Source organism: Panthera onca, chromosome B1 (genome assembly GCF_046562875.1).
Source record: "Panthera onca isolate mPanOnc1 chromosome B1, mPanOnc1 haplotype 2, whole genome shotgun sequence".
NCBI classification, from domain to species: Eukaryota; Metazoa; Chordata; class Mammalia; order Carnivora; family Felidae; genus Panthera; species Panthera onca.
Window position 1 is genome coordinate 36,912,982 of NC_138342.1, and position 576,716 is coordinate 37,489,697.

The window sequence follows — 576,716 nt, forward strand, 5'->3', positions numbered from 1 at the left end:
GTTTGCAAATAGGTAATGAAAAGATATAGTGTTGGGTATGGTGAAAAGGCATACTTATATCAGTCTAGGAAACTCTGATTATCTGAAATCTAAATTTCAACTATATCCTTAACTGTGTTATACATGCGTCTGTTTCAGTACAGATACTGACAACAGCACATGTGAAATGGAAATTTCATCTTAAGTGGAACACAGATCCTGGCTGTTCTGTATCTATAGGTGATTTCCACTATCAAATGGAGAAATTAGGAAGTTCTGCTTTAAAAATAAGTTAGCAAAACCATTTGAGTTTTTTCAGTGAAACACTTAGAGCATTAAATGACTTAATGATGCTTTATTCATTTTGTGTTTTTTTTTCAACTCTAGGAATAGTGACCTACTCCTTTCTTTGAGATAATAAATATTCTTAAAAAAATTTGTTTAATGTTTACTTTTGAGAGAGAGAGAGACAGAGTACAAGCAGGGGAGGGCAGAGAGAGGGAGACAGAATCTGGAGCAGGCTCTAGGCTATAAGCTGTCAGTACAGAGCCCTACGTGGGCCTTGAACCCATGAACTATGAGATCATGACCTGAGCCAAAGGTGGAAGCTTAACCGACTGAGCCACCCAGGTGCCCCTGAGATAATAAATATTCTTTATATAAGACTTCAAGGATGATTATTAAAAGCAAAATTGCTGAATATAAAGTAATGTATTTATGTCACACTTCATTTTTTTCATGTCCCCAGTGGCAAGAAGTAGCATTTTCAGTGACAATTTATTTACTATTGGAAAGATTCTAGTTTGATATTCAATTAATTTAATTAAGTATGTTTTGTGTATAGGTATATTCAGAATTTTACCCTGAAATATTGCTGACACCGACTATGAACGGTTCTATGTGATTATGAAATGGCTGCTGTGTCCCTGCTTGTGCACCATCCTGGTTCAAACAGAAAAAAGTCTGGGGGTGTTGAAGTAATGAGGGAGAAGTGAGAAGGCAGTCTATAAAATATGCTAATTCTTTAATTCATTTGAGACTTTATTACTGTCATATCAAAAGCATTTTGTTCTGACTTCAAATTGGAGAGGACTATTTTTTTTTAATCTTTATTTTTGAGAGAGAGTGAGAGACAGAGTGCGGGCAGGGGAGGAACAGGGAGAGAGGGAGACACAGAATCCGAAGCAGACTCCAGGCTCTGAACTGTCAGCACAGAGCCAGGCACGGGGCTCCAACCCATGAACCGAGAGATCATGACCTGTGCCGAAGTCAGATGCCCAACCGACTGAACCACCCAGGCACCCTGGAGAGGACTATTTAGCAATAAGTTTCTAAAAGGATATCCTGCTGTCTTGTTACAAGCCAGTCCATGCATAACCATACACATCCTGTTCCACGTGAGACAGGTGCTCACCAGCGCTTTGAACCTGCACCGCCATTGGCGAGGGGCTATCTTGTTCTCTTAGCAGAACTTTCCAACTTAAATAATAATACCTCCACTGACACGTGCTGTGAGCAAGGTAACTATTTTAAACAGCAAACTTTTTACTGTGGTCTTATCCGATCATGACTAAGATATGAACTCTTCTGAAGTGATTGACTTGATTACTTAGTGTGGCAGCGTCCAGCTTGGTCTTTATCACAGGGGCATATGATTTCTAGGTACTGAGGGAAGTGATTCTTATGCCATTTAGAATGCAGGAAACTCTAGAACAATGAAGGTAGTTATGAAAAATGGATTTTCTACTGATCACTATCAATCTTTGTCCAGGAAAAGAAACCTAGATATAACAGTCAGTGTTTTTATTATCATTAGATCAGAACTGCCAGTATTTTCAGTGATGAGAAATAGAACTTTCAACGCATCACATATTCTTTGATTTATGTTATTCCACTGTAGTCTTACTTTGCATGGTGCATAATTCATCATAGGATTATAATACAATCTCAGAGTGATAAAATCAAGAAGCAAAAACATGACTAAAGAGGAAAATGATTGTTCCTGTGGTTTCTGTTCTGTAAGCGTCAAATTATGTTGTATTTGAATTAGGACCTCTGAGAAGACAGTGGAGGGAATGGATTGACCCTGTAAGAGTCTATATGATACCACTGGATAAGCACAGATTTTCTGTGCATAGAAAATATGCAATTTCCTATTTGTGAAAAATTTCCTCAGAAAAGACAAACATTAAGAAATTTCAAAACACTGATACAGGGGCACCTGGGTGGCTCAGTCAGTTAAGCGTCTGACTCTTGATTTCAAGCTCAAGTCATGATCTCACTGCTTGTGAGTTCGAGCCACGTGTCAGACTCCACACTGAGCGTGGAGCCTGGTTGAGATTCTCTCTCTTTCGCTCTCTGTCTCTGTCTCTGTCTCTGTCTCTGTCTCTCTCTGCCCATCTACCCCTTCAGATGCTCTCTCTCTCTCTCAAAAATAAATAAATAAATATTTAAAAAACCTACTGATAGAGCAGGAATGGATAAGAACTTTTAAAATGCCTTCTCTCCAAAAAGGCAATGAAAAAATTGGCAAAAGGGGTGAAAATAAACTTTGCAACAACTTAAGGAGTCTTTATTCAAGATGTTACTGAATCTCGGCAATCAAAGTGAGTTTTATGGCATTTCAACATGGCCTAGTCCCAGAACCCTCTCTCCTAGGTCTGTGCTGACCTTGAAAACCAACAACTCACAATCAAAATGAAAACCAGAAGCCTAACATCTTCCAGAGGGAAATGGGATGGGGCTGGGATTCTTCCAAAACACAATCCCCTCGGTTTCCTGGATAATCCCACTGGCAAGACTTGTTTTTATTTGACCTGACTCAGACTTCGTCTAGTGTAAACAGTCTTTTCTTGAAAGTGTTGTTGAAAATAATGAGTGGCAATAGTGTATCATCATAGCTACCTAAGGCAATAATAGTTGGGGCAAACAACCAACTGACCAAACCAATTATAAAGAAAAGTTAGGGAATGATATACCCATAGGGAACTTTGAAAAGTTACAAAATAAAAACAAATTTAAAAAAAAGAAAGAAAATAAAAAGCTGCAATGTATTTCTGGGAACCTACAAGATCTCAAGAATTTATAGGGCTGTGTGCAGTCCTGGGGTTGTTTAGATGCCTAGGACAGACCTGAAAATGTCCTAAACTCTCACCATTGGCTGACTTTCAGGCTCTGTGCAATCTGTAAGTGAAAACCAAAATGGAGTAATAATCTGTTTGAATGTTCAAGGCATGCTCTAGCATGCACAGAAAGCTTCTTGGCAATGACTAGCAGACTTAGGGTGTAAACATTTAAACAAAAGCTTGCAAACCCTTTATTTGATAAGGATCGAGTATCCAGAATATATTAAGCACTTTTACAACTTAACAACAAAAAGACAAATGATACAATTCAAAAGTGAACAAAGAACTTGACAAAGCATTTTCCAAAAAAGACACACAAATGGCAGATGAGCTCATAAAACGGTGCGCAGCATCATTAGTCATTAGGCAAATCAAAACCACAACAAAATACCACTTCACACCGACTAGGGTGGCTATCATCAGGAAAACTGACAGCAATGAATGTCATGATTCCCATCCCATGACATTAGTTGATGATGTCATGATTGGAGCCTTCATAGACTGCTTGCAGGGATGTAAAATGTTGCAGCCACTGTGAAAAAGAGTTGGGTCATTTCTCAGAAAGTTAAATATAAAGTTACCACGTGATCCTGTAATTCCACTCCTACGTGTATCCCCTCAAGAATGGAATATAATTATTTTCTTTAAAAAGTGTATACAAATGTTCATAGCAGCATCGTTTATAATAGCCAAAGAGTGGAAAAAACCCAAATGTCCATCAGCTGATAAATGGATAAACAAAATGTCCCATATCCATACAACAAAATATTATTCAGCCTTGAAAATAAATGAGGTATTGATTCATGATATAATATCCATAAACCTTGAAAACATATGCTAAATGAAAGCAGTTCCATACAAAAGGTCACATATTGTATGATTCCATATATATGAAATGTCCAGAATAGGCAAATCTGGAAAGACTAAAAGTAGATCAGTGATTGCCAAGGGGCTGGTGGGGGGGGGAAGGGCATTGGGAAATGACGCTGATGGGTATGGACTTTATGGAATTATAAAAACGCTCTTGAGTTAGCTACTCGTGATGCTATTGCAACGTTTTGAATATACTAATGACCACTGAATTGAATACTTTAAAAGTGTGAATTTTATGGTATGTGAATTGTATCTTAACAAAAACATTGAACACATTTGTTCACTTAAGAAGAGAGAGAAGAAATTCATTTTGATATCAATTTTTATGTACATCAAAGATAATCAGATAATAAGATATCTTAATATTAAGCAAAATTTAGAATAAATGTTATTTTTGGATTAAGAACACCCCCAAAAAACTTTTTAGCAGATTCTCAAAGTATATTTGCATTCAGATAATTCAGTTTTACTACACTGATAAAGATAGATTTGAATCTTAGATACAGCAAACACTTACATGGATAAGCATCTAAAATGTCAACATTGATTTGCTTCAGAGTTTATTTTTAATTTTTTTTAACATTTTTATTTATTTTTGAGAGATAGAGACAGAAGGTGAGCAGGGGAGGGGAAGAGAGAGAGGGAGACGCAGAATCCAAAGCAGGCTCCAGGCTCTAAGCTGTCAGTACAGAGCCCGACATGGGTCTCGAACCCACAAACTGGGAGATCATGACCTGAGCCCAAGGTGGACACTTAACTGACTGAGCCACCCCGGCATTTATTTTTTAAAATTACCTCAGCACACAGAAGTCCTCTATGAAGTTTAGCTATGTTTTTGAAACTTCTGTAAAATAGCATTTTCTCAAAAGTTTGTACAGCAATTTAAATTTACTAACAAACAAGGAGCAGCTATAATGATAAAAAATAGATACATTTTGGTTTTCTGAATCAGAAAGTTGATTAATAGTTAATGGGAGGCCATAACCTGGGAATCTCACAGTTACAGCCTAAGAATTATCATCCTATGGTAGAATAAGCTGGGAAATGGAGATCATTCGTTTGTTCTGAAGTTTCACCTTACAAATTCATGCTACTTTGTTTAATCCTCTCATTCATTCATTCATTTACTGATTCATTAATATATTCATTTGTACATTTACTTGATTTAATTTGTATATTTGATATTTAATTACTTATAAGCATTTATTAAATAGCTAATTGTGAGAAATACCACTTAAACATAATAAATACAAGAATAGCAGAGATTATAACTCTTCTTTTGTGTAATTATAGAATTGATCTAAGGAAACATGTGAAAATATTTGGAGGTATAGCAATTATATATATCTCTACTAAAGACATTCAAATAAGGAAATATCTTCATGGCCAGAAGATCCTTTTGTAGGTACTTGAAAATGTTTTTGGCCAATGCCAAACATTGTTTAAAGTGCCTTACATAGATTAAATCCTCACAACTCTTAGGAAAGGCTCTATTATTATCACCATATTACATACACCTACTATGTGGTAGAGGTAGGATTCAAACCCAGACAATCTTTGCTGTGTTTCCCTGGACTTTGATGGGATTATTGACTTGTTATGAAAAACCTTATAGGGAAGAGGGAATTCCAAATTTGGAGAATAGAAAGAGCAGAAACAAATAGGAAGAGGATATGTTTGATCGGAACAGAGACTGATAGGAATTAATGACAGGAAAGTAAAATGAACAAAAATGTGGCCAGTGGAGAGAGGACTGGTGATAACAGATTGGGAATGTTGGATATAATCTGGAGGCAGACAGGAGCCACTGAGAGCTTTGAGTAGGGAGTAGAATTATGGGTTATTTGCTTGAAAGGATATAGGGATAGCCCTCAGGTATTGATTAATCAATCATGCAATAATGTTAGAATTATGAAAGTCAATCCCTTAGCAAATAAAGTTGGAATAAGTAGATTCAAATGATTTTGGCACTTCTGGATTCTTTTTAAACCTAAACTATTAAAATCACCAATTAAAATAATCCTTTTCTATGACCACCCTCTCCATTCCTTCCAGTTTGCATATACAACTACTCTTTCTGAGATAATGTTTTGATTTCATGAGATTTCCAGCCTAGTTTTCACTCCATTATCCACCCCCATCCCCAATATATTGCTTTCTCTTTTATTCACTTATTTATTTATTTTTTAAAATCCCGTTGAGTTTTTAAGGTCCATCTTTTCACTAGCATAGATCTAGAGAACTATCAGATTCGGCTCTAATGTTTTTGGTAAAGTACATTATAGCTGATGCTATAAGCTTCCTATTGGTTCTCATCAAGAGGCACACTAATGCCTCGGGTCTCTCTATACGTGAGGTTAAGATTAGGCAGTGGGATCAGATACCAACAGCCTGATCCACCCATTGTAAAGTTTCCCTTTATCTTTTCATGTATCATTTTGGCAGCCATGGATAACTACTGCTTAGGTCCATTTTTTTTTATCAGGGTTTGCAAAATGGTGATATTTTCTTTTTATTACTCTGCTATGAAAACAAAACCTAAAAGAAAGAAGAAAAATATGGTAGGAAAGGGCTGTGTACTATGTTTCTTTCATTCTCAACCTCTTTTTACTTTATATCACCAGAGGACTGAACTGGAAGACTATCTTTAGTTTGGGAGAGGCAGAGGGAACATTTATGCCAGTTAGTGAATTTTGTCCCTGTCATAATAAATATTACAATGGTGGACACACAAAAGAAGGATACGTGTTTGTGTGTGTGTGTGTGTGTGTGTGTGTGTACAGGTGTACACATGGATACATGGTGACAAAACTGGATCAAGTGAGCAGGCAGAAAATGGAGGCTTCATTAATTTACAAAGTGGTGTGTAAACTTTTTCCTCAGAGGCAGTGAGATGAAGGGTTTTAAGTAGAGAAAATGAAAAATTTGTGTTGCAGGAAGATCACTTTTCTAGCGGCGTGAAGAATGGACTAGAAGGAAAATGATTGAAGGCAGACTAGTGTAGTCCTTATGACTGAAGCCAAAGTGGAAAATGATGACGGAGTGAACTTGTAGCTGCAGTAGAGAGGGTCCTTTTATATGCCTCTAGTTTGGTGCTTGTTAAACTATGCCATAATTTCTAGTTTGTCTTCTGCATTGAACTGCAATGAATATTGAGCACCGGTGATGGGACCAATTTGCCCAGGTGCAGGCAATAAAAGTAGATAATTTTTAAATGCCAATATTTTTGATGATCTAAAATTAATCTACTATTTATTATCATCATGCAGCCACAACTCTAAACAATGTTAAATTAAATTACTCCTCCCCCCCAAAAAAGCATATTGTTGGTCTGAGTTCTAATTCCCTTGTTTCTTTTCATTAGTTTTAATTAACCAGTTTCCATTCAGTCTCTTTTTTTTTTTTTTTAACGTTTATTTATTTATTTATTTTTTTTTTTTGAGACAGAGAGAGACAGAGCATGAACGGGGGAGGGGCAGAGAGAGAGGGAGACACAGAATCGGAAGCAGGCTCCAGGCTCTGGGCCATCAGCCCAGAGCCTGACGCGGGGCTCGAACTCACGGACCGTGAGATCGTGACCTGAGCTGAAGTCGGACGCTTAACCAACTGAGCCACCCAGGCGCCCCTCCATTCAGTCTCTTAACAACGTTTCAAGGAAACTTAATTTGCCTCTACCTTTACTTCCTGCTGCTGCAGAGACTGAGGGCCGTGGAGAAAAACAGGGTGGATGTAAGAAGAATTAAGTTATGAGAACATAATCTTGAATATGAAAATTATTAAAATAGTCTTGATTGATATGTTCTTCAACATAAGAATGTTCACTGAAAAAAGCTGTATTCATAAATATATTCAATGGTATTTTTGTGTGAAAAATTTCCTATGATATTTTCACCTACTCCAGTCTTCTTAATTATTTAGGATTTGTTCCTTTCCTTGCAGAGCTTCCTTTGCAACTTCCATGTATGTACAAATCCAAATCCCCCTTCTTTAACATCCCAGCTCAAATTCTACTTCTACCTTAAAACTGTCTCTTTCCTCTAAATCTATATCGCAATGTTTGTACTTTTATTATAGACCACACTGCTTCCTACACTTTATCATAGTGATTGTGTATACATCGTCTTGTTGAAATTAAATCTATAAGCTCTTAGGCTTTTTTATTATTGCTTATTTACTGCTCTGTCTCCAATATATCTGGTAAAATGCCTTACCCATAGTAGGCACCCAGGAAGTAGGTACAGATTGCTTTGAGTTCATTTATATAGAAAACTGTACATGACTTTTAAGAGTCTTTTGATCCTGTGGTTATGGGATTCTTTTAACCTATGTTATGTTATGCTTCAGGTTTTTAGGACTACGTAATGGACAGGGAGAATACTTTAGAAAAAAATAGATTTAATGTTTCAGGGATTTCTAGGAAACTCTTTCAAATTGCATCCTTTTAAAACTATTAAAACATAACTATTCTTTCATAATATTTGCTTAACTAACCTAAACTAAAAAAACAAACAAACACCAATATACACAGTCACAGGTTATGTTTCTTATGTGCTAAACAAAAAGTAAACCCTGTGGAGGAGAAGTAATTTTAAGGCCTAGTTGCTGAATCTCTAGCAGGAGGTGCTAAAATCACATTCATCCAAATTGGAACAAACTGAGATATTTTTTAAATACTCATTTGAGTAATCTCTCTGTGAGGGATTAGCAGTGAGGACCAGTGAGTAGGATTTGGCCTGAAAACATTGCAAAATGGCTTTTAGGATATAGTGAGGCAGCAGTGGTGTCTATTGTGGATTGCTGAAGGGATTCTTACCTGGAAAAGTGTGTTTATTCACTTGCCAAAATTATTAATAACCACTGTGTGCTAGAAACTGTCTACTGATTGTTTCCCCTCATTCGAAGAAATGTAAGATCTTAACCTACATGAAAAATCTCTCAAACGAATGGGAAATACAAATGTATATTGTTACTCTTTTATATTATGAAACATAATACATACATCGAGTCAGGATGTTTTGTAAATGGTCTGAGATATCTGAAAATAGAATGATTAATAATTCTGTCCTGAGGGACTAAAGAAAGTTTTGGAGAGTAGGTGTCACTGGAACCAAAATATGTAATGTGGATAAGATTTCAAATGTGAATGAACTTTGTATGTGTGTATGAGTGTGTGTTTGGAGGGTGATAAGTTTTACTTTTAGCAAATCACTAGTAACTGGTGTTCAGAGTTTGTGAACCTGGAAAGGACAGACTGGATCCACAGTAGATTACAAATGGTCAGAAACTCCTTGTTCCTTTCATGAAGAGGTAGAGTATATTTCTAAATCCCTTGAATTTGAGAAGACTTGCTTTGACCAATAGAGTGCAGGGGAAGTGATATAGTATGAATTTGGAGCTTGGCTTCCAGAGGTCTTACAAGCTCTGGCCTCATGTGAATAAATGTGAGCTAGACTACCGGAGAGGATAGGTAGAGAACTGAGGCACCCTGACTGAAGCCTGTCAAAGGCCAAATATGGAGTGTGGTCATTATAGATTATCTAGCAACTGACAATTACCAGTAAATTGTCCAGGTGAATAAGCCATGTGATATAAGTGGGAGAACAGCTCAGCTGATTTCAGCCCAAACTGTCAATCCTCAGGATGGTGAGTTGATAAATGGTTATTGTTTTTAAGTTGCTAAGTTTTGGGAGTGCTTTGTTGCCCAAGAAAGTTAAGCTGATATGAAACTACTTTATTGAGGGTCTATAATGTGATACTAGAATGTTTGGATTTTATTATCCAAAAAGTGGGGGGCTCTGATATGCCAGCCATGAACAAATGGAATTTGAAATTAAAAACACACTGCAATTTACATTAGTACCCTTGAAATTAAATGCTTACATATAAAACCAACAAAATTGGTACAAATTCTATATAAGAAAAACTACAAAAAATCTGATGAATTAAATTAAATAAGAGCTAACTAAATAGAGAGATAATCCTGGGTGCCTGAGTGGTTCAGATGGTTGAGTGTCTAACTCTTGATTTCAGCTCATGATCCCAGGGTAATGGGATCAAGCTCCAAGTCAGCTCTGCGCTGACAGTGGAGCCTGCTTAAGATTCTCTCTCTTTCTGTCTCTCTCTCTCTTCCCCTCTCCCTCTGCCTCTCTCTCCTACTGATGTTCTCTCTCTCTCTGTCAAGTTAAAAAAATAGATATAGATACAGATCGTATAGATATAGATTAGATATAGATATAGATACAGATATAGATATAGATATAGATATAGATATAGATATAGATATACATATAGAAGGAGATATCCCATGTTCATGGATAGAAGATGCAATATTGCCAAGATGTCAGTTCTTCCCAACTTGATCTATAGATTCAATGTAATACAAGACAAAATACCAGAAAAGTTTTGTTTTGTTTTTGGTGGATATCAACAAACTGCTTCTAAAGTTTATATTGAGAGGCAAAAGACCCAGTAGCCAACACAATTTTATAGAAGAATGAAAAGGACTGACATTATCCAACTTTAAGACTTACTATAAAACTATAGTAATGAAGACAGTATGGTATTGGTTAAAAAAATAGATATATAAATCAATGGAATAAAATAGACTTATATAAACATAGTCAACTAATCTTTGATAAACAAAAAGAAATGCAATGGAGCAAATGGTCTTGAAACAACTGGGCATCCACATATAAAAAATGAATCTCATACCCTTAAATATTAACTCAAATGAGTCTCAGACAAAAAAAAAACAATGGATCACAGACCTAAATTTAGAACGAAAAATGACAAATCTCCTGGATAGGAGATAACACAGAAGAAAAACTGATGACCTTAGGTATGGTAATGACTTTTTAGATACAACACCAAATACACTATTCATAAAAGATAGTTGATAAGCTGGATTTCATCAAAATATTTAAAAAATTTAAAACTTCTACTCTGTTAAAGACAATGTCAAGAAAATGATAAAACCAGCCACAGACTAGAAGAAATATTCATAAAAGAAATATCTGATAAAGGACTGTTATCCAAAATAGACAAAGAACTCTTAAAATTTGGCAATAAAAAACAAACAAAAAGCCTGCTTAAAAACTGGGCCGATGTTCTTAACAGACATCTCACCATAGAAGTTATACAGGTGGCAAAAAACCATATGAAAAGATATTTTACATTACATGTCTTCAGTGAAATGGAAATTAAAACAACGAGATGTTACTACAAATCTATTAGAATGGCACAAATCTGGGACACTAACAATACCGAATGCTGGTGAGGATGTAAAGCAGTAGGAACTCTTATTCACTATGGATAGAAACGCAAAATGGTACAGCTACTTCAGAAGATGATCTGTTGGATCCTTTACAAAACCAAACATGCTCTTACCATATGATCCAGCAATCACATTCCTTTGTATTTACCCAAAGAAGCTGAAAACTTAGGTCCCACAAAACCTGTACATGGAAGTTTACAGCAGTTTTATTCATAGTTGCCATAACTTGGAAGCGACCATGTTGTCCTTCAGTAGGTGAATGGATAAACTGTAGGACATCCGGACAATGGAATATAATTAATTCAGCACTGAAAAGAAAAGAGCTATCAAGTCAAAAAGACATGGAGGAAACTTAACTGCATATTACTAACTTAAATAAGCTAATCTGAAAAGTCTATGTACTGTACGAGTCTGACTGTACAACATCTGGAAAGGGAAAAGCAATGTAGGAGAAAGATCAGATGTGTCCATGTAGGTTCATTCGTTGCAACAGGTGTACTAGTCTGATGGAGGATGTTGATAATGGAGGAGATTAGGAATGTATGAGAGTAGTGGTGTGGGGGAAATCTCTGTACCTTCTCAATTTTGCTGTGAACCTAAAACTACTCTAAACAAGTCTTTTAAAACATGGTGTGTAATGCAATTGTGTCAATTTATCTGCAACCTGAAAAGGCACAGTAGTTATTATCTAAAAGTTTTCTCTTTTGCTAAGTTGATAAACTGTACTTTTCCTAGCACTGTGGCTAGAGAGAGCAGGATTGTGTGTGTGTGTGTGTGTGTGTGTGTGTGTGTGTGTGTGTGTGTTTCTGCACCTGTTACTGTTTCTGGGGTACTAGGTGCTTTTTCAGCTCTAAGACTGGGATATATGATGCAAAAAGAAAACCCAGGAAACTCATTACCCTGTTGTTCTTTGGGTCACAATACCCTTACTTAGACTTCCTTCTTCTCTCAGCCTTTCAGAGCCTCTTAAGTGTGTTTGTATATAATGTCTAGGATTTTTAGTTGTACTTAGTGGGCAGAATAGGGAAAAGTGTGTCTAGTCCATTTTTCCAAAATTGAAAATCTCACAATTAATTTTCATTTCCTTTTCTCATCTTAGTATTCAATATATTTCTGTTTAAAATAACAACAATAAGATACCAGGTCACAAGTTGAGCGTCTATACCAAAGAAAAGTATACCATGTGAACTCCATAAATATTCAAAAAATATATATGTGAGCTCCAAAATACATTTATTCTCCATAAATACTCAACTTCAGTACCAGCTTCCAGCACTTTGGGCTTTTGGTGATTCTCCAGATTTTATCTCTTGATTCTTTGCTAAGGGAGATTTACCCGTCAATTTTAGCCCTACTCATCTTTAAATCTGGAGTCTCCTTTTCTTTAGGGAAGTGTCCCCATTCTAACCGCCTTCCTTGATACCCTTGTAACCCCAACTGGGGCTAGTCAGATTCTAGCCTCTGGAGAAAACACAATGGTTTGGGAGAATCAGACCATTAAGTTTCTTCCCAAAGGTAATAGCTGGCAATTCATATTTCTTGAATGTGTTGCTAACCTTTGAGCAACTTGGTGTATGGCAAGTGTTCAATACACTATTATTGAAATGGGTTCTGATTTACTAAGGACTAAAAGGATAGACATTCCTACTGTCATCACTTCTCTTGTGACATAGAGATAAGAAGATCTGAAATAGTCCACATTTACTAAGTTCTTGTCATTGCAATTCTATTTTAAGTTCTATGTTTGGAAAAAATAGAGCAGGGTGTAAGGTGTTTTTCAGCTCTATTCCCTGCTCTCCATTGCTGGGCTTTGTATAGCAAGATGATTACCTTTATAAATTACATTTCCTATGCTCCTTTGCCAACTGGCTTCCACTTATATTGGAACAATGGAGAACATTGATGGGATATTGGAATGTGGGAAGCCAGGATAATTCCCCCCCCCACCCTCTTTTTGTTTTGGGAGGCATTGAGAAGTGACTGTGATTCTTTAGTGGCTTACAGTTCTTACTGGACAACTTATTCCTCTCTATTCTACATTCCCCATCTGATAGCCTTGGTTCCTGGGTTCTAGAAAGACCACCACTTCTCCTTTTCCCTCGATCTCCAGGAGTGGTGGTGATGCTTTTCTTCAATTACCTCAGTTAAGTCTTCTCTATGATATCATCCCCGTTATCCCTGAGATCACACAGGTCATAAGAGGAGGGACTTTTAAACTGCGGCAGTGTAGGAGTGCCTGGGTGGCTCAGTCAGTTGAGCATCTGCTTTGGCTGAGGTCATGATCTCATGGGTTGTCGGTCTGAGCCTGGCATCAGGCTCTGTGCTGACAGCTTGGAGCTCAGAGCCTGGAACCTGCTTCAGATTCTGCGTCTCTCTCTCTCTGCCCTTCCCCTGCTTGTGCTCTGACTCTCTCGGTCTCTCAAAAATAAATAAACTTTAAACAATTTTAAACTGTGGCAACCTAACCACCAAGCCTTATTCATTTAACCAGCATGTTGCAGCTACATCAAGCCATGGCAGGACTCCCAACCTTCCCAAAATAAAATGCAGAATTGGTCAGTAACTCCCTAAAGTCTTATAGGTAATTCAAGGTCAATCATATATCTGGGTTTTCTTCAATAGTCCACTGTAGATGATATTTTATTTAATAGTAAGTGTGAAACCTAAGGCTATATTAAAAAATGTATGCAGATAAAAGAATTTGAAGTCAGTAATGCTTATCTCCCTATATTATACTAAAGAAATGATACCACGAGTGCTGCTCAGCTTGTATAAACTAACCACAGAGGAGATGAGCTCTATAATTCTTGAAGATATTTTTACCATCTCTCATCCTATTCTTTAGTAAAATTCCATGATATGTATTTCTTTCCGTAGAAATGGTGAGGCAAAAACCGTGAAAGCTTATTTCCACATATGCAATCAGAAAGAAATCACTTGTCATTCAGGCTGACCTTTCAGCTCGCTATTAACGTTTTTGTCTCTTAATTTGCAAGAGGTAACTTCCCAATTGTTTTGGGGGAAGCTTTCAATCTGGTTGTCAGCTAAAATAAAATTTTGGTGCATTCTTAGATGAAGTCTTTTTCTCTTGCAGGCTAAGGGTTTATTAATCAATCCCAGGGCTATCTGGATTGGACTCCCTTTTGATTTATGTTAAAACTCTCACCTGTCAACATCATGGTTGAACGAATCATTCTCCAGCTTGAGATTTTAAAGGAATATTGAAGACAATGTGACAATTGAGTGTTTTCAAAGAAGAGTCAATAGAAATCAAGGAATTCCAATATATTTCCTTTTTTTTAATAAATACATAAAGCTTTTTACCATTTCCCTCAGTTATTTTGATTAACATGATAATAGTATCTTTCAGAGCATTATTATACCAATTTTCACAGCCTGATGTAAGGACTCATTTCACAGAAATAATCATGACTAGCATTAATAGATGAATGTCAGTGCCATAACACAACAGCATAAGGCATATTTACACCATCTTAACATAGAGAACACCATACACATACACAAAAAGTCACAGATCCAGACAAATAAAATCGATCTCTTAGACAGTTTACATTTATAGGCTTTGCCTGAAACATTTTTTTTTACTTTATTTTTTTTGTAATTTTCTTTCCAAGCAACAAACAGATCTTCCCTATGTCATGTGATTTATTTGTAACATTGTGTTCATGCAAAAATAATACTTGTTTTATTGCATTAACATTTAAACAGTTTTGGATTTGGGTCCCAAAACCATCATCTAACATTTTACTTGATGTTGCTTCATCCATATTGTCATTTTAGTTGGAGTGATATGATGATTTGTTTTCGGTGAGTTACAAAATGACAAACATATCCAGTTGACCACAGTTCAAAAATCAAGATTCTAAGCTTCTGGATCATGCACATTTTACTTTCATTCTTGCAAATGGTTTGAGTCCGATATGCCATTTTGGTTAAACATTTATTTATTTATTTATTTATTTATTTTCTCTTTTCAAAATCATACTTCTAAAAACAACAACAACAACGAAAAAGAATGAAAGAAAATACTGTCCCACATCCACTGTTCACAAAAAGGAAGAGCAGCAAGAATCACACTGACCATTGTTAGGATATAGTCAGGTGGTGACACCGTAGTGAACATCGAATGTCATTGAAATACTGCAGGAATGTGACTCTTACTATAACCCGTACTTCTGCAACAGTTCAGATTGCCACTGGCGTTTGCGCTCTGGAAAATAATCTGGAATGTGGATTTTTTTAAAATCCTGAATACACTTTTTCATTTCTTCTTCCACACTTAGCTTCTCACAGACTTTCTTTTTGGACAGATTTGTTTCCCGGGACTTGCTGATGAGTGTCTGAAAGAGTTCACTGTTTCTGCGTTTGTCGGGTGGGGGCATCCATTGCACAGGTGCTTTTTTGGAAGGGCGATCCAATGTTAAGGTGTTGGGCTGGTGAGCTGTCGCCTGCTGGGCACTGGGTGGGTTGTCCTGGGGAGTGCTCGCCTCTGAGTGGCTGTCACAGCTGGAAGTGGAGAGCTCATTACAGGAAGTCCCACTTTCACTGCCTTTATCTGTGACTTTGTCATGTTTCCTATCTTCATGTTCTTGTTTAGGTGACACTATCTTCTGAGGTGGTCCTAAAATGAGAAAAAAGAAAAAGTAGAACAACTAAATAAGAAGCGGGAAGGTTAAATTAAATAACTTTATATTTTTAAAATTTTAAACCAAGAATATTTATCTTAAAAAAATGTTCTATGTTGTATCCGTTTATATTTGAGGGATTGAATACAACACCTAGGTCTAGTAATGCACCTTGAAACATGCAGCATCCTGGTTAATTATTTATACAATCAAGTGTGGGAGGTTTTCTTAAGTATTTCTGCCAGAATAGATCATCAATAACTTTATACTAAAATGATTTTTGTTATTGTAGTTACTAGATCCTGAAATCCAACCAGATATCATATGTAAATATTTTGTTAGTCCCATACCTGTTTCATTAGACACTTTGTTCATTTCGGTTCTAATTATTGGGCTAGGAGTCTTTTGTGTATATATTTTGCCACTATAAAAGCAGAAAGTACCATTGCTCTATTTTACAAAGTAGCCGTTTTCTTGAGGCCAGAGGTCCAACAGCATTGTTTATGTTTCCAAGTGGGAGACTGGTTTAAATCTTATCCTCAGTCTCTTAATCTCGTTTCCAGTATTTCCTTGAAGAGGGTTATGAAAGTGATGTAAGATATATAGGTGTCTATTATTACAGTGAAAAATCCAGCAGAAATATAGTATTTTCTTAAAATACAAGGCTTATCATTTGAGGTAAATTACCTAGGAGGACAATTTTCAGAAAGTGATAGTTTGCCAAGATAATTATTTCAAACACACAAACGGTTTATTTTCAAGTGGGAGCATATCTTATTCTTTTTGATTCTGCTGTGAGATTAGGACCTCCATTTAACATTTACTGAACACTATCAAATACCCAGAACTATAATAAAACCTTGATTAACTAAAGCCCAACCACTGAAAACTAGGTTATTCAAATCTTATTTTTCTCTTGTAGTCAACTTTTGTAAACACATTATATAAATCAGAATGGGGAGTGGGGAAAGGCATCAGTGTTTTTAAGCAAAACTGCCCAGACGATTCTACAGAATTGAGAACAATTGGTCTAATTCATAGGGTCTCAACCTGGGCCACATATGGAATTACCTGGAAAGCTTAGATTATTGATGCCTTGGTCTCAACACCAGACGTCCTAGTTTAATGAGATGGCACCCTAGTTTAATGGCCATCGGGCCATTTAATAGATCCAGGTGATTTCAACCTGTAGCCAAAATTATGAACCTTTCCACATTCTACTATAATTAAATGAGTTCATAAGCAGTATGAATACTTTATACTACTCTGAAAAGTGAGGAAACAAACCAACTTTAATGAAAAAAATACTCTTCATAAAAGCATGTACTATGGGCAACATGCTATTGGGTGTCATTGCCAATTTTCCCATTTAAAATCAGAAGAAACAAAAGGAGATACTGAGCATTTGAGTGGATGAAGTTTGAGTTGGGTAGGATTAAAGATTTAAAATACTTAAGAACTTTTTGGAATGATGGAAAAACTCTATACCTTGATTGTAGTGTTATAGGACTGTAGGCATTTATGAAAGCTGATAGAATTATATAACTAAAATGGGTGTCTTTTGGTAGGTAAACTATATCTCAATTGACATAACCAAAAGCAAACAAACAGAAACCCTTAAAGCATATGTACCTATTTGAGGGAATGTCTTAACTAATATTTCATACTTCGTTTGCAATACAGTAAAATTATAAGAAATGCTGATGCTCATGAAGGCTTACTAAGAAAGCATACTAATACATTTCAAGAACGTTGCAACCATGAATTAAAGAACACAAAAACAAGCAGTTGTTTTTTAAGCCTCTGTCGTTTTCTTTTATGCTAAGAGAGAATGGGAGTGGATCTGAGGGATGGGGACAGAGGAGATACACTTGTAGCATTCCTTGTTGCCTTATTCAGGTTCATTCTGAACACTCCTCTGTCCTTAGTGGCTGATGGGCACAAACTATGTCCTCAGACTCCCTTGCCTTCTGGCGTTCAGTCGAATTCAGCCAGTGACAAAGAGTGGCAAGACCATGCCCTCACCCCATCCCACCCCCAAGATTTCTCTGACCTGGCTGCCCCCCGGACTAAGAGGCATAGCCCTGTCTAGCAACTCTCTCCACGTTCCCCCTCTCTCCCTCCCTCTGCCACTCCTATTTCCATATTCTATTAAACAGAGGTTCACATCTTCAGGTCGACAAGCGTTAACCATGTCCACTGTAATCGACATGAGGGTATTGCCACTCTGTTGTAAACTGTCAGTAATTAACGTTCCTAAAATTACCCAATAGGATATCCCTTCTCTTTCTTCTGGGACCCTGACTATTAGACCCACACCAGAACTAACCATCTTTTCCAGCATTATTTATAGGATCAGTATTTTAGTGACATCAGATTTTAGTGGCAATAATACTGAAAAGGATATGGGTTTAAAGTCCTAGTGACCTGGAATCAAATTCTAGTTCTCTGGAAAATAGTCCTGTGGCCTTGAACAAGATACATAGCTCTGCTAAGCCTCAATTTTCTTATTTGTAAAATGGGGTAGTAGTATTTTCCTCATAGGGTTATTTTGAGATTAATTGAAATACCCTACAAAAGGGTGTAGTGCAATAAATCTCAACAACGAGAGTGTATCATTGATTTCCAGGCCATTGCAGGAGATTTTGAGTTTGCTGAAGGAGCTCTGGATGGTGGGGGAGGTGCAGAGTCTATTTATATAATTATCTTTATGGGTGAGTGTGACCTCAAACTAGCATGATGGCCACTAGGCCACTCCAAAATAGGATATAAATAAATGCTCTTTACCCTTTCTGTCAATCTCCTTCATTACTTCAACCTGAAATCCCTACAGAAGAATCTATGATTTCATTCCCAATAATGACTAAAGGATTAACTGCAAATGCCTGGGAAAACCAATTTATATCTAAGGACAACTGAATGATGAGAAATCATTTTCTGTTAAGAGGCAGGGGAATAGACCATTTGATAAAGATACCAAAGCAGAAAAGTAGTAACATCAGAGTGGAAAACAGGACAGAGAAAGGGTAGTAGGTACCACCAGAGCAAATGCTTCATTCCATTTTGATTCACTGGAAGGAAGATGCTGAAAGACATATGCTAGGGAGGGTACAGAGTTACATAAAGTCCAAGTGTTAGCTAAATAAATTACAAACAATTATTATGCCTAATGGCATTGCAATTTATTCATGGAAATAAGCTTCCTCCCTGTCTTTCCAATACACACACAGACACATATAGAAACCCCACAATACAGCAGATACAATATATGTATGTATGTTGCAAATGAATTGCTCTTGTAGTATAAGACAGAACATCCAGGAAGACTTCTTTAAAGAAGGCATTAATCAGTTTGGTCAATGGAGTTGTACTGAGTTACCACTATATTCCAGGCACTGTGTTTGGATCTAGAGGAAGTTCATAGTAGGTGCTCTGGTGAAGTTCGAAGTCTATTTTATGATATTTTATAACATTAAGTGTTTGAAATGCATGGACACTTTAGAGTATCTCCCACTATAGATTTTAAACTCTGAAAAGAAGGAAGTGGAAACCTGAATTTATCTTAGGAGCTTCTTTTTTTCTTTTTTTAAGAACTTAGAATAGGTACAGGTATTAACCAGAAACAAATATACACTTGTGTTTTTCATTCCTTCCGTTTCACAAGCTATCTTTAGGTAATGTGGGCTCACATCAGCAGACCAAAGTGGCTCAGATGTTTATATTATGACTTAAAGAAAAGGGCTTAACTTTATTTTGTCCACACTTTTGAATGTACAGAATACTATAACAGTTCTCTGTATAATCAATGCGAGTAACAAATAGACTCCTTTTAATTGATGTCAGAGTTTTTGATAATGCATAACATATTATGTATTATTATTGCTATTTGATTAAGCATACTTTAAGTAATTACTGATAACTTAGTGGATTCAAATTGGGGCTAAGATAAAATAACAATGATTTATGGGTTTTTTATGACATGACGTTTAAGAAAATTTAAATAAATTAAGAGGAAATAATGATTTACTTTAGTTGCTTAGTTTTCTTTTTTTTAATGTTTGCTTATTTTTGACAGAAAGAGCACACATAGGGGAGGGGCAGAGAGAGAGGGAGACACAGAATCTGAAGCAGGCTCCAGGCTCTGAGCTATCAGCACAGAGCCTGACACGGGGCTTGAACTCATGGACTGTGAGTTCATGACCTGAGCTGAAGTCGGACACTCAACCGACTGAGCCACCCAAATGCCCCAAGTTTCTTAGTTTTTCTTGGGAATGCCTGCTAATTGTAGACTTCCAGGAATAATTTAAAACTTTTATTTTATATCATTCCATTCAATGATCCAAAGCCACATGAAATACTTTAAGTACAAGATGAAAAATAATTTAAATAGCACTAAGTCCTGCATATATGGGAACAGCATATGTCTCAGAAACTTCTCTGTGTCTCTTCAACTAGTAATAAAATAAAACATATACCTAAATGACCTTCTTAAAAGCATTTTGGTCCTGACTTAAAGCACGCATTGGATTTAGTTTAAGAAAAGAAAATGAAACATGATTTGGTGGGCTTTCTCCCATCACATAAATAAGTTCACCAGTAATTATTAGAATAAGCAACAAATCAATGAATAAGCCAATCTTTTACTTATTGAGGATTTAATCTTTAAAAGGAGTTAATTATTTATAAGTATACATTACATATGTATACCTAGAAACTTTCCAAAAAGTATTTGGATAAATCTTTTCATTTGGCTATTTCACATTAAATAGACTAGGATTTTCATCTAGGAGTTGATCATCTTTCAGTGGTAATGACAGACTTACCTAGGAGACCTGCAAGTCAGCTAACTAGGTCATGCATGCCTCTCCACAATTATTATTTTTCAATTTTTCCTTATTTTTTAAGGAACAGTTAGTGTACAACATGCACACACATACACACATACACACACACACACACATTATCTTCATTTATTACACTCACATTTTTTTTCAATGTGGGAAAGGCCTGGAAGGTCTGTGTTTGAGCTTGGCTAAGCTACTCTAAGAAAGTATTTTGTGCCCATCATGTAACCTCTCCAAAATTTGATTTTTGTTGGTTAAAATGTCTAAGATCCTTTATGGTATAAATTTCAGTAATTCTAAATTATGTAATGAATAGGAAGGGATTTTCCAGGCAATAAAATTCTAATCAGATTTTAATATATAACAAACACTAAAGAGTTACCATTAATAAAAATTACCTCTTAAAATGTGGAAGCAAATTCAATTTCCCCTAAAGCACTTCACAGCAGTACAGGGTTCAAGGATAACTTTCTCTAAGTTTACTGATAGGAAGTATAGTTTAGAAGACATCATCAGTGTTTTGTTGTTGTTGCTGTTTGTTTGTTTCATTAACTCTGTTCCTGTCGTGGAAACACAGCAGTGAGAATAACATGTAAAGCAACACAGTGCAGACTGGCGGGGCTCACATCCTAGTTCAACAGCTTACCAGGTGTGACTTCCTTGGGTGAGTTTCTTTGGGCCTCTGCTTCCTTACGTTTAAACTTCTCGGAGATGTGGCAAGGATTAAATGAGCTAACACATGTAAAGCATTTAGGAGGGGCCTGGCATGTATAAATGCCCAAATGTTAATTACTACGACTAGCAAAAACAACCCATGCTATTTGGCCATAGCATGGTCTATTTGTTTATCTGAATATTGAGAGGGCTAAGAGAAGAACCCACATACTTCCACTCGAATTCTGGCTTTACACAGGCTACCTACGAACACATAAAGTGCAGGTGTCTTCCGGCTTCTTTAGGCCTCAGTTTTGTGTCTGATAAAAATGAAATAAGAATATAGTAATACCTAGTCACAGGGCTATAATCAGAAAGGAGATACTGCATGTTGAAGCAATCCGCTGTGATGTTCTCCACAATAGGTCTGAGAGGCTATGAAGTATTAAATTTTCATGTCCGAAAAGGATTTTATTTGAGAAAATAAAGCACAAAAGCTCTCTTTTATTAAGATGTGTGAATTAAAGGCAGTAGTAAAAACATCACATTAAACAAAATAAAATAAATTGAAAGTATCACAATGGGCCAAAATTGTAACATAGGGCGAAACAGGGCTTTCAATTAATTCCATTGAATTTTATTGCACTGATACGAAAGGGCAGAAATTACAGCTTGTCTAAGTCATTTGGGTGGCAAGTGTAGTACAGAAATTAAATGTTAATATTTTCATCTTCAAAAAAGACAAGTGATTTCTGGGTAGTTCTGGGCATGGGCATGTTCAGTAAGAGGGATTCCATATTTTTTCTTGGAATACACAGGCATTTCCAAAGGCAGTCTATGTGTACAACTGCACACTTGAAAAAACCTTTTATTTTAATCTCTTTACCTGCCTAGTGATGATAAAAAAGACAGAATATGTAAATTATATCTGCAACAGGCACAATTCCCAGAAGGGAAATTACCCTTTAGTAGTACTAAATCCAATGGTGTGCGGATGGTTATGTGGCACTTGAACAGAATGAAACAATCCATCTGAAATATTAGCACCACATGTCTCTAAGTATTAAGCGGTTGAATCAAAAGGGAAAAAACTCCATTTTGATTTGCTAAACATTTGTTGAACACCTACCGTGTACCAGGCATAGTGTTAGTTACAAGAGGAAGGACACACACACACACACACACACACACACACACACACAGGTCAGGCTTAGGGTGACAGTAATGCAGCTGTATCTGAAGTTTGACAAGGACAGGAGGAGGGAGTAGCATTAAATTGTGATTGGAGTGATCTAAGGAGTGGGCATTAGTTTTCATTCATCAGTTAAATTCTCACACTTCATTGAAATTTAGAGTTCACATAGGAGATGGGTTCATCTTAGAGTAAAGGGCTATTTGAAAAAATAAAAATTAGTTTCTACATGAGAAAAATTAAACTCTTCTTTATGTTTTCTATAGTCTCTACTGTCTATAGTCTCTACTATCTCTACTCTACTGTCCACTGTGTGTGAAAAGATAAACACACTGCATTATTCCTTTTTACATCTTGACGTGATTAGTCACTAGTCCATTCTTCTGATCCATCCTGCACCTGTTAACTTTGTACTGTACTTATTTATTTACAGTATGTCTCCCAGTCCTAAATTGTAAACGCCTTAAAGGTAGAAACTACCTCTCTAGCCTATTATGAAGCCTCAATCAGAGTAATTGCTTGAGCAAATTAATAAACTGATCTTCACCTCCCTGAATTTCTACAGTATCTACTCCTTACTATATCATTCATTACCAATTGAGCATTCAGTTTCTTTTAGGTTCCTAAATGTTCACCAAGATGACCATCAAGTGTTAAGAAAGCTCCCATCCACCCCATACAAATATCTATCCCAATGGTGTCCTCTCTTCCTCAAAATGGTTATAGTTTCCATGAGGGCAGGGACTGTATCTTCTGTTTCCTTATATCACTCAGTTCAGGAACTGATTTGTTTTGTCATGGCACCAAATGTGCTAATAAAGTAAGTAAATGTAATGTAGCATTAGGAAAAAAAAGTGGGAGAAAATATATGTTTAATTGAACATATACTTGAGGAGGTTTTCAAAAGTGGTTTTATTGCCTTCCATTTTACACATCTGCGTCCTCCTATTAGTTATTTATGTAGATGACACCCCAGGTCACCTTCGGCTACCCAATGGATTCATTTTTTATTTCCCATTACTTCCAGGTCCTGTTAATTCTACCCTTACAGTGGCTCCTGAATCAATTCCTTCCTTTCTGCTCCCATTTCCACAACTTATAACAAGTTTCTCATCACTTCTTACTGTGTCTCTTAACCAGTTCTTTGATGTCACTTTGGTCCCACTTCAAACCCTTTTTGCACCATTGCTGAATAAATATTCCTGAAGTCTAATTTCATCAAGTATCTCACTTGTACAAAACCTTCTAAATGGCTCATTCTGCAGACAGAACGAAACTTGAATACCACAGTTTGACATTGAGGATTGTCCTCAGTGTGACCCACATGATTATCCCCGCCCATCTTGTATTGCTCCCCATATAGTAGCCAAAATATACTTGTTGTTTCTGGTAAACGCCTTGCTCAATTCATGTCGGTTTTCCTCCTCCCCTCGACTAGACTGTATTCCTTCCTTGCTCCATACCTTTCAGAACCTGCTCCAAATGGTGTTTTCAGCATAAAACCTTCCATTCTCACATTTGGATATAATCTCTTGCTCTCTTAATGACCCTGAGCACTTTGTTTGAATCTATCTCAAAGTACTGAGCCTATTTTGTCTTAAATAATAATCCCTTCTATGCTAATTTTAACTTTCATCCCTGTGTTCTGCCCCACAACACATGCACACGCACACACACACACACACACACACACACAAATACACACATACAAACTACATTAGTCACTATAATGTACTGAATACACTATAGTGTATTTCTGTTACATTAGTAACAGAAATTCCTGAAGCACCACCCCATGACTGGGCTCATACCAATTCAGTAACTCTTTATAGAATTGAGTTAAATGAAATTAGAATTACCTACAAAAGAATGTCTAAACACACAGGGACTTATTTTATTCCCCAAGAGCTTCTTTTTTTTCTGTTTTCTTTTAACTAAAAAAGATAACTAAGCTTACCAAGTATAACTAAGCTTACCAGGTGTAACAAAAACGAGCAAAAAACAAAGGAGATGAGCCTTTGGCAGTGAGTTATAAGATGGACCTTATAGTCTCTCTAATTATTCAAAAATCTTCCTTTGGGAAGGTTCCTATATTATTCCTTTGAGATTATTAAAAAGAAATAATTTTGGAACCATAAATAATGAGGAAAATCTATCTCCTTTTCTCTGCAGAAGAATTCCACATCACTTATGTGATTGAACTGGATTCTTGCATCTAAATATTCACTTGCCCCTTTGGAAGCTCTATCACATGCGAAATGGTTACAGACACCTTGTAAGAGGTCTACGTTTAAAACATCCCTCCACATTTCACTCATGGGAGCTAGAATTCTATGGCACATTCATTGTTTTTGTGTTTAAATAAATAAATAAATAAATAAATTCCCCTTAAATTCCACCCCCACCCAAAAAACCCTCCATTAAGATGCTCACACTTATCTTGGACCCTGTCATTAAGAACCTGTCTATTTCCAGGTTCCCACTTCCAAATATGTCAATCCTTATTAATTGATATTATCGGAGTGTTTTTCCACCTGCCTAGGTGGTCACCTTCTAATGACCTCCCTTTGCACAGTCACATTCTGTATAAGGGGGATAATTTATCTGTTTTTCACATTTGTGAACACAAGCCTACTCTTGCTTATTCCACATCCATAAACTGTGGATCATAACACCTACACGGTGCTTGGCAAGGATTAATGAGAGGTTGTATCTACAACGCATCTGATGGCCCTGGGAGGGGAAAGAAAGGCGCTCTGTAAATATAGGCTGGGGGTACACTTAGGATGTGCTGTGTATAACACATTTATGTGAACATAAAACCATGCTGGCTGTAAATTATCATTGCCTATTATAAATACTAAACAGCTGCCTCAGGCTTGAGAAAAAACTCTTGACAACAACAGGGAAAGAAGAGGTTGTGATGGGGCAAAAAAAAAAGGGTAATACTCTTGGATTCTAGAAGCAGTAGCAATTGCAGACAGAAAGTCACAGTTGAGGGGATTTTTATTTGTCAGATCTCTTCAGATCTTGAGTGTCTGCCTGCCAGTAAGTACTTTCAAGTACTTCTAACAATGGTCAGTGAGATATAACATTTTGTAGCTGCCATACTATTTAATGTGAGTGCCACCTCTTTTCACTTTGAGATTCATAAAAGTGTGCCTATTATGGAGGCAGCTTCGTGCAAAAGCACTACAGTGAAAGGAAAATGGAAGCATATAAGCTCACAGCAGAGTTTAATGTGAAGTTGTGTGACATTAAAAGAAAAAAAAAAGAAAAAAAAAGCTCCACCTTTGGAAATAGCAAAACTGTGTTTCAAGTGAAGTTCTGACACCTACTAGCTATATGTAGCTATGGGCATCTCCAAGGTCATTTTTGTATCCTGCTTAAGAAGGATTAAAAATATGGTGCCTCAGGGTGCCTGGGTGGCTCAGTCGGTTCAGCTTCTGGCTCTTGGTTTCGGCTCAGGTCATGATCTCACAGTCGTGAGTTCGAGCCCTGCGTTGGGCTCTGTGCCGACAGTGCAGAACCTACTTGGAATTCTCTCTCTCTCCCTCTTTCTTTGCTTCTCCCTTATCTCTCTCTCAAAATAAATAAATACACTTAAAATATATATTTAAAAAATATGGTGCCTCCCTCCTAGAGTTGCTTTAAGTCAAGATGTATGTGAGGAACAGCCTTAGACTAGGCTAAAAAGCAGCCCCCCCCCAAATATATCAGTTCCAAATATCTGAAACCTGTAGATGTCACTTTGTATGACAAAGTCTTTGCAGATGTGATTAAGGATATTGAGATGGTGAAATTATTCTGTATTATCCAATTAGATCTTAAGTCACTTACAGGTATTCTTACAAGGGGGAGGTGGAAGGACATTTGGTACACATGGAGAAAGGGGCATCAGTGTGACCATCAAGTCAGAGATTGAAATGATGCGGTATTAAATCAAGGAGTGCCAGCAGCCACCAGAAAGATGCTGGAAGAGGCAAGCAACAGAGGTTCCCCTAGAACATCTGGAGGTAAGGTGTTCCTGCTGACACCTTGGTTTCAGCCCAGTCAGAGTGATTTTGGACTTCAGGCCTCTAGAACTGTGAGACGGTAAGTTTCTGTTGTTTTAAGCCACAAAGGATGTGGTAATTTGTTATAGCAGCCACTGGAAACTAATACAAGTCTATTTAGTCTCATGTCTGGCCCCCAGGGGATGTTAAGTTATGACATTTATTTAAGTGAAAATATTACCCTTAACAACTGGATGTTATTTGATTTGCATTACAGGATCTAAGTTTCTCTATTAAAAACCAATCTCTTGGGGCATCTGGGTGGCTTAGCTGGTTAACTGTCTGACTTTTGATTTCAGCTTAGGTCCTGATCTCACAGTTCATGGGTTCGAGCCCTACATTGGGCTCTTTGTTGACAGCATGGCACCTGCTTGGGATTCTCTCTCTCCCTCTCTCTCTACCCCTCCCCTGCTCATGCTCTCTTTCTCAAAAATAAATAAACATAAATAAAATAAAATAAATAAAATAAAACACAATCTCTTGCAGTCCTGCCAGATTGTCATCTTATTTCTCTTTCAACTAATAGCCCATAAGATTTCAGAAAACTGTTATCATCTCTAGTCTGTTTTCTCCAATTATATGAATTAACCATTATTTGCAATAATGAGGTTTATAGTCTCCTAATGTCACATCGCAATATACCCTACAAAGTAATGTTCCCACAAAATACCCTTTTTCTCTCTCTACACACACATATACTCACACTCACCTACCCTCATGCACATATTACACACACACACACACACACACACACACACACACACACACATATACACACACACACGGTATATATAAATACGTTATGTATTATATACACACATCATATTACACACATATATACACATGGTATATCTACATAACCAGAGAACTGTCTCTCCACATACATGTCTAGCACCTGATCATTCCGTGAAGTTCTAGCACCATGAGTTGACTGCCTTTGGGACATTTCCTAAGCTTCAAATACCACATGCAAAAAAATGAACTCAATATTCTTTTCCCTGTAAACGAGTTCCTCCTCTTATGCTTTCTATTTTTCCTTTTTATAAAAGCAGCACAATCTTTGTAATCAGTCAGCTTTTAGAGTCTTCTGCATTATTTCTATCCCTACCCCCCTATTGATTTCCTGCTCATGTAACAGCCACCTAATCCTGTCACGCATACTTTGATAATGTCACAGTCATTCCCTCATTTCAGTCTTCTCCCCACAGTTGTGATCCTCATTAACTCGTATTGAGTCTATTGTAATCACCTTCTAACCTCTTCCTGAATCTACTGAAATGACATTCTAGAGATCTTTTCATCTCTAATATCAACCTCCTACAATCCATATTAAAATCCCAGCTACATAAGCACTGAAACATAGCTTTTATTACAGTATTTGTTCTCAGAGAATATCAAAGGTTTTCCACAACAATCCAAATCTCTTAGCCCCAGGAATAAGACTCTCTATGGTGTGTTCTTAACTTAAACTCTCAAACTCATTCTTCTATTGCTTCCATTCTCTATTTAAGCCAAGTTGGAGATATTGATATCATCCTATTACATGTATTCTTGTCTTCAATTCTTCACATCTGTAAATTGTAGATTGATTTCTATTTTGTACCATACTTAAATAAATGGAGTATTTTTTTTTATTTTAGACAGAGAGAGAGAGAGAGAGAGAGAGAGAGAGAGAGAGAGAGAGAAAGTTTTAAGAAGGCTCCACACTCAGCTTGATTTGGGATTCGATTCCATGACCCTAGGATCATGACCTGAGCTGAAATCAAGAGTCTGATGCTCAACCCAAGTACCCTAAATTGAGTAAAGTCTTTATTGGCTGTGTGTGTATGTTTGTCTGAGAATATATTTGGTGATCCTATCTATCTTATATAATAGACCCCAAGCCCCAGGCTGTAGGCATGGGTTTATAAGGTAGACTCAGCCATTCATAATGCCTTACCAACAATGTCCATAATCTAAGTCAGGGATGAGGGCTGGGAGGCAAGTAATCTGGGTAGATTAATAACAGGAAATCCCTAGAACAATAAACCACTGATGAGGGGAGAGAAAGAGAAGGCTTTTACGTATCTGGCCAAAAAAGCTCTCAGATATGACTGCCAATGACTAAGTCTCCCAGCCCCAATTATACCAGATGAGAATAGGAGCAGAAAGCAAGTTTTAACAGAGTTTGGGTGTCTGACTCCATAATCCCTCTAACAGGTGGTCAGCTCCACCTGTTAGACAAGGATTTCAGACCAAATAAAATATTAATCTTATCAGAAAAATCATTTTAATATACCTGTTTAGATATTTGATTAGATGCACATAACTTTGAAGTGTAACTGAAGCCTCTTTGCTTAAGCAAGGTGAGTTATATGTTCTTTGTATTGTCATTGGAGAACTCTAAAACTTAATAGTAAATGCATAAAGTTAAAATTTTAATATACACTTTATGTTACTGATCAGAAAATCGGGAGAAATTTATAGACACTATAAAGTCAGTATGAATTTATGAGCATATCATTATAATAGGAATATACACTATTTAAGGAATCTCAGGGATATACTTTTATTTTACTTAACAGGGACATGGGCTCCCATCCCTGCCTTAGAACCTGCGACTAGTGTGGATAAAATACTACTATTGTCCTATACTAAGTTCCTCATCGATTCCTGTGTCCTGGGAGAAAAGATCTGTCTCAAGAAGTAAATAAGTGTGTAACACAAAGACACACAGACGCACAAGCCAATATATACTTCATCACGGAAGTATGGTCAAATGCAGAGAGCAAGATGTATTATAGTGAAATAAGTGTTTCACGCCATCACTGTATGTCATCTTTTTCTGTGTAGCCAGTAGTTAAAGGAGATAATGAGCTGAGGAAAACAAAGTAATGCAACCAGGACCGTTTCTCTTAGTTCATATTTTCCCAAGTGAGTACAACACTATAGTAATATCGAATTTTTATTGAACACTTACTATGGGCCAGGCACCATGCTAAATGTTTATACATAGCATCTCATTTACATCTCACAATAACTTTATAAAGTAAGGGCCTATCATGCCTTTTTTTACTCACGAGAAAACCAAGGCTTAGAGAGGTTATGTGACTTGATGGGTCACATTTAGGAGTGGCAGAGACAGGATTCAGAGGTTCACCTGCCAGACTTCAGAGCTTATGCTGAGTTAAGCTCTGAGATACACTGCTTCAAAAACCTGAAAATGCTGTTTAAATCAGCTTCTCTAAAACTGTAAACTAGAGCTACAATTACTCAGGAGCTTTAAGTAATCTGATAAGATTAAATTGTGATGCACAGCTATAAAAATCTGAGAATAAAAGTGCTTAACTTTACCTAAGTGTTAGAATTTCTTTAGATCATCTACAGTATACTATTTTTTTCTATCATACCTGGCTATTTTAATAAGAAATAAATTAAAAAGTCTAAACAGATGAAAATGAAGACCATGCCTTCTAACCCCTTTCTTTGTCACCATTACAAGGGCCAAAGCCCTTTAACCAGGCAATCGCTATTTATCAAATTTAAGATTTCCCCACATTTAAAACAAATGTTTATGCTGCAATATCCTCAGAAAAGCATAATTTTGCAAATTTAGGCCAATTTCAAAAAAAGGTTCTTTTACGTTAATTAAATAAACACAGGTCAAAAAGCAAATAGGGTTTAAGGAAAAAATATATAAGTAAGATATGAGGGGTGCCTGGGTGGCTCAGTTGTTTGAGTGTCTGACTCTTGATTTTAGCTCAGGTCATGATCTCACAGTTGTGAATTTGAGCCACGCTTGGGATTCTCTCTCTCTCTCTCTCTCTCTCTCAATCTGTTGCTCTCTCTCTGCCCCTCCCCCATTCACTCATGCATGTGCATACTCTTTCTCTCTCTCTCAAAAAGAAAGTTTTGAATCCCACTATAAAATTTACAGGGTGAAAATAATCAGGAAATTAGATAAGCAGATGTAGAATTATAGCAGAGAAAAACCAGAGAGGATGAGAGAATTATCTTAAGACTCATGACCTGTCAGATACTATAATTTCCAAAATATCAGAATTATATTTGTACTATTAGGCACTTTTAAAACTGAGCCTTTCAATGATAGGCACCTTTTGATCAGGAAACATTTTCACATAAGGCCAGAAATTTCTGCTCAGAGCTTTCAGAGCCTAATTAAATAATGAGTAGATTCTGTCAGGACTGAGACACCGTGAACTTCTCATATCACTTTATGGCGCACTTAGTCTAAACCTAATATTTCAATAGCAGCAGTAATATCAATCTCCCTCTCTGACATTAAAGCCTCACAGATTAAAAGTAAAAGATTGTGAAATGGTGTTAATGAAACCATTACCAGACAAAAAGATGTACTGGTAATACTTTCTATATGGATCAATCAAAATGGCTATGTAAAGGAAGAATTTGCGCTGGGAATACTTTTGGAAAACCATGTTTAATTACAAGATATACTAAGAGTCATTTATTAAAGCTCGAAGATAGAATCTTTTTTTTAATATACGAAGCATTAGTAATAGAGTCTGCTCCCAGTAGGATGCATTAAAGAACGCTCCATAAAGCTCGGAGAACACAGGATTCACAGAAATGAATATTCTGCTTTGACTTCATGTAGTTCAGGGAATATAATCTGGGGTAGTCACTATTTACTCACTTCACAAAACTTACTTAAACAACTTGTGTACAGTTTGAATGAAAATTCAAATATATATAGTCTTTTCAGGGCAAATTTTTCCATAACAAGGAACTAAACTAGGGCTACATTTTCTCAATTACAAGAAATGTACATGAAGATCACTAATTAATTGGAAATTAGGACTGACATTATGATTCATTTTAATACAACTGTGACTATATATCAATATTAGAGAAGGACAATATGTTTAATATGTTTAGCCAATGATTAAAGATTCACAACTCCTTTGCTTGAATGGCTGGCTATTCCATCTGTCTTTAATGTGCTGTGAACTATCTTACAAGTAGAGCTCCGAGGTCAAGGTCAAAGATCATATAGAAGACTGAGAAGATTCGGAGTGTGTAGATCAAAAAGCAAATGAGAATTATTAATGTTTGTTTTTATTGCATTTGTTCTATTAATTTATCCCTTTTGGTTATAATAGTAAAAATATACATATACATGGAATAAAACTTTATAATCAAAATCTTCAATATGATGGGTCCAATTTGTCTAAACTTAAGTATTTAATTAATACTATAAAGATTGTTTCATAATTCAGTTTTTGGTAATACATATTTGTTAAAAATATTCCCTTTTAGCACAGTGCATTCTATAAAACTCAAAGGAAAAATGAATTAAACCCATATCACTTTTATTAGTACTACGTATTTTTGAAAATCATCAGGGAATATGGCATCATGCTTGATGTCATAGAGACTACAGAATATATTCTACCCTAGGGTAATATAGCCTAGAAGGAAAAAGAAATGGAGGCGATTGAATCAAGATGGCAGACTTTTTTTTTTTTTTTTAATGTTTTTATTTATTTTTGAAGGAGAGAGAGAGAGACAGAGCATGAGCAGGGGAGGAGCAGAGAGAGAGGGAGACACAGAATCCGAAGCAGGCTCCAGGCTCCGAGCTGTCAGCACAGAGCCCGAAGCGGGGCTTGAACTCACAAACCTGAGATCATGACCTGAGTCGAAGTCGGACGCTTAACCGACTGAGCCACCCAGGTGCCCCATTTTTTTTTTAATTGCTCAATCTCTTATAAAACCTTTTAAAATGTTATGGCCAGGAAGTGAAGGAGAAAGAGAGAGAACAAATGAACTAAATCCCTGAAAGTGTTAGAAAACAAAACAACCATTATGAACAGAACAAATACTGGGAAAATACTGGGTTACAGAAAGCAGATGTGATCAGTCTAAAGAAGAGTAGAGAAAGCATTGGCTTGACGTGCTCACAGGAAAAAATAAAAAAATAAAGAATAATTTAGTAGAATTCAAAGCCCAGAGTAAATTAATTAAAAGAAATGGAAGGAATCTTGGGTCAGTTATCAGAAGACCTGGGCCTTGTTTATATGGCTGGGCTGATCCATTTCCCTAAACAGAAGGCAGAGGAAGCACTGATCCTACGACAAAAATCCAACTGTTCTCAATCAACTGTCTCTCTGGGGATAATTCCTTCAATGGATGAAGGTAATTTCAGATGTCTGCTATAAGCGAGGGGGTAGATGGATGAACTTGTAAAAGAAAGGCAATCCACCCAGTAAAAGACCAACAAACAAAACCTCTCCTTGATTTGACTGCAGGTAAGAAGTGGGTGCTGTGTACATGCAGTTGGGATGGCCTCAGTCTACATACTAGTTAAGTATCAACACATTCTAAAATAAGGTCATCCAGTCAACATATACTACCCCCTTTCCCCAGTAGGGCAGAGCCTAAGCACTACAGTGTCCTGCTGGAGAAATATACTTGAAAATCTTTTGGGCTAAGCATATGCCATCTACCTATACTGTATAACTTAGCCATTCATTCATTAATATATCAGAAAACAAAAAAAAATAATAGACATTTTACATAAACAAGAGCATTAGAGAGAGAGACTTGATAAACAACGAAAATATTTTTGTCTGGAACAAATATAGTTCAGAGAATAGAAGAAAATTAAAAAAAAATTCTATTTAGAATCCTCAGAGAGAAAGGAGAGGATATTAAGTCTTTAAAGAGCTGACAACTAAGAAAGTATATTTGGGGGGAACTAAATATTTTATTATAAAAGTAGGATGTGATAAAATGAGCACATAGACGAACATGACTAAAAATGAAATTAATAGTCTAGAATAAAATGTCACGATAGTTACTTAGAATTTGCAGCAAAATGATACATAGATGGCGTATAAAAGAATAATCAATCCAGCATGTCCATATCTAAACAATAGGGATTCCTTAAAAAAAAGAGCAGAATGAAATCAGCGGCAATAATAACAAAATAAATTATAGAAGAAAAATGGGAAAACAAAGTAAGATATCAAATATCTTAGGCATACTTTTAAGATTGAAAGTGTCACTGAGTTGGGGCATCTGGGTGGCTCAGGCGATTAAGTGTCTACCTCCTGGTTTCTGTCAGGTGGTGATCTCACGGGTTCATGAGATTGAGCCTTGCAGTGGGCTCTACGGGGACGGCATGAAGATTACTTGGGATTCTCTCTCTCCCACTCTTTCTGCCCCTCTGCCACTTTAATGTCATTTATTTTTATTTAATGTTATTTATCTATATTTATTTAATGTTATTTATTTTAAAAATAAATAAGCATTAAAAAAAAGAGTCACTGAGTTTTCAAGGAACGTAAAATGTACCTCCTAAATGTATCTCCATGAACTATCAGAATTTCAAGGTAAAGAGAGAATTTTAAACATTTCCAGAGGAAAAGAAAACATCCTGCAGACAAAATATTAGGGAAAAGTTTCAGTGACTACTCCTGATTTCTAGGAGACCATGAGTCAAAACCTTTGAAGGTTTTAGAAAAAAAAAAGTAGTTTGAACTTAGAGACTTGTCCCAGCTATCTTAGCATTCAAATGTAGGAATTATTTGTGGAGACACAAATACTTTACCATCCAAGGGTCCTCAATGAAATAGTTTGCCAAGGTTACACTCCAGGCAAAATGAATATCAAGTTTCATTTGTTGATTCACATATTTAATACTTATTGAGAGTCAACACATGGAAGACATCTTGCCAGGCAATGGGAGAAACATGTAAAATGCACAATTATGTTTAATTTATCTAACGATGATGATAAATATTTATTTCACAATCACACAAAGTAATGCTGAACTGTAACTGCATTAACAGTGGTGTTAACTGATATCATGATATTTTAGGAAGTTATGTTTCCCAAAATGTAAAGGAAGGGCTTCTCTAAGGGAGGAGTCACGAAGGTAAAGAAATCATAGAAGGTACTGGATGACTAGGAGAGAGAGAAGCAAGATACCTGAGCACGAGCAAGGTGCCATTTGCATGGAAGTATGAAAAGTCGTAAAACTCAATAAAGGCAGCACACTTATGCAACACGGCCTAAGTTAGACCACAGATGTTGTAGATCATTCAAGTTCTTATAAGGCACCAAAAAGAAATTTGGCATTTGTGCAATGAGTAAAGGGAGTACAGTGAAACAATTTAAGCCAGAGAGGAAGTTGGGAACAAGATCAAATATGTTTTGTAACCACCACCCTGAAATGGGAAAGAATGGCTTGGGAGGGGACTGTAGGCAGATAGGGCAATAGCAACTAGATGCCTCTCCCTATTTTCCAGATGAGGGATGAAGACACATTAGAGTAGAATCTTAGTGGTGGTGGTAATGATGATGGAGACACGTGAAAATAGCATAGAAATTTAGAACGGAAAAACCAATAGAATATAGTAATGAACTGGTGGTGAGTAAGGAGAGCGTCATGAGGAAGGTACATATATCATGATGACACTTATGTTACTGGCCTTCATAATAGATTGGATGGTTCTGCCATACTGAGGTGGTAGATACTGGTAGAGAACTAGGTGTATTAGAAAAAAATGAGTTCATTTGTGGTCAAAACTATTGAATATAGACAGTTTAACATACCCATGTAGAAATTCAGGTATGCTTTGGAACATATTCTCTTTGTATCTCAAAAAATAAGGCCCCTGAGTCCAAGAAAGAATGCAGAGAGCCTAAAAAAACTGTTGAAAAAAGAAATCACTAAGTCATAATATAAATATGATTATATATATTTTAAAATGCTTATTTATTTTGAGAGAGTGTGAGCAGGGGAGAGGCAGAGAGAGAGAGAGAGAGAGGGAGGGAGAGAAAGGATCACAAGCTGGCACCATGCTCAGTGCAGAGCCTGATGTGGAACTTAATCTCAGAACTGTCAGGTCATGACCTAAGCCAAAATCAAGAGGCACCCAGGCACCCCATACATATGGTTATATTACGCAATCTAGAACAAAGATCCAAATGATTACAACAGGGAATGTGAGGGGCCTGAAAGGAAGTAAGTGTATACTAAGGATATTGGGAAAGAGAATAGATGCTGATTAATTCTATATATTGTTGGAAAATATGTGAAGCATGTGTTAAAAATTTTAAAATACTAACAGAATAAAAATACAAAGCATGCATGGAAAAACTGAAGTAAAAAATAAAATGGAACACATAAGTGATCAATAAAACATAATATACTATAAATTATGAAGACAAAAATATCAAGCCAAAAAAGTAGTAAGCTGAAAATAAAAGGAGGATATTTATTAATAGATGAGTACTGTGATATAAAGTCTCTAAATAACAGAGTTAAAATAACTTAATCATTTTTCTTATTCAAATATTTTAACTATTCAACATGTGTGGATATTTTAAATATTCAAAATATATTTAATATTTGAATAGTTCCTAACTAGCTTTTAGGTTAAAAACAGGGCATATTTCAATATTGGCCATTTTGACTGGTGTGAGGTGATATCTCATTTGTGGTTTTGATTTGCATTTCCCTGAGTGATGCTGAGCATCTTTTCATGTGTCTGTTGGCCGTCTGCATGTGTTCTTTGGAAAAAATGTCTGTTCAGAACCTCTGCCCATTTTTAAATTGCATTATTTAATTTTTTTGGTCTTGAGTTATAGAAGTTCTTTATATACTTCGAATATTAACCCCCTATTAAAGATATTATTTGTAAACATCTTCTCCCATTCAGTAGATATGAGATATTACCTCACACCAGTCAGAATGGCTAGTATCAAAGCACAAGAAATTATGAATGTGGAGAGAAAGGAACCCTTGTGCACTGTTGGTGGGAATGTAAATTGGTACAGCCATTGTAGAAAAGAATACAGAGATTCCTTAAAAAATTAAAAATAGAAATACCATATGATTCAATAATTCCACTACTAGTTATTTACCCAAAGAAAATGAAAACACTAATTCAAAAAGATACACGCACCTCTAGGTTACTGCACCATTATTTACAATAGTCAAGGTATGGAAGCAATCAAAATGTTCACCAGTGGATGGATGGATAAAGAAGATGTGATATATTTATTTATATATTTATATATTTATTATATATATATAATGGAACACTATTCAGCCATAAAATGATATGCTGCCATGTGCAACATGTATGTACCTAGAAGGTATTATATAAGTGAAATAAATCAGAGAAAGACAAATATCATTTTATTTCATTTATATGTGGAGTTGAAAAAGCAAAATAAATCAACAAACAAACAAAAAACCCCGAAACTGGTAGTTTGCCAGAGTGATGGGAGGTGGGAGAAAGGTGAATGAAGGGGATTAAAAGGTACAAACTTCCAATTACAAAATAAATAAGTTGTGGAGATTAACAGTACTGTATCAGGAATATAGTCATTAATATTGTAATCATATTATATGGTGACAGATGGTGACTACATTTATTGTGGTGAGCACTGAGAACAGTATGGAATTGTCAAATCAATAAATTGTACACCTAAAACTAATAAAACATTATATGCAAGTATAATTTAATAATTAAACAAAAACAGGGCTGACTTCATGGGTTCACAACCTGTGTAGGGCTTCCCACTCAGAAAGGCTGCATGGTTCTTTTATTTGAACTTGTGTTTCAGAGATTCTCAAAGTAAGTATAAGCATCCTACTTTAACACTAGGTAAAGGGACAGGAAGAGGGGGGCACTACAGCCCTCGAGGCCACGCCTTCTGTTCCAACCAGAACTTGCTTGAATTCAGAAGGAAAGCAAATTACACTCTGAGTAGCAAGAATGACCAAGAATCCCATCATATCCTTTCTTACTCATCATTATACTAAATACAGTGGCATAGAAAGAAAGGGAAAGAGAGGGAAATCCATAGTTCTTTTTCCTTTGGTCCTTCAGGTCTCTGGGGAAATGATAAGATCTATGCTATAGAAACTGATTCAAAGAATAGAAAATGAGAGAAAGTTTCATAACTAATTCTTTAAACATCATAATCCTGATCTCAAATACAGAAAAAAATACACACCAAAAAGAATACTGTGGGTCTATGTACTTTCTGAACTTAGATGTAAACATCCTAAATAAAACATATACAAGTTTAGCCCAACAATATATCAAATGGATAATGTATCATGACCAAGTGATATTTATCTCAAAAATCAAAGAGACTTTATCACCATAAAACATATAATACATTACATTATCAGACAAAATGAGAAAAATTATGTAATCATCACAATAGATATGAAGAAACATTGACTAGAACCCAATACCCATACCTGGTTTAATTTTTAGTAGTAAATTAGAAATTGGAAGAAAAATAATTTCTTAACTTGATAGTGAGGTATCATTTCTATTAAAGTCAAAATTCAGCCCCAAATACCTGTAATTATTACTACTGTTCAATTTTTTTCCTGAAGAGTACAGTCAACAAAATAAGTAATAAAAAATAAGTAGTGATATTGGGAAGGGACAAAATAGGCATTGTTATTTCAGGTGATATGATCTAGAACAACTGAAAACTCTTTAAGAGAGTTTCATAAGAAAGCTAGGTAGAAGATCAACACAGAAAAACCAACTGCTTTCCTCTGTATCGGCAGTGCTAATCAAATATATACCAAATATCATATATTTGATTTATATATATCATATATAATTTGATTTCTTTCTTGTCTCACACTGTGTAAGAGATATATGAAGAAAAGCATGAAACTTTGGGACTACTGGACTTTATTGAGAGACTTGGAGACATGGCATACATGGAGGGAAAAAGTATGTTCCCTGTTAGAATAATATTGTAAAGGTCTAATTATCTCCAAATAAATGTATAAATGCAATGCAAGATTAACACAAATCTCAACAAGGTATTTATGTAAATTGTCAAACTGATGTTAAAATAATTTGGGAAAGGAAATATGCAAGAATAACCTACACTATTTTGAAACAGAAAAAAACGAGAGTCTGGCCTTCCTAGATATAAAATTATATTTTAAAACTTTATCATGATTGTAACAATGTGGAAAATTATGTCAATGAAATGGAATGGAAAGTGCAAAAATTAAACCATATATCTATAGAAATTTGGAATTTGAATTCAGTGGATAAAGAATGCACTATTCAATGAATTGTGTTAAAGTAACCGGCCATCCATTTGGAAAAACACATATATTTATACCTCGCATTATATATAAAAACAAATTCTAGATGAATTAAAAAAAACAAATGTAAGCAATAAAACTATTAATGTACTCAAAGAAAATATAGTTTTTTAAAAATAATTTTATGCTAGTTAATACAAGTCCAATAAAGGTAAAGCATGAAAGACTTGTTTCATAAAAATATAAAATCTCTATAGGATAAAAGTTACCAACGAAAAATTAAAGATTAGCGACAAAGTGGGGAAACAACTCAACAAATATAATGTATTCTGACTCCACTGAAAGATAAGCCAAGTAGTCAGGCTGATGGAGGACAAAATGACACATGTATCCATGATAAAGCCACTGGAAGACATGAGGTGAGGTGTGAGGGACAATCTTGTTATCACTGCATTGCAGAATTAAACTAACTTACCATGTCATAGGCAGAATTGGACAATTACAGGCCCCTCCACCACACCACACCACACCACACCACACCACACCACACCACACCACACCACACCACACCACACCACACACACACATCTCCTGGAGGCCTGGCCTCTCTAAAGTTCATGGCATAGAGCCGCAAAGCAAATGTACCTTTCCTGGAAGTGTTAAGGTCCCAAACAAAAGATGGTTAAAAAGTTGAAAGGAAGCACACCAATCTGATAAGAGTAGTTTCTCCAGGGAGAAGAGCCTGGGTGTGAGAGCAGTGAAGAGGGGCTTTCCTCCTACACCTTAATTTTTTATTTTTAATTGCAATGAGTATGTTCCCATTACTTGGTGAGTAAAAGAGCCTGAGGGACACATGACAGAAGATATGGCTTCAAGTCTCAGTTCTGCCAGAAACCAGCAGGGATTTTGAGAAGGAATTCCACCAATTTGGGCCCCAATTTTCAATTTGGAAAACAATTACAAGGGAACCACCAGGTGATCCCTCTCAGCTCTGAATTTTGCAAACATCCCAGCTGAAGGAGATGGTGATTTGGGACCCACTGATTCCCACTGGCAAGACCTAGTATCTATCCCCTTGACTGAAAACAGCCTCCAGCCACAAGCCCACAGCATGTGTACCCAATTTTCAGAGCTGCTGGCGACCAACATGAAACTGTTCTATATTAAATAACCAGGTCAGTGCTGCATCTGTCTAGGACCTCGTGTGGACTACTGAAAGGGAATGAGAGATATCTATCCAGTGACCTAAGCACTGCAACAAGGGTCCTTAGATAAACCTGCTGACTGTTCTTTTTGTTCTGGGTGCCAGAGCAAGGTCATCTCATCTAAATTCACATGAATCTTTGTTCATCTCCAGTTGGACTGAACGCTTCTAACTGAAAAGGAATTGTGTCTGGGGTAGTTGCCACAAACCCATGCTTTCAAGACAGGCCTGAGTTCAAGCACAGGCTTAATCACTTCTTGGCTGGAGGCCACCTTAGGGAAGGTGCATAAACATTTCTCTACAGAGACTTCCCATCTATGAAGGTTGTTGTAAGGTTACATAAGACATGTTATACAGATACTGCATTTTCATATAGTAGGCTTTCATGATTATTTTAAGAGTTAGAAGATACAAATACTAATAATCACTCAAGATGAACTTTTATTATTTGTCAGGTGCTTTTCTAACAGCTGTACTTACGACGACTTTGTGAGATAGTCTATTTTGTGCCCAAGTATCAGATGAGAAACCTGACACTGGAGATAGCAGAGGGCTTGATTCTAATACTTGTGTTGTCACTTCCCAGCTGTGTAACCTTGAACAAGCTACTGGAACTCACCATCCCTTGTAATCCTTATATGTAAAACAGAGATTAAAATGTCTTTCACAAAATGTTTGCCTTGTACTCAGTAAATACTCCAAAATATTTTTTAACGAAATAACAGATTAGATCTTCAAATGTAATGCAAATGGTAAAGTAGGGTATAAACGGTACGTCATGTTACACAATCTCTTCCGTGTGTTCAATCAGTGAGTTCAACTCTGACCGCCGTATTTTTAAGTCATAACTCACGTCCACTTCTGTCCTCCTGATTCCCATCCTGAATGGAAAGTCCTCACCCATCCTTCTCCTCTGTCCTATATTATCAGAATACAAAACTACTTTCTCAACAAATGTGTGTGTCAACTTGTAAAGTTGACGTTTTTAAAGAAACATGGATCTCCTTAGTTCTGTGGAGGGGGTGAAAACCTGCTGGCACATGTCACCCATTCAATTGCTACATAAGCACGGAACATGCTATATTAAAAACTCCTTTGCAGAGGGGGAAAAAACAACAAAAAACCAACAACACTGTTCTCCACAGGAAGCCTAGGATAATGCTGAAAGATGAAATTGCTTTGCCTGAGGAGGTTTATTAGGTGTTCCAAAGCATGGGGAATGGCTTGCTGCTGAGTTGCTAGCAGTAAAAACACTGGCGGAGTAAGCAGGGATGGGAATCAGAGGTACAAAGACCAGGCTGAGGATGATCACACTTGACCTATTTAGTGACATCAGGACTTCTTGTGGAGTTCAAGAGACAAGGATTAAAGAAGTCCCAGGAAACTGTGACAGGCTAAGAAAGCCTGTATCCATTGCAATGTTTTACTTTTGAGTACAAGCAGTGAACACAACCTTTATGAAGAGTTTCCATGCCCAGAAAAGAAAATTTCTTTCCTTAGAAAAGAAAATTTCTCAATTACCCCAGCAGTGATCTCTCTCCTATTCATTTCTTTTCTCTGTGGAAACAGAGTTTCTGATCACTACCTTAATAATTGTAATATAGTAATTGCATTCAGTCTTTAGCCAAAGGCGCTATTGGTAATTATTTTTACAACGGTTTTCCCCAGTCGATACTGATTGGTGTCATCTCTCCAATTTGCTCCTGTGTATCCTGGCGCCGTGAAGGGCCAGCTAGTAGGGAAGTAATTACCGGGGAGCATGGCCACATGCACCTTCAGAGAACTATAGCCCCTCCAGAATGCATTTTAATGAGTAGCCTTTGAATCTGCCCCTCCACCTCTTATCGCTACTTACGTACAATGAGTCATTCCCTAATGAGGGTCATCGTATGGGGCCACAAGAAGGCATTACGAAGTATGTTGAAAACTGCACAATAACCCAAAATGAGAAGTTTGGTATGCTCCAAAAGTACAACGTATGCAAATTTGTCATCCTAAGAGAAAGCTTTTGTCTAGGAGTAGAATAATTGAGCTACCGTTATGGAAGCCCTGTGCCTCTTAACTCTCCCTGATATATTGCCCTGCCCTGCCATTCATTTGTCCTCATAAAACTCAACTGGAAACTCCCCCACTTATAAATACTGCAACTACTGAATAAAGTGAAGGCTGCATCATCATACTGGAATTCGAAATAAGACCGGGAGGATTTGTTTATTTCTATGGCGCTTATCATCTCTGACTTGATAAGTGATGTCAAGACAGAAAAAATCACAAAACTGAAGATCCATCTTTAATCTACCATCTAAATCTCTAGCAATATAGGAAGGATTTTATGAGTTTGTTTATTAGGAGACATTTAGTTTCCTTGTATGTGGATTTTACTTGAGGATTTGTTACTTTAGAAATGGCATGTGCTTTCTGTTTAAGTATCCTAATAGAAAAATTGAAACAAAAGGAATAAAAATGTGTTTGTTCTGGAATCTTGGATTTTTACCCCATCACAAGCAATAAATTTAATGATCTGTTAAAATGGGGCTTGTTGTGGAGGGTTTTTATTATGCATCCATACAGGGCTTGCTTTAAAATGGCTTTTCTTGCAATGAGAAACAGAAAAGAGATGTGATAGAGCAGGGAACTTAATAGAAGAATATGAAATTCAGGATTCCTACTCAAAAGCAAGATACCCGCTAGGGAATGTCAGGTTCAAATATGACTTTCATCCTTTTGAGTTCACTCTTTAAGCCAATAAAATCAAAAGTAAACATTTTATTTGATAGACTTTAGAAAAAGGGGTCTCCTTTTCCTTCTTTCACTACATATACAATGAAAACTCAAGACTGTGAATGAAAATCACAGAACAAAAATGAATGTATGAGCAGAGGTACGTTAAAGAGGCTGGAAGGACTGAGCAGTGAAAATGTAAAGTGGAAGGGGTATATACCCTACAGACCAACATACACTGTGGAGTTCTAGCTAAGTAACTCCAAGAGGTGAAAGCTGCTTTGAGTTCTAGAACAGAGGAATGGTAAAATAAAAAGCAGAGTTAAAATAGAGAGACCACAAGGCAAATTAACCGCTCTGAACTCAGTCTGAGATTTCTCTATGTGAATGCCTATCATGTATTTTTTTTCTTGGCACTATGTAAATATTCCAACAGTGAACCAGATAGCACTTATCTCTGTCCTTTGCTTCACAATTCCTTCCCTGAAAGTGTTTACCCCCCCCACACCCCCCTTACCCCCCCCCCCCCCCCCCCCCGCCGCCTGTATAACATTAAAGTGTCCTCAGTGAATCTGAATCCTTTAAGAGTTATGGGGATGGGGCAGCGCCTGGGTGGCTCAGTGGGTTGAGCGACCAACTTAGGCTCAGGTCATGATCTCACGGTTGGTGAGTTCGAGCCCCGCGTCAGGCTCTGTGCTGACAGCTCAGAGCCTGGAGCCTGCTTCGGATTCTGTGTCTCCCTCTCTCTCTGCCCCTCCCCCACTCATGCTCTGTCTCTCTCTGTCTCAGAAATAAACATTAAAAAAATTAAAAAAAAAAAGAGTTATGGGGATGGGGAGTTATCATTGTTAAGAAAGTAAATCTCATGTCATCTGTTCTTACCACAATTAACATTAAAAAAAAAAAAGAGAGGGTTTTAGGAAGTCAGAGGATCACAGTGAGGAGGTTTCGTGATTCTCTAACTATCCGAGTATATCCGCAGCAACGGCAAAAGAAAAATGCTAAGCATTTATCTTGCATATTTACCTCCTCTCAGTCACAGTAATTTTGTTTTGAAATCAAGAAAAACATAATCTGGAAAATGTTTTTTTATAAAATAACCAAGAAAGAAGTCTCATCAAATGAGGATATATATCTACGTGATTAGGAAATTACAAAGCAGTTTGGTGTAAAAACGAGTAGTTCTCTCACTGCTATTTCACGGTTATTGTCTGCCTCAGAGAGCACCTCTCCATTACTTGTTTTGATAACCACACAGGAAAAAAGTCTTACTAAAAATCCCCCATGAGATTGCAGTTAAATCTGATCAACAAATGCTTGGAAGAAGGGGATAATAAAATTCTTGTAGGCATATAGAGATGGGGTACAATCCCATCTCTGATGGGAAGACGGGAATAGGGGGACCACTCGTTCTGGTTTTAACATGGGCTTGGAGGCTGGGGCTTGCAGCCAGATATTAAACAGTTTAGGTCCTAGGAGAGTTTTCACTTGAAATTAAAAGAGAGAAGTAGAAAAGCTTGTTCTCCGGAGGTGAGCAGAGACTCACTGTCACCATCAATGGGAGTAAGAGCAGAACTAGGGATGCGGGCAAGTTGGGACTGTAGCAGAGATGAAACTCACCAGTAATCTAGAAGCAGAACTGTATTCATTATGATTCTGTCTGATGTCTGTAAACAATTTTATATTTGGCAAAGCGGCTTCCTCTTACATTAGTTCCGTATATCCTTAAAATATCTTTAAAATACCATCATAATATGGGGGAATATTATTAGGCTCATTTTATTTACTTAAAATATTTATTACATACTCTGTCATATATACAAAAACACATACAATGTATGTGTTGTGTGATGAAACATAATACAGCAAATAACTGTGATCACACTACCAAACTCAAAAAGTAACACTTCACCAGTGTCCCTCATAAAACCTGTGGCTTTTCTCTGATGTCATTTCTCCGAGTTTCCCCTAAAGTTAGCTATTATCTTTCACTTTTTAAATTAATTTACGTTATTTTTAAAAACAGTTTTAGGGAGAGCCTGTGTGGCTCAGTCGGTTGAGCATCCGAGTTTGGCTCAAGTGGGTTCTAACCCTGCATTGGGTTCTGTGCTGACAGCTCAGAGCCTGAAGCCTGCTTTGGATTCTGTGTCTCCCTCTCTCTCTGCCACTTCTCCACTCATTCTCTGTCTCTCTCTGTCTCTCAAAAATAAATAAACATTGAAAAAAATGAAAAAATAGTTTTAGAACACATGAACACACACACATATATTTGCTTTGGGTTTTCTTATATTTGAGCTTTCTGAAAATGCTGTCCTACTTTATTAGTCTTTTTTCAATCTAATAGTATATTTCTAAGATTTAGCCATGTTGTGAGTTGCTGAAGTTAATTCTTTTTCACAGCTGAATACTATACCATTGTGTGTCTATCCTTCCATCAGTGTATGATGGAGTAGTTTCCAGGTTTTGCAAATATGAACATTGCTTTTGTAAGCATTCGGACTAATGTCTTCTAGTACACACATGTACAAAGTCTGTAGAATATATTACAAGAGGGAATAATTTAACTTTGTAAGATAATGTCATATTACTTTTTCCATCTTCCTAGCTTACTAATTATTTTTGTCCATTTGACTTTAATGTAATTAAAAGTGGAAAAATTTCCCGTAAGGTAATCTGTAAAATTCTGCATTTTATTTATATATTTTACATACTTATCAGTTATTTTATTATTTTATTTTTCTTGTATTTTATTATTATAGTTTTATAGTATTTATATATTCCTGATAAATTCAAATTTTTATAATTTTATAGGATTCCTGTTTTTACTTAATATATTTGTGGGCTTAAAAATTCATTTGTCGGGGTGCCTGGGTGGCTCAATTGGTTAAGCATCCGACTTCAGCTCAGGTCATGATCTCGCGGTCCACGAGTTCGAGCCCCGCGTAGGGCTCTGGGCTGATGGCCCAGAGCCTGGAGCCTGCTTCCGATTCTGTGTCTCCCTCTCTCTCTGCCCTTCCCCCGTTCATGCTCTGTCTCTCTGTCTCAAAAACAAATAAACGTTAAAAAAATTAAAAAAAAAAAGCAAAAAAAAATTCATTTGTCATTACATTTATATAAAATTCTTCTTTAAAATTTTTTTTAGTGTTTTTTTATTTATTTTTGAGACAGAGAGAGACAGAGCATGAGCAGGGGAGGGGCAGAGAGACAGGGAGACACAGAATCCAAAGCAGGCTCCAGGGTCCGAGCTGTCAGCACAGAGCCTGACGCAGGGCTCGAACTCACGGACTATGAGATCATGACCTGAGCTGAAGTCGGACTCTTAACTGACTGAGCCACCCAGGCGCCCCTATAACATTCTTAAAATAACAAAATTATAGAAATACAACATACTGATGGTTGGTAGGGGTTAGAGATGGGGGGTTAGGGTGTGGTTATCAAAAGACAGCAGGAGGGATAATTGTGGTGAAGGAATAGTTCTGTATTTTGACTCTGGTAGTGGTCACATAAACCTACACACATGGCAAAATTGCATAGAAATAAACACACATACGGAAATGAGTGCACATAAAACCAGTAAGATATAAGTTAGGTCAAATGGGTGCCTCAATGTTAATTTCCCAGTTGTGATCTTGAACTACAATCATAAAAAAACGTTTATCACTGGAAGAAACAAAATGAAGGGTACACAGGAGCTGTCTGCACCATTCTTGCAACTGCATATGATGTTACAATGATTTCAAAATAAAACATTTGAAGTTTGAAAAAAATACAAATTTTATTAGACTTAACCTAGTATTTGTTTTGTCCATTACATTACTTTCAAATTTTATATTTCCTTATGTTTTAAATGATTTTTGTAAATAGTGTTTAGTTGGATTTTTTTTTTAATCTTAACTGAAAATCGGTGAATTTTAGCTGGAAATTTTACTAACCTCTTACTTTTCAATTTTTTTTTCACTTTCATTTTCATCCGTTTCTTTCATTTTCTTTTTTTATTGATTGAAATTTTAAATTATATTTTCATTCTGATTTCATGTTTTTTTCTTCAACTAATTTGAGATCTATAAATTTGAGATCTCTGTTTTTATTCTTTTTAGTATGAAATTTTACCACAAATATGTAACATCTTTAGACTTCAGGCCTAAGCTTGATCAATATTTTGGCCACCCTCTTGAACAAAACAAGAAAGTAGAAATTTGAACTCTATCACCCTCTCTAAGTACGTGCTATTGTTAGCTGGTAGTGTCTATTTTTAACTTTTTGTAATTCTATAATTTAGATATTGTCATTTTTATATTTAACTATATATATATATATATATATATATACATATGAATGCAGAGGATAATTAATTTCTATGCTATTGAGCTTTTCTGCTAGAATGATTTTCTACTTGAAATATATATTTTTTATAAATTGCTTTCTTTTTTTTCAAACTTTTTTCTTACTTTTTATTCTTACTTTTAAAAATTTAAATCCCAGTTAGTTAACATATAGTGTAATAATGATTTCAGAAGTAGAATTTAATGATTCATCACTTAAATATTAAACCCAGTGCTCATCCCAACAAATGTCCTCCTGAATGTCCCTTGCCCATTTGGCCCATCCCCCCACCCAATATCCTTCTAGCAACCCTCAGTTTGTTCTCTGTACTTAAGAGTTTCTTGTGGTGTGTTTCCCTCTCTGTTTTTATATTATATTTGCTTCCCTTCCCTTATGTTAATATATTTTGTTTCTTAAATTCCACATCTGAGTGAAATCATGTGGTATTTGTCTTTCTCTGACTGACTTATTTCACTTAGCCTAATATATTCTAGTTACATCCACATTGTTGCAAATGGCAAGACTTCATTCTATTTGATTGCTGAGTAATATTCCATTATTACTGGAATATAATATATTCCATTATATATATATATAACAGTCGATGGACATTTGGGCTCTTTTCCATACTTTGGTTACTGCTGATAATGCTGCTATAAACATTGGGGTACATGTGCCCCCTTTGAAACAGCATTTCTGTATCCTTTGGATAAATACCTAGTAACCTAATTGCTGGGTCATAGGGTAGTTCTATTTTTAATTTTTTGAGGAACCTCCATACTGTTTTCTAGAGTGACTGCACCAGTTTGCATTCCCACCAGCAGTGCAAAAGGGTTCCTCTTTCTCTGAATCCTCACCAACATCTGTTGTTGCCAGAGTTGTTAATTTTAGCCATTCTGACAGTTCTGAGGTAGCATCTCATTGTGGTTTGATTTGCATTTTTCTGATGATAAGTGATGTTGAGCACCTTTTCAAGTGTCTGTCAGCCATCTGTGTGTCTTCTTTGGAAACGTTATCTATTCATGTCTCTTGCCCATTTCCTCACTGGATTATTTGTTTTTTGGGTGTTGAGTTTGATAAGTTCTTTATAGACTTTGGATACTAACCCTTATCTGATATGTCATTTGCAAATATCTTCTCCCATTCTGTTGGTTGCCTTTTAGTTTTGCGGATTATTTCCTTCACCCTGCAGAAGCTTTTTATCTTGATGAGGTCCCAATAGTTCATTTTTGCTTTTGTTTTCCTTGCCTCTGGAGACATGTCAAGTAAGAAGTTGCTGTGACTGAGGTCAAAAAGGTTGTTTCCTGTTTTTTTCTCTAGGATTTTGATGGATTCCTGTATTATGTTTAGGTCTTTGATCCATTTTGAGTTTATTTTTGTGTATGGTGTAAGAAAGGGGTCCAGGTTCATTTATTCTGCAAGTTGCCGTCCACTTTTCCCAATACCATTTGCTGAAGAGACTGCCTTTTTCCCATTGGATATTCTTTCCTGCTTTTTCAAAGATTAGGTGGCCATTCGTTTGTGGGTCCATTTCTGGGCTCTCTATTCTGTTCCACTGATCTATGTGTTTGTTCTTATGCCAGTACCATACTGTCTTGGGGATTATGGTTTTGTAATACAGCTTGAAGTCCGGAATTATGATGCCTCCAGGTTTGGTTTTCTTTCTCGGGATTGCTTTGGCTATTTGGGGTCTTTTCTGGTTCCACACACATTTTAGGATTGTTTGTTCTAGCTCTGTGTAGAATGCTGGTGTTATTTTGATAGGTATTGCATTGAATGTGAAGATTTCTTTGGGTAGTACCGACATTTTACCAACATTTGTTCTTCCAATCCATGAGCATGGAATGTTTTTCCATTTCTTTGTATCTATTTCAATTTCTTTCATAAGCTTTCTATAGTTTTCAGTGTATAGATTTTTCACCTCTTTGTTTAGGTTTATTTCTAGGTATTTTATGGTTTTTGGTGCAACTGTAAATGGGATTGATTCCTTTATTTCTCTTTCTGCTGCTTCATTTTTGGTGTATAGAAATGCAACAGATTTTGTGCATTGATTTTATATCCTGCGACTTTGCTGAATTCATGTTATCAGTTCTAGCAGTTTTTTGGTAGAGTCTTTCGGATTTTTGACATAAAGTATCATGTCATCTGCAAAGAGTGAAAGTTTGGCTTCCTCCTGGCTGATGTGAATATCTTTTATTGTTGTCTGACTGCTGAGGCTAGGACTTCCAATGGTATTTGAATAACAGTGATGAGTGGACATCCTTTTCATGTTCCTGACCTTAGGAGGAAAGCTCTCAGTTTTTCCTCGTTAAGGATGATATTAGCTGGGGGTCTTTCATATATGGCTTTTATGATCTTGAGGTATAATCTTTCTATCTCTATTTTCTTGAGGGCTTTTTTTTAAATCAAGAAATGATCCTGTATTTTGTCAAATGCTTTCTCTGCATCTATTGAGAGGATCACGTGGTTCTTATTCTTTTATTAATATGATATATCACATTGATTTGTGGGTATTGAACCGACCATGCATCCCAGGAATAAATACCACTTGATCATGGTAAATAATTATTTTAATGTATTGTTGGATTTGGTTTGCTAGTATCTTGTTGAGAATTTTTACATCCATGTTCATCAGGGAAATTGGTTTGTATTTTTAGTGGGGTCTTTGTCTGGTTTTAGAATCAAGGTAATGATAATGCTGGCCTTGTAGAATGAGTTTGGAAATTTTCCTTCCATTTCTGTTTTTTTGGAACAGCTTCAAAAGGTGTTAACTCTTCCTAAATATTTGGTAGAATTTCCTTGGAAAGCCATCTGGCTCTGGACTCTTGTTCGTTGGGATATTTTTGATTACTGATTCAGTTCCTTTACTGGTTATGGGTCTGTTCAAATGTTCTATTTCTTCCTGTTTAAGCTTTGATAGTTTTTATGTTTCCAGGAATTTTTTCATTTCTTCCAGATTTTTCAATTTGTTGGCATATAATTGCTCATCATATTCTCTTATTTTGTTTGTATTTCTGTGATGTTGGTTGTGATCTCTCTTCTTTAATTTGTGATTTTATTTATTTGGGTCCTTTACTTTTTCTTTTTGATCAATCTGGCTAGGGGTTTATCAATTTTGTTAACTGTATAAATTACTTTCTTGCAAAGAGAATTTGGGTCTCCTTTTACTTTGTTTCAGGTTTTCCCAAATTGACACTTTTTACCTTTATCAGCCCTAGACTAATGCAGAATATCAGCTTGGCTTCCCTGACTTGTGATAATACAGTCTATCTTTCTTTTCCGATTTAGCTATCTCAGTTCCCTTATTGATGTCTGCCCTCATACAGGGCTTGGCTATATTTGGCTTATAGAAACTATCCAAATTCTCTTCTCCCTCTTCTCCTCTTCCTTCCTTTTTTGACCCTTGGGGATTTCCCTGGAAGTCTAAAAGTCCTTAAATTATTATTTATGGTAGGTTATCAATGATCTTCTTGTAGAAAGATTATTATTTAGAATATTCTTTAGAATATATAGTAGGTTTTACTGCTGTAAAACAACAACAACAACAACAACAAACAACAACAACAACAAAACAATTCCTGGGGCGCCTGGGTGGCTCAGTGGGTTAAGTGTTCGACTTGACTTCAGCTAAGGTCATGATCCCAGAGGTGTAGGATAGAGCCCCATGTCCAGTTCTGTACTGAGCATGGAGGCTGCTTAAGGTTCTCTCTCTCTCTTTCTCTCTCTTTCCCTCCCTCCAACCCTCTCCCCCACTTGCTTTTTCTTTCTCTCTCAAAAAACAAAAAAACAAACAAAAACAACAACAACGAAAACACCAAGTCCTGTAACTAACCCATCTTAGAGATAAGAACTAAAAGAAAGGTCACGCAAATTTTCTAAAGTAATACAGGTAAAAAGTGGCAAAGGTGGCATTATAATATGATGTCCAGCTCTAATTCCAATATTTCTTCCATCTGTTATAAAAGTGTAATGGGCTCTCATTGATGAAGTCCGTTATTATCAGCTCCTTTGAACTCAAAGTGTAGCATAATATGAACTATCCAATTCATCATCATTTAGTTTATACTCATTTTTATGGTTTATTTATTTGTAATGAATATCAATTTTGTCTCCTTAGACTGGAAAATCCCTGCAGTTAGGCAATGATATTGCCCTTATCCCTTTATCCCTTTACCTTTTGAATATCAAGTGAATTCTAAAAATCAACACTTGTTCAGTGATTGTTTATGACTCAACATGATCCATGTGAACCCTTCAGTTCCTACTTTCTTTACCTGGTCTCTCTTCTTTTTCTGCCTGGGGTAGTGTCTGAAGTATACAAAAATGCAGTCTTCTCCTTATCAACAGGCTTCTCAGTTCTGCTTATAATGGAAATCATGCATTTTAATTACCCATACATAATAGTAATATGAGCGCTGCTGTACAAATTAATATTTACCAGTGTAATATTAAATCTAAGCTAAACTATTTATCAAATAAAGTAATAAATATCATAACCCAGATATAAACTTGTTTTATTTTTAGGATTTTTTCAATTAAAAATATTAATGAGTCATAATTCATTTTTAAGCAAAATTTACATAAATAATAGAATTATTTACTTAGTTAACTTTAGATAACATTTTAAAAATAGTTTATAATTTTTATATGGAAACACTTTTGTCAATTTTAGTTGAAAGCTAAAGACATTTAACAGGTTTTTTTTAAATTTTTTAAAATGTTTATTTATTTTTGAGAGTGACAGAGAGACAGAGCAAGAGCAGGGAAGGGGGAGGGGTAGACAGAGAGGGAGACACAGAATCCAAAGCAGGCTCCAAACTCTGAGCTGTCAGCATAGAGCCCTACTGGGGGATCGAACTCATGAACTATGAGATTACGATGTGAGCTGAAGTCCAACGCTAACAGACTGAGCCACCCACACGCCTGGAAAGCTAAACACATTTAAATTTCAGGGTTATATATTCTGATTATGATATTTAACTAGGAGGTCAATAGTTAAGTCCCTAGGGGCATCTGGGTGGCTCAGTTGGTTAAGCATCCAACTTTGGCTCAGGTCATGATCTCACAGTTTGTGAGTTCGAGCCCCGCGTCGGGCTCTGTGCGGACAGCTCGGAGCCTGGAGCCCGCTTCGGATTCTGTGTCTCTCTCTCTCTCTGCCCCTCTCCCACTCATGCTCTGTCTCTCTCTCTCAAAAACAAATGTTATTATTTTTTTTTTTTTAATAAGTGAAATCCTTAATTCAGAATCTTAGAGAAGTAACAGAAAATGCTACATAGAACTGGTCATGAATTTTAGCCCAGGACTGCTTTGAGGATCTGGTTATCTTCCCAATTTGTAATGCTTCATTGAACTTATACAGAGATTTAATGAATCCAGAATTATATAATACTAAGGGGCTTTTGGAAACTAGTAGGCCAGTATTAATCTTTCTAGTTCTCCTGAAAGGAAAGAACCCACAAATGTGAAAAGAGCAGGGTGCCTGCCTAAACTGATATGTCTTTCTTAGAATATAAAACTAGAAGCAGGTCGCCTGGGCAGTGTCATGTCTTATTCACAGCTTTAAAAAGTACTCAGGTTGATAAGACGGTGAAGTGCAGAAAGAGACAAATGCTAAAATTCACTTAGCCAAAAGGCATTTTCGATTTTTATACAGAGAGACGCTGAATGAAAGAAAATAGCACAGAGCAGAAAATTAGTATTGGCGAAAACTACCTCTGCCACTAAATTTTTCTGAGTGGCAATTCTGAACTAGAGCTGATGACACTAGAAAGAATTTGCCATTTTATAAAGATTAACAGTAGACACATCTTGGAATTTCACAATTCAGTTTTCTTATTCTTATTAGCAAAGCGACTTTTTAATCTGCAGATTCCTGGTGCAACCACCCACAGATCATTTCCCTAAGAATCTCTAAGACTCCCACAAAATAAATGAAGCAGTCTAATGAAATGACAGGACACAAAGATTATGATCTACTGCCCTCCAAATAAGGAGGGGATACAAGAAAAAAAGGGACTATTAAGTTCGTCTGTAGGCAATTATTATTGGCCAGAAGAGAAATATCCATGGAAAGCAACAACAAAACATTAGCACCAATGTGGAAGTGGGTAGGAGTCATTTGAACTAGTTTCAAAAGGCAAGAAACATGAAGTACCATCATGTCTGTATTTCTTTTTGTCTCTAAGTCAAAGACCTTCCCCAAATTCCTTCCTCGAGCCCCATCTTCCACTCTTTCTGGGTCAGGGTAGCCAAGTGAAACAAGCGTTAGAGATACAAGAAAACGTGAGATTCTGAGTTAAATAATGATGACACTTTGTCCGCTTCGCAAAACCACAGCCAAGGCTCAGTGGCCACTGGCTTTCATAACACAGGAACTGTGTTTTCCTAAACGTGCCTAGACGGGCAATTTCATTCTCCTCTGTTCACAGTGCCGTGGTCCACTGTTTCATCCTGTAGGGCACGACTCCATGCTGTCTTGGCTCATCCACCATCACCCAAACATGAGCCTAACACTGGTTCTTTTCAGCAACCTCAGGAAGTGTTACAGATCAACCAAATCACAAAACACTCTTGGTGAAGAAGGCTTTAATAGTATGAATCACAATTGATTTTTGAGTTTATGCCCACTCCATGATTTTATTAATTAGATTATTTGTACAAATTGTTTAAACATTGCAAGTCAAATTTCGATCATCTCAAGCAAATAGGAATGTCAACATGAGGCAAAAAAACGACAAATGTTTAGTTTATATTGTGGGTTGAGTTAGGTACCCCCCGAAAAGATATGTTTAAGTCCTTACCTCGGTACCTCGAATGCAATCTTATTTGTAAATAGGGTCTGTGCCAATCGAATCAACTTAAGATTGGTCATCTTAAGTTGTGGTCATATTATTAAGGTGATCCTTAATCTGATGATCAGTGTCCTTATATTACAGGGAGAATTTGGGCACAAAGACACAGAAAGAAGAATGTCGTATGGAGATGAAGGCAGTGACTGGAGTTACATAGCTGCAAGTCAAGGAATGCTGAGGACTGAAGGCCACCACCAGAAGCTAGGACGAAGCAAAGGAAGATTCTACCCAGAGTCTCAGAGGGAGCATGGCTGTTTGATTTCAGACATCTAGGCTTCAGAACAATGAAAGAATAAATTTCTGTTGTTTTAAGCTATCCAGTTGTGGTAATTTATCATGGTGGCCCTAGGAAATTCATCACTTTATAATTATTTGTCACGGTAGTGATGTTTACACACAATTTTTGGTCACCATATCTGTACAGAAATAAAGTTGATAGTCATGTTTTCAACAGTGACCTACATCCGTGAAAATAAAGTTAGGATGATTTAAACATTTGGTCAAAGGCCAATTATCTATAAGATTCAGACCAAAACAATGTGTAATTTATAAATATAAAAATGTTACTTTATTTCCTGCAAGTGAAAACTATTATTTGGGTGTTTATGTAGTCAAAATCGAAGTGTAAAAAAGATACGGAAGGTGTAAACAGTTGTAAGACTTGGTTTCTGCATTCGTGTTGAAGGAAAGCACAAAGGTTTTACATACATGAATTAAAGAAGCACATCTGGTACACAAAATGTTTTCATCAATGATTCCACTGGCTTTACTGCTTGTTTATTGATATTGCGCCTTGAACCTTGCCTTTAGATTCAAGATGAGTTCAGAATTTCGGAATTTTATCCCATATTTATCTAAGTTAAAAGATAAATTCTTAATAGCTTGCCATATAGCTTTAGTAGCAGTTTGAAAGAATACATAAAGCTAGAAATAAAATGCTACTTGTCTGTTGTACCTAAATCTCTAAGCTGTACTATAGATTTCCTTGTGGGACTGGGCATTCCCAGTGATGACTGATAACATAATAGTATCTGGTATGACACTATGTAGGGGAATGCCTGCATTTGATGCGCTGGTAGAGAATGAGGCCATGCCACCAATGTGATGGATCTAAATTATTTACTAACCTAGGGAAACCGGTATTGAAAGACTATGTACTCTCACAAATTCAATCAATAGTACCCATGACAAGTGTTATAAAACAGCATGCCCATTTCTTTTAAAAAGTAATAGTGGAATGGCAAGGCAGAGGAGGTTAAAAGAATTTTAATGGGGACCCAGGTCCCCCCTTTATATAGCTTAATCCCCAAATGGTGATGTTTTAAAGAGTGGTTACCATGTAGGGACCTATAGAAAAAAGGGATATTTGCATTTTTTTTTTTCTTTTGGAGATGGAACATAGGGGTATCCTCATAGGTTGCAAATAACCAGAGTGACATTGAAATATTCACTTGTTTTTTCTACAATAGGGAGTAGGTACAAGTAGGTCTGTGAAGGGTACACATAACATTATCTAACACCTAGGATGCAGTAGCAGTAAAACAGGCACTGATGAAAAGACGCATAAGAAATATCCTTGAAGAGTCAACTCAGGTCTGGCTAGTGACAAGGTGTGGTGGAAGACAAGACCGTACTCTACTCCCAATCGTACCCCAAACGCCACTACATGCCCCTGTTCCATTTCTTTTTTTTTTTTTTTAGACGTTTATTTATTTTTGAGACAGAGAGAGACAGCACGTGAACAGGGGAGGGGCAGAGAGAGAGGGAGACAGAGAATCCGAAACAGGCTCCAGGCTCTGAGCTGTCAGCACAGAGCCCGATGCGGGGCTTGAACTCACAGACCGCGAGATCATGACCTGAGCCGAAGTCAGACACTTAACTGACCGAGCCACCCAGGCGCCCCCGTTCCATTTCTTCAATAAAGATGTGATCATCAAAATGAAGTCGGTCATACTAGACATTCTGCTCGTGCTATCCACTTAGGAGCAGTTTGATTTTGACTCCACAAGGGGATGTGCCTTGTTATGCAAAGTTCTTTGAGGCATCTTAATTCTAAACAGAGACAAATGAAGTCAAAGGAGAAGAACAATAGTTATTTGGAGCTGGGATCAAAGTTGGAAAGTTTCAGAAGTATTTGGGGTGAAGGATTCACTCCTCTGGTAGGTGAGGAAAATAAACTGAAGATGAAAAATGAAAATTAAACATGGACTGTACGTCCATTCACAGTGTTTGGGAAACTACTTTTGGTTGAAGGCTTTTGACCATATTACCATTCTGATCCTAGACCACGAGCTCCTTGGCTTTCTGCCTGTTCTATTTTGGGAGACACGCAACAGATTTTGGACCTAAGGATCAAAAGCCAGCGCACACACACACACACACACACACACACACACACGCATAATGCTGGACTTAAAAGTGTACAAATGGGGGAAATGTCAGCAGGAGTTCCACGACTGTTCTTGAAATGCTACCAACATACCAAAAGGGCTCTGTAGCAGTTATCGGTTTATTGCCTCATAGTTCCAAATTCACCCTTAGTACCTTCTTTGTAAAAACAGACTGGACTATTTAAGCATTTTGAGTATTTCTCCTTCACAACGGATATAATGTTCAGAACTCTTAGCTCAGGGTGGTGGTAGGGGGGATTCCGCAGGAGGAATGGTGGAGCTCTAGTTTGTTCTGTTTTGCTTTCCTTGCTTCTACTCCATGGCCCATCAAGTGTATGTGTGTGCATGTGTGTGTGAAGGGACATCCAGGGGTGCTCTGTCTTAGCCATGTGGCCAGAGAGGCACTGCAGATGTCACTGCTATTGCCCTCTTAACATGAACAATGCCTGAGTCAGGACTCATGCCCAGACTGGTGCCCCTACGTCCTCTGCACACCTACCCACCAGCTTCTGCTCATCTATGCCACAGGGGACTGTTTTCTGAGCAACTTCTCCATCCTGCGGCTGCAATTTCACCTTATTCAAAGAAGTCTGATATCAGATTTGGGGAGTGTGTTAGTTTCCTAGGGCTATTATCGCAAAGTACCAAAATCTGGAAGGCTTACAAACACAGAAACTTATTATCTCACAATTCTGGAGGCTAAAAGTTTGAAATCAAGGTGTTGGGAAATCCATGTTCCCTCTGGAACCTGTAGGGGGATCCTTCCTGGCCTCTTCCTAACTCCTGGTACTTTGCCAGTAATCTTTGACCTGCTTTGGCTTACAGCAGCTTTGCTCGAATATATGCCTTCATTGTCACGTGGCATTCTTCTTGTGTGTCTCTGTCTTCACATGGTCATCTTCTTATAAGAACACCCACCATGTTGAATCAGGGGCCCATCCCATTCCAGTGTGACTTCATCTTAATGTAACTAATTACATCTGCAAAACTCTATTCCAAATGAGGTCACGCATTCTGAGATACTGGAGATCAGGACTTCAAGATGTAGGTGGACACAATTTGACCCATAACAAGGAGGAAGGGCCTTATTCCAACTGTGTCCTTCCTTAGACACCGTCTCTCAGCCTTAAGGAGTTACTTTTTAGAGTTCTTACTACATTTTTATACTTATTCTTCTATCATATTTAATACATCTTCATATTAAATCTGTTTAAAGTGATTTATGGTTTCTGATTCTTAACTGGACCCAGACTAAAAAAGACTGTGGAGAGCATGCTAAAATTGAAATAATTTTTGGAGACTTCAATTTTGAACTGGAGGTTCTTATTGGAGGATGAGATTTATGTCTCAAAAATAAAGAATTTTTCAAAAATCCCTCGTGAAATTGTTCAATTTTTTAAATTAAGACTCAATATAAGTCCATTTCTTAATAAGCTAGAATCTTTAATTAAGGGTCAGAGAGATAACATGCTAGAGACACTTAACTCTATGGGACTAGAAAATAAGCAGGGCTTTGAACACAAGATATATAAAGCATTTTCTATGAGGAATTGTTAAATCTATCTTGAGGTATTATTTCAGATTGGCCAAAAAGGGCCTGTGAGTTGGAACATAGGAAAATGAATAGACATAGAGTGGAGAGCTGCTGTTATCTGTGTATAAGTTAGAAAGGTTCATCCTGAAAGTTCTAAGTGAAATTTCTGTGCAGAACTGCTCTCCATCATGTGTCTGTTAGAGGAGATAGGGCCTGGATTTATATACCAGACCCCTAACCTTGGATCTATGAAATATACCCTAGGCTTTCCTTCATGACTTCCCGCCTTCATGATTCTATAGCAACTTAAAAGGGGGTTACCCCTTATGTGAGTGTGGGAGCTGATGGGACAGTACAGGCAGCCTATTGAACTCTGTTTGCAGGGTGGAACCTAACGTTGCCTTAAAATCCTGAAGATTGGAAGTCATGAGGGGAAGCTGAATGTAGATGAAAGCAACAACAAAATGGAACCTACAGGGACAAAAGGAAAACAAGGACTACTAAAACTGAGTCTGTCTTGAAAGAACTCCAACCCTGATCCTGTGGGTAACCTACAGGAATAGCAGCCCATGTTTCCACAGCTACACACATATGCCTGGGACCCAGAGAAGCTAAGGTTGGAGCTTTGGCCAAAGCTAGGAGAACTGTGGGTTGGGATGCTGCCACATACCTAAACAGCAGCCACCATATCAGTGAGATGCCAGAGGTCTTCATGTTCTGCATCATCATTCAGAGAGTTAAAAAAATATGGCTGCCGCTTCACTTTCCACTTTCTGAATCTCATACAAATTATATTTTGGGTCCAAGGCTAACTGGTATCTATGCAGAGGAGAAAATTCTGGGTATCCTAGTTTGGCAGACCAAGCACAAAGGCACTATACTTGCCTAACATGCAAACAGAGGAGGAAAGAACCAGAAAGAAAGGAGAGCAAAAATACCTGGAGGCAAAGAAGAGCTTGAGAGTTTTTAGGAAATGATAGCAACAATGACTGGTTGCTATTTGGTAAGGTAGAGAGTGGCCTTGATGCTCGGTTGGACATATAAACACGGGAGTAATTACGGATGTACTTGCGGGTCGTGATGTGGAGTATGGATTTATTACAAATTCAATAGAAAATTACAGATTTATGTAGATTGTAAGGAGGGTATCCATATTGGAATCAAGGATGTTCTGCAGTAATCCATATGAAGAATGATGGTGGAGAGGAATTGATGGACTTTTTATAAATTTAATTCAGGGGTAGGATCTACAGGACATTTTCTCCCAAGTTGCATTTCTCTAAAGAAGGAGACAAGGATGGCTCATAGGATTTCTGCTTCTACTGACTAGATAAATGGCAAAGACATTGATGAAAAGGGAGAACCCTAGGAGATTAGATTTGGGGCTGAAGGAGGAAGGGAAATAAAATGTGGTATCTGTACCTGCTAATTTTGAAATGCCTTTGGGACATTCAGGTATGGAAGGGCTAAATAACTTGTAAACGTCAAGAATATTTCCTATAATGACATTAGTATTGACATTAACTCAAGCTTAATAGACACTCTGAAACATTTGGGTCTCTGTGAATTTTTCCTCACTCTACATATTCAGTAAGTCAAAATTTATCCAATTAATTAAGTAAATATTTCATTGGCTACTTTGTATATTCTCAATATGAAGATGAATACAACTGAGCCTTTACTTCACAGAGATCCTAGTCTAGGAGTAGCAGAAATGAGGTATGGTACTTACAGAGTCAACATTGAAAGCGCTACATTAGCTCTGCAAGTTCTGTTTGATTGACTTCTCTTGTGTTACATGTCTTTACTCTTTTGTCCTTCCACTCCGTTCCCCCATATTTGAAGCCTTGTTACCCTTCCATCTAGACCAGAGGTGGACAAACTAAAGCCTCGTGGCTTTTCAACTGTTTTTGTAAATAAAGTTTTATTGGAACATGGCTATACCTATTCATTTCTGCATGGTTTATGACTGTTTTTATACTACAAATACAGAGTTGAGTAACTGCAATCCAGACCATGGCCTACATGCCTGAAATATTTATTATCTGGCTCTTAAGAGACATTTGCAGATCCCTGATTTAGACTAAAGTATCGCAATACCCTTTTATGTTTCCTTTCTTTCCTCAATCCAATCTTTCTTAAACATCACTGCTAAATTAATATTTCAAAGGTTGCTATAATCCTTTCTTTAATGAGACATGGTATACTTAAATAAATATGAAAAAGTGTTCTAAAAATGCCTTTGAATATATAACACCCACACTCAATTTCTCCACAGACCTCCACTACCTTATGAATTAAATATAAAAAACCCAATCTGGCATTTGAAAGCCTCCATTATATGATAAAGGCCTAATTAGTTAGGCTTATCTCCAATTACACCTCAGTAGAGGTGCTTCGGCCAAATTGGTCTCTTTCCTTTGTGATTTCTCCTCTCTGTGCCTTTACTCATATGCCATTCCCTGTACCAGAAAGCCTCTCTTTCTGCCACTCTTTGCCGTTTCAATGATATCCATCAGCATTTATTAAGATGTTAGCTCTTAAAACAAACTGTTCAACTCTAGTGACAACACAATTAAAATTAATTTCTTGTTCCCATAATAATTCAATACAGGTGTTTCTTCATCAGTGGCATGGGGTGAGGTATGGTGAAAGTGGTAGTTTACATCATAAAGTTACTCAAGACCACCCATCTTCAAGCCATCCAAGGTCAACCCAGGCATTAATGTCCAGCCAACAGAATGGGAAGAGATGGTCGAGAAGGGGTACCACTTCCTAATCCCAAAGGAGCCATATGCCTTGCTTCTGCCTGCAGTTCATTGGTGAGAGCTAGTTATATGGCCCCACATAATTTCAAGAGAAATTGAGAAATACAGTCCCTAGTTAAGCATCTACTCCTCAGCAAAAAGTCTACGTGAGCATTTCGGAGCACGAATATTTGATGGGCACTTAGCAGTCTCTGCTAAACATTTTTCATGGCACATCTCCATACTACCCTACTACTCAAATAAGCACTATTTCTCATCCAACCTTTGTAGCATTTAAAAAAGCTATTATTAGGTTCTGAACATGGTCTATCAGGTGTTTATTATGTGTCTTAGTATTTACTTTACTTCCCATTTTACTATTCTGATAATATCCTTGACATTGCTCCTAATACTCTTTGTATCCACTGTGGTGATGAGTGAAAAATCCTTGCATTGGATTTAATTTTGACTTTGTTATTCAGGAAATTATTTTTCTGAGTAAAGCACCCAGGATCTCCTTATCCCTGTAATACCAAGATTGATATTTGGATGACACAGGAGGAAATGGACTCAGTGAATCTTTCCAGAGAGACAATATCCTTGAGGTGATGGTAAGATTCATAGATGGTCTCTACTCCAAATACGTGATAGTCTTAGAAAGTATGTGGCTACACAATTCTAGAAACCGTCATGGGTTGAATTGTGCTCCTCCTCCCTCAGCCAAAATAGAGGGATAAGTTGTAGTCCTAACCACCAGTACTTCAGAATGTGACCTTATTTGGAAATAAGGTCTTTACAGAGAGAATCAAATTATAATGCGGTCAGTAGAGTAGATTCTATTCCAATATGACTGGTGTCATAAAAAGGAAAAAGTCAGACACGAAGATAAACTCGCACAGAAGAAAGATGATGGGAAGACACAGAAGGAGGATGTCATGTGAAGATAAAGCAGAGATTAAAGTAATGCTTCCAGAAGCCAAGAAATATCTGAGGTTAGCAGAAACTGCAAGAGGCAAGGAAGGGTCTTTCTCCTATAGGGTTCAGAGGGAGCATGGAGCCACTGACACCTTGGTTTTGGACTTCATGCCTCCAGAAATGTGACACAGTAAATTTTGTTTTTACTCTTTGCATATCTGGATTTTTCTTTCTTTTTTATTCTCATTGTCACTTCCTCAGAGAGGTCTTTCTTTGTCAACAAACCTAAAGCACCACTATTGCCCACTGTTACCCCCTCATAATGTATTTTGGCATATTCATTGTTTGTGTCTCTCCTTAAAATATAATCTACATCAGGGCAGGGTGTTAGGATCACTCATTTCTTGCCTTGGTCGCTCCATGCATGGCATAGTGACTCATATTTCACAGGGCCTCAAGAAGCAATTGGTGAATGAATGAATGATTGTTCCTTTTGCTTTATAGAAGGTAGGAAAGTTAGTCAGATAAGTCATCTAATAGTTCAAACTTCTTGCCATTGTCTGGATTTAAAATACATAGATTTTGAAGCCAAACTTATTGGGCTTCAAAACCAGCCTGGTCATTTCATAGCTCTGAATGAGGGCAACGTGAATAAATAGGCTCCTTGTTATTCAATTGCCATATCTGCAAAATGGAGGTAACATTAATACCTATGGCACTGGATCATTACTCTGATTGAATGAATTGTACATACAGTGTTTAGAGGTATGCCCAGCACAGGGTAAATGCCATATTAATACTTGCCATTTTTATTTTATTATTATTACTAAATATATACATGGTGTAGTATTATTTGCTATAGTTGATAAAGAAGAGATTAAGGCCATTGTCTCTGCCTACAAGGACTTTACTATATAGTTAGGGAGACTATAGAAGTCAAGTTATTCAAATAAAATTCAATTTACTAATTCAAAGCAGATGAGATAAGATAAACATAAAATGTAATATTGGGGTAATAATTATGATAAGCATGATTAGCAAGATTGTCCATCATATAGTTAATACAAAAGAAATCATACTATTTAGTACCGACTTCACCATTTCTTGTCACCTGATTACAAGGTTGTGTTCCAAGAAACATTATTTAAAAGGGACTTTATTAGATTTTATGAATTAACTCCTCCTAAAGTATTTCTAAAAAAAGATTCTGTAAGGATGGAGGGACCCAGTGACTAGCAGAAATCTATAGCAGAAAGCAGGATGCTTCAGGGCCTCTCAGCAGGCACCCAAAATTCAGTATAAAAATGCTCCTTTTACTCTTGAGTGTTCATTCTCTTGGGGGAATTCTTGAGCCAAACTTTCAGTTCAGCTTTGCCATTAAAATCTCTTAATATTCAAGGCTCATCTTCAGGATTTAGAGATCTTATTAGAACATACCATTTTCATCAGCTACCAATTGGGAATATCCAGACTCTCAAGCATAATGGATGGGAAAGAGAGTGGTTTCTGAACCCATCTGGCCATCTGTGCCAGGCAGTTCCAAGCAAACACGCTGAAAAAATTGATTTTGCTTGCAAATTTATAAATTTGGTTCTGAATTTTCTGTTTGTTTAGTGTTCCTCCACTGGGCAACAGAGATGCTAAGTGGTAATGACAAACTCAGATGTGCACATTTAGTTGATTACATTGGATTCCAAACACCTGAGCCAAGAGTTGGTCGCTATTCAATAATCCCAGTTATCCCCCAGCTGCCATGTGACTTGTCTCATACGTAGGATAGAAAAGGATCCTATATCTCACCCAGTTTGTCCCCACACAGGCCCTATCTCTGATTTTCACGTCTTTCTATAATTGTTTTAATCCAAGCTATAACGACATTAAATGGGTATTTAAGGAAAATCACTTCAGAACACTATAATTAGCAAACACTATAAGCCTGAGATATTGAGGCAGAACACTCAACTCCAGGAAGGGGGTTATTTGTAATAAAATGTGTATAAAATCATGTGTGACATTTACCAGTACTGACTTGGTCGATGCTTAGACCTTGGTTTTTAGTTCATTTATTTGAAATACTACATAGACTTTATCTTATTTTTTCAAACAATTATGATGAAGCTATATTTGACCAAAATGAAATGCTATCTTCGTATATGTAGTTTAAATATTTTCAGAATTATCTTAGAAGCATTAAAAAACCAATATTGCACCCCACTGATAATCATTTTAATGTTTCTCATGTATAAGAAAGGCATATTAAACAATTCACTATATATGTTTTTAATTTCAACTTCTTATACAAAATTTGTCTTGGAATGAATCAGTCTCTCACCTCGCCCCGCCCTGCCTCCCCTCCCTCTTCCCTTCTCTTTTCCCTTCTCTTTTCCTTTCTCTTCTCTCTCTTTCCTGGCTCTCTCTCTCTCTCTCTCTCTCTCTGTTTCTTTTCCTGTGTCTGTTTGATGGAATAACAAGTCGCTACCAGGTTAATTCTAGGTAGTGACTCCAGAAATGAAATGAGAGCGGTTGCTGTAAAAGTCAAGGGCCAAAAGAGAAACCTCTTCAGTATCTTCGGGTATGTACAAGATGAAGTGAGCAGTTTGAAATTGGATAATATTGTCACTATTACTAATTCCCAAACTTATGTATCTGTTAGAATCATCTGAGGAGAGGGTGTGCTGGTTACAATGAAAATTTCTAGGCCTCCACCGTAGAAACTCTGACTCAATACATCTAAAGTGAGACTTATTTTTTGAAAATATCCAGATGAGTGTTAGTGGTCACTTCACTGCTGAGGTATCCAGAAAAGGCAGTTTCAGGAACAACTATTTCTAGACTAAAAGGCTCTTTCATCTTGCCTAAACATTCCTTCACTATCTTTCTTACTGATTACTTTCTCAAGGTCTTGCTTTATTTTCCCCAGGGCCCAGATCTCACCTCTCCATTATTAACGATTGGAGTGGTTTGGGGAGCTGTCAAAAATTTCAGCAGCAGAGCAGACTCAAACCACTCTCCACTCCATTTGCTCCATCATGTCACCTGCCCTGTCATAGATCCAGTCCGCTTAGCACAGAGTCTGATTGACTGGAAGGACTGGGAGAGTCATTAGCATACCACAGTTGTCAAGGTAGCTGCATAGCCAGAGAATGAAGTGGCCATAACATTCCACTCAATTTACGGAAAAAAAAGTAATTCAGCAGTATTTGTCCTTCTATAATAGAAGAAGAAACTTTGTATTAGTTTAACCCTCGGGGAAGGGGCAGTCCAACTCCGGCTGATGCGTTTCATTTCTAAAGTTGGAATACAGGTTCATTCCATTATTGTTTGTGCCTGTTTGATTTAGTTAATTATTTAAATAAGATGGTGTCACACATTTATATTGAAACATGGAGGTAAATGATGTAATTAATAAGCGAGGAAATAAGTAGAATATGGTTGCCTCAGAGGAGCTAAACTGAGGAATAGGAAAGTGGGGGAAGGTACAGGGAACTCTCGTTACAAATCTTATAGCATGAGTTGACCTTTGCAACTGTGTTGGGTACTATTACATAAGTGCAAAACCTAAATAAAAAAATTAAAGGATACTAGTTTAGCTAATGTTTTTATTTGTTTGGTTTTGGCTTAAAATGTTTTGTTTCGTTGTTTTCTAGAAGCAAGCTGAATCATTTAGGTGCTTACCTTACAAAACTCTTTCTAGAGAGAAATTAAAAAAAAAAAAAAGAAAGAAAGAAATGTGTGTTTTCCTTCCTATTCATTTCAGTTGTTATCTTTACACAATTATGATTTGGGTTCTTTATTTTACGAGTTTTTTCATTCGCCTGAATATTTTCTGTCTTTTCAGTGTCTTAAAGCCTCAAGATCTTATTTTACTAAAGATCAATTCTTTTACCATTTTTATCGTTCATTTCAATTCAGAGTGTTTCTGTTTCTGGGAATCTAATAATCACAAATATAATCTGTTCTTTTTCAAGTAGCTTCCTAATTCATCTCAATGCTGCGTGGTGTTCCAGTTCCACTGGGTTGTTTACCACTCAGCAATCTGGACAGCATTTGAATCTGTCAATCCCCGATTTCATTAAGATTAAACTTGCTTTAATGTAGCAAATACCATTGCCCCCAGGTTTAGATACAATGAAATGAAGGATAGAAACCAGGTTACTGTCATATGGAAATGTCAGGTATACTATGTTGATTTGACCTTGTTTTATTTTTCATATAAATTCTGTATCTTGGGGTGGGATATCAAAGGTTCTCAACATTTAGATTAAGAACACAATTTACCGCAAGATTTCTAGTTTCTAAAAAGCAAAAAGCATATCTTATATGGTCTTTAAGAATTTTATGTATTTTTTTCCTAAGCATCGGGGTTTCTTTAATATTGTGTATTACTGACATAAACACACTGTAGAGCATTTCTATAAAAATTCTGTGTGTAAATACGATGATTTCAAATATTTTCCTATTGATTTATACATTATTTTCTACTGGCTTTATGACCTTGGGAAAATTGTTTAATTTCTCTGTGCCTCACATTTCTCTCCTATAAAATAAAGTTTAAACTATTATCAACACAATAAGGCTAACTGATTTAATAATAAAGCTAACACTTCTGCATAACACTCAACATGTGGCAGGAGCTATTTTAAAGCCCCTTGTGTATAAGCATCATTTAATCCTCAACACAACCCAGGAGAGAGTCACTCTTAACAACGTCTGAATTTTATAGATTAGGAAAGTGATGCTGTGGGGCTGAGATACAGTGGTATCTACGACTGATGACAGTCATGGTTTCTGATCTCGGGGAGCTTCTGTAGAATACAGAAAATAATTAAAATCAAGTGTGATTAGTGTCTGGGCATGGACAAGTGGGAGGTAGGATGGAGACAACAGGAGGCTCCCGTCTATTCTCGAAGGTGAAGAAAAACCCTCAGGGCAGAGCTGGCCCCATTTGATAAAGTAGTAGAAGCTACACTCCAGGAGAGTTCTGAAGATGACAAGGATAGCCTCAGCAGGTGTCCCTGGGTAAACGGGTATCAAAGAAGAGAGCTGAGAGAAGCTTTTCAGGATGAATGGAAGAAAGGTGAAGCTCTTTTTTCTCTAATATTATTTGTAAGTGTCAACTGGATGGGCAAAGTTAGCAGAGAGGAGTCCAGTCCTGGTCAAGGGCAGTCAGCAGGTTGTGATTCGTCTCTGCTCTGACTCTCAGAGAGAGAGCGCAGAACAGAAAGCCACTCCTTTTACCTATCCTCCCTACCTCCTTTCAGTCCATGAACATATAAAAGACCACATATGCCAGGCCCTGCTGGGAAATAGTAGGGAATATTACAGACACAGTCTGTGTCCACACGGCCTTTACATTTCTTTGTGAACCTAATAAGAATAAAGACTTCACTCTTGTTCAGGGAAAAATACGTTAAAAATTAATATTTAAAAAAATGAATATTCTAGAAAAGACAGACTCAGGTTCAGTTCTGATTGGCATTTCCTTTAATGACAGAGTTAGCAGATGAGTTTAGTCTGGAGCAATGGCCTAAAGAATGAATACAACCTATGAAAAATTGTGAAGCAGACAGTGACGTTGGCTTGCTGTCCAACTCTAATTATAACAAATCATGACCACAAAGTCATTGAATCAAAACATGAGTTGGTTGACCACTGTTGAGCAATAATAGTGATAATGCTATGCTAGTAATAATAATAGAAAAATGACGGAGCCCTTAAAACTTGTGAGGCAGTGTGCTAAGTTTTCTATACACAGTATTTCACTCAACCCTCAAAACCTTTTGTACATGAGAAAATTGAGACCTAGGAGAGCTAAATAGTCAGTCTGAGGTCACCTAGTTAAGTAAGAGGCAAAACTAAGGTTTAGATCCTTAGTTATCATTATATATAAGGGTAGATTGATAAATAGATAGATTGATGAAATGGACCAAATAGCTTTCAGTCTGTCGTCAAAATCGTCTTATTTTAGTATTTTGTGATTACATTATTTTAATTAGTATACCAAATGTAATAGAGAAACAATATCATACATATTTCAATTGTGTGGCATATGTCCGTATCTATCCAAAGAGTTTAATGAATCAATGCTCTCCAAAACATCCCCTAAGTATTCTAGGTTTTGATTTTATACACAGTTCCTCTTTATTACAATGGCTTCCTGTATGAATCAAGGTCATCGCAGGACACAGGGCACTCAAAGGTGTTGGTGGAGTAGAAGTTAATGAAGGGATTATGGACAAAGGTTGAGTGGGAAAAAAGGGAACCCCCCATGTAGATGCTGAAGCACTACATGGCTGGCAACGGAGGGTTATCTTTACTGTCTCCGGACTTGAAGGGCAAGAGGGGAGTGCAGCTACCTCAGCTTGGGAAGAGCCTGCAATGGAGAGGAGAGCTGCCCAGCAGGGGCTCTGGCCCCAGGTCCAAGAACACAGCCACCACCCACATGGGGCCCCTGAGAGAGGGAGCCAGCACAATCAATACCCAGACCTCATTATTCTCCAGTTCTCCCAACATCCTGCGGGGCACCCCACTGCCAGAGCCCTGTGGGAGGCTACAGTGTGAGTGGCCATAATGTAGGATGGAAAGGTCAGCCTCCTGGAGTTTGAAGGGTGAGGTATCAGTGGGGATCCAAGTTGGTTCCACGATTGCTGGCCACTCAGTGGGTAGTGGTTGTAGCCCCTACTCAGAAAGGAATCAAGAAGAAAAGGAGGAGGAGTTCATTTTGAAATCAAGTATATTACTTTAAAAAGAGTTTCAGGGCGCCTGGGTGGCTCAGTTGGTTAAGTGGCCGACTTCGGCTCAGGTCATGATCTCGCGGTCTGTGAGTTCGAGCCCCGCATCGGGCTCTGTGCTGACAGCTCAGAGCCTGGAGCCTGTTTCGGATTCTGTGTCTCCCTCTCTCTGCCCCTCCCCCGTACATGCTCTGTCTCTCTCTGTCTCAAAAATAAATAAACGTTAAAAAAAAATTTTTAGATAAAAAAAAATAAAAAGAGTTCCATTTTGGAAGCAGTGTTTATTTCTTCCCATCTCTTTTAGAGTTTTTAATAATTGTGAGTTGATAGTATTTCATTTGTGCATTTGTAAGCATGTAATTTTGAGGCTACATATACAAAAAGAACAACAACAAAAACAACCCACAATTACTCTCCTCCACCTGGGATATTGTGTTTAAATTTGTCTGAAAGGTACACATTGATATATATGTGTGTGTGCAGGGAGGACAAAAAGAAAGGGCCAGGTCATTTGGAAGATATTGAAGAAACAAAATAAAACAAACAAAAAGAAAGAGAATATAGCTAAATAGCGAGGGGGGAGGGTGAACATTTATTCACCTTGCCTTGTGCTTCAACAATCCAATACAGTGGAAGGAATCTCCACTGTATTCCTAAGAGGAACAATATGGGAGGGATCCTTTATGCCTCTCTCTTCCATACCTTCTTGCTCCTCCTCAAGGAAGAAAGAGTTACAGTTAACAGGTTAATGGTTTGAAAGAGTCTCCCTCCCTCTTCTCTTTCTTCCCATTTTTCTGTCGAGACACACAAGATTGCTTCTTTGGGCTAAGCATACAGAACAGACTCTGACCCTCCAGGTTGCTATTTGGGAGACAGAAATGAGTTTGACGTGGGTGGTGTGGCCTGGAGTTCTGGGTGAGTAAAATTAATTCCAGGAAGAGTGTCAGGAAGACTGGTTGTGACGTAGATGTAAACTGTATTATCCTACTCAGATTTACCAACAATAAAACGAACATTTTGACCGCCATTTGTCTAACTTACATTATCACTTCAACTGGTTTGCAACTTAGGAGAAGAAGAGAGGGACGATCTTTATTACCCCATCCTGAAAACAAGTCCAGCAACAACTAACCAGAAGAACAAAATAACATAAGAGATCTCTCTTATCTGATTGTCTGTTTAACCTTGAGCATATGCACCTTTTGTAGGACTTACTCTGCCAGCTTGGTTTGAGTAGAAACATCATTAAAATAGGATGACTCGTTAAATAAATCTCAGGTGTTAGAGGGGAGAAACACTGCTGAGAGATTATGCAGAAACCAATGAAACAGCTGAGGTCCAAATTTCACAGCTTTCAGTTGTGTGTACATAACACCCAGATCTGCTTCTGTCACCACTCCCTCTCCAAGCATCCAACTCAAAACAGCAATAAATAAGCAGAACCAAACAAAAACAGAAACCCTCCTATATCTTCCTTTGTTTAAAGAATGAAGTCTGAAATCTTTGACAAGATCAGAGCTGTGGACTTTTCTCCCACTAAGGATTCATCTTGTACACAATCTTCCTCACTTTCTATGTTTTTATTCCGCAAACCTAACATTCTCCCTCCTACCACAGGGCCTTTGTATATGCTGTTTCTGTTATTTGGAATGTTCTCCCCACCAGTTATCCTACTTAACTGCTACTCATGTTTCCTATTTCAGCTTGAGCTTCCCTTCCTCAAGGAAGCTTTCTTGACCCTCTAGCTTAGGTTATTCTTACTATTACATACTCTCACAGCTTCATCCTCTCTCTCTCTCTCTCCCTCTCTCTCTCTCTCTCTTTCTCTCCAACTCCACCACAACTTATTCCAGTTACAATGTTTCATTTACCAATGGGGATTATTTGACTAATGACAATTTTAATCTGGAATGCAGCTTCCTGAAGATATTTCTGATATAGTCTACACCTATTATTATTTTTTAAGTTTATTTATTTATTGAGAGAGAGAGAGAGAGAATATGAGTAGGGGAGGGGCAGAGAGAGAGGGAGAGAGAGAGAATCCCAAGCAGGCTTCACACTGTCAGTGCAAAGTCTGATGTGGGGCTCTAACACAAATCGAGAGAGCACGATCTGAGCCGAAATCAGAGTCAGAAGCCCAAATGACTGAGTCACCCAGGTGTTCCTATACCTATCATTTATGATAGAGTTTAGTAGAATTGAAATCATTAGTAAAAGAAGGATGCAAATTATGCAAATAAAAAATATATATGTAAATATGTAAACACGCCATGTGTATATATGCAGAAATGTGGATTAAATAGCTTTTATGGGTTATAGGATATATGATTTCAGTATATCTCAAGAACATACTCCATATAGAGAAGTCAATTGTTTTCTATATTAGATTTTCATAGTATATTTTCTGTTTCTCAAAAAAAAAGTTCATGTTATTTTAGTAGCTGTGAGTGGAAAAAGTCTTCTCTGCATAGTTACAGTGGTACAATGAAGTTATTCTTTTACTGTTCACATAATTACCCCATTAAAAAAAGTCTATATAATTCATGTATATGGTAGCACTATTACATATTATCTTAACTATCAAGACACTCCAGTGAATTTTCTAACATTATAAATTAGTTCTAAAATAAATGTTGCAAATTCAACAGTCTTATCTTAGCTTTGATTTATAAAAGAAAATCATAAGATGCTGTGAAGCAGAATAGGGGAAGCAGATTGCTTTGGGGGGAAAAAAATAGAGCACTTGGTTTCTAGTTAATTCCACAAATTGCTTGTCATGTGCAGGGGTAAATTTAAACAACCTGAACATCTGTGTGAATGAGGGGAAGGCTGTCTAGTCTGTCTTCTTTACGTAAAAGAACGCGGTCTCATCTCTTGGTAAAATGCAAAGCACAGTTCAAATCTCAATCACAGGCTATCCTTAAGCTACAGTACTTTAGAAAGGATTTTGATGTCGTGGAGGTCTCTGAAGCTCCATCATCGTCTTCCCAGACCAAGAAGCGTGGGAGTGAAGAACACAGTCTGGAAGCCAAATGGTTGGTCTCCAATTTCACCTTCCCCACTTGCTGGCTGTATGACCTCAGGGAAGTTCCTTAACCTCTCTGTGCTTCTGTTTCCTCAGCAGCAATGTGAAGGCGGTAATACCATATATCACATAGTGTTATCATGCAGGTGAAATGAAGTACCACATGGAAAGCCCGAAGAACAGTGGCCACTGCAGAGTAGGCATCGGTTAAGTATTAACGATGATTCACAGGACTGGTGCTTTTTAACAATCCACTGTCTAGCCTGTTAGTTCCTTATATTGCATGGTGTGGGTGGTGGCAGTTTATTAATCTGTTCACCACATGATTCTGCAGCCTTCTGGGTGTAAAATTTGAAAAAAGAATCCTCTGTCCATTTAACACTTTGGAGATATTTTTAAAAGGAGACTCTCACTTTAGTAGTTGGAAATTAACTGTCTTTCTGTTTCACTTTTACTCGGTCTTCTCCTTCCCCGGTGGGAGGAGTGCCTGGTTCTTCTGATGGCCTTGCACTTTAATCTCTCAGGCTAGGCCTCCACATTTTCCAAAGTAATTTGGCCTCTAACCTTGCTACCTAGTTTCTCTTGGTCTGGAGGGTACTTTACTTTGAGATTTGGTAAGCTCTCTTCCCCATTTCATGCCAATTGCCTCCCCGTATGGATTTAATCATAAGGAAGTTAGCAATGCCACTAAATACCAACTCCTTCGGAAACCACAAGAACTTTGCACAGTGCCATTTATCATGACCCCACTGCCAGTCACCATAGGTGAAGCAATTCACTTTGAATCCCCTTTAAACCAATTTGTAAAAATGCCTGAGACGCTAACAGATGATTCGCTGAAATTAAGATAGATCTAGTGCCTTCCTGGCAGCCACAAATAGTAACCCTACACCGAAACAGCAATCAAGTGAGTGTTGCATGATTTGCTCTTAGGAGCCCATGGTCTTCATTGCTCACATTTGTTTTACCCTCTAGATGCTGACAACTCCTTTCCTATTCCCTTACTTTGCAGAGATTAAAGAGAGATTTGAGAGTCGGGGATTGCCAGAGGCAGATTGTGAAGCCCCACACACGCTTTTCATCGCTGTCTTGTATTGCTCCCGGCATATTTTAATATATGTCTTCAACTCCACCCATGAAGCAGAATTATTATCAGCAGATTTTTATCCTTGTTTGTGTTCATGAAAGATTCCATCATCCTTCCCAGGGCTGTGACAGGAAATGGAGCCCAGAGAAAGACATCCCTACAGCAACTTGAAAAACCTTTAAGGCTGACATGATCACAGTTCTAAAGATCAACTGGCCACGGTCAAAATAATGTATTTAGAAATGTGCAGAAGGGCGCAAGTGTGGGTGGCTCAGTAGGTTAGGCATCTGACTTCGGCTCGGGTCATGATCTCATGGTTCATAAGTTTGAGCCTCACGTCAGGATCTGTGCTGACAGCTCAGAGCCTGGATCCTGTTTCGGATTCTGTGTCTCCCTCTCTCTCTGCCCCTCCCCTCCTTGCACTCTCTCTCTCTCTCAAAAATAAATGAACATTTAAAAAAATTTAAAAACATGTGCAGAGTCTACATAGCCTTTGAGGCTGTTCAAGTGCAGGGGAATAAACAGAAATTTCTGGTGTTTTCCATAATGAATGTGTCCGCAAGCATTCAGAGGGAGACCCGCAACAGGTCTCTACTCTTGATTCCCTTCTCTATGATCTTGGTCAGAACCACAGTCTCTCAGGTTCAAAACCCTTGCTTCATGTCCCTGTCGTTCCCACCTTACCAACTCTTTCCCTTCTACATTGCAAAGCTCAAGGTTGGCCTGTCCTCTTTTTGACAATTATGAAATCCCTAATCTGCATTTCCTTCACTTTCCGATAGGGTAGGTGTCAAGCACTGATTATGAATTTTACATACATTTTCTCTTTTTTATCCAGGAAAAAGAAAACCAGATCATGTTTGTAATATTGGTACACTTCATAAACGATGAAAAACACATAGGGCTATAAGTGACTGATAAAGAGATTTATCTCGGGAACGTTCTATCAGAGTTCTGAAAGAAAAGTTAGGAAGTTGTATTTAATACGACAGACTATATGTATGTATATACGAATATATATACATATATATATATATATGCTCATATATATTAATTAAATATATACTCACACACTCATTCAGTCCTTGCCAAAACCTTTATGATTATCTCCATTTCATAAAATGAAACTGTAGCGTAGAACAGTTAAGTAACTTCCAAAGGTCAAATAGCTAAAAAACATGATAGAGTCAGGTTTTGGACCCAGGCTGTCTGATTCCAGAATGAATTAAAGAAATATTTAAGGAGTACATACTATATGCACTGGGTGGGTACAAAATAAAAATTATTTATGTAATCTTTTCTGTTTCAAAAACTCCACCTATAGAAAGCAAATAAATAACTTCCATAGTATTGAATTCTCAGTTCAATGAAGTCAGAGGTCCCAGCCAGCAAATGACTTAGCCCTTGAATGGCAGGAGGCAGAGTTAATCAGATGTCTAGTAAACCACATCCAAACTTCTGAAAGCATACGCCCGGAGTCCAGCCCACATAAAACAACCTTGTTACGAACACGGTTTCTGAGTTATACAAAAGAGAGGGCGTAAAAACGCCTGCTGTTCTTTATGTCTACAGTGAAAGCGTAATGGTGGATTGTGCCCCTCGCTTCAACTGCTGTGATCATATAGGTAGGCTTCTACCCAAGGGGATATCACTGCCATTCTCTGGATTAGTCTGCGCCTTGTCAGTCCCCTGCTGCCTTTCACATTCACTTCAGCTGCCCACCTCCGTATCACTGACTACTCAGTGTGCAGAGCATGGAGAGTACGAGGCTTATCTCCTGTATTTATTACATTAATTTGGCTCTTTAGAAAACGAGAATTCGGGTCAGTGATTCAAGACTTTTGTACCTTGACGGTGGGGTCCTTTTTTACTCCATGGAGGTACAGAGGGAAAGTAGGGGCCTTGTCCGTTACTCACAACTCATTTTCCAAACCCAGATTCTGGTTGCCTTGCATTCTCACCCATCCTCTCTCTAAGCAGAGAGCAGCTGGTGCTGATGACATCAGTGTGTCTGCTAAGGAGAAATAGTACACAAGGCTTACTAGGAATTGAAAGACATCTAACCAGAAGTGACTGCAGCGAAAAGTCCAGCCTACATGAAGATTTTAGTCCCAGTAGAGACACGGGAACAAATAATTAGAAAGAAAAATGTTACCATTGTGTCAGCTTTGGGAAAAATTTTCTCTGTGTGTATTTCAATTAACTATTCAATTAAATATGCATGGCCTCATGACAGTGCTCTGGGGAAGTGTCCTAGCCTCTGGCTAGGCCCTTAGGCCTTGAGAGAATGTTTCAATTTTTAAATAAGACCTCAAAAAGACCTTGGTTAATGTTTCTTGATGGATTTATCTGAAGTGACTTTTGAATCATTTTAATTTAAAAAGTATTTTAAATTTTTCACACATTTTAATCTTCATTGTTGTCAATCAAAAGACAAATCTGGGACATATTTTACATTTATTTTCATTGAACTATCATAAACAGAAAAGTATACACAGGAAAGTGATGGACTTTCACAAACTGAACACCCTCTTATAACCATCACCTAGACTAACGAACAGACATTACCACCACCCAAACACAGCTTTTGTTCCCACATAGGCTCTATGCTGCCCCCAGGGATAGCCACTATTCAAATTTCGATAAGCACAGTATTTTTAATTTTTAGATTTTATGTAAATTAGATTATACAGCATTTACTTTTGTGTGTTGAACCTTTATCTGTCAACACTGTGACATTATCCACATTATTTCATATATGTATAGATGGTTCATTCTCACTGGTACATAGTATCCCATTATGTGAATATTCTACAATTTATTTGTCCATTCTACCATTGGTGGGCCACTGGTTCCTAGCTTTCAGTATTACAAATAGTGTTGGTATGAATATTCTAGCACTTCTTTTAATGAATGGATTCTCTGTTAAGCATATACTGAGGAAAGTAATAGTTGTTTCCTGAAGTGTATTTTGTATTGTTCCTGTAATAAATTACCACAAACTTAGTAGCTTAAAACAACGCAAATTGATTATCTACAGTTCTGGAGGCCGGATGCCCAAAATGGACATATTGCTGGTTCCTTGAGGAAAGAATGGGATGGTTGGGAACTAAAAGGGTTTTCTGCCTATGGAATTTCAGTAGATTTTAGCACCCACAGCAAAACAGAAGGGAAGGCACAGATTCTGCTTGTGTTGAGGTGCTCGGGCCACAGATTCTTCATTAGTCAAGAAAAGCTGCAAATAATGCCAGGATGATTTAGTAGAAAGATTGTTTGCCATCACAGGTAAGATGCTGTTATATTTTTGTGCATGGGCGCTGAGTTAAAAAAAAAAATCTCTGTGCATTCATTGGTTTTAAGTTTTGAATTTTACTCTTGAACATGGGAATTATTTCTGAGGTGGTAAAACCCTTAGCACACTGGCAGAAATTAAGTACAAAATTGATTAGAGGGGATTTTCCATCACCCAAATTATAAAATATTCTTGCATAAAGAAAGAACACATTGGGGCACCTGAGTGGCTCAGCTGGTTAGGTGTCTGACTTTGGCTCAGGTCATGATCTCGCAGTTTGTGAGTTCGAGCCCCACATTGGGCTCTATGCTGACAGCTCAGAGCCTAGAACCTGCTTCTGATCCTGATCCTGTGTATCCCTCTCTCTCTGCCCCTCCCCCACTCACACTCTGTCTGTCTCTCTTTCTCTCAAAAATAAATAAATATTAACAAAGATTTTAAAAAAAGAAGCACACATAAATATAGGCTGAAAACAGTTATACCTCTCACCATGACAACGTAAATGATACCAGACCTTTCCTCCCACCATAACAATTACAAAACTGAGCAAGATTTAACAAAACTGTCTTCAGTTATTGGATGACAGGCAGAGATGCTGAGATTCTGGAAATAAGGGAAATACATGAAATGAACTTCTTATTAACCCAGGTGCTCCAAATGGTCTTACCACAGTGAAGAGAAGTTGGCTGACCTGTGGAGCACAGAAGATGTAGATCAGAATTCAGGGCTGCTGAAGTGTCTGAAATTTGCAGAAAAGAACTGGAGAAGAGAAACTGCATTGGGAGAAATTAGAAGTCTAGGTTGGTGTTCACCACAGACAGTTGGCCAAGGGCAGGGCTATGCACCTGCAGGATAAGTCTCTGTAAACCCAACAATGACTCAATGTTGCAGGCTGAGAATTGGATGCAGGTATCAGAGATTGAGCAGCACAAGGGATCATCAGCATCCCGATCCTAAGACCCTGTTTTCCTACCAGGACCTGCATGTATTCATTCATTCATTCATTCATTCGTTCATTTATATTTTTAATTTTTATTTTAAAAAGAGGGAGAGATGGGGCGCCTGGGTGGCTCAGTCGGTTAAGCGGCCGACTTCGGCTCAGGTCATGATCTCACGGTCCGTGAGTTTGAGCCCCGCATCGGGCTCTGTGCTGACAGCTCAGAGCCTGGAGCCTGTTTCAGATTCTGTGTCTCCCTCTCTCTCTGACCCTCCCCTGTTCATGCTCTGTCTCTCTCTGTCTCAAAAATAAATAAGCGTTAAAAAAAATTAAAAAAAAAAAATAAAGAGAGGGAGAGAGAGAGAGCGAGTGGGGGAGGGGCAGAAGTTGAGAGAGAGAGGATCTTAAGCAGGCTCCATGCTCAGCATGTACCCCAAATGCAGAGCTCTATCCCATGACCTTGAGATCATGACCTGAGCATGAATCAAGAGCTAGATGCTCAACTGACTGAGTCACCCAAGGACCCCTAATTTTTTCCCCCCTTAGACCATTATTTATTTTGGAAATCTTTTTTTTTTTTCTGGCAGAGATTGGGAATTAGAAACAGTTTTATACTTGCAAGCCCTCAGTTGGAAATATTTTCTCTAAATTCTGCTTAACAAGTGAATAGTTTTCTATTTATTTCACCTGTCTCCACGGCTTAGCACATACAGCTAAAGGAAACCAGTCTTTTCAGTATTGTGCATGGAAATCTTTCAAGCCAAATCCACAAATTCATTAGGTATGTTTTCTATCCCTCATATTACTGTAGGTGACAGTGTTGCCACATTTTCTACCAATGCATAACACAGGTTGTCTTTTTTACTTCCTGCAATCAGATTTCCTCATTGTCCTTACGCTATGCACCAACAATTTCCTCAAAATTGTCCTAGCTTCTACCCACTACCAACAGCACATATTTTAGGGTTTGATCTAGTCAAACCCCTTTTCAGGACCAATTTCTATTCTGGTTACTTTTTGTTATGTAACAAGAATTCCAAAACCCAATGGCAAAAGACAAAAGTGATCATTTGCTATCTCATAAATTTCTGGTTTGACCAAGCAGTTTATTCCCCTAATCTCATACAGCTCACTTATATGGCTGCAAACAGAAGGCAGATAGGGCTAAAAAAGTCAAGATGGCTTCAATCATTTATATGCCAGGAGAATTAGAAAGAGCTAACAAACAGACAAAAAGGTTCATACTTCTCTCCCTATGCATTTAGATTCTCCATGAGGGTAGCTTCTTTATATGCACCTAGATTCCAAGAGTCAAACAATAAGGGAGAAAGTGGAAACTGTGAGCCCTTTGAAAAGCTAAGTCTAGAATTGGCATGACATCATTCCTGCCATGTTCTCTGGATTCTTTTTGGCCAAACCAATCCAGATCTAAACAGGAGGGCACAAATGCCATAAATGAGGTAGTGACAAAAATTTATAGCCATTTTTAATCCACCAGAGACAAACTCTCAAAAATCACAGTTTGTTAAAACTCAAGGAAGAAAAAATTTAAAATATGATTAGCCCATATCTCCCCCCAAAAAATTGAATTTGTAATATAAAACCTTCCCATGAAGAAAACTCCAGACCTAGATGAAGTCACTGGTAAATTTTGTTAAAAAAAAAAAAAAAAAAAAAAAGAAAGAAAGAAAGATCAAGAAAACCATAACTCATTCTTTGAAAATATTAATGAACTATAAAGCTGCTAGCAAGATTTAACAAGAACAAAGGAGAAAAGTCATTAATTTTGGAATATGAGAATATTAAAAATAACAAAAGCATTTAATCCTTTATTATGCATAATTTTATTCCAATGTTTGTGAAACTCTGACATGTGATTCAAGAAAAAAAAAAAAAGGAATATCTGAAAAATTTAGTCACTAAATGAGCAAAATCAATACATTAAAAGCTATTCTCAGGGTGCCTTGATGGCTCAGTCAGTTGAGTGACCAACTCTTGATTTCAACTCAGGTCATGATCCCAGGGTCGTGGGATCCAGTCCCATACTGGGCCCCACTGCTCCTCCCCTGCTCACACATGTTCTTCCTCTCTCTCCCTCTCCAAAATTAAAAAATAAAAGATATCCTCAAATACAAAACTACCACTAGGTTAAGGAGGTTTTGAAGGTTAGGTTACAGTCAATCATCAAATTGTCACTTCCAATAATATGCAAGCTCTTCCAGGAAACAGGGGAAACTAACTTTTTTTCATTTTGTGAGACTGATATAATTCAATGAATTTTTTAAGTATCTCTTATGGAAAGAAAACCATAAACCATGTCACATGGGGCTGTAAATATCAAAATATTAAATAAAACATTAGCAACACCAATCCAGGAGTATACTTTTAAAAATTCAATGAGACAAGTTAGAATGTATTTCAGTAAACCAAGAGTGGCTTAGCATGACAAAAATCTTACTGAAATTCTCAACAGTAAATAATAAAGGGGAAATAACTTCTTAGCACATGCAAAAAAGCATTTGGAAGAATAAATATTGGGTTTTTTTTTAATGGTTATTGTTGAGAGAGAGAGACAGACCTCAAGCTGGGTGGGGCAGATAGAGAGAGGGACAGAGAGAATCCCAAGCAGGCTTCACGCTTGTCAGCACAGAGCCTGATGTGGGGCTCAAACCCATGAACTGTGAGATCAGGACCTGAGCTGAAATCAAGAGCTGGACGCTTAACCAACTGAGCCACCCAGAAGCCCCAGAAGAATAAATATTATTAAATATCTATACTACCCAAAGCAATCTACACCTTTAATGCAATCCCTACCAAAATACTTTTCACAGAGTTAGAACAAGCAGTCCTAAAATTTGTATGGAACCACAAAAGATCCAGAATAGCCAAAGCACCCCTGGGGAAAAAAAAGGCAAAGCAAAGCTGGAGGCATCACAATTCCAGACTTCAGATTTTATTACAAACCTGTAGTGATGAAAACAGTACAGTACTGCCATAAAAGTAGACACATAGATCAACAGAACAGAATAAAAAATTCAGAAATGGGACCACAACTATATGGTCAATTAATAGTCAATAAAACAGGAAAGAATATTCAAGGTGTTGTGAAAATTGGACAGCAACATGTACGAGAACGAAACTGGACCACTTTCATATAGCATACACAAAAACAAAATTCAAAATGGATTAAAGACTTAAATATGAGTCATGAAACTATAAATATTCTACAAGAGAACATAGGCAATAACGTCTTTGATATCAGGTGCAGCAACTTTTTTCTAGATAGGTCTTCTGAAGCAAAGGAAACAAAAGCAAAAATCAACTATTGGAATTTCATCAAAAAAAGAAAAAAAGAAAAGGAAACAATCAACCACAGTAAAAGGCAACCTATGGAATGGGAGAAGATATTTGCAAATGTCATTTCTGATAAAGGGTTAATATTCAAAACATGTAAGGAATTTATAAAACTCAACACTCAAAGAACAAATAATCCGAAAAAAGGGCAGAAGATATGAATAGACATTTTTCCAAAGAAGACATACAGATGGCCAACAGATACACGAAAAGATGCTCAACATGACTCATCATCAGGGAAACATGAATCAAAACTACAATGAAAGATCACCTCAGAATGGCTAAAATGAACAACACAAGAAACAAAAGGGGTTGACGAGGATGTGGAGACTGCAAACTGGTGTAGGCACTCAGGAAAACAGTATGGAGGTTCTTCAAAAAGTTAAAAATAGAACTACCCTATGACCCAGCAGGAGCACTACTAGGACTTTTCCCAAAAAATACAAAAATTCTAATTCAATGGGATACCACAATGTTTATAGCAGCATTATCTACAATAGCCAAATTATGGAAACAGCCCAAGAGTCCACCAACTGATGAATGCATAAAGTGGCAGTGTGTGTGTGTGTGTGTGTGTGTGTGTGTGTGTGTGTGTGTATAATGGAATATTATTAAGTCATAAAGAAGAATGAAATCTTGCCTTTTGCAATGACATGAATGGAGCTACAGAGTATTAGGCTAAGAGAAACAAGTCAAAGATAAACACCATATGATGTAACTCATATGTGCAATTTATGAAACAAAACAAATGAACAAAGGAAAAAAAGAGATAGAGTCAAACCAAGAAACATACTCTTAACTGTAGAACAAACTGACAGTTACTAGAGGGGAGGTGGCTGGGGGGCTGGGTTAAACAGGTGATGGGGATTAAGGAGGGCACTTGTGATGAGTACTAAGTGATACATGGAAGTGTTGAATCACTACATTGTACGCCTGAAACTAATATAACACTGTGTGTTAACTTACTGGATATTAAATAAAAACTTTAAAAAAAAAGTCTTAGTAAGTTAGGAATAGAAAAGAATGTTCTTAACTCCACTGAAGATTGTCTTCCAAAATGTATAACATATATCATTCATAATGAAGAAATGTTTAAGACATTTTATTTTCTTTTATTTTTTCTTTAAAAATTTTTTTTTACATTTATTTATTTTTGAGAAACAGAGTGAGACAAAGCGTGAGTGGGGGAGGGGCAGAGAGAGAAGGAGACACAGAATCTGAAGCAGGCTCCAGGCTCTAAGCAAGCGGGGCTGTTGGCGGGGCTGGAACCCACGAACTGTGAGATCATGACATGAGCCAAAGTCGGACGCTCAACCGAGTGAGCCACCCAGGCACCCCAAAGACATTTTATTTTAAAGGAGCAACAAAATAAGGAAGCTTACTACTATAAGAATTTATAGCTGTCATAAATTCCAGCAATAAATAATTTAAAAATCTAAGTATAAAATGGAGTTATTTATAATAATAACAAAAAATAAGGTTATCTACCCCAAGTTATGTGGAACTTTTACCAAAAAATATATTAGATCTCAAAGAAAGACATAAGAAAGACACAAAAGATTGAGAGATTGGACATGTTTATGTTTGCAGAGATTCAATACAAAAAAATGTCAGTTCTCCCTAAAGTAATCCATGTATTGAAATTATCCCCCACCCAGCAGCTGGTTTTGTTTGATTTTTATGGTTGTTTTGTTTCTTTTTGCATTTGTCAAACAGACCCTAAAATTTACATGGGAAGCTGCAGAGATGAAAATACCCAAGTGTTAGTATTTTCATAATGTGGGAGAAAATTCACTCCACTAGATGATAAGACTTACTAAAAAGATACTGCAGTTAAAATATTTTGTTATCTGTGAAGAGATAAATATTTCAATGGAAAAAGCCTCTGAATAATTTTACATGTAGGAAAAACGGGAAATGTCGCAGGTGACATTACTATTCTGTGGAGCAAAGGATGGCTTTTTCCATAAATACTACCGGTAAAATCGACTATCCATATGGAAAAAAAAGAAAGACATATAAAAAAGAAATCATAAAGAAATATCTTTATGACCTTGAAATAGGAAATAATTTCTTAAATAAGAATTTAAAAGACAACCATGAAGGAAAAAAAATAAAGTGTGGTCCATTTTCATACGTGAAAAATTAAAAAAAAAAAACTCAAAATGACATAAAAAAAGAAAAGCCAAGATTTTGACTCAGAGAAAATATTTTTAACCTATATAAACTAAATGGTTCACTTTTTAGACTATATAAAGAAACCTCTTCAAAGCAATAAAAATGAGCACAATTAAGTAATAAGTAGCCAATGAGCCAACCATATATCCAGGCAGCTCTTAGGAAGAAATCTGAAGTTTAGTAAACATATAAAATGGTCATCAACCTCACTGTCAGAGAAAAGCAAACTGGAGAGAGAATTGTTAGTTTTGTGGGTAAAGAACATTGACTATGAAATCAAACCACCTAGGTTCAATTTCTGGTTTTATCGCTTACTAGCCGAGCGACCCTGGGAAATTTATTTTACATCTTTGAGCCTGTGATATCTCAGCTGTAAAATGGAAGTGAAAATAATACCTTCTTCATATGAGACGGTGTGTTAGGACATAGTAACCGTTTAGACCACGCTCAACCATACGCACTTGATAAGTCTAAGCAGTTATAATTCAAACAACAAGGGAAAATCATTTAACATCATCAAACAGGCAAAATTTTAAGTTAGATAACACTCTTGAGTAGCAAGGTATAAGGAAATGGTAACCAATATATTTCTAGTAACAACATAACTTCTAATTTAAAAAGTAATTTGGCAATAGCAAAATTGAAAATATGTGTAATGTTAGTACTCAGCATTTCCACTTGGAAAAGCCTAAGAGAAAATCTCACCCATGGACATGTATAACCTTACACATACCCTTTTTGTACAAATGTACACAGATACCTATAGCCACAATGTTGGTTAGAGTTAAAAAACAACAACAGTACAAACTGTCCAGTGCAGAGTGGTGAATGAACTGTAGACGCAACCCAAATATTAAAGAGCAGTGAAAATGCACTAACTAATCTATACCGTTAAATTTCAAAAGACACCATTTGGGGCACCTGGGTGACTCAGTCGGTTAAGCATCCGACTTTGGCTCAGGTCATGATCTAGCAGTTTGAGTTTGAGCCCCGCCCCCCTTCGGCTCTGTGCTGACAGCTCAGAGCCTGCAGTCTGCTTCAGATTCTGTGTCTCCCTCTCCCTCTGCCCCTCCCCTGCTCACGCTGACTCTCTCTGTCTTTCAATAATAAATAAATAAACGTTAATTTTTTTTAATTAAAAAAAAAGACATTTACTGGGGCAACTGGATGGCTCAGTCGGTTAAGCATCTGACTCCAGGTCATGATCATGCAGTCCACAAGTTCTAGCCCTGCGTGGGGTTCTTTGCTGACAGCTCAGAGCCTGGAGCCTGTTTCAGATTCTGTGTCTCCCTCTCTCTCTCTGCCCCTCCCCCACTCAGTCTCTCACTCTCTCAAAAATAAGCAAAACATTAAATAAATATATTAAAAACATGTAATAGAATGCAGTGACTTGTAAAGGGAATTGACTTTGGAGTGATTTTATTCAAAAGCCTCTTTAATGGTAAGCCTTGTGAAATTCTAATTGTTTTTTCAAAGGTGAAAGTCAGAAAAGCTCAGATTTAGCCATGAGAAAAAGATTCAGTAATCTATATTTCTTTGTTCATAATAATGAGGATCTAGGCCTCACACATTATAATCCATGCCCTAAATTAAATTTAATGAACATCTTACTTTTCTCACTACAGCTCTTACTCCTCAGAATTGCGAAACCTCCTTCATCTATCTACTCTACACCTTCTTCACCCAGTATTTTGGAGGCCAGAAAATCTTTCCATTTTAGAAAATAATTATTTAGCTGAGACTTGAATATAAGGGAAAATAGTGAATTAGTGAGATAGGCTAATTAGATCCGGAATGTAATGGCTCAATAGACTGTTTTGGTCACAAAACAGTCTGAGGCAGGTGCTCGAGCGGGATGGAGAAACTCTACTCCATGGAGTTTTTCAGGGATTCAAGCTGACGGTAGCTGGATCGAGATGGATCGAGATGGGTCCAGATATATGGATCCAGCATACATGGATTTAAGATCCTTCTCCATGTCATTCATAATCCCAAAGAACATTGAAGGGTACTCTTTGGAGGTTTTACGAAACAGGACTAGATTATGGCACATTATTACATTTGGTCCTATTTCATTGGAGATCATTTGATCATATGGCCACACCTAGACACAAGTCCATTTGAGAACTGGGATCTAGCTGGACAGACATAGGTACAGCTATTACAGAGAAGGGGAACACATGACAGATACAGAAGAGACATTTCTGGCAGGAAAGCAAAATGTTTTAAAGGACTAGAAGAAAGAGTGAAATAGGCCAGTAAATTTTTCCTTCCTTCCTTCCTTCCTTCCTTCCTTCCTTCCTTCCTTCCTTCCTTTCCTTTCTTTTTTCTTTCTTTCTTTCTTTCTTTTTTTCTTTCTTTCTTTCTTTCTGTTGGGAGGATGGATTATAATGTACAGAAGTGGCGATAGTGTTATGGGTGGAGCACAGGAGGAGATGACTTAGACAAGTAATCCAGTTCCCTATCACAAGGCTGCCAGTAAAATACAGGATGCCTGATCAAATTAGAATTTCAGATAAATAATGACTAATTTAAGTATGTTGTGTGCAATAATTGCATTCGTTAAATCTGGCAATGCTACATATCATGAAATTCTGTCATACCATGCGAGAAAGCTTATATTCATTCTGGTGGGTAATGATGGGCCCTTCATTTTTTATTTTTTAATTTTTTCTAACAATGGGTCATTTAACGGTTTTGAAGAGAGCATATGAAAGTCAGGGTCATATGACTGTTACAGAAAGTCATGCTGGCAGCAGAAAGGAATATAGATTTGAAAAGGATAACACCAGAACCAGGAAAAAAAAGGAAAAGGACTATTGTATCTTTTCAAAATTCTGATTTCGATTCACTTGGATATATACTTAAAAGTGGGATTGCTGCATATGATAGTTCCGTTTCTAATTTTTTGAGGAGCCTCCCTGTTCATTATAGTAACATAGGTTTCTTGTAGCACCCAAAAATAGAGCATTCCCATGAAACATTTCGTAAGCCAAAACGGCACAAAGTGAAGAAGCAATTACCATTTCATAAAAGCAAAAATCCTCTTTGGATTTCTTCCAGTTAGCAAAAACAGGTACCTAATATAGGTCATTTGTAAAAGCAAAGTAGCACAAAACCCTTCACAGAAGCAGGAGAAACCTGTATTCACAATAGCCAATTCTATACAGAAACTACCTAAACGTCCATTAACGACGACTGAATACAGAAATGTGGTTTATACATACAATAGAATATTATTCAGCCTTAAAACAAGAAGGGGATTGTGCCCATATGCAGCAATATAGATGAACCTGGAGGACAGCATTACTGTGTGAAATAAGCAAGAGACAGAAAGACCAACGCTATGTGATTCCACTTATATGAGGTATCTAAACTAGTCAAACTCATAGAAACAGAGAGTGGAATGATGTTTGTTGGGTTTGGGGTGTGAGGGAATGTGGAGCTGCTATTGAACGTGTATACAGTTTCAGTAATGCAAGATAAGTAAGTTCCAGAGATCTGCTGTAAAATATTGTGCTTACAATTACAATTGCTGTACTGTGCAATGAAAAATTTGTTAAGAAGATAGAGCTCATATTAAGTGTTTTTACCACGGTAAAATAAAATTTAAAGCAATTATTGAATAGTCCAATAAAGAAATTGTGTGTGAGGGTGGGGGGGGGGGAGAGACAGAGAGAATAGTGACCATCACAGTGTAGATAATAAAAGAGAAAAATAATCAGGAAATAATTAGAAATTGTAACTATTGACGTGAGTGATTACTTGGATGGTGGGAGCATAGATCACTAAAAATGGATCTAAAATTATTTTTGCCCCATTTGCAACCACTGACACCATAAAGAGATAAGGAATACAGAAAAACAAACAAAAAAGCAGTTTTGAGGAAGTGAAGGGCAGAGGCAGTAGGGGAGGTATAGGATGGTAAGTTTGGAACCAGTTGATTTCAGTGATTTGTAAGGCACTCAGATAATGATGACCAGGTGGCAGATATATGCTCGCTCTACTCTGGAATTCCTTCAAGATGTCTCGACTATGGACATCAATTGGAAATGACCACTCTACAAACAATACTACAAAAAATAATCGTCAAGTTAAAAAAAAAAAATCAAAGGGCGTGTACCACAATTTTGGGGAAAGCCATGAGGTGAGGACACAGAGAACAAGAAGATCCAGCTATGATCAAAAGGGAATAGCAGCAAGTAGGACAAACGGGGCGGAAGATGGCAGGGAGGCCAAATATGTACCCTCTCAAAGGCCACACGGAAATATAAGGACTGAGAAATAGTGGCTGGATTTGGCAACAGTCTTTCGGAGTTGCTTTTAGCAAGGGTATTTCTAAGGGAGGGTGTGGGGGTGAAGGTGGGGATGAAGTAGGACAGACCCCTGAGAGTGAATGTGAAGTGAGGAATTAAAAACATGAAGGAGGGGCGCCTGGGTGGCTCACTCGGTTGAGCGTCCGACTTTGGCTCAGGTCATGATCTCGCGGTCTGTGAGTACAAGGCCCGCGTGGGCTCTGTGCTGACTGCTCAGAGCCTGGGGCCTGTTTCAGATCCTGTGTCTCCCTCTCTCTCTGACCCTCCCCCGTTCATGCTCTGTCTCTCTCTGTCTCAAAAATAAATAAACGTTAAAAAAATTAAAAAATAAATAAACAAACAAACAAAAAAAAAAAAACCATGAAGGATGGATGGTGCTTTAAGGAAGATAAAATAGAAAAATTGAGAAAGAGAAAAAGGAATAGCTACACTTAACTAATGGATCCAAGCCGAAAGAGGGTTTTTTATTTTCCTAATAGGAGAAACTTAAACCTGCTTCCTCTCAAAGAAGAATGTTTTTAGATGAAAGATCTTGAAGAATTAGATATGATCAATGGAGAATGTTTCTGGAAAAAGTGGAAAACAATGGGTTAAAAACCATAAGTGGGGTGACTAACTTGAAACAAGAGGAGAGATACTTTACTGTGAAAGATGGAGAGAAAAACAGGAGAAAATGCAGATGAGTTTGATTGTTGGAAGAATTGTAGTTCATACCCAATGACTTAAAATTCCTTCTTAAGTAGGAGACAGAATCATTTGCCAGGAATGAAAGCATTTGAGGTTGGTTTACCTTGAGGATTGTTGCAAAGGTTCAGGTTGGATTTCGACTTAGTTTGAACCAATTGAATGTCAAAACAAATTAGAAGGATTTCCCATGTGACAGAAATAAGTATGTTGTACAGATGTCTTCATATATTGGAATCTATCATAGCTCTGAATCAGCCATTTTGGGGGATAATCATCATATGATTCTTTCTAATATGGCCACTAACTAATAAGAGATGGTGGAGTTGTTTTTGCTGTTGTTTGCTTGTTTGTTTGTTTTTGTTTTTGTTTGCTTGATCTAGGGCTTACTATCTTCTCACTATTTAAAAAAAATTATGAAAAGCTAAAGTATTGGAAGCATATGTAAAAAGCACTGTGAGGATTATACAGGTTATATATCATGTACTGAATCCTTAAATTATACAAATTGTTCCAAGCATTTTCTGACCTGGTCTGGAGGTATCTTGGTTTTGGAAAACAAATTACAGGGGGCCCCTAGGTGGCTCAGTCAGTTAAGTGTCTGACTCTTGATTTCAACTCTGGTCATGATCTCATGGTCCTGAGATTGAGCCCCACATTGGATTCCATGCTAATTCTCTCTCTCTCTCTCTCTCTCTCTCTCTCTCTCAAAATAAATAAATATTAAAAAAGGAAAACCAATTCTATAATGTTTCATAAGAGTCAGCTGATTCTTCTGTAATCAGTCTTCTACTTGATTTATTGCTTGATAAGAAAATATACTAATTAAGTTAACTGTAGTGCTGGCATATGGGTATTGGGATATTGACATTTGAACACCAATTAGACCACACTCTTAATCTCATTTTCTTGATAGTTTCCTTTATCACTGTATTGAATTATGAGAATAATCTTATCTTTCTTTTCTATTTATATCTTAACATATTTTTCCTAATGAAAATTAAAGAAAAATTTCACATTAATACCTGTTCTAATAGCCATAAAACATGCAAGAATATACATGTATGTTAACCCAGATTCCATGTACATTGTTAGCTAGGTGTTAAGAGTTTGTTGCTTTTCCGTCAGATAATTTTTTGAGGTTTCCAAACATGAATAGTTACATACATTTTGATAATTAGCTGCCAAACTCAGCCTCTTCTATTATTTTGAGCATGCTATATCCCACATTTTTCTGTCCCACCTTAGGGATACCTATGTCTTTTATATATTTTAAAACATCCTGAGGAGTATTAGATTAATTTACAGGCTCCCTTCTCTCTTCACTTCGGTAGAAAACCAGCTGGCTATACTATCCCCTATTCTCATTATCCTCACCCAAAACACTTCTTTGCAGACATGTTTTAAATTTAAAAAAATAATAATAATGTTTATTTTATTTTTGAGATAGAGAGAGACAGAGTGATTGGGGGAGGGGCAGACAGGGAGGAAGACACAGAATCTGAAGCAGGCTCCAGGCTCTGAGCTGTCAGCACAGAGCCCGACATGGGACTTGAAGTCATAAACCATGGGATCATGACCTGAGCCGAAGTTGGATGCTTAACGGACTGAGCCACCCAGGTGACCTGCGGACATGTCATACGGTTTTGAAAGTCACATATTCAAACAGTTTGTACTCATTTTTGGCCACTTTAAGGAACTGCTAGAGGAAAGAGGGAGATGTTGGGACGTATTTATTTCACTCTAAGAAAAAAACTGGAAAAAAATGCGCATGTTAAAAAAGTTTTCTGCTATCCAATTTCAGAATAATAAGAAAAGAAGATGAAAAATCAGCCTCTTATAAATATCTTTGTGTTTGAATATGGAGATGATGCCCAAGGAAAAGGAAGTTTGAACCAATTTATAGTTCTGAGAGCAAGATTACTGATAACAGAATTTGGATATTCTTCTTACATTAATGTCTCCTGATTATAGAGTTGTCAGATTTAACAAATAGAAATACAGGTTTCTCAGTCAAATTTGAATTCCAGGCCATCATGGTGAATGGGTTATCGTATAAGTATGTCCCCGGTATTGCATGGACATTTTACATTCTATCTACTAGCTCTACCTGGGAATAGTGAGGAAGTGGGTGATAACAGGGGAAGAGAGAAAAGCCACTGAAAGACAGGGGCACTGAGTACACTCCTTGGGAGCAAACCGTATAGTAGAATGGTGTCCTGTGGGAAGCTATTGTTTATAGGAAATGATCGTAACTTACGGGAAGGTACTCAGGAGGATGAAAGAAGATCATGGGTAGGAATGTTTCTGCCACCAGCCATTCCCATCTTCTTTCTATTCTTTTGCTGTCTAATGATGAGACAGCTGTGTGGCTCCGGAAATAGACAGATTTAGGTTTTAAGACTGGCAGCGCCACTTCTTATGAGTTGATGGTCCTTCGGTTCCTTGATATCTGAGTCACATTTGTCCCAGCTTGGAGAATGAAAAGTTATCGTGAAGACCAAATGATTTCTCAAAGCACCTGAATCAGAGTCTTGGCCACACCAGATATAGGGCCGCTTGTCTTGGCCTCACAGTTATTATGAAGGCTCTTTTCCTTAAAACCCAAACAGAATATTTAATACATTTTGCTGGATAATACCTCACCCTATTTTCATATTGGCCCAACTCCCTTTCATCTAAATTGATTGTGAAGATAGTCTTCAATACTTATATATTGACATATGAATCAAGTAGTTTATGTGGGTTCTCTAGCTACATTGCTTGGATTCCAATCTGGTTCCACCACTTAACTGTGTGATCCCAGGCAAGGTATTTAACCTCCCTGTGTCTCAGTTTCTTCATCTGTAAAACGGGAATAACAATGATACCTACATTGTAAAACTGGCGTGAAATACCTGACACATAGCACTCACAAATGTTAACTATTACTATATCATTCATTGGCAATAATTTATAAATACATGTTTTTCACAACTAATGAAGTGAGTCAGGAAACTCTGGAAGGGAAAGCAGCCTTTTCAAAATTCCCAATACCAATACCATTTAAACATCCAGCTAAGGACTCTCTTCTAGGTCTGAGATAGTGCCTCCAAAAGTTTTGTTTGCAAATTTTTGTTTACAGAGAAGATTCTTTAGTTTTGTCTGATTGATTTATTTACTTATTTTCTGAGTGATAATACATAATCTTATACATGTAGAGGTTAGGTAGAGAGAGGGTAATTACATGTATCTTTCCCGTGTCACAAGGAAATTCGGTATTCCTCAAATATCATGGCCAGGTTCCCACTATATATCAAGTATAAACATATCACACTAACACTCTGAATCTGGCAAATAAAGCTTCTACTTCTCTTTTCAAGCAGAAATGGACATAGGATTATAGAAACAGAGATTCAATAGAGCAGAAAGTAATTATAAGATTTAGTTAGTTTATCCTCCTACATCCAAACACCTAAGCCATCCCAAAAAGTAACAGTCTATTTTAGTTTCTCAAACCTCTTGAAATGGAAATGTATTTTCTTTGGCAATTTCTTCTAATTTCTTATAATTTGTATGGTCAAATAATTCTTTCTAAGGCCAGTTCAGGAGTGAAAAATTGACCACATTTCTATTTCCAGTCCTTTTCTATACCTGACTTTTTTCTTCCATAGAAGCTGCCTGAATTTTATCATGACTTTTGTGAAATGTTTGAAGCCATTAATGCTAGACAGTTTTGATAGAAGCAAAAAAGTCTAAAGGCAAATTGTTCTTTAGAGATATGTTCTTTGAGATATATTGAGTTTTTATAGTTTGTCTTACCCCAAAACATCCTTAAGTATTTATTCCAATTGCAAATTGACCATTTTGATCATATAATTACATGCTCAATTGCATATCTTAAGTACAAATTTGACAATAAGACTCAATTTCTATATATACTTACATTTTCCACAAGTTATTAGGTATTAGGAAGCCAGCCAGAAAAGGAATAGAATGAATTACTAGCATCTGAAACACTGAAAAGGCTAACCTGGTTGTAAGCACAAGGAGATAACATCAAATAGAAATAAATACTTTATGTTAAAATTTAAAAACAATTATTAAACTAATAAGAGGAGTGGCAAATAGAAAAGTAAGTAGGTTAACATTAGAAAATGTCTGGAATAAAATTAAAAAGTAGGGGGGAATGGAAGTTATAACCATAATTTATTTAACACATAAACTGAACACCTACTATGTTCTAGGCACTAGAAATTCTGCACTGAGCAAAGGAGGAAAAGTGTTCACCTTCATGGGACTCACCTGCCAGGCAGAAAGATCAGTAATAACAAAATAATAAATAAAATTATATAAAACATAAAGTACTGATAAATGCTTTGGAGAAAGAAAACGGAACAGGTTAAGGGGATAGAGTGAGGACAGGTGCTACTTAAGATAGGGTGCTCAAGGGATGCTCTTGGAGATGCTATCATTTTAGCAAGGGCTAGAATTGAGAGTTGACCCCTGCAAACATATGTAAGAAGAGTTTCCTAACTCAAGGGCAAAAATTCTTGTGGCTCCTGTCGTCATGTTTAGAATTTTCAAAGAACAACAGAAAGACCAGTGTGGCGGGAGCTAAGTGAGGAAGAAGAGTGATGGAGAATGCATGATGAGAGCCAACTGAGGTCGGGATCATTTAGGCCATGACAGATAAGCCAAGAATTTAGGAAGGTTAGCAGCAGATTAGTGACATGATACACATTTTGCTTTTTAAAAAAAATCACCCTGGTTGCTGTGTGATAAATAGACTTCTTCAATGAAATAAGACGGGAAGTGGCAAGGAGAGTTAGAGCCTATTGAGCTAAAGCATGGAGGAGATGAAAATGGTTTGGAGTAGGGTCTTGGTGGTAGGGATTAGAGGTGGTAAGATTTGGGATCCATTTTGAAAGTATAGCTAGTAGAGTTTCTAATGGTTTGCACAGGAGAAATAAAAAGAGAGCAGAGGACTCAGGGAAGGTGCCAAGATTTTTGAGCTGGGCAAGGTGTTCAGTGAGTTGGGGATTACTGTAGAAGGAAGAGGTTTGGGAGCAAAAATCAAATGTTAAGTTTGAAATGCCCATGTGACACCAGCATATCCAGAGAAAATTCTAGTAAGTAGTTGTGCATCCAAGACTAGATTTCAGTAGCAAGTTTTGTTTTGTAAACCAAAATTTAACCAACATCAGAGAATAGAGGTTATTTAAAAACAAGGAGAATGAACGAGGTCACCAAAGAAGCTAATATAAATAGAAAAAAGAGGTCTCAGAATTTAGCCCCGAGCCCTCAGGCACTCAACAATCTCTCCATTGGCAAAATAAGCTAGTAACAGAGACTGAGAAGGAGTCATATTGAGATTGAAAAACTAGAAGAGTACAGTGTCCTAGAAACCAAGGAAGGAAGGTACTTAAGAAGAAAATGAACAGTTCTGTCAAATGCTTCTAAAAAATAATCTGTGAACAAGTGTCCATTGAATTTGACAATGAGGAAGTCATTGGTGACTTTGACAAGATCTTGACTTGATTTTTAGTGGAGTGATAGGGAATAAAGCTTGGTTATAGTGGGTTCAAGAATGGGAGATGAGAAGTAGAGATTTCAAAGTATTTTTTTCCTAAGCAGAACAAATGGCAGCCATTACTGCCAAGGGGGCTATAAGATCAAGGTCAGTATCTCATCTATCTATCTATCTATCTATCTATCTATCTATCTACTATCCATCCATCAACAAAACAGAAAAGATAACTGATGACAAAGAAGAGAGGAGGAACAGCTGCATTAACAAAATCTCTGAAAAAGCAATAAAGGATGGAATTAATATTAATTATAGAAAGACATTGCTTACTTAAGAAAAAATAAACCTTCTTGACAGAAGTCACCTGTGCCTTAAGGTAAAAAAAATGCTTTATTCTTTAATATTAAGGAGATATTTTATTAGAGATATTTTAATGAGAAAGCCTCTAGAAAGTGTGCATTAAAGTTTATTAGAATCAATGTCTTTTTGTCAATGTCTTATGGTAGATAAAGATAACTGATATAGCCTTAAAAGAAAATAATTTATGTAATGGCTACATTCACCCTTTCGGTTTTTTACAAATATTAATTTAGTGGGATGAAGGTTGCAAACAAGTAGATTAATGAAACATGGACTAATACTTCATTCCCAAATGAAAGTGTAACAGCTTGTTCAAAAATTAATATTCAATATTCTCCGGGATGTCTTTCAAACTTCAAAGTGAGACTTACTGATGTTGTAGTTTGTATGAAAACTTGAGTAAAGTAGAATAGCTGATATTATGAAATTCAACATATGTTAAATTACCATAATAAGAGATCAGTTTAGGGCAAGGGGTTGTTTGCTATATGAGATTTTTGTGTAATTGTTTTGACTCTGCCCATGACAATTCTGAATTTCTCTCTGATGTGTTCTTTCTTCTGCCAGTGCAGCAATGGAAAGCATATGGTAGTTTTTCTTTTTAGGTCTATATTTTTATAATCTTTGTCACATTTTAGGCATAACAAGTAAGTTGAAAATCTGCTTCTTTCCCTCTATCAAACATGAACTTCTGGTTGGAAATCTAGGTAGATGAAGAAATGGAGTTGCTTTATTTTTCAAAGAATACAGGTTACATGAACCATGACTAAATCTCTGAATTCTTTCAAAGAGAATAAGTGGAACACCAATGATGTCATGACCTCAAATCAATATTAATGGTGTTGCCTTTGTGTGAATGCACTGATGTTTGGGGCCTAAAAACAATTACTTCTTAATTGTTTGCTGTTGCTTCAAGCCTTCTAAATCCAAATATAAATACTGTGCATTCTTATTGTCTACAGACGGATTACTATACAGTTTACCATTTTGTTTTACTTTGATATTAGGAAAAACTGAAAATTGTAAAAATAACAGAAGGAAAGAAAAAGGGAAGGGAAGAGAAACAAAGGCAAGGGAAGGGAATACTCAGGGAAATGGTTTTAAAATATTGAAAACTGCTATCAGGATTAGTGATGTCTTAAAATGCATCCCTAGTCAACAGCGTTCAAATGGCATGAGAAGTTGAATCCACCAGCAAGATAGAAAGTAGAATATTTATCTATCAGCACACTTGCTAGCAACATCATTTCCTTAGCAGAAACTGAAAGCATTCCAAAGAAGGCTCTTGTGTCCCTAACGCTATGACATCAGTTGGCATTTCTTTTCTTTGCAGGACCCTGTCTCCAATCTCTCCCACTGTTTCCAAGTGCCTGGAATATGCAGCCATCTTTAACTGTGCCACGAAGACTTAATAATTCAGAGAAAATGACTTATCTTCTTTTGCCTGAATTGTCTCGTCTGTAAAACTGGGATAATATCAGTTTCTACCTCAAAAAGTTATCATGGATATTAAATGAAGTAAAAAAGGGTAAGTTGCTTTAAATTGTATCTATCATATCTTAAACACTAAATAAACATTAATTATTGTTAATATTACGATTAGTCATACAATAACAAAGAAGAGACATTTCTTATCATTCTTTTTCAAAAAGTGAAACTTACTCAAAGTTTGCCCTCGTATTTGAGCCAGAAATCAATATTGTCCCCTTTAGCCAATATAAAATCAAAATTACTTCTTAGCACTTCTATAAGGCAGTGTTAAATTTTCTTATTATCTTTAGACAACGGCACTTGTCAAGCCTCAACAGAGTATCTGTATTAAATATAAAGTTCTAGAATCAGTATCAGACCTTTCTTTTTTGGAAACTTTTATATACTTCCGTCCTAGCACTTGGGTTTAACAAATGCTTTGGGAATATAAGTGGTGTATTACACATAAAAAGAAACTTTAAAATCACAAACAGTTTGTTGGCAACCATATTTTATCAATAATTTTGTTTTACAAAAAAATATATATGTATATGCATGTATGCAAACATATATGTATATATACAAATATATGTACACACACATACTTATTTTGTTCCATATGATTTCCATGTCAAGATGATTAGACTTTTCTCTGTAAATCTGTGATATCAGAGTTCTTCTTTTAAACCCACTTATTCCCAGAATATTATTCCTTTTTCCCAGTATGCCTCTGTCAACCTTTTTCGTCTTTCATTTCTCCTTTTATTCAGACTTTAAGAATATGAAAATAGCTAACTTACCTATTGACTATATCTGTTATGGAAGGAGCTAGGAAAAATGATGAAGGTTGTACACTATACTCCCTTCGCACATTATATAAAGGCATGAACTCAGGAGCTAAATTGAGGCTAAAATCCATAAAGATTAACAGCAAGTTATACAAGTGTCTTCATTTATATAATTAATTAAAATCTTAATTTAATATACCCATTATTGCCTGTCAGAAGAAATAATGTACTTCAAAGTCCTTTCATTTGGAGTTCATCTTCAATCAATATTTACATATAATTCCAGTCTTCCAGAAGGAATATTCAGCCTAATGAATAGTAATCAATCATGCTGGGATATACTGACTACACCAGATAACTAATTTGCAAATAATTATTTTATTGTGAGAGACAAAAGAGAATAATGATTAAGAGTCCACAGATTTGGATTCCAACTTCTATTTTCAATTCCAGTGCCATAGTTTACTGTGTGTATGACCCTATTAATACTTCTATCAAACGCAGATAATACAATTACCTATACCTCATGGGATATTGTCAGTATGAAATGAGAAGACATATATTAACTGCCTATACATAATAATGGGCCATCAATAAATGCCCATAATATTATCAACATGGATATATACTAGGCTAAGCCACAAGTAACTACTGTTTTTGTCCATGTCTGTCATTTATTGGAAGTTTTATATAGTTAAATCTAATAAATGCACACAGAGACTGAACTTCTAGAAACTTTGAAAGAAACCCCACAAAAGTTAGCAATAGGAACATGTTTCCCCATCGACCTTTTCAGAAGGACAAATGATGAGCAAATGAGCCAAACTAAAAAATAAACAAATAAATAACTAATCAGGCTACTTCAAGGATATATTAAACAGCATAAATTTTCCCTTTCGCTCATACTCATGTGTAAAGTAAGGAATAATGGCCATTCAAAATGAGACCCTTCATGAACTTAAACTTTATAAACTATAAATGATCAGATATTTAAAGTATGTGTAGAATGAAGTGTATTCCCATGCATTTATATTCTTTGAAAAATGATAATCTGTCTAGGATACTACTTTAGGTAATCAATACCTGAAATTAACATTTTAAGAGTTTGTTAAAATTGTGTGCTACCATAAGCTCACATATATATGTGTAATGTGTGCATATGAATTGTGTGAATGGTAGCACAAGTTAGAGCACTGTGCATTTTGATTCATGCGTTAATTCTACAGATCCATGTTCACGTCAGTTGCATCAGGTGGGGTTTCAGGCACCGGGGACACAGTGGTGAATGAGGCAGGCAGGGTCTCTGCCGTCAACTAGGCACAGACCACTGGAACTGCTGGATTCCAGTTATCATTGCAAAGTCATCAAAACAGAGAATCACAAATTCTTCAAATACCAAAATCCATATTCCTTTTCTCACTGTAAGCATTTAGGAGGGCCAGGGTTGATATTTCTGAAAACGAGAGACTAAATTGTTCTTATGTAGAAGATTATCCCTCTTCTTTTATGAGTCACATCACATATTAAGAACCACAAAACCTCTTATTTGACTTGAAGAGTTAGAAAGCTAACAACAAAATTGGAAAATGGAAGAATAATAGGTGAATCACAAACCTGCTTAAAGAATTCTGAATGTTATATGACAGTTCATTTCTTCAATGGCTTCTTCCCTAAAAAGAAATGTTTCCCAATTTTCAGAAAATCAAGTGTTCATAAATATTCAAAAGGTGACATTCTTTCCATGTGGCATATATAATTCATGATTTTCTCCATGCTTCCATTATACAGGTAAAAAATAAGTACATTGAAAGGATGCTAACTATCCATTTGAATTTAAAAGCTTACTCTCCCAGTAGCAAATGAGTAGTCAAAAAAAGCATGTGTGTACATTTGTCATATGTATATTAACAGACCTCTACATAAATATTTTCTACGAGAAAACAACTAAGACATTTTCAATGTTAGCATCATAAAATCTTAATGAATTTTTCATGACTGAAAGAGTGCAGAGGTTTGGAATATGAATTAGAAATCTTAGGAAGGGTAGAAAATGTCTCTCAATCCAATCGTTGAACCATGTGGGAAAAAGATGAAGATTTCAGGGAAAAGGAGTCGCCTTTCCTGAACTCAGAAAGCAACTTATAAACTATATTGCCAGGATACTGCACACATGGGCATTTCTTCATTTTTCCACTGATAATTTAAGAATTAGTTTTGGAAATATGCATTTTAAGAAATAACATTGTTAAAAGCCAAAGATATATGTAACAGAACAAATACAACACTATCAGGTAAACCAAATAATCTGGACACTTGCAGACTGATAAAAATGATCAATAACAATCCAAAAATGCTATCATTATAATATACTTTATAAACATCTTGTCAAGATGAGTGGATGTTAAATTGGATTCTCATAGCTATGTTTATTAAAAACACCAATCAATTCTCAGAAAAACTTAGATTATTGCTATCTAAAAACTTCTATATCTTTGTATAAGTCTTTCTGCTGTTTGAAATCATGGTAACAGGCAACAACAGGAAAAGAAAGACTAATTCAGCTTACTCTTCTAAATTGAAAAAGATTATATAGCCCTATTGGATCTATCTGCCAATGTCAAAACTCCCTGTACTCAAGTTTAACTCCAGAGATTATTTCAATACAACTGAATATGTGGCCAAATTTTAGAGATGGTAACAAAGATTTTATAATACTAGCTTTTGAAAGAGATATCTCATAGGCTTAATAATTTCAAATATGTGTGATGCTTCTTGGAGTAATATCAGAGACTCGCCTTGTAGCCTCAAGAAAGTCTAAGAATCATTCTTAGACTTAGACCTTAGACTAAGGTCATTCTTTTGAATGATGTTGGGTGTTTTTCATTGACATCTCATTTTTTTCTTTTTGTCCTCAATGGTATTCAAATTAATTTAGTATTTTCATTTTTTAATCTTCATTATCACTGTCTAAAGACTTCAGTTTTTCCTCTGCACTACTATATTGTGAGGCTCCATGTCAGACAAAATGCTAATTATAAGATTTTACTGAGGTTGCATATTAGCTGTTGTGAGCCTGTCTTCTGGTTCTCAAACACTATTCTTCTATGGTACATTATCAGATTGGATTGAATTTCATTATATCTGAATATCTGAACTTAATTATATTATGTTAATGTTTATGTAGTCATTCCTTGGTCCATGCCAGGAATTTAGTTGAAAATTACTTGTTCATTCGTGGTGAGAATTTAAGGTCTGAACTGGGAGGTACATCCCTAATAAATTTTATTCTGCTTTCTAAAATAGTCTCAAATTGAAATTACATTGGCCAGGCAGGTTGCTATAAAGCATAAATATCTATTCTTTTACCTTCAAAATGGAGTTTAATCAGTTTAGAGATTGGAATGTGATCCGCTATAGTCTATTAATGCTTCTTTATAATTTGCGCTGATTAAGGTGTTTTACATATATACAAAGTTGTAAAGCCATTATTATTACCTAGAATGGCTTTTAGGAGGTGAAGTGATTTACTGAGAAAATATGTCTTAATGAGAGCTTGGAATAAAAATTAATATTTGAAGCTCTTGTTAAAACAATAAATCTATTATGGGGCAGGATGAAGACTTTATGTTGCTTCTTGATTAAACTGTGTGCACATACAGGGAAAGTATTCTTACAAAAAGAACATGGGAATGAGACGGAGATCACTTGGAAAACATAAGAAGTCTAGGTAGCTTCTAACTCTAAATGTTGGAAAATAGGAATGTAAAAGATTAGTTCTTAATATTCTAAGTGGTGGGGTATGAACATAAGGTAAATTATCAGTCATATCTCTATGAGTAGATATTTTTCCTTTTTTCCATCTCTCTTACTTTTACCTTTTCTTTCCTTTCTTCTTCTTTTTTTTTAATATGACAACTAAATTAAAAAGATGGTGTAAAGTACCCATAGCAGGCATAAAGGCACGAAAGCAGAAGAGATCAAGAATCTTTGGGAATTTCTAGACATTTAGAGGAGGGAGTCTTTACTATTCATAACTATACAAATAAGGATACAAGCTTACGTCAGGCTTATGGATATAAACTAGAAGAAGTTGAAATGTGGTTGAACCAAAGTCAAGAATAGACTAAAATATACAGTATGTTTTTAAAATGTAAAAGCAACAAAGAAAGGAAAATAAAATAAAATGTAAAAGCAACACCCTCTTTATTGCATCCTTTACCAGCTTATTTCTTGTGCATGATAGTGGCACAATCTGGTTTTAAGTGGAAGCCACTGCTGCAGTAAGCATGCCCACATATCAACGTGAGACTAGGGGAAGGCTCTCCCAGCAAGTAGTGTGGTAGTGTGAAGAAAGAGAAGGGTTCAAGACAGGAAGAATTCTATCCCATAAAGCAAGCAACAGAAAAGCAAAGCAACTTTTCATTAGTCATCAATTAACCAACTGATATCAGCTACAAAAACATTTCTTAAGAGGTCTGAATCAAAATGCAATTGAACTTGCTTCAATTATGGTTTCTTATTCCATGAGAGTCATATAGGGGTGGTTGCTCTCATGGACCTCCAACAGTGGGATACCAACAGTGACACAGTGGAAAGCATCTACCCCTGTGTAGGAAATAAGGTGGATACATTGTGGACAATTTAAAAACAATAATAATACCAAACAAAAGACTGTCTTTTTATTACTACCTTGCTTGGGTAATTCTCAGCGATTTCCATGATGAAATATTCCTCCCTGAACACATCTTTTGGTTGACTAAGTTCCAAATAATTGCTACAGTTTCTACCAAGTTTTCATTATTTATATAAGCTCCAAATTAACACATTTGTGTTATAGATCTTTTAATGACATAGTATTCTATATAGAAATTAATTCTGAGAATTTCTGGTTATACAGTTGGCCTCTGACCCATGTGGACTCAGCTATATGCATTTCTTTTGAAATGAGTTCCCAAGGATGCAGAATTGTTCAAACTTTCTTAGGTCACATTTTGTGGCTTTATCCTAGTGGTAATACATATTCCTTAGTTTACACAGAAATTCGAATAAATAATAATGGCAAAGTAATTATAACAATAAAGAAAGCAAACTTGAGTTATTTGAATTGTCATTCTATGTGACCACCTGGCTTTAAAACTTTATAAACTATGAGACAGAGAAACACAAGGTGTCATATTTTTGTTTGGTAAGTGCACATTTTATCTTATATATTAACTACTGAATTTAAATAAAGTTCAAATTTACTGTTCTTTCCAAGAGTTCAATTATCTTCAAATTAAAGAGTGAATTGAGAAAAGGACTGTAATTGATTATTACATGAATCTTACTGAAAATAATTTTGACAGATAGAGAATGAGATGTTAAAAAACTGATCCACATCAAATGAAGTGGTGGCTTCCATTTAAAACCAGATTATGCTACCATGATGCACATATTTAAATACTGTAGGTATGCCATTGAGATGGAGTACTTGGGTCTAGATTCCAATCTAGCTACTTACTGTCTTTGTGATTTTGGACAAGAGATTAAGTTTCTTCATCTGTAATAAGGGAATAAAAAAACTTTGCCATAATTTGGCTATTGTAAATAAGGCTGCCATAGACATACAGGTTCAAAAATCTTTTCAAATTAGTGTTTCCCTCATTTTTGGGTAAATACCCAGTAGCAGAATTACTGGATCATATGGTAGCTCTATTTTTTTTTTTATTTTTTTTAAGTTCATTTTTATTTATTTTGAGGAAAGGGTGGGGGTGGGGGGTAGAATCTCAAGAAGCCTCAGTGCTGTCAGTGTGGATCCTGATACAGGGCTTAATCTCATGGACCATGAGATCATGACCTGAACTAAAGTCAAGAGCTGGGTGCTTAACTGACTGAGACACCCAGGAGCCCCTATTTTTAATTTTTTTTAGGAACCTCCATACTGTTTTGCACAATGACTGTATCAATTTAGATTCCCACCAACAATGTATAATGGTTCCTTTTTCTTCATATTCTCGCCAGCACTATTTCTTGTCTTTCTGATTCTATGCATTTTCCAGGTGTACAGTGATATCTCATTGTGGTTTTGATTTGCATTCCCAGATAATGAGTGATATTGAGCATCTTTTCATGTGTGTGTTGGCCATCTGTATGCCTTCTTTGGAAAATGTCTATCAGGTCCTCTGCCCACTTTTAATTGGATTATTTGGGGTTTTTTTTGGTGTTTGGTTTTGTAAGTTCTTTATATATTTTGGACCTTCGTCTCTTACTGGATATTTCATTTGTAAATATCTTCTATTCAGGAGGTTGCTTTTGTTTTATTGATGATTTCCTTAGCTGTGCAAAAGCTTTATTTGGTGTAGTCCCAATAGCTTCTTTTTGCTTTTGTTTCCCTTGCCTGAAGAGACTGGTTTAGGAAAATGCTGCCAAGGTCCATGTTAGAGGAATTACAGCCTGTTTTCTTCTAGGAATTTTATGGCTTCATATCTGGAATAGGACTTTGGAATAGGATATTCCTGACTCCAAAATATGCATTCTTACTATACCATTATATTCATACACAAATTTTATTCAGTTCCTCAAGGAGCTTACTGTCTGGTAAAACCATAGTTATTTAAATATTCTTCTATTGCCTCACCTTCTAGAAATTTCAAAGCTAAGGAATGTGCTCAGTTGTAATAGCTCATTTAAACCTTAATTTTTGGAGACTCATTACCCTCTCTATTTTTCATTAATTTGGGTTTCCTCTTCTGTCTTCAAATGTTTGACTTCTAGCAGTGTTTTTACACAGACATGTATATATATTAAGCCAAGTCCACGGGGGAAGTAATACATGGGAATATTAGAGAAAAATTCCAAATACATAATAATTCTTTGTATCAGTCAATATTGATCATTTACAAATATGCTGTATTCTGTAACTAATTTTTTTAAAAGTTTATTTATTTATTAATTTTTGAGAGAGAGAGAGAGAAAGAGAGATAGAGAGAGAGAATCCCAAGCAGGCTCTGCACTGCCAGCACGGACCCCAACCTGGGGCTCAAACCCACAAACTGTGAGATCATGACATGAGCCAAAATTGAGTCAGACACTTAACCGACTGAGCCACCCAGATGCCCCATTCTACACCTAATCTTATATTCTGTATTCCTCCCTCAATATGTCCACAGTCTCAGGGTTACTTCCTTTATCCCACATTTGTCCTTAACTAACCTCACTTTCTTTTCATTCCTATTGTGGAGAAAGAAAGATAGCTGTGAAGTGCTTTTTATAGTGGAAATGCTTATTAAAAAGTCGGAATATTGATAGGGTATAATAGTGATTACTTTCATATTGATTACAAGGGCAATGGTGAAAAGTGAAGGGGCAGCATATTTATAAAGGTGATGACGAAACAGTTTAGAAACTATAGAGGAAACAGTCAATAGTCATTGGCTCTCTGGGCTTATCCTGGGAAGTCATCCAAGCATACTTTAAAATTCTGTTGGAGTTGGAAAACCTATCACACCTGCAGTGATCAATAGCATTCAGGTTGAAAAAATGAAAAGGGTCTGGAAAGAGAAATGATGAGAGTAACAGTGACCTGTTTCAGAGCCAATCCAAGGCCTCAACTCTGTTCTCATCCTTTTTGAGCTCTCAGCCGTGACTCAAGAGTTGACAACTCTGTCTCCATTATCACTTTGCTGTGGAGACAAGCTGCACTCACTCCCAAAACCTTTTGCATGCTTTCCTCAGTGTTTTCTTTGTTGTTATGCTGTAGTTCACTGTCAGACTCTCTGCTCTTCTTCCTTCCTTCTTCCCTTTCCTTCCCTTCCTTTCTTTTCCCCTTCCTCTTTCTTCCCCCTTCCTTCCTTCTTCCCTTCCCTTCCATTCCCTTCCCTTCCCTTCCTCTATCTTCTCCCTCCTTCCCTCCCTTCCTTCCTTCCCTCCCTCCCTCCTTTTTCTTTTCTTTTCTTTTCTTTTCTTTCTTTTCTTTTCTCTTCTTTTCTTTTCTTTTCTTTTCTTTTTGTGTTCTTTTCAAGAGAGAGCACAGTGGGGGAGAGGGAGAGAGAGAGAGAAAGAGAGAAAATCTCAAACAGGCTCCACACACAGCAGGAAGCCTGACACAGAGCTCGATTCCAGGACCCTGGGATCATGACCTTAGCCAAAATCAAGAGTTGGATGTTCAACTGACTGAGTCACTCAGGTGCCCAGAAGTTTCTTTAAATAGGTGGGAGCCACTGGGCAATGGGCAACTTATACTGCTAACCTTGGGGTATCTTTTTGCTTAGCAGATTAATACAGGTTTTAAAGCAATTAAGGTTATATCTCCCCTTCTTCCCAAACACCCAACTCTTCTATCACTGTCAAAAGTAGCATCCTGTCTTCAGATATCAATGATGGCAATTACTAATCTTACTACCAAGAATTAGGATGGATTCACAACCTCCGTTGTATGCCTCCCTTCACAGCTACCCTTGGTGAAGGAGACTATCTCAAGGAATCAAACTGTAGAGGGAGACAGATACATTTCCTAACATGCAGCTGTCCTTCTAGCTGGCCAGAAAAATACTGATGGTTCTGTCTTTGTACTCTCAGAAAGTTTCTCTGTACTACATATACCTCTTCCATTATGATCCTGTAACTCATTTCACCTACCAAATCTAGATGAAATTCTTGCCCCCCATTACAGACATGGTGACTTTGGCTTTCTTCTTGGATTCCTTTGGCTTATAAACATCATATCAGTACTGTTAAGTTTAAATTGAGAGAACAAGGAAGTATGGTTGCAGTATTTCATTAAAAGTAGTGTGAAAAGTGAGATGGTATCTCTCCCCAAATAGGTAGCTTACAGTATAGATTATTTTTTCTCTTTTTCCAAGAAAACTGTCATTTTATAAGGATGACAGAGTTCAGAGCTATGAGGTTCAAGATTACCTAATCCAAATATGGTGTTTTCAAAATGAATATGGTGCCTGGGTGGCTCACGCTAAGTGTCTCACTCTGGATTTGGGCTCCAGATCTCATGGTTCTGAGATCAAGCCCCTCACTGATCTCCATGCTGAGTGTGGAGCCTGCTTGGGATTCTTTCTCTCCCTCTCTCTCTGCCCCTTCCTGTCTTGTGCATGCACTTTATTTCTCACAAAATAAACTTTAAAAATTAAAAAAAATAAAAGTGAGTACGTTGAGGCTAAGAGAAGTTAAGTAATTTGCCTAGAGGAGTACAGCTTAATTGAGACTATGGAGGATTTGCACAAGGAAGGGCCCACCAATGTTATTTCCACTATACCACACGACCAACCCTGTTCAAAATTTGGTAACCTCAGTCAATTTTCAAAACTATTTCCATATATCTACACCCAAATGAATCAATGTTGATCACAACACTATTACTGGTTGTTGAATATTTATTGATTGAAGCAGAGTGAAACTTATGGGTTGTTCTTTTCAAAAAGAATGCACATGATTGGTTTCCATTTTATAAAGAGTACATATTTTGCTACTTAGATTTAGAAGACATTGTATCCTGTTCTCTCTCTTCCACATATTAAACTACAAATGGCTCAAGCTGCAGAGATACCTGCTTCCAGCAACTTCTGGGCACTACTCCGAAAGAACTGATGTGTACAATCATTAAATTGCAGGGTTTGACTTATAAGAATTTTCTGTGTGCCTTCCTCTGTCTAATGATATTAAGACAGAGTTCCCAATTTGTACCTCTGGTGATTTACTGTTCCTATTCCAACGGTAATGATGGAAAATGCTTTTCCACTATCATTTAATTAGCCCAGAATCCTACTAGAAATTAGTCTTAAAAATGTACCAGCAGAGAAAAGATTGAGAGCAGCTATAAAGAACTTTGCACCAAGACTGGACAACTTTAATAGCACAGCACAGGTATTAAACACCATCAATAATGGGAGCAATCCTTTACCGTAAAAGAGTTAGAAGCAGACGTCCTTTGCTCTTTGAGGTTTGCACTCCCTATCTGTATAATGAAGATGCTGGACCAACACATTTGAAACATTCATCCCCAAAAGGATATCCTAAAAGAAAGTGGCCCCTGAGGATGAATAGCATGTGGACAAATTGTCTAAAAAGAATGAGAAGTAATTCCAAAACAAAGCAGTAAATCTGAACTTGCTTAACTACATATGGCTTGTCATACCACAGCTTAATTCTTGTAAGTCCTCATGCACTCAGTAAAGTATCTAATCTCTTAACAAATATCAAGCATATTTGGGATTATTCTCCTGAATTTCATATAGCAATCATTCACCTGGAATGATTGAGAAATTATGGTAACAATTAAGGACTGATGCACTATTACATTTAAACAAGAATTAGCAATATTTAAAGACTCATGGTACCATAAAATACTAAATATTGAAGCCGTAGTGAATATGAAACGGATACTATAACATGCTATAGAACTGCATAGTGATTTTGAGACATCGTATACAAAAACTTAGTAAATTATGGTTCTTTTGAACTTCCCACCTGACCATGTAAGTGAAGATACCTCTAAAAGGTGAATAATTGTAAGCAAATAAAACAAGATTTGTGTATTTTGCTTTTTTTGGGTTTTTTTTTTGTTTTTTTGTTTTTTTTTTGGTCTGGCAGTCAAAATGCATTGAGTCCTTTGTAAGAAACAAATATATGCTTCTGCATTTATGCTCTTTAGTTTTCTCTTTAGCACAGTGAAAAATTAGAGACAAGCACCGAATAGCACACAAATCAAAAAGGTATAGTCTATCAATTACATATCTGCTTCTCAGGCATGTAAATGGAAACATACAAACAAAATTGCAATACCAGATTCATCATAACGCCTTCAGTTTGGGTTTTTAACAAATCTGAAAGTCAGTCATGATTAATTCAAATGTAACAATGAACAAGCTATGTAGCTAAACTGAGGTGAAAATAGTTTTATCCCAGCACATTGAAATAGAGGGGTTTACTTTTTTTAGTTATATGAATATCTGATTCACAGAGAACCTGAGAAAACAAAATAATTAATGATTCTTTTTCTTTAAATAAACTGAATAAATTTGAAAAAAAATCTATGAAAACCAAAGAAAAAGTAAATACATTTCCTTTTTTTGTTTTTATTTATTTATTTTTTAATTTTAGCTTTTATTTTTTAAAATTTACATCCATGTTAGTTAGCATATAGAAAAAGTAAATATATTTCTGACTAAACTTCACATATATACCCAGAGAAAAATCAACTAAAAATCTGTATTATAAAAAAAAAAAATCTTTATTATAGAGCAGAGTGATCATTCTCTTTATCTAGCAAGGCAATAATGCCAGATGGTAAGAAATGAGTTCCAGTGTACTTGCTGGATTTCGAGAATAAAAGATATTTTTAGTCTGAGAGTATTTTATAGAATCTGTTATGAAGAGCGATGTTTTTTATTAGTCAATCATTTCAACACCTAAAATTTTACAATTTAAGATATTTTGACATTTGTTTATAAGGTATTTTGACATTTGTCTATTTCATAGCAGTGAAAGGATATCACATTACTTAAAAGTTTTCCATGTAACATAAGACTAGAGAGACTATAACCATTAAAAATAGTATGCAAAGCTATATACCGGATTTGATTTTGCAAAACAATTTTCTTTTACTTTTTCTCATTTAGTTCTCCCTAAAATGCTCCCATTAAACAGAAGAGAAAATTGGGACTTTCTGTTAGCTAATGGGTTTGCTTTCTATTTCTCTAGGGGAAAAAAAAGGAAAAAATTCCATAGATTTCCACGCCATTTCACATCTACCCCTTATGAGTGACTGCACCCACTTTCTCTGCCTTCCTAGGAATGAGCCACTTATGCTCTTGTCTAAAGCCATTCTTTCTACTGGTACAGTAAATCGTATTCTCTCTCACGTACTCACATCCTTTACTCACGCATGTGTCATCTTTCTTCTACATCATCAACTTTTGCTTTCTCCATGTGCATTTCTATCAACACAAAAACAACATCAATGTGATGTAACTTCTTCTGCCTAAAATGAAACAAACAACACTTGACTCCATTTCCTGCTCCATCCACAACCTACATCATTTCTTTACCTTGACAGAGATGTTTACATTTGTTGTCTCCAATTCCTGTCCTCCTAACCTACTCATACTTTCACCTCCACCAACCACTACACCAAAACTGCTCTTGTCAAGGTCATCAGGAACATACGTGTTGCCAAACCCAGTGGTCAGTTCTCAGTCCTCATCTTACTTGACTAGTCAGCACCATTGGACATGGCTAATCTTTCTCCTTTCTTGTTACATATTCTTCATTAGACTTTTTGAACACCACACTCTCCTGGTTTTCCTCCTACTTCATTTTCAGTCTCATTTTTGGATTTCTACTCTTTTTCTAACACTTCTTAATATTCTAGTACTCCCCAGGTCTGTTCTTGGCCTCTTCTCATTTTTGTCCATTTTCATTCTCTTGGTAAATATGGGATGTCTCATGACTTTAAGTACCAAGTACATTCTAATGATGCACTCACTGAATTTTATCTCAGCCCAGACCTCTCTTTGCAACTCCAGGGTCATAATATCCAACTCCTAGACATTTCAAATTCAACATCTCCAAAACTGAACTCCTGACATTCTCTTCTAAATCTACCCCAAACTTAACCTTTCCCAATTTAATTGATGGCAATTCTGTCCTTCCAGTTGTTCATGCCAAAAAGCTTGGAGTCATCCTTAAATCCTCTTTCTGCCACAACACATCTGTTAAAGATTGCTGTAGGCTCTATCTTCAAAACACACCCGTAATTGACTACTTCTCATCATTTCCTATACTGTTGCCCTTGTTTCTCACTTATAATAATGCAATAGTCTCCTAACAGGCAAAAAGTCTAGTATGGCTGGGCATGTGGATGAAGTAACAGAGCAGGTATCATAAAGAAAGGCCAGAGATAAATTTCTGCAGAGCTTTTTAGGTAAATATAGAAAGCCTGGATTTTAAGCTACTGTGATAGGAAACTACTGGGATATTTTAAGTAGGAAAGTGAAATGTTTTAACTCATGTTTTAAGAAAGCTAACTGTGCCTGGAAGGAGGATGACTGGCATAGGAACAAAGGTAAAAACAGAGGTAATCACATAAGAGGCATTTCAGTAGACCAGGGGAGATGATATGGCAAGAAGAGGGCAGGTTCAAGAATGAGGTAGAGACCATGAAGTTTGTTGATGGACTGGCTGAGGGGAGGCAAGAGAAAGAGGAATTAATGAAACCATCTGGTTCTTAGCTTAAGCAACCTGGTAGATGGTTTTATTTATGAAGTTAGGAAATATTCTCCTAGTATGGTTTCATGGCATCTTCAAACATATAACTCAAGGACTGTTTATTCTCACTTAAATATCCTACAGACTTAAACCATATAAATTGCATAAGTTCAATAAAAGTTGAGATTTAAAAATTATTTCATATACCTAACAATGCTTTTCTGCTTTGAAATGAATTCCTTGACCACATATTGGTCTCATTGATAAACTGTGTCCTACAAGGTTAGAATCATACAGTGGAAAGTATCTATAATGTTTAATATTTCTCAAATAGTTGGCTAACCTATGAGCTAAAAATTCCAGGGAGAGGAAACTCACCTATCCAGTGACTTGAGCACCGAACTCAACATTTAAACATATTGAATCATTTAAACACTTTTCCTTATACTGAGCCAAAACCTAACCTCCTAGGGTATTTATCTAATAGTCCTGATTTTGCTATTTGTGGTAAATAAGTCATATCTAATCTAAGATGAACAATACTTGTCACTTTTGGCACCACTTTTCATTCTTCTGCCAAGAACAGACATTGCTAATTGATCAGTGTACCCTTCCCTGCTGATCCAGCAGTGGCCTCAGAATCATTCTCAACATAGTATTCTTGGCAGTCACTACAAATCAATACAAGATGAACTTAATATTTCTAAATAATATATATATATATATATATATATATATTTATTTATTTATTTATTGAGTGCTTATTATGTTTCTGTACTCAAGGAATTCAGTCTAGATTTGTATGCAGATGATCATAAAACAACCTCATAAATAGTGTATTAAAAGGAAGTACAGAATACTATGAAAGTGAGAAAAAGGACACCTGGCCTAGATTAAACAGGATAAGGAAGACTTGCCTTCTTGCTAATAGCCGTTTAGTTGGATAAATATTATGTGTCTCTTGTTTCCTTTCTCCAGGCTAAATGTCCTTGGTATCTTCAAGCCCATGTGCTAAAAGAAAATGTTAAAGCATATTAAGAAAATATTCCTAATCCTTTTTGATGAAGATACATATGACTTGCACATAATTAACACTAGGAGACAGTTGAGAAATGACTACACAGTTCTAATGTGGAAGTATAAATCAAATATTGTATATTCAGCCAAGTGTTGCTTCATCTATAATCAACAGAAACACCGACACTATGCAAGGCATTAGTCAACTTAGCCCATGTAAGTTTTGTTTTGTTTTTTAACACATAGACATACAAAATGACAATGAAATCAAGAGATTTCAGAGTAAGAAATTAATCAGAATAGCTCAATAAATAGAAAAATGTGATAAATCAAAAATACCTAGTGATGAGTACTGAATCTATTTAAATATAAAAAGTAAGCAAGTGCGGGTTTTGTAAGGTGATAATTTCCTCTTCCTTTCTAGCAGGGAGTCAGTGGATACTTTGCATAGCTGAAACAGTCACAAACATACTAAGCACCTGCGGTCATGATCATTTTAAATTTAGAGGTAAGCTTTTTTTTTTATGAAGAAGCGTTCAAGTTGATCAATTCCTTCAGCTTTACTTCTGTTCCTTTTATTTCAGTTACATTGAAGTAAAATTTAATCAGTTTTCTATCTTTATATGAAAATATATTGTATCATTCCATTTTCAAAAGTTATTTCTTTCTGACTAGCCATGTAACTTGCCCCCTCTCATTCTGTATATTGGAGGATGTAGATGGAATACATTCAGAGAATATGGGTAATGATTATTGTTGGGAATTCAGATTTTGAGTCTTTGAATTTTTTAATGAGTATATATCATTAAGAAAAACAATAAAGCAAGTATACTTTAAAAAACAATACAGTTTAAAAGTCTGCATTTTAATTTTAGACTTATGTATTGTTACCTGAATGTCTTCAGAATTCCTACCTATAAAATAAAAATACTATCTCTCCTACAGATTGTTGTGAACTTCAAACAAATTGATACATACAAAATGCTCTCTGAACTGTTGTTTCCTATTCATACATACATACACATCATTTATAAATATATGTTATATAATGTATGTTAGAATTTTACATTAATCTAATATATATTAGTATAATTATATACTATATAATAATATATAGTATATTGAAATAATAATATTAATATTATATGAGCCAATACACCTCGGTAGTAATCTCTCACGGTACATTAATATAATCACCTCAGCATAAGTAATCATAGGCTAAAGTAAAAAGAAAAATTAAATACAAGTTAAAATACAAAGTTGGTATAACTATTCTCAGGTAAAACAAGACAGATCCCACCTATCCATCATTCAAATACAATTAGATTGTGATGTGTATTTTTCTTTAGTGACTAGTTATCAGGATTAGGTATACTGGGGGAGAAAGTTAAAGAAGTATCAGGTAAGATTCAGTCTTTAGTAACAATTCTTCACCTGAAATGGCCTAAATTTTCCTATTATAGAAACTTTTACAGGATTAGATTTTATCTTAGAAATACCAGCCATTTGCAAACAAATTTTTTTAAAAAAATTATAGTTTTTTAATTCTAAAGTGGTTCAACTGATTTTTTGCTACATGTTTACACAGGGACTATGGAAAGTATTTTTCTGCATCTTCTATGGTTGAAGTCCTATTCAAGCCTCCTTGCAAACAAACCCATAATTATTAAGTACAAAGTCATTGTGTATTATTGAGAGATGTTGATAAAACACCCCAGAGAAAATGTAAATAAATTTTTAGGTAGTTAAAGAAACAACAGAATCTGAACAGACAGGAAACTTTATCTAAAGAATCATTATGAAAACTAACACTTCTGTTTTTGAACTTGATTTTTTTCTATATACTTTTCTTTTGAAAATAATTTTAAAGTTTTTTTTCCTCAGTTGATGAGCTTTCCTCCTTCAGCCAGAGTTATGAAATATAATCCACCAAATTATTGAGTTCACAGTAATTTCAAAAGCAATGTTGAGCTTGCCCAAATTAAAAGTAGATTAATATATCCCCCATGCTTACTGGACAATATTAACCTGAACTACTGCCAAAATTCTGAACTCAGTTCTGCATCTTGGTTTATGTTGGATGTGGGTAAACAGTCATCAGTATCTATAGATTCAAGTATGGAAACTCTAAAGGTATAATAGCGAGGAGCAACTCACTAAGAACATAAAGAAATCTGATTCATACAAGAAAAAGTCAGGGAAAAGCAAATGATATGTATTACTTCATATGCTAGGCTTCAAAGCTTTGATTATTTATTTATTTTTATTTTTATTTTTTTAAGGAAACTGATGTGGTACATCAGTTGTTAGTATTTTAATCGTTTGATGACATAAAGAAAAGAAAAAGACCTAAGAACCCTTTTACTACTCCCTCTAAATGGAATAAAAATGTAAAAAATAGCAGAGATAGCTACTTAAAAATTCTTTCAGCATTTAGGAGTTAACACGATCTAGGACGAAAACATTGTCAAACAGCTCGCGGAAAGCCAACCAAAGATGGAAGCCAGTCTAACCCTCAGAAGCTTAGTAGATTTTGTATGTTTCACTTGCCCACTTTACCTAGGAGCTATCAAAGCACTGGCATGATCATGATAGGGGAGCACATTCCGAAAAAAGATTTATAGACCGGATTTTCTCATTGTAACAAGAAAATATTTTCTTAAAAGAAAATATGTTCTTTTCTCATGGCATTTAGTTCAAATTCATTTCCTTATCACCCTTCAGCACCATAGAAACTGGTGAGATTATCTGGTGTCGATTTATAAAAGCACTGTCTCAATGTGATAAAGAGCACCTCCTCAAGAATACTGAAAAACAATTTCCTGACGGAGACTGATTTTCTTGACAACGTGTCCCTGAGGTTTAACTTGGTTTCTCACAAAACGCCATCATCAATAGAACGGAAGATTGCTGATTCTGCATAACATCCTCTGTATCAATTTGCACCCAACTTTTTGAACTTACATATTTTCACTTGGGCTGGCTTTCCTAAGTTAATCTTATGCAAAGCCCAATATACAGAACAGATGAAAGTGGAGCTGGATTGCTAAAAGCAGGGTGAGATACCAGCACCCTTCATGTTAAGGTCCCACTTTTCCCTGGCAAAATCCTGAAGCACGTCCACTGAATCTCAATGCCAAGAGAAGGTGAAAACACCACAGAACTAGGGAAAGGCTGAGACAAAATGTTCTAGGACAAGAGGGGTTAAAAGGCTATCTGAGACAGAGAAACCAAAAGGCCATACACATTTTATTTTAAGGTTTTATTTATTTTTGAGAAGAGAGAGGGCACAAGTGGGGGAGGTACAGAGAGAGAGGGGGATAGAGGATCAGAAGCCAGCTCCACAGGCTGATAGCAGAGAGCCCAATGTGGGGCTGGAACTCACGACTGCAAGATCATGACCTGAACGAAAGTTGGATGCTCAACCTACTGAGCCATCCAGGTGCCTCCATCCACATGTTTTCTAATGGGGCCTTCTAGAACCAAGATGCTGGCATTTGGCCAGCTCAGTAGCTCTTATATATGAGGCCCAGGAAAGCCCTCCTGTCAGGTCCTTTGAACTCATTCTCATTTAATAGACAGTTTCTGGGAAAGGGAAGAAGAGCAAAGAAAAAGCTTAAAATTTTTAATGTTGCAGATAAATATGTATTATTTGTATTATTTGTAATAGTATGTTTTTGTTCTCTTTAGGTTTTCATGTATTACTTTTCCTTTATTTTGATATATAATTATTAATATTGGTGATTCACTAAATATTAATTTTATTTTAATAGTTTTTATTTTTGTAAAACATTTGGCCTAGTCTTTTAGTAGATAACTTTAAAACTGTGCAACTCCAGGAGAGCCTGGTTGGCTCAGTCGGTTAAGTGTCCAACTTTGCTCAGGTCATGATCTCACGGTTTGTGAGTTTGAGCCCCTGTCGGGCTCTGTGCTGACAGTTTAGTGCCTGGAGCCTACTTCAGATTCTGTGTCTCCCTCTCTCTCTGCCCCTCCTCTGCTCATGCTCTGTCTCTCTCTGTTTCAAAAATAAACACTATTTTTTTTTAATTGTGTAAATCCCCAGATAATTGAAACTACTTTCTCCCCATTCCCCCTTAACTATATAGCCATCAATAATGATTTTCTTTAGTTTGATTTCCAACTCCTATCCACATGGGTTAATTAGCCATTTCTGAGCAGGATTAGGGATTAAGAAATCATTTATAATGCTATTATAATGTTTCAATCTTTACATTAATGACTTATGGAACATCACTATCCACAAATCAGTTCTATTGCTGAAAACAGAATATCTCAGATACCAATATAATTTGCATATGATTTTGTTGATTTTAACAAGTTCACAAAATTACTTAACTCTGCTGATAACATAGTGATGAATGATATCTCTTAAGCTCCACTAATATTTTTTCCCCTGAGTTCTCATAAAGACATCAGAAAGCTGGGTATTTGTTTCCTTTTTCAATCTTTAGTTTCTATGATTTTCTGAACACTAAAGAAAAAAGTATGTCCCTTGGTGGTGAGCTAAAATTAAAGGATACAAATGACTTCTAAAAAGTTCAAGAATGACAACCCAAGGATCATTCTATCCACAGGGTCACATAGTCCAAGTTATGTGAAACCTAATCTGAAATACTCCATTAAATAATGGAAAATGACCCCTTTCCATTTTCTTTTACATCAGTAAGGCATACTACATTAGGTTCTCCAAATTAACACTCCATATTTTAAAGAGTATATTTAATGCTACAGAGTAGCTAAAGAGTATATTTAATGTACTTTCATGAATACTCTTGGCATATCTATGTGCCAAGCACTGGGTTGATAACATAAAAGCCCAAATAACACACTCAATAATTCAACTGAAACACTGACACACATAAAACATGCTACCAATGTAAAGTACTAAGTTGAAACATAATTTAAAATACAGGAAAACCAAAGGCATTCAACAAATAGGTATATTCAGTAAACAGAACAAATTAAATTAAAATGGCCTAGTAGTAACATTTTCAACAAAACTGTAAAAATACGATAGCCATTTAAAATTTCAAATCACTTTTCAAATTGTTACATTTTTTACTGTTTTTGTGCCCCCCATTTTTTTTTTCATAACATGATTCTGTATTTCTATTATGCACATTTTTTTGTATCTAAATAGATGTATTCATTTAATAGAGTATTCTTAGATCTTTTTTCCTCTGGTAAACTATTAATTAAACAGCAACTTTAGGATCAGTGAAACATAGTATATATGTATGTTTTCTTTCTTTTTTAAAGCAAACAGTAATTTATCATTACCTTGTACTTTAACACATCTTTTAAAAAATAACGTCCCCTATTAGGATGACCAAAATCTGGGACACTGACAACACCAAATGGTGGTAAGGATCTGGAGCAACAGGAATTCTCATTCATTGATGGTGGGAATGAAAAGTGGCAAAGCCATTTTGGAAGACAGTCTGGTGGTCCCTTACAAAATTAAACATACTCTTACCATACGATCCAGAAATCACACACTTGGTATTTAGTTAAAGGAGTTGAAAACTTATGTCCACATCAAACTTGCACACAGATATTGATAACAACCTTATTTATAATTGCTAAAACTTGGAAGCAACCAAGGTGCCCTACGGTAGGTGAATGCATAAATAAACTGTGTTACATCAGATGATGAAATATATTATTCAGCACTAAAAGAAATAAGCTACCAAGTTGTGAAAATACATTAAGGAACTTAAAATCAACGAAATAAGCCATCTGAAAAAGCTTTGCACTATATGATTCCAATTATATGACATTGAGGAATAAGTAAAACCATGGAAACAGTAAAAAGATCAGTGGTTACCCTGGGGTCAGGGGACGGAGTGAGTGAATAGACAGAGCACAGAGGATTTTTAGGGTAGTGGAAATATTCTGTGTGATACTATAATGAAGGAAACATGTCATTATTCATTTTTCCAAACCCAAAGAATGTACAATACCAAGAATGAATCATAATGTAAACTATGGACTCTGGATGATAATGATGTGTCAATGTTGGTTCATTTGCAACAAATTGCTGCTCTAGTGGGAGATGTTGATAGTGGGGAAGGTTTTGCATGTATGGGGGCAAGAGTTAATGGGAAATCTCTATAATTTCCCCTCAATTTTGCTGTGAACCTAAAACTGCTTCTGAAAACATAAGTTTTTAATTAAAAAATATGGGTATCCTAAAAGCATCTTGAAAAAGATGGTGTTTATTAATAATATATGAGTAGAATACCATACCTGCTTCTTCCCAGGCAGAACTTTCCAAGATACAAAATAGGAATATGGTATGTCTTAGCCTCTTTACAGTCCAAGAGAAAATGTTTATTTTATATATGTAAACAATTCTCCATGGTAAGTTTAAGACGTCCATGGAACACAACACTTGTGCAATGCCTTTCTTTTTATTTTTTTTATTTTTCTTTTTATTTTTTTTAACATTTATTTACTTTTGAGACAGAGAGAGACAAAGCATGAACGGGGGAGGGTCAGAGAGAGGGAGACACAGAATCTGAAACAGGCTCCAGGCTCTGAGCTGTCAGCACAGAGCCCGACGCGGGGCTCGAACTCACAGACCGTGAGATCATGACCTGAGCCGAAGTCGGCCGCTTAACCAACTGAGCCACCCAGGCGCCCCTGTGCAATGCCTTTCTAACACTTGTGAGTAATTCTACATGGAAAAAAATATATGGTTCTGCATAGAATTTTATCTCTGGTAATTAGAGGTCAGTCCTGGCTTTAAAAGTACACAATGGATTCAACCTCCTTTAAAAATTTTTTTAATGTTTGTTTGTTTGTTTGTTTGTTTATCGAGAGAGACAGAGTGTGAGACGGGTAAGGGAAGAGAGTGAGAGGGAGACACTGAATCCGAAGCAGGCTCCAGGCTCTGAGCTGTCAGCACAGAGCCTGACGCGGGGCTTGAACTCACAAGCTGTGAGATCATGACCTGAGCCAAAGCCAGATGCTTAACTGCCTTAGCCACCCAGGCGCTCCAGATTGAACATCCTTTTATTGTCCAATGTTATAATTCGTGTTTCCATATCTGAGCCTGCACTAGACTACATCTGGTGAAATCCACAACTGTCCAAGTTATCTGTTTCCCTTCACAAGGAGCACAGTGCCTGGTACAGAGAGTGTCAGTATTGAAGAAACAGAAACGGAAGCTATAATGGAAAATATACACAAGAAGATGTGTATACAAGAATATATACAAAAAGGTGCCACAGAAATAATTAAAGGATGCGTGGTCCAAAGTTTTTCGTTCTCTTTCTGTGCTCAGATGAGGATTTATAGTAGTCCTTCCAGATCTACTGACACTAAAGACCGCCTCATTTCCCACAACTAGTCTCTCAGGGCTTCCTTGGTTGGGGAATTAGAAGATAATGTGTTTGAGTGAAATATATCCCACATGGATCCAGATTCCTGCAGGGAAATGGCAAAGCCTCTACTTTTCCTCACAGAACGCTCGCACACTAATGAGCTGCCCTCCTCTTTATTATTTTTTTTCGTAAGATAAAATTAACTAAAATGAATTGGGGGGGGGGTCACCACCCCTGAGTCACCACCACTGACTTTTCCTAAATTTGTTTTCTGTTCTAGCAGCAATAAGTATAAATATACATTAAAATAACCTCAGAGGAAGAGCTGACAGGCCCACAGAAACAATAGGAAGTAGCTTCCTGGAGAAGTTCCCTGTAACTTGCATCGGGATAGTCATCCTGACATCACAGTGTGAAACAAAGTCCCTGACTGAACTGACTGAACTTTTTTTTTTTTAAAGTATGGAGAATAGCTACCAGTTTAGAGTTCATTCCCACTGGGTATCCAAATGACAAAATGCTACCTTCTTAAAGACAGGTGACAACATTTCTGGTCTGAATAACCCTCACTAGATTCAAAAGAACAGTACGACAGCACAGAAGTTAAACATGGAATAAATATTAATTAAATGACAGCAAATAAAGTAATGAGTGAATGAAACCTTTTGAAAAAGGCATAGATCTCATGTAAACAGGCAGACTGCAAAGGTGAAAACATGATAAAATACACATAGCGGCAAACGAATTAATTTCAAGTTTCCAATGGCAATAAAATCCAACCACTTATTATTCCAAGCCTCTTTGAAAATTGCCACGCAGCTAGGTTAGAAACATAAACATCACTATAATTTATTTTAATGTAAATTAGCTCGGTACCATTCTTTTTTCCCATTACAGAACTGAATACATGCTGTGGAAGCTTAAAAAAAAAAGTGTGACAAAGAATATTAAAAAGCTAAATAGCTACATAACCTAAAGATATGCACTGCTAAAATCCTTAGCTAGCACTGGAACAGATGTTTGCAAGGATCTTCTCAGTCTCATTTTTGAAGAAACACTCTTCCTTGTTTCTCTTTAAAAAGTAGGTATGTTATCATGGCTTACTGTCTACAAGTTCTTCTTCCATGTAGCAGCCTTCTCAAGTAATGGAACTCCAGAATATTCCCACTAAAAGTTGAAAGTAAGACAGCAAACTGTTGCGTGCTCCTTTCTTCCTGCATAAAAATTTAGTGGGTAATTAGAGAAAAGGCTGAAATCTAATCTATGTTTAATATGTCATGGAAGTTCAGAGTTGTCTAAAATGACCTATAGAGGTATACAGTGACACATTGTTTTAGATTATAATTAAGTCCTCCTTCTTATGTAAAAATTAGAAGAGATTATAATCCTCCAAAGGGCTGATATTTCTTAGAGATGTAGTTTCTGTTTCTGCTTTCTAATCATGATTTTTACTGTAGAAATATTAGATAATAATAAATGTAGAGTGCCTTTCAAACTAAATTTAATTCCAAACAGGATATCAGAAAAAAGGTTATATTCACATTATACATGTTTTATGAGAAAATCATTCTTTGTATTGCCATCTCTTTTTAAATGAAAACTTATGTGTGATATTCTAGTAAAAGAGTGCAGAAAAGAATCATCAGTTTTGCAATCTAAACGAAAACAAGAGAAAATACTATCGTATGTGATAACTAGCACCAAAAAAGGACCCTAAACACTTTTACAGTATGTCTTTTAAATGCCCCATTGGTTAAACATATGCTTTACTCAAGTAAATATTTATATTAACATGAGTGGGACAAACACATAAAAAACAGAATAGGTTGTGTATACTGCAATCTACAAGAAAGAAAAAATGAATTAAAAAATCAATGCCAGAGGAGCCAAGAAAGATGGCATAGATATAACTAACAAGATTTGTGACAGAATTACCTCTATTTAAAATATCAAGCTAATTATAAATGGAATACACGGTTGAGTTAAAAGATGAAGATGATAATTTGGAAGTCAAATCTGGCTATGTGCCGGTTATAAAAAAAATCCTAAATTTAATGACTTAGAAACACAGAAAGTCAAAGGATATTTTAACAAACAAAGCAGACATGTAAAAACCAAGGAGGTGCAGCTGTATTAATATTATATTTTAAAAGAAAAGGCATTATCAGAGATAAAGAGAATCACTTCATGGTGATTAAATAAATTCACCAGTGTAATGTAATATTTCCAAACTTTTATGCACACAGTATCAAAATATATTTTCAAAAATTGACAATGGAATAAGGAAAAACAGACAAAACTATTGTCACACTGGGTGATTTTATATTTCTCTAAGTTAATAATTGATCAAGCAGAAAGAAACAATACAACATGTCAGTAATGCTATAAAGCACTGAATAATACAATTAATATGATTGATTTAAAATATGTATATTATAACTCTTTACCCCAAAATGGAAAATATGGATGTTTTCTTTTTAAAAAAAAATTTTTTTTAACGTTTATTTATTTTTGAGACAGAGACAGAGCACGAACGGGGGAGGGTCAGAGAGAGAGGGAGACACAGAATCAGAAGCAGGCTCCAGGCTCTGAGCCATCAGCCCAGAGCCAGACGCGGGGCTCGAACTCACGGACCGTGAGATCGTGACCCGAGCTGAAGTCGGACGCTCAACCGACTGAGCCACCCAGGGGCCCCAATATGGATGTTTTCAAGTATACATTAGACACATATAAAACCTGGTCTTTCAACTTTATCACAAACTAAGTTTCAAAAATTTTCAGATTTGCTATCACAACACTTCTATCATATATGTGACCCTGAAGCAATTAAATTGTTTATTAACAAATGCTGAAATATTTAGAAATTAAAAACAATAAACATTTCTAAATAAATAATTCTCCAGATACCTAAAAATAACAGAAATTAGAAAATACTTAAAAATGTACAATATTATTACATATCAAAATAGCATTTCGAGGGAAACCTGCCCCCTCAAAAACGCTCATATTAGAAAAGAAGAAAGGTTAAAAATTAATAAACTAAATATTTAACTTGCACAGTAGTAGAAAAAGAATACAGGAATGAACCCAAAGAAAGTGGGAGAAATGAAATAACAAATTTAAAACCAAACACTTATTTTAAAAATGAAGATAAAATAGGAAGATAATGTCAGTTTAAAAGAAAAAGAGTAGGGGCCCCTGGGTGGCTCAGTCGGTTAAGCGGCCGACTTCAGCTCAGGTCATGATCTCACGGTCCGTGAGTTCGAGCCCCGCGTCGGGCTCTGTGCTGACGGCTCAGAGCCTGGAGCCTGTTTCGGATTCTGTGTCTCCTCCTCTCTCTGCCCCTCCCATGTTCATGCTCTGTCTCTCTCTGTCTCAAAAATAAATAAACGTTAAAAAAAAAAAAATTAAAAAAAATAAAAGATAAATAAATAAAAGAAAAAGAGTAATAGCTATTAGGCCTCTAATGTGCAAGAGCCACTATGCTATTTGCTTCTTAATGTGATACTATTATTTAACGTTTAGATCAGTCAAGCATTATGTCCTCACTTGCCTGTTGAATAACTTGCCCAAGGTTAGATACTTACTAAGGTGGAGATTAAAATGCATGTTTCCCCAGATCCAAAGCCTTTGGTTTTTTCTAATACACGTTAAACAGCTTCACATGTCTTTATCAAAAATGGTATCTCTTGAATTCTAGTCTTCTTAGTTCATGCTTTGCCAGCCTCATAGGTCATATGGTCAAAATAAAAAATACATAAATCATTTTTCATAAATTGGAATATGGAGGCCTAAATTACAAAGTTACCCATATCGGTACTATTCAAAGTATAATTCATGGACTGCTATTACCTAAAGGCTTGGTAAAAATCCAAACTCTCAGGCCCACCCTTGAATATATGCATCAGAAACTGCATTTTAACAAGATGATCAGATAATTCAAAGGCATATTAAAGTTTAAGAAACTGCTATAAATAACTCACTCTTCATCTAAAATTGTATCTGTATGAAGAATAATGTGGCATACTCACATCAAATGATCAAGGCATTTTGTGTGCACCTTGTATTTTGGATTTAAAAAAATCACATCTACATATAAGAAGACAAAGCTGGACAGTATTTCATGTAAAAAAAAAATACCAGATAATTTTAATAGAACAATAAATGTAACCTCAGTATGCAGTATAATGTAACACTTAAAATTATATATGCACCCTTAAAATTGCCAAATGCATACTTTGGCAGGATCACCAAATTAGGCTATACCTTCAGTGCTACTTTAGTTCCAGACCTATATATTAAACAGGTGCATCAGGTATTGAGTTTGGCTATATGAAACAAAAACTCTAACAAAAAATCATGAACAAGTTAGTGAATTCTTTTTCTCTTATATCAAGACCAATTTGGAAATAGGCAATTAAAAGATGGTACACCAGTTCTACAATATCATCAGAGATCTATTGTCCTTTCAGCTTTCTGTCAGCCCTTCTTAGTAAGTGCTTGTTGCCTCGTTGACAGAAGATGACTGATCCAACTCTTGCTTGTGAATTACAGCCAGAAAGAAGGAGAAGGGTTAAAGGAAAAGGCTCATCAATGTGAGTCAATCCCCTTGTAAAGGCATTTTTTATAGAAAATATATCCAACATTTCCTGCTTAAATGTGATTGACCATAGTATATTGCCATCTCAGGGAGCTATGAAATGTGAATTTTTATTGGATATGTCTCCAATAAAACTGACCTCCTAGTAATGGTGAAAGTAAATTTTAATATACAACTAGCATTCTCTGCCATAGATTAATAAAAAAGAACAAGAAAGAAAAGCATAAAAGGAAGCTGTTAGTTAACAAACTAAGATTATCTTCAGCAGAAGGAGCGCACTAGAATAGCCAGGGAGTCTGAAAAACCAAAAGAAAAGAAGAATAGAGACATTTCAACTTAAAAAAGTAACTTGACAGCCGTCTTCAAATAAATGATAAATTATTTAACCACAGGAATAGTCATTAAGAGTTGTGAAGGAATAGAATATGATCTAAATAGAAGAAGAATATTTCATTAAGAATTATCCAATCAAAAAGCTAGCAAAGCCAGTTAAGAAGTCCCCATCCCTAAAGAATTTCACCAGAATGAATGTTAGGAATATTGTAGAAGAGCTATTTGTCTAAGAGAACATGAGGCTAAGAGAAAGGGAAGAGGTTTTCCAAGCCCACACCTAGATTCTAGCAATGACGACCACATACTTTCTTTGCGTATGATACTTAGAATTAATTGAACTTATATAGATAGATTAAGCTAGCTCATCGATACCCATCTTCTAACACAGGTATGTTATATTATGGGAAATGCTAAAACACTCACACTGTGAAGTCATCCAATATTTGTTTATTTATCATTATTTACAAGGGTAGTATCATTTTTAGAAAATAGTACAACATTAGATGCACAGGTTTTTTAATTTAAATTTTTTAAATTTATTGTTTGATAGAGCGACAGAGAGGAAGCTGGGGAGGGCAGAGACAGAGAGAGGGAGACACAGAATCTGAAGCAGACTCCAGGTTCCAAGCTGTTGGCACAGAGCCTGACGCGGGGCTCAAACTCATGAACTGTGAGATCATGACCTGAGCTGAAGTCAATGCTTAACCGACTGAGCCACCCAGATGCCCCATAAAGGAAACGTTTTTATTTCTCTTTTATTATTATTGATAATGTCTTACTTATTTATTTTCAGACAGTGTGAACGGAGGAGGGACAGAGAGACATACACACAGAATCCGAAGCAGGCTCCAGGCTCTGAGCCGGCAGCACAGAGCCCGATGTGGGGCTCGAACTCACGAACTGTGAGATCATGACATGAGCTGAAGTCAGACGCTCAACCGACTGAGCCACCCAGGCACCCCATGCACGTTTTTAATAAAAGTTCAACATACTGCCATTATGATGTCAGTATGTCACAAACACAATGTCAACTTTAACAAAAGAAATAATAGACTATTGGGTTTAACACAAGATTATTTCCATTGTAATTTATTTTCCAATTAATTGCATAATCAAATTTCAAACTCCAAGAGAAAACACTGATTCAAGCTGCATATCGGCCAATGGTTTTCATTATATCAACTGACATGACGAGTAAAGTAGAAATTATCATGAAATAGGCCAGTGTACATATTTTTTTAAATGCATAGTCTTACAGTTTATAAACTTATGTACTGAAATAAAACCTCTGGTAAAAAATACATAAAATTAAAATAGTGTAGAAATTCAGTGCATAACAGTTTAGAGATTCAGACAGAAGACAGATTCATTAATTACAAAAAGGCTAATAACACTTCTTTAAGCAACTTACGAACACGGGAATATAGCCCACTCTTATAGACGCTATTGCTTAGCTCCATATCCTGAAATATATTCCCTGCCTAGTTTTCATATATTAAATTATAATTATATGTAAATACAAGATTTTTTCATTATATGCAGGTGCTCCTATATATATAATTTGGTGATCCACATTTATAAGTTAAATAATATCTTCTATGGGTCAAGATGAAAAAGAGAATGTTTAAGTACATGTGATATCTCATAGCTGGATATGGCAACAAACTTTCAAACTGATATGAGTATAGTATAATCAATCAATCAATCAATCAAAGTGCTCATTAAATCTGTGCCCCTAGTAGAAATTACATTATAATAAACCTTCTTCTTTTTCCCTAAAACAGTACAACCTGTTCCACATTCAGGCAGTTCATTAAGAAGATTATTTAAATCTCATTTTCCTGGTTTAATAGATTGTATATCAATCACAAGCCAGCAGAGTCATATATAAATATGAAAGGAGGAAATAAGGGAAAACAATGTGAAATTTGATCCATTCTGTCAAGATCTATATAATATAAATATTGAAATATTTCATTTTGTCTATATTTTAGCTTGATTTTATGGATGCATCTTTTTAAATAAGGTTGTAATGTTTACAAGGATATATATACTTATTGACAGAAAATATGTCTTACACTTATGCAAATATTTAATGTTTACAGTCCCTCTCTTACAAAGTTAAAGATAAAAATAATCAAACTTAGATTGCAATTTAAAAATAAAGAGTACACTAATCGACAACAACAAAAAATGCAGACTAACAAAAACATTCACTAAGACACTAAAACGATCTTTAAGTGAAATAAGAAGAAATAAGAGTTGAATTACTGCCATGTATCTTTCACAATACAGTTATAAATTAGAAACTCCAAGAGTTTGTCCCAAAACAGCACCTTAATCTTAGTTTGAGCAGGAGTGGCAATGACTGATATACAACACCTAAAGTACATAATTATATTGAATAATGAATGATCTTAATCAAATACAGGTCAAAGTTACCTTCACTCATCTTTGACAAACCAAATCAAAGAATTTAAATCTAACATTTAAAAGCAGGTGCTTGAACTCCTCAATTAAATTCAATTCCAAACCTACCTTAGTTACAATAACCTAAAAATAAGATTTCACAGAATTTACAGTCTCCTTGGAAGACGCAAGTATTCTCTGCTTTCCAAAAGTTCAAGTTACACCACTTCGTTTTTACAAAAGACCTACATTAGTACAGTAATGGCTATTTATGGAAAAGTGACAACCCTTTCCAGATTCCTTTTGTTTTAAATTTTTTCATGCTTTTATTTATTTTGGGGAGAGAGAGACAGAGACAGCCCAAAGAGGGGAAGGGCAGAGAGAGACGGAGACACAGAATTCAAAGCAGGCTTCTGGGTCAGCACAGAGCTCAGGAGCCATGAGATCATGATCTGAGCTGAAGTCGGATGCTCAACTGACTGAGCCACCCAGGCGCCCCCCACAGATTTCTCTTGGTTAGCGAAACCAACTACTAGTATAGGTTGTTTGCAAAACTGAGGTGGCTTAACATGAACTTTTGGAAAGCAGGGGATACTCTTCCCTGTATGCCAGTTTAGTTTATGAAATGTTCTATAGGATGCTCTACTTCTGGATAGCGGGGGAAATCTGTACAAACTTAACAAATTGCATTATTCTGAGCATTGACAATATACTGTAAATCCAGTACATTCTTACAACTATGTTTAATTCTCTTACTCATAAAATAGTCAGCAACTCATACTACTGGATTGTATAGCTGAGATAAAACGGCGCTAATTATGACTTTCAAAATGTAAGATAAGTTTCACAAGACCCTTAATATTCTTTTCCTAATTCTCAATGTTTGATATTTCAAATACAGTCAAAATAACTGTATCTATTAAAATAATTGTATCTAGCAATGTAAAGGACAGTTGCCTAACAGTGTATTGAGTCTTCGAAGGAGATCTGATCATAAGATTTGTATCATTTAAGCCCCTGAAGCCAGCCTTCAAGAAGAAAGAGAGAAAAAAAAAACCTATACATTTCTTAAAAGCATAGGGTATTACTATTTAGATCCAATTGAGAAGAGCCTTTTTTGTTTATATGTACTATTTAGAAACACTTAACATTTTAGAGATCAGTCTGAAAATTATACATAGCCCGGTGAAATAAATACATTGATAGTATAGATGCTGCTTGTATTATGGAGACTTTGTGAATAATCTAGCTTTGAATATAAAAACATCCTTACTACATAATTTCTAGGCCTAGAGACACTAAGTGCAATGAAGTGTTTTTGAATTGAATAGTTTTTAGTGCTATAATAAAAAAGGGCAACCGAGAGTTTTATGAAATAATCAAAATATTTAAAATGAGAATAAAAATACAAATTTTTATACATATTCAGCAAACTAAGTCCTAATGTTTCCTGATATGCTCTAAAACCATTGATATTGCTGCTTAATCACTTTCAGAGGAAAAAAACAAACTACTTCACTATCATACGCTTTATATCTTATCATAAAAAGTTTAAACTTTGAAATGTTTCAGTTAGGAAACATTAATTGCACAATAAGGAAAGGTGATCCCAACACAATTAGTTACTGTTAGTGCACAGACACATTGTAGATGTGATTGAGACATTTCAGTTATAAATCCTACTTTCATTTGTGAAAATCTTTCTGTTTGATCAGTTCCGATATGAGGGATTTAATTTTGCTTGTGTGTGCATATTTGTGTAATTATGTATAAGTCAACTATTTCCTGGATTCAGTAGAAAAGATTAGCACTGATAAGCCCATTCCCTTCCCACTGCCTGTAATGGTAGGCAGAGATCACGTCCTCAGTTTTCCAAAGCACAGTTGTTCTATGCTCATCTTTGACACACTTCTACACCTATTTCCCATTCCCTTGTATTACCTTTATATAGTTATGAATTTCAGGCTTGGTGATTCCTCTTAAATAATTTTCTAAAATCTCTCCTTTAAAGACAGAGGCCTTCAAATTCTTCCATAAATAACATTTCAACCAATATCTTAGAGACATGAATAGCCTTTACTTCCAATATCTTCTTTCTCCCATCATTTTCCTCTTCCAAACTTTTCAAAATTATTTTATATCCACAGTTTAAATGACAATAAAGATCATATCTGCAATAAGCTCTTTACTGCCATTACTTCTCTGTCTCATCTAGTGTTGCCTTCAAACTCCAAATCATTTTCTGTGGTAATAAAAGGAATTTCTTTTACCGCAAAAGTAGATAATCATCTTGTCTATCCATCACGTTCACATTGGTCAGATGAAAATGAAAACTGCTCACTCAACCTCCAGCCATATTTATATAGAGAAAACAATGTTATCCCCTTTCACTTTATTATATTTTGAAACCCAAGAGTCTCCAACAGATAACACAGCATGTTTAACGCAATATAAAAACACCCATCCCTCTGCTGATCAGACTGAGAGCCTGTTGTTACAATGTTGGGACCAAAGTGAAAACATAGAACATTTAATACTGAACAAAACATGGCACTACCAAAAAAACCCAAAGGGAGGAGATAACAAATGTGCTTTATAGCATGAATCTGAGATACAAGTGATTCAGGATCTGCAAAACAGAAAGCCACTTTAATGTATTGGCATCTCTAAACCCTTAAATTGGATTTTAAAGGTTAAATGTTATATTTTTCCCTCTTAGTTTCCTTGTTGTCATGTTCTAATCCTATGTCATCATCACAGAAGATACTTAATTGTATGGAATTCAGTGAAGAAACTGAGCTGTGGTCATAACGAGACCACCTTCTCATTTTTCTGTAGACGCGTATCAGAGCTAAAGAATCACGTGATTCTCCGTGTTTTGCCCTCCCCTCTCCATTCCAAAACCCACATTCTCTTTGAGCTTTGGGAATCTTGATTTATGATTTTTAAAAAGTTAGGTAAAATGTGAGTACGAGGAGGAGTATATTTTCAGACTTGGAAGTAGTTCGATCTTGGAAAATGTTCTCCAAAGATTTTACAAGTGATGTAGATAGCTCTTTGGGAGCTCCTTTAGAGTGGAGGGAGTGTTTTAATTATTTTTGTTTCCCCAAACACATTTAGGTGCTCAAAAAGTGTTGAAGGTTCTAAGCCAGGTAACTCACGTGAATGGACTGTTAAACGGAACTGAACAGACTTTCTAATTGCATTTGCAAACAGAAAGGGCATTCAGGTCAGGACTTGAATCACTCAGGATCAATAATCTGTTATCTTTTTAGGTTATAATAAAGACATATGATTAAATATTCATGTTATTTTTCTCCTTTCAATCATTTACTTGTTTTTCAATTCAGTATTAAATGAAAATTATCCAAAGTATAAAACCTTAAATAAGGCAATAGAGAAGAAATAACTACTATATGGATACAGAAATAACTTCTAAATGCATTTTGATTCATCCAGTAAGTAAAGTTTAAATTTTATGTAAATGTATGAAGAAACCGCTACTTATAGCCCACCCTTTGCTTCCTTTAAGATTGAAGTTTGATACACATCCCTCCACAATTTTCCTTATGCATTAATATGTTTCTACACACATACATTATAGACTGATGATTTGATTCCTTTATTTGTTGTTGGTACTTTACATATGCAATAATGTTTATGGAAAGGCAAACAAGTTTGTTAAGTAAATGATCCAGGTACTGTTCTGAAATCGCCTGGCAATGAGCTAGCTGGGACAAGATTTTCCTTCTCTCCCAACAAGGAGTGTTATGTAGTATCTTTACTTTCTCCAAAGCCTCCAACTGGCAGGCAGCTGGCATCTTCTGAACTGTATTATTGGCTTATATCCTGGTTCAGACTATTTTTCCAAAATCAGACAGTTTCGTCCCATTTTTGAAGTCATTTTCATACTCAAAATGAGAGCAGCAAGGTGGTGGGTCACTTTCTTGTAACACAGTCCTACGTGGAGCCAGCTGTACCCAACCCAAGCATGCTTTCTGTGGAATTTCAAGAAAACTGGGGACCTCTATCTGTGATCTGCCCATGAGCTCCCATCAGAGTAAAGCGACACACCTTAGTGTGTGTCCCCAAAACTTTGTGCATCAGTGATAATGATGACTTTGTGCATGTCAAAAGCATTGAACTAAGCACACCAACAGAAGGAGCATTAATGCAGGGAGAGTTAAAGCAAGTCATAGTGAATGTAATGGCCATATGGTCATGTGACCTGTGATCTAGCAATGCCTTGAAACCGGTAGGTCATTTGGCCTTGATAGGGCACCTATAATCTTAAAGTCAGTCTCTAATTTGGTACTTTATCTATTTTGAAGCACCAGTAGATGCTGGGTCACAGTAAACTCAATGAAAATATGTTCCCTCTTACTTGTTAATCCTTAGCAATGAGTTGATTTGTAAAGTGATTCAACACTAATAAAACTACCATTTATTTGGTACATCTACAAGTCAGATTCTGCCTAGAAGAATTACATATTATTCACTAATGCATTTACCACAAAATTATCATATGTCTACAGTTTACTACGCCCTGGTTTACGTAATGGAGATATAATACCCTAGTAAGAGACATAGATAAATACCTATAAGACAAGAAAACAGGGATAGGCACAGGATGCTTGGGAAGAATATCTAACTTGTGACCTGAAGAGTAAATCAGGAGTTGGCCAGGGAGGGACTTGAGGAAAGAAATTTCAAACACAGAAAACATTTGCAAAGGCCTGGAAGGTAGACCTACCAAAATTAAGACAAATAAAAGTAGCTCCACCTACATGAAACTGAATAAAAGAGGAAGGAGTCATAAGACTGAATGAAGAAATAAACCAGTGGCCAGAGGATGAATGATCATGTAAAATATAGTAAGCATTTTGCCTAAACTAAAGTGGAGTTGTAGAAAAAAGGAACACTGATAAATTCAAGCAATAACAAGTTAAATGGACAGGATTTAGTGATTGATTGAATATGGCCAGTCATGAAGATGGACGGTTACTGATGTGAACTCAAAGTCTACTGTGGACATCTGGTGGGATGGAGGTCTCATGCATAAAGAAAGGCAAGGCAGACAATACAGATTGCTTTAGGTTGCTGAGGAGAAACACAGAGATCATGTATTCTACTTTGGAAATGTGAGTTTGAAATGCTTTGAGACATACAAGTCGATGCAGCTGGTTGTAGTTGGGTATATTAGACTCGAATTCCAGAAGATATCTGGGTTGGTGAATTAGATTTGTAACCATCAGAATATAGTTGAAAGTTGAAGCAGGCTGATAAAAAAATGGACAGAAAATCAGCGAGAAAAAAAAAAAAGGTAGCATCATGGAAGCAAAGTGGTAGCTTTTATTTTTTTGATTGTATAAATGATTTACATTCCTCATAATCTGATACAAGCAGTAAAATGTGCATTAAGTAAAAAAGAAATCCTGCTTCCTTTACCAATGCATTCTCACTCCTCAGAAGTCATTAGTAACATTTTGGTGTGCATTACACCAGACATTGTCTATGCATATATTAATATATACATCTCTATATTTATGCATATTTACACACTAGGGTCATATTCTATATTCTGTAGCTTATTTATTCATTAAATTGTGGATATATCTCACTATGAGCATATAGGGATCGATCCTATGCATTTTAATGGCTGTACCATATTCCATTTTATGAATATATCATGAGTACTTTATTTAAATTTATATTTAAATGCTTATAATAAAAATAATTCAAGACATTATGAAAAAAGTAATAAAAATAAAATTGAAAACTTAAAATTTTCTTTCTCTCCTCCAGAACCAATTACTGTTAGTCTCTTCACTTTTTAGGATATTTGGAGGTCAAGTTTATAAACATTAGACTTAAAATTGTATTACATAATTCATCAATTTTGTAGCTGTTTTACTTCCTACCTATAAAAGATGAAAAATTTAAGCAATTTATGCAACCTCTCATTTCCCTTGCCCCATATCCAAATCTTTGTTATTTAATCATTTTAATTTCTCTAGGGTTTGAATTTATTTTTTATTTACTTGTATAACAGATTGTAATCTCTATTTCTTGAGTTATCACTTTTTTTTTTTTTTACGTTTATTTATTTTTGAGACAGAGAGAGACAGAGCATGAACAGGGGAGGGGCAGAGACAGAGGGAGACACAGAATCTGAAACAGGCTCCAGGCTCTGAGCTGTCAGCGCAGAGCCCGACGCGGGGCTCAAACTCACGGACCGCAAGATCATGACCTGAGCCGAAGTCGGTCGCTCAACCGACCAAGCCACCCAGGCGCCCCTTGAGTTATCACTTTTAATATTATCCAGTTTTCCTTTGGATTGAAAAAAATGGAAATTAGATACTTAGCTTCTGTCCATGTTTTCTTCCATTTCTCAAAAATTTTAGGTAGAAGTTATGCTTTTATGTTGTTAAGGCTTATCACTGTTGCATTCTTTTCCTCAAATATAAATTCTAAAGGGAATTTTCTTTATTTCTATAGCTTAATACTAAAAATGTTTACCCATTATAGAGAATGTAAGGTATACGATTAGGAAAACATTATGTATCACATAATCAAAATGTGGGATTGGACCCATAAAGATATAAGATTATGTCATTTAAACTCTTGTTTCTAGCTTCCTTTTCATCTTTATAAGACTTTTTGTATTCCATATTTTCCCCCTTTTGGAGTAGGTAGGGAGGGGAATTTCCTTTTATTTTCTGGAAAATTTCAAGTAATTCTTTTAATAAGTAAATATGTATAGCACACTTTATGAGTTACTCTGTATATGAAAAAGTGTGTATTTTACCCTCACAGTTGTTTGATAACATCTGGATACAGAACTCTAAGTGCAAAACATTTTTTCTCAGATTTAGGAAGTCATTGTTGTACAGTTCAATGTTGCTGATGAAAAGTCTGATGTCTTTCTGAGCGCCAATTTTTTGAAATCAACATAATTTAACATAATTACTTTGTTTTGTTTATTTCTTTCTGGATGATTTTAGGATTTTCTTTTTAAATTTGATATCCTAAAATTTTACTGTTTTGGTTCTTTTCATCAATCTTGCTCAGCAATTAAAAACTTTTTTTTTTAATCCATGTTTATTCAGAACATCAGATAATGCAAGTCAGCATCTATTTTCCCTCTAAAACTCATTTTAGAAATGTACTGGATTTTTCTGATTTAGTTTTCTTGGCTCTTAATTTTCATCTCCGGTCGGGTTTGTTTGGGGGCGGGGATGTCTGAATTCTTTCTGATTTCCTTGACTTTTCCTTCAGATGGTTTCCTTCAGATGGGATAACTTCTTCTACCTGTACACCTCAACTATGCCCATTTTTACCATCCAGATTTGACCATCTTTTTATTTCCACATTCACTGTTTAAATTTATTATTAATCTTTCCAGTAGATGCAATTTATACCAAATCTTTATAAGGACAATTACAGTTATCTTCAAGATTTCTGTTGTTCTCTGAATGATTTCTAATCCTCCAGGGCTGGTTTTTCTTTTAGTTTAATTTGGTCCATCTCTTTCATGATGTTGACTTTTCTCAGATGTCAGATGGACTGCTGTCCATTCATAAATATAAATGAAGTACTAGGTTAGCTACTAGGCATGTCTAAAATTTGCTTTCTCACCAGTTGTGTAGGTCTCCCGTAGGTGATCTCTTTCTTGAATTGGAAGACCAACTGCAATTTTTTATATAAATATTTGGACATGTCAACAGGTTAATCATCCTATAAGTTGCACAGATCAGAAACAGAAAGTCAGACATGTATACTTGCCAGAGTAAGGAGTAAGCAATCTGACAGTGGAGAAACATTTAAAAAAAATGTTTTTATGTTTATTTATTTTTGAGAGACAGAGACAGACAGAGTGCAAGCAGGGAAAGGACAGAGAGACAGGAAGACACCGAATCCAAAGCAGGCTCCAGGAGCTGAGCTGTCAGCACAGACCCTGACATGGGGCTTGAACTCGCGAACTGTGAGATCATAAACTGAGCCAAAGTCTGAGGCTTAACTGACTGAGCCACCCAGGCACCGCCCCCCTATTTTTTTCCCTACTAGATGAAGTTATATTTTGTTTTTTTGTTTTGTTTTGTTTTAATGTTTATTTATTTTTGACAAAAAGAGAGAGAGAGCATGAGCAGGGAGGGGCAGAGAGAGAGGGAGACACAGAATCCGAAGCAGGCTCTAGGCTCTGAGCTGTCAGCACAGAGCCCAACGCAGGGCTTGAACTCACAGACCACAAGATCATGACCTGAGCCGAAGTCAGACGCTCAACCGACTGAGCCACCCAGATGCTCCTATTTTGTTTTATTTCTTTGTTTTGGGGGGTTGATCTAGAGCATGAGTTGACATACATTAACAAAGATTTATCAGAACGCAGCCGTACTGATTTGCTCATAGAGTGTCTATGGCTACTTTCACACTGCAATAACAGAGTAGAGTAGTTCTGAGACTATAAGGCCTGCAAAGCCTAATATATTTGCTATGTGGTCCTTTGTTAAAAATCTTTGCCAACTTCTGGTCTAGGGTACCCTTAAGCTCTTCAATACTTCTTTCTCATCCTCTGGTAGTCACTAGTAGCTATCCCCAGGTAGATCCCTTTCAGTGTTTAGGGAACAATTCTCAGTATCATGATGTCAGAAATTCAAAATGCTAGATACTTGGATTACAACAGGAAAATAGAAGAAAAGCATCTGTCTCCGGTATTCTAATACTGTTTACTTAATAAAGTACCTGGCTGATTCTCAATAGTCTTCGCATTTGTTGACCATGAAGTTAGAGCACCTCTGGACTTCTGTGGGAAATCCTTGCTTATTTCTGATGTCTGCAGTATATTCCGAATCAAGTCTATGCTATCTGCTTTCTATATCCCAACTACCAGAAAGCTTCTGATCCATTATTGGCATAACATATTTATTTATTATCATTGTAACTGTATCCCCTGTTTTCATGAAATTTCTTATAAGTCCAAGACAATTTTGGAAATAAGTGAGCTAGGTTCTTGTGCTCAAGCTATCATTTGGTACACGGAACTCCAAAAGAAAAAAGCTGTACAAGAAGGAATAATCAATATTGCTAAATACTGAAGAGACTCCAAATGAGATGTGGGAAGATGGCTCTAGATATAGAAACAAGGATGGCATTTCTGACCTTGGATGTAATAGATTAAGTGGAACAGTGGCGGGGAAGAGGGCAAAGAGCACGAGCTTGGAGAAAGATGGAGATTTGAGGAAATGGATACAGTGAACACATCCAACTTTCTAGTGAAGGAGAGGGGAGAAATAGGCTGGTATGTGACTGGGAATGTGTGACTAAATAGTAGACCTGTGTTTGCTTGTTTATCGTTAGCAAACTTAAAGTCCAGTGGCTGAAACTTTGAGACAGAAAGACATTTTAGTTGAAGAGAGAGTGAAGGAGAGAAAATAGTTTATGAAACACATCCTTGAAGAGGCAGACAAAAATAAAATCTTGCACATGAGTAGAAGAATATACTTTAGATAAGATGGTGGACAGGAGAAGAGGAAAGGATGGGTGTGGATACAATCAGAATCGGATAGCAGTAGTTCACAAAGATTTTGTCCTATCACTTTTATTTTCCATGTGAGGTACCAGCTGATCATGTATGTTGGGTGTTCACTAGCCTAGGACATCCAGAGGGTTGGAAGAGCTGCCACAGATAATGGAAGAGAGAGAGAGATTTGGATACACTGACTATTAAGGAAGTACTGAGGCTCCAACTGAAGGCAGCTCTCATTCTTCTGCAGTGACACAGGCTTCAGTCTGTAATTTTCTGTAACAGCTTTCCACAATCTGAATAGAGGTGCAGAAAAGTACACAGTTGGAGTCATGGAAATTCAGGGTTTTTTTTTTCCCAGTGCATAACTGGGAGATTAGCAAAAGACTGAATAAAATTTGACCATAATGTTTAAAATATGAGGTAACTGATAGGGAGAAAATGTAGAGGAGTTAGGAACTGTGTGATAAAAAATACAAGATTGTGTAAAATTATAGAGTGAGAAAGTTGCAGGAAAAGAAGCAGCAATTAGAGAGAAAAATGTTTAAGTTGAAAATAATAGAAAAAAAGCACTTCGATAACGTGATCCATCCCTCCTGTAGTTGTGGAAATGAATTATCTAATTAAATTCTCACACTGAAAAATTATTACTCAATTCCTCTCGGAGGAGAAAATCAAGTCTCAGAACAGCAACTTGCAAAGGTTAGATAATGCCTAAAAGTGATAGATCTGAAATTTGAGAAGTGCAGGTGTTTCTACAGTCAATCCTATGTTCTTCGGGCTCTCCTTGTGTCTCAATAATATTTCCAGAGACAGGGGGATAAGCAGAGACTAACAGTTAGTTCTATGCCCTGTTCCCACGAAATAGCAAATCCCGGAACACATTACTCTTATCTCCTCCCACACTTTCTAGCCATCCTTTCAGACACCATTTCACATAAAGAAAATGACCCTGTTGTAGAAAAGTTTGAGAACCGCAGATCTGGAGGGAATTTTTTATTGCAACTAATTTCTTTTTTCAAGTATACTTAGGGAGATTTCAAAAGTCTCTTCAGTAGAATCTCTCTTTAGATTCTGGTACTGCTTTAAATTATAAGAATACATGTTATGATTCAGATATATAGCTATGCCTAGTCGTTGGTGCTTTTTCCCTGTAAATATTTTGAAATAAGACTTCATACGCTTTGGTGATGTAGAGAGAATCACTGAAAAATAAAGCATTTTTTATTTTGGAAGCATAATTACAGCTTTAGAGCACTCTGCTAGAATTCATTTTCAGGAAAGGTTTTGAAATCGAGAGACTGAGATGCACCACAGTAAAGCCATAGTTGTGTATGAGAAAATGGAGACAATGTTAATGAATTGATAATAAATTCCAAGCAATGGTGCAATGGTGACTGGAAGAAGGAAATGAAACAAAGTGTGTGGTTTATTCCTAATTCTGCAAGAACCCCTAGCTAATACCTCCTCTCTGTTAATGTACTTTCTTTTAAGACCCCTCAAGAAGTCAAGCAAAGGGACAAGATTACAGTGACAGTAGAAGGCTGGTAACAAAAACAGGAGGCCTCACAAAATGGCACTCCCAGGTGGATTTGCCCATGCTGTTCTATGTGCCTAGAAGACGCTCCTTCCAATGCTCATGCTCCATTTATTTCCCTTTTCTTCCAAAAGTGCATTTGTTGGCAGCAGCTTTCACAACCACCCTGGGTAAATAATTTCTACCTTGTTTTGCCTATCACTTCACTCTGTCCATTTCCTTCAGCATATTTATAATAATACTATAATTTATTATATTACTTTTACATGTCGATTCCTACTTTCTCTGTCTTCTGTCTAAGCCCCATTTTTACCGCATGGGCAATTAGATCGGGAACAGTGCTGGTTTAAGTCCAAATGTCTGCCAAGAACTTCCCACACAGTATGCACTTGATTATTACTTGTTGACTTAATTAATTCACCATCCTCAGCTTTATGACAACAGTTTTTCAAAGGCTGACGAGAAGACTCTGTTTCTCGCTTAGGACTGTTATTTGGGTGCAGGCAACATGGATTCTGTGGTGGCTTATCCGAAGGGGAGAGTTGTTTTGTTTTGTTTTTCCATATAACAAAATACTCAGAGGTAAGTAGCTTAGGAGAGGTGTGGCAACTCCACATTACCACGAGATCCTCTGATTTTCTGTTATTTCAGCCTTTGTATCCTGCAAGAGAAGCTGGAAAATGTAGTTTTTATTTATTTGGTGAAACTAGGAACATTACAAAAATATCAGGGTTCTGTTAATACGAAGTCTGAGCAGAGAATTAACATTCTCCTACACACCCTACAATGCCTCTTAATATATAACAACAAAATCATCGTACATAATTTGTATCCTCCCAGCAGGCATAATTAGCCATTTATACTGAACTACATCAGAAACAAATTCTTTACAAGAAGAAGGCCTGGAAAGAACTGAGTTAGAACAAAGGGAGAAAACTAAATGATATAAATATTTACTGGCAGGATCAGACAGCCTGACATGTACATACCCACATTAGGGATGGCCTTTCCACTGAGATACAAATATTCAAAATTTGTTGAAAAAGGCATCTTGTCCATGAGAGTATGTTTATATTGACATAGTCAATTCAGTTCTGGGACCCTCTCTTTTCTATATTTCGTTTTCCGACTAACTTCTTTCTGATGGGCATAATTCTTTCTTTTGCTATTTTACTACATTCAATTAGATTGTTTAGTTTTGCAATTTAGGAAGCCAATCTCTCTCTTTAAAGCGACTCTGCAGATCTCTGATCTGATCGACTATGTGTTGATTTCACAGTTTAGCTCTCAGAAAGCAATTTCATTTCCATTTTTTCCCCCAAGTTCTCCCAGGACATTTCAGCATAGTCATAAAATATTGACAAAGAACGTCTGTAATAGGCCATACCTAGCTTGCAATCTTAAAATCGAATAATAAATATTCATCATAAAATATTTTTCAAAGTTTGTTTGATGAGCTTCTCCCTCAGTTGTACCTTAGGCTAGGTAATTGTTCCTAATAGTATTTCAGGAATGAAAAGTCTTCTGCTAATGTCCCAGTATTGATATTGGCTTTCCCTTGAAGACTTGTGGTAAATGTGTTATTTTCTTAACCTATGAATTTTTAAAAGTTATGAATGTTGACATCCCTGAACTCCATTTTCTTCATCTGAAGAAAATTTTCTTCATCAGATTCACGTATCTACCAAGAGATATCATTATACCGTTGTTTTAAATATCACATTTCATAGGCATAAGAAAAAGTAGAGTGCAAAGAATAATCTTCATTAAGGCAAGAATTTCTACGTGTTGTTTAACTTGAAATGTCTGTAATTCTGGGCAAGAAGAGCTTTCAATGCAATTGTCTGTTTGAATGTCTGCAGTGCAGATACCCAGCCAGAGCGGTTTCTTGGGAGGGTTGGCAGAAGTTTGGGTTTGTAAGCTGGGATATCTCACATGTGGGTAAGTCCCTTGAAAAGACAGGAGGAATCCAAAGGGAAGACAATGGGATAAAAACAGCATGGGGGGGGGGGGGGGGCTGAGGACCAGCTCTCCCCCCACTGCCATATTCTAGAATAGAAACCTCAGGAATCTAAGAATTCTAAGTTTAAAACTAACCTTCTAGAATTTTATGAAAAATATCTTGGTCAAGGTATGAATAAATCTGTTTTATTTAATACTTTGCTAATTTGATGTATAATTATAAATAGTCATACATATAGCATATATTCTTGCCCCAGGCCTGCAAATGTTAGCAGGAGGCTTGCTTAGTCTTAACTCTCTCCATATGTAGAAAATATTTATATATAGCTCTGCAGAAGGAAGTGTATCCACATCTCCTTAATTCATAGGGGATATAATTAACCTAGTGTTATAAGGCATAAGAAATCCAAAACAGGGCAGGAAGAAACTTGTACAGATAGAAGATATGCCTTTCATCTGCTTCAAAGAGTGGTGAGGTGGGAAAAATCCAGACTCAATGCATAACTTCTCAAAATAGAATTTCTGAATATAAAGGGAAAACAAATATGAACAAGGCAACCATTGTGCAAATAACCAGATCCAAGACGTGCTCAAAAATATTCAGTTTGAAATGCATATCCTTGTATGCCTTTGCTTTTTCTGTTATGTTCACAACTTTGTACTATTTTGGTGTTTTGTTTGTTTCATTCATTAAATAAATTGAGCATCTTCTACATGTGATGAGCCTTCTGTACATTTTAAGATTGAACACTTCATACTCTGGGTCATTTTTACCTTCATGAACAATAGCACAGCACCAATTACACTATAATTAAACATGACTCTGTGTGTGTATGTGTGTGTGTGTGTGTGTGTGTGTGTACGTGCATATATTTTAGTAGCTGTCTACACCATCTGGATTATTTTTTTCTAAAAACCAGGATTCTATTTTGTGCCATATGCCTTTAATCCCATCGGATTCAGAATGTGACTACAGCAGTTTGATGAGTGAAAGTGATTACTGAAAGCCCAAAGTAGGAAAAAATGTAGGTCTATTCCCATACATTTTACTTACCTGCAGACTTTGGGGCCTGAGCTACCAAGGTAATTGCCTCCACTCTCTATTACATTTGTCTTATCAGTTTAAAGCTTAAGCACCATTTTATCTTTCACATATTAGCTCTTTTCTTTTTTTTCTTTTCGTATAAATAAGTTGTGTCTTTCTTCCTCTGCTTTATGCCTTAGTTGTTTGTCTCATGAGCCCTTTCTCTCTTCTTGTTATTTACTACATATGGCCATGACTGATACTCCTGTCTTTCTAATATCTGAACATTTGAAAGGAAGCTGTTTTCCAGAAAGATTCCCATGCATGAGTAACAGGTATTCTGACAGTGGAATTAACCACCTCATATTTTTCATTCCTTTATTCTTCCAAATGAGAAAACTAATCTTGTTATGTAAGAAGTCATTACTTCATCTACTCATCAGCTGTTTCTGACATGCTCCAGTTGGCTCTCAGTTTGGAAATAAAATTACACAAGGATGAAAATGAAGCCTGTTTCAGAACATTTTCAAGGAAGATTTGTTCCCCTAATAGGCTCTTTGCCGAAAGATATGGTTTTTAATTTGTGAGAAAATAAAAATGCAGTTCAAATAAGTGAAGCATAAAAAGTCAGGGGTCAAAAGACTTTCCTATTTCTATAGCAAGAAAGTTCAAACTGTATGAAGCGAAACCTCAAACACAACTTTGGCTGTGACTTAACTCTAAGTATTTGGGCAATTCATCTAAAAACAGCTTAAAATTAAGTCAGGTTTTGATATGTCAGTTTTTGATGCATATTAATTTCAGCATCCAATGTTTTTTCCAAGTAAGAATTAAGCACGTTAACTTCTGCCTCATCGTCTCTATTTTCTTTTAATTACAGGTCTTTGTTTTACATTTCCTGGCAAATGAAATATTTCCTAGTTAACACATGGGGTAATAAAGAATGTCTGTATAATGTTCTCTACAGTAGTTCTGGCTGCAGAAGATTTTATAAATATTGGAACTGAGAGCAAACCCTAAGGATATAGTGAAATAAACAAGGCTCAGAGAAAACACAAGAGTTTGAAATAAAGTTACTTATTATTGTTATTATTTTATTTACATGCTTACAGAAGCGAGGGATTAAGAATATATAGTATCTGAGGATAAATTTTTGTATTCACTGACCAATTTTACAACTGCCTAGCTGTTTAGCTGTGTGATCTTGAGCAAGTTACTCAACATATCTATGCCTTGGTAACCTCATCTGTTGGCCTGTGTGGTGAGGGGGAAGGTACAAATAAAATAAAGTTGTTGTGAAGGTTAATGAATCATTAGAAAGGGTTGCCATTTACTGAGCACTTGCTTTGCATCAGACACTGTTCCAAGCGATTTATAATACCAAAAACTGGTAACTTCAAGTAGTTTTAGAATATTAACTTACAAAGCACATTGGTAATTCATACACTCCTTCAGGGATACTTCTTTTCTAAGTAAGTTAAGCAATGCCACTGTTTCACAACAAGTACATGTTTAATATTTTTATTAATATTTAGCTGATGTACCTATATAGATACAAAACCTTGCGTTTATTTTTGAATAGGAACACATAATAATTAGATTTATTGGTTGTAGATGGCACTTTGCACAAAGCATCAACATAAAAATAAACCACATGGCTGCTAAATGTGTTGATACTAAGGGCAACCATGTTGTAAGTGAATTAAAGGATATTTCCTAACACCTACTAAATACTTTGTTGTGACTCCAGCAAATAGATTTGAACTAGGGAGAGATCTTAGCCTAACTGAGAATTGCATGACTACTTTGTTACAATATACTCTTTGGCAATCCTGATGATTTGGCTTTGATACAAGTATCTTTTCCTGGTTTACAGCAATTTTCACTCCATACAGGCATCCATAAAATATACAGATATTATTGCGCGTGGTAAGTACTCAATAAAAACAATTTTAGGTGATTTGCCATTAAGAACACAAAACTATGGACTATTCTGCGCTTGCAAAGAATCAAGCTGCTATATAATCAGTGCCATCCAGAGAATACTTTTAAGCTTCAGCAAGTAATAGATGCGGCTGAACTCAGCTAGAGAAGATGGTTCCAGCTTTTATTGAGTCAAATCTTAACTACCCAGAAGTTACTTTGGAAAATCCATTAATCTTTAGTGAGCTCTGAGATTTACTTCATTATTGACTGTCAGTAGATACTGGGTTTGTCTATCATTCCCAGGCACCTAAGGAGAAGAGTACAGAGAAAGGGAAAACTGGGTTCTGATCCCTGTTCTACAGCCACTTAGATAATATATTGTGTAAGTGGCTTATCCTTCCATGGCTTTTGTTTTTCCATCTACATATTGGCACTAAAACATCTCTTTTCAGATCTTACTAAATTTGGGGGTCATGGGCAGGTACCAGAAGAAACAGAGTGGTCCTTTTGGAACACACTATCAGAGAAGTAAATATTACCTTAGGGACTTGTACAAATTAATGCATTTCAATAGTTTTAAGGATAGATTCGCTATTTTCTGTTTTTTTTTTTTTTTTTTTTTTTTAAAGAGCAAACAATCTCGCCATGTTTTTCTTCTAAAATGTGTTTCTATTTAAAACATATGGAAATCTCAAAAAAGGATCATTCACAAATCAATTTCATTTCTGGAAAAGATGAAGTCTCTGAGGCAGTATTCCGAAAATCTTGAGGGGCAAAAGAAGCCTGTCTCATTTTGCACATTTCTTTATAAGTTTGTATTACTTTTTCTCCTAATTATTTTTAGAGGGTCTCTCTGTAAGCACTAGTTTCTGTGACATTAGGGAAGGTGGCGCTCGCACTGGTCTGAATCAAGCCTCTCGTGTACTGCTCTGGCTTGGCAGGGTCTCACCCTGTGATTGAGCTAGTCATTCAGCCTGTCTACTCTAAGTTGCTTCACGTGCAGCAAAAGAGGAACAAGTGCAAAAGGCCTTGCAACTGGAAGTGAACCAGCAGCAGGTAAAACACGACCTTGCAGAAATGCCGATTCTCAGGCTACAGCCCCGACTTGTTAATCAGAACTGACATTTTAATAAAATCCTCAAGCGATTTCTATAGACATCAAAGTTTGAGAAATGTTACAAGAATGAACTTTAACAACTACAAAAGCAGTGTGCAAACTGTAAAGCTCTATAGAGATGTAACCCATCCATCGATCTCATGTTCTTAATTCTAATCAGAGTTACAACGAACCCTTAGCTTTCTCGGTGCAATCAGATGTTTAAAAATGAGCACCCAACACCAACCTTGTACCAGATTATAAGCAATCGATACAAACTTGTTGAATGGGAAACAAAAGTGAGATGAGAATGTAGAGCATCAGTTCTAAACATAATCTTAATAATAGTCTATCAACGTGATTTTCTTAAGATGCAAAGAGCTCAAATCACTACTTTCTGTTTCTCAATGTCATAATGCTCATAGGGGTAGGTTGTGACACCTAGAGAAAAAGGAAGGTAGATTTTAAAATGTAATTAAAATTGGGCCATCTAAGTGGCTCAGTCAGTTAAGTATCCAACTCTTGATTTTGGCCCAGGTCATGACCTCACAGTTAGTGAGTTCGAACCCCATGTCTGGCTCTGCGCTGCCAGTGAAGAGCATGTGTGGGATTGTGTCTCTTGCCCTCTCTCACTGCCCTCCCCCCCAACTCAAAATAAATAAATAAACTTTAAAAATGTAATTAAAAGCAATAATATGTTCTATACAGTAAATATATATAGGGAAACATTCATGGAGTGTATGTACTAAATCTGGAACTCATTTTAAATATTCCAAATAAATAGCCATGTATGTATCTTGGAAAAAGCCTTTCCATTTATGTCCACTCTATACAACAACGTGGATGGAGCTAGAATGTATTATGCTAAGAGAAATACATCAAAGAAGAATACTGTAATTTCATTCATATGTAGAATTTAAGAAACAAAACAGAAGAACATATGGGAAGGTCTTTGGGGGCAAAGAGAAGAGAGGGAAAGAAACCACAAGAGACTCTTAATGATAGAGAACACACTAAGGGTTGATGGAGGGAGGTGGGTGGGAGATGGACTAGATGGGTGATGGGGATTAAGGAGAACACCTGTTGGGATGAGCCCTGGGTGTCGTATGTAAGTGATGAATCACTGAATTCTACTCCTGAAACCAACATTGCACTGTATGTTAACTAACTAAAAGTTAAATTAAAAAAAGAAAAATATAAACAGGTAAATAATAAATTTATTTATTCTAAATTTGCCCTCGTAGATTTCAGCTCACAGGAGACAACAGTGAGTGTAACTATAACTTTTCACTTAAGACCATGGCAGCTTTCACCTCCTGGAATTTCCCAGGAATGCCACGATAAATAGAACACGTAATTTCATGGCTCAATACCTCACAATCTGGCCACTGCACCCACTTTATGTTCAATATAGAAAAGCCCCAACAATTCAGGGAAAAAATATACAGGAGCCTCTCAGCTTTTTCTATTTTCATTCTACCTTTTAGTGTAACCAAAAGCCTCATCTTTCAGACTACACATGTCTGAATCACAGTGGTTAGGTGGATTTTTGGGTGAGTCTTTCTGTCGTCAGTACTGTACTATTTGAACTTCCTGTAAGATTTACAAACATGGGTCCTATCTCAGACAGATAGTTCACTTACAAATATTATACCCACACTGACTATTAGCTTGCAATCTCAGGCCAATGCTGTCCTTAATTTTCCATAACACTGCCACTGGATCATTCTCGTGTTTTATTTAATTCTGCCCTTCTGAAATACATTGATTTCCCTTCTTTATAAATTTTTACAGAGTCTGTATCTCTGGGACTTAGTTTCATATGTCATTTTCACCAGTGCTTTGTTATTCATGGCTGGTATCAGTCTCCCAAGATGTTATCTATTTTGCAGGGGCTCCAGTCAGTGTGTAGTAGCTATTAGGTTAAAAACTAAGGGGCTGGTTGTGGTATATGGTTATGGAGAAAGAAAATGGAAAATCTAAAATCAGACAGACCTATCTACCAATCAGAATCTGACAGTTACCAGAGGTCCGAACTTGAGTAAAATTACCTAACGCTCTTGAGCCTCAGTGAATAAGTCCCTACGTTAGGTTTGAAAATGGCTACCAGAAAGGGTGCTATGAAAATTAAATAGGATATATATGCAAGGCACATGGTGCACAGTAAAAGAAGGTACTCAGTTTATGCTGGAATCGGTTGTGATGATAATGATGGCAACAGTGCCGACGAAGACAATGTGTCCATGCTGCTGATTCAGAGTTTCCATCACTTTCCCATTTGAGCTGGAGAAGGGAGGGCTTGGGCACAAATGCATTCTCCTAGAGCACAGAAGAGGCATGCCGCATGGTGACACGTCTCCCGACCCCATCCTCATCACATGTCACTAAGATCTAAGAGATGCTTCATCACATGACAAAAAAATTTTACTTCGTCAATGAAGAAACTGTCCTATAACCCCAGGTACACTGTAAACTAAGAAGGCATGATAGCTTCACATGACTTCTAAAGAAAGCCCACGAAAACATGAAATATTTAAGAAGATTACATTTTTGAAGTGATCTGCTGCTTCCCAGCTTGGCAGATTTTTGAAGAAAAAAAAAGTTTTAATTGTTGGGCCATAAGTACATACTCTGAATTTTATAACCTCTAATAATGCAAATTAAAAATAAATTAGGACCAGAATATTAATTACATGCAGACACACCCAGTGTTGAGGATATTTTAATTCAATGATGATAGGAATAAAAGTGCCTACACACTTTAACAATCATAGTATTATAAAATTAGTTTCTTTTAGAAAAATATATCCACTCAATATAATACGCTTTATTCTATTATAAAGCACTGGGAAAATGATTTGCTATCAGTGAGAGAAAACAGATCATGATAAGGTCTTAGTGATGGGATGATTATATTGTTCTTGATATAATGAATGTGACACAATGTGAATTCAAATCAATCTGCAAGAAAGACTCTGTCATTTTTAATGTTTTTTTTTAAGTTTATTTATTTTGAGACAGAGAGAGAGAGCAGGGGAGGGGAAGAGAAAAAGGAAGAGAGAGAGAGAGAATCCTGAGCAGGCTCCACACTGTCAGTGTAGAGCCCAACACTGGGCTCAAACCGATGAACCATGAGATCATGACCTGAGCAGAAACCGAGTCAGACGCTTAACAGACTGAGCCATCCAAGCATCCCCAACCTCTGGCAAATATTAGCAGTGAATTTTCTACTCAAAAATGGCAGAGGTTGGGGACCATATATGGGGACATACACACACACATTATTTATATATATATATATATATATATATATATATATATATATATATATATATAATATAAATATATATATATATATATATATATATATATATATATGGTCTGTATGTACAAATACACACTATACATAGGTATATAATATGACATACAAATAGATATATAATACTATATATAGGTGTATAATATATACATATATATGACATATAAGATATATATAGGACATATGACATATTATATAGAGATGTGTGTGTTTGTGTGTGTTACATATGGAGAGAAAGAGTGCACTCAATCCTACTAGAGTCCATGCAAATAACCGTAACATCCTGAGACCAATTTTTCAAAAACCTGAAATAAGAGACACTTAATTAGAAATGATTATACAGTTATTCCACAGAAACTGATACCTTCAATTAAAACAAAGAGCAACTTTCTCTGAGATCACCACCTTTTAGCACATAAAGTTTAATGCAATATGCTAAAGGAAGTACTCTGAGGAGTCAGAAGACCTAAATTTCACTGATCATTCAATTATTTTCTGGCTACAGAATCTTGAGTAAGTCACCCATCCTGTAAATTTAAGTGTTCTTAATTGCCATGAAGGAGCTGTAGCTCAGCCAGAATTTTTCTAACTAATCTTCTTAGCAGTTGACTTCTCTTTTCCAATCACAATCTACATGGAATTGCAGTATGTGTCCAACAGCTGACCGTGGGTCTGCTCTGTTGGAATGAAGACGAGAGAAATATGGTCCAGGACCTTCAGGCTCAGCTGCCCCACATGGCTGTCATGCCTTAAACACTGTTTCAAATCAAATATCCCACTTCTAAAAAGTATTAATCCCCAGTCTGTAAATTTCAATCTCTCAACACAGAAGAGAATGGAATATTATTCAACATTTTTATTCCCAGGAGAATCATGCAGCATAAGTGCTCAATAAAGGGTTATTGACTTGAATGTCTTCATTTGCAATTCTACCTTACACTTATGTACTATTTCACTTCTTATGCAAAGCCTTTTCAGTTTCTCACATTATTTTGCTTGCTTTTACCATTAATGAAACAGGCAAGGGGCACCTGAGTGGCTCAGTTGGTCGAGTGTCCGACTTCGGCTCAGGTCATGATCTCACAGTTCGTGAGTTCGAGCCCTGCGTCGGGCTCTGTGCTGACAGCTCGGAGCCTGGAGCCTGCTTCGGATTCTGTGTCTCCCTCTCTCTCTGCCCCTCCTCTGCTCATGCTGTCTCTCTCTCAAAAATAAATAAACATTACAAAAATTTTTAATTAAACAGGCAAGACAAGTATAAATGAAAGAGGAGGAGGTTTTTTCTCACTGTATTAGTTTTTCTCTTAAAAAAAAAACCTCAATAGTTAGGAAAAGACAAATTCATCACACTAATTTCATCATGAATGATTCTATTTTATGCCACCACTTATCACACATGTTTCATACTCATGTCGCTCTTTCAAAAATGCCTTTTCTTTGATATGATAGAGCAGGGAGCCTCAACCATGGCACTACTGACATTTAAGGATGGATAATCCTCTGTTGTGGTTTACTGTCCTGTGAACTTCAGGACACTTACCACTACGCATGATCTTTATCCCCTACGTGGTGTTTGCATTTTCCCGGTTGAGAAAAGCAAAAATATCTTCAGACATTGTCAAATGTCCCCTGGAAGGGGAGGACAAAATCACCTTCCAAGTGAGAACCACTTGACAGACAAACATTGAAGTCAAATGCAGTGAGTGACCAATTCATTTCAATATGTTGGTTATATTCTCCCCAATGATTAGCACAATTGTCCAGACTGAACAGAGAGAAATGCCATTCCTGTTTTCAAATGGCCCAAACAGCGAACTCACTTTGGAGCTTGCTCATTTTAACCATAAGGAAACAGTGGAATCAATACTTCATATAGGTACTTGATTAAATCTTGGAATACAGGCACTTGATTAAACCTTGGAAAACACTGTATTTCTTCACTGATATTGAAGATAAATTTGGAATATTAATACAGAAACTAGGAAAGATGTGAGGCCAAACACTGATATTCCTGTCTCAAATTACATGGAATAGCAGACTGTATACAGAATATCAAGTACTTATATAAGTCAACAGCAAACCAACTAAGAATTTTATTGGAGATGTTCTGGATAAAATCCTGGTTACCATCTTAAGGACAAAACTCAACACTTCTCAAGTACTATGTTTTTCCCACATCCTCCAGGTGATTCGCAGTAGGCAAGGGCAGAACTGAGCACATGGGTAGATATAATTAAGAACAAGTCTTCCATGATTACTTATAGTAACAATACCTGACAGACCTTCAAGGAATGTCCTGATGATTGCTTTAACTGATCCCATCACTCATTTATTTCTTCACACATTTATTAAGTGATCATTTTATCTGTTAATATGCAAGAGATTAGAAAGTAAGGATAAGACAATATAGCAGCTGAGCTAAGGATGTGATGTACTGAGGTGAATGAGGTTGATAATACGAACATGGGCACTCTTTTGACAAAAAATTTCAAAAATAAAGGCAAAACCGTAAGATATATCCAAACGTAAAAAGGAATAATGGCTATATTATTAGTTGCTAAAGAAATAAAGGAAAAGATGGCTGATTACATATTTAGAAGTTAATATTCATAAAATGATATAATATTCATAACCCTTTACACTAAAATGCTATTATTAAAATAACTGGTATAAAGGCTGTTAGAAGCATGAGAAAAATTGAACAAAATATAACTGTAGATATCACTACCAACTTATTGTCAATTAAGAAGATAGAAATTAGGACAGAATTTAAAGAATGGAATTAATATAGTTAATGGCTATAGTATATTGAACTTAGCACTCTTCAGAAGGATATAATTTTTATTCCAGTAAACCACGAAGGGGTTTTTAAAAGTCACTAGATACATTGGTTGTCTACTATGTGCCAGGCACTCTTCTAGTAACTGGGACACAGCAAAGAACAAAAGATGAAATTCTTTTCATCATGCAGCACACGTCCTATTTTAGTAAGCTGCCAGAAAACCCTCAATAAATTCCAACGCACAAATTATACAGGATACATTTTCTAATCACAACATGACACAGGAAGAAATTAAATTGGGCATATTCAAACAAAATCCTCACCAGTTATTATTACTATTATATGTTTATGTTTGTACCAATTTTACTCAGTAATACTACTTTTGAGAATTTATTCTAAGAAATAACTAGAGATAGGCATACAGATTTGTTTAAAAGGGTATTTATCAAGGTATTAATTAGCTACGTTATTAAAAAGTCTCATAAGGATTAAATTGTAAATCAATGGAATTTTTAAAAAACAACTATATTATGTAATAATATGCAACTACTTAAAATACAGGTTTGAGGAGAATACATTAACAATATCAGAAGATCCTTGAACATAACCACAACAAAAAACCCAAGACATAAACTAATATACGATCACAAAGGAACAAAACATCAATTGACAATCATAAATATTACAGGCTGAGAGCAGAAACCAGGGAGGATTACAAGTTAAATATGCCTTGGAAATTTTGAAATACTTTGCTCAACTCTTTGTCATCAAAGTGAAATCCAAATATACAATTGCAGATTATCTGTAATACATCCAAAATGGGAATAACATACGTAAACATTTTTAATGTTAATACATAATAGGCAAATTCATAAAATGATTAAATTTTCATTAGACAAAAGACAACATAAAATAGTTTTAGATAGAAATTAAAATTGGTCACATAGACAATTAAATACATTTGACTCTGGCAAAACATTTATTTTTATTTTATATTTTTTCAAAACATTTTTTAATGGGGTAGGCAGAAAGCACAAATAAAGTTAGGATTAAAAACTTATATACATCACATATAAAAAATATTTGAAAATTGTGATACCATGTGCCATTCTATGCTAACAAAATTGATCATCTCAATGAAATGGAAAAATTTTTTAAGTGAATTTCTTAACAAAAACAAATAAGCAAAAAAAAATCCTGAAAACCATGCAAAAGACTATTAGTTAAAGAAAATACCTTAATGATGAGAAAGAATCTTTTGTAAAAGTGGCAGTTTTATTAGTGAATTGAGAATTATTAGTGAATTAATATGCTTTCAAGGAAGAGATGATATCTGTTATAGGTACAGTATAGATATAGATACAATAAAAATGACAATTTTCTGGAGAATGCTGAAGAAAAGCATCTTCTGATTCAAGGAAAGAAATACAACCTCAAAGGAACTCTGACCATAACAGAAAAAAAAAATTAAAGAAGTTATAAAAGAAAGTTTTAAATATATGAATAAGATATTAGCAAATCTAATTAATAGAGTATTAAAATAATAGCCAAAAATACATAATAAAGATTCATCTCAGAAATATGAAATCCCTTAATGCTAGAATTTCTAATAAAATAATATATCTTATCAATAGGACAAGTTAGAAAAAAGAACATCATAGAATCAAAATTTTAATTTGGTAAGTTTTAATACCATCCAATTAAAAAGCCAGGAATGAGGAATATTTCCTTAAAGTCATAAAGCATGTCATACTCAAATAGATATTTTATGCCTTCACCGAAGGCACCCAAATAAAAACCCCCAAAATGCTACTATCTCTCATCTATAAAATAACAAAAAACCCATGAAACATAAATGGGAGCTATAATTATAAGAGAAAGTATGATTATTTGCCAAGTATCAACTGAAAAACTAAAGATAAACATTTCATTCAAATGGCTAGAAAGGAGATAAACATGAAAAAATCACTAACTTTTCTCTGTAGCAGTAACAGAAAATAAAACATATAAAGTCATAATATCATGAAACTAAAATATCACAAACAATAAATGTGTGGCATCTATTTGGAGAAACCTACATACCTTTATTGGGAGATATAAAAAGAGTTGATGAGCACTTTGTAAGAAAAAAAAAAAAGAATAAAATTATATTCCCATTCTGTATGTCAAAAGAAACACTGCTATATAACAAATCTCTAATTGCTATATAACAAATTGCTATATAACAAATTGCTATATAACAAATTGCTATATAACAAATTGCTATATAACAAATCTCTAATTCAGAGAAGCCTTTTATGTTTAAAAATCTTTGAAGAAATGATACATGAAAACAAATTAAATAGTTAAAATGACAAATGGGAAAATATTTAGAGTCATTTGTCCAAAAAGGAGTTAATCCCGGAAAGAATCTCAATGGATAGATCATAAAAGAAGAAAGGCACATAGGTAATAAATACCTCCAAAATGTGCAGTCTGACTAATGATTAATTACAAAGTAAAACAAATTATAGATGGATCTAACTACTGTAGAGCTAATCAGGGATTTTTCTAAAGTATAAATTTAGAACTGGATTTTTAGAAGAAGGAAATGACACTGAAGATGGTGAGGAAAAGTTTGTATTTATAATAGAAAAATATCTCTTAAATATCTCTTATATTTTATACTTTACATACATATTTATACTTTACATATATCTACACTCACAAGAAAATAGAGAAAGAGCTAGTTGGGGCCTTTATTGAATAGAAGAGCACACATTCTGAATTTAAAGGAGAAAACATGGGATTTCTTTTTTCAATTTTTCAATAATCTTGCACGGCAGGGGAATTTAGATTTTGGGGAAAAGGAAAAAACAGGTTAAAATCATGAAACTGTAGTTTAACAGATGAATCTATAGTTTATGCTAGGTGACATTAAGTCTTATTGACTTTGTCTACAAAATAGAGATATTACCTGACCAATTTACCTAGCAGAGTTGTTGTAAGACCAAATGTGATATAGGAATCTATAGTCAACAAAGTGATTGCTAGTTATTATATGGTTTCCTTCTTTAAAAATTGCAAAAGGAACTTTGTAATATTCAAAATATATAACTATAATTCAGGAGAGAAGAAATACACTATCCAATAACATGTTAACAAGAAATTTGGGTATTTGTGTTGGATGTATAGCCAAAAGAGTCCTTAACTTGAAAAGTAAATTTTAAAATGAGAACTAATGATTATTCTGGAGTTTTCAAAAACCCTAACAAAATACCCAAGCATAATAATGGTGGCGAGAAAAAAGACTGTTTTAAAAGTACCATTATTTCAATCAGGGTGAAAACTGGATAAATTAAAAAATTGTGTGTGTATGTGTGTGTGTGACATCATTCGCTCAAAATTTACAGAAAGAAGGGGTGCCTAAGTGGCTCAGTTGGTTAAGCATCCTACTTTGGCTCAGGTCATGATCTCACGGTTCATGGGTTCCAGCCCTGTGTCAGGCTCTGAGCTGACAGCTTGGAGCCTGGAGCCTGCTTCAAATTCTGTGTCTCCCTCTCTCTCTCTGCCCCTCCCCCACTCACCCTCTGTCTCTTTCTCTCTCTCTCTCAGGAATAAACATTACAAAAACTAAAAAAAAAAAAACAAAAACAAAAAACAAAAAACAAAAAAACAAAACAAAAAAAAAACTACTGAAAGGAAAATAAAAATTAAGTTGCTAAGACAAGATCACAAAACAATCAAATTCTTTGGCCTCTTTTACATATATTTTTCCCTTTTTATTTTGTGAGTTCATCTCATTTTTGGTCTTTTCTCTCCCCCAGCTATTACTACACAGCAGTAACTGCTTAGCCAACCTTTGATATAACAAAAGCAGAAAATTATTGGTTCCTGTCAAATAGGACATAGAGCATTGGTTAGCATTTGAAGTTGTAATGGATGTGAAAAGACAAAATCTGACATCTTTGAGGTGTTATGTCCTATATGTAGGTCCTGAACTAAAAGAAATTTCCCTTGATTAGAATATGTGGTAGGTGGCATAATGACTCTCCCTCCCCCATGCCCACCAAAAAAAAAAAAAAAAAAAAATAGCCCTAGACCTAACCCTCAGATTCTGTGACATTTTACCTTCAATGACAAGAAACTATACAGATATGATTAAGTTTAAAGCCTTGGAGATAATTCTAGATTATTTGGGTGGGCCCAATCTAATCAAACCAGTTCCGAAAATGGAAGACAGTGGAAAAGAGTGCGTCAGAGAGATGCAACATGAGAAGCACTGAATCCACTGTTGCTGGAATACTGGTGGCTTCAGTTTACAGTCAGCAAGGAACTTAATTCTGCCACAGACCCAGATGAGCAGGAAATATATTCTTCCTTAGCGCTTCCAGAAAGGAATATAGCTCTGTTGACATCTTGATTTCTGATCTGTGAACCCCCACTAGGCCACTGATCCATGCAATACATATATGTTGTTCAAACCACTAAATCTATGGTGATTTGTTATGACATTTGGAAGCTAATACAGAATCATACACTTAGACAAAATGTTAAAACTCATTTGGTGGAACAAATGACAGTCATAAAATTCTCATGTTCTGTTCAATATAATTAGATTGTTAGCTGATTATAAAGTATTTATACCAATTTTTTAGAGTGTCATTAAATAATAAAACCTAAAAAGTATAATTAATACTAATACAACAATAAGACATATAGAATGTCAAGTGTTATCCTAAATAGTTGACTAACTATCGTATGTAACTTTCAGGAAGCCCTTTTGGTAGATTTTATTTTTATTCCTAGCTTACAGATAAATAAATTAAGACTTAGAAAAATAAAGTAAATTCCCTAATATCATCTAGCTACTAAAAGGTAGAGATGAAACTCAAACCCTAATCCCTGTGTTATTTGAGCACTTGCATAATTTGCAGGATCCAAGGTCTAATTATTTTACTGGCTCTCTCACTCAGAACCAGGACTTTCATAGAATAATCAATGCCCCGTGAAGTTTATAAAACATAATGGCATATGAATTTTTAAATTAAATATAAGTGTCATTATAAAACACTTCAAACATTGATGTTCATAAATAAGAATGAAATAAAAGGAGAAATTTAAAAGAAATTTAAAAGAAAGATCCTGAAATTTCCTGTAAAAATATCTGAGAGCAGCTCTACTTTTCTAAGCACTGTGGACATAGCACAAGTATTTATCCAAGTGAAATGAAAATTTATGTGCACACAATAGTTTCTAGATGAGTATCTATAACTTATTCTTTCATAGTTACCATAACCTTAATGTAATTTACCCAAGGTATGGCTAAAGAAACTCTGGCACATCCATACAATGAAATACTACTTTCAATAACAAGGAATGAGCTATCAATACATGCAACAATACAAATGACTCTTGAATGCATATTCAAGTGAAAGAGTTGGACCCAAAGGCTATATACTATCTGATTCCATCTGTATCATATTCTGAAAAGGGCAAAAATACAGGGATAGAGAACAGATGAATGGCTGTGAGAAAACTGGTTGACTATACAGGGAATTAATAGAACATTCTATTATATTGATTATGGTGGTGGCATAATTCTATTCATTTTTTAAAAATCTACATAGCCATAAAAAAGTAAATTTCACTATGTAAATTAAAAATAAATAATGAGTATATACATTTTTCACCTCTTTGGTTATGTTTATTCCTAGGTATTCTATGGTTTTTGGTGCAACTGTAAATGGCACAAAAACAGACACTCAGACCAATGGAACAGAATAGAGAACCCAGATATGGACCTACAAACATATGGCCAACTAATCTTTGACAAAGCAGGAAAGAACATCCAATGGAATAAAGACAGTCTCTTCAGCAAGTGGTGCTGGGAAACCTGGACAGCGACATGCAGAAAAATGAACATGGACCACTTTCTTACACCATACACAAAAATAAACTCAAAATGGATGAAGGACCTGAATGTGAGACAGGAAACCATCAAGATCCTAGAGGATAAAGTAGGCAAAAACCTCTTTGACTTTGGTAGGAGCAACTTCTTACTGAACACATCTCTGGAGGCAAGGGAAACAAAAGCAAAAATAAACTATTGGGACCTCATCAAAAAAAAAGCTTCTACACAGCAAAGGAAACAATCAGCAAAACTGAAAGGCAACCGATGGAATGGGAGAGAATATTTGCAAATGACATATCAGCTAAGGGTTAGTATCCAATCTATAAAGAAATTATCAAACTCAACACCCAAAAACCAAATACTCCAGTGAAGAAACGGGTAAAAGACATGAATAGACACTTCTCCAAAGAAGACATCCAGATGGCCAACTGACACATGAAACAATGCTCAACATCATTCATCATCAGGGAAATACAAATCAAACCTACAATGAGATATCACCTTACACCTGTCAGAGTGGCTAACATTAACAACTCAGGCAAAAGAGATGTTGGCGAGGATGCAGAGAAAGAGGATCTCTTTTGCACTGCCGGTGGGAATGCGAACTGGTGCAGCCATGGTGGAAAACATGTTGGAGGTTCCTCAAAAAATTAAAAATAGAACTACCCTATAACCCAGCAATTGCACTACTAAGTATTTATCCAAGGGATACAGGTGTGCTGTTTCGAAGGGGCACATGCACCCCGATGTTTATGGCAGCACTATCAACAATAGACAAAGTATGGAAAGAGCCCAAATGTCCATCAACAGATGAGTGGATAAAGAAGATGTGGTATGTATATACAATGGAGTATGACTCAGCAATCAAAAATAATGAAATCTTGCCGTTTACAACTACATGGAAGGAACTGGAGGGTTTTATGCTAAACGAAATTAGTCAGAGAAAGACAAATATCATATGACTTCACTTATATGAGGAATTTAAGATACAAAACAGATGAACATAAGTGAAGGTAAGCAAAAATAATATAAAAACAGGGAGGGGGACAAAACATAAAAGACTCTTAAATATAGAGAACAAACAGGGTTGCTGGAGGAGTTGTGGGAAGGGGAATGGTCTGAATGGGTAAGGGGCATTAAGGAATCTACTTCTGAAATCATTGTTGCACCATATGCTAACTAACTTGGATGTAAATTAAACAATAAATAAATCTAAAAAAAATAATAACCAACAGGAGATATATTATAGAATATTTACAGCCACTCAGGAAAGAGCAAGGTAGAAGGGGCAAAGAAACAAAGATAAAATAGCACAAATAGAAAAAATTAGCAAATTGGCTGACAATCAACCATATAGTAATTACATTAATCATAAATTTATTAGCTCTCTTAATTAAAAGGAGCAATTATCACAGTGGATTAAAAAACAAGAGTTGAAAAAAAAAAACAAGAGTTGAGCACATATTATCCTTAACAGTCACACATTAAAATAAATATAAATACAGAGATGGTTTAAAAGCAGACAGATAGTAAAAGTTACTACTTGATAACACTAATCCTTAAAAAGTTGTAGTGGTAAATATCAAACTGATCTCTGATTAAGGAGTACTATAAAAAAAACAGAGATGATTTAAACAATAAAAGGATCAATTTATCAGGAAGATATAACAATTTTAAATGTATATGTACCTAATAGTGGAACTTCAAAATACATAAAACAAAATTACACAATTATAGTGAGAAATGGACAGTTCTACAATTATAGTTGAAAGATTTAAACCTCTTCTCTCAGTAACTGATAAAACAAAGAGAAAGGATAAATCCCTACGGATAGAAAATATTTTAACAATATTATCAACCAACTTAAAGTAATTGACAATTTGAGAACAATACAATAAAATGTTGAGAAGGCACATATATCAAGGGAGATCAAGACTTTGAAAGGATTTAAATCATATATGATATGCCATTTGACCACAGCAACATTCAATTAAAAATTGTATTTCAGATAATTGCCAACTACTTGGAAATTAATCAATTGCTGAATAATCACCTGACAAATATTTGTACAAAACATAAAAGCATTATTCAAAATAATTAAAAGATAGCCCCCCCCCAATGGAAAAACAACTGGAAAAGATACTTTAAAAATTTAAAAAAGCACAAGTGGCCAATAAGCATATACAGGGTGTTCAATATCATCATGGAAATAATAACCAAAAATAACCACAAGATACCACCAAAAACTCACTACACTAGCTAAATTAAAAGATCGACAGCACCAAAACAATGGCAGCATAAAGCAAAAATGATGCAAGTGACCCAGTTTTTTCTGGGTACTAATCAGTGGCAACCAAAGCCAGAATGCATGCACTCCTGAAGACAGTAAGAGCTACTGGCCAATGCAGACCTTCCAGCCTCCATCCTTAAATTTGAATTTTGAACAGTTCTGTGGAGAAATTCCTCAGTTTGACTATTAATTCTCCATTGTTTAATGCAGCATTCCTGAGGTATTTTTTTTTAACCAAACATGCTTACTTAGCCCTAAAACTCAGTAAATCATTAACAAATATGTCACAATTTTTGTATACATCCTTAGTAGAATTAATGAATTATATAAAAGTATATCAGCATTATCAACATTCTGACATTTATGATCAATATAAGAATTTTACACAAATCTTCTCAGTTGTAAGATTTTAAAATTAGTTTTAAATATAAGTTAATATTACATGTATGAACCAGAATCATGCTAATGGTAATATAGGCAGCCATATGTTTCTCCTGGTACCATTAACAAAATAATTATATCAATACTTTCATACAAAAAAAAATAAATGCAATTATTATCCCTGTAGGGCATAATCTTGGCCTTTCACTTGAAATAAGTCAGCAAGTTTCCTTCATGATAAATAATGTAATATTAATATCACAGTTGGAGAACTGTTCCCTGAATACACCCAGCAGGTACAGGAATTATAGCCCAATTTTACTTGGAAATATACTATTCCTTCCTAATGAGTGTGTCTAGCTTCAAATAACATAGAAGGACAGAGTTAAAAACATAATTAAAATGACTATTACATAAAAATGAGCACACAACTTTGTATGGTAAAGATTGTAGGTCAGCTGCGAAAATCACGACAGAAAATGACACAGTTAATTGGTCTAAATATTAGATAGGTAAAGCCATTATCCAAAACTCTATTTTTCTAACTTCCCCTTTCTTAACACAGTTTTAAATAACTGCAATAATGCAGATGGCGTATGTAACACCAATCTGGAAGCCACACTCTAGAAAATATAGGTGTGACCCAAGTTAAGGAGATATTATGTCTAGTTCCATTTGCTTCACCCAGGGTAGAAAATGCACGCAAACCAGCCAGAATCACAAAGACAAAGGCAAACTAAACATGTACGTGTATGTGTATCTTCAAAGTTTCTGTACTTTTGATCAATGGTTTTCTAATAATGAGTATCTGTAGGTCTTAACTACAGTTGGTTATGTTTCTTATATTAATTCCTTATCAAAATTACTTATAAGAAAAGATACATCTATTGCTTCAGGTGGGAAGAGCTATTTCCTCAGGGATTTTCACATCATTAAGTTCTAAACCCAAGATTTTAGATTAGTGACCCCTCTCAGTCCCTGTTGCTTGTAGTCATTTATGCTCACATTAAGAATAGTTACCATATGTTTTCACTCTTATGTGGATCCTGAGAAACTTAACAGAAGACTATGGGGGAGGGGAAGAGAAAAAAAAAAAGTTAGAGAGGGAGGGAGCCAAACCATAAGACTCTTAAAAACTGAGAACAATCTGAGGGTTGATGGCGGGTGGGAGGGAGGGGAGGGTGGGTGATGGGTGTTGAGGAGGGCACCTGTTGGGATGAGCACTGGGTGTTGTATGGAAACCAATTTGACAATAAATTTCACATTAAAAATAAAAATAACTAAAATAATTTAAAAAGAATAGTTAACATTTCAGAAAGAAACAAAACAAAACAAAAACAAAGCACACACACACACACACACAAAGCAGGTTACAGGACCTTTGGGCTGTGTTCACCCTCCTTTCCAGCTTGGCAGCATTTACGATACTGATTCCCGTCTCCTCAATGAAACTCTTCTCTGCTGGCACAGATCTCCTCTTGCTACCCTTGAGCCTCCTTTATTTTTTTTCTTTTTCTCTCTTTCTTAGAGTCCATCTCTTTGGATACATTGTCAGTTCCTGAAACTGTACATTTATAAACTGCATTTTTGGCTGCTACTACAGAAAAACTTAAGTGATGTTAAAGTCAGTTTTATCACCATCATCATCATCATCATAATCATCATCATTATATCATCATCATTATCCAGCAACAGTTCTACCATCTGTCTTCGCATTTTGATGTTCACACATTAACTATCATGGGATGAACATCTCTGAGATAGAGTTAGAAGCACATGAGATTTGTTGGGGATTATACCTGTGAAAGATAAAAGGGGAAGAAGAAACAATGGGTAGGGTAAGACTTCAGAGTGTGATATAGATGTGTAAAATGTTAAGAAAAGGCTTTGGTTGGAGAAGGGATGCAGGATTGGACGAAGAAAGCCTCAAAACACAGTTAAGATCTAACAAAGTCTTGGTTTACACAAAACTTTGGAGCAAGGACCTCCTATTATAGGAGTTCCACATTGTTCAGAAATGGCCAAGCTCTAGAACCCCTGACATGCTCAGCCATTGGTAAAGAGCTGCCCAAGAAAAGCATGGCCTTGGTTCAAAAGCAGGTGTGGATCCTGAAAGCATTAACAGTAGGAATTGTCCACCAACTCTATAACTTGCAGCTGACCAGCAGGTTCTTTCTGGAAAGTATAGCTGAGTGGCACACCCCCATGGCTGCCATCCCCTCAATACTTTCCACTGACACGACTACATTAGACTTATGCTTGGTGGGTTCTATCCTGCCTTCTTCATACCACTCAGTTCTACTCAGCTACCTGATTAATTTTCCAAAGCACAATTCTGATTATACCAATGTCTACTCAAAAGCCTTCAATATTATTTAATATTATTACTTACTACATATTTTTTTAAATTTATTTACTCTGAGAGAGAGAGAGAGCGAGCAAAGCAGGGGAAGGTCACAGAGAGAGGGAGAGAGAATCCCAAGCAGGCTCCATGCTGTCAGAGTGGAGCCCGACTTGGGGCTCTATCCCACCAACCGTGAGATCATGACCTGAGCCAAAATCAAGGGTCAGACGCTCAACTGATTGAGACACACAGGCACTCCACATATTTACTATTTAATAAATGAAGTTGAAATTCTTTAACTCAGCATTGAAAGTGCACCAAAATCTGAGTCCGGTCATTCTTTATTGGTTTACCCAAATAGTAAAGTGCAGTAGAAAAGGCACTTCAGAGCCAGAGAAGATTTAGAATGCAGTTTCTATCTACCGCTTGCTAGGTATGTTTTTTCATCTTTATTTCCCCATTAGTAAAATAAGAATGCCTGAGGTGTGTTTTGCAAAAGTTTACTGAGATAATTTTAGGGCACAAAAACACTTAATACATTTTAATTTCCTTTTACTGTTATTTCTCCTCTGCCTTCATCCAATCAGATCATTTACCATTCCTTGGATATGTCTCATACTCTCCTGCCTAATGCCCTACCTCTGACCCTTTTTAAATTTATTTAATGTTTATTTATATTTGTGTGAGAGAGAGAGAGAGAAAGAGAGAGAAGCAGGGGAAGGGCAGAGAGAAGAGAGAGACATAGACTCCAAAGCAGGCTCCAGGCTCTGAGCTGTCAGCACAGAGTCCAACATGGGGCTCAAATTCACAAACCGTGAGATCATGCCCTAAGCCCAAGTAGGACGCTGAGCCGACTGAGCCACCCACGAGCCCTACCTCTGACCCTATTTTAAATTCTTTCTCTACAACATACTCATTCTCCCAATACTTTTTCAGCCATTAAAATTGTACCCATTATGTGAAATCTTAACAGTCCACCTCCTCCTGATCACCCCAGCAAATGCTGCTCCATCATTTAGATTAAAAACAAAATGAAACCAACCAATTGGGGGAACACTCATGGAAAGTCACATGTTCCTTTGTTTTCCGCGCCCATTTGTTTTCATTTATTCCTAGAGTAAATGTATCATCAGGTTAAGGACAGCGTGTGTATATATTTATATATAAACATAAATGCTAGTCTTTGCAATAGTAAATCCTCGTTAAATATTTCAAGGTAACATCATCTGGTGATATGCAAGCTAACAACTTCATGAGATTATTTAGTGATGTCCTAAGGATATCTGTTTATGGATGATGGCTCATATTTTGCCAAAATGAATAAAACATTTTTGTTGTTTAGAAAAATTTTGATGGTCACTAATCTATGAAATGCCATCAATGTAAAAATGGCATTAAAATGAATCAGGAAAACTAGCCCATCCTTTCTATCATTTATTTAACAAACATTGATTTTCTGCTCTAATTCAGTCAAAGACCTTGAAACAGCTGTCAATATCTACTTTCTTCCTTATCTCTCCTCCTATCCTATCCGCTGCAGACTTCTGTCCCCATGACTTGCATACAACCATTATCACAGCCAATGAACTCCATGTGGGCTGCCTGGAACACTCAAAGGGTAAATTTTGATTCACTCGGTATATCAATTTCATTCAGATATCTGTTCAAATATAGCTCCTCAGCTTTCCCAATCCCCTATCCATGCCTTTACTGTGCTCTGCCCTCATATATAATTTTACTTGACATACATATCGATTTTTTTAAATTGGTCAATTTTTTTTTAAATCTCCTTCCCCACGATGCAAGTTTAATAAGAACACAGACTTTATCTTATTTGCTGTTTTATCCTTAGCCTTTAGAACAGCTCCTGGCTCTTAGAAGTAACTGTGGCATGCATGAATAAATGATGTTCTGAAGATATTATTATGGGTTAGATGATCTGATATTTTCACCACAGGACTGAAATTCGTTCAATTTTTGGCTATTAAAATATTTTGTGCATTAAAAGTATCTAAACAAACCCTTTAGTTAGCATCAAAACCGAGTTAGATTTCTGTATCATTTTGGCCATTTGTTCAGAAAAAAATAATGGAGACTGCTGCAAAATTATCTTTGTTATCGACCTTCAATTGTGTGCTCATGAATCTAAGGTTCCAAGGAGGTGTGGGGATCTCAGCAGGAGCCCTAGACCTCTGTGGAGATTTCTGAAATGAATAAAACACTGAGTTCTGAGTTTCAAGGGCTTCAGGCTCACATCCCCTCACACTTGCCTTTTTTATTTTCCATTAATTTTATACACTGGTATTCCACCCAATATTTCCTTTAGATGGCATGATATAAAAAATGAGGTTCTGTTACTCTGACAGTATAACAATCGAGAAAATATCATTAATGTAAAGTATCAGTATGTTCTCATAGGACAAAAAGTTTGTAAGATCCTTAAAACATGAATCTGACCTTTCAGTAACTTTACATTATCTCTCTGCCTAGACCTCTACTGAATACGGAGGCATGGCATCAATTATAGTTATTAGATTGAGCTGAAAAGAATCATTTATTCTTTATTCAACATTTTAGTTTCACTTTATTTGGTCAAAATTTAAACTCCATTATATGTCCATTCCTCTTTGCCTATAAAGCCATAGTCTAAAAAAGAAATAAAACATGAAATAGATTATAGTTTTTGTTTTTGTCTTTGGAATAAATAGTTGAAAGGAACAAATGGGCTTAGGAATCCAGCGAACTTCTTGCCTGGTCACCGGTAGGAACACAAGCATTTTCTTTACATTATATCAGTTTCCCTCAGCTCGAAATTTCCTTTAACGTTCCTTGTAGTGCAGGTTTGTTGGTGATAAATTCTCTTAGGTTTTGATTCTCTGGAAAAGAAAATCTATATTTCACCTTCATTTTGAAGGAAACTTTAGCTGGATATAGAAATCTAGATTTGGTTTATTTCTCTTCTTCATCATTCTTAAAAATATATTCCACTGTCTTTTATCTTGAATTATTTATGATGAAATATATGTAATAAATCTGATATTCCCCACCCCACTCCCAAATATGACATGCCTTCCTTTTATTACTCTTTTTATGATTTTCTCTTTAATTCTGATTCTTAGCAATTAGCTTATGATGTACTTTGTGTTGCCTTTCTTTGTTTTTATGCCACTTTGGGTTCTCTGATATTTGTAGATGTTTGTTATAATTTCAATCAAATTTGGAAAAAATTGATTGTTACTTTTTAAGAAAAATTTCTTCCCCCTCTCCTCTTTAGAGTACATGATAGTGTCTTACAGATCCCATAGATCCCTGGGGGTCTATTTTTATTTTTATATTATTTTTTACCCTTGTGCTTCAATTTTGATAGTTTCTATTTCTATGTCTTCAAATTCATTGATTTTTTTCTCTACTCTCTAAACTGCTATTAATCCAATTCATTGAATTTTCCTTTCATATCTTTTATATTTCAGCTTTAAAAGTTCCATTTAATTCTCTTTTATAGATTCCATGCCTATTGTTGTTATGTTCATGTTTTGCTTTAAATCCTGAGTCTTTTTATTACAAGTGATTTAATTCATTTTCTGATTTTTCCATATCTCTGTAATTTTTATACTACTTTCTATTATCTGATTTTTTTCCTAAGGGAATTAAGTTATATTTTTCTTGGCATATCTAGTAATTTTTATTTGTTTATTTCTAGACATCATGAATGTTATATTATTGAGTACTGCCTTTTGCTGACTTTAAAAAATGTGTGTTAGACTTATATTCTGATAGGCAGTTATGTGAAGATCAGGCTAATCCTTTTGAGGCTTCTTTTAGGGTTGTTTTATTGGGGAGGGGGTAGTGTAGCTTTTATTCTAAGCTAAATTTACATCTGTTTCTAAGGTGTCACCCTTATGGGTTTTTTTATGAATGTCTCAGATGTTCAAACAGTTCTCCCTACTCTTGCTTGAAACATCTCCTAGTCTTGGGTGACCTCTGAAAGTTGATCAACTTATAACTCCCTACTCATTCCCAAGTCATCCTCATGGAATTTCCCTCTACACCTGACCAGCTTGGTATTCAAGGATAGACCCAATGATACCACTAATTAGAGTTCTGGAGCTCTTTTGCTCCATACCTCCCTCCTGCCCTGCAAATTCCAGCAGTCTGGACCTCTCCAAATACTATTTATGTCCCTTCAACCAGAGAGACCACTGGATTATGTCTTGGCTTCTCTTCCTTGCATCATGGTTAGGAACATGTTTTCAGGGAAAATGCCAAGATAATAGGGCTCTCCTCATTGTATTCTCTTCTTTCTGTGATCACCGTCTTGCATTTCCCACTGCCCAATGTTTAACCTATTTTATCCAATGCTCTAGTGATTTACTGAGACACAGCTACTCCAGCCCCAGTCATGCTATCATGACTGGAAAATTTGCTTTGGATTATGTAAGCATTTTTATTAGTCATCCTGCAACCCACACTAAGATTAAAAATATCTTGGATATAGTCAACCTGAACAAAAGTTAGTTTTCTAACATTCATACACAACTCCATCTTTCCCAATCTTTTCATCACTAACCTACTTCTTTATTTGGTCAGTTTTTTGGTTTTGGGTTTTTCCCCCCCCCAATAACATACAACTTGCCTCTCTTCCTCCAACCTCTTATAAACAAACTATACTAATTTTCTATGATAAAATTTTAATTGTATCAGCTTCCAGGCTTAATCCTATTTAATTTTGCAATGTCTTTTTTTTTAATTAAAACATTTTTTAATGTTTATTTATTTTTGAGAGAGAGAGAGACAGAGTGCAAGTGGGGGAGGGACAGAGAGGGACAGAGAGAGAGGGAGACACAATCTGAAGCAGGCTCCAGGCTCCGGTTGTCAGCACAGAGCCCGATGTGGGGCTGGAACCCACAGACCGCGAGATCATGACCTAAGCTGAAGTCGGGCACTTAACTGCTTGAGCCACCCAGCTGCCCTTATTTCCAGATAAGTCTAAAGTTTACCCTTTTATCTAATAAAACATTATTTTTAAAATTACTAACATTGTTGAGAAATATCTTATACGTTTTCCTACGTCTTAAAACAGGGAATACCCAAATATAATGTATGCTTTTTCTTTGTAGTACAGTCATTAGAAATATTGATTACTGACCTATGCAGTAATAAGGTCATGCCTTCAGGAGTTAGTGCGATCAATGAAGACATTTGCTTTATTGCTGGGCATGTTGCTTCTGGTGTTTTCTTCCTCATTAGGAACCATGACGCATTGCTTCCATTTTTAGTAACTCTAATCCCTGCTCTTAATAGTTTATGATGTCAAATTTACTAAATTAGTCAACATAACTTTACACATAATTTTAAAAATATTCCCTGGCACTATGGGTGGTTCTAATCCTATTGTAATCCTCTATGGACTTTGCAATATGTTTTCCAGTAAGAAATTGTTTTCATTTGTGTGTTAGTGAATTTAACTGCTAGAGCTGTCAGAATGTGACTTCTACACAAATAGAGTATTTAACATAACTAGAATAAATTACTATCCAGTGGCTCAGTGAGAATTATTTGGTCTACAGGGGCACCTGGGTGGCTCAGTCGTCTGAGCGTCCGACTTCAGCTCAGGTCATGATCTCAAGGTTCGTGAGTTCAAGCCCTGCGTAGGGCTCTGTGCTGACAACTCAGAGCCTGGAGCCTGCTTTGGATTCTGTGTCTCCCTCTCTCTCTGTCCCTCTCCCCCCTCACGCTCTGTCTCTTTCTCTCAAAAATAAATAAACGTTAAAAAAATTTTAAAAATTATTTGGTCTACATATTGAGGGTATGGACACAATCAAGAAACCCAGATTAACTGGAGAGTGTTATGCTAAGTGAAATAAACCATACAGAGAAAGACAGATACCATATGTTTTCACTCTTAGGTGGATCCTGAGAAACTTAACAGAAACCCATGGGGGAGGGGAAGGGAAGAAAAAGGAGGTTAGAGTGGGAGAGAGCTAAAGCATAAGAGACTCTTAAAAACTGAGAACAAACTGAGGGTTGATGGGGGGTGGGAGGGAGGGGAGGGTGGGTGATGGGTATTGAGGAGGGCACCTTTTGGGATGAGCCCTGGGTGTTGTATAGAAACCAATTTGACAATTCATATATTGAAAAAAAATTTAAAAAAAAAAGAAACCCAGATTAACATATGTCTCCATTTGATAATATCAGTCTCTAAGAATGGGATTTATTCATCTTTACATTCCATGTGGTACAGTGTAGTTATGTAAAATATTCAATAAATGAACAAAGCTACTGAAAGAGTTAAATATAATCATTAAAGAAAATTCACAGAAATATAGAAAATAATCAATACAAATTATAATAAAGGTTAAAGAAATTAAAAATCTGAGTATTATCATCAACAATAATTTGTAAAATAACCACTATCTAAACTTGGAAAATAATTACACAAACACATGAATGCACATATTTAACCCTATATATAGATACGCTGTACATAACTTCTTCATCCCTTATTGGCTTTGCCCCTTACCACTGAGTAGTACACAACCTTCTTACTCTGAATATTTCCTAATTTTCTGATTTTTATTACAGCTTAAGACTATTTAGCTTTACAATAAAAGTATTTTAAAAAGTATTTTTTACTATTGCTCACTTGATTTTAATTTTTACTTATTTTACCTAAAATTCATTAAGATCCTAAAGATTCCAAGCAGTTTGCTGTGAGTTAAGACTATTGGATATATTCTCACCTCTTTACTTTCTTTGCATCATTTTTGTTTCTATTTTGGCAAAATAAAAAAGAAAGACTAAGCATTATTAGCTGACAGCTATGAAAGTAATTGCTCCTTTCTCTTAACATGTTCTTAAATTCCCATTTTCTCTATCCCCATCAGGGACCTACGTCCCCAGCAAGGTAGTATCAAATGAAAAGAGCAAAATTTATGTGATTCATATTTCATTTCTGTCTCAGCTTTCTCTTTGTGTAACTTAGACTAATAGGCTTGGTCTATATGAGGATATTAATGACCATGATGGCTATTCTATAAGAGTGTTGGCACACCTGGATGGCTCAATCAGTTAAGTGTCCGACTCTTGATTTCTGCTCAGGTCATGATCTCATGGTTTGTGAGATTGAGCCCCACATTGGCTCTATGTGCTGACAGCACGGAGCCTGCTTAACATTTTATCTCTCCCTCTCTCTTCACCACTCTCTGGTTCATGCTGCACACTCTCACTCTCTCTCTCTCAAAATAAATAAATAAACTTCAAAAAATAAGTAAATTAAAAAATAAAATTGTCATAACACTCAATAATTCCACATTTAGAACTTTAGTTTGAAAACTCTAAATGGTATAAAATTTTTAAATATTATTTTCACAGACAGTCCTCCATTGTAAGATGTCATGCCATTTTTCACAAAACTCAATTTAAGGGCAGTTATTGAAAAGAAGACATTTAAAATGAAAACAGAAACAAAATCTTCAAAACAAAGATATAAAAATAGTTAACACTCACATTACATTATTACTTGATATCTCTTTCTTTACCACACCACTTTGTCCCCCTTTTAAAGATGAGGAAATTGAGAGGCAAAGAGGTGAAATAATTTGATTAATGTCATATTAGGAAAGTGCTGGAAGGAACACAGGCAGCTTCACTTCTGAGACTACTCTGGATTCAGCCATTGTTCTTCCTTCCTCAGTCCAGCCTTTTCTCCTTCTCTTCCCTCTCATCCATCATCACCAAATCACTGCCACAGACAAAGAGGAATGAATATCTGAATGTGTAAAGAATGAATGGATGCATTTTTCTTCTCTTAATATTAACCCAATTTCATAAAACAACTACATTAGCTCTTAATATAAAAGACCAAACAGCTGAAGTGTACTACAAGAATATTTAGGTCAGAGGATTCCCCTCCTAAAGCCCCAACTGAAAGGAGCAAAGAATATTAAGTTAGAGTCCATGAGAAACTCTATTCAAAGGAGTCACCAGAATTGGACTTATCCTTCAGAGGATGTGAGTGGGAACACTACGCATAATGGCCACCATTCTGTAACTAACCTAAAATTGAAGGAAAAAAATTCAATTGACTTCTGTATATATTTTTAAGTAGATATTTCATTTCATACGTTTTACCTTTTGCATGAATAAATGCTATCCTTGGGTATCATCCAAATAAAAGGAAATATTAAAGCTAATGAATAATTTTATCTGGCATAATAGTCAAGATCCTCTCTACGCAGTAAATATTATTTAATTGGATGTTCTGGATTTCATCTGCTCTATTTGTTTGTTTTTTCCATTTCACGATAGAGTAAAAAACAACATATGAAAGAAAAGGAACACTGCCAGAAATATTTTCCTATAACCTTGAATGTTATTAAAGTATCTAAATATAGAAGATGAAACGGAGTTGGAAATTTCTACCAAATCCATACAGGAAGGAATTTACAAGGTCAGGGTTGTTTTTCCCCCCCCTCTCTGGAAGCTACACACTTCTTGTAATTTAATATGAGCATGAATATGTTCCTTAAAATATCAAGGTGGGTCACTGCTTAATTAGCAGTTTAAAAATTATTTCAATCAAAGCCATTACATTATAAAGGATATGAAGCAGAAAAACTGGAGGTAGTGGAAAGTATACTGAATTAGGAGCTAGCAAACTGAGTTCTAGTCCCAGAACCAGTAGCAAGTAAAATCACTTTCCTCAATAAAGTTCTTTTTCCTTTTTATTAAAATAACATGATTGTTTCAGATGATCCCTTAGGTGCCATAATGTACTAGATTGAATTATTGTACTTTTTTTTTTTCTTATTGGAGAAGATTCTTTTTCTTTTTCTATCAGAAATGCAGTGACCTCTGTTCCTTCAAATCTCTCCTTTGAGTCAATATAGTCTTGATTTTTCAGAGAGAGGTAAGGAGAACTCTCAAAACCAAAACCTTCATGCTATATGACCTGTGAATTTTATCACCCAAAACTCCCATCTCTGAAGTATGCAACTCGTTTTCTGATTGCCTGGTGTACTTGTTTTCCTTTGCTTTCAAGTTACGATACAACTTTCTTAGTTTCTCATTCCGTGGAGAAGAAAGAAGCACTTAACCTTCCACCATATCCCCCCACAGAATGCAATGCAGGAGTACTGGAAACAAAGAGATATTCAAACATAATTCTTAAGTAAACCTGTTTGCATTAGCAACTAATTCATTATGGTTTACTGAACAGGGTGAAGTGGTAAACTCCAAAGGGCTGATTCCTGACTCACCATATACCTGCCGAGTGACCTCTTCACCTCTTTGTGCTTCAGTGTCCTTATCTACAGTGTCAGAAAAACCTACCTGATCAGTTTTGAAGATTAAATGGATTAGTGAATGTAAAGATCTTAGGAAATTGCCTGCCACATTATGCAAGCCATAATGTGTATTAACAATTATTACATTGCTTCTTTTTCTATTTTGATATCCAGTAAAAAAAAAAATAAATATTATCAGTAAGAGAAATAGAGAATAACAGTTTATTATCTTGGGGTAAAAAAGGCTGCCATAAACATGAAAGAAAACCATACACTATAAAAAATTGACAGATTAAAAATAGAAAAAAAAGTCCTCTGCAAAAAAATATTTCTACAAGCTACAGTTAAAGAACAAATACCACACCGGAATAAGATATTTGCACCATATGTAATAGACAAAAAATAACAGCCCTAATTTTAAAAGGGTTCCAATAAATCAACAATAATTAAAACAGTCCAGTTAAAAATATGGAAAGGATATCCCTAGGAAAAGATATTCAAATGGTGCCAAATTACAACCTCCTTAATTAAAAAATTGAAAAATTAAAATGAGATGTCATTTTTTGACTATCAATTTGCCCAAATTAAAAATATTATGATTATTATTCATTATTGGAGAGAATGTGAGGAAATTAATTTTTCAAAGCAACATACCTGGTGTGAATGGAAATCACAATGTCATTAGAGAACAACAATTTGTATTTCTGTCAATAACTGAAATCACATACTCTGAACCCAGTATTTCCAATTCAAGGAATCTATTATAAAAATATTCACACACATTTGCAAAGAAGCTCTTTGCAACATTATTTGTTATAAAGAATCAAAATACTTGTATACTCATTAGAAGGGGAAAGGATAAATTAATTTTTAAAACACTCAAGGTATGGAACAATAAGCAGCTAATTGTTTTAAAGATAGCTCTATTAATACAAATATACATCATTGCTTAAAAATTGCTGAGTAGTTATATATTTTAATCATTTTATTATAAGTTATACAAGTTAGGGGGGAATATTAAGAAATATATCTCAGTGACACAATCATGGGCATACACTAATTTCTTTTCTTCATTCTATTGCTGTGTTAAGTCTTCTCGATAAGAACCTCTTTCTTAACTAGAAGAGTTGATAATATTTGTTATTTATTATTTGCACAGGAACTAGATTACATTCATGTGACCTTGACAAGACACTTTTTTTTCTTCATTAAAAAGGTGATACATGTACTGACAGAGGCACTCTAAAGATCTTTCAACGCAGTGATTTTATAGATTAAAGTAATGCTATCTTTGGATTTTATTTTATTAAAGGAAGAATTATTATTACCAGTTCTATTTGTTAGAATTTTTTGAGAATTTAGACATATAACATATTAATGACAAAATTATGTTTCTTTTTATTGAATGAATGTCCAAAACAAAAATACCTTTTGGATATATAAAGGGTACAAATGGGTATTCATACTGAGGTTTCATGTGAAAACTCAGCAGTGAAGAGTCAGTTTTATTCAGTACTGTCCTAAATTTTAGTAATAAAATCAAATTGCATGAATGTCATACAAGTGTTTCTATAAAAACATATTGAACAATTCCATTTTCTCTTTTAAAGATGTCTTGTATATGCTTACAATATCTGTTTTAACTATGAAAATATATGGCACAGTAAGAAAGGGAAAAAAACGAAACAACAAGGTCATGATAGCTGCATTCAAACACCTGCAATGTTTTTATGTGAAGAAAGAGTAGATACATGCACATTCTCTTGCTCCAAAAGGCTGAACTTAGATGTGGGGAAATCCCATAGAGAAAGAATTACTTTAGCAGTATAAGGCACTCTTAAATTTTTACTTTTTAATTCGTATAATTTTCTACCAACTGCATAAATTTTTTAAAAGAAATTATTATAAATGAAAAGAAACATCGATTATGTTTAAAGTTTTAAAAATTACATGCAGGAAGAAGTATATACAAAGTAAGTAAAGCCATTGAGGCTTAAAGATTGATAGAAAAGGTGATTTTAGCATTATCCAAAAATTGACAAGGTTGCCTCATAGAGTACCTTTCTTCATCCCAGAAAGCTACCATTGGATGCTAGACAATAAAGTACAGAGATATATAGGTCAAGTTCTTTTATTAGGTAGGGATTGAACTAAAAGATCTCAGAAGTCTCTTTGAAGTACAGTAAACTACCATGCCATTGTAACATTTAATCCTGCGCATACATAAACATTACTCCAAATGTGATTGATCCCCACAAGCCTACAACATCTAGAAACACCTATACAGCAAGTTACTAATTTTGTGAGTAACATGTTTGAAGTTGGGGGCATCCCTGGGAAAGGAAAAAGGGTTAAATACTAACCTGTAGTAGTAGTAGTAACAGATGAATAAATGTTCTACACCTTATTTTAACTCCTGGAGAAATTAAGGTATAGGGTACGTTTCACTTAAAAATAAAAATTTCTCCAGAAAAAAATTAAATAGTTATACCAAGACTTGGCTTCCTAACTCTCTAATCTCCTGCTTCACTAAACCTTTTTGTTATAAATTAGCATGTTTGGATAGATTAAAATCAATAAGGGGTAATAGTGGAATATAGATAGAGAAGGAAAAAGAGGCAGAAGAAGAAGGAGGAGGAGGAAAAGGAGGAGAAAGAGGGGGAGGAAGAGGGGGAGAATTAGAACAACAATCACAATTTGGAAATCCTATTACAGTAGATACCCATACTTAGTAAAGTATTTACTACTAAACTTTAGAAAAGCTGCCTGACAGGCAACAGATTGTCTATTATCTTCCTCTTACGTGAAATGATTATTTGTTGGTTTTACTCTCCAACATTCAAAGCCCCTTCTTAAAAGCACCCAATTTTCTTTTGAGGAATTCTATTATGCTATCTCTTGCCCAATGTGTGTGGCATTGGTGGAAAGATAATTCTCAGTAAATGTCTCCTACACTAAAGAAGCCCAAAGACCAGATTTCCCCTCTCTTTACATAAAGGGAATCAGGAAGTAACCTATGTTTGGTGAATTAAGCGCTCTGTGCTGTGAATATTGCAACTGAGGACAAGATGCTGGCATAAGCAGGAACAGGTGTAGGAAAGCCGTCACAAAGGCATCACGCTTTCAAACTTCAGTTCACACTCTGAGGGCTTTGGGGCTGCCTTGGTTCTCACTTGTTTTCAAAAACATATCCCCAGAAACCCAGAAATCTGTGGTCTCACCTACATTCTTCTTATACATTCTCCTTTGCATAGCTTAGCCAAAATTAGTTTCTGTTGCGGACAGCCAAAATCCATAGATTATCTGAGGGCAGTGACAAAGTGTATAATTAAAGTACGGAATTTAGATACAGTGAGAATTACTAAACCTTGATATAAAATAATTTTATAAAGATTTACAAAGATGCCAGATACATAGTTTTATAAGGGTGCTATATAAATGTTTATAAAGTGTATTATTTACAACAGTAGAAAAACCAATAAAATACTAGGATTAAATCTCATAAAAAAAAGTGCAAGATCTCCTCACAGAAAAATATAACATTCTGTTGACAGAAAACAAAGCAGATCTAAAAAAACTAGAGAGGAAGATCACATTCATGGATTTGAGGTCTCAAAATTTTAAGACATTAATTCTCCCCAATTACTCTAGCAATTGAATAAATCCAAATAAAAACCGCAACTTTGTGGTGTGTGTGTGTGTGTGTGTGTGTGTGTGCGCGTGTGTGCGTGTGTGTGTAACTTGACAAGTTGCTAGTAAAATGTGGAAATGCAAAGAGCCAAGAATAGCTAAGACACTACTGTGGAAGAACAAGGCAGAAAGACTTGCTCTCTGGGATATCAGGAGTTGTTACAAAAATACAATTAACAACTGGCACAAGGACAGACAAGTGAACAAATGGAATGAAATGGAGAGTTCATCACCAGATGCATGCATATACAGACAATTGGTTTTTATCACTTTATATCATTTTATACAGTGGGGAACGGACAGTCTCTTTCAATAAATGATTCTAGGACAATTTAATATCCACATGGAATAAAATGAAACTAGACATCTATCTCACATAATACATAAAAATCAATTCTGGGTAAACTGTAGAGCAAATGTAAAAGGCAAAACAATAAAGCTTCTAGAATATAATATAGGAAAGCATATGACAGGGCAGAAAAAGATTTCATAACAGGACACAATAAGCAATACCCATGAAGAGAAAGACTGATAAATTGGATCACATAAAAATTAATTCTTTATGTTCCTAGCAGATAGCATTAAGAGAGGAAAAAGGTAAGCCACACATTGAGAAAAGATATTTGCAACAAATGGAACCAACACAGTATTTTATACAGTGTGTGTGTGTGTGTGTGTGTGTGTGTGTGTGTGTGTGTATCAATCATACAAATCAGTAGAGGAGGGGGAAAGATAACCCAGCAGAAAAATAAGGCAAGAGATTTAAATAAAATATTTCACAGATGGCCAAACGGAACTCAACCTAATTAGTCAGATATGCAAATTAAAAGTACACTGGGATACCAGAGCACACCAGAGTGGCTAGACATTATTTTTAAAAAAATTTTATAATGTTTATTTATTTTTGAGAGAGAGAGAGACGGGGGGGGGGGAGGGGCAGAGACAGAGGGAGACACAGAATCCAAAGCGGGCTCCAGGCTCTGAGCTGTCTGCACAGAGCCCCACGTGGGGCTCAAACCACGAACTGTGAGATCATGACCTGAGCTGAAGTCGGACACTCAACTGACTGAGCCACCCAGGTGCCCCGAGTTGGATTCTTAATCAACTGAGCCACCCAGGCACCCCAGAGTGGCTAGACTTTAAAAGCTTGGCAAATAACCAAAGGTTGATAGGGAGGTGAAGTAACGGGGAAAATAGCAAATGGCTGGTGGCAGTGCCTAGTTTCTACCACTGTGGAAAGTTTGGCGTTATCCACTAACGTTAAAGATACGTGTACCTAGCACTTCTGCATCTAAGTGCACATCTAAGAGACATGCAGATCAAAAGAGACAACTCAAATGTCCGTGAACAGTAGAATAGATTTAAAATTGTTGAAGTAGCCAAACTTAAAGCAATGAAAGGGAATAGTATACAGCCAAACACATAGGTCAGTATCACAAGCACCACACTGGGAGTAAGAGGCTCGGCTTGAAAGGATGCGAATTGCATGATTCCATTTCTTCAAAAAATGGTCAACTAAACCATTTTAGCTGTGGTTATGGATACACACTTAAGAATTAAAATTATAAATAAAAGCAAGTAAATTAATAATATTCAATGAGTAACTTTAAAGTCCACATAAAAATTGTGAGGTCAACACACGGATAGTGATTAAGGGGTTAAAGATCAATTTCCTGTCCTAGATGTGGTTGCACAGGTGTTGGCTTTGCAAGAGCTAAATAAAGTGTGTAAGTCTGCTTTAGAGACTTTCCAGAATAGATGCCAGTGCAATAAAAACTCAAAAAATAAATGAAATTAAAAGTTTTATTCTCCAAATCATATATTTTAATTTAGAAGGTCCCACATATGTTAATAGTACTATAAAAGCTTTTGTTATGTATGTCTTTGTTTTTCTTATGATATTATATTTTTCTTTCCTAGACTCATTTATTTAGCAAGATTTTAATACACTGTTCCTTCTTCTACTAGCTGGCTTTCCCTAACACATGAAATTATATGATTTTCTTACCCTATTGATATTTTATTGAAATTAATGGCAGGTCGAAGCTTGTGATATGAATAAAATGAATTAAGTTTTCCATGTATCATTTATGAAATATATTGATCATACACATCATCAGTTATTTGCAGACTGGACATTAAGCAAACCTCAGAGACCAAGCAGGAAATGAAATATATACGAAATACTTGTGTAACAGTTTCTATATGTATATTCTCTTTTATTGAAGTAATATAAAATTCAAGACACTCAACATAATTATTTCATTTTATGTAATTATCATCTATTTAGTTAGTTATTTAACCCTATTATTTTGGTCTTGCTGTTTGTGAGGCTTAATTCAAAGCTTAAACCTATGTAGAATGGTTATATTTTCTCTAGGCTTAGGCAAAATCTCTAAAGACCATTCTGAATAAATTCAACATTGATCAGACTGAGATCAGATAAGACCAGATTGAGACCAGACAAAACTGTATTTTTAAAAATCTGCATGTAGGGGCACCTGAGAGGCTCAGTCAGTTAAGCATCCAACTCTTGATTTTGGCTCAGGTCATGATCTCACAGTTGTGAGATCAAGCCCCATGTTGGGCTCCGTGTGGAATGTAGAGCCTGCTTAAGATTCTCTATTTCCCCCTCCTTTTGCCCCTCCCCACAACCTGTGTGTGCATGTACATACACACGTTCAATCTCAAAAAAAAAAAAAAAAAAGAAGAAATCTACATGTAATCCTCCCTTTAAATTTTGAGTCAATACAGCTTAACAAAATCATACATTTTTATTCTATCTTTATGTGTTGCAGAGTGAATAGGTCAATACACATGACTTTTGTTTAAAAAATAAGGAATACTGCATTATTTCATCAGGGTTAAAAACACAGCTGATTATTACCATCGAGGGTACATACACACACCTCTCAAGAGCAAAAGTATTTATCCTTATGATAAAGGGAACTGGGAATACTTCAGTGAATTTTTTTCAGTAGATAGAAGTTTACAGGAATCCAACAACTAAATGTTTTATGTTTTAATAAAACGTTTTATTCATAAAAATGGATTTATGGAACATATAAATTATAAATGTAATATAATAAAAAAGTAGACTATCCAGATTGCTTCATAAACACTACCCAAATTCTCTAAGAAACTACAAAATTTTTATTTGCTTTAAGTACACTTAAAGAAAGGATGAAAGAAATCAAGACCCCCTGCTCCCTGTGATTTACACTAACTATGTATGGCTTCTTTCTATCTATCAGTGCCATCCCAGGATCCTAAAGTTACCTTTCTTGGACAACTTCATAAAATTCTTAAATAAAACTTAGATGTCGTCAAAGAAAAATAGAACTGTGCTGCCAGGAGGACAACAACAACTATACTAATGCATGGTTTTAATTATCCTTACATCTGCTGAAAGTCTTGAGAAGTGGACCAATGAACAAGTGTTTTCTTTATTAAGTGAATTGAGTGTTCTTTTTCAAACAGCCAGGAGTACCACAAGAAGAGAATATAAAGACAATCTTTATATTTAATTAACTTGTTAAAAACTAACCAAAGTGAAAACAAAGAAATTCTTGATGAAAACTTCTAGGAAAGCAATCATAAAAATTAGTATTTAAAGATTTTAATTTTTTTTTAAGATTAACAGTTAATATAAATGCACAGGTTATACTTTTTATGGGTATATTCCTTTCCATATGGCACTTTTCTATTTAATTCCCAATATTTCTTTCAGTTTCCTCAAATGCTCTTTTCTTTTCTTCTCCCTATCCATCAAAGTCAGTTATCCTCTCTTCATTCTCTATTGCAAAGCAGAATATCCTGAGAGGCATCGTTAAAAGCCATTATATATGCCTTATGTTTACCTGATCTCAGGCAAGGTGAGATTATTTTCTTCCTTGATGTTAGTCATTCCAAGTTTTTCTTTTCTTTTTTTAATGTTTATTTATTTTTGAGAGAGAGAGAGAGAGAGAGTGAGAGAGAGGGAGGGGCAGAGAGAGAGGTAAACACAGAATCTGAAGCAGGTTCCAGGCTCTGAGCTGTCAGCACAGAGTTCCACACAGGGCTCAAACCCATGAGCTGTGAGATCATGACCTGAGCCAAAGTCAGGTTGGATCCTCAACTGACTGAGCCACCCAGCTGCCCCTACTAATTCCAAGTTTTTCAATGACATATTTTATTTGTCACTGCAATAGCTCTACAGTTCATTTACCACATTCATTTGTGAAGATCTTTATTTTATAAGGGAGGCTGTGAAATCATCTTCCCTTGGGATAATTAAGACTAGAAAAGTTGTCTTCCTGTCAGAAATGGTTTAGGTAAAACTAGCCTGAAAATATGGAAAATGTATTAGGTTAAGAAGTCTTCCTTAGCCTTATGGTGTCTAATGAGATATTATTCATTATTTGAGGCATTGTTTAACATATGCTTCTGAAAAAAAAGGACATTAATTCAATAATACAATAAAGTCTTATATGTTCAGAAGGCTTGGAGTCAAAAATAACCTAGATATTTGAAAGTATGATGTATTAACTAACAATGCCTCGGATTTTTTTTTCCTTAATGGGCATAGATTTGTCAAACTCTGATACATTAGGGGACATTTCTGCTGTTAGTCAATTTGAGTTAACTTTCTAGGTAATAATAAAAATAAAAAAACTCAAAGTGATATGCATGCACTCTGCAGGGCTGAAATGGTCCAGTAAGTCCTCTTGAGCCACAAATTATCTCAAATGTTGACAATTTTTAATGATTTAATGAGGAAAAAATATCTCTATGAGAGATAATCCTGAAATAATAGAACAATGATGAATGTTAAAAAGGTAAATGATACCTTAATTCACCATATGGTTATTGAAAACTTTTTTATGTGTCCAATTGTGGTCTAAGTGCCATAAGTGTGCATGAATATAACATTGGCTTCACTGTTGAGTCCCTTGTGACTTCTTAGAAAAGATCTCTGCACAAATAACTATTATTCAAAGCAGTCATTGTTAAGTGTTGTGAGTAAGCAAAAGTCAGTGCCCTACAAATATCAGGAGGAAAAAAGACCATTTTAGCCTGGCTACACTTGATCAAGAATCTGGACATGTCACTTCAGGTCACTTTAATGAAATGAGAGCATTTCAGTAAACGGTGAAGGAAGAGGAAAGAAATTCCAAGCAGCAGAAATATAAACCGTGGTGAAGGAACAGGCAGAGGGAAGACACAAATGAGGTAGGAGAGTTCTGTATGAGTGTTGGCTAAAATTTTGGGTGCATACAGGTGAGTTAATGTGTGTTGAAAGCTTGTCTGACGCATATTTTGGTTGATTTCATATGTCAAGAAAAGAATTTTGGACTGTTTTCTTTAGATACATGAGAAGTATTAAGGGAATGAGCATTGTTCTCACTTAATCATAACGCCAACTTCTAGGAGAGTGCTGACAATACTCTACCATTAAGGGCACTGAGCCCTAGAGAGATTAGATAGTGTGTCCAAAAGCATAGAGATAACAAGTAGCACTTATTCCAAAATCCATATTCCTTCTACATCACAATGCAGAACAACTTCTACAATAATATGAGCAGTATAGTGTTTGTAGAAGATCAAATAGTGTGTAGAGTGTGGGGCAAAACAGTACAAGAAAAGAAGTACAAGAAAAGGCTGAAGTCAGAGACATCAAGAAGTTATAAAAACAGTCCAGGTGAGATGAAGTGGAAACCTGCAATGGTTGCAGTAGGAAAATAATGAGAAGAAAATATATCAAAGGACACTGCAAACAATCAACACAGCTTCTTGCTGTATTATAAAGGGAGTACTAGGATAACTTCAAGTGGCTATTTCTTTCTGCATTCAAGGTAAAATTTAAAAAAATAGGGGAACTTGCGTGGCTCAGTTGATTATGAGTCTAACTCTTGATTTCAGTTCAGGTCATGATCTCATAATGTCTGAGTTCAAGTCCCACGTTGGGTCCTGTGCTCACAGCATGGAGCCTGCTTGGAATCCTCTCTCTCTCTCTCTCTCTCTCTTTCTCTCTCTCTCTTTCTCTCATTCTGCCTCTACCCTGCTCTTGAAAAAATAATAAAAATTAAAAAAAAAATTAAAACTTTAACCCAGTGAAGACCAAAAATATTTTAATAGCAGACATTTAAATACTAAGAAAGAGCTCAGCAATTCTAAACGTAATTTTCTAAATACCAAAAGTGTTATAAGATGTACTTGTAATATTTAAGCCATCTGCTTTACTCTTTATTTTATTGTTGTTTCTATAATTTGGGTTAAAATAACCTGGTAAAGTTAGCCAGAAATAAGCATGGTGCTATACGAATTAAAACAATTCTTGAAATCAGTATTTTTTTTTTAATTTTTTTAACGTTTTTATTTTTGAGACAGAGAGAGACAGAGCATGAATGGGGGAGGGGCAGAGAGAGAGGGAGACACAGAATCGGAAGCAGGCTCCAGGCTCTGAGCCGTCAGCCCAGAGCCTGAAGCGGGGCTCGAACTCACAGACCGCGAGATCGTGACCTGAGCTGAAGTCGGATGCTTAACTGACTGAGCCACCCAGGCGCCCCATTATTTTCAATTCATTTATGCCAGAAAGGAGTTTGTATGCAAGATGGCAATTTAACCAAGAAGCTAGAGGAATTAAAAATACATTTCTTTTTCAAATCAACTGCAAGTATCATTAATCCTAAGTAATTCCTGATGCCTGTCACCGTGGTATGAAATCAGAGAACTATTAGAAGAGAAGCATTAAAAGGAACTGAAACTCCTGTCTTTTTATCCCATTGTAAGTCATATCAAAGCTGAGGAACTAAAAGAAATACTTCCAAGTTATGTATTCTAAGGTTAAAGGGGGATATTTAAAAAATGTATCTTTGATGTATTCCTGCACATTTTAATATTGAGACGAGAGCCAGTCCCCAAGGGTATGGTTCAGGAGCGAGGGCACCTAGCTGAAAACTCTCCTGCCTCCAGCATCAGTGAGTGAGGTTCACGGCAAGCCAACAAAGACAAAGATCACAGACTTGAGTAAAATGAGAAGCTGTAAGAAGAACCAGAGCAGACAGGGGAGATGTTAAGAAACACAATTTCTCCTCTAGGCACACCTATAATTTTGCACCAGCTTTTGAATAGTCCTTTGTGTGTTCCCAAACAATACACCAGTTCTATTAAAACTGGACATTATGGAAGTGCTCCTGCCAGTGACATCATCCTAAATTAAAGATTCTTAGAATAAATATAAGTTACTGTGCTTGGCTTTCAAGCAAGCTACTCAGAAGTGGCAAAATATTCATGCCTACATCTGAGTCTGTATATCAATAACACAGGGGTAGTTGAGGGTCCCAAGCATGGACAAATCCATTTGTGGTGCCTGAACAACTGGACATCCACACCCAAATCAAAGAATAAAATCACGGATGAACATAAGGGAGGGGAGGAAAAATAAGATAAAACAGAGAGGGAGGCAAACCTTAAGAGACTCTTAAATACAGAGAACAAACTGAGGGTTGTGGAGGGGTGGTGGGTGGGACATGGGTTAAATGGATGATGGACATTAAGAAGCGCACTTTTGGGGATGGATAGTGGGTGTCATATGTAAGAAATGAATCACTGGGTTCTACTCCGGAAGCCAAGACTACACTGTATATTAACAAACTTGAATTTAAATTTAAAAAACAAATAAATAAACAAAAAATAAAATAAAATAAAATAAAATAAAATAACTTCAAACTAGATTGCGAACCTAAATATAAAACACAAAACTATAAAATTCCTGCAAGATAAAAGAAATTTAAATGACCTTGATTTTGGCGATGATGTTTTAGATACAATACCAAAAGCACTATGATGAAAGAAAAATTGACAAATTTGATTTCATTAAAATGAAAAACTTCTACTCCATGAAAGACACTATGCAGAGTGAAGACAGTCCATGGAAAAAAAAAAATTGCAAAATACATATCTGATAAAAAACTGCACCCAAAATATATAAAGAACTCTTAAAACTCAATGATATGAAGATGAGCAACCCAATTTAAAAAGGCTTAAGAGATTTTATTTTTTTTTTATTTTTTTACATTGATTTATTTTTGAGAAGTAGAGTGAGACAAAGCGTGAGCGGGGGAGGGGCAGAGAGAGAGGGAGACACAGAATCCAAAGCAGGTTCCAGGCTCTGAGCAAGCAGTCAGCACAGAGCCTGATGTCGAGCTCGAACTCACAAACTGTGAGATCATGACCTGAGCCGAAGTTGGACGCTCAACCGACTGAGCCACCCAGGCGCCCCAAGGCTTAAGACATTTTAATGGACACCACACCAAAGAAGATATACAGATGGAAATACTTTATTCATAACTTTCCCCAAATTATGGAAACAACCACGATGTCCTTCAAGAAGTGAACAGATAAACAAACTACTTTAGAAGATTCTTCAGCAATAAGCCACACAAAGACATGCAGGAATCTTCAGTATATATTGCTAAGTGAAAGAAGACAATCTGAAAAGGCTACATACAGTGTGGATTTCAACTATATGACCTTCCGGAAAAGGCAAAACAGTAAAGACCGTAAAAGTATCCATGGCCTCCAGGGGTTCAGGTGAGGTGTCAGGGGAGGAGGAGGGATGTGTAAGCGGATCACAGAGGACTTGTAAGGTGGTAAAACTGATTCTGTATGAACCTATAATGGTAGATATGTGACATGATACATGCTCCAAACCTTTAGACTGTACAACACACAGAGTGAATGTTAATATGTTACAAACAATAGTGAATAATAATGTATCAATATTGGTTCACCAACGAGAACAGATGTACCACACTAATGCCAACTAATAGGAGGGGAAATGCTGTTGGGAGGGCAGTGAGCATATGGGAACTCTACATCTTCTGCACAATTTTTCTGTAAACCCATAACTGCTCTAAAAAAAATAAAGTCTACTAATGTTTGAAAGATTAGATAAAAAAAAAAAAATTGTGGAGTGTTTCTTCTGGAGAAAAACAGGGCTCTGCATAACAGCATCAAGGAAAATGTGTCTTTTCCATGTTGATTGCATCTGGTTCCATCAAAATTCTTATACTGCCCTGAATAAAAAAATGATTCCAAAGTCTGCAAAGAAAGGACATGTCACAGTAAACACTAATTTAAGGATATTTATTTTAAGTGAATTACTAAAAGTGAAATGAATACACCAAAATGTGATACAGAGCCGTTGAGAACGATGACGTCAATTAAAATTTTAAAAAGCAAATGAAAACAGCAAAAACAAAACAAAACCGCATTACCTGTAACCTACCAGAAAGGCAAAAAATTATAATCAGAATAAAAATATGCCCATGCAGCCTTGACAAAGATGTGATAAGACAGAAATCGTCTCCAAAACTGATAAAGATCAAATTGTTTCAAGTTTGGGGGAGGGCAGATACTTCATAAACACATTGAAATTTTAACTGATGATTGCCAGAGGGGAGGGGAGAGGGGGATGAGCAAAAAGGGTGAAAGGGCCGTGAGAGATACAGACTTCCAGCTGTGGAATGAATAAATCAGGAGAATAAAAGGTACAATGCAAGGGATATAGTCGATGATACTACAATAGCATTGTATGGTGACAGATGGTAGCTACATTTCTGGTGAGGCCAGCATAACTTGCAAACCTGTGGAATCACTTCCTGGTGCACCTGAAACTAATGTAACACTGTGTATCAACTATACTCAAATAAAATAAATAGATACATAAAAGTATAAATAAATAAATAAGTGTGTATACCAAGTGACCCAAAGTGATTTCACATAGAAATTTATCCTAAGGACATATTTACACAAGGATTAAAAGATTTATGAACAAAAATATTCGTTCCAGTCTTGTATAATAGGGAAAACTGGAAGTAACACACAATGTCCATCGAAAGGGAAATTACTACAAAATCCTAGTCACTCCGTACAGTAGATGATGATGCAATTATCAAGGTGGAGCCGCTATATGTTTCACTGACATGGGAATATCTTACTTACAAATGGAGTTTGATACGCAGGCTGTAAATTTCTAGCACAATTTATATAAAATTACATATAAGCCGTCTGATGTATATACATTGGTATGTGTTTCGGTGTGTGCTGTGTGTGCAAAGAGAGAGGGCTGGGAGCGAATCTTTGCTTTTATTTTTACATCTTAAGAATGCGGAACTAGAGGGGTGCCTGGGTGGCTCAGTCAGTTGACCCTTGGACTTCAGCTCAGGCCACGATCTCACGGTTTCACTTGCTAGTTTGAGCCCTGCATAGGGCTCTGGACTGAGGGCTCAGAGCCCGGACCCTGCTTCAGTTTCTATGTCTCCTTCTCACTATCTGCCCCTCCCCTGCTCATGCTCTGCCTCTCTCTCAAAATAAATAAACATTAAAAAAAAAATTTAAAAAAAGAATGTGGAACTAGAAAAATAATTAATTAAAATAAGTAAGCAAGCAAGAAAACAAAACCAAAACAGACATCCTGCTTATGAAGACCTCCATGAGGGAAGATTAGCCATATGGATTTGCCTACCCTACCAACTAACAGTTATCATCATAACAAATGTTGCATCCATAATTTGTTGTAACAGGATTTGGACTTACCATCATTACCAGTTTCTGGAAACCTGGTTAAGAAACACAGCGTTCCACTTACTGCCCTTCTGTCATTTGTAAAGTCCTCGAAAGCCCTAACCAGACAGCAGGTATACATACGCTCCTCGTCTTCCGGCTTTTTTTACCCCCCCACCCCCCGCCCCCACCAGAGACTAATAGAAATTTTATATAATATGTGTCCTATTCTGCTCCCTGAACTACCTGCTTAAAAACCCTTTAATTAATTCCTATTGCTCTTCAGATAAAGGTAAAACACTTTGAGACCAGCGTGAGTGGCTGTTATCTACCCATTCCAGCCTCACAGTGAGCTACATTCTCTACACTCGTCTCCCTGTCTCCCTTCCTTTAGTCCCTCAGACTTGCTGGGCTCTCTTCTGCCACAGGCTCTGGACAGCCTGCTGCTTCTTCCTTTTCTTCTTTCCCTTGGTAACAGGTGCTTTTCCTCCACATGTCCTTTCAACCACCAAGTCCTCAGTAAAGCCCATCTTGACTTCTCTGACGAGGTGAAATTCTCTCATTAAACAATCACAAAGCATCATCTTCGTTCGAAGCTCTTATCACGGCTGCAATATGTGATATATTTGATTAATGCCTCTCTCCTCTACTCCACAGTCGGCTCCAAGGGGACAGGGAACATGTCTATTTTTGCTTACTATCACATTGCCAGCACACAGCCTGATACCCAGAAGGAAACCAATAAATCACTCATTGAATGAATAAATAAATGAATCAATCAATCTCAAAGTTAGCAAAGTTCTTAGAGCTTCATCTTTCATTACTGGATCCAGTTTAGCACATCAGGCAGCAATGTTTCCCCTGTGCATTAAGTTTACAACAAGGAATCAGGTATGGTCAGACTATCAGTGATCTATCTTACAAAGAAATATTTTTTTTAAAAAAAGAAGCCTTTTTATTTATTTATTTTTTTATTTTTAATGTTTATTTATTTATTTATGAGAAACAGAGATAGAAAGTCAGCAGAGGAGGGGCAGAGAGAGAGGGAGACAGAATCCCAAGCAGGCCCAGCACTGTCAGCACAGAGCCCGACACAAGGTTCAAACTCACGAACCATGAGATCATGACCTGAGCGGAAACCAACAGCTGGACTCTTAACTGACTGAGCCACCCAGGCCCCCCCCCAGAAGTATTTTTAAATATGAAAGTAAAATGAAAGTAAAAGATATTTTCTCTCAATAGTCACCTTTTTGAGGGACCTCAGCAGACTTGAAATAAATTAGAATTAATGCCTCTAACTATTCAATTGACTATATTGATGCTACAGAAAAAGTGATGGGCAGTGTCCCTTTTTTTTATTGACTGTAAGGCAGATGATCTTTTAAATATCTTTCCAGTTATTGGATGTATAAATATAGCAAGTGGCACCACAGAAACCGTCACCTAGCCAAAGATATTCATGGTTTTATAAAATCTTTAAAGCTATCGCTGCAGGTTACTATCTTATAACTGTGACAAGGACCCCCACAAAATGAAATGACAGAGTAGGGGAAAAAATCTTTTTCTTTAGAAAATTTTGTGCTTGCTTTATCAAGATGGTATTGAGCTGAAATCCTCTGATATGAGCAGTCATGCCCAATCTTTGAGATTAAGGATAAAACCAGGATTTCACACATATCGCACTGAGCTTTTTGAACAGTTTCATCAGTGTCTGGTTTATATTTTTTGTACAGGCAAATCAGATTCTGCGTGAGCCATACTGTGGAACTCAGCCAATGGCTGCTGAAATGCAGTGACACTAAGCTAACAGCAGAATGCCCAAAACAAAATTATTTTTTGGTGAGATTAAGTGCAGGGCCACATTTAATGTACCAAGAACCCCTATAAATATGGGTAGAATAAGCCATGCCTTAGATCCTTTGACTGTTGGAATTTGTAGAAGGAAGACAAATGTGGATTTTGGTACCCAGAAGGGGAATAGGTTTTTGAAGGGAAAAGCGGTTATGTAAACTATAAGGTAAAGAGGTGAGCCCGGAAACAACAAACAACAAATCCTGTTAAATTCATCTTTACCCCACAGTATTTTCAAAAGCACTTGCTCCAGAGAAAGCAACATAGACCAGGGTTAGGGTTAAATATGAAGGGCAATGATGATATTTTGAGAAAGCTTTAAAGTTTCCATAATCATCACGAAAACACACTTTCTAGAAATCTTACCTTCTGGCACATTCCAGTATCTGGACTGGACTGCTTCTAACTTGATTTTACACTTGACTGGACTTCAGTGAGTCATCAGCATAGACTCTGCTCAGCTCCTTCTGCCCTTTTTTGCAAAGATACGTGCAAGCTAGCCGTCCAGGTTTTCTACACCAGCAACTCTACTCCCGTAGTAGCTGAATATACACCATTGTAAGGAAGACACGGAATGAAAACATTCCTTTCTGGCGAAGGGGAAAAAGTTAGAGCTCTTACTCACATAGAAGGGCTCTACACAGGAATAGAACTGCGCTGAAGAGGGAGAAGTACTTTCCTAGCATAGCCTTTAGTAATTGATTGGAGAGAGATTATTTAAGCTCCTTCAAGGTTATCTGTACTTCTAATTAGGTCATGTTTAGCCTTCCAGAAAACAATTCCCAAAGGAAACTTTTGTTGTGTTCTATATAGGAAAGTTGTGCATAACGTTTAGTTCAGTATATACTCCATAGTCCAAAATCAGATAAGAGTATGTTTAAGAGAAAATAACCATTCCAATCTGCTAGCAGGAATAACATATGTTATATGAAGGAGTTGGCAACGTGTAGAGCACATAAATGTGAGATCATTTGAGTTTTGCTGAACTAAGCTGATAATCACTTTTTTTTTTTTAAATAAAATGGGTAAGATGATAATACCTGAGCACAAATGCTTTTACTGGGATTTCTTTTCTGAGTACTTACAGGGTTTTGTTTGTTTGTTTGTTTTGCTTTGCTTTTTTAATAAGCAATACCACACCTGTTGGCTGGATTATCCCTGGAATTTACACAAATTCTCAACATGTTTTCCGGCTTAAAATTTGCACAGATATTTCAGAATAGTGAATAAAAGACAAGTTGGATGAGAACAAATGCCTCTTGATACTGCAGTTCTTTCTGTTTCTGCATCTTAAACAGCAAGATTGGGTTCTTTTCCCACGTACAGAGTTTACACAAGGAAATATTCTCCTTTTACAAAAGGCGCCTGGGCGCCCATTAGTATTTCACCACTTTCCTTTTAACCTTGTTTTCTCACAGAGGGTACACGGGGACATTGTCTGAACTCAAATCTTTACCATCATTGAAAGGGTACAATAAGTTGAAAATATATAGTTAAGAAATACCAGCCATTTGAATTGGGTGCTCTCACATCTTTGAGAATATAAAATGTTTCAAACTTTCAAGATGGAAATATGGCTAAAATGCATCCAGAATCAAACTCTTAGATCCAACAATTCTACGTCCTAGAAACGTATTTATTTCATCAGAATAATTAGAAACGGGCTCAAAATTCTGCAAGATGTTATTCATTACAGGGTAATTTAAAAATTGGAAAAAGTGAAAATCAACCTAATGACACTGAAATAGTAGGTTGGCTAAATAATATGTAACATTAGGACTCTATTTAGCTGTAAATAACAGGAAATCTGACTAATGGAGGCTTGAACAAGTAAGAGTTCATTTTTTTCACATAATAAGTCTACTGATACGAAGTCGCTTCCACTGCTTTAGGTGCTCTGCTCAACCATGACACCAGGATCCCAGGATTTTTCTGTATTGTGCTCTGACATCCTTAGAATGTTGCCAGTATTCTCATTGCTGGAAGATGGAAGACACAGCTCAGACATCACGTATTCTTTTAGAAGGGAAAATGGTAAAAACAAACAAACAAACAAATCTCAAAATGCTCACCCCCTTTATCAAAAAAAGCAAAAAATGGGGCACCTGGGTGACTCAGTTGAGCGTCTGACTTCGGCTCAGGTCATGATCTCGCAGTCTGTGAGTTCGGGCCCCGCGTCGGACTCTGTGCTGACAGCTTGGGGCCTGGAGTCTGCTTCAGATTCTGTGTCTCCCTCTCTCTGACCCTCCCCCACTCATGCTCTGTCTCTCTCTGTCAGAAATAAATAAACATTAATTAAAAATAAAAAAAAGCAAAAAATTCCCAGAAATCCATCAGGAGCCTTCTACATAAGTCCCACAGACCATGACTAGGTTACATTGCCAGCCCTAGCTGAAAGAGAAGTGTGAAAAGTGCATTTCTTTTCCAGCCTCAATTCCTGTAAATAGAGGGGAGGAGGTGGAAATGAATACTATTTAGCTGACCAACAGTATTGGCCACATAAATTAAATCTTTAAAATAAATTCACGAAAGCAGGGGTTTTATCTGTTGGCGTTTATATCCCTGTGGTACAGCATACTGCCTGGCACCTGGTAATGTTCAGTAAGTGATTGATAAATGAATGGACTGGTAAATTAATAGAATACAGGCAGCCATTAAAACTATATTGTCAAAAGACTAGTAACCGCATTGGAGATTGTTCCCAACAAAGTATTAAATGAAGAATGCAGTAGGCAACCCATATATTCTGTGATCCCAGTCGTGAAACACACACAAACAAGCAAGTGTGAAAATAAATTCCAGGAGCATCTGGGTGGCTCAGTTGGTTAAGCATCCGACTCGTGATTTCAGGCTCAGGTCATGACCTTACAGTTCCTGGGTTCCAGCCCCACATCAGGTTCTGCGCTGACAGTGCCTGCTTGAGATTCTCTCTCTCTCTCTGTCTGTCTCTCCCCCCTCCCTTTCACTCTCTTTCTCTCAATAAATAAATACATAAATAAACGAACATTTTTTTTAAAAAGGAAAGAAAATAAATTCCAGATTGTTAAAAGTGATCTCTTTAGTTAGTGTGACTGAGAATTATAATCCTGCTGTGCTCTAGATCTATACTGTAAGATGAGTAACATCCCAAGTTTGCTATGATAATGACAGCAGTATATCTTACTTGTTACTTATCTAAAAGAATCTGCTTTCTCTCCTTCCCTATTCTGACTAGCTTTTTAGCCATTTAAAAAAATTTTACTTTAGCATTGTTTTCCTGATCCGGAGAACTGAGGCAGGTTTACAGCTACATTCTTCTGGTTCTGTATTTGAGGCCAATCCTAACCATGAAGTGGTTTAAAAACAAAGGAAATTCTGGTGACACATCCAGTATTTCTAGGGAGCCATGCATTTGCTTTGTCTAGTTGAAACAGCATTATTCCCCCACTAGATCATATTTTAGCGGTATTACGTGATTCAGTCTTTTAATAAGCAGTCATGCAATCCATTAGACTGAAGGGAATGCGGTTCCTGCTCTCAGGGAGCTCGTGGTCTAGAGAAAAACAAACAGATGTACTAAGAATGAGAGGTATGTGAGGCACATGCACTGGTGATGTGAGTGCCATAGTGAGGGTATGTCCCCGAGTTGGAGGAAGGTTACAGGATCTATCTAAGGGGGAGGAAGCATAAGGTGACTTTAAGGAGGAGGTAACACATATTTCACATCACAGAAACAAGTGGACTTTTTAAGGGGAGGGAAGGGAGGTAAAGCATTCAAGAAAAGCAAAGAGAACATCTTTTGAAGGATTATTCATTTCTATGGAAAGAAACTTGGGGCATTTTCTTCTTTTATCACTTTACTCACAGACTCTCTTCAGAATCCAGGGAGTTTCTGATCAATAAACATCCTTCACTGTGTTGGAAAGAGAAGGTCTTAAAGCCAACAATAGGATGCCTTTCCAGGCACAGATTTGCATCTTAACTTATGCTTCTGAAAACCAGATCACAGTTCAGAGACACTGCTTCAATTCTTTTAAAAACCTGGGACACTATTACAAGTTGCATGCTTGGGGCATAGAAATCACTCCACATTATCTTTCATTATGGCACAACGATAATCAAGATCCCAGTTGTATCAATGGTTTTGGAAATCCCTGAGAGCTTTTAGCAGCTCAGGAAAAATATGGAGGACAGTTTTCTGTTCAATAATACAAAATGATACTCTGTTGCAAATACCATTTCTTTTGTATAAAATAAATGCAAAATATTTGCCTTTACTAGTGGAGCTCACCCTTCCTTGAGATTCCTTCTTCCTCCCTTCAAACGACTGCCTTCTACTCAACCATGGACAGTAGTCAGAAACCTCACCTTCTTGGGAATCTCTTCCTAACTCAGAAAACATGAGAGAAAAGTGTTTCTGGATGGCTCCCTTATCTTCTTATGCTCTTTATTCTAACAAATGTCTTCTAATTGGCCCTCTCCTTCACTGCACTTACAGTGTTCATGGACTGTAGACCCCCAAGAAGGTTCAGTACAGTATTGCAGTTAAAAGGAAGGACTCAGAGCCGCCTGGGATCAAGACTGCCTGGGATCAAATCCCAGCTCTGCCACTCAGGTTCCCTATGGTTGTATATACTCAGCCTATATCTCTGTTTCCTCATTTGTAAAACGGACCACAATGATATCTACCCCATAGGGTTATTATGAAGATAAAACGATTTAATATTGTCAAAGCATTTATTCTGAGACTTGATCCACCCTAAATACCATGTAAGTTTCACTATTTTTTATCACTCAATCATCACCATAAGCTCAGGACTCACATGACTCCTGGCACCAGATAATAAGTATGTGTTGAATAAATGATTAGAAGAAAGTCATTGACCAGATTTTGTTCTCCTGTCTGACTCTTCCCTATTTTCCTGCCTCCCTCCCCAGCCCCAAGACTCTTTTTATTCACTCTTCCTTCTTCCTCTCTCACTCACATTTCAGACAGCCAGTCAATACTCCAAGTCATTATAAAATCCTTACATTAGACACTGTGACATTTCACACACCTCCTTTGTTGCATTGAAAGGTCAGGCTTGATTAAAAACATCTAAATCTATTTCTCCCCAAGTAATATTCTTTATAACTAACACAAAATAGTTTGGACAGCTATTAAGGTCTTCCCAGAATTTAGGCAATCTTCAAAACTAGTCTATATGTGGATAATGGTCAATATTTGTTAGTCAAGATTACCTGCAACTTTGAGATGATCGCACAGGTTTTTACTATGTAAACATGGATGGCAGGCCCAAATTTAAAGTGTAGACTAAGCCAAAGAAGTATATAAAAGTGCTCCTAGACAGGAAAAGACAATCAAAATGGAGAGGAGTGCAGGCATGTGATAAGAAGCAATTTACCTGTACATTAGCAGACCGAGGCTACAGTGAGAAAGCTAACAATGAATATTTCTTAAAGGGATAATTAATTGGGGTGCCTGGGTGTCTCAGTTGATTAAACATTTGGCTTTGGTTCAGGTCATGATCTCACAGTTCATGAGTTTGAGCCCCACATCAGGCTCTGCACTGGAGGTGTGGAACCTGCTTAGGATTCTCTCTTCCTCTCTCTCTGACCCTTCCCCACTTGCTCTCTCTCTCTCAAAATAAATAAACTTTTAAAAAGGGGGCTAATTAATTGCTGAGCACCTGATATGTGCCAGGTTTTATATTAGAAACTCTTTATATTTGTTATTTCATTTGTTCTCTACCAAAAAAAAAAAAAAATCAGTGAGCTATCTATCTTTGTATCCATGTCAATATTGAGGAGGTGAAGCCTCATGAGATTACCTGATATTCCTACAGTCAAAAAGCTACTTGAAGCTTGGATTTGAAGCCTGGTTTTGTCTCATTTCAAAGGTCATATTTTCCCACTGTTTTATGCTAGTTAAATAATAATAATAACTTTGACCAGTCATAAATGAGAATTTATAATTCTCCAAATCATCATTTTCTTATAGTTCTCAAGGAGAGGCAAATGGCTTCAAGCCTTGACAGGTTCTGAGTCTTCAACTCAACATGGACATTCATATTAATGAGAAATCATTTTAAAATTATGCTTTCTAATGATTTCCTTAGAAAAGGCAACCAAAATAATTAGGATCATCTTCTCATATCCAAATATATCATTATATTAGATACATGTACTAAGACATGTGGTAAATATACTTAAAACAGCAATGACCTTAGACTATCAGTATTTATAGGTCCTCAAAGAATCTGATTTTTCAGAAGAGTTTAGAGAATATTCGATGTTTTACATCAACTTTGATACTAGGATTAATAAAGAATGATTCAGTATAAAGAATTATTTATTTGATTGTATATTAAAAAAACTGTGATTATCGATCCAGATAGAGAGATAGACAGATAAATGGAAAAAACCTGTGTCCCTTACAGAATACCTAGCAATAAATAAATGTTGTTATGGTTAATATTTGACCTTTTAACAAATAAAGATTGCCAAGTTACAAACAAAGCATAAATTATAGGTAAGTCAGACAACTAACCCTACAAAATTACTTGTGCTTTCTGGGAACATTTTTCAGTTTCTCATTTCTTTATCTTTTAGTTACATAAAATAATCTTACTCATCTGAAAGAAAACATATCTGGAAATATGTTTACATATGTTTTCTAAACATGAATATCTTATATAGTGATTTAGAATAGAGTTATCTCTAAGTTAACACTGAGCAAAACAAAAATTGGTACATATAATTTTGACCAGGAAAGTCTTAGGTGGAATTTATTTCATTTTTTCAAATCTCTGCTAAGGAATTCTAAATGCATGGTGAGTCATTGATACCTTTTTGTCATATTTTAAATATTTTCTGTAACTTCTTACAGACCAATGTTCAAGAGTAGGAAAAAAATGGTGGCCAATGAAGGGACCATTGGAAGAAAAAAACAAATAAATGACACAGGTTCCCCACATGAGCTATGAGACAAAGAGATGGTGCAATCTTTCCATTCATAAATACCATCTAGTGCACTAAGTAGGAATTTGTGACCTGAAATCCTAATGCTCTCAACAACTTATTAAAGTCACAGTGTATTAGGTAAAACCAGTATCTTCCTTATAATTTAACTATATTATCAAATTCACTAGCCTGAATTGTTTTTCTTTTACATTGAGACCTCAAAATTGGAGAGTAAAACATTACATAAATTATTTCCATGTAAGCAGAAGATGTAAGACAACAGGAGAGACAGACAACATGGTCAGTGGAGAGGGACAGAAGCAACAGGCCAGGGAACAGAGGGGTGTATACTGGGAGAGTGAGGTAAGAAACAGGAAACACAAAAGCCCAGGAAGTGGTGGTGATGTTTGAGGCAGGAGAAAAATGCCAGGCAATTCTAAGCAAAAGTGACAAATACAGAAATTGAGGTTGCCTAGAAAAGAACATATAAGTGAAGGAAGCACTTGAAGTGAAATAAGAAAATATTGGGGTGGGGGGCACCTGGGTGGCTCAGTCGGTTCAGCGTCCGGCTTCAGCTTGGGTCATGATCTCACAGTTCATGGATTTGAGCCCAGTGTCAGGCTCTGTGCCGACAGCATAGAGCCTGGAGGCTGCTTAGAATTCTCCCTCTCTCTCTCTACCACTTTCCTGCTCGTGCCCTGTCTCTTTCTGTCTCTCAAGAATGAATAAACATTAAGAAAAAATTTAAAAAGAAAATATGGGGGATTGGGGACAGGAGGTAAAATAGGAGTCAATGGGTTAGGAAAGAAGCACAGTGTAAAGGTATTGGGAGAGTGTTGTGAGATTTCTTTCTGCATTCTTGAGTTTCCACTAGGTGATTTCAAAGACTCCCTGGGCTTCAACAATAACAAAATGCTAATAATTTCAGGACCTATGTGTCTAGATCCCATGTTCTCTTGAGCACACATGCACTGCAGCTGTCTACAGGAAACCTCCTATTGTGAAATCCAACCAGTAGCCAGAAAGGAAGAGAATGCTTTGAAACAATCCATCAAGATGAGCTTCCTGGTACAAAGAACAGAGTGGAGAGCCTACTGGGAAGGCAGAACAAAGGGTAGCCCTCATGCATGATTTCTCAGTCATGACAACCAATGGACCACTCAATAAAATTATATTGGTTTCCTACCATTAGGAGATTATACTTAAGCACTAGCTTCTCCTTTCTACACAGGATGAAACATTCTTTGCCCTCATGATTCAGGAAATATTACAGTGAATATTTTGCATCTTTCTCCCTCCACTTTTCACTCATTCTTTTACTTCTCTGTCCTCCTAACTCCACCTCAAAAAGAAGTGATCATGTGATTGGAGAGACTATGTTATTAGAAAGATTGCTGCTAAGGGTTATGATTATTGTTCCTCAGAAAAGAGACTTAGGTTCGCCACCCATAACCCCACACAAACTGCCTGATGACGTATCAGAGAATCAGGGCCAGCCTTCCTCACACACTTCTTCAACCCATGAAGAAGGCACAGAGGATCAGGCCTGAAGCCTTCATTCCTGAGATGATACTGGAGTCCTCCTCTAGTGTTTAATGGAGCTCTCTACCTCACCTGCTCATGAGTGCATGAAGACATGTAATGCTCCCTACAGCTGGATGGTAAGCATATTCAGAGCCTCTCCCTACAAACAGTCCTAAGGTGAAGATTTAGGAAAAAAAAGGCAGTAGGGCCCCAGTCCCACTTCAGCTTCAAGATATAGTCATGCTCTCAACACACTTTCACCAGAGAGGAATGAACTTTGGGCCTCTGGGGTCTTCATTTGTAAAACTCATTTTTCTCAGCCTAAATACCTATGCATTTAGTGTGGATGTGTGCTATCAACTGGGACCAACAAGAAGAAGAGAACTAAGTGATTTTCATTTCACACTATCAACATATGTAAGAAACAGAGTAGGCTCCCCCCCCCCCCCCCCCCAGTAATAAAGGCTATAAGCAAGGCAGTGGGAATACAGATGTGAATTAAAATGTCCTTTCAACTAAGAAACTCACACTCAAGTTAGGGATATGAGAACTGTACTAGGAATAAAAGAAGCAAAAGAACCACCAATAGTGAAATGGTTAATTGTGACCAGAGGAGGTTGGAGGTAACTTTTGATCTAGGTCTTTAAGAATACTTGTCAGATTCCTAGGTGAAAGAGTAAGAAAGGGCACTCCTGGCAAAGGAGGTAATGCATGCAAAAGTATCAAGTAGCATGGAAGGCTGAGAAATCCACACTTGACTAGTTAAATCTGGAGCACACAGAGTAAGTGAGAACCAGCAGAAAATGATATTGCAGAAATACCTGACACTAACATTTGCAGGACCCAGAATGAAAAGAAGCCTGCCTACCGTATGTCTAAATATTTGAAATATATAAATTAAGCTAACCTATTGTTATATAAATTGTGCTCTAGCCTTCTACATTTACAAATAGACAGTCTTAACAACCTGGAGGCCAGAAATTTAGAATTCTTATATTACTTGACATTTCACCCCAGAGCATGATAGTGTGTGGAGACACAGCCTCCAGCCTCCATTCTCTGGGCAATGCCACCTCTCTTCCGACCCTGGCCGTGTGTGTGTGTGTGTGTGTGTGTGTGTGTGTGTGTACCATTGAATGAATAAGATATTAAGATAACCTTTGCATTTTCTTGATTAAAAAATGGTTTTTAATTATCAATTACTGCAATAAACAATGTAGTGATCATATTTTACTAATAAAGCAATCACAAAGAAATACTCATACAAATATTTGGGGTACATTAGTTTCCTGTTGGTTGCTGTTACAAATTTCCTATGGCTGCAAATTACCACAGACTTGGTGGCTTGAAACAACACAAGCCTATTATCTTACAATCCTGGAGGTCAGAAGTTCCAAATCTGTCTTAGTAAGCTAAAATCAAAGTTTCAGCAGGGCTGGTTTTCTCTAGGGTCTCTAGAGACGAATGTGCTTGCTGGCCTTCTCTGACTTCTAGAGGCTGCCTGCACTCTTCGTTCCTTAGCTTGTGGTCCCCTCTTCCACTTTCATGGCCAGTAGCACAGCATCTTCCAATCTGTTTCTCCAACTCTGAATCTTTGGCCTCTTACAAGGACCTTGTGATTACATTGGGCCCACCCAGATAACCCGGGATAATCTGTCCATCTCAATATCCTTAATTTAGCATATGCAAAGTCCCTTTAAATTAATGTGCTTGCAGGTCTCCAGGATTAGGACATGGATATCTTTGGGGGGTAGCATTCAGTAGCCACCAGCATAAAAGACCAAAATAACACTTCATATGCATGTTACTCTTTGACAATAGAATGTAAATGAAAAAAAAAAAAGTAAACAAAATGAAGTTGTTTATCACTGTTCCTAATCTGAAATGGGCATACTTTAGGATTATAGCACACCAGCTAATGAACTCCTGAGACCTACTATTAGGTTTTTGCATATGAAGATTGAACATTACCATTGTATACATTAGGTCTTTGACAAATCCTGTGTAAGTCATGTAATTAGCTGATGAGAACTAATATAAGTAGAGTAAAAGCAGATGTGTGTGGGTGTGTGCACACGTGTGTGTATGGTCTGTCTGACTGTCTTCTGTGTCTGTATGCATGTTCACACGCATGCTGGGGAGAAAAGAGCAATGACATATCACAATGGATAAATTGCTTAAGAATCAAAATCCCATGTTCCTCATATTTTATTATAAAATATCTTCTGTGAGATAGTACATTGCAGAGGATATTAGCTTTTTAATTTGACTGAAATACCATATTAATCTAGGTAATGGAATTATGTATTATTGCTATATAAAATTACATTAATTTTTATATTACTATTTTTTTTAATTTTACTCAATTCTACTGCATGACCATTATATACACAATAATCTAGCAATTACACAGAACCTGATTTGTATTTTAAAAGTATGCTCAAAGTCTAAAATTTGTATTAGCTCACTGTGTAATCCACTGATGTACGAGGCATTTCCTTTTTAATTAAATAAAATCTATTATAGTATTTCATATTTCTCTTTTATATCAATGGTAAGTTTAGCATTGTCTGAGGCACAAACTTCCTGGCATATTGCACGTTTCCTCGCATATATTGTTTTGTTTTCTAAAGTGTCATATTTGAACATACACTTTATCAATAATTGTGACACTCCGGAACAGCCGTAGACAATCTGTAAGATAAGTAAAATTTACCTTTTCCCTTTTATTGTTCTATCACGAGACACATCATGTATATCATCCTGAACCTTCCCCATAGCACCTCCACTCTCTTAATGTTCAGCAACAGCATTATCAAATGAAGCTACACTAGGTTCTAGTCTTTCAGCTCACTTCTATAATTCAGGTAAACATACTTATCCACACAAGATAGGCGAACCAATTACATATTATAAATGAAATGCTGAATGAGCACATGTTAAAAATCAATATTTTGCCAAGGCGAAGGCCAAAGTGAATATTTTAATTATACAATGAACCTATGATATACAAGAATAAATCTGAGATGTTATTAAACGATTTTACATATTAATACAATTTTATTATGCACATACTTGATGGTCATATTTTAAAAGTCCGACATTATTAGTGCAGGACAGACAATTTCTTAGCATAGAGAGTCCCTATGGCCACATTTTCCCTATGGTCACCCATTTTCACATCTACAATCCTATATGTTCACTGTGTAGTAACAAAATATATATGTTTAGGGCATACCTCAACTTCTGTATAATTTGCTCTTTTCTTCATACCCTTTTACGGTTCCTATATTGTCTGTATTGAAGAGGATTAATCATGAATCCTATGTAATGATTTTGAAGGTTTCTCTCCTTGTGAATTTGAAGTGCAATGTTGATATGCTTTGTCACTCTTGCTTAAAAGATGTGAAGAATTTCAACGTGAAAATTTCACTTGTTCAATTCTTAAAAATTATTATTACAAGGTCAGGTAACTATATTCTGTCTTTTATTATTAAAATTCTATAAACATTTTGGATTCAAAAAGAATATACCATCTTCCTAAGCTATCTAATATAATCACTCTTTTTAAAATTTTTCTATTTTTTTAACATTTATTTATTTTGGACAGACAGAGCATGAGCAAAGGAGAAGCAGAGAGAGGAGACACAGAATCGGAAGCAGGCTCCAGGCTCTGAGCTGTCAGCATAGAGCCCAACGCGGGGCTGGAACCCATGAACAGGGAGATCATGACCTGAGTCGAAGTTGAACACTTTACCGACTGAGCCACCCAGGCGCCCCATTGTAATCACTCTTAATAGACCCATTAGATTTCAATGTACATGGAAACTTTTGATAAATACTTTTTAAATTTTTTTTTTATATAATTTTTAATGTTTATTTTTGAGAGACACAGATACAGAGCATGAGCGGGGGAGGGGCAGAAAGAGAGAAGGAGACACAGAATCCAAAGAAGATTCCAAGCTCTGAGCTGTCAGCACAGAGCCCAATGCAGGGCTTGAACCCAAGACTGAAAGATCATGACCTGAGCTGAAGATCGATGCTTAACTGACTGAGTCACCCAAGTGCCCCAATATTCTTCTTAATAAAATATTTACAATTATTCCTCAATGTAACATTTTACACTTACGCTAACATACACTTATATTTCAATGTGTAAGTCACATAAGATTTTTCACTGTTATCTCTCAAATGTTTGCATATTTTTTTCCTTTTTTGAAAATTTATTTATTCAAATTCAAGTTAGTTAACATACACTGTAGTATTGGTTTCAGAAGCAGAACCCAGTGATTCATCACTTACATATAACACCCAGTGCGCATCCCAAGTTCCCTCCTTAATGCCCATCACCCATTTAGCCCATCCCGCCACCCATCTCCCTTGCAGCCCTCAGTTTGTTCTCTGTATTTAAGAGTCTCTGATAGTTTGCCTACCTCTCTGTTTTTATCTTTTTTCCTTCCCTTCCCCTATGTTCATCTGTTTTATTTCTTAAATTCCATATATAAGTTAAATCTTATATGTGTCTTTCTCTGACTTATTTCGCTTAGCATAATATATGTTTGCCTATTTTTAAAAATGAATGTTCATCAACAAAAAATCCTCTTAGATCAAACAATAAATTCAGCAAAGCTGCATTATATAAATCAACACTCAAAAAATCAATTGTGTTTCTACATAACAACAATGAATAATCCAAACAGAAAATTAAGAGAACAATTGCATTTATAGCAATAAATTTAACCAAGGAGGCAAAAGACCTGTACAATGAAAACTATAAAACACTGAAAGAAACTAAAGAAGATACAAGTAAATGGAAAGACATTCATGTGATCCTAGATTGAAAGACCTATCATAATTAAGATGTCAATACTACCCAAAGGATCTACATATTTAATGTGATCTCTGTCAAAATCCCAAAGGCATTTTCTGCAGAAAAATCCATTCTAAAATTCATAAGGAATTTTAAGGAACCCCAAATAGCCAAAACAATTCCGAAAAAGAACAAAGTTGGAGGTCTCACACTTCCTGATTCAAAACTTAATACAAAGCTACAGTAATCAAAACACTGTGCTACTGGCATAAAGACACACATATAGACCGATAGAAGAGACGCCCCAGAAAGAAACTCATGTGGTTAAATGCTTTTTTTTGACAAGTATGTCACGATTCTCCAATGGAGAAAGTACAGTGTTGTCAACACATTGTGTTGAAAAAACTGGATATCCATATGCAAACGAATGAATGAAGAGTGCAGGAATGAGAACGAAGTTGAACCCTAACCTTACATCATATAAAAAAAATTAATTCAAAAAGGATATAAGACCTAAACATGAGAGCTAAAACTATAAAAGTCTTAGAGGAAAACATAGGGAAAAACCTTCATGACACTGGATTTGACAATGATTTCATGGATATGACACCAAAATCATAGGCAACAACACAAAAAGTACCTGTTGGATTACATCAAAATGTGAAACTTCTGTGCATCAAAGGACATAATTAACAGAATGTAAAGGCAACCCACATAATGTGAGAAAATATTTATCATATATCTGATAAAGGTTAATATCCAGAATATATAAGAACTCTTGTAACTCAACACCAAAACAAAACAAAACAAACAAAAAAAAAAACACCTGATTAAAAATGGGCAAAGACATTTCTCCAAAAAAGACATAAAAGTGGTCAACAAGTACAAACACCCAAATGTTTAATATCACTAAACATTAAGGAAATACAAATCAAAACCAAAATAAGACACCATATTATATCCATGAGGATAGTTACTATTTAAAAAAGAAAGAGAAAGAAAACAGAAAATAACAAGTATTGGCAAGGATGTGGAGAAACTGGAGCCCTGTGTACTATTGAATTAGAATGCAGTGGCTATGGAAAACAACATGGCAGTTCCTCAGAACAATTAAAAATGGAATTACTGGAGGGCCTGGGTGGCTCAGTCGGTTGAGCGTCTGACTTCGGCTCAAGTCATGATCTCATGGTCTGTGAGTTCGAGCCCCACATCGGGCTCTGTGCTGACAGCTCAGAGCCTGGAGCCTGTTTCAGATTCTGTGTCTCCCTCTCTCTCTGACCCTCCCCCATTCATGCTCTGTCTCTCTCTGTCTCAAAAATAAACATTAAAATAAATAAATAAATAAATAAGTAAATAAATAAATAAATAAATGGAATTACCATATGACCCAGCAATTCTTCTTATGGTGTACACCCAAAAGAACTGAAAACTGTCTCAAAGAGATAGTTTTACATTCATGTTCATAGCAGCATTATTCACAATAGCTAAAATATGGAATGGATAAACCACATGCGATGTATATGTACAATGGAATATAATTCAACATAAAAAAGGAAGGCAATTCTGACACATGCTACAACGTGGAAGATCCCTGAGGACATGATGCTAAGAGAAACAAGCCATTCTAAAATACACATACTATATGATTCTATTTACATGAAGTATCTAGAGTAGTCAAATTAATAGAGACAAAAGCAGAATGGTGGTTGCCAGAGGCCAGGGGAAGGAATAAGGAGTAGTTTAATGGGCACAGAATTTCAATTTTGCAATATGAAAAGAATTCTAGAGATTGGTTGCTGGTATGGTCTGAACGTATGTGCCCTAACAGAATTCATATGTTGAAAACTGATGCTCAGTGTGATTGTATGAGGAGGTAAGGCCTTTGGGAGGTGGTTAGGTTATGACGATGGAGCCCTCGTGAATGGATTAGTGCCCTCCTAAAAGAGATCTCAGAGAGCAATTTTGCGCCTTGCACCAGTGAGAACAGAACACAAAGGTAGACACGAAATAAGCGTGTGGCTTGATCTTAGACTTCCCAGCCTCCAGAGATGTGAGAAATAAATTTCTGTTGCTTATAAGTCAGTCAGTCTTTGGATTCATATCATAGAAGCCTAAACAACAGCTGCACAACAATGTGAGTGTACTTAACGTTATTGAACTGCATACATAATAGTTGAGATAGTAAATTTTCTGTTGCATGTATTTCACTACACTGAAAATTTTTAAATCATAAAAATACATTCAGATTTTCAGAATCAATACAAATGGCATACTTTGGTTTACATTACTGTTACACTGATTAGAGATGTATCATCACCGGATGCTTAATCCACATAATCTCACACAAATTCCAGGTTGCTGGAAACGACAGAGACGGCATTCAGCAAATCAGTTTTCCAAACCCTGAACCTAAACTAAAGCCAACAACCTGTGTTGTCTAAATGTCAAGGCTTCTGCCAAACCTCAGGACAAGCTGAAAAGAGTCTTGCTGATGTGAAGATTTCAGAAACTTTGGCAGATAGGTTGAGAACAAATTTTTAGTCAAACAGCCCCTTGCCTGCCTGCTCTCAACCCACACAGATATTATTCACACTAGCGCTCAATCCATTAACTTACAGAATTGAACCTATAGGTTCTTACTGTCCCTAAAACTTAAATAAACATCTTCCTTATGTAAGTTGTATTGAAAAAAGACATTCAGGTTTTGGAAGGAAAGATAGTTGGTCCTTTAAATGGGTATATCATGGGACCGTCTCCTCTCTTAGTAATGTGCATGGCCTTCTGCAAAAACAAAGCGTTAAATGTATATGAAATGGCCTATTTGTTGACCATGTCTTCCAAGTCTTAAAACAAAACAAAACACACAAGTTGAGCTTGTGGGTTGGTAGTTTAATTATCATTACGTAATTTCAACTACCACTGAGACAGATTGCCCACAACATCAAAGTCAAACCTTAGTTAAATGGTTTCCATGTGCTTGGAGAAGACTTTGAATTGCTCCAAACCACTTTGGTTTTCCCTGCCAATACTCATGACCATCCAAAAGTTGGAGGCTGATTCACTCATATAAAGGATCATTTAAAAAGATGCTTGGTAAGTATTTTTAATCATGCGGATGATGACAAACTTCTGGAGCTAAGAATAGCCAGGTAAAATAATCCCAAATGGTGGATACAACTTCCCCTCCAAGCTAAATGAGAAGTGTAAAAATGGAGAGATTTGGCTTACAGGCAGAGAATGGTCTCAATTTATCATAATTTCTTCCTTGAACACGGCAATATAAAGTTTATTATAAACTATAGCTCTGTACAGCTGAAAAACATCTATTTTTACTAAATGCCAAAAATAACGCCAAATGATATTCATGAGATAAACCTAAATATATCAAATTGTCAGAACAGATAAGGACAGAGAAGCACTTTCTTCCCAGCCTACAAAGCAAGAATACTGATCAGTGCTAAGTCATAGTTGGGAAAACTGCTGACACTGAATCCCCATTCCTGCTGGAAATAGGCCATAAAATGTGGGAAAGATGCAATATTGTGACAATAGCAGAGTTGTACTCTTTCCATATTTAAGCATTGATTGTAGTGAGCACAAGATAAACACAGTATTTTTAGGAGCATTATAACTGCAAACTATAGCTTTGCTGGCTCTTCAAAAGTAGGATCAGGTTTCAGTAAAGAGACTTGATAGGGACAAAAACAAAGGTTATGTTATTTTCTTAAAGTTACAGAGAAAGTTAAATGGAGAATGTAGATTTGGTTGTGCAAATACTATGTTCCTTAGAAAATTACTGTCAACATTTTTGTCTGAAACTATATTTAACAGTCATTGATACACCATGGGGTTAAAAAAATAGGTAATTAAAAAACTAGAAAATCAAAATCACACCAATAACATTAATAAATATACTGTATTTTCAAAACAGTAGCTACTAAACATCACTCTGAAGAAAATACATGAAAAAAGTATCCATCTACCTACCTAACATGATAAATATTAAAGTTAATTTCTTAAAAATCCCAGTCATAAAATTCAAATGGCATTTAAAAAAATCTACTATAAGAACAATGGGAGGGGAAGAAAAAAAAAAAAAAAAAAAAAAAAGAGGTTAGAGTGGGAGAGAGCCAAAGCATAAGAGACTCTTAAAAACTGAGAACAAACTGAGGGTTGATGGGGGGTGGGAGGGAGGGGAGGGTGGGTGATGGGTATTGAGGAGGGCACCTTTTGGGATGACCACTGGGTGTTGTATAGAAACCAATTTGACAATAATCTTCATATATTGAAAAAAAAAGAACAATGGAGTTTCTTGATAGTAACTGTCAAGATATGAAAGAATCTTATGAATCATTAATATAAAAGTAGGTGGTATTATGCCTATATTGATTATATGTATACTTTGAATTTGATAATCTATGGTTTCGGTCAATGAGAATACAGAGTTCAGGAGAATATAATATTTCCCAACAATTCTGTGTGTTTGCTTATTGTCACTAGTTTACTTTCTGTTAAGTCATTAGAAAGTATCAAAAGGAATACTTATTTCAAAATGTAGGGTATTCACTCTAAAATATAATTTTGAGTAGCAAACTCTAATGAAACAAAAGAAAAATAGCATGTACTAATTGCTCAATAGGATGGCAAAGACTAGGAGTTTTCACATGAATCATTTCATCTAGCTGAGGGTAAGTGCTTCTATACCCTTCAATGCAGGCAAAGAAACAGGTTCAGGAAGATCAAGTAACCAGCTCAGCTCACAATTCATACAAGTACGATTTGAGTACTTCTTTTCTTTGAGCTTCCCAAATCTGTGATCCCAAAATAAAAATCATAGTGTCTCAAAGAAAACTGAATCTCAGCAAAAAAGGAAATCTTTGGTCTTTTTGAAAGTACTCCAAGAGGAGCGCCTGGGTGGCTCAGTCAATTAAGTGCCCACCTGGATGGCTCAGCTGGTTAAGCGTCCGACTTCTGCTTGGGTCATGATCTCAGGGTTTGTGGGTTTGAACCCAATGTCGGGCTCTGTGCTGACAGCTAAGAGCCTGGAACCTGCTTTGTATTCTCTCTCTCTCTCTCTCTCTCTCTCTCTCTCTCTCTCAAAAATAAATGAACATAATTTTTTTTTTTGAAATTACTCCAAGAGAAAGCCAATGTCTGGGCAATACGTATTCCCATATTATAATATTCAATGTTGCAAAAACCTCATGATGTAGTCGTTTTTATTCCTCTTTTGGATTTAACTCCTCAAAATCAAATCCTGGCTTCAAACTTAAGTCTGTCAAACAACATAAACCACACTGAGCCTCAAGCAGGTAACACACCGTTTTACTATTGCATGCAAGGTTTAGACAGATGAAGCCTTCCCTGTAGAGGTTTTTGATCACAACTCTAAACCTGGCCAAAGACTCAAAAACAAAAACAAAAACCTTAGTTTGATTCAGTGAAGAAATCAATAAAGCATCAAGTGGGCAAGAATTTACCTGAAAATAATGGAAAAACTGACAGTGACAAACAGTTTTCCACATTAAGAAGGCATGTAGGTTCTGACATAGACCTTGGCCCAGTGACTCCACAATTAATTAGGGCTTAAGACTGTGATTATCTAGGTTTTTCCTGCATGTGTTGTCCTTCATGTTCTCAATGCGGATGTTCAGGCTGCAGGCATCATAGTTGTACTTAGGGCGTGAATGAGGAGAAAGAGGTAATGTCTCTCCCTGGCCTTCCTTTAATGAAAAAGTAAAGCTTCTTATACACATTCCTAGCACACTTCTTCCTATGTCCAGTAGCCAAAACGCTGTGAGCTTTCCAACCCTACCAGCCAGAAACGCGGGGGAAAGAAGTGTTCAGCTCTCCAGCCTTTACGGAAAAGACAGAAATGAAAGAAGGAAGAGGCGAAAGGGTGTTGTGGGATCCAACTACAGGGTTTGCCTCCGGAACTACAAGGAAGGATTTTGTGATTACAACAGATACTTGCGATTCTGTTTATCCTGAAAATTGGGTCACAGAATCATAAACAACTTTAGCAACTTCTTCATGGATCTGCTTTACAACATGAAACTTCTGAAGAAACAAACACAAGAATGATTTGATTAAAGCCTAAGAAAAAAACCAAGCCAGTGTCTGCCTAGCTGATTGGGAACATAGTCCACAACTTGCATGCTCAATATCTTGTCTCCACTTCTAGCATCCAGGAACGTCCTCATGACACATTTCAAGCCCAGCAATGGAAATGGAAATCATTGGAAGGAGTTTTAAGAAAGCTCCTCAAAAGAAAGACACCAACTCAGCTGGCATCTCCCATTTTGCCCTTTGTCTTTCTCTTACACCTTGAAACTCAAGCCTGGTGGCTGAAATCTGGCAGCCAATTTGCAAATATGAGAAGTATCACATTCTCAGGAGCAGGCTGAGAAACCTAAGGGGAGTCCGGTTTCTGGGGACACAATGAGGCCTCAATAACCTTCTGAGGCTGCCTCCATCTAGGGCTTTCACGTGAATAAAAAACCACCCTTAATTTCGTTAAGCCATAGTTTTTCAAGTTCTGTTAGCTAGATTTTGAATTTCTATTAATTGGACATAAAATAAAGGTATTGTGCCAAACATGAGTGAATCAGTTTATATAAAAACAGGGACCACGGAAACATTAAGGAACAACAGTCTCTATATAGATCACATACCAATTAGTAAAACCTTTTTTACTGATTTATAAGTACCTTAACTATAAATAGCAAATCTTAAGCCCATTTATCTATTTAAATATATATATACATTAATTATACCTGCACATATATTGATACATACATTCATACATACATTCATTGATACATACATACATACATTGATACATACATTCATATATATGAAGATAAAAAACTTATGTGTGCATGTGTAGTATATACACCCACTCATACATACACATATGAACATATATGCAGAAGACAGTGATCAATGGTACATAAGAGTTTATGTTCCTGGCTCAAAATGGAAGTTAAGGAGTCAAGTCTTATATAAAGAGATAACTAGAATGTCATATGCTTAATATTGGTAATAGTATTTTCTGGGTGGTTACATTTGAATAACTTTTTTATAGTCTTGAATGTTACTGTATAGCTTATCTATTTTTTTTAATAATAGGCTTGTATCTTTTTCTTACAAAAGGAACAAAATCATTCTTTAGAAAAAAGAAGTTAGGATTTATTATTGCTAATGTGTTAAAACTAAAATATACTGTTAAATGTTCTTACTATGGAAGAACACATAACAAGAATTTTGAACTGCTATTTAAAGCACAATTTATTGCAATTATAGTATCTTACAAATGGAATTAATTTGGTTGTGGTTAAAAGTAGTTGCAGCATAATGAAGTACATTAAATCTACATTTTAAAAAGATACTAAATTTCCTTTTGTTTACATGTGGTTTTTTTAGTACAAAGGACTCATTTTACAGCCATGTTTCTATAGTAAAAACATTGAGAGAAAGCTGAAGTATTTATTCATGGGTTCAGAGACTGAAACTCAAAAAGTGTATTTCATCTTATAGGAGTCCTAAGAAAATCTTTAAAATGATGTTTGTCAGGTAAATAACAAATTTACACAGTTCTATGCCCCCAGAGGTCAGTCTTTTATTTATTTTCCTTATTGCCTGAAGTTTATTCCTTAGAAGTTTAAAAAGTCAACTATTATAGTTCATTAATCAAGGATGCAAGAAAATGATGACAGGGTATATGCGTTAATGTCTTCTCTGTAACACTTGCTACCTTTTGTCCTGAAAGGATTAGATTCTCTGTGTCACTTCTCACAAGAAATAAAAGAAAGCAAAACTGGAGCATAAACACCAAAGCTGAAGTACAGAGAGAAGTGACTTACCCTAAGTCACATGGTGACAAATGATTTATTCATTAAGCATCCACTGTGCATCAACTATACTCTAGCTGCTGTGGACACGCAGTTGATGAAGGGGATACTTGAAGGTATTCAGCTTAAAGCAGTCTTTTATCTCTATCACCTTAGGTTACTTAGGTCTATCACAGAATTAAAAATTCAAAACAAACTCTAGGCCAGAATGACTGGAGCATACTGCATCAAAGATGTAGAAATTGAGGTCAGAAAGTAAGCCAGTCCTAGCTCGTGCAGACTCCTGGAGTCCATGGTAAGGAGAATGGATTTCATTTTAAATCAATAAACAAATGAGAAAACAGATTCAATGATAAAACCTTCCAGATTGCCTTGACACATTCGGTACAGAGGAGAAAGAAAAGTAACTAGCAAGTTGGGACACAATGAAGATAATCAAGATAGAACTATGAAACCGAAACCAAGGGAGAGAACTTCAGGTGGGGAAGGAGAGCTGATCACTACTGCTGAACATTACAGGCACATTGTGGAGGTCATTCCATCTATCCATTAGATGAGAGCACTTTCAATAAAATATTGAAAAGGCAGAAGCCAGATTTTGGAGGATAACAAATAATTGACCAGTGAAAGAATTCAGGCAATATTTTGCAAGTGAAGGGAGTAAGAGAAGCATCAGTGAAGAGAGACCACTCAGATAGAAGTAATACTGAAAGAAGTTTTTGTTGGGATGTGGAAATTTTAGTTCAGATGCTAGTGGAGGCAAAAGAGCCAGTGGATCAGGGAGAGGCTGGGGATGTAAGTAGATCGCAGAGGAGGCAGAAGGGAAAGGGATCAGAGTCAGAGGTGAAAGAGTGGCCCTGGGCAAGGGTTTAAGGAAAGATCAATGGCCATTTTTAAATGACAGAAAAGGCTAGTACAATTCACATGGGATGGTCCCCCAGCGGGATAAAGAACAACCAATAAAGCAATGAGTATATAGCTTGGGGACTTGAGGAGAAGGTAAAATTGGTAGAACATATCCTATTAAATATTGCAAGTTCCCTCCCGAAATGAAAAAGAGCAAACACAATGGAATACTACGTGGCAATGAGAAAGAATGAAATATGGCCTTTTGTAGCAACGTGGATGGAACTGGAGAGTGTGATGCTAAGTGAAATAAGCCATACAGAGAAAGACAGATACCATATGGTTTCACTCTTATGTGGATCCTGAGAAACTTAACAGAAACCCATGGGGGAGGGGAAAGAAAAAAAAAAAAGAGGTTAGAGTGGAAGAGACCCAAAGCATAAGAGACTCTTAAAAACTGAGAACAAACTGAGGGTTGATGGGGGGTGGGAGGGAGGGGAGGGTGGGGGATGGGTATTGAGGAGGGCACCTTTTGGGATGAGCACTGGGTGTTGTATGGAAACCAATGTGACAATAAATTTCATATATTGGAAAAAAAAAAAAAAAAGAGCAAACAAGTCCAAATAAGGATGCAAGTAACCTTCAATAGCATTAATCACACAACAGAAGAAACAGGTCCAAGCATAAGTGGGGCTATGTTTATCTCCCTCTAACTGTGGATGGGATAAATCTTTTACAGAGCATCTACTCTAGATGGTACTGAAAATAAATATATTTTTGTAGGTAAGCCAAATCATCACATTTTTAAATGTCCTCTGAAACAACTCTGAATTTCACTCTATCACTCTTTCATCCAGCATTTTTTTCTGTGATAAAAAGAGACCTCACATTACTTAGAAACTAGACAGTTTACTACTTTTTAAATGTTTGTTTGTTTGTTTATTTATTTATTTATTTATTTTTGAGAGAGACAGAGCATGAGTGGTGGAGGGGCAGAGAGAAAGGGGCTCCAGGCTCAAAGCTGTCAGCACAGAGCCCCACGCAGGGCTTGAACTCACAAACTGCGAGATCATGACCTGAGCTCAAGTCAGACAATTAACCAACTGAAGCACCCAGGCGCCCTGACAGTTTCCTGTTACTATCAACTCAACTCATCATAGTACATTTTCAAATTGTGTGACTGATACTTTAACTGTCTGTTTCTATTCAAATAAATCTGCATTATTTTATCCCTAGAAGAAGACAGGCTTAAGTTTTGCTCAGTCTTATTTAATTTCTGATAATAAGTTTCTGTAAAGTTGCTTCAAGTCTTAAGATAATGGTCTGTAGTGCCTGCCAAATAACAACTACTAAATGTATGAATCAGATGTAAGACATTCAAAAATATTTTAAAGCATGGGGTTTCATCTACTTTCTCACTGCTTCATTCAGATAGTGAGGTCGGGTCAGACTCCTGTTCCTGTCTCTCAGTTTCCATCTCTTCTAGCAGGCTGTTACCATGCTCTCACGGGAGGAGAAAAAAAAAGAAAAGGCATCAAAAGCAGTTCTTTGAGGACCTTCAACTCTGCCAGCTCAATCAATCTCATGGGAATTCACATATGACTATTTTATTTTAGTTCAATGGATAAATTCCATGATATTTTGTTTTGATCATGAGTTTCTTAAGATACAGTTTGGCAAATGGGGACATGCAGTAGGTTAATGGCACGGACTGCTCTCCAACAAGGCGATGATGCCTAGTTTCAGTACTTTTCCTCTAGGCACCATATCAGAAGCAAGAATTCTTTAGAGCTCTCTGGAATGAGGGGCGCCTGGGTAGCTCAGTTGGTTGAGCGTCCAACTTCAGCTCAGGTCATGATCTCATTGTCAGTGAGTTCGAGCCCCATATCGGGCTCTGTGCTGACAGCTCGGAGCCTGGTGCTTGCTTCGGATTCTGTGTGTGTGTCTCTCTCTGCCCCCCCCCCCGCCCCCCCCCCCACTCTCTCTGTCTCTCTGCCTCTCTCAAAAGTAAAATAAAAACATTAAATTTTTTTTTAAAAAAAAGAACTCTCTGGAATGAATAGAGCTTTTTCAGCCTTGCTTGTGTTTAGTGTGTTTCCTTGGTGTGCATCTTCCTACAGCTGGCAATGACTCACTCAAACATAAAATAGCAGTATAATCCAGTGGTTAGGCACATGGGCTGTGAAGTAGAAATATCTGAGTTTAAGTCGCCTTTCTCTGAGTTATTTTACATCTTTGAGCCTTGGTCTCCTCATCTATAAAATGGAAATGGAAATAACGCTTACGTTATAGTTGTTTTATTAAAGACTAAATAGGTTAATACATGCAGAACGTTAACACTGGACAGAGGCCATACTAAATCTTTTTTTTTTTTTTAAGTTTATTTATTTGTGGGAGGAGGGAGAGAGAGAGAGCACAAGTGGGGGAGGAACAGAGAGAGAAGGAGAAAGAGAATTCCAAGCAGGCTCCGCATCGTCACCTCAGAGCCTGATGCAGGGCTCAAACACACAAACCGTGAGAACATGACCTGAGGTGACGTCAAGAGTCAGACGCTCAACCCCACTGACTTAGCCACCCAGGCGCCCCAAGGTCATACTAAATCTTAAATAAGTGGCAGCAATTACTATTCTACTTAGGCATCCCTTCTTATGTCCATCCCTACACTGCTCCACCCAGAAACTACAACCTTATCATGACACTGAATAAATAAATTTTGTTTTTTACATTATCAAGAGTAACATAGGTCTCCCCAAATAATTTTATACAAATTTTATACAAATAATTTTATACAAATTTTATGAAGTTCCGCAAACATAAATCTATGATGAAGCATAAAGTAGTCCAACAAAGATTCCCCGAATTACTTCAGCTTCTACACTTTTAAAAAATTCTAAATTTTAGAATAAAACTCTATATTCTAGGATGAACACTGAATTCAGAAAGGCAAAATAAACCTGGCATTTGAATGACTACGTATACAGGAAAAAGATAAGTAGCTGGAGAACAGCAACAGATTAAAGGACAACTCAGTCACTTTTTTTAACTTCTTAGATTTTAGTCATGCTGCAATTTGATTTTTCATTTTAGTATCTCTGAATTTAAACCTTTCAACTTCAAATGCTTATTTTCTCTTTTAAGCACAGGCCTTAGCGCAACAGAGTAATGTAAACAATAATCTATTAATGCAAATATTCCAAGACAATTTCCTCTTGGCATTACAGTCCTCAACAGAATATCAGTATTTAATTACTATTTAATTGAAATTAACTGTCATATGACATTTAAATATGCCAGAAAGAACAAAAATGCATAAATCTCTGCTTTGCCAAGTAAAGAGAAAAAAACTGTATAGAGAAAGAGACATATGACAGTGTTCCCATTAACTACTGTGTGAATTCAGGCAAACCTATTGAGTCTCAGAAGCCAATTTACCCAGTTGTGAATAAAGTTTAAGCTTCAAGGCTGTTTCCCAGGTCTGAGGAGTGGCCTTAGCGATGTGTTTACATTTAAATATTCATAAAATTTGCAAAATATATTTCCTGTGACATTGATCATAATTGCTGTCTTTTCCCATGGTGATTTCTTATGGCAGCTGGCACTGGGGTGTTTGGAAACATTTCAGGAATCTGGCTAAGGGGAAGATGAATTGGGAATACATGTAGTCAGATATATTGAAATGATCTTAAATAGCTTCCATTACATTAGCCATCCCACTGTACAAATGGCTTCCAAAAACACTCCTGTTCACTAGGAAAACTTATTTAGCTCTGAAACACAAAGGCAGAGACTGAAGATTATACACTGATATAAATGTGTCCTTTGCACCCAACACTAGTGGTCAGGGGCGCCTGGGTGGCTCAGTCGGTTGAATGTCCAACTTTGGATCAGGTCATGATCTCACGGTTTGTGAGTTCGAGCCCCGCGTCGGGCTCTATGCTGTCAGCTTGGAGCCTGGAGCCTGCTTCAGATTCTGTGACTCCTTCTCTCTCTGCCCCTCCCCAACTCTCAAAAATAAATAAATGTAAAGAAAAAAATTTAAAAAGTGTGTGGTCAGTGAAAGAGAAACAAGATTGGAAATGAATGAGCTAAAAGCTAATCTGTGGGAATTTTTTTTTTTCATTTTTCAAACACTTCAATGTGTAATTGAAAATGGAAAATTTCTCAACACACGGTTAAAGCTCAAGATATCTCTTATGAACATATTCAACAATGCAGCATGGGAAATTATGAATGCATGAGGGACTGGAGTTGAGCAAAACAGAATTCATCACAATGACTCCATTTGCTGGCCATAAAGTCAGTACATCTGCATGTAAAGTCACATGCTTTATGCATCCCAATAATGAAAAAATATATTTCAATCACACAAGAAAACACCTGGATTATCTATTTTTTCCTATAAAAATATTGTAAAATCCTTCTCACAGGTAGAAGGTAGAAGCACCATATTTCTTTTCTAGGGCTGCCATAACAAAATATCACAGTCTGGGGGCTTAAACAACAGAAATTTATCTTCTCACAGTTTGGGAGTCTCTAAGTCCAAACTCAAGGTTTAATTTCTCCTCAGGCCTCTCTCCTTGGCTTACAGATGGCTACCTTCTCACGGCGTCCTCACACAGTCTCTTCTGTGAGCACGTATGTCTGGTGTCCCTTTGAGTGTCCTTCTTCTTCTTACAAGGATATCAATCTGATTGGATGAAGGTCTACCCTAAAGGCCTCATTTTAACTTACTTATCTCTAGAAGGCCCTGTCTTCATTCTAAGATATGTGGGGTGAAAATCTCAATAAAAGAATTTTTGGGGGAACAGAATTCAGCCCGTAATAGACACTAAGAGTACACAGCCATAAAATGTAGTGGGGGAAAAAAAGGAATCTATAGAAGTATATCATTTTTATGGACTTTGAAATGTTTTTTGTCATTTGTCACCTTTTTTAAATGTGCGGTTTGTTGTAATTTATTTTCTCGTGTGAAAGATAGATTCATTTTTGTACCTAGTTTTGTACTCATAATTTATTTTGTATTCTTTCAGGAAAGCTGCCTGCCCCCGATACTGCATTATTCAGTCCCCGCAAAACTGAGGTATACCCCCATCTCATAGATTCAATGTCTTCGGAGAATATCAGAGTTCAAAGGATTAATCTCTAAAATAGAAATCATTTTATTGACATTGAAAAATAAGTTGTGTCCATTTTAATACAAGATATCTACATTTTGAAAAGAAATGGTCATCTATGAAATGTCATATATTCAAATTTTTTCCTTAGAAGGCCAAAAGAGAAAGGTTTTTTTTTTCCCCCTCCTAATATTTAACTGTCCTTAAATCCAGACATTAAATTCTGTGCTGTGTTCTCATTATATTGTATTTCATGTCTTGTTTCTGTATCTTTGGAAAGGTCATAAGTACACAAATTTTAAATTACCAATGAGAAAACTTTGCCTAGTGACACAAACAATGTCTATATGAGTCTGACTTTGCCAACAGGACAAATAAGTATGACATTTTATCTTTTTGTATTATAGTCTATACATCATTCTTTAATGGGACACTAATTGTACAAACCCTGTGTAGAGTTTCTCCAGGAACATCAGCATGTCCTTGAGTAAGATCTAAATTTTGCCTCCAGCCTGAGGAGACAGGATCCAGAAGAGGAAATAAGCTGAATGCCCTCGAGAACTGGCCCGTTTGACAGACAGACACCCAGGGGAATAAGGTGATACAGAAACGGGTATCTAATTGATAAAATCCTCATGTTTTGCATTTCAAGAAACCTCCTAACTCACACTCATTTGACATTCTATCATTTCACACTTAATTTCATGTTTGAAGTCACATAAAAGTAATGAAGCTTGTCAAGCAATCTCACTTTCAACATTGCCTGAAATGTTGAGAAGAATTTAGGTCAGACTTTCGACTGCTAAATGCCTCTCTTGTTTCTTAATAATCACAGTTCACCTTCAGTCGGCAACGTTTGAAGTAAAATATTTTGGGTTTCTTCGGACGAAGCTGCTTTGAAAAGCCTAAAAAATTTATAGTTCAAAGTAGATAACTGCAATTTTATTTTTCTAAATTTAAAATTCATGAGGCTTCTTAATTTAGATCTGAATTTCTACCTTCTGGGGATCTAATATTCATGTCCAAACATACCAGCTTTTGTTCCAACAGAAACAACAATATAAAAAGGATTTAAAATGCTCATACATGGTCTTAGGTTCAAACAACAAAATCACTTGCAAAATGGGCTCCTCTTCAGGGTGGAAGATCTGATCAGCCAGGTCTTTACAATTACAGAAGAGTAAAAGAAGGTGTGGTCACAGCTGCTTAGTGTCCCACTTTTCTAATTTTCTTCTATTTTCTTCTCAGGATCTCTTTTACTCAAACAGCACTACACACCAAGAAGAGGGTGTTCCCCAGTTTTATCCTAATCCAAGGAAAAAACTAGGAAGTTTTCAAAGGGCAGTCAGGTTAATTTGGGGGTCAACTGATCAATCATCCCTCTAGCTATGAGTATTTGAAGGATCTGCCTGGTTTCTTCCAGATAATAAGCAGTAAGACAGTTTTATCATCCCAAAGCATGTCTTTATAATCTGGCCCATCCTTTTTTTTTTTTTTTATGTTTATTTTTGAGAGAGAGAGAGAGAGAGAGAGAGAGAGAGTCAGATTACGAGTGGGGGAGGGGCAGAGAGAAAGGGAGTCAAAGAATCTGAAGCAGGCCCCAGGCTCCGAGCTGTCAGCACACAGCCCGATGCGGGGCTCGAACTCATGAACCAAGAGATCATGATCTGAGCCAAAACTGGATGCTCAACTAACTGACCAGATGCCCTTCTCTAACCCATTCTTGTAACAAGGTATGGTTGGAGGGAATTGAACAAGAGTTAGAAAAAAGGAATGGTCATGCCAGAAGACTGGCATGACATTTTAGCAGCCCTTCTTTCTTTGAAATCAACATTTAAATTTTGCACTTCTTGGTAGAGTTACAGCTAATAAAAAAAATGTATCATGTCTCCTTTAGATTGAGACATTTCTGCTTTCTTCATCGGACCCCGGCTTCTTCCTCTCACACTAGAACGGCATCCAAGAATGAGGAGGTGAATGAATATACAGTGATTTTCAGTTCTCAGGTTAAGGTAAAAAAGGGACAAGTTTTTGGGAGGTCAGCATAGTACTCAAAGTATATAACACCTATCTTTCATGAGTTAAGTATAGCTGGGATATTCAATTCGAAACATAATTTCATGCATTGAGAGATATGGCTCTGCTCTTAAGACAAACATGATCTATAAAATATCAAACCTAAGAAAAGGATGTAGGAGCATAAATATCTATGGGAATGACAGCTTTAACCAAAAAAAATTGAAGTATAATTTTTGAAAAAAAAAACATATTTATGATTCTAGTGAAGAAGATCCCATCTGTGCTTCTTGTCACATTATTTTTATTCTTAAATTTACATATTGTATTTACAAATGTTTCTGTTCTCAGGTTAATTTTAAGAGCTCAAGTTGGGTATTTAAATGTTTGAATTAAGCATAACAACTAAATAAATATAAGAACACAAATCTTGGATGTTAAATATATATAGATGACTATCTAATTTTTCTCCTTAATCTTCAGCCAACACTTGAGTTCGGTTCCATTTGTCTCATATGGCCCTCTAGACATATGCATTTCATATTCCAACTATCAACCCACAATTTTCTAAATGCATTACTTTTTCTTCCTCATAAAAGGTTTACATTGCTTTATATTGCCCTTATTTCAATCAATATTATCACAATCCTTCTAAGTATTTAAAACACATATTTCAGGGGCACCTGGGTGGTTCAGTCGGTTGAGCGTTCAACTCTTCATTTAGGCTCAGGTCATGATCCCAGGGCCGTGGGATTGAGCCCGTGTCTGTCTCTGTGCTGAGCTTGGAGCCTGTTTAAAATTCTCTCTCTCTCCCTCTGACCCTCCCCCATTGTGCACCCACTCTGTCTCTAAAAAAAAAAAAATAATAATAATAAAAAAAATTCAACATCTTCCTTTTTTCAGTCATCTCTCTCATTCTCAACCAAGTTCAAAGGATACTGCCTTCAAAAAATCTCCTACTAACTTATTAACCGAGTTTAGGTTTTCATCATTCTCATCTCATTTGTTACAACAAACTCCTTATTCATTTTAATGCTTCAAAGACTACCTCTTTTCAATGACCCTGATATAGTCATCATATTACTTTTTTTTTTTTTTTTTTTTAATTCAACACTTTGATCATGACATCCCATCAGCCTGGACCAATTCTCCATCACCTACTGAAAGAAGTTTAAACATTCCAGTCTGTTATGAAGATAACACTACCTAAATTTCTCTCTGATAAAATTCCATCATTATAATTGTAATATGCTGCCCAAGTTCTACAAACAACCCTAGGTCTCTGACTTGCTGATTTTCTATTCCATACCCCACTCTCCATCCACAAGGGATGTCCTACTCACTGCCTAACAAATTCTCTTGCTTCAAAAGTTATTCTGGTCTCACCTCTTCTCTGATTGTTTTATTTTTTTTTTACCCTTGTGTCATCAGAAGTAGAACAGTAGAGTAGGAAACACACACACTGAGGTTTCAGGCAATGTTGAGACCGAATCCCAGCCCTGTCATCTATCCACTGTGAAGGACAAGTTAAATCCGCAAGCCTTGACTTCATTATCTACAATACAGGGGATAATAAAGCCAAACTAATACGGCCAATAAAAGATGAAATGAAACATTGTATATAAAGTACTGGCACAGACTAGTGATTTTACTTGGCAGTATATCAAATACTAATTCATATTTCTAAATATAAGCACAAAGTAGTTGTTAAAACTATAACCTTGACTCACTAAATGATCCCTAAGTATTAACCAAAAAGGAAATCTGTTACATATTTTCATTCTCCCTATACATTCTACGTTCTATGAACTCCTTGAAAATTGATAATATATACCTGATACATATGTTGCGTTTAACTATAATTCTTTGTTAACAGAAAACAAAAAGAAACAAAAAATAATCCCCTCAAATGACATATACACAAACAGCAAGGCAGGGTTTCATATATTTAACAATGGAGAAATTAGTGTGAATATGTTTGAATCAGAAAAACCTGAAATGATGGGGCGCCTGGGTGGCTCACTCAGTTGAGCCTCTGATTTTGGCTCAGGTCACGATCTCACGATTTGTGAGTTCGAGCCCCGAGTCGGGTTCTGTGCTGACAGCTCAGAGCCTGGAGCCTGCTTCGGATTCTGTGTCACCCTCTCTCTCTGACCCTCCCCCGTTCATGCTCTGTCTCTGTCTCAAAAATAAATAAACATTAAAAAAAGTTAAAAAAAAAAAAAAAAGACCTGAATGGAAAATCTCTAACCATCATTTTAGCATTACAATCTTTATAAGTAAAATGACCGACACTGAATAAAGTGACATTTGTATCTACCCACAGGGGACCCCACGCATTGTCTGCAGCTGCACTGCATTGACAAGGCCGCACTGGGGGAGCAGTTCACACCCTTTCCTGGGCAGGAAGGCAAGGTTCTGACTCAAGTGGTCTAGCTGTAATGGCTTGGCGGTGGCCAGCTCAGCACCCATTTGGAGAAAGTGATGGGGAAAGAGAGGCCTTCCGACACTAAGAAATAACGGTGAAGTTATTACATAACACAGGAACATTTTACAAAGTGGAGACAAGTCACTGAGCCAGCGATTTGAATATGTGGGAAAATGTGTTCAAGAATGTGCAGGGTGTCTTGATGAGAACTGGGTACACAGAAGTGTTGAATCACTGTCTTGTACACCGGAAACTAATGCAGCACGGTATGTTAACTACACTGGATTTAAAACTTAAAAAAAATAAAAGAGTTATAAAATATTAATAATTATATTTAAAAATATTGAGAAACGGGAACCCTCTTGCACTGTTGGTGGGAATGCAAATTGGTGCAGCCACTCTGGAAAACAGTGTGGAGGTTCTTCAAAAAATTAAAAATAGACCTACCCTATGACCCAGCAATAGCACTGCTAGGAATTTACCCAAGGGATACAGGAGTGCTGATGCAGAGGGGCACTTATACCCCAATGTTTATAGCAGCACTCTCAACAGTAGCCAAATTGTGGAAAGAGCCTAAATGTCCATCAACTGATGAATGGATAAAGAAATTGTGGTTTATATACACAAATGGAATACTATGTGGCAATGAGAAAGAATGAAATATGGCTCTTGTAGCAACGTGGATGGAACTGGAGAGTGTTATGCTAAGTGAAATAAGCCATACAGAGAAAGACAGATACCGTATGTTTTCACTCTTAGGTGGATCCTGAGAAACTTAACAGAAACCCATGGGGGAGGGGAAGGAAAAAAATAAAAAAAGAGGTAAGAGTGGGAGAGAGCCAAAGCATAAGAGACTCGTTAAAACTGAGAACAAACTGAGGGTTGATGGGGGGGGGGGGGTGATGGGTATCAAGGAGGGCACCTTTTGGGATGAGCACTGGGTGTTGTATGGAAACCAATTTGACAATAAATTTCATATATTGAAAAAAATAAAAATAAAAGCAAAAAAAAAAACAATTATATTAAAAAATATCAACATGTGTGGCATGCTGAGAACCTAGTTGTTCAATTTTCAGGAATTCTGTGAGTCAATTAAACAAAACAATTATTAAGCACTAAATTTTATAAACTTACAAATAAATAAATTGTTTTAAAAACAAACAAACAGGGGGCACCTGGGTGGCTCAGTTGGTTAAGCATCAAACTTAATTTTGGCTTGGCTCATGATCCCAGTGTCGTGGGATTGAGCCCTACATCAGCTCCATGCTGAGCATGGAACCTACTTAAGATTCTCTCTCTTTCTCCCTTTGCCCCTCTCTCCTGCTGGCACTCTCTCTCCCTCTAAAAAAAGAAAAAAAAAAATATATATATATATATGTATGTACACACATACGTACGTACGTACACACACACACACACAAACCAAAATGAATCTGCATGTGGAAAAAAGCTTTCAGCAATCTTATTAATTTAGAAACAACTGAATAACCTTCATTATCAGTCTTCTAGTTTATAGTATATTTTAAAACAGCAAGTGGTTAGAATAAATGATAGAATAGAGTACCTGAGAAATAGGAAAAACCAACAAACAAACAAAACTGTCAACTGAACGCCTGACATAAAAGTCGATAGGAGAAAAGTCATAAGAATCCAAAGCATAACTATCGGGGGTTTTTACTGCAAATTCCCTCAGCCTTATATATTTCAACTGCTCCTGTGGCATCATTTTATTAATAGCACAAAAAAATGACTAGTATTCTTTTTTTTTTAACATTTATTCATTTTTGAGAGACATTTAGAGACAGAGCACTAGCAGGGGAGGGGCAGAGAGAGAAGAAGACACAGAATCCAAAACAGGTCCCAGGCTCCAAGCTGTCACCATAGAGCCCAACATGGGGCTCAAACTCACGAACTGTGAGATCATAACTTGAGCTGAAGTCAGACACTTAACCAAATGAGCCACCCAGGCTCCCCTGACAAGTATTCTTAAGGAGACCTTAATTTTAATCATTCTCCAAAAATTCTAAACTGTACGACACATTCCTTCTTACTATACATATTACACCAATTCTAATGTAGTCTGTTTTTCTTTGTTTCCTGAGAGATTGTTATAAACAGTTAAAGTACTAAGCACTTTGAGGATATAAAGTATGATCTCTTGGAGGAGAGGGTGTCTCAGTTGGTTAAGCGTCCATCTCTTGATTCTGGCTCAGGTCATGATCTCACAGTTCGTGGGTTCGAGTCCCACTCCTCACTGACAGAGCACGCGCTCTCTCGTGCTCTCTCTGCCCCTTTTTCTCTCTCTTTCTCTCAAAGTGAATAAAAAATTCAAATTCTTAAAAAGTCTGATCTCTTTACTCTGTAAATTATATAGAAAGTGTGTTCAAGCTAATAATTATGGCCTTCTTGTCTGACAGAGCTCAACACCACTCGGGATTAATGCCTTGTGAACAAATATTGACTAAACATAATACTAATCACAATAATGATAAACAGGCATTGAGCTCTTTCTGTGGCTGAACACTGGATCATACTCTTTGCCTGTTTTATCTTATTGTGCATGATAAGATTTCTGTGATATAACAAGAATTACTATTCTCACGTTTCAGCTAAGAAAACTGAAGCATACAAAGGTTAAGCAACCTGCCCATGTTCTTAACCAAAAGGGACAGTTGCATGTATGTTGTGATCCCCAAATGTGCCATTTTCCAACATGGTTGTACAAAGTAACAAGTGTGACATAACAGTTTCCAACATCAAATATGTTTAGGAAACATAGGGTCGGTTTAACAGATTTTACACAGGACTTCCAAGTGACTTTAACATCCTAAGGGTCACTAGGTCTCCAAGAAGGGTGAATAAAATGTAGAATAATGTTCAATATATCCCACAATTATTTGATAATACATTCCATTTTTCTTTTTTTTAAATTTTTTTAACATTTATTTATTTTTGAGAGAGAGAGAGAGTGTGAGCAGGGGAGGAGCAGAGCAAGAGGGAGACACAGAATCCAAAGCAGGCTCCAGGCTCTGAGCTGTCAACACAGAGCCCAACGCAGGGCTCGAACTCACGAACCATGGGATCATGACCTGAGGCAAAGTTGGCCACTTAACAGACTAAGCACTCAGGTTCTCCACACATTCCATTTTTTTTCTTAAAACATCTTGAAAAACTAGTGTTTCTTGGAACAAACTTGGAGAAATGCTTATTTATAAAGTACAATACTTATTTTCCTACAATCATTAGTTGTGACATCCTTTGATATAAAGCTGAGAACATAATGCCAAAAAACACAATTTACAAAAATAACTCTATGTTTTTCCAAATGTTTTCCAACACATGGTGTTATGGATAGACTTGTGTCCCCCAAATAAGATACATTGCAATTCTAATCCCCAGGACTTCAGAATATTAATTTATTTGGAAATAGGGTTGTTACCAATGTAATTAGTTGAAATGAAGCCATAGTGCAGTAGGGTAGGCCCTTATTCTCATATGACTGGTATCCTTATAAAAAGAGGAAAGAGAAGAAGAGGACAGGAAGAAGAATGTCATGCGAACACACAAGCACACAGGGAAAATACCGTGTGACAGCCAAAACAGAGACTGGAGTATTGCTGTTGCAAACCAAGGACTGCGACAGCCAGACCAGAAGCTAGGAAGAAGCAAGTGAGGAGTCTACTCAGAACCCCAACGCGGGAGAATGGTCCTGCCAGTACCTTGATTTCAGACTTCTCCAGAAATGGGAGAGAATAAATTTCTGTTGTTTTAAGCCACCCAGTTTTCGGTACTTTGTTACAGCAACTGAGGAAACGAACATTCATGAATTACAATGAGATAAAATTTTGATACATTGAACATGGGATAAAATGAATATTTATGGGGCACTTGGGTGGCTCAGTTTGACTTTGGCTCAGGTCATGATCTCACGGTTCCTGAGTTCAATCCCTGCATCAGGTTCTGTGCTGACAGCTCAGAGCCTGGAGCCTGCTTCAGATTCTCTGTCTCCCTCTCTCTCTGCCCCTCCTCTGCTCACACTCTCTCTCTCTCTTTCTCTCAAAAATAAATAAGCATTAAAAAATATTTTAAAAATAAACACTAGAATACTTCTAGCAAAGCACCCTTAATAATAAGACAGAGCAAATAGGGGCGCCTGGGTGGCTCAGTTGGATGAGCGTCCGGCTTCAGCTCAGGTCATGATCTCACAGTTTGTGGGTTCAAGCCCTGCATTGGGCTCTGTGCTGACAGCTTAGAGCCTGGCGCCTGCTTCGAATTCTGTGTCTCCCTCTCTCTCTGCTCCTCCCCCGCTCATGCTCTGTCTCTCTCTGTCCTTCAAAAATAAATAAAAACATTTAAAAAAATTTTATAAAAAAGAGCAAATAATTTTGAAAAGAAACTTGAGAGCAGGTATGCATGTGGTCAGATGAAGACAGATTTACTTGTTTATGTTATTTTTTAAAGACAATCTAGAGTAACAAATGTAACATCTATCTGAAACTCAATTTTCTTATCTGGAAAATGGGGTTACCAGCTCAAACCTTGTAAGAGTATCATAGTGACTAACCGGGATACACCGTCTATGAAAAGCAAGCAAGATAAATTCCTACATTAGCTACTTTCTACTATCAATATTATTTCTCCAACCACCACCCTTGAGTTACCTCAGAAAACCACAAAGTCATTTTAAAATTGTTATTTTAGTGAAGAAAGAGTAGATATTATAAATAGGTTCCCAAAGTTATAATTTCTCAGATGTAGTATCCATAAAATATTATGCATTAGCTTAATGGCTCAGAAGAGTTAGTACAACTTCTAAAAGCAGTACATTTACTGGAAGACAGCATAGAGCCATACATCTTCAAAAATTAGCCTGCCATGAAAGAGATTCCTAGAAAATCTGCTTCTTTGATTAACATGGTAGGCAGACCTTGGCCTAAGATTACAAATTTTAAGTGTTTAATTGGATAGAACAGGAATGAAAAGGAAAGCACTTACCACCATGACATTCAAAATACAATGTAAAATTAATGTCATCATTTTTCCAGGCATATTTTCAAATTATCTAATATGATGTAAAGATGTTTGCCTAAGACTTAATGCAGATAATCTCTATTTATTCAAAGGGCTTGTCCAAAACACACACAAAAAATTATCTCTTTTCTTTCTTCTGAGCCCTTTCTTCCAGGTTTCTTACCTTGTCATGATCATGCTTCCCTGCTATTGCAATTTATTCAGGAGTTCAAGGCCTATAAAATGAATACATAATGCAATAAAATATTGCCTGTATGCCATCTAGAAGTCACTCCTGGGTAGACGATGCTTACTCTGCTCTTATATTTTGCTGTTTAATACAGTACCCTTTAAAAACTGTACCTGTTACATCTCATCAAGTCCATGCCAGTATATTGCATCAATATATGAAAGACCCTCAAAAAGGAAGCTTTACGGTATAACTTACCTAAAAGGACAGTGAAAAGCATGAGTACATCTAAATGAGGAGGCAGACTACAGTACTTGCTAAATTTTAAGAAGCTCGTACATATGCTATAGTAATAACTTACTGAATTAGCATCCTTAAAAACTAAGTAATTGTATGCAAGTGCATTTCCCAGGTAACTGAAACTTGCAACTTTAAAAGATTAAAATTTGGAAAAGGAATTCTCACTCCTACAGATGGAAATCTTTGAAATATATGACCTCCTCCTGCGATTTCTAGTGGGTAAGTAAAAGAAGTACTTAAACTTCAGTATAACATTAACCTCTAAGGTTATAGCCACATAAGGAATAAGATGGGCTATTACAGAAATCTGCCGAAAGGACTAGGTTTCTCCCAAATCAATGCTTAAAGAGCAGTCTGGAAATCTAATTGTAGCATTGTTACATGTGAAAAATGTCATTATGCAATCAACAGTATTACCATACCCACAGAAAGATTATCTAGGTAGTTGTGGTAGAAAGAATAATGCCTCTGGCCAAATGTCCACCCCCTGGTCCCCAGAACATGTGAACAGGTCACCTTACATGAAAAAGAGATTTTGCAAAGGTGATGAAGAATCTTGACAGGGGACAGGGGGAGGTAGATAATCAAGCATTATTGAGGTAGGCCCAAATGTAATCACAAGGGTCATTAAAAGTGAAAGAAAGTGGCAGGAGAAAGGGACACAGAGAGGCAAAGACAGAGAAATAGAGAGACTTTTCTGCAGTGTTACTCTGCTGGCTTTGAAGATGGAAAGGAACCGGCAACCAAGGAATACGGGCAGCTTGTAGAAGGTGGGAAAGGCAGGAAACAGATTGTCCCCAAGAAACTCCTGAAAAAACACGGCCCTGCTGACACCTAGATCTTAGCCCAGTGAGACCCATCCAGACTTCTGACCTCCAGAACTGTGAGATGTACATTGTTTCAAGCCACTAAGTTTGTAGTAATTTGTTACAGCTGTAACAGGAAACTAGTCTGGTGTTCTTCAGAGTACTGAAAAAAGAAAACTGAAAAAGCACAAAAGATTGGGAAGAGTTTTTACTCAGTATAGCCAAAGGAAAGAGACCTGGAATTACTCTGGTTATCAGAAAGGTACGCTCTTCTTTTTCAGGAGGTGTCATTGCACTTTTAAAAAACTTGGATAAAAAATTCCAGAAGATAATGTAATTACTTGTGATCTGCTTCTGTGCTCACCACGCAAACCATTAATGACCAAATTGTTTCTAGGATATGAAACAAGGGGGGGAAAAGTGCTCTGTCTGGTGAAATGTAATATAGAAATAGCATTGTCTCCACTATAAGTGAGACCAAAGTAGGAAGTGTCCCCTGATCCTTGTGAGTCCATTATAAAAGATGCATCCTGACAAAGAGACTATTTGGCCAGCCATGACTGAGGATCAGATTGATAGCCATTCCTTCTGGGGTCTCCGTGCCCTGCCACGATCCCTTTGTAACACCTTTATCTCGCTTCCTATTATTTTGATACTTCCTTGAATAGATATACTGGAAATCGTTTAAAATATTTTGAAACTGCTTTGGGGGCATTATTGCAGCAACATAAAGATAGTAACTATATTTTGAGGGCTTGTTACCTACCATGCACTATACTATAAACTTTTCCAATCATAATTTCTTCCAGTCCTCAAAAAAATTTCCAAGGCATCACACACATGAGGAAATGATACTTAGAGCAGTTAAGTAACTTATCCAAGATCACACAATTAATATTGAACCAGAAATTGAATCCCTGTGTGTCTGACTTCAAAGCTCTAAGATCTGAATGACGATCACTGTAATACAATGATGTTAGGGACTACTTTTGGCTTTTCACTCACACAGCAAATTGCCCCTGTAGCTAGATTTTTGAAATTCATTTTTGGTGTCTTTACCAGTTTTTCCTACCTTGTTATCAGAATTTAACTTATGTCTCCCACAGAAATTAGGAAACAAAGTTTATTAAAAGTATGTCCAAATTATAGCTCATAGGCTACTACTGTCTAGGAGAGCACTTTATCTACAAGTAGTCTTTTGCAGAAGTATCAGCCTTGAAAACAATAATACCATCTATCCTAGTAAATTGGTGACTCAAAAGAATGTGTCACACTGCTTTGGAATCTCTGGGTGTATGTTATTCTGGTTAGATTATAAACTACTTAAGAGAAAGCACCATGCTCTATTTGGGTTTGTATCCCAGTCTATAACATATCCTTAAGAAACATCTTCTCCCTGAGGCCTGAAAAACCAACACCCACTGGAAAAAAAAAAAAGTCTCCTTACTTGTGGGAAGCTGGTAGCATTAGCAGATTGTCTACACAGTATCTATTGTCCTAAAGAAGCTTCTCTAAGGTCTATGTGCCTTTTTCCAAAGCTAGAGACTGCAAAGTACAATAAGAAAGAAGAACATCAAAGATCCTCTAGTTTCCTGGAAATTATTTGCTCTTATATTTATGTGTCAAATGAGATGAATTTTCTCTGAAGTGCCGTGAGTTTAAAAAATTATGTTCAAATGCCATTCAAAGATCCCTAATTTCTACTCTGAGAAAAAGGAGTCAAAAGCCTATCCCCTTATTAAAGAGCCCCTAAGCCTATAAAGTATTTAACTTGTCTGCAAGGTAAGACATCTTCACTCATTAATCTCAGTCATTAAAAGAATAATAATAACCCGGAGCCTGGACCTACTGGGACAACTGAATAATGTCACTTTTAGGCAGAGAACCAGAAGCTCAATTAACCTGTGAATACTGTTTAAACTATTTGATCAGAAAAAAAAAAAAAAATGAATAGTAAAACTATTTGGTCTAGTCTGTATCCCCTGATGTCTTGAAATTTCTGTCTCATTGTGATTTTAAAAATTAAAGCACAGTGTTTTCCAGAAAATCCATCACCCTGACTTGAACAAATTCTAGACCTATCCAGAGATGACAGTTATTAGCTTTCAACACACATCTGATTTATTAAATGAGTGAACAAATAAATGAATGATGAAAATGTAAGTTGATAAAGTACGTGACATTAGAGAAAAGAAAATCAATCTGAAGTCGGTGTTGTAAAGGCTGTATTTAACTTATCTTTACAATTCAATTTGTTTAAATGAATATAAACCAGTAGACCCAAGAACAGGAAAAGCTGATTACAAATGTTAATTAAAGTATTTAATTTTGCTGGGCATGATGAGCTACATGAAAATATATAAATTCACACTCAGATAATTCTCAGAGAACTGCCACGCAAGAAAAAAAGATTAATTTCATGGCAAATTTAGGTAATAACATGCTTTTTGCCTGATTGGCCATGCTTACATAGGTATAGTTTTGAATATATGTTATTAGATATGTCATAACGGTAAGGCAAAATAAGTGTGCAATTGTTAAGTATTTGTTTTCTCTTTTTCCTTTGTAATGTTTATTTATTTCTGAGAGAGACAGAGACAGAATGTGAGTGGGCTGGGGCAGAGAGAGAGGGAGGCACAGAATCTGAAGCAGGCTCCAGGCTCCGAGCTGTCAGCACAGAGCCTGACGCGGGGCTGGAACTCACAAGCTGTGAGATCGTGACCTGAGCGAAGTCGGACGCTCACAGGCGGCCCAAGTATTTGTTTTCTAATCAAGAAGTTAAAATTAGTCTTATAACAGGCTTTCAGCTATGGAAAGAATAAGTCATGGGGATAAAATTGCAGCATAGGAAATGCAGTCAATGGTGTTGTCATAGCATTACATGGTGACAAATGTAAGTTATACTCCTAGTATGAACAGCATAACATACAGACGTGATGAATCACTTATGTTATACACTTGAAACCAATGTAACATTGTGTATCAACTATACTTCAGGTTAAAAAAAATAGTAATAATTTTTTAAAAAGAACACACACACACACACACACACACACGATTAACCTTATTGTTTGCAATATAATGTCAATGACACTAATTGGGTTTATCTAACAAAACTGATTTAACTAACTACTGTGTTCCAGGCATTGTGGTGGCTCTGGGTTTACAAAGAGTAGATACGTCCTGCTCCTCGGTAAACTCAGAGTCTAGCAGAACAGACAGGTTCACAAATATCTCACTTAAACATGCTCTGATGAATGTTATGATAGAGCTCTTTTCCAATGTCTGTGTGAGGACCATTAAGGAACCATAAATTCGCTCATTATTGGAGGAAACCAGGGAAGGCTCTCCAGAGCAGGCATCCATCCATACAAGACAACAATCTTGTATATATACCCTAAGCATCTGTCACTAAAGAATGGCAGTGCAAAGAGGGGACCCTACATGAATAGATGGCAGTGTGAGCAAACACAAGGCTAAAAGTAAATGGCAGCACTACAGACGGTCAATACATGGACGTGGCCAGAACAATGATTTGTAACAGGCAATAATCGGAAACAGGGCAAAAAATAAGCAAGAACCAATGGTGGAACAGTTGAAATATGAACTGTAATAGAGTCCATTCCCATATATCTCTGACCAATCAGAACTCATCACAGAAGTCTTAACATTTCTCGTTCTATACTCTTACAGGTAAGCAAGGGGCCAGATCAATGTCAGCAGTCATGAAGGAAGGTGGGAAACAACTGGGGGTGGGAGTGGGGATATGTTTAGAAGCTATTGGAGAGGATTAAAGCAGCGGATGAAGTTCAGGGAAAAGAGAGCAAAGAATAAAAACAGGCCTTGCTGAACATCTGCCGAGTATAGTACAGTGGTCAAGGCATGGTCTTTGGCATTAGACATGCCTGGGTTAGAATTCCAACTCTCCAATTACTAGCGTGTTACTTTGTGCAAATCAGATTTAATCTCCTTGAGTCCCAGTCTCCTCATCTGTAAAATGGTAAAAACAAATACTGTGTGTCTCCTAAGGTTAATTAAGAAAATGGAAAGCACATGACACACAGAAAATGATCCTAAAGGAGTAGTTATCACTACTGCAATTTTTAAATGGATGAATATCTGGTTTCTTCATGTGACAACCATCTTGTATATATCCAAATGTGGCTGTACTTAATAAAACTCAAATTATTTCATTATCCTTCTTCTCAAACACTCTAACGTAATACATTCAAATATTCTTCACTAGCCAAAGAAATGAACCAAGAATTCAGGGAAAATGATGGCAGCTGTGGAAACATAATTTTATATCTTCTGAATATCCATATAAAAACATACAGAGTCAGTACATAGCAAAACTACAAATCCATGGGCAATATTTACCAAAACTAGGTAACAAGATATTTTGCAAAGCCCCAAAGTAAAAGTGGGTGGGTTCAAGCCACTAACAGCCACAAGACCTTCCTGGGTCCCAACAGGGTCCCAGGATAAGAGCTGAAGGAGCTGGAATGGTTTACTGCATGTGGCTTCTACAAAGGGGCCTTCTAAGTTGCCTTACTAAACAGGACTCCATACTGAGGAAAAATTGGGAATGGGATCAAAATACCACAGGAGAGAGGCAAAAGGGGAACAGCACAAGAAAGCCCAGAAAAAAAGCAGTGTTTGGGAACCAAGCCAGGAATTCTCAGAAAGCAAGACACCATATTATTGTAATGCTTATAGACAAAAGCTACAGACTGTTGGGAAATCTGCAAAATTATCCAGGTTCATTAACAGATAAATTGTGAGGGTGAAAAAAAGTGAGGAGAAGAGGAATGAAGACTTTTGAATATCACTTAGAGATATAGAGTTGACATATCTTCACTCCCAACTTTAAACAAAACGTGATGGGTGTCTTAGTCCATTGGGCTGCCATAACAGGATACCATAGATTTAGCAGCTTATAAATAACATAAATTTATTTCTCACAGTTCTGGAAGCTGGGAAGTGCAAGATCAAGGCACTGGCAGATTCAGTGTCTGGTGAAGATCCACTCACTGGTTCACAGACAGCCGTCTTTTCCCTGTGTCATCACATGGGTGAAAGGGGTAAGGGAGCTCTCTGACACTAATCCCATCCATGAGGGCTCCAACGTCATGACCTAGTCACCTCCCAAAGACCCCATCTCAAAATACCATTACATCCAGCATTAGGATTTAATATATAAATTTTGAGGGGACACAAATATTCAGTCTATAGCAATGAACAAACAGCAACTTGACAACTTGAACTTAGTGTAGTGCTGAAGTAACAGGGAAAGCCCCTGACCCAAAATCTAAGGAGAGTCAGGTGCCGACAGGAAGAGACAAGAGGTGAGTAGTGATGTAATTAACCAAGATACATCTGGACAGTAGGAAGAAGAAATAAAGGGTCAGAAAACTTCTTCATAGGGCCAGACAGCAAGTGTTTTCACCTTTGAAAGCCATACAGACTGGGTCATAACCACTCAGCTATGTCAAAAACAGACATAGCTAATAGGTTAATGAATGAGCATGGATGTATCCCAATAGAAGTTTACTTACTTATAAAAATACAGACCGGACCATGATTTGTCACTCGTCAGCTAGATGATTGGTCAACTGCTAGAGACTGAGAGAGAGTAAAGTCCCTGAGAGCTGTAAATATAAACAGAGTTCACATCTTCCTCCCGGCTTCTCCCCTAGGCACTCAGAGAAAAGATCAGGAAAATCCTGAGAAAGCCTCCCTCATGGAATAAAATAATAATTCCTACCAGAGAAACTCAGATAGTATGATTGGAGTGATAGGGAAGGATTATAAAACCGTCAGGAAGCTAATTAGAACAAGTCAGAAAATGAAGGCTGTAAAGGAACCACAATCAAACATTTAAAATAGAGCAGGGTTCATGGTCCGTAAGATGGCATCTGTCCAGAAACAAAAATCAGCTGCTTTTTGGAGAGTGTAGAAGGGGAAAAAAGTGATAGACAGTGAATTCCCAACAGGAAGACAAGAGATTTGTAGAATCTCTTCATGAACGAATTATTGTTTTCTTCCTTGTTTGATTCAAATAACTGAGATAGTATAAGTGGGTTTCCCTGAAAGCAAAATGTTTCTTCATACCCTGATTTTATATTTAGTGACATATGGTATATGTTTCTTTCCAAGAAATAGGACAAATTTCTGAAGATTAGGCTTTTCGGAACCTCCCCAAACAGTTCACAAAAGTCCCATCACAATATATGCATGATAGACGTATGGTATGACTCCCTATCACTTACCTACCTTTTCTAATAAAGTCCTTGGAAATTATGGGGAAAAAACATGCAACATCTGTTTCAGACGTTTCAATGTTTGATGTAGCCACTGTTGGGAGAAAGCCCAGAATCCTTATAGAAAAAAGTCACAATGGCCTGTTCATAATAGTGCTATAGTTTCCAATTTTAACTATGGATCTCCTTTTTTTCTGTTTATTTAAAGTATTCTGCACTTAACAGCAGCTACATAATCTGAGCATGGGCATTAATTAACTGCTCCTAAAATATATGCCATTCATTCTTAGTTTTGCTACTTAGAAATATCTTTCTAAATGTCTATGCTAAATGTAATACACTGCATTCTTTAGCAACGAAATAGGAATCTCAAACTTTCACATCCTTAGCTTAGAATGTTGCCTCTCCTCAGTTTTCCTGTCTACGTATTAGCCATTTGCTTGCTGATCAGACCTGTCTCTCCAAGGGAACAATAAAAAGTATTAAATTTAAATCTACCATTTTGCTATTAGAAAGAAAGACTTTTAATTTAGAAATTAAAGTATTTATGAGAATATTTGTCTCCATTGTTAATTGCTGGAAAAAATATTAATTGCTTTGAGAAGTATTATTAGTGTGATTTTCAGTTTGGGTATGCAGGAGTAGGGGGAGGAGACTGAACCAACCTCTTAGCCAAGAAAGAACCTCTATTAGAATTCCTTGGAGAGGAGATGTAGTTTAAAGAAGTTCCACCCAAATTTTTATTGTGTGCTTTTAAAAAAGAAAGCCATATCACATTTGCATTAGAGCTAATAATTTTATTAATATATAAAAATTGAAAAAAAAATAAAACAACACAACTCTGCATGCTAGAATCATGTTACATTAACAGAAGTAGCAGAACTTACAGAAGAAAGTGTTTGAAAAGTACAGTAGAATCAGACAGAAAAAAGGAGGGTTTGGAGGGTAGATCTGTCTAGGTTTCATCCCAACTGCACTGCTGAGCAGATATTTGGCCTCAGGTAGGTAGCTTAATAACACCTCAGTTCTTGTGGTTGTAAGAATGAGAAGTATAATGTCCTTCTTCGTAGGTCAATTAGGAGACGTAAATGAAATAACATAAAGGGCCTAAGATAGTACCTAGTACTTGGTTCAGATCCAGCAAATATTCCTTTCCGTGTCCTCATGGGCATGGTGGCAGGAACGGCTGTTGTTATTTCTGTTGCTGTTGTTTTTGGCTAGCAAGAGACTGGCCTACAAACTCTATTTTACCAACCACAAATTTGATTGCTTCATTTTCCGGGTGAATGTTAACATCCAAGTATGTGAATCTCACTGAGGGGGATTTTGTCCACTGGAAGACATTTGGCAGTATCTGGGGACATTTTTTTGTTGTCACGTTTGGGCCAGGGAGACCAGGAGGCTGTGCTACCGGAATCTATTGGGTAGAGGCTAGGAATGCTACTAAACATCCTACAGAGGTCAAACCCCAGAGAAAGAATTATTGGACCCACAATGTCAATAGTACTGAAGCTGAGAAACCCCGCCCTTTATTAATTTGACACATTTACATTGTTTCTTCAGTGAACATCTTTTACACAATGCAGGGTACATGCTTTTCCACTCTTTAGCAATTTTTGAAGTAAACAGTCACAACACTCGGAACGCAGAATATTCCATTAGTAAAATAGCTATGCTGTTAATTATTTTGTTAATTGTCAAGACATCAATGAAAAAGAGCTTCTCCGCAGCTCATTTACTGACACAGCTGTGATTCCCGGGAATGTCTATGAGTATGTCTGCTTAATAAAAAGTGACCCAATTCCTCTGTTAATTTAAACTGGAAAAAGTTCTTGAGAATGGTCCACAAGAGACAATAAACTTTATCTCCCTTTCAAAGCAAACCCAGAATTCTAAAGATAAAGAAAGACTAAAAAGTTACCAGGGAAAAAAAGTAAGTAATAAATGTACCACGAGATTATTGTTTACTTGAATCAAGAATGATAAAGAAATATGGTTTTTTTTTAATCACACTTAGCTATGAACACAAGGTGAGCTGCTTAAAACATAAAAGGAAGAGTGTGGTTATCAGCAATCCATACACCTTCTATACATCTGGAAGTTTTATCCTAAAGAAAAATTTACTTTCTTCTGCAGGTGAATTTACTTTCTTCTGCAGGTGATGAAACTTCTGAATAAGCCTTGTGGCTGGACTTAATAGTAAAATTCATTCAGAAGGAACTTACAGATTTTCATTTGCTGATGGTAAAAACAATATAAATGATATCATAATTTCACACTGAACTATACCTCATAGCATAGTACTGAGTAGATGATTTATACAGGTTTCATCAGACACTATCCATTTTCAACCCAAACAAATAGGTTCTAGTTTGATCTTATGCAATGAACATTGTCTTCTCTGAAGGTCCAGAGAGACACTGTTAACCAATATAGGTAGGCCAGCCTTTTCTAAAGACATACCTATGGCCGTAAGGAGACTATCCTGGGTCTCCCACCAACTCCTCCAACCATACCTCTGGTCACCCACCAGTATATATTCCACTATATACATTTGACTCTCTATATAGTAGCAGCTCCTAGAGTCTCCTCTAACTGTCCTTGCTCCCAGCCCAGCTTTCTTAGAGCTTTTCTTAGTAAATGACCCTGCTTTTTCTACATAATTTTATAGATTCCTACATATACACAAAATGTAAAAAGCTCTTCCCTGACAATCAATTTTACCTCTACATTTATAAGCAAAAAATTAGTACAGAAGCATGGGAAATTCAGAAAAGAATAACGTTTACAAAATCTTAAAGACCTCTAAATACTGTTTAGAAAATATCAATTGAAGGCAATCTCGTTTCATAGTATTATGTGAGGTTTTTCCTCTATAAACCAGGTGTGTTGACCGAAAATAAGTTTAGCAACTGCTTCTGACATAAGCCCTGAAAAGCTTTTCTACATCATTTGCAATACCACAAAAAGTCAACTACAAAATTAACATGGTAATTATATATGGTCCTGCTAATTTAATCACAAAGACTGTCTACTTAGTGATGTCGATCATATTAAGAAACTCTTCATTGTTATATAATTCCCATTAAGGACTGAACTGTACCCCCCCCCCAATTAATGTGATGATGTGCTAGCCCCTGATACCTCAGAATATGACTATATTTGGAGACAAGATTTTTACAATGGTAATTAAGGTTTAATGAGATCATTGGGGTAGGCCCTAATCTGATATGACTGGTGTCCTTAATAGAAGAGAAGATTAGGACACAAACATACCAGGGGCAAGATCATGTGAGGACACCGGAAGAATACAGCCATCTACAAGCCAAGGAGAGAGGTCTTAGAAGAAGCCAACCCTGCCAACATCTTGATTTAAGACTTTTTTGTTGTTTGTTTGTTTAAACTCAGACTTCTAGCCGCCAGAATTGAAAACAAATTTCTGTTGTTGAAGACACCCAGTCTTCATATTTTGTTATGGCAGTCCTATAAACCAATACTAAAATTTTACAAAATTTTTTGAGACTTTTTTGGTAATGTTTTATTTATTTTTGAGAGAGAAAGCATAATCAGGGGTGAGCCAGAGGTGGGGGCGGGGGAGGGCAGAGGATCCGGAACAGGCTCCATGCTGACAGCAGCAAGCCCAATGTGGGGCTCAAACTCAAGAACCGTTTAAGACCGAAGTTGGACACTCAACCCACCCAGGTGTCCTTACAAACTTTTTTAAAAGGGAGAAAACTTCCCACTAACCATAAGCTTTTCCACTCTCAAATGTGTTTTACTAATTTTAGTCTGTCTGCATCCAAAAAGACAAAAGGTAATAGAGCAGATACTACAGTCAGCCAGTCTTCCATTTCTCTTGACGCCTAATATCACATAACTATGCTTACACTAAATTAAGTCTGACAAAGCAGTTAGTTCTGCATTTATAAGTAGAAGGACATGTTTCATTTTGGCCTGAAACAAAATGGTTTTTTTTTTTAATTAATAAAAATGTAAGTACTAACAGGTAGTAATTTACTTTGTCTTTTTCACAACTTAGTCCTCAGAATCTTGAACTATTCTGGACATTGTTATTGCTTAATCAATAGTTGTTGAGTGCTGAAAGAATCAATGAATAGAAAATACTAGTAGCTTCTACTAGATCCTGACAGGATGGCAAACTAGCACAGGGTATTGCTTCTTAGCTAAAAATCACCCTTATAACAAAAGACAGAGAGAATCACAGATCTGAAGAACCTATGTAAAACCATGAGAAAGCTGTTGTGGAATTATAAGACCATGTGGCAGAGTGTAGCTACACACAGTACCTGAGGATTAGTTTCGGAGAGACTCTGTTCTTGCCTCTCCTAGACACTGCTTTGAAGAATCATTGTCTGCTCCACACCACTTGCCAGATAGGTACCAGCAGCAGCTGCTTGTCTATATCAAAGATATCTGATTCGGGGCATCTGGGTAGCTGTTGGTTGAGCATCTGACTCTTGATTTTGGCCCAGGTCATGATCTTACAGTCACGGGATCAAGCCCGTGTTGGGCTCTGCACTGGGCTTGGAGGCTGCTTGGGATTCTCTCTCATCCTCTTCCTTTGCCCCTTCCCTGCTCAACTCCCTCTCTTTCCCAGAAAAAAAAAAAAAAAAAAGATATCTGATTCAAAAGCAATAAAAATCAGCAATCAATAAAAAAAGGAATTGAAAAAAAGGAAAACCAAGTACAATACTACAATATAACATACTAAAAAAAGAAAAATTATTTTAGAAAAGTAAACTCAATGATGTACATCAACAAATATAGAATACTTACAAAGTTCCATTTCAATGGAAATTTATTTTAAGTACATTCATCAAGAAAGAAGAAGTTTGGAAAAATTAACCAATCAATGAATTTGGAAAGTAGGAAAAAGAACAGAGCAAATCCAGAGCAACAAGGAGGAAAAAATAATAAAGACACAAATGAAAATCAACAGAGAAGAAACCCACAAAAAAATCAGTAAAAACAAACCAATTAAAAGCATTATGGAGATTAATAAATAGAATCTAGCAGTTAGTTTTGGGAAAGAGAGAGAAGGGGAAGAGAGAGAAAGAGAGGGAAAGGGGGAAGAAGGGGAAAAAGTCACAGAAGGAGAGGAAGAAAGAGGGGAGAGGGACAGAGGGAGATCATACAAATAAAAGACATAAGTAAGAAAAAATATAGACACAAAAGAACATTAAAATGATAATAAAGGAATATTGTGAGTACCCATATGCTACTAAATTTGAAAACCTAAACAAAACATATTACTGGAAAGGCACAGAATGTCAAATTAGTATGAAAGGAAATAGAAAACTTTAGTAGATCAATAAGTATTAGAGAAATTTAAAAGTAAAGTCTCTTCCTTCCCCAAATCCTCTGGCCTCGCTGATTTTTAGGTGCATTCTTGCTGCTCCGAACTATCAAGGAGCAGATCATTCATACTTTTCAAGGAAAAGCCCCCTTTATACAGCTATGTAATTTTAATCCCCAAATTAGATGAAGACAGAAAAGAAAGGAAATAAGCTCATTCAATTACAAATGCATGTGCAAATCCCAGAATAAAATATTAGGCAAATGAAAAGGTATATTAAAATTAAATTCAAAATGATCAGGTAGAATTATGAGAATATTTTAATACAAAGAATACACCAATATAATTCAACATATCACTATACTAACAAAGAGAAAACATATGATTATTTCAAGAGATAAAGAAAAACAAATTGGATAGAATTTAAACCTTATTTATAATTAAAAAAGACATCCACTCCCTAGGAATACAAGGAACAGCCTAATGTTAGTGATGGTTATGAACTAATACCTAAAGCAAACACGCTTAAACACTACATTTAAGGGGAAAACTTTAGACACATTCCTTTTACAATTAAGACAGGCATTCATACAAAACTGCATATTCAGTTTCAGGGGACTTACAGAATTGAAGGTTGTCCAAGTAACTGCAAGATTATATATGCTCTAGATAGTACTATAAATGTTGGCAAGAGATATGAAAGAAAGAAAGAAAGAAAGAAAGAAAGAAAGAAAGAAAGAAAGAAAGAAAGAGAAAGAAAGAAAAGAAGAGAAAAGAAAAGAAAAGAAAAGAAAAGAAAAGAAAAGAAAAGAAAAAAAAGAAAAGACCGGACAAGGAATAAACCTGTCCTTTGGATAATATGATGGTCTACGACAGAGAGAAATGATAAGATTAGACAAACTATGAAAACAACAAAAGAATTTGATCCAACACAAGATCAATTTACAAAAATTGTGAATGGTTTTCTACACTAGACACTACCAAATAACCAACTAAAAAATACAATGAGACACAAAATACCCTTCATAATAGAAAAAGAAAACCTACAAATAGGAATCAACATAAGGAAGAATAGAGAAAAGTACACTGGAATAAACAAAAGTAAGCAAATGGACCAAAACAGAGACTCAGAGACTCTCCAAAGCATAAAAAAAACAACTTACTACACAAGTAAGGTCATATCACAAAACAAGGTAATGAGTCAAGTGTGGTAGCATAAATTAAGGCAGAAAAGATACATTTCTTTGTAGTAATAAAGTATAGACTTCTGTGTAGTAGACAGAAAAATAAATAAAACTGCAATCCTGCCTTTGAATACCACATACAAAGAGTACTCCAAGATGGTTAAAAGACCTTAATACAAAAAGTAAAACTATTAAGATAATACAAGAAACATCTTGTACAAGGTTTCCCTTGTGGCTTTTGACATCCTGTGATCATAGTGGAGCCTAATCATTTCATTCAACAGCAAAGTGGGCCTTGGGAATTGAGCTAGGTGACAGTGGAATCATAAGTCAGAGAGAGATAAGGGCACATGAAACAATGGAAATTAATTTGCATGAACAAGTTAAAAAGAGGCTAATTCTAAAAATTTTTAAGTATGAAATTTGATGAAAATATAATTTTATTTTTCATATAAGTATAACCTATTTGAATCTGAAATAAATTATAAACTGGGAATTTTCCAATGCTCACCCACAGCAAAGAACAAGTACCTTCAGTCTTAAATTACTGTGAATGCAATTTTATTTGGGATAAGAGATGATGGCCTCTACTGAAAACAATTTGATTTTGACCACTAAATGCCTTAAAGGGTAAAGAGTAGTGGCCTGGAAGTCAGGAGCCTAGGTTCAGGTTCCTACTCTGGCTCTAGCCAGAATTATGACCCTGGCAAAGTTACTTAGCCTCTCTGGCTTTCAGTTTCCTCATCCAAAAGTAAGAAAGTTAATCAAAATCTTGATTAATATTATCATATTAATATTATCATATCAGATGATTATGTAAAAATAATTGTGAAGCAAATATCAGAAAATTCACAGACCTGCAAGACGTCCCTGTGCCCCAGATCAAATAGTTCTAAACTAGCAAACAGCTACAATTCCTTTCAACTCTAAAAGAAAAACAAGGAGAGAAATGTGTGAAGGAAGATTACCAAGTTTCTGGCTTAAGTATCAGAATGCATAAAATGGCCATTACGGAAAGAAACAACATTGAAATTGAAATAGATATTGGTAGCAGTGGGAGAGGAGGGAGATCATGAATTTTGTTCATAAGTTGTTAACTTGAATATAATAAATCAGACATGTCACTCACATATTCACATAGAAATTCTTTTAATTTTTTTAATGTTTCTTTATTTTTGAGAGAGAGAGTGCAAGCCAGGGAGGGGCAGAGAGATAGGAGATACAGAATCTGAAGCAGACTCCAGGTTCTGAGCTGTCAGCACAGAGCACGATGAGGGGCTCGAACTCACAAACCATGAGATCGTGACCTGATTCAAAGTCAGATGCTTAACTGACGGAGCCACCCAAGTGCCCCAGAAATTCTTAATGGGAGCTGAGTTACCAGTAGGTATAGCACTCAAAGAAGTCTGCTTTGGGTATAAATTTGGGAGCCGTCAGCATATAAGTGATCATTGCATCATGGTGGATTAGATCTCTGAGTGACAAGAGAATGGTAAGAAAGGAGACAGAACAAAAACTTAAGTAACTCTAATATTTAAATACTAGGGAGAGAATGATGATCCTACATAGGAAACAAAAAGTAGAGCTGAGAAGATAAGCTTCTTGTGTCCTAAAATTAATAATCCTAAGAGTATCCTTATGAATGGGAGAACAGAAAAATCTTTTTCTTCTGGTCTGGCACTTGTCCATGCTTTTTTACAAGGTTTGGAGAGAGGATCACACATCTGATTCTATCCCCTCAGTTAGGCACAAGCTGAACAGCCATATGCACAGAAGCCAAGAGAAAGTGTGTTTGGAGACAGAATACCCAACAATGGCAAATGTTGATAAGAGGTAGAAATAAGGAAGGAAAGACAGCTACTGGATTTAATGGTATGGATGAAAAACACTGGGCCCCTTGGAAGGGGCTGTGTTAAAGACGTGCTGAGGACAAAAAGCCAGATTGAAGTGTGCTGAGACATTACCATCAAGTAAAAGAGATAGAAATGTTCACTCAAAATACAGAACGTTCTTTCAAAATGGTCACTTGATTAAGGTGCTAATTGGATAAAGATACGGGATAACTTTCAAAAATTCAACTATGTAAGTGGGTAGTTGGGGAAAAATAAGGAACTTTGGTAATATTTCATTATTGTTTTAATCGAAAGAAATCCAGCAAGTTTTAAAGCTAATGGGAAGGATGCAGTTGAGAGAGAGAGGTTAAATGCCAAGAAATGACAGTAATAATCATTAACGTAAGATCCCTAATATGATGGAAGTGATAGGACCCAGAGCATAGAGCTGAAGAACCACCACCCTCAGACAGAAATGACAGTTCCTCTCTTACAGTAACAGAAGTTGGATTCAATTATGGATAGGTTTGTACCATTGGCAGCAGGAAGCTGAATCAATGTAATGGCTTCCATTTTCCCTGTAAAGAAAGAGGCAAAGACATTTGCTCAAAGTGATGGTCAGGAATAGGTGAGGTAACTGGAGGTTTGAAAACAAAGTTGCAATAAGAATATATTGTAAAGATTAGAAGAGTTTACCAGAGAAGCAAAGGGGAACTGCCAGATGGTGCTGAAGGTCTATTTAAGGCTAGTGTTCATGGATTTTTAGTAGAAGTCATCTGTTATTATGTGGCTTTCTCCAGTATCACCTAGGTCTTTTGCTTATAACAGGGGAAAGTTGCTAGTTGGGTCTACTCAGATCCACAAAAGGGATTGGGGGAGAAAAAGAAAAAAAGAAGAAAAAGAGTATTTAGGTTATTTCCAGGAGAGTGACTGCAATTATAAACCTGTAACCTAAATTAGATAATGAGGGCAGTGAACAAAAGTAGGTTGATGAATTGAGAGAAAGTGGCTATAACAGAGAGTGATCACACAAGCTGGCAGGAAAGGATATTATGGATGGGCCATGAGATTTTAAATCAATAGTTTTGAAAGTAGAGCAACTATGAATATATAGCATATGGTCTGTTTGTTGTCTTGAGTTAGTGACCAGGAAAATATTAGAGTCAAAATTTGTCCATCTCCAACCTTTGTGTCACCCCTAGTAATCTATCCATCTAGAGTATTTATTAGCAATCCTTTTTGCATGAAGTTACCTTTTAAAGAAAACAGAAGTCCAAATTCTCATGGATATTGCTACGACAATAATGACCAACTTGATATAATAAATGACTCATCATTTCCCTCCTTCCCCTAAATCAGTCCTTCCTCTCACCTTCTATATGCTTGTGAGTTTTTCTGCGTAGTAAGTATGGAAGCATTAGAGTCACTTTTGAATCTACCTCCCCACCTCCCTTGTATTCCAAAAGCAGTTGAAAAGCCCTAATGGGGTCATTTCTTAACCATATTTCTCATACCCTTCCCCTCTTTTGCCTTTACATTGTCATCAGCTCAGTTCAAACTAGGGCCATCTCATGCCTACACTCTTGCAATCACCTCCCGAAGGCTTTTCTGGCCATAATAATCTACTCCTTTCATGTCTTCCTTTGCCTCTGCATTTTGATATTTACCTTTATTTTAAGGATAAAGATCTCATTTATTTTGTCTCCCCATCTGTACTGTAAGCTCACTGAAGTTAAGGATATTTATGATATAGACATTTTGATGTCCCTCACCAAAGAGTCTAGCCTATAATGTTTACTTGATAAACATCTATGAATTTGACACACTTTTCTCTGACAATGCTGTGACACCCGCTTTGTCAAATTCTTAATACAAAAGATAGAGAAAGAGAGAGATCTGTAGTTTAAGCTTCGAAAGAATATTCTGGTCTCCTGTGCCCAATTTTTGTCAGAATGGTTGTTGACAGATATATTCCTAGGTGACTAGAAATCTATGGCAGATTTCAACCACTTCTCTAAGATGGCCTTTGGGATTTTCCTAACACAGCTGGATTCATGACCTCAGCTTTTTTGTTCAGACTGATGTTCCCTCTAAATCACTGTACTGATTCTACAGAGTGATCTGTATTATTTTATTTGTTCCATGACACCTGGACAGTTTTAGTCTTGATAAAAAAAATGGGTAAAAGCTAAAAGTCTGAACACTTACAGTCTTTAGATTATTAGAAAATAGGCCACTCTAGGCAAAATTATGAAGTACATGGAATTTATTTTCTACAAAGTTCTGCTTTCACTCCATGTTCCTCTCAGATATCTTTCCCTCTATACCTAATTCAGGTATAAAATGTCTATATGTTCTTTCTTCCTTCTATTTTATCAAAATAGCCTCTTTAAGACAGTATCCTATCTCTCTGTGACTATAACCCAGAATACAGAAATGCATCATTTATTAGCTACCAATTTTAATAATTTTAATTTATCTTTAATTCTGAAAGAAATATATGCTGTAATTAAAATATTTGCAAAAATAAATAAATGAAAGTTACTTAAAGTCCTACAAGCTAGAAATAACTGAGAGCATTTCCTTCCAGCCTTTTTAATGCATGAACACTGACTCGCAGCTTTTTTAATATAATTAACAGCATTCTATGCATACAGATCTCTGTCCTGTTTTTTTCACTTAATATTTCAGCAATTTTCTCAGAACCCACTTGTTTGTAATTAAACAGGCTCTTAAAAATTAATATGGAAAGTTGCTTAAAGAATATTCTATAGCACCATTCTCCAGAGATTCTAGTTCAGCAGGGAACAAATATTCAATTTTAACCAACATCCCAGGTGATACTACTAGAAATTATTTAGAATATCATAGCTTTATTGATTTTTTTTGCTCATCCTGGAAGAAGCAACTGGTTGTATCAACTCTCTTTTACCAGCAGCCTTAACTAGCTCTTCTCTGTTTTTCATCATACCAACACTAACCATCCACAAGCCTGGATGAATCCCAGTATCTACCCTCTCTACTTCCACATCCACACCAGAGACTGTCTCCCAGTCATGCAATTTGTTACCGCTACAAATTTATAATTTTCTTTAATTATCTCTAACATCACTAATGAGTTCCTAATTGGTAAATCTAATTGACGTTTGCAGTCTTAATCTACGGTCAACCCTCTGTAGCATGTACACCATTGGGCTTAAAACTCACTTCTTGGTGCTTAAGATTTGTTTTTCCCATAGATTCCACAACCACTTCTCTCTTCTGATATTTTCAGTGTCCACCTGGCCTTTCTCAATATCATTCCCAGGCTCACCTTTACCTACCTTTAACAGCCTCAGCACATTTTCTGCCTCTCCAATCTTACTGACCATCTCATCTCCAGTACCTTTGTATGAGACATCTCTACCTGAAAATTACACAGATAACTCAAATTGAAAAGGTCTAAAACCAACTTCATTATATTCTCCCTAATGATGGGGGCAGGGCCTCACTGCTCCAGGATGCCTAGTTTCATGTAAGGCCATCACCAACTCTGGAGTCATCCTCTATATCTCTTTCTCTCTCACACCTACATCCATTAGATCACAAAGTCTGAGCTAAGATACAGGACCAGATAAACAAATAGACTCCCATGAAAGAGAGTTCCAAGTATTAGATTTAACCAACAATTTCAAGAATAGAGGCGCAGATGAAACAAAGAGTGGTCTGGGGCATCCCTCATGCCTCCCCAGGTCCTTCTTTCTCACGTAAGATATTTACTCTCTGGCTCCAAATAAACAGTGAAAAATTCAAAATAGGTACCCAGAGAAATGAACAGCTTGTATTGGGGCCATGCCTTATAGATACTATACTTATTTACCATAAGTCAGCCTTTAGCCAAGGTTATCTGGTAAAGGCCTTCATTAGAGAAGATCTCTTCTTCCTAGAAATATAATTCATCTATGTACTTGGAGAGCCAGTTAACAAGGAGATTAGACCAAGTCACCTGGCTTCTTTCTCCTAAGGGATCCTCCAGGTTAAGGGAATAAACGAATCATAGGACAACTGCTAGATACTATAAGTCTTTCCTCCCAAAGTTCAATTAATGATATTACTTACACAGCACTAGAATTTATTCCTTACTCCCTATACCTTCTAGAGCACATCAGCTAATCTCTAGCCTGAACCTTTCTAATAACCACCAACTAACCAATATCTTTGGTTACCCCAATATCATATTACTCCACTGTCATAGCTGCTTCTTTAAAATGCATATTTGACCATGTCCCTTCATGATTTAAAACCCTTTGCCTTATACAAAGTACTTTATTATCTTTCCTGTATCTACATTTCCAGATTTCCTAACACATTCTCTGATATCCAGCCAAATCAAACTATTGTCTAACAAGGCTCCCAAGTTCTCACGTGGAAGCCCACCATTCTGTCACTAATTTGCAAAGTCTAATGCCTTCCACAATTCCTGCATTCAGTTCAGGCAACAGCTATGTCCTCTGTATTACCTTCATTCTTTGTAAATAATAAGTAAAATAGTTAGTTTTAGAAAACCTCAACTTTGAATAAAATGCTGTGCCAAGTGATTTATATGCATCATATCACTTAATCCTCGGTGTACCCTATGAAATATGTACTATTAGTCCATTACTTTATAAAAGAGGAAACCAAGGTTTGGAGACAAAAGATTATTTACCCAAAGTCACACAATTATTAACTAAAAGAGTTGGAATATGAACATAGTACTGATTCACTCTGCCTTAAATCCTCTCATGATATGTCTCTACTCGCCCATCACACAGCTTCCCTAATTAAATCAACAAACATTTGCTAAGTGACAATTTGGTGCCAGACACAGTATGAAGCTTCACTGAGTGGGGCACGGAGAGTAAATCTAATTTAAAAATTCAGCTTCGCTAACTGAAGAAACACAATTTTTAATATCATTTTAAAAACATATCTAGCACATACCACCCTTCACTATTTCAACCAAGAAATAGTACTGACAGTCTCTTCAACAAATGGTGTTGGGAAAACTGGAGAACTCCGTACAAACAGAAGAAACTGGACCACTTTCCTACAGTATATACTAAAATAAACTCACAATGGATTAAGGACCTAAATGTCAGACTGAAACCATAAAAATCCTAGAAGAAAACACAGGCAGTAATTTCTCTGACATCAGCCACAGCCACATTTTTCTAGATATGTCTCCTGAGGCAAGAGAAACAAAAGCAAAAATAAACTATTGGGACTATATCAAAATAAAAAAACTTCTGTACAACAAAGGAAACAGTAAAAAAACCTAAAAGGATGGAGAAGATATCTGCAAATGACATGTTCAATACAGGTTTAGTATCCGGAATACATAAAGAACTGATACAACTCAACATCCAAAAAACAAATAATCAAATTTCAAAATGGGCAAAAGACATGAACACATATTTTTCCAAAGAAGACATCCAGATGGCCAACAGACACATGAAGAGATGCTCAACACCACTCATCAACAGGGAAATGTGAATCAAAATCACAATGAGATATCACCTCACACCTGTCAGAATGGTTAGAATCAAAAACACAAGAAACAACATCTTCTGTTGGTGAAGATGTGCAGAAAAAGAAACCCCTATGTACTGTTAGTAAAAATGCAAACTGGTGCATTCACCCACTATGGAAAACAGTACGGAGGTTCCTCAAAAAATTAAAAATAGAACTACCATATGATCCAGTAATTCCACTATTGGATATTTGCCCAAAGAATACAAAAGCATTAATTCAAAAAGATATATGCATATGCACCTCTATGTTTATTTCAGCATTATTTACAATAGCCAAATTATGGAAGCAGCCCAAGTGTTCATCAATAGATGAATAAATAAGGAAGATGGAGTGTGTGTATGTATGTGTGTGTGTGTGTATATATATATATATATATGGTGGAATATTAGCCATAAAAAAAATAAAATCTTGCCATTTGCGACAATATGGATGGATCTAGAGAGATTAATGCTAAGTAAAATAAGTCAAACAGAAAGACAAACACCATATGATTTCACTCATATGTGGAATTTAAGAAACAAAACAAAGTAACAACAAAAAAGAGACAAACCAAAAAACAGATTTGTAACTATAGAAAACACACTGATGGTTATCAGAGGGCAAGTGAGTGGGGTGGGTGGGGGGAGGGGTGAAACAGGTGAAGGGGATTAAGAGTACACTTATCACAATGAGCACCAAGTAATGTATAGAATTGTTGAATCACTATATTATATACCTGATAACAACACTGTATATTAACTATACTAGTATTAAAATTTTTAAAAAGAGAAGCACCTTGGTGGCTCAGTCAGTTAAGCATCTGACTCTTGATTTTGGCGCTGGTCATGATCTCATAATCCTGAGATCAAGCCCCACTTCAGGCTCCATGCTGAGCATGGAACCTGCTTAAGATTTTGTCTCCCTCTCCTGCCCCTCCCCCGCTCACAAGCATGCTCTCACAAGTGCACACCCTCTTTCTCTCTCTCTCTCTCTTTCTATAAAAAGCAAAAAAAGAAAGGAAGAGAGGAAGGAAGAGTGCTGTCAGATACACTGAGACTTCACAGAAGGGAAAGCATGTCTAATGTGATATTATCCCCTTAACTTGATTGGCCAAAACATTCACATCAGTGGATTAACAGTGAATTTCTCTGGGTAGTTTAAGTAATCTAGTAATTGCTATCATTCATAGGTTTTTGTAAGATTATTTATTACAATGTATAGGCATTATTGTTGCTTGTAATTTTCCTACAACTGCCTTATATCTTGCACTTCGTGAACTTAAATTCACATTCCAATGTCAGACAAAAGTTATTCGTCTGGCAAGTAGCTAGGGTAGAACCCTCAGCTCATATCTTGCCTGTTAAGGAGAATGAGCTAGTGCTTTCATCAGCTTCTTTCTCATATTGTAACTCAAAGGAACTTACATTTTGTTACTACTGGTTCTTACATAGTGCAATTCAACTGATGTGCTAAAAACACCTGACAAGTATTATCTCATTTATGCCCAGATCATTTTTCAGATGAGAGGTGGAGAAATTATCTCAAAGCACTTAAGTCATTTTCATTAAATCAATAACTAGAGAGTGACAGAAGTTAGCCAAGATCCTTTGATTTTGTCTAATCTTCACCAGAATCCATGTATACTTTAGCATATCTAGATACAGTTGTCTAGTAATTGAGCAGATTTTCATTTATCTAAGATTCCAACATGCATATTTTGAAATTACATACTTTAAACATTACTCATCTTTTATTTTATTATACAACCTGCAATCGTACTTCCTATACTTTTCCTCATTGATAACTTGCACTGAAACAATGAGATTAAATTTAACAGCCTCATTTCTATTATACATATATTTGTATGTAAAGGAAGGTCCGTGGGGGGAGTTATGTGTAGATATCCTTACATAAATGAGATGTGCATAAATATGTATACATTTGCAAGTATTTTAATAAAAATCATCATTTTTTCCAATGTTTCTCTCAAATTCAAATATGGCAAGGCTGTGCTGGAGACAGTGGATGGAGTGGCTCCATACTAACATGAAGAGGCTAGATGACTAAAAACTAAATTTCTTGATTCCACTGGAATGGGCTTCTGGATGTGATCGGTGTTGCCCTAGTGAGCTGTCCTCCCACAGACCCTCATTCCAAATTCAAGAGAGGCAGGGTGTGGAGCAGCACAGTGTTGCAGAGCAAGTGGCCTGCTGTACTGTCAGGGTCCTGATTCTGGGTTCCCTGATGGCAACAAAGCAGCAGGTCCTTCAGTGGCCAGTTCTCCAGTGGACATGAAGTCCTTCATATGGGCTCAACATAAGGCACTTTTCTTCAATCCTTCCTATGATTCTGAGATATGCATATCCATAATAAATCCCACTCACCTTAAACTAACTACAGTGCATTTGGTTTTATGTAGCTAAGAAATATGACTTGGAGTAGAGAATATAGATCTTTCCTGCAATAAAAAAACCCAAAATATGGCCCTAGTTTAATGTAGCAGAAGGCAGCCAGGTGGTCAGTGACAGGATAAACATATAATAGATGAGAAAGACAACAACAACTATTATGTGATGGTGACCATTTGGTCAAATTATGGTCTGCTGTACCTTAGAATATAGACACATGCCATCTAGAGCTATAGTATATAGTATGGTATATTGTATATAGTATAATATACAGTACATAGTATAGTATATGTGAGAGAAAATACTAGAAGATCTCAGAATATTAGTGTGTAGTGTTTGCTTCCTGCTTCTTTCAGCAAAGCCTGATAAGAGAGACCCATCTAGCAAACCTTCCAGAAGAGACAGAAGAGAACCCAGCTCTTCTAAAGGAGATGCTCTTTCCTCCCTTTGCCTAAAGCCGGAAAGAGAATTTGAAGCAGAGCCCTAGAATTTGGAAACTTACAGAGTTGACAAATCCAACTATTTCCATACCACAAACTGAAGCAGTTAAAAGATGTAGCCACATAATGGCGGGTAATCTTCCAAGGACGTATAAGCTGTCACAAGAGCACCAAGTCTCTCACTGGTCAAAGACTGGACAGTTTGAGCATTCAAAATAATAAACGTCATTGATGTAAATGTTTAAATAAATTAAATGGCCATGGTTTTATTATTTTTTTTACATATGAAATTTATTGTCAAATTGGTTTCCATACAACACTCAGTGCTCATCCCAACAGGTGCCCTCCTCAAAGCCCATCACTCACCCTCCCCTCCCTCCCACCCCCATTAACCCTCAGTTTATTCTCAGTTTTTAAGAGTCTCTTATGGTTTGGCTCCCTCCCTAACTTTTTTTTTTCCTTCCCCTCCCCCATGGTCTTCTGTTAAGTTTGTCAGGATCCACGTAAGAGTGAAAACATATGGTATCTGTCTTTCCCTGTATGATTTATTTCACTTAGCACAACACTTTCCAGTTCCATCCACATTGCTACAAAAGAAATGGCCATGGTTTTACAACTACTCTTAAGAGAGAGAGACAGAAACAGAGACAGAGAGAGGGAGAGATATTGAGAAAAGAAGCGGCAAAGGAGGAGAAGAATGACAAGGATGAGGACAACCACAACTGGGGAATAAAAGGGGAAGCCCTGAAATACCAAAATAATAGTAACAACTTACTGAATTTCATTGGAAGTTACTTAGGAACCAACTCCTTACTGTGGAAAGTGGCAAGAAATAAGAAAGAATTATGCATTTTCCCTGCTTTCTCTCTATGAACTGTATTTTAAGCAGTTCTTGAGAGAGAGTTCTTCATTATAAGATTCCACCTAACAAATGTGGAAGAAATGATAAAATAAGAAAATCGCAATTTTTGCATCCCCTAATATAATATTTGCATCAGGCAATGGTCATCAATGATAAAGAGGGCACTTGTCGGGTTGAGCACTGCGTGTTATATTTAAGGAATGAATTACTAAATTCTACTCCTGGAATCATTATTATATTATATATTAACTAACTTGGATTTAAATTAAAAAGATAACTATTAGATAAATGTTTCCTGGGCACTTACAATGAAGGGATCAGACTGACAATACTCACATCTGCAGATTAATTACCATTAAAAATGGGGCAACCTGGCACTTGTGGAATGCTCACCTGTGAACTAAGATATTAATAGAGTTACACAGAATCACCTATGAATACTCTTGCCAAAAAAAAAAAAAAGAATCTAATCAAGTTTGAGTTACTGTTCATTTACAGAAAAGGTAGCAACAAAGGAACAATTTAAATGAGGTCACAAGAAAGCAAGCTGCCATATCCAGAACATAGATCATTAATCAGGTCAACAGACCTTATTTCTGCAAACTGATAGCATTACCTGTAAAGAAACAGATACAGAGATAAAAAAGAGAGAGAAAGAGAGAGGAGGAGCTATCCTATATGGAGATAAGGCACACAATAATGACACATACAGTCCCACATTTAACAAAAAGAAAGAAAGAAAGAAAGAAAGAAAGAAAGAAAGAAAGAAAAAGAAATAACTGTTTAAAAATCTTTGAGACAATCTTGGAAATACGATTGTAGATTATGCATCAGATTTTACAAAAATTATTATTTGTCTTGTTACAGTTGAGATTGGAAGAGTGGTTATATAAGAAAGTATCCTTGGGGCTCCTGGGTGGCTCAGTCGGTTAGTGTCCAACTTCGACTCAGGTCATGATCTCACGGTTTGTGAATTCGTGTCCTGCATCAGGCTCTGTGCTGACAGCTCAGAGCGTGGAGCCTGCTTTGGATTCTGTGTCTCCCTCTCTCTCTGCCCTTTCCTGCTCGTGTTCCCTCTCCCACTCTTAAAAATAAATAAACATTTAAAAAAATTTAAAATAAAGAAAGTATCCTCTTTTTGTTGTTTTAGATACTAAAGTATGTAGACATGAAATAAAGCGTTGGATTTTCTTTAAAATGCTTTAACAAAAAAAAAAATCAGAGAGATGGAGTGATAGTTTGATTATTGTTAAATCTAGAATATGAACATAGGGGAGGTTTTTTTTTTTTTTTTTTTTTTTTTACTTTCACTTCTGGGTTTTGTTTTCATTATGTTTAAAACGTTCATATTCTAAAAATTTACGTTAAGGAAACGATAGCAACAACAAAATCGAACTACCAAACCGCGGCGTTAGCAGGGGAGATAACTCTTTCACACAACGGTGACAGCCGTGCTGACAAAGCTGGCACCATCCTCCTAAAACATCATTTGAAATGACTGACTCACAGAGGACACAAAATAAAGAGTCTTCAAAATAAATAAATAAAGAGACTAAAAACGATACAACACAAGATTTTGATTGATCTCACTTCACTCGTGTAACTGACCAAAAGTGCACCACAATTTTGAAGCAATTCTTTTGCCAAAGAAACTGCAAGACTGGCCATCAATAGCCTAGGCTGTTTAACCCTTCAGGCAGCCCTCATTTCTCTGAACCTGCAAAGTTAAGAAGTGGGTCATGGAGGCTGTGTTGCTGCAAAGAGCGTGTACTACCCAGTGCCTCTTGCAGATGTGGCCACAGAGGACTATTAACAGAAAAGAGTGTCAACAGAAAGCTAAGAAAGGGATCATAAGGGACAAGAGGCAAGGGGTCTTTGTTTTTTCTCAGTGGGAGAACCAGGTGCTACTACATAGTCTCAACAAGAAATTTATTCTATGGCCAGTAAAGGGAGTCTCCACTGTTTGCACAGTGGGGTTTGCTATAGACCCGTAATGCTGTGTGCCCACATCCTCCCATTCTTGGAAGAAAAATTCTTACTGAAGTCATCCAAACGTCCCATTTGATACTGTTTATGGATGTACTGAGGGCAAATAACATATATATTAATATGTTAATTCACAGGTGACCATTCCACAAGAAATCACATTCAAATCTCATAAATGTACAGCACGTTACCCAAAATGGGGGCAGGGCTAATGAGACTTGGTGTCTCCCCTTTGTGAGAAAGTCTAGTAAAATATTCACATGCATGAAGGACAATTTCTTCATGCCATGGAGGAGCACATGTTGATGATGCTATTGTTGCGGTTGGAATTTCAATAAGGAAAGAAGGCGGCCATGGAAAGAGATTCTAGGGGCTCCTGTTGACAGGCATACTTGAAATCTTTCCAATAGCTTTCTAGTTTACAGAGACTGGAGAGCTAAAAAGTACTTCTGTCATTAGTCATTAAAGAGATGAAATTTAAAATGACAATGAAATATCACTTTTCATCTATTTTGCAACAATTAGAAAACTGAATTTTGCCAAGTGTTGGCAGGAAATTGGAGAAAAGGGAACTGTCGTGCACTGCTCTCCGAAGTGAAGGCTGGTGCCTTCATCTGGAGAACAATCTGAGAGTACTCAATCAAACGCAGTGTATGCATCTTCAGTGAGCTCGTAATTTCCCTCCCAGACGTAAACTGCAAAAAACTCTCACACAGGACCATCGTGGACTTGGTCACGGTCAGGCCGAAGGCAATTTGAGTGTAGATCAGTAAAGGAGATGTTAGTTAGGTACATTTACCCACCAGAAAGTAACTTGCAACAGTTAGAAATAACCAATTCGTTTAGACGTGCACATGAAAATGAAGAAATCTTTAAACTAAAGTCCTTAATCAGAAATAACATATATGTAAATTAACAATTTAGGAAAATAAAACAGAAAGACACATTTTGCAAGAACACAAAAGTACACAGATATACATTAAATACATTAGAATGTCTACGGGGATAAAGTGGTAGAGACTGAATGGCTTAATTTTTTTAAAGTTTTTAGTTTTAATTCCAGTATACTTACAATTACTTGAATGGTTTAAATTTTAAACACAATAATAAAAATAAGAAATAGGCATGCACAGACCAAGGTTGGTAATGTACCGTGAAGATTCGTTATTACTGGTTTTTTTTTTAAAGGTATATTTCTAGAGTCTCTTTTCGCTAGAGTTCCATATGTGATTTATGTTGATTGCATAACCAGACACTGTGAACTGAGGCATAAGGAGAGACAGGCAGTTTGCTAATTATCTTATTTTGACTGTTATGGACCTTGGCAGAGGGGGTGGATCTAGACGCTGAAACTTTATGGCAGCTGCCTAATTCTGAGCTCCCACATCATTGCAAGGCTGCACTGTCCTTGATAGCCCTATTCTATGGTGTGGCTGGGAATCATTCCTGGAAGGAAGCTCAGGCTTCCGAAGCAATCTGTGTGCTATCTGTATTATACTTAATAGGAAGTTTTTTCTAGCTTAAATTATCTAGAGTGGAGCCTGCTGTCTGTAACTAACACCTCTACAAAACAGGGGGAGTTTAAAAATCATCGTATTTTTAAACTTTTCCCAGATTTCTTACAACACAAAGAGTTTGAAAGGAATATATTACTTTGCTAGGGCTGCAGCAGCAAAGTACCATAGACAGGATGGTTAAACGACAAAAATTTATTATCTCACAGTTCGGGAAGCTAGAAGCCCACGATCAAGATATTGAAGGGATTGGTTCTCCCTGAAGGCCATGAGGAAGAATCTATTCCATGGGTTCTCTCCTAGTTTCTGATGGTTACTGGCAATCTATAGCACTCCTTGTCTTAGAGATGCATCAGCCCGATTTCCACTTTCTGTGTTCATATGGTATTCTACCAGTGTGCATTCAGGCTTATATCTCTATGTCCAAATTTTCTCCTTCTTATGACACCAGTATTACTGGATTAGGGCCCACCCTAATGAACTCATTTTAACTTGATTACCCCTTAAAGATCCTGTTTGAAAATACAATCACATATTCTGAGGTATTGGGGATTAAGGTAGCAACATATCTTTTTGGGGAGACACAATACAACCCATAAAATACTGCATACAATTTAACTATAATTTTAGCCATTATTGCCTGGTGCTTCTACTAAAATTGTAGGGTAAACCTGTTATTGTTTTTTTGTTTTTTTGTTTTTTTGTTTTTTTTTACCAAATACCGAGTATTACCAAGCTTCACAGTATGAACACTAAGTACCAAATTATGATTATGATAAATATGGCTTGACAGTGGTAGCTATAAAACAGACAGCTTGAAATAACTAAGCTTACAGCCCAAACATGCTAACACAGGAACTAAAAACTAAAGTATTGTAATGGTTCTTATGTGCCTTAGGAATACATCAGTCCAGCAGAAGAAATGTAAATAATTATGCCAAGCTACAGAATCTTAGATGCTGGACTTCCCAGCATATTTATCCATGGTTCCACTTACCAGTAACATTAACGACTGTTAAGTTCCATATCTTCTTGTTATAAAACAAATGTGTATCTTTTTACCACTGTCTGTGAATTATGCCATTACAGGTCCACTTGACTGAAATAAAAAGTAGGGGTACCTGGGTAGCTCAGTCAATTAAGTGTCTGACTCTTAGTTTTGGCTTAGGTCATGATCTCACAGATCCGGAGTTTGAGCCCCTGCATCTGGCTCTGCACTGACAGCATGGAGCCTGCTTGGGATTCTCTCTCTCTCTCTCTCTCTCTCTCTCTCTCTCCTCTACCCTTCTCTGCTCATGTTCTATCTCAAAAATAAATAAACATTTTTTAAAAAGTGGCTAGAAGACATCTTCATTTTAATTTGACTAGATTTTTTTTCATAGAAAAGAGGCAACACCTCTAAGAAATATGACAAAATCTGGAGTCTTGAAAAGACTTTTCATTTCTTCAAGTGATAAAATTTCTCAGAAATTGATTCGGGTGTAATACAGAAACCAAAAATATTATCACTTTGAAAATACTGAGTTTACTTCTAAATAGGCAAGTTCAACAAAACGTCAAGATCAATAACAGTATTACATTTTTATAAAACATAAGTCATTATTCAACCACAGTTCAGAGGGCAAACATTTTTAATTGCCTGCAGTGGCCATGGAGTTATACTTATGCTCCTCCAAAGAATTCTCATGTGTGGACACACACACACACACACACACACACACACACACACAATCATACCTAAACACTTATGATCAAAAATTAGTATGACATATAAAAACCATATGATCATCTCAGTAGTTGCAGAAAAAATTTTGACAAAATTCAACATCCCATTCATGATAAAAAATCTCAATAAAGTGGGTTTAGAGGGAGCATATCTCAACATAATAAAGGCCACATGTAAAAAACCCACAGCTAAAACCAAACTGAATGATTGAAAACTGAGAGCCTTTCTTCTAAGATCAGGAAGAAGAAAATGATGTCCACTCTCACCACTTTTATTCAATATAGTATTGGAAATCCTAGCCACAGCAACCAGATAAGAAAACGAAATAAAAGGCATCCAAATTAGTAAGGAAGAAGTAAAACTTTCACTATTTGCAGGTGACATGATACTACACATAGAAAACCCTAAAACCACCAAAAAAAACTATACAAACTAATAAATGAATTCAGTAAAGTTACAGGATACAAAATTAATATACAGAAATCTGCTGTATAACTATACAGTAATAATGAAGTCACAGAAAGAGAAATTAATAAAACAATTCCATTTACCATTAGACCAAAAAGAATAAAATATCTAGTGATAAATTTAACCAAAGGTGTGAAAGACCTATACTCTGAAAACTATAAGACATTGATGAAAAAATCTGAAGATGAAACAAATGAAAGGATACACCAGGCTCGTGGATTAGAAGAATTATATCATCAAAACATCTATACTATGCAAAGCAATCTATAGATTCAGTGCAATCCCTTTTAAAATATCAATAGCATTTTTCATAGAACTAAAACAAATAATCCTAAAATTTGTATGGAACCACAAAAGGCCTTGAATGGCCAAAGCAATGTTGAGAAAGAAGAGCAAAGCTGGAAGCATCACAAAAATCTCAGATTTCAAGATATATTACCAACGTGTAGTAATCAAAACAGTATGCTACTGGCACAAAAATAGGTACACAGATCAATGGAAAAGGACAGAGAGGCCAGAAATGAACCCACACCTATATGGTCAATTAATTTATGATGAAGGAGACGAGAGTATACAATGGGGGAAAGACAGTCTCTTCTACAAATGGTGCTGGGAAAACTGAACAGCCATATGCAAAAGAATGACATTTAATCACTTTCTTACACCATACACAAGAAATAAACTCAAGATGGATTAAAGACTTAAATGTGATACCTGACACAGTAAAACTCCTAAAATGAAACATAGGCAGTAATCTCTTGGACATCAGCCTTAGCAACACAGTTATGGGTATGTCTCCCCAGGCAAGGAAAACAAAAGCAAAAAAAAAAAAAAAAAGTCACAGCACTCCGTCAACAATACTGTAATAGTGATATAGATCCAATGGTATATAGATGGCAGCTGCACTTGTGGTGAATACAGCATAATGTGTAAACCTGTCAAATCACTCACTTGTACATCTGAACTAATACAACCTTGGTGTCAACTATATTCAAAATAAAATATAAAATAAAAATAAACTATGGAGATTACACTAAAATTAAAAAAAAAAAAATTTAAGGAGAGACCATCAACAAAACAAAGAGGCAATCTACTAAATGGGAGAAGGTACTTGCAGATGATATATCCAATAAGGGGTTAATATCCAAAATATATTTAAAAGTTATACAACTGAACACCAAGAAAAAATCTGATTAAAAAATGGGCATCAGACCCGAATAGACATTTTTCCAAAGAAGACACAGATGGCCAACAGACACTTCAGATGATGCTCAATGTCAACCATCAGGGAAGTGCAAATCAAAACCACAGACAGATACTACTTCACACCCATTAGAATGGCTAGTACCAACAAGACAGGAAATAACAATTGCTGGTGAGGATGTCAAGAAAAGGCAAACCTTGTGCACTGTTGGTGGGAATGCAAACTGGTACAGCCACTGTGGAAGACAGTATGAAGGTCCCTCAAAAACTTAAAAATATAAATACCATACGATCCAGTAATTCCACTACTCGATATTTACACAAAGAAAACAAAAGCACTAATTCAGAAAGACTCACATGCCCCTATGTTTATTAGAGCATTATTTACAAAAGCCAAGATATGGAAGCAACCCAAGAGTCCATCAAAAGATGAATGGATAAACAAGACGTGTTATATATACAATGGAATATCTCTCGGTCATAAGAAAGAATGAGATCTTGCCATTTGTAACAACACAGGTGAACCTAGAGGATATTATGCCAAGTAAAATAAGTCAAATGGAGAGAACCAAATTATGTATGATTTCACTCACATTTGGAATCTAAAAAACACAAAACAAATGAGCAAACAGACTCTGAAATACAGAGAACAAACTGGTGGTTGCCAGAGGGGAGGCTGGTGGAGGGATGAGCAAAATAGATCAAGTAGATTAAGAGTTACAGACTTCCAGTTGTAAAACCAAGAAATCACCAAGGTGAAAAGTACAGCAGAGGGAATATCACCAATAATATTGTAATAACACCATCTGGTAACAAATGGTGGCTACACTTACTGCAGTAAGCACTGAATAATGTATACAATAATCAGGTCAATATGATGTACACCTGAAAGTAATACAGCATTGTATGTCAATTATACATCAATATTTTTTTAAATGTTAAGAAAAAGAAAAGAAAACATAGGGAAGAAGCTCATTGACATTGGTCTTGACAATGATATTTTGGATGTGATACCCAAAGCACAAATAACAAAAGGAAAAATAAAGAAATGGAACTACATCAAACTCAACAGCTTCTGCACAGCAAAAAAAAAAAAAAAAAAAAAAAAAAAAAAAAAAAAAAAAAATTAACAAAATGAAAAAACAACCTACAGAATGGGAGAAAATTTTTGCAAACTATATCTTGGAAAAGGATTAATATAAAAAATATGTAAACAACTCAGTCAACGTAACAAGAAAACAAACTATAATTTAAAAGGGGAAAGAACTAAATAGACATTTTTCCAAAGAGGGCATCAAACTGGTCAACAGGCACATGAAAAATGCTCAACATCACTAATTATCAGAAATATGCAAATCAGGGCACCTGGGTTGGTTAAGCATCCCACTCTTGATTTCGGTTCAGGTCATGTTCACACAGTTGGTGAGATTGAGCCTCATGTCAGGGTCTGCACTGACAGTGTGGAGCCTGCTTGGAATTCTCTTTCTCCCTCTCTCTCTGGTCCTCCTCCACTCTCTCTCCCTCTCCCTCAAATAAATAAACATTAAAAAAAAAGAAATATGCAAATAAAAACCACAATGAGACATCACCTCACATCTTTTAAATGGCAATCACCAAGAATACAAAAGGTAACAGGTGCTGGCAAGAATGTGGGGAGAAAGGAACCCTTATACGTTGTTGGTATGAACATAAACTGGCCCAACTACTAAGGATAATAATATGTAGGTTTCTCAAGAAATTAAAAATAGATCTGGCATACAATCCAGCAATTCCATTCCTGGGTATATACCCAGAGGAAGTGAAAACAGGATTTTGATGAGATATATGCAAGTCCATGTTTATCACAGCATTATTCACAATAGCCAAGATACGGAAATGCCCAGCAATTGAATAATAAATAAAAAAGATGTGGTACATACACACAGTATAATATTACTCAGCCATGAGAAAGAATATACTGCTGTTTGTCACAACATGGATGGACCCTTAACATGTTATCCTAAGCAACATAAGTCAAAGACAAGTACTGTATGATATCAGTTACATGTGGAATCTTAACAAGTTAAACCTGTAAAAAATGGAATAAATTGGTGATTATTGGGGGATCGGTGGGGAGGCACTAAGAGTGATGATGTTTAAGGATACAAACTGTAACCAGTAGTAAATAAGCCACAGAGATCTAAAGCACAGTATAATGAATACAGACAATAATATTGCACTATAATTATACAATAAGATAAATATTGCTACACAGGAAATCATATTATAATATATAAATGTATCAAAGTAACACATCGCACACCTTAAACTTAAAAAAAAAAAAACAGAAATCACTGGAATTGTATGTATGAATCCTTATCCTGCACCTGCAAAGAGACATCCTACATGCAGCTTTCACCAACCAGAAGAAAAGAGGTCAAAATATGGGAGCCTTACCTCTGAGTGGCTATGAACATCTGCCTTAGATCTCTCTGCTTTCTTCATATACCTGGACTTTCAACAACTAAAAAACTTACATTCAAAATGTGTAGCCTAGTTTCAATAGGAGCTGATGAGTTGAAAGCTAACATAGTTTCCTCAAAATGTGGAAATCTGTATTTAAATCCAATTTCTAGCCTAAAATTTTTGGCCAAGTGCCCAGATTCTGAGCAATGTTTGAGTCCACCTGGCGCTGTGACAATTTGTTCTCTTACACAAAACTGCTGAAAATGAAAGCTAAATGCATTCACAAGAAATATAAATATGGAGTATGAGGTGCTTTGCCTAGGAGCGCCTGGGTGGCTCAGTCATGATCTCCCAGTTCCTGAGTTCTAGCCCCGCATTGGGCTCTGTGCTGACAGCTCAGTGCCTACAGCCTGCTTCAGATTCTGTATTCTCCTCTCACTCTGCCCCTCCCCTGGTCACGCTTTGTCTCTCTGTCTCTCCCTCAAAAATAAATACTAAAAAATTATTTAAAAAAAGACGTGCTTTGACTAAATACATCCTACAGTTTGAGACAATAACCAGTGAATACCAGTATTCCTGTTAATTGTGTAAAAATTGACCAGTGACTGGTACTCAACTTAGAAAAGTACATTTTTTCCCCTAAGCAATGAAGAACCAACTAGAATAAACTTATTTTGATAATATCTTAACATTGGAGTACCTGGGTGGTTCAGTCGGTTAAGTGTCCCACTCTTGATTTCAGCTCAGGTCATGATCTCATGGTTCGTGAGTTCGAGCCCCACATCTGGCTCTGCGCTGTCAATCTCCTGCTTGGGATTCTCTGTCTCCCTCTATCTCTGCCCCTTCCCCACTCAAGTGCGAGAACCCGTGCGCAATCTCTCTATCTCAAAATAAATAAATACGCTTAAGAAACAGTATCTTAATGTTGATTTTACACTTATTAAGTCAATATTTTTTGTAAAATTTCACTAATGATGATGGGACCTTTTCAGAGCAATCTCATAAGTATTGCTACCAATTTCCTCAAAAAGAAGAACAAAAGAAATCTGATGCTGAGAATTGATACTGTAGAGAAATGGGAATAGTTATGTGATCTGAAGCCCTGACAACAGGTAACATGTATTGAGCATTTAATTTGTGCCTGTCTAATATTCTTCTGTTTTATTTTTTTTAATTTTTTTTTTATGTTTATTTATCATTGAGAGACAGAGAGAGAGACAGAGCATGAACATGGGAGCGGCAGAGACAAGAGGAGACACAGAATCCGAAGCAGGCTCCAGGCTCTGAGCAGTCAGCACAGAGCCCGACACAGGGCTCGAATTCACAAACTGCAAGATCGTGACCTGAGCCGAACACTTAACTGGCTGAGCCACCCAGACACCCCTAAGTGTTTTATATGGGTTATTTAATTTAATTTTCACAACAAACCTATGAGCATTATTGTTTCCCTCACTTTCCCTTCAGAGGGGAGATTATTTTTCCAAGATCTCAAAGACAGATCCAGAAATTGTCAAGGAATCTCACAAAGGATATTGAACCATTCATAGTGTTCCGTCTCAAGAGCGGAAGATAACAGATTTTGGTATTGTCTATCCCTTAATACACTACTACTCTCCCTATTCTCCTTATACCAAAAATTGCAGCTGTATAATTATACCAAATGATGACAAAAAGCAATATATTATGAATTTCATCTATGCTCAAAGTTTGGTTATTATAACTAGTGAAAGAAATAGAAGTAACACAACTGAATGGTTAAATCACTCACTATTCTGGGGAAGAGAAGTCAACACTATATATTTTTAATTTATATTCTTTTGTTATATTTAACTTACTCTCCCCACCCTATGTAAATAGACATTAATACGAGAATGGTTATAGTATGGTAGTACTAACATTCTAAGTTACCTGCTGAACAAGATCAAACTAAATTTGGTGAATAAACACTGAAATAATGAGCATCCTGTCCAGTATCATGAAACATGTGCTGTTATTGCCAGAAAAAGCTGATTTATTTTTATTAACTACCTTGACACAAGGTTAATAAATATAAGTAAAATTGATATTGGGATACTGATCACAAAATAGTAGTATCTGTTAAGTGTCTTTTAAGGTACCTTTTAAAAACTAAGAATAGAAATTGCAATATAGAGTTAACCAGATCCTCACCTTTGCAAATACCTACAGGTATAGCCAGGTAATTCCTGACTTGATATTACACTACGATAGGGCCTGACCACATCTGGAGGTAGCAGCCACACCACATCTAAGATATTTTGAAAGGCAAATACTCAGCAATGTGGTTGCAGATAGATTGCAGCACAGAGCATTTGCCCAACATCCTTCATAGCATTTAAATAGAAATAAATGTGTGTGGGTACGATTACAATGCTAACAAGCTCATGTATAACATTATTTTAATCTGCCCCCTATTTTTGTTAACATTTTCTTTATTTTCATTCTTCATAAATGCCTGTGTAACAACTTCTCATGTCTTTACTCTGGCCTCTTGCTAATACACTAATACCTAATAACATAATTCACAGTTACATAAAGTTTACTAAGATCAGTATTGAAATGCAAGGTCTCTTTCATTCATATGTCTTATCTCATGATGTAGCCTGGCATTTGCTCAAAAAGCTCAATTTAAATAGAAGTGATACAAAATCTCAATTCAATAACTACCTTAATGGAACCACCAACATCTCTGGTTCGTCCATTGATTTGTACCTTTATTCAAAAAACAAATACTTATTGAGTTCTTAATGTGTACTAGCAATTGCACCTGTTGCTGAGAACACAAAAGCAAGACTTGGTGTCAACTTTCAAGGAGAGGACTCATGCAGAGGATCCAGATGAAAAGAGACTGTTACATGACCTAGCAATCCCACTTCTGGGTGCACAGCCAAAGGAAATGAAAACAAGATCTTGAGGAGCTATCTGCACTCCCCATGCTTATTGCAGCACTATTCATACTAGCCAAGATATAGAATCAACCTAAGTGTCCGTCAGTGGATAAATAGAAAGAGAAAGTGTAGTATATATGCAATGGAATATTATTTAGCCTTGAGAAAGAAAGAAATCCTGCCATTTGTGATGGATGCACCTTGAGGGTATTATGCTAAGTGAGCTAAGTCAAACAGAGAAAGACAAATACTTCATGATACCTCTTATACGTGGAATCTGAAAAAACAAACAAACAAAGCTCATAGAAACAGAACAGAATGGTGGTTACCAAAGGCTGACAGGTGGGGGAAATGGGGAGATGCTGGTCAAAGGGTACAAACTTCCAATTATCAGATGATTAAGTTCTGGGAATCTAATGTACAGCATTGTGATTATAGTTAACAACACTGTACTGTATGCTTGAAAGTTGTTAAAGTAGACCTTAAATGTTCTCACTGCAAAAAAGGAATGGTAATTCTGTGATATGATAGAGGTGCTGGCAAATGCTATAGTAGTAATCATATTGCGATATATAAATGTATCAAATCAATATGTCCAATATGTCGCATACTTTAAACTTACTAAATGTTATATGTCAATTATATCTCAATAAAGTTAGGGGGAAAAATGGAATCTATCAGGAAAGGAAAGAAGAGAGAGGAAGGAAATTACATATTGTAGGACATTCAATAAGGACCCTGTACCTGGGGAAGTACAGAGACTAAATACAAAAGGATTCTATAGCAAGGAGTCAGTGTTTCATGAGTATACCAAAGAATACACTTAAGGGGCGCCTGGGTGGCGCAGTTGGTTAAGCGTCCGACTTCAGCCAGGTCACGATCTCACGGTCCGTGAGTTCGAGCCCCGCGTCGGGCTCTGGGCTGATGGCTCAGAGCCTGGAGCCTGTTTCCGATTCTGTGTCTCCCTCTCTCTCTGTCCCTCCCCCGTTTATGCTCTGTCTCTCTCTGTCCCACAAATAAAAATAAAAAAAAAAAAAAAACGTTGGAAAAAAAAAAAAATTTAAAGAATACACTTAAAAAACCAACGGGTTAGGATACCAACTTGTAAATAATATGAGCTCAGCATAAAATATTTCACCTACTTTTGTTTTTGAAGGTGCAAAATACAACTAGCCTTGTAGAATAATTAGATTTCATGAAATACTCCCACACGGAAATGAATGATGGGAAGTTTACAGCTGATAAGCACAAGACATGTGTATTCAAGTCTACAGCTGGAGGTTCACCATTACACTTAGAACTTATAAGGTAGTTAACCTATTGGAATGAGCTTGAAATCCTCTGAATAAAGTTGTACTCATCTTTAGGCAACTCCTTGCAAAACCTCTGATGGGACAGCCTCTCACTACTAAAACAATGAACTTGATTAGAAAAGCCACCAGCACATCTTGCAGGATAGTGGCTGCTAGTAACTGCTGACAGTTCACTCAATACCCTGAAGTTAATTCAAAAGAGGGTTTAGAAATGATACCTGTAAATAAATACGAACTGAAGGGTAATATAAAATGCTACTTTCCAAGAACTTCAAATACACTTGTATATACTATATAAATATACATACAGACAGACACACACACATATATATGTATATACACACACATGCGCGCGCACACACATGCACACACTTCCAAAACATGGCTTCTAAAATACCGAAAGTCAATGCCAGTACCCATCAGGTACTTAATACTGTTTTTAACTTAATCATACCAAATATATAACTTAATGGCATTAAGCAATATTCAGAACCAATAAACTATATAAAATTACCAAAACTTGATTTCAACTAAAATAGCCTCTTCATTATGCCACCTTCTAAGGAAAGAACATATAAAATGTGTTCTAATATACAAAGTGAAAATGAATTTTCTATAGAAAAGGAGTATACGACTACCTTAGCACTGTTCAAATTTGTCAATTTATCAAACCGACAAATACTACTTGTTCTTCCAAAAAAGTGCTAAATTGAGTCAAATGGTTTATTTTCTTTAATTTGAAAAACATCCATGAATATGGTAGCCTTAGTCAAAAAAAAAATTAACCTTTTCATCAAGTAAAGACATAAAACATGTACTGTATTCCTATGGAAATTTAACATAGATTAAGAAATATTTGATTCATTCATATGTAGTTCACACTACCTCTTTTTGCTTGTAGAGCTAAGTTCTAAGTACTGAGTGGACATTGAAATATACTTGTCAAATTTACTGAATGAAACAGGTGTAATTTTTAAATGTTTAGGAGGAAGGGCTTCAAAGTAAGACAGAACCATTCAAATTCCATTTCAGCCCCATATAGCTCTATGACCCAGGGATGGTACATAACCTCTTCAAATCATAGTTTCCCAACTGAAGTAGTAGGGAACCAATGCCAAGTTCAAGGAACACTGTAATGTGCATAAAATGCATCACAAAATTAGATATGTAGTAAATGTTCTTTTCATTATACAATCTGTATTTTGAAAAAAAATCAAGTTTTTTCTAAGCTTCTAACATCAAGATTAATTTATAATACTTTCTGGAGCAAAGCACATGTATTATACTTTTATTATTTAAGACATCAATAAAAATGTTAATGTCATGCAAAAGTGTCATTAGCTGTATTGAATGTGTCAAAAACAAGGACATCATACAAATCATTTGTATACTACAACCATAACTTTTAAAAAATATGTCTCCCACCTACCTATGAATAGAAAAAAGACTGGAAGAAAAAAAAAAAAAGACTGGAAGAAAATAAATCAAAAATTATTAGCAGTTACTGTTGGTGATTTTTTTATTTTACTTTTGTAAAATTTTTAAAACTGCATGTATCACTTTCATAATCAAACAAGGGCTACTTTTGAATGAAAAGTTGATCATTTTCACAGTTTCAACTCTTGTCAGTTAATAACTCATAACAGTAGAATAGATAATAATTAATGCTTATTTTCATACAGATTATTTCTCTTTTTACAGGGGATTTTTTTTAACTAAGGCACACACACACACGCATGAACACACACACACTGTGAATTCTGGTATTCTAAGCTACAAAAAAGGACTTTACCAAATAAAACATAATATCAATCAGTGTTTCAGCTTCATAATGTGAATAATAGTTGGTTAACAAGACACTGTAGAGGGTAGCAGGAAAAACTGAAGTCATAACTCTGTAAGAAATGATCAAGTTTAGAGACAGTACCATGCCAGACATAAAAGTTCAATGTCCTTAAACAGGAGCCAATGCCATAGCACAGCCTCCAAACCTTTTGCACCCCAAGAATTTTGTCATTTTCCGTCTGCTTTAGCACTCCACCTATTTATATGAAATCAGGACCTTGCTGTTTTAAAAAGTTATCTGTTCCTTTTGCTTATTCTCCACTGACTCAAAAGTCATTCAGTCATGTAGATGCAAAAGAAATTTTCACAATATAATTATGAAAATAACTAGTAATTCTTTAGAAGGAAAAGAACCAACTTTATAAAAAGTCATGAACAAAATTATTTTCCATACAACAGTGTTTGTAATAAAAGTAGGAACATTATTCTAGGAAAATAACATAAAAATGTAAAGGTATGCTTATAAATAGAATAACCTTTCAATGATATTTCCTAGAAAACTTTTAATACAACAGGCCTACCAACATAGGACTGAAGAGGTGTTTGAATGTTTTCAACTCAACTAGCTACTTTAACCCAACACAGTAAAATAAATCAGTATACATGAAAGAATAGATATAAAAGCCCATTCAGACAAATCAGAATTCATAGGTCAGTCAGTAATAGCATTAATCCCTAGATCTGGCACTCTCATATGTCAAAACAACAGCAAAAATATACCAAGCTTAAAGAATATCAAGTGCATCCTGGAGAAGTGTATACTTTCACACCAAATATTACTCAACCAACACATGGAATACAAAACAGGAAGCACTTTAAGAGAAAAGCAGTATTACCATTCTGTAAACACACTGATTATGAGAAATAAAGGATATATACAATGTTTATTCTAACTATGGGTAGTCTATGTATCACATTCCATGCCTATAACTATCTATTGTCTATAATACAACGTCAACATAAAATGCCTTGTCTTCCAGACATAGCTAAAAGCAGCCACAAGCACACTTAACAGACACCCTCCCTCCCCCCAAAACCCAGAAAGCACAAAAATCACTCTGCTTTCCTTCAAGAAAGGGCAATCTTTAGGGCACCTGGGTGGCTGGTTGGTGATGTGTCCAACACTTGACTTTGGCTCAGGTCATCATCTCACGATTGTGAGATGTGATTGTGAGATGGAGCCCCACATCAGGCTCTGTACTGTCAGTGCGGAGCCTGCTTGGGATTCTCTCTCTCCCCCTCTCTCTACCCCTGCCCACTCATGTTCTCTCTCTCTTTCTCTCTCTCAAAATAAATAAATAAAATTAAAAAAAGAAAGAATGGAGGGAAGGAAGGAAGGAAGGAAGGAAGGACGGACAGGGGCACCTGGGTGACTCAGTTGGTTAAGCGTCTGACTTTGGCTCAAGTCATGATCTCGCAGTCCGTGAGTTCGAGTCCTGCATCAGGGTCTGGGCTGACAGTTCAGAGCCTGGAGCCTGCTTCAGGATTCTGTGTCTCCCTCTCTCTCTGCCCCTCCCTCACTCACAGTCTGTTTGTCTGTCTCTCTTTCACAAATAAATATTATTTTTTTTTAAAAAAAGACAATCTTCAGTATTAAAAGAGTAATATGGAATACGGTATCACTAGTATAGGTTCCAGAATCTAAAAGACTTGGTAAAATAATGAGTTAATGCTGAAAACAGATAAAAGTGTCCATGTAGCCAAATGAAGTTGGTATTAAATGTTTAATAGCCTGTATATAACCTTGAGCATTAGAACCCAATGACGTGGATGCAAGCACTTAAGGAGATAATGAATCCAGCTCAGTGTTTGTCAGAAAATATTACCAAACTTTCAAGTCCTAGTAGAAAGCATTAAAACACTTCTTGGCTCTGAATCAGAAAAGGGTTCTGTTGGAGTTGATCCAAAAACACTAACCGTAATATGACTGGCAAACATAGGTGACTTGAACTTGGCCTAAAAATCCAAGTTCCGGGAAAGAACTTGCTATTAAATTGGCCATGCCAAACTTTTAAAAGTTTATTATACTATCATTTAATTGCAAAATAATTTTCTAATTAACTTTATAATTAATTCAACCATACTTACCATAAAACAAAATTGCAATGTAATATTTACAAGAATAATAAAGTCTGTATAATACGGCTTATAATTGTAACTGCTGATATTTGTTCGGCTTTTATTATGTGTCAAGCACTGGTCTGAGCACTTTACATGTATTTTCAAATCCTATAAAATCGGTACTACAATCCCCATTATACAGGCAGGGGAATGGAGACTTAGAAGAAGTAAATAATTTAACCAAGATCACACATTCGGCAAATGGCAGTGTCTGGGATTACCAGACCATTTGCCACTCTCTTCCCGTCTGTATAGAAACTTAGGGGCAAGTGGGAGAGGGAGGGAGGAGCTGAAATCCATATTTCAGCCTGTAAACAACAATTCTACAGGTTCAGATCATCTTCATATTGCTAATTTCACACATAGCCTGAATTTTTAGAGGTGTTAAAATGACTGACACACTAAAATAAATATTTGTTGAAGAACCTGTGTCAAGGGGGAAATAAAAGCTAAAAGACCCTCTTCTGACACTAAAACATGGTGGACAAACAAGTTCATCCAATGATTTTGTTTTTATGAATAACACTGTTAGTCTTTGTAAACAGAGACTGCTAGACAAAATAATTATACTCTGTATATCTATATCATTACCTAAACTGAAGGAAATGGAGATACAAACATTGTACAGCGTATTTTCATTGACCAATATTAAAAGAAATCCTGTGCAAAAGAACTTGTGAAAATTAGCTACAATCTATACAAACATAAAGTAAATGCATATACAATATTTCACATGGCAAATTGGCTTGTTTTATATTACATTTGCTTAGTCAGTGACTAGAATACCACTTCAGAAGAACAATATTTAACCTGGGATTGTGTATTTTCCCCCCCAGAATAATCAATAAAGAAGGCTGTGCGTTGCTTAGATTTCTAGGACTTTTATGAATGAATCTCAGAGCTCATTAGTTGTATGAGGACTCTGCAAAGAGCTATTCGTAATATGGATATTTTATTTTGTTTAATGCTCCTTGTGGCTCCAGAAATGAAATATCCTCAATTCCAAATATCTCACAAATTACCTTATTAGTTAAAGTGTATGAGTTTCCAATTGCAATAAACTATTTTAAGGGAATGTTTTCATAATTGAGAGACAACCTATATTCCCTTCATAAAGTAATGGACATGTTGAAGTCCACAACTCTCAGAGAAAAAGGCCAACACTGAAAGATTTCAAAATGCAAGAATCTGAACTACTGAACATGTATGCTCATTTCTTCTCTAATAAAAACCACTAACCCCAAAAGAGTCAAAAGTTCATCTCATCTTCTAAAATGCTTATAAATAGATCCACACTGGAATGACAAATGTTTAAGAGCTAAAATGGTAATAAAGGTCCCATTGATAAAGGATAAAATGTAAACAGTGATGCTAAATAATGTTTTAATTACTTTATGTTGAAGAGATCCCAATTTTATACAAGCAATAAAATATTACCTTCCTTTGGGCAGCTTTTCTATAAAACTTTTTGCTGTGTAACAAGTAACACTTTGATATAATTAAGACAATTAGATTGGTATCTACTACTTCAGGGAATTTTCTTTGCTTCTCTGCGAAATGATTTTCACACGAAATCCAGCACCATTAAAAAAGACAATCTAATACTAAGGCCCAGTGTGCTGTGTTTTGTCACCCTATTTCCAAGGTTACTAGAATACACAAAGAGCATGTTCCATTCAAGCTTGCACCTGTGGGGGAGGGAGGGCGGTGGAATAAATATGCCTTCCACTTCTCTAATCAAAATAAAGTACAATAAATTGTCTAGTTCCCAGTGAGTGAATTATAAAAAAAAAAAAAAAAAAAAAAAAAGATACAATTAAAGCTTTAAAGCTGGTCTAGTTCTACCATAGGCTGTCAATGATACTCTTCCTACTCTTCCTTAACTCTACAGGCAAGTTTTAAAGCTTCTTGTGTCTTGCCAAAGAAAAAACAAACGTCTGCCAAATGATGTTCCTGCTGCCATCCCAGCTGGCTTTTGCTGTGTCCAGACAGCTCTCTAGTTGTGGCCCTCACTTTATAAGCATCACTGATTACTGTGCCGGTCCCATCCCCCCCAGCCCCAGTGATACTTGGTGCAGTCCTTGAACTTGATCCACAGAGCCCCCTCCCGAAGCGCACTGCAAAAAGCACCACGCGAAATCCTTTCCAAATCCTCGCCCCCATTCTCTCATTTCAGAAAACCACTGCATTTTATTCCCCCTGGGAAAGTGGACTCAATCCTCCTTTCGCACGTGAGGTGTCCAGAAAGGAAACACAATCACATACACATACACGCATACCCACACACAACGCACGCACGCACCAAGTCCCTTCCTAAGCTCCAACCCTGACAGCAGCAGACATCCAAACTCTAGTTCCTTCCACCAGCCGCTGTTGGAAACCAGCAGTTACTGACAACTGGCGGGGGAAATCTGAGGTTTCTATGAGTGGATGGACTCCTCTTTCCCAAGAGCTGCCCTGGACCCCTGAGGAGCCCGGTAGGCGCAGTCGCCACTGCTCGCGTTGCCCCCTTCCAAAAACACCGTAATTGTACGCTCCTGCTCCAGAGAGGCACCAACTGTATGTGATCCTGGCGGTGCGCGGTAATGCCTCGATGCTAAACTGCCCTCTGGAGGGACCCCGCTGAGACCCACATAAGTTAACCCCCAGGAATTCCGCGGAAGCAGAGACAGGGGTGAGGACTCGGGCACACAGCTTTGTGCTGCGTGTCTTCTTCCCGCCCTCCGCAGAAGGGCGCCCAGCGCCTCCGGGAGCAGGGCAAGGGGAGAGGGCGCCATCACTAAAGTTAAGAAAAAGGAATGCTTGGGAACTGCGTGTTCCGGAGTTGGTGGAGACGGGACTCAAAAGAGACGAAACCGTAAGTTGTGCCTTACAAGGGAAAGCCCTTCGCACTTACTAGCTAACCAGCCCCCGCCGGGGACACCTGCCCGGTCCGGGTTCCAGCCCGGCTCAAACGCTCCGCGGGTCGGCGAAGGGGCGGGGAGAAGTAGGAAACGCGGACCCTGGGAACTTACGGAAGAAGATGTACTCAGTGTAGCTGCTCCAGATCTTGTCGTCGCGGTACTGGTTGACGAAGGCGGCGGTGCCCGAGGAGTTACACGCCACCATGTGGAAACCAGCCTCGGACAGGCGATCGAACGCCTGCTCCAAGTAGGTGAACTTGAGGTAGAAGCGGGACGTGTACTTCTCGGGCGGCCGGTCTGGGTCGCGGCTCTCGTTGAGCGTGTCCCCGAAGACCTCCTTGGCCAGCGCGATGCGCCCGCACACCATGATGCGCGCCACACGCCGGAACTTGGCGTCCGCCTGGTTGTCGCGCACCGTGGTGTAGGAGCCGCGGTAGCCGAGCGTGAGGAAGCCCGAGCGCTTGTCCGGCGCGCCGCCGCCGCCGCCGCCGCCGCCGCCGTGCGCTCCTGGGCCCGAGGGCGCGGCTGCCGCTGCCCCACGCAGCAACAGCGCGTCGCTACTGCCCTGGGAGACGTTGTCCTCCAGGTCGCTCTGGCAGCCCTCGTCGTTGAGTGAGTTCTGCTTGGTGACCTTGGGCGACAGCAGCTTGACCAGGTCGGTGAGCTGGAAGTACTCGGCCTCGCGCAGGAGCCGCTCCTTCTCGGGAAAGTGCTCCGGCAGCGCGAGCTGCTTGTCCCGCAGATAATCCAGCACGTACCTGAAGAGGAAGCCGTCCCGGTCGATGAAGAAGCGCGCCCGGCTGTCTCTGGGCAGCTCTCCCCGGCGTCGGGCGCCGCCCCGGGGGCTGGAGGGCGAGAACATACTGGCCAGAGTGCTGTCCGGGACGCTGAGCAGCGTCGAGTGCTTGGTCACATAGACCTGACCTCCCACGTTCAGCTCCACCACCTCGGGGAAGGGAGAGGGCACGCAGGGCCCCGGGGCGGCGGCTGCAGACGCGCCCGGCGAGCTGGACGAGGAGACCATCTCGCTAATGGGCAGGATGGTGCTGCCGCCGCTGCCCGTGTCCTTCAACGCCATGGTCCCCCCGCCGCCGGCCAAGTGACACGGGAGAGCAGCACTTTCTCCTTCCCGAAGCCCGCGCCTTGCACCCCCGGCAGCCCTCGGCCTGGGCGTGCGCCTGGTGCGCCCTCGGGCCGGGCGGCACGTTCCTTCGCCCGGGGCGTCCCCGTTCAGGGCTCGGGGCAGCGGCGGCGGCGCCCAGGATCCATCGGGGGAGCGAAGCGCGCGGGAGAGGAGCTCCGCGGGCGCCGCGGCGGCGGTGGAGGCGCGAGGAGGAGCGGCTGCTCCTTTGGGGTGACGGCGGGGAAGTGTGAGGGAGACTTGCGAGAGGCTCTTAGGCAGCCGCTCGGCTCCCCGCGGGGAGGGCTGGAGGAGGGGCCGGAGCAAAGAAAACTCGCCGCCCTAGCAGCTTGCGAGCGCGCAGCGAGCCCCGGGCGCGGATGGTGGCGCTAACTACTCCTCGCAGCCCGGGGAGGCGGCACTGACGTCAAGCTCCGGACTGGGACCCGAGCCACAGCTGTCATTTAAAGAGATAGGCGCCAGCCGCTGGCTGCGGGGCTCCGACGCTAGGGGGCGGGGGCCGAGCTTGGAGGAGAGGCTACTTGGCAGCCAGCGGGGAAGAGCGAGCGGGGAACAGAAAACACAACGGGGGGGCGGGAAGGACAGCATCTCTCCTTCATTCGTTTCGTTCCGTCCTTCCATCCGTCCCTCCCTCCTTCCTTCTCTTCCTTCTCCACCTTACTAACTTACCTTCTTCGCCCCTGTTCACCCAGTAAAACTAGTTGGGGGCGGGTGCTTTTTGGTTTTTGTTGTTGTTTTGTTTTGTTTGTGTTTTTACTCCGTTTAGGTGGAAAGTGGAGTGGGGAGCGGTGGGCGTCAGGGGCAGGGCGGGAAGGTTTGTATTACAGCAAAATTGAGAGGCTTCTAAGCTGAAATTACTACAAATGTTGGCGTGCAAGCAGTGAGTGCAAAGACTGCGTGGCTGTGAATCTCTTGAGGGGCTCTTGCCACAGTTTTTGAAGTGAAGGGCGAAATGTCCAAACCTCTATTACGATCAGTTGTCATGATTTCATATTTAACTGCATGCGCTACATATAACTGAAGAATCTTTAATATCTGATTTCAGGTCACAAAACTAATAAAGGATTGTATGTAATGTGACTTTTCTTCTTTCATCTTCTCGATATTTGATTCATAGTAAATGCTTAATAAATGTTTATGGAGGAAAAGACGAAAACACGGAGAAAAGTTACTCTGTTCTAATCTCGATCAGTCCCTTCATTAATCTCTCCATTTTCCACGGGGCAAGAAAAATGGCTTGTTTTATTAGTTTTCTAATAGGCCACAAAATGAAAATTATATGAATTTAGGTTTACTTTAATTTCCACTTGTATATAGCACAGGGACAGTCTGCAAGGTCAGCATTATTTGTGATAAAGAGTTAGTTAGGATAGAAATGCAAATGAGAACTCTCCTTTCTTGTGGCTATCCACTTGGGGCATCCTTTTGTGTAGGAAAACATTAAAAAATCATTGATTTATGAAGTACAAAAGTGAAAAAAGTATACTGTGGCACAAAGTAGTTTGCTTCAATCATTATTATAATAATATTACAGATAAATTTTATCCATTAATAGATAAAATAATATACAAACTTTAATGTTTTTTAAAAAAAATTATAAATGCCTATTTGGGATTCCTTCTCTGAATCCACCAAAAAAAAAAAAAAAGTACTGGATATGAGATAAGAGTACCAACTTCAAATTTTTATAAATAATACATTATTCTTTAGAATGTTATGAACAATATTTAATTCATTGATCCTTCTAAGCCCCGTCCGCAGAAAATGTTGTATCAGTTTTGAAGTTAGGTTACCTGAGACTGAGAGAACCTAGTGGACCAATGAAAGAATGCAACATATCTTCCAAAAGACTGAGACTGAAAACCTGGGTTGAAGATAGGCATCTTCATGCAAACTTATATTCAAGACCATTTCCCCCAAAATTTATAAACTGATCAAATTAAGAAGTAGAATTGATTTTCACCTTATTCATTTAAAAGCTAACAGTGCAAAGCATTTAGAATTTAAAATAATAGCTCCTGGAAAATGAATTAATAGAATCTTCATAACCTTTATAGATGAATAAATAATAATGCCTCAAACCACTACTAATGAAGCCCATTTATCATGAGGGAAACGTCCCTCTTGATAAGTATGGTACAGACTATAGAATCTCAATGAGGTGGACATATGATACATATGCATATTTATCTATGAATATGAGGTCTCCAATATTATCCGGTTATAATCCATTTAAATTTTTTAATTACATAAAATATTCTTCTAAAATAAAATGGTGTAGAATTTATACTCTAAATGAATCACCTTAGAATTCTTAATGAAATGCATTGTGTGATACATTGCTTCTTAAAATAATTCCTTCGATGTTGATTGAACATTTCTCTTTAATCCCTTCTCTCCCCATACTCCTCTTGACTCTCACTCCTTCCCATAACTAAACCCTACAACCAAACTCCAAACTGAACAAACCTCAAGTCCAGAATGTCTGTCTTTCTTTCTTCTTTCTTTCTTTCTTTCTTTCTTTCTTTCTTTCTTTCTCTTTCTTTCTTTCTTTCTTTTTCCTTTTCTTTCTTTCTTTCTTTCTCTTTCTTTCTAGAAATGCCTTTCCTTTTCTACCAGTTCCCCAACCTTTTCCCCCTGTTTACCTCTTCCCTGAGGTCTCAGCTTAAATAGTACTTTTCCTGGAAATCTTCAGCTTCTTACCAAAACAGGTGTTCCCATAGCACTCTGTGCTTACACATGGGCAAGGTTTATCACACTGATACGTCATTGTCTCTCATTAGATTGTAAGTATGGCATACGACCATATGCACTATTCTGTCCCCAACATGGTGCCTACCCCATAAGAGATAGAAAATTTCTATTTGTGGAGTGTTTACTGCACATAAATATATTCATATTTGATGAACGTATTTATATGGAACAGTGGATGACAAAGCATCAAGTCTGTGCTAGACACTGGGCTATACAATGAGATTGCAGAGATGAGTAAGACGTGGTCCTTCAAAATTCTAATTAGGAAGAGTGAGAACAGAATCTAATCAAAACAAACTCAATCTAAAAGTGAAAGGAAAACAAGAAAGAGATCTACATATTAGAACAATTGTTTTGATGAGCTCAGCAATCAACACCAAGTACTATACAGGTGTACCTCATTTTATTGCACTTCAAAGATACTGTGATTCTTTAAAATTGAAGGTTTGTGGCAACCCTGCATTGAGCAAATCTATCAACACTATTTTTTTTCCAATTGCATTTATTCACTCTGTATCTCTGTGTCACATTTTGGTAATTCTCACAAAATTTCAAACTTTTTCATTATTATTATATTTGGTATGGTGATCTGTGATCAGTGATCATTTATGTACTATTATAGTTGTTTGGGGGGTTTCACAAACCATACCCAAGCAAAATTGATAAACACTATGTGTTCTGAATGCTCCACAGACCAGCCACTCCCCCATCTCTCTTCCTTTCCTCAAGCCTCCCTATTTCCCAAGACACAACAAAATTGAAATTAGGCCAGTTAATAATCCTACAATGGCTTCTAAGTGCTCATGTGAGGAAGAGTCCCACGTGTTTCACTTCAAATCAAAAGCTACAAATAATGAAGCTTAGTGAGGAAAGCATGTTGAAAGTGGAGGTAGGCTAACCACTAGGACTCTTGTGACAAACAATTAGCCAAGTTGTGAATGCAAAGAAAAAGTTCTTGAAGGACATTAAAAGTACTACACCAGTGAACACATGAATGACAGGAAAGTGGAACAATCTTATTACTAATATGGAGAAAGTTTGAGTGGTCTGGATAAAAGATCCAACCAGCCATAACATTCCCTTAAGCCAAAGCCTAATCCAGAGCAAGGCCCTCCCTCTCTTCAATTCTGTGAAGGCTGAAAGAAGTGAGAAGGCTGCAGAAGAAAAGTTGGAAGCCAGCAGAGGGTGGTTCATGCAATTTAAGGAAAAAGGCTGCCTCCATAAAATAAAAGTGTAAGGTAAAGCCACAAGTGCTGATGTAGAAGCTGTAGCAAGTTATCCAGAAGATTAGCTAAAATAATTCAGGAAGCGGCTATTTTCAATGGAAACAGCAGATTTTCATTGGAGACAAAACAGCCTTATACTGGAAATTGCCATCTAAAACTTCCATAGCTAGAAAAGAGAAGTCAGTGCCTGGCTTCAAAGCTTCAAAGGGCAGGATGGCTCTCTTGTTAGGGGCCAATACAGCCGGTGACTTTGAATTGAAGCCAATGCTCATTTACCATTACGAAAATCTTAAGGCCCTTAAGAATTACACTAAATCTACTCTGTCTGTGCTCTATAAATGGAACAACAAAGCCTGGATGATAGCACATCCATTTACAACATGGTTTACTGAATATTTTAAGCCCATTGTTGAGACCTGCTCAGAAGAAAAGATTCTTTTCGAAATATGATTGCTCATTGACAATGCACCTGGTCAGCCAAGAACTCTGATGAAGATGTACAATGACATTAATGTTGTTTTCATGCCTGCTAAATCATTTTGACTTCCAGGTCTTATTATTGAAGAAATACCTTTTGTTAAGGCTTTAGCTGCCACAGATAGTAATTCCTCTGATGGATCTTAGCAAAGTAAAATTGGAAACCTTCTGGAAAAGATTCAGGATTCTAGATGCCATTAAGAACATTCATGATTCATGGGAAGAGATCAAAATATCAACATTAACAGGAGTTTGGAAGAATTTGACTCTGAGCCTCATGGATGACCGTGAGGGGTTCAAGACTTCGGTGAAGGGAGTAAATGCAGATGTAGTGGAAATAGCTAGAGAACTAGAATGAGAAGTGGAGCCTGAATCAGAAAGGATGAAATCCTGCCATTTGCAAAAATGTGGATGGAGCTGGAGGGTATTATGCTAAGTGAAATAATTCAACCAGAGAAAGACAGATATATGCTGTGGAATTTGAGAAACTTAAGGGAATACCATGGGGGAAGGAAAGGAGAAAAATAGTTTCAGACAGAAAAATAGTTTCAAACATAATAGACTCTCAAATACAGAGACCAAACTGAGGGTTTAAGCGGGCAGGGGGAAGGGGAAAATGGGTGATAGGCTTTGAGGGGGGTACTTGATGGGATGAGAACTGGGTGTTATATGTAAGTGATGAATCATGGGAATCTACTCCCCAAACCAAGAGCATACTGTATATACTGTTATGTTAGGTCACTTGACAGTAAATTATATTTAGGGGGGAAAAAGGTGATAAGAGGATAAAAAGAAGTGGAGCCTGAAGATAGGACTGAATTCTTACAATCTCATCGTACAATTTCAACAGATGAGGTGTTGCTTCTTATGAGCGAGCAAAACAAAAAAAAAGTGGTTTCTTGAGATGGAATCTACTCCTGGCAAAGATGCTGTGAAGATTGTTGAAATGGTAACAAATAACTTACTGTATTACATAAACTTATTGATAAAGCAGCAGCAGGGTTTGAGGAGGTTTGACTCCCAATTCTGAAAGCCCTACTGTAGGTAAAATACTATCAAAGAACAGTCATTGCATGCTACAGAGAAATCGTTCATAGGAGGAAGTCAATCCAAATGCAAGCTTCATTGTTGTCTTATTTTAAGAAATTGCCACAGCCACCCTAGCCATCAGCAACCGCCACCCTCATCAGTTATCAAGAATCACCATAGAGATTATGACTTGTTGAAAGCTTAGGTGATGGTTAACTTTTTTTTTTTAGCAATAAGGTATTTTTAATTAAAGCATATACATTGTGGAGTTTTTTTTTGTTTTTTTTTAATATATGAAATTTATTGTCAAATTGGTTTCCATACAACACCCAGTGCTCATCCCAAAAGGTGCCCTACATTGTGGAGTTTTTTTAGACAAGATGTTATTATACACTTAACAGACTACAGTGTAGTATAAACACAACCTTTACATGCACTGAAGCAATGAACACTGAGGTATGCCTGTAATCAAAACCATCTTGCTCAATATCACAGACACCAGTAATGCTCCCTATGCCAACTGGACATAAGGACCCAAAGATGGGTCCTTAAGATCTTCTGTTGCTGTGCAAAAATAAGACAGCAAACTTCTCTAACTAGAAACTACACTAGATCACTTCACATATATAGCACATTTTAAAATAACATGGTCAAGGAGTGCCTGGGTGGCTCAGTTGGAAAAGAGTCTGACTTTGGCTCAAGTCATGATCTTGTAGTCCATGCGTTCGAGCCCCGTGTCCCCATGTCTGGCTCTGTGCAGACAGCTCAGAGCCTGGAGCCTGCTTCAGATTCTGTGTCTCCCTCTTTCTCTGTCCCTCCCCTGCTCATGCTCTGTCTCTCTTTCTCTCTCAAAAATAAATCAACACTTTTTAAAACATTTAAATAACATGTCCAAAATTGTGTCTCTAAAAGCACAGCACACTAACGAAAAAATATATATTGAGGCCAGATTATAACAAATTAATTTGTTTTTTAAAACAAATAAAATATATCTTCACTAGGCTGAGATTTACTTAAAGCCAGGTTTCTTCTTTGATAGGGGAAGAAGAACACAGAAGATAACAATGAAATCCAAAGTCAGGACAAACTGGATTAAAATCTAAATTTGTTTTGTGCTAGCTTTTTGATTTGATCAAGTTACTTAACCTCTCTAAACTTCAGTTTTTTCATGGATACAGTGGAAATAATAAGGATCACAGACTTCGTACTGTGTATCCAGTCACAGACCCATTGAGGTTTAATGGAGTTAACCATATTTATTTTGTCTGTTTCACACCATTGTTCTGAGGATGAGCAGAGCCACATCGTAACTAGATGTATCTGAGATCCCAAGCAGATATATTATAATTAGATATGATTATAGTAGCTCTGCTTTCCTTTCAATTATCTTACCCGTAGGACCTGAGGTAACATAGTCCTACCAACTTGAAGATCCCTACACTACCCCCAGCATGTCCTTCCCTGTCTATATCCATTCTGGTCCTCTTTCTTGCTGTACTTTATCATCCCAGATACTTATATAATTTTATTATTTAATTTACCTTGGTTCTTTTCTTTAAAAAAAAAATGTGTTCAGTCATTTGACTATGACCAAGGCTTGTATCCAAGCTCAATTGTACTTCTAATTTTCAGGAACCTTCCTGGTATCTGTTTTTCCTAGTCAAGGCAGTCGAAAGTTTTATCAAATTAGCAAAAAAACAAAGCTCAAGTGTTTGTAATTCTAAGCAAAAATCCTGAGATTCTTTCCTGTACCAGGAGCTTTGCAGTTAGAGCAGTGTGTTGTCCTATAAAACTATGTCAACCACATATGTAATTTTAAAATTTTTTAGTAGCCACATCAAAACAGTAAAAATGAAATAGGTGAAATTATTTTAATGATGTCATTTATTTAGCCTACTGTACCCAAAATGTTATCATTTCCACGTTATCAATAAAAAATTTAATGATGACATAGTTTACATTTTTTCCAAACTAGGTTTTCAAAACATGCTATGTATGTATTTTACACTTATAACACACCTCAGTTTGTACTAGTCTGTATTTCATGTGCTTAAAAGCCATATATGGCCAGTGGCTACTATGTTGCACAGCACAGCTCTACAGCATTTGTGATTCTAATACCTACTTGTTTTGAAGATTAGGTAAGATAACATATCTTTTAAATGATTTCCTTACAGGACTTGTAAAAGGAGGAGGCTGGAGCTCATCACATAAGTGGAATCACTGACACATACATTGGGGATTTTGAGGCATCTCTCCATCCAGAAGAAGAAGGAGAAGGAGAAGGAAAAGTTATAGAAAGAAAAAAGAAAATAATATATACTCTACCAGTGGAAGAATTTTGGTTTCCCTTTAAAATCTGTCATATCCCTACATGGTGAAATTTGGGCACATTTTGCTACACACATCACTCTTATGAAAAGGAAGCCAATAGGGGCACCTGGATGGCTCGGTCGGTTAAGCATCCGACTTAGACTCAGGCCACGATTTCATGGTTTGTGGGTTTGAGCTGGCGTTGGGCTCCATACTGACAGCTCAGAACCTGGAGCCTGCTTCAGATTCTGTGTCTCCCTCTCTCTCTGCCCCTCCCCATCTTGCACTCTGTTTCTGTCTCTGTCTCTGCCTCTGTCTCTCTCTCTCTCTAAAAAGTAAATAAGCATTAAAAAATTAAAAAAAAAAAAAAAAAGGAAGCCACTCCAAGGGCCAATGACCACCTGCAAGGTCAAAAGCAAAAGGTTTGCTGCTAGATCAGGGTCAACATTGGTAGGAACAAGACTGAATATTAGATGGGAAGGACCATCTTCAAATTCAACAATTGCTATAGAATCTGGGGAAAGTTGGAAAACTGAGTCTAAAAAGTAATTTACTCAAAGTCTCGTATATCAGTTTTCAGAATTTCAATGATGTTATGAAATGAAAAACTTTGTAAATGAGGTATTTGGAAAGCTCGAAGTATAGGTGCTTGATGCACATGTTATATAGCATATTCCGGCAACTTAAATATCTTACCATAATGTGATATGAATTCTAATTCTATATTATAAATTTTACAGAAGCACAATTAAAAGTTAGGGTGACATGTAAAATTCCATGAAATTAAATACCCAAAGAAATTAATGAAAGTTTTTATAGATTATGGTTCAACATATCTAAGCACTTAGTATAGTGTCTAGCACATAAAAAGTGATCAATAGTTGTTTGTGAATAAAATCATTTGTAAACAATTTTCAGATTAACTTATATGAGGTAAAGGTCATGTTTTCAGAGGTGGCTATATAATTAATACGTCGAATGTGTGTGGAATGTATGCATTGGTGGTAGTTTAGCAACAGATGGTCTAGTATTTCATCTTGCTGAACTAGCTGTCTCCTTGAAACATAGCTTAATTCCCCAAAGCCTGAGGCAAATGACAAGATAATTCCCCATAACCTTAGGACATTCTGGATAAAAAAAATTAGGCTCTAAAGTTGGGATAATATTCTGATCCAGGATGGATTCTATACCCTTTAAGATAACATAAACCAGGAGTCTATAACTAGAGATATTATGTGCATAATATAAGTTTTATCAATTTTGTGCTTCAATTAAACAGAAAAAAAGTCTCACCGATTAGAAGATACTAAAATATAAGGCAGGACAATGTTGATATCTTATTACTATTCAGATTTTACCTTGGAATTGCCCCCAAATTACAAACTTTCCTTAAATTTATTATGTTGACCAGTAACTGACTATTTATTAACTGGTGAGTTTGACTCCGTTATCAAAAATTTAACCACAGCAGGAATTCAATCATTTCCTATACTTTTTAACTTTTTGTCCTACTTACTACTTTTGTCAAAAAGATTATTTAGGTAGTAACTATAAGGCACTTGATGCTTCTCAAAGGAAGAGATAATGGATCCAAACTAGGATTATTGCATATATTATCCTTCTCCTGCCATTTTATCTCCAGTGGGAACACAGGGTGAGTTGGATTTGCAACATTAGTCCTACAGTCTAAGGTTGGCAGTTAGAAAAAAACTTGATAACTTCCTTAAATCTAAAAAGAAATAATTAAAATTTTAAAATAAATGTTCCCAGGTAATCTACTATTATAAAATTATAAATGTATAGTGTGGATGGGAATGCTCATAGTTTCATATAATAAAACATAATATATGTGTATTTACAAGTGAAATCAACTCTCCCATCATTAGATTTTTTTTTTTTAAAGGATGACTGAACATTTGTCAAATGACTGTGGTCTTTGGTAAGGGTTAATTGAGCCTGAGACAGTACATTCAACAGCTGACAGGTCAGGCTGAACTATATGAAGTAGCCAAGTTTGTAACAACTGTTGAAAAATGGCAATCTAGAGGAAAAGAAGGAAGGATGGCAGAATAGTCGGAGGACCCTAGGCTTGCCTCACCCCTCAAGCAAGGCTGGATAAATATCAAATAATTCTGAACTCCAAAGAGACCCATCTGAAGACTGACAGAATAAACTGCACAACTAGAGGGAGAGAAGAGGCTATATTGTGGAAGGTAGGAGGTATGGAGATGTGATTTGGAGAAGAAAAGGATGGGGGTGCTACAGAGGGGAGGGAGCCCTGATCAGGGAGAGAGGGGAGAGAGAGAGAGAGAGAGAGAGAGAGCAGTGCACAGGGGCTCACATAAGAAAAAGACTTCCCCAAAGCCATTGACAGGGAAAACTAGAGTGGCTGATTATCATGAGTTTTTACGACCAGTGGAATTCAAAGACCGATTTTAGAAGTCCACACTGTGGCAGGTGTTGAGCCCAGAAGCTGCTGCAGTGCTCCTGTGGAGAAGGACTGCAGACAGAGCAACTAAGAATCCCCTGGGATGCACTGGGAGACAGTGTTATCCCTTCTTGGAAGGCATCTGGGAGAGATAGCATTGCCTTTCAGGGGACAAAAGAGCCTGAAGGCTCCATTTCACTCCCCTGCCTTGTAAGCATAGGGACAGAGATACCTGCTGAGGGTGGCCAACCTGTTTTCTGAACACCTGCTTTTTGCTGCACTTTACTCCACACTCCAAGCTCCTGTGCATTGGTGCAACTGTCCTTCTGGACCAGCCCCAAACCAGATTTTTTTTTTTTTTACAAATATGATCCTGAGATCATATTTACTTTACATTACCCACCTAATACTGGATTAGAGAAAGGAAAATCTCATAAATTTCAGTAAGACTGAGTGAAGAGGAAAACAAAGAGAGCTGATTTGAATACCAATTGTGTCAGGAACCAAGCTAGATGCTTAGCTTTCAAACTTTATCCTCCTTTAACCCCTGAAATTGCTGCCCCTGGTTTACAGATGAGAAAACTGAGCTTCTCTGAAGCTCTTTAACTTGTCATAGATCACCCATCTAGCAATAAAAATACAGAGCCTGGTGCAAACTCATATCTAACTCCAAATCTGATTGTCTTTCTCCTCTCTTAGTAATTTCCAAACTTTTCTGATTATTTACTCTTGTAATAATTCATCTCCATACCCAATATGTAAAGTTCCAACTGTTCTAAAACATTGAAAAAATATGAATACATTTTTTAAACTACCAAATCTGTAAGAAGTAGGAATAGAAGTCAAGCCATTTCACCATGTTGTTATTGTTTACTCAGTTTGCATTATTAGAATCATCTTTAATCTACACTCTTCTTTGCGGAAATCTTGCAGTCAATTGTCTATTTTGTGAATGTTGGTTTGGTTCAATCTAAATAGCTAAGAATGCACTTAAGCAAATGAATATAGAGGGGTACCCACTCCCCTCAGGAAGTTGACATTCTGCCTGAGTGAGAGCATCTTTCTCAATCAGCATTTTAAATATATATTAGAAAGGCTTTCAACAATAACCAAATTATGGAAAGTGCCCAAATGTCCATCAATTGACAAATGGATAAAGATGTGATATACAGAATGGAATATTACTTGGGGATCAAAAAAGAATGAAATCTTGCCATTTGCAACAAAGTGGATGGAACTAGAATGTATTATGCTAAGCTAAATAAGTCAGTCTGACAAAGATAAATACCATATGATCTCACTCGTATGTGGAATTTAAAAAACAAAACATATGAATAAAAGGGAAGGGAAGCAAAAATAAGAAAAAAAAAAAAAAAAAACGGAGAGGGAGGCAAACCATAAGGACTCCTAAATACAGAAAACAAAATGAAGGTTGCTGGAGGGGTGTGAGGTGGGGGGAGGGGCTAAATGGCTGATGGGTATTAAGGAGAGCATTTGTTGGGATGAGCACTGGGTGTTCTATGTAAGTGAGGAATCACTAAATTCTACTCCTGAAACCATTATTATACCATACATTAACTAAATTGGATTTAAATAAAATTAAATATATATAGTTGACAATTTGATCTTCTAATTGAAAAAAAAATACCAAGCTAGATTTTATTTTTTTTCAATATATGAAATTTATTGTCAAATTGGTTTCCATACAACACCCAGTGCTCATCCCAAAAGGTGCCCTCCTCAATACCCATCACCCACCCTCCCTTCCCTCCCACCCCCCATCAACCCTCAGTTTGTTCTCAGTTTTTAAGAGTCTCTTATGCTTTGGCTCTCTCCCACTCTAACCTCTTTTTTTTTTTCCTTCCCCTCCCCCATGGGTTTCTGTTACGTTTCTCAGGATCCACATAAGAGTGAAACCATATGGTATCTGTCTTTCTCTGTATGGCTTATTTCACTTAGCATCACACTCTCCAGTTCCGTCCACGTTGCTACAAAAGGCCATATTTCATTTTTCTCATTGCCACGTAGTATTCCATTGTGTATATAAACCACAATTTCTTTATCCATTCATCAGTTGATGGACATTTAGGCTCTTTCCATAATTTGGCTATTGTTGAGAGTGCTGCTATAAACATTGGGGTACAAGTGCCCCTATGCATCAGTACTCCTGTATCCCTTGGGTAAATTCCTAGCAGTGCTATCACTGGGTCATAGGGTAGGTATATTTTTAATTTTTTGAGAAACCTCCACACTGTTTTCCAGAGTGCCTGCACCAGTTTGCATTCCCACCAACAGTGCAAGAGGGTTCCCATTTCTCCACATCCTTTCCAGAATCTATAGTCTCCTGATTTGTTCATTTTGGCGACTCTGACCGGCATGAAGTGATATCTGAGTGTGGTTTTGATTTGTATTTCCCTGATGAGGAGCAACGTTGGATAAAAAGCTTCTGCACAGCAAAGGAAACAACCAACAAAACTAAAAGGCAACCAACGGAATGGGAAAAGATATTTGCAAATGGCATATCGGACAAAGGGCTAGTATCCAAAATCTATAAAGAGCTCACCAAACTCCACACCCAAAAAACAAATAACCCAGTGAAGAAATGGGCAAAAAACATGAATAGACACTTCTCTAAAGAAGACATTCGGATGGCCAACAGGCACATGAAAAGATGCCAAACTAGATTTTAAACCAAAGACTGTAACAAGAGATGAATAAGGGGACTATATCATAATAAAGGGGTCTGTCCAACAAGAAGATCTAACAATTGTAAATATGTATGCTTCCAACTTGGACCACACAAATATATAAAACAACTGATAACAAACATAAAGAAATTCATTGATAATAATGCAATAATAGTAGGGAACGTTAATGTCCCACTCACAGCAGACAGGTCATTTAAGCAGAAAATCAACAAGGAAACAATGGCTTTGAATGACACACTGGACCAGATGGACTTAACAGATATATTCAGAACATTTCATCCTAAAGCAACAGAATACACATTCTTTTCAAGTACATATGGGACATTCTCCAGAATAGATCACATACTGGGTCACAAACCAGGCCTCAACAAATACAAAATGATTGAGATCATACCATGCATATTTTCAGAACACGGTACTATGAAACTTGAAGTCAACTACAAGAAAAAAATTGGAAAGACCACAAATACATTGAGGTTAAAGTATATCCTACTGGGGCACCTGGGCGGCTTGTCCGTAAAATGTCCACCTTTAGCTCAGATCATAATCTTGCTGCTCGTGAGTTCAAGCCCTGCATTGGGCTCTGTGCTGACAGCTCGGAGCCTGTAGTTTGCTTTGGATTCTGTGTCTCCTTCTCTCTCTCCTCTTCCCCTGCTCACAGTCTGTCTCCCTCTCTCTTTCAAAAATAAATAAACATTAAAAAAAATTTAAAAACCAAACAAAAAGTACATCATACTAAAGAATCAGTGGGTTAGCCAGGAAAATAAAGAAGAAATAAAAAAAATGCCTGGAAAAAAAATGAAAATAAAAACATGATGGCTCAGAACCTTTGGGATGTAGTAAAAGTAGTCATAAGAGGGATGTATATAATAATATAGGCCTACTTCAAGAAGTAAGAAAAAATTTCAAATATGTATCCTAACCTTAAACCTAAAGGAGCTAGAAAAAAAACAACAAATGAAGCCTAAATACAGCAGCAGAAGGAAAACAATAATGATCAGAGTAGAAATAAATGATATAGAAACAAACAAAAAATCCAGTAGAACAGAACAATGAAACTAAGATGTGGTTCTTTGAAAGGAATAATAAAACTGATAAACCTGTAGTCAGATTTATCAAAAAGAAAAGAGAAAGTTCTCAAATAAATAAAATCACAAATTAGAGCGGAGAGACCACAACCAACACCACAGAAATATAAACAATTATAACAGAATAATATGAAAAAAAATATAGCCAACAAATTGGGAAATGTGGAATAAATGAATAAATTCCTAGAAATATACAAACCATGAAAACTGAAACAAGAAGAAATAGAAAATTTGAACAGACCAATAATCAGCAGAGAAATTAAATCAGTGATCAAAAATGTCTCAAGAAACAAAAGTCCAAAGTCAGATGGCTCCCCAGGAGAACTCTACCAAATGTATGTTTTTTTAATTTGTTTGTTTTTTGTAATGTTTATTTATTTTTGAGAGGGAGAGACAGAGACAGAAACAGAGCATAAGCGGGAGAGGGACAAAGAGAGAGGGAGACAAAGAATCTAAAGCAGTCTCCAGGGTCCAAACTGTCCGCAAAGAGACTGACACGGGACCCCAACACATGAACTGCAGGATCATGACCTGAGCCAGTCACATGCTTAACCAACAGCGCCACTGAGGTGGCCCTCTACCAAACATTTAAAGAAGGGTTAATACCTACTCTTCTCAAACTTCTCCCAATAAATAAAAATGTAAAGAAAATTTCCAAACTCATTCTACAAGGTCAGCATTACCTTGATTCCAAAACCAGACAAAGACCCCATTAAAAAAGAGAATTATAGGCCAGCATGGCTGATGAAAATGGATGCAAAAATCCTCAACAAAATACTAGCCAACTAAATCCAACATTACAATAAAAGAATCATTCACCATGATCAAGTGGGATTTATTCCTGGGCTACAAGGATGGTTCAATACTCTCAAATTAATCAATGTGATACAACACACTAATAAAATAAAAGATAATATCCATATGATCAACTCAATAGATGCAGAAAAAGCATTTGACAAAATACAGCACTCATTCTTGATAAAAACTGTCAACCAAGTAGCGACAGAGAGAATATACCTGAACATCATAAAGGCCATGTACAAAAGACCCACTGCTAATATCATCCTCAATGGTGAAAAAACATAGTTTTTCCACCATGGTCAGAAACAAGACAGGGATTCCACTCTCACTACTTTTATTTAACATAGTGCTAGAAGTCTTAGCCTCAGCAATCAGACAACAAAAAGAAATAAAAGGCATCCAAATCAGAAAGGAAGAAGTCAAATTTTCACTATTCACAGATGACATGGTACACTATATAGAAAACCTGAAGGACTTCACCAAAAAATTGCTAGAAGTGATACACAAATTCAGTAAAGTCACAGGCTAGAAAATCAATGTTCAGAAATCTGTTGCATTTCTATACACCAATAATGAAGCAGCAGATAGAGAAATCAAGAAATCGATCCATTTTATAATTGCACTGAAAACCATTAGATAGCTAGGAATAAACCTAACCAAAGAGTTGAAAGATATCTACTTTGAAAACTATAGAATAGTTACAAAATAAATTGAAGAAGACACAAAAAATGTAAAAACATTCCACACTCATGGATTGGATGAACAAATATTGTTAAAATGTCTATACTACCCAAAAGAATATACACATTTAATACAATCCCTTTCAAAATACCATCAGCATTCTTCACAGAACTAGAACAAACAATCCTAAAATTTGCATGGAACCACAAAAGACCCCGAATAGCCAAAGCAATCTTGAAAAAAGAAAAGAAAAGCTGGAGACATCACAATTGCAGATTTCAAGTTATATTACAAAGCTGTAGGAATCAAGACAGTATGGTACCAACAGAAAAACACATAGATCAATGAAACAGAATATAAAACCCAGAAATGGCCCAGAAGTAATGGTCGACTAATCTTTAACAAAGCAGGAAAGAATTTCTGATGGGAAAAAGACAGTCTCTTCAAAAATGTTGTTGGGAAAACTGGACCACAACATGCAAAACAATGAAACTAGACCACTTTCTTACATCATACAGAAGAATAAATTCATAATGGATGAAGGATCTAAGTGTAAGACAGGAAACCACCAAATTCCTAAAGGACAACATCATTAGTAACCACTCTGACATTGGCCATAGGAACTTTTTTTCTAAACATGTCTCCTGAAGCAAGGGAAATGAAAGCAAAAATGAACTATTGGGACTTCATCAAGATAAAAAGCTTCTGCACAGTGAAGGAATCAACAAAACTAAAAGGCAACCAACAGAATGGGAGAAGATATATGCAAGTGACATATCCGATAAAGGGTTAGTATCCAAAATCTATAAAGAATCATAAACTCAAACCCCAAAACTAAATAACCCAGTGAAGAAATGGGCAGAAGACATGAATAGATATTTTTCCAAAGAAGACATTCAGATGGCTAACAGAACATGAAAAGGTACTCAACATCACTCATCATCAGAGAAATACAAATCAAAACTACAATGAGATATCACCTCACACCTTTCAGAATTGCTAAATTAACAATATAAGAAACAACAGATGTTGGGGAGGAATGTAAAATGTTGGTGGGAATGCAAAGTGGTGCAACCACTGTGGAAAATAGAATGGAAGTTCCTCAAAAAGTTAAAAATAGAACTACCCTATAACTGAGCAATTTCACTCCCAGGTGAATTGTTTCCTTTTGGGAAACAAAAATACTGATTTGAAGGGGCACATGCATCCCCAATGTTTATAGCAGCATTATCAAATATAGCCAAATTATGGAAAGAACCCAAGTGTCCATTAACTGATGAATGGATAAAGATAAATTATAAATATATAATGGAATATTACTCAGCCATAAAAAAGAATGAAATCTTGTTATTTGCAAGGATATAGATGGAGCTAGAGTGTATTATGCTAAGTGAAATACACTAGTCAGAGAAAGTCAGAGAAAAGACAAATACCATATTATTTCACCCTTACGTGGACTTTAAGAAACAAAACATATGAACATAAGGGAAAAAAGAGAGAGGCAAGCCAGAAAAAAGTCTCTTAATTATGGAGAACAAACTAAGGATTGCTGGAGGGGGGGATGGGCTAAATGGGCGCTATGTATTAAGGAAGGTACTTGTGATGACACTGGGTGTTACATTCAAGTGATGAATAACTAAATTCTACTCCTAAAACTAATATTACACTGTATGTTAACTACCTAGAATTTAAGTAAAAACTTGAAAAAGAAAAAAAAAAGCCATTTAGTCATAGGAAAAAAAGAAAACTGGCTATTTTATAATATTCAAATTAATAGTTTTTAGTAACAAGGACAATGAATCTAGCACCATATCAGTAAATGCTTAAATATTTAGGAAGGCATAATTCATAACTTGAGTTTTAAACATGCCTATGTAGGTATGCTAAATATTCATAACTTTTCAGAAAGAAAAGTTATATCTCCTACTTTACTCTTGCTTCCCTCATTACTTACATATAGTTTGTAAAAAGAACAATTTGTATATATTTGGCTTATTTGTCTTCTGAATTATCCTTCACACGTGTCTATTTTCTATCTCTACCCAGGTAACAACTCTTTGAAAACAGGGACTATTCTCCAGTTGTTTTATTTCCAATTAGTGTTCTGCATACAGGAAGTTTAAAATGATGATGGGCAAGTTGTTTATCTACAGCATGACTAATTATCAGTGAGACTACTTGCAGGCATGAGTGGTATTGTTTAATTTTTCTGTGTACTACTAAATAGAAAAATATTGATATTTGTGTATCTCCAGATTCTATTTTTAAAAGTACATCCATCAAGTCAGACTTTTAAGACACAATTAAAACATAATGCTTCAATCTGGGAGAGCAACTAATATAAGGTATAAATTCAGCTAATGAAAACCCATTATAGTGCACTATGTTATTCAGGTTCAGTAAATAGCTTTTTAAAAATCTAGCCTTAAATCGTATGTTATAAATTTTCATGCCAATGAATGTTAGGGTGTGTTGCGTTTTCTCCTATCATAAGTAGAGTGGACCAGAGGTCTGAATAAGAAAGAGAAACTATGAGTTTTAATCCCAGCCCCAACAATAACACAGATTGATTAATTGAACCAAAGAAAATGTCATTTCTGTTCACTTTCCTAGCTGGTCAAATGGATACATCCTAACATGTTATGTTTTGGGAAATACTGTTCTGATTATTCATTGCTACACACACACACACACACACACCTCAAAACCAAGGGACTTTAACAACAATCATTTTATCATTATCTTTATGGTTCTGGGCTCAACTGGGTGGTTCTTGATCACGTCTCTTAAGGGTTGCTATCAGATAATGGCTGGACTGGGATTATCTGGTGCCTGCAGTGTAGAGACTCAAGTATTTGAGGGCTGGAAAAGATGGAGCTTTTTGCTCTGTCTCTTCCTCTCTTTCTTTTGATGTGGTCTGTGTATGCTGTCTTTTCATCATGGTGACTTAGGGATCCAAAGTTGCATGACCCAAGAGAGAGCAGCCATGCAGAAGCTGAGTCATATTTTATAACCTCGCCTAGGAATTCACAAAGTATCACTTCTATCATATTCTATTTATCAAAACAGCCATGGGGCACTCCCAGTTTCAAAGGGAGGAAACAAAGACTCTACTGCTTGGAGGAATAGTGGAAACCTTCTGTAAGAACATGTGATATCAAAAATATTATTGTGGCCATATCTACAAGTTTTACTCTACCACAAAAACTGTAAAAATCGGGGATCATTACACCCTTTATAATATTTATGTAGAGAGAGCTCTGTAAATAGAGCCATAGAATTTTGCTGTGACACACATTTTACAGGCTTTGCATACCTAATAATGTAGTCTGCTAGTGATGTATGGGGACACAGAAACAGAGAGGTATACACACGTGCACAAGCAGGAAATACAATGCTATGGTTGTGTGAGATCTTAAGCCAATATTTTTTAAAGTTTATTTATTTATTTTGAGAGAAAGAGAGAGAGAGAACATATGCAAGTGGGGCAGAGGAGCAGAGAGAGAGAGAAAAAGAATCCCAACCAGGTTCCAAGTTCAGTGAAGATCCTGACATGGGGCTCGAACTCTCACAAACCCATGAGATCATGACCTGAACTGAAACCAAGAGTCAGCCGCTTAACTGATTGAGCCACCCAAGCATCCCCTAAGCCAATATCTAAAGACATGAAAGAATAGCCAGGAATTTCCTCCATTTTTAATAAGAATCTCCTTTTTTCATTTTTATCATTTTTCTCTGCTCCAACAAATTGCTTTAGCCAATTTGCCTTTACTCTAGTTAATCAAGAACTCCCTTCTGCGTCATTCTTTCAACATCTCTTACAATGTCTGCAAGTCTTCAATCTCCCTCATTCACCTCTTTTTCATCATTTTGATACTAACTTCATGAACACAGATACATCTGTGAACACTTAAAATTGTACTTGTTACCCAGTTTTTCAACAATTTTCTGGACTCTGATCATTATGTAATGGATATAGCTCTACTGTATAAATTTCAATTTCTGTGTCCCAAAGTTCACTCTGCTCCTTACAAAAGTGCTGTCTGTCAGTGCTCATTCTGCTAAATTTCCTCATTATTGTCCATGTTACCCTCATTTACTCCATACTACTCATGTTGCTTGCTTATTCAAATATTAAAAAGACAGTGGATATAACACACCTTGGTACATGGCCATCCATGAACCCACAAATTTTGAATTTTTCTGCCCAATCTTAGGGACATAAATCACATAAAAGGAAATAATTAGTTACTTCAACACAAATATCCAAAAAAGATGGTGTTTATGTTTAAGTCATACATATAGTTTGAATAATTTTTTAAGTAATTTAAAAATCTAAGTGCATACCAAATTCATTTCAATTAAATTTGACAATTTGTTGAATATCAATTACATATTCTGCTGAGTGCATTGTGGGTTATAGAAATGAATGGTACATACGCCATTGTCCTTAGAAACTTACAACATAGGAAAGGAGAATTAGGAAAGCCCACAAATAACCAGAGATTGAATTACAGTGAGTAAGATTAATGTGATTAATTGCAGTGAGTAAGAATACACAAAGTAATATGAGGGTCAGCAGAAAGAGAGAGCAAAAGCGCTTCTGGTAGAAGGATTAGAAAATGCTTCAAGAAGCACATAGTGAGTAGAATAAGTAGGCTTTAAAACACACATAATTTTAATAGATTTGGATGTCAGAGAGTAGTATTTCAAATCTAAATTATAACATAAACAACAAAAAAATTAAAAAAGGGTCTAGTTAGTAACAACACTGTCTCACTGATCTACCTATCTACTCATCTATGTATTCAATATCCAACTACCAATCCTTGCCCTGACTTGTTTTAGAAAGATGGCTTGTAGAGAAATATAAATATATAAATATCAGGATAGGGAAAATATAGCATATAAGATTGAGACCAATATGAAAATTAGAACATGTTTATATTTTATAATATCCTAGGCTATTAAAGCCAACCAAAATTTGGGCTTATATGGCATGTGAGCTTCCTAGAAGAAGCAAAAGGTGATCAGTTACATGACTCAAATTATCCACAAGAAAAAAGAAATCACTAATGCCTTTGGGAGAGCAAATTCTATATATGAGGCAGCTTGATTATCTAATAATGGTCAATATCACAAATAATATACCTGATATAAATCTAACAGTAGATTAAGGGTAGTAGCAAATCTATTTATCCTGACTGAGAGCTAAGGACCAAACATTAATGTATAACTTAGTAAAAGCAATTCTGTAGGAGATGTTGGTAATATTTTTGTTTTACAAAATTGAAAATAGGGATTCATTAATAGTAAGTCAATCACCACCAAGAACACTCAGCAGGTAACTACCAGAGTTCGAATTTGGATTTGAATCCAGTATTTTTTCAGTGTAGGAGTAAAATCTGGTTGTAAAGGATAGAAATTGGTCAAGAGAATGTCTAAAGACAGAAAACACACATACAGCTTGGTTGTGGTGAGAATAGCTGATACTATATTAGCAGGATGAAAATAAAAACCTTGGGGGCAGGAAAAATAAGGATGCTTATAGGTTAAAAGGAAGCAGCCTGTGAAAAAGTGAAAATCCTAAAGAGAGGCTGGAACAAAGCCTAAAATAAGATGAGATCAAGAGAACAGGAAGGGTTTAGTTTTGGGCAGAGAGACAGAATTATTCTTCCCTGAACAGACTGCATAAAAGAAATGATATTTCCTAAATATCCCAAGAAATGGCTCAACCAGCCTCCCAGTAGATTTGGGATAAAACTAGGGTTTGTTTATATCTCTGGACTAAATTTCAGTAAAATGTTTTATGAGCTGCCCTCTGGATCCTAAAGGAACCAGCATTTGAAAGCAAAGGAATAAGATACCAAGCGGCTATTTTTCTTATTTTACTCCATTCCCTACTTATATCAAATTAATCATGTCTGAAAATGTATATGCTAATCTGGGAATCAGAAAAAGCTAAATTTCCATATTAGCCATGGATTGGCCACCAACCTAAGATTTGTATGACATTTGGAAAAATCAGTCCAGTTTCTGGATTATTCACTTTGGACAGCTTTTTCATTCTATTGGAGTCTCAATATCAACATATAAAATATGAAATCTTAATATTTACTACTCGGATTTTATTAAGGATTAAATGTACCCAGGATTGTGCACAGCACACTCTAAGCAATCGATAAATGAGAGTTTGCCTCTTCCTGTACCTTAAATCCTCACATAGTCATATCTGACAGCTGGATAAGGATTCTCAATAGAAGAGTGGTAAATGCTGTCTAGTCTGGCATTCCTTTACTATTTTGTTACCAATTCTTTCAATAAATATTTATGCAATGCTTTCTATGTGACAAGCACCCAAATCTCCTTAAAAATGAAGCATAACCTCAGATTTGGGCAGCATTTCCTTGGCTGTTCTGTTTATCTTGAACCGTGAGTCTATTCCCTGTTTCCAACTACTTTTTAATGGTTTGTCACTTTTCTCATATTGTTATTTAAAATCCTGTATCTCAGTACAGATCTTGACTCCCTTAAACTAAGTTGCTGGTTTCTGCTTCCTCTCTTACATCAAACTGTGTCTCAAGCTAATAATTTCTGATGCCTGAGAGAGCCTGGCCAGGATTAATGAGATCACATATCAAATGTGCTATAAATTTGGAAAAAGAATATGGGCAAAGACAAAATTTAAATTGTTTCTTTTACCAGTAAAAGAGAAAATAATAAAATTCATAACATTTATTATAAATTATTTCCATTTCAATCCTTCCAGCCTAGAATTTGTCTCCTTCAATCTCTTTCTCAAAAAGCATCATAAGCCTTGGGTCAGACAGGGTAGGAAACTGATGGTACGCATTCCTGTTGTGTTACTGATAAGAGTTGGTATGCATAGAGTTTAATAAATGTAACAAAGGAAGTATTTGGACTAGTAAGAGCAGAGGGTGACTGTCAGGCCTAAGTGTGAAGGGCAAAGGGAAGGAGAAGTTACTGGAATCTCAGAGATGCAGAAGACTATTTGACAGGGGCTATGACTTTTGGTAGAAAAGCATCATACCAGAGCAACCCAGTAGGAAGGAATGGGAAAAACAATGAAAACTATAATCTTATTCTCTTACTTATTTTTTACTTTACTTTATTTGACTTTTTTATTTTATTTGGTTTTACTTTAATATCAGTGATTATACTTGGTTAAACCCAACCAAAATCAAGAGAGCAAGGGAGCCCATTGTTTTTTCCATATAGGTGAATATTCTGCAACACAGAGAAAGCTATAGAAGAATAAAGAATGCCTGGGTGGCTCAGTCAGTTAAGTATTGGACTCTTGATTTTGGCCCAGGTCATGATCTCACAGCCTTGAGCTGGGCTTGCACTATCAGTGCAGAGCCTGCTTGGGATTCTCTGTCCCCCTCTTGTCCTGCCCCTCCCTTGCTCTCTAGTGCTCACTCTCTATCTCTGTCTCTCTCTCAGAAATAAAGAAATAAATATTAAAAAAATTAAAATGACAAGAGTGGACTTGGAAGGACAAATGGGAGATATGCTGAGCAAACCAATAATCCAGTAACAGTGCTGTAATACCAAGGTAAACAAAATGCTAAGGTAACAATAAGCCAAGAAAGAATTCTGGCCAGATTTTCATGGCGGAAAAGGTGAAGGTAGAAGGATTTGGGGCAAAAAATAATATTGCCAGCTGGTGGGTTATTAAGGGAAAAAAATACTTGCTGTGCTCAGAAGATTTTGAGTAACCCCACAGAATTGGAAGGGAGTAAATGGAAATAATGAGGCCAACATAGACTGAAATGCCAAGTTACGTAATTTTGTGCACATTATGTACATAGCGGGGACTTATCAGAGTACTTTAGGGGCAAGAGTTATATGATTACTCTACTGGTAAAAACAAGATGGAGGGAATAAGCAGGAAGACATTTTAAGACCATTTAAGAAATTTTTGAAATGATCCAAGTAAGCAAAGATAAAGACTTGAACTGGATTGTGGCAGAGAGAACTGAGTGGAAGAGACAGATTCAGAAAACCTTTATCAACAAAATCAACAGTACTTAATGATTCGCTGGATGTAGGGGATGAGTTCAAGAGGATATTTAATGATGGTCAGGTAAGTCATGACACTGTAACTGTAATACTTATTTCTGTGGACTCTGTGCCAACAGAGTAAGCACTTTGTTTATATTAAACTATTTAACGCTCACAATATCTTTTCAGATAGGTACACTATTATCTTTACCATTACTTAGAATTAAATTGACGCACAGAATAATTTGATGTTGCCTAAATTCACACAGCTAACAAATTCTGGAGTAAGTTTCAAAACCTGATAGTCTGGCTGCAGTTACAACAGTAATTATTTTTACTAATTCCAATGTCTAGCTCATTGAAAAACTGGTTTGTTTGTTTATTTATTTAATTTTGGATTTTTGTTTATAAACAGAAGGATTCATATAAATTTACAGAAACCTGTAACTACTTCCCTTCAAACTCACTGAAGTTTCCTTTTGAACCTTTCTATAGATCAAACTCACGGTATCTATAACACTATGTTCAACAGTGTGATTAGAATCCAAAGTAAAATATATGTACTTAAATAACTAATTGCCATTGAAAGAATTTTTCACTTCATTGAGCTGTGGTATCTCATGTTGCCTTATTCTACCTTTTCCTGTTAGACACAGAGTTTATCCCAGCAATGCACAACAGAAAAATAATGCAAGCCAGAAAAGCAAGACATGTATACTTTTAACTGTTCCAGTAGCCACAAGAAACAAAGTAAAGAGAAACAGCTTGGAAAGTTCAGGAACATTCCAGAAAACCATTCTCACTTCTAATGCCAACTGAAAGTCTGGGGTCCTGAAAACCACCCTCACCTGTAACACCAACTTCAAGTTCAGGGTCCATAGCCCCATCCTCATTTTTTGGTAATTTTTTAGAAGTTCTCATAGACCTCACTGAAAGCATTTACACTCATGGTTTATTACACTCATGGTTTATTACTCATGGTTTATTACGTGAAAAGGTACAGGTTAAAATCAGCCAAGGGAAGAAATACATGGGGAGAGTCCTGGAAAGTTCTATACATGGAGCTTTCAGTTGTTGTCTCCCAGATGTATCACGGACGATTCTAAATTTCTCAGCCTCAATGCATGGCAATACGCAGAGTGTCACCAACCAAGAAAGCTCATCTGAGACTTCATGTCTAGAGATTTTATTGCAGCTCCATCACATGGACATATTTGACTGTCCACATGGCTAAATTCTATCTCCCAACTCCTCCCAAGTTTGAGCTAATACCATGTGACCCAAAGCCCCCATTATGTCACATTGTTAGATTATCTACTAGGGCCCAGGACTACCAGGTTAATAAGACACTCTTATTAGTCAGGGCGTCTGAGGGCAAAGGCTAGACTTCTCTTCAAGCAAGGTTAAATTCTTTACTACACACAGTGAGGTTGATTTTCGTAACATATTTAACCTAGCTCAGTATATCCAAAACCTTATCAATTTAACATACAATCAATATAAAATATTATTGACATATTTTACTTTTTTTTCAGATGAAGTCTTCAAAATCCTGTGTGTATTTTACATTTTCAGCCCATTTGCATTTGGACTAGCCACATTTCAAGCATTTTAAAGCTACCTATGGCCAGTGGGTACTCTAGTTGGCAGGGAAGCTCTGTCCTCTCCTCATCCTTGCTGAATCTAACAAAGTTGTGTATATTTCTTCTGTAGGCATAACTAACACTGTGTTCTAATATTTTTATTGATTATTAGAAATATATAATTACAAAGCTTATCCTATCACACTTAAAACTGATGCTTAAAATGGTTGAAATCTAAATTTCTATTCTTTATCTATGAAGTCACACCTTTGGTACACTTTGATTACTTTTATATTGGTTTTCAACATGTTCTAAAAGTGACACTCTAAATGCTTACTGAGCTACCTCTTGTCACTACTTTCTACTTTCAGCGCACCTGACTTTTACATAGTATTTAATGTCCCTTCTGTTGCAATACCCATCAGTGCAATAAAGGCAACCCTTTAGAGAATTTTTGACACTTTTTTGCAAACTCTCCCCTTACTAAAAAAGATGTTTACCATAAGTTTTTATTTTAGTATGAAGTTATTACAGGAAATTTACAAAAACTTTGAAAATATCTAGAGCCTACCTATCACCTACACTGATTAGGAAACACTATTAAGTATTAGAGAAAATATTTTTTTCAGCATTCTCCATTCAAGTTGCGGCCCGGTACTATAAAATATTTACATTTCAAGTCGAGGGGGGAAAAGCCCACTTCATAGAATAGTATATGTTAGCATGGCTTATTTTCCTTGTATATAATAATATAAGAAGAGCATTTTATTTATTTTTTTAAATATAATTTATTGTCAAGGTAACTAATGTACAGAGTATACAGTGTGCTCTTGGCTTCAGGAGTAAATTCCCACAAGGCATCGCTTACATACAACACCCAGTGCTCATCCGAACAAGTGCCCTCCTCGATACCCATCACCAATTTTCCCCTCTTCCCTGCTCACCCCCATCAACCTTCAGTTTGTTCTCTGTGTTTAAGAGTCTCTTATGGTTTGCCTTCCTCTCTGAAACTAATTTTCACCCTTTCCTTCCTCCATGGTCTTCTGTGAAGTTTCTCAAGTTCCACATATGAATGAAAACATATGATATCTGTCTTTCTGTAACTGACTTATTTCACTTAGCATAATGCCCTCCAGCTCCATCCACATTGTTGAAAATGGCAAGATTTCACTCTTTCTCATTGCAAAGTAGTATTCCATTGTATATATAAACCACATTTTCTTTATCCATTCATCAGTTGATGGACATTTGGGCTCTTTCCATACTTTGGCTATTGTTGATAGCACTGTTCTAAACATTGGGGTACATGTGCCCCTATGAATCAGCACTTCTGTATCCTTTTAATAAATTCCTAGCAGTGTTATTGATGGGTAGTAGAGTAGTTCTATTTTTAATTTTTTGAGGAACCTCCACACTGTTTTCCAGAGTGGCTGCATCAGTTTGCATTCCCACCAACAGTGCAAGAGGGTTCCCATTTCTCCACATCCTCATCAACATTTGTTGTTTCCTGAGTTGTTAATTTTAGTCACTCTGACCAGTGTGAAGTGGTATCTCAATGTGGTTTTGATTTGTATTTCCCTGATGATGAATGATGTTGAGCATCTTTTCATGGCTGTGGGCCATCTGGATGTCTTCTTTGGAAAAGTGTCTATTCATGTCTTCTGCCTATTTCTTTACTAGATTATTTGTTTTTCTGGTGTTGAGTTTGGTAAGTCCTTTATAGATTTTGGATACTAACCCTTTATCTGATATGTCATTTGCAAATATCTTCTCCCAATCTGTCGGTTGCCTTTTAGTTTTGTTGGTTGTTTCCTTTGCAGTGCAGAGCTGTTTATCTTGATGAAGTCCCAATAGCTCATTTTTGCTTTTAATTCCCTTGCCTTTGGAGATGTGTCTAGCAAGAAATTGCTGTGGCTGAGGTGAAAGAGGTTGTTGCCTGCTTTCTCCTCTAGGGTATTGATGGTTTCCTGTCTCAAATTTAGGTCTTTCATCCATTTTGAGTTTATTTTTGTGAATGGTGTAAGAAAGTGGTCCAGTTTCATTCTTCTGCATATTGCTGTCCAGTTCTCCCAGCACCATTTGCTAAAGAGACTGCTTTTTTTCCATTGGATACTCTTTGCTGCTTTGTCAAAGATTAGCTGACCATACAGGTGTGAGTCAAATTCTGGGTTCTCTATTCTATTCCATTGATCTGAGTGTCTGTTTTTGTGCCAGTAACATACTGTCTTGATGATTACAGCTCTATAGGAGAAGCTAAAATCTGGGATTGTGATGCCTCCTGCTTTGGTTTTCTTTTTCAACATTACTTTGGCTATTTGGGGTCTTTTCTGTGTCCACATGCATTTTAGGATCATTTGTTCTAGCTATGAGAAGAATGCTGGTGCAATTTTGATTGGGATTGCATTGAATGTGTAGATAGCTTTGGGTAGTATTGACAATTTTAACAATATTTTTTCTTCCAAACAATGAACATGGAATGTTTTTCCATTTGTTGGTGTCTTCTTCAATTTTTTTCATAAGTTTCTATAGTTTTCAGCATACGGATCTTTTACATATTTGTTTAGGTTTATTCCTGAGTATTTTGTGGTTCTTTGTGGAATTGTAAATGGGATCAATTTCTTGATTTATCTTTCTGTTGCTTCATTATTGGTGTATATAAATACAACTGATTTCTGTACATTGATTTTATATCCTGTGACTTTGCAGAATTCATGTATCAGTTCTAGCAGCTTTTTGGTGGAGTCTTTTGGGTTTTCCATGTAGAGTATCAGGTCATCTGTGAAAAGAGAAAATTTGACTTCTTCCTTGCCAGTTCGAATGCTTTTTTAATTTCATTTTGTTGTCTGATTGCTGAGCCTGCGACTTCCAAAGTTATGTTAAACAACAGTGGTGAGAGTGGACATCTTTTCCATGTTCCTGATCTTAGGGGGAAAGCTCTCATTTTTTTCCCCATTGAGCATGATGTTAGCTGTGGGCTTTTCATATATGGCTTATATGATGTTAAGGTATGTTCTTTCTATCCTGACTTTCTTGAAGGTTTTTATTAAGAAAAGATGCTATATTTTGTCAAATACTTTTTTGCATCTATTGACAGGATCATATGGTTCTTGTCCTTTCTTCTATTAATGTGATGTGTCACATTGATTGATTTATGGTTATTGAACCAGCCCTGCAGACCAGGAATTAACCCCGCTTGATCATGGTGAATAATTCTTTTATTAGAGAACACTATGAAAAATTATATGCCAACAAACTGGACAACTTGGGAAAAATGGACAAATTCATAGACACCCACACACTACCAAAACTCAAATGGGAAGCAATAGAAAATTTGAACAGACCCATAACCAGAGAAGAAATTTAATCAGTTTTCAAAAATCTCCCAACAAATAAGATTTCTGGGCCAGATGGCTTCTCAGGGGAATTCTATGAGACATTTAAAGCAGAGTTAATACCTATCCTTCTCAAACTATTCCAAAAAATAGAAACAGAAGCAAATCTTCCAGACTCATTCTATGAAGCCAGCATTACTTTGATCCCCAAACCAGACAATGACCACATTAAAAAAGAGAATTACAGACCAATATCCCTGATGAACAGATACAAAAAATTCTCAACAAAACACTAGCAAATCAAATTCAACATATGTTTAAAAAAGAGCATTTTGAAGTGAAATTAGTCAGAGAAAGACAAATATCATATGACTTCACTCATATGAAGACTTTAAGAGACAAAATAGATGAACATAAGGGAAGGGATACAAAAACAATATAAAACAGGGAGGGGGACAAAATAGAAGAGACTCATAAATATGGAGAACAAACTGAGGGTTACTGGAGGGGTTGTGGGAGGGGGGATGGGCTAAATGCGTAAGGGCACTAAGGAATCTACTCCTGAAATCATCGTTGCACTATACGCTAACTAATTTGGATGTAAATTTTTAAAAATAACAAATAAAAATAAAAATAAAGAAGTAAATAAAAAGAGCATTTTAGAAAGTAGTTATAATGATTGCTTTTTTTTCTCTGTTGGGACTTCATGAAGATAAAAAGCTTCTGCATTGCAAAGGAAATAATCAACAAAACTAAAAGGAATGGGATGGAAAACCAATGGAATGGGAAAAGATATTTACAAATGACATATTGGACAAAGGGCTAGTATCCAAAATCTCTAAAGAGCTCACAAAACTACACACCCAAAAAACAGACAATCCAGTGAAGAATTGTGCAGGAAACATGAATAGACACTTCTCTAAAGAAGACATCCAGATGGCCAACAGGCACATGAAAAGATGCTCAATGTTGCTCCTCATCAGGGAAATACAAATCAAAACCACACTCAGATACCACCTCACTCCAGTCAGAGTGGCTAAAATGAACAAATCAGAAGACTATAGATGCCGGCGAGGATGTGGAGAAACGGGAACCCTCTTGCACTGTTGGTGGGAATGCAAACTGGTACACCCCCTTGGAAAACAGTGTGGAGGTTCCTCAAAAAATTAAAAATAGATCTACCCTATGACCCAGCAATAGCACTGCTAGGAATTTTCCCAAGGGATACAGGAGTGCTGATGCATAGGGGCACTTGTACCCCAATGTTTGTAGCAGCACTTTCAACAATAGCCGAATAATGATGGCTTTTGAAATGCCAGGTCATAAAGGTCACAGTCAGCCTGCTTAATATTCCTTCCTGGACTCTTCCTCATCCGTGGTGTGAGCTTCTATGGTGGCAGTGCACGTTGTGGGCTAGTAGTTAGTTGAAATGTGCCTTAGTCATTTTAAATTCACTCTTTCTTCATTAAAATTTTACAGTATCATTAGTCTCATATATTTCCCTTGTTTTTTCCTTTCAAAGATCTTCAAATCATACTACTTTCCACCCTCCACAATGGACACCTTTCCATCACAAACACCATTTCATGTGAAGTTGTCTCTGTATATTTTCTGTTGTTGCTTTTATGTGCTTTTTGTCTATAATCTCCGTTCTTGTTTTATTAACTGCATTCGTGAGAGAGAAAGATCTGATTCAGAGTATTCAGAAATTCTGGAATGAGACCATTCTTTTAAATTCTATTCATAAGCATTTTCCCCTATTTTACCTAAGTGTGGGAGGTGATTTTTATTTTTAGGGGATGGGGGAAATCATCTTGATATTAGCTCTTTTTGCCTAGAAAATTAATGCTTCTTTTTTGGCCTCATTTTCTGGTGTGTGTATGCGTGTGTGTGTGAGTGTGTGTGTGCACGTGCGTGTGTGTGTTTATCAGTTGATATTCCAATAATTTATTGTGACTTTTAAAAGCCCCTTCCCAGGGACACCTGGCTGGCTCAGTTGGTTAAGTGTCTGACTTTGCAACGTGGATGGAACTGGAGAGTGTGATGTTAAGTGAAATAAGCCATACAGAGAAAGACAGATACCATATGGTTTCACTCTTATGTGGATCCTGAGAAACATAACAGAAACCCATGGGGGAGGGGAAGGAAAAAAAAAAAAAAGAGGTTAGAGAGGGAGAGAGCCAAAGCATAAGAGACTGTTAAAAACTGAGAACAAACTGAGGGTTGATGGGGGGTGGGAGGGAGGGCAGGGTGGGTGATGGGTATTGAGGAGGGCACCTTTTGGGATGAGCACTGGGTGTTGTATGGAAACCAATTTGACAGTAAATTTCATATATTAAAAAATAAAAAAAAAATCAAATATCAAAAAAAAAAAGTGTCTGACTTTGGCTCAGGTCATGATATCGCAATTCTGGGGTTCGAACCCCGAGTCAGGCTTTGTTCTGACAGCTCAGAGTCTGGAACCTGCTTTGGGTTGTGTCTCTGTCTCTCTCTGCCCCTCCCCTGCTCGTGCTCGCTCTCTCTCTCTCTCTCTCTCTCAGTGGTAAATAAACATCGGGGAGTCTGGGTGGCTCAGTCAGTTGAGCATGCTACTTTGGCTCAGGTCGTGATCTCACAGTCCTTGGGTTCAAGCCCTACATAGGGTTCTGTGCTGACAGCTCAGAGCCTGGAACTTACTTCAGATTCTGTGTCTCCCCCTCTCTCTGCCCCTCTGCTGCTCACATTCTCTCTCTCTCTTTCAAAAATAAATAAAAACATTAAAAAAGTGAATAAACATTAAAAAAAATTTAAAGACCCTTCCCATTTTCTTAATTGTAGACACATCTGTTGCTTCTTTAGTTAGGACTCTTAATCCCTTTCTCCTCTTACAAGATGAAAATGCTATATCCTCTTTCTTTTGATCCTTTGCCCTTGTAACATTTATGAGCAAATAATTAGTGTTTCTTGATATAGCTGGAACTCTTGTCCTTTCCCACTAATACACTGAGTCATTTTATTTTAAATGTTACCTTAAGATTTCTTTCTCCCTTCAAGGCCATAAGTGATCCTTCCTTTAAAGCATTATATGATTTATTGAATGAGAAATATCACTTCAAAATAAACTGCATTTTACTGTAAATTAGTAACCTATCAAAAGTTCTTACCACCAACCCAATCAATACCCTGACCACACATCTATGAAGCAGAGCTAGATGAATTTACAACTGATGCATCTTGTCTTAGCCAGTTTGGGCTACTACAGCAGAATCATACACTGGGTGACTTAAACAACAAATATTTATTTCTTGAAGTTCTGGAGGCTACAAAGTTCAAGATCAGATTCTGTATCTGGTAGGGAGGGGCCAGCTTTCTCTCTGTGACCTCTGTGGCTGAATGGTTAAGAGAGCTCTCTGGGGTCCTTTACAAGAGCACTAATCCCACTCATGAGGGCTCCACTTTCAGGACCTAATCTCCTCCCAAAGACCCAATTTCCCAAAACCATCACATTGCGTGTTAGGATTTCAACATGTGAGTTTTGAGGGGCACAAACATCTCTAGTTACAAATATTCCTGGACATCTACAGGAAGGCAAAAATTAGAAAGCTGTATCTTTCTGAAAAACACACTTGTTATTGTGTAATTAAAATAAATAAAAAGTGAATAAATAAAAAGGATCATTTCATAACTGTAAGATAGAGCCAAAATAAAAAGTCAAAAAAAAAAACCAAGAAAAGGAATTTTGTGTTGGTGACTATGGTGGTGGTATTGCTCTTAAGTATCCCCGAGTCTACCCATAAAGATAAAAATAACCTGCATTAGATTGCCAGATAAAATGTAAGATAATGTGGTTAAAACTTGAATACATTCTTAACACAAGTATGTCTCAAATATTATGTGGGACATGATTATACTGAAAAATATATATTGTTTATCTAAAATTCAAATTTACTGGGCATCCTGAATTTTTATTTGTTAAATAAGGCAACTATTTTGTTGTTATTTGTTAAATCTGGTGACTAGCATTGTAGCTGTACAACCTGTTAGTAACTAAATTTGTAAGAGAGGTCAGTAATGAGGCATTGTACTGATATAAGAACGGGAAAAACACTGAATCCCAGCAGATGCTTCCTGGAAAGAGCAGCAAGCCTTAGGGGAAAAACAGAAACCAGGCGGGATTTCCACATTCTCCAAGTTGCAGATGAGGGCAAGGGGCCTGCAGTGAGGTCCAGAGGAGGCAGAGGAGGCTGGAGGAACTCCTTTCAGGATGAAAGGAGAACCCCCTTGGAATAGAATCTAAAATTAGCAGAAGACAATTGATATAAATGAAAAGGAAGGTCCAGAAAGTAAGGAAGGGCCACTGGCTGGTGAGCATAGGAGTTATGTTTGAACAATTCACAAAGACAATAAAGAGGGCAGTCTGATGACTGGGAATCAGAAAAGGTATCTTGGCCATTTGTTCCCTCTAAATGTCCATTATTTGGGAACTGGTTGACTAAAAGTACATCCACATCATGTATTATGATATGGATGATACATATGTACATATATGCTATGGAGAGATCTCTAGGATATGTCATTACTTTAAAAAAGTACATACAGTAATAATCCAGATTAAGAAATATATTTTCTGCTCAAATAAAATTTAGAGGGGTGCCTGGGTGGCTCCGTCGGTTAAGCATCCGACACCAGCTCAGGTCATGATCTCACAATCTGTGAGTTCAAGCCCCGTGTCTCTGTGCTGACATCTCAGAGCCTGGAGCTTACTTCAGATTCTATGTCTTCCTCTCTCTCTGCCCCTCCCCTGCTCATTCTCTGTCTCTCTCTGCCTCAAAAATAAATAAAAACATTAATTTTTTTAAATTTAGACTTATACATAGGAGGAGGTTGTAGAAGTTACAGAATAAAAATCAATGTTGAAGGAATTTTTTGTTTTTATTGCTGCTTTCTTGAATTTACCTTATTGCAGTCATAAAATAATAGAGCCAGTACACTCAAGGAGAAGTCTTCAGCATTGTAAGCTTTTGCATATAAAAAAGTAGCTGCATGGTAATGATAAATTAATAATAGCTTTGAATCTAAGACTAATGTTAAATCTGACAAGCTTCACAGAGAAGGGAAATGAAAAGAGAGTACAAGTTCAAATTACAGCAGTATCTACAAAAAATTGTTTTCAGTTATTCTTCCTAGACAAGGATACTATAAATAATGCCAAATTATATTTTTAAAAGGCAAACACATGTTAGAAACTGAATGGAAAATATAATAATGGACTTTCTCTAGGGATTTTAAATTGATGATTTTAGTCTATGAGAAGTAAATTTTAAAATAAAAGCCAACAACAACAAGGAACAACATAAAAATATGCTGGTAATGTGAGTTCCAGAAATGCAGTTCATATGTCACACTACTTTTCATACTGTTGTGATTTAACAATTTAGAAAACTCCTAAGTTTGATTTAGATATACATGTTTATATTCCTCAGTTGAATACCTCAATATGATACTGTGAAAGATCCAAAATATTTGTTGAATTATTAAATGAATAATGGTAATCATTAACAAAAAATATTGCCATTTTAAAATCTAACAACATAACAAATGGTTTTATGTGTACCTTATAACTTGGTTGCTGATAGTCATGATGGTTGGTTCATTGGTTGGTATGTTTTGATTGAGGATTTGGTTGGTTGGTAGTTTTTTTGACCCTCAAGAATTGCATTGATCTTCTCAGTATATAATAAAATATAAACATATTATGTTCTGTGTATTTAAAATGTATTATTTAATTGTCTTTCATCTTTACTTTCCATCCAAGTTAACCACAACCTTAGATGCCAGAATTCATGTTTAATGCATGGCTTTTTGATCAATTTCTATATATTTATTTATCTTTATGTACATATAAAAATTTAGTGTGATTTTCATATATATTTTTAACATATAAATGGTATGATTCTGCAAACTATGTTCTAATTCTTACTTTTTCCACTCAGTGTTGTTTTTGATATCTAGTGTATGTTGATGGATGTTAATCCAGGTTTTTTTTCTGATTAATATCCTATGATGTGCATAAGTACATGTCATTTCCCCATTCATATGTAATAAACATATTGAATGCTTCCAAATTCTTGCTCATACAATACGATAGTATTTATAAGGATAAATACCTTTTTGCGTACCTGAAGGAGAGTCTCTTGGGTATATATGTCCCAGAGTGAGTAGGCACTTACTCAATTTTATGAGAATACTGTCAATTTCCTTCTAAAATTCACTTCCCCTAACTTATACTCTCAGACATAGAGCACAGAATCCCCATTTCCTGCTGTCTTTAACAGCCACTGGTTTATCAAATGTTTTTATTTTTGCCAATTATATGACTATAAAATGCTATTGCATATTTTTAATTTACTTTTTATTATCAATTAATGTAAGGATACTTTCAATATTTATTAACTATTGAATTTTTTAAAATCACCTTTTTGTAACCTTTAACTATTTTTTAAATATAGAAATCATTTCACATTCTAAATCATTAATTTTTTGAAAACATGTTGTAAAAAGTGCCAAAAACTAAAAAAAAAATGCTCAAACTAATATAAAACAATGGGGGTACGTCAAAGGTGAAATGCCAATCTAAAGAGATTCCAACGGTCAAACCTGGAACAATTTGAGGAACAAAATAAGTAATGTAGTATTGTATTATAACCTAGAGTATAAAATAAATAGACATGAGTGCATGTTCACTTAAATAAGTGATTGAAAAATAAATTAATGAGGAGAAAAGTCTCCTAAGCAAAAAAAAAAAAAAAAAAAAAAAAAAACCACAAAAAAAAAGAAACAAAGAATTTATTTAGAGACTGTCCTCTCTCAAGGAAGTGGAATATATTACCTCCCCATCCTTAAGTATGGGGTCTCAGAGTTGACTTCCTTCTAAAGAGTATAATATGAAAGGTGTGTGTTGAGGGTGAGAGTAGAAGACTAACTTTACAGCAAAAAAACCTGACAAATGCTGTGTAACTAGGTAATCAAGGTTAACATCAAGGGTGGTAAGTCATGTTGATAAAATGAATACCTGATGTGATATGTTGAGAATGTCACTTCACTTCTATGATCTTTCTCTCTAAAAACCATAACCCCACTCTAATTATGAGAAAAAGAACAGTCAAACCCATACTGAGGAATGATCCACAAAATAACTGATTAGTGTTCTCCCAAACTGTTAAGGTCATCCAAAACATGGAATGTTTGAGAAACTATCAGTCTGCAGAATCTTAAGAAGACATGATGACTAAATGTAATGTACTATCCTGGATAGGGTCCTGGAACAGAAAAAAAAAGACAGTATATAAAAACTAAGGAGGTCTGAATAAAACATGAACTTTATTAATAAAATTATATCCATATAGAGTTAAGATGGCAGAGCAGCATGGGGACTCTAAACTTGTCTCTTCCCTCAAATGCAGCCAGATCAGCACCAAACCATTTTGAACACCCAGGAAATTGTTCTGAGGATTAACACAACAATCTTCATAACTTGAGCCACAGAACTTGGCAGGTACGTGGTGCAAAGAGGTGAACTGGGGGAGAGAAAAGCTGTGGAGGGTAGGGAGCTGTTTTGTGGGGAGAACAAGAGAAAGAGAAAGAGGGAGAATGCAGCGCATCTAGATCATGCTAGCCAGCCCGAAGTAGCTGGAGAGAAAGAGAGAAAAAGAATGAAAACACTCACAGGGGTCTGAACAAGAAATCTGCTCCCCAAAAACATTGACAGAAAGAAAGGAGAGGGTTTCAATACTACCAGGATTCTATAAACAGTGGAGCGCAGAGTATGAAATTTTGGAGCACAGTGCCTTGTGGTGCTCTGGTGAGAAAGTAGGGAAAATCCCAGGAGCAGGCAGTAGGGTGTTAGGCGTCCATGTGCCACACAGGGAGAAGTGGTTTCCCTGCTTGAGAGCATTTGGTAGAGACCACATGGCTTCCCCACAGGCAAAGATCCCAACAGACCCTGGAGAGCAGCCACTTTTGTTGGTTTTGGGACAAAGATGCCAGGGTGAGATGAATCCTGATGCCGGTTGTATGTTGTAATTTGCCATAATCTCTGAAATTCTGCTGCTATGCAATCGCATGAATATTTTCTGGGGCAAGCTGACACCTGGCCATTGCTCAGCGAGACCCTCCCCCAGAGAGTCAGAGTGGGTCCAAGCCAGAGAGATCTCTGAAGTGTGGGGTTTTGAAACACAACTCCATCTGAGATAAAACTCTGGAGGGAGGTGCCGCCTGGCAGGTGCCGCCTGGCAGGCAGCTTGGACACATCTACCTCAACGTAGATGTGGGGAGTGGACAGAGGTCTGAGACAAAGGAGGAGTCCTTGATCGAGGGTCAGTGAGAGCACAAAGTTCCTGTGTCAGAGACTAGGGAGCTGGGTGAAGCCATTTCCACTTCTCCCACATATCCAAATGTGTGCCACAGTGATCCACCCCAGTAAAATAAGCAGTACCACCTAGTGGAGAGCCATTACACCAAACCCCACCCAACTGCACCCTCCAAGCACATCCCCTAGAAGACCAGCACAAGTCACTCTACCTGCTTAGTGTATGGACTATAGAATGTTTCAAAGGTTCAATTCTAAGGGAAACTGGATGTAACTTCATTCGGATTTCTCTCTTTTTCCTGGTTCATTTATTTGTTTGTGTTCTTTGTTTCTGTTTTTGTTTAAATTGTTTTCCTTTTTTCTTTTTTTTCTTTCTTTTCTTCCTCTTGAATACAGAGAGAATTTATTTTTATTGGTTTATGTTTATATTATTAATTTTTAAATTTTTTATTCTATTTCATTTTCTTTATTTCATTCTATTCGAGTGTATAATTTTTTTTAATTTTTAAATTTTTTCTTACCTTTTTTTTTCTATTTCTTTTATTTCCCCTTTTTCTCTATTCAACCAAGCTTCTTTCAACAAGCGGACCAAAACACACCTAGTATCTAGCTTCCTTTATTTGATTTTTTGTTTTGTTTTTAATTTTTTAATATTTAATTTTTATTTTATTAATTTTTTTCTTCCTCCAAAATAACAAAATGAAAGAATTCACCCCAAAAGAAAGAATAGGAAGAAATGACATCCAGGGGCTTAATCAACACAGATATAAGCAAAATGTCTGAACCAGAATTTAGAGCCATAATAATAAGAATATTACCTGGGTTTGAAAAAAAAAGCATACAATATCTTTCTGTGAAGATAAAAGAAATAAAATCTAGTCAGGACAAAATGAAAAATGCTACAGCCAATATGTAATCTCAAATGGCTGTAACAATGGCAAGGATGCACAAAACAGAGCAGCAAATCAACAATATAGAAAAAAATTATGGAGAGTAATGAAGCAGAAAAAAGGAGGGAAACAAAGGCAAAAGATCACAATACAAGACTTAGAGAACTCAGTGACTTATTAAAAAGGAACAGCATCCAAATCATAGGAGTCCCAGAAGATGAAGAGAGAGAAAAGGGGGCAGAAGTTTTCTGTGAAAAAAATTACAGCTGAAAACTTTCCTAAGCTGGGGAAGGATGCAGACATCAAAATCCAAGAAGCACAGAGAACTCCCATTAGATTCAACAAAAACCGAGCTTTGTCAAGACATATCATAGTCAAACTTAGAAAATATACAGACAAGGAAAGAATTGTGAAAGCAGGAAGGGAAAAAAATGTTCTTAACTTATAAGGGAAGACAGAGGAAGTTTGCAGCAGACCTATCCACAGAAGCTTGGCAGACCAGAAAAGAATGGCAGGATATATTCAACATGCTGAATTAGAAAAATATGCAACCAAGAATTCTTTATGCACCAATGCTCTCATTCAAAATAGAAGGAGAGACAAAGAGTTTCCCAGACAAACAAAAACTAAAGGAGTTCATGATGACTAAGCCAGCCCTGCAAGAAATTTTAAGGGGGACCCTTTTAAGTTGAGAAAAGACAAAGGAAAACAAAAGAAATCAAAAGCAAAAAGACTAGAAAGGACCAGAGAATATCGCCAGAAACATCAACTCTACAGACAACACAATGGCAGTAAATTCATATCTTTCAGTACTCACTTTAAATGTCAATGGCCTAAACACTCCCATAAAAAGACATGGCATATCAGAACGGATAAAAAACAAAACCCATCTGTATGCTGCTTACAAGAGACTCATTTTAGCATTTTAGACCTAAAGACTCCTGCAGATTGAAAGGAAGGGAATGGAGAACCATATATCATGCTAATGGCCATCAAAAGAAAGCTGGAGTAGCCTTAGTTATATCAGACAAACTAGATTTTAAAATGAAGACTGCAACAAGAGATGAACAAGGGCATTATATCATAATTAAGGGATCTATCCACCAAGAATTTCTAACCATTGTAAATATTTATGTCCCCAACATGTAGAAACCCAAATATATAAATCAATCAATCACAAACATAAAGAGATTCATTGATAATGGTACCATAATAGTAGGGGATTTCAATGCCCCACTTACAACAATGGACACATTATCTAAACAGAAAATCAGGAAGAAAACAGTGGCTTTGAATGACAAATTGGACCAGAAGGACTTAACAGATATATTCACAACATTTCATCCTAATGCAGCAGAATACACATTCTTCTCGAGTGCACATGGAACAGTCTCCAGAATAGATCACATACTAGGTCACAAGTCAACCCTCAACAAATACAAAAAATCTAGATTATACCATGTATATTTTCAGAACACAATGCTATGAAACTCAAAATCAACCACAAGAAAAAATTTGGAAAGGCCATAGATACTTGGAGATTAAAGAACACACTACTAAAGAATAAATGGGTTAACCAAGAAGCTAAAGAGGAAATTAGAAAGTACACTGAAGCTAATGAAAATGAAAACACAACAGCTCCAAACCTCTGAGATGCAACAAAGGCGTTCAAAAGAGGGAAGTATGTAGTAATCCATGGCTTCTTGCATCCATGCCTTCTTCCATGAAGAAATGTCTCAAATACACAACGCTAACCTTACACCTAAAAGAGCTAGGAAAAGAACAGCAAGTAAAACCCAAAACGTCAGAAGAAGGCAAATAATAAAGATTAGAGAAGAAATCAATGGTATTGAAAACAAAAACAAAAACAGTAGAACAGATCAATGAAACCCAGGAGCTGGATCTTTGAAATAATTAACAGAATTTATAAACCCCTAGTCAGATTGATCAAAAAGAAAAAGGAAAGGACCTGAATAAATAAAATCAAGAATGAAAGAAGAGAGATCACAACCAACACCAAAGAAATACAACCAATAATAAGAGAATATTATGAGCAATTATATGCCAACACACTGGGCAATCCGGAAGACATGGAAAAATTCCTAGAATCATATAAACTATCAAAACTGAAATAGAAAGAAATATAAAATTTGAACAGACCCATAACCAGTAAAGAAATTGAATCAGTAATCAAAAAACTCTCAAGAAACAAGAGTCCAGGGCCAGATGGCTTTCCAATGGAATTCTACCAAACATTTAAAGAAGAGTTAACATCTATTCTTTTGAATCTGTTCCAAAAAACAGAAATGGACGGAAAACTCCCAAACTCACTCTATGAGGCCACGATTACCTTGATTCCAAATCCATACAAAGACCCCCCTAAAAAAGAGAACTATAGACCAATTTCCCTGATGAAAATGGATACACAAATTTTCAACAAGATACCAGCGAATTGGATACAACAATAAATGAATTAAAAGTTATTCACCACGATCAAGTGAGATTTATTCCTGGGATGCAGGGCTGATTCTATATCTGCAGATCAATAATGTGATACATCACATTAATAAAGAAAAGGACAAAAACCACGTGATCCTCTTAATAGATGCAGACAAAGCATTTAACAAAATACAGCCTCCTTTCTTGATAAAAACCCTCAAGAAAGTAGGGATAGAAGAATCATACTTCAAGTTCATAAAGGCTGTATATGAAAGATGCACGGCTAATATCATCCTCAATGGAGAAAAACTGATAGCTTTCCCCCCAAGGTCAGGAATACGAAAAAGATGTCCACTCTCACCACTGTTATTCAATACAGTGTTGGAAGTCCTAGCCTCAGCAGACAACACAAAGAAATAAAAGGCATCCAAGTCAGCAAGGAGGAAGTCAAACTTTCACTTCTCACAGATTACATGATACTCTACATGAAAAATGGAAAACCCAAAATACTCCACCAAAAAAACTGCTAGAACTCATGCATGAATTCAGCAAAGTCGCAGGATATAAAATCAATGTACAGATATAGGTTGCATTTCTATACACCAATAGAAAGCAGGAGAAAGAGAAAACAAGGAATTGATCCCAATTTACTTATACCAAAAACCATTAAATATCTAGGAATAAATCTGCCAAAGAGGTAAAAAAATATATATACTGAAAACTATAGAAAGCTTATGAAAGAAACTGAAGAAGACACAAAGAAATGGAAAAACATTCCATGCTCATGGATTGGAAGAACAACAATTGTTAAAATGTTGATTTACCCAAAGCATCTACATATTCAATGCAATTCCTATCAAAATAACACCAGCATCCTTCACAGAGGTAGAACAAACAATTCTAGAATGTGTATGGAACCACAAAAGACCCCAAATAGCCAAAGCAATCCTGAGAAAGAAACCAAAGCTGGAGGCATCACAATTCTGAACTTCAAGCTGTATTACAAAGCTGTAATTATCAAGACAGTATGGTATTGGCACAAAAACAGACAAATAGATCAATGGGACAGAATAGAGAATCCAGAATTGGACTCATAAAGATATGGTCAAGTAATCTTTGACAAAATAGGAAAGAATATCCAATGGGAAAAAGACAGTCTCTTTAGCAAACTGGACAGCGACATGCAGAAGAATGCACTAACCACTTTCTTATACCATACGAAAAAATAAACTGAAAATGGATGAAAGACATAAACCTAAGATAGGAAACCATCAAAATCCTAGAGGAGAAATCAGGCATCAACCTTACTGACCTCGGCCACAGCAACTTCTCACTTGACATATCTCCAATGGCGATGGAAACAAAAGCAAAAATGAACTACTGGGACCTCATCAAGATAAAAAGCTTCTGCATAGTGAAGGAAATAATCAACAACACTAAAAGATAACTGACGGAATGGGAGAAAATATTTTCAAATTACATATCGCATAAAGGACTAGTATCCAAAATCTATAAAGAACTTATCAAACTCAACACCCAAAAAACAAATAATCCAGTGAAGAAATGGGCAAAAGACATGAATAGGCACTTTCCCAAGAAAGACATCCAGATGGCCAACAGACACATGAAAAAATGCTCAATATCACTCATAATCAGGAAAATACAAATTAAAACCACAATGAGATACCACCTCACACCTGTCAGATGGCTAAAATTAACAACTCAGGCAACAACAGATGATGACAAAGATATGGAGAAAGAAGAATGCTTTTGTACTGCTGGTGGGAATGCAAACTGGTGCATTCACTCTGGAAAACAGTATGGAGGTTCCTCAAAAAATTAAAAATAGAACTACACATGACCCAGGAATTGCATTACTATGTATTTATCCAAAAGATACAGGTGTGCTATTTTGAAGGGGCACGTGCACCCCAATGTTTATGGCAGCATTACTGACAATAGCCAAAGTATGGAAAGAACCCAAATGTTCATCGACTGATGAATGGATATAGAAGAAATGGCATGTATATAATACAATGGCATAGTACTCGGCAATCAAAAATAATGAAATCTTGCCATTTGCAACAACGTGGATGAAACTAGAGTGTATTATGTTAAGCAAGATAAGTCAGTCAGAGAATGACAAATATCACATAATGTCACTCATATGTGGAATTTTAGATACAAAACAGATGCATATAAGGGAAGGGAAGCAAAAATAATATAAAAACATAGAGGAAGACAAACCATGAGTTTCCTAAATACAGAGAAAAACTGAGGGTTGCTTACAGGATGTTGGGTGGGGGGATGGGTTAAATGGGCAAGAGGCATTAAGGAGGACACTTGTTGGCATGAGCACTGGGTGCTATATGTAAGTAATGAATCACTAAATTCTATTAATGAAAGAAAAAATATTTTTCACTCTGAACCTTTTTTTTTACACTCTACTTTCCAATTGAGAAAATAAAAACCTAGCTTTCTATTGTGGTCATAAAAAAAAAGAGAGAGAGAGAGAGAAAGAAAACACCTAAACACCCAAATGAATGTGTGAGTGTGTGTGTGTGTGTGTGTGTGTGTGTGTGTGTGTGCGTGCATGTGTGTGTGTGACTTTGGAACTTGTAGGAAATTGTAGGAAACTGTAAAATTAACTTAATTGAAATGACATCAATATAAAAAAAATAATGTCAATATAGACTCATTAGTTGTAACAAGAGACTCATGCTAATCTGTTAACAAGAGAAGGAATTGGCTGCAGGATACATATATAAACTACTTGTCCTATATTTGCAACTTTTTGGTGAATATAACACTATTCTAAAATTAAAGTTTTTAATGTACTAAGTATTTTCTCCTAGTCTGTCACCTATTAGTTTTGTCTATAGGAACTTCATTGAAAAGAAATCTAAACATGAGGTTTGCTTCAATAAAGATAATAACCATGGAGGTAAAGAGAAGTGGACAAATTTGGGAAATATTTAAGACAATGGTAAATGAAATGTGGGGAGCAAAAGAAAATGAGACATTGGAACAAAGTCTAAGCTTTTTTACTTCAGGAATTGGGTGGTTAATCTCTAGAGGCTTCATGCTCTTTATTGTGATTGTAAATAGTGTCCTATTATGTATTGCAATTCCTAAATGTTTATTGCTCTTGTAAAGAAATACTATTGATTTTTGCATATTGATCTTGCTGCAATGTCAATGGTTCTAATACTTTGCTGAATATATGGGGTTTCTTTGTAAATGATCAATTAATTACAAATACTGAGCATTTGTCTTCCTTTTAATTCACATACGTGCTTGTTCCTTTTGTATTTAATTGGACAGAATTTACAGTACTATGTTAAAACTAGTATACCAGAGTTTTGCCTAATTCATAATATTAAAAGAAATCTGAAATTTCTTCATTAAATATAACATTTGGTATTGGCTTGTATTTGCTAATTTGTTTGCTTTATATTTCAGTTAGGGATAAATGTCAATAGAGGTGAGGAAAGACAGATTTTATTCAATTAAGGAAATTTCCTTTTATTTCTGCTTTTAAAAGAACTTTTAAAAAAATCTCAGATGGATTTTGAACATTATTAAAAGCTTTTTCTGTGTATATTGAGATAGTCATGTGATGTTTCTTCTGCATCCATTAGTGTGATAAATTACCTTATTACATTTACTGATGTTGACTGTCCTTGCAATTCTGAGATAAATCCTTTTTGATTCATCGTGTGTTTTTTAAAATATGCTGCTGAACATTGTTGGCTAATTATTGTTTAGAAATTTTTAACCTATGCTCAAAAGAGAAATTGGCGAATGCATTCATTTTCTTACAGTGTTTTCATCTAGTTTTAATATTCTGCTGGATATTTTTTTCATTATCCTTTCAATGTATTCTATATCCTTCTCCCTGTTCTGTATCATGGAAAATGACTGAATAGATTCCATCAATGGGTCTCTTTCCCCTATGGCTTCTGGTGTAGCTGTCAATGATTTCCTGGCAGGAGACTCAAGGAAAGATATGAGTGAAGTTTGGGTACTTACTCCCCTAATTCCTTTTCTGTTAGGTTGTAGTTTGATGCATTTTTCTATCAAAGGTCCCAGCTCCACTCTGGATTTTGTGAATAATACCCTTGAATTGCCCTTTTAGGCCAAAGAGTGATATTGACTTCTTCTGTTGTAAGCCTGAGTGCAAAACTGTTCTCTGCTGGTTTTCCTAAAGTCGGCGCATGCCAATGTAAAGAGTCCCTTAATTAAAATCTCCTCAGTTCCTTAGTGTGAGTGTGCCATCAAAGTGACACATCAAAACATGAGTTGTGCACCTTCTTTTCTGCTATAAGAAATTGTGTTAAATAGACACATAATTCTTAGAAATTTGGTAGAACTCACCCAAACACCATCGTTTTAGGGGTAAAGATTTAGCAGTAGTTTTCAACATGTGCAAACTTTCTGTTACAGAATCAGTTTGGAGGTATTATATTGTCAAAAATATTTTTTCCTTAGAATTTCAAACTGTTAGCATTTAGCACTTCATAATTTCTTGTATAACCTTTGGATATCTTTCACACCTGCAAATATTTCCCTTTTGTTTAATTAAAAATTAGATTGGAATCCTTGTACATTGTTGATGGGAATATAACCTGTTGTAGCCACCGTGGAAAACAGTAGGATGATTCCTCAGTAAGTTCAAAATACAATTACCATATGAACCAGCAACTCCACTCCTGGGTATATACTCCAAAGAACTGAAGGGTTCAAGCAAAACCCTGTACAAGAATATTCACTATTTATGACAGACAAAAGATAGAAACAAACCAAATTTATACCAACCGATGAATGGGTAAAGTGTGATATATCCATACAATGGAATATGTTTCCACCATAAAAAGGAATGAAGTACAAATACATACTACAACATGGTGAGCATTAAAACATTACAATAAGTGAAAGAAGCCAGTCACTAGGGCCACTTATGTTTCCATTAAATGAAATATCCAGCATAGACAAATCCATAAAAAGAGGAAAGAAATTAATGGTTGCCACAAGCTGGGAGGAAAGAAGGATAAGAGAGTGACTGTTTAAAAGGTGTGAGGTTTTCTTTTGAAGTGATGAAAGTATTCTGGAATTAGATAGTGGTGATGGTTGCACAACACTGTAAATGTACAAAATGTTGCTTATAGTGAATTTTATGTTAGATGTATTTTGCCACAATAAAAAAGTTAAAAATTATGGGGCGCCTGGGTGGCTCAGTCGGTTAAGCAGCCGACTTCGGCTCAGGTCATGATCTCATGGTCCAAGAGTTCAAGCCCTGTGTCGGGCTCTGTGCTGACAGCTCAGAGCCTGGAGCCTGTTTTGGATTCTGTGTCTCCCTCTCTCTGACCCTCCCCCGTTCATGCTCTGTCTCTCTCTGTCTCAAAAATAAATAAACGTTAAAAAAATAATTAAATTAATAAAATTAGAAATATATGTATTCATCTGACTCTACCCCAATTAGTCTTTAAAAATTTCTGACCCTTTCCTAAAATACTTACTGAATTATTATTGAGAGTTCCAGGGCTACAGAATTGGGGTAGGTTAGTAGATTCCTAAGTGCACCTTGTGGATTAACCTCCCTCAACAATTACGTAGTGTCACCATTTTCTTCTCTTTCAGCACCCTAGCTGTGATCGTATCTCTTACAGCAACTAGCAGCAAAAATGGCTTCGTCACAAATGTGCACTGAAGGGACTCATTCAAATGAGGATGTCAGTGATGCCCATGTCCCTGAAGTTAAGAGACTGCCTGTTTGGGTTGTTTTTTGTTGTTAATCCATGTATAATCCACTTAATTCCCAAAATGACTTGAGTTAATAAGTGCCTAAATCAAGAGCACTGGTATCTGTGCCCATAGTTTCCAAAACTTCCTACATAAATGTGACTATGCTCACAGAGCAATTTCACAAACAGATCTTAATAAAATAATTACTTTGGCTTTCACTTGTTCTTTTATCAGAGACTTGGCCTAGGACTCAGACCTGAAGTCCTAAAATGTCTGAGTCTTTGGGATATCTTCCTGTCCCTCCTGTTGGTACATTAGGGAGGACTCTCATCCAACTCCCATTCAAGAGCTATGGTCCTATTCTGGCATATGGTCCGTTGACCACTGGCAAAAATGATGCTAGGTTGTGCCTTAGGACTTTGCTCCAATCCTGTCCTCATGGAGAACTTCTCCATCTCCCTACTGTCTCTGCAATATGTCAGAATAGTGGGAAGCTGCAAACAAAGGAAAATGGCAGTGTTCAGAAGAAACCTTCTAAATGTATATGCATGACATAACATAAATGAGATTTTTCCTGAACCAAGAGTAGGATAAAACATCCTTCTATGATAGTGTCTTTGAAGAAAAACAAAAACAAAAACAAAAACAAAAACAAAAACAAAAACAAAAACAAACAAAAGGATAGTAAGGTCTAGTAATCTTTGGGTGTGAATCTTGAGAAATATAAATTTAAAGGTTTTATATGCGGAGAGAAAATGTGCTTTCTCCAGTGGGTATAGGAAATGAAAGTTCTATGAAGAAAAAGTGGGGAAAGCAAATTGATTAAAAATGCTGATTTTAAAACAGAAACAAACTCATAAATACAGAGAATAAATTGGTGGCTATCAGAGGGGAAGGGAATTGAGGGGCAGGTGAAAGAGGTAAAAGGGGAGTCATCTGTAGGGTGATGGATGGTAACTAGAATTTTTGGGGTGATCACTTTGTGGTGTATACAGATGTCAAATTATAATGTTGTACAGTTGAAATATATAATAAAAATGTTGATTTAAAAATGAAACCAGATACCGCTGCTCAGAGAAATTCTCTCAGTTAAATAACATCAATATGAAACTTTATCACAAACATTAATAATACTACTACACTGAGTAACATTTAAATCTAATACTTTAAGAGGGATCCATTTAAATAAGGACAGTAACTTTTTTAACTCTTCTACCTACCACAGAGAAATCTCTATGCAATCTATGGATTATGCATGCCCAGTGCCTAATAAATGCATTTTCAATGAGTGAATAAAGAACAAATATTGGAGATAATTAGCTTTATAGAAATTTCTTCAGAATAGGGAAACTTCCATTTGCCACTAATTTTCCATAATGCAGTTTTATTTGTGAAATCTTCAAAATGAGGAAAATTTTTCTTCTACTACTGTGTCATTTACGAAGAACATGAGAACATCATTCTGTCATGATGAACCAGATAATATGTGAGGATAAGACGGCAATTCTTTGTTCAAGGCAACTAAAACTTTTTGACAAAAGGAAGATGTATTTGGCATTCTAGAAAATAATTTTATCAGGGGATTGAAAATTCAGAAAAACGTGATAAAAAGAGAAATAGCCAATGGAGTTCCTATAAAATAAATTAAATTAGAACTTATTTACATTAAAATAAAGAAAAGTAAGCTCAATAATAGGAGAATGTGAAAAAAAATCTAGCCAAAATTACAGAATTATTCATATGAAGCAAGAAAGTATGCTGTAGTCCTGACTAAAAGCACAGAATAAAAGTGGAAGAACTAGCCTACATGTAATAAAAGATATAAATCACTGATAAGCTGGAAAAAAAAAGAGTGGTAATTTGGAAACTGGAAACTGGAAAAAGGTTAGGAGTTATAAAGTAGTAACTTTTTCCAGTGGTAACTGGAAAAAGGTTGGGAGTTATAAAGAAATTGACAAACTAAAAATTTTAATAGTCATCATATTAATTCCCTCAGCAATCAATTTTTTGAAAGCTTATGATGTACTGGTCTTAAGTGCTAGGCATACAAAAATGGAATGATTTGCACACCTGCAGGAGTTCACATTCTAGGATAGAGAAGGATGTATGTGAGGAAAAAGGTAATATAATACAATTTGATATGGGTTTCCCCAGAGGTATGAATAAAGTGCCTTAAGGGCATAAAAAGGGGAAATGTTACTCTCCTGAGAGTTGCCAGCAACCTCTTTGAGAAGTGGTGGGTAGGCAGGGTAGTGATGAGCTATTGATGAGGGAAGCACTGGTAGGTCACAGGTGATGGGAGATGACGATAGGTAACAGCATTGTAAACACCAGAGGAAGAAAATGCCAAGAGTTTTAAAGCCAGATTCTCACCACTCTTAGTCTGACATTAGTCATAGTTAGCAATCAGTTGACAAAAGAAGTGCATACGAGTAACATAGCTTTGTTTCTTTCTAATTTTATCCCCATCGTTTCCTATATTATGACATCTAGAGTTATATGGTCCTGTGTGTTACATTGGCTGCAGTATTTCCTTCTCCTTCTCTGCTACAGATTAATAAAGACTTGATTTGTCCATTTCCTCTGTTTTACTAATTACCTCTTTCTAATTTCCACCACAGGGTGTGTGTGTGTGTGTGTGTGTGTGTGTGTGTGTGTGTGTTTCTGCATGCTGATTGGTTGTTTTCTGGTCACCGAATTAACAAGGAAAGAGACCGAGGTTGAAATACGCAAAATTTGTCTTTTTTTGTATGCCACCCTGAGGGCCCCTTTCATACCTTAGGATATAGTTTCTTGGTCCTGGCATCTCCAGGTATAAAATCTTATTAGTAACTTAGATTCAAAACATCTCTTCTTCCAGGCAGCATTTGCATTCTAAAGAAGGTTAGAATAAAAATACTCTATAATAAAATGATTTTTAGCATCTGAGCAGATGAGAGAGAAAGATACCTGGGGGGAGGGTCAGCCTTCAACATATTCTGTACTGTACCATGTTCTGCCCATCCCATGTAATACAAACACCTATTTCTCCCCAAAGTAATGCAAACTATGAATATAAAGTCTTTCTTGCCTGTCTGGGTGGCTCAGTTGGATGAGTGTCTGACTCTTGATTTGGGCTCAGGTCATGATCCCAGGTCATGGGATAGAGCCCCGCCTAGTCAGGCTTCATGTTGAGCATGGGGCCTGCTTAAGAGTCTCTCTCTCTCCCTCTCTCTTTCCCTCTCTCTCTCTCACTCATGCTTTCTTCCTCTCCCCCTGTCCCCCACTCACTCTCTTGACTCTAAGATAAATAAAATAAAATAAAATAAAATAAAATAAAATAAAATAAAATAAAAATCTCTAAAAATAAAAATTAAGGGGCACCTGGGTGGCTCAGTCGGTTAGGCGGCCGACTTCCGCTCAGGTCATGACCTCGCCGTCCGTGAGTTCCAGCCCCACGTCCGGCTCTGTGCTGACGGCTCAGAGCCTGGAGCCTGTTTCAGAATCTGTGTCTCCCTCTCTCTCTGACCCTCCCCCATTCATGCTCTGTCTCTCCCTGTCTCAAAAATAAATAAACATTAAAATAAATAAATAAATTAAAATTAAAATCTTCTTAAATTATAAGCGTTTTAATTCAGTTAGTCATCTACAAAAATCTTTCAAAGGATAATATCACATTATTTTTGTTAATAAAGAATCTTACTCTTACTAAACATTTTTACTTGCCTGGTTTAATTTAAGCCTTAATATAGCCATTAATGTTGTTTTTGTTGTCATTTCCATTTTAGAGATGGACCAATTGAGGCTCAGTAAGGAATTAAGTGGCTTACTCCACATTATACACCTAGTAAGTGATAAATTCTGGGCTTTAATCTAAGTGTTATATCTTTCAGTTGACTTCTGTGGTTTTGTTTGTTTGTTTTTCGGTACCTCTATGTTCTGTGCTCTGTTCCTTGGTACCCTGCAATTTTCTCAGCTGAGAGTGCTGAGCCCACCCACAGAAATAATTATTCATTTTGTGCCCGCTCTCACATATGCATTCTTCATCTCTCGGGTCTTTCAGATGCAGGTAGTTCAAGCATCATAACTTGAAAAACATAGCTCCAGAAGGTATCTTGAGTGATTATGGCGGTCTGAGCAGAGCAAAGTAGGGTTAGCAATTCAAGTAATCAAAGTCAACCCAAGGTAAAATCAGGTCTTAAATAAGCCAAATGAGTCCTTCTGTTTCTGTCTCTTCAACCTCTAGCCCATCCACCTGCTGCAGTCCAGTCCTGGGAAATCACAAGATAGCTGCTCTTGCTCTGTAGCACCCAACCCAGCTTGGCCCTGAAGTGCCTTATGCTGCCTGCAACCCTTCAATTCTTATTTTTTCAGATGAGAAAAGGGTTACCACTTAACTCCACTTAGTGTTTTATCAACGAGGTGGTTTTGATTGGAAGAAAAATGGGAAGGTTTTTATTCCTTACAATGGATTTCATTTGAATCTGGAAATTAAAAAAAATATGATAGTGGAATGAAAGCAATCAGGAGGGTGAAAAACCTTTGTAATTCCAAAACTATTGCACAAAAATAGCCACATATTCTGAAAATACATAGGACTACTTTAGCATTGCTGCACAGCTATTACCATTCTTAATATTTTGTTAAATAGAGCTTTATTGCTGTGTTTTGCTTAGTTTTGGTTTGTACAATTGTATGCCACATAGAACATCTACAAAGAATGATGTACGTATATTAGTACTTTTATTTGGAAGTTTTAATAGAGTTAAGGACCAAGATATGTATAATTGTATAGAGTGCCAGATGTGACGATAGCCTGATTCAAATATCATACAGTCACCTACTAGCTGGGTGACAATCATACCTCAAATGACCCATCTGTACAATAGGGATAAAAATACTTAGGGGAAAATAAATAATGGCTGGAGAAACTAAATAATGAAACCTAAGAATGGCTGGAGACTATTAAGTCTTTAATAAAGACTGATTATTATTGAAGAGCAGTAAAGTTGATTCTTATTATTAATAGCTTTGTTCTGTACAGAAGCTGTGAACAATAAATTAGCAAATGCTGAAGCATTGTTCCTAGAAAAAATAGATGGTTAGGTTCCTGTAAGCCTTTGGTCACATTTTGTCAAATGAACAATACATAATCTTGCTTTATGCGTGCTCTGTCTAAAGACACTTTAATTCATAGATATGGTTGATTAACTTTGAACTCATGGCCAACAGCACTGTAACTCTTGCTTAAATGAAGTTTATCTGATGCATGTATTTTCTCTGCAAGGCACATCACAGCCTTCTTGTCCTTTGGAACTTTAGGCAGCTTCTGTTTGGGTGCCATTTTAAAAAAGAAATCACCAACAAAAATTACAAAAATTCAAAAAACATGGCACTAAATAGATCATGAGAAGGACACCTGTTTTAAATGTGAAAGCTCAAATAAGAAGGCAGAGTGTCAATTGGTTGGACCTCAGCTGGGAGCATGCATATCTGGTGACTCAAATTTTCTGATCTTTTACACATGTCTACAAATGACCACAAAGGTGCAAATGGATTTGGGGGTTTGAAATAAATATTAGCAAGTAGAGGAATTTAGTATGAAATCCAAGAATATTGACTGTATAATATTGTAGCTAGGGGCTTGTGGTCTGTCATCAGTCTGGCCTCACTACTCACTATCTACATGGTCTTAGGAAAGTGATTTGTCTTCTGTAAATCTTGGTTTCCTCACCTGAGAAATAAAACCAATATCTCCAACCTTTTGTATATGAGATGAGAATTAAATGAAAAACTGCATGTAAAGTGTTTCTTTGGCACATGAAAAATGATCAAAAATATAATTTACTAATGTGAGAAAGACTAAATAGGACAAAAAGAATTAAGTATAACAATAAGTGGAATTTTCTTACACCTCTTAAAATGCTGGGGTAAAAGATGTGACTGAATAATTTCTGCTTCCTCTTATTCCCTGTGTAAGAGCAGAACCAGTTTTAGTGACAGATATAAAGGGTGCTATGCTCTAATATACACATGATTTTGGTGAAGCATTATAAATCAATAATGTCATTTTGAGGATCTTAACTAAAGTATGCAAGTGCTAACTTTTAAATGGGGCTTTGTGCTAGAATTTCAATTAATGCAAATGAAATAGAAAGTTGAACTATAAGTACTAATTTTATTTGTCTAGTTTAAGCCAGGAAAAATGAGATCATGTCTCTAAGGATCTGATCTCAATGCTGGAAGATAAATACATAGAAACATAGTCACATGATCTAAAATTTCATCTCTTTTGTTATGTTTTAAGTCATTATTATTTTTTTAACTTATTTATTTAAATTCAGGTTAGTTAACATATGGTGTAGTATTGGTTTCAGGAGAACTTAGTGACTCATCACTTGCATATAACACCCAATAAGTGCCCTCCTTAAGGCCCATCATATTAAGTCATTCCAATTAAAAAAAAAAAAAAAACCGTAACTTCAGCTGGAAATCTCAATAAAGTATTTTGAAACTTCATCATCCAACTGCACAATGCCTGTGATAGCAAAAGAGAAAAAGTGAAATCAACATTAGTTGTTAACTCAAAAACTCTGCTCAAAAACAATGCCTGTTTAATTTTTCACCGAAAGGATACTTAAATTATGTCTCACTTTATTTCAATTAGGTATATTCAATATTCAAAATTTCACCAGTTAGTGCAAACCAAATAATGGATGGTGTAATCAGAAAGACACCAAATGAGTGCAAGATTTTTTCATGTGCTACTTTTTGATTACAGACTGCCAAGTAGAGGTGAAATATTTCAGGTTGTACATACCTTATTCGATTAAAAATGTTACCAAAATGGGCTAGAGAAAAATATACTCTAAAACTGTAGTTCTCAACCATTTCTGGATTATTTCGAGAATCTTAAAAAGAAAAAAGAAAAAAGAAACTTAGAGAATTTTATCCCCAGAGAAGTTCACAGTACATATACACAAATTCTAAATATACATATGTTTCTTTTCTTTTCACAATGTTAGTGGGTTTAAAGCTGTACTGGAGCTCCATGTACCCGGTGTTAATAATCTGTCCTCCAAAGGTGTAGGGAAAGTCACTTTTAAGAATACAGTTGATTTTTCACAGATAAAGCTTTGAAAATAATTTTAAAATAATTTAAACTATTTTAGGGAAGGCAAAGTATATGCCATATCTTTTTTGTCCTTTACTTCCCCAGCCCTGTTCCATAGGTATTAAATAAAAATTCTGCTTGGGGAAAAAAAAGCAGCTTCTAATGCTTTTGTCCTTTTTATACTGAGAGAACTTTGTGGATTTTCAGTAAATTGGTATAGACACTGCAGGGACTTGTCTAGTGAAAAGACTACACATCCCATTGATTTCAATAAGGAAGGCAAAAAAGGAGAACTGTGAGCACATTGACTCTAAAAGCAAGAAATAGGAAGGCATCATTCCAGTCTATGATGTTTAACGGGTACTATTTGAAGTAATTATTCACCTCTCCCATAAGCCTATGGCCTAAAGCAAAGTAATATCATCACTTGGGTCAACTAGTGTCCTATGTTGCCACAACTTCTATTCTTGCATATTCCATAACTCATTATGTTCCATAGACATACCATGGGGGACGGGGGGATTCACCTCAGTCACATTACAAAAACACTCAAAGACTAGAAGCAATTCACTTTTCAAAGATCTACTGGTCACATCACTTGGCTTTAATAGAAATATACAGTTGTTGCTGATAATGCCATATAACACACTATGATCCAGAGTTTCAATCTGACACCCTTTAGTGCTTATCTTTGGCATTATCCAGAAGCTGCATCTGATGCCAAGCTTGGTCACGCAGAGAATGTAAATTTAAAGAGCCATTTTCATTTATAACAAACAGACCCAGCTGGGAACACAGCTGTTAAATGGGAAGGCAAAGCAAAATTTCCTGCTACCTGGAAGGGCCTAATTATAAAACCACCTAGACAAGCTTTCAAAATTCACAAATGAACTGGCCCACCCGCAACATGGGTTAAAACTTAGAGAAAAAAATGTTAAATTATTTGAATCACATATTATACAAGTAATCAGGAGTATTTTATAAAGTCCTAAAATCTATATATGTCTTAATTAAAGCTGCTTTTGATTCTTAACACAGATTGCTGGCTTCTCTAAATGCAAAATTAAAATCTAAAGTTTGGATTCATCCAGACAAGAAAAAATGTGAATTATAAAATTTTTATACTTCTATCCCAATGTCCTTCACTAAGGATAAACAAAAAAAGTTCAGTAAGTACAGTGTGTGAAAACAAAATCTAGAAATTTGAATATAGTAACAAAGGTTTTCAATAGTCAGGGGAGATAAATTCATTTACATATATAGTGTCTGTGGCATTCTCTAACATTTAAGCAAGTTATGACATAAAATTTCATTGTCACTGTAGTATGTTGCTCATGGTTGTCCTCTTTTTTAAACTGACCTTGGAAAATAAGGTGATCTTTGTTCTACATAATTTAATCCAAATTCTTAGCTGATCATTATCTATTCATGGTGCATCAGAATCCCTCCCAATACACCAGTCTGCAAACCCACAGTCTACTGAGAGGTCCTAAGTGAGGGAGAACTTCATAGGATTTCATTCCCTTCTCTCCTGTCTCTGTTAGTCTTATCAACTTTCTGAAATACACCCAACATTCCTAGAATAAATGTATAATATGTAATTAAGCATCTGTCCAGTAGTGACTATCTAATAGATGACAAAATTCTAAAGATTTCCACATCTCGGTCTCCGTGTACAGTATTAGTACAAGAAACATGTAGGTGTTTTGCAGATGCTACTTACATTTGGCTCTAGACTCTTTTCATTTTGTAATTTATAGATGAAGACACATCTACCTTATAACTAAGCCCTCACAGCAACTATGATGACTGAACTTGAGAAGTCATTGTTTTTAAATTTGAGGTTTTAATTTTTAATTTATATTACTTCCCTTGTGCTTCTCAAATACTTCATTTCTTTGCATGGAAAAAAGACTTTGTATTATCACCAGACTCTCACAAAATGTTTTTTTCATGGGAATATACTTTATGTAACATAAATTGGTCTGGATTTTATCTAACAAATATCTGAGAAAATAAGGTAATTCAAAGGAAAACATTATAAAAATTAAACATGTACAACCTTTTCTCTAGTTGGATAGCATTTGACACAGTCATCCATAATTCTTCCCTTTTTCACTTTTTTGTATTATATTTAGACTTGCCACCTTTCCAACTGAGGTCATATCTTGTGGTTAAATAATACTTCCTGCTTTATAGTGGTGATTGCTGGTGAAATACCTCCTCCAACAAAATAATGCTAGTATGTTAATAAAAGTAGAAAATACATTTCCAAAACCCTAAAAGAATGAGCACAAATGTGGTCCTCTTCAAAGGAATTTCCTCAGGGAAGTAATGAAGGAGTAACAGGAGGAAAACAAGGAGAAGGGAACAATATTATTAATGATTAGAATATATATAGTGGCACTATACTAAGCAATATCATATTAATTTCTCATGCAATCCTCACAACAATCTCATGAGGTGTGATTTTCCAGGTAAGAAAATTGGCACTAAAATCAAATTTACCTATTAAATGTATCTACTAAGTTTGCTATTAGGCTACGTTTGTGGAATAATTTGTCCTAGAGTTCTTTGTAGTAGAGTTTGATATTGGCTCAGGAAGAAGAGGCTCTAAAACAGGAATTGTTAACTTCAGAATTTTCTGGTAAGGGATCCCTGGTTGAACTCAATGTATTAATAAACCCAGTGGAATGTTGTCCAAAGTAGTGTGAGTGTATTCATGGATTTTTTCACAATTATATTCATAGCTTTTATGAGATTCACAAAAAGATCCCAGAATAACAAAACCACCAACTAAAGTTTAAGAGCCAATGTTCTAAGGGGGGACATCAGCAAAAATGTTGGAGTGAGGACATTTGAAAGCTTCTTTTCCATAAAAGTAAAAAGATAACTGGGAAAAAATATCAGAATAAATTTGTTAGAGCTCTGGAAATTAACCACAACCTTAAAACGGTTCAGAGAATGAGGAGCATTTAGTGGGGAAAAATGCTAAACTTCAGTAAGAACAGTGAGATTTGTGGTATTTTGCGCTTGCCCTGTCTAGTCCCACCCCACCCCACACTCCCCTGCATCACAGTATCTTTAAAAATAAGAGCCAGTATTCACAGTACCAGAGGGAGTAGAACAGTGTTAGAATTCTTTCAAGACTTCATTCCCAAAGAGGAGTCATTATTTGTCCCAAGTAATGGTTTCTTGAAAGATCCTACTTGAAAGGCTTGCCTTCATTGACCTCATCTGAACTCACCTTGTGCTAAAAGTTTCTTCCCAGCAGCCATTTGTTGAATATTTTAACATCACTACTTCCTGAGACAATTAAAAACAGTTGGAACAATAATATACTAACCAAAAAGCTTAAAAGTAAAAGTTGAGGAATCAGATGTCCATAGAGGTTTTGAAAAGCTCCAATATATTCCTGGAGATTTAGAATGCTACATACAGATGTAGAGTTGTGTGAGTACTCAGAAAAAATTTGAGAAATCTCTCAGCACTAACCTCTGATTGAGGCTCTGCAAGAAGGAAATGAGGCTAAGGCAGAGTCCTAAATTGAATAACTTGAGTTATAAGACAGGTCCTAACATGCACATAGGACCTTCAGAAAGAAGAAAAAAGCTGTGGGGAGATTTATTGGTCCCAGATATTTAAAGAAATCTCTAGGGGTGCCTGGGTGGCTCAGTTGGTTAAGCGCCTGACTTCAGCTTAGGTCGTTTAGGTTGTGATCTCACGGTTTGTGAGTTCGAGCCCCGCGTGGGGCTCTGTGCTGACAGCTCAGAGCCTGAAGCCTGCTTCAGATTCTGTGTCTCCGTCTCTCTCTGCCCCTCCCCCACTTGTGCTCTGTCCCTCTCTCTATCAAAAATAAATACAATGTAAAAAAAAAATGAAAAAAAAAAGAAATTTCTAGAGACCTCAGTAGCAACATACAACAAAGATATATAATTTATAGAATTAGTTTAGAAAAGTCAATAAACAAACTACAACTACAGCAGAAAACAGAAAAAACAAACCCTGGGGAGGGGGAAGAATCCGATTTTCAGAGTTGTCAAATTATATTATTTAAAATGTCCAGTTTTCAACAAAAAATTAGAAAACATGCAAGGAAACAACCAAGTATGGCCCATACACAGGAGGAAAAAACAATGACTAGAAACTCCATGACAAAATTCAGATCTTGGAATTACTAGACAAAAAGCTTTATTTTATTTAATTTAGTATATACTATAATAAAATATATATATATGTATTTAGTATATACTATACTAAATATATATGTATATATATACATATACATATATACATATATATATGTATTTAGTATATACTATACTAAATATATACATATACATATATGCATATACATATACATATAAATATACATATATACATATATATATGTATTTAGTATATACTATATTAAATACATATATATGTATTTAGTATATACTATACTAAATATATATGTATATATATACATATACATATATACATATATATATGTATTTAGTATATACTATACTAAATATATACATATACATATATACATATACATATAAATATACATATATACATATATATGTATTTACTATATACTAAATACATATATATGTATATATATATATAAAGTATAGTAGACTCACAATGTTACATTAGTTTCAGAGTACAACCCAGTGATTGACAAATTTATATTCACCACAAGTGTAGCTACCATTGGTTCCATTACATCACTATTACAATATCATTGACTGTATTGCTTATGTTCTGCTTTTTATTCCCATAACTTACTCATTATATAACTGGAGGCCTGTATCTCTCTGTCCCCTTCTCCTATTTTGCCCAGTCCCCCACTGGAAAACATCAGTTTTTTCTGATATATAGATCTGGTTTTGCTTTTTGTTTATTTAGTTTTTTAGATTCCATTTATGAATGGAATCATATGGTACTTGAGTACACAAAAACTTTAAATCAGCTCTTTTAAATATGTCCAAAGACCTTAAAGAAACCATATCTAAGGAAAGAAAAGGAAATATTATAATTGTGTATCATGTTATATTTAATGAAAAAAATATCAATAAAGAGATAAGAATTATAAAAAGAAACCAAATAGAAACACTATAGTTGGAAAGTACAATAACTTAAATGAAAAGTTCACCATAGAGGACGAACGGCAGATTCAATTAGATAGAAAAAGGAAGCAGAAAATTTGAAGATAGGTCAATTGATATTATCCAGTCAGAAGAACAGAAAGATAAAAAAATGAAGAACAATGAACAGATCTTCATAGACCTGCAGGACATTAACAAGTGAACCAAAATAATGAAAGTTCCAGAAGGAGAGGAGAGAGAACAGGGATCAGAAAAAATATTTGAAGACATAATTGGTGAAAACACCTCAAATTTTAGTTAAAAAATTAATCTGCTAAATGAGAACAAAGTTAGAGTACCAATGCCGCTTGATTTCAAGACTTAGTATTAAGCTACGTAATCAAGACAGCATGGTATTAACAAGAATTAGACAACTATCGATAAAACAGAAAAGAGAGCCCAAAAATAGACCCACATAAATGTAGTTGACTAATCTTTGAAAAAGGAGTAAGGTAATATATTGGAGCAAAAATAATCTTTACAACAAATGCTGAAATAACTAGACATCCACATGCAAAAAAAAATCTAGGTACAAAAATTACACTATTCACAAAACTTAACTCAAAATGGATCACAGATCTAAATGTAAAATGTAAGACTATAAAACTCCTAGAATGTAACTTAGAAGAAAACCTAGATAATTTTGGCTATGGTGATGACTTTTTAGATACAACACCACAGACACAGTCTATGAAAGGAATAATTAATAAGTTGAACTTCATTAAAATTAAAAACTTCAGTTCTCTGAAAGACAATGTTAATAAAGTGAAAGGACAATTCATAGGCAGGAAGAAAATATTTGCAAAACACACATCTGATATAGGTCTGTTGACTAGAATATACAAAAAACTCTTAAGGCTCAGCAATAAGAAAACAAACAACCTTATTTGAAAATGAGCCAAAGATTTTTAACAGCATATCCTCATAAGATATACAGATGGCAAAAAGCACACGAAAAAAAAATGCTCCACAGTATATGCCATCAAAAAAATGCAAATCAAAACAACAATGAGATACTACTACACACCTAGCAGAATGGTCAAAGTCTGGAACACTGACATAATCAAACACTAACAAGGTTGTGGAGCACAGAAACTCCAACTTATTGCTGGTAAGAACACAAAATGGTACGGCCACTTTGGAAAATAGGTTGGCGGTTTCTTATAAGACTAAATATACTCTTACCATATGATCCAGCAATTGTACTCCTTGGTATTTATCCAAAGATGTTGAAAACTTTTGTCTACACAAAACACTGACCGTAGATGTACAACACATCTTTATTCATAATTACCAGAACTTAGAAGCTACCAAGATGTCCTTCGGTAGGTGAACGGACAAATAAACTATGGAATGTCCAGACAATGGAATACTATTCAGCACTAAAAAGAAATTAGCTATCAAGCCATGAAAAGAAATGTGTTAACTTAAATGCATATTATTACTAAGAGAATGAAGCCAATCTGAAAACATACATGCTGTAGGTTTCCAACTATATGACAGTCTGGAAAAGGCAAAACTATGGAGACAGTAAAAAGATCAGTAATTTCCAGGGGTTAAAAAGTGAGAACTGATAACAGGTAGCACATAGAGGATTTTTAGGACAGTGAAAATACTCTGTATGATACCATAATGAAGGTTACATGCCGGTGCACCTTCATCCAAATCCATAAAATACACAACACCAACATGAACTGTAACATAAACTCTGGATTTTGGGAGATCATGATATATTTGATGTAGGTTCATCAGTTGTAACAAACATGGCACTCTGATAAAGGATGTTGATAATAGGGGAGGCTACGCATGTGGGGGGGGCGGGGAGTATATGGGAAATCTCTATATCTCCCCTTAATTTTTCTGTGAACATACAACTGCCCCCCCCAAAAATAAAGTCTTAATAAAAACTGACAAACAACAGTAAGAACATTGGATTCAAACGTGGCATTAAATCTATCCAAGAATCCTGTTAATCATGTTAAAAAAATTAATCTCGGAGCTCCTGGATGGCTCAGTTGGTTAAGCGTCCAACTTTGGCTCAGGTCATGATCTGGTGGTTCGTAGGTTTTAGGCTTGTGGTGACAGCTGTGCTGTCAGCTGTCAGCCTGTGCTGACAGCTCAGAGCCTGGAACCTGCTTCAGATTCTGTGTCTCCCTCTCTCTCTGCCCCTTCCCCATTTGCACTCTGTCTCTTTTTCAAAAATAAAAGAACATTTAAAAACATTTTAAAAAATTAATCTACATATCCAAGAAGCTTGACAAATTTCAAGCATGGTAAACTCAGAGATCCACACTTAAACATATCAGAAAGAAACTTTTGAAAACCAAAAACAATAAGAGAATCTAGAAAGCAGTAAGAGAGGTGAATTATCATATACAAGGTATCCTAAATAATATTAACAACTAATTTCTAAACAGAAAGTATGGAGACCTGAAGACAGTAGCATGATATATTCAAAGTGCTTGAAAGAAAAAAAAGTCAATCAAAGCAATCTTTCAAAAAGGAAAGAGAAATTAAGATATTTCTAATTTTTAATAGAGATAATTTGTTGTTATTTTATCTGCCTTACAAGAAATAATAAAGGGAGTCTTCCAAATTGAAATGAAAGGACATTAGACAGTAACTCACATCCACATGAAGAAGTACCAATAAAGATAACTACATAGGTAATACAAAGATAAATATAAAAACAGTATTAATGTATTTTTGGCTTTTTTTGTCCAATATTATTAAAATACATGTTCATAAAACAATCATTATAAATCTAAGTTGATGGGCACACAATGTATAAAGACAAACTTGTGGAAATAGCAGCATAAATGAGGTGGGAAAATGAAGTTTTATAGGAGCAGAGTTTTTATGTATTATTCATATAAAATTGCTATTAACCAGGACTAAATTATTATAAATCAAATGGTGAGTGATAAAGTGATTAGTGATAATAACCACCACTAAAATAATAACGTTTTAAACAATATAATGAAAGTATCACCAAAGAATTACCAAAGTGTCACTTAACACCAAAAAAAAAAAAAAGTCAGTCAGTTAAACATCCAACTTCGGCTTGGGTCATTATCTCACAGTTCATGGGTTCAACCCCCATATCTGAGCTGTCAGCACAAAGCCTGGAACCTGCTTTGGATTCTGTGTCTCCTTCTTTCTCTGCCTCTCCCCCACTCATACTCTGTCTGTCTGTCTCTCTCTCTCAAAAATAAATGAACTTTAAAAAATTTTAGAAAAATATTAAAAAAATAAAAGAATAGAGAAACACAAAATATACAGGACATATAGAAAACAAATAACAAAATAGCAGGCACACATCTTACCTAATCAGTAATTACATGACATACAAATAGATTAAACTATCCAATTAAAAGGCAGAGATTGGCAGAATGGAAAAAGAATACAACATGATTCAACTATATGCTGAATATAACAAAAATACTTTAGACTCAAAGACACAAAAATATTAAAAATATAATTATGGAAAAAGATAACCCATGTGAATGATAATGAAAAGAGAACTGGAGTGTTTATCCTACTATCAGACAAATAGACTTTAAGACAAAAGTTATCAGTAAAGACGAAGAAGATTTTATAGTGATAAAATGGCCAATCTGTGACCAGTTATAAATATATGTATATGCATTTAACAACAAATCCCCAAAATACATACAGCAAAAACTGACAGAAATGAAACAAGATAGAGAATTCACAAATAATAATTGAAAACTTCAATATCCCACTTTCAATGATGGGTAGATCAACTAGACAGAAGATTATCAAAGAAATAGAATACTTGAACAACACTGAAAACCAGCTACACTTAACAGATACATATTGAACACCCAGCAACTTCAGAATATACAGTCTTCTTAAGTGCAAAATAAACATGTTCACAGCAGCATTATTCTTAGTAGCCAAAATGTGGAAATAAACTGAATGCCCATCAATTGGTACATGGATAAACAAAATGTACTATACATAAAGAGTGGAAGATTATTTAGTCAAAAAAAAAAAAAAAAAAAACGAATGATGTACTGATACATAAAACAACATGGATAGATCTTGAAAATCTTATGTTTGGATGTTTGGATGATTCTATTTATATGAAATTTCCAGAATAGGTAAATCCGTAGACATCAAAATAGATTAGTCATCACAGTGGTGGAAGGGCTAACAGGTACTAAGTTTCTTATTGGGGTAATGATCATGTTCTGAAATTACATGTGCTGGTTGGACAACTTGTGTATATGTTAAAAAACTACTGAATAGTATGCAATAAAGGGATAAATTTTATGTGAATATATCTTTTTTTTAATGAAAGAACCAATGCTTTAGAAATATTTTAACATCTGCAATTCGACTCAATAGCATCATAGTCACTGTGTTTCAACTAGTGCTTAAAGGCTTTGCAGATCCCAGCGTATATCAGCTGGCTTTGGAAAGAATTACAATAGCGACTCACTAGAAGTTTTAGAATGCTTATCACTTGAAATAAATCACAAATAAATCACCATCATTTAAAATATTTATTAATGTTAACATGAAGTCATAGCTAAACAGAACAAAAGAGTATTCAAGACATTAGGATTTTAATCCATATGAAATGTAACCACCCTAAATTTTAAAGTTTATGCCATGTGGAATTTATATCATATTGAGTTTATTTATTTATATAATTTACATTATATTTAATTTGCCAAGGTACTTTATCCAGTATCTTTTTTCCTTTATGTGAGCTTTCGCTAGAGAATAAAACAGTCAGTATAATACATAGGAAGGATTAAGGAAACCAGAGTACTTAAGTACTAGTTCTATAGTCTTAATCATGTTATTTATCCTCTCAACATCAGATTCTCTGTAAATAGCTCTATTCTCAAATAGATCTATTCTCAAGTGGATCAAATGGATCAAATCAGGAAATATATGTGGAAGTACTTTGTAATGGAATGCTAAGTCTTTTTTCAATACCATCATGATGTCATACTTAGAGTTTATTGGTAAATCAGCATTCATGTCACCTTCAATGGTGGGTCTAGTATACTACAGGTCTCTCTACCTTTGAGATTTGTAAATAAAATACAAAACAGGATTTCACCTCTTAAGATTCTTTTAATATGACGAACAAAAAAGTACCGTTCCATTTTTGTTCAGGGATGTGAATACTCAGTTTTGCATCATATTAGCCCTTTATGTTTACTGAGATTGATGAAGGACTATTGCTACTTTGATCTTATTGTTGGAAACTAGAAATAGTTGATCTATACAAGGAATCATTTTGTGAAACACTTCTAAGTTTTATAACTGGTGCTATAACTAAATTTGTATAATTCTGGCTTCAATCAGAGAGAAAAATCATTAAGACAAAATAAGAATAGTTTAAATGATAAAAGTTCAGGCAGGCAAAACAAAATAGCTTTGAATTAAAATAAGCTAAATTCTCAGTTGTTTTAATTCAGTGGTTATCTGTTTAAGGGGAAAAAAGAGAAGAGGAGAAATAAGAGGGGAAGAAAAAAACTTAGTTGACCTACAGAAATTGTTAGATTATGGAAAGATTGAGAACATAGTTATAGGACCTACCCCAACATGCTCAAAGGTATCTGAGGCTCCTGTGGCCACAAAATACCCAGAATCAGGATCTTCTTATTTGGAACTGCTGCGAATTCTCTTGCACTCCAGAATTCATCCAGTGCCATTGATTGCCTGGTTCCTACTATGGCTTCAACTACAGGGGAACCCAAATATACTCCACATGTCTTGGCTCTTGCCATATAAGAACCCTAGGAAAGCCTGGAAGCTGTGCCCAATAATTGATAGAGTGGTCAGGGACACTGCTGTGAGGCTCACAGCAAAGTGATTAAAGGTTGAGGTTGGAAGTCTGATCTGGTTCAACCCATTTTGCTATTTTGCTTGCTGTTTAGCAGCTTGTGACCTTGGGCAATTTACTTAATCTAAGTCTGAGATTTTTCACCTGCAAAACATGTATAGGATCTACTACATTGTGGGATTCTTATAAGGGTTACCTGATAATACACACAAATTGCTTAGCGAGAATCTCTGCTAATAATAAATGCTCAAGGATCATTAGTAACTTTTACTGCCATTCTAATAAAAAAAAAAGGGCAATAAAAAATAGAGAAAATAGACGATGGTAGCCCTCTTATTAACTATGACTGATTCACTAATTTTTGAAAACTGCTTTCAGTTTTTTCAAAATAAAAATAAACAGAATTATGAAAATATGACTATTTTCACTACATTAGTTGATGCTGCTGTTTGCAAGTCTTGCAAACTGTTTTTCAAGTTTTTAAAGCTCTTGATCTCTCAATAAAATATTCCTATATTTGCTGGTGTTAGTTTATGGAAGGAGCTCTCAGGTAGATTTCTAGCTGAGTCTTGAACTTACTGTCCTGGGGCTAAATCAGTTAAGTCAGACCCATAATGAAATTCTCTGTGAAGTTTTCTAGAATGCAAATTGCATACAAACTGCTTGAGTTTGCTAGTATTAATACATCCCTGAAGTCACCAAACACACACATATGCCTAAAGCTGTCAAAAGCTAATACTGGAATTTGGAGGAAAAGTGAGTAAGACATTTTGCAATGAAATGAATGTAAGGGGTCAGTTTGTGAGTATATTATTTTGTTTGACTCCTACTTATAAACCAAGTCAGCTAGGAATAGAGGTGGCTCCAAATATATACAGGAGCTGGAAAAGGACTGAGAATGTTTCCCAATGGGATATACCTGCCTCCTCTGTACTTCTTGAAGCTAATAAAGAAAATTTTAAATTGACCTACTGAAATTATTAGATTACAGGAAGATTAAAAATGTAGTTATATGGGGTGCCTGGGTGGTTCAGTCAGTTAAGTGTCTGACTTAGGCTCAGGTCATGATCTCAAGGTTCAGTTGACAAGTTTAAGCCCTGCATGGGGCTCTATGCTGACAGCTCAGAGCCTGGAGCCTGCTTTGGATTCTGTGTCTCTATTTTTCTCTGCCTCTGTCTCACTCATGCTCTCACTCTCTCTCTCTCTCAAAAATAAATAAACATTAAAATATTTTTTAAAAAAGAATGCAGTTATAGAAACTACCTCCAAATGCTCAAAGAAATATGGAAACCAGACTTCTGCGGCAGAAGTCACAAAATACGCACTGACTCAGCAGTCATTAGGAAGCACTGCTGATTCTCCTGCACTCCATGATAGTCATTGCCACTGACTGCATGGTATGCTGATGAGTTCGAGATCCCATGATTCGGTGATGCTCAAAAGTGTTGTCTTTGACCAGCAGCATAGCACCTGGGAGGTTTTGGGAAATGTATGTTCTCGAGCTCCACCCTATACCCACAGAAAAACCCTCTCAATGATTCTGATATACTCTCAAGTTTGATAACCACTGACATAACATAGAATAACTATGTAGGTTATAGAGGTATTATGGAGAACGACTAAGACGATCTCCAGATCAGGTTCCCAGGAACCCAGCAGCAAAATGTATGACAAAGAAGCAGGTTTCGCAGTGGAATGTTATGGGAAAGTTAGGGAAAACTGTAGTGCAACCTGACCCTGCAAGTTCATGTGTGACCTTTTTGAGAGTAGGATGTTTGACTTCTTGCTGGAAGAAGTCACTAGTTATGTTACTGATGCAAGCTGTTATTTGTATTCAAGAAAGCATAAATGCTGGAAGAATTCTTGAAAAGGCTCTGCCTTTCTAGAAACAATAGAAAAGATTCTAGACAGAAACAAAATCTGGGAAGGAAGCCAGAAAGTCAAGGAAATTCAAAGGTGGTGAATCGAAATTGAAACTGGCATCAAGAAGTTGAAAAGTAGAACAATGTGATAAAAAGAGAAAAAGAAGAAAATAAATTTAGGACCATTTTAGCTAAATGGAAGTTATGACCTCTTCCCAGGCAGCATTGATTCAGAAACTCTGATATCATATCTTGTACAACAATAAAGAGGATTCAAATGTACAATCGACTATAATAAATCTTTTGAATACAAGCGTAAGACATGGAATGCTAAAAGGTATGAAACCAGCAAGATAAAGTAGAAAATCTGGGATTTTACCTTCTGAATTGTGACCAGAAACACATGGAAAGGATGCCAAAACTCTACCATTCCCTGTTTCTTTTAGCTTATAAAGGATTTCATAATTCAGGCACAATAAACATGAACTATACCCCTATTGATCTTGAAGTTCTTGGTAGGGAAGAGAATATATGGGAGCTTTTTCTCTTTTTTTTTTAATTGAAGACTTGGAAAATAATTTGACAGAAGGTGTGAAGAGAAAACTAAAAAGAACTTGTCAAAAAGTGCTTCTTTTTTATTCTAATATAAGAAAATCAGATGGTCAGTGGTAATATCATAAAGACTAAAATATAACATCTTCACCTAAGGCATCACAATTTGGTCCAGTGGATTACAAATAGAAAAAGAAGGAAAAATTTCAAATAAACAAGTAAAACAAACAAGCAAACAAACAAAAAACTCCAAAAACCTTCTGTAATGAAAAGTAGATGTGATTATAGGAAAAAAAGAACAATGTGATAGCAGTGAAAAATCCTTAAAAGAAATAAGAAAAAGGAAAACAAAGCTTTGGACGTCTTTATCTATAATGCATTTTAATTAAAAAAAGTAACTCTGGTCCCACAAAAATCATCAGGTCCTGGTGATGGGATACATGATTGCCAGAAAAACTGAATGTATGCCAATTTAAAAGATGGTTGCATAGTGGGATACAGAACTGTGTGCCAAAGAGATATGTGTATAAAAACTCACAAAGCTAACAGTGTAAGGGAGATTGAAAGCAGGTGGATTAGGTGAAAGGAAGGAGACATGGTATCATTATGGTGACACACTCAGGACAGTTTAGTCAGTCAGACAGAGTATGATTGTTACTTGCCTAATAAAGAGAGCAAAGCTGGAGCAGAAGTATTAGTAGTTGGAGACTTCAATTATATGGACGTAGGCTAGGTGCTTCATTCACCTAAGGCCATAACAGCTGATAAAATATTGCTAAAAATGTCACTCCAGAGAAGACCAAATTACACAGTTTTAAGTGCAGAAAAGGTTTTAATGAAAGTTCAATTCCCTTCTGTCAAATTTAAATCCAGGAAAACCAAGGCCTGGAGAGGTTGCAAAGTTAATTATATAAGAGATATGAGAAATGAGATAAAAAAATGTACATCCCACATCATTAATTCACTCTTCAAATATTTGTGGAATTCCCTCTGTATGTCAGACACTATTCTAGGCACTTGGGACATATTAGTCAAGAAATAGACAAAAACTTCTTCATTAAATCAACTCATATTCCTAAATTCTAGATGGAGGAAACAGATGGTAAATGACATAAAAAGTAGGTAGACTATCTAATAAAGCACTGGGTAGTATGTTAGCCACTGGTTACCTGTAGCGATTTAAATTTAAATTTAAATTATTTAAAAGTAAAAACTCAGTTCCTGAGTCACCTGAGCCATGGTTTAATTGTTCAATAGCCACATATGTCTAGTGACTATCACCTTAAACAAAGCAAAACTAATATGATAAAGGTAATAAATAGAATACAAACACTATATCAGTATGTTATCTCCTGCTATATTACAAATCACCTCAAAACTTAGCAGCTTAAAATGATCAACATTTTCTATCTCACACAGTTTCAGAAAGTCAGAAATCTGGAGGCAGCTTTCCTGCAATTTTTCAGCCAGGGCTGTAGTCCACTGAATCTCACTCACATGGCTGTTGAAAGGAGTTTTCATTACCTCACCACATGAGTCTTTCCATTGGGCTGCTCAAATGACAGAACAGCTGGCATCACTCAGAGCAAATGATCTAGGAGAGAGTGGGGGTGGGGGTGGGAGAGAGAGAGAGAGAGAGATAACCCAAGACAGAAGCCACAATCTTTCAATAACCTAATCTCAGCAGTGACATCCCTCATTTCTGCCACATTGTATTCAATGGAAGAGTCACTAAGTCCAGCCACACTCAAGGAAGAGGAGACAAACTCCCTGTTTTGAGGAGAATTATACCATTAATTCTTCTAATCCATGAGTATATCTTTCCATTTTTTTTTGGTCTCATCTTCAATTTCTTTCTTTAACGTCTTATAGATTCCAGAGGCTAGGTCTTTCACCTCTTTGGTTTTCCTAGGTATTTAATTTATTCCTTGTTGTTTTGTTCTGTTTTGTTTTGTGTGTGTGTGTGTGTGTGTGTGTGTGTGTGTGTGTGTGCGTGTGTGCAGTTTAAATGGGATTATTTTCTTAGTTTCTCTTCCTGTTACTTAGTTGATGGTGTATAGGAATGCAACGGATTTCTGTATATTAATTTTATCCTGCAACTTTACTAACTTCATTTATTAGTTCCAATAGTTTTTTGATAGAATCTTTAGGATTTTCTACATACAGTGTTAAGTCATCTGCAAATAGCGATGTTATAACTTCTTCCTTACCAATCTGGATGCATTTTATTTCTGTTTCTTATATGATTGCTGCAGCTAGGACTTCCAATATTATGTTGAGGGAAAATGGTGAGAGTGGACATCCTTGTCTTCTTCCTGATATTACAGAAAAAGCTTTCATTTTTTCACCATTGAATATGGTGTTAGCTATAGATTTTTCATATTTGGCTTGTACTATGTTCCCTCTGAACTCATTTTGTTGAGAGTTTTTATCATGAACAGTTGTTGAAATCTGTCAAATGCTTTTTCTGCATCTAATGAGATTATTGTATGATTTTTATCCTTTGTTGTATTGATGTGGTGTATCATGTTGATATACAAATATTGAACCATCCTTGCAGCCCCAGAAAAAAAAATCCCATTTAATCATGGTAAATGCTCTTTTAAATGCATTATTGAGTGTGATTATCTAATATATTTTGAGGATTTTTGTATCTATGTTCATCAGGGATAGTGGCCTGTAGGTTTCTTTTGGGGGGGATGTCTTTGGTTTTGGTATCAAGGTAATGCTGCCCTCAGAAGGAATAAATGGTCAGGGAGATGTCCTTGCATGCTTTTTTTGAGATTAAACACTAAAAATAATTTTGACCTCAAATGGAGGAATACTTTTCTTTTGTTCTGAATAGGACTTTTTTTGTGGTTCCTTATGATTACAAGTATGTAAGGCAAGTACCCAACTAATATTTTTGGAGAGGCCCTAAGTGAAATAAAGAAAAATACATCAAATAGATTGAGCCTGAGATATTAAATGTGTCATTCAGTCTTATGAATTAGATATATTTACAGATCTATATCCCAGCTGATTTAGAGACATCTATATATTTTTTCCAAACATGGGCTGTCTACCTGAAAATTATCTCAGGAGATAACATTTTCTTAATGAAGCACTTGCTCAGATGAGACAGAAGGGAGCAAAGAAGTATAGCAAGAGCTGTATGCCAGTCTCACCTTCCCTTCCTTTTATTCTGGAGCAAGGCTTGGGAAGAAGGAAGAGTCTTGATGGAGCAAAATCTGAATTAGAAAGTCAAATCAACCAGACTCAGGAAATGTCCTTATATAAATATATGTCCTAAGATAGGAGGCCTGGGTATATCCTGGGTATAGGAGTCGGGTTATCCAAGAAATGAATTGATGTCTCCATTGTCACTTGTCCTTGAAAGAGACCAATCTGAAGGCATTGAATGAGGTAGGGTTTGGACTTGTGGAGGAAATGTTTCCTTCTTTTTGTAAAGTCAGGGTACGGTTTAGCCCAAATTCTAAGTTTAGCCCATTATTCCAAAATACTTGGAGTAATCTTGGGAGTGGCAGTGAACTGACCACTACCATCCAGAGAGACAGAGTTGGTTTACAAAGATGTTCCTAGGCCTGATGTTCTAAGAAAAGAAAATTCAAGTAGTAATCAAAATTCATTCTCAGTGGATACATCCAATATGTCTAACTTTAAAGGTGGAGTGGGGGTAACTGTTTAAAAGATTAACCAGTTCCCAGTACATTTAACACAAATATTAACTCATTACCTACCATATTATAGGGCAGGCATTGTTTCAGGTGCAAGAGGCACAGCAATGAATAAAATAGGCAAAGGTTCTGATGATGAAGTCAGTAAGTAATCAAATAAGCAAATTAATATATAATATGATGGCTGATAGCAACAAGTGCTATGACAAAAAGTAAAGTCAGGTAGGTCAAAGATAAAACAAATGAAAGTACGTTATTTTAGATATGGTGGTGCTATTAGTTGAGAAGAAATTTCAAAGTGACTCAGCAAACCATATGAATATCAGAAGGAAAAGTATTTCATGCAAAGTGAACAGCAACTGCTAAATTCTAAAGAAGGTATACACATAGCATGTTTATAGAATATCAAGGAATTCCAGGTGAGTGATGCATAGGGAAAAAAGGAGCAAAATCGTAGGAGAAAGGCTGGAGAGGGAGTTGAGGGGCCAGATCACACAGGACCCTGTGGGTGAAAGTATGAACTTTGGAATTTACTGTGTGTGTGGAGGATGCCATTGGGGGAGGGGAGGGGGGTTAGGGAGGGTGGTAACAAGATCGGATGTACATTGTAAAAGAATACTGAAGCTTATGCATGGAGAATAGAATCTAAAAGGGGAAGCATGCAAGAAGAGAGACCAATTGTTCTGTAGATAATCACATCTGCAAAGTCTGTTTTGCATGTAAGGTAACATATTCACAGTTCTGAAGATTAGCCTACCACAGAGGCCTTAGTTAACTACAAATTTAACAAAAGCCAATATTGCAATCAAGCTAGCAAAAAGATCATATTCATAGAAATTAATAATTCTGTTTTAAAGCCATAGATCTCTCATGTAACCACATGCTCTTTCTTAGTGCACAGCAAAAGCTCCTTTAGTTACTTTATTCTTTTTGTTTATTGCACTCCAAGGAATTTGGCCCTAGTTTCCAGATGGGACTAGTCAAAACACAGATTGATAGTTCCAGGACTACTCCATCAACTGACTCTGCCCCATGTCCCTTGCTATGTAGGGTTGTTGGTCTCTCAGATCCTATGCTGTCATGGACAAAACATGAAAGTTTTTAAAGCATTGTCATTATTCCTAAACCCTTAGAAGTCTTAGTTCTATGGATTAGCTACCAAATCCAATGTATTTAGTCAGTTTTTCTTTTCCATTAAACACCTTGCATTCTACCAAAAAGAATGTCTACAATCTATATTCCGTACCTGTACCAACCTACCTTAGCTACCTGAATTTGCAGTGGATACATATATAGCTGAGACCCTCATTCACTGGAATCAAGGGAGAGGGAGCTGTTTTGAGCCTGGCCTTGGCAGGCAGAAAGAATTTTGACAAGCACCCGGGGCTAGGTTAAGGGGAAAGAAATCCAACACGAGAGGCGGAATCACAAAAATGTTTGAGGTATATTTAGGAAATAGCAAAAAAAAAATCACTTTGTTGTGAACCTTATTCACATTTTCAGTACTCGAGATAAAATTAGACAATATCACATGTGAATCTTAGCTAATTGGCTATGATTTTTGTCACTGTGTCTTCTTTGTATTTATGGGCTTAACTTATCTGAAGCACAAAGCTACTAAAATTATTCTTTATGCAGAAAGAAGCATCATATCATTATTGTTAGAAAACTTACCTGCTGTGCTTATAATGCTCTTGTTGACTACTCCTGGGAAGTTCATTATGATAAATTGATTAAGTTTGTGAACTCGTTGGTGCATAAATGAGAACCACTGTTGAATAGAGATAGTCCCTACTTTTTTTTTTCTGCCTATACACCGATAACCCATTCATTAAAGAGAAGCCCATGACTTTGTACAAAGAAAATATTTTTCTTACTTTCTCTTATATCAGGTTTGAAGGTAATTCTTTCTCTCAAGTAACTTCTCTAAATTAAAAAATAAATTAAAAGATGTCTAATTATAATTATACCTAGTAGATCATATTTCTCAAATGAGCCATTTAAAAGAGGTTTTTAATAGGTATCTGGCTTATTAACATTGGTAATTAACATTGGTAATTGGTTATCTGTGATCCTTGTCATAGATTTAAAAATATCTCTATCAGAAGTGGCAAACCGGAGGACCATGGGCTTATGTCATGGTGACCTGTATAAGCAAACCAAAATCTAAGCCTCTGAATTCTTCAAGGTTATGAAATCAAAATGCTAAGATAACCAATCACAAGCAGCCAAGTAGACAGCTATAGCCAATCAAATTATATATATATATATATATATATATATATATATTTTTTTTTTTTTTTTTTTTTTCTTCAGCACTGTTTCCCCCGGCTCCTGTCTCTGAAGCATTCCTAATCACTTACAGTTTGGCATTGCCTAATGGAATCAATGTTTGCTCAAGTAAACTCTTAAAAATTTTAATATGCCTCAGTTTATCTTTTAACACCATGCTGGCTGATATGTTTGACTTTACCAACAAATGTTTTAAGGTGTTTGCATTTCACAAAATTATGGATTATCTGTTTTCTATTGGATAATAAGATTCAGCAACTGAGATGGAATTTCTGCATGGAGCCCCAGCCCTGACTATCCTTTGCCCAACCCTCTCTACTCCTTTATGCTTCTTTCCAAGCTCTATGGGCATTCAATTTTGTTATCTGATTACTTTGTCTGATGTTTACTTTGGAATTTTATTGTTTTTTTTAACGTTTATTTATTTTTGAGACAGAGAGAGACAGAGCATGAACGGGGGGAGGGTCAGAGAGAGAGGGAGACACAGAATCTGAAACAGGCTCCGGGCTCTGAGCTGTCAGCACAGAGCCTGTCAGCACAGAGCCTGACGCAGGGCTCAAACTCACAGACTGTGAGATCATGACCCGAGCTGAAGTCGGACGCTCAACCGACTGAGCCACCCAGGCGCCCCAAGGAATTTTATTGCTTAAAACCATTTCTTTTATTTAAATCAGTCAAATAAATGTCATATCCTTCATATTGTACAAGGAAAGAAGTAACAAGATAAATCCTTTGTAGATTTCTCAAACACTTATAAGGACTATTCCCATACTATTCCCTATCCGGTACTTAACTTGCACCTTCTTAGAGTTCCTACACAGTGGTAAGGAAATATGAGGAAAGGTCTCCAAGGGTGTATATTTGTTTGCTAATATGTTATTAAAGAGAGAACACATGTCATGTTTCACTCAATTTCATAACACCATGAGGAAGGAGAAAAACATCCAATGAAAACCCATAGTTTGTTGCTTTAAATCAAAAAGATAAAAGAGGAAAAGAAAAAAAAGCACAAAAAAACCCTCCAATCTTTTTATTTTTCCTTTTAAAAAAAATTCCTTTCGTTATTATAATGACACACTCTGTGATGGGAATGAATTAGACCTTAATAGTAGATCTTAATGTGCCTCCTGGCATTATAACATAATTAAGGTTTGCCGAACCCTCTTTATATTATTTTCATCAGTAAAGTGGGGCTGTTAGTATCTAAGCCATAGCATAGCTATGAAACTGACAGGAAATGCATACAGAAGCTGAGCACAGTGAAGGTGAATAATCGGCACCATGCCATTATAATTTGAGCTAAATATCTGCACCTAACCTCTAACTTCTGTAGACAGAAACAGTTGCTAAGAACTGGATTTAGACACATTGCAGTGTTAAAGGAAGACTTCTGATTATTAACCCCAACCTTACATGAACCCAGCCATCTGCTTTCTCTACACCAGTGTTCATAAAGTGAGCACAGTTAGGAAAAAAGAAAAAAAAAAAAAGAAATCATGTAACCGGGCAGATTTTATTATATATTTTGATTGCTGGATTTAAATAGGTATTGAACACCATCTAGTTATCACTACTGGTAATCCTACCACTGTTTTCCCTTCAGTTTGTTCTGCAGAGATTAGTTCATTAACTTCTCACTTTTCAAATCCCAACACTCTGTGTCCCCCTTGTTTACAGCTGATGGTCATGCCTTATGTTTCTCTGACAAAAGCCAATTAGTGTGCCAGAAGCTGCTCACATTCCCATCAATAAATCCACAGGGCACGTGCACTTTCCACCCTCCCTTTAGCTCTAGAGTAGGACATGTCACATCTCCCATCATGAGCTAATTTGCCATGCTGCATCCTTGTCCTGCATTCTCAAGGAACCTCATCCTCAGAAATTCTCTCTATATTCTCATTATTGCTCTCCCTTTCATCTAGGTATAACCTTTACAGACACAAATACACATCTTTCATCTTAAACAACTTCACTCTTGACCCTGTATTTCCTTTTAGCTACTGCCTCTGTCATCTGTTCTCATCCCAGTCAAACCACACACACGCTGTGTTCAACCCTTACTATCCCAGCCATTTTTCAGCCCATTCCCATCTGGATTCTACCCCTCTTGATTGAAATAGCCTTAAAGGCACCCAAAGACTTCTATTTGGCTTAATTCAAAAGTTAATTTTATGTCTGTTTCTCAAATTTAATATGCATATGAATCACCTGAGCATCTTTTAAAAATGCAGATTCAGTAGATGTGAAGTGGTACCCAAGATTCTGCCTTGCCTATGAGGTCCCAGGTGATGGTAATGTTTCTCATCTGTGGATCAATCTTTAAGCAACAAGTGCTTTCAGATCTTGTGTTTTGGGTTTTTTTTTATTGTTTTTATTTTTTTTCTTGTTTCGTCCTTCTCAAAAATTCTTCCTTCTTATTCTTTGCATGTAGGATCCTTCTAACTTTTCAGGTCTCAGTTCAGAATTGACTTCCTCAAAAAGCCCTTACTATACCACCTATCTGGTGTGGGTGCTTGATATATTTTTTCTAAATATATCAAGCTACATATTAGATAGACAGTTAAGTGATAGATAGATAGATAGATAGAATCATTCTATTCTTTTACTGTAAAATTTCTGTTTTTTTACTGTTTTTTGTTGGCTTCCTCACTATACTATAAATTATAGAGAAAGGGAATCACATTGTCATTATTCACCACTTTACTCCAACGTAAAGTTAGGCATATAGCAAGAGTTTAGTAAACACTGAATAAATGTATACCTGTATTTCTACTAGATCATATTCTTTGAGTTCAAATTGGAGTTTGAAACCTCTTAAGTTGTGTTTTTTTAATCTTGGTGTTTTTTTCAAGCAAACTCACTGTTATGCTAGGTTTCCTGCTCCTATCTTCAAATATTTCCCTCCCATAACTCTTTTTACAATCTTACTTTCCACTTGGTGATACTCTAAAGACAAATCATAACTAAGCCCTCACTCTTCTTTGAAGATTTCCCAACTAAAACAGCCTAGTAGCTTCTTCTTTCCCGAGGATAATCAAGTGTTTCCATTACTCATGGAAATTTAATATATAATGCCTTGAACAGGTCACCTTTTTTTTTTTTTTTTTTTTGGTATGTACCATCACTTTCCTTAAGTGTATAGTAATTTCCTAGAGTTCAAGGACCAAATAATAATAATGGTGACCATTTACTAAATACCAACCATACACCACTGCCTTACATAAATAATTTGTAAACTTCAGAACAATTCTTATAACTCTTATTGTGTCAATTTTAAAAATAAGGAAATTGCGGTCCAAGATGTTACTTGCTCAGGGTGACCTGGCAAAAAGTGGATGACTATGAAAACACAACCAATGCTCCTTCCACCATGATGCCTTTTCCTATCCTCCACGTCTCCTACTTAGCAGTCTCCAACACCTAGCAAAATTTGCTCATATTACAAGGGTGCAATAACCATTAGCAAAAATCCTGGCCCATATCTTCTCTGGAGCATGAATCAGGAGGAGCCTAAAATAACTAGAGATTCCCATAACCCATTCTATTTCCCAGAGATATCTATGCTAAACAGTGTGTGACCTCAAGAACCATGGATGTTATCTTTTGTAATCCTTCAATTTAGAGAGTGAAAGGAAACTCGCCATAGCTCTTTTTTGGAAAAACATATATTGAAAGTACTCACAAGTTTTCTCATTTTGATGGCAGTTTTTGGAGAATACTTATTTTGATAAGATAGTAAAATCTTGGAGGAAGTTAGGAATAAATACACAATTTTCTTCCTTAGAATTTCATAACTTTTGCCTTTGGGAATAAAAAAAAACACTCTGGTATCAGGGACATAATGAGAAAAAAAATATTCCACCTCAGATGAGCAGGGAATCAATTTAGTCCTCAGAATGGGAGTATGGAGATGGAAACAGGGCTCACTGTACTTTTTAATTCTTTCTGAGTGTTGTAAGGCTTTATTCAGCAGGCCAGCTAAACCCTCACACTTCTCAGCAAACTCTGAGATTAAGCACACAATTGGGAAGTATATTCTATCCAGCCATAAAAAGGAGAACAGTCCTGTCTTAAAAGTCTACTATTAAGCATACCCTAGAAGAGACACGGGAGTTACCTGCTAAAATCATACTGGATTGAGAGACAAAAAAATAAAAAAAATAAACTTGTGAAAACTTCAGAGTTATAAATCAGTACCCAGGCAGGTCCCCAAGCTGAAGGCTGTCTTAACAACTAGAACTAAAGAGACATCAATTCCTGGTAAATGGGCCTCCCTTCCCAGGGTAGCTGTAGGAAAAACAGGGAGGGCCCTCAAGAGGGACCACTCAGAAAGCTCCATGTTTGTCTCAGATATCATATTTGCTTCACAGGACCAATTTACCCTGACATAAATAACTCCACGGTTAATACTCAAGGGACTTCAATGTGTATCTCTGTTTTGTTTTTGGCATTGTGTTTATTTTTTCTGTCTTCCTGAAATCGCTCTGTCAATTTCCCTTGTCTAAAATGACTCATAAAATGAAGCTGGGTTATTTAGCCGTGATGACCACCAATACTGGCCCCACGTGATGAACAGTAGATTCTCCCATAGCAGACACTTTTATATGATAAGGAGACAAGTTAATTGTCTTCAGATTATTCCATTAGATAATAGTAGAAGACACATAAAAAAGATAACAAGGAAAACTGAATGTGGTCCATGATGATCCTTTACATTTGTGTTCCAGGTGAGTTTCAAAGGGTTTTTATGTAAATGATCTAAAGGTCTTAATGCTCATTTCTAGTTCAGTTTTCCCCCAAAACCTCTGGCCAGATGTTTTTAATTTATTTTATTTTATTTTTTATTTTAATTTTAATGTATTTTGAAAGAGAGAGAGACAGAGAGACAGAGAACACGAGCAGAGGAGGAGCAGAGAGGGAGACACAGAATCTGAAGCAGTCTCCATGCTCCAAGCTTGACAGCTATCCCACGGACTCAACACAGAGTCCAATGCAGGGCTCAGACCCACGAACTGTGAGATCATGACTTGAGTTAAAGTCAGACGCTTAACCAACTGAGCTGCCCAGGTGCCCCTGGCCAAATTTTTAAAAAAATTCTCTTTTCCTTTCTTCTGTTCAGTCTCCCTACAAAATTAATGAGTTTGGGTGGGGGTCGGAGGCAAGTTTGCCAAAAAGCTAGTATCAGCACATAGAAACATAACAAGCAATAATCCAGCAATGGAAAAATTTGTCCTTTACCAAATTTCCACTTACAGTACCAAAAGGAGCAATATCAGGAACCAATTCTAAAAAAGTTGACGTTTATTTAAATAGGAGACTCGCAATTTATTCATGCCGTTAAGGGTCTGAAAGTTTTATTACTGAGGTTTTATTGAAGATTACTGAAAGACTCTAGGAGGGAGAGGAGGCGATAAGAGCAGAGATAGGGAAGAAATGTGGTTAGCTGAGGAAGTAACTTTGCTGATCTTGCTACATCTAAGGTCAGAGTGGCATAATGGGATTCTGGAATCTCCACTCACTGTTGTTCTTATCCTGATACCATAACCTAGGTACCACCAATGGTCCCTCACCACTTCTCCCTGATGTACCATCTTGAGTGACTCAGGGCCCACTTTTCTAATGCACACAGGTATGCTGTTTCTGATGAAGATATGACTAATCCTAAACTTTGCTTAGAGAAACAAAGCACTGATCTGTAAGATGCCAAGATTTTTGCCAGGCACTGGAGAGATAAATCAGGAAGTCATGTTTTGCACATGAAGAATGTTCACTAGAATGACTCTGCAGTCTTGGTAAAGACAACACTACTTAACTTAGTCATGCAAATGGCCAATGAGAGCATTCCATTTCCAATTGTATCTCTATGTGTTATGCATGAAGCACTTACCTCTAAATCTGGTTCTGTGGAAGCAGAGATAATCATTCACTTTAGCTGTCTCTAAATTCTAAACTGAAAAAAAAAAAGTGTTCCATGGACATCTATGGTTTGAATTACAAATGGTTGATGCTGATTTAATATTAAGCTTTGGGCATCTGACTCACTTTTACTTTGATAAATATTGAGACTCCAGGTCTTAAAGAATCAGTGTCTTCCATTTATGCTCAAAGTACTATTGAGTAAAGGCTTATATTAAACCTCCTTGTGAATACATTGATAGATTTATAATCTTGGACTCTTCTTTTTTGATAAATGCTATTTTGTGATAGTTCAAATTGCCACTTTTTGCCACTTATTATTAAATATCCAACCGTTTGGATTTGTAAGGTGTTTAATTTATATACAGTAAAACCTTGAATTGTGATTAACATGTTCTGTGAGTGGTCTGTAGGATGAGCAAACATTTCTAATAAATTTTAACTTGAAAAAACAAGTGATGTCTCGCATGTGAGTAGTACTTGACCCCAAATGTCACATGCTCACAACTGAGCCCATGGTTCTTGAAATTTGCTTTGATTTACAAGTGCTTTGGTTTACAAGCATGTTTCTGGAATGACTTATGCTTGTAAACCAAGGTTTTACTCTATTTTCAATTGTTTATCACAGTTCTTTGACTATCATGACTAAAGAGTTTTAGACTTAATGGGGACCAGGAGAGAAGTGTAACATTTCACAGCTCATCTTAGTTTTCATTTGAGAACTTATTTTCATTAATGTTCAAGGTATCTAAGAGACTGGAAAACTTAGAAAATATTGCGAGAACAATTCTTCCTTCTAGAGAAAAGCACATGAAACCCAAGCAGTTTGATTTTATAACGCCTCAGATGACTAAGTAATTGCTTACAAATGTTCGCCAGACATTTAAAATAAAGCCTTTCAGGGTAAGCTTAAATTGTTTTACTGAGTGGCTTGATTATGAGATTTCATCCCTGAAGAGCTTGGGTCGGGGATATTACATGTGTCAGCGAAGCAAGAGAAAGTACTCATGTGCCACTAGCGGGGATCAGCCCTTTTGCAATGTTCTGCATCTGTAAGAAGGTCGCATCACAGCTGGAGAGGCAGAATAGATGCAGTTTTCACAGGAATGACTAATGCCTTTAAAGGAGTACTGCGTCACTGAAATTATCAGGCAGTGGTCTTTGATATTTGATACTTCTTCTCATTGTGTGTGTGTGTGTGTGTGTGTGTGTGTGTGTGTTTTAAGTATTATAAGAAAACAACTGTAGAAACCCAACAAGCAAAATGGATGATAGTGACATTTCTTTTTTTTTTTTTATTTTTTTTTTAACGTTTTTATTTATTTTTGAGACAGAGAGAGACAAAGCATGAACGGGGGAGGGGCAGAGAGAGAGGGAGACACAGAATCAGAAGCAGGCTCCAGGCCCTGAGCCATCAGCCCAGAGCCCGAAGCGGGGCTCGAACTGACAGACCGCGAGATCGTGACCTAAGTTGAAGTCAGACGCTTAACCGACTGAGCCACCCAGGCGCCCCGATAGTGACATTTCTTATTCATTGATTAATTTGCCCTTCCTCTACCGCCACTCCACTTGATCCAAACCACAGAACATAAAACAGATAATACAGAGCAGCCATTATCGTCAATTATAATGTAGATGTCAGTTGAAGTCATCTTATTTTTTAGAATTTAAATAAAATTAGATTGAGTTCCTTACTCTGTATCCTGTCCTTTCAAAGATTTCTGTGAGTTTGGTAGGGAACTTACATATTTATAGTCATTTCTAGCTAAAAATTCCGAGAGCAGTGGAAATCCTGGACCCGTTATGTCTCATCCCCTCGGAGCCATTCACTTCTCTGTTGCCTGTGCCAGTCTAAAGGGAGAAATCACCTCTGTTCCTTGATTTGTCCTCTAAAAGACATTTACGCATATTTGCGTGGTTAGCAGGTTTCAGTGGAAGTTTAGAACAACAAAGTAGAATGCATTATACAGTGAAGGAACAAATTTAAAATTTATCTATTCAACAAATATGTAATGGGTACCTATTCTGTGCCAGCCACTGCTCTATGGTCTGGAACTGTAGTATTAAGTGAAACAAACGTCTCTCCTCTTGTGGAACTTAAAGCCTTGTGGGGAGAGATAGACTATAAACAAATACATACATGTGTAATAAACCAAACTGTACATAGAAAAGTAAAAATAAAGTGGGATGAGGAGGATCAGAGTGAGATGGGATATAGAATTTTTTTTTAATTTTTTAACGTTTATTTATTTTTGAGACAGAGAGGGACAGAGCATGAACGGGAGGGTCAGAAAGAGGGAGACACAGAATCTGAAACAGGCTCCAGGCTCTGAGCTGTCAGCACAGAGCCCGACGCGGGGCTTGAACTCATGGACCTCAAGATCATGACCTGAGCTGAAGTCGGCCGCTTAACCAACTGAGCCACCCAGGTGCCCCAAGGGTATAGAATTTTTTAATCAGGAGTCAGAGTAGACCTCTTTGGTCATATGTGAGCTGAGCCTGTAAGGAAGTACCAGTGCAAAACTCCTTGAGGCAGAAAATTGCTTGGCTTGTCCAAGGAGCCAGAAGGCCGCCAATGAGGTTAGAAGAGAGTGTCTAAGAAGGAAAAAGCAGTAACACAAAGATATATCAACTCATGCAAGGTCAGAGTTTGGGACTGATAAACAATGAGATATTGTCTGTGGACAAAGCCTTCTAACTAATTTTATTTTATTTTTTTGAGACTACATTAGAATATAGGAATCTGGCATTTTCTGACAGCCAAATTGTTGATCAATAGAATGTCTCCTGACTATCAGACTGTTTTCTCTCTTCAGCATTCTGCATGTCTCTCATATCCCCAGAGTTCTTCCTTAGTGAAGAACTCTAGGGGGGTCCATTTAGGCTTTGGAGCAGCTCTTCTATGCAGAAGCTAGCCAGGCTTCATCTGGCTCAGCACTCTTAGCCTCAACTAATCAAACTGGCATTGGTCTTCAGAAAACTGGACATGCTTTGGAGCACTTGTCTCAAAGGCAAACAAAAGGGCATCTTTTATCATTGTTACAACTACCTAACCCTGTATGTCAGCATCTTCTGAAAGCAGTGTTTTGTGTTGCCAGAGATAATTATTCATTTTTGTTCTAGGCACGATGGGTCTGTGCATCAGTATCACAATGATCCTGGGGTGAAGCAATCAGAAATGGGTGGGTTTGGCCATCCAGATGGTTAACAGACACATGAAAACAGGCTCAACATCGCTCATCATCAGGGAAATACAAATCAAAACCACAATGAGATACCACCTCACATTTGCCAGAATGGCTAAAATTAACAACTCTGGAAACAACAGATGTTGGCAAGGATGCAGAGAAAGGGGAACACTTTTGTACTGTTGGTGGTAACGCAAACTGGTGCAGTCACTCTAGAAAACAGTATGGAGTTTCCTCAAAAATTAAAAATAGAGCTACCTTGTGACCCAGTAATTGCACTACCAGGTGTTTATCCAAGGGATACCAAAATGCTGATTCAAAGGGACACATGTACCCCAATGTTTATAGCAGCACTATCAACAATAGCCAAATTATGGAAAGAGCCCAAATATCCATTGACTGATGAATGGATAAAGAAGATGTGGTGTGTGTATATATATATATATATATATATATATATATATATATATATATATGTAGTAGTTTATATGTATACTACCTGGTGATGAAAAAGAATGAAATCTTGCCATTTGCAACAGCATGGATGGAACTAGAATGTATTATGCTAAACGTACTAAGTGAGCCGGAGAAAGACAAATGCCATATGATTTCACTCCTATGTGGAATTTAAGAAACAAAACAGATGAATATAGGGGAAGAGAAGGAAAATAAGATAAAAACAGAGAGGGAGGCAAACCTTAAGAGACTCTTAAACACAGAGAACAAATTGAAGGTTGCTGGAGGGGAGGTGTGTGGGGGGAATAGGCAAAACGGATGATGGGCGTTAAGGAGGGTACTTGTTGGGATGAGCACTGGGTGTTGTATGTAAATGACGAATCACTAAATTCTACTCCTGAAAGCATTATTAGACTATGTGTTGACTAACTTAGATTGAAATAAAATTAAAAAAAAAAAGAAATGGGTGGGCTTTTCTAAACAAAGGTTTTGTGCCAACATGTCCCTCTGAGACAGAATGGCAAATAGTAATCACCTCACAAGTACCTTTTCAGTATGAAGGGCAACTATGAATTATTTTCATTTTCTATTTTCAACTTTTTAAATCTGTTCTTTCAGACTGTTAAAGTGATTTCCATGCAATCTGTTTTAAACTTGGAAAGGCACTCATTCAATGCACTTATTGGGCACCTAGGTAAAAGCACAGTTCTATATGCTAAACTTTAAAGTCACTTGAGTAGTGTTTTGTTATGCTTGTTTGTTTTTTCTGCCATAAAGTACCAGGTTCTAATTTTTTTAATGTTTATTTATTTTTAACAGAGAGAAAGAGAGAAAGTGTGAATGGGCAAGGGGCAGAGAGAGAGGAAGACACAAAGTCCGAAGCAGGCTCCAGGCTCCGAGCTGTCAGCACAGAGCCTGGTGTGGGGCTCAAACTCAGGAACCATGAGATCATGACCTGAGCCGAAGTTGGAAACTTAACCGGCTGAGCCACCTAGACTCCCCAATAAAGGACCAGGTTCTAAGCTAGAGGGTCTCAAAACAACAGCTGGAAGAGAGGCAGAGCAATCCTCATCAAAGATAGCAGGGACAAAAAAACCCTAGGTGGACCTGCAGAAACAGACAAACCATTAGGGAAATTCCAAAGACCAGAAGGTAGAAGGTACAGACTGATGCTGATGGCTGAAACAATGGCTGGGAAAAGGAGAGAAAATATGATGGAGAAGATCATAGACAAATTCTACTGGGAAATCTGGCTGCAAAAACAGGATTATAATCAGAAAGTCTGCAGTTAGCAGGTAGGACTCCTTTTTAAAGACTGGAAAGGTAAGTACAAACTTAAGTTCTAGAGGAATCTGAGCTAATGAACAGAGGATCAAGGTATGAATTCTGGCAATATACAAAGCTAAGTCTGTTATTCCAACTGAGGTATGGAAACATATGCCTGGCTTTGTGCTAAATGTTATGAAAAAATGTATCCATATAAAAATATCTAGTTTCTTCTTTACTTTTAGCTCTTACCTAGATTTGTAAGACAGATTTTTAAGAATATTTATTATATTAAGTGAAAATGTTATGGTAAAAATTAGGCCCAAGGTCATTATGGGAACATTGATAAGGAATGGGTTGTTTTTGTTAGGGAAATTCAGAAAATATTCCTGGAAAATGTTAATTTTTTTTCTTTTTTTAAAGTTTATTTATTTATTTTTGAGAAAGAGAGCATGCATGCGAGTGGAGGAGAAGCAGAGAGATGGGGAAGAGAGAGAATCCCAAGCAGGCTCTGCACTGTCAGCCCAGAGCCAGACCTGGTGCTAGAACTCACAAACCATGAGATCATGACCTGAACTGGAATCAAGAGTCAGTTGCTTAACTGACTGAGACACCCAGGCACCTCATGTTAAAGTTTTATTTCTAAAGACACGTGCAAATTATCAAGAAAACATGTATCATGTGACCAGTTTCTCTCATTCCTCTGGTTAAAAGAAGCAACTATGAATGGAATTTTGAAGGACTTTTAAGTATGGCTTTGGAAAAAAAATAGCTTCTTCATAGTGGAAAGAGGACAGACTATAACATCAGATAAATATTGAACAAGTTACAACCTGAGACTCCGAGATCTGTATATTTGTAAATCACATAGTATAGAGTTCCAGTGAGTTCAGTAAATGTCACTGTCCATCTTACAAATCTTTAGGAAATGAGGAGATTAGATTTTCATCCTGTTATGGTATGTTGAAAATCCATCTATTTGAGGAGATGTAGATATAAAGAAGATACTGTTTGCAAATTGGAAATAATACTTTCTGGAAAGCTTGGTAATACAACTCCTATTTAATTATAATAGCTACCATTCCAAGAATGACAAAGAAGATTCTTAATTTATTACTTTAAAACAACACAAAAAATATTTTAAGTAAAGACTTTGGACTTTGCAGAGGACAGGCACCTTACATATCAATATGTGTATTAGTTTTGTTACTGTAATAGCTAAACATTAATGTCTAGTCCCAAGTTTCGTAGAAAGGCCAAGTGTAAAAAAGCTAGTCAATTGGTTTCCATAAAATAATGCTGCTTCGTATAATGATGGTTCTGTTTTGTGTAACATTTTTCAAAGATATGTAGTAATATCCTGATGAGGAATAACTAAAAAATATTGGGAATTTTCTTGTAATAATTTCAGAAATTAAATGGTTTCAATGGAAGAAATAAAAGTTCTATTCAGGTGAAACCCATAGAATCAGTTACATGGACCTATTCCCTGTGAATAGTATGCTGTTCAGAAATAAAACAAAGCCAAAATACAAAGAATGTACTAGGCTATCCATAATGAAGGAAAGTTTCTTAAAGTGGGATAGAGGAAGAGTTGGGAGGAGGAAGATGGCAGCTTAGGAGGATGCTGGGCTCACTGCGTACTGTGGATCACTTAGATTCCACCCACACCTGCCTAAATAACCCAGAAAACCACCACAAGACTAGCAGAACAGATTCTCTGGAGCCAAGCGCAGATGAGAGACCCACGGAAGAGGGTAGGAAGGGCGGCGAGGCGGTGCGCGCGACATGGACTGGCGGGAGGGAGCCGGGGCTGAGGGGCAGCCCACCAGCCAAGCAGAGCCCCCGAGTCTGGCTTGCAAAAGCGGAGGAGCCTGATGGCGTGTGTTCTGACAGCAAGTGGGACTTAACATCTGGAAGGTTATAAGTTAACAGCTCTGCTCAGAGAGCGGGAGGGCTGGAGGACAATGGAAGGGAGAGTTGTTGAGCCCCAGATGACAGAGCTCAGCTTGGTGGGGAACAAAGGCACTAGCCAGGGCCATCTCCCTCACACCTCCCCCAGCCAAAATCCCAAAGGGAACTAGTTCCTTTCAGGGAACTTGCTTGTACCGCGCAAACACCCAATGCTGTGCTTCTGCGGATCCATCCCTCCAGTGGGTCTGTCTCCCTCCCCGTACCACAGGGCCCCTCCCAAAGCGGATCTCCAAAGGAAAGCAAGCTGAGCCTGCCCCACAGCCCCTGTGCACCTTGACGATCCACCCTAGCTAATACGCCAGATCCCCAGCACCACAAGCCTGGCAGTGTGCAAGTAGCCCAGATGGGCCACCCCACCCCACAGTGAATTCCACCCCTAGGAGAGGGGAAGAGAAGGTACACAACAGTCTGACTGTGGTCGCAGCAGTGGGCTGGGGGCAGACATCAGGTCTGACTGCGGCCCCGCCCACCAACACAAGTTATTCAAGACAGCACAGGGGAAGTGCCCTGCAGTTCCCCACCACTCTGGGGACTATCCAAAATGACGAAACTGAAGAATTCCCCTCAAAAAAAACTCGAGGAAATAACGACAGCTAATGAACTGATCAAAAACGATTTAAACAATATAACAGAAAGTGAATTTAGAATAATAGTCATAAAATTAATCTCTGGGCTTGAAAAAAGTATAGAGGACAGCAGAGAATCTATTGCTACAGAGATCAAGGGACTAAGGAACAGCCAGGAGGAGCTAAAATGTGCTATTAATGAGCTGCAAAATAAAATGAAGATGACCACAGCTCGGATTGAAGAAGCAGAGGAGAGAATAGGTGAACTAGAAGATAAAATTATGGGAAAAAAAGAAGCTGAGAAAAAGACAGATAAAAAATCCAATGCTATGAGGGGAAAATTAGAGAACTAAGTGATGCACTAAAGAGAAATAATCTACGCATAATTGGTATTCCAGAGGAGGAAGAGAGAGGGAAAGGTGCTGAAGGTGTACTTGAAGAAATAATAGCTGAGAACTTCCCTGATCTGGGGAAGGAAAAAGGCATTGAAATCCAAGAGGCACAGAGAACTCCCTTCAGACGTAACTTGAATCGATCTTCTGCATGACATATCATAGTGAAACTGGCAAAATACAAGGATAAAAAGAAAATTCTGAAAGCAGCTAGAGATAAACACGCTCTAACATATAAAGGGAGACCTGTAAGACTCGTGACCGATCTCTCTACTGAAACTTGGCAGGCCAGAAAGGAATGGCAGGAGATCTTCAATGTGATGAACAGAAAAAAAAAACATGCAGTCGAGAATCCTTTATCCAGCAAATCTGTCATTTAGAATAGAAGGGGAGATAAAGGTCTTCCCAAACAAACAAAAACTGAAGGAATTCATCACCACTAAGCCAGCCCTACAAGAGATCCTAAGGGGGATCCTGTGAGACAAAGTACCAGAGACATCTCTACAAGCTTGAAACCTACAGACATCACAATGACTCTAAACCCATATCTTTCTATAATAACACTGAATGTAAATGGACTAAATGCGCCAACCAAAAGACATAGGGTGTCAGAATGTATAAAAAAACAAGACCCATCTATTTGCTGTCTACAACAGACTCATTTTAGATCTTCCGACACTTTCACATTGAAAGTGAGGGGATGGAGAACTATTTATCATGCTACTGGAAGTCAAAAGAAAGCTGGAGTATCCATATTTATATCAGACAAACTAGACTTTAAATTAAAGGCTGTAACAAGAGATGAAGAATTACATAATAATTACAGGGTCTATCCATCAAAAAGAACTAACAATTATAAATGTCTATGCACCAAATATGAAAGCCCCCAAATATATAAAACAATTACTCACAAACATAAGCAACCTTATTGATAAGAATGTGGTAATTGCAGGGGACTTTAACACTCCACTTACAGAAATGGATAGATCATCTAGACACACGGTCAATAAAGAAACAAGGGCCCTGAAGGATACATTGGATCAGATGGACTTGACAGATATATTTAGAACTCTGCATCCCAAAGCAACAGAATATACTTTCTTCTTGAGTGCACATGGAACATTCTCCAAGATAGATCACATACTGGGTCACAAAACAGCCCTTCATAAGTATACAAGAATTGAAATCATTCCATGCATACTTTCAGACCACAATGCTATGAAGCTTGAAATCAACCACAGGAAAAAGTCTAGAAAACCTCCAAAAGCATGGAGGTTAAAGAACACCCTACTAAAGAATGAGTGGGTCATCGCTTCTCGGCCTTTTGGCTAAGATCAAGTGAAGAATGAGTGGGTCAACCAGGCAATTAGAGAAGAAATTAAAAAATATATGGAAACAAACGAAAATGAAAATACAACAATCCAAACGCTTTGGGACGCAGTGAAGGCAGTCCTGAGAGGAAAATACATTGCACTCCAGGTCTATCTCAAGAAACAAGAAAAATCCCAAATACAAAATCTAACAGCACACCTAAAGAAAATAGAAGCAGAGCAACAAAGACACCACAGCCCAGCAGGAGAAGAGAAATAATAAAGATCAGAGCAGAAATAAACAATATAGAATCTAAAAAAAATTGTAGAGCAGATCAATGAAACCAAGAATTGTTTTTTTGGAAAAAAAATTGACAAACCTCTAGCCATGCTTCTCAAAAAGAAAAGGGAGATGACCCAAATAGATAAAATCATGAATGAAAATGGAATTATTACAACCAATCCCTGAGAAATACAAGCAATTATCAGGGAATACTATGAAAAATTATATGCCAACAAACTGGACAACCAGGAAGAGATGGACAAATTCATAAACACCCACACACTTCCAAAACTCAATCAGGAGGAAGTGGAAAACTTGAACGGACCAGCTAAGAAATTGAATCAGTTATCAAAAATCTCTCAACAAATAAGAGTCCAGGACCAGATGGCTTCCCTGGGGAATTCTACCAGACATTTAAAACAGAGGTAATACCTATCCTTGTCAAGCTATTCCAAAAAATAGAAAGGGAAGGACAACTTCCAGACTCATTCTATGAAGCCAGTATCAATTTGATTCCTAAACCAGACAGAGACCCAGCAAAAAAAGAGAACTACAGGCCAATATCCCTGATGAATACGGATGCAAAAATTCTCAATAAGATACTAGCAAATCGAATTCAACAGCATATAAAAAGAATTATTCACCAGGATCAAGTGGGATTCATTCCTGGGATGCAGGGCTGGTTCAACATTCGCAAATCAATCAACGTGATACATCATATTAATAAAAGAAAAGATAAGAACCGTATGATCCTGTCAATCGATGCAGAAAAAGCATTTGACAAAATTCAGCATCCTTTCGTAATAAAAACCCTCGAGAAAGTCAGGATAGAAGGAACATAGTTAAACATCATAAAAGCCATTTATGAAAAGCCCACACCTTACATCATCCTCAATGGGGAAAAACTGAAAGCTTTTTCCCTGAGATCAGGCACACGACAGGGATGTCCACTCTTACCACTGTTGTTTAACATAGTGTTAGAAGTTCTAGCATCAGCAATCAGACAACAAAAGGAAATCAAAGGCACCAAAATTGGCAAAGATGAAGTTAAGCCTTCACTTTTTGCAGATGACATGATATTATACATGGAAAATCTGATAGACTCCACCAAAAGTCTGCTAGAACTGATACATGAATTTAGCAAAGTTGCAGGATACAAATCAATGTAAAGAAATCAGTTGCATTCTTATACACTAATAATGAATCGACAAAAAGACAAATAAAGAAACTGATCCTATTCACAATTGCACCAAGAAGCATAAAATACCTAGGAGTAAACCTAACCAAACATGTAAAAGATCTGTATGCTGAAAACTATAGAAAGCTTGTGAAGGAAATTGAAGAAGATATAAAGAAATGGAAAAACATTTCATGCTCTTGGGTTGGAAGAATAAATATTGTCAAAATGTCAATACTACCCAAAGCTATCTACACATTCAATGCAATCCCAATCAAAATTGCACCAGCATTCTTCTCGAAGCTAGAACAAGCAATCCTAAAATTCATATGGAACCACCAAAGGCCCCGAGTAGCCAAAGTAATTTTGAAGAAGAAGACCAGAGCAGGAGGCATCACAATCCCAGACTTTAGCCTCTACTACAAAGCTGTCAACATGAAGACAGCATGGTATTGGCACAAAAACAGACAAATAGACCAATGGAATAGAATAGAAACCCCAGAACTAGACCCACAAAAGTATGGCCAACTCATCTTTGACAAAGCAGGAAAGAATATTCAATGGAAAAAAGACAGTCTCTTGAACAAATGGTGCTGGGAGGACTGGACAGCAACATGCAGAAGAATGACACTAGACCACTTTCTTAAACCATTCCCAAAAATAAACTCAAAATGGATAAAGGACCTGAATGTGAGACAGGAAACCATCAAAACCCTAGAGGAGAAAGCAGGAAAAAACCTCTCTGACCTCAGCCGCAGCAGTTTCTTACTTGACACATCCCCAAAGGCAAGGGAATTAAAAGCAGAAATGAACTATTGGGACCTCATCAAAATAAAAAGCTTCTGCACAGCAAAGGAAACAACCAACAAAACGAAAAGGCAACCAACGGAATGGGAAAAGATATTTGCAAATGACATATCGGACAAAGGGCTAGTATCCAAAATCTATAAAGAGCTCACCAAACTCCACACCCAAAAAACAAATAATCCAGTGAAGAAATGGCAGAAAACATGAATAGACACTTCTTTAAAGAAGACATCCAGATGGCCAACAGACACATGAAAAGATGCTCAATGTTGCTCCTCATCAGGGAAATACAAATCAAAACCACACTCAGATACCATCTCACGCCAGTCAGAGTGGCCAAAATGAACAAATCAGGAGACTATAGATGCTGGAAAGGATGTGGAGAAATGGGAACACTCTTGCACTGTTTGTGGGAATGCAAATTGGTACAGCCACTCTGGAAAACAGTGTGGAGGTTGCTCAAAAAATTAAAAATAGACCTACCCTATGACCCAGCAATAGCACTGCTAGGAATTTACCCAAGGGATACAGGAGTACTTATGCATAGGGGCACTTGTACCCCAATGTTTATAGCAGCACTCTCAACAATAGCCAATTTATGGAAAGAGCCTAAATATCCACCAACTGATGAATGGATAAAGAAATTGTGGTTTATATACACAATGGAGTACTACGTGGCAATGAGAAAGAATGCAATATGGCCCTTTGTAGCAACATGGATGGAACTGGAGAGTGTGATGCTAAGTGAAATAAGCCATACAGAGAAAGACAGATACCATATGCTTTCACTCTTATGTGCATCCTGAGAAACTCAACAGAAACCCATGGGGGAGGGGAAGGAAAAAAAAAGTGGTTAGAGTGGGAGACAGCCAATGCATAAGAGACTCTTAAAAACTGAGAACAAACTGAGGGTTGATGGGGGGTGGGAGGGAGGGAAAGGTAGGTGATGGGTTTTGAAGAGTGCATCTTTGGGATGAGCACTGGGTGTTGTATGGAAACCAATCTGACAATAAATTTCATATATTAAAAAAAAGTGTATAGAATAGGAAGCTATTGAGAAAGACATTTTAATTATTCCAAAGATATTTATTGAGCCTGTAATATATGCCAGACAATTTGCTGCGTATCAAGACACAACAGTAAGGATGGCAAACTGGATGTTCCAAAAATGTGGCAACAATAGCTCTTGTTCTCCACAGTCTTCTTAAAATGTAACTGCCATTCATCCCATAGAGATTTAGGTGTTGATGTTTCCTCCATTTGAATCTGGGCAAGTTTGTGATTATGGTGAAAGTGAAGTTATATAACTTCTGAGGTTAAGTCATAAAAGGCAATATTGTTTCTGCCTGAATCTTTAGGAAACCTTGCTCTTGGAATCAATAAGTTCATGAAGAGGCCCACATGGAGAGGAACTGAAGTCAGTACCAATATGCCAGTCACAGGCATGAATCCTCTTAAAGTTGATCCTTGGGTGTAGCTTGAGTTGGGCCTCCCCCACTGATACCACATGGAGCAGACACTCACAGAGACTGCCTATATTATATATTTGTGTGCTAAATATGTGATCGTTGCTATATTAAGTCTCTGTGTTGGGCATCCTGGGTGGTTCAGTCAGTTAAGCGTCCAACTTAGGCTCAGGTCATGATCTTGTGGTCCGTGAGTTTGAACCCCGGGTTGTGTTCTGTGCTGATAGTTCAGAGCCTGAAGCCTGCTTCCTATTCTGTCTCCCTTTTTCTCTACCCCTCCCCTGTTCTCTCTCTCCCTCTCTCTCTCTCTCTCTCTCTCTCTCTCAAAAATAAACTTTTTTTTAAATTTGAGGCTCTGTGTTTGGAGGTGGTTTATTATACAGCCATAGCTAACTGGAATAGTGAGATACAAGTCAGATTTGTATCCTTCTAAAGCTTGAATGATAAATAAAATTAAACAAGCAATTATAATACAATGTGAAAACTTTTCTAATATGACCAGTACCTTAATGTAGGGGTATATTTAGAGGACGGATTGCAGTTTTCAAGAATAATAGCTTCTCTGAAGAAGTAACATCTAAGATGACATATGCAGGGTGAATGCAAAATGGAAGTTGAATGTCTTAGAGATGGAAAGAAAAAATATGTCTTGATAATAGCCTGTGTGAGGAGAGTGGGGAGTATGGGAGAAAAAACCAGGAAGAAAAAATATGCAAAAATTAAATGATATCACATTAAGAAACTTGGAATTTATCCTAAAATAAGTGATAATCCAAAGTAATCTTTTAATTAGCTAAGAATGTGGTCAGCTTTGCATATTAGAAAGATTAGGAACCAAAGGGATGTGCAGACGGCTTACGTAGTCACAGTTATTCAATCCTTCTCTATCCGCAGAGTTTCTCATCTTGGTTAATGGAAGCTACATCCTTTTATTTTTTTTAATTTTTTTTTAACGTTTATTTATTTTTGAGACAGGGAGAGACAGAGCATGAACGGGGGAGGGTCAGAGAGAGGGAGACACAGAATCTGAGGCAGGCTCCAGGCTCTGAGCTGTCAGCACAGAGCCCGACACGGGGCTTGAACTCACGGACTGTGAGATCATGACCTGAGCCAAAGTCGGCCGCTTAACCAACTGAGCCACCCAGGCGCCCCGGAAGCTACGTCCTTTTAAATGCTCAGACTTAAAACCTCAGAAGCATTCATCCTATCTATTTGCAAGTTCCGCCCTATTTTTATATCTAGAATCTGACCGTTTTTACCATCTGTATTGCCACCATCCCGGTCAAAACCACCATCTCTCACATCAATTATTGCAAAAACTTCCTAAAAGATATCTCTTTTATTACATTTGCCCCACATACCTAAAGGTCTATTCTCAACACAACAGTCCAGGTAAACTTTCAAAGCCAAAATCAGATCATCTCATACCTCTGCTCAGAACCCTGAAGTGGCTCCCCATTTCCTAAGAAAAAAACAAACTCTATGCCATGACCTGAGAGGCTGCATATAATCAGGCTCCCTGTTTTCTCCCTCACTTTCTTTTCAACTTTTCTCCCTGTCTGTTCAAGCCACACTGGGACACATTGACAAACCAGGGGCCTCCAGCCGTGGGTCTTAGCTTTCTTAGCTGTTGTTTCCTCCTGGAAGGTCTCTCCACAGACATCTAATTTTCTCAGCTCCTTCAAGCCTTTGTTCAAATCTCACCTACTTAAAACTGCGGTTAGCAATCCCTTTATTTATCATTCCTTAAACTTCCTTATCTTGCTCTATTATTTTTCTTTTTCTTGAAGCCCGTATCATCCTATAACATACCATAAAATACAATTTATTTATTTGTTCATTCATTTATTCATTCATTCATCCATTCATTCATGCACTCATTCATTATGCCTACTACAGTAGTCTCCTTTATCTGTGGGAGATGCATTCAAAACCTTCAAGTGGAGGGGCACCTGGGTGGCTCAGTCAGTTAAGCATCAGACGTCAGTTCAGGTCATGATCTCATGGTTCATGAGTTCAAGCCCTGCATTGGGCTCTCTGCTGTCAGCATGAAGCCTGCTTTGGTCCTCTGTCTCCCCTTTCTCTGCCCCTCCCCCTGCTCGCTCTCTCTCTCTCTCTTTCTCTCAAAAATAAATAAACAATTAAAAAAAAAACAGTGGATGCCTTAAACCACTACTACCAGTGGGTAGTACTGAACCTTATGTACACTGTATTTTTCCTATATGTACATACCTGTGATAAAGTTCTATTTAAAAATAAGGCACAGTAAGAGATTAACAACAAATAACTAATAATAAAATATAGCAATTATAACAATATACTGTAATAAAAGTTATGTGAATGTGGTCTCTCTCTCTCTCAAAATATGTTATCGTGATGTACTTGGCCTTCTTGTGATGTGAGATGATAAAATGCCTAAGATGAAGTGAGGTGAATGATGCCTGCATCATGACCTAGTGTTAGGCTACTATTCACCTTCTGACAATATGTCAGAAGAGGATCATCTGCTTCTGCACAATGATCGACCTCAGGTAACTGAAACTGCAAACAGTGAAACCATAGATAAGTGGGGATTACTGCATTCTCTTATATATCTTCACTTCTACCTGCTCCCATTCTTGATAGAATGTAAGGAGGTATGATGGGAGCAGAAATCATTTGTTCACTGGTGTAAAAAACTACCTCAAGAAGTATCTGGCACGTAGTAGGCATTAAGTATTTGTTTAATGAAAGACTAGATGATAGGTAGGTAGATATGAAAGACCCTATTCTTTTCACCACATCTAATTCATCCTTTATAATTTAACACAACTTTCGACATGCCCTTTTCTCTGCTGAAATTCTACCACTGGGTTGTTTGCGTTACCCTTTTTTCTCTTCACTGTGACTGTCATTGGAATTTAATCAACTATCAAAGTCATCTTGGCCCTTTGGCCAGACCAAATACAAGATAGAGCATTTCAAATATTAATGCGCATGCCACCCTAGGGAGGAAAATAGGAGTGGCCTACATAGGAATCAAACGTTTAAGTGACTTATTCAAGGTCACTTTTTCAATCAATATGGAAAATAATGAGTACTTTAAAGGGCAAGATTTAAATTTAATATATTTGGAGGAATTGATAAGATGATGAAGAACATGCTGAATGAAACTAAGTAGAAGCAAGTGTTGAGTAGGACAAAAACTATATACATATATAGTAAGTGAAAAATAATCCTTCCCTTTCTTACACCACTGCTATGTTTGGATTCATCCATCCTGTATCTGAATTCTACTCTTCTCTCTTGATAATGGATGATAAGGAACAACTCCCTCAGATTCCCTTCAGGATCACAGGATGGTTCGTAGTCATCTCATATCATAAATAATAATTTTTTCATTTGTATTGAGAATCTATTATATATGTGTCACACAGGTACTAAGGGCCTCAGATTGTAGGAAGAAACAAAAGGTATATCATTTGTTTGCTCTTGGAACTTATAGTCTGGATCTTCCAGTAGTTAATGGAAGCAGCAATACTCAACTAGAGTTCAGTTAGTATGTCTGTCAGTTGCTCCTGGCGTGTTTTACAGATGCCACTTACCCTAGTGTTGGCCTCTTAGGGAACTAAAAGTAATTAGAGAAGACACAGATACTTTTGATTTCTTTCATCTGAAAAAAAATTGTATTGATATTATTTCTAGGATTTCTAGAATATTCAGCATATTTTTTCTTGAGCATTTGTTCTGGACACTGTTCTAAGTTTTGGCATCAGCAGTAAACAAGATACAAGATACACATAGTTGCTACTCCCATGGATATTCCAATATAATGAAAGTAAATATCTTGTCCTAAACAAGAATCAATGAAAGGAACTTCCATAACAGTTTTATAAATCTTGATGATTCAATATTTTCTCTACCTTTCTCCCATTTTTCATGGCTATGACAACCTACCAACAATAGGTGATCAGGAATTGGAAAATTTAAGGATGAAGTCTTTACTGGTGTTTCTCTGCTTTCCTACTATCCATGGTTTTCTATACACCTAAGTTGTTCCTATTCAATATACTATCAGCCATCTCAAAAGTTTCATTACCTTATGTGTTAGATCTGGCATGTTCTTTTAATGCTCAGTCTCCATAAGTGAAAATCCTAGCATTTATAGATAATATACCCCACACAGAAAAGTGCATGTCTGGACTACAAGTGCCACAGAAGTAAAAAGTGTGGGAAGGCATTCTAAGGCAAATAGCATGACAACAAATTAAAGGAGTCATTTTAAAAATATAAAGCCATTTAAGGCTAAAACACACTGATACCATATTCTGCTTCAAACTGAACCTGTGTTTCACAATTTTAACAATATGTGGACACCTTATAAAGAACAAAGACATTCTTTCTCTCCCCCTTCCTCATCCCACGGGTAGCTTCAGTAATTATATTCTGTTTCTCAAAAATATTGAAGTTGTGATTTAGTCCTTATGTTCATAGGTATTGTATAACTATAAAATTAAAATTATAAGCAAAATACAAAGCCATAAAACCGATAAAATTAAAACATTAATGCCGGACTTCTTTTGCTTCTGGTCAAAATAAAGTATTAGGGAAAAGATTTAGCTACCTATTAGAAATAGGTCTCAAGTCTTTGGAAATCTGACAATGAAGAAGAGTGAGCTCTGAGCAATGGGAAAAAACACAATGAACTTTGAAACTCCCCAAGCTTACCACACAGAGAAGTTCCAGACTACAGCTTAGGAAAGGGGGAACCCATGCAGAGAAACTTGCCATACTCCTGAGTTGAGGAGACAGAGCTGAGAGTCTGGGCAAGAGTTTGCAAGAAAGCATACCAGAGAGCAAAGAGCTGGTAAAGAGAGTACTCTTGAGACCTAAAGACATTTTACTTCAAGTCTTAAGGTGGATTCTGATCAGCACAAGCCTGTGAGGAAATTATCCAAGGCTGGGGAAAAGAACTACCTAAAGGATTAGAGGAAATAATCTCCGGAACACACACAAGAACTGAAATAGTTGCCTGTTTCTATTAACCAGAGTGGGTGATGATATAATTCACAGGGTATAGACGGCATACTCAGAAGTCTTTTGCCAAACTTCCCATGATCTGATACAAAAAGCTTAAAAGCGAGATGTAAAAGAATCAAACAGTTCCAAATAACTGTATCTAAGAATAAACTGCAACATTTCTCTAATAATATAAATGCATCCAGCACTCAACAGGTAAAATTTGCAATGTCTGGCATCCAATCAAAACTTATCAAGAATGAAAAGAAGAAGAAAAATAAGACTATAAAGAAGAAAATGTATAAAAAGCCAGAAATTCTACAAATGGTGGAGATAGTAGGTAAGCATATTAAAAGTTACATAACTGTATTTCATATGTTCAAAAAGATGGGACATGTTTAGAAGGGACATCAAAGATATACAAAAGACTCAAACTGAATTTCTAGAGATGAAAACTACAATATTTCAAATTAAACCTACCCTTGCAGGGATGAATGGAAAATCAGAAACTTAGTGAACTTGAAAATAGCAGTAGAAACCACCCAAAATGAAATACAGAGAGTAAAGGATGTTTAAAAAAGAATAAAGAATCAGTGAGCTGTGGGATAATATCAAGCAGCCTAATATATGAATAAATGTAAATGCAAAAGAGAAAAGGAGGAAAATCTTTGAATAAATAATGACTAAACATTTTCCAAATTTGATAAATATTATGAACTCAGAGATCCAAGAAGCTCAATGAACCTCAAGAAAGAGAAACATAATGAAAATTAAGCGAAGGCACATTATAATAAAACCACTTAAAACCAATAATAAGGAGAAAAACCTTGAAAGCAGCCCGAGAAAATAGACACACAGAGGAAGAAAAATAAATTACTTAATTTTTTTTTATGTTTTCACTTAAATTTGAGTTAGTCAACATACAGTGTAATATAAGTTTCTGGCGTACAATATAGTGATTTAACACTTCCATACATCACCTGGTGCTCATCACAAGTGCACTCCTTAATCCCCATCATCTATTTAACCCATCCGCCTACCCACCTCTCTTCTCCTCAGTTCTCTATAGATAAGAGTCTGTCTCATGGTTTGCCTCTCTCTCTCTCTCTCTTTTTGCTCATTAGTCTTGTTAAATCCCACATATGAGTGAAATCATATGGTATTTGTCTCTCTCTGACTGACTTATTTCACTTAGCATAATACTCTAGCTCCATCCATGTCATTGCAAATGGCAAGATTTCATTTTCTTTATGGCTAATATTCCCCTGTGTGTGTGTGTGTGTGTGTGTGTGTGTGTGTGTAAATACACATTTATCTATTTATCAGTCAAAAGACACTTGAGCTGTTTCCATAATTTGGCTATTGTAGATAATGCTGCTATAAACACCAGGGTGCATGTATCTCTCTGAATTAGTATTTTTTCATTCTTTGGGTAAATACCAAGTAGTGCAATTGCTGGATTATAGGGTAGTTCTATTTTTAACTTTTTGAAAAAACTCCATACTGCTTTCCAGAGTGGCTGTACCAGTTTGCATTCTGACCAACAGTGCAGAATTGTTCCACTTTCTCCATATCCTCAATAATACCTTTTGTTTCTTGTGTTGTTGATTTTTGCCATTCTGACAGGTATGAGGTGATACTGTTTCAATTAGTATTTGCCTGATGATGAGTGATGTTGAGTATCTTTTCATGTATCTGTTGGCCATCTGTGTCTTCTTTGGAAAAATGTCTGTTCATGTCTTCTGCCCATTTTTAAATTGATTATTTGGGGGTTTTTTTAGGGGGGGTGTTGAGTTTGATAATTTCTTTATAGATTTTGGATACTAAGCCTTTATCAGATATGCCATTTGCAAATATCTTTTCCCATTCTGTTCGTTACTTTTTAGTTTTGTTGTTTCTTTTGCTGTGCAGAAGCTTTGTATTTTGATGAAGTCCCAATAGTTTATTTTTGCTTTTATCTCCCTTGCCTCAGGAGACATATGTAGAAAGAAGTTGCTAAGTACAATGTCAAATCTCTTGATGGAAACAATAAGGCTAAAAAGCTATGGGGTGACACCTTTAAAGAACAGAAAGAAAAAAACTTCATCAATATAAAATTTTTCCTCATGGAAAATACCTTCCAAAACAAACGTGAAATGAAAATACTTTCAGATATGCAAATCTGGAAGAATTCATCAGCAGCTGATCTATGCTAAAGAAATGTTAAAGGAGAAGTAAAATGATACCAGATAAAAACTTGTGTCCATGAAAAGGAATGAGGAAGGAACATAAGAAATGGTAATTATGTCAGTAAAAACCTTTTTTCTATTTCAATTTGTTAAAGGATTAAATGATAACAATTTACTGTCGGCTTTATGATATACATAGAAGTAAAATTCATGACAACGATAACATAAAAGCCCAGTAGAGACAAATGAAAATATACATTTACTATGTATGAAGTTTTATAACATCACATGAATATTGGTATTTATACATTAAAAGTATATACTACGAATTCCAAAGCCACCAGTAAATAAAATTTAAGATTAAAAAAACAATTATATCTAATAATCCAGGAAGATATATTAACAATGTGGAATGATACAGAAGAAGACAAAAAAATAAGGAAGAAAAACAAATGGACAAATAGGATAAAAACAAGAAAAATGATAGATTTAAATATCATATTCAATAACCACATTAAATGTATAGTCAATCCTCATTATTTGTGGATTCTGTATTTGCAAATTTGTGTACTTACTAACATTTATTTGTAACACCCAAAATCAGTATTTGCTGTCTTTTTCCAGTCAGTAATCTATGGACTTGTGCAAAGCAGTGAAAAATGTAAGTGCCAGACATACAAGTTCACAGATGAAGTCAAACAAGGCAACACTCTGCCTTCTCGTTTCAGCTCACCTACTATGAACAAATGTCCTTTTTGTAGTCTACTTAGTGCCACATTTTTCCATTTTTTGTGCTTGTGGTTGGTGATTTTGGTATTTAAAATGACCCCCAAGCACCATACTCAAAACATATGTAGTGTTCCTAAGCATAAGAAGATTGTGCCTTACCATGACAATGAGTGTGTTAGACAAATTTCATCTGGGCATGAGCTGCTTATGAGCTCAATGTTAATGAATCAACAATATATATTCAGTAAGGTATCTCTAACAAGAAACACACATGAAACAAGGTTATATATTGATTGGCTAACAAATAAGTTATAGCCAGAGCCTCTAGGAGAGAACTTTGTATTTCCCAAGGGAACTATACTTAGGTTATTCACTAATCCAGTGATCGTGATGACTTCACGTAACAACTATTGTATATATCAAGAATCAACTAGTTCTTAATTACCCAATTAAATGAAATTGCAGATTGGATTTAAAAAGTAAGACCTGGAGTACCTGGGTGGCTCAGTCAGTTAAGGGTCTGATTCTTGGTTTAGGCTCAGGTCATGATCTCATGGTTTTGTAAATTCAAGCCCTGCATCTGACTCCACGCTGACAATGCGGAGCCTGCTTGGGATTCCCTGTCTCCCTCTCTCTCTGCCCCTTCCCTCTTGCGCTGTCTCTGTCTCTCTCACAGTAAATAAATAAATTTTAATAAAAACTAAATAAATTAAAAAAAATCAAGACCCAACTAATTTGCCTAAAAGAAAGTTACTTTGAATATAATGACACAGATAGGTTTAAAAAAGAGACAGAAAAAGTTACACCATGCTAATACTAATCAAAAGAAAGCTGATTTACATCAGAGAAGATTTCAGAGCAAGAATATTATAGGGATAAAGAGATTAATTTCATAATAATGATGAACAGATCAATTCTTTAAGATGTAACAATTCTAAGCATTTCTGCACGTAACATCAGAGCTTCTAAATATATGATGCAAAAACTGATGTAACTGTAAAGAGAAATATACAAATCCACAACTATAGTTGACAATTTCAACATACACCTTTCTGTAATTGATAAACAGGTCAGCAGAGTATTAGTAACAACAGAGAAGCTTTGAGTAACACTTTTTTTTTTTTTAAGTTAATGGTCTTTTTATTGGAAAAAAAGACTAGCATTTACAACTTGGAACGGACGTTAACTTGTAATTTCTTGAACAGCAATGTGGATGGTTGTGTTGAAGAGTCCACAGTCACAGCCTACCTCTGCTGGCTCCAAGTCAGGTTCAGGAGGTTTTAAAAACAGAGAGTCCAAAGATGCTCCCTTGGCAAAGGTTTCTTTTTAAAAATTTGTGTGAATGGTGACAGCCCGACACCCATCTCGCTCTTCGGTACAATGCGGACAACGCTAAACCAACACGCACAGGATGCCCCCAGGATGTGTCACTGTCACCACGGGTGGGGGCGCACGGAAGTACAGGGGGCCGTCCTGCTCTGTGGGGCTGCGTCTAGACGGTCTTATCTATCCTTCACCCATTTTTCTGCACAGCATCCTGAGGTAAACCAATTTTAAAGGTTTGTTTTCAGTAAACCCGCTATGACAATTTATACTAACAAATTGAACTAGAACCCATTTGAAACAAGTTTTTTTTTGTTTTTTCATTTTTCGTTTTTAATACAAAGGCCTGACTATGCTCAATCGTCAAGCTGCGTGCATGAAAAACTAGCCAGCCCAAACAGTGTATATAATCATTAGCAAAAGGAACTGCAAGGAGTCCACTAAGTGCTTCTTTATCGTTAAGGTAGTACAAGTATTTATATCGTAAAACTGATGTGTAGCGCTTCATCTTCAGGGGACAGGACCACCAAGCAATACATGCAGATTTTGTGTGTGTGGACAGAAGGTACTTTTGACATTCAGTTTTGCTATATAGAAACAGAATGAGTAAATGCCCTTTTTCTTTTTTTTCTTTCTTTCTTTTTTTTTTTTTTTTTTGCAAGAGGTAAGTAAAAGATTCAATTTGATTCTTCTAGAGGTGGGGGGGGAAGGAGTTGAAAGTAGGTCTTCACTTTCCGGTCATCATCTGTACGAATTCTTCATAGTTGACTTGCCCATCTCCATCGATATCTGCTTCTCTGATGATTTCATCTACTTCTTCATCTGTTAGTTTTTCTCCTAAGTTTGTCATGACGTGACGTAGTTCTGCCGCACTGATGTAACCATTGCCATCCTTGTCAAAGACTCGGAATGCCTCGCGAATTTCTTCTTCACTGTCTGTATCTTTCATTTTTCTAGCCATCATAGTCAAAACTTCTGGGAACTCAATGGTGCCATTACCGTCGGCATCCACCTCGTTGATCACATCCTGCAATTCGGCTTCTGCTGGGCTCTGACCCAGTGACCTCATTGACGGTTCCAAGTTCCTTTGTTGTGATGGTACCATCGTCATCTTCGTCAAATAGGGAGAAAGCTTCCTTGAACTCAGCAATCTGCTCTTGGGTCAGCTGATCAGCCATGGTGCGAGCGAAGGGAGGAAGAGCAGAGGGAGTGAGGGTGGCTGCACCAGCGCAGAGGCTGTGACGGCGGGGGTGCCTCCGCTGCTGCTGCCGCTGCCACCGCCCGACTCGAGTAACACTTTTAATCACCCTAATCTAATTGACACTACAGAACACTCTGCCCAGTAATAACAAAACATATATTATTTTCAAAAGCATTTACCAAGCAAGATAGATCAGATACTGAAAAGGAGAAACAATAAAAATCAAAGTGAAAATCAATGAAACAGAAAACAAAGAAGAAATTGAGAAAAATAAATAAAATCAAAAAATGGGGGAAAGGTAATAAACTTGGAAAAATCTAGATTAATCAGGGGAAAAAATGAACTGCAAAGATATCAATTACCAATATCTGACATGAGAGAAACGACATCCTTACTCTACAAATATTCAAGGTTAGTAAGAGAATATTCTGAAAATTATGCCAATAAATTTAATTCATATGAAATGGAAAAATTCTTTGAAAGACAAACTATCAAAGCTCACTCAAGAAAACAAAATGAGATAATCAGAATAGGTCTATATCTATTAAAGAATTTGACTTTGTACTTAAAAATCTTTCCACAAAGGAAATTTCAGCGAATTGCTTCACCTGTGAATTTTGATCCAAGGAAGAAATATCTATTCTTGAAAAAAATCTAGGAATTATTTTAAACTATTTTAAAGTTATTTTAAATGATTTTTAAAATTTTTTAATTTGTGTTGAATATTATATTAAATAATTAAACATTGCGATCAAGGAGGACTGCTCCCAGGATTATAAAGTCAGTTCAATATTTGAAAATCAATCAAGGTAATTCACTGAGGTGGCTTTGTCATGTCAAACTGTCTAGGCTGAAATAAAGTTGACCCTTGAACAACCTGAGAACTGAGCAGCGACCACGCTTAACCTGGGGACTGGGCAGTGACCACGCTCCCCAAATGTAAGTACTAATAGCCTACTCTTGCTTGGAAGTCTTGCCAATAACATAAACTGTCAACACATATTTTGTATGTTCTATGTATTACATACTATATTCTCACCATAAAGTAAGCTAAAGAAAATGTTATTCAGAAAACCATAAGGAAGAGAAAATACATTTACAGTTCTATATGAATATTTATTGAAAAGCATCCGAGAATCACCCCCCCAACCCCCCACTACCAACCACCACCACCATTGGGGCAAGTGGTAACAGCAGTCTTGGTCCCAGCATGGTGATGTGCTGCAGCCTGGTGGCAGCACTGCCCGGAGGCACACTACAGCTGCCCTATCAACCTAGAAGTGTACCGCCTGCCCATGGCCATCAGGAGCTACAGCCACACATGAGTGAGCCAGCCTCCAGAGGTCGTGAGGCTAGGGAAACCCCTTGGGGATAAGGGAAGAGGGGTAAAGGAGTACCAATAGTACATGGCTCCCTCCACCTGGTACTGGGCCCTTGAGGGCTGCTAATGGCCTGATTGGGCCTCCCCAGTATTCAGAGGTCAGCAGACTCTCTGTGCCAGTCACCTTCGATTTGGTCCCAGGGAGACTGGGGTAGGCAAGTGCAAATAAATGCCTTGTGGCTATCATTGTCAACTCAAAAAAAAAAAAAAAATGCCTCATCATCAGGGAAATACAAATAAAATCCACAAAGAGATACCACCCCACACTTTTCAGAAAGGCTAAAATTAACAACTCAGGAAACACCAGATGTTGGGAGGGATGAGGAGAAAGGGGACAACTTTTGTACTGCTGGAGGGAATGCAAACTGGTGCAGCCAATCTGGAGAACAGTATGAAGGTTCCTCAAAAGATTAAAAATGGACCTACCCTACAACCCAGCAATTGCACAACTAGGTATTTATCCAAAGGATACAAAACTGCTGATTCAAATGGGCACATGTACCCCAATGTTTATAGCAGCACTATCAACAACAGCCAAATTATGGAAAGAGCCCAAATGTCTATCAACTGATGAATGCATAAAGAATATATGGTATATAGGGGTGCCTGAATGGCTCAGTCAATTAAGCATCTGTCTTTGGCTCAGGTCATGATCTCATGGTTCTTGAGTTCCAGCCCCACATTGGGGTCTGTGCTGACAGCATATTCTCCCTGTCTCTCTGCCCCTCCACTGTCCATGCTCTGGACTCTCTCTCTTTTTTTCATAAATAAATAAATAAATAAATAAATAAAATTTTATTAAATTTTTTTAAATGTTTATTCATTTTTTGAGAGAGATACAGAGTGTGAACAGGGGAGGGGCAGAGAGAGAGGGAGACACAGAATCCGAAGTGGGCTCCAGGCTCTGAGCTGTCAGCACAGAGCCCGACGCAGGGCTTGAACCCACGAACCGCGAGATCATGACCTGAGCCAAAGTCGGACACTTAACCGACTGAGCCACCCAGGCGCCCCAAACAATGGACTTTTAATAACCAAAGCTGTAATACAGAGTTAGGAAAAGATTTACATTTTTAGAAATTTAAATAAATTCGTCATGACCTATTACTGTGGTTACAGGTAAGGTTACAAGTTTGGAGATATTCTTTACATTTTTCCTTATGTTTTAGTCTCCCTGAGCTAAATTTACACATTTAGTTTAATTTTTTTTTTTTTTTTATTTCAGAGGCTGGTAATGGAAGTAGTAGAAGGAAGAAGAGTCTTTCCCTAATATTTAATATCTTCTCAAGTTTGGTTTCCTTCTTCCCTAAGGTTGTCAAAATATACTAAGAATTAGAGGAAATGAATCATCACTGTCAGATAAAATGGCAACATCAGGTCTTCTTTATTAACAACAAGAATAGTAACAATATTATGTTAGTTTATTTTACAGTGAACACAGTACAGGAACATTCTCTATCATGTAATCCCTACAACAATCTTACAATGTAAACGTGTAGCAACATGCACATATTTTGCAAATGAAGCAACCAAGACCCTGTGACCTTAAATGGTTTGCCCAGGATCTTTACAATAGACCAGCATGAAATGCCCGATTGAATTTCTGGAACACTTTCCCAGGTTTTTTGATTGGTTTCTAACTCCTTTCTTATACTCCTGGGCACTGTGCTGACTTTTTGGCCCTGAAAGCACATGAGGACCACTTTCTTTAGGGGATTGTCTATATCGCTTCTAAAATGCTTCCTTCACCTGTACCAGTAGTTCAGAATCTACTTTCCCATATATGTTAAAGTCAGTTTTATGCCCCTTAAATCAACCAGTGTACATCTTTCTGTACTGAAGTCCTTCGGTTTGGTAACTTACAAACCAAAAGAACCTCAAGTCACCCCCCAAATTGGAAGACTCACTGTCACTTCCCTATCATCAAATGTTTTAGGGTCTATATTCTGTCTTACACATCTTTGTTTTTCTTTTTTTTTATTTTACAAATATTGATATAATGCTTACTGTGTGCTTAGTCGTATTCTAAAGGTTTTAACAATGTTAAATTTTTTAATCCTTATAAGCTAAGTACTGTTATTAACTTCATTTTAGAGGTAGGGGATGGAGACACACTTGCCTAAGGGCACTAAATTAGTAAGTAGCAGAGTTTTGCATAGTAACAGTTATACACAACAGAATCCCAACAGTGCCATAAAACCAACTGGCAAATTCTACAGTGTAGACTGAAATTTGAACAGTCTCAGAGAACTCTACAATAAGTCTATAAGCTCTAACATTGAAATCAAGAAATAACTGGGGCGTCTGGGTGGCTCAGTCGGTTAAGTGGCCGACTTCGGCTCAGGTCATGATCTCGTGGTCTGTGAGTTCAAGCCCCGCGTCGGGCTCTGTGCTGATGGCTCAGAGCCTGGAGCCTGTTTCAGATTCTGTGTCTCCCTCTCTCTGTGACCCTCCCCCATTCATGCTCTGTCTCTCTCTGTCTCAAAAATAAATAAATGTTAAAAAAATTTAAAAAAAAAGAAATCAAGAAATAACTGTGACTGAGGTGCCTGGGTGGCTCAGTCAGTTAAGTGACTCTTGATCTCAGCTCAGGTCTTGATATCAGAGTCATGAGTTGGAGCCTCATGTTGGGCTCCACACCCTCGCTCAATATGGAGTCTAATTAAACACACACACACACACAAACACAGAGAGAGAGAGAGAGAGAGAGAGAGAGAGAGAGAGAGAGAAATAATTGTAACCAATATGGGTAAAAATGTCTGCATGATAGATTTAAGGGCAGGGTAGGAATAGTTCAACCAAAAAGGAGGAGGAACTAGATTCATAATGTTACCTGATGCACTCCTGACTAGGTTTCACTTGTGTGTGCGTGTGTGTGTGTGTGTGTGTGTGTGTTTATATATACATATAATATGTTAATTAAACTAAAAATGGAAAAATTATTGCTGTCAAATAACTATGGAGCATTTTTTTTGAGAGAACTGATTTTCTTGCTATTAATCTTTCTGTGGTCTTAATGCCCAGAGTTAAAATAATTCCCTCAGGTATTATTAGGGAGAATGTTGATCCATCAGGGAGATCTAAATCACATTTTCAGTCATCCTGAAAGGGAAGATAAAGTAACCCTCTAGTCTTGTTTAAAGCACATATTACCTTTAAACACTACCACAAAATAAAAAATAAATAAATAAATAAATAAATGAATAAACAAACAAACAAACAAATAAATTTTACATTGATAGGTTGTCTCTACTCTTTCAAATAATTAGTTGCTGTGGAACTATCTCAAAGTCTATTAAAAATAAAACAATAGTATTTACCAATTTTAGCACTTAATTTGTGCCAGGCCCTTTTCTAAGAGCTTTATATGATTACCTCACTTAATTCCTGTAACAGCCTTACGAAGTAAGTACCATTATTTCCATTTTATATATAAAAGAATTAAAACAGAATTTACACCTTCTGTGTTACCCAAGGAGGGGTCCGTGTAGTGTTTTGCGTTCATGTCATAATTTAAAGGGAAACTTTTACAATGTCTGGAGCCCCTCCTACAAATGAAGGATGTCCTCAAATTCTTTGCAGCAGGAACCCACTTAGGTGACACCAACCTTGACTTCCAAATGGAACAGTACATCTACAAAAGGAAAAGTGATGGCATCTATGTCATAAATCTGAAGAGAACCTGGGAGAAGCTTCTGATGGTAGCTTGTGCCATCATCACCATTGAAAACCCAGCTGATGTCAGTGCCATATGATCCAGGAATGCTGGCCAGTGAACTGTGCTGAAGTTTGCTGCTGCTCCTGGAGCCACTCCTATTGCTGGTCACTTCACTCCTGGAACCTTCACTAACCAGATCCAGGAAGCCTTCAAGGGAAGAGATTTCTGATGGTTACTTATCCCAGAGCTGACCACAAGCCTCTTGCAAATGTCCTATGTTCACCTGCTTACCATCGCTCTGTATAACACAGACTCTCCTCTGTGTTATATGGACATTGCCATCCCTTGCAACAAGAGTGTGTCTGATGTGGTGGGTGCTTGCCTGGGAAGTTCTGCACATATGTGGTACCGTTTCCTGTGAATGCCCATGGGTGGTCATGCCTGTTCTCTACTTCTACAGAGATCCTGAAGAGGTTGAAAAGGACGAGCAGGCTGCTACTGAAAAGGCTGTGACCAAGGAAGACTTTCAGGGTGAATGGACTGTTCCAGCTCCTGAGTTCACTGTTACTCATCCTGAAGTCGCAGACTGGTCTAAAGGCATGGAGGTGCACTCTGGGCCTATTCAGCAGTTCCCCACTGAAGGCTAGAGCACTCAGCCTACCACTGAAGACTGTCTACAGCTCTGCCTGCTCAGGCCACCGAATGGGCTGGAACAACCACTGAGTGGTCTTAAGCTGCTACTCCACAAAGGCAAACAAAATGGAAATAAGGTTGATGGAAAATAGTTTCTAAATAAATAAATAAATAAATAAATAAACAAATAACAGAGTTTACCTAATTGGCCCAAGGTCATTTAGCGAGTAAAAGAAATAGATTTAAATCCAAAAAGTCTGACTTCAAAACTTTTGCTACTAACCACTAATGATAGAAAAAGATGTTAATAATATGATTACAGCTGATGAATTTGGCATCCAGAATCCTTGCCCATATTCCTATTTTAATTTCTCAAAAGTCCCTGGAAAATTAGTGAATATCAACCACAATCAGGAAACCAAAGTGTGGTGTCTCCCAAATACTCAGAAAAAAGGAAGACTATCATATAAATACTCTACTAATTATAATAACACAATGCTACCTGAAATTGAATGTCTATGGAAGGCATTTTAAGACTGTTACCTCATGGCTTGTGATCACTGCCCAAGAAAAAGATAAGGTCTTCTGCTGAATTCTAAGAACTTAACAATAGACTAAATTTTTGACCAACAATTCCATGTTATCAATTTTATGTGTTTCAAGACTCTTAATGGAGGAACTAAGATTGTGATGATGTATTTATGCCTAGTTTGCAATTAGTTCTGAAATATCCTCTTTGCTTAGCATAAATTTGATATTTTAACTCTCTCCTCCTCACATATTATATAAGACCCATAAAAATTAGTAGAAACTATTTATTTAGCCTTATTATGTACCAGACACAGTCCTAAGCACTTTATGTATTTTAACTCTTTTAATTCATACATCAGACATTAAATAAGTAGTGTTATAACCACCATTTTATACATAAAGAAACTGTGGCACACAAAGCTTATCTTCAAGGTCACTTACTACTGCAAATGGTAGAGACCAGATCTAAAGAAGGTAGTCTGGGCAAAAAGATGATGTTCATAACCATGATGTTGTATGATAATGAGATGATCCACCTATCCTAAAATACCATTAGTGCCACAGAGCTATGGTCCTCTCTTGGGGAACTCATTGCCAGATATTCGCTAAGCATTTATTGAGTTCCAGTTTTCCTAGTTACCATTCAAAGTCTGTACCAACAGTGATTTTACAAAGCGAGAACCATATTTCATTCTTTCTCATTGCCACGTAGTATTCCACTGTGTATATAAACCACAATTTCTTTATCCATTAATCAGTTGATGGACATTTAGGCTCTTTCCATAATTTGGCTATTGTTGAAAGTGCTGCTATAAACATTAGGGTACAAGTGCCCCTATGCATCAGCACTCCTGTATCCCTTGGGTAAATTCCTAGCAGTGCTACTGCTGGGTCATAGGGTAGGTCTATTTTTAATTTTTTGAGGAACCTCCACACTGTTTTCCAGAGAGGCTGCACCAGTTTGCATTCCCACCAACAGTGCAAGAGGGTTCCCATTTCTACAAATCCTCTCCAGCATCTATAGTCTCTTGATTTGTTCATCTTAGCCACTCTGACTGGCGTGAGGTGGTATCTGAGTGTGGTTTTGATTTGTATTTCCCTGATGAGGAGTGACGTTGAGCATCATTTCATGTGCTTGTTGGCCATCTGGATGTCTTCTTTAAGGAAGTGTCTATTCATGTTTTCTGCCAATTTGACAATAAATTTCATATAAAAAAAAGTGAGAACCCATTACCTTTAGATTTAACTCAAGAAAAAATTAGTGGTTTAATACTGCTTTAAAAATATGAATCATTTTAATCATTACCTTGGCTGTATACATCGACTTGATAACTGAACCAGTTTAATGAAGGAACTATTTACAGAATTGTGGGGAGGGTTAAAGGAACCAACCAGGGAAGGAGAAGCATTAGGAGTCCAAGAGCCAGAAGCTGTTCCCATTTCCATTCTGGAGAGGGAAAAAGATGTTGCTATACAGGACACCATCAAGAGCTGTAATGTAGAGGGTCGGCAACAGTAGGAGCTGTGGCGCTAGGTAGAGGAACACAGCCACTGCCAAACCACAGCCCAATAAATGGGAGGCAAAAATACATACTCTGACTTCATTCTCCTCCCATCCACCAATCTCCCGTTGGTGCCTTGATTGGCTGAACAGAGGGCAAGGGAGAGTATGTGATAGAGTCTACAGACATCAGAATCCTAGCACCAGAGCAGGGTGGGGTCAGGTGCTGATCTGGAAGGACAAATGGAAAATAACTAATACTCATTACTGCTCAGTACTTGGTACTTCATCACCTGAGAGGAAAACAGGAAACAGCAAGAGAGACCTATATTTGGTAAAATGAAGACTTGTCTAGAAGAGCCTCCTAATTACTAAAATTGGCTACATTGGCATGGAACTTGAAGAGATATTGTATGAAAATTTTTAAGTACAAAATTTGCATCACTTTTACCAGGCTCAGTTCTCTCCCTGGTAATAATCACTGCTTTTTAAAATTGTTTAAATTAAGGTGACTTTCTTCCATCTACAGAACCCACATTTCATGACTTCTCTTTTAGAGACTTTGCTTTTGTTCATTTGACCAGCAAATGTTATAATTCTGCCTCAAAACATCTTTATATTCATTTCCTTCTCTCTTTTCTATTACTGTTATTTCAAGTTTTTATCAACCAAGCCTACTACTGGCCATGACAACAGTGAACTCCAAGTCCTTGAAATGACAGGCTGTTCTCTGCCCAAAGTCCTGACTATGCTCTCTGAATATAACATAAAATAAATTCAGACAATGGCACCAGGAATTTCACAGAGAAAGATCTTTTACTGATTGTGTTTTCCAATTTGCATGTAATTTGCAGTAATTTTAACTGTGCAAAAACTGTGCATTTAATTACCATTCATTCTTTCTGGCTTCTTTTAGGGAGTCCCATTAATTAAGGTGAGATTTAGATAAATTCGGTTCTGCTGAATAAGGAACACTGACTTGGATCTTTATGTAAAAATTAAACATTCAAAGGATTCTATTAATAAGCATTAATGTTCTCTCTGGTCTAATTTAGTTTTTGAGAATTTAGTGTTGTTGTCCCTTACCAAACTGTCCTTCATGTTTTGTTGTCATTTAAATCCCAGTTAGTGAACATAAGTGAATATTACTTACAGGTGTACAATTTAGTGATTCACACTTATATACAATACCCAATGCTCTTCACAAGTGCCCTCCGTAATCCCTATCACCGACTTAACCCATCCCCCCCTCACCTCTCCTCTGATAACCATCAGTTTGTTCTGAATGGTTAAGAGTCTTTTCTTGTTTTGCATCTCTCGTTCTCCTCCCCCTACCCTGATCATTTGTTTTGTTTCTTAAATTATACATATGAGTGAAATCATATGGTAGTTGTCTTTCTCTGAGTTATTTCACTTAGCATAATACTACCTAGCTCCATCCGTCTCATGGAAAATGGCAAGATTTCATTCTTTCTTATGGCTGAGTAATACTCCTTTGTGTGTGTGTGTGTGTGTGTGTGTGTGTGTGTGTACCACATCTTCTTTATCCATGCAACTTCTTGCTAGATATATCTTCTGAGGAAAGGGAAACAAAAGCAAAAATAAACTATTGGGACTTCATAAAAATTAAAAGCTTCTGTACAAGGAAGGAAACAATCAATAAAACTAAAAGCCAATGTACAGAATGGAAAAAAAATACTTGCAAATGACATATCTGATAAAGGGTTAGTATCCAAAATCTATAAAGAACTTATAAAACTTAACACCCCAAAAAACAAAAAATGCAATTAAAAATTGGGCAGAATGGGGCACCTGGGTGGCTCAGTTGGTTAAGTGTCCAACTTCGGCTGAGGTTATGATCTTGTGGTTTGTGGGTTGGAGCCCCACGTCAGGCTCTGTGCTGAAAGCTCAGAGTCTGGAGCCTGCTTCAGATTCTGTATCTCCCTTTATTTTATTTAAGTTCAATTTAGTTAACATACAGTGCAGTATTGGTTTCAGGAGCAGAATTCAGTGATTCATCACTTCCAGATAACACTCAGTGCTCATCCCAAAAAGTGCCCTCCTTAATGCCCATCACCTATTTAGCCCATCCTCCCCACCCCACTTCTCTTCCAGAAAACTTTTGTTGGTTCTTTATATTTAAGAGTCTCCTATGATTTGCTTCCCTGTTTTTATCTTATTTCATTTTTCCTTCCCTTCCCCTATGTTCATCTGTTGTGTTTCTTAAATTCCACATGAGTGAAATTATATGGTATTTGTTTTTATCTGACTTGTTTTGTTTAGCATAAAACGTTCTATTTCCATCCACATTATTCCAAATGGCAAGATTTCATTCTTTTTTGATAGCTGAGTAATATTCCATTGCGTATATATACATCTTTTTTATCCATTCATCACTTGATGGACATTTGGACTCTTTCCATATTTGGCTATTTTTTAAAGTCCTGCTGTAAACATTGGGGTGCACGTGCCCTTTGCAATCAGCATTTTTGTATTCTTTGTATAAATACCTAGTTGTTCAATTGCTCGGTCATGAGGTACCTCTATTTTTAATTTTCTGAGGAACCTCCATACTATTCTCCAGGGTGGCTGCACCAGTTTGCACTCCCACCAACAGTGCCAAAGTTTTCCCCTTTCTCTGTACCCTCACCAACATCTGTTTTTTCCTGAGTTGTTAATTTTAGCCATTCTGACAGGTGTGAGGTGGTATCTCATTGTGGTTTTGATTTGTATTTCCCTGATGATAAGTGATGTTGAGTATCTTTTCTTGTGTCTGTTAGCCATCTGGATGTCTCCTTTGGAAAAGAAAAAAATGGATTATTTATTTTTTGGGTGTTGAGTTTGACAAGTTTTTAGAGAATTTGGATACTAACCCTTTATCTGATATTTCATTGCAATATCAATATTTCATTTCTCTGATATTTCTTCCACTCCACTGGTTGCCTTTTAGTTTTGTTGATTGTTTCTTTCATTGTGCAAAAGCTTTTTTTTTTTTTTCTTGATGAGGTCCCAATAGTTCACTTTTGCTTTTCAACAAAGCTGTGAGTTGTGCAGTGTTTCCTCCCTGTTAATTTTCTTCTTTGGTGAGCATGGGAAAATGGAGCCAATTGTCAAAGTTGTCCCTGGAAGTAAAAAAAAGAGGGTAAGTGATGGAAAAGTATCAAGTATAATATCTCTCTCTCTTTCTCTTCCCATGATACTGCAGAAAAAGAAGGTATTAGTGTGTTAATGGAATATATTAATGGAGTGGGAAAATTAAGAATGAAGAATGGAAAAAGGGCATGGTAACTATAAAGCTCAATTCTTAGTACTTTATTATAGATATCAGTTCATATATATACTTAAACATTTGTGTATATATATATATATGTATGTAATATATATATTTGTAATATATACATTTTAATATATGTATTACATATACATGTAATATATATATTCTGGGTTTTCAGATTCATATTTAAATACCTGGAAAACTAATGTCACATGACAAACATACAACTGCTCTCTAGAACACCTAAAGAAGTAAATTTGGGAGCCTTATAGGTGTTGTACTTAATCAAGTCTTCTATCAAAACATATTTGAATGCGTAATCTCTGCCTAGTCCTCTTCTGTATGCTCTTAAAAGAACACCAGAAATTTATTATATGACTCTACATTAAAAGAATGTATTAATACTAACTAAAACATATATTTAAAAAGTAACAATGAACACTACCCTAAGATTAAAGAAAATATGATAATTGGGAGAATGAACAAATACAGAACTCAGACTAGTTAGAACAGCCTTTAGGGAAGGAACCATCTTGGAGCAGGAATAGTTCAGTTAAGTAGTCAGAAGATAGAAGAGTAAGTGGGGAAAAGCAACAGCTAAGGCTAGGTACAAGTTTCATGTTTTAGGCTTAAGATTAATAATTTTCTAAAAGGGTACCATTTGTTTGCTGAGTAGACGTTCTACCTTTATTTCCTATTTGACACTCAAAACAAATTAATAAGGTAAAATAATGTAGTGTAATGATAGGGTATTGATTGCAATATGCTACACTAACCATAAATGTCTTATTTAAATTCGCCAAACTTGACAAACTTGAATTTCCTCATCTGTGGATGGGGAAAATCACAAATACTATCAGCTTTATTTGTGAGGTTTAAATAAGATAATATAAATTACTTTGAATAGTGTGCAATCTCTCACAGCTAAAAAAATGATGAAGCTGACGGTCTAGACAAAATTCTAACCTATGCTCTGGGTGAGAGAGGCACAGAAAGGTAGATGGGATTCATATCCACTTAAGCAATGTTTCTCAAAGTGGTCCAATCTGCTTCCATTGTAATCAGTTTGATAACTTCAAAAAGAAAATTCTCATTCCATGGATGAAGATAACAAACCCCTTTCCTCCCCCCTCTCTCTCTAAAATGAAAAGAAAACAGAAGTGTCTGTTTCTATAAACAAAATAAAAATGAGGGAAGCCACTTCTCAATGAGAGATGCAAACAGACTGATGGGAAAGAAAATCAGGCTATTGCTAACTGATACTCATAAAGCCTGATGGAGTCATGTAAGAAAGATTCTCCAACAGGGAAGTAGTCTGTCTTCCATGGAAAACTTCAAATACTTCAATTCCAATGAAGGCTTAGAATGAGTTGTGGTTTACTAGAAACAAGCTTTATTTGAAAGTCTCTTCATGCGATAGTAGGTCCCTTCCACCCCCAACCCCTCCCCCAAATCCCTCAAAACTTCAAGAAGAGGCTTCTACTCCAAAAAGTAATGTTATTTTCTAAAGAAATTGAATAAGTCTATTTAAGAGAACAAAGACAGTTTGTAAGCATATTGTTGGAGAGCTCCTGAGTATGTTGGAAAAGGGCAAGAGGGAGCTGAAATTTTTCCTTTTCCTTACTTGCAAAAATTGTGATCCAAGCATGAAGGGCACTTACAGGAAAGGGGCATAGTGGATCTACCCAGAGTTCTTTTCTATTTTTATTAGTCCACAGGAGACTCCTTTTTCTACTTTCCTTGTCCAGAAATGGTACCTTTTTCTACTCTGTCTGCTCAGAGAGGATGGCTTTTTCAAATTTCAACAATGATGCAGTGTAGGTTAGCAGAAGTGTATGGAATTGGTCATCAGAGACCTCCACATGTTGGCATTTAAGCGCTCCCTGTTACTTTCTTCTCTGTTCCCACAAAAGTAAGGCATGACTTCAATGATCTCAAAGCATCATACACTTATCCAAACCTCCATATCCAAGAGCAGGAGATGACTGGAAGCAATTCTACCTTTGCACTGAGTGAATCAATATATAAGGGTCAGTTCTCTGTGGCCTTAGGCCAAATCGCTTTAGTCAACTATTTTTGTGCAGCTTTCAAGCTAATATTTTAAAAATAATTTTTAGTGAGTGAAAACAGTCAAAGAACATTAGTATTCTATGCGTGTGTAAATTATATTAAATTCAAATTTCAGTATCCATAAATAAAATTTTATTGAAACATGGCCATGCTCATTCATTTAAGTAGTACTAATGGCTTCTTTGGAAGCCATTAATGGCAGAGTGGAGTAGTTACATTTAGAGAGAATAAGGTCCAGAAAGCCTGGACCTTAAATGTTTACTATCTGGGCCCATTACAGAAAAAGCTTTTCAATCCCTGATATAAAGTATTGATTAAAAAATTGTCCTTTTTCTTGAAAGTTGGAAAGGATGAGTTGAAAGTGTAGACATATTCCTATAGACTCCAAATTTTTAGGCCTTTTTTTTTTAACATGCTTTCTTTTGGGCTAGTGGATGCCCAGGCTCTTATACTTCATGTTATCTATATTTCTTCCACTCTTGATAAAAAGCTGGAAATTGAATTGCATTAGCAAGATCCATGTCCATGCTCTTGTTGAAGGGTACCGTTGCAAAATGAAGATTTTGAAAAAGTCAGGCTGAATTTGTGTTATGGGTGAGGCAGTGGAGAGGTCAGGCCAAAGTTTTCACCCCTACATTTAGGACTTAGAGTTTCAAGACCAGCATTCTCTATAAACAGCCCCAGAGGACCAATGCTCAGGAACTAGCTGTTGTCCTTTCATACTAATCTTCTTTTGCCATCTTGAACCCATGCCATAACATTTTGCTCATATCTTTTCTCTGGAAACAGGTTTAAATTGCGCTTCAACCACTGCCTGTTTCCATGTTCCTACAAAATGGCCTCGTAATAGCTCTTTTTCTTTAATACGTGAGCCTATATGGTCTTTATAGGTCCAGGAAATCAACTGTCAGTTCTGAAGTGGAGACAGGAGCTGAATCTGAATAGAGGTGAGAACTATTATAGAAATCCTCAGAGATGGCATGGGGTTATCTAAAGGACAATAGGTACCCCTTCCTTCTCAGTTCCTGACATGTTATTGGACTGCCCTGAAAGAAATACCACAAATCATTACACACCGGGAGCTAAGCAGAATTTTTGCTGTGTTATATTGCTTTCATTTTATGTCCTAGAAACAACTGAAATAATGTGAATTATCATTTGGGAATTTAAGTGTCCTTTCAGTGTTTTGACAGAAGCACATGAAGGAGCCAGAGGCACCCACAACATTGAAACTGAACTTCAAAGAAACAGAATGAAGAACAAACACAGGGTTTGTCTGTGGATTTCTTATTAGAGAACTCCCCCAACTCTTGGCTTCTAGAGCACTTAGAAATGATGTAACCTCAGAGGGCTCTGGGATTGGAAACAGAGTAATTAAGTGTCCAAGGTCTGATTTGGGATCTGGTTATTATTATGGCATTATTCTAAAACTAAATGAAAATTATCATTTTATTATACACATTTATGCTAACTACCAATCATTGACTGCAATGCTGTTCTTTAAAAGGGCTGCAATCTTACCATTGGTGAGAATGCAAACTGGTGCAGCCACTGTGGAAAATAGTATGGAGGTTCCTCAAAAAGTTAAAAATAGAACTACCCTATGATCCAGCAATTGCACTACTAGGTAATTACTCAAATAATACACAAATACTAATTCAAATGGATACATGCACCCTGGTGTTTATAGCAGCATTATTTACAATAACCAAAATATGGAAACAGCCCAAGTGTCCACTGACAGATGAACGGATAAAGAAGATGGGTCATATATACACAATGGAATATTATTCAGCCATAAAAAGGAATAAGGTATTGCCATTTGCAACGACGTTGATGGAGCTTAAAGAGTATTATGCTGAGCAAAATATGTCAGGCAGAGAGGGACAAATACCGTATTATTTCACTCATATATGGAATTTAAGAAAAAATGAGCAAAGGGGAAAAAGGGGCAGAGAGAGAGACTGGCAAGCCAAAAAACAGACTCCTAACTATAGAGAAAAAACTGATGGGTACTAGAGGGGAGATGGGTGGAGGGATGGGTTAAAAAGGTGATTGATATTAAGGAATGCACTTGTGATGAGCACTGGGTGCTGCATGGAAGTGTTGAGGCACTATATTGTACACCTGCAACTAATATTACAGTGTATGTTAACTAACTGGACTTTAAATAGAAACTAAAAAAAAAAAAAAAAAACAACAACGAGGGGAGCAGCAATCTTATTCTTATTCAGCCAAAGCACATCCTGAAGAAACATGAGGAAAATCTATTTATAATAGTGAGCATTTGTCTCCTGGACATCGCTAAGAAGGCTGTCGGTTTACTTACCTTCAAAAAGACAAAGACAAACTCTCTAAAGCAAATTGGTCCTTGTAATGCATTGAGATTTATTACCTAAACTACAGTAAAGAAGATAATATAAATACTCTGCAATGAATTCATGAAAAGATAATGTGTCAAATTGAAGTTATTATAATTATAATCATGTACCATTAGGAAGACATTCAGTGTTTCAGTCATGTACCGGCTCTAGATGAAATTTAACATCAACATAACATTGTGCTATGTGGCAATTATGATAATAGACATCTAATTCATTATTAGATGGAGTCAAGTTGTAATGAAGTAATTCCATGAACAATTAATAAAGCATACTGACCCTTGTGAAATATCAAATTCTATAAATTTTCCCCCAGAAATACTACTTTTCATGTTAAGCAGTATGAAGATATTTAGACTTTGTAAAATAAAAAACACATTATTTTAAAACAAGCTGTTGAAGTGGACATTAAAAAAACAGAATTTGAGGGGCACCTGGGTGGCTCAGTTGGTTGGGTGTCCGACTTCGGCTCAGGTCGTGATCTCATGGCTGGTGAGTTCAAGCCCCGCATCAGGCTATGTGCTGACAGCTCAGGGCCTAAAGCCTGCTTTGGATTCTGTGTCTCCCTCTCTCTCTGTCCCTCCCCTGTTCACACTCTGTTCCTTTCTCTCTCTCAAAAGTAAACATTAAAAAAATTTAAAAAACAACAGAATTTGATATTCATTATATATACCAATTAAAACTATACTTTAAGCTAAAACATGGTTTAATATATATATTATATTTAATTAATTTAATTTATATATGTGTGTGTGTGTGTGTGTATATATTGTATATATATAATTATATATATATATATATATATATATATATATAAAATATATATATATATATAATCCTGCTCAAACTTCCATAAAAGAAACACCAGATACTAGGTGTCTTGAACAACAGAAATTTCTTTTCTCATAATATGGAAAGTAAAGTCCAGGATCACGATGCCAAGAGAGTTGGTGTCTAATGAAGCCTCTCTTCCGGACTTTCAGAAAGACACCTTCTCACTTTGTCTCTGCTTGGCCTTTTCTTTGTGTATGCATGGAGAGAGAGAGAGAGAGAGAGATTGAGAGAGAGGTTGAGAGAGAGATCTGGTGTCGCTTCCTCTTTCTACAAGATCATCAATCCTATTAGATTAGGGCCCCACCCTTATGATCTCATTTTACCTTAAACACCTCCATAAAGGCTCTATCTGCAAATACAGTCACCTTGAGGCTTAAGGCTAGAACATGTAAATTTTTGAGGGGACACAATTCAGTCCATAACAAAATGTGTAAACAGAAAGCACATTCTCTTTTCCACTCATTCAAAAAAATAATAAAGCAACTACATTACGTTTTAAGCTCAGATATCCCATTTATATGCTGTTAAAAGCTAACAAAGAGCTAAAGGAAGTACTTTAATTCTTCCATGCTGCAGGGAACATGAAAGTCCTTTTGAGGCGCTGTGGAAATAATAACCTAAAATGATACTGTTTAGTTGTAAGACAATTCACCAACACCTTCCTAATGGAAAGTAAGTTAATGTGCCCATCTCAACACATAGTATTTTATGTACATAATTTATTTCTGTGACACCCTTGCTTTAAAAATATATTATAATGAATGGAATTAAACATCTTGGTTCTGATTCATCGAGATTACTAACAACCTTCTTCAATCTTTGATATTATTTTTTTAACTTAAAAAAGAGTCTCCACCAAAGTTCTATAGCAGTAAGGAATAACACTTGAATCCAGATATTTTAGAACTTTTTTTCCTAATTCCTTACTACACAGGATAAGGGTGCTGTATGATTTATCAGTCCAAGTAATGTTTGTTATTGTTGTTATTGTTTTGTTTTGTTTTTTTATGACCTGTAAGCTGAAAGAAAGAAATGGTTTGGGTAATTCATGGTAGAATGATGTTTACCTACTTCCATATTTTGGATTTGGAAAAGCACCTTTGGTTCATATGAAGAAAGAGCAAGCATCCACAATAGCTCAAGTGTGGGGGAGAACAGGCAACTGGGGAAAGTGAAGTAAAGAAGTGTAAATTAGCTCTTGGCACCCTAGGATGTGTAAAGCTGCATAATAGTAGGTGCTATGGGTTATTAAACAATATAATATTAGTAGCCACTAGTCATCAACTGTCAACCATATGACAGCCAGTGTTAACAGTACACTTATGACCATCTTTTTCTCATTTAATCTTTATAACTCTATGCATAACTATCAGAATTTTCTCTTATTTAAAAGATGAGGGATGCCTAGGTGGCTCAGTCAATTAAGTGTCGGACTTCAACTCAAGTCATGATCTCGACAGTCTGTGGGTTCGAGGCCCGTGTTGGACTCTGTGCTGACAGCTCATAGCCTGGAGCCTGCTTCGGAGTCTGTGTTTCCCTCTCTCTCTGTCCCTCACCCACTTGCACTCTGTCTCTCCTCTCTCAAAAATAAACATTAAAAAAAAAAAAAAAGATGAGAAGGTTAATTAGCATAACCAAAGTTGCATACCAGGTGTCCAGGTCAGAATTCATACCTAGGACTGCTTTCTCTATCCATGCATGTTCTCTTTATGCTACAGTTCCCACTTACATGCCTTCAGAAAAACAAAGTATGTTTTATAATCTCAGCTCATAGAATACTTTATATTCTATATAGTATAAAAAGAGTAAGGCAAAAGGGTATGTTTCTCTCCAACTGGTGTGAATAGAAGAAAATCACATGACTATGGTACTAGATACCATGAGCTGTGAGAACACCTGGCAGAATCGGATTGCCTGTCTGTGACATGTGTATGTGTGATGCTTTATCTTGACTGAGCTGCTCCACATATGCCACCCTTATTCATGCTTCATGTTCTTCTTCATGTTTTCCAGCCATCTTGCGATTCTTATCTCTTTAACCTATCTTATTCCACCAATTCTTTAAGGAAACCAAAGTCTAATTCTTGGGGAATTTTAGTCAACTTTTTTAACCAAATGATTCCATTGCATTTATGGTCTTTACCTGGATCTTAGCTCTTGATAATAAACTGTATGACATTTTTCTCTATTCATTTGTCCAAACTATAAGCATTTTTGGTCCCTCTATAGCCAGCTTAGGTACATAACAAATGTTCAAAATTGGTTATTTGATTAATGAGTTGTCAGATCAAATATGTCTTTTAAATTATGTATGTGGTAATTGGTCCATTTGTTAGAATAAGAGGTCAAAGGTATACATATATTCCTGTCAAACCAAGGTGTTTTGCAGAAAACTAAACTCTGTTTCAACTCTGAGACTATTCCCAAATTCCAAACAGCCATTTCAGACTAAAGAATACGGATGTCTCATTCACTCAAACAGAAATTTATTGAATAAATTCTCTGTCTTGAATTCAGCATAAGAAACTAACAATACAGAGATGAATCAGATTCAGTGCCTGCTTATAATGGATGCAGTAGTACAGTAGAGAAGCCAGAATTATAGAGAAACATTAGTTAAAATATTCAGTGAGTTTGATGTTTTATAGAGACTGGGAAAGAAGTACCTATGTTACCAGAGAAAAACCAATTAGTTGGACACCAAGAAACCCCACAGATTGGCATCAACTTGGTACAACAGACACAACAGAGTTCTTATTTAACTGGCTAGGATTTTTGATCTTGACAACTTTTAAAAAGAAGACAATGAGTCTTGGGGACAAATTTCTACCAAGGAATTTCTCTACAGAGGTATGCTAGTATACTAATTAGTAATTAAAAATAAAGCTTGGTGGCTGCCAAAGGGGAGCTGGTGAGAGGATGGGCAAAATGAGTGAAGGAGAGTGGGAGGTACAGATTTCCAGTTATCGGAATGAATAAATCTCAGGATGAAAGGTACAGCATAGGGAATATAGACAGCAGTATTGTAATAATACTGTATGGTGACAGATGGTTACTACACTTATGGTGAGCATAGAATAATGTATAGATTTGTCGAATCACTATGTTGTACAACTAAAATTAATATAACATTGTGTGTCAACTATACTTCAATAGAAATAATGAATAATAATTAAAACAAGCAAACAGATATCCCGTCCTATGGTCCACCCACTCTTTCTCTGTAAGATAAGGGAGCCAAATTGTAATCACGTTGTGAGTACTGATCACAGTAATTGGCTCTGTAATTACTAGCATGTGACTTTTGAAAATAAATCACTTTTTTTGGTCTTAGTTTACACATCTGAAAAACAGCAATAATGATAAAATCTACCTCTAGGATTGTTGTGAAAGCTGAATGCATTAATATACGTAAAATATTTATAACAGTTTCTTGCACAAGTAAATGTGCAAAAACATAGTATCATTTGAACAATTGATATGGCTTATAACAGCCTGATGTATACAATACAATGCACAGCAAGTAATTGTAGCCAAAAGACTGGAGCAAGTGGGTCCATTCATTCTTTCATTTAGTGATTCCTCAATATCAATGAAGCACCTAACATAAGTCATTCATTATACTTGGTATTAATGATAGAACAATCAATCAAACTCATGTTTTCCTTTAACATAACTTACATTCTGATAGGAAATGTATCAAATAATTACAATTATTAGTGGTTAGGTGGGACTGGGGGAGAGATTTACTTCCTACTCCCAATATTTCTTTCCATGTGGGCAGAACTCCAAGACAGGCATAATCTCAGATTTTCTGCCTCTCACTCATTTGTCTCCTAAGGAAGAGGAGTAGATTTTCTGAAAGGTAAATTTATCTAAAAGGAGAAAAAAATTAGACATGCAGTCCGTCTGTCCCCTTTTGTCTCCATTTGCCATAACCTTTTATCAAATTTCATTTGATTCAAAACTCAAGAGAGGAAGAGAGAGCTATTTGTTGGAACCCCAGATAGTTATGGAGAAGGCAACACATTTATGAGGAATTACATGTAATCTAGAGAGACAAGGAAGTTTATCAAAGCAGGTGATGCTTGGATGCAAGTTGGCTGGTAAAAGAGAGGAGATGAGTCTGGAACACAGAAGGCCCATCCTTTCCCACTTCTATATGGGCACTATCTATAGTTCTTTTCATTTCCCCTTATTTATATTGACATACTCTCTTTTTAAACATATTAATTCATTAATGAACAAATAATTAATTTAAACATTTTTAGTCTTCAAGATGTTTAGAAATGTCAAAATAGCCAGGCTTCACCTTAGGGTATATCTTTATTTTTTTGTTAGAGGAAAGTTTTCGATAAACCTTTTAAATTGTTACCCATTTATGGGGTGCCTAGGTGGCTCAGTCAGTTAAATGACCGGCTCTTGATTTCGGCTCAGGTTGTGAGCTCGCAGTTTGTGAGTTTGAGCCCCACATCAGGCTCCACCCTGGAGCCTGCTTGGGATTCTCTCTCTCTCCCTCTCTCCCTGCCCCTCTAATACTCTCTCTCTCTCTCTCTCTCAAAATAAATAAACTTTTAAAATATTAAAAAAACATTATTGCTCATTTACAAGTTAATTTCCATAATTTATCTACAATATTAGCTATAATTATTGAGTACTTACAGTCTGTCAGAGACCATGCAAAAACCTCATATATTTGATCTCATTTGATTCTTATAAAACTCAAAAAGAGTTGGTGTTACTATGCACATATTCAGTTGAGAAAATTAAGGCATAAGAGGCTAAGTATCTTGTTCCCAGGTCACATAGCTAGTGAGGGATGGAGTTGGCATGGAATCTAACTGCATGATTTAACTCCAGTGGCCATGTTCCTAACAACTATAGCTTATGTATTTAAAAGCTAATGTTATTTCCAAATTTTGCATTACTTGTTTTAACTGCTAATTATAACAAAACCATGTGAACAAACTTTAATAGGGTGTCAGCAAGGAAGGAAGCACTTTAGTGCATCCAATCCCTTTCACTGGCAAACCATGTCAAGCTATCAGACCCTTCGTTGCAGAGCAAAATATGTGGTCTTCATATAAAGAACAATGTATATAGATTCATTAAAACCCAAACAGAATTAGCTTTAATAAAGTACCTCATAATTTTGGAAATATATTTACATGTATGTCAATACACAGTGTGATGCCTAAATCAATATGCTCCTTCCTGAGACTTTCTCATGAACAATTTTTGAACCACAGAGAAACATGCTTTGAATTAATTAAGTTCAATTCAAAAAAATTCACTAATCACTAATAATATGCAAAGTACTGTGCCCAGAACAATAGAGAATACAAATTCTATCTTCAAGGATATCACAATGCCTTATGTTGTGATTTCTTATTGTCATTTTTATTCACCGAAGTAATTTTATTATTTTGTAAGTGAGCTTCCTGTTTTCCTTCTCCTATTTGTTTTGTTGCCCAATATAAATGAGAGATGACTTCCTTCATAAACCATATTTTTATTGCTTTGCACCATAGCAAAGAAAAAAGGCAGGTGAATAAGAGTTTTCTGTTTCTGACTAAAATTTTGAATAGCACCTAGAACACTGTCATTGTAAAAATAATTGATTGTGGTGTTGATGCCAGCATTTATTTCGTTGGCCCTTTATTTAACGAAAGCATTACAGTGAATGAGAGGCTCTACCCATTCTAAATATCACAAATAGGATGGCGGATATCCCCCTATATTCTGAAGCCTTTCTGAGACATATATAGCTCTCTGTTTCAAATTAACCACACCTGTAAACAATTGATGCATCACATGCTCCTCAGAGGCAGACAGTGTAGGAGGAAAGAGGTTAAGAAGAATGAGAGCCTGCTTAGGAAAAATCCCTCCTAGCAGAAAGCAGGATTTTGTGAAAGGTGCCTCTCTTCTAATATCCATCTACCTTTTTACAGAGGCAACTTGTTGTAAGGTTTTGGGAGGCAGACTGGACGTTTGCCTTACACCTCTTGGTATGTCACATTACAATCAAGGTATATGCCCCAAAGACGTTAAATGAAAATCACTTCTTACACTGATTGATTCTGTGCCCTTACTATAACCTCCATCTTCCACATTTCAATCTATATTTTTCTGATAAGACGTTAATTAAAGATAAAAATACAACTTTTTTAAGGAAAGTGTGCAGAGAATGAGAAAGAGAGGAAGAATTGAGAAAGTCTTTTTACCAGTTCAGTGAGTCTGGATTGGAGAGAGAAAAATAAAGAATGGTTTTCTGAATCAGCTTGTCTTTCTGTAATTACAACAATCACTTTCAAGAACTGTCTAGATATTAAAGTAGTAAAACTAAAATCAATCTAATTATCCATAGTGAACCTTCCTTCCATCAATTCCCATTACAGAGGAAACAAAATTGGCCATCACTTACCACTTCAATATTAATGCTGGCTGCAGCCCCACTGAGAGGTACTTAGATGCACACCATTTGTTAGAAATCTGAAAGCGATTCCTTTGACTATTAGCACATGCATAGCCGAAGAAAAGAGATGAAGAGAAATTACTAATTCATTTTTTCTTACAGCAAATAAGCACCGGGCTCATCTCTGGGACTATAACTATGTATAAGATGTTATTTCTTTATTCAAGAAATTCAGAGTCTTGTTGGGGAGACAAACATAGAAATAGAAGATAATGAAACAATGTGGTAAAAATAACGATAGAGAGAGTCACACAATACCGAGAACCAGAAACTAGCCAAGTCAGGATGTTTGTAAAAGATAGGGAGAGGGATGTTAGTTGAGGATACAGGTGAGCTTTTATATTGGGAGAAGTTGGGAGTGAGGAAGAGAGCATGTCCTCCAGAAAGAAAGGCCTGAATCAAAAGATGGAGGTGAGAAACACTAGGAGGTTAACATGCAACCACAAGCAATTTGTATTCTATAACATGGTGAGCCAGACAGAGACTGCCAGACAAAGAAGCAATGAGGAGTTGAGGAATATTTTGTGTTTTATTTTAAAGAGATAAATTTTGCCTAATAAGAGATGTGGAGTCAAAATGTTTGCAAGTACTGGAGCTATGTTGTAGGATCTGTGTTCTGGATTGTTCCAATGCTCTTCCAGATCCATTCTCCACCTTCCTCAATTCTGTGCTCTGCCCTGGAGACTAACCAGTATACGCTACATGAAGGGGTTCTCCTGACTTCTGATTTCCAAATGGGTTTGGCTAATAGGGAGCCCATTCAGGAGATCAGAGAGGGGGTGGAAGAGAGGATAGGGTTTTTATCTTGTATGGTCTGACCATACCTTGATTTGGGGTGTCCCTTGGCTACTGAAAGACCTCTGCTATTTCAAATTAGACAGCATTACCCACTTAATTTTCCCATATACCAGTAATCACTCCCTTACCTCATCTCATGGAGTCTAAAGGTGATCACACTTAGGCCAGATTATTACAGCATCTGTTGTGGTTGTTCCTACAACCAAACCTGTGGAAACTGTCCCTTTGTAAATACAGTTTCCTTGAATTATCTTAGGAAAATGCCCTTTGTTTCCTATTGGGACCCGTGCTGATACACTTTGCATTTAGATAAGCCAAACTGAAGGCCGTAAAGAAGATGATGGCCCAGCTGAGACAAGGTCAAGGACTAAACTGTATTCATGAAAATTGAGTTAGAGAAGCAGGAAAAATGTTTGAGAAATACTTGGAGGTAAAATCTGTAGAATGTATTAATTGATTGGTTAGGGAGGGGTGTAAAAGAGGGGAAAATCAATTTCCAATTCTTCAACTATTTAACATCAGTGACTACATGGATGATGGTGCTATCAATGAAAACTATCGATGGAGGAGCAGGTTTGTGGGGAAAGATGCTAAATCTTTTATATGTGTTGACTTTGACGTGCCTAGGTCTGCTGAATATATGAAAATAAATGGTCAGGACTCAAATAATACCTTTGAAAGTTGTCAGTGTATCAGTAGGTTGCACTTAAACCATGAGACTGAGAACAATTACCTGGGCAAGAAACCCCAAAAAGAGCCAATATTATAGGAAATAGTTCTCAAAATCTCAAAAAGTTGTAATGCACCATCCAAGGTCCCTAGTCTAATGACTGATTCAATAGGTAGAGTGGTGGATTCAGAGACTGCGGGTTCCAAATACAAATCCTAAGTGATTCTGATAATATATTTTGCAGACCACATTTAGAGAGATACTCATTTAAGTGATGTACAGAGGAAGAAATGTTCATAAAAGAACAAAATGTATATCCAGAATATATAGAGAAATTCTAAAACTCAACAATGAAAACAAACAACTCCATTCAAAATGGACAAAGCGTTTGAATAGACATTCTCTAATGAAGATATATGAAGGGCTGAGAAGCATATGAAAAATGCTCAACTTTGAAATGCAAATAAAAACCACAACAGGAAATTACCTCACTAGGTATTGCTATGATCAAAATACACCACACACACACACACACACACACGCACACACACACACATAGAAAATAACAAGTGTTGCCAAGGATGTGGAGAAATTGGAACCCTTGTGCACAGTTGGTAGGAATTTAAAGTGGTATAGTCACAAGGAAAACAATATAGTAGTTCTTCAAAAACTTAAAAATAAAACTACTATATGATCAAGCAGTATTATTCACGATGGCTAAAACGTGAAAACAATCTAGGTGTCCACTGACAGATGAACAGATAAGAATATGCTGTGTGTATATTTGTGTGTGTATACGTATACACACACAACAAAATATTATTCAGCCTTAAAATGGAAAGAAATTCTGATACACTACAACACAGATGAATCTTGAAAACATGCTAGGTAAGTCAGTCACAAAAAGACAAATGTAATATTCCTCTACATGAGGTAACTAGGGTTGTCAAAATAGAGAGAGAAAGTAGATAGTGGTTGTCAAGGGATGAGGGGGTGGGTAGATGGGAAGTTATTATTTAACAGGTATGGAGTTTCAGTTTTGCAAAACGAAGAGTTCAGGACATGGATGGTGGTGATGGCTGCACAATACAAATGTACTTAATATCACCAAACTGTACATTTAAAAATGGTTAAGACAGTAAACACTATGTTATAGGTATTTTATCAAAATAAAAAAAATTAAGTTAAAGCAAAAATAAAAATACATGCACCATTTTCTCCAAGAGGAAAAAAAAAGAAAGAAATTGTGAAAGTATAAATGCGAGCAGAATTTCAATATGGAGAGAGCAATCATCAATGTCAAATTAAGTAGATGACCATATACTACAAATGACTTATTTCACTAAGGAAATAACATTCTGCAAGAAATGTTGTCTCTAAATTTCGATACATTTTCTCTATATCTTCCCAGTAAAATCTTGTGCCCTCATTTGTGTATAAATAACAACTTTAAATGTTGCTGATGTTCCCCCAAATTACATTACCCACTAAAAAATTGCATCTCTGTTCTTTATGAGTGAGGCATTCACTGATTTTAGAAATGTGCAGAAGGAAACATTTTCTTTATACAAAATGAAGCCCCAAAACATAAAACAGGCTAAAGGTTACAGAATTACTGGCTGTCTGCCTACTCCACAGGCCAGATTCCCTCTGAGCAGAATATGAAAGTAACAAATAACCATAACATCAAAACTTTAGGCCTGTTTTCCAGAGACATACCAGGCTGGCATTAGGCAGATGTGGTTTTAGACTGGTTGTGTAGTCTCTTAATACCTTGGAAGAGCAAGATTTCTTGAGAAACATCCTGAATGCCCACTTATTTCACTTTAAGCATCTCCTAAATCCATAGGTTAGACTTGCCATTTCTCAAAATCAATCTAAGGCCCAGAGATGCAATGTATTATTGGGAACATTTAGTTCTTCCAGAGGCACTTATCTCTCTGCATGCTCATGGATCCACTTCCTTTCAGCTTTCAAGTGGTAATTATCTGTCCTGTATACAGCTTCATTCTTCCAGTCCTCAAATATTTGAAAATGACTACTCGTTAAAAATACAACCTGCCATTTTCAGAACAAGATCGCATGTATTCAAGCAAATAGCAAATCTTAATTTCTTATATGAGAATAATGGTGAGAATTATTTAAAAAATGGTTATATCCCATTAATTGTATTTGGTTCTTAAGCTTCCAGGAAAATGTAAATTTATCTCTCTAATTGTATTTATCCTGGACTTAAGTTAGTGCTTACATGGATTTCTCTCCCTGGAAACAAATTGCACCCTCCTAACTTCACCACCTTTTTCACTTCTCCACTATTGCTAAAGTTGCTTTCCTTCATTGTATACTTCCATCCATTTCACATGGCTAATTTCATAGTTAATCTGTTCATTTTGACTTGCACTTACTTATTCTCTCTTAAAGTGTGGGCCATATAATTATATTTTTTTTTATATTTTAAGTTTTTATTTATTTATTCTGAGAGGGAGAGAGTGAAGGAGGGACAGAGAGAGAAAGGCAGAGAGAGAATGCCAAGCAGGTTCCATGCTGTCAGAACAGAGCCTGATGGCAGAGCTTAACCCTACAAACCGTGAGATCATCACCTGAGCTGAAATCAAGAGCCAAAAGCTCAACCTACTGAGCCACCCAGGTACCCCTGGACCATATCATTTTACAGCTGCTTCCTAGGGGGGCCTGGGTGGCTCAGTTGGTTAAGTGTCAAACTTTGGCTCAAATCATCATGTCACAGTTCTTGGGTTCAAGCCCCTCATTGGGCTCTGCACTGAAAGCTCAGAGCCTGGAGCCTGCTTCAGATTCTGTGTCTTTGTCTCTCTCTGTCCCTCCTCCACTTGTGCACACACACACACACTCTCTCTCTCTCTCTCTCTCTCTCTCTCTCAATAAATAAATAAATAAATAAATAAATAAATAAACTTAAAAAATATAAAGCTCTTCTCTAAAGAGCTTGGACACTTTGATACCCTTCTCTGCTACCATGTCAATTTTTCTTCCTGTGGTAATTACTATAAATAACACATGTTGGTTGGATGCCCTGAAAAATTTTAAAAATACTATGTCATTACATAGGCAGTATAGATAGTGGTCAAGTGACTATATGACATTTAAGTTGGGTTTTGGTAATTATTTGCACTCACTGTTTCATGGATTTTTCATCTATAAAACAGAGACAATAGAGGTATTCTAGCTAGCTGCATAATTCTCTAAATCCAAATCCCTCAAGCCATCATCTAAGAGTACACACATAAACAAACAAAAGGGAAATAAATCATGCAATTCCCATTATTTCAGCATAACAAACTTAAAATTACTTTAAAATTTAAAAAGACATTAAGTTAAATTAAAATAATATCAATTCCCAGCATATCTATTTAGCAAGCTCCTGATGCAAGTCTTTGCAGAAAGGCAAAGAGGCCCAGAAAAACTATGCTAAATAGAGAATAAAAGTTTAAGATAAAATCACTCCCAGAAAAAGAAAGCCTTCCTTACATGCAAAAGTACTAAGAAAGAGTGCTGGCACATCAGAACACTGACTATGGGTAAGGGCTTTAAAAGTGCACACCTTGAATCATAATGCAAAAATTAAAAACAGAATTATATAAAAACGGAAGGAATGAAATGACAAATGATTAAACACAGGAAAGAAATTGAAGACAAAAAAAATCATAAAAATGAAACAATTGCAAGATATGTTCACAGGCAAATAAATCCAAAGAAAGTTTAATATTAGTCATTGAATAAAAGGAGGAAAATAATCAAAAGGATAAAAATGAAATAGTAAAATAAGTTTATAAAAAAAGAAGAGGTTTGCGGCACGTGGGTGGCTCAGTCAAAGCATCCAACTTTGACTCAGGTCATGATCTTGTGGTTCATGAGTTCGAGCCCTGCATCAGGCTCTGTGCTGACAGCTCAGAGCTTAGATCCTGCTTCAGATTCTGTGTTTCTGTCTCTCTGTTCCTCCCCCATTTGCACTCTGTCTCGCTGTCTCTTTCTCAAAAATAAAGAATTTAAAAAATTAAAATAAAATAAAGAAGAGGAAGAGAAAAGAGCAAGACATCAAAGAAAATTCAACAGGTAGATTGCCCAGTCAATAATTATATAGCATTTATAATTATATATGTTAATTACATATAAATTATATGCTATTTATATAATTATTAGCTTCAGCCAAACAAAACAACTGAGCAGAACTAATATTAAAAAAATATAATCCAAACAGACCTTCCAGAAATTAAAAAAAAAAAAAAACTACCTAAATCTACATATTGAAAGGGCCTACAAAGTTGCTAGGATATTTTGCCTACAACAATCTACTCAGTGTTTTATATATTAAAATATTGGACTTTAAAGATGATTAAAGTTCTCAAAGCCCCATCAATATTACCAAAGAATTTCACAGGGAGGAGAATCAGACTGGCATTGGGGAGGAAGAACTTCCTCTGCCCTGTGGTCCTTCTAACTGGACCTAGAATCAAATTGATGTGAGACAGATTAACAGGAGAAAATCAAACTTATTAGGCATATGCATGGGGAATCCACACAGAAATGAAATTCTAAAAACAGTGAGACAACATGATGCTTATGAGCTAAGGAGAGGGGCAGGGTCTGAGGATGCAAAGTAAAGAAATCTCATTTGCAAGAAGGTGAAAGCAGACTTTGGAAAAACAAGGTTGACCCATTATGCAGATAAATTCCTTAGGTAAAGAGGAGTCTCTGTTAATAGCTCTCTTCCTGTTACAGACTCTTCTCTCCAGAGTAGATTTAAGCAGTTGAGGGGGATTTTCCTGCATCTGCTGGGTTTTTACTTTTAAATCAAAATAATATTTACGCCAGTGACCCATCTTGGTGCAGCCTGCTCTGGGCCCTTATACTGGCATCAGACTTTAAAAGCAACACTCAAATGGCGCCTGGGTGACTCAGTCAGTTGAGTGTCCGACTTTGGCTCAGGTCATGATCTCACAGTTCATGAGTTTGAGCCCCACGTTGGGCTCTGTGCTGACAGCTCGGAGCCTGGAGCCTGCTTCGGATTCTGTGTCTCCCTCTCTCTCTGCCCCTTCTGCGCTCGTTCTCTCTCTCTTTCAAAAATAAATATTCAAAAAAATATTTAAAAGCAACATTCAAAACGAAACAACAAAGAAGCAGCATTTTCAGGAAATTCGAGGTAAAAAAAATATGACTGAAGGATTTTTATTCTCAGCTAAGCTGTCTTACAAGTATCAAGACTATAAATAACAATGCTAAACATTAGACAACTGAGAGAGTTCTGTACCCATGAGCTCTTCAGAAATACAGTAAAGACTGACATTCATTCAACCAATAAATAATTGGAGAAATTTTGGCAAAAGAACTGGTGATAAAGAAATTATATATTTAATTATAGATCTAAAATGAAAACAAGTTTGGAGACAAGATTGAAAAAATATTACATAAATGTATGCTTTGAAAAACTTTTTGAGACTAAGAAAATGGAAATAGAAAAGTTGAATAAATTCAGTGATTATTGTATAGGCAATAGATGGGTGTCACTAAAAACTGACACTAAATATCAACAACCCAGATGGTATGTGGTCGAACACAAAAACATAGTAAAGAACATTAAAAAGTATAAAGTATAAACACAAATGTAACTCCTGAAATAAAACTACAAAAGTTTCTAAAAAATAATTTTCAATAAAAGAAAACCCATCTTATAGAGATATATAAAATGATATGACAGTTCAGCTCAAAAATATCAGTCAAAGCAATAGATGAGAACAGGGCTTACCTTACCTAGTAAAAAAAGAAATGTATCAATTTGCCTCACAATGTAACACTCAATTATATGTTATGTATAAGAGACACACCTAAAACAAAAAAATCAGGGGGGCTGATTTTGATACTAAAAAAACAAAGTAAAAGTTAAAATTATATTAGTAAGAGGAAAACAATAAGAAAACTGGAGTTTCAATATTTATATCAAGTAAACCAAATCAGAATTCAAGCCAGAAAGAATTAAGCCTGAAAAGGGACACTTTTTAGTGCTGAAAGCCAAAATACATAAGAAGTATGTACCATTACAAGTATCTATATATGAAATAATATGGCAGCCACTTTTGTAAAGCAGAAACTACAAGAGATTCAGAGACATAGGAAAACGAACTTCTGGGAGACTTTTACACATAACTTTCAGCAGACCAAGTATACCGAAACTAATGAAAGATATGAACAATAATAACAATCAGTAAGGTAGATTTTATGAATGCACATTGAAATTTGCACTCTAATAGAAAAGAACACACCTTCATCTCAAATGCATAAGAGACACTCACAAAAATCAACTTCTATCAGATGAAAAATAAAGCATTGGTAAATTCCACAAAGTAGAATTCCTACAAGCAGCATTTTCTGAACATAATACAATAAAACCAGAAATTAATAATGAATGAACAAGCGAACGGACATATGGAAAATTTTGTACACAAGGATGATTGACACAAAATGATATCAAGAAAGATTGTGGGCTGTATAAAAATATAAACAAGAAGAGTGGCTATTAGATTTCAATCATTTGGCAAATGATCGAAGTGGGATAAAAGCTGAGCCAGGTGGCTTCTTAGAGTCTTTTCTATGATGCTTTGATATGTTATATAAATAAAGCCTGCACCTTGTAGGCTTTTTACTTCGTCAGAATGTATTCTAATTGTTAAATTGAAAAATAAAAAATGAAAAACAGGGCAAAGTATCCAGAGCAGAATTGAGGACAGGGCAAGGATTAATGAGGTAATATAAGATCTGGCACCTTCAAAGAAAGAACTGAGCTTACTCTTGATAACCCTGCCCAGAAGACAAAGTGCCTTAAGAGAAAGCAGTTAAGGATGATTGGCAAGCATTCTATTTAAAGAGGGATCATAGCTTATGTTCTGCAAACACCATCACGTTTAGAATGATGGCAACAGCATCTTTATCAAGATGAAACAGGAGAGATGGAGTAAATACAATTATAGTGAAGAGATACCATGGGTGCTTCCTTTTTGGGATTGTTACATTATTCTACACTGAGGGGGAAAAGTATCCTAAATCCAGCAGAAAGATACTGAAAGACAGATGATCTTAGCCTCAGTATTCTCCTTTTCAGCAGTGTTAACTATATCCTCCTAGTTGCCCAGGAGAATATTGTTTCCTTGGGATATGCCTTTTATATACTCCTATAATAATTATTGTAACTCTTCACATTTGTTTAATAACCTACTCACTGGCAACTCCTTTAGATGATTTAAGGTTTTACTTAAATATCCCCAGGAAGTAGATTCTCCCTCCCTTTCTCATCAGCTATCAAATGTTTACAAGCCATCAGGAAAATTTCGTACATCTGCTTCCCAGTTTCTGCTAGTACATAGGAATTGTTGAGCATGATTACCTTTGCTTCCAAAGAAGGGCAGAAAACATTAGCAACAACTGCATCTATGTTAAAGAAGCCAACACTGATCACTAATCATCTCCTTCTACTTCTGTCCTGTCCCTAGTTCTGCCACATATGGCTGTATTGGTTGTTCACTGCACACAGTTATCTTGACAAGCAGGTTAAATGGAGGCTGGAATCTAAGTCATGCTCCATACCCCAAAGTCAGTGTTACAACATAGGGCTGCATTTCTTCAGAATTTCCAGTTTTTTCAAATTCTCACAAAGACACCCTATGAACTCACAACAGCTTTGTCTGTCTCTTTTTATTATTATTATTATTATTATTATTATTATAATGTTTATTTATTTTTGAAAGAGAGAGAGAGAGATAGCATAAGAAGGGGGAGGGGAATGTGGAGGAGAGCAGAAAGAGAGGGTGACACAGAGTCTGAAACAGGCTCCAGGCTCTGAGTGAACAGCACAGAGCCAGATGTGGGGGTCAAACTCTGAACGGTGGGATCATGACCTGGGCCAAAGTCAGTTGCTTAAGCGACTAAGCCACCCAGGCACCCCATTTTCCTGTCTGTTTCCATAAGAGCATAGACAGAAATAGTTACCTAATGCTAGGAAGTGTGTCTTGTGTCCATGAAATACAGCCAGACCAACACTAAACCATCCTGCACACCTAGAAAACTGATCTGAGGATTAACACAACAATCTGCACAACCTGAACCACATAATTCAGCAGGTAAGTAGTGTGGAGAGGTGAACTGAGGGAGAGAGAAGCCACAGAGAGCAGGGAGCCACGCTTGTGTGCTGAGAGAGGATGGAGATGGGTGGGAGAATATGGGAAAAGCAACCGTCTCCCCCAAGCAGCTGGAGAGAAAGTGGAAAAGTGGAAAAGTGGAAACAGCTGCAGGGGCTGAACTAAAAAGGGAGAAAGGAGAAAGGAGAGGGTTTAAATTTCATTAAGATTGTAAACAGGGGGAACACAGAGTCTGAAACTCTGCAGCTTGATACCTGGCAGTGCTCTGGTGGGAAGGGTGAATCCCCAGGAGCAGAGTGGAATCTGGTGTTCTTCAGGCCACATGGAGACAAGTGGTTCCCCCGCTGGGAAGACACCTGGTAGAGGCTGTGTGGGTACCCCAAAGGCAAGGCCCCAGTGGACCCAGGAGAACAACCACATTTGCTCGTGCTGGAACAAGGTCATTAAGAGTGAAGCCTGGTGCCAGACGTGTGTTGTGATTTTCCATAATCCCTGAAATGCTTCTGCTATACTATCTCGTGAACTTTTTCAGGGGCAGGCTGGCACCTGGCTGCAGTCTCTGGGCATCGGCAGCAGCACAGCCCCGCAAATGTTCCTGGGTGTGGCCGGCACCCAGCCATTGCTCCCTGAGAACCTCCTGCAGAGAGGCAGAACGGGTCAAAGCCTCAGTCCCTCAGAGTAAGGGGTCAGGAAAAACAGCCACATCGGAGACAATACTCAAGAGGGAGATGCTACCTGGGGCTTGGTCATGGACTGTGTAAAAGCGGGGAGTGGACAGAAGCTGAAGACAAAAACGGGTGTGCAATTGCTGATCAGGGAGAACAGAGTTCCAATATTAGAGACTGGGTAGATGGGTGATGCCATTTTCACTACGCCCACACATGCGCATACCACCACAATAATCCACCTCAGTAAGCTAAGCAGCGCTATCTAGTGGAGAACTGAGCCGTTACACTAAGCCCCGCCCAACTGGGCCAACCTCGCTCTTCAGGAACACAAGTCTCTCTGCCTGCTTAGTTTATGGACTATAAAGAGCTTCATAGTTGCTAGGGAAAAACGATGTAATTTCAGTCATATTTCAGTCTGTTTGCTGATCCATCTATTCAATTTTCTTTCTTTATTCTTCTTTTTTCTTCTCTTTTTCATTTCTTTTCTTTTCCTTGAATACAGAAAGAGAAAAATTCATTTTTATTTTCAGTTTTTATTAAAAATATTTTTCTTAAATTTTTTTCTACTATATTTTTTACTTTTGTGTAAATTTTTTCAAATTCTATTTACTTCCATCATTGCATTTTAGTCTACTTCAGTGTATTCATTTTTTCAAATTTTCAAATGATTTCCTTTTTTTTTTTTCTTTCCCCTTTTGTCTCTAATTTATCAAGCTCCTTTTAACACCCAAACACACTTAGGATCTAGCATCATTTATTCGATTTGTGTGTGTGTATGTGTGTGTGTGTGTGTGTGTGTTTAATTTTTAATTTTAATGTTTTTAAGTTTTATTTTTATTTTACTTTATTTTTTACCTCATTAATTCCTTTTCTCCCTTCAAAATCATGAAATGAAGCAATTCACCCAAAAGAAAGAGCAGGAAGAAATGACAGCCAGGGACTTAACCAACACAGATACAAGCAAGATGTCTGAACCAGAATTTAGAATCACGATAATAAGAATACTAGCTAGAGTTGAAAATACATTAGAATCCTTTTCTGCAGAGATAAAAGAAGTAAAAGCTAGTCAGGATGAAATAAAAAAATGTTATAACTGAGCTGAAATCTAGAATGGATGCCATGGTGGCAAGGATGGATGAGACAGAACAGAGAATCAGCAATATAGAGGACAAACTTATGGAGAATAATGAAGTGAAAAAACAGAGGGAGATTAAGGCAAAAGAGCACGATTTAAGAATTAGAGAAATCAGTGCCTCATTAAAAAGGAACAACATCAGAATCATAGGGGTCACAGAAGAGGAAGAGAGAGAAATAGGGGTATAAGGGATATGTGAGCAAATCATAGCAGAAAACTTTCCTAACCTGGGGAAAGACACAGACATCAAAATCCAGGAAGAACAGAGGACCCCCATTAGATTCAATAAAAACCAACCATCAACAAGACATATCATAGTCAAATTCACAAAATACTCAGACAAGGAGAGAATCATGAAAGCAACAAGGGAAAAAGGGTCCTTAACCTACAAGGGAAGACAGATCAGGTTTGCAGCAGACCTATCCACAGAAACTTGGCAGGCCAGAAAGGAGTGACAGGACATATTATACAATGTGCTGAATCAGAAAAATATGCAGCCAAGAATTCTTTATCCAGCAAGGCTGTCATTCAAAATAGAAGGAGAGATAAAAAGTTTCCCAGACAAACAAAAATTAAAGGAGCTTTTGACCACTAAACCAGCTCTGCAAGAAATTTTAAGGGGGACTCTCTGAGGGGAGAAAAGATGAAAAATAAATAAATAAATAAATAAATAAATAAATAAATAAATACTAAAAGCGACAAAGACAAGAAAAGACCAGAGAACACCACCAGAAGCTCCGACTCTACAGGATAATGGCAATAAATTCATATCTTTCAGTACTCACTCTAGATGTCAATGGACTCAATGCTCCAATCAAAAGATATAAGGTAACAGAATGGATAAGAAAACAAGATCCATCCCTGTGATGTTTACAAGGGACCCTCTTTAGACCTAAAGACACCTTCAGATTGAAAATAAGGGGATGGAGAACCATCTATCATGCTAATGGTCAACAAAAGAAAGCCGGGGTAGCCATACTTATATCAGACAATCTAGACTTTAAAATAAAGACTGTATCAAGATATGAAGAAGGGCATTATATCATGATTAAGGTGTCTATCCACCAAGAAGACCTAACAATTGTAAACATTTATGTGCCAAATGTAGGACACCCAAATATATAAATCAATTAATCACAAAGCAAGGGACAGACCATCTAATAAAAAAATCAACAAGGAAACAATGGCTCCGAATGACACAGTGGACCAGATGGACTTAACAAATATATTCAGAACATTTCATCCTAAAGCAGTGGAATATACATTCTTCTCCAGTGCACATGGAACGTTCTCCAGAATAGACCACATACTGGGACACAAATCAGCCCTCATCAAGTACAAGAAGATCGAGATCATACCGTGCATAGTTTCAGACCACAACACTATGAAACTCGAAATCAACCACAAGAAAAAATTTGGAAAGGTAACAAATACTTGGAGACTAAAAAACATCCTGCTAAAGAATGAATGGACTAACCAAGAAGTTAAAGAGGAAAGTGAAAAGTTCATGGAAGCCAATGAAAATGATAACATCACAACCCAAAACCTCTGGGGCGCAGAAAAAGCGGTCAGGAGGAAAGCATATAGTGATCCAGGCCTTCCTAAAGAAGGAAGAAAGGTCTCAGATACGCAACCTAACCTTACGCGTTAAAGAGCTGGAAAAAGAACAGCAAATAAAACTGAAAATCATCAGAAGACAGGAAATAATAAAGATTAGAGCAGAAATTAATGCTATGAAAACCAAAAAAAAAAAACCCCTCTAGAACAGATCAATGAAACCAGAAGCTTGTTCTTTGAAAGAATTAACAAAATTGATAAACCACTAGCCAGTTTGACTAAAAAGAAAAAGGAAAGGACCCAAGTAAATAAAATCAAGGATGAAAGAGGAGAGGTCGCAACCAACACAGCAGAAATAAAAACAATAAGAAGAGAAGATTATGAGCAATTATATGCCAATAAAATGGACAATCTGGAAGAAATGGACAAATTCCTTGAAACATATACACTACCAAAACTGAAACAGGAAGAAATACAAAATTTGAACAGATCCATAACCAGCAAAGAAATTGAATTAGTAATCAAAATCTCCCAAAAAACAAGAGTCCAGGGTCAGATGGCTTTCCAAGGGCATTCTATCAAACTTTTAAGGAAGAGTTAACACCTATTCTCTTGAAGCTGTTCCAAAAAATAGAAATGGAAGGAAAACTTCCAAACTCTTTCTATGAAGCCAGCATTACCTTGATTCCAAAACCAGAGACCCCACTAAAAAGGAAAACAACAGAACAATTTCCCTGATGAAAATGGATGCAAAACTCCTCAACAAGATATTAGCCAACCGGATCCCACAATACATTAAAAAAATTATTCACCACGACCAAATGGGATTTACACCTGGGATGCAAGCCTGGTTCAATATCCACAAAACAACCAATGTGATTCATCACATCAATAAAAGAAAGGACAAGAACCATATGATCCTCTCAATAGATGAAAAGAAAGCATTTGACAAATACAGCATCGTTTCTTGATAAAAACCCTCAGGAAAGTAGGGATAGAAGGATCATACCTCGAGATCATAAAAGCCATATATGAAGGACTCAACACTAATGTCATCCTTAATGGGGAAAAACTGAGAGCTTTCCCCCTAAGGTCAGGAACAAGACAGGGATGTCCACTCTTGGTACTGTTATTCAACATAGTATTGGAAGTCTTAGCCTCTGCAATCAGACAACACAAAGAAATTAAAGGCATCCAAATCAGCCAGGAGGAGGTCAAACTTTTACTCTTCACAGATGACATGATACTCTATGTGGAAAACCCAAAAAAACTGCTAGAATTGATTCATGAATTCATCAAATTTGCAGGATATAAAATCAATGCACAGAAATAGGTTGCATTCCTATACACCAACAATGAAGCAACAGAAAGAAAAATCAAGGAATTTATCCCATTTACAATTGCACCAAAACCCATAAAATACCTAGGAATAAATCTAACCAAAGAGGTGAAAAATCTATACACTGAAAACTATAAAAAGTTTATGAAAAAAAGTGAAGAAGACACAAAAAGATGGAAAAAGATTCCATGCTCCTGGATAGGAAGAAGAAATATTGTTAAAATGTCAATACTACCCAAAGCAATCTACATACTCAATGCAATCCCTATCAAAGTAACACTAGCATTCTTCACAGAGCTAGATCAAATAATCCTAAAATTTGTATGGAACCAGAAAATAGCCTGAAAAGCCAAAGCAATCTTCAAAAAGAAAACCAAAACCAGAGGCATCATAATCCTGGACTTCAAGGCATACTACAAAGCTGTAACCATCATACCAATATGGTACTGGCATAAAAACAGACACTCAGATTAATGGAACAGATTAGAGAACCCAGAAATGGACCCACAAACATATGGCCAACTAATCTTTGGCAAAGCAGGAAAGAATATCCAATGGAATAAAGACAGTCTCTTCAGCAAGTGGTGCTGGGAAAACTGGACAGCGACATGCAGAAGAATGAACCTGGACCACTCTCTTACACCATATACACACACAAAAAAAAACTCTAAATGAATAAAAGACCTAATTGTAAGACAGGAAGCTATCAAAATCCTCGAGGATAAAGCAGGCAAAAACCTCTTTGATCTTGGCCACAGCAACTTCTTACTCAACACATTCCAGAGACAAGGGAAACAAAAGCAAAACTGAACTATTGGGACCTCATCAAAATAAAAAGCTTTTGCACAGTGAAGGAAACAATCAGCAAAACTAAAAGGCAACTGACATTATGGGAGAAGATATTTGCAAACGACATATCAGATAAAGGGTTAGTATCCAAAATCTATAAAGAACCTATCAAACTCAACACCCAAAAAACAAAGAATCCAGTGAAGAAATGGGCAAAAGACATGAATAAACACTTCTCCAAAGAAGACATACAGATGGCCAACTGACACTTGAGAAAATGCTCAACATCACTCATCATCAGGGAAATACAAATCAAAACCACAATGAGACACCACCTTACACCTGTCAGAATGGCTAACGTTAACAACTCAGGTAACAACAGATGTTGGCGAAGATGAGGAGAAAGAGGAGCCATTTTGCATTGTTGGTGGGAATGCAAGCTGGTGTAGCCACTCTGGAAAACAGTATGGAGATTCCTCAAAAAAATTAAGAATATAACTACCTTACAACCCAGCCATTGCACTACTAGGTATTTATCCAAGGGATACAGGTATGCTATTTCAAAGGGACACATGCACCCCAATGTTTATAGCAGCACTATCAACAATAACCAAAGTATGGAAAGAGCCCAAATGTCCATCAATGGATGAATGGACAAAGAAGATGTGGTGTATGTATACAATGGAGTATTACTCGGCAATCAAAAAGAATGACATGTTGCCATTTGCAACTATGTGGATGGAACTAGAGGGTATTATGCTAAGTGAAATTAGTCAGTGAGAGAAAGACAAAAATCATATGACTTCACTCATATGAGGACTTTAAGACACAGAACAGATGAACATAAGGGAAGGGAAGCAAAAATAATATACAACTAGGGAGGGGGACAAAACAGAAGAGACTCTTAAATATGGAGAACAAACAGAGGGTTACTGGAGGGGTTGTGGGAGGGGGGATAGGCTACATGGGTAAGGGGCACTAAGGAATCTACTCCTGAAATCATTGTTACACTATATTTTAACTAATTTGGATGTAAATTCAAAAAATAAAATTAAAAAAAAGAAGGTTTCCTGTGGAAAACTGCTAATGATTACCAGATATCCCATTCTCCTTCTTCCTAAGAAAACCTGGATTTATTCATGAAGACAATATGTCCAGTTAAAAACATTCAGGCTCTCAAACCACCTTATAGCTAGGAGTGTGTGAGATTTGTAGAATTGCCAACTTTTTCTGCTTCCTTTCCTTTTTCTTTTTTGGTCCTAAAACAGCTAGCATGCTGAGGATGTTTCCTCCGTTTTGTAGTTAGATGGCAATAAGAAAACAAACTTTCACAAAGGAGGGCACACCAGGAAAATAAAAAGATTCAGAACATTAATGAAGAAGACATGAAGACACTTCACAACTGCATACTTCCCACCTCCAGACTACTTGTTGTGTACAAAGAATAAACTTTTTTATTAATCCACTGCATGCCAACCTGGCCTCTACCTTGGAAAAGATGTGTGAGAGAGCTTTTGCTAGTTTTCACATCCAGAGTATTTATTGTATATCATATTCATCCAGTTTAAAAGTTTCATCATTAATTACCAAGGAGAACCTAACTCACTGTTTCTACTTCATCGATAAATAATTTAAGCGGGTTTTAGTTAAACAGTACAGATATATTACTAAAGACAAATTATGACTTTTCCCAAAGCCTTGGTAAGATTCCAAGGGAAGGGGAATAGCAGTTAATATTTGGCTGAACACTGCTGTTTTCTCTGTTTAGTATGCTTAGGATATAGAATTTTTTAGCAGATCCTGGCACACGGTAAGTAAATATTGAATAATGATTACAATAGTGGCAATATATCAACTGTTTTAAACAGTTTCCAAAAGAACAGTTTATACTATAGATAAAAATAAACTGCATAAATTATAGATCCTGATGTTACATCTCCTAAAATGGGACATCTTTCTGTCTTAGAGGCCAGTTTCTTGCTCTTTGAATATTGGAAAGTTTTCCTAGCAGTTTACTCACAGTCGAGCTTACTATAAGTTTATATCCTTATTTTCATGAAATAAGATATTTTGTGAATATCATTTAAAAAGAGTTCAAAAGAGGAGGTATAGATGCAAGATGTTTGTGACTTAACGGCTGGTACTACGTGGAAGAAGAGGGTTCATCACTTAGCAAACATGTTTTGTGCCTTATGTCCTCCAAGAGCAGAAACTCCAGAGGGCACCAGTTTTCATCCTCTATAAACTTAGACCCTAAAATATTGCCATTCACCAAGTATTTAAACTTTTCTTCTCTATTGTTGGACAGACATAATGGTACCAGAGATGAAAAGGTAAGTCACATGTCTCTCTGGAAGTGTTTATGATCTTGTATTGGAAATATATCTATTTTTATACTAAAGCAAATAAAATCTAGTAATTTAAGTGGATAAATTACTTTGCAATTGAAATATATAAATAAAAACTGCTAGAAATAAAAAGGAACACAGAAAAGTGTATTACTGCTAGGATAATTTAAAACATCTCAGTCTTTGATAAAACAAGTAAGCAAAATAATCCAAGAAATAATAGAAATCTGAATAACAGATTCTTCAAATAGCTCTGTAGAGAGAAAAGTTTGTATAACATAAAAATATACTTTTAAAATTGTTTATAGAAAATTTCAAACATTGATGCTATAATAGGACACAAAGAAAATGTCAAGTAATTCCCCAAATAGTATGCAAACTACATTTTCTTTCTTTCTTCCTTTTTTTTTTGCAAACTATATTTGCTGATGACAGTGCAATTAATCTACACATAAAAAAGACATAAACAACCCAACACAACCACTTAGAAATCTTAAGAAAAATGTCTTTCCTTAAAGTAATATTGGAGCCAAGAAGAATATAAAACCTCACTTGCAAATTATTTAGAAAATGATTATAAAAAGAATATTAAACATCAAAACATGGGCTGTAGCTAACATTATACTTATAGAAACATTTATAATTAGGGAAAGTTTCATTAATAAATAAGACCATAAAATTGGTAAACATTTATGAGATAGCATAAACTTATAGAATTTAAAAATACCATTCTCTCTTTAGTTAAATAAATTGTGGAATATTTTTACCCAGCTTTGATTATTGGAAATCAGTTAAGGCAAAGATTTCTACCATGGATTTACAAATACTTTTTCAATGTTACTGTGATTTATAAGGCTTCCTTTAAGCCATATATGAGCTATGAGCAAATTGATATAAAACAAAAAAACAAAAAATAATTGCTTAATCAAAGAAATTTCTTTGTAAGACTACATTTAACTATATCCTTACCTGATATAGCAAGAGAGAAACTCTGTGTATGTATGTGGGTGTAGGAGTATAATTTCCCTTTCACTAAATATAAAGAGATAAATCTTTTTTTCAAATTGTGTTACTAACTAAATTCCTTACATTTTATGTTTTTTATTTTAATTGCAGTATAGTTAGCATATACTGTTACATAAAGTTTTAGGTGTACAATGTAATGAGTCAACAATTCCATACATTACTCAGTGCTCATCATGATAAGTGTCCTCTTAATCCCCTCCCATTTTTAATCCACTTTCCCACCCACCTCCCCTCTGATAACCTTCAGTTGTTCTCTATAGATTAAGAGTCTGTTTTTGGTTTCTCTCTTTTTTTCTTTGCTCGTTTATTTTGTTTCTTAAATTCCATATATGAGTGAAATTGTATGGTATTTGTTATTCGTCTTTCTCTGTTTGACTTACTTCATTTAGCATTGTACTCTCTAGATCCATCCATGTCATCGCAAATGGCAAGATTACATCCTTTTTTATAGCCATGTGTATATCACAATATATATATTCCAATATATACACACACACATACATACACACAGACACACACATGCACACACCCCACATCTTCCTTAACCATTCGCCTATTAATACACTTGGGCTGCTTCCATAATTTGGCTATTGCAAATAATGCTGCAATAAACATAGGGGTGCATATATCTCTTCAAATTAATGTTTTTGTACTTAGTATCCTTTGGGTAAATGTCCAATAGTGGAATTACTGGATCATATGGTAATTGTATCTGTAATTTTGAGGAACCTCCATACTGTTTTCCAGAGTGGTTGCACCAGTTTGCTTTCCCAACAGTGCAAGAAGGTTCCTTTTTTCCACATCCTCTCTAATACTTGTTGTTTCTTGTGTTTTTTATTTTAGCCATTTTGACAGGTGTGAGGTGATATCTCATTGTGGTTTTGATTTTCATTTCCCCAATGATGAGTGATATTTAGCATTTTTTCATGTATCTGTTGGCCATCTGCCTGTCTGTTTTTGGAGAAATGTCTGTTCATATTTTCTGCCCATTTTTTAATTGAGTTATTTGTTTTTTACTGTTGAGCTGTTAGAAGTTCTTTATATATATTGGACACTAATGCTAACCCATTATCAGATATATCATTTGCAAATATCTTCTTCAATTCAGTAGGTTGTCTTTTAGTTTTGTTGATTGTTTCCTTTGTTGTGCAGAAGCTCTTTATTTTGATGTTGTCTTAATAGTTTATTTTTGCTTATGTTTCTCTTGCCTCAGGAAACATATCTAGAAGAATGTGGCCATGGCCAATGTCAGAGAAATTACTGCCTGTACTCTCTTATAGGATTTTTATGGTTTCAACTTTCACATTTATGTCCTTAATCTGTTGTGAGTTTATTTTTGTGTATGTGTAAGAAAGTGGTCCAGTTTCACTGTTTTGCATATAGCTGCCCAGTGTTTCCAACACCATTTTTGAAGAGACTATCTTTTTCCCATTGCATGTTCTTGCTTCTTTTGTCAAAGATTAATTAATGTTGTAATCATGGGTTTATTTCTGGGCTTTCTATTTTGTTCCACTTATCTATGTGTCTGTTTTTGTGCCAGAACCATACTGTCTTCAGCAATACAGGTTTGTAGTATATTTTGAAATCTGGAATTGTGATACCTCCAATTTTGTTCTTCTTTTTTCAAGATTGTTTTGTCTATTCAGGGTCTTTTGAGGTTCCATACAAATTTTAGTGTTACTTGTTCTAGTCTGTGAAAAATGCTGTTGGTATTTTTTTAATTTTTTTTAATGTTTATTCATTTTTGAGAGAGAGAGAGCACAAGCAAGGGAGAGGCGCGCACACACACACACACACACACACACACACACACACACAATGTGAAACCGGCTCCAGGCTCTGAGCTGTCAGCACAGAGCCTGATGTGGGGCTCGAACTCATGAACCACAAGATTATGACCTGATCCGAAGTCAGACGCTTAATCAACTGAGCCACCCAGGTGGCCCAATGCTGTTGGTATTTTGAAAGAGATTGCATTAAATCTGCAGATTGCCTTGGGTAGTGTGGACATTTTGACAATATTTGTTCTTTCAATCAAAGAGCATGGAATATCTTTCCATTTGTGTAATCTTAAATTTCTATCATCGATATTGTATAGTTTTTAGAGTATAGGTCTTTCACTTCGTTGGTTAGGTTTATCCCTAGGCATTTTATTCTTTCGGGTGTAATTGTAAATGGACTTGTTTTCTTGGTTTCTCTTTGTGCTACTTCATTATTAGTGTATAGAAATGCAATGGATTTCTGTATTTTGATTTTGTATCCTGTGACTTTACTGAATTCATGTATCAGTTCTAGCAGTTTTTTTTTTTTTGTGGAAACCTTTGGGTTTTCTATATAGTATCATGTCATCTACAAATAGTGAAAGTTTTACTTCTTCCTTACCTAAACCCCTTAAATTTTAAAGATGACTACCATGTGTCATTTTCCTTTTACAAAAATGCTTAATCAGACTATTTTTAGAGAAACATGTTTCTGATATTCCCCCAATCCTATTTGCAATATGAACTTATTTATTTCTCATTAAAAAAGAGAATAAACCTAGGCAAGCACAAGAGAAATTCAAATTATAAAAGTGAATGAATAAGTTAGAAGACTGAAAAGCAAGAAAAAATTGATGTAGTAGTTTTGGGGAAGAGGGCAAAAGATAAAACAGCAAGTATACTAACTAGAAAGTCGGAAGTATAACTATGAAAGAACCATGTATAAATAGCCACAGATGAAAAGAAATTTGAAATGCTTGTCTGAGAATTCTTTTTAATGATTTATGATTAAATGATTTTTATCATTTATTCAATGATAAATTTTGAAATGTGGATGAAGTAGATTATTGCCTCAAATTATAACAAAACTGATCTAAGAATAGGGTTGACAGAATTAGTCAAATAAAGACACAGGATACAAAGTTAATTTGGATTTCAAATAATAAAAAATTTTTATTCAAATATGCCCCATTCAATATTTGGGACACATTTATACCAAAACATTATTCATTGTTTATCTGAAATTCACATTAATCGGATAGTCTGTATTTTATTTGGCAACCTTACTTAAAAAGGCAAAAATTAAATATGCCAAAATACATAAAATGTAGGCAAATAGCTACCTTTGAAAATAGTGCTTAAAGAACTATTTCAAACCTTTCAAAAATATTTATGTAGTTAAATAATTTCTGATCATAACTATGTTTCCTTTTAAAAATATCAATAAAGGGGTGCCTCGATGGCTCAGTCTGTTAAGTATCTGACTTCAGCCCAGGTCATGATCTCATGATCCATGAGTTCAAGCCCCATATCTGGCTCTGTGCTGACAGCTTGGAGCCTGAAGCCTGCTTCAGATTCAGTGTCTCCCTCTCTGTCTGCCCCTCGCCCACTCACACTCTCTCTTTCTTCTCAAAATAAATAAACATTAAATTTTTTAAATATATCAATAAAGGTGATATAACTCCAATATTAAAATCTCACAAAGATAATGCAAACTAAGTATAAGTTACTTAATTCTGTATATATGCACAATTTGAAAATAAACACTCATAAATAAATTATAGTAGTATATTAAACAAATAAATCACCATGAACAACTTTCCTTCATTCTAGTAGCAGAAATATAATTCAAACTAAAAATTATACAAACATAATAACCACTTCTATCTTCAAAATCACTGTCTAGTTTTTCCTACACTACTCCAACAAATTTGAGTGTTTCCATATCCATTCTTACCCTTTCTAGTTCATTTTCCAAACTGCTGACAGAGTGATACAGTATCTTGAAAGTACATATATAAATATTTCACACCTATTCCTAAAACAGTCCATATTATATGCAAAATGAATCCCCAAACCCTTAACAAGGGCTTACAAAGCTCTCTCAAAACTATACCTGAATATATTAAATATTTTGTCTTTCTATATGTAAATATGTAAGATATATATAAATTATAATTCATAACAATAAATAAAAACCTATGGACCCACCACTGAAATAAATAGAACATTACCAATAATGTGTTTTTATCCTAGCTCATTCCTCTACCTATTCACCCCAGCCACATCCTGAGTTTTGTAATTATAATTCTCCTGCTTTGGGGGGTTTTTAAAAATAAATTAATTCTTTTTTTTTAAGTTTATTCATTCATTTTTGAGACAGAGAGAAGATGAGAGCATGAGTGGGGGAGGGGCAGAGAGAATCCCAAGCAGGCTCCATACTGTGAGCACAAAGCACAACGCAGGGCTCAAACTCACATACCAAGAGACCATGACCTGAGCCTAAACCAAGAGTTTGACAATTAACCTACCGAACCACCCAGGTTCCCCAAAATATAAATGAATTCTTAAATAACTGGTCTTCCTTGTTTTGAGATTTACAAAAGCACTATCTTATTGCACAGTTTTCTAAGACTAGCATTTTCTCTTAATTTTATTTTATTAATATCAATATTGTTGCATCTGCTTTTAACTGGCTGACATCTTGCCATTCTGGTGTGATGGATGGAGTAAGACTAAGGAAGTTGAACATGTAAGTAAGGGTGTGATAACAATATTTTCTATGGAATTTAAAGAACATACTGATGATATAGAGGGTTGATGAGCATGGAAAAGGTGGTCTTATCAATGTCTTATAGGTCTTGGTGGGGATCAAAAGATTGTTAGAGTTAAACAACTAGTGAAAGTAGCTAGAAAAATAGGAAGTGATATTGAGTCAATATATTTCAAGTATTAATGAATATGAAAAGATCATGAGAGGAAAAATATGAACTTATAATGAGATGTCAAAAAAGTTTATTTTTTAAAAGTGGGAATAATATACTTATTAAAAACATCATAAACTGAGATACCACCTCATACCAGTCAGAGTGGCTAAAATGAACAAATCAGGAAACTACAGATGCTGGCAAGGATGTGGAGAAATGGGAACCCTCTTGCACTGTTGGTGGCAATGCAAACTGGTGCAGCCACTCTGGAAGACAGTGTGGAGGTTCCTCAAAAAATTAAAAATAGAACTACCATATGACCCAGCAATAGCACTGTTAGGAATGTACCCAAGGGGTACAGTGCTGATGCATAGGGGCACTTGTACCCCAGTGTTTATAGCAGCACTTTCAACAATAGCCAAATTATGGAAAAAATGTAAATGTCCATCAACTGATAATGGATAAAGAAATTGTGGTTTATATATACAATGGAATACTACTTGGCAATGAGAAGAATGAAAACATGCCATTTGTAGCAGCCTGGATAGAACTGGAAGGTATTATGCTGGGTGAAATAAGTCAGTCAGAGAAGGACAGATATCATATGTTTTCATTCATATGTGGATCTTGAGAAACTTAACAGAAGACCATAGGGGTAGGGAAGGGGGAAAAATAGTTATGGGGGTGGGGGGGAGGTAAACCACAAGAGACTCTTAAATACAGAGAACAAACTGAGGGTGGATGGGGGGATGAGGGAGAGGGGGAAATGAATGATGGGCATTGAGGAGAGCACTCGTTGGGATGAGAACTTAGTGTTGTATGTAAGCCAATTTCACAATAAAAAAAAAAAGATCATAAACAGATAAACAGGTATATTACAAACGAATGCTTAGCACCATGTTCAAGGGTTATATTTAGGAACATGTCTACTAAAGTTAGAAATAAAACAGCGTTTTCCTTATCATCAATATTATTTAGTATTATTTTAGAGGAACTATTCGAAGCAATTGCATTTTAGTTCCTACCTCAGAATATTCCTGTACACTCCAAATTTCTGGCACCATTATCATTGGTATCAACATTCTTCTCAGATCCAATGACCTTCTCTTTACTTCACAAGACCTTTGCATCATTGGAACTGAACTACCTCCAAAAATCTCAGTTTCATACACTGAGCCCTCTGTACAGTTCCTTTGAGTCTTCCCACTCTCTTGTTCAAGTATATTCCCTGCAACTATAAAGAGGCAGACCAAGTTTGAAAACAACAACAATGCACTGAATAACTGGACTTAAAATTATTATATTATTCTAAATTGTAGATTTTTTGCTCCTATTTTCATCATTTCTTTTACCCATCAACGAATACTTTTGACCCACTGGTCTGTTGTAACCAATGAATCTTGCAAAGTTAATAAAAGTAAATATTAATATGCAAATGCTATGAAAATAATTTCTCCAGGAATTATACTTAATTTAATGTAAGCTGAAACAAGTAACTAACACAGCCCTAAGTATATGCACACCACTTGGGAACATTAATTTTTATTAAGGACATAATAAGGCTTCTATGAAAATCATAATCAATCTTAGAGTTCAAATTTACAATATGTTTGAAAACAAATTAATTTTATTTATTTTTCTTCCACAAATGCTAAGCCGACTGTGGAATGACCAGAAGTCCACAGAATACATTATAATTTTATTGACATGGCAATATGCTCCACGTACATCATTTCTTTTAAAAAATGTTATAAAATAACATGGTTATATATATATATATATTAATATGATATTATATAGATAATATGGATATATTTATATATACAACAAGAAAAAGAGAGATAGCTGGGTCTAGAAGAATGCTCACCAAATGATATAAGTGACTATTTCAGAGTGAGCTTTTTGATCTTTTTACCGTATATTATGAATGTTAAGAGGCTAGGCTCTAAAATTTTATGTCACAATAAACACTTGTTAAGAGGATAAATTAATAAATAAATGGCAGCCCTTTATTTTTTAAGCAATTTTATTTATATGTAAATGGGTAGTTCTAACCACTGCCAAACTTGAGTGATCATTAGTGGAAGTGATGAATTAGTAAAAACTTAAGTTTATTTATATCTGATGTCCCCCCGGTTGCAAGTTGTCTCCAAATATAGCCACCATCAATTTTATTCCTCCATGTACTCACGTATTACATCTACATGAAATGTTTGAGTCTATTTCCCTTTTTCTTGAATCAAGCTAGATTTTGTTGCCCCACTGGTAAAATTCTATGGAACTGATATTCGGAAACTTCTGAGGCCATTTCTTTCTGTGCCTCTTGGAATGCTCACTCTTGGGACTTTCCCTTTTGGAACTGAGCTATTAGGCCGTGAGAAGCCCATACTGTAAGTGGAACCCATGGGTAGGAGCTCTAGTCTTGAGCTCCCAGATGACACAGTATCACCTGCCAGCCTTGTGAGTGAACCATCTTGAATATCTAACTTAGTCAAGATTTTAATGATTCCAATTTTACCATGTGAGAGACGCTCAGTAGGAACTGCCCAGCTAGATCCAGTCAACCCATAGAACTGCGAGAAATGATAACATTTTATTTTAAACCATTATATTTTTGGGTGACTTTGTACACAGCAATAGAATACTGAAAGATACACTATAGTCTTATAAGTTAAAAAAATTTAATACATTTTGAAGATTTTGGAATATACTTCTTCCTCAAGTATTTTTCTCAGAGCTCTCAAATTTTTCTGTTAAAATTCATCTTTTTAATTTTAATTTAATCCCTCCTACACCTACATAAGCTGGCATATTAAACTCGTTTAATGTCAGTGTAAGTTAGGTTGTAAGATTTTCACTAACAATATTTTGCATATGTTAATTAAATAGACAATAGAAGAGAGTGATATAGGCCAGAGGGTCCTTCTGGGAAAGTTCAGACATGAAGTTGCAGGAGTCTGTGCCAAACTGTAGTGGAAAGAGAGGGATGTAAAAAGATATATGTATGTGTGTTGAGGAAGGAAAGTGCCCAAATTAAACTATAAGTAGGAGATCTTCTGCCTTTTCCCACCAATCAAGATATCCAAAGAGCCATTAATTCATCATTCATTCACTCATTCACCAAGTGTTTATTAAACACCTGCTCTGTCCAATGCATTAAGCTTGGCAATAGGCATAGAGTGACAAACAAAACAGACAACTAAAATGCCTGGAATGTATGCATGAGACATCCTAAAAGTTAGTTTTGGAGAACTTAAAACAGTAGTAGGATGCTGATGCATGCACCAATTGAAGAAGGCTGAGTGAGCTATTAAGACATAGGCAGGACAATATACTTCAATAATAATATACTTCAATAATATGATCAACAGTTTGTCCAGACAGATTGATAAAAGCCTTGGTATTAGAGCTGGCCCTTTTCATAACACTACTTCTGAGTACTTGACTAGAACAAAGTATAGGAAAACATTATCCTTCATTTGTTCTTCTCTAGGACTACAGGTTCCAACATTTTCATGACCACCATTCATGATTATAGGATGATTCTCCTTGTTCTGGTTCAAGAACTATCTGAATCTTCCAGCACCTTCTTGCATGATCTCCTTTCCTCATCACCTTCCTTGGTCCTATGTCTCTGATCTCTTCCTCCTTAAACTCTTACAAATCAAAATGTATTCAGCTTCTTTTTTTTAATGTAAAGACCATTAAAAAGGTGCTATCAGAAATGTTCTCCAGACCCTAGCAAGATAAAATTTTCATTTTTATTCAATTCTAGGCTGAATCTTCTCTCAAAGAGTGGGGGGGGGGGGTGGGTAAAGTGATTCAAGCTGAATAATTTAGTTGTAATACTGTAGTCAAAAACAAATTCTGTGCCGGGGTCTTCAGTTTTTGAAAAACACAAAGTTAAATAATTCTAGAAGAGTAAAGCAACCATGTAAAACTCAGAAGGAGCACTGCTATAAAAAAATACTCAAAAGAATCTTATTCTTTTGAAGTAAATATGGTTACTTTCTCCCTTTGCGTACAACCATGGCAAGTTCACAGAAGATGCAGTGGGAGAATTATCATAATTTAAACAATATAGTCAATAAAGCTAACCTATTGTTACTGAAAACCCCCCAATCCATTTAAAGTAAGAAAATAAAACACTCAGGGATTTTGGCTAGAGCAAAGATGAATAAAGAAATGGAGTTATGTTAAGTGGCTTAGGAAACGAGCAAATTTAACCTTAAAGATGGGAAACTATAAAACTGTATAAATTAATTTCCGTCTGCCTATTTGTAGATAGGAAGGACAAGAGAAGAAAAAATCTAGGCACTATTGTGGAATCATTTAGTGTAACTCTTCATCGCTGAAGACAGCGAGTCCTGATGACAACACATTACAAAGAGAGTTTATTTGTAATTAAGTTCAGTATACTTCCAAAGAGTCACAAGAATCACAGACCAAATGCTAATCAATGGAGATTTTTATAGTACCAAAATAATTAAATTATAATATTTCAAGAAATAGAACTTGAGGCCTTAAAAGAAATGGTTGAACAAAAAGCAGGAGCCAACATTCTGGTAGATTCTAATTTTCAAGTGCCATAGAGGATTTCCTCTTCCACAGTGTTTCTCAGAGAAAATTATTTTTATCTGTAAGAGCCCCACAGAAAGCTGTGAAATTCTGAAACAGCTAAGGTTCTATCTCCTGTGTACTGGCTACAGATGAGAGCAAAGAAAAGGAAACAAACAGAACCCAGCAAAAGACAAACTGAGATTGAAAGATTTGAAAGATTTACTTTGGGAAAACTCAGAAGTACATATTTTCTGGACATTCCTGGCTCACTAGCATTACAAAAATGCCCCAGTTATAGACCTTTATTCCAACTCTTTTTGCTGTCTCTCCCTCTCTATTGTAATGAGTCAGTTCTGCTTGTTTTTGAAAATACATTATATGGCATCAAGGGTATATTTCCACATTTTTGAAGGTACAAAATTATACTTCAAACAGGTAAATGTTTATAATTATTGGGCAATTGGTTTATCTGTTAAGCTTCTAACACCTTTTGCAAATGTGTTTATTCCGAAAGTTTAACCAACAGTTTTATTTAAAAAAAATAAAGACAAGATTTAAATTGTTTTTATTTATTATTTTTGAGACAGAGATAAAGCATGTGAGCAGGGAAGGGGCAGAGAGAGAGAGAGTGGGATAGAGGATCCGAGGTGGGCTCTGTGCTGACAGCAGAGACCCTGACGTGGGGCTGGAACTCATGAACCAGGAGATCATGACCTGGGCCGAGCCGGATGCCTAACCAACTAAACCACTCAGGTGCCCCCAAAGACAAAATTTTAAAGCATATACTTTGATTTATAAAGACCTCTAGACATTACAATAAAATGGGCTAAAACATATGAAGCACAACTTAAAAAATACAAAATTAGAAAAATAACTCATGCTTCAAGAAAATAAGAAAGATATTAACCAGGAATCTTCAACTGCAGGTGATTTTATGACCAAATGATTATAAACCATTAATATTTTATTGAATCCAGGCTTCCAATAGGTAAGAAATATGTTATTTTTAAAAAGAGCAAAACTTCTAACATTAGAAATTAATAGAGCTTGAATCAAGATGAATAAATGCTCTTCATCTTTAAAAATTAGGAAACAGAGTCACAGAAGCCATGCTGCTAATCTGTTCTGTTCCAATGACATGCCTTCACTAATCCCATTCTCTGATTCTAAAATATTCCTCTACCCATTGCCCTGCTGCAATCTGAAACATGACAATTTCTACCATTTGCATAACACGATCCTACTCTTCTTCAATGTTGAGCTCTAGAATCACCTCCTGAGCAAGCCTCACCTGTGCCCCAGCTCTTGACCTCTGCCTCACTGAGGTCTGGATAGAGTAACCTTGCAGTGCTCATTTTCATACTACTTAGTTTACTACATTATGCTGTTTGTGTGTCCCTACGTGAGAAGTGATCTTATTCACTTTCCTCACTGAGTACTGTGCCTGACATTTACTAGGTCCTTAAATATCATTCTACTAAACTGAATGGAATTTAAGTTCTTTTTGTTCCGGTAGCAATCTCTGAAGCTCTATTAACTTGTTGGGGGTGAGGGGAAGTTGAGAAGAATTGAACAACTATTAAGAAACACACTGTGTAGTTTTAAGCATGACAATGATAACAACATCAAAACAGTTAAGACTAGTATACAGTTCTAGTGTGAAAGATCAGCCCCTGGGTTCTAAGACACAGTGAAACTCTTAAGAACCCTCAAGCAAATCTTTCTGTCCCAGGTCTGGTCCAGATCTGCTTCTGCTATTTTTATCCTTTTTTTTTTCCCTAACCACCCACTAACCCTGTTCTGTTCCCAAACTGGTTCATGTCAGGCTAATTACTTCCTTGTATAAGAGCTTCTATACAAATTTCAGAGAATTCTCAGTCTCTTCTATAATTGATCCAACTAACTTTGCTCTGGAAACCTCAGCTGCATTCCTGCAACCCTAACATAGATATGTAGATTGACAAATTCTCCATAGATGCTATTCTTTTCCGATTCCACCTTGGCCAAATATTCCTGAGCAGCTGCCTGACAATACCCAGAGACAGCTCCTTTCGTAAGTGCGGTACGAAGGTATTTGGGAGAAAAAAAAACTCATAAGCTAAATAAAACTCTTTTCCCAATACTAAAAAGAAAAACAATTCTGTTGTTGCATGGCATTTTAACATCAAAATGCCTCATGTTTATTAATGCTTCACAGACATTTATGTATTAGCTAAACACATACTGCAATTTCCAATACCTACGTAGTGTACAAACTTCATTTACAATGAATCATACAGTCTCCATCTATTTAGATATAAAATTTATTCAATATTAGATTACATTTTAATATGATAATTTTAAGTAAATTGTGGCTATCAGCTAAATAGGAGCCAACTCATATCATGCTTGGATCTTCTACAATCTTTTCAAAACACAAAGGCTTGAAAACCTTTTTTTTTACACGGACAGTAGTATGAGTACTTAAAATAGCAATTACTGTCCACTTCAATCACAACTATTCATGTGGATATTCACAAGATATTGCTTTCAATGCACTTAAAGCTACAGTTAAAAGAAAGTACATTTGTGTCACATTCTAAAAGGCAAAGAGAAATAGAAAATATATGCACTAGAATGTCCCAAAACAAACAGTAGAAAGAAAATCGATAGGCAACTAAATGAGGAGAAAATTTAGAATTTTAGAGGTAAGAATTATACATTTTAAAAGTACACAATTAAAATAGGAAACAAAGGAGCTGGAGGAAGATGGCGGTGTAGGAGGATGCTGGGCTCACCTTATCCTGCTGATCACTTAGATTCCACCCACACACGCCTAAATAACCCAGAAAACCACCAGAAGACTAGCAGAACAGATTCTCTGGAGCCAAGCATAGACAAGAGGCCCACGGAAGAGGCCAAAACCCCAGAGGGAACTAGTTCACTGAACTTGTTTGCACTTCGCAAACATCCAACGCTGTGCTTCAGTGGATTCATCCCTCCCTCCAAAAGGTCGGCCTCCCTCCTGGTGCTGCAGGGCCCCTCCCACAGGGGACCATCTATGGCAAAGCAATCTGAGCCTGCCCATTCCACCCCTATGCACCTTGCAGATCCACCCCGGCTAATATGCCAGATCCCATCGAAGCAGCACCACAAGCCTGGCAGTGTGCAAGTAGCCCAGACAGGGGCCACACCACTCCACGGTGAGTCCTGCCTCTGGGAGAGGGGAAGATAAGGTACACACCAGTCTGACTGTGGCCCCAGTGGTGGGCTGGGGACAGACATCAGGTCTGATGGCGGTCCCGCTCACCAACACAAGTTACTCCAGACAGCACAGAGGAAGAGCTCTGCAGTTCTGTGCCACTCCAGGGATATCCAAAATGACAAAATGGAAGAATTCTCCTCAAAGGAAACTCCAGGAAGTAGCCACAGCTAACCAATTGATCAAAAACGATTTAAGCAATATAACAGAACACAAATTTAGAATAATAGTCATAAAATTAATCGCAGGACTTGAAAAAAGTATAGAGGACAGCAGAGAATCTATTGCTACAGAGATCAAGGGACTAAGAAATAGTCAGGAGGAGCTAAAAAATGCTATAAATGAGGTGCAAAATAAAATGGAGGCGGCCATTGAAGAGGCAGAGCTCGGATTGAAGAGGCAGAGGAGAGAATAGGTGAATTAGAAAATAAAATTATGGAAAAAGAGGAAGCTGAGAAAAAGAGAGATAAGAAAAATCCAGGAGTATGAGGGGAGAATTAGAGAACTAAGTGATGCAATCAAACGGAACAATATCCATATAATAGGAATTCCAGAAGAAGAAGAGAGAGAGAAAGGGGCTGAAGGTGTACTTGAAGAAATAATAGCTGAGAACTTCCCGGATCTGGGGAAGGAAACAGGCATTGAAATACAAGAGGCACAGAGAACTCTCTTCACACGTAACTTGAATTGATCTTTTGCACACCATATCATAGTGAAACTGGCAAAATACAAGGATAAAGGGAAAATTCTGAAAGCAGCTAGGGATAAACACGCTCTAACATATAAAGGGAGACCAATAAGACTAGTGACAGACCTATGTACTGAAACTTGGCAGGCCAGAAAGGAACAGCAGGAAATATTCAATGTGATGAACAGGAAAAAATATGCAGCTGAGAATTCTGTATCCAGCAAGTCTGTCATTCAGAATAGAAGGAGAGATAAAGGTCTTCCCAAACAAACAAAAACTGAAGGAATTCATCACTGTTAAACCAGCCCTACAAGAGATCCTAAGGGGGACTCTGTGAGTGAAATGTTGCAAGGACCACAAAGTACCAGAGACATCACTACAAGCATGAAACCTACAGACATCACAATGACTCTCAACCCATATCTTTCTACAATAACACTGAATGTAAATGAACTAAATGTGCCAACCAAAAGACATAGGGTATCAGAATGGATTAAAAAAAAGCCCAGACCCATCTATTTGCTGTCTGCAAGAGACTCTTTTAAGACGTGAGGACACCTTCTGTTTGAAAGTGAAGGGATGGAGCACTATCTATCATGCTACTGGAAGTCAAAAGAAAGCTGGAGTAGCCATACTTATATCAGACAAACTAGACTTTAAATTAAAGGCTGTAACAAGAGATCAGGATGGCATTATATAATAATTACAGGGTATATCCATCAGGAAGAGCTAACAATTATAAATGTCTATGCACCGAATATGAAAGCCCCCAAATATATAAAACAATTAATCACAGACATAAGTAACCTTATTGATAAGAATGTGGTATTGCAGGGGACTTTAATACTCCACTTACAGTAATGGATAGATCATCCAGACACAGGATCAATAAAGAAACAAGGGCTCTGAATGATACATTGGATCAGATGGACTTGACAGATATATTTAGAACTCTGCATCCCAAAGCAACAGATAAGTAAAGCAACAGATAAATAAAGCAATACTTTATTCTCAAGTGCACATGGAACATTCTCTAAGATAGATCACATGCTGGGTCACAAAACAGCCCTTCATAAGTATAAAAGAATTGAGATCATACCATGCACACTTTCAGACCACAATGCTATGAAATCAACCAGTGCTTGAAATCAACCACAGGAAAAAGTCTGGAAAACCTCCAAAAGCATGGAGGTTAAAGAACACCCGACTAAAGAATGAAAGGCAATTAAAGAAGAAATTAAAAAATATATGGAAACAAACGAAAATGAAAATACAGTAATCCAAATGCTTTGGGATGCAGCGAAGGCAGTCCTGAGAGGAAAATACAATGCAATCCAGGCCTATCTCAAGAAATAAGAAAAATCCCAAATACAAAATCTAACAGCACAACTAAAGGAAATAGAAACAGAACAGCAAAGACACCCCAAACCCAGCAGAAGAGGATAAATAATAAATATCAGAGCAGAAATAAACAATATAGAATCTAAAAAAAAACTGTGGAGCAGATCAATGAAACCAGGAGTTGGTTTTTTGAAAAAATAAACAAAATTGATAAACTTCTAACCAGGCTTCTCAAAAAGAAAAGGGAGATGACCCAAATAGATAAAATCATGAATTAAAATGGAATTATTACAACCAATCCCTCAGAAATACAAGCAGTTATCAGGGAATACTATGAAAAATTATATGCCAACAAACTGAACAACCTGGAAGAAATGGACAAATTCCTAAACACCCACACACTTCTAAAACTCCAACAGGAATAAATAGAAAGCTTGAACAGACCCACAACCAGCAAGGAAATTGAATCAGTTATCAAATATTTCCCAACAAATAAGAGTCCAAGACCAGATGGCTTCCCTGGGGAATTCTACCAGACATTTAAAGCGGAGATAATATCTATCTTTGTCAAGCTATTCCAAAAAATGGAAAGGGAAGGACAACTTCCAGACTCATTCTATGAAGCCAGTATCAATTTGATTCCTAAACCAGACAAAGACCCAGCAAAAAAAGAGAACTACAGGCCAATATCCCTGATGCAAAAATTCTCAGTAAGATACTAGCAAATCGAATTCAACAGCATATAAAAAGAATTATTCACCACGATCAAGTGGGATTCATTCTTGGGATGCTGGGCTGCTTCAACATTCACAACTCAATCAATGTGATACATCACATTAATAAAATAAAAGATAAGAACCATATGATCCTGTCAATCGATGCAGAAAAGGCCTTTGACAAAATTCAGCACCCTTTCGTAATAAAAACCCTCAAGAAAGTCGGGATAGAAGGAACATACTTAAACATCATAAAAGCCATTTATGAAAAGCCCACAGCTAATATCATCCTCAACGGGGAAAAACTGAGAGCTTTTCCCCTGAGATCAGGAACACCACAGGGATGTCCACCCTCACCATTTTTGTTTAACATAGTGTTGGAAGTGTTAGCATCAGCAATCAGACAACAAAAGGAAATCAAAGGCATCAAAATTGGCAGTGATGAAGTCAAGCTTTCACTTTTTTCAGATGACATGATATTATACATGGAAAATCCGATAGACTCCACCAAAAGCCTGCTAGAACTGATACATGAAGTCAGCAAAGTTTCAGGATACAAAATCAATGTACAGAAATCAGTTGCATTCTTATACACTAATAATGAAGCAACAGAAAGACAAATAAAGAAACTGATCCCATTCACAATTGCACCAAGAAACATAAAATACCTAGGAATAAACCTAACCAAAGATGTAAAAGATCTGTATGCTGAAAACTATAGAAAGCTTATAAAGGAAATTGAAGAAGATATGAAGAAATGGAAAAATATTCCGTGCTCCTGGATTGAAAGAATAAATACTGTTAAAGTGTCAATAGTACCCAAAGCTATCTACACATTCCATGCAATCCCAATCAAAATTGAACCAGCATTCTTCTTGAAGCTAGAACAAGCAATCCTAAAATTTGTGTGGAACCACAAAAGATCCCGAAAATTTGTATGGAACCACAAAAGGCCAAAGTAATTTTGAAGACCAAAGTGGGAGACATCACAATCCCAGTCTTTGGCCTCTACTACATAGCTATAATCATCAAGACAGCATGGTATTGGCACAAAAACAGACACATAGACCAATGGAATAGAATAGAAACCCCAGAATTAGACCCACAAAAGTATGGCCAACTAATCTTTGACAAAGCAAGAAAGAATATTCAATGGAAAAAAAGACAGTCTCTTGAACAAATGGTGCTGGGAGGACTGGACAGCAACATGCAGAAGGAGGAAAGTAGACCACTTTCTTAAACCATTCCTAAAAACAAACTCAAAATGGATAAAGGACCTGAATGTGAGACAGGAAACCATCAAAACCCTAGAGGAGAAAGCAGGAAAAGACCTCTCTGACCTCAGCCGCAGCAATTTCTTACTTGACACATGCCCAAAAGCAAGGGAATTAAAAGCAAAAATGAACTATTGGCACCTCATGAAGATAAAAATCTTCTGCACTGCAAAGGAAACAATCAACAAAACTAAAAGGCAACCAACAGAATGGGAAAAGATATTTGCAAATGACATATCGGACAAAGGGCTAGAATCCAAAATCTATAAAGAGCTCACCAAACTCCACACCCGAAAAACAAATAACCCAGTGAAGAAATGGGAAGAAAACATGAATAGACACTTCTCTAAAGAAGACATCCAGATGGCCAACAGGCACATGAAAAGATGCTCAATGTCACTCCTCATCAGGGAAATACAAATCAAAACCACACTCAGATATCACCTCATGCCAGTCAGAGTCAGGAGACTATAGATGCTGGAGAGGATGTGGAGAAACGGGAACCCTCTTGCACTGTTGGTGGGAATGCAAATTGGTGCAGCCACTCTGGAAAACAGTGTGGAGGTTCCTCAAAAAATTAAAAATAGATCTACCTTATGACCCAGTAGTAACACTGCTAGGAATTGACCCAAGGGATACAGGAGTGCCGATGCATAGGGGCACTTGTACCCCAATGTTTATAGCAGCACTCTCAACAATAGCCAAATTATGGAAAGAGCCTAAATGTCCTACAACTGATGAATGGATAAAGAAATTGTAATTTATATATACAATGGAACACTACGTGGCAATGAGAAAGAATGAAATATGGCCTTTTGTAGCAACGTGGACGGAACTGGGGAGTGTTATGCTAAGTGAAATAAGTCATACAGAGAAAGACAGAGACCATATGTTTTCACTCTTATGTGCATCCTGAGAAACTTATCCGCAGACCATGGGGGAGGGGAAGGAAAAAAAGAAAAAGAAAGGTTAGAGTGGTAGGGAGCCAAAACATAAGAGACACTTAAAAACTGAGAATAAACTGAGGGTTGATGTGGGGGTGGGAGGAAGGGGAGGGTGGGTGATGGGTATTGAGGAGGGCACCTGTTGGGATAAGCACTGGGTGTTGTATGGAAACCAATTTGACAATAAATTTCATATTTAAAAAAATAAAAATAAAATAAAATAGGAAACAAAAATCTTTATGAATTGAGATAAAGCTATTCACCCGGTATACATCCTTCTTTTAAAATGAACTCAAATCATGAATCCAATAAAAATAAATCTGTTCAATTAAATTCTGAAGCAATTCCATATTTAAGCACAGATAATATTTGTCAGTAATAATATTGAGGAAACAACACCATACATAATAATGGAAAAACTAGTTTTTATAAAAGTAGATTTACAGTTTTTCCAATTATAATAGATACTTCTTGTAGAAAATTTGAAGATTAAGAAAGCCACTAACTAAAAGCACTCATAATTATATTTCTCAAAGAGAATTACATTTTTATTTTTTTTCTTTGCATGTTTTTCTATCTGAAATATTAGAAATTTTAAAATTGTGTGAGTTTTTACCATTTGTTACTATTATTTAAGTATCTTTTGTGTCATTGATTATTTGCAAAGAACTCAGAACCAATTAAAAGAGGCTTAAGCAAATAAAGGTAAATTGGGGGTTGTATGAATAAAAAGGTTGCTGAAAAGACCAGGAGTAAGCTTGTTTGGGCTTATGTGCTCAAATGAATTAATCGAAAATCCATCTTTATCCACCTCTCCGCAGTGATTTTCCCTGTGCTGGTTTCATTCTCAGTCAGTTCTCCCCACAAGAGGACTGGTGTGGGGCGGGGCGAATCCCTAGAAGCTTTTCATTTACTTTTCACCTGCAGCTCCAATGGCAAGTTTCTGCCTCTTCAGCAATACTCTCACGAAGGGCTCTCGCTGAGGTCCTTTACCCAGGGAGCGGGGAGAGTAGAATGTAGCATTTATTACTCAGCCCTTAATTGCCTGGGAAATTTGGGAGTCATAAACTAAATCTAAACCCCTGGGGCTGCCTGAGATTACTACCTAGGGAGTAAGTATAGACACTGAAGTGGAAAATCTAAACAACGAACCCTTGGTCACACAACCATATTTGTAAGTACAGATAGTCCCCAACTTAAGATGGCCTTACAATTCTTTAACTTTACTAGGGTGCAAAAGTGTACTCATTCAGTAGAAACCACACTTGGAGTCCTGAATTTGGATCTTTTCCGAGGCTAGCAAAGTGCAGGGCTGAGGATCCTCTGTGATGCTGGGCAGGAGCAGGAAGCCACCGCTCCCAGTGAGCAGAGATCACAAGGGTGAGTACTCACCCGACCACTCCGGTTTTCATTTTCAGCACAGTAGTCCATAAATTACATGAGATATTCAACACTTTATTATAAAATAGACTTTGTGTTAGATGATTGTACCCAACTGCAGGCTAATATTAAGTGTTTTGAGCACATTTAAGGTAGGCTAGGCTGAGCTATGACATTCAGTAGATTAGGTGTATTACATGCATTTTCAACTTGATATTTTCAATTTACAATAGATTTATCAGGATGTAACCCAATGGTAAGAACAGAAAAATCTGTAGATAAATATTTGGTGTAGGACAATAACCATGGGTTCCCTTTTATATAAATTCCACAGTCTCAGCGAACAGTCAGAAGTCCCTGAATTAAAACATGTATTCTAACGTATATAGAGATTAGGTCCAAGATACTACATTTTTAAAAATGAAGAAATAGGGGCGCCTGGGTGGCTCAGTCGGTTAAGCAGCTGACTTCGGCTCAGGTCATGATCTCGCAGTCTGTGAGTTCGAGCCCCGCGTCGGGCTCTGTGCTGATAGCTCAGAGCCTGGAGCCTGTTTCAGATTCTGTGTCTCCCTCTCTCTGACCCTCCCCCGTTCATGCTCTGTCTCTCTCTGTCTCAAAAATAAATAAACATTAAAAAAAATTTTTTTTAATAAAAAAATAAAAATAAATAAATAAATAAATAATAAAAATGAAGACATTATTTCAATTAGTTGATTATACATCACTGGAAAATCAATATCACAGAATCCAGTTAAATACTATAAAAAAATAGTACTAAATATGTAAACAAAAGCCTACATTAAATTTTGAAGAAAATAATCATTGCTCTGTACTTAATGACTGTAAATTCCTAGTCAAACAATAGCATAAGACAGCTTGCTCATCTTTAAATTCAATTCAGTAATATATGGAAAGCCATGATAAAAGACAAACTGTCATCTAAGATTAACATGTATTTTTTTGCACTTGACATGAAACTGCCACTTCTGAGGACATTCAATGTCTTTTGAAAATTTTATCAACAACATCAAACTGCACAAGACCAGAATTTTTAAAAGTAATTTATACCCTAAACGATTTGCAAAGAACTTGGCATGACAGAAAATAAAATATGGATAACTTTACTACTAAGTTTCAAGTCATGTTATGATGAATAATTTGCAATATTTTGCAAATTATATATATTATTTTTATTTTTAAAATAAAATAGATTTTATATATATATAAAATATATTTTATAAATATATAACTTTCATATATAGCTATTTATATAACTTTTATATATTTATATAAATATATTAAAATATATATATATAAAATATATATAAAAATATATATATATAAATATAAAATTTATATATTTTTATAAATATATTTATATATAGATATATAAATAATTATATAAATTATATATTTATATATTTATATATTTTTATATATAAAAATTTATATATTTTATAAATATATTTTTATATAGATATATATATAATTATATAAATATATTTATATTTATATAAATATATAACTATTTATAAATAGATAACTTTCACATTTTTTAATACACTTCTGTTTTGCAGAACTTTTCCAAATAACATCCTTTTATAATTTTTTAAAAGTAATTTTTAATTTTAATGAGGTACTAGAAAAATATTTCAACTAATATAGAAAAGGATAAATCTTTGAAAAGAAATCTAATAAGCCTAGGGTAGAAGACCAGGAATGCACATTTTAAGTAAAACCAGGTGATTCTGGTGAGGTTGTCTACAGACCACAATTCAAAAACACTGGAGATGTTGGAGATGTTGGAGATGATGGAGAATAATCACATTATGCTGTACAAAGGGAGACCTTTCTGAGTCTGATAAGAAAGCAAAATCTAGGAAGAAGAGATGGATTTATTTAACAAAAATTTAAAACTAAAGTATGACAGAAAACATTGATCCAAATTAAAAAACAGATAATAAATTGGGAAACTATTTTTCATTAAAAATATATATTTTTATTAAGTTTCTTATTTTAAGTCTGGTATAGGTAGCATACAGTGTTATATTAGTTTCAGGTGTTCCAAATAGTGATTCAATAATTCTATACATTACTTAGTTTTCCTCATGATAAGTGTAATCTTTAATCCCCATAACCTGTTTCACCCATCCCCCCACCCCCACCTGCCTTCTGGTAACTATCAGTTTGTTCTCTGTAGTTAAGAGTCTCTTTCTTGGTTTCTCTCTCTCTCTTTCTCGCTCTCTCTTTACCTTTTGCTCATTTGTGAAATCACATGGTACTTGTCTTGGGAAAACAGTTTTTATTTATTTTTTATTTATTTTTTATTACTTATTTTTTTAAATGTTTATTTTTGAGAGAGAGTGGGGGAGGGACAGATTGAGAGGAGGATAGAGGATCCCAAGTGGGATCTATGCTGACAGCAGAGAGCCCGATGCACGGCTAGAACTCAAGAACCATGAGAACATGACCTGAGCTGAAGTCAGAAGCTTAATTGACTGAGCCACCCAGGCATCCAGGAAAGCTATTTTTTTTTTTAATTTTTTTTTAAACGTTTATTTAATTTTGAGACAGAGAGAGACAGAGCATGAACGGGGGAGGGTCAGAGAGAGAGTGAGACACAGAATCTGAAACAGGCTCCAGGCTCTGAGCTGTCAGCACAGAGCCCGACGCGGGGCTTGAACTCACAGACCGCGAGATCATGACCTGAGCCGAAGTCAGACGCTTAACCGACTGAGCCACCCAGGCGCCCCAGGAAAGCTATTTTTAAATCAAAGCCTGGGTTTACTCTGATATACTAAAATGTTTTAAAATCAATAAAAGAAAAATAAGCATCCTAGTAGAAAAGTCATATAAAATTCTATATTTCAAGAATTTTATCTGTTAAATTCTAAGAAAATTAAGCAATTAACCCTGGGAATTATAGCTGTTGAAAAGAAAATGAAGCCATGAAGATTAGATGAGGCCAGTCAGAATTTAGAGTGAGGGTTATCAAGGGTCATAGCCAGAGTTTTGAGGAAGCAGTTAGAACACAGAGTAATGGAAAGAATACACAAGTCAATACAAAGAACAAGCATCATTATCAAGCTCCTGACAATTCATGAACTTCAGCTGCTGAAGTTATTAGTGCTGCTTTGGATCAAATTCCATTTGCATGATGGCCAGCTGAACTATGGTTTCCATTCTTGGAATCTTGTTCCAGCTCAGTCTCTCTAATTGCCCTGTTTCCTTACCAGAAATCTCTCATTATTGAGACAACTTGAGTGAGTCTCTGTTTCCTTCAACTAAAAGATCCTTCAACTAAAGAACATCTGCAGAATTCTATCTAATTCATCAATCTCAGTGAATCAACTAATATATATTTAGCCTGGAAAGTCAGAAGAGAATCCCTCATTTTCACTTAGGAATAGGTAGTGGCAAAGTCATCAGATACTGTTATATTTCATACAACCAGCTAAGTAATTCATATAGTGTTATATTTCACACAACCAACCAAATAATTCTATTCTATATTTATAAGCAAGAATCCATTGCATAGATTGTCAGCCTTTTACAGGGAGGAACTATGTCTTTTTTCTTTTATGCACTCAAACACATACATAGTACTATGTGTTTTTTGTAATCTCTCCATATTCTCCTTTGTCTTATCTTCTCAGAAGTCAGAAACACACAAATTATAAATTGAGATATAAGATTTGCATATTTACCTTTTCTCTTACATTAATGGTACAATTATTTCAAATCGATACTCTCATTTCTGAAGTATGATTTTAATGACATAATCAAAATTTGTTTGGTTCTATGTAGTATATTAGTGGCATTCTGCTTGATTAACATTTCAAAAACTTTCTAGCATGCACAGATTTTTCTTAAACAAGTTTATTATAAATATATTTGTATATGTATAATTGCTATTATATCATCATGCTTTATAACACTTTACTTACTCAGTATTTGACCTTGGAAATGATGGGAGATAGAGGATAGATAGATGATTTATAGATAGATAGATAGATAGATAGGCAGATAGAGATGCAAACATACACATACTTTGTTTACTTGGTATCTAAGCAGTTGAGCTCTTATCCATGAATTAAATCAGACACCACTTGAAAGAATCTATTTGAAGAAAGTGTTCCCATAACAAAAGGAAAGAAACTGAAAATTAGTCATACACAAGCTGGAACCCTGTCCTCACACAAAAAGAAATCAGAATTTCAGTGCCTGTCAAGTGAATGCTCCTTTTAGAATCACTATATAAGGAAGTTTATAACGTATGTTTCTCAAGTTAAATGCTCCGTGTAATTTTGTCTGCATTAAAATCACTTGGTTGTTGAGGTTTACTGTTGAGGTTTATAGGGTGGGATTGATCCAGGTTATCTTTTTCTGAAAATAAGCATGGTTTTGTCAAGTTCCACCATTAGTCCACAGAAACACAATCTTTTCGCAAAGAGAACAAAATCCTATTAAAACTAAAGCTAGATTATAGAATGAGATACAACTGAATATTGTCTCCCCTCTGGAATTTGAGCAGAGTCTGTACTTCCAACTTTGGGGCATATTGAAGAGCTTAATGTCAATTGACCAATTTCGTAAAATGTGTCTGCTAAGGGCCTCTCAGTCAATCTTAGAGTAGAAAGTACTGAACAGAAAGAAACTGTTTAAGGGTTTATAGTTATAACGTCCAAATATATGCCAGGATTAGGCCATACTATTATCTCTGCTTCATCTACAACTAAAACTTGGATGAATATGTGGGTTAGTGCAAGTGCACTTCTTAACAGCATCATCTGGTATCTACAGCCTGCAGAAGATATGAGAATCCTTTGGCAGAGGGGCAGTATTGACACTGACCCCAAATTTGGAAGTGGATTGCTCTCTGCATCATCCTCAATGAAACACCATGCGTGACCAAGCCAAATCCTACATTTATTATACCCCCGCTGAAATGCAACTCATAAATAAAGGGCATGGTTTCTCATCTAAGTACCATTCATAATTCAAACACAGAGATACCTTGCCAACAAGGTCATCAGGAAACGGTAAATGCACTCTAAAAGGCATCCTGATCAATGCAGACATTTCAGCTCTCATTCAGGCTTTAGAAGTCTCCATCAACATTCAGTTTGCAAACTCAGGGTTATAGGTAGAGACTCTGCATGAAAGAAAACCACCTTTCCAGAGTCCGTTATTCAGAAAATGTTGGTATAGGCTGAAAAATCAGAATATGATTACTTGCATGGCAGTGGGGCCCAGGCATTGTTTTCAGAGAAAAGAAGATGGCTTAGGATGTTATGGTATTTAAAATAGTGTTTATAGATAGTAATAAATGCAAAGTGGAGGTTAACATGTTGATTTTTAAAAATAATTTTCTATAAATTTTAAGAATTTTTTGTCAAAAAGTTTTGGAACAAACTTTTTTTAACATTACAATTATCATGGAAGTGGTATTATTATGAAATGTAATGTGGATTCAACATATATTTATTTAATACTTTTTAAATTTTTTTAATGTTTTTGTTTATTTTTGAGACAGAGAGAGACAGAGCATGAGCAGAGAGAGGGGGAGACACAGAATCTGAAGCAGGCTCCAGGCTCTGAGCTGTCAGCACAGAGCCCGATGCAGGGCTCGAACTCACAGACTGTGAGATCATGACCTGAGCTGAAGTCGGACACCTAACCAACTGAGCCACCCAGGCGCCCCTATTTAATACTTTTTAAAAGTTTTTCTTTAAATTCAAGTTAGTTAACATACAGAGTAATATTAGTTTCAGGTGTACAATATAGTGATTCAACACTTCCATTCATCACCAGTGCTCATTGAACAAGAAAAAACAGAGCCTGGAAGTAGTTAAGGTGGTAATATATTTTATTCAGGAGCTACTGCAATAGGGGAAAAGACACCTCACTATAGAAAGGGGCTTAATTCCAAACACAACAAGAACAAATAGGCGTTTATAGTCAAGGATCAGGGTGGTAGTCAGTGGATGGAAAATTACTAAGAGAAAAGTCAGGGCTAAAGAGGGATTCTGGCTAAACAACCTGATGGGATTCTTGCTGAAGGCAGGCCAGGGTGATCATATATTACCTGAGGAGTTGAGGGGGGTGAGGAATATGATTAGATATTCAAGGTGATCAGGTATGGAGGATGTGAGTTCTGGATAAACTGACTTAGCAGGATTTCTGCTAAAACTTGGTGATGCAAAGAGGAACAGAGAAGCCCAAAGGCCAGGACCTAGTTGAGAAGATGGTTCAGAGGATCCTATCTAAAGTTTGGTCAAGGAGATCATCTGTCAATGTATAGCTGCTATAACATAAGAAACAATAGCAGTAAGAGATAAGAAGAAAAAGAAATGGTGATTGCTATCCTAAAGAACCTTATACTCTAGTAGGGGAGATAGGACACTTGCTTAAATAAAAACATTAGATATGAACCAAGACTAACACTACTATTAAAATCATATTGCCATTAATGGCCAAATCACAAAGGCCCTAAAACTCTACTGGGCTGAATGGTAGACTTTAGCCTGAACTTTCAAGGATTCCTTCCCCATCATCTCTGGTGCATTTCTAGTGGAGGTGGTCCCTTCCTCCATTCTTTGTGAGTTCTTACAGAAACCAAGCACCAGCATTAAGCCTGATGGCCTCCAGCGTCCTTCCTGAGGGCACATGATCTTCCTCAGGCACTACTACGATCACCACTTGGCTTGGGTGAGGTGTGAAGGGTCTACCCATATATTTTCATAGCAGAACTCAGTCTGGCTTTGCATGAGCCTTTAAAGAAAGTAATACTAATACTAGAGGCAAATATTCTCAGACCCATAAGCTCACAGTTCACATAGCACTTCCAGGCTTGGCTGAAGGGTGATTCCTTGTGGCAGGAGCCAGTGTAATCTCACCCCACGAACACCTGCTTATAGTAGCACCTTTTGTAAAATGTCAGCTCCTACCTCCCATATTCATCCTTCCCACTGGATGGTCTGTCTTCCAAGTTCTCATTTCTTCTCCTGTCTTACACTTCTTTCCAGGAAAACTTACAGAGGAGCTATTTGCTATGTTCAGAGAAAATACCATCCCTAGAATCATAAATAATGTGTCCTTCCTCTGTATTCACAACTAGATAATCACTTCAAACCACGGTGGTTCAATGTTGTAGACTCTAAGTCTAAAGTTCTCTTTTGTCTAGCAAGAGAGCAGGATGCAAGATGAAAAGCGAGAGATGGCTAATATCCAGAAAAAGAAAAGGGCCCAGAATAAGGCTCCTTGCCCTGTTTTTACTTGGATCAGAAGGCTTACAAACATGGTGATGGACATGCACAAAGAGACAATGAATCTGTGAACATTAACTTGTGGATGTGAGGGAAAGGGGGTCTTGAAAATATTTGGGGTTAGGGGTTTGGGTTAATACAAAATAAAATCCTAGAGCCAGGTGGTCAGGCAGAAGGATGTTTACAGCAGACATAAGGCACCACCTCTGTTTATCTTAGCTAGCCTAGGAGATGAGACAGGTAGGACACATGACCTCAGAGTTAACAAGTCACCTTTCTTTTGTTAATCATCTCAGCTCTGGGCATCTTCACCTTGCATCGCAGAGCAGCAGTTCATAGCTCAATTTACATGTTTACCTAACTTGGTCCTTTCTTCCTGTGAAAGCAGCTCTCTGGTATATTACTAAATTGGAGGGCACTTCCGTCCTGAATATCTAATCTTGTTTATTTCATATACCTATATTCTATATTGGGGCCTTTGCCCCTCCCTACTTTGGGTGACTTTGTACCTCCCTATTTTATTCTGGGGATGCTGGCCCCTCTTGACTCTATTCTGGGGCCTAAGCCCCCCTTCTCTATCCTTATTCACCTAATCTTGTTTACCCAAACTCGGGTGTGAGCATCCTATGGCTTTGTACTTCTATATGCCTTGTTAACCCACTGGTGTAAGCCTGGGGGATTCCTAAGCTTATTCCCCACAGTTAAATATCCTCTGTTATTCACCATGTATAAAATATCAGCAGTTAATCCAGGTTGAGTGACCACAAACTCAAGTCCCTTTATTATATGTATATTTTATCCAATTTTTTAAATTAAAAAACTTCAAACCTTACAAAAAAATTTCTAGAAAATAGTACGATGATCAATATACCCTGTATCTAGATATACCTGTTAACATTTTGCCAACTCTTTTTTGTCTCTATATAATTTTTTTTCTTTAACCATTTGAAAATTGATGGCAGGCAGTAAACAACACTTCATCTCTAAACATTTGGGATATACCTCCTAAGAACAAAGGCATTTCCTGACAAAATCACAATGTACTTACTGCATTTGGGAAATTTGACAGTCTGTATTCAATGTTGCCAATTGTCTCAAGAGTGGTCTGCATGGATTTTAAAAATGTGATTGGTGATCCCACATTGCATTTAACAGTCATGTCTCATTTTTCTCCATTAATCTAAGACAGATCCTCATCCTTTATGTGTGTATGTGTGATCTTCTGGATATTGGCATTTGAGAAAATTCTAGGCAAGTTGTCTTGTCAGACAAATTTTTTATATACCCTCCTTCAGAATGAGGTGAAGTTCAGGCTCACATGGTCCTCCAGTACTTCTCTACATCTTAACTTATATATTTATAAGTACCTGGTTATCACACACACACACACACACACACACACACACACACACACATCTCCATAAGAGCATGCAAAACTTTAAATGCAAGTGCATCCAACACTCACAAGGGGAAAAAAAATAAGGAGATAATCCTCCCACTTCCAAATTAAGCCAAAACAAGCAAACAAACAAATCTATGTAGGCACAGTATTAATTCATCCAAAATAACAATTTATGTTACAGAAAGAATTTTCAGTTTAAAAGAGCTACATACAAATGACTTGTTTCTTTAGTTTATCCCAAGAATAAAGGTGGCTACTGCCTTTACATTATGTAAATAAAATACTCATACCATTTATTTACTTTCTTTAAATTAAGGATAATTTATTTTAAAAGATTTTTGATGCCTCCAGCTCTTGAGAGGTGAAAATTATTCGTGGCTTTTATTTTTTAGTTTTTTTTTATATTAGTTTTTATTAAATAAACTATTAAACTTCATGTAAACTTTTTCTTTTCTTAGTTTGTTCCAAGTTTCACAAATCTTTGGTCAAATTTCAGCCAAGTACTCCATTATGAAAATTTAATATAGGATCTAACAAATAATCCAGAGGAAAGAGACTGAAAAAAATGGGATGGAAAGATAATACAGGGCTAGATTTAAGGGTACAAGAGACAGAAGATCCATTCAAATGACAAATAAGGATTTTTATTAGTTCACAGAGCAGGAAGCCCTGAGGAAGGGAAACTCCAGGGTTATTATTTGTTTTCTTTTTTAAAATGTTTATTTATTTATTTTGAGATAGTGAGAGTGGGGGAGGGGCAGAGAAAGAGGAGAGAGAGAAAATCCCAAGGGGGCTTCAGGCTGTCAGTGCAGAGCCCGACACAAGGGCTCCAACTTACAAACTGTAAGATCATGACCTGAACTGAAATCATGGTTGGATGCTTAACCGACTAAGCCACCCAGGTGCCCCTCCAGGGTTATTATTTTAGCAGCAATAATCAGGTTTTTGCCATCTTCCCACTCAGTCATAATCAGCTAGTCAGCCTGCCTCACTATTGTAACACAACTGTATCTCCTGGCATCAAATACCCCTATGCCTTTAAAGGGAAGTGGAAAAAGCGACTATGTTTTGTCTTTGCATTTAAAGACTTAGGAAGTCTTTTCAGAGGTTCACAGTCATCCCTTCATATCTCATTGACCATAAATGTGTGATGTGCCCAAACCAAAATCCATCATGGGCAAAAGTTATGGGACTTGATTCTTGGCTTGACCCACAAAGATGTACCAAAGTATACGGGGAAAGGTGAAATTCAGGCTCTGCATTCAGGGAGAAGATTGGCAATAAGTGTTGGGTGAGCAAGTACCTGTTTTACCTACATACTCTCTAAAAAAATTAGTGTTCTAGACCCCATACATTTCTAAATATATGATTATTGGCCTTTTTTGGTCCATTTCCCAATCTACTCTCTGAAGTCCTGGGAATTCACAAAGGAAGCCAATGTCTTTCCAGTTGGATCCAATTTTTGACTACCAACCGGTCAGAAAGAAACTTATATACCTCTTGCTGTAAAGTTGAAGAGATGGAACGTGAAAAAAAGCAGAACAATCATAAACCAGTCTCTTACAAATACCTGTCCCGTTGTGCCTATTGTACTACCTTTAAAGCCCAGTGTCAAAGAGAGAAAATGGAGCAGGGTTTTTACGTGTACAAACTCTTAGAAGTCACACTTCTATTGGACAGAGGTGTCCTGGAATTGGCTTACCCAGGCTTGTGAGAATGGATGGATATGGTGGTCGTGCTGTATAATGATGTGCTACCGTGTGTCTGTTCCCAACTCAGTGGTATCACCTTGTAGCTTGAACTCAACCATGGTGAGTGCATTAACACCACAGAAATTCACAAATGCTACCGATCAATGATTCCCTGTTTTAGCAGAGACCCAATCGCTAAGCATTTATCAGCAGGCCAGTTCATTTTCAGCAACTTTATTTTTTTAGCTGGATAACCTTGAGTAATTTATCCACATATTCCCTTACTTTCTTCATGTGTTGGACCTAAAAATGCCTACCTTATGGACAAAATATGTTTTATAAAACATTTAGCCACCTATTAGGTATATGATAAGTAGTCAATAAATATACATTATATTATTATTACTACAATTATGCAAGTGATTTTTTGGAGATTATAGTGCAATGTGAATAAACAACATATGCAGCAGATCCAGGACCTGCACACCCTATACCTTCAAACAGTGCCTGGTCAGTACTATTAAGATTATAGATACAAATACATTTGCCGAGAGCATTAACAGTTAATGCTTGCAGTTTCTATGTTCCTTAAAATTATTCAGATACCATGGAGACTGTTTTTCTAGAAATCTAGGATTGGTGACATTGTCCAATTATGACATATCAATTTGGGGTGAGAAATATTTCATTTAATGGGGTTGTTTTAAAACACTTGAAATGGATATAGGAGACCTAGGTTCTTAAATGTGCCTGACATTAGCTAGCATCTTGCATGTCTGTTTGATCCCTGTTGGTAGTCTTCATTGCTCTCTGTTTTGGTTTTGACATCTTGTCACATGCAAAGTTTGAACATACCCAGTGGTAACTAGTGCCCCAGGCACTGCCAGCATGTGGAACTTCAGTCTCTTCTCCGACATCAATCACATTTTACTCCTTAGAATGGGGACTCAGGTCTACCAGACCCCAAATCCATTTGTGATTTCCATAACTAGTCATCATGTCATGTCAGCCTCATTTCACAATATCTCAGAAATATTCATGATGGAGAGGCGTGTCTGGGTTGAGCTCAGTCGGTTAAGCATTTGACTATTGACTTCAGCTCAAGTCATGGTCTCACCGTTAGTGAGCTTGAGCCCCACATTGGGATTTGTGCTGACAGTACCGAGCCTGCTTGGGACTCTGTCTTCTCTCTCTCTCTTCCCCTACCCCTGCTTGCTTTCTATCTCTCTCAAAATAAATAAAAATAAACTTAAAAAAAAAGCAATATTCACAACAGATCCATAGGACCCCAGTCACACTGTTCTTCCTCTGGTTGTCCAAGTACATCAAGCTCTTTTCAGCCTCCTGGGTTTTGTGTCTATGGTTCCCTCTTCCTGGAAATGCTTGTCCCCTTACCTTGCACATGGCCATCTCCTCCCATCCTTCAGATTTGTGTTAGTTTGCTCAGGCTGCCATAACAAAAGATTTAAACAACAGAAATGAATTTACTCACATTTCTGGAGGCTATAAGTCCAAGACTGAGGTTAATAGCAGAGTTAGTTTCTGGTGACACCACTCTCATCTTGAAGATGGCTTCTTCTTGATGTGTCACCACATGGCCTTTTCTCTGTGTACACACAGAGAATGTTCCCTCTTCCTCTTTTTATAAGGGCAGAAGTCCTATGGGATTAGGGCCCCACATCTATGACCTCATTTAACTTTAATTACCTCCTTAAAGGCACTATCTCCAAATACAGTCACATTAGGGCTTAGACCTTCAACATATGCATCGGTGGGGGGTGGGGGAACTGTTCAGACCATAATAAGGTCCTCGGTTAAGGCTCACTTGATCTGCAAGTACTGTCCTGACTTTGCCTCTCTAAATTTAATCTCGTATTTTTCTCTTACTGTACCATGTTCATTTCTTTATGTATGTGTATATGTGTGTATGTAAGAACCAGGGCCATAATATTCACAACTGTATGTTCAGCAATAAGCATAGGGCCTGGCACATAGTGGGAAGTCAACACATACTGTGGTTTGCTCACTCATCTATTTATTGCCTAAGCATCTTTTAAATCAAGGTGCAAAATAAGACTGATTCCTAATATTTACTGAACTCCTCTATGTTCTGGAAGTGTTACAGGTGTTTTACAAGCATTATCTCACTTATTCTTCACAGCATAATAAGTTGTTGCCATTTTGTATTCCAGTGTTAATATAATTCTTGTCTGCAATTATTATCCACAAGAGTGGAATTACTGAGTCAAAACATACGGTCATTTTTAGGCTTTTGGCAAATGTTGTTAAACTGAGTTCCAGAAAAATCTGTAATAATTTAGAGTACTACAGTTGAACTTCTACATTACCACACCTTCATAAGTATTAACATTCATTTTTATCTTTGCTAATTTTAGGAGTGAATATAGCATAGACTTGCAATTTTAGTTTATTTATTTGGTTACCAATGAATCTGAAAGCAAGGTCTTTGGCTATCTACTCTATACATGTCTTGGCTTACATGCTTACATATGCCTCTGCTTCTTCATAGGAAGCTGCCAAGAAGCCTCCAAGAATTTGAAAGGTTTTAGACCATGTTACAGAATGATTTTAATTGTGATGGGTGCATAAAATTCCTCAAGGAACTCATTTTTTAGTTGACAACTTCTCTTCATAGAATTCTTCAATAACTCCTGATTCCCTTCAAGATGAAGCACAAAGTCCTCCTTAAAGTGAATACAATCAGGAGAGGGAGGGAAGATGGTGGCGTAGGAGGACGCTGGGCTCACCGCGCATCCTGCCGATCACTTAGATTCCACCTACACCTGCCTAAAGAACCCAGAAAACCGCCAGAGGATTAGCAGAACGGAGTCTCCGGAGCCAAGCACAGACGAGAGGCCCACGGAAGAGGGTAGGAAGGGCGGCGAGACGGTGCGCGCTCCACGGACTGGCGGGAGGGAGCCGGGGCGGAGGGGCGGCTCGCCAGCCAAGCAGAGCCCCCGAGTCTGGCTGGCAAAAGCGGAGGGGCCGGACGGACTGTGTTCCGACAGCAAGCGCGACTTAGCGTCTGGGAGGTCATAAGTTAACAGCTCTGCTCAGAAAGCGGGAAGGCTGGAGGACAAAGGGAGGGAGAGCTGCTGAGCCCCCGGACGGCAGAGCTCAGCTTGGCGGGGAACAAAGGCGCTCGCCAGCGCCATCTCCCCCGCCCATCCCCCAGCCAAAATCCCAAAGGGAACCAGTTCCTGCCAGGGAACTTGCTCGCCCCTCACAAACACCCAACTCTGTGCTTCTGCGGAACCAAACCTCCGGCACCGGATCTGACTCCCTCCCGCTGCCACAGGGCCCCTCCTGAAGTGGATCACCTAAGGAGAAGCGAGCTAAGCCTGCCCCTCCTGCCCCCGTGCACCTTGCCTACCCACCCCAGCTAATACGCCAGATCCCCAGCACCACAAGCCTGGCAGTGTGCAAGTAGCCCAGACAGGCCACGCCACCCTACAGTGAATCCCGCCCCTAGGAGAGGGGAAGAGAAGGCACACACCAGTCTGACTGTGGCCCCAGCGGTGGGCTGGGGGCAGACATCAGGTCGGACTGCGGCCCCGCCCACCAACTCCAGTTATACACCACAGCACAGGGGAAGTGCCCTGCAGGTCCTCACCACTCCAGGGACTATCCAAAATGACCAAACGGAAGAATTCCCCTCAGAAGAATCTCCAGGAAATAACAACAGCTAATGAACTGATCAAAAAGGATTTAAATAATATAACAGAAAGTGAATTTAGAATAATAGTCATAAAATTAATCGCTGGGCTTGAAAACACTATAGAGGACAGCAGAGAATCTCTTGCCACAGAGATCAAGGGACTAAGGAACAGTCACGAGGAGCTGAAAAGCGCTTTAAACGAAATGCAAAACAAAATGGAAACGACGATGGCTCGGATTGAAGAGGCAGAGGAGAGAATAGGTGAACTAGAAGATAAAGTTATGGAAAAAGAGGAAGCTGAGAGAAAGAGATAAAAAAATCCAGGAGTATGAGGGAAAAATTAGAGAACTAAGTGATACACTAAAAAGAAATAATTACACATAATTGGTATCCCAGAGAGGAAGAGAGAGGGAAAGGTGCTGAAGGGGTACTTGAACAAATTATAGCTGAGAACTTCCCTGAACTGGGGAAGGAAAAAGGCATTGAAATCCAAGAGGCACAGAGAACTCCCTTCAGACGTAACTTGAATCGATCTTCTGCACGACATATCATAGTGAAACTGGCAAAATACAAGGATAAAGAGAAAATTCTGAAAGCAGCAAGGGATAAACGTGCCCTCACATATAAAGGGAGACCTATAAGACTCATGACTGATCTCTCTTTTGAAACTTGGCAGGCCAGAAAGGCTTGGCACGATATCTTCAGTGTGCTAAACAGAAAAAATATGCAGCCGAGAATCCTTTATCCAGCAAATCTGTCATTTAGAATAGAAGGAGACATAAAGGTCTTCCCAAACAAACAAAAACTGAAGGAATTTGTCACCACGAAACCAGCCCTACAAGAGATCCTAAGGGGGATCCTGTGAGACAAAGTACCAGAGACATCACTACAAGCATAAAACATACAGACATCACAATGACTCTAAACCTGTATCTTTCTATAATAACACTGAATGTAAATGGATTAAATGCACCAACCAAAAGACATAGGGTATCAGAATGGATAAAAAAACAAGACCCATCTATTTGCTGTCTACAAGAGACTCATTTTAGATCTGAGGACACCTTTAGATTGAGAGTGAGGGGACGGAGACCTATTTATCATGCTACGGGAAGCCAAAAGAAAGCTGGAGTAGCCATACTTATATCAGACAAACTAGACTTTAAATTAAAGGCTGTAACAAGAGATGAAGAAGGGTATTATATAATAATTACAGGGTCTATCCATCAGGAAGAGCTAACAATTATAAATGTCTATGCGCCGAATACCGGAGCCCCCAAATATATAAAACAATTACTCATAAACATAAGCAACCTTATTGATAAGAATGTGGTCATTGCAGGGGACTTTAACACTCCACTTACAGAAATGGATAGATCATCTAGACACACAGTCAATAAAGAAACAAGGGCCCTGAATGATACACTGGATCAGATGGACTTGACAGATACATTTAGAACTCTGCATCCCAAAGCAACAGAATATACTTTCTTCTCGAGTGCACATGGAACATTCTCCAAGATAGATCATATACTGGGTCACAAAACAGCCCTTCATAAGTATAAAAGAATTGAGATCATACTCAATGAAAGCATACTTTCAGACCACAATGCTATGAAGCTTGAAATCAACCACAGGAAAAAGTCTGGAAAACCTCCAAAAGCATGGAGATTAAAGAACACCCTACTAACGAATGAGTGGGTCAACCATGCAATTAGAGAAGAAATTAAAAAATATATGGAAACAAACGAAAATGAAAATACAACAATCCAAATGCTTTGGGATGCAGCGAAGGCAGTCCTGAGAGGAAAATACATTGCAATCCAGGCCTATCTCAAGAAACAAGAAAAATCCCAAATACAAAATCTAACAGCACACCTAAAGGAAATAGAAGCAGAACAGCAAAGGCAGCCTAAACCCAGCAGAAGAAGAGAAATAATAAAGATCAGAGCAGAAATAAACAATATAGAATCTGAAAAAACTGTAGAGCAGATTAACAAAACCAAGAGTTGGTTTTTTGAAAAAATAAACAAAACTGACAAACCTCTAGCCAGGCTTCTCAAAAAGAAAAGGGAGATGACCCAAATAGATAAAATCATGAATGAAAATTGAATTATTACAACCAATCCCTCAGAGATACAATTATCAGGGAATACTATGAAAAATTATATGCCAACAAATTGGACAACCTGGAAGAAATGCACAAATTCCTAAACACCCACACTCTTCCAAAACTCAATCAGGAGGAAATAGAAAGCTTGAACCGACCCATAACCAGCGAAGAAATTGAATCGGTTATCAAAAATCTCCCAACAAATAAGAGTCCAGGACCAGATGGCTTCCCAGGGGAGTTCTACCACACGTTTAAAGCAGAGATAATACCTATCCTTCTCAAGCTATTCCAAGAAATAGAAAGGGAAGGAAAACTTCCAGACTCATTCTATGAAGCCAGTATTACTTTGATTCCTAAACCAGACAGAGACCCAGTAAAAAAAGAGAACTACAGGCCAATATCCCTGATGAATATGGATGCAAAAATTCTCAATAAGATACTAGCAAATCGAATTCAACAGCATATAAAAAGAATTATTCACCATGATCAAGTGGGATTCATTCCTGGGACGCAGGGCTGGTTCAACATTCGCAAATCAATCAACGTGATACATCACATTAACAACAAAAAAAAGATAAGAACCATATGATCCTGTCAATCCATGCAGAGAAGCCTTTGACAAAATCCAGCACCCTTTCTTAATAAAAACCCTTGAGAAAGTCGGGATAGAAGGAACATACTTAAAGATCATAGAAGTCATTTATGAAAAGCCCACAGCTAACATCATCCTCAATGGGGAAAAACTGAGAGCTTTTTCCCTGAGATCAGGAACACCACAGGGATGCCCACTCTCACCGCTGTTGTGTAACATAGTGCTGGAAGTTCTAGCATCAGCAATCAGACAACAAAAGGAAATCAAAGGCATCAAAATTGGCAAAGATGAAGTCAAGCTTTCGCTTTTTGCAGATGACATGATATTATACATGGAAAATCCGATAGACTCCACCAAAAGTCTGCTAGAACTGATACATGAATTCAGCAAAGTTGCAGGATACAAAATCAATGTACAGAAATCAGTTGCATTCTTATACACTAACAATGAAGCAACAGAAAGACAAATAAAGAAACTGATCCCATTCACAATTGCACCAAGAAGCATAAAATACCTAGGAATAAATCTAACCAAAGATGTACAAGATCTGTATGCTGAAAACTATAGAAAGCTTATGAAGGTAATTGAAGAAGATTTAAAGAAATGGAAAGACATTCCCTGCTCATGGATTGGAAGAATAAATATTGTCAAAATGTCAATACTACCCAAAGCTATCCACACATTCAATGCAATCCCAATCAAAATTGCACCAGCATTCTTCTCAAAACTAGAACAAGCAATCCTAAAATTCATATGGAACCACAAAAGGCCCCGAATAGCCAAAGTAATTTTGAAGAAGAAGACCAAAGCAGGAGGCATCACAATCCCAGACTTTAGCCTCTACTACAAAGCTGTAATCATCAAGACAGCATGGTATTGGCATAAAAACAGACACATAAACCAATGGAATAGAATAGAAACCCCAGAACTAGACCCACAAACGTATGGCCAACTAATCTTTGACAAAGCAGGAAAGAACATCCAATGGAAAAAAGACAGTCTCTTGAACAAATGGTGCTGGGAGGACTGGACAGCAACATGCAGAAGGTTGCAACTAGACCACTTTCTCACACCATTCACAAAAATAAACTCAAAATGGATAAAGGACCTGAATGTGAGACAGGAAACTATCAAAACCTTAGAGGAGAAAGCAGGAAAAGACCTCTCTGACCTCAGCCGTAGCAAACTCTTACTCAGCACATCCCCAAAGGCAAGGGAATTAAAAGCAAAAATGAATTACTGGGACCTTATGACGATAAAAAGCTTCTGCACAGCAAAGGAAACAACCAACAAAACGAAAAGGCAACCAACGGAATGGGAAAAGATATTTGCAAATGACATATTGGACAAAGGGCTAGTATCCAAAATCTATAAAGAGCTCACCAAACTCCACACCCGAAAAACAAATAACCCAGTGAAGAAATGGGCAGAAAACATGAATAGACACTTCTCTAAAGAAGACATCCGGATGGCCAACAGGCACATGAAAAGATGTTCAACGTCGCTCCTTATCAGGGAAATACAAATCAAAACCACACTCAGATATCACCTCACGCCAGTCAGAGTGGCCAAAATGAACAAATCAGGAGACTATAGATGCTGGAGAGGATGTGGAGAAATAGGAACCCTCTTGCACTGTTGGTGGGAATGCAAATTGGTGCAGCGGCTCTGGAAAGCAGTGTGGAGTTTCCTCAGAAAATTAAAAATAGACCTACCCTATGACCCAGCAATAGCACTGCTAGGAATTTACCCAAGGGATACAGGAGTACTGATGCATAGGGGCACTTGTACCCCAATGTTTATAGCAGCACTCTCAACAATAGCCAAATTATGGAAAGAGCCTAAATGTCCATCAACTGATGAATGGATAAAGAAATTGTGGTTTATATACACAATGGAATACTACGTGGCAATGAGAAAAATGAAATATGGCCTTTTGTAGCAACGTGGATGGAACTGGAGAGTGTGATGCTAAGTGAAATAAGCCATACAGAGAAAGACAGATACCATATGGTTTCACTCTTATGTGGATCCTGAGAAACGTAACAGAAACCCATGGGGGAGGTGAAGGAAAAAAAAAAAGAGGTTAGAGTGGGAGAGAGCCAAAGCATAAGAGACTCTTAAAAACTGAGAACAAACTGAGGGTTGATGGGGGGTGGGAGGGAGGGGAGGGTGGGTGATGGGTATTGAGGAGGGCACCTTTTGGGATGAGCACTGGGTGTTGTATGGAAACCAATTTGACAGTAAATTTCATATATTAAAAAAATACATAAATAAACATTAAAAAAAATAAATAAAGTGAATACAATCATTATATTTGCTGACCACCACCTGATTTCTAAGGTCATCTCCTCCCCTCCCTCCTTCACACTTTATGATCAAACAACACATGGCTACTTGTAGTTTTCTACACACACAGTGCTTCTCTTTTCTCTTTCTTAGATAAAGATCTCCCTTTTCCTCTGGCCATGGTGTCTTTCCCCCTTCCTATTTTCCTCAGCCTCATACCCTCTTACAAACCCCCATTTCTATTCAGCATTATTCAACAAATTTTTATTATATGATTTTTTCTGACCCAAGATATCACCTCCTGTGTGAATACATAACTATTGACTACATAACTATTGACTACACTTCCCTATAGTACCCTGTGATTACTTCTGAATTGCAATCATCTGTCCATTTGCGTCATAGAGTTAAGACAATGAACTCCTTGAGGGTGTAGACTGTCTTCATCTTATATTCTTAGGAACTAACACAGTGCCAGGGATAATAACACAGTACCGGATGCATAATAAATATGATTAAATGATAAAGTTAATAAATGACTGAGAAAGGGAACTATTAACCCTGAGCAGGAAATGTAACATTTCTTCCTGGAAAGCAGGAGAGAAAGAAGAAAACTGATTACATGTATCAGTAAGGATTCTGTCAGAACAAAAGAAGAAACCCCAGGTGTTTGGTATTGGAAGGGATTTAACACAGGGTGTTAGGACCAGGAGAGCAAAGATGTGGGGGTCCAGTGATCAGGTGTGATATGATCAATTATGGCAACAAGTCAAACTGAAAAATTAGCCAAGCCTTTATTCATTTGTTACCACAAGTGCAAGCCAGAAACAAAAGGAGACACTGGCTTCCCAGCGTTCTATTTTTCCTCCAGGACTGGCACTGGGCGGGGGTCAGGTGGATGTGATAAGGGTGGCACTACTGAGGAGTCCTGAACAAAAAGCTTTACCTTTTTTATGGACCCGTTAGCTGGCAAGCAGGACTCAGGGAAGAGCTAGCAATGGAAAAGTCCTGAAAGTGAAGAGACACCCTACACCTCCTGATAACAGTGTCTGCAATATGTATATGAACATTGGCTGGTCCAGAGGAGCCTGACTTCTTGACTATCATTCCCTGCAATGAACTTCAATGCCCTGGCTATGCAGCAAGCCTGGTATGACGAGGGCAGGTTCCCCCTCAGAGGCCTGCTTGGCAAAGCCTTGTAATTGCCTAGGGTCCAGCCTGCATAATCACAGAGGATTTTGGTCTGGAGCTGGATACCTAACAGGAAAGCCTCTAGAATTTGAGAGTTTGATTTATATGGGGATTGTGGGAAAATGCCAGTAATAATCTTTACTGCCTGTAGCATCAAATTGGATGACCGATGAGAGAGTACCCTGAAGGTGGGAAAACCTCATGCAGATCTTCCTCAACTTATGATGGAGTTTTGTCCAGATAAACCCTTCATAAGATGAAAATATCCTAAGTTGAAAATGCATTGAACATACCTAACCCATCTGCCATCTTAACTTAGCCTAGCCTACCTTACATGTACTCAGAACACTTGTATTAGCCTACAGTTGGGTAAAATCGTGAAACAGAAAGCCTATTTTATATTAGTGTTGAATATCTCACATGATTTATTGGACATTGTACTGAAGGTGAAAACCAGAATAGTTATATGGGTACAGAAGGTTATAAGCATATGGTTGTTTACCCTCACGATCACAGGCTGACTGGGAGCTGCATCTTGCTGCAACTGCCCAACATCAGAGAGTATTGTACTGCAGGCATATTGCTGGCCTGGGAAGATCAAAATTCAAAATTTGAAGTACAGTTTCTACTGAATGTGTATCACTCTCACACTTTCCTAAAGCCAAAAAGTTGTAAGTCAAATCATCCTAAGTTGGGGAGCATCTGTATTTGTCTTCTGCCAAAGCTCATGTTTGCCTACCACTGCCTAGGATAAATGATGCTTTCTGCTTCTTTTCAGCCTGCTACTTCTTGCATGAAAGACTTATTGGAATCTTACCTGGAATACTCTTGGGGAATTTCAGTAAATGTAATTCCAAGGTTTCTAGCTCATGGGATGCAAAGTAACACACACAAAGGGGAATATGGTCCTGAGTTGTCAGTAAACAAATCTACACGATACATGAAACAGAGTGTGGGGGCAAAGGGGAAGGAATATTTTTGCCAGATGAACTCAATATAATTTAAAAGCAACATTGGGAAGGTGTGGAGTTGGAGTGGGTGACTATTGGACAACAACAATGACCATTGAGAGAGACTAAAAGGAATGATAAGGTGAGATGGCCAGGAATAGTCCAAATGATTATCTAGAAAATGGGAACAGGTAATTCATTGATACCAAGAAATTTATAAAGTAAAAAGTTGGATCTTACTAATAATCAAAGAAATGCACATAAATTTTGGTCACTTAATTTAACAAAGCCTTTTAGATGCTCTCAGTGCTACTTTTATGTATGTGACTCAGTGTCCCAAATGTAGGACAATAGTTGTTACTTCCACCGTTACTGGTATCTACTGTTCTCAATGTTCTCAAAGACAATTTGTCAAAGTACATTAAGAACATCAAAACTGCTATTTTCTTTAGCTCCTAGGTTCTTTTTTTAGGAATTCATTCTAGAGAAAAACTTTGAGTTGCTGGTCACTAGCAGTCTAACTATCCACCAGTAAGGGAAAACTAAAAATAAATTGTAACATGTCTAAAAGGCAGGATATTATGATATCATTAAAAGTTAGACGTTGGAAATAAGTTCCGTGCCATAGACTAAATGCATTTTATGGGCATTTTGTGAAAATAATATGTACCATTTGTCTTTTATGTACATAGAAATAAGGTTGGGAGGAAAGGCACCAAAATCTTAATGGCAGTTTTTCTGTGCGATATTATAGGTTGATTTTCTCTCCACAGTTTGCTTTTGGTTTATTTTCATAAGTTGTGTAATAAAGATGTTTTACACTTATAAAAATTGAGTAGCTTTGAGAACCCATTTGATACTTTAGTTTATAAACTTGAAACCAAACTAATCAATGTAGTTGCGGGATTCTCCAGTTTTCTGGCTGCTCCCACAAGACCAAGGAAGAAATTAGGAAACCAAGAGTTGGTGTGGAACCAAGGTTGTATGCAGCTGAGCAAAGCAAGTTGGCAGAAGGTGCAGAGGACTTAGGGAGCTGAGGGTGAGACACTGATATCTGGCCTGAATAGTAACCAGGGTGAAGTATCTCAGGATGGGAAAAGCATACTGAAATACAAAAGGAAAGAATTGAAGAACAGATGACGCTAATGAAGTTTTTCTTTTGAGATGGAACAATTCTGGTGACAGCAAAGTCCAAAGTGTGGCTGTGATAGTAACACACTTGACAGAAGAGAAATAAAGGCTAAGGCAGTGATCCAGGACCTCAGAGGCTGGAGCCCAGGACACACCATCTACGTGGGTATGTAGGTCCCTTGAGAAAAGAGCAGGACACAGTAAGGATCCTAAGTCCTCAGTGGATACAAAAGCGTCCCCTGGAGGATAGGGTGACAAGAAAGAGGGTAAAGGCATGGCCTGAGAAGCACGCAGGACGTGACAATGGGAAAAAGACAAGAATTGCAGTGCTGCCTCCATATTTGAAGTCCTCAGAGTTCTGTTTTTAACTAAAAAACCCACAAAACAACAACAAAAAAAACAAGTTTGATTTTAACATTTTTAATTACCATCACTTCTTAAAAGATTTGTTCAGATGTAACCAATTTTCCTGCGGTACCTTTATGATTACTTAGCTTCTGAAGGGGAAGAGGTTATACTATCAGTTAATTTACTTCCCAGCTATCATTGCAGTGATTAATGACTGGCCGTACAGAGAAGTGTGCTTTTAATTTTTTTTCTCATTAAAATTGTGCAGGGAATGTTGACAGAACCAATTGTACCTTAACAGGCATTTCAGGTTCAAGGATATTTGAGAACCATTCTGTGGATGGTTGCTCCAGTGAATAGATTTCAAATTATGTGAAATTGGTTTTATGTTAAAAGTGCAAGAGTTTGTCCTAAAAATACATTAATTTTATTAAATTGTTTAGAGGCTTGGAGTTCCCTTTGGACAGAGTCAGTTAACTTCTTGGGTAGGGACAGAAGGCAAGATTGCCTTTATTGCCTCCTCTGTGTACTGGGCTCGTGTGAAGTAATTCTCCAAGGTAATGGTAATCCATCCATTTTCAAAGTGGTCAAATAGGGGCAGGGGCTTCAGTGAATCAAATATACACAAAGTCAGTTATGGCCTCAAAAGACAGTGGTCAGGGAGAGACAGTGCTTTTAGTTTGAGCTCTTATCAGCATATTCTCAAGGTTAGAGCTATATGTCCAAGACATCTTCATCACTACCATTTCGGGACTTCAGTGCTCTTCTGTGTAGTGTCTTATGCCAACAGAGCAGCCTGAACTTCTTGAACAGTGGCTCAAGCTTTCAAGAGCCAGAAAGCAGAAGCAGCTAGTCCTCCTAAAGTTTGGGCTCAGAACCATGATGGTCATTTCCACCGTAAGTCATAAGTAGCCCAAATTCAAGAAGGGAAGTAACACATGTGTACAGAGAGGGAAGGAACTGTTGGCAGTGGCCATATTTCCTTAAAAATCCTATAAAAGGGGGAGGTGATGATGGGGAAGGGGTGTGTTATAGGGAGTATAGAAAAATAGTTGTTCTTAGCAGGTTGAGGAGAAGATTAGAAAATTACTTGGATGAGAAGATGGTATGATAGAAACAAGCACTACCTTTCTGGCATAGAAAATGATACAAGGACATAAAAATGATTAGACATGGAGAGTGTTGTAGACTGAACTCTGCTCCCCTCTCCCCAATTTACATGCTGAAGTGTTAAAATGCAGAACTTCAGAATATGAATGTAGTTGTGGATAGGGCCTTTAAGGTAAAATGAGGTCACATGGGTGGGCCTTAATCCAGTATGATTAGTGTCCTTTAAAGAAGTGAATGTTAAAACATAGAAAACAGACCAAGGAAAGAATATGCGAGAACATGAGGAGAAGGCAGCCACCTGCAAACCAACCAGAGAGGTCTCAGAAGAAACCAAACCTGCTAACACCTTGATCTTGGACTTCAGACACCCTGTCTGTGCAACTTCATGATAGCAACCCTAACAAAGCAATGCAATCAGTATCTTCAAGACATTTAACTCCACTGAAGATATAGACAAATACATATGCATCTTTAAGACCTACAACAGGAGTAGATACAGGATGCCATGGAAGCATATAAAAATGGCTTGGATTCTCTTACTTTATATTTTTTTATTAGCATAAAGTCTCATTGCTTTTTCTGATGATAAATAAATATATACTTCAGATATAAAACACGGAAATAAAATAGATGCCCACCATACATTAGTTCTTCAAGATACTGCCAATCTATTGTATACATACATAATATTGTTCCCTCTTCTACCCAGGGAAGGAAAAAAAGTAGAAAGCCAGAGTGGAGGAATCTGGAAAATAAACAAACACCTCTACTGACCCACTCCTAGAGATGCGAGTTGCAATGGAGACCTGGTGTTGGCGGATGTAGGTCACTTAAGAGAGAAGATGGTTCACCACCCCAGGACTGCTGGCTCTGAAATTCTGTGCAGCTGTGCACATGATCCAGGATGTTTCTGGTGACAATGTTAAAGTATTCTGGATTAGTTTATTCTGCTCAAAAAGAATCTCCTCAAGGTTAGTTTAAACCGTGGTTGAGAGCAAAGATCAGCACATAGAATTTTTCATTATTTTAAGACAATAATTTATGAAAATAAAATGTTTAAGTAAATACTAATGGCTATTGAAGGGAGCCATTTTATCAAAGTTCATACATGAGAAAAGACTTATGGAATAGTGTATGCTGCAGGGAATTTAATTTGGGAAATCTTCCTGGAAGTGGTATTTCTAATAAGATAAGTAAGCATTAATTCAGACCAGGGAGGAATTATTTATATTTCTGATTTATCATTTTAATTAAGCATTGTTTCTTAATAGCACTCATGACTCAGAGCAGATAAATAAGGTAAATATAAGTTACAGGTGTGCAGAGTATTACACCAGCCTCTGTGGTTCCTTGCAGAGGGACAAACCAAGGGTCATATCCAAGTAGATATAAAATAAATGCTTTTGTTGTCAGTGTTTACAGAAATAATGCTAGGAATAAAAATATCATTGCACATTCTATATATTTTTTGGACTCTCCACAGTAGTAGAGATTCCCAGTGTTCTTCTGGGAAAATGAAGAATATCAAACATAAAACCACTAAACAGCATTTTGGGGCCTCTACAAATAATCAAATTCTGAGAGAATCCAAGAAATGTGGAAAGATTCTGTAAAAGTTCCTCTAATACACTTTTGACAAAAGAACAATCTTGCTTGTACTTGTACTGGCTTCTCTCTCCTTTTTGTCTGTTCCACAGATGACCCTAGGAGGGGAGTTCATGATGGCCACTTATCTACGTGGCCCCCACTTTTTATTAAATAGGGATAAATTCCATAGATTCCATACTTTAAAGAGCAAGACAGATTGCAGGGCCTATTTAGGCAGTGAGCTCGCTGCACCTTGTTATGGGCAGCAACCGAGGCTGTGCCCACCTTGCATGAGGTCACGAGGTCACCAAGAAGTCCCTCTGCCTGCTCTGCCTTTGCCTGCTGTTCTTTAGCACTCCTTAATTGTCCCCCTGCTTTTGCACCAGTTTATCAGGAGTCCAAGTGCTAAACAACACGATCTAACTGGCTGATCCCGGCTCACTTGCCACTAGCTGCCAGGAGTGAGAGAGAGAGGCTAGAACTCCCTGCTTTGGCAGATGGCGGTGGGTGGGGGATACTTTGAATATAAGAAAGAGGTTTAGCTGCTTGGTAGACAAATAATTCAACTTCAACAAAGACCTTTATTTCGAATTCATAAAATTGTGTTAATATTTCTAGTAACACTTCAAAAAAACCTTTAGTTAGCCTTGACATGATCCCCTCATCAACTGCATTACTATTTCAAAACAATTGTTTTCCACTAAGTATGTATATCAGTTAAGGTCATCTTCCTTTACTCATAATTTTATTCATGATTTAATGGAAAAGCAAATAGTCTATCTTAAAAGCTCATCCTGGAGGATCTATTACAGCCGGCACAAGTATCCACTTACTAATTACTATGTTCCTGGCACCAGGTTAGGTAATTTATGTGCAACATCTTATCTAGACCTCACAAGGACCTTACAAACTCTGCATCATTCACTCCATTTTCCGTGTGAAAAAGTCAGCAAGCTGTTTACCTGCAGAAACCAGGACCAGAATCTAGGATTCCTCCCTCCCTCTCTTCCTTCCTTCCTTCCTTCCCATTACCTCCCTTCCTCCCTCCCTCCCTCCCTTTCTACTTTCCTTTTATATTTCTTTCCTCTTTCCTTCATTCTTCTTTCTTTGACATCAATGTCCTTGTATGTATTTTTACCACTTTGCATGGATAATTAGCAGTGTAAAAGCCCATGAATCCTATATTCATGAAAAAAAGGTTTTTTTATCCCTGAAAATATGTAGTCGGTTACCACCATCTTGGATTCTCTGTGACATAGTCTGGTTGGCTTTTAAACTTTGTTTTTTTAAATCATTCCAAACTTCCATTTAGAAATGAAAACTGATTTGAAAAGCTGCGAATCCTTGACTGAGTCGCTGAGAAATGGTATGGAACGTACAGTGCTCTGTTAGCCAATTTGACAATAAATCATGTTAAAAAAACAAACCAAAACATACAGTGCTCTAAGAAAGAGAGGAGCAGGAGATTGTCACTGTGGTCTCACAGTTGACGTTCTTCACTGGGAACCAGAGCAGAGTAGGAAAACATCTGCCCTCAAATGTTGCAAAGGCCACTGCCCTAGTTAAACTGTTGTGAACTGGGGCATTTGAGTCTAAGTAATTCAGGACTTTTATTTTCAGCACATGTCCCCAATCATTCCTGTAAAAATGAAGGCCATTTCTTGACTCCAAATGTGCCATTTACCCTTAGCACATAGTCTGTAACTTTTATCCAACCAGTAAAGACAGAAAAGTGGGAAAATGTTACATTCTCAGATAAAAGAATTTGAAAGCATTCGAGAAGGGAAAGTGAAAAGGTTTGTCAGAGTCCATTAAACTAAAAACATGTTTCTAGTTGTGCATCTCGAGTGTGCTTCCTTTCCCTTTACCATTTATTCTGTAACATATACTCTACTGAAAATAAATAAATTTCACCATTTATTAGAAAATAAAAATATTGCTATTTCATACAAATCCATATAATACACTCACTCCTTGGAATGGAGGAAGAGGCCTATGTTTTCTGAGATTTTCCTATCTAAATGCTAACTAGATCTGCATATGCACAGCATATTCCTGCTAGAGTTCAGAAGTGGACCCAGGGGTCATGTAATTAACATTTTACTTCTTTCAAACATTCTGGATTCTTCTTCTGTACTATTATTCTCCATCAGGTAAAGGTTTTTGGTTCTGTCTAGTTGACCAAGGTTGAAGGGAAAGTATAAATCTGAGTAGAATAAATAGTAGACATGTTGGTGACCATGAAGATGCAGTGAGGGTTTTTGCTCAGTAATAGGCAATATTATGTTGTGGTGTTGTGGTTATGCACTCTGGAGTCAGGCTTCCCTGATTCAAATCCTGCTTGCTGGTTAAATAACCCTGAGCAAGTGATTTAGCCTTTGGGTAACTCAGTAGCCTCATCTGTAAAATGGACCTGATGATAAGAGCACTTCATAAAATTACTGTAAAGAGTAAGTGAGTTTATAATGTCAAGCATCTAAGTCAGTCCATATTAAGTCCTCAGTTAATATCAGAAGTATAAGAATTTAATACATATGTTTTCTCATGTTACAATTCTTCAAAATTATTTTTATATAGTTACCTAGCATTCAACCATAGAGATGAAAAATAATTGATTTAACTCACTGCTTATTGTAATACATTTTTGGATTATTTCCAACTCTTCATGGCTATATATTTGCTTATTTTTTTTCAGATTAACCTTAAAATCACTTTGCCAACTTCCAATAAAAATATTCTAAGAATTTTAGTTGGAATTATATTAAGTCTATACAGTTATTTTGGGGACATTCTTTTACAAAGTTCAGTATCTTGTCCTGGGCTATAGCATACCCATCTGCAGATTCTGGTCTTCTTAAAAAGTGAATCTTGTATTTTGTAATTATTTTCATGGAAATCATATATTTTTATTTTAACATTAATTGTCATGTATTTCATAATTTTGCCATTAGGAACTATTAAATAGAATTTATTCTTATTTCTTGCTGTTATGAAATATTTAGTATTTTGTCTTGTGGCTATTTATAAGGAGGTTATAGTTTGTCATAGTAAAAACATCAAACCTTTTCTGTGTATGACTGTTTCTATGCCTAGAAAAATGTTGGCTTACATCCTGAATTTAGAGCAATTTTTACCTATAACTTATTTATTTTAGTAAAAGCACTTTTGAAAAATAAGTTTGAAGTCTGTAATGTAAATGCACCGCTAAGCAATAGGTCGATTTTATAAATAAATCATTTAAATAAACAGCATGCTTACTTCATGTCTCTTAAACAAAGAGTCTGCAGGACCATCTCAGTTCAAATAGAAGGAACAAGAACTGAAGAGAATTCCACACTTCACTAACAGGTCCATTAATTGGTTATAAACTACAAAAGCTCAACATTTACTAAAGTACTGCCTTCTTTGTAGAAAGAGGTACCTTAGTATCTTTCTCACGCTTTGTAATTGTCTTGTTTATTTATTGTTTACTTGTTTATTATCTATTCCCCACCCCACTCCCATTGTCACTGTAATTTCTATTACGGCTGGAACAAACTTGGTTGTCTTCTTTACTATGAGGATAAATACCAAACTCCAGTCTCATTCATTGATTCATTGATTGATTGATTGATTGATTCATTCAATATATATGTATTAATCTGCTATTCTTGTTAGGAACTGTTGTTTATAGAGACAAGGTCTCTGGCCTCAAAGTGTTTAGAGATAGAAAGCAAACAAGCAAATAATAACATAATTTCAGGTAATTGTAAGAACTGTAGGGGTGTAAGACAATAGAATAGACTGAGCAAAGTGAGGAAGTGTACCATTTCAGAAAGAATTGCCGGTAAAGGTCTCTCTAAGGAAGTAAAACATGAACAGAGACCTGACTAAGATGGAAGATTTAGAGGGAGAAATATTGCAGGTAGACTGAACAGTAAAGATCTTGAGGTGGATAAACATGGTGGTCCAAGAAGTGGCAAGAATACCAGGGAAAAAAGGAGAAAATGGAAGAAGATGAGGCCAGAAAGGCAAAACACGATCAGGTCATGCAGTGAAGTCCTTCATCTCTCCAGTAGTGCTTTGCAAACTTTGTGGTGCATACAAATCATCTAGGATCTTGTTAAAACACAGACTCTGGTTCAGTTGGTCTGGGGCAAGGGCTGGGATTCTGAATTTCTAACAATATTTCAAAGGATGCTAATGCTGCTGTTCTGAAGACCTCTCTTTGAATAATAAACTTCTGAGCTATGAGAAAACTGTTGGATTTTATTGTAAATATGAAGTAAAGCCATAAAGGGGCCTTGGAGTTGGGATAAACAACTGATTTACCTTTTTAAAGGACCACGAAGCCTGCTGTTTGTAGAAAAGTCTATTGGGGAGAAAGTATGGAAGCTAAAGACCAATAAGAAGATCGCTTCAGTTAGGTAACAGATGATCATGACTTGAAATAGGGCATGCAGTGATACATTTTGATTACAGAGTCAACAGGATGTTCTGGTGGATTGGATGTTGGAAGTAAAAGTCAGGGTGATGAAGACAGACTACTAGTTTTTAGACTGAGCAACTGGGTGATTTGTGGTTCCTGTCAAGAGCTTAGGGGAGACTGCTAGATAGGAGATGGAAGTTTGGGAGTCATTAGATTTTAAAGCTATGCAATTAAATGAGCTCATCTAGTAAGTGAGTATATATAAAGAAGCGATTTGAGATTCAGAAGAGGAAGAAAGCCCAAAGAGATGGAGAAGGAGCCACCAGTGACATAAAGGGTGGGGGGGAGGAGAACATCAGATGCCCCCAGAAGTCTAGTGAAGAAGTGCTTTGGCACAGGGGCAGAAGGAAATTGATGAGGAGGATAACCAAATACCTGTGAGAGTCCAAATAAAATGAATTAGAATTGACCACTGGATTTTGCAAGATATGGAGGTTATTGCTGATTTGAAAAAGGTGGCCTTGATGAATAGGGTACTGAATCTTGGCTGGACTGTAAGAAAGAGAATGGGTGCTGGGAGAGACAATAGACACTTCTTTCAAAGATTTTTATTACAGAAATGGGTCATAACTGGAAAATGATAGTGAATCAAAGGATTTTTATTTATTTATTGTTTAATTTTTAAATGTTCTTATTTATTTTTGAGACAGAGAGAGACAGAGCATGAGCAGGGGAGGGGCAGAGAGAGGGGGAGACACAGGCTCCAGGCTCTGAGCTGTCAGCACAGAGCCCTAAGCGGGGCTCAAACCCACAGAGTGTGAGATCATGACCCGAGCCGAAGTCGGACACCCAACTGACTGAGCCACCCAGGCGCCCCTCAAAGGATTTTTATTTAAAGATAAGAGATAATGAGACATGTTTATGTTCTGATATGAATGACAGGTATGAAACTGTAATTTCTCATATGAAATATACATTTGGTCTTTACCCCTGTTTCCTTACAAAACTCCTAAAACCCTTGAAATTTCCTAAAGATGTCTTTTGTTATGTTAATAAGGTGACTTTTGGAGAGGCCCCAGACTGGGGCCTGGATGCCAAGGGAACCAAACCTGTGAACAGAGAGTTGAACTTTCAGTCCTTCCCATTACCCAGGCTCCTGGGAGGAAAGAGGGACTGGAGAATGAATTCAATACCAATGGCCAGTGACTGAATCAATCATGCTTATGTAATGAACCCTCCATAAAAACTCAAAAGGATCAGGGAGCTTCTGGGTTGGTGAACCTGTGGAGTTACTGAGACAATGACACCCCTTGAGGGAGCACCGGGGCTCGGTGTCCTTTCCTCATTCCTTGCATTTCTTCCTCCTGGCTGTTCCTCAGTTATATCCTTTTATAATAAACTGGTAAATCCAGTAAGTACAATGTTTCTCTGGGTTCTGTGAGCTGGCCCAGCAAAATTAATCAAACCCAAGGAGGAGATCATTGGAACCTCTAATCTATAACCAGTTTGTCAGAAACAGAGGTGACAACCTGGAATTTCAATTGGCATCTGAAATGGGGGCTGAGAGCAGACTTGTGGGACTGAGCCTATAACCCATGGGATGTGACACTCTCACCAGGTGGATAGTGTCAGAACTGAGTCAAATTGGAAGGCTCCAGCTGGTGTTGGAACATTGCTTGGTGGAGTGGGATAAACCCCTACACACTGGAATTGGAGTCAGAATTTAAACAGATCAAGAGGAAAACGTTAGTTACATAGGTGGAAAGGCTGGCTGTGAAGAGAGGAGACTGTGTCAGGAGGGAATGTAGAATACGCTTGTGTGTGTGTACACACTCTCTGTATGTACATACACACACACACACACACACACACACACACACATATGCAAAGCTGCATGTAGGCTGTTAGATCTGGTGGTAGGAAGATGCATCACTTTTCTTCTGGATGTTTTAATTTTTCAATAAAATGTGAAGAAAGGTCATCAACCAACAGTGAGAAATGAGGAAGGAGTATTGGAGATGTAAGCAGTGAAGAAATGGTGTGATATAATCATCTCGGAAGGTGTAAAAACAAATGCAGCAGGGTAATGTAGTAGGATTCAAAAGGCAGAACTGTGGAGCCATTTAGGATATAGAAATATAATTAAAGTGAGACAAGTGGGATTTCCTCTCATCACATTTATATACTTAGAGAGCAAATGGTAAGGTTACTGAGGACACATGAGAGAAAGAAATTATGATATAATTTCATGGCATCTAAACCAAGAAAGAAGGAGGTGAGGGCTTGAAAAGTGGTGAATTAGTGGATTGTTCAAATGGGACCAAAAAACAATTGTTACAGTAAATGAATTGAAAAACAGGAGGTTCTTTGAGTTCTCAGGTAAATAAAACCCTATATAACCCTCCCCTGCAATTCTCCAAAGGTACTGGACAGTATGACCTTCACCATGTGAACATAGCTTGAATTGTCGTGAATGTTTCTCAAAAGGCTCACTATTGATTTGCTTTGTGCAGTCATTAAATGATTTTATGTACATAAAATTTCTTAAAAATAGATCCATTGAGAAAGGCAGGGTCCATCCATAACAACAATATCCCCTTTTATTTTAAAGTATTTTAAAATGTTTTAATGTATCAACGCAAAAAGCAAAAACATCATTCAAACCAAACAAGTTATTAGAGCACCATCCTTAAGTGCTGTTTTGTCACTTTGCTTATTATTCTCTCAATAGTAATAAAGCAGAAATCACATCACCAAATATGAATGCTAACACATTTCCAGGATAATGTGAACAGGAAACAAATAGAATCTTGAAACATCATCTCAAATACTACTCAGAAAACCGTGAGGAGGGCAAAAAGTCCATAAAGTAAGGCACAAGGGTAGGCAATGAGAAGCTGCTGTCCTTCCATGTTCAAGGCTGAAATGAAGATTTTGGAAGCTGAGAGACTACACCAGCCAATGATGACCAGTGCCAACACAGTTCCAAAGGTGCCCCTATAGCAAAGACAAAAGAGATGATTACCTTATGTCAAGAGGAAAAAGAGATTATTGAATCAGAGCTGCTTCTGAAATGTCCTTGGTACAATATTTATAACTACTTTCTCCATTTGTAAAATGAGGGTGAGGAACTGTATGAACTCAAAGGCCTTGCCCACCTTGAAAATCTGTGAGTCAAATTCCCTGTCGGAGGTAAACATTTTGTGTTTTGGTAAAGCTTAAACTAATAGAAATACAAAAATTCACCTGCAGTCACTCTCATCTGTCAACATTCAAATCCGAGTTCCTGAAAACCTTTTATATAAATTATGTTTAGGGTATTCTTTTATAATTACAGATTCCTTTTCCCACACTTTCTTCCCAAATTTATTCCCAGTGTGAGCAGAAAGACAACTGGATTTGCACTCCAGTAGGGTGCCCGGTCACCGCTCCCGGGCCCACTTCTCAGGTTCCTATCTGAGACAGCAAAGCCTGACATAATTCAAGGAGAGAACACATATATGTATGTGGCCTCCCACCTCTTCTCTGAAGATTCTTTTTGTAGGTGTATTGTGGGTCTTTTAGAATATTGGAATGGATTTGTTCAAGTTGGTATCTTCAAAAATAACTGTGGAGGCAATTGGCTCTTTAGGAAGAAATGGGCAAATAAGGCTAAGTCTAGCCACCTTGGGGATAAAAGAGGAGGTGTGGATAGTAAAGAGTGAATTTCTTTCCATATGTGCAAAACAGAATGCGTTATTTAGAAAAATAAGCTATAAGAGCTAGGAAAGATCAGGAGATCTCTAGTCCCCAGCTTTAGATGAGTGAAGTGACACGAGGAAAATTGCATGTAAAATGGGCATTAGGTCAAGATCTCCTAATTCCTACTGGCACATAGCTCCTTTCACCATCGAACTGCAGTCTCACTCGATCCTGGTATTCTGAAGTTGAGAATTTTGTTTACTATTTGTAAGAAAGACAAAAATACTTACGTTTCAAAACTGAACCAAAGAAAAATAAGTGAAAACTACAATGTAGCTTATAATGCCTTAGATTATAAATAAACCAAAAACATTTAAAATGCTCTCGAATGAATATTATATCCCTTGGTTTAATTAATATCTATTAGGAATAATTTATAGGTTGATCTAATACACAGGTTTATGAACAAAAGTATAAAATTATATATATGATTGATTTGAGTGATATAGTAATATACCCAAAAGGGAAAATTCAGTTTAATAGTCCTCGGGGTCAGAGAGTTTACTCTCCTTTAATATAATTTAAAAGATTTCTAAATCGTCCTTTATAATTCAGAATGAAAATCTAATGAAAAAAGGTCCAGACTTCTGATGATTCTCAAAATCCAAATATTTCAGTTTTATTTTCTTCCCCTAATAATCTGGAGTCAGATGCCCCAAACCTCAACTTTGCTGGAAATAATGTTTTAAACTTAAATTTTTTAAATGGTATATCATCATAGCATTCTTTGGTAAAAGCATTAAACAGAACAGAAGTTGCAGGACTAAACTCTGTATTAACTTGTCAACTGTCTAAACCAAACAACTTAATAAATGGGAAAGCTTGCTAAAGAACATGATATACAAAAAGTGGCATTTTTCCATGGATAAAACTCAGTAAGTATACCTGTAACTCACACTGTATTTACACATTCAAGGTGTCCATTTTCTGTTACATTTCTTTCTTTAATGTTGAATACTTGCTGATAAACTGTTTGCTCTAAGCTATTCTCAAGAATGACACTTTAAAAATTAAACCATATTGGAGAGGCTGGGTGGCTCAGTTGGTTAAGCATCCAACTTCGGCTCAGGTCATGCACGGTTCATGGGTTCAAGCTCCACATCAGGCTCTGCACTGATAGCGTGGAGCCTGGAGCCTGCTTTGGATTCTGTGTCTCCCTCTCTCTCTGCCACTCCCCCACTCACACTCTGTCTCTCTCTGTCTCTCTCTCTCTCTCAAAAATAAATCAGCATTAAAAATATATATATTTTTAATGAGACCATATTGAGGCACCTGGTTGACTCAGTCAGTTGAGCATCTGACTTCAGCTCAGGTCATAATCATGCGGTTCCTGAGTTCGGGCTCTGTGCTGACAGTTCAGAGCCTGGAGCCTCCTTCAGATTCTGTGTCTTCCTCTCTCTTGCCCCTCCCCTGCTTGCACCCCATCTCTCTCTCTCTCTCTCTCTCAAAAACAAACATTGACAAAAATTAAAAATAAAACCATATTAAAACAAAGAAACATTTCCAACTCAGTCATTCTCAATAATGTTCTGAAAAAAAAAAACTATGAGATACCTAAACAAAATTATTAAATGCTCTCCTAAAATGCCTACCTTTGGCATTGGTAAATTCTTCATGTAATATACTATCCAATATAGTGTTAATAACCTAAAATGTGCATCATCCAAGAAAAAAATGCAAATTGTGCCTCCTTTGGATATGGAAGAATGAGCACTGATGGCAAACATTTATTGGGTTCAGGGCATGTAGGGGACAAAGGACTATGTAATTACTTGCTCTCCCCAACCAGTGGTAGTGATGTGCTATCCCCTGGGAAAGTGCCCAAAAGAAAAATACCTACTGGATCCTCATTAATAGTTTTGAATTGCAAATACTATCTGCCCAGGAAGTAAAAAAAGAAAAAATCTATTGGCTGAACATATATGCTATAAAGTTCTCTAGCATAAATATCCTCATCAGGGTTCCTGGGAATTTTCCACTGCAAGGAGCTCAGCTGAGAAAGAACAGTTGCTTCCTCCCTAGAAGGCAGAGTGCTTGGGAACTGAAGCAATTTGTCAGTGTTCACCAGGCACTCACTCTTCCAAAATCAAACAAGTGAATTTCCTGCAGTTGTTAGAGCACCCCGGACAATAGTTCATATTGAAGAATGTGACAACTTACAAAGTGCCAGTTTCAAAGATAACTTGGTTGAATTTATTATTTAAATCATCCAAATAGGAACAGTGCCTGAGCCCAAACTGACCTACTTTCCTGGGTCTGTCTGTAGCCGTTAATAGTTTCCCCCATTGCACTACCAAAAAGATCTGAAAGAGGTTAACTGTTCCACTGGTGTGGCAAGCTTCACAGATGACTGTGCACGTGGGGGCAGTCAGCACACACAGGCACTTACTGCAGTGAAAAGAAGATAGCGCAGCTGGACAGGATGACCATGGGGAGCAGGCAGTAACCCAGTACACTTGCCACGCAGCCATAAGACGCCCCTGAAGAGCTCATCAAGTTCAGTAAGGTGTGAATCCCTAGGCAACCTATGGCACTCATGCCATACACATAACCAAACTGAACTTTTCCTGCCTGAAAGGATGGGAAGAAAACCATTAGAACACACAAGGAACATCAGGTGGAAATTGGAATATCAGCAAAGCAGAGAGCATTTTAGAATCAGTCAGTTCAACACCGTTCCATGTCATCGGAGACTGGGAGTTCCAGAAGAAAATGGTGGCTGTCATATGAATTCAGGTCCTGAAAACAAACATCCCCGACTATACTTGGGGAGGCATAAGCATGCCACAGAGAAGATGAAAAATTCCTAGTTGTTTTTTTAAATTATAGATCACCTATTAGAAGTACCAGACATAAGTAAGAATATATTTTCTCCCCCTATTTGTTGAATAATTAAATGAATGAATAAATTAATGAAAAAATCCGATTTAGTCCTGAAGATTTTACAAGGCAAATTATTAATGTCAGCTAATATCTATAGGATTTACTATGTTAGGACCTATTCTAAGCATATCATGTCTAGTAGCTTATTTAATTCTTACAACAACTTTATGAGATAGGTACCATATTACACTCATTTTACACATGAGGAAACTAAGATGCACCAAAGTAATGTAACTTGCCCAAAGTAAAATAATGTTAAGTGGTACAAGTTGGCTTTGAACCTAGGAAGTCTGGCTCTGAAAGTAGATCCTGGACATCTATAGGAGCTCTAACAAGTCTTAAAATAATGGGACTTGCTTAACCATATTTAACCTAGCATATCCCAAACTTATTTGACCACAGAATCCTTTGTTTTCATAAGGCCTATTACCAGTTTAACTGACCATACTTCATGAGAAGCTGGTTTGTTAAACCAACTGACAATGAATCATAAATTACGTACTGTTAAAGAAAGTCAGTAGTGTTCAGGATACAACACTGATTTTTCTGAGGACTCATAAAAACAGCCATCTCCCACAAGGCACTATGGACTGGGGGCAGAAATATTCCCATTAAACTCACCCAGGGAAAGTCACAGTCTCCTACTGATTCAACAGGGGATATTTTAATGTTGGCTACCTGAGGATGCCAAAACTCCAGGAAAGAAACACATTTAATTTTTATATTTACATTAAGCTGGTTAGAAATTCTAGATAAATATTAAATAGACTGACTCTGGTTTTCGTGGGAATTATGCAAAACAATGAAGGATCTGGTAAGTTCAGAGAGTGAGCTTTTTAGATGTCATGTTTTCTTCTCCACAGCTGTTATCTATAAAGTCTTTATGTCCTACAGAGTAAAAAGGTATTTACTTCATAATTAATTAGTGGACAGTGTTATGACCATATTAATGTTCAAAACTATCTAGCGATTTTGAGTTCTTCTTCCTCAGCACAGTTGGGGAGATCGGTCACTACCAAATAAGTCCTTTCACAAAATTTCCCTGGGGCTATGCTTGCAGAATTCTCTCTTGCATTAGCTGTAATAAGTTCTTACTGAGGACCTTTTGTGTTTTCGGCTCTTTTGTGAAATAATGCTAATAATGCTAGCAGACATGTTTAAAGAACCCCATCAGTTATGCATTGCTCTATTGGGTGATTTTGCTTCACTTGGAAAATAGTGACAATTTCAAATCACTTTCATGTATTAGAGAAAGATTCTACTTAATATTTTGATTGGATGAGATAGCTCTGAGGTAGGGAAAGTTGTAATGGTGAAAGGCAACTTCCCCACATCCAAAGAACAAGAGGTATACCTTCCTGACCCCAAGAAGTTTTATAAATGGTGGGGGGGGGGGTGGTGGTGAATAGAAGGTGGATAAAACTAATCGATAGTAAAATTGCCCCTTTGGATATCAATTGCTGACTTCTCTCTTCATCTCTTTTCCTGTTAGTTTATCCAATTTAAGCTATAATTCCATTTGGCAGGGGCCACTGTCATTTTTTAGATTTGTTTCAAACTCTAAAAAGGGCTTGTAACTGAAATGGAAAATAAATGTTCCCTTTATTTTTAACCTCAAAACTTTTCAGGTCCTCCTTTTCCACCCTCATTACTATATCTTGATTTGAAATACTTTTCTTCTGATTATGCTTTTACATTGGTCATGCATGTTCCTTTTCTAGATCATACTCTTAGACCTACCAGAAAAATTAAATGTAGCCATAGATGAGCCACTCATCTTCCTTGTTTGGGGGGTGAAAATAGTTTTGAGAGGAAGAATAAGTAAAACTAAGTTTATAATAACTATTTGAAGCTGTCTTTTTTGGTTTGCCTCCTTCTACATGAAGAAAGTCCACAAAAGATACTGTGTCATGCCTTAGGTCCACATACATTATAAAAGTGATAAGTATGTGACCATGAATGAACAAGTGGAATATTGCTTTGGATTTAGTTTTGCTTTCTCTAGTACAATGCATATACCAGCCCACAAAATTCTCCTTTACATTTTAACACTAAATATCCAGGGCAGGGTTAGCTTAGCCTCAAATGGATTCTGAGTGAAATCTGACTTCATTAATATACACTTGGGTAATTTTTTGTTGTTGTTGGTCATTATGGTTCTACATGTATCAGAACCAGTTCTGAAGTAAACACATCTAATGGTAAAATTAAAATGATAACGTCTGCCTAAAAGTTTCAGAAATATGCATTTTCACATATTCTCCCAAAATTTTAGAACTGAATGGAACCTTAAGAAATATTTTATAAACCTTTTTCACCTTCAAAATGAAGAAAGGAAGGCCTAGAAATAGGGAACAAAAGGTTCAAGATCATACCTAGAGGCTAAGTTAGGGGTAGATCCAATTTTCTCACTTCCAGTTGAGTTCTTTGCCTATATTGCTCTGTACTTAAAACAAAACAAAACAAAAAAGAGGATATTTAAATAATTCTAATTAATATTATGCACCCCAAAAAGATCTTAATGGAATTAATGTTTTCCTTTGAGGGATGGTAACGGTAATATTTTCTACAGGAAAACAAACAGCTGTTATATTATAAATCACTTGAAAAAGAAAATATGGGTTAATATATTAAATGGATTGTTTCTGACTGTTTGATTAATTGATGTAGTCTTACCTAGCGTAGCTAAGATTATCAAATTACTGTGACAAAGATGGAAGGGAAGTTGGAGACTTAATTAAAACTCTAGCTGATCTAGTGTTTGATTTCCAGAGTACTTGAGTACTTTCAGCTGCTGTAGTTCAAAGGAAGAAATAAGATGCTATCAGTAAATACTAGCATATTGGATAAATATGATGTGACCACATCGTCATGTGTCATTCTAGAAATCTAGAAACTAGATTTCTATCAGTATTTTGATTGGTATAAAGTCAATTAATAAATAAAAAGTAAAAATTTATTTAGTTGCAAATATATTTTACATCTACTTTTGAGAACTGTGGCTACAGTGAGGAAAACCAATTATGGAAAGTGGATAGCTGTAAGAGGGAGAAGTGGACTAAATCGTTATTTTAAGGGCTTTCCCCAGAATCTTTAATTTCCTGTATTCTTTCTCCTGCCAAGTTTATCTCTTTGCTCCTTAATGAAACTATATTTTTCAGACTGGCATGACTATCTTTTTCATCCTTTTTTTAACTTATGGTCATTACCTTCTTTGTTTAAAATCATAGGCCTTTTCTCATTTTCTCTTTTTCTTCCCTTTTTTTTAAATGAAACATTTTTCTAAATTATCAGCTAGAATGGCTTCTAAACTTAATTTAGGTGGAAATACGTTTTTCTTTACTTCTCTGGTGACTCAATTTCATCACTCCCAGATTTAAAGAATGAAAGCCGATACATAAGACAAATGGTAAAGTCAGGGGAGAAAAATGCCTTCATAAAAAGCAGAAAACCAAAATAATAAAGAAAAATACAGATTGAATAAACAAATTATTGGTTATCATTGCAAGTTAATATATCCATAATAACCTAACCCGAAACAAGGAGACTCATCTCATACCTCACAGACTATTTGAAATCTAGAGATACACCCCAGCGAAGAAAATTATGAGCAAAGAGAAGGGATCTCTGTGGTGTCACAACAGAAATGTCACAGAAAACAAGAAATAAAATTTGGGCCTGTATTTCCCAAATCCATGTGTTCCTTCAACGTTTTCAGATTGACAATCTTAGTAACAAGAAAGTCATAAAGGATCTCTTGCTTTGTTGAAAATTTGCTCAATGATTTGAGTTTTGAAATTCTGCTTACATTTATATGTTATCTGTTGTAATATTTGAGGGTAGTTTTACTTTGTCACTATGATTCAATTAACTACATCTCTCTCACCAAAAAAAAAAAAAAAAGTAGTGATGAATTAAACAATTTGCACTTTAAAAAGTAACACATTTTCTTCTGTATTAACAAAGACTTCTTCAAAAACAACATTTGGAAGGGCACACATTAAAATCTGGTGCTTGCTGCTGTCTATTACCAGAAGCAAGGTGGCTCCCAGAGTGACACAAAACAGGATGGGCCCAGTGAGGTCCGTTTCATTCATAATGCTGCCATCTGCTGGCTTCAGTGGGTTTAACACGGTCAAAGTTTTTTGCCATATGTGATTAAAATTAATTCCAAGTTCTGCAAAAAGAAAAAAAAAGAGGTACTATAACATTTTATAAATATGAATAATATTATTTAATTAAATTTAACATATCTGGTTAATTTACTTAGCACTTTAATCTGATCGTTGTATTTTCAAAATCTAAAGTTCTATGTCATATATAGTAATTCAAAAACAAAAATAACAAAAAAAATATTTTTTTGTTCCCAATGAGTTAAAAGATATATTTTAGATAAATAATTACATCACAGAAAAAATTTCCCTGCCTTATGCACTAAATATAAGCTTAAAGTCTGAAAATTGCGAAACAGATGTTCTACAGTAAAAAAAAATAAAATGGTAGCTAACAGACCAAAGGTCCTATTCTATTGCCTATTTACATATTTCCTTTTTCCCTATTTTCCCTTGATAATACTTCTGAAATCATATCCTGCTTATACCAAACATGGTATAATTTTTCAATTAGCAGCATTATCTAAACTAAAGATATTTAGCCCAGATCTGGGATTTTACTTCCACCCCGCCTAATGAGAAGAGTAATTCTACGCTAACTGCCTAAAACTCCACAGAGGAGAAAGTGGAATGACTCCTTCTTGCACCCATATTTTAATACGGTCAGTGCTATTGTGGTTGAGTTTATGTACTCACAGATTAAATTCTTGAGACAAGTTAACCTTTCCCTTTTATGAGTGGTGGTGGTAGAATAAAATATCCAAAATCTGTGGGGCTCAGTGTCCATAAGTCCAAACTCATTTAGAAATATCTATTTTTCCCCAATACCTTGTTTTCAAGTAATTCTGACTGCCACCTCACAGACCCTTCTGCTAGATCCTGATTCTCTTACATCATTTTTACTTAAAAAACAAAAAAAAAATAAATCCACCCAGCCATTCGACATTCACTGAATACAGAAATAAATATTTACACCACATTAGTTTCTTTTCTCATCACCTCTATAAACTTTAAGATGTATCCTGAGTAGAAAAAAACAAAACATTAAAAAAGGAGAACATGACTTTACTATTTAAGAACCAATAATCAAGCTGGTTACCCTGCTTGTATCATTATAAATTTAAATAAGAGTAAGGCAGAGACCCAGAAAAACTAGACATAAAATACAGTAAAGAACATGCATTTCAACTAAAAAGAGTTAAATGTGGTGTTGTTTTTTTTTTTATTGAATGCTTTCACTGAATTTTGCTGTGAGCTGTACAAGATATGTACGCATTGGTCTCTCAGACATGTAATGAAGCTAGTACTATTATTTTATTCCTATTTTGTGCATCAGGTAGCTGAGGTTTTGAAATATTAAGTAATTTGTCCAAAGCCACAGAGCTAGTAACAGAAATCTAGGTTTTAACACTGAAGAATCTGACTCAAGACCCCATGCTTTCCTCCCTAAAACAAGCAATCTAATTAAAAACTTGGCAGAGGATCTGAATAGACATTTTTCCTAAGAGGACATGCATGCAAATGGCCAACAGGTACATGACAAGGTGCTCAATATCACTAACCACCAGGGAAATTCAAATTAAAGCCACAAAAAGGTATCACCTAACACCTATTATCTATTTGATAATAGAATGCTATTATCAGAAAGATTAGAAATAACAAGTGTTTGTGAGGATGTGGGGAAAAGGGAACCCTTCTGCATTGTAGGTGGGAATGTAGATTCATGCAGCCACTGTGGAAAACAGTATGGAGGTTCCTCAAAAATTAAAAAAAAAAAAGAAAAGAAAATAGGGCTCTGGCGTTTCCACTGCTCCCACTGTGGCTGCTCACCAGGCCAGGCTGGCCACAGGTCTACCTACAACTGGAGGGCACGGGCTCCTGGAGACAGTGGCTACAGCAAGGAGCCCAGTGGATACATCCCCAGGGCAGCAATGCATGGCAGAGAGAGGCTATGACCTGAACACTGAATCTGGCCAGTTTAAACAAAGAAAAAAGAAAAAAGAAAAAAAAAAAAAAAAAAGAACTACTATTTGATCCAGCAATCCCACTTCTGGATATATATCCAAAGGCAATGGTAACAGTATCTCAAAGAGATCTACGCTCCCATGATCAATGCAACATATTTCACAATACCCAGGATATGGACACAATCTAAGTGTGTGTCAATGGATGAATGGATAGATCTATCATACATATGATCATACGTGATACATACATACAACAGAATATTCATTTATGAGAAAGAAGGAAACCCTGCCATTTGCAACAACATAGATGGGCCTTGAGGGCATTATGACAAAGACAAATACTGTACAGAATCACTTATATGTGGATTCTAAAATCAAGGAGAAAAGAAGTCAAATGCATAGAAACAGAGTAGAAAAGTGGTTGCTAGGGGCTGAGGGTGGGAAAAATAGGAAGAGACTGGTATAAAGGCAAGTGCACATGCCTGCCCACACACACATACCACATACAAAACAAACAAACAAACAAAAAACAAAAGCAAAAAAAAAAACCTTTATTTTTAATAATATAGCTATATTTCTCAATGTGCATCCCATTTCATAATAGCTGTATTTTTTTTTAATTAAGCTCAATTCTCCCATATGAAGGATTCTCTCCCTAAATCATCTGTACATGGCATTCAACTTCCCTTCCTAGGATTTAGTAACTGTCTTTGATCACATATAGGGCATAGTTCAACTTCTTTTACAGCAGCACATAACACCTAACATCTTGCATATCTGACATTCTATACACAGAATACCAGATGGACTTTTAATGACTTCCATGACATAAGAGGGGTCTTGCTCTAACAGGGACCTAGACATTTTCAAAAGGTTGGCCAGACATTGGTCTACACTGGGATAGTAAGGATATTTTTTCACTCATTTGACAGGTTGACAGTTGCTATCCCTAGTTTGAAAAGAATTTGACTGGTTAATGGTGAGTAAATCACGTGCATTTCAACTTCCATGTTGCATCCTTTTTATTATCACACTGTTATTTATATATTTCTTAATGAACATACACTTTGGAGAAGATGAGCTTAAAATGAGGTTAGAATGTCTACTATGATTTTTTAAATTAGCAGATTTTAAAATTTGAGAAATATTATAGTTTAAATTAATTTCATCTAAGCCTTATGTTGTTTTCAAACTATATTTTCAATTAAGACATTTATGTTAGCAATATGTTTTCAGTATTTACAACAAAGTGCCCTTTAATTCAAAATACCTTTTTTTCCTCAAAAAGCATAACAATTATTCCTGAGGAAACTCCGATGAAAAATGCTCTATGAGACATTATTACTGATTTTAGACATTTATTTTATGGCATAATTAACTTCTGCACATGTTGCAACATCGAGTCATTAACCAGTGAATGAACATAAGACCTGCTACATTCTGTCATACCAAAAAAGAGTTTATGTGTTTTCTACCAAAATATAACATTTTGTTTCCCCATAACATTTTGTTTCCAAATTTATTACAATGTATGCAAATGAGATTATAAGTATTTATTAATTGTAGATATCCTAATATAATACCTTGTTATACAGATAAAAGATGAAGCTGTTGTGAAATTTGAATGTAAAGTTTATTGTTTTGCTGTCATCTAGTGGTAGTAAAGTATATGATATATATGCTATAAAAATGAATTAATATCTTTGTTTTCTTTGCAAATTGTGGCACTGGCCTTTCAAATATAAACATCAGGCTGTGCTACATATATAAGTACCGAATATCACAGTAATTCTTCTGGTTTGACAGACTTGAATTGACTATTATTCTTCGAGATACATTTGTTAACATATTGATTGTACATTATCAAATTGCAAAAGTTATCATTCTTACATAAAACCACCAAATGAGTCTTTTAGATAACAAAGTATTTAAGGAATAAACAAGCACATTTTCAAATAACATATTTTGTGCAAGGGTTGTTAATTATTATAGCTTCATAATGTGATAGGCTGTTTTGGTGTATGCTCAATAAAAACTAGCGAACACCATTTATCACCTTATCCTAGAAACCCTGCCTACGGTGTTTACATATCTTTGAGACAGATGAAGCTGAAAGCTTTCAGTCACCCAGCCTGAGGAACATATTGAATCAGAGTCTAGAAATTTCACAGATTCAAAATGCCGAATTATATTAGGTGCAATCTCTTCTAATACCCTAGCAATTCGGTGGGGATAATCACAAAAAGAAAAAAAAAATCTAAGAATTTTCTCTAAGCTGCATAAGGTGGGAGGGGAAATCTAGGGTATTTCCTATTTTAATTTGAGAAGACATAAAGGAAGGATGTATTAGAGTTTAGAATACCACAATAGATACATTTAGACAAGTAAAAAAGATTATTTTCAATGAATGTTACAGGAAAAATTGGTTAATCATTAAAGAAAAAATAAGGCTGAATCCTACTTCACATACAAACATAAAATAATTTTTATTGAATCAAAAATTTAGGTGTAAAACAAAAAAGATCATTAAAAAATTTAAGAATATACAAGAGGATATAAACAGTACTCAGAGCTGGAGAAATACATTATAAACAAAAGAGCAATCAGAAAGAAAATTTACCAAGAAAAATATTGTGGACTTGAAAACATAAATATTAAAATTCCAATATGCTTTAATTTCCTATTAGCAAATTAGATGGCAAACACCATCTAGGAAAAAAAAAAATGTTTGCAACACATATTCCAGGCAATCATTAAGTATCCTTAACATACAAATATCCCTAGGGGCACCTGGGTGGCTCAGTCAGTTAAGCATCCAACTTTGGTTCAGGTCATGATCTTGCAGTCCGTGAGTTTGAGCCCCGCTTAGGGCTCTGTGCTGACAGCTCAGAGCCTGGAGCCTGCCTTGGATTCTGTGTCTCCCCTGGCACCCCGCCTCTCTCTGCCCCTCCCCCCACTCGTGCTGGGTCTCACTCTGTCTCAAAAGTAAATGTTAAAAAATGTTTTTAAATAATAAAAAAATAAAAATAATAAAAACATGCAAATATCCCTATAAATAAACAAGGAAAGGAAAAATCTTAAGATTCCAATAAGAAATCTGACAACATGAAAAACAGGAAGAACAGTCAATAAACATGGAAAAACATGTCTAACATTTCTAGTAACCAAGAACTACAAAGCACTCCTTTTTGCCCATCAAATTAACTAAGACATCTCATGTTCTATGATGATGGTGTAGTAGGTCATCCTTTTTCTAGATCAGTTTGACAATGTAAGTACCTTTTGATCCAGTAATCCCAGTTACGGAACCAATCCAAGGACAACTCTGTAGAGGTCAAAGTTGTTCACTATGGTGTTCAACAAAGCCTTACTTACTATAATGAGCAACCTTTAGGTGAGTTTAAATTATAGTACTTTTATATGACAAAATATTATTAAGCCATTCTAAATCATATTTTGAAGTAATATTCAATGACTTTAAAGAATGCATGTAGAGAAATGCTTTTGATATAAGATAACTTTAAAAAGTACAAAACTTTATGGGGCACCTGGGTGGCTCAGCCAGTTAAGTGTCCGACTTTGGCTCAGGTTATAAACTTGCGGTTTGTGAGTTCAAGCCCTGTGTCAGGCTCTGAACCCTTCCCCACTTGAAGCCCTGGGTCTCGCTCTGCCCTTCCCCACTTGTGCTTTCTCTCTCTCTCTCTCTCTCTCTCTCTCTCTCTCTCTCTCTTAAGAATAAATGAAACATTAAAAAAAATTAAAATGCATATATGTAAATATTTTACGTATGTATGTATATATTTAAGTATATATGCTTAAAGTGAAATGCTATATTTTTGAATATGTATTTATGAATACTCAAAAATGGAAGTTAGATCATACAATGGCTATAAAGTTTTGTACTTTTTTTAATGTTTATTTATTTTTGAGAGAGAGACAGAATGCAAACCGATGAGGGGCAGACAGAGAGGGAGACACAGAATCCGAAGCAGGCTCCAGGTTCTGAGCTGTCAGCACAGAGCCCAATGCCGGGCTCGAACTCACAAGCCGTGAGATCATGACCTCAGCTGAAGTTGGACGCTTTAGTGACTGAGCCATCCAGGCACCCCATACATAAATGCATTTTATACACACACACACACTCAGAAAAATAGAATAAAGGCTGGAAGAAAATACATCAAATCATTAATGGTAGTTATGTCATAGAGACAAAATTTTAGGTGGTTCTCATAATTTTATTCATATGTTTCTGTATTTTTTAAATTTCTATGTTGAATATAGATAACTTTTATAACAACACAACTGATAGTTTTTTTTTAAAGTAGATATGTTGGCGGAATCAAGGAAAATGTGTAATGAGGATAGCTTATAACTTTCATGTGTTGATTACTATTTCAGAGGCAAACTAGAATGAATTGGTTAAACATAACTGATTCCCAAATCTAACTGGCTTCTAAAGAGCCAACAAAACTATTACATAATTTTCTGTGCTTTTCTTTTAAAACTTCTTATTTTAATGTTTAACTTTGAGAGAGAGAGACAGAGGCGAGTGGGGTAGGGGCAGAGAGAGAGGGAGAAACATAATCTAAAGCAGGCTCCAGGTTCTGAGCTGTCAGCATAGAGCCCAACGCAGGGCCTGAACCCATGCACCACGAGACCATGACCTGAGTGGAAGTCGGATGCCCAACTGACTGAGCCACCTATGCGCCTCTATGCTTTTCTAAGTGGTTTAAATCTTTCACCCTTTATGAATTTTGAAGACAAAGAGGGAATGCTTTAATGCCAAGTGGTTGGCTGTGTTTATACAAGACAAACACTTATCTTTTGATGTAAAATATTGGGAATTTTAATCTATCCCTTTTCACTTGACTACATATAAAGGGGTTAGAGCATAATAGTTAACCTATTAGTATTTCCCTGTGGTTAAATTTAAATCTACTTGAGTTTTAGTTTTCTAGCCTCTATGCTTCTAGCATATGTTGATTTTCTTCAAGAGCAAAAGCAGCAGATGTAGTGTGGCTGAACCAAAAAAAAAAAAAAAAAAAAAAAAAAAAATCAATGGTTGGAACATCCCTTGAGATCCCTGAGACCTTCAACTGCAAGGGTCCACTGGTTTCCTGCCACCAACAGTGTTACTTACTGGAATCCTATTCCTCCCCACTTAGCCATACCTAGCTGAGATGAGGGGACTCATATGACCCAGGAAAGAAGAAAAATGGGTTGTATCCATGACAATAAAAGAATATTGAGAAACTACCCCCTTGGCTCCCAGGCATCATAGCAGAAGATACAAGTTAACTGGGCTAAAAAGGGTCATTGCTATAACCACTCTGCTAAAAGACATGTTCACTATTGTCTACACATGGTAAGGGAGTCTGCACTCTAACACACTGAAGAAACATTTAATAACAGCAGTAATAGTGTGGCAATAGTACAGATCTACTTCCAGTTCACCTCCCCTCCACACACACACGAGACAAACTTCCAACGGTTTAAGCACCTTTGTTTGGCAGACTCTTGTTTAAACATGGGATAATCCCACATAAAACACGGTATACAGCATGCTGACAGTGCACATTATGTGCTGATTATTGCTATTATTCTTCTAGCTGTACACACATTAATAGCATTCCCTTAACTTATCTTCTAGCAAAGGAGGCTCTTCATCAAAACTGTCAATGTAAGAAGATTGTGAATAATAATCCGGGTTGGATGCTGGCTGAAAAAATTGTCCCTCGTAACCTGATGACATGAGCATCTCTTGTGGGAAAAAGGCAGCCTGGAGTTGCTCACTGGCTTGCTGTCTAGAGAAAGGAGAATATTGATTTATATACATATATATACAGAGAGGGTATCATGACAAATCACTGAAGGAAGCTACAATTTTTCTTCTATGAGTTCTCCTAATTTTTATGAGTACTTACCCATGAAAGACAGAACTTGCTTAAAATTTAACTTTAATAAAAACAAATGAAGTAACTGGTCGTGAGAAGGTTCTAGAAGAAAGATCCCCATACCAACTAATATTTATTGATTATGTACAAGTGCTGGACACTTTCCCTCACATTTTCCCACACAATTAATACTCTGTAAGGTAGAAATTGTAACTTTAATCCCATTTTACAGGTAAAGAAATAGAGGTTCATGGAGACTGAAGGACTTGTCCATGGTCACACAGCAGCACTGCTGGTGTTGGACTCCTAAATGAAACTGTCCCAGCATCTCTGCCCATTGATACGATGTTGTTTTTTCACTTTGTTCAGGGGCAATCACCAAACATGACATTTCCTACAAATCTGTGGAAGCAATGGGTAAAATTCACAATTGTAATGGTATAGTCAATTCATATGAAAAAACAAATGTATAAACTGACTTTCTAGCTCTGGCCATTGCCAGACAATTACTGCCAACTGAATTATCTTTGAATAACTCACTAAAAGGATTCTATGGCTGGGTTAATGTCCTTCTTTCCAAATGTGCAATTTGGTTTTGTTGAAACATCATGTTTCAATACTTCTTTGACCATGCTTTTGTTTTTTATTTCACCATTTGTATGAGAAAGTTGGAAAACAATGCTCTTAGTACATAACTTACTAGAGCTAGAGAAAAGAAGGAAGGGAAAAAGAGTTATATGAGGTTATTTGATCATTTAAAATTGTTTTTACCTGAAGGAAGGAGGAGACACATAAGGAGCTGTCCTTATTAACATGTTTAAGTTTCTTTCATCAGAGCCCCTTAGGTTAAGCTAAAAATACAGCCCAGGATTCTGAACTTTGCAGCTCCCTGATCTCTTTGTGTTAAAATATTTACAGAATGGATTTTGGTACTTTCCTTCCAACATTAATCTTAATATGAAGTCTAAGAATAACATATTTAACTTTCCTTATACGAGTAAGCCTGACAGAGAAAATAACCTTCTCTGGGGGAAAAAAAAAAAAAAAAAAGCTGCCAAAATAAAGATACATGCATTTAATCATTCGTTAACTCAGCTGTAAGCTCCTTAGGGCCAGGACCTCGTGCAATACTTCTCAAATCCCCAACAGCATATGTTGATTACTGTTACTGTTCACTTAGCCATGAGGCATATTCTTAATCTTTTTTTTTTTTCTTTTCTCACCAAAATAGATGCACTATCAAAATTACTGGCAAAGGGGTGCCCGGCTGGCTCAGTGGGTTAAGCAGCGACTGATTTTGGCTCAGGTCATTATCTCACGGTTTGTGAGATCCGTGCTGTGTCCACATGGAGCCTGTTTGGGATTCTCTCTCCCTCTCTCTCTGCCCCTCTCCTGCTCACATGTGTGCTCTCTCAAAATAAAGAAACTTTTTTTTAAAGTACGGGTAGAAATGAATTATAATAATCTGAAGGGCATGCTGGTTGATGAAAGCCCCCCTTGATCTATACAGTTTTTAATGTAGAATAAAAGGGGAAAATAGAGTGGACTTAATGGACCAGCATCTAACCAAGATGATTTCACTGACAAACTGTCCTGGCCTCACTAAAACCCATACCCAGGTGTGGTTAACCAGGCTTGAGGAAAGGTAACTTTTACAATCACTCCCTGGAAAGCAATCTCCATGAATGGGGGGAAATTTGGCACAGGTGGCTGGCTACCTTGACCCAATCCCTGCAAAGGGAAAAACATTTTGCCAAAAAAAAAAAAAGAGCCCATTACCAGCTAAATCCCATCCCCTTTTTTTCCCTCCTTCTCTGCTCCTTCATCCAGAAAATTTCTTCATCAGGAGCTTGGCCTCTGTTGTCCTTGGCATAATACTAAAATTTTCCCACCACTTGTTTAAGAAAGTATAATTTCAAAATATGCCCTACAAAGGAAACCTCAAAACCTTTTATTAACAAAAATTACCATGGTCACCTCCTATCACTGATTTAAAATTCTCTCTTTTTATAACTTTGTACATGTTGACTCTGAGATTTAACCCTACATCTCAATAAAATCTAAGCAATACCAATATAGTTGCATTATTAGTTCACAGTTCTACCCAACAAACTCTGTACATAACCCAATTCTCATGCCCTTTTTCTTAAAATTGCTAATTTTATTTAACCATACATCCTTTTTTCTTTTATTATTTTATTTTAATTCCATAGTTAACATAGTGTTATATTAATTTCATGTAACCATATAGTGTATCCTACAGTGACTCAACAACTCTATACATTACTCAGTGCTCATCATAAGTGTACTCTTAATCATATATATTGAATGTACACTTAATCCCACATTTTCTAGCATTATCCTTTTATATTAGATGGTGCTAACTCTGATGGCTATGCTAACAAAATTCTCTTATATTTTCAGTGACATCTTTGAAGCCTACAGTATCCTTTCATGAAAGTCATTCAAGGAGAATGGACTGGACAATTTCCTAATTGCTTTATTAAGCCCATAGCACTGAATTATTAACTTATTAAAGGCAATTGCATGAGTTAAATTAGTGTAACCAATAGTTAAGACAGTAAGGGTCTATCCTATCTACAGTCCATATAGCAATGGGAGTTGTGCAGGGTGTATCAACAAAATATTCCTCTTCTCCTTGATTACACAGCATCTTAATTAGTTCTATGAGAAGATGCATATTGAAATTTTGATGATTTCTAACTCAGCACATTATTCCAGATGAAACAAATGTCAACTAAATTAGACCAAGAAAACACTGGACTCCGGCTGGTAGAGTTTAAACATTAACTTTGTTAGCAGGCATCTCTTCTTCCTGTAAAAATAAATACTTAAATAAAAAGTTAAAACAACTGTCAGATGACTGCAAAAAATCCCTTTAGAACCACTGGTAACATTCTAGTCACATGACTCTTCTTTTGCTTCCTGACTGCATGGGATTACATTTCCCTTGCAGAAATAGTCTAATGATAGAATTTATCCCAAACCAAGTAGAGTGGTTAGCAAACATGCCTCTGGAGTAAAATCCTGTGTTCAAGTCCCAGTATCTTTATCTTAGGCAAATTACATCATATCTGTGCCTCAGTTTTCTCATCTGTAAAATGAGCATAATAATAGAACTCATGGTACAAAGTAGTGGTTACCAGAGGGGAGGAGGTTGGGGGATGGGCAAAATAGGTGATGGGGATTCAAATCTACAAACTTCCAGTTATAAAATAAGTAAGTCACGGGAATGACAAGTAAAGCATGGGGGATATACTCATTAACAGTGTAAGAACACATGGTAACAGATGGTAACTACACTTATCCTGATGAGCATAGTTTAATGTATAGAATTATCTAATCACTGCATTGTATACCTCAAACTAATATAACATTGTATGCCAATTATACCTCAAAAAGTATGAACCAATTAAGAACCAATTTAAAAAAAAAATTAGTCAATATCAAAGCTGAACAGGGCTCAATGTTCTTCTACCAATATATCCAAGCCATAAAAAAAAGTGCTGTATAATAGAATAATAATAATAATGGAACTCATAAGGTTATTGTGAATTAAATTAGCTGAAATAAGTAAAGCACTTAGAATAATGTTGGGCACCCAAAACATGATCAATAAGCATTAGCTAAGTATTTGTATGCTGTTTTCTTCCTGAGGCTTACACTAAAGCATTCTAGACTTCTTCCACACATCCTGGAACAGCTCCTTCTCTATTTGTAAATACTTGTGTCTTTCTCAAAGAAAACAACATTAATAGGAGGCCAGGAGGGTTTCTGTGCTGATCACCTTTAGCTTTTCACCATTTTGGCTTCCTTGGAACACCCAAATTGACTTCACCAATACCCCACCAGTCTTGTGTTTTCCTACCAGGAGAATCTCCACTACATGCATGCCAAGACATCTGTCTCTAAGCAATAAAGCAATGGCCACACACCTGGTCTATATAAAAATCCTCTGTATCTTCACCATCTCTTCAGTAATTCCTTTTTCACCACCCATACCTGGGTTTATAAACTTCCAACTAGTCTCCAGAGGTATGATGTCATGTTAAGGCATGGTCTCCAGCTGGGGAAAATATTTTACCTCTGAGGAAACAGGACTTAACATTCACCTTGCAATGCAAAAATAGAAGATCATTGGTAAAATATTCAGTAAGGGGTGCTTGGTTGCTCACCCGGTTGAACGTCCAACTTTGGCTCAGGACATGGTCTTGTGGTTCATGGGATCAAGCCCCACATCAGGCTCTGTGCTGACAGCTCAGAGCCTGGAGCCTGCTTCAGATTCTGTGTCTTCCTTTCTCTCTACCCCTCCCCTGCTCACATTCTGTTTCTCTCTCTCTCAAAAAAAAAAAATACATTAAAAAAAAGACTCAGTAATAATTTCTTGTGATTGCAGCAATATGTTTTCTGCATCCTGTTACACAGTCACTAGCTACATATTTTACTAAGTTTCATTTTTCCAAAACTGTAGGTATGGACTTCATTACAACAGTCATCTGAGCTGCTTTCCTTTGTCAGTCTGATCCAGAAGGCATGTAGATGTTGAGCTAACTCCCAGTGCCATATGGAGAGTTAGAGTATAAATCAGGTGGTAAAAAATGTATCAACAGGTAAGTACAATTCATTGAAAGTCTAACTGCACATTTAACTAATATTCAGGTATGGGTATATTTCATAGAGCCAGATGACACAGTATGCTTGCAAAGACCTGAGACAATGAAGGTTTCAGCATTTGTAATACTATCACCTGAAATAGCCTGAGACAACAATATGACAGATCTACAATGAAAATACCCTGCTGGTTTAAAAAAAACAAAAACAAAAAAACAAAACAACAACAAAAAAAAACATTGGTCTGTACTCCCAGAATCATTTTATCTATGTAAGTCTCCAGTTGAGCCAGTAAAATGAGGCATTCTAAATACCCTTGGTAAGAACAGGGGCACCTGGGTGGCTCAGTCGGTTAACTGTCCAACTCTTGGTTTCGGTTCAGGTCATGATCTCATGGCTTCGTGGGTTTGAGCCCCTCATTGGGCTCTCGCTGGCAGTGTGGAGCCAGCTTGGGATTCTCTCTCCGGCCCTCCCCAACTTGCACTGTTTCTGTCTCTCTCAAAATAGATAAATAAACTAAATAAATAAATAAACAAAAAAAAATCTCGGTCAGTACAAAATATACAGGATCAGTTGGATGGTGGTGTGGTTTAAGGAATGGGGGCAGGGGAGTCGACTTATACCACATTCCCGGATTCTGGCTGAGCTGTTGGGTGCACAGTGACTTTGTGCCACTGGCAGTACCACTAACTATGTTAGAGATACTAGAGGAAGATCAGGTCTGGGGATTCAGAAAAGCTGAGGTTCAGTCCATCTGTTAAAGCCCTACTAAAACATTCAGAGGGAGTTGTCTAGTTGTCACCTTTTCCACAGAAGTAGCTCTTTCTTGCTCTAAATAATTTGAATAGATTTTCTATTTAAAAAAAAAAAAAAAAGAAAGATATAGTGGGAAAATATGGCCTAGATAACTGGTGAGAGGTGATTGGAAATAATGCCTATCTGAATGATTAAATAGTTTAAAATATATATTTTTTAATGTTTACTTATTTTTGAGAGAGAGAGCATGAGTGTGGAAGGGGCAGAGAGAAGGGGAGACACAGAATCTGAAGCAGGCTCCAGACTCTGAGCTGTCAGCACAGAGCCCGATGTGGGGCTTGAACTCACGAACCTTGAGATCATGACCTGAGCCGAAGTCGGAAATTTAACTGACTGAGCCACCCAGGCGCCCCTGACTGAATAGTTTTTTGTTTTTTGTTTTTTTTTTTTTTTATTTTTTTTTATTTTTTTTTTATTTTTGGGACAGAGAGAGACAGAGCATGAACGGGGGAGGGGCAGAGAGAGAGGGAGACACAGAATCGGAAACAGGCTCCAGGCTCCGAGCCATCAGCCCAGAGCCCGACGCGGGGCTCGAACTCACAGACCGCGAGATCGTGACCTGGCTGAAGTCGGACGCTTAACCGACTGCGCCACCCAGGCGCCCCCTGAATAGTTTTTTAAGATGAGAAAACTCCTTGTTCATTCTCAAATAAGAAACTTTGTTTTAAATACAAATATCTTTATTGTCTTAGTAAGCATAGTCAACCAGCTTTCAGATGAGTATGCCACTGAGTAAGCTTTTTAAAACAAGTTTCCATTAATGGGGTCAGGGGTGAACAGAGACAGAGAGAAGGAGACTAACTGATTATAGCTATCTCCTGGATTCCTGTGTCTTTTGCCAGGATGGTCAGCATCTTTACTGTGACTTGGGGTGTATTTTAATTGAACAATTCACTGTATGAATAAAAGATCAAATCTCTGGAGTTTGATGTACACTAGTAAGTCGCTGACTTGACTCCATATTTTATGTACCTCATAAAACTACCATACCTAATATGCCCTTTTCTAATTCCTGAGACTTGCAGTGTGGACTGGAATTTAAATGTTACTGCAGCCAAATCAAGACTTGGATTTAAATGCTAAGCAACTGAAGCAGGCCAGGCCATCAGCCTAATACAATATAATCTTGAGTTTTCTCATGTGGTTATGTTAATTTCCATCTCTTTGTCATCTTGATTTCTGGGCAATGTTGACATATGTAATCAAATGAAGAAAGAAAATTGGGTGGTGTTGGCGGGAAGAAAGCTGTGGTCCATGAGTCCCTGCATAAGGAGAAAGCTTTGTTTCACTTTTATCGGGCTTTTTAGTTTAGTCTGAAAATGTAGACTGTAGAGACTACATACATAGAACCCAGGTGTTTTATTCCAACTGGAGAAGAGACAGAAGGTGACTCGTTTCTGTCACCAAAATAGGAGAACACAGCAGAAAAATCCTATCAGATGGCTCTCTCACTGTGGATTATGTATTTTGAGTTACCATCCTGTAATACTTTAATGTTCAAGCTACTCCCTCTGCCTGATTAACACTTTTCTGACACCAAATACTTTTTCTTGGCCTTCCAAAGTGTAAATCATAAATTAAATAAAATCAAGTTATTTTTTGTAGATTCTGCAATGATAGAGCCAATTCTATAGCTTTATCCTTTTGTCCTTTTTTTCTTATAAATAGTTTTTAAATATCCTAATTTGCCTAATGATAATATTCACAGAGAGAGAAAGAGGGAGGGAGTGGTATAGATTGGTTTTCATGTTAAGGAATGCTTATGGTAACCTGACTGAAGCTGGATAACATAGAATAGGGATGTGAATGAGATAAAACTCCAGATACTAAACTTTAACAGTTTTAAAAACATTTTATACCAATACCTTTCCCTTTTGCCTTAGAGAAGTGGTTCAGCAGGAGTAGGTAGAAAACAGCACCTATCTGTCTGTCTTCAGGACTGATCATCCAGTGGAAACAATTTCTAAGTTGTTCTGGGCATACCCACTGTCTGTTGTATTTATTCTATCTTTTCCTCCTTCATCTGGATCTTTCATGATACTTATCTGCTTTTAGAAAAATACACTCAAGAATTAATAAACTAAAAATATTTCTTATGAGGTTATATTTGGCCTAAACTTGCTGGAATGAAACAGTGACCACATATCCCAGTTCACCTAAGATGGTCCAGTTTTAATCCCATTGTACCACAATTATTATTAATGGCATGCATTTTACTCTTAAAAATGTCTTGATTTTATAATAAATTGTGTGCCCACCTTAGTTATGGGTCTAATCAATAACCTTGGACTAAAATCCAAACCCTATTTCTTACTAGTTGTGTGAACTTGGAAAAGTTCCTGGATTTCTCTGGGTCCTTTTTTTCTCATAAGTAAAACAGGGGAAAAATAAGTAAAGTGGGGAAAAATAAAAGCACTCATCTCATGATTGTTTGGAGATCCAATAAGCTAACTCATGTACAGTTCACAACAGTACCTAACACACAGTAAGAGTTCAATAACTTTTAGATATCTTGAAAGTTGAAAGGTCTGACGCCTCTCACAATTCCCTAATCTAGACTCACAAAAGAACATCCAAAGAAGCAACTGTAAAAACAAAGACAATTAAGATTAAATGACTTTAGACAATAAAGTGTCCACTGATGTGACAAGCTATAGTCACAGAAAAAACTAATATTTATTTTATGGTTCTACCATACAACACAATTTCCTACACATTATCACAACTCTTCATGATAATTCCATGAAATAGGTATTATTAATGCCCTTATTTCTCAGTTTAAGATACTCAGGGAAGTTAAAGTGTTTCCCAATATCACAAAGAACAAAGGCTAGAGCCAAAACTTGAAACAAATTCTTCTTACCCTAAATGCTCTTGCCCTATTTACCTTAGTGAGGGTAAATACTAAATTCTTAGTCTTTTTAATTTTCAACTCAAGTTAAACCGTCAACTCAAATAACTAACACGTTCTGAAATATGTGTATTTTAATTCCATTTAAGAGCTTTCACACTGTATTATAATTGCATATTTAATTGCCCTCTCTCCAACATAAATTCCTAAATTTTATGAGGGAAAAGATTATGGACTTTTTTTTTTTTTTTTTTTATCTTTGGGTCCGTAGCATCCTTCTTAATTCCTAACACACAAGCAGGCACTTGATACATGTTTATTAATTAAATAAAATCTACTTCTTGATCAGTGTCCCAGAAAATATCATGTAAAATGAAAATTGTTTTCTGTTCTGTCCAGGGCCTGTATTCAGGCTCCCCGTTAAGTGATATTTTGAAAATAGGAGACAAGCCACCCACCTATAAATGGGCCTGCAGTGAAGTGAATTAATTTCCCTGACCTTTCCTGGCATTTCTTCTCGGGTATTTTACCAAGATATGCTGGAGAGAGCTTTGGCTTTCCCCAAGGAAGCCCTCCCTTGTTAAAATATTATGACTTCTTAAAGTGAAAGCATACTTACTGTCTAGATCCATAAAGATTTCCATAGGCATTAGAATCTTCAGAACTCTGGTCCTGATTATCAATAGTATAATTAGATTGGTAAAAATCAGAGTCAAATTGTCCCAAGTTTGACATCCTGAAAAATAAGAATGTTTTTTACTGGGAATTTTGAGTCTGTAAAATTTCTTTTGAGATATTTAGCAAGGATTAACTGATGATGTTATTATGGCTGGATTCCTATTAGAGAGTAATGTATTCTTTGGACGGGTTAAATTAAGTATTGGGGAAATGGGTGGAAATGTATTTAGAAAGTCATTTAAAAATGTGTATCTTCAATTAACTTTTCTGAATTTTTTTTTCCACTCACTAGGACTGTGACTTCGACCAAATTGACTTTGATGTGAAAGAACTAGCATTTTTCATCAAATTCTTCATTCTTAGCAATTTAAAAGAAAAAGTTTCAAAATTGGTATACATCTAGATTTTCTCTTAAACAATGTTAGTTCCTCACTTTAAATGCATGCAACCATGTTGTAAAGCCAGAAAACAAATGACTGATAATTCTATTTGAGTTTTCATTTTCCTTAGAGTTTTGAAGTGTGTTAATAGCCTTCCCAACCCAGCTGCCAAACAAACAAACAAACAAACAAACAACAAAACACCCAAATCCTACAACCAGTTTCCTAGTTCTGCTTTCCAATTCCTTAAATGTATTTGGAACATTTTTCTTTTTCTTCTGCCTTTCCTGCTACTCCTAGGCTTCTGGCTGAGCAAAAGGGAGAAAGGCTCAGTTCTGCTAAGGGAGGAGTCTGTCTTTCTATACACACTTTCTATATAGTTTCCACTCACTTAGGGAGCAAAGTAGAGTGTGTGATCTTGATTTAGACCAAATGGCTAGAAATACCAGAGGGAGGAAGAAAGACTTGAAAGGAGAAAAAGGTGGGGAAGAAAGCAATAGCAAAGTAATAGTGGCTCTTTGGATAAAAACTACAGAATGAAGAATCTTTTCCAGTGGACAGATAGGGTTATTCAACTCAACATTTTAATCTTTATTTTTCTTTGAAAAACATTTTATTTCAAGGAGTGAATTTAAATATCATGAGGAGCAATCCACACAATATAATAACTTATAGAATACTGCTATTAATAAGTTTTGAATGAAATTGTATAAACAGCCTTAGCTCTAAAGGGCTTCTACTCACAAATATTGAAGTAATTGTCAAATACATCAAATTGTTTTCAGTTTGGTAGAAATACAGAAAGCTTTTCTAAAATTAGATGTAACAATTCATACATCTGACTTCATATATCAAAATTTTTCATTAGTAATGTGTATAAAAGTAGCTATGAATTATGTAAACCAAAATCGAGACTAGAAGAATATTAAATCTTTTAACAACTTATAATTTAAAGGTCTTAAAATTTAATAGCATAACTTTCTCAGTCCATGAAAACAAGTTATTATGCAGCATAGAGAGTAATTTCATAGGAGAATACACTAAGGTTTCCTAACATGCAACACTTTATGTAACATGACTATTGGTATTGGAGTCCTTATGTAACTCAGCTTCGTGTTTTGTTTAAATGCCAAGTTTTTCAGAAGGATTAGACACATACCTTTGTATTGTTTATGTCAAGAGGTCTTCCAGGCAACGTAGTTTCACTTGAGAAATTTGTAACAAATCAGTTGGTGAAATGATGACCCTCTGGCTCTCTATATGTTTCTAAATTTGTACGCTGACACTATGAGCAGGTGGTAGAGCCAAAAAAAAAAAAAAAAAAAAAAAAAAAAAAAAAAGCCTGCCAAGGCCAAACACAGTATCCAGTATCTTATAGAACTTGTTAAAGTTTACAAACACAGTGAATGGTATAGGGACATACAATTTGATAAAGTGAAAAGGTAGATTCAATTTTCCTGTGTACATGTGCCATCAAACTCTGATTTAAGATCATTAATTTGAGGCAAACAAGAGGCTGTAATAATCCTCCTGCTTCATGGCCTATATAACACATTTAACCTAGTCACGATTTCCTAATGATAAGCAGTAAAAATCAATACATGCTACATACCTTAACTAGCAATCTTAGCAACAATCGGAAAATGGGGTGTTGTCAATTTTATCCACATCTGAACCAATTTATATAAGCAACATTTAGGAAAGCTCCCTGTAATCTGATTTCTTCCCTCTCTCTTACTTCTCCAGCAGAGCCCATCATGGATATACTAATGTGATCCAGCAGTGCTTATTTGCAGGGCATGTTCTGAGCCAATCCTGACCACCGGAAAGCATCAGACCCATTTCCATCCCGAGAAGCTACGTGAGTTGGTTCCCTCTATATCTGCAGGTCATATCCAGGAAACTTCTCCCTAGTTCTGACCCAGGTAACCTGGCTAATACTCCCCAATTCTATCTGGACCTGGTGGTTTTATTTCTAATATCAACTTCATGGCTGGAGGTCAAGTTCGTTTCCGATCTGCTTCATGCTGATTTCTCTTTTTAGGACTGAGACTTCACATGTATCCAGACCTCAGTAACTGAAATCTGCTGTTCAAGGGTAAATATATTTGGCAGTTAGAAATTTTCAACTAGAGCCAAAGGCAAGAATGGTAAATTAAATAATTTTTCCCCACACTATTTTAAAACATTTGGAGTTTGAATTTCTCTGATCAGAGCTGCCCTTTACTAGGTCTCTACTTAGGTAACCGTAGCTCACACATTTATTGAGGATCTACTCTTTAATGCCAGACTGTGTTGCAGATGTCATACAGAAGTGGACAGACTAGACTCTGTGTTTTAAAGAGATATAGTTTAGTATAGATTCTACTGTATCTGCAATAAATAAAAATGACTAGCAAGGCATTGTTCTATGAACTTTAGGTTTAAATCATTTAGGTCTTGCAACGAGCTTATGAAGTATTATTATCCCATTTTACAGGAAAAGAAATAGACATTAAATACCTTTCCTGGGTGGAAGCTAGCAGGTGGAAGAGCCAATGTTTGAAACCTGTTATGCTAAGCTCAGAGCCCACATTATTATCCAAGATAATTTCAGGAATCAACTGAACTCTATCAAGAAGTTAGCATATGCCATTAAGATGGAAAGTGCAAAGGGGAGAGGGATTCGGTATTCAGTGAAGGCATCTTGAAAAGGTCATTTGGATTGAGACTTGGTTGTTAAGAAAGAAGCCATTTGAAAGACTATGTGAAGAGGATTTAAAGCAAATTCTCTGGGGTGGCAAGGAATTTTGCAGTTTGTGGTTTAGAAAGTGAGCCAGGTGGTAGTCATTTTGAATTAGAGAAAAGTGGAAGGAGATTGAAGGAAGTCAGTGGCATAGGCAGAGACCAGATCATAGAGGACATGGTAAGGAGTCTAGATTCTATTAAACTTGAAGTGGAATGCCACTGCAGGATTTTAGGCAATGGGATGATATGATCTGTTTTTGCAGAAATTGTTTAGGAGGATGTTGTGGCAGTAACACAGGCATGAGGCACAGGTGGCTTGGACTAGGACAGCAGTGGGCACGGGAGAAACTGATAGAAGATTCTTGGCAGCTGAGGGAAGGATGAATTGGAGGGGTCAAGGGTGAAGCAGGCATGTAAGTAAGTTCATTCTGGGGAAATGATAAGGTGTTCTAAGTGGATAAGGTCCCATGGAGCTAGGACTGAACAGGTTAAAAAGATATGTGGAAAGATTTGTTAGGGTTCAACTTCTGCTGAAAAGGAGGGGAAAGAGAGGGACAATTGTTGAAGATGATTTCTGACATCAGAATTCTAAGCAGTGTGGAGGTTCCTCAGAAAATTAAAAATAGACCTACCCTATGACCCAGCAATAGCACTGCTAGGAATTTATCCAAGGGATACAGGAGTACTGATGCATAGGGGCACCTGTACCCCAATGTTTATAGCGGCACTCTCAACAATAGCCAAATTATGGAAAGAGCCTAAATGTCCATCAACTGATGAATGGATAAAGAAATTGTGGTTTATATACACAATGGAATACTACGTGGCAATGAGAAAAAATGAAATATGGCCTTTTGTAGCAACATGGATGGAACTGGAGAGTGTGATGCTAAGTGAAATAAGCCATACAGAGAAAGACAGATACCATATGGTTTCACTCTTATGTGGATCCTGAGAAACATAACAGAAACCCATGGGGGAGGGGAAGGAAAAAAAAAAAAAAAAAAAAAAAAAAAAGAGGTTAGAGTGGGAGAGAGCCAAAGCATTAGAGACTGTTAAAAACTGAGAACAAACTGAGGGTTGATGGGGGGTGGGAGGGAGGGCAGGGTGGGTGATGGGTATTGAGGAGGGCACCTTTTGGGATGAGCACTGGGTGTTGTATGGAAACCAATTTGACAGTAAATTTCATATATTAAAAAATAAAAAAAAAAAAGAATATTATAAATTAGGTATGCTATTATCTTCCTTTTGTTACCAGAACTAGTTAAGAAGCTTAGAGTAAATATTGTTTACTGCTTGGTTCTTCTACCTTAAAAAAAAAAAAAAAAAAAAAAAAAAAGAATTCTGACAGCTTCCTCGTACTAATGTATTAATGTTATAGGAAAAGGCCAAATTGTTATATAGTAGCCAAATTTAGATCATCCTGCTTTCTATTCCTTCTTTCAAAGTTCTTTGTGTGAGAACGCAAGTTCCCTCCTGTAACAGCAAGGACTCAGAGTGTATTCTTTTTTCTGACATACAAATTCACTGACAAGTTTACCAAAGATAACATTTTCAATTTTAGTCCATTGAAATTTTAAACTTATTTTGTGATTTTGTGCTTTTCAAGTTAGTTTTCCTTCATGAAAAACCAGCTTGATTAAATGAACTGCAGAAATACATAGACCAAAAATGGCATATAAAAATGAAATTAATCTAAGCCTCAAGTGAACTATAAGCCATGAAACATTTATAAACCAAATGACTTCATTCTCCTGGTAACTGCATTAATGAACCATTAATACATATGCCAGAATACTGTGAAGCTACTCTTATAAATGTAACATTGTATGTGCATAAAATATGCATTTAAATTTTTTTCCATTAATGAATCATCTAATATATAGAGTATTTGTATATATACATACATATCTCCAATACAGAGAGAGAAAGCTTATTTTATTTTTTATTTATTTTTTAATGTTTATTTATTTTTGAGAGAGAGAGGGAGAGAGAGAGACAGAGAGAATCCAAAATGAGCTCTGTGTTGACAGCAGAGAACCCAATATGGGGCTCGAACTCACGAACTGTGAGATCATGACCTGAGCCAAAGTCATATGCTTAACCAACTGAGCCATCCAGATGCCCAGAGAGAACATTTAAATCAATATTATAAATAGTCACAGTTTCATCAGTTAATTATTTTAATTCAACTACTTAAGTAATTATTTCTGAGTTCTGAGTGATCAAAAAAATGGGATAATATGAAAAAAGGTTCTTACCTGATGCAAAGAGCACTATGTTCTGCTTGCAATTATTTTCCTTTCCTTTCCTCTTTTCCCATTCTCTCTCCCTCCATCCTTCCCTCCCTTTTCTCTCTTGTCTCTCTAAACTCTCTCCTAAGGTGATCTTATCCATTTTGTTGGCCCTATACACCATCTCTGTATAGACAGTTCCTGAAGTCATACACAGCACTCACCTTTCTTCACAGCCCCAGACCATTTGTTATCTCACAGCCATAACCGATTTTAGCCAAACTCGTTTTTAAAAATCTCGACACTCCCCAACTGAATACTCTCTCCTCCATTCCAAGAAATGGAATTGCAAACCATTTACTCACTTAACTCTGAAATCATCTAATTCTTCAATGAATGCTACAGATTCTACCTCTAAAATGTATCTTCCACTAACCAATTCTCTCCATCTCCACTATCACTGTAGGTCAGGCCACCATGTTCTCCCACTTAGACTTCTGTTTGTAGTTACTTGAAAAAGTGATGGGGCACCCGGATGGCTCAGTCGGTTGAATGTCCGACTTTGGCGCAGGTCATGATCTCGCAGTTTGTGAGTTTGAGCCTGATGTCAGATTCTGTGCGGACAGATCTGGAAGACAGATCTGTGCTCAGATCCTGGAGGCTGCTTCGGATTCTGTGACTCCTTTTCTCTCTACCCCTTCCCTACTCCTGCTCTCTCTCCCAAAAATAAATAAACATTAAAAAAAAAAAACCAAAAAAGTGAGATGTCCCTTTTAAAATAGCACATTGGTAGATTGTAATAAGTTTACATAATAAAGACTATTGAAATTGTACCTTTAATGGCATAGTGACTTGCCAAAATGGGAGGGGGGGTAGGGAGGGTGGAGGGGTCTCTTTGGTTGTTTCTGACTGCAATTAACAGTGGGAATAAGGAGAATTTTCATCCATAATTTCTTATTCTGTTTCTGGTGATCTGTCAGGTGTTAAAGAGATTGTGAGATGATCAACAGTTTTACCTGAAACAATTCACCCTGTATCTGACAATTACGCAAACATATATGTGTTAAATTAGAAGATAAATACTTAGCTGGACGGATAACAATCACTACTTTTAAATTTTCATACTTAGAGCCCAGGATTTCTAATGGTATGTATCAGTTTAAGAATCACATAAGATTATGACATCCTTACTGTGATCCTTTGGTATAAAAACAGAGGCTCAGAAAGCTACATGACTCTTGCAAACTCACACACCTAGTATGTGACAGAACCTAGCTTGGACCACCAATTCTCACATCCAGCCCTGTTTTCCTTCATTTCTCAAACTGTTTCTCCCAAAAGACTGTCTGTGGCTGTCCAAAATACTGTTGTTAGAAACGTACCTTTTTGGAAACACTAAATGATATTTATGTGCAGCCTTCAAAAAATATTGGCAGAACAGAGATGCCACTGAATGACGATGAGAAAAACATATCATTTTCTACCCCTGCAGACAAAGAAATGGATTGTTTGTTACCAGTGTTTATCAAGTAATTACTTAATTTTGGCAGTCTGTATTGCAATTTAGTGTACAATGATTCCATTGTAACCATAAATTACTATTCTTATTAAGGTAGAAATAATATGATACAATCTGTGTTCCATTACTTTCTTTTTAGTTTATTTATTTTGAGAGAGAGCACCTGTGCAGGAGCGAGGGAGTGTGGGGGAGGGGCAGAGAGCAAGAGAAAGAGAGAGAGAGAATCCCAAGCTGGCTCACCAACTATGAGATCATGACCTGAGCCAAAACCAAGAGTCGGGCACTTAATTGACTGAGGCACCCAGCAGACTCCTGTTTTTGTTTTTGTTTTTTTAGTTTATTTCCATTACTCTTTTAAAAACTATATTTTGGTCAGTATTCTCTACATGCTCCTTTTGTTAATAACACCTAAGATCTGTTTCTGATCATGTTCCCATTAAAAACCATGCTGCTTCTATTTTATAAGTCTGAAACTGCAGCCCTGAATATTACATAGTCAAATGAAAATGGGCATAAAATTCTGTTCCAATGCATGAATTTTAAAGAGCTCAGTGTGTTCTATGCAAGAAGATAGAACTACAAGGTTTTCCCTCATTAACGTTGTCATAATTTATTGTTGTGTTCCAATTTGGCTATTTCTTGTTAGCTTCCACTTTTGTCTGAGAAAAAATGGAATCGAGCAGAATTATTACTGAACGCATGAGGTTTTTAGTTTGGTAATAATTAAACCCTAGCAAAAAGATAATTTGCATCTGAAATTATGAAAGTTGATGTGAGTAGTAGTTGAGTTATACATTCTTAGTAACCATATTATTATGAAATCTTTTTAAAATGTAATAACAAAATCCAATTTATATACATTTAGCAGACCAATAAAATTAATTTTTATAGGAAATCTTTCCTACTAATTACATAAATTCCTCCACAAGGTATCTAACCACATGGATCTTTAGTGCTCTCATCTGAAAAATAAGAATACAATTAGGGACACCTAGGTGGCCCAGTCAGTTGAGCGTTTGACTCAGCTCAGGTCATGATCTCACAGTGTGTGAGCTCAAGCCCCACACTGGGCTCACTGCTGTCAGCAAGGAGCCCGAGTCAAATCCTCTGTCCCCTGTCCCCTTATCTGCCCCCCCCCTCAAAAAAAAAAAAATGAATAGAATTTATACCTACCCGTTAGGGACTATTTATTTTATCTTATCAAATTCATTTTATTTTTCCATGTTTTATAATATACCTAAGTTATTAAAATGAATACACATATGTAACACACATTAGTATATATGTGTAAGTATAAATAAATCTGTGTATAAAACATGAGTTAAATTATACAGGCTTTTGTAACAGGAATAATTAACACAATGTGGAGCAAATAGTAAATGCTCAGTAAATATTATCTGTTATGATTATGCTTCTAGGTGGAAATAAAGTTGGAGAATAACAGGTAACTATATTCACTCTCTGTCCAATATTTACAGCAATTCACCACATAAATATTTATTAATGAATTCTTCTTTGCTATTACATAAATCTACACGAAAAAAATCCATTTCACTAAAAGAAGGTGATGGGTATCTTATGTATACAAATAGTGATTACACATGAAAGATTACTTCAACTTTTACCTCTTATTTTTTAGAAAGAAATAAAGATTTTAATGACAGACTAAGAATGGACTTTCTTGCCAGTACACCACTTATTATTTTGATTAAACTCTCTCAGATACCAATCAGTAATGATGCAAGCATATCTTATCTATATTTCTTTCAGCAATGAAAGGCAAAATCTATCCCATGCTCTGTCATAATTCTACCTTTGCAATTGTACCATTAGATTTTTTCAAGGTATTCCATCACACTGAGTGGGTAAAAGGAGTTGCAGCAGTTTGAAAAATTGACCAAATATTTTATATATATATAAATATATATACACATATATATGTATGTGTATAAATATATATACACATATATATGTGTATATACATATATATATTTAAATGTAATTCTTAACATAGAAATTCTATTTCATAAAACAGTAGCTCCACTTTTTGGCACTAGGATATCACTCATTACCTACAGCTTAAATTTTTAATTTAGTGGACATGTAGTCAAACATTGCCTTAATATATAGGTGTCCTTTTACAAACAACTCTGTACTTTGAAGTATTTATATTTTCATTCACAAACTTGAGCTAGGAAAATTAGTGTACTTAATGACAAAACGATATCTTTAATACAATTTTGTTTCTTTTTAAAAAATATTTTGGGTCTTTGGTTTAAAATGGCACTAGGCTAGAAAGTTGCCTCACAATTTCTAAACAAGATGCTCATGGGGGTTTAGAAAAAGATAAATACTCCACAATCCCAAAAAGTGATGCTTGGAATCAGCCTACTGCCAGAATCTGGGTAGAATTTCTATGATAAACTTGATGAGTCTGCAGTGAGAAAAATGACTTCTATCACATTCTTCGCATCACGCAGGACAACACTCATTCATATGAAAAGAAGGAGGTAGATTCCTGAGATCCTTGGAGTCGTAGGCTTTATACATATTAGAAGAAAAAGCAGCCGTGCCATTATGGTAAGGATTCTACTTTTTTTTTTTTTTCCCCAATGTCTATTTATTTATTTTTGAGAGAGTGAGGGAGGGGGGAGAGAATACATGGCGGGGAGAGGGGGAGAGAATTCCAAGCAGGATCCACACTATCAGTGCAGAGCCTCATGCAGTGCCAGATCTCATCAACTGTGAGCCAAAAATCAAGAGCCTGATGCTTAACTGACTGAGCCGCCCCAGGGACCCCAGGATTCTGCTTGAGTGCCAGTGGCAAAATCCGGCCACCTGCTTGTATCCTGATACATACTTAGAGAAGGCTTCTTCTAGTGAGAAGGAGGCTCGGTGTTGGGGAATACCATGAAGAGGAGTTGCAGCAGTAGCACTGGGGTGGAAGCTGTTGATTGTCAAGGTTGATGCATCTTGGAACTACCGTCTTCCCTCTATGCGGCTATTGGTAGTGTCAAAGATAAGAGGTATTTAGTGACAATTTATATTGGGGGAATAGAGCTTTTCATGTCACACAGTACTTTCGCTGAATAATCTGAGGATCCAGCCTACTATAAAAATCCAACAGAAGAACTACCATTTGTATTTATTCTTATCCAATGAGAAACAAACATTAAGCTTTACCAGTATTTTGTATACGAATCTATACTGTACCCTCCTTCTTTTCCAGGGCTCATCTGCAGTGTTAGTGAGGTCTTGAGGGAAGAGTCGGAGCCCACAGCTTAGAGGGGTTGACAGGAGTGCCCGTTTTCATCCCTTCCCTTTTGTAGGACAGCAACATATTGTGGTTTATAAATGCCCACTAAATAGAGTAATGGACTGGATTTGTGTTTAACTTAAATTTTCCTCACAAGATCACACATGTCTTCAAAGTCAAAGTCAGAGAACAGATTAAATGAGAAGACAACAAATTAGAACAAAACATAAGAGGAGGAAGCTGATACCAAAAAGGAGTTGGGTTATTTAGGAAGCATGTAAAGAAGCCATTTAGTAAAACAGAATAATTTAAATCCTCAATGGAAACGATAGAGTATAAATGATAGTTCAGAAATTTTAATCAGGGCTGTAGAGAATACACTTAAGATATTACCTTCTAATTCAGAAGAAAAGGACAAAGAGATTAAAACGAAAGAGAAAAGAATAGCAAAGAAATAAACAATTAATAACAGGCAAAAATTTAAAGTATTAATAATTTTAAACTAAAATTAGAATTAACTTTGACCCATCAAATTAACATAGACAAAATTAAGTGAAAACATCTAGTTTTAGTAAATATGAAGGCAATCAGAACTCTCTTAGAGTTTATTTTAGTGTACATTGTATTTAAAAATCCATAGCAGGTAATTAGGCATTGAGACACATTATAAAACTTTTATGTTACCTGACTTATCAAATCCAATGGAAGGAATTTATCCTAAGAATGTAATCAGGGACACACATAAAGTAAAATCTCCTACTGGCATGAATGTCTAAGGGACTAGTTAAATAAATCATGATACACCTCTGCAACTGAACACTTTGTGGTTTGAGGCCCATTAAGGATAACTGCAAATTCTTTGACACTCCTCTTATTAAGAAGTGGGATCTATTTCTCTTCACCTTGGATATGGGCTGGCCTTAGTGACTTGCTTAACCAATAAAATGTGGTAGAAGTGGTGTTCTCAGATTCTCAGAGTTGGGTAATAAAGAAGAAGCTATTCAGCTTCTGCTCGGGTCTCTTGCAACACTCGTTCTTGGACCACTTGCCATATAATAAGACCAGCTATCCTGAGGCTGTCATGCTGGAGAGGCTGTGTGAGGACACCACATGGAGAGGTCCTGTAACCAAAAGAAAAAGAGATGTTGGGCATTTTAAGTCTCCAGCTTTTCCAGTCATCCCAGTTGAGGCCACAGTTATCAGGAAACAGAAAGAACTCATCCCTGCCAAGTCCTGCCCAAACTGCAGATAGATAAGCAAAAGGAATGGTTCTTATTTTAAGCCACTACATTTTGGAGTGGTTTGTAATACAGCAATAAATAAGTAGAACATGATTTGGTGTGTGGAATTGGTATAGGGGCAGAAAATTCTTCCCTTCTTCCTTCCAGATGCTTTGGTTGGTCTAATAATTAAATTGACATAAGCCAAAAAAAAAAATAAATTTGTGAAGAATTGATGAGACAAAGAAGTCTGGGCTTAGGATAGTAAATTAGTGAGGAAGATGGCACCTGGGTGGCTCAGTTGGTTGAGCAGTTGACTCTTGATTTTGGCTCAGGTCAAGATCCCAGAGTCATGGGATCAAGACCCGTGTCAGGCTCCATGCTGAGTGTGGAGCTGCTTAAGATTCTCTTCCTCTTTCTGCCCCTCCCCCACTCATTGTCTCTAAATAAATAAATAGATAGATAGATAAATAAACATTTAAAAAAGAAATATACTCTCAAATTCATTTGGCAGAATTGATTTTCAGGACTGACCATTTTACATATATTCCTCAAATCATGTAATAGCCTTTAGAACTTACATGAGTTCATTTTAGTTAAATACATATATTACAGTGTTATATATGTTTTACATATATGTTCCTATATACATGAAGTTAGAAACAGTAATAGCTCACAGTAATTAGCATCACATAGTGATAAATTAATTGCTTAGCAAATACTAATGACAAACATTTCTATTAAGAAATAGACGTATCACACTCCTTGGCATTTACACAAAGGAATTGAAAAATGTATGTCTATAACAAAGCTACACGTTGATGTTTATAGCAACTTCATAACTGTCAAAACTTGGAAGCAACCAACAGGTTCTTCAGTAGGCAAATGGATAAATAAACTGTGATACATCCATACAATGAAATATGCAGCACAAAGAGAAAGGAGTTATCAAGTCATGAAAAGATATGCAGGAAACTTAAATATATATTACGAGGTGAAAGAAGCTAATCTGGAAAGGTTATATACTCTATAATTCCAACCATATGATATTTAGAAAAAACAAAATTATGAACACATTAAAGACCAGTGATCTCCAAGGGTTGCAGGACAGTGTTTTTATATTGAAATCTCCTGCCAAGCAACTGTTAAAGCTGTGGATTTTAGGCTGTGGATATCATACTATAGTTCTCACAGAATAATAGTGATATTGAGAGATCTTATTGGAAAGGTTGCTTTACAGTTGTTGTAGGAAGCATCTTATATGCTTCTGATTGATACCAGCATCCTGGTGTTCATGTTTTGTATACCTTTCCTTGAGTGTAATCTGGACAAGTAGCTTGGTTCTAATCAGTAAAACATGACAATGGTCATGGGGGGTAATGGCCACAATTAAGTTACAAATCATTGTGACTTCTGTCTTGTTGGGAGACTCTATCTATTGTCTGCATGGCTTGCACACTTTGATGATATGAGCTGCATTGTGGGAGAGGCCCAGGAGGCATGTAACTGGGAGGGCTCCAGTAAATAGACAGGTAAGAAGTGAGGATCTCAGTCAACCCAATCTGAATGCTGCCAACAGTCACTGAGTGAGCCTGGTGACAGACCCTTCTCTGGCTGCAACTTCAGATGAGATGTTAGTTCAGATGAGATTCCTAGTTCAAACACCTTCATTGCAGCCTTGTCATAGGCTGTGAAAACAGGGGACCCAAATAAGCCATGTGAGGTTTCTTGACCCAGAAACTATGAGATAATGAATGTGTGTTGCTCTGTAACAACAGATAATAAAAGATCCTTTTCAGTAAAACTGCTTTTATGTAAGTCCTTAAAAAAAACAAAAAAACAACTAATTAAATGAACAAAACTCATCTTCATATAAATCATGCCAATTTTATGAAACTCTCCTTTTCTAAGAAAGTCATATAATTCATCTGGCAAGGCAAAACAGTATCTACTATAATGTGTCTTCTAGATGTCAGACACTCATGCTATTTCTCCCTAAATCATCTGTTATGATAAAGAAGGGAAATGGGAGATATGAGATTCATCCAACAAAACCTACATGATACCAGAGGACCTACAGCTCACCTTTTTCTAGAGGGAAGGACAGTATCAAATTCCTTCACTAAGACCACCACAGAGTTTTGTGTCAGAGATTTCCCTAGTCATCATTTCCTTCAGACACAGAGGTGTACATACAATAATGTAAGATGGCTTTTGACCTCAGGCAATTTACTTAGCTTCCCTGGATCTCCATTTTTTTATCAATAAAATGAAGTTTTTGGATTATATGATGATGTATAAAAACACCTCCCATAACTACTAAAATATTGCAAATAAGTACATCTAAAAAGATGCTACATTCTTGATGTGGCCACTCCAGAAGCTTCTGATAAGAGACTATAATCTTTAATGCAAAGTTGTTGGATGTACAGCCTGAATGTGCCAACAATTTACGCTCACACATTTTATTGCAAACTTAAATCCTCTGCAATCCACAGAGATTCTTTCGAGTAGAGCCTCTAGGCTTTTTTTTTTTTTTTTTTTTGGACACTTGTTTTTTCATATTCCTAGTTCAACTTTAAAAGTATTTATTCCTCACACAAAAAACCATAAAATACCCAGGAATAAATCTAACCAAAGACGTGAAAAATCTATCCACTGAAAACTATAGAAAGCTTATGAAAGAAATTGAAGAAGACACAAAAAAATGGAAAGAGATTCCATGCTCCTGGATAGGAAGAACAAATATTGTTAAAATGTCAATACTACCCAAAGCAATCTACATATTCAATGCAATCCCTATCAAAATAACACCAGCATTCTTCACAGAGCCAGAACAAATAATCCTAAAATTTGTATGGAACCAGAAAAGACCCCAAATAGCCAAAGCAATCTTGAAAAAGAAAACCAAAGCAGGACACAACAACCCCAGACTTCAAGGTATACTACAAAGCTGTAATCATCAAGACAGTATGGTACCAGCACAAGAACAGACACTCAGATCAATGGAACAGAATAGAGAACCCAGAAATGGACCCACAAACATATGGCTAACTAATCTTTGACCAAGCAGGAAAGAATATCCAATGGAATAAAGACAGCCTCTTCAGCAAGTGGTGCTGGGAAAACTGGACAGGAACATGCAGAAGAATGAACCTGGACCACTTTCTTACACCATACACAAAAATAAACTCAAAATGGATGAAAGACCTCAATGTAAGACAGGAAGCCATCAACATCCTCGAGGAGAAAGCAGGCAAAAACCTCTTCGATCTTGGCCGCAGCAACTTCTTATTCAACACGTCTCCAGAGGCAAGGGAAACAAAAGCAAAAATGAACTACTGGGACCTCATCAAAATAAAAAGCTTCTGCACAGTGAAGGAAACAATCAGAAAAACTAAAAGGCAACCGAAAGAATGGGAGAAGATATTTGCAAATGACATATCAGATAAAGGGTTAGTATCCTAAATCTATAAATAACTTATCAAACTCAACACCCAAAAAACAAAGAATCCAATGAAGAAATGGGCAAAAGACATGGATAGACATTTCTCCAAAGAAGACATCCAGATGGCCAACTGACACATAAAAAAATGCTCAACATCACTCATCATCAGTGAGTTACCACCTTATACCTGTCAGAGTGGCTCACATTAACAACTCAGGCAACAACAGATGTTGGTGAGGATGTGAAAAAGAGGATCTCTTTTGCATTGTTAGTGGGAATGCAAGCTGGTGCAGCCACTCTGGAAAAGAGTATGGAGGTTCCTCAAAAAACTAAAAATAGAACTACCCTATGACCCAGCAATTGCATTGCTAGGCATTTATCGAAAGGATACATGTGTACTATTTCGAAGGGACACATGCACCCCCATGTTTATAGCAGAACTATCAACAATAGCCAAAGTATGGAAAGAGCTCAAATGTCCATTGCTGGATGAATGCATAAAGAAAATGTGGTATATATATATATACAATGGAGTATTACTTGGCAATTAAAAAGAATGAAATCTTGCCATTTGCAACTATGTGGATGGAACTGGAGGGTATTATGCTAAGTGAAATTAGTCAGAGAAAGACAAAAATCATATGACTTCACTCATATGAGGCCGTTAAGAGACAAAACAGATGAACATAAGGGAAGGGAAACAAAAATAATATAAAAACAGGGAGGGGGAAAAAACAGAAGAGACATAAATATGGAGAACAAACTGAGGGTTACGGGAGCGGTTGTTCGAGGGGGGATGGGCTAAATGGGTAAGGGGCACTAAGGAATCTACTCCTGAAATCATTGTTGCACTATATGCTAACTAATTTGGATGTAAATTCAAATATAAATAAATAAATAAAACTAGTAAAAAAAAAAGTAATTATTCCTCATAGTCGTTACTCTAGAAGTGACAATTCCTTTCCTTCAGAGCAAGAAAGAAATAAAAAAATGTTCCACAACAGGGGCACCTCGGTGGCTCAGCTCAGTCACTCAAGCATCTGACTCTTTATTACGGCTCAGGTCATGATCTCACAGTTCATGGGATTGAGCATTGAGTTGGGTCATGGGCTGATAGTGTGGAGCCTGCTTGAGATTCTCTCTCTCTTCTCTCTCTGCCCCTCCCTCTCCCTCCCTCTCTCTCTCAAATAAACAAATAAAGATTAAAAAAAAAATTCCACAACTGCCAAAGAGAAATAAGCACAAAACTGAATGATATTCCTTATGGTAACTCACTTTTAAATAAATTAATATTTATGAGGTGTTTAATGAATCTAAAACTAATGATAAACGTCAGAGAAATTAGAAGAGGAAAAATAATCAGCACTGTACAAATAATAATTTACAAAAGAAAATCAGAGAAGCAAAAAATAAAGTAGGTAAGAAGCAGATGCTAAAGTGATTTTCTAAAAGACAAATGAAGTCACAAAAAATTAATTCCCTTAAGGAATAAAGATCTATTTTTCCTTGGCATTCTTGCTCTTAGACGTGCACTCTCCAGGATTGTTTAGTAATCCTTTAATGCCTATAGAGACATTTATTAACACCAATATCCACCATTGTTTCATTTACTGTCAGCACCTAGTTTTTCTTTGGGAGAACACCCTGCTGAGGTTTGAGGGCCACGTGGTTCTGACCAGAATGACAGCACATTCTCTGGGAGAAACACTGCAATAACCTTCACTTAGCTATTGCTGTACAGTTTGGGTTCTGATACTCTCTTAAACACTTCTAATCTTGGGGCACAGAGCACATGAGTCTTAATTTCAAGGTCGTGAGTTCAAGCCACATGTTGAGCATGGTGCTTGTGAAACGCGGGCCTACGCCGGCCGACTCCACCTTGTTCTGTGTCCCTCACCTTGACCACGCCTCCTCCCCTTGAGTAACCTCCTGCTCACCCATTCAAACTTCCCGATCAAAACACGCCTGGTGACCTGCGTAACAGGACTCAGACCCTTCCCCAGCTAATTGGCTGAGGCCACAGCCATTACCTCACCAACTGCCCCTAGGCCCCAATAAAACCTTTGTGCTTTTGAAACTCGCTCTCTCTCCCCGGCATCTCACCGCTGCATTGGTGCAGGTAGGGGATTGAGCTCAAGCTAGCTCGAATAAAGGCTCTGTGCTTTTGCATCGGACTCGGCTCCCTGGTGGTCTTTGGAGATCACGAATTCTGGGCATAACACTTGCACTTCCAACCTTATGCCTCCCCATATTTTAGGAGGATAAAAATTACACATTAACATCCATAATAAATTACTTATTTAGGAATTTAACTTTTTATAACAAAATCGATTAAAATGTTTAATTCAGTGTTTTCTTTAAGTAAAATACAAATGTTCACTGATATAGCTTTTGGAAAAAGACAGCTTTCATAGTTTTACTAGTGAAGATCTGTGCTCCCAAATATATGATACTCCAAAGAGTACAGCCATTGTTGAGCATTCCCTTGTAGTTACGAAAGCTACATGCCTGAAGGACACAGCAGCCAGGCTATTCATGTGTGACATAATTTGGTGCATGAGTACTATATCATTCCAGCAGGTCAAGACATTAGGCTAGGTCATCAAACAGGTTTTTGTATACCCAAACAATAAATATAGGAATCCAAAGACAAGTCATTTCAGTTATTTCTAAATCCCTGAATCAATAAGTTTCATGGAGGAATTTGTGAACCAGAAGCTTTGCTTTTAAGGTGTTTTTTTTTTCTCTTATAAGTTTATTTATTTTGGGAGAGAGAGTGCAAGGGGGGGAGGGCAGAGAGAGAGCAAGAAAGAATCCCAAGCAAGCTCTGCACTGTCAACATGGAGTGGTATGTGGGGCTCAAACCCATGAGCTGTGAGACCATGACTTGAGCTGAAATCAAGAGTTGGATGCTTAACTGACTGAGCCACCCAGGCGCCCCACTCCCACCTTTTTTTTTTTAAATCATAAAGACTAATACACCATGAAGTAGTTGAATTGTAAAGGCAGTCACAAGAGTCTCACTGGGGCAAAACAAAACAAAATGGTGCCTCTTCCCTTGTATTCTTAATCTTCTAAACCAATAGATGATATCTGTGATGAATGAAAACCACAGGCCAGTTGATACACTTCAAGTGTGAAATAGGAAAATCTTTTTTTTTTTTTTTTTTTTTTTTTTTTTTTTTTTTACTTTGGTGTTCTAAAAGTTGCCTTTTTCATATTCAATTCTCTTTTCAAGGCAGGCCAATTTTACCTTTTAGTCAAATTTATTTCTTCTCCATCCCTACCCTACCACTGCCCTAATAAGCCATCATCATTTATCTCTCAAACCTAACTTCTAACCTGCCTTCAAGCAGCTGTCAGATTGACCTACATGAAACACTATCTAGCCATGTTACTCCCCTTGCCTAAAACCTTTCCAAACCAGCAGCGGCTGTAACCACCTACAACATGAAGGCCACACTCCTCCTTCCATGGTCTGGCTTGATTTCTTTTTAAGCTTCATCTCTTTCTGAATTCTAAACTCCTGCAACCTAGAAGTGCTAGAAGTTTCCTACATGTATCATGCTTTTCCTCACATAGGATCTGGAATGCCATGCTCCGCTGTGAATTATCAGCCTAGCTAAGATCGGAACACCAACTTAGGTGGCATAATTTTGTGGCCGATGGGATGATTTTGAAATCTATCAGAGTAGTGTTTGAATGTCCCTTTGTTACATACTATGTATGTGGATTCAAACAAACTATTTAACCTGCTAAAGCCTCAGTTTCCCCATCTCTAATATAGGGGATATAATACTGATTATAGAGTTGTATTGAAGATTAATTGAGAGAGCATTTATAAAATTCTTAGAGGAATATGTGGCACATACTAAGTCCTTATAAGTGTCTATAAATTCACTTTCACATGAAGACTCTTCTGAGACCTCCGCTCCCTGACTATGAAAGGTGCCTCCCTTCCGTTCTCCTGCAACAATCTATCCACATTTCTATCATAGCAATTACAATATTGTAATACAATTATCTTTCATATAATGACTTTCTTCCCTTGATGGTGAATCCTTTCAGTACCGTAACTACATCTATTTCATTTTTGCAACCCTGAATTAATACTGTGCTTTTGGATACTTACCGGAATTTCTAAAAAAAATGTAAATGCGCACCTCACATACTATTCCATGACTGTGAACTGTTTCTCTCATTTAACAAAAGAGTATCCTAGTGTGTCAAGTTATTTTCTCAACTAGTTTATTTACTACCCTCTGACTTCAAAAACTCCCACAGTGGTTGTCATCATCTTTTTATGTATGGTTTGCAAAATTCTAGCCCTGAACTTTTTTCCCAAGCACCTGTTAGATACTGAATATCTAAGTGTCACATTCTAGTAAACATCAATTCATTTTCCAATATACCAAAGATAGAAAATGTGAAGTCATCCTGAACTCCTACCTCTTTCTACATCAAATTAACCCTGTTAATTCTGTCTCCAAAATACCCACCAATTACTCTTTCATCCCTGTTCTCTGCCAGTGACTCATTCAGGCCTTTAGCGTGTCTCACCTAGATTATAAAAATCGGAGCCTCCCCTCTCTCTGTCTTCATTTCTCTCTCATCACTTCATTTGCTTTCCTCTTCAGTCTACTTACACCCCATTGTTACAATAGGCTTCTGAAAACAAAAACCTGATGTGTTACTTCCTTGCATACAGTACAATAGCTTCTGGGCAGGAAAATGGTGAAATGCTAACTAGCAAGACCTTGTTCAAAGTTCTTCACCAACTTGACTGAAATTGTTTTTTCCACACATAACTCCTGCCACTTTTCTCCCTTTTTCCTCAAATAACTTCGATTTTGTAATATGAAAGTATTTATAAAGCCCTAATTCGAAAATACATGAAACTCTAAAAATTATCACAGATTTTAAAAACTGACTTAAAAAATGAATTCTAAGCTGTAGTTTTCACTGGAGACACACGGTGGCACCATTTTAGCTGCCTAACAGTATTGGAGGTCCTTTGTTAAGGTCCCCTAAATACGCTTTTAAAGTTGTGCATGTGCTTGTGAGGACTGCTGTGATGTCATCCTAAACATTATTAACAGTATGCTAGGGTTAAAATGCTTCACAGTAACTTTGAAGCAAATTTAGAGGTGCTAGAATTATTTACGTATTAGGATTTTATTTATTATTCCCTTTATTATGGGCTAAATTGCCCCTCCCCCACCTCCAAATTCATATGTTGATGTTCTAACCCCAGTACACCTCAGAATGTGACTCTATTTGAGGATAAGATCTTTAAAGAGGTAATTTAGAATGAGGTTTTTAGTGTTGGTCCAAATCTAAAATGACTGGTGTGCTTGTAAGAGGAGATAAGGACACAAAGAGGTACAGAGGGAAGGCCATGCAGAAACAGGGAGAAGACAATCACCTATTATCCAAGGAGAGAGGAGGCCTCAGGAGAAACCATCCCTGCTGACACCTTGATCTCTGACTTCTAGACTCCAGAACTGTGAGAAAATGCATTTCTATTGTTTAAGCCAACCAGTCCAAGGTACTTTGTTATTGCAGCCCTAGCACACTGAGAAGCCCTTTAAACATGTTTTAAAATACATGTATACAATATACATAAATACAATAGTTGTGGATTGATGTAACCAATCCAATGTAACCAACTGATGTAATACTAAGGATGTAATCTCCCTATTATATAGTTATTCATGGGGGAGAGGATTCTTGATTTATGTCAGATTTTAATTATGTGAGTTCTTCAGAAGTCCTTGCCTCAAAATGCCACTGTCCCAAGTCTTGCCCATTTCCCTCTACCGACCATGAATTCGATAGTTCATATGTTTTTACTTATTTTCCCTTGCTCAACAGACTTCAATGGAATGGTTAAGGGTGCAGACTCTGGAGTTAGACTGTTTGGGGTCACAGCCCACTTCATCACTAACTGTGTAACTGTGGGAAGTTTCTTAAAAAGCCACATTTTTCTCAGATGTCTGTAAAAAATAGTCACAAGAATACCAGCATTCCAGGGCCCTGTAAGGCTTAAACAAGTTGATAAAAACAAAGTTGTGTAGAGTAGTACTGGGAACATAGTGGGTACAATTACGCTGTCCACAATCCCTCTGCTTGGTTAAACTATAGTAAAACTTTTTATCCTTCCAGGCTCAGAGGATAATATACCTCCACTTTGAAACTTTATTGACTCAACCTTCCCTTTCTCCCAGATTGAAAACGAAATAAACTTGTGCTGTCAAAGATATTGCAGAGGGATGAGCTCTGGTTTCAAATACAGATTTTTCCATTTTACCTATTATGTGATTTCAGACAGTTTGCTTAATTTCTTTGAGTTCCCATATCAAGTCCAGTACCTGACACAACAAATGCTCAGTGAGTATTTTTCTAATGAATACACATCCGTGGGTTTGGGAATGTAGCATCAACCCCATAAGATATTGCAGTGTTCCCAGAATGTGGGACTAATGGAGGTACCAAGATGACTTTAGGTGAGACAGACATGGCATCCAGAACACTGAATCATACAGAGAAAATTCTTCCAATTTTATTTCAATACCGCTAATTGAGTCAAGGAGAAAAATCTTTGTTTAGTGCTATGTTTCTAAATTCTTCTGTAATGCCTGCTAATCCATGTTTTCAATCAAGAGAGATTCAGAGCCTTTCACAGGTAAGATGTTAGCATTGAATCACATTTTTTAAAAATTAATTACACTTATTTTTACTGTTTTAATTTATGACAGGTCATTCTTTTTCTATTTATAGTAAGGATACAAATTTTTCTTTTAAAATAAATTAAGTATCAAAGGTAATTTGATTTAAAGAAACATATTAAGTATATAAAAGGAGTATAAAGATATGGTGAAATCGATGAGAATAATATTCAAATTACTGCTGTTTGGGCAACACTGATTTCTGTAAAGTACCACGAATTATCATGTTCATTGTACTTCAACGTACCTGTAAAGTTTATTCTCTAACAAAGGTGACAGTAGTAATTAGTGTTGTAACAAGTACTGTTTTGGTTAATTAATAGGAGTCCAAGAACAAACTAGAACAAATACAATGGTGAACTCAACACAGCTGCTCTTACCATTCCTCTGTATCGAACACTAGATAGTCCAAAAAAGCTCAAAGGTGATAGTGGGGGACAGACACTGGTCTCATTATCTCTGATCATTACCACCCACCTTACTTAGCCAGAGGTCTGCAAGGTCAGTATTTGTTGACATCGTAACCTGAAGATGATGGAGACTTCTGGGAGTTCAGTGTGTAACTTTTTTTCACTTTCTCTCCTGTCCCAAACTTTCCCAGGATACATTATTGCAATCAATTTTACCACCCATGTCCTTACAGGTGCACTAAAATATTAGCAATATCACTAACAACACGGGAACTCTATTTCGACTTTTAGACTTTCAAAAACAGTTGCAATATTATTTGCCATTTGATAGGAAGCTAAATGTCAACGCTGTTTCGAGCTCCAGACTGACACTGCTGGAGAGCGCTTCCCCTCACGTGACTCCTTTACAGCCCCGCGCGGAGGCACGCCGGCGTCACGACGTCGGGCGACGTGCAGGCGCCGAACAGCGGCGCTGCGTCCCCTGTGTCGCACCGGAGTCAGTAGTTGGGCGGAGTTGTCCTCGGCAGCTTTTCTTCTCCGCCGGTGTGAAACGGTTTAGGTCTTTTTCGCCGGATCTTAGCCGGGGGCATCTTGTAGGAAATCGCGCTACCGGCGATGGCGCAGAACTGTCTCGAGGTGCAGACCTGACGCCTCCGTCACGCGAAGGGATGTGGACTCTTGTGGGTCGGGGCTGGTCGCACGGCCGCGCGCTGGCAGTGTGGGCCGCAGGGACCGCACAGCGGGGACGCCTGGAGCCTCTTCCCACGCCGACCCGTGGGGCCCCTGCCGAGTTCAGGGCTTGGGACAGGCTCTACACCTCGGCTGAGCGCAAGGTGACCGCCGTTCGGCTCTAATTAACTCTGTTTTAAAACTTGGGAGGGCGCTCCTGGCGGACTTGGACTCGTGAAGGGCTTCCTAAACTACCTGTGGACGCAGGTTGTGATTCTTTAAAGGCGGCAAAGCTGAGAGCTCAAGGTGCGCTCTGGGTTCTGAATCCTCCACCACTCCCCAATGTGACCTTGGACAAGTCACGTTCTGACTTTCCTAGTTTGTAATGTGGGTAACCATTGTTTATTTTATGTGACCCCAAACAAACTTGTTTTCTGAGCCTTTGTTCTTGTGGTGGAGAAGGCACTGGTTGATAACTATGAAGAGATACAGTGTAGGCAGAGAAGTAGAGTAACTGGATACAAGTTATGAGTAATTGGAAAAAATAAGACTTAAATGTGATTAATTGCCCCTTTCTAAAATGCCTGGGGAATGTAAAATGAATTTATGTTGCAATTTCAAGTTCTTAAAAGTGGTATGGTCCTGTATATCTTTTTAATTGAATGCCAATTGAAAGATGAGGGGGAGGAGGAATCCACTGGGCAAAAAAATTAGGGTTAGTTTTTTCTTAGAATTTCTTTCACATGTAAGTTGCACCTTCATTGTCTGCTTTGTATTAGAACATTTATAAAGGTCACGAGTATTGTGGATTTCATTGTAATTTTCCTATTTTTAATGCTGGTTATGAAATACAGATTTGATTGGAAAAATAAAATATTTAGGGTACAAAAAACCAGACATACTCTACTCGTATACCCACTTTTAGCAGGTTGCAGTGAGTCTTCCTAAAGCATTAAAGATGATGTATGCAACTAAAACTCAGGAGTCACATTCTAAAATGTTTTTAAATTTTAAGTGATAAGAGTTTTTATTGTTTGTTTTTTGAGATTTTTTTGCGGATGTTAAAACTTTTTTCTCTGTCCAAATAAGTTGTCAAACAACAACAACAAAAATATAAAACTTTTGAATATTAGGAGCACAGGTTTTTAACTAGATATGATTGCTGGTTAAATGTATTACGGGGGCAAAGAATTTCCTTTTTTTTCTCCTTAAAACATTTCTGTAGCTTTTGTTTGTATATTTTTGTTTTTGGCCTCAAGAGGTTTTGTTAGACAAGGTGCTTGCTCTAAGCTTTTTCAGGAGCTCTAGGTGTCTTGGGTTCTTCATTCATGAAAATCATTTTCTCAGTGGTGGGAATATTTATAAGGGACTCTTAATTAGCTAAGTTATCACCTTAACAGTGAAACTCATGTATTTGATGAGTGCTATTTTAATCAATTGTTTGTAATAAGAGTTTAGCTGTATATCTCTTTATTGTCAGAGGAATAATATAAATGTTATAAATGAAATTGTTCAAAGAAGACAAAAGGAACATTTTTGAATTAGTATGTTTGTTTCCTATCATGCAAAATGTATGCTCATAAATGTTTCATTTCTCTCTTCTTTCTAGGAAAAAATTGACATGTCTAGATTCTCTGTTGAAAATATTAGAAATTTCAGTATCATTGCACATGTGGATCATGGCAAAAGTACTTTAGCTGACAGGCTCCTGGAACTAACAGGTATTTTCATTTTATAAATGGCCATGAGTGATTAATCATTATTTTTACCATGCTTTTTGAAGTTTTATTTTAATTTAATTTTTATTAAAAAAAAACTTTTAGTGTTTATTTGTTTTGAAAGAAAGAAAGAGCTTGAGCAGGGGAGGGGCAGAGAGAGGGAGAGAGAGAATCCCAAGTGGGGATTCACAAACTGTGAGATCATGACCTGAGCTGAAATGAAGAGTTGGATATTTAACTGACTAAGCCACCCAGGTGCCCCAATTGGTTTAATTTTGTATCTAGTATTGTGTCTTTTTAAAAGCTCTTAGAAGTGTCAATAACTATTTCTATTTATAGGCACAATTGATAAAACAAAAAATAATAAGCAGGTTCTTGACAAATTGCAAGTGGAGCGAGAAAGAGGAATCACTGTTAAAGCACAGACAGCATCTCTTTTCTATAATTGGGAAGGAAAGCAGTACCTTTTAAATCTCATTGATACACCGGTAAGTTGAGAAATAACTTTGTTTTTATTACTAAAGTCAGCCTTGTATTAAGAGTGCAAACAAATCCTTGATCAATTTTTGAACTGAACATTAAATAAACACTTATTTCCTCAGTATTCTTATGTTTGAGTAACTTGTTTCACAAGCATCCACTAAAAAAAGAAACCTATTAACTTTCTATCAAGAGGAGTCAGTAGGTTTGGCATAAAAAAATAATTACGGCTAACTTCAGAAGTATCAATAATTTTTGTTCCTCAGGGCCATGTGGATTTTAGTTATGAAGTATCCAGGTCCCTCTCTGCATGCCAGGGTGTTTTACTTGTGGTTGATGCAAATGAGGTAGGTACTTTTAATCCTATGTGGTGTGACGTGCTCCTTGGTTGTTCAAGAGATTTTCCTTAAAATATATTTTGGAAGTAGAATTTTTATGCTTGAAAATACGATTTATTGTATTAGTTAACCAAAATCCTATGCTTTGGTCCTGTTAATTTGAAGTTTTATTGCACTAAAGCAGTCTGGAATGGACTAGTCCGTATTTTAAACATTTTATGCTGATCAGAACTGTTAAGAGATTTATCCTTCCAAAAACTCAGTTTATAGTAGTTCTTAATTTGGGGTTTTAATACTAATTTTTAGCAAACCTTGAAAATGAATTTATTTTAGAAGTCATTTTGGATAATTTTAAGGTAATAATTTGGGAAATGTTAGGTTTAAAGAAACATGCCAATAACATTACTAAGTTCTTTTGTGGTATAAAGATAAACAAAAACATATTGAGTGATGATGTAAGAGTTGTGATATACTATTTAAAGTAAGCTTTTGATGTATTTCAGCTTCTCATAAACTTTTCATTCTAAACCCGAAGGTATTTACCTTATATGTATAGTACTAGGTTTTATAAACTGAACTGCATGAATGTGTTCTTTGGTAAGCTTTTAGGGTTCATGTTTCACATTTTTGTCCCTAGTCCGAACAGTGTCCTCCAATAAACGTTTCCTGAAAGGAATTTTCACAAGGAATCATCCAGATGCATGGAAGTATAGATACCATAGTTTATACCTCTGCTTTTGGGGAAAATGTGTGGGATGGTATTATATTACAAGTTTTATGATAGTTGGTAGGTGGTCATATCAGTATCTTGTGTCTTGATATTTCTAGGGTATTCAAGCCCAAACTGTAGCAAACTTCTTTCTTGCCTTTGAAGCACAGCTATCGGTAATTCCAGTTATAAACAAGGTAATTCTAATGAGACAACAATGCTGTTTACTATTTTACCTTCTAAAAGTAAATTTAGTGTTTGATTATTTGGTATACTATTTTTATATGAGGGATCTTGAACTCTATATTAAATATATTGGTAGGATTTACTTCTTTGAATTTGCACACAATAGAATTGGCAACTCAAATTCCTGTATCCTTACATGTAGTTTAGAAGACAGTCTCCCTGAATTACATGGAGGGATTGAGGGCTATTTCTGCAGGAAAGGAATACAGGCAGGGCAGCCAAAATATGTCTGTTACACTAAAGCATAGATAGGAAGGGTGCCTGGGTGGCTCAGTCAGTTAAGTTTCCCACTTCCACTCAGGTCATGATCTCATGGTTTGTGAGTTTGAGCCCTCTGTCGGGCTCTGTGCTGACAGCTCAGAGCCTAGAGCCTACTTTGGATTCTGTGTTTACCCCTCTTTTTGACTCTCCTTGACACATGCTGTCTCTGTCAAAAATAAATATAAAAAAAATAAAGCATGGATAGGAAAAGAAAAGGCACTTATAATCTTCGGGGAAATAATGTAATACATGAAACATAACAAGTGCTAAACTGAGCACTGTTGTTAAACTTTAACTTTTATGTTTTAAAACTAATAAAGAATCTTAATTTAAAAATCTACATTGCATTTAGTTGAATTTTTTGATATTGGAGTTAAATTTAAAAGAGGCAAAGTTGCCTTACAGGTAAGACAGTTTGTTGTCATAAGTTATATCTAACTTATAAAGTCAGTTTACAGTTTGGTTGACAAATTGTTACTGAACACTTCTCCTGCCTTGAGTTGCCAGCTGCCTAAATTTTTTGCACGCTCTGCTATCTGCCCTTGGTTTTTCAATGGCTATACTTGTTAAAATTGTATTGCCTGTATCTAGGTTATTTTAACCTTTTTGAAAAGAAAAATAGAGGGATCAATTAGCTTATAAGTATGCTTTTAACTATTTCCAAATACTATTAATATGTAATACATTTTATTTTTACTGCATTAAGTAAGGCATAATGATTTTTTTTTTAAAGATTGATCTGAAGAATGCTGATCCTGAAAGGGTTGAAAAACAAATTGAAAAAGTGTTTGATATTCCAAGTGATGAATGCATTAAGGTAAGATACCCCCCCCCCCTTTTTTTTTGTGAAGACATAGTTATACTTTTAAAAATCTCAGGTATTGGCCTAGTGAAATTTCATAGTATTTGAGAGTCCATCATTATATAAAGTTTTCATAGTTTTACAAAGTTCTTCATATTTCATTTGATCCTCCCAGAAATCCTTGTTACATGGTTATGACAGATAGGAATTTTCTTGTGATACAGTTGTAAGAATGTTTTTTTAATGTTTATTTTTTGGCGGGGAGGGGCAGAGAGAGAGAGGGAGACAATCTGAAGCAGGCTTCAGGCTCTGAGCTGATAGCACAGTGCCCAGTGTGGGGCTCTAACTCACAAGCTGTGAGATCGTCACCTGAGCCAAAGTCAGATGCTTAACCGACTGAGCCACCCAGGCGTCCCACTTGAGATACAGTTGAAAGAACTAAGGCTCAAAGATTTTATTCCATTCTTAAGAGTAAGATCTAGAGAGCTAATGTGCCAGGACTAAAATGTAGGCCTTCTGCAATTGATTGCAGTAGTATTTCTTGTTAGCCATTTTGTCCCTATGGAAATACTTCCTTTGACGAGCAGGTTCAAACCAATTTTAAGACATTTGTATGTGTTACAAGTCGGGGAGAGGCAGAGAGAGACAGAGAATCTCAAGCAGGCTTCATGCTCTGTGGAGCCCAACTTGGGGCTCTGTCTCCCCAACAGTGAGATCATGACCTGAACTGAAACCAGAAGTTGTATGCTTAACTGACTGAGCCACCCAGGTGCCCCAAGTTAATACTAGTTTCAATTTGAATTTTCATTTTCAAATGATGATTTAAGTGTTGAATAGCCACAACCAAACTGTGCTGTGCTAGTGCTTGTGTAGTAACTATGTTAGTGCAACAATGTAATGTTTAGCTTCCACTTTCAGTCTTGTTTGATTTTTGAAAAGGCATATTTCAGGTGATAACTGTTTTTTATCTATTTAACCTTAACACAGTGGTTGATTACATACAACATTGTAATAACTGAAAAGCAGTATTTTTTTTTTTTCCTTAGAGACAGATACACATACACAGAATTTAATGTTTTTTATTATAAAGAGGGACCTCATAAAGCAGTCCTGGAACTATGGTTTCATAACTTGGGTTATGTTTTATTAAAGTGTAATTAACTATTCTGATTTTAATGCATCTTTACAAAATTTATTCAGGTACTTATTTGGTAGGTGTCAGCTAGGAGCACAGCAGTGAGCAGAATAGACAAGACCCCTGTCTCAGTTCATCACAGAGGCCTCCCTAAGTTACTCTGCATCATAGCATCTCTCTGAGAAAAATGTCTCATTGTATTTACATTCTCCTTGGGGAGACAGTCATTTAATAAGTAAAGAAAGAAGTAAGCATAGTAAATAATTGAATAAGACAGGTGTTGTCATGGATATTCGTTTAACAAATTGTGGTGTTTTAGGTGGAATGCCATACTTATCATCCACATATATTGTTTATTCTCTTCACATGACAATCTTGAGATTTAGGAAAAATATAAATAATCATTTATTAGATGAGGAACTTGCAGCTCAAAGAAATACGTATTGGTCAAAGTCATGCATTCCATACAGTCATAACTACTCAGATTTTTTAAAACTCTTAGACCACTGTTCTTTCAATACCATAATAGAATGCTTTTGTAATTTAATTAAAGAACTATAGAGTCACCCAACTGTAATGGAAGGACACTTGACGTATAGTATAAGTTTTGTGCTTCCTTTTACTACTTTCTTTAAATTGATAACTGTTAGAATTCTTTCTTTTTTCTGATCATAAAACTCAGTCACCAGGTAGAAAAATAGTATTTAAATGCTTATTTTTTTAAATTTAGATTTCTGCTAAACTTGGAACAAATGTTGAAAGAGTTCTTCAGGCAGTCATTGAAAGAATACCTCCGTAAGTATTTTGCTATTTTTCTATAGTTTGTTTGTCTTTAATGGTATAAAGACTGTCAGTCTGATGTGTTCTTTTAAATTTTTTTTTTTTTAACGTTTATTTATTTTTGAGACAGAGACAGAGCATGAACGGGGGAGGGTCAGAGAGAGAGGGAGACACAGAATCTGAAACAGGCTCCAGGCTCTGAGTGGTCAGCACAGAGGCCGACGCAGGGCTCGATCTCCGGACCGCGAGATCATGACCTGAGCCGAAGTCGGACGCTTAACCGACTGAGCCACCCAGGTGCCCCCTGATGTGTTATTTTAGATTAGCCCATTCTTGTGGTTGGAGAGGATAAGTTATTTATTTATTTATTATTTATTTAATTTTATTACCATTTTTTTAATGTTTACTTATTTTTGAGAAGCACAAACGGGAGGAACAGAGAGAGAGGGAGACACAGAATCCAAAGCAGGCCCCAGGCTCTGAGCTTTCAGCACAGAGCCCGACCTGGGGCTCGAACTCCTGAGCTGTGAGATCTTGACCTGCGCCAAAGTTGGACGCTTAACCGACTAAACCACCTAGGTGCCCCTATTTTTTTAGAAATATTTATTTATTTTGAGAGAGAGGGTGCATGCCAGCTGGGGAAGGGCAGAAAAAGAAGGATAGAGAATCCCAAGCATGTTTCATGCTGTGAGCCTGACTTAGGGCTCAATCCCATGAGCCCCACTAACTGTGATATCATGACCTGAGCTGAACTCAAGGGTCAGGCACTTAACCAACTGAGCCCACCAGGCATCCCCTCATAAATCATTTTAAAACAGTCATTCATTTAAAACTTAAGGTTGAATTAAAACTGATTTAAAAATAGGCATTGTAATTTATGGGAAGATGTTTTTATCTTGACAGTTATCAGCCTTTCTCAGGTATAAGAGTAAATTAAGCATAATATTTGAGTTGAAAATAGACATTTTATTAAGATTTTAAATTTGTTATGTGTGTGTGTTTTTCCTTATTTTTAATAGTCCCAAAGTACATCGCAAAAACCCCCTGAGAGCTTTGGTATTTGACTCCACCTTTGACCAGTATAGGGGCGTGATAGCCAATGTAGCGTTATTTGATGGAGTGGTTTCCAAAGGAGATAAAATTGTATCTGCACATACTAAAAAGATACATGAAGTTAATGAAGTAGGAGTTCTGAATCCTAATGAGCAGCCAGCACATAAACTGTAAGTAATCTACAATAGTAATTAAAATACATTTGTATGTGTTTCTATCTCTGCCTTTCTTAGATTGATATCCTTAGTCCCAATTTCATAACTCAGACAAAACAAAAAACAAAAAACTTACCATTAAATGCAATTAAATATTAAATGCTTTTGCAATTTCATGTGTGAAGGACAGTATAAATTTGATGTATTTTTATTCCTTTTGACTAGTTGTGACAAATTTTATGATCCTAGTGCACATTGGGTCCTATATTGATATATTTGATGAGACAGTGAAAGAGATGGTTCTGTCACCCATATATATCCACATTATACTGGGTATTAGTTTTGATACTTAATTTTTTATAATTAGATTTTTCAACATAAAAGTAGTGAAGAAAATTTGGTAATTCTTTTCTTTAGTATGGAATTCATGGTAAAACTTTGATTGGGATCCATGGCATGTGGGGATTAGCGAAAAACTGAATTCTGAGTTCACTTACAAATATTTGCCTGCCTACTCCATCAGTATTCTGGGTACTGATGGGATAAATCACCTGGTACATACTTGGAGCATTCTAAGGTCTTTGTTTCCTCATCTGTAAAAATTAAGGTAGTAAATCAAGTGGGTATATAGTCACACTTGATCGTTTAATCTTGTATGTCTAAAACTAGCACTATTTTGCTCGTTACATTTTTTAATTGAGTCATAAAATCTATTTTATTTTTATTCTTTTTAAGTTTTTTTTTTAATGTTTATTTATTTTTGAGATAGAGAGAGACAGAGCATGAGCGGAGGAGGGGTAGAGAGAGAGAGGGAGACACAGAATCCAAAGCAGGCTCCAGGCTCCGAGCTGTCAGCACAGAGCCCGACGCAGGGCTCGAACTCACGAGCTGTGAGATCATGACCTGAGCTGAAGTTGGATGCTTAACCTACTGAGCCACCCAGGCGCCCCTTAAGTTTCTTTTTAATGTTTATTTATTTTTGAGAGAGAGAGCAAGACAGGACATGAGCGGGGGAAGGGCAGAGAGTGAGGGAGACAGAATTGGGAGCAGGCTTCAGGTTCTGAGTTGTCAGACTCAGACAGAGCCAGACACAGAACTCGAACCCCCGAGCCATGAGATAATGACCTGAGCCAAAGTCGGACACTCAGCTGACTGAGCCACCCAGAACCCCCCTAGTCATAAAATCTATTTTAATTTTACTCAAATTGAGGTCTCAGTTACATCATATAGATCATAACTGACTATTACTGTATCTTCACTAAAGATTTTGGTACTTTATCCTAAATGTGAATTAGTTTGTTATCATGTAGGAAATTTGCTTAAAAAAAAAAAAAAAGAACTAGAACTAAGGTAAAAACTCTGAAATTTTGGGATCTGCTCTTTTCCTATAAGAGGAACGTCAAACTGACGTCAGATTTGTTTAAGAGTTCACATTTTTCTGCTTGGTTAAAAATCTTTTTTTTTTTTTTTTTTTTTAAGTACATTTGTGACACAATTCACTAATAAAATAGTGTTTTACACTATAGGAAACATTTGGTGTTTTTGCACTTAGTTTTACTGTGTTTACATTATATTTTAGAAGCTGTTTAATTTGCAAAGGTGGGCAGAGTCATGAAGAAGACCATAGACTTGTTGTGTTGCAGAGGTCCTTGATAATGGATTGTAAAGCATGGTATGTTCTTTTGCTGGCAATCCTTAGCATTGAGAATTGTGATATGTAATACTTACTTTGAATTAGATAAGGTTTTGTTTGGAAAGTGTAATAATTTCCTGGAAAGGTAGAGCTAATTATGAGTTTGCATTTGAAACACTAAAGCAGTCAATATTTCCATATAATAATTTTATTTAGATATGCAGGACAGGTGGGCTATCTGATTGCTGGGATGAAAGATGTCACTGAAGCACAAATAGGAGATACATTGTATTTACATAAACAACAAGTGGAGCCCTTGCCTGGGTTTAAATCAGCGAAACCAATGGTATTTGCAGGTGAGGAGCTCACAAATTCAAAGGATGAGGGCCAATTTGTTGTGTAAACTGAAATAAAAATTACTAGAAATACTCATTTTAAATAACAGCTAAACTAGAATTCTCTGCTTCTTTTAGATTTTTTGTGTGCTATTCATGTGTATTAGTTAATTTCATATGTGTAGTGAAACTTTATGTAGGAAATCATTTCCTAAACTTTTAGAACCTAGAAAATACAAGCGCTTAAGAAATAAGCTATCTGATGTATTAAAGAGCATAGTAATATGAATCTCCTTGTTTTCCTAGAGAGTAAGTCATTACATTTGGAATATTTCTCTCTTTTTTTTTTTTTTTAAGTGTATTTATTTACTTTTTGCTGGTGGCAGTGGGAGAGAGAGAGAACATGAGTAGGGGAGGGTCAGAGAGTGAGGGAGAGTGAGGCTTTGCCTGCCAGTGCTGAGTCTGACACGGGGCTTGGACTCGCAAACTGGGAGATCATGACCTGAGCCAAAATCAACAGTGGGATGCTTAACTAACTGAACCATCCATGAGCCCCTGGAATATTTTTCTAATTAGGATGTTTTTATCACTAATTATCAGTGGACATTTACTGAGTGCCTTCCTGTTAGTTGGACTTTCTTTAATACTGTACAGTGCTGAGGGTGCTTAGGTGGCTCAGTTGGTTGAGCATCTGACTCTTGATGTCCACTCACGTCCTGATTTCGTTGTTTATGAGATCAAGCCCCTTATCAGGCTTCATGCTGAGTGTAGAGCCTGCTTGGGATTCTGTCTCCTTCTCTGTCTGCCCCTTCCCCACCTCAGAATAAATAAACTTAAAAAAAATATATTGTACAGTGCTAGTGTAGATAGTGGATAGTGGGGATAGTGTTACCCCTCCTGTGTATAACTTCACAACCTTTTACTACTGTGTGGTATTACAGACGTTTGAAAAAGAAACACCTCATTGAACGTCATTAAGTTACTCTATGCTGGGTATCTAGCGTTTGGTTTTCTCCATTTAGGATCTTGCACTGGGAAGTAGGAAGTTTGTTTATGCCCACTTTTAGGCAAAGTCAATCATATCTTTGGTTTTAATAGATTATCTGCCCTGAAGAATTAAGGATTTGGTGTAGTTTTTATTTTTACTTGTTTTTTTATCTACTAATGGAGTTTCATTTGTAGCTGTGGAATGTCTTCAACTTTTGTTTCTTGAAATATATTTTTCTTATAATAGGTTTAATTTTCATGGTTCTTCTTTATTTTAATTATATTTGTGCAAACACATAAAAACATCACTTGGAGTGTGAATCCAGTTGTAAATTCATAAGGCTTTGAAACTTAAAGATATTTAAAGCCAATGTAACTTAACAGTTTTTTTAGCATGCCAGTTCTTGTGGTCAGTGAAATATAGGGAAGTAATTTAAAAGGTAAATGATTAATTTTGATCTTGGAAGCATTGTATATTTAGCTTTTAGGCCTATTTTCACATGTGATAATTAGAAATCATTGTGTCCTCAGGAATGTACCCTATAGACCAATCTGAATATAATAATCTGAAGAGTGCTATAGAAAAACTGACTATAAATGATTCCAGTGTGACGGTTCATCGAGATAGTAGCCTTGCCTTAGGTGCTGGCTGGAGGTAAGATTCTATTACACCGTAGTGTCAGATTTTTATTGAAAAATGAAGTTTAAGTGGTTTATTGCTCCTGTACATTTGATTACTGAGGATAAGTTCTTGTTAGTGTAAAGCTAACTAAAACAACCATCTGCCTATTTCACCCTGTATTCATGTCCTGTGGGTAAGTTTTATAGCAATTTTAAATAGAATCCCAATGGAAATTTTGAGTCCTATTTAATAACAGCATTTAATTATGATGTGAATTGCTTGAATGACTTTTGATTCTACCCTTCCTCCACAAAGTAAGACTATGTTCATCAAAGGAACTAGACCCCTGAGACAGATATTTGGAGCTTGGCTTTTTCTCCCCCAGGTTGGGATTTCTTGGACTTTTGCACATGGAAGTTTTCAACCAGCGACTAGAACAAGAATATAATGCTTCTGTAATTTTGACAACCCCTACTGTTCCATATAAAGCTGTTCTTTCATCAGCAAAATTGATAAAGGTACTGTTGTGAACCAGCATACATGGGAAAACTAAATACGTGTGTGTGTGTGTGTGTGTGTGTGTGTGTGTGTGTGTGTGTGTGTATGTGTATGCGGAATGCAAGAGAAACTTTTTAGTACACCATTAGCTGAGTAGCTATTATGTGAGCTATTTCTTGATTAGTAGACATTAAAAATTGACTTACCTTATGACTAATGATAAAGAAGCCGCTTAACTAATCCATGCAGTATTTTTCTTAACCTGATAAAAATCTGTATATTGTCAATATTAGCCTGTTACTGAGAGTAAAAAGTAGAATTAGTAATTTAAATACTGTTCAAAATCTAGCACAAAAATGAAGAATATAATTTTGGTCATAAGTAGTTTATCTTATGAAAAGTGAAGCATTTATTGCTATCTGGCTGTAGGAAATTTTAGATTTCAGGTTAATGATAGAGACAATACTGTATTCCATCTAAGTGGTAATATATTCATTCTAAACAAATTTTAACATTGGCATCTGTAAATATCTTCCAACAAAATTAACTTAGGAAGCTAATGCCTTATAATGGGCAGATTAAAATGTACTTTTACATCATACTATTTCTAAGTGGTACATGAGATGTATTTAGTAAATGTCGAACACAATATATTACTTATGAAAAATTGTTACTAAGTGGTTATAATTCGATAGTTTTAAAATATAAAGCATGTTAAGGTAATAGTCTAACCTTGAGGAATTATTTTGTTTTTATTCAACAAGTGCAATAACAAAATAAATGCTAACATATACTGTAAAAATTGAAAATTTTAAAATGTAATTATTAAGATCTTGCTTAGCTATTGGTGGTTTTCTTATTTTTAGGAATACAGAGAAAAGGAAATTACAATCATCAATCCTGCACAATTCCCTGAAAAATCAAAAGTAACAGAATATTTGGAGCCAGTTGTTTTGGGTACCATTATCACACCAGATGAATATACTGGGAAAGTAATGATGCTTTGCCAGGTATAAATGTAATACAATTTAATATAAAAGTAAATTTAGTCCTCCCTAACTGGTTCCTGCTCAGGTTTTGAAAGATTTCCTTCTGCAGAGCACATTGAATTTATAAGAAATTTTCACAAAGGTCTTATCTACATGTGTATATATAAAGAGAGAGGTGTATAGATATCTATACTTTTAAAATCAGTTTGATTTTTAAGTAAGAGAAAATAGAATTGCAATTTTGATCATCTGTCTTAATTTACTGAGTTGATAGTTTAGCAAAGGAAACAAACTTGATGCTTATTTATACTGACTAGCTAAAAGAATAATTTAGCCTTTTTATACTTGAAATTGAGGATAGTTTGAAGGATAACTATAATATTTGAGACTTCTGACTCAAGTTTTTGCCACATTGTAATAAATGACTTAATCCACAAATCACAGTCCTCAAAACAAACCTATTGAAATACTCTGACCTGTATTGGAAAGAATTCTAAAATGATTACTAGTGGACTTGCACTTTAATTCTGTATTCACAAATTAGAAAACTTTGGTCAGTCACTTAATTTCTTTGGGCCTAAGTTTTTTTATTTGTAAACCAAGAAATTAGAACTTTTACTTTATCTATAATTACATTTCGTTTATTTTTGCATACTATGTAATTTTAAAAAGATAAAATTCTTAGATAAAGACAAAGGATTAAAAGCTTTAGTAATAAATATGTTATATACAAAATAGTCCTCTGTATTATAAGTATTGTTTTCAGAATTCTAGTAGACCATTAAAGAAATATTCCTTCATTTTGCCACTCTTTATTAGGATTTGTAAGGAAATTTTTAAATTAGTAATCAACCTCTTTCTGTATTCATTTTAAACCATTTAAATAGGTTATCATTAAACACATTTTTTTTCTTTTTTAGGCTCGAAGAGCAGTTCAGAAGAATATGATATTTATTGATCAAAATAGAGTTATGCTTAAATATCTTTTCCCTTTGAATGAAATTGTGGTGGATTTTTATGATTCTTTGAAGTCTCTGTCTTCTGGATATGCTAGGTAAAAATTTAATGAGAAATTGAGATACCTGGACAATTCGTTTGAAATATTGACCAGCATGAGTATTCTAATACTCTATTTATTTAATAATCTCTGCTCTCTTGAGGATAGTTGAGAAACCACTCTAAGGATAGAAAGTCTTGGAGCAACCTTGTAAGTGTTAGGGAGTACTCATAATTTGCTTATGGAAGAATGAGTTCCTTTGATTCATCAAGCTATTACCCTGCTTTTAGGAAAAAAAAATATTGTAGTATCCCCTTGATAAAAAGAGTGTACTCCCCCAGTCCCTTAGAATTATATGTAATTTCAAGAAGCTACTATGATGGAGTGCCTGGGTGGCTCAGTTAAGCGTCCAACTTTGGCTCAGGTCATGAGGTTCGTAAATTTGAGCCCCGTGTCGGGCTCTTTGCTGACAGCTCGGAGCCTGGAGCCTGCTTTAGATTCTGTGTTTCATTCTCTCTCTGCCCCTCCCCTGCTCATACTCAGTTTCTCTCTCTCAAAAATAAATAAAACATTAAAAAAAAAAGCCACTGTGATCTCAGTGGCACATTTAATATGTATTTGTAGTTATGTAATCCTAAGAGCACCTCTATACATTTGGAAAACAGAAGTACATATTTAGTCTGTAAAAAATGGTTGGTGTGCCCTTGTATCTGTGAACACTTTAATAACTTGTTCTTCCCTGGAATAAGTGATCCACATTATGAAAACCATGGTCTCATCCCCAGGAGTACATGGAGGAACAGCCCTCTAGAAGTGAAGGAAGATTTAATACTAAGTAACAACTCAATGCATAGCATTTTGGGAATAGTTTATATTGGGGTAAATAACTCTAGATGCCCTGAGTATCCTGAAATCTTAAATTACTGGAATATAAATATATTTTTATAAATATATATACATTTAATTTGTATATATTTAATTTAATATAAGTTTAATTATTTAAATTATAAATTATTTAAATATAAAATAAATTAATATATTTAACTTAATTATAAATATATAAATTACTGGAATATAAATATATTGGAATACAAAGAAAATATAGAATATGCTGGGGGAGTAGAAGGGAAAATGAATATTCACATCTGTAAAAAACACATTCAAAGAAAAATTACAGTACTCAAAGAAACATGCTACAGTGACCTGGAAATTTAGCTTTATGAAAGGAGCTTTTTAATGAAAAAGTCATTATAACCCTTGATACAAAGGAGTATTCTTTGTGTGCGTTTGTATTGAGAAATTATTTTTTTCTGCTTTGTCACCCAATATTTTTCTTTGTCTTCTTTCAGACAAGAACTTAAGTAAGTGGCAATGGGATTTAAACTAAAATGAATTGAGGCAGCATGTTATTAAACAATTGCCGTAATTAAAAGATCACTAAGCTAAGTGGTTATAAATAACATTTTAAACAAAAGCCTGTCAATTGTAGTTTGCATTTGGATACCACTGTGTGAATTAAGTGATCTTAAAATCTTTTAGTTTAGAAACTTAAATTTCAGATTAAATGAGAGAACATGTTTAATTTTGAACTACGTAAAAATAAAATAATGCCAGCTTCCAGAATTGAGGTAATTCTTATGTTCAAAATGTATCTTTTTTATATGCAGTCAATTCCTTACTTAAAAAAAAATCCATCATAGCCTAGGTTATCGGCTTCTCATGGATTGAGATTAGGAACAATTTCTCTTAAACCAAGTGGCAAGAATCTTCTGCAGCTGGGTCAGAAGAGGAAATTCCTTTCTTATATAAAGACTATATTGAAGCCGCTTCTGACACTTACTTTGATAGACCTGTTTGCCCTCAAACCCCAAGTAGCCTTTTGGAATTCTGAATGTGTTTCCTTCATTCCAGTGGTACGCTTGAATGAATATTTTGAATAGAGGTTAGGTTTCCATTGGGCTGGCTTAGAAATACAGACATTTGTATAATGGCTTCTTTTGAAAAAATGAGTGAAGAAATTGTAAATTTTTGGAGCACAGAACATTTTTAAAGTTGTAAACGGGTGATATCTAGGGACTATGTCTAGGTCTTCTTACCTCTGTTTGTGTTCTGCATAGTCCTTATGATGGTATATAATAAATGCTTAATAATGTTTGTTGAAGAAAAAGGATTTAGCAAAACTTGATAATAATCTGGTTTTAGAGAGTATGAGTATCAACTTGTCACCTTCCTGCTAAAAGCTTTAGAAACCAAACATTTGCAACTCTAGGCATGAGTTCGTTTTCCAGTTAAGACAGTTTAAGACTATCCACGTTCTTATCCATAACTGAAAAGACATGCAAGCATAATTAAAGTTTTCTTTCTCATTGGACCTCAGTTTTGTAAGTTAACTGTGTTTTAATTGGCGTGATAAGCTTTGACCATATTGTTTAATAGTAAACAGCTGATGCTAACCAAGTGCTTCTATGTGCTAAGCTAGGCTCTGTTCTAAGTAGCTTGGGGGCGCCTGGGTGGCTTGGTCGGTTAAGCATCCGACTTCGGCTCAGGTCATGATCTCACGGTCCGTGGGTTCGAGCCCCGCGTCGGGCTCTGTGCTAACAGCCTGGAGCCTGTTTCAGATTCTGTGTCTCCATCTCTCTCTGCTCCTCCCCTGTTCATGCTCTGTCTCTCTGTCTCAAAAATAAATAAACGTTAAAAAAAAAAAAAAAAAAAATTTAAATAGCTTGGTTTTTTTTGTTTTTTTGTTTTTTTTGTTTTTTTTGTATTAGGTACTATTCAAATGCTTTATATGTATTAATTCATTTCATCCCTAAAAAAGCAGATTCAAACTGAATAGCAATATATGAAGTCCAAAAGTCTTATTTATGACGACTCTTTATCAAAGCCATAACATTGATTTTACTGGCAACAGAAAACTAAACAGAAACCCAAACTTAGTGAAATTCTGAGAATTAATATATTCTATTGTCTACAGCCAGCAAGCAGCTGTTGGGAGGAAACATTGGGAAGAATGTGACATTTGCCTTCATTGTCCCATTTTCCTAGACTGGCTTACCAATTTATTTTCCTTTCCCCCATAAAGCATGTTCCCCTTGCTTTTGCCTCTCATTTCATAAATGTGAAAAGATGAGGGAGTTTGTTTCTCACTCTGGTCATTTAGATCTGTTTATGTGAAATGTATGTTTAATATTTTGATAGTTGGGTGGAGGATAGGGGAAGAAAAAAGATATTTTGCAAAGAGAAATAATCTGTTGGGAAGTATAACATTTATCTACCACTTGGATATTTTTCCTTCATAGTTTTGATTATGAAGATGCAGGCTACCAGACTGCAGAACTTGTAAAAATGGATATTCTGCTGAACGGAAATATTGTAGAGGAGCTGGTAACTATTGTTCACAAGTAAGTTGAATAGAAATTAGCATTCATGGAATGTGAAAGTAACCACTTTTGACATGTTTTTAAATTATTGATCATTTTTATTTGACAATGACATTTTGAAAACTTAAGAGTAATTCATTAAATTTTCTTGTACTAGTTTCTCCTTCCATTCTTTTTCCATGCTTCTTTTTTCCAAACTATTAAATATGAAAGAAGAGAATTATAGTAAAAAAGGATAATGTCATGGAAAGAAATGTTTTCCTTACCAAAATAGGACAAAATAAATGATTTTTAAACTTCATGATAGGTTTAAAATTGAGAACAAGTTTTTATCTTCATAAAAAATTTTTAATAATGAAAAATGAAATACCTTACACATTGAACAAATAGATTGATAAAAATAATGGAGCACTTGTTTAATAATCATGTTATGTTAAACCATTCTAAAACTATATTGCGGAGTACTGTTAAGTGAAAAAAATGCCTACTAAATAAAAAGCCAAACATATATACATTATGTTCCAAACTGTAAAATAACAAATATAATATGTATGCAGAAAAATAGCTGGACGGATATATGTTTAACACAGAGATTCTAAAATGTTTAACATTGGTTTTCTATGGGTGAGGGGAATGGTTTTTATGTATGTTTTTCTAGATTTTCTGTAATAGGTCATGTTATTTTTGCAATCAGAGAAGTCCTATCATTCAGAGAGAAGCGATGTTTATGACAGATGAGTTCCATTTGAACCTCCTGAAGAAATCACCTTTATTGGGCACCTGGGTGGCTCAGTCTCTCTCTTTTTTATTTTTATTTATTTTTATTTTTTTGAGAGAGAGAGTGCAAGCAGGGGAGGGACAGAGAGAGGGAGACAGAGAATTTGAAGCAGGCTCCAAGCTCTGAGCTGTCAGGCCAGAGCCCAATGTGGGGCTCAAACTTGTGAACCGCAAGATCATGACCTGAGCCAAAGTTGGAAGCTCAACCGACTGAGACACCCAGGTGCCCCAAGGTCAGTCTCTTAACTCTTGATCACATCAGCTCAGGTTGTGAGTTCAAGCCCCGTATTGGTCTCCACACTGGGCATGGAGTCTACTTAAAACAAGAAATGGATTAATCCAAAAAAAAAAGAAAGAAATCACCTTCATGTTTATTATACATATAGGCTAGAAAGCTACTTTGTTATTATTTTTAGTTTTGAGAGAGCGAGCATGAGCTGGGGAGGGGCAGAGAGCTTGCACAAACAGGGGAGGGACAGAGAGAGAGGGAGACAAAGAATCTGAAGCAGGATCCACACTGTCCGCGCAAAACCCGATTCAGGGCTCAGGGCTTGAACCCGTGAACCACGAGATCGTGACTTGAGCTGACACTGGACCCTTAACCTACTGAGCCACCCAGGCACCCCTAGAAAGCTACTTTAAATGTTTGTATTTAGGATGTGTAAATAGTTGCATTTTCTCTCTCAGAGACAAAGCACACTCTGTTGGCAAAGCCATATGTGAACGTCTGAAGGATTCTCTTCCTAGGCAACTGTTTGAGATAGCAATTCAAGCTGCTGTTGGAAGTAAAATCATTGCAAGAGAAACGTGAGTTGAAATTCATTTTTGTTCCCTGTTTTAGAAATGATAAATGGTTAGAAATGATATGACTTAAGAATGAAATAATACTGAAAAATTTAACTTCTCATTGGCCTAAGCTTTATTCCTACTCGGGGAAATACTAAACTGGTTTTTAATTCCATTTAATTAAGTGATGACTGTTATAATGATTTACTTAAATTTAACATTTTAAGCTATATTATGTATAATTATTAACATAATGGACATTGGTTTGATGAATTGCTTTATTTCCATTCATTTTACTGAATGATTACTGAATTTCCTGAGTTAGGAATAGTGTATAAGCTACTAGCAACTGAAACTTTTGAAGAAGTTTTGAAAAAAAAGAATTGTTGGAGATATTCTTCCAAAAGACAAAATTAAATTATGATTTTTACTTAAAGCACTTAATATTACTTCCTCAGAGTTAGCAGAATTATAAATCAGAAAGATGAGAGAAGAATGCTAATGTATTAAGCTTTGCATTGTAGGTTGATTATGTGATTCAGTAGACATGGAAAATAGGCTAATTTATGTAGGAAACTGGTCTTTTTTATGATATGTGATCTATAAATTGGGACATGGAATAAGCTGTTCTACTAGTAACAGTAAGTGCAAGAACTATCTGGTAGCATATTTCTTTCCTTGACTTCTGGGAAATCAGAAGTCTTTCCTTAGCTGGAAATTGCTATTCAGTTGTAGTTTAAACCCAAACTTGCATGTGTCAGTAGTGGTGAAGTGACAACCACCGTTTTTATATAGTCTTTGGATAAATTTTATGCCTGTATTTGTAACAAATTTTTCTTTCCTAACGCAATTTAGCTTTAGTTAATTGTTTTGAGTTTCGTGAATACCCGGAGATTGGTCAGGAATTGATAACCAGGGAACATCCTGGAAAGTGCAATTTAAAATATCAAATAATTCTAACATAAGTGTGTTGAAGTAGAATACCTTAAAGGAAAAAAATAGATTTTTATATCCTACGAATATATATAAATGGAGCTTTTTTCAAATTTCCTGTCTTCTACCAAATGCTGTAGAAATTTCTTAATTCTTATCCTTTTAGAAGCACTATAGAAAGATTAGTTTATAACTGCTTGAGTGGATATATTAAAATTATTTACTTTTCCCAGAAAAGAGTTTTATAAAAATAATATATTCTTTATATTCCTAGTCACTCTTAACCCACATTTGGTAGAGTTAGTGATGTGATGATAACCATTTTTAAATTTTTTGGTAGTAGTGCTTAGTAGTAGTTTTAGGTTGAGCCAGAAATTACTTTGTATAATTCTTATAATTAAGGTCATATAATTAAGGCTTGAATTTGGCCTAATCAAGAATACACACAAGCCTTGACCTTTTTTTATTTTTAATAAAATTTATGTTGATGTTCATGCTGAATTCATTTTCTATTTTATGTCAAATACACCCAAATAGATACAAGAGCATTTGAGCTAATTTTACTTACATATAACATGATCATTTAAATCTTTGGTAAAGGAGAGATTGTTTTTGAAAATAAAGTACTTTTAAAGAGTGTAATGAAATTATGTAATTCTTATATAAAATTTCTTCTTTTACAGTGTGAAAGCCTATAGGAAAAATGTTTTGGCAAAATGTGTACGTATCTACCTGTATTCTACTTTGAATAATAGATCTATTTTATGGGTTTAAAGTCAAAAGCAGTATAAATATATTGGTTTCCATTGTTTTTACAATAACTTTTTATTTCATCTCTAGGTTTTTGGTTTTTTTTTTTAATGTTTATTTTTGAGAGAAAGAGTGTGAGCAGGGGAGGGGCAGAGAGAGAAGGAGACAAAATTTGAAGCAGGCTCCAGGCTCTGAGCTTTCAGCCCAGAGCTAAACATGGGGCTCAACCCCACCAACCATGAGATCATGACCTGAGCCGAAGTTGCACGCTTAACCGACTAAGCCACACAGGGTCCCCTAGTTTTTTTTAAATAGGTAAATCTCAGGTTGACTAACATATTGATTTTGATAACATTCTTATTCCATCTTATTTATAAAAATTTCCTTATATTAAGTACTGTGTAAGATAGTATTTTGTAACAGTTAAGATCAGGATAACATTATTGACCTAATTTCCAAGGAGAGATTTTGAAGACAATGACTGTGGGAAGAGTACGGCAGTTTGAAATCCACCTCTCTTACATTGCTTTGTTGAGGTGTCTTTTCTGTTAAAACGTTTTCTTAACTCAGTTATGAGAATTAACCAGTAAATGCCTTTTCTAAATCCTTAGCATAAGGACTGGCACATTTGTGCCTATGTGAGTTTATTGGACTATAGATAAATGATGCAAAATTTCAAGACTTGAATCAGTAAGAGGATTGATAATTCTTCTTTGACATGCATAACATAGTACTAGATTTCATTGGTGAGTTTCATCTCATCCAAAATATAAATAAAGCCTTTATCATTCTTTGAGAAGATGTTAAATTGAGATCTATGAAAGGATTAGAAAGGTAACTGCAGATGTGTATCTCATGGGTAATAATTGTAAGGTTATTGTAATTGTGTTGATGTCTGTATGTAATTGTATGATTAATTTTCTATGGAGTAATTTGTTGGACTTCAAATTTTTAAAAATATTTTTCAGTATGGTGGTGATATTACCCGAAAAATGAAACTTTTGAAGAGACAAGCAGAAGGAAAGAAAAAACTGAGGAAAGTTGGCAACATTGAAGTTCCAAGAGATGCCTTTATAAAAGTTCTAAAGACACAATCTGATAAGTAATTGCTGGAAAAAAAAATATAATGAATTTTCATAAATTAAAATTTGTGTATCTTTTTTCTTAGTAGCTGTATATGTTGACAACAGAGTGAAAATTATAAAACTTGCTTGTTGCTTTCAGGGTTTTTGGGTTTAAATAACCTATTAGCAGGGGCACCTGGGTAACTCAGTCGGTTAAGTGTCCTACTCTTGATTTCGGTTCAGGTCATGATCCCATGGTTTGTGAGTTCGAGCCCCACATCGGGCTCTGTGCTAGCAACTCAAAACCTGCTTGGGATTCTCTTTCTCTCTCTGCCCCTTCCCCACTCATTCCCCACCCCCGCCCCCTCAAAAATAAACAAAAATAACCTATTAGCTTTTCTTTGAAAAGGAAGTAGTAGATGGATAAGAGCTTGGATTCTGAAGCCATATTGTCTGGTTTCAAACTTCTGTTCCACCACTCACTGGCAAGGTAGATTGTTACTTAATCTCTGTTTACTCTTTAGTAAAATCAGGATTATACTATTATTTACCTCCATAGGTTGTTGGGAAGATCATATCAGATAGTATGCTTAGAATATTCAGAAGAGTGTATGACACAATAGTATGTACTTAGTGAATCTTAACTATTTTGTTTTCACGCATATTTTTTTAAAGTTTATTTTGAGAGAGCAAGCACACATGAGCAGGGAAGGGACAGAGAGAAAGGGAAGGAGAAAATCCTGAGCAGGATCCTTATTGTTGGGGCAGAGCTTCAGGGGGCCCCATCTCACGAACCAAACTGAGATCATAACCTGAGCTGAAATCAAGAGTTGGACGCTTAACTGACTCAGCCCCCCTGATGCCCCATGAGTATTTTTCTTACACTGAAAGTCCCCATACTTAAGATTCTCTCTAGTTCAACCCCAAGATATTCTCAAAATCACCTTATCAATTTATTGTTAGCTGGATAAATTTAGATTTATAGGAGTTATTGAAGTCAAATAGCATACTAGCTGGACATGTGCTGTTTAGTTTTTGTTAAAATTTTTATAAATATTTGGAACTAGACAATTTATATACACATCTAAATTAAAATTAAGGGTAGGAACTGTCTTAATTTTATAATTAAAATGCATTTGGTGCAAAATGATGGGTATTTGGTATTAGCAGCAGTATTAATAATATTATTAATTGCTAGATTTCATAATTGAAAATTTGAGCTTTAGTTAATTTAGTTGAAGTCACACAGGCAGTAAATGGTTGTCATGCTTTAAAATATGTCCTTTTAACTACCATGTTTACCAAGTTAATGAACAAATGAGAGGGCAGATGGTATTACAGTAAGAGAAATAATTTAGCGATTTAATTTTGTCCTCTACCTTGAATGTACTGAATGACATAAATGTCTTTTGGGGATAAGACTATTGATACATGTTATACTAAGGTTATTACATTATGAAGTAATTCTACAGAAGATAGGATTTATTAAAATTGTGTATAGAAGTTAATTACCTGTGATTTCATTCTTATATAACCTTAGATATCTTTCCTATCTCTTCTAGCTGTATTAGAACAGATGAAGTATGAAATTCTGTAACAGTATTTTGGAAAATGGCAGTATATTTGAAACTAGAAGAGCATTTACATATAATTTCTAATACAGAGTGTTCTGTTCTACCATTACTTTCAGGAGAAAGAAGTTGGTACCTGACATGAAGTATACACGATGTGTGTACTATGTAATATTTGTGTTTTATTAGTAGGCATAGAATTTGGACACATTTAATTTTCTTCCTTTAAGCTCTTTTTAGGAAGCAATTTTACTTAAAGTAATAAAATATATTTTTCAAATTTTTTAATATAAGCTTAAGTTCTCTCCCCTGGTCACTCTACCAAACAGATGATTTTCATGGTTTAGAGTTGTGTGCCTTCTAAGTGTATCCCTGATAGGACCTTGCTATACTAAGATTTTTGCAGATACTACAATAATGTAAATGAGTATTAGAATAGCCACCATTTATTGAGTTTAATATTTGACAGCCACTGAACTGAGCTCCATAGGCATCGCGTCATTCAGTCTACACACAGTCAAGATACAGATACTATTATCATCCTATCTTACAGGGCAAGAAGCTCAGACTCCCACATTCCCAGTGTCATTGACAGAGCTAGGATTTAAACAGTGGTTTCTTTATCCAAACCCCACCAGTTCTTAGCTACCATAGTTTATTGCCTTGTGGAAATATCTATTAGCCTTCTTAGTTCTTTACTTAGCAGCAGCTTGGCCTCTGAGCTAGGGAGCTAGAGTCACCAGAAATCAGTTTGCTCGAGGACCTGAACCTAAAACCAGCACCTAACATCAGGGGCAGTGATGGAAAGATCTTCTAAACTGTGTTTCAGCTATCCCATTTAAAGCACAGAAGTTAACTACTGAACCATGTACTAAAACAGGTATCTTTAGCTATTTCACTATAATACTAGGACATTCTTAGTTCAGATTGTTTGTAGTAAACGGTACAATTTTATTACCAGGTGTGTGACTGGAAGATTATACTGACATACTAGTCATTTAAAGACCATCTGTAACACTTAAGGTTATTGTAACTGCATTACCTGTAATTAAAGGAGCATATTTTATTTTAAATGTTATATTTATTTTTGTTTAATTTTTATTGTTAATACATTTCAATCACATTTCAATTAAGGTATGCTTAATTATGTTAAATAATGTTCTTCTAGGTGCAAACAAAATATGCAGAAGGGAGCATTTTTTATTCCCCAAGGAGTGACTAAGAAATTATAGGTAGAATCATTGCCTTTTCACTTAGATCTCCCCAAATGCATGATGGCAACAAACAAAAATAAATGCAGGCTCAATACAACTATTAATGTTGGAATCTCTCAGATGTGTGTATTCAGTTTCACTTCTGGAAATAAAATTTAGATGGCATTTGTTTATTATAAGCTTTATTTGAATTAAAGATAGAAAACAATATAGTTTTATTTGCGGTTTAATGATGCAAGTTGTTAATGGCAATCTAAAATAGTTTACAGTAATTCCTTTTATATATACTTTATCATGTTATCTTTTTAGACATATAAGTAAGGAATAAAGCTAGTCATTTATGAAGTTTAACAATAATCAGAAAATTGTCTTCAAAAGAATTTCCTTAAGAGTGTTGCTAGGTATAAAGTTCATAATTGCCAAAATACTTATTAAAAGCATGAACCCAAGTCATTAAATAAAAATAAGAGCACATTTGTAAAAAAAGTGCTGTAGAAGGTGGTGCACAAAAATCATGCACTTATACATACTTTCCAAAAGGACGTAAACTGTACTTTTAGGCACTGTCATTTCTTCAGATTTTCTGTTCCAACAATATACAGCAGGACTTTTCATGTCCAGATGCCACTGCAGGAAGGGGACTAAGGCAACCACGTGCAGAAAAGCTTGTGTGTAATGCACAGAAAATACAAAGATTACATTCCAAAACTAAAGGTTTGCAATGATTTTTTGATACCTGAAAGGTGGAGTGTCTTTATGTGATTAAAAAATAAAATTCTTGAGAATGCCACCAGATTCATATGAATGATACTTGATGTGTATTCTTCACATTTAAAATGACTTGAAATTTTTAAACAGACATTTCATTTCTGCACCGTTTTATAGAGTGGCTGTGTGGCTTCTGTACTTTACAATAACAGCTATTTGTGAGAGCCAACTACTTCTCCTAAACCTTAGTATAAAATGGACACATTGTAAATATGGAATGTTTAACATATAGGTATTGGACTTCAAAAATGACAGTCTTCAAAAAATCCCCATGTTTTATCATATTGCATAGCTGAAAATTCATCTACTTATAAAAGTGTTCTGTTCATTCAAGCAGAATTTTGCTCCAATCTCCTTCAATTTCCTTCTTTCATACTGTATAGTGGATCCACAAGTTTATTGTGCACATGCATTAAACCTTAAAGAAAAAAAGCACAGTTCTAGTTTTATTTTTAATTTTGAATTATATCTCATTTACTTTAGAAACTAGAAGAGTTTATAAGACACAATAAGTATATCATTTCCTGTCTGATACAGAATAAAGTTTTATTGAAAAATGAAAATAGAAGTGTTCTATAATGGTTAGTTGTAACTACCTAGCAAACAGCAATTTACAGTATTTATGGAGCTGTAGATCTAGGATGTGTACAGATTCTTTGGGAGTAACCGGAAGTAGAAGCAGTTCTTGTCTTCAGAGCTTCAGTATGGCAAAAATCACAAATGTGAATACTGACTTGATGAATACACTTTAATTGTATCTGTAAGTGTGTTGAATTTGATCCTCTGGCATTTCCTCTACCAGACTCCAGCTAGGGACAGAACTGTTGTTACACTAGGATAGTATTACCCTATTCCTTCATCTGGAAAATTATTTTCCATTATTTTGGCGTGTGTGTCTACAGTAATAAGCCACACTGAAGGAAGTTAGTGAAAAAAAATCCAAGGTACTATTAAAAAGTTGGACAATCCAGGGGCGCCTAGGTGGCTCGGTCGGTTAAGCATCCGACTTTGGCTCAGGTCATGATCTCACGGTTCGTGGGTTTGAGCCCCGCGTTGGGCTCTGTGCTGACAGCTCAGAGCCTGGAGCCTGTTTCAGATTCTGTGTCTCCCTCTCTTTCTGCCCCTTCCCCACTTGCACTCTGTCTCTGTCTCAAAAATAAATAAACGTTTAAAAAAAAAAGTTGGACAATCCATATTTAAACGTTAACAAAAGAGTTAAACTTAGAATACAAGAAAAAATAGAGCAGTCAGTACTGAGCCATCTCTGACTCCCAAGTGCTGAGAATTGGAAGCTGCCCACCTGGCAGAAATCAAGTACAGCCCCAACTCTTAGGATGTAACAGAGCTAGAGACGGTTCAAGGAGTCTTTGAATCTCCCACATTAATATACAAATGTGTGTGAGCATGTGTGCATTTTTTTCTGAGGACAGTCTCTTCACCAGATTTTCAAAGTGGCCCATGACCCAGAAAGTGAAGAGCCATGACATGAACCCTGGTTTTTCTTTTTGCTCTTAACCCCTACCTTCCATTTTGCTTTAAAATTTTTGGAGTATAATCTGCCTGGCTGGCTCAGTTGGGAAGAGCAGGTGAGTATTGATTTCAGGGTTTAGTTCAAGCCATACGTTGGGTGTAGAGATTAAAAAAAAAAAAAGTATAATCTAGCCCTGTTTTATCAATACACTTTAATGGTTCTCTGTTCTATTAACAGGAACTTTTTCTGCTGCTTTGTTAGCTCTTCCTTACATTTGTGCTATTGCTTTTGCCATTTCCTCCCAATCTAAATGCTACTATCCATTTTCTGGGGCTTTGAATCCTATCAAGTTAGAAGTTAAACTATGCTATTTAACTCTTTCTCCTTATTTAATATCCTTTGGACTTCATGGGGTTATTTATAGAATTCACTGCTTAGATGGTTTCATAGTCTTGTGTTCTCCCATCTATCTACCTATCCGACTATCCACCATTTATCAAATGCCTCCAGTATACCAAGCAAACTTCTAGACAGTGAAATCATGCAGTGAAAAAAACTTAAGTCCCCACCTCTATGGAGCTTTTATTTTAATGAAATACATTTTATTTTCTCAAATCACTTAATGAGCCAACTTTTTATGATACTGAGTCACCTACTTGCAGATAGGGATACTTGTTACATTTCTTTTTGCTAACACTATGGGAGACTATGTATTTGAAGGCACTTAAGCCCCTTGGCTGATGACACTAATTGGTAAATATACTTTTATGTTTACCAAAAATATACACTAAAAGGTAATGTGTATAGTGCAGAAGAAATATTTGCTAATAAAAACTATCAGATGATATCTCCTATTTAAAATAGGATTTAACTGAAAAGTTTAATTCAACAACCAATATGTAAAGAGCAGTAAAATGGGGACTAGAGAAAGCCAGGAGGAGAGGGAACAATAAAGACAAAGGTAATTTTAGCCACTTTGTTCAGAAGATGTATTCTCTTATGGAGAAGTAGCTATAATAAGGTTCATTCTACTTGATACAATTCATCTATCATTTACTTACAGCTTTGATCATGGAGATAATACATTAGAGACTTAAAACACAAAACAAAATAAACAAAAGTTCAACTCTATAAGATTTAACTATATATTGGCTGTAACTTTTAAACTTAAGGCTGTTTCCAAACTAGAAATTATTTTGAAAATTTTATTACTTGCATTTTGGAGGACACAAAGAATTTACTATGACCTAAGGTTAAACTGACAACTTTCAATACAAGAATTTGATAGAAACAAACCATTGCTATTTAAATCAGTAACAGACAAAAATAAATTGAATACTAAAACGTATAGACTTCCTGACATGTTGCCAGAAGAAGTGAAATGTCATAGATTCTAAATGTCAGTTTTATGGTTTTGGCTCAATCTGAACTCATTCAACCTCTGTCAATCTATTGGAGCAGGGCCTACAAAGGATGAAGCCAAAAAAATGTTCACTATGATGATGATGTCTTGAAAATATATTCTCTTAACATAAAATAAGCTTTATATAAAATTAGCAAAAACAAATCAGAAAACATTCAATATTAAACTATATTTTCCTGTGATTTACTGCTATCTTTTAAAAGGTATACCTGTATACTGAAATAAACTTCCATTAACTAATGATTTTTATTTTAGATGCAGTTAACCTAGATTTTCATAGAGAGCTAAATAATTAGAACCCTTTTAGGCACTTTTTAGTGATGGTAGAAGAAAGAGTAGTGATGTGAACACAATACGAAGAATTATAGACGGTAACCACAAGATTCATATTCTCCAGTACATCTTGAAGTGATAGAATAACTCAATGAAGATATGGAAAATATATAAAACTACATTTGAATATGCATAAATCTATGAATATTCAGTTCTACCCTGTATTAAAATACCGTACTATGAAATGAGGTCTGATATAGCCTGAACAAGATCTCAGTTCCATTTTTCTCCATATTGGAGGCACACTGACTGAGGCTGATACCCTGAACCTCTTCAGAAATATATGCAGCTCCCCTGAGGTACAAAATACAGTGTCTTCAAAAGAGCAGTGCAGTGATTCTCTCATAGTCTACACTTCAAGATGTTTCAGAAGAACTTAACAATCTGATAGATGAATTAAAAGAACAAAATATATATAATCACCTACCTCCTGTCTGTTTTAAATTACCTTTAAAATAGGTCGGAAGCAATTATTTTAGTATGAAAACTAAAATTGCTTTTGGAAGCAGTTGTTATAGTATGAAAACAACCCAAACAAACAGAAATATGGTTTAGATAGCCAATTTATACCTATCCTATGAGGCAGCGTAAGAGTGGACAAAAGCCTAGACTCCAGATAAGCGTGGTATCACTTAACCCGCTCTACCCACATACAAACTGACTTTGGGTGACAATATCTATATTAAGCCTGTGAACTCATCTATAAATGGGATTATATAAGAGTATCCACTTCATAGAATTGTGCAAATTAAGTAAATCAAGTATAATCCATTTAGAATAGTGACTGGTCATTTAATTATTATAGGCTATTGAGTATTTCATTAAATATTTGCTTCACATAAAATGTAAACTTTTTCTATAAAAAACAAATGGAGAAAGTCTGATAAGCACAGGGGTTTGAGGATTGCTGGTATATTAAAATATGAGAATGTTAAAAAGAATCTCCTTAAAACTGGCATTAAATAAAATATGTGGATAATGGGGATTCCTCCTGTTAATTTTTTCAAGGAGTCTAGTATTTGTAATGAAATCCAAAAGACTACATACATGGGTAAAACTCCATCCAAGAGCTCTGTCATATTCACAACTCATGACAGATATTTCTGCTTTTACCTGCTAACTTATTAAACAGAAATTTTTCAGTTTAATTTGATATCTGTGTGGCTTGGCAAAAAAAAAGTAATTTTGATGAAAATATAAATACTGGCAATAATAAGGAAATGTTTAAGTGAATTATGATACATCTACTTGACTATTATATAGTCATTAAATTTACTTTTGAAGATTATTTAGTAAAATAGGAAAATGCTCACAACAGTTAAGTACAAATAGAAACCATATAAACATCAAAATTGTGTTTGTTTACTGTTCATCCAACTTCCATCATTTGTGCATCACCTTCAAGATTTCTGCCACATTCACACATTTACATGAACTATAGAGTTAATTTAAAAATTTCCTTTAAATTGACATAAGTTACATACTATATTTCATGAATGAGACACTGAAGACTATAAGACACACATTATTTTATGTACCATTAAGAAAAAAAATGCTACCAGTAACTGACAGTGACACGAATTTTAAACACATCCCAGTTTCAGACAAAACAGATGAAAAAAGATGTCTTAGAGGCAATAAAATATGGTAACTTCTTTAGCCCTGTCAAAGCAATTATATTCATGAAATATAGGTTTGATTGGTTCAGTATATTTTTCCTAATACATGTTAAATAAATACCTAGTTACTAGCGTAAGAAAATTAAAAATACATATTCATTCATGTAATAACAGTATTACACATAACTACATACTTTGTGAATTACTGACATGTGTGTGTCTCTATATATATGACCAGTTATATTTTCGTATCAGCTACAGGTACTTTATAAAGAGCACCTATTTATACAGCTTTTCATGTGTATATGTGGAATTCACTCTTAAGCAGAGAACGGGTTCTAAACAGTATAGTCCTTGAAAACCTGTTAAATCACCCATTACATCAAGCACTTGTGGTTTCATGTATAAAACCTGGTACAGCAAGGTTTAAGAATTACTGAACTAGACTGCAGGAAGAGTCAAAAGGAAAATCTACATGCAGAAGTCTGGGCAGTCAAACCCTGCTTACTTGCAGAGTTTATTCCATACTGTTGACACAGAACCATTATAACTACATGGGAATAATTTGAATTTGTGAAGATTAGATGAGATAGTGGGTGACCCAACCTATCTGCTGATTAGGTTCCATTTTAAACATAGCTTGGCGAGGAAGATGGAACAGGGAAACAATGGAAAAATCAGAACATATATACATTTCCTTTTGGGTTATTTAATTTTGCATATACAATTATGAAAGTAAATATTTTATTAAATTTGGATTCAAGAAAAATATTGTTCACTGAAAATACAGATTGAAGAGATTCTCTTCATGAAAAAAATAGGAAAATATTCTGAAAGCAACTATTATCTGCAGTGAGACTTTTCTATTTTCCTTAAAAAAAAAAACAAAAAAAAACCTGGCTAGTGTGTTGGTAAAAAGCCAGTTTTCAATAGGCACAGTGCAGGATGTAACTCCACAGTCTCATTAGGTTTTAACTGTCATCTATAATGGAACGTTCTCACAATCTGCTTCTGAAATTTCAATGCTCACCTTTAAAGTATTTCACAGTTTTAACTCTTAATTCTAAAGTAGCATCTTCATCACACACAAAAATAGTTCGGGGATGCTGCTGGAAAGCGGAAACAGTCCACATGTGATTTACTCCTTCTTCTATTGCTTTGTAGAGAGCAAATGCCTTGTGTGCACCTGTTATGAGGATCATTACCTGGAAAATCATGACCATTACATATTAATTCTTAAAACATGTTTCAAATGACAAAAAAGCTTTTTTTTTTTTTTTTTAAGAAACAAAGATGCTAGCACCAATATTCTTCTGAAGGCAAAACAAAAATAAATAGCTACATATTTCTTCACAGTTCAAGAGTTTTATTTCTGTTCAAGATAAAAGGAAAGCATAAACTGTATCTCTCTTCTGGTTTATGAAAGTAAAATAGTATCTTATTATAGAGTATTGCTGAATATACCATAATGCATAGTTATTAATATATTAAATACTGACGTGCAGAAGAGACCTGGGAGAATGAAGAAGAAAGGAAAGGGCTGTTTTGCAAAAGCAGAATTACAAGTCAGCAAAGAATTTATATAACCAAGAATGATATACCAATTGCTCTAGTCCAGACAAGCAATACAGTAGATATTACTTTGAAAGTAAGAGAAAGAAGCCTAAAGACTATTTCATTGAACATGTGCTATCTAAAGTTGTCTTGAAACAAAAACTAGATTTAAAAAAAGGATTAGGGATCTACTGAAATGCAAGAACTGCCCTTCAGGCACACATGACTGAGAATACCCTTATGAACTATAGAAAATCCAAGCTCTTGGTCCCCAATTCCTACAACCTATAATTCAAAGAACATGTGCAAATGAAAGTGGCTATGCATCAGAATGAATCCCTATCATTTTTAGCACTAAATCAATCCTATTTTGTAAGTTAATCTAAACAATATATGTAATCTTTTAAACATGACTTTTTCTCACTGGAATGGTTAACTAAAAAATGAATATTAAGGTGGTTTTAATTCAAAAATATTGTAACAACATAAAAATTCTGCTTTGCCTATTTTAAAACCACACTTCTAAACTAGGAAGAAATTAAAGATTAATGAAACAGATACTATACTCATTTTATCAAGATTTAATACTTTTCATTTTGAAGCTATACATACTCATTACTATTAGAGCCCATGAACTGAGAGATATGTATGAATTTCTACAAATGTTCTTACTGAGATTTCTTGTTCTTAAGTACAAAGATCTAGGCTAGTGGAAAATTCATCACATAAAAGCTTTTGTTTTTTTAAACAAAAACTGTATTTGATATAACAAGGTAAGCATAACACAGATTAACAGATTTGTTAATTAGTTTTCCCTGCTGGATATTAACCAGTGTTTTGTACTGTTTTGTTTCTTAAGAGTAATATATGTGTTATAGAGGCATTAAAAAAAAATACACGTTCTTTGTTTCATCCTGTCTTTCAATTTATAATCTTTGGAGTTAGGACCCAGGAACCAGGGTCCCCTAAGTGATTATTAAGCAATCTGGCAGAAGTCCTTAGACTAACACCTGAGAAGTCTCTACCAAGTTTCTTTCATGCTTTCTTAAATCTAGTGATTACAGCATAAAGGATACTTTCTCAAGTTTTATTTTAAGACACCGTCAAAATATGATTTGGTGGTTACAAAGTTCAAACACTGAACTTAGCACTTTCCTTGAATTACCTCATTTATCTCCTCAAAACAACAGCATGAGATACTGTTCTTATTCACATTTTACAGAAAATGAAATAGAAGCACAGATATTCTGTAACTTGCCCAATATTCCTGTAAGACTAAGATATAAACAAGTCTTATTCCAGGGTCTATATTCTTAACTACATTAGATTGTCTCTTGAGAAATAAGGAAACTGTTAAAAGGTCTGCCAATTAGACAATATGAGCTAACTGTCATTACTGAAGCAAATAATGTAAAATAGTAATGGGAGAAGTGGCAACAAATTTCTATGTTGAATGTATACTGTGAAAAAACAAAGACAAACATTTACCAATGAGTAAGGGTAAATACACAGTATTATGAAAAGAGTGAAATGAAAGGAAGCTGCTGAACGTCCGGTGTGGGATGAAGAATTACTCATTAGTGTGTGTGCAAGCCTAAGACATACATAACTTTTAACTGAGAATTAAGAAATATCTAGAAGAAATGAAAAAAATATTGCTCTCGGAATGTAATTTGATGGTGGTATGTGATTAGTTTTACTCTACGCACTCCAGTATTCTCAAGGAAAGTATTTCTCACGTGAAAAAGCTTTAGAGTAGCTCCTATCTGAAACCAAGTCTTTAAAGATAAGCAGGAAAGCTCCACACAGGGGGCATGTCAGACAGTTATGGGGTGGTCAGTAAAAAGCTAGAAATTTGATAAGGCTGGAGTATAGGAAAATGAAAGGAAATGCTTGAACACTGGTGGAGATCTGATAATACAGAATCTTTTTATGGCAGAGAGGCTAGGCTTCATTTTTTGATAGAATAATAGGGCATCAGAGACTCTTAATTACATAGGTAAGTAATAAACTGAACTATGGTTTTGAAAAAAATAATTCAGAGTGTAACACACAGAACGTGATAAAGAATGGACATAGCCATGATTTAGAATGGGTTTGCAATAATTCTTGAAAAAACTGATATAGGCTTAATAGGCAGTGGTGATGGAGGGAGGGCAGGATCCTTATTTACCTTTAAGTAGTTTATTAAATAGTTGGAATTTGGTGACTCATTAGATGTAGAGAAGATGCTGAGAATGACCCACGTTTCAAGCTCAGATAATCTTCATGGTGAGTGCTGTTATTCACCAAGAGAGGGAATATTTAGAAGGGAAAGGCAAATTTGGTAGAAAGATAAATTTAAATTTTGGACAGTGTAAGTATATAAGGAGTCTTTAAACATCTCGATGTCAGCTAGAAGTTGGAAATATGAAACTTGAACCTTCAGAAAGTTAAGATAAAGATATGTATTATTATTACTGTACTGAGAGTACTTTATCTTTTTGGAATAGTAATAAAACTACAGAAAGAAGGTTACAAAGAGTTACTGCTGTTGAATTAAAAAAAAAAAAAAAAAAAAAAAAAAAGTCTTGCTCTAAAGCATGCAGAGTGGATATACAGTTCCAGGATGAAACCCTAGGGAACAACAATATTCAAGACGCAGATGAAGGAAGAACAGCCTGGGAAGCAGACTGAGAAGGAATGCTCAGAAAGAAAGAAGAATGCTAGAGTTTTATGATGGAAGGAATGGTCAACAGTCGTAGATGATGAAAAGACACTCAGTTGGACCAGAACTGCAGAGAAGATGCCAGTTTTAGCAATGAAGAAATCATTGGTGACGTCAGTGATTTCTAGTAAAGCAACAAAATCAAAAGCAGATTCTTAAGTTTTATTAGTTTTTCTTATGTCATCTTAAGAATAAATATCTAAAGCATTACAATAATATATAACAAATATAAATGTTACAACGGTGAAAAAAATTTATCTTTTCTTTTGAAATTACCTTTAGAACATATGACAATATCTTTAAATATACGTCAGTAAAAACAAATTTGAATCCTTTGAAGGCAGATTTAGCTTTTGACAAAGAGCCAAAAGTCAATAAAAATCAGATCTGATGGTTCAAGTAAATAACCAAGCTGTGGATAGAACTAACCTTGTCTAACATGAATCATGAACATAATGCATTAAAACTATTTCCCAAAGTTATTAAATACTTATTATATTGCGGGCATTGTAAGGTACTAGATATATATGACCTATAAACTCACAGGATTGTAAGTTAGTAAGAAAAAGATATTAAACCAGTAAACATACAAGAACAATCAGAAATTGTGAAAAGTGCAAATAAAGGAAAAGAACAATGGTCTGAGAGAAAATAGAAAAAAGTAACTCTGATTATGAGGATTATGGTTAAGAAAGGGGTTTCTGAATGTTGAAAACTGCAAGGTGCCATTTCAGCTAAGCAAAGTCCAGAGAAGTAGAGCATTTCACACACACCATTAGTGTGAAGGCCTCAAGCCAAGGAAAGAGTGATAAAGTAGTGAAGGGTGTGGTTCCTTATCTAGTTGACAATTCCCAATCTTAAAGAAACCTGTAATAACTTCCAGGGTGTCACCTCCAGGGTGTGTACAGAGGTCTTCATTAACCGAGTTGCCAAAATGAGGCTGCTTAGTGATGAACTAATTAACCACTAAGGAATTTACTTTCCTATTCAAATGTACTTTCCATTTAACAGTAGCATCTGCCCCATACATTGATTCAAAGTTCTACTAAGTGTATTTTTAAATTTTTTTAAATTTTTTTTTACATTTATTTATTTATTTTTGAGAGACAGAGAAAGAGCACAAAGCAGGAGATGGGCAGAGAGAAGGAGACACAGAATTAGAAGCAGGCTCCAGGCTCTGAGCTGTCAGCACAGAGCCTGACACAGGGCTCGAACTCACAAACTGCGAGATCGTGACCCGAGCCGAAGTCGGACGCTTAATCGATTGAGCCACCCAGGCGCCCTTAAGTGTATTTTTTTAAATATTTTATTTTTAAGTAATCTCTACACCCAACGTGGGGCTTGCACTCACAACCCTGAGACTAGAGTCGCATGCTCTACTGACCAAGCCAGTCAGGCACTCCTTAAATGTATTTGTTCTTAATGAAACTGAAATTGAAGAGCAGCTTACATCACAGCTAATACCACTGGCAAATGAAAATCTGTACACATTAAGCTCCTTAAAATTAAACGTAAGAAAATCATTAAGTACCATGACATGATATTTATTTCAAAAGAATGCTATAAAAATCAAAGTACTAAGGCTCCTGGGAAAATAATAGAGTCCTACAATAGTTCTGCCATAATGATTTATAATCATGCTGGGAGTGAAAATTGTGAGGTGAGTGAGTGGCATCATAAAATCTTGTTGGAAAAACTGACCAAAAGAAAATCAATACTTGAACAACCCTCTGGTCATTCTAAGAATTAAAGTAAGTACGTTGTAACTTTCATCTTATTAAATGGAAGAAATCTATTTGTATAACTTTCATATTTTAGAAATACAATTGCTCTAAAATCTTTTTTCAACTTATAAAATTTCAATCCTTAAAAGGCCTTTCTTCATATAGTGGAAGTGATAACTTCCACATGAAAAACTACATTTTGAATGACAGTTCCTAGGTGTACGTTAAAGTCTAGACATATTTACATTAAGATCATTTACTTACTCATCATAACTTTTCTGTACACTTTACTCAAAACCTATCCCATCTTGTTGCCACAAAAGAAAGGAATTTCCATATAATGTAGCCACTTAGAATCATGAGCTGACTATAATTTCTTCTGTTATTCTCAGGGAAGGAAATGAAAGCCCAATTAAAAATTAAAAAATTAGGGGGCGCCTGGTGGCTCAGTTGGTTAAGTGTCTGACTCTTGATTTTGGCTCAGGTCATGATCTTGCAGTTTGTGGGTGCAAGCCCATGTCAGGCTCTGTGTAGACAGTACAGAGACTGCTTAGGATTCTCTCTCTCAAAATAAATACACTTTAAAAAACATGATGGTTCTTTTAAAAAAAAAATTACAAAGGAGGGAAGGTCTGTGCAGAGTTCTTGTCTTTTTAAGTATACCAAATTTAGAACAGATCCAGCCTTAGACGGGTTCTTTTTCTGTTGGAAACTAACTGGCTATCCTCCTACAGTCAAGATGTACTTTACACTGAATTATCCCAAGCCTCCAAAATTATCTACAGCCTAGGGCTGTAACTAGCCTCATAGTCCTTTCACCAGATTATTTCACTTAGAAACAGACCATTTGATCAGTATAATTTTAGAAACTCAAACTGTAAGCAGTACTCCAAAAGGGATGGTACCTAATTCTTAGTTTACATAAGCTACAAAAACTTAATTTAGTTAAATTTTAAACACTGCAATGAGACTTACAGAAGCTACTGAAAGCTAGATAACAATTTACATTGTGAATAGGATGTAACCAAAATATCACTTATTTGGTGCTGTTATTTCCTACAAAATCTATAGACATCAAAGAATATTTAATTCTTACTTCTCTTGCATCCATCACTGTCCCCACGCCAACTGTTAGAGCCATAGTTGGCACCTTCGATAAATCTCCATCAAAATATTTAGCATTTGCCAAAATGGTGTCCATCGCTAGAGTCTTTAATCTTGTCCTTGACACTAAACTGGATCCTGGCTCATTGAAAGCGATATGGCCATCTGGACCAATTCCTTTTAAAAGAAGTATACATACACATATACACATAAAGTAAATAAGGTTTCCCAAAGTTCAAGTTGTTTTAAAGAGCAAAGTCATAAACACGCTCACCTTGTTTTATTTGATAGCCGAATATCTAATGCTGCATGAAAATATTTGTTCCTGTATTTGATTCAACAAGTATTTCAATGTTTTCCACATGCTTAGCACTGAGCAAGAATGATTGTAATAGCAGTAAAATTAAGTATTACCTTATATCAGCATAACACTTCACAGTTTATAAAGCATTTTTGCATCTCAACAACACATATTTAAAAATCTTTAAGATAGTCTTACTAGGCCTATTTATTTGCCTCATCTCCCCAACCTGTTTTTGAGCTCAAAAGAAAATTCTGGGGGTGCCTGGGTGGCTCAGTTGTTTTGAGGGTCTGACTTCAACTCAAGTCATGATCTCACTGTTCGAGAGTTCGGGCCCCACATCAGAGGCTCGCTGCTGTCAGCACAGAGCCCGCTTAGGATGCTTTGTCTCTGTCTCTGCCCTTCTCCCGCTTGCACTCTCTCAAAAAAAAACAAAGAAACTCTGGCATTCAAGGGTAATACATGACTTATTCAAGATAACAATTTAGTAAATACTGAGACAAAACTGAAATCTAAATCTTCTGATGCCTAACACAGTGGTGTTTAATACTTTAACTTGGCTTGGTTCTAGTCTAGATGGGGCAATTAACTACTGGACCTCCCTGTAGCAGTTTCCTCACTTACAAAAATGTCTAGAACGGATAATACTGGGCAGTAGTTTGCTTCAGACTTTTTTGACTAGAAATATATATGACACTGCAATCTAGTAGTACACATGTAAACACATAAACACAAACCAAAGTAATTAAAAACAAGAACGCATGAAACAATACTTACCCCTGCTAGGAGCCATTCTATTTAATTCTATTTCATTAGCAAAACACACAAAAGGGAAATGCTAAATGTGAATGACTATATTGATTTCATGACTTAATAATGGGTGACAACTACAACTTGAAAACACTGCTTTAAACAGACATACTGACAGTTCTAATATTCTAGGATCGCCTCTAAATAATAGATGGGAACATGACATTCTTTATTTGAATGAAACTGGAAGTAAATCTTTTTGTAAAATGAAGAATCTCTATAGCATGAATAAATCAAGTTTTACACATGGGTACTCTAATAGATTTCTGACAACCTCAATGAAAAAATAAACTCATACGTTCTGAGTCAAAATATCTGTTACATTTATATTCTTCATATTAACTTTAATGATAGATATGTGTATTTTACTGACTCTTAACCTACAAGTCTAACCAATTTCTCCCAGATTACAACAAAGCAAAAATGACAACAAATAACCTGGTTTTGATGGAAGAAATGAAATCTAAGGGAGCAGATATAAGCTACCAAAGCACTACATTCTAGAAATTTTTAATGTGGTGACCTAAAGTCTGACCTACATGTCAGTGACCTACATGTAGTGACCTACATGTGGTTAATATGTATGGACTTTTTCCATTAGTGTATATCTGCTTGTTAATAAAATTTTTAAATTAAAAATATGAATTTCTCTCTAGATTGGTAAAATTGTTCTGTTTCTCCTCTTAAGTGTACATCGGTGCAAATATTTACATTTTTCTATTTATGTATAAAGAAGAAAGGATAGAACCATGAAAATAAAAGTTCCAGAAAAAATAGGAAGTCCTCAAGGATCAACACCAGTGTTGTCAGTGGTGATGTGGGTCATACAAAAGTGTACAGTACGGCTGAAATTATCAGTAGTGTCAATACAGCCCCTTACTAACCAACAGTAACTATCAGAAATTGAGCTTCCTGATATATTTTAAAAGTGTTCAGAATGTTTCATAAAGCTTTATAAAACTTTCTTTAAAATAATCATGAAATGTAACAACCATGGCAAATTCTCAGTATTTAAGTCAACCTAATACATTAGCACCTTTATGAAATATCTCTAAAACCTCAGGATCTAGATTACATGCCTTTCCTATGTCCCTAAAGTTCTGTGGGGTAGAATGTAAATTTCACTGGAGTAAGGACTCTCTCTATAACCTTACTTACTTACTTAACTACTGTATCCTTACCTCTTAGAACAATACAGGACACATAGGAGGCCCTCAATAAATAATGGCTGAAGAGATGAACAGATGGTTGCTATTCTTTGGTATGCTCAGTATACTTTCTCCCTCCTCCTCCTACACTGCTCTGCTTCCCTCACAATGGAGGGGACCTTAATCTACTCTATATCTCTCTGAGGGAGGATGATTGTGGTCTAGTGATAAATACTTGTCCCCAGCTGAAACAATCAGAATTTCGCTCAGGAAATTCTGAAAATTGAGCAAGGATGCAGAAAAGAAAAAAGGTATCTAGAGCTGAGGTATTTGATGATAGCACTGCAGGAGAGGGTCCATGAGTTCCTACTTTGAAGATCTCAGGCTCCTTCATTCTTGTTCTTCCAAAGACTTGGCCGTTTCAACCCGTCTCCAAATTCTGTGAGTTAGCCTAGAATCATTCCAATGAATTCACTTTTGGTCCCAAAATAAGTCACAGTTACTTTCAAACCAAAGAATCTAATCATGTAACCAAAGAAGAAGGTTAAAGTTTTCCCCACTGTCTTATTTTTATTTTTTAAAACAGTACCTTAAAATAATTTTAAAGTTAGTAATACCTTTAGTTTATTTATAAAATTTCATATTTGTATATTTTATTGCTGGGGGTAGGTAAGGGATTGCACGACACACTTTGCTCTTTCTCTTAACAAATCTGTCGTCACAGAAAGAATGAGAACTTCAGAGATTATACATTTTCCTTTTTTCCTTTCTACTGAGGAAAGGGAATTCCTATTCTATTTACCAGGAGTAAGAAATGATGTGTTGATAGTCTTAAGCTCTTCTTATCCTACTATTTCAAATTCAGGTGTAAGGAATAGGAAAACCCATTTTGGCCTCAAGCCCAACCTGAAATCTCTAATCCAACTTTACCTTTATTAAGGCTGTTATTTTGATCCCATTTGGCTCAGTTCTTAGTGTTTTTATTAACCAACAAACCCTGGAACAAAAGAAGGGTAAGTGATAAGACCCAGATACCAAGCCTCATCTTGAAAATCCAATAACAAACCTAGATCAACAAAAGCAAAGAATCAAATGAGATTCTTTCATGAGTATACATCCAATAATAGGGTACCCCCAATAGGAAAAAGTTCAAAGAAAATGCAATAAGCTAACCCTCCTCCCTGTATACACAGAGTAATTATGTCCTTTGAATGGACCATGACATGACTACAGTGAAGATGTTAATGTAAGAGGAAGGAAATCATCTTTTTATATGTGTGTGTGTGTGTGTGTGTGTGTGTGTGTGTGTGTGTGTGTGTATGTCAGGGGAGAATGACTACAGGAAGCTTAAGAACAAAAATTGGTTAGAATACAGGTTCTTTCTAGAAGTAAGAGTCAGTCATAAACATAAATAACTATAATTTATACTCTATCTGTTCCAAATGGAAAACTAAGGTGACTTATAGTAAGGTAATATACCAAAATCTAAAAAGAAATGAGAAATGACTTAAAGCTATGGGGAAAGAAGAAAGTCTTACTAGAAATCTTTGATACGAGCTCGTGGGTGGCTCAGTCGGTTAAGCATCCGCTCCTGGTTTCAGCTCAGGTCATGATCTCATGGGCCGTGGGATCGAACCCCACGTTGGACTCTGAGCTGACAGCACAGAGCCTGCATGGGATTCTCTCTCCCTCTCTCTCTGCCCCTCCCCCACTCTCTCTCTCTCTCTCAAAATAAATAAATAAACCTAAAAAAATAAAAATCTTTGACAAGGGACATTCAACCTTACACATCACTTTAAGTTATAAATGCTTTCTGAGAAGCGGACAGAAAAAGAAAATGGAGTTTAGTTCTTATTTTCTCCCCCCAACCCCAGTAAATTCTATTTCCTAGCATTGAATCCCCAAGGGATTTGTCACATGGATCCTTATGTAAGGCAAATAAATTAACAGGAAAAAAGATATTCAAATGAAAAAGCAAACAAGATATTTTTCATTAAGCCATGTTTAATAATGAACCTCTAATAACTACCATGCCTTTTTGTATGATGGTAAATGAGTGCAAATATGTCTTGATATAACTAAAATATAGACACATTATGTATAATTATATTACAGTAATTAGGTATACATTATAGTAATTCTACTTGATTTTGGTATGTAGTTTAGAAAATATGAAGAATGCATGGGTAATGCATTCCTTCAACATTCCCCAATACAAACTGCCTTAGTCTTGATACTGACAAGTACAAATGGTAATTATCTCAGAATTAAGCCATATGGACAAAACTGGAATGCAAATGCTTTCCAGGAATACTGAAATATTAGCAAATTTTATTAAAACATAGATAACTTTCAATTTTGAAAAGCAAAACAGCCTAGCTTGGATTCTTGCTCAGAGAACAACCATCCCATCTATAACAGAAAGTAAATGACACTGGCTCTGCTATGTGGAGATAAAAATTTCCTCAAAGAGAAAATTTCAATCTCACTCAATACGCTGAGAAGTAACCCAGTAAAAAAGCAGGAAATTCAATAAACTACAGAACAATTATTTCAGTATCTACAGTTCAGAAAGAGAAGACTGATGTACCAACCACTATGCAAGATGTTTTACATGTTATAACATAGTTAGTTCTCACAAGTTTTGGAATGGTTAATATTAATTCCTGTTTTACAAATGACTTAATTATACTGAACTTCAATAAATTTCTCAAAGTCATACAGATAATAAGTGGCCAAAACAGAATGCAAATTTATGCCTGACTGTAATACCCAAATTTTCCCCAAGGGCAATCAACCACCTCAACCATACTTGCCCACCTCACCCATAAATTAACGTCAATGTACAGCTCTACTAAAGGTCTAATTCATGTACTTTTAAGCAATCTTCTAGTAAATTAAATATAAGATATATCCAGAGAACTTAATGTTAGCTTAGAGCTTTGGCATGTTTAATTGCATAATAAAAACTCTGGCAAAAATCAATTTTAGCTCCAGTTTAGTTGATGTTATTCTTATGGTAATTAATTAGCTGTCCCAGAGGCTTCATAATAATTACAGAAAACCATGTTGTCATTACAAAGAAAGACACTTCTGGAGCACGTTGGTGGCTCAGTTGGCTGAGCGTCCAACACTTGATATTGGCTTGGCTCAGGTCATTATCTTGCAGTCATGAGATCCAGGCCCACATCAGGCTCCACCACTTGGAATTCTCGCTCACCCTCTCTCTGCCCCTCTCCCTTCCCTACTTGCATGCACGCGAGTGGGCACACTTTCTCTCTCTCAAAATAAATAAACATTAAAGAAAAAACATTCCTCCTATTTTCAATGGTACGTCATGCACACACATGTGCACGCGTGCACATGTGTATATATTATATATGTATGTTTGTGTGTATATATATGTGTATATACATATATGTATACATACATATTTTAAGTGGAGTTTAGCCAATTAAACATTTATTTATTTGGAGTTTATAAAGATAATTATACAGCTTAGTTCATATTAACTAAAGGGTGATGATAAAGTCTTGTATCATTCTTAACTGACTTTTTAAGTGAGATGAAGCCATTTAAGTGATCAGTACAGAAATGCTAAAATCTATCTGTTCCACATGCAAACTTTTAGAGACTCAACCCTGTAATTTGGTAAGAAAGCTGAGCTGGAATTGTAAAGAAACTGTAAAAGGTAAGAATAGTATTTAGTTAAAGAAACAGCATGCATTTTGTAAGATGTGATTAATTGTGAATTCTACACAGATAATAGAAAAGTTTAGCAGGCATTGGGACTTATTTCTCAAGACATAATTTAAATAATTCTAACTTAGAACCTTAAGATTACTGTTGACGAAAATAAAAAATAAAAATCAGTACGGATATTATAGACAGTTACAGGTGTTGCCCGCATCACACAAAGGTAAGAGTAATGACAAAATGTTTTACATACCTCCAACAAAAAGGTCAATTCCTCCAGCTTCTTTTATTTTTTTTTCAAAAGCATCACATTCTGCTTGTAAATCTGCAGCATTCCCATCAAGGATATGAGCATTATTAGGATCTATATCAATATGCTTAAAAAAGTTATTCCACATATAAGAGTGGTAACTTTCAGGATGATTTCTGGGAAGTCCTAAATTAAAAGTTAATATATAAAAACGTAAGTATTTCTAGGAATAAATCCAAAGTTTGCTTTTCTGATTAAGCCACAGATGCTATTTAAAATATATAACTTTTCTACAACCATATTCAATTTAAAGGCATTTTTATGTGGAATATATGCTCATTATATTCCAGACATTGTATTAACCACCTTACACGTATGTATCAGTTCAAATAATTTGTACAACATCTATGGAAATACTGTTATCATTCCTATTTTATAGATGAACATCAAAAGCACAGAAAAATTAAGTAAACTTTCCCAAGGTCACACAGCTCACAGAGAGGCTGGAATTCAAACACAGAAGTCTAGTTCACATGCATTTAATCACCGTACTTCACTTCTCAAACACAGAAAATTTTACCAATGGAACTGATTTGTGTTAAGCTCCACAGAAATTAATCTGCCATACCTCTGAAATGTTGGTCTATGTTTCTAATCTATTCTTCCTGCATGCATGCAAAGTATACTGAATCCTAACAGTTCTTTGACTATCACTTGGGCTACCATTAAAAATGTATTCTTGTGTTTCCTGTTAAGCAAGTTAACAATGAATCATAAAATCTTCACAGCCATAAATATAAATACATTTATGTCTGAAAAATCTTTATTTTACTAATTATTTTTACATACATGGTACTCAATCCATCTCCACAAAACCAGTTTTAACTCTGCCTTAAGGAAAAAACAAAGAGGGGCGGGGGGAGGCAACCCTGGGTGGCTCAGTGGGTTAAGCTGAGGTCTTATTTTTCTTTATTGTCCATGTCATGTAGCACTATCAAACTGATTTCAATTTTATAAAACCTGTAAAAGAATCACATTTATAAAACAATAAAATCAAGACTCAGATGAAGTATCCAAAGCCAAGATCCCATTTCCCAGAAGTCATTTTACTTTATACATTTTAGCTAATACATGCTGAAGATAACACAAAATAAGACACAGAACCTCCAGTTAAAATCATAAAGGCTAAGGTTCCTCAGCTTAGGTTCCTTCAGCTCAGGTCATGATCTCATGGTTCATGAGTTTCTCATGAGTTTCAGAGATCCCCTGCACTGGGATCTCTGCTGTCAGCACGGAGTCCGCTTTGGATCCTCTGTCCCCCTCTCTCCGCACCTCCCCTGCTTGTACTCTCTCTCATAAATAAATAATAAAATATGAAAAAGAAAAAAAAAAGTAAGAACTGTGAAGGGACTGGCTCAAAGCTGCATGGCTGATAAGTGGCAGAGCCCAAGATGAATACAGATCTTCTGATTTCTAGTCCCATATTCCTTCTGCTATATCATGCTGGCATCACAAAAATACAGATTTTTTTAACGTTTTTATTTATTTTTGAGAGAGAGACTGACTGAGCACAAGCAAGGGAGGGGCCGAGAGAGAGGGAGACACAGAATCAGAAGCAGGTTCCAGGCTCTGAGCTGTCAGCACAGAGCCTGACTTCAGGCTCATACTCACGAACCGTGAGATCATGACCTGAGCTGAAGCTGGATGCTTAACCGAATGGGCCACCCAGGCGCCTCCCCCAAAAATATAGATGTTTTTAATATAAACCCCCAACCTCACCAAAAGGCAGTACGTTATCTTCTAGAAATAGTCATATTACATTCAAAACATAAATTCAAATAATGTATTAATTCTGAAACTATATTCTTTTTATTTAACATATTCAAATAATATATTCAAACAACACAGCTTACCTACATATTCATCCATGTTAAAGGTCTTCACATATTTAAAAGAAAGGTCTCCATTCTTGTGATATTCTATTAGTTTTTTATAACATCCTAATGGTGTACTCCCTAAAACAGATAAAGATTCCATTTTCTAACTTAACATGAAAAATATATTTTTTAAATATTTATATTAACTTTATTCTGTTAATGATTTCTAATTTACTAGGGAAGCCATTATTCATTTAAATACATATTCAATTAACAAATATTTTTTGAATTATACACACATTTGCAAAGTACCTTAAGGCTTAGTAAAGTAGAATTTGCTAAAGAAAACTAGAAATCTGTCAAAAGAAATCATAGTTTGGAAAATGATTCTAGAGTTGTTGAATATTTGGAAATAATGGATACTCCAAGATTAGAAACTTCTAGGAAGCATATGTGAATTAAAAGAAAAATAAACACCCCACCTTTTGAGAAAAAGCTTTTTTAGAGAAGGATCTGTAGCATGAATGATATATAAATAGGTCAAGTTGACCATTTAATGAAATCAAAAGGGAAACCAGAGCTAAATTTAAGTATTGCCTCCACTTTCAAAATAGACTCAGAACTTGGCAAGGACTCATTGAGGAACCTTAGCCTTTATGATTTTAACTGGAGGTTCTGTGTCTTATTTTGTGTTATCTTCAGCATGTATTAGCTAAAATGTATAAAGTAAAATGACTTCTGGGAAATGGGATCTTGGCTTTGGATACTTCATCTGAGTCTTGATTTTATTGTTTTATAAATGTGATTCTTTTACAGGTTTTATAAAATTGAAATCAGTTTGATAGTGCTACATGACATGGACAATAAAGAAAAATAAATTAAGCCACTTGAAGACAGCCTCTGTTTTTGAAATTGCTGTATTTTTTCATTTTAACTACAAATTGGAAGGGTAGATTGACTTCATCCGTAACAAGTGACCTGGCCCTCCCAATCCTAGCTGGAGTATTGATTAATTCCTAATCTATTCATCATCATAAAACAAATTATACAAAAAACAAAACAAAACAAAAACCAGCATGCACACAAAATTTCTGCTAAAGTGGCAGACAGAATATGACAGAAGTAATCAGTCTTCAACAAAAAAAAAATACAAAGCGAATTCTAGAGTAGTAAAAAGACTGCCTTTCACTTGAGATGAAAGAATAATACAAGTGGCTGCAAATAATACATCATATAGGTTCAGAGAACAGAAGCCTAAAAGAATTTCTTAAAACTAAAGAAAACATACTGTTTTCAACTCTAATTAATAATTTAATGGTCAAATTTTATAATTCCATCTCTAAGAACTATGGCCCTCTAATATAAAACTTATCTAACGGATGGATAAATTGCTTTTTTTTCTTCCTTTCTAGAAGCATAAACAAATCTGTGTTTGTTTCAGTGTCAGGAGAATAATTATAGGATTCCTTCCTTAACTTAAGAATATATGAATAAAAAAAGTAAGAAGTTGGGGCACCTGGATGGCTCAGTCAGTTGAGTGTCCGACTTCTGTTTAGGTCATGATCTCAGGGTTTTCCATTTAAGCCCCACGTGGGGCTCTGTGCTGACAGCTCAGAGCCTGGAGCCTGCTTCGGATTCTGTGTCTCCCTCTCTCTCTCTGTCCCTCTCTCACTCAACTCTTCCTCTCTCTCAAAAATAAACAAACATTAAAAAAATTTTTAATAAAAAAAAAAAAAAGAGGAGCGCCTGGGTGGCTCAGTCAGCTAAGCCTCCAACTTCGGCTCAGGTCATGATCTCGTCGTGGTTTGTGAGTTCGAGTACTGTGTTGGGCTCTGTGCTGAGAGCTCAGAGCCTGGAACCTGCTTCAGATTCTGTGTCTCCCTCTCTCTCTGCTCCTCCCCTGCTCACTCTCTGTCTCTGTCTCTCAATAATAAATAAATGTTAAAAAAAACTAAAAAAAAAAAGTCACAATGGTGATGACAAAAAAATAACACGTTCACTTTCTAGTTTTTAATCAAAGTGGCTGAAGAAAAAAATAATGAAATATATGGTACATAGTGAACTGGTTAAAGAGACTTCATTTTAGTGTCCACTTTGCAAAATTTACTAACATAATTATTATCAAGTGTTTACTATGATTCAGATAAAACAAAGATTAAAACTGTTTCTATCCTAAAAAAAACTCACAAGATAAGATTAGGCAAATACAAATAACCATAACAAATAAAAATGTTGTAAATAACCTATAAGAAGTTTGCAGAACTGTTGTAAATCGAAGAAGAAAAGATTACAGTTTTGTTTGTTAGAGGAAGGATCAAACAAGATGACATTTCATCAGTCTTGAAGAAGGGGTAGAATTCCAATAGTCAAAGATAGGGTTGAGTTGTAATTGAGAACAGAAAAAAGAGGGAGGAGGTTCAGAGATAACATTTGTATGCTTACCTTATGATAGCTATACTAGTATTTTTTTTAAAGTTTCTTTTAGTGTTTATTCATTTTTTTGAGAGAGGGGCACAGAGCATAAGTGGGAGAAGGGCAGAGAGAGAGAAAGATACAGAATCTGAAGCAAGCTCCAGGTTCTGAGCTGTCAGCACAGAGCCTGATGCGGGGCTCAAACTCACTAACCATGGGATCATGACTTGAACCTAAGTTGAACGTTTAACTGACTAAGCCACCCAAACACCCCTTAGCTATACTGGTATTTTTACACATCAGCTCATGTAAATCACACAACCTTGGGAAATTGGCATGATCTTTCCCATTTTGAGGACTGAAGAATTGGGTCAAAAAGATTAAGGAATTTGCCAAATATCACATGGCAGTGAAGCCAGAGGTTCAAGAGATTCTGTCTGGTTCCAAGGCTCACATAGTTTTCATTACTTAATATACTAGCAACATGAGTGAAAGTAAAGCCAGCAAGTTCAGGTCTATTCTTTGAACTATAAGCAGTCTAATTATCCTATCATGATTCAGAGTAAAGAATCAGGGAATAAGTTTGAGAGGCAGGAAGCATGCAGGCCCTTACATGTGAAGCTTGTTAAGATCACATCAATAAATACCAAGTAGATATTCCCCAGAAACTGTGCTTTGTGGAGGGAGAATTACAATACAGCTTGCTGTCTGCAATTACAGAAATGTATACTCAGGGGCACCCAGGTGGCTCAGCTGGTCAAGCGTCTGACTTCAGCTCGGGTCACGATCTCACGGTTTGTGAGTTTGAGCCCTGCATCAGTGTCTATTCTAACAATGCAGAGCCTGCTTTGGATTCTCTCTCTCCAGTCTCTCTCTGCCCCTACCCCACTCATACCCTCTCTTTCAAAAAAAAAAAAGAAAAGAAAAGAAAAAAAGAAATGTATATTCAAACTTCAAAAGCAAGGAGAAGAGAGCATGATTAACATTGACAATGGTCAATGAAGGAGGAAAGTGAAAAACATCCACAAAGGTTTTCCAAAATACTCCTTGGCAAGTGCACTACTAGGCAGTTAGACTATCTAAAACTAAAGCAAAAGTTGTAGATCTAAACACACAAAAGCATGTTTAGGACTGCTTGCATTTATGACTTTGAAGATTTCCTGCCCCCAAGCTAAAATTACTGTTTAGTTATACATCGTATTTAAAACAGAATAATCAAAGCAACTAGCCTGAGTATAGCCCTGGTTTGCAGTAAGCAAACAGATAAGAGGCCATATTCAACCACTGGGGCTCATGTATCAAAAACGTGGGTGCTGAGGGGGCCAGTCTGGTGTGTACAATTTTTACAAACCCTCCTTTGCCTGGACCAAAGACAAAAAGCAAAATAACAAATGAATGAGCTAAACAATACCTTTCATGAAAATTACACAAATGGAAAAAATTATGATTATAGCTTTTATGTAGTTAGCACATATGGGGGAAGGAGCAGAAGGAAAAAAATACTGTTTTAAATAAGACACACTTATGGGAACCTTAAATTCACACAGTAGTAAAGTACACAAAGGAGTGGAACGAGCACCACCTTATCTGTGCCTCAAACAGCATTATCAGCTATTAATAGCCTCATCTTTCTTAAAGGTAAGGAAACCAAAGATCAGGGGTGAGGAATATATGCCTTGCAGTCACCAAGAAGGTAGCAGCTCTGATTCCAGGTCCAATACCCTTTGCTGTGGAAGTCAACAATATCAAATTAAGTGAGATCATGAGATCAATAACACTACTTGGTTAATTTTTAAGAAAAACCTTAATAGTGAACTAAATACAATAAAACATGAAATTAATACTTAATGTTTATTATCATGAAAACATATCAGTCTTCAATTTTTCACTCTTAATACTTCTATAATAAAAAGAAAATACACACAGAAATAGTAAAGGGCTAATAAGATAGTAAGAGTATATGAGGCAGAGAAGATGAAATGAAGAGACAATAGTACATACTTTTGGTACCTCTTAATGATTATTGAAAAGACTAATTCTACTAATTATATGAATAGGAAAAGCAATATCCCTCAAAAACCATACAATACCTAGGAATAAACCTAACCAAAGTGGTAAAAGATCTGTACATTGAAAACTATAGAAAGCTTATAAAATAAACTGAAAAGGACACAAAGAAATTGAAAAACATTCCATGCTCTTGGATCACAAGAATATTGTTAAAATGTCAAAACTACCCAAAGCAATCTACACATTCAATGCAATCCCTATCAAAGTAAAAACAGCATTCTTCACAGAGCTACAACAAACAATCCTAAAATTTGTATGGAACTACAAAAGACCCTGAATAGCCAAAGTAATTTTGAAAAAGAAAACCAAAGCAGGAAGCATCACAATCCCAGACTTTAACCTGTATTACAAAGCTGTAATCATTAAGACAGTATGGTGCTGGCACAAACACAGACACAGATAAATGGAATGAATAGAGACCAGAAATGGACCCACAAATATACGGCCAACTAATTTTTGACAAAACAGGAAAGAGTATCCAATGGAAAAAAACAGTCTCTTTAGCAAAAGGTGCTGGGAGAACTGGACAGCGACATGCAGAAGAATGAAGCTGGACCACTTTCTTACACCACACACAAAAATAAATCAAAATGGATGATAGACCTGTGAGACAGGAAACCATCAAACTCCTAGAGGAGAAAACAGGCAAAAATCTCATTCAACATCGGCCACAGCAACTTCTTACTAGACATGTCTCCAGACCAAGGGGAATACAAGCAAAAATGAACTACTGGGACCTCATTAAGACAAAAAGCTTCTGCACAACAAAGGAAACAATCAGCAAAACCAAAAGGCAACTGACAGAGAGGGAGAAGACATTTGCAAATGACATATCGCATAAAGGATTAGTATCCAAAATCTATAAAGAACTTACCAAACTCAACACCCAAAAAAACAAATAATCCAGTCAAGAAATGGGCAGAAGACATGAGTTGACACTTTGCTAAAGACATCCAGATGGCAAACAGACACATGAAAAGATGCTCAACATTACTTACCATCAGGGAAATACAAATCAAAACCACAGTGAGAAATCATTTCATACCTGTCAGAATGTCTAAAATTAACAACGCAGGAAACAACAGATGTTGGCAAGGAAGTGCAGAAAGGGGAACCCTCTCGCACTGTTGTTGGTGGGAACGCACACTGGTGCAACCACGGTGGAAAATAGTGTAGAGGTTCCTTAAAAAATTAAAACTAGAACTACCCTAAGACCCAGCAATTGCACTACTAGGAATTTATCCAGAGGATACAAAAATGCTGACTGGAAGGGGCATATACTCCTCCATGTTTATAGCGGTGCTATCAACTACAGCCAAATTATGGAAAGAGCCCAAATATCCATCAAGTGATGAATGGATACACTGATGGACAAATATCCATCAACTGATGAATGGAATACTACTTGGCGATGAAAACAAATGAAATCTTGCCATATGCAACAATGTGAATGGGTCAGGAGGGTATTATGCTAAATGAAATAAGTCGGTCAGAGAAACACTAATATGTTTTCACTCATATGTGAAATTTGAGAAACTTCAGAGATGAACATAGGGGAACGGAAGGGAAAATAAGATAAAAACAGAGAGGGAAGCAAACCATAAGAGACCCTTGAAAACAGAGAACAAACTGAGGTTTGATGGGTAACGGGCATTAAGGAGGACACTCTTCAGGATGAGTACTGGGTGTCATATTCAAGAGATCAATCACTACCTGAAGCCAAGACTACATGTATGTACGTATGTTAACTAACTTGAGAATTAAAAAAAAATCCCTAAAAACAAAAGACTACTAGAAAAAGGTACAAAAAATACTATGACCATCACTTAAGTTAGGATATTTCCTTTTGCATTTTGGAGATGCAAGTGATGTATAATTTTAATACAAGAAATTTCCTTTTGCATTTTAGAGTGGTAAGTGATACACAATTTTCATACAAGAAACAATAATGAAACATAGATACTAGATAGATATACACATTTCTGGCTATATACACTAACATGTTCAATCAGTGATATGGCTAGAAATAAAGGGGAAACATATTTTACTAAAGGAAACCCTTCAATTCCATGACCTTCAGTATCTAAAATGGAAAAAATGGTGTATTACCTGTTGGTAAACCCAGTGTAAAATATCTGTCCTGTCCAGGTTTGAACTGAATGATGCGATTACAGATGTATTTGGCTGCCCATTCACTAGCCAAGTCATAGTTATCAAGAATTACGAGCCTCATTATGGTGATGAACAGTTTCCAGGACAAGTAGTTCTAACCTGAGAAAATTCCATTGTAGAACACTTTAAGTAATTTGCAGATATTCAAACAGAAATGTAATATACTAATGACTTTAAGAACATTACTTAAGAAAAACATGCATATATACATAAATACAATATGTACTTTTAAAATAGCAATAATAGCTGCTCTCTTTTGAACAGACATTGGTTCTGGGCAGTGGGCTAGGTAATTTAAATGCATACAACAATCTTCTAAAGTAAATATTTACAACACCCAGTTTTAGATGAGAAGAAGGGCTCACACAATTTAACTGAGGTCACATAGTTACTAAATGACAAAGAATTCATATCAAGGCAAATTTAAGTCTTTGTAAGATAGCATAGTACACTGTCCTGACAGATATTATATAAAGCAACATGAAACAAACCTAAAGGCAAACAAAGCAGTTCTCGTTTTTTAAAGGCAAGTTAATGTTAATAATGATTACTCAGCAACCTTTAGGTTACTTACTAAAATCCAGAACTTTCTCTGTAAATACCATAATAACCAAACCTCTCTGTGTTAAATGTTTTTATAAAAATTATGCCTGCACTTCTTAAAAATTTCTTTCAATATAGAAAGGTACAAGAGGAAGAAAAAAATCAACCCAAATCCTAACTCAGAAATAAAAAACTATTATTATTACGTATATAACATTCCAGATGTCTATTTAATGCACACATATAAATAGAATGTATAGAAATAATTTTTAATAATGAGATCATAATAGACATGCCATTTTTAATAAAAAGCATAACATTTCATTCTTTCTGAATTTAAACAAAAGAAAAAGTGAACTAAAACTGCTGATCTCTGAAGAAAAAAGAAATTCTTCATAAAAAGCAATTTTAGTTCCTTAAAAACAAAAAAGCAATTTTAGTTCCTTAGAGAGTATTCTAAGGTTAAGACAAAATACTGCACAAATATTAAAGATCAGAGTCATTTAAAAACTATGATTCCACTTCAGACAATGTAGACTGACCTACTACCATGAGAGATGATAATTGTACTCTTACACTTCCTCACAACCCCTGATTTCTGTAAAATGTATTATTTTTACATTGACAAGATTTGTAATATTTACACTGTGTTCTATAACCATAGTTTCCAGAATTTAATTTAGTTTCATATTTAAATGGATCTGTCACCCACACCAATCCTTTTACAAATGGCTTTAGCAATCCTGAGTTCCCATACACTTTCCATACAATAATAAATCAAATTCCTGAAATTAATGGGAATAGTAGGTGAATATACAATATACAATTCATATGAAAATACAATTCATATGAATATACAACTCATATACAGTGAATATATGAAATCTGAATGAAATTCTTAAGAACAAAATGATTCAGAATTCTGGAATAGTAACAAGAAATTATCACTATGGTATAGAATTCTGGCATAGTAACAAGAGACAAATAGCATTTACAGACAATAATGTACACAGTAAGTCATAAATTCACTTCAACAAATGGACTCCGCCTGTATTTAAATTCATTAATGATCTAATGCTAGAAACAATTTCAAAGTTACACCAAGAATCAGAAATATTTTCTGGCCATAAAGAGGTATACTTACTTCTAACAAGTATGACCATCAAGAGATACACTTACTTCTAATAAGAATATTCAGCATACTCATTCATAAAAAGGAAAAAAAAAACCTGTAAGGTACGGAGGGAGGGCATTAGAGCTTTCCAAGTGTTTTCTGTGTTCTGGGAATACGATCTCTTTTTCTCAGTTCAACATACTTGTGAGGGCCTATTAAACGCCAACCACCAAGTTCTGCAGTCACAAAAATGATCAAGATATGGGCCCTATTATTAAAGGGCTTGGATCACTGAATAGTCTCTGAGATAGAAATTATCATCCTCTTTTCTCAGATACAGAAAACTGCAACTCAGAAATTTATTGCGTAAGTTATAAAGCTATTAATGGTAGAGGGTCTTTCTGATGGAAAGATCCATGCTCCAGATGTGCTATGTAAGAATCACTTAGGATGCTCCTTAAAGATCTAGATTTCCCAGGCTCCTCTCCCTGGACACAGTGTTTCAACAGATGTGAAATGAGATCAAGGGAATCTGCACTTTTAGAAATCTCACAGGTTGATTATTAAAATCAGGCTAAATTTCAAAAATAACACCACAGGAATCGACCTCATTAAAAGAAGTTCTTAAGTCTCTTAGATCGGGTATAGGCAAGTTTTGTTTGTTTTAAACTCCTCAGACAGCTCCGAGTTCATTACAAAAGTCTCAAATAAAACCTCCCAAGCAGAGGAAATCAGAATGTTTTTGCCACATTAATGCAGATTAAAAAATGTGTTTCTGCCAGTTTTTGACAATCCTCATCAATCCAAACTGCTGTGGCTCTGGGCAATTCTCCGACATCAAATCCAGATAACACGCAAAAAATGACAAGGCACCCCCCTTCATTCCCTCATTTTCCTCTGGTGCTGATTCATTCTGAATGTGCATTAACTTGGAGACTGGGCAGCTGAATACAAATCTCAGAACTTCAGAGCTGGATGGGAACTTCCACACGACTTAGGCTGCACAGTTAGTCTAGAATCTACACTTGCATCTAAATTAACAAAATCCCTGCTCTGTGCTTGTTTCCTACAACCTGACCTGAAAAGGTCGCTGAAGTGCAGGACGCGGAAGCCGCATCCCTGATGGGGGAGAAGCAGCAGAGAAGGCTGAGGTCCCTGCCCGGAAGGCCAGGGCTGCAAACCCACCTCAACTGCATGGCTGCTGGGCCCTATCTGTCCGCAAACTATAAGGAATACAAATGAGGATGGCTGTTACTGATTTTTAACAAGTGTCGGGAGAAAGCCGCCAGAGAAACAAAGATAGGAAGCCCCTCCCGGAGGCCCAATTTTGGAGAGCACCAACAGCCTCGGCCCACCCTCCGCCCCGCCTCAACGCTCCCGGGACCCCAATCAGCCGGGCCGCGCGTCCCCGTCTCGGCACAAATCCCACTCGGGGGAGCAACGACCCACCCGGTCCCCCCTCCCCCGCCCCGACTCCCCTTCTTGCCCCCCGCCCCGACTCACCTGTCTGCCACCCACCCGCACTTCCGACGTTGGAACAGCGGAAACAACCAACACCCAGCAACCCTGAGCGACCCCAGCCGGCTAGAGTAGCGCGAAGCCCAAAGACCCGGATGTAACCCAAGGCGCTGAAGGAACGGCAGCGCAGCTTGAGGGTGCTGCGCATGCGCGTGCCTCTAGTTCTCTAGGGATGAGCTGTGCTAAGGTCCTGACGAATTCCGTGAGGCAGGAGCCCCATCCTACTTGGGACTCTCCGGTTCCTGGGCCATCACCTTGCCGCTATTCTTTTTATCAACTCTCAGAGGTTGAATTGAGGTAGATTCTTTGGGTTTATGAAACTTAGTATGTAGGGCTGCAGTGCTCATACATAAGCATTACTTAAGTTGTCGCTTATAATGGCAATATGAATTCATCTCTAAGCTATTGAATGTTTACTGTGCACGCACAGCTAAGAGCCTTTTATCAATAAGCTCATCAAAGTTATGTTTGTTACATGTTGCAGAAAAGCGAAGCGTATACCTTGGGAAGCCTTGGAGTGGCTCAATAGGAATAAGCTGTAGGACACTGTAGGGCAGAATTCTTCCTCTACCCTTCACAGTCTTTCAGCTAGCTGGCTTAAGAATTCAATTTTTGTGACAAAGAATAACAGGAGGAAAAATAAAAGTTTTATTACCCATGCACAGAAATTGGGACCCAAAGAAATGACCAAGTCAGGCAGTTTTTATACATTTTAGACAAACACAATAAAATTGTCAGGAATTTACAGAATAAGGAAAACAGGTGTTTGGGAGCTTACTAAGGGGCTGAGGTAGTAGATTGGTCAAAATGTAACAAGGATTATTTCTGCAGCTTTCTCTACTTTAAAGTCCCTATCTTTGGGGATAAAGGTGTCTTTTTATTTAGTACAGGGAGGAGTATGGCAGAGTGGTTTCCTGCTTTGGGGGTGATACACGAGGGTCTCAGTATCCTTGCACTAGATTTTTCCCCAAGTAGCTTCAATTCAAAATAATTAATATACCATTGTGGTACATTTCCAGGCGGCTTGTCCTGGGCTCCTACAAGACTGTAATAGGATATGGACTTGTGCTGAATCATTCTAAGAGGGGTAGAGGAAGTGGAATCAGCTATGAACTAGGTATCATAGATCTTTGTTCAGGATGGGGAATGATGGAAGCACGGATAGGGAAGTTGTTGTTAAGACAGCAATGACTCAAAAGAAGTTTGGGTGGCCTTATTAATGTCCCGTTGGAAACACTGTTTAGGGTTCTGTTAGGAATAATACAATCTGACTACAATCATGGGGTGACAGGTAGACTCAAGGTACTGTTTCCTTGGACATGACAAAATTAGGATAAATGAATTGTCTCTAAACTACTTATCTGAAGTTCTGCACATGGGTTGTTAATCCAGCCTGTTTCTCAGAGTCAAATGATGCCCTCTTGCTTAAATTCTTTAGGTGAGAGTGGGTGTTGCATTCTCAATGGTATCAGGAAACTGATTTTCCTGAACTGATCAGAAGACAAGATTTCTTAGTACTAGAGCCTTGAGTTTGTTTTACAGAAGCAAATTTTAACACCTTCCCAGTACTCTACTTGTCATCTAACAAAATCTATTGTACATCTATTGTGGTCAAAAAGACCTTCAATTAATAAAAAAAGAGCTTTTCAGGGAATATTATTGGAACATAGAAAGATATTTGTGTAATGTATTCTTTCCCAATGGTTTTACTTCTTTATGTGTTTCTGACACTAGAAAAATAAGTTCTGTCTCTAAGTACTATGATTAATGTGCTTTATTTGTCCTATATCATATCCTGTCTTCCTTTTCTCTCAAGTTGGTGTTTCTTATCTCTTGCAACCCATATGCCATTCTCTTTGTACCAAGATCAAAGCAAGAAGTTACTTCCATTAAAAGAAAAGTACCTAATACTAAATGGAAAAGTTACTTATGACAAGGGCAGGGACATTTGAATTATTTGTTTGTTCATTCAATAAATACTTGCCAACCCCCTATTATGTGCCAGACACCAACATGAGTAAAACAGACCACAGTCCTTGCTGTAAACTAAGTCTTGTGGGAATATAGAAATCACCCAGTAAATCCTAAAAAGGCCAAGTATTCTCGGTCATGAGACTATAATTAAGGTATTCCTTTATGTTTGGGGATGACCTGGGCATAGAAAGGATCTGTGTCTTCTCCAAATAAAGCCCCCAAGGGATGGCAGGATTAACAGAAAGGTCCCCTGAACCAAGGCTTTGGATGAAGAGTTTAGAAGAAAAATTTTAATAGGCTGTCACCCAAGGAAAGTGACAGATTTACAGTAGTATAGGAGCATTATAGTAGAGGTGGCTATGTAAGTGACAGGAAAATGTGCCTGATGACAACACTGGTCTACTACAGGGCAGTGAGAAAAGCATCAGGCAACAGTCATACCTGTAATCCTGAGTAACTGATGTATAGCTGAGGTTAGCTGACATAGAGCCTGAAGTGGTATTTTAGTTAACATGGATCATGCCAATGGAGACCAACGGACAAAAAATGTGTCAGCAGGTATCAATTGGGATATATACTAAGAGACTAAAAATACACAGGTAGAGATGACTATCATTTTAGTGGATAGCAGAGAAGAGAAAATGACACCAGTTACAGATGCCTCCATGGATGTAAACACCAGTGGTCTCTCTACCTTAGATGCCATCCTGTATCAAAGGTAGGGAAGAGGGATACTCAGAAAGGACAACATTTATATTTGAAATGACTAAGTAAATACTAAGACAATTTAGTGAACCTGAAAATAATTAAGTTTCCTGTTGTCATGAGAATGGAGCTTGAGGGAAAGCTTTAAGTAAAAGTTTTATTAAAGACGTAGGTTACATAGATATATTAAAAGTCAGACTGGCATATTGGGATTTACAGCTTATGAGATTTCTGTATGCTACAGGATGTTTTAGTAGGGTATACCATGATCGAATTTGTATGTAAAACAAAAATTGTCCTATATGCCTGTAAAATATAGGTTGAAGTTGGGTCAGGAGTAGATCAGAGTAAGCTGGATTTTTTCAGAAAGAGAATACAGAGGAGGACTTTTTAAGCCCAGGAAATAGCTTGCACAAGGTATGCATACAGAAAAGGAAAAAGGATGCATAGGGAATTCTGAATGACTTCATTAACTAGCAGAAATTGAATCTCGAGAGAGAGATGGAGATGAAATGAAGTACCTCGTAGACTATGCATAGGACTTAGACTTTATACTGTAGTCAGTGGGGAGCCATGTAAACTTTATGAATGCGGTAAGAGACTAACAGATTGGGTTTTAGGAAGAGGTAGAATGGGCAAGGATTGTATTGTAGAAACAAAGATCCAGACATAGAAAGATTAGGCTCATTTTGTATTTTACCTGCCCCAGCTCTAGTATCAGGCATTTCACTAAGGCTGATGGTTTTTATTATTTTTTTTAAATCAAGAATGGACATTAGGTTTTTACCAAATACTCCCTGTATCTATTGAAACAATGGTGTGGTTTTCCATTTTAGTCTGTTGATGAATCAGACATATCTGATGAATGAATATCACTGTGAATATCTGAATATCACTATGAATCAATCAATAGTGATTGATTTTTGAATGTTAAATATACCTTGCATTGCTGAGACAAACCTGGCTTGGGCATGATTTTTCTTGGTCATGGTCTTTCAACCAGAAGCTACTAAACACTTGGCTGTGAAGTTTTTGACAAATGCTCTTTCCCCCCCAGGACTAGCTGTAGCCCTAGAGGAGAATTCTGAGTTTGACAAGATACAGACAGGACTTTCAGTGGCTTTTTTCAAGGCATGTCCAGTATTTCCATAGTAAGCATCTTTTCCATAGGCATGCCCACACATTTTCACTGCATAACTAATAATTGCAGTGAATTGGCCATAAGGAAATTTTTCCATAAAAGATTAAAAAAAAAAAAAAAGAACTGGTTGACAGTTTGGTTTCATCAACTGGTTGAAGTCTGGTTTCATTTCATTTCTCTATTAGCACACTACTCCCATTTTTGTATAATGATCTGTATAGTAGTACAGAGTGTCGATCTCACTTTTTTTTTTTTTTTTTACTGTTTATTTATTTTTGAGAGAGAGAGAGAGCCTGAAATGGGGCTCGAATTCACAAATCGTGAGATAAGGACCTGAGGCAAAATCAAGAGTTAGATGCTGAACTGTCCACATCACCCAGGCACCCTGTGAACTTACATTTTCCATAGACCTTTGGAACACCCATTAATGGACATATGACAATATGCCAAGAGCAAACAATAGCATTGAAGACTTTCACAGCACAATACAACACTCAAGTTACAAATATGCATCCTGGTATCTGGAAACTGATACCTCTCTTAATGAAGGAAGAAATTTGAGCTAAAAAAAGAAAAAAAATGTGATGCTGAAAAAGAAGACAAATTAACAAGCAAAAAAAAAAAAAATGTATAGTACTATGAATGAAAGACTTTAAAGAAAAGTGCTTAGTTACAATGCACCAAAATAAAATCGGTGCACAACATTGTGCACAACATTGACATGAATCTACACACATTTAAGTATATTCAAATATTTCATATTTCACAAGTCTTTTTAATTTTGTTACTTTTTGTGTTTCATTATGTCTTTTTTAATGAATGACTTTTTATTTTTTTATGATTTTATCTTTTACAGCAAAATTGCCTTATGGCCAATTAGTTATGTGGTGAAAATGCTTATAGTGAAACTACCTAGAATGTGTGAATAGACCACTTTATCATTATGAAAGGATCTTCTTTATCCACAGTGGTACTCTTTGCTCTCCTATCTCTTTGACATTAATATCACCATTCTAACTTTCTTTTCATTAGTGTTCAAATGGTAAGTATTTTCCATTCTTTTACTTTTAACCTATCCATGTATTTATGTTTTGTTTCTTTAAAAAAGAACTACATTGATTGAGGTATGAGTGATATACAAAAACTGCATATATCTAATGTATACAATTTGATATGTCTGGGTATATGCATACACCCATGAAACCATCATCACCATCAAGTAAATAAACATTCCATCACCTTTAAAAATTTTCTTCCCTGCTCCCTAGTTTTTTGTGTGGTTAGAACAGTTAATGTGAATTCTACCCTCTTAATAATTTTTTTAATATTATAGACATTATATTACACAGTGCATCTCTAGAACCTATTTATCTTGTATAACTGAAATCTTAACATTAAACAAAAAAAAAAATTGCCATTTCCTCCTGTCCCCAGCCTTTGGTAGGCAGCTTCTGTGAGTTTGGCTATTTTAGACACCTCATATAAAGTAGAGCCAGGCAGTATTTGCCCTTCTGTTACTGGCTTAACTTTTTTAGCATTATGTGCCTCAGGTTCATTCATGTCATTGCATAGGCAGAATTTCCTTCATTGCAAGACTCAGTGCTATTCCATTGTATGTATATATCACATTTTTAATCCATTCATCAGTTGATGAACCTTTAGGTTAGTTTTTTATTTGAGGTATTCTGAATAGTGCTGCAATGAACTTGGGACTGCAGCTATCTCTTTGAGATTCTGATCTCTATTCTTTTGGATATATATCCAGAAGTGAGATCGTTGGATCAGATGGTAGTTATATTTCAAGTTTTTGAAGAATCTGCATACTGTTTCCATAGTGGCTGGACTATTTTACTTCACACCAACAGTGTCCAAAAGTTCCAATTTCTCTACACTCTTACTAACATTTGTTATATTGTTTGTTTGTGGATAAAGCCATCCTAACTGGTATAACATGATATCACATTATGGTTTTGATATGCATTTTCCTCATGATTAGTGATATTGAGCACATTTTCACATTGCCCGTTTCTGTGTCTTCTTTGGAGAAATGTCTATGAAAATCTATTGCTCATTATTTAAGTGAGTTATCTGTTATCTTATTATAGAGTTGTTGGAGTTCCTTATATATTTTGCATATTAGCCTCTTATCAGATAATTGGTTTGCAGATATTTCCCCCCATTCTTTAGACTGTCTTTTTATTCTGTTGATTATTTCCTTTTCTGTCTAGAAATTCTGGGGTTGATAGAGTCCTGCTTGTTTTGTTTTGTTTTTTTGCCTGTGTTTTTGGTATACCCAAGAAATCATCGCCAAACCAACATCAAGAAGCTTTTCCTATGTGTTTTCTTACAGGAGTTTTACAATTTTAAATTTTAAATTTAAGTCTTGAATCCATTTGGAGTTGATTTTTGTGTCAAATTTCGATTTTGCATGTGGATATCCAGCTTTCCCAGCATCATTTGTTGAAAAGACTATTCTTTCCCCATTGTTGATTCTTGGTTCCTTTATTAAAGATCAGTTGACTGTGTGATGTATGCATAGGCTTTTTTCCTGGCTGTCTATTCTGTTTCATTTGCCTATATAACCATCTTATACCAGTTCCAAACTATTTTAATTACTATAATTTTGTATTACAATTTGAAATTGGGAGGTGTGATGCCTCCAGGATTGTTCTTTTTCTTATTGCTCTGGCTATTTGGAGACATTGTGGTCTAATATGAATTTTAGGATTGTTTTTGTTTGTTTTGCTTTATTTTTATTTTTTTAATGTTTATTTATTTTTGAGAGGGGGCGGAGCAAAGAAAGAGGGAAACACAGAAACTGATGCAGGCTCCAAACTCTGAGCTCTCAGCTCCGAGTGGGGCTGGAACTCACAAACTGTAAGATCATGACTTGAGTGTGGTCCAACACTCAACTGGCTGAGCCACCCAGGCACCCCAGGATTGTTTTTTTTTCTATTTCTATAAAAAATGCCATTGGGATTTTGATGAGTATAGCATTGAATCTATACATTGCTTTGGGTTGTATGGATTTTTTTTAAAGTTTATTTTGAGAAAGAGAGAAAGCGTAAATGGTGGTGGGGCAGAGAAAGAAGAGAAGGAGAATCCCAAGCAGGCTCCACATGGTCATCTCCAAAGTGGGGCTGGAACTCAGGAACCATGAGATCATGACCTGAGCCAAATTCAGCCACTTAACCAACTGAGCCACCCAGGTACCCCAGGTTGTCTGGACATTTTAACAATACTAAGTCTTCCAGTCCATTAACATGAGATGTCTTTCCATTTGTTTTTGTCTTCTTTCATCAGTCTATTGTAGTTTAAAATGTATGTCTTTCACCTGCTTGGTTAAATTTATTCCTAATTATTTTATTCTTTTTGATAATATTGAGAATGGGATTGTTAATTTCCCTTTTTGGATAGTTCTTTATTAATGTAAAGATCTGCAACTAATTTTTATATATTGGTGTTATATCCTATAACTTTACTGAATTCATTTATTAGTTTTGACAGTTTGTGGTATCTTTAGAGTTTTCTGCATATAAAATGAGGTCATCTGCAAACAGAGATAATTTCCTTTTTCCTTTAAAATTTGGAAGCCTTTTATTTCCTTTTCTTGCCTAATTGCTCTTGCTAGGACTTCCAGTATTATGTTTAGAAGTAGTGAGAGTAGGCATCCTTGTGTTGTTTCTGATCTTAGAAAAAAAGCTTTCAGTTTTTTACCATTAAATATGATGTGAGCATGTGGTTTATCGTATATGGCCTTTATTATGTTCAGGTAAATACCTGAACTTATTATTTCATTCCTTCTGCTAACTTTGTGCTCGATTTATTCTTCTTTTTCCAGTTCTTTTGGGGTGTAAAGTTAGGTTGTAAATTTGAGAACTTTTTTCTTTTCTAATATAGGCATTTTTGACTATATACATCCTTCTTAGAACTCCTTGTGTTGCATCCCATGTATTTTGGTATGTTGTGTTTTCATTTTCATTTGTCTCAAGATATTTTTTGACTTCTCTTTTTATTTCTTCTTTGGTCTCTTTATTATTCAGGAAGGTATTGTTTAATGTCCAAATATTTGTGAATTTTCCTTCTGTTATGATTTCTAGTTTTAGTCCATTATGGTTGGAGAAGATACTTGGTATGTTTTCAACTTCTTAAGTCTGTTATGACATGTATTGTAAACTAACAAAATGCAGGGTATTTTCCAATTTGGACATTGTAGATTTTATATCTAAACATTTGGTTTGAGGGTTTTTTTATATTGTCCATGTTTCTACTTAACATCTTCAATCTTTAGTTTCTTGAACATGTGGAATATAAGTCTAATAACTGCTTTAATTTCCTTGTCTAAGTTTATCACTTGTGTTATATCTGGTTCTCTTTCAATTGATTGATTTTTCTCCTTATTATGGTTCCTATTTTCCTGTTTATTTGCATTCTTGGTAATTTTTATTTGACTTTCACATCATGAATTTTACCTTCTTGTGTGCTGGTTATTACTATTGTCTAAAACTATCTTTTAGATTTGTTCTCGGACATGGCTAAGCTACTTAGAAATAGTTTGCTCCCTTTGGGTCTTGCTTTTAAGCTTTCTAAGGTAGGGATAGAGCAGAGGTTTTACTAAAGTTAATTTCCCCTACTTGTAAAGCAAGAACCTTATTAGTATTATAACCTTACCTCATGAATTATGATATTTCTATTCTAGTTGTGGAAACAGGAACTATGTCTGTTCCTATGTGTGCTTCAGACCTGGTTCCCTCTAATCCTTTCAGGTGGTTCTCAGCCTCAGGTAGTTTCCTCACAAGTTTGTACTGATTGGTACTGAACTAAATATTCTGGGAACATTCCAGAGATCTTTTGAGTTCTCTGTGCATTTTGCTGTTCTTTGGTACTCTGCCTTACCAACTGTGGCTACAATGGCTTTCTTGGACTCCCAACTCTCTCTCCTGAACACAGAGACCATGAATCTCCACCTGAGTTCTGTTTCCTTGTGTTACATTGTGGGGATTTTCTCCAGGCATTAAGCTGGGACAATCTCAGGGCTCACTTTTTGATTACTCCAGGATTACTGTCCTTCATTGCCTAATGTGCAGTGTTTTGAGAGCTGTTATTTCATATATTTCGTCCATTTTTTTTTTTTGTGTAAATCAGAAAGGTGAATCAGATCTCTCTGAATCCATCTCAGCTAGTTCTAAAGAATGGTTGGATCCTTGAAATACCATTTAATGAAATTTTATTACTCCAATTCTGTCTAATGCTGAGAAGTGAGTTGCTGTGGCTAGTGGAAAAGTAATATATTTTCTTCTGTCAGTGTTACAACCTATTTGTTTCCTATAGAAGTGACTATTAAACTTTCAGAGACGTCTTCATTAAAAAGTCATTATCAGGGATTATTTATAGCTAAACATAAAAATCAATAAAAAACATGTTATGTTCATGGAATCAAGTTCAAATTCCTCAATAAAAATAAAAAACATTTTATTTGAAAGTTTTATACAAAATTAAAATTTAGTATCTTTTTTAATGCTATATATATGTCATTTTTCTTTTCTGAATTATGTAATATAAAGAAGTTAATACAATTTTCCAGTAGTTTGACATAAATGTCCTCAAAACTCCTCTAGTTTACTTCAGTGTGCTGTATGTGTATGATCTTTTTTAATGTGTCCTATTACATGAAAACATTTGTAAGCTCTTACATGGAAAGTGAGTCTAAATCTTGAATGATCTTTTGCTGTAAGTAGCAACTGGAGAGATAGGAATTAGCATGATTGAGCTCATGAGTGTTGGTGGGGACACCCAGAAAGTTTATGTGTGCATGCATGTGTGTTTTAATTTTAGAGTTTATAATTAAAGCAAAAGTAAGGTCTGATTTGATTCATAAAGGAGATAATTTTATGGTCATTATAACTGGATATCTTGTGGCATACTGATTGCAGAAATGGCTTCAATTCTCTATCTTCCCTTATATCTGCACCTTTTCTAATATGATTGGGCATGGTGGTGGCTTATTTCACATCATTGTTATAGCAATTGCTAACTGATATACATCTGTTGCAATGCATTGGAGAAAGAATGTGATCATGTATGGATCCCTCCACACTCAAACATGATGACAAAACTTGTACAGTTGTTGGAAATACCTGCTGAAGTGGGTTTCATGACTTCCAAGCAGAGATGTTGTCTTCCCTTTTGCATCACACAGGAGTAAATGTTCCACAAATTAAGTTCCTTGGTTCAAGACTTAGACCTCCAAAGAGAAAGCAGGCATTGCAGGAGCATTAAAAGTTGACAAGATTTCATTCATTATTTTGGCCAGATATTTAAATATAAACAGTAAGATGGGCAAAAGCATTCCTAAGAGAAAATGGAAAATGTTCATATCATTCATTTCTTAAAGAAAATTTACAAGGTCTGAGAGGGCAGTGGGGGCATTTAGATATTTTAATGTAAATGGGAGTTTTAGTCAGTCATTTAGTTGTAAAGAGAGACTGGGGAACTTGATTTAAAGCTATGTTTCCATAGCAGGCTCATTGTTTTAAATTAGAATTTAAGTTTATGTGGGGTCATTTGGGCTTTGATACACGAAGAAGCATTAATGTCACCACTCATAGGACTAGCCTTAACTAGATATTCCCCCAAAACATTGCGGTAGAATAAGACAACAATCTTACAGTAAGAGTAAGAGGAATTGAGCGATTGATTAAATGAGAAATGCCCGGTGGGTCTTCCCACTTAGGAATGACAGCACAATCTCCTGATTTAACTGCTAAGGGTGAAAAAATAGTCTTTGTGTAATCAAAAGCTAGAATGGATGAGTATTGATTTAAATGTTTCATTAAAGTCAAATTCTCCCAAATATGCCTGCCATGGTTTGTATCTTATATTTGTATTCATTATAGGAAGGTTAATTCTGGGCTACATAATATGTCATCAATATGTAGCCATCACAATTGATTGGCCATTCCTTTAATAAAAGCAAGGACTTTTGTTTTTGAAAGCCACAAAAACCAGGTAATAAGATTTGAGAAATTTATATCAGCACTGAGATTTTTCTTATTTTTTTAGATAAGATTCATAAAAATGCAGATGGTAAGAACATATAATGAGATTTAGGGAATTTTAGTTTTAATAACATAGACTAAAGTATTGTCTCTTGTTGGTAATATAATAAAGAAAGTCTTCCTGGGATTATAAACCGTGAAATTATAGCCTGAGAGACTTCTCAATGACAACTAACGCTGAGATTAAATAACAGCTTTAGAATTAAACATCACAACGTACTTTATTGAAGATTATATCTTTGTAAATAATAGATATAATGCTAAGTCAGTGTGTTATGAAATTTTTATCACTAGAAGTTAAGGAGAAAAGTTTAGGGCCAAACTGAATCAATAATTTAACATTGTAGGCTTAAGAAATTATTGACAATATTTCTTTTGTAACTGGTACAACTATTTGTACCATATAATGAAATGTTTAACCTTCATACACAGATTTTCATATAGAATTTACACTTCTGTAATAATTAAAATAAGTCCTAAATAATCTCCTTGAAAATAAGGACTTTGTAGGTCTTATCCACAGGTGTATCCTCAGCATAGGACCCAGCATAGAACCTGCAACGTAGTGGGTGTTAGTTTTCATCATTTTTCAATTTAAAATGGGAGCTGCTATGCTCCACTTATACGCAAGAGGGCATGATTGAACCTGATATCCAATAGGCTGTGCTGATAGCAGCATTTTCTTATAGTGTGGGTTTTGTTTTTTTCCAGCTGTTCTTTATAGATAGCAGCTCATTCTGGCTGACCTTCTAAAGCATAGCCATAACAGAAAATAGAGACTATAAAAAAGTCCATTAAACTGAAATTTACTATAATATAAAACTTAGTATCTACTTTCATGTATAATATTTTAAAGATTTACCAGAGAACAGAAAAAGAAAAACGTAAAATAGAGTGATATAAAATTTTAGGATCTTGTTTTGTGAATAGCAACTCTTCCACATGAGCTGGGACTCTGTCTCAGATCACTGCCACAGGAATTGTGCTTTTATTTGGTTAGCATATTCCTTAAATTTCATTTTTCTCCATTTTTGAGAGTAGTGAACTGAAGGAAATTAGTGTAAGAAAATTAACGTTAATAAATAAATATGCATTCTTCATAATATAAAATAGTGATAAAAAGCAAAAGGTAGAACTGAGAAGTGACTCTCAATATTTTATATGTGGGGAGAAGGAGAGAGCTCTACTGACCATCCCAGGTTTTTGGTAGGTGACCGTGCTGGTTCTACAGTGATCCAAGGCACAGACACTTCCTGGCTGTTGTATGTTACAATTGTATTACCATTATTGATCATTCATACTCTCCTGTCTTCCAGCTCCTTCCTGTGGGCTTACATTGCCCTCATAAACAAATAACAGCATAAGAAATAACTTTAAAAAACCCTATTTCTTTCTAACTACCCCACTATGTGTTTTTCTTTCTTGGCAAAGGTTACTGTGACATATTTGTTGCTCATATTGGTAGGCACTCTTCATGTTACTTGATTTCTGGGAAGCACTTAGTACCATCAAACTCTCTTCTGTCTTAAAATATTTATCTCTCCTGCTTTCTTTATTACTTTCATGGATCTTCCTTTTCAATCTCTCAAATGGGATTCTCTTTCCAAGATTTACTCTTTGGCTCTCTTCTCTAACTGATTCACACACTGTCTCTGGACAAACACTTTTTCTCTGTGACTTCAGTTATATTGTCTCAAACTTATAACTCTAGCTTAACTCTCAATCTTGAATTCTAGACCCCTATGAAACTGAGCTAGGGGCTTTCCAACTAGAAATTCAAATGTGTTCAAATGTGTTCTTCAAAGAATGTGTTCCCTGCCCCAAACCTGTTCCTCTTGCATTGCTTAGCTCAGTGAATGGCAGTACCATCTGGACAATGGTCCAAGCCAGGTGTCTAAGCAGTTATTTTGATTTCTTCTTTCTCAGCCTCCATATCTAATCAGGCACTCTGGAAGACGCTATTGGTTGTCTCTCCATAGCCAATCCCAGGCTTCTTTTCACTGCTATTAGAACCTTCCTACCATTATAGAGGCTAAAAGGGCCAGATTTCATTTTCTCAACTTTACTTGCATTTAAGGCATGGACATTTGGCCCAATCTGGTTAATGCAACATGAGGGGAAACCTACTTTAAGGCTTCTGGGAAAGACCTTTCTCTCCTTCCTGTTATGGGCATTACTGTTTGAGGATGTGATGTTCCAAGCTGCTGCTTGAGCAAGGCATATGGAAGTCAATAGAGTTCTGACAGGGATGTAGCAACTGTGCCTATCTCCATTCTTTTTATAGAAGTGAGGGATCCCTAATTTTTCTCTTACTTAAAGTTAAAATTATTGTAACTCAAAGATGTAAAAATATGACTTGAATGTCAATTGATTTTAGTTCCAAAATGTCTGTTAAATCTGTGCCTTTCTCTCAGTTCCATTTGTTAATACCTTTATTTGAGCCTTTATAATTTTTTATTTGGATTGCTGCAACAGCAGTCTGACTGATTTATCTTCTTCCACTCTTGTTTCGTCTTTTCCCGTCCAATTTTCTCTCCAGTACAAGAGGGATTTAATTTCAAACTTCATGTCAGATCATGGTTCTGCTCTTGTTACAAAAATTTTCAATGATTTTTCTTACTTAATAGTTATGGTTAAGTGGTCAAACAGCCCTTAGGCAGCAGCCACTACTTCAGTTGATAGACTGACCTGGTTCCTACATTTCCATAAATTTGGTCAGTAAAGAAACACTGAGCTTAAGTGGATCAAGACAGTTTATTACTCATGGGGCATCAGGCA

At 36.3% G+C, this 576,716-nt stretch overlaps 4 protein-coding genes and 2 pseudogenes across 11 annotated transcripts; 2 read left to right on the forward strand and 4 right to left on the reverse strand.

Moving 5' to 3' along the window:
- Positions 1-15,209: 15,209 nt before the first annotated feature.
- On the reverse strand, positions 15,210-266,773 carry KCTD8 (potassium channel tetramerization domain containing 8). 3 transcript variants are annotated; one of them, XM_060655138.3, is made up of 2 exons: positions 265,692-266,773; positions 15,210-15,892 (listed from the first exon to the last, which is right to left on the reverse strand). In XM_060655138.3, exons 1-2 carry the CDS (start codon positions 266,656-266,658, stop codon positions 15,432-15,434), a joined length of 1,428 nt encoding a protein of 475 aa, XP_060511121.1. In that variant the 5' UTR covers positions 266,659-266,773; the 3' UTR covers positions 15,210-15,431. The 3 variants fall into 3 exon arrangements, with proteins under 3 accessions (XP_060511121.1, XP_060511123.1, XP_060511122.1); XM_060655140.3 differs by lacking the exon at positions 15,210-15,892 and adding an exon at positions 164,465-165,841; XM_060655139.3 differs by lacking the exon at positions 15,210-15,892 and adding an exon at positions 220,198-220,252.
- A 100,472-nt stretch (positions 266,774-367,245) lies between these two features.
- Positions 367,246-368,334, reverse strand: LOC132692564 (calmodulin-1 pseudogene; annotated as a pseudogene).
- A 1,127-nt stretch (positions 368,335-369,461) lies between these two features.
- LOC132693116 (small ribosomal subunit protein uS2 pseudogene) lies at positions 369,462-374,020 on the forward strand (annotated as a pseudogene).
- An 86,622-nt stretch (positions 374,021-460,642) lies between these two features.
- Positions 460,643-487,310, reverse strand: YIPF7 (Yip1 domain family member 7). Its single transcript, XM_078446152.2, has 6 exons — positions 487,182-487,310; positions 485,584-485,700; positions 476,417-476,575; positions 468,724-468,871; positions 464,199-464,380; positions 460,643-461,065 (listed from the first exon to the last, which is right to left on the reverse strand). Exons 2-6 carry the CDS (start codon positions 485,697-485,699, stop codon positions 460,903-460,905), a joined length of 768 nt encoding a protein of 255 aa, XP_078302278.1. The 5' UTR covers position 485,700; positions 487,182-487,310; the 3' UTR covers positions 460,643-460,902.
- Positions 487,311-508,027: 20,717 nt separating this feature from the next.
- Positions 508,028-532,298, forward strand: GUF1 (GTP binding elongation factor GUF1). Of its 6 annotated transcripts, none has more exons than XM_060655134.3 (17): positions 508,028-508,397; positions 509,843-509,954; positions 510,291-510,439; positions 510,698-510,778; positions 511,598-511,675; positions 512,719-512,802; positions 514,653-514,717; positions 515,722-515,925; positions 517,760-517,899; positions 519,397-519,520; positions 519,873-520,005; positions 520,852-520,995; positions 521,895-522,028; positions 525,271-525,372; positions 526,816-526,935; positions 528,531-528,567; positions 529,566-532,298. In XM_060655134.3, exons 1-17 carry the CDS (start codon positions 508,233-508,235, stop codon positions 529,701-529,703), a joined length of 2,010 nt encoding a protein of 669 aa, XP_060511117.3. In that variant the 5' UTR covers positions 508,028-508,232; the 3' UTR covers positions 529,704-532,298. The 6 variants fall into 6 exon arrangements, 5 of the variants coding, with proteins under 5 accessions (XP_060511117.3, XP_060511114.3, XP_060511115.3 ...); XM_060655132.3 differs by lacking the exon at positions 508,028-508,397 and adding an exon at positions 508,408-508,539; XM_078446150.2 differs by lacking the exon at positions 508,028-508,397 and adding an exon at positions 508,597-508,620.
- Positions 532,299-532,611: 313 nt separating this feature from the next.
- On the reverse strand, positions 532,612-563,173 carry GNPDA2 (glucosamine-6-phosphate deaminase 2). Its single transcript, XM_078446151.1, has 7 exons — positions 563,046-563,173; positions 559,823-559,984; positions 553,268-553,369; positions 551,358-551,540; positions 545,142-545,326; positions 539,091-539,265; positions 532,612-533,632 (listed from the first exon to the last, which is right to left on the reverse strand). Exons 2-7 carry the CDS (start codon positions 559,944-559,946, stop codon positions 533,571-533,573), a joined length of 831 nt encoding a protein of 276 aa, XP_078302277.1. The 5' UTR covers positions 559,947-559,984; positions 563,046-563,173; the 3' UTR covers positions 532,612-533,570.
- Between the last annotated feature and the right edge of the window lie 13,543 nt (positions 563,174-576,716).

Coding starts and splice junctions, on each gene's coding strand:
- GNPDA2 (XM_078446151.1), bottom strand. CDS start 559,946: ATGAGGCTCGTAATTCTTGATAACTATGACTTGGCTAGTGAATGGGCA. Junction 553,370..559,822: donor TACACTGGGTTTACCAACAG/GTAATACACCAT, acceptor TATCTGTTTTAG/GGAGTACACCATTAGGATGT. Junction 533,633..539,090: donor AACTGTGAAATACTTTAAAG/GTGAGCATTGAA, acceptor TTTTTCTTTAAG/GTTTAATGCATGTGCACAAT.
- KCTD8 (XM_060655138.3), bottom strand. CDS start 266,658: ATGGCGTTGAAGGACACGGGCAGCGGCGGCAGCACCATCCTGCCCATT. Junction 15,893..265,691: donor CACTGAGTACATCTTCTTCC/GTAAGTTCCCAG, acceptor TTCTCATTTTAG/GACCACCTCAGAAGATAGTG.
- YIPF7 (XM_078446152.2), bottom strand. CDS start 485,699: ATGTCAAACTTGGGACAATTTGACTCTGATTTTTACCAATCTAATTAT. Junction 476,576..485,583: donor AATCTTTATGGATCTAGACA/GTAAGTATGCTT, acceptor TCCTTTCTCTAG/ACAGCAAGCCAGTGAGCAAC. Junction 461,066..464,198: donor GCTATCTTCTTTTCACTGCA/GTAAGTGCCTGT, acceptor TCTTTGCTATAG/GGGCACCTTTGGAACTGTGT.
- GUF1 (XM_060655134.3), top strand. CDS start 508,233: ATGTGGACTCTTGTGGGTCGGGGCTGGTCGCACGGCCGCGCGCTGGCA. Junction 519,521..519,872: donor GCCTTAGGTGCTGGCTGGAG/GTAAGATTCTAT, acceptor TTTCTCCCCCAG/GTTGGGATTTCTTGGACTTT. Junction 526,936..528,530: donor AAAATCATTGCAAGAGAAAC/GTGAGTTGAAAT, acceptor CTTCTTTTACAG/TGTGAAAGCCTATAGGAAAA.